Here is a 576,716-nt window from a genome sequence, read left to right as displayed (position 1 = left end):
GTCATTTTGTCTGATATACATATGTATATGTATACATATATGTATATATTCCCTTCCTTAACAGACTATATGTGTTCTTAAATCCAATGCGAGTCTCTTATAGGCAGCGTTTAGTTGGGTCTTCTTTTTTTTTTTCTTTTCTTTCCTTTTCTTTTCTTTAATCTAGTCACCTACTCTATGGCCCTTATTAGGGAGTTTAATCTGTTTACCTTTGGCATGATTAAAGACTTACTATTGCATTTTTTTTTCATTTTTTTGGTCTGTTTTGTAGTTCTTTTGTTACTCTTTACCTTTTTTGCTGTCTTTGTGATTCATTGATTTTTTTTCTTTTTAGTTACATTCTTTGATTCCTTTCTCTTGTTTTTTGTCTGTGTATCTTTGATAGTTTTTTTTTTTTTTTTTTTTTTTTTTTTGGTAATTACCATGAAGTCTACATAATACATCTTGTAGTTATAACAGTCCATTCTAAGCTGATAGCAATTTAACTTCAATTGCAAACAATAACTACACTTTTAATCCTCTCACCCAATACTTTGTTATTGATGTTACAATTTACATCTTTTTATATTGTGCATTTATTCACAAATTTGTGTAGCTATGGTTATTTTTTTTACGTTTATTTATTTTTGATAGACAGAGAGAGACAGAGCACAAGTGGGGGAGGGGCAGAGACAGTAGGAGACACAGAATCCGAAGCAGGCTCCAGGCTCTGAGCTGTCAGCACAGAGCCCGACGCCGGGCTCGAACCCACAAACCGCAAGATCACGACCTGAGCTGAAGTCAGAGGCCTAACCGACTGAACCACCCAGGCGCCCTACTATGGTTACTCTTAATACTTCTGTCTTTTAGCTTTTATACCAGGTTAGAAGTAATTTACATACCATCTTTATAGTATTCCAGAATTCTAGTATTTTGTATTTGTCTCTATATTTACCTTTATCACTGAATTTTATACTTCCATATGCATTTATGTTGCTGTTAAGCATCCACTGCTTCAACTTAAAAAGCTCCCTTTAGCATTTCTTATATGACAGAGTAAAGAACTCTGTCAGCTTTTGTTCGTCTGGATAAAACTTATCTTTCCTTTATTTTTGAAGGACAGTCTGTCCAGATATAGTATTCATGCTTGCCAGGTTTTTTTTTTTCCTTATAGTACTTTGAATATAGTATCCCACTCCCTTCTAGTCTGTAAGGTTTCTTCTGAGAATCCACTGACAGTTTTATGGGGGTTCTCTTTTATGTAATAAATCATTTTTCTTTTGCTACTTTCAAAATTCTCTCTTTGTCTTTGATTTTTGACAATTTGATTATAATGTGTATCAAAGGTATATTTATTTAAAGGTATATTTATTTAAAATTATCCTATTCAGGGTTCTTTGGGGCTTCACAAATCTGGATGCCCATTTGCCTCCCAAGATTTGGGAAGTTTTCTGCCATTATTGCTTCAAATAAGTTTTCTGCTCCTTTCTCTCTCTCTCTTCTTTCTGAGACCTCTATGATACATATATTGGTTCTTTGGATGGTATCTCAAAGTCCTGTATGCTCTCTTCACCATTTTTCTTTCTTTTTCTTTTTGCTTCTCTGACTGGATAATTTCAAGTAACTTTTGAGTTTACTAATTCTTTCTTATAATGATCCAGTTTAATACTGAAGCCCTCTAGTTTATTTTCTAGTTCGACTATTATATTTTCCAGTTCCAGAATTTCTCTATGGTTCCTTTCTTACAGTTTTAATATTTGTTGATATTCGTATTTTGTTCATATATCATTTTCCTGGTTTCATTTAGTTGCCTACTTGTTTTCTCTTATAACTCACTGAGCTTCTTTAAGACAATTATTTGTAACTCTTTTCAGGCAATGAATGGATCTCGATTTTTTTTCAGGGTCGCTTACTGGAGATTTATTTTATTCTTTTGATTGTGTTAAGTTTTTCTGACTTTCTTCTGTTCCCTGTAGCTTGCCGTTGGTGTCTGCACATTTGAAGAAACAGTCATCTCTCCCAGTTTTTATTAACTAGTTTCTACAGAAAATTACTTTCACCAGTCAGCCTAGCCAGATACTCTGGGATCCTCATAGCTTTTCTATAGATCTGTCTTTTCTACTCTTATGCAGGTAGATTCCTAATCAAAGGGGATATACTGATTTCCTTTCCCCCTCCCTTCAAGCCCATGATCTCTTGCTCCCTCTAGTATCTGACTACTAGGCTGAGCTGGAATGTTGGAAGTGCACTCATTCCACTCCCCTCCCTCCTTCCCTGTGGAGAGAAGTTCTATGCCTTCTCCAAATTTCACAGAGCTCTTCTGGGTGCAAGTCCCCTGGACCTTTTCCCTTGTTCTTGGCTGCCTTCACCAAACTGTGCAGGTTCTGTCCAAGTTCTGAGAGGCAAGACAGAAACCAGCCTTTCAGGCAAAAGCACTGAAAGGTTAGGATAGTAGAGGCATGATCCAGGACCCTTCATCATAGGAAAGAAGCCCCAGGTTCTGTGTCTCCTCTTAATCTCACAGATCTATGCCAGTCACAATAAGCTACCTCCTCTTTTTCCTTTGTTCTTAACTGAACTGAGGCATCTCAACTATGTTAATTCCATCAGTTTTCTCCATGTGAAGTGAGACAGAAACTGGCCCCAGGGCAGTGCACCAAAAGACTTGGTCATTGGAATCATGTTCCATTCTCTCTCCCTGAAATACTGAGATGTGCCATCTTAGGAAGTGACTGATGGAGGAAAAGTGAGATTGGTCTTCTTACCCATTTTAATGTAGCTGTTCTCAGTTTTGTATTCATCTGGACTATGGAAATTTTTTTTAACTGGATTTCAGACTTCTCATAAAATTATTTGGTCCATACATCATTGTTAATTGGTATTTCTGTCAGGGATGAAGCCTGGATCTTTGTATTTTGCCATCTTTGTGGGACCTTTTATGTCATGAACTCCTTCTATAAGTTTACATTATATACATATATTTTATAATTTTGTTAAGATCTCTAGCTAACAAGATCTCCAGCTAACTTCTTCAACTGTAAAGACAATAGAATTGTTTTAATATACTGTTAAATGTCTAATAACTGTATTCAAATGCCCTATGATTTGTAGGGCACTCTTAACTTCATTTAGCTTCATTTAACTTAAATTTTGAGGCAAAATTTTAAATATGAATGTTGCTTAAATGACAGCTTTAATGTTACAATAAAAGCTACTTAAAATTGGGAGGGGACAGTATTAAATTTGTGTTACTTAAATACCTAGCTTTATTTAAGTTTATCAAATATAGTTACTATGACAGTATTTGCTTCTATGAGTTGTGACAATAAAATAGAAAGATTTACTGTTTTAAAGCTTAATTTTCTGAACAGTAAACATCCAGTGAGTGCCACCATCCAAGCAATTTGCTTTGAAGGGCTAAACACATATGCCAATTACGCTGCAACCATTTTCGGAAAACCTCCTTTGAACTGTTCTTCCAAGGAAACTTAGGAGTGCATTCACCATTTTATAGTTTCATATTTTATTTGTAAATCAAATTCTACATTTCACTGAACATAAAATGAGACACAGAAAACTATTGTCAGTGTCTTAAAGTGTAGAACAGACAGCACAGATGACATGGATAAATGTACAACTGACAGATGGAGAGCAATAGGTGGTCCCTGTACCTGGACCAGTTCAAGGAACAGATGGTATTTGTCTGTGTTTCTGAACAAGAATGCAGGGACACTTATTGTATTTGAAAGCATGATCCAGAAAGATATGAAAGAACAGAAGATCACCTTAAGAACGACATGGTGAGCAAACAATGAGGACAAATAAATTCTATGTGATGCGAAAAGAAAGAGGACATTTTCTTTCAATTAAAAATAATGCAGTGTAAAGAAGTTTGAATCAAAGCCCAAGTCAAAATATAGAAAAAATGTATTTTGAGATGCTATAGGTCCTAATCTTTTTACCACTCAATTACACAACCACACATTTATGTCAAACTTATGGTAGAAGCTATTATATTTCAGAATGTCTTTTGCTTACTATTTGAAAATTCTCTGTCCTCTCATTGTCCTTGGGTTGCCTAAGTAACAGAAATTGATATGATGAATAATATGATGAAATAATTGGCCTAATTGGTAATGATGGATAATAGAGTTAAGTTATTTCTTCCTAAAACCCTTCCTGGACTAATGGCAGGATAATACAATACCTTTTTAGAAACCAAAGAATTTGCACATATAATTGAAAGTTAGCCTTCTAAGTAAACTTCACCTTGGAAAACAACAATACAAATACTCATTCTAGAGAGGCTGTCAGTAGTTGAAATATTTTTGAAATTTCTTTTGCAATTATCAGTATTCAAGATCTGAGACAACAAGAAAAACTCACAACTTTACATTCATATTGTGATTATCATACCTACTGATCTAATAAAATATCTTTCTTGTCACTTTTAGAGCCGAACATGTTTTGGAAGCCTCCATTGAGCGTAATTCTCCACCAGACAGAAAAGTTGGACATCTGACACCATTGAAGATTTCCATAAAAATCTGATGTAGATTCTGAGGATTCAGACCTGAATTTGAATCTTGCCTCTATATTTATAACCATGGGAACTTGGGTAAATATTACTTAAACTCTCCAAGTCTAAATTTCTCATGCATGAAATTATCGTGATAATATTGCTAATGTTTGAGCCAAAAATTGTGATGCTAGAAGATGGAGAATAAAAAGTAAAATTTATGCATTTAGTTTATACAGAGCCTAACAGCATGCAATACATGGTATACATTCAATAGATGTCTACTGACTATATAAATGATAGATTTATTTTTAAGCTATGATTATTTGGATAGAAGAGTTTGTACATTTATTAATAAAATTATAGGAAGGTTTGGGAAAATACAATTTAAGACTCTTAAAAATGGGAGATACAATTTTAAATAGGGAGTCAAGAAAGAATCTCACTGGAAAGATGGAATGTGAGCAAAGACCCAAAAGAGTTTAGGAGATGGATCACGAGGCTACTTTAGGGACAAGCATTCCAGTACTAAAGCCCTAAACTAGGAGCACTTAGGACCTGTTCATGGAACAGCAGAGAGGCCAACATGGCAGGAGCAATACAAAGGAAAAAGTAGCAAGAAATGAAGTCAAAGAAATATGTTGAATTGGCTCTCCTAGACCATTGTAAGTACTTTGGAATTTACCCTGCATGAGATGGAACTGTTGGAGTGTTTTCAACTGATTTCAAGGATTTGAACTTCTTTCTAATGAGAACTTCTGGCTGTACTGTGTTGTGTAAAGAAGGGATGGGAAAGAATGAGGCCAGTTAGGAAGTAATTCCACCAATCCAGAGCCAAGATGATGCTGGTTTGTTCCAAGGTTGTAGAAGCAGAAATGATGAGAAATGGATAGATGCTTAGTATATTTTATTGGTGGACTTACTGTGTATGCATAGACTAAATGTTTGTGTCCTGCCAAATTTATATGTTAAAATCTTAACCCTCGATGCGATGGCATTTGAAGATGCGCTTTGGAAGATGATTAGGTCATAAGGGTAGAACCATTTAATAATGATATTGTTCATGTATGCTGTATTTTCCAATTAAAACTTTAAAAAAATAAAAAAGAAATTTCAAGGATATCTCCTCCCAATTCAACCATCCCCCCAGTACACACACACACACACACACACACACACCCATGCACACACACAGGCACACACACACACACACACACACACAGGCTTGAGTCCTCAAGGTCTGAGGAATTTTCAGAGATGCGCTGGGAGGTTAGAAGTTGAAGAAATAAGAGAACCAGCCTAGTCTGGCTTTTGTGATAAAGAATATAGGAGAAAGAAGGAAGGGCACAGAATGAACCCTACCCTACCCTACCCTAGTATAAATATTCTTAGGTACTATATTCTTCAATGGTAATTGAATTCATTAGACTTGAGTCACAGAATTCACTAGGCCTCCCTGAAGCACCCCTCTCCACCCCCAAAAAGTGCAAGAGTTATTTACTTTCACTGTATCATTGTCATTGGCTCATTACCTGAGCTAAAATTTTACAAAAACACTACCCAAAGGCCAAGTGTGTAAGATGGGGCTTAGAATGAAAATGAATAAAATAAAAGCCTAACAGAACCCTTCCACATCAGAAATACTAAAATTTTAGGTCCTGGCTGATGCCTGGCTTCCTTGTTCTTTTTGTTCCTCAAATCCTACAGTCAATAATGTTCCCAATATCCTCTCAGTAAATTAATTTTCTGCTTAAATCTGTCAGAGTTGCTTTTTGATCCTTGCAACTAATGGACCTTGACTGATACAATTTAGTTTCATGTACTATCGTGTGATTGAATGCATACTCCTCCAACCTATTTCCTCTCACAGAACCTTGGGAATATTTGATGTAGAAACAAATGCTCTTATACTAGAATCATAGGAAGAAGTTACGTTAATAGAAAATATACAAAATACTGTGTTAGTATTTATTCCTAGTTCTGCTATAACAAACTACCATTAACTTAGGGATTTAAAACCATTTTAATTTATCGTCTCATAGTTCTGGAGGTCTGAAATCCAAAATAAGTCTTACAAGGCTAGAACCAATGTATTTCAAGGGCTTGTTTCTTCTGGAGGCTCCATGGGAGAATTCATTCTTTGCCTCTTCCGACTTCTAGAGGCTGCCTACATTCCTTGTCTCATGGCCACACCACTTGCACCTCTTTGCTTCCTTCCTCACATTTCCTAGTACTGACTCTGATCTTTTTCATTCCTCTTCTAAGGAATAATTACATTTAGCGTCAACCAGAATGATCCAGAATAATCTCCCAATCTCAAAATTCCTCTTCTAAGGAATAATTACATTTAGCGTCAACCAGAATGATCCAGAATAATCTCCCAATCTCAAAATTCCTCTTCTAAGGAGTAATTACATTTAGGGTCAACCAGAATGATCCAGAATAATCTCCCAATCTCAAAATTCTTAATCACATTAGCAAAGTCCTTTTTGCCATATTAGGTAACATTTACATGTTCCAGGGATTAGGATGTAGATATTTCTCAGGGACCAGTGTTCATTCTATCATAAACACCCAGACCACCTATTACTAAGTATAGCCTAAATTAAGTAATCCCAGGTCCTCCAGTGACTTCTGATCTTTTTTTAGATTAGAAGTCTTCAGTCTTCTCCAGCCCTCATCCTAGTTCTGGGGATTAAGAAGACTTGAGTGGTATAAAGCTACAGGCTGCCAAATTCAAGGAAATGGAAGGTATTCTTGAGACCTTAAGGAGAAAAAAAGTCACACATATTGATGTATAGAGTGGTGTGATGTATGTCCTTGCCTGCTTAGCTTGGTTATGACTCAAAGATTGTACATCACCAGAATATGCTTACCTACATGTTCCAGGCAAAGAAGGAAATTCTGCTCAATCTGGTGTCAGTCAATGTGTGTGTGTGTGTGTGTGTGTGTGTGTGTGCATTTGACAACCATGAACATCAATATAGGACAATATAATCCTAATACAAATGCATTATCTTTATTTATATAAGGATGCTTTCATATCCCATATACCTGCTTTAAGAAGAAGAAGAAGCACTTCCTGATGGTTTCACTAGGCAATCATACAGTTGCCTCTACATGTTGGGAACCATTACCATCACAGAACATCTCTTTTCCTTGGACAAATCTACCTTGCATTGTCAAAGCATCAGCTGGCCCTTTCTATGCTCACTCTACTCTCATCACTAATCACTTGGTTAATTCTGCTTTCCCTTAGACATCACAGTTAGCTCTGCAGAACTCCACTCAGCTTCATTTACTGAAGGTCAAGTGTCATTCCGTAAATTTAAGGACTCCCACATATTCTTTGGTTCCAGTGCATCAGGTTATCTCATGCTTTTGGTCTTGCTCTGAGTCTCATTCCTTTCCTTTCTTTGGTTCTGTCAATTCATGCCTTTGTTTCCTTCCACCCATTAATACAAGCTACCTCCTTTGCTTTATCTAGAAATGTGAGTTATCTTCAAATATTTGAAGAAAGATCACATATTGATAAATTCAAATTACTAGAAGTGGCTCTAAGGGAAGAATTTGTAGGAATTAATCACTAGAAATTATGATGAAATATATTTAGATTTATGTTAAGAAAGACTTTCAAACAGTGCTCTTTAGAGGTAGAATGAAGTGACTTACAAAAAAATAATTCATTAGAGACATTCATTTGGGGTAAGGTGGTCATCCATCAGGAAAAATATTATAAGCAGAATAAATTCTATCATTAAGTAAATGGTTGAGGCAAATAATCCCTCAAGACTTTTTCATGTTTAAGTTCTATTATTCCAAGTCATATGGCATATGTATTAAAAAGTTTATTTGCCTGTATCTGAAACTTATTCCATATTTATTTATTTATTTATTTATTCCATACCTCTTTTAAGTTTGTAGTGGCCTTATCTTGTGTAAAAGGAAAAATCAGTATGAAATAAAAGTATATGTTCAATATGAAAGTGAAACTGTAAGCAGGAAAAAAAGTACTGTTATTTTTACTCAGTGTGAGATTTTTCTGAGGATGCCTATGAAAGTAGAGTTGTGATAGTGAAAAGGATCATGATAAATGTCTAAAGTGTGCTAAGATTTTTAAATTATCAATTATCTTGAGAAAATACATGTACTACCAGGACCTGAATAACACACACGTGATACTTTGGTGTTAGCAAGTTTGCCCCTAAGAAAATATGAAGTACAGCAAGTGGAAAAATTACCAGGAAAAAAAAGGCAAATGCAACTAGAGAATTGGAGGTTGAAGAAGCTGAAAGAACAGATGGGCAGAAGAGGCAGTGAGGTTAGCAATGATTTCTGTAATGGTGAAGTTTCTGCCAGTGATGCCGCCATTAAAGTTTGCCACCCAGAAAGACACGCCATTAACTTATATTAAGGCTAATTCTTGAGGTTATATCACTTCATCATAATAGACCTAGTTCTACCATCATTCATTTTGCTTGGAATGCTATTCTAGGAAACATGCCTGAATTTAATTTAAGAAAATTAAGATTAGGGAACTTTCTAAACTATGTACAAAACTCAGAGAAGTGCTTTATTGAGTGAATTACTCACTTGCCCAGAGTATATACATGTTCCATCTGGGCCTGGTATGAGACATAAAATTAGATCTTTGCAGGAGGCATTAGAGTTCAAAGTTTCTAGAAGGTAATCTCAATTGGAAAATCTTATTTTAAGAACAGAGCAAAGTTGATGGTAGGTCTGGAGAATGGAGTGATCTCCCTAATCATTCTTAAAGAAAGCAGAGAGCTTTCTCTGAGCTGGTGAGGCATCCAGACAGTAACCTGCATTCATTGAAAAATCTCTCTAGTATATTTAAGGGCACCTATATTATTCAGGAATTATTATATTATACAGAACTGCAGTTATGTATTTTTTAAATTTTTTTTCTAATTTTTCTGTATTTCCTTGGTAATTTTTAAAAATTAGGGGCGCCTGGGTGGCTCAGTCGGTTAAGCGGCAGACTTCGGCTCAGGTCATGATCTCGCGGTCCGTGAGTTAGTTCGAGCCCCGCATCGGGCTCTGTGCTGACAACTCAGAGCCTGGAGCCTGTTTCAGATTCTGTGTCTCCCTCTCTCTGACCCTCCCCTGTTCATGCTCTGTCTCTCTCTGTCTCAAAAATAAATAAACGTTAAAAAAAAATTAAAAAAAAATTAGGGTAGTCATTGAAATATCTACTTTTTACTTAATTCTGACTGTCAATAATGTATAACCACACGCAATGCAGTTTTACACTTTCGTACCCATAATCCACTTAGTCCAAGAAAAGGACAAATGTGTATGTGCTCTGATTATGAGGTGGCATACCTCAAGGATCTCAAGTTTATAATTCAAAGAAATCTCCCTAACAGCTCAAGTCACTGAAGGTAATTTAAAGACAATATATCTTAATTCATGGCAATATTTCTTAAAACATTTTTGCCTGTCTTTCCTGGTTTTTAACCCTGAGTCATTCTCCAAAACCTTTGTGCCTAATCTCTATCTGCTACTATCATGAAGCTTGTCACATTCAGGTAGCAAGTGGTTTTTGTCTGTTCTCCCATCTTCCTTTGTCTCCCTAGTCTTTCTGCCCATGTGCCTAATCCCGAATCATAAGATCTCAAAGATAACACTGGGAAAGAGAAAATTCTTATATTTGGGGGAAGGTAAAAAGTGAGTAAATAAAAAAATTATCTTTAGCAATTGGGTAACACTAGATGTGCTAATAAACTTTGTCCATTACCTTTACTAACTTGTTAGACAAATAGTCATTGAGTATCTACATGTTGCAGGTACTAATCTATTGTAATACATCAGTGAAAAAAAAAACAGATAATGGTCCATGATTTTGTGTGGTGTATAGTATAGCAGAAGACTGACAATAAAATTCTACAGTGAAAAAGGAAAGAAAGGCCTTTAAGGAAAATTGGGATTTGGGGTCAGAAGGATAATGCATGGAAGAAGGTGAGCAAATCATGAATGGCCTCATAGATACCTGTAAGTACTTGACAGTTACTGAGTAAAATAGGAATCCCTATCAAAAATTTGAACAGACTTTCCCTCCTGGTCAAGTAGAAAATGTTGATGAGAGAACTGAGTCACTGCATGAAACATAGTGGGATAGAATTGTCAAACTATAAGAACTTTCCTCATAGCAGCCCTTTCCCCATTCCCAATAAGAGTAGATATACTTTGCAGATTCTGTTGTTATAAGTGCTAAGTTCTAATAGCCCATTAATATGCCAACTAATAACAGCTCATTGCCACTAAAACAAAATATTTTTCATAGTTTTATTTTGAGATACACTATTTAATTGATTGGCTCTTCAGAAGAATGATTGATGGTAAAAAAAATAAAATAAAAAATAAAAACAAAAAAACATTAGTTCCTTTTTCAAAAGGAAAACTAATAAAATTATAAGTGACACAATTAATGGTCTCTCATCTTCAAAAATCTAAAGGATTGAGCTAATAACAAGTGAAATTAAAAAATACAACAATAACGTCTTTCTACTATTATTTTTTTTAACGTTTTTATTTATTTTTGAGACAGAGAGAGACAGAGCATGAACAGGGGAGGGGCAGAGAGAGAGGGAGACACAGAATCTGAAACAGGCTCCAGGCTCTGAGCTGTCAGCACAGAGCCCGACGCGGGGCTCGAACTCACGGACTGTGAGATCATGACCTGAGCCGAAGTCGGACACTCAACTGACCAAGCCACCCAGGTGCCCCTAGGGTGTTAATTTTTAAAAACAAGTTAGAGGTGTATTCTTCTGGGTTAAATCTACATGAGGCAGAAATTTATCCTGAAATGGGTCAAAGATCTTCTAACAGTATCCCCCTCCCACCTGCCCTTGGCGTGCCTTCATGCTCCTGTCTTCTGAATATCAGTGGCTCAAGACTCAGACCATTGGCCTCTTCTCTTATCTTATTATACACATTCTCTTTTTCTCTTATCCAGTCTTAAAGAAATTTAATAGTATTGGGACACCTGGGTGACTCAGTCAGTTAAGTGTTTGACTTTGGCTCAGGTCATGATCTCACGGTTCGTGGGTTTGAGCCCCGCATCAGGCTCTGTGCTGACAGCTTGGAACCTGGAGCCTGCTTCGGATTCTGTGCCTCCCTCTCTCTCTGCCCCTTCCCCATTCATGCTCTGTCTCTCTGTCTCTCAAAAATAAATAAACATTAGAAAAAATAAAAAGATATTTAAAAAAAGAAATTAAATAGTATCAGTGTACTGATGACACCAACATTTTTGTTTCCCATCCAGAACCCTCTGAACCCAGAAACATATATACAGTGACCTATATGCAATTAATTGCTCCTCTAGATATCCCATAGGCCTATGAAACTTACTATGTCTAAAAGTTAGTCCTAATGTTGAACACTCCTCACCCTCAATTCAGCTCCTCCTACAGGCTTCAACGCATTGAATCCAGATACTGCAGTTTTGCCTTTCTCAGAATAATTATTAATAGCATCTTCTTTAACGTTCAAAAAGTTTCGTTAAGTCATGATATATTATATACTCACATTAGTTAATGATAACTGTTTCCCATGTTGCCTACACTCCCAAGGGATAGCTATACTGCCTTTCTTTCTTACATACCTCACATGCAGTTTATCAGAAAATCCTGTGGGCCTTATTGCAAATGATATACAGAATGAAACCCACTTCTTACATGTCCCTTGTCACCACACTGATTCAAGCCAGTGTCATCTGTTACCTGGGTGATTGTTACAGTCTCCTACCCAGCCTTGCTGGTATGTAGAGTTCCCTACTAAAGTGTATATCAGATGATGTTATTGTTCTTTCTACTATTAAACCCAACATCAATTATTTAGTTTTAGCCAAAAGATCCTTCGTTACATAATACTAATGGTATTTGAATTTTCTGGCTTTGTTTGTATTTGATTTGTAAATGTTTTATGGCTGTAACTTATAGTTGCATTAAAACCAATAAGTATAAGAAATTTATACCTGTTTGTACGTTTATAGATTTTTAAAATTAATACTGTGATAATAATTACCAAGTCAACATGGGGAAAATCCACTTAAAACACCTGTATACTCCTTATGTGTGAGAAATCTGGATTTCTGCTTGTTATTAATCATATACATTGGCTTGCTTTTGACTGAAAGTAAAAAGAATTGAGAGAATAACACGTAGGTCTTTTAGGGAACAGTATTTGTGAGAACTTAGGGCTCCTGTCAGTGTGGCCACCTAGAGGGATTTCACACCCTGAGCAGGGGATCCCAGAGGCCCAGCTGAATAAGGAGGAGGCAGAAGGAAGTATAAGGAAACTTGGAATTTCCCATAGACCCAGCCCCAATATTTCTGCCTTTTTCTACTCCCTCTTCTTAGAACAACAATAACAACAAGACTCCTGACTCCAGAAACCAGAAAAAAAAATCACAACATACTTTAAGGGCAGGTAATGCTAAATATGTTCTCATAGAATGGAAATCAGCCAGACAGTTATTTTCTACAGAAAAATGCCCTATTTGTTCCTAAACAACTAATTCATACATAAGCTTTGGGTAATATACTTATAAGTTGGAGACTATCTATAATGTTTCATTTTTATCCTTACATGTTTCAGTTGGCTTAATACCTACATATATTATGAAATATATAAAAATATAAAACGAATATACACTAAATAATATGTACAGTATTCTAGGTGTCATTAGGAGGAAAAAATTCTCAAAAATTTCTGCACAAGTTCATTTTTACGTAAAATCGCAGTACTGCCTACCTCTTGCTAATTCACATGTCCCATGAAGGGCTAGCAGCATGTTATTCAGACAGTGGGAAATGATTAAAAATTATTATCCAGACAGATAATTCCTGGGATTAGGAGGAGGCCACCTTTGCTTTACACTGTGAGAACTATCTAGATTATTGCTCCAATTTGGTATTATGCCTTAGTAGTAACGGCTTGGACTCAGAAGCCTCTAAGGCTACAGCACTCTACCTTCAGACCCAGAAACCATGGTAACCGACGGCCACAGTGAAGGCAACTTCCTGTGCTGCTGTGTATTTTCTAGATCTTTACAGCGGAGATTCAAAACACAGCTGTACAATCAGCCAATCCCACAGATTCTGCAGTGAGTTTATTGCCCTTTATTGATAGGACTGGCATCATTAGTTTCTGGATGGATGTGCACATAAGGCAACATTGTGGAAAAAAGAGATTAACTTTGTGCTGTTCTATTCTGCTGTCATCATTACGTGACAAACTATGGTAGCTCTCTCTATTTTTATTATTTTAATTAAATTCCCAGGAGGCAAAGAAAAGTGAGGAGATGTAATGTCCTTAACATAAAAACACAGCGTAAATATGACATTTATATTTTTCTCATAAAGGAATATCCCAGAGATTATCCGTCTCCTGGGCTATAAAAAGCCTCAGGATACAAAAGCTTCAGGGTACAGTGTGTGTGTATGTGTATGTTAGGAAAGCTGGAAATTTATTAAATCAAATACCATTGAAATGTAGAAAGCAGCCTTATTATTTTGGGATTCTGCAGCGTTATAATGTGTCATTAAATAAAATCCACTAATTATCGTGTAAGTCCTCCACTCACAGCACCTAAAAAATATTGAAAGATAGTATGTGACAGTTTGAAGAACAAATTCAGGGGTCAAATTACCTCGCTTAGTCTTCGGGCACATACTGGCTGTGGCATCTTGAACAGGCTACTTACCATCCCCACCATGTTTCGGCTTCAACATCTCCAAAATGGGCGTAGTAATAGTTCCTATTTATTTAGACATTTATAAGGATGAAATAATTTAATATAGATAATTAATACATATTCCTAGAATTTAGTGTTTCATAAATGTTATCATCATAATTATTATCATTAAATTTTACTATTATTGAACTATTAGTTATAAAATTAGACTTCAAAACAAAATGAGTAACTGAAGACCAAAAAGTTAAATAAATAAATACTAGAGAAAAGGAAATAGATGTACACTTGCTTCAAGTAATAAAAATAAATAAATTAAAACCATTGCCTTTTCAACTGGAAAGGGTCTTAACAATCATTGGATGCCAATGTCACATTGTATACCTGGGGACACCAGAGACAACATAAGCAGTCACTAGCCCAGGGTCCTGGAGCTGGTCTGCACTGTGGGGACAGGTTGGGGGAAATCACTTGAGTTCCTAATTTCTAGTCTGTTTCTACCTCATTACACTAAATCCCTTTTTAATTCTTATTCTACCAGTTGACTATGCTACTCTGAATTTAGGAGTTACTAAGCTAAATTGCAATATTAATAAATCTAGTAATTATGGTCTTCCTATTACCAAGTCTGTTTATGTGTGTCTGCATGCCTAAATGTTGTAAGTGTGCACAAGTGTGTATGTTGTGTTCTTTAATAGCTGGTAATGACAAAATAAACTTCACTTGCTAATGGTGTATTATATGTTTCAAAGTTATTGTAGCTGTAATTCAGTGGCTAAGAGCATGAGCTTTTTTTTTTTTTTTTAAGTTTATTTACCTATTTTGAGAGAGGGAGTGCAAGCAGGAGAGGGGCAGAAAGGAGAGAGAGAGAATCCCAAGCAGGCTCCACACTGTTAGTGCAGAGCCCGATGCGGGGCTTGAACCCATGAACTGTGACACCATGACCTGAGCCGAAATCAAGAGTCAGACAGCCAAATGAGCCACCCAGGTGCCCCTAAGAGCATTGCCTTTAAAATCAGACAGACCAGTATTCAACTCTCAAATCCTGACTCTTCGTTTGAATAGGTGTGCCTCAGTTTCCTTATTTGTAAAATCAGGGTAATAATAACTCCCTCGTGGCTTCACTGCCCTGCCAACCTCATAACACTGTGATGAGGGTCAAATAAATCAGCACTTGGATAAGGGCTTGGTAATCATTAATGTTCTAAAGGTAAGTAATCAATTTTTATTAGTTATTAATAATCAGTAGGTAACCAATTATTATTCCTCTTGACCCAAGATATGAGGTGGCTGAGGTGTACAGATGACTGAAGGCAGAGAAAAGGGAGAAAAAAGCTGGTGACTAAAGGTAAATGAAGCCCTCCAACCAAGCCTGATGCCAGAGCCAGCTGCCTGTCTGTTGTGGCGTACCTGGGCAGTGAAGAGCTCTCTCCAGTATTGTGGAGAAGCAAGCCCGTGTTCTTCCCTCAAAGTGGTTGCACTGGTTCGTTTTTCCCTTCCCATTTCCCCTGTACTTCCTTAACCCCAAAACATAGCAACCAAGAACTCCGACTGCCCTTTATAACCCTTCTGGAGACAGCCAACTGAAAACTGAAAACTGAAAACTGACACAAAACGGGAGTTCTGACCTTCCCCTCTTTCTCTCTCACTTTCGATCAGTAAATCCTGTTTATTTCTTCTCCTTAATATTATCCCCTTCCTCTCTACCACAGCCCTCCTCACTTCCCATTTGGAAACATTCTAATAAATCTTCCAGTCTGCAAACTTCCCCCCAAACCAGCCCATCCCCTCACCTTAGGTGGATATTTTTAAAATATAAATTTGCCAAGTCACTCTACAACTTAAAATCCTTACTTCAAGTTTCTGGAAACAACTTGGTTCCATCCTCTATGCCTTTTTGTGCATTTTTCCTCTGTCCCCAGAATGTTCTTCCTATCCCTATCCATGGGACATTTTTGGTAAAGGGAAAACAATTCCTCATTTTAACATTTGTCAGGAATGAAGGCCGATTACTTCTTATGTTTTGAGAATGAAATTGATGGACTGGTTAGTTTATTTCATTCAACAGATTTGCTCTTTATTCAGCATATCATAAAAGCCTTTCAAAAATACTGTAATGTTGCTCTCAGAATTGAAGATGGATTATGGAATAAAAAGCTTCTCAACCAAATATGAATCTTGAATAGGATGTAGTAGACAGAATTTTAAGATGGCCCTAAGATCCCCAGGCCCTGGTGTACACACACTTTCTTCCAATTTTTCAATCAAACATTAATTTAGGTATTGATGTGAAGGGATTTTATAGATGTAATTAAGATCCCAAGTCAGCCAACCTTAAGATAAGGAGATTATCAAATGGGCCTTATCTAATCACATGAGCCCTTTAAAAACAAAGCATTTTCTTTGACAAGTAGCAAAGGCAGAAATCAAAAATTCAAAGCTCAAGAAATAATTGACCAGCATGGAAGCACTGGCTTGAAGATCGAAGGGACCCTGTAGCAAGGAATGTAGGGGATATTTTGGAGCTTATTTCAGCCAGCATGGAAATGAGGCTTTAAGTCTTAGAGCTAAAAGGAACTGAGTTTTACCAATGTTTTAGAGTGGACTTGGAAGAATTTTCCCAGAACCTTCAGATGAGAACTTTATGTAGTCAACATCTTGCTTTTAGCCTTGCGATACTCTGAGTGGGGAATCCAGCCTGCCTTGCCAGACTTCTGACCTACTAAACTGTGAGCTAATAAATTGGTGAGGTTTTAAGCTACTGAGTTTGGTGATTCATTACACAGCAATAGAAAACTATTATAAGAAGCTTTTCAATATATTGAAAACAACTGTTCTCTATTAACCCTTCCTTAACTCCTTTCTCTTCCCTTTGTGCACCTGGCTTAAGGAATCCTTGTTTGTATCATAGTAATTAAATAATTTTATTTATCAGAATTTTTTTTTAGTAATCTCTACTGCCAATGTGGGGCTCGAACTAATGACCCTGAGACCAAGAGTCGCATGCTCTTCAAAACGAACCAGCCAGGCACCCCAGAAAATTTATTTTAAGGATGCCAGGAGTGACCACTGAGAAAACAATAGGACTTCGTGTACATGCACATATCTCCTTGGTGTCTACCATGCCAGCTCCCACCACTTTGAACTCCAAACCAAGAGTCCAAGTGGTGTGCAGAGTAAATCAGAGAACCGTTAAGAAACTTACCCAAGATGACCACACTAAATAATAGAATTTGGTCTCAAATATCAAGCTGAATTTAAATGCAGCTCTGTCCCTAGCTAATAATTTGACCTTGTGTAAATTCCTTTTTCTGGATCTGTAACTGATTCTCAACTTGACTGCACATTAGAATCACCTGGGAACTTATAAAAAAAATTCTAATAGCCAAAAAACACCCAAACTAATTTAATCTGAATATCTGGGTGATATGCCCAGGCATTAGTAATTGTTAAAATTCCCAGGTGATTCCAATGTGCAACCAAGTTGAGAACTACTGGTCTATGAAAGAGCACTCAGACTACATGATATCAAAAGCATCTTCCAGTTGTAACACTTATGAGTTTTGTTTAGTAAACAGAAATGTAATTTAACAAGTAATATTTTAATCATGAGGGGGAAAAGGTGGCCAATTACTATTTAAGGTGACAATTCGTTACAGATGTTTCTGTCCCTATGCTAGTTGGCATAATTTCAGTTCAGAGGACATGGCCACTTTACTATTTTGGCAACACCTATGTATATGAATTTGAGGGGATGGAATACAGAACAAAAGAGGGAAGAGGTGTGTGTATTGGTATGGTGGGTATAGAATAAGGGAACAGGAAAAAGCAAAGCAAAGAGAGAGACAAGGAAAAGAGGCAAGAGACTAGAAACTGGAGAAATAGACAATGACATACACAAGAATGAACTGAAGGATATTTCAATGTGGATATGTAATAATAGCTGCCCATTTTGCAAAGCCTTCTGTCAATTTGACTGTTACGTAAAAAGCCTTGTGAGAATAAGAGTGTTTTACGGACATCAAGAAAAAATAATAGGTGTTTTTCTTACCTTGGGAGGAACAAGACAGAGAGCAGAAAACAGCTCTGTTAAAGGAAACACTATTGAAATTAAGAGTTTGCAAGAAACATAAAATTGGACCAAAAACTTACCATGAGAATTTGAACTCTTTGGAATTCCTGAAAATCTTGCAGGGACACTGACATTTCCACTGAATATGGGCTGAGGGATCTAGAATTTATGTCACTCCTCTTGATTCTGCAGTTTCATAATGTATAAAATGGACTCAATAATGGGACCCACTTCACAGGATTATTTGACGAGATGATTTAATAGTTATAAATCACTAAAAAAGTAATTTTGGCACATGGTATTATATGTGTTTATTAATAAGAAATAAACATGCTCAAATGAGTAACAAGGGATAGTTTAAACAGTGTAGTGGTGGCAGGGTACTAGGCAGATAAATCATTGGAACAAATTCAAATCTACACACAGACGTGAATATGTAATCAGTCAGTATTTGATTAAGATCACATTTCACTTCAGTGAGAAAAGAATGGAGTGTTTAGAAAGAGGTGTTGATACAACAGCTCCCTTCTGGGTTTTCTTCCTATTTCTTTCTTGGTGAGCCAAAGCTGTGAAAAAAAGGCACTGAGCTCAGATTGACCTCACTTTTTCCTTCTCTCAAGCATTGATCTAGCTAAACAATTAATACTTACAACTCAATGTATAGACTGTGATCTCTAAGCCCCCAAACTGCATATTGCAACATGACTGAAGTCCTCAGTGCTTTCCACTGTATTTTATGATTGCCTTTCGCTCTGGCTTTAGAATTAGAAAACTGCTTTAGACATAATTAACATGTGGCTGCATCAAGACACGCAGTTCTATATGATATATTCCTGGTTTAGATGTTGTTAGTATGTTTAATGTTTGGATGTGTTCGTGTGAGCAGTAAACATTCTTCCTTATACAACTTTGCTTTTTCTAGTGTGGGGCAGACGAAGCTGGTAATTGAGCAGTTTAAACTGGCCGTGCTTGGGGCGCCTGGGTGGCGCAGTCGGTTAAGCGTCCGACTTCAGCCAGGTCACGATCTCGCGGTCCGTGAGTTCGAGCCCCGCGTCAGGCTCTGGGCTGATGGCTTGGAGCCTGGAGCCTGTTTCCGATTCTGTGTCTCCCTCTCTCTCTGCCCCTCTCTCTCTGCCCCTCCCCCGTTCATGCTCTGTCTCTCTCTGTCCCAAAAATAAATAAAAAAATAAACTGGCCGTGCCTTCCTGCAGGGGCCGTACCCCTGCGGGCACTCAGTTAAAGCAGGGGTAGTAATCCCCTGATAGCATCTGCCCCAAGCCAAGAGGAACCAACAGGTTTCTCAGCTGTGACAGTTAGTAGTTACGTGGGGTGCGGGGGACAGATGGTGGGAGGGAGGTCCAGTTAACATGTTGGTATGTCTATTAGTAATTCTTGAGGCTGCTGCATTGCATTTAGAAAATGACTACACACATTCATTGCCAGAGACACTGTTATAGCCCCCTTTGTTCATAACCAGAGACAACAAGAAAGACAGATAGTGTCAGTTTTGAAATACTATCCTCATCGTTTCCTGAAATGATGAAATAAAGTAAAAATGTGGCCATTTCCAATAGCTCTGGAAAACATCTTACCTAGTATGCAGCAGGTTCATATTATAAAGAATAAAATTACTGTAACTTATTTTAGGAACAAAGCCAGTGAGTCTTTGGAGGGTATTTTTCAGTCTACATACAAAGATTAAATGTTTAAATGGTATCATTTAATAATATTCCAGAAATTCCTGAATCTGTGACATTTACCTGGTTGCTCACTCTCACCATTTCCTATCCCAATATTCTCCTGTCCTCATCTGGGTAATTCTGCATTGACTGTCACAATAAACTCAGTTAAATGTACCTTTTACGAATGTACCTTTCACTCAGTGATGGGAGGTTGCAGTTTGTGGTGCAGTCCCTTCCCTGGCCTCCTAGTGCGCCCTACTGGACACGCCTGGAAATGCCACCTGCTCTTAGACAAGCTGCTTACATACACTCACAGATGAAACGTAGTCTCTACGTAGATGTTATGATCCCTGAAATATTTTCCTCCTTTTCCTTTTCCATTCACAGATAAACCCAGCTAATAAAGATTTAGATAACAACAGTTTTTGCAAAAGACTGTTCTTTCTCATTTCAATGGACTGAACGTGTGCCCATCCACCCCCCTCACCCCCACCGCCATTCGTATGTTGAAGCCCAATCCCTATTGTGATTGTGTTTGGATGTGAGGCCTTTGGGGAATAATTAGGCTATGGGGGTGGAGCCCTCACGAAGGCAGGTTGTGCACTTGTAAGGAAAAAAAAAGAGAGAAAGATGATCTCTTTCTTGGCCACATGACACTCAGCGAGAAGATGCCTGTCTACAAGGTAGGACGTGGGCTCTTCCCTGACCAGATCTGCTGGCACTTTGATCTTGGACTTCCAGCCTCCAGAAATGTGAGAACAGTTTGTTCTTGAAGCCACCCATTCTATGATATTTTTGCAACAGCAGCCCAAGCTAAGACACTAGTTAACTTGAATGGGTATCAAGGGACTCAAAGTGATGTTCTGAGTGTGAAAGTCATTCTTGTTAATCTTGTAGTGCATAACAGGCATGCTTAATATTGTGCCTGCGAGGTAGCCTCAGAGCCTCCAGACTGCATTAACAAGAATGGCAACCCCACCAGGGAACTCCGTAGTAACCGGTGGTGGTGAGAAACGACTCTTCTCCCTTATATCCTCTAATCTAAGGTGTCTGATACTCCCCCACTTGCTTCTTCCACCTGAAATCCCAAAGTGATCTCTGTCTGATAGTCTGTCTCATACTCCCTCCATTCTTCAGCTGCTGTTAAATTTGCTCTTTTGGTTATTTCTGTTTCTCTTGCCTCCTCTACCCTTAAACTCCTACCCAGTTTATGGTGACTTCCCTTTAGTTTATTAAATAGCGGCTTAGAGAACTTTTTTCCACATGGCTTGCTTATGTTAATGCTGCAGGTTGGCTAATTTCCTAAAGATCCTCACTATCATGTAACATTAACATTTGGCATGGAAACTATGAAGCATTGTAAGACAAGAGTTTTCTAAGCACAGAGGGTATGTCTTACCCTATGCAAAGTTCTGTCAATACAATTATACACATGTCTGTAAAGGCCTACTCCATCCTAGGCATTGCAGAGGACTCAAGCAAGTATATTGCAATAGGTTCTCAAGAATGTATAACTCCAGAGAAAGGGCAAAAAAGAAACTAATATTTATTGAGCCCCTAACACATTATCTTCACAATAAGCCAATGGAATAGTTATCATTACTTCCATTTTATAAAAGAAAAGACACCAGAGGTTTAAAAAGATTAGGAAATTTTGCAATATCCCAGAGTGAGAAGAAACATCAAAATAATCCCCATATTATACTGGAGGAGTAAGTGAAGTGCCTAATTCGCCATAACATGAGGGAAAATAGACACGTAACACGGGATGACAAAATGATTTGTGTATTTAATGGAGGGAGAAATCACATCTGGTAAGGGAAACTGGAAAGGATCCAGAAAGGATTTGTATTGAAGAAAGGTCTTTGAAAAAGATTAAAATTTCAACAGGCCCATCTGGAGAAAAATGAAAAGGTCTGTAAAAACATTCTTAAGACAAGTGATGATCACAAAATACAGAGTAAGCACAAAAATATCCATGGCATTTCTACATATTAGTAATATATGTTTGAAAACTGATTTTAAAAACAATACTATTTACAATAGCTCCCTCCAAAATGAAATAGGTACAAGTCTAACAGAACATTTTCCAGATCTATATACGAAAAACTACAAAATGCTAATGAAATAAATCAAAGAAGATCTAAACATGTGGAAAGACATGCCATGTTCAAAGATCTGAAGCCTCAGCATAGTAAAGATAGCAATTTTCCTCAAATTTATCTATAGACTTACTGCATTCCAATAAAAATCCCAGCAGGGCTTTTTGTATATAGAGACAAAATAATTCTAAAATGTATATGGACTGACCTCAGCCGTAGCAATTTCTTACTTGACACATCCCCAAAGGCAAGGAAATTAAAAGCAAAAATGAACTATTGGGACCTTATGAAGATAAAAAGCTTCTGCACAGCAAAGGAAACAATCAACAAAACTAAAAGGCAACCAACGGAATGGGAAAAGATATTTGCAAATGACATATCGGACAAAGGGCTAGTATCCAAAATCTATAAAGAGCTCACCAAACTCCACACCCAAAAAACAAATAATCCAGTGAAGAAATGGGCAGAAAACATGAATAGACACTTCTCTAAAGAAGACATCCGGATGGCCAACAGGCACATGAAAAGATGCTCAACGTCACTCCTCATCAGGGAAATACAAATCAAAACCACACTCAGATATCATCGCACACCAGTCAGAGTGGCCAAAATGAACAAATCAGGAGACTATAGATGCTGGAGAGGATGTGGAGAAACGGGAACCCTCTTGCACTGTTGGTGGGAATGCAAACTGGTGCAGCTGCTCTGGAAAACAATGTGGAGGTTCCTCAAAAAGTTAAAAATAGACCTACTCTATGATCCAGCAGTAGCACTGCTAGGAATTTACCCAAGGGATACAGGAGTACTGATGCATAGGGGCACTTGTACCCCAATGTTTATAGCAGCACTCTCAACAATAGCCAAATTATGGAAAGAGCCTAAATGTCCATCAACTGATGAATGGATAAAGAAATTGTGGTTTATATACACAATGGAATACTACGTGGCAATGAGAAAGAATGAAATATGACCCTTTGTAGCAATGTGGATGGAACTGGAGAATGTTATGCTAAGTGAAATAAGTCATACAGAGAAAGACAGACACCATATGTTTTCACTCTTATGTGGATCCTGAGAAACTTAACAGAAACCCATGGGGAAGGGGAAGGAAAAAAAAAAGAGGTTAGAGAGCCAAAGCATAAGAGACTCTTAAAAACTGAGAACAAACTGAGGGTTGATGGGGGGTGGGAGGAAAGGGAGGGTGGGTGATGGGTATTGAAGAAGGCATCTTTTGGGATGAGCACTGGATGTTGTATGGAAACCAATTTGACAATAAAGTTCATATATTAAAATAAATAAATAAAATATATATGGAAAGGAAAGAATAGCTAAATTTTTTTAAAAGAATGATAAATTTGAAGAAATCACTGTACCAGATATTAAGACTTACTACTGATTACTATATAAGTAATCAAGATAGTGTGGTCTTAGCAGAGAGAGCTAGACACATAAATCAGTGGAACAGAACAGACAACCCAGAAGTTGGCCCAAACAGATATGGCCAATGGATTTTTGACTAAATGCCAAAGAAATTCCATGAAGGGTGTTCTTTTCAACAAACAGTAAGAGAACTATTGGACATCAATATGCTAAAGAATATATATAAGAATTTGACCTAAACCTCATATCTTATCCAAGAGTTAACTCAAAATGTATCATATCTAAATTCAATATATAAAAATATAAAACTCTCAGAAGAATATAGAAAATCTCTGTAACCTGGAGTTAGGCAAAGAATTCTTAGACATGATACCAAAAACAAGATCTATGAAAGGAATAAATAAATTGGAGTTCATCAAAATAAAAAAAAAGTTTTATTCTGCTAAAGACACTGTCAAGAAAATGCAAAAGACAAGCTTCAGACTAGGAGAAAATACTTACAAATCAATTATTCAATAAAGGACTTGTATCCAGAGTACTAAAGACTCTCTAAACTCCACAGTATACTAGAAACAACTCAATTAGAAGATGTAAAGAATTGAACAGACGCTTCACCCAAAGGGATATACAGATGGCAAATAAGCACATAAAAAGATCTTCAACATTATTAACTATTAGAGAGATGAAAATTAAAACCACATTGAGACATCACCAAATAATCCTTGGGATGGCTAAAATAAAAAATACTAACAATACCAAGCGTTGGTGAGGATGCAGAGCAAGAGAAACTCATAAATTGCTAATAGAAATGCAAAATAATATAGCTACTCTGAAAAAATCATTTGCCAGTTTCTTACAAAGTTAAGCACTTACCATATGACACAGCAATCCAATTTATGGATTGCTATGGACTTAATGTGTCCCTCCAAAGTCCCCCAAAAATTCATATGTTGACATTTTAATCCCCAATGTGATAGTATGGGGAGGAGGTACCTTTGGGAAATAGGTTATAAGGATAGAGCCCTAATGAATGCAATTAGTGCCCTTATAAAAAAGCTTGTAGAGGGCTTCTTAGCTCTCTTTCTGTCGTGGGAGGATACGGTGAGAGGTCAGAAGTCTGCAGTCCAGAAGACGGTCTTCACCAACAACTTATTTGGAATAGGTTAAGAAAAAGGGAGATGATACTGAATAATCAAAGATGTCACTTGTTATATGCTAGAAATGATATTTTAGGGGAATTGTTGACAAAGGTCAGGAAGGAGCTCTTTCTCCCTGCCAAGTCCCAAACTAATACGTTTATACATCAAGAACAAAAGGTTCATAGTTCCAAGGGACAGATATGAGTCTGAAGCGTTTGCCAACAATGTCTCTTTATTTTCTACTCAGGATAACATTAGGTAATAATCAGAATTACCCAAACTTGTTCCTTAGCCTTCTTCAGATGCAGCCTCCCTCCTTGACCTGTTTTAAAGGTACAGCACCCTGCAAACTCCCACACCTAACTATCACCACACACCATCAAATACTTATTCTCGGTCTCACCTCCTAGACAGGGGATCTGATTTCCTCATTTACATTTGAAATAACCAACACAGATGACATCTAGTTATACTTTTTCATCTCATTTGAAGTACTAAGCAGCCACTATCTTCTACTTTCCAGTAAAGACAACTTAGCAAACAAGACATGGAGCCAGATGGAAGGGCTAACGAATGCTTGGCTCTTTCCTTCCTTCCCCTTGTCAAAATCTGTGGAATAGGAGAGCTTGGGTGGCTCAGTCTGTTAAGTGACTGGCTCTTGATTTTGGCTCAGGTCATGATCTCTAGGTTCCGTTCATGAGATCAAGGCCCACTTTAGACTCTGCACTGACAGCACAAAGCCTGCTTGGGATTCTCGCTCTCTCACTGTCTCACTCTCTCTCTCTCTCTCTCTCTCTCTCTCTCAAAATAAATAAATAAACATGAAAACAAATTTAAAAAAGAAAAAAAAAAGCCTATGGAATAAGCCCAGCCTTGCTGTGCATGTCTCTTTAAAAAAGACTTCGTCAAGACTATCCATTCTCAAATGAAGGAAGCCTTGTCAAGTAGCAGATTGCTTAAACACACTCCCTCCCTTCCAGGCTGCTTCATTGGGATTGTCAAGGGCACAAAGCGTAGTGGGTGCTTGGTATTTCTGAATCTATCACAATTAGAGCTGCTAAAGGGCTTTATAATTTTTTACCACATTTACATGTCTTATCTCAGTTGAGCAGTTTTATCCTAATTTTAAAGATGGGAAAGCTAGTGTTCAGATTGGTTATGAGCCTAGTCTTAGAACTAGAAAATGGCAGAGTTTGGCCTCAAACATTCTGATTCCTAATCTTTTTTTTTTTTTTTCTTTTTCCTGATATGATCAAGGCACTCTTATTCTTTTTATTTATAGCCTGGTCTTTGCTTTATTTGAAATAAGCTTTAAGATCAATATTTTTAACCAGTACCAAAGAATTGTTCTGGATTCACAATCTCATTACTCTTTAGCCCAGTAAATGGGCTATTAATTGTTTCCATAGGTTAAATTAGGATACTCTGGGTTTTACTTTTCACATGCAAAATAATATTCGTGGATTCTAAACAAGAAGCACTCTCCACAAAGAGATATCCAGTGCATTCTCTGTAGGATTCAGCAACAAACTATCAGATTTATTGACCCCCCTGGGTTTTTTTTCTCTTTAGCTTCTAGAAATTTATAAAATATAATCAATAGGTTTATTTCAGGGACACTATTCTCTACCATATTATTAAGAAATAAATTGCTTTCTGAGGAAAGTTAATAAAAATTTCTCCAGGTGTTTATTTTCACCCAAGAATTTTTAGAAAGGAGATTATAGAGGAGATAGAAGGCAGACTTAATATGAACTCTAATTGTGACATTTAGAAATTTCATTCTCAACAAATAAAGAAATGTTATGTTAACATAATGTTTTCATATGTATATTTTGGCTGCTTGGTTTTCATATTTGGAATTGTGGAAAGGTTTATATTAGCATTATAATCATAATGAATGCATGCCTAAGTGCCTTCCATGCAAACAGACACACTCATTTGCAGAAATCCAATCTAGATCTATAGATGTCATTTACTATCAGGTGGTTTTATTAATTTTATGGGCTGAATCATTCCATCATTTGTCCATCTGGAAGGCCTGGGCATGTGGAGTAGCCAAGCATGCATATTGGGAAGGAGCTGTTATTGGCACTCAGACATCAGTGCTGACCAAGCACCTGCATGAGCCAACTCCAGTGTCCATCTTCACCCCTCTGCTCTGCTCCCTTTCCCAATCTGTAGGAACTCCTTGTGAGGGGATTACCAAAATGCAGTCACAGACAGCCAGTATCAGGTTTTGTGGTACTCAGTTAAAATGTGAAGCATGCCCCCACCCAAATACAAAATGACCCCACCCACACTGGACTTTTCTATCTTCAGCTCAAACAACCTATTATGTAACTTCTGTAGTGAACTGCCATCAGCTGACTGTGAGATCATAGGACAGGATCTGATAAACTCTTACACAGAAATGTCAATAGATAATACTTGTTATCCTTCCCAGGCCTATATTATGGAATGAATATACTGTGTGTGTGTGTGTGTGTGTGTGTGTGTGTGTGTGTGTGTATACATATATATATACACTATACACACACATATATACATATACATATATATACATACACTATACACACACATATATACATATACATATATATACATACATATACATATATATATATATATATATATATATATATATCCTAGTATGGAATGAAAATATATAATATATACATATATATGTAATGTTTTGTTCCTAAAGTGTTTTTTCAAGTAACAGAAGTAAGCTGGAAGAATAGATATGATCAGCATCTTTCCAGGGTCATGCCTAAGAACTTTCAAATTGTAATACATTTTATAAAAGGGGGGAAATAAAAGCTCTTGCTGCATTTTCAGGGACAGCTGTCCTAACTGAACATAACACAATAAAAGTAATATCAGCAGCAAGGGGGAATGTTCAAGTCCCAGAGGCAATAACTAGAAGAAGGTATGTCCAGGCACCAAAAAAAAAAAAAAAAAAATCATGTTCTTCGGGCAATACAAACAAAAGTTTCAGCATATTTTCTAAATTCAAAGATAGCTTTTACACATGAAAATTTAACTATAAATAAAGCATAACTGCTTTTCCGAGTCACCCTAATTTATTATACTTTTCCTTATTTAATAAACAGTTTTATTAAAGTTTAACACAAATCAAGGACCAAGATGATAAGTCTATGGCTTGATGAATTTTCATAAAATAAATACATTCATGAAAGAGGCCCTGAGACTGAGAAACAGAATATTGACAGTACCTCAGAAGACCCCTCATACCCTTTTCAAGTGACTAACTCCCTTCCAGGTACAACTAGAGTGGCCATTCTACCTTCTAACACCACAGAATAGCTTTGTCAGTGCACTTGCAGCAGAAACAACTCTGCTATTTTACACTAGTCATATTATTCCTATTTAGTATTAAGTCAAAAACACAATAATTAGAGATATTTGGTTCCTAAGGTATTCTTCAAGGTATCTGTTTTTCTGAAAGTGTATCATCTTGAATTATCAAGATCTGAAAGTGCCAAGTTTGAAAAGATGACTTTTTACTACCAGGACCTAAGACAGAAGAGTAATGATACTGAAGGAAGTCACTATATCAAGTGAGCAAGAGCATCATTACTGCACCATGAAATACAGCAGGGCTTAGGCCATAAATTCAGAGTAAACTTCCTTTATGTGTAACACTTTATTATTTTATTATTATCAAGGAGAAATATAACTTTGCCTTTAGCCATGTTCAAATCTTCTGGGGGAGAAATATTAAATATATAAACAAGTGAGGAATGAACTTCAGCATTGTAATACATTATGAATATATTTGAGGCATAAAATCTATAATAAATGGATGGAACCAGTACTGGTACATTTCATATTTAAGAAGTGGCTGGTAATACTTCATTCTGGCGGAGCAATTTATAGATTGGGTCGTTGTTTTCCTTACTCTTCACTCAAACGGTCCATCAATTTTCATGTTTTTAAAAACTTGGATGATGACTTAATCAGGGCCTGAGTTTCAGGTTTTTAGAAAGTTGGATGATGAGTTCATAGATTTCCTTACTACCAATTTTACTTTTTTTCAAGGCAGAAAGAAAGTAGGAGAAATAAACTGATTTATAAACTCTCATTATCCCTTGGTACTTTATCCCACACACCATGGACCTTGCTAAGCATAGTATGAGAAAAGGGGGAATAGAAATATTGTTGCATGTTTATTAAGCAATTGGGTGGATATAGTTCTTTATTGGTAGCTGGTCATGTAATAAAATATAGCCCTACTTCCTATGAGCTTAAAGTTAAAAATTAAATTATACCAAGCTTTTCTTCGTAGGCAGTCTGTATACACTTCTATAAGAATGAAAGGAAACAGCCACATGGATAGTTCTGAATGGTGGATATTACAAAAGCTTTTATCATTGAACTTATTCTAGTTATAAGTCACAGAACTTCTAACAAAATAATGAAACAATTTTGTAAAGGCCCAACTCATCAAGATGGAGAAAGTAACCCATGTCTATTGGATCCAATCTCAACTTCTCCCTAAATCTCACTTTAAGCTGATATATGTAATCACATCTCTGATTGATAAAAAACAAGAACAAAAACAAAAATGTTTCCCTGTCTTTTGCAGCTGTTACTCAAATAAGGAAGACAAAAGTTGTGGCTTCAAATTATTTATTTGATATGGTACAGGAATAGGGTAAATAGATACAGGAGTAAAGCAAAAGGGAAAAAAATATTGATTAAAATAGTTACTAATTCTTAAAAAGAGCTAGATGCCAAAATGTTAACATATTTCATCTCAGGACAATAAGAAGACTGTCAGGTTTATTTTTTTTTTTAAGTTTATTTATTTATTTATTTTTGTAATCTCTACACTCAATGTAGCTTGAACTCATGACCCCAAGATCGAGACTCACATGCTTTTCCAACTGAGCCACCCAAGTACCCTGGATTTATTTGAATTAATTAATTAATTAATTAATTTACTATCTCAAAGCCCTGGGAAAAGAGGGAAAACAGAAAAAGAAAGCTCATAGGATGAAAATGGAGTTTCATAAGAGTGATAGTCCAAGCTGAGGTAGAGCCAGAAGCTGAAACAATCCCTTGAACCTGTAGCTAAGGTAGTTTGTTGCTTTGATCTAAGCATGGGTGTCCCGATGGCTTAAATTTACTACAGAAATCAGTAGTTCTCAAAGTGTTGTCCCCAGATCAGCAGCATCAGCATCACCTGGAAACTTGTAAGAAATGCAAATTTCCAGGCTATATCCCCAAATCTACTGAATTAGAAACTCTGGAGGGTACAGCCCTCTGCTTCCAAAGCCTTCCTGGGGCCTCTGATGCAAGGTGAGCTTTGAGAACTACTGGTCTAAAGCAGAAGTCAGCAAACTTTTTCTGTAAAGGGCCAGAGAGTTTTAGATTTTGCAGTTTGTACTCTGCTTGTCACAGATCCGCAATTCTGCTCAGTAGTGAAAAAGCAGCCACAGACAACGTGTAGACTGATGGGCATGGTAGCGTTCCAATAGAATTTTGTTCACAAAAACTGGTCATGGGCCAAACTTGGGCCCCATGGTCATTGATGACTCTTGTATAGAAACCTTTTGGGAGGAGAGGAAGCAGGCAAGTTTGCTCACCACTTCTCCCTTCCCGCCTTTACCCTTTCGTTGTTCCTGACACCTAGTGATGAGTGAAGATGGTACCAAAGTACATTCCAATGTGTGTGCACATCCCTGCTTCTACTTGAGAATAGTGTGTAGGAAGTTCTTTAGCCATTTAGTAATTATGGAAGACATAGTAATTATGAAAAGACAGCAGTAGAAAGGTATGAACATAAATCCACTAATTAGTCAGTAGAACTCCAGAGGTAAGAAAGAAGAGTAGCCTTAAGACTGAAATATAAACTAAAAATAGAACAACCTTATCATCCAGCAATTGCACTATTAGGTATTTACCCAAAGGATACAAAAATACAGATTCAAAGGGGTACGATGGAGTAACACTCAACCGTCAAAAAGAATGAAATCTTGCCATTTGCAATGACGTGGATAGAGCTAGAGTGTATTAGGCTAAACAAAATAAGTCAATCAGAGAAAGACAAATGCCATATGATTTCACTCATATGTGGAATTTAAGAAAACAGATGAACATATGGGAAGGGAGGGGGACAAAAAAGAGAAGAGAGGGGAACAAATCACAAGAAACTCAACAATAGACAATAAACTAAGGGTTAATGGAGGGAAGTGGGAGGGAGATGGGCTAGATGGATGATTATTATTAAGGAGGGTACTTGTTGTAATGAGCACTAGGTATTTTATGTAAGTGATGAATCACTGAATTCTACTCCTGAAACCAATATTGCACTGTATGTTAACTAAAATTTAAATTTAAAAAAAAAGAGTGAAATATAAACTCCATAACCATCACTTATTCATGTTTTTCTGTCATTTTCTTTTTTTTTATTTTTTTTAACATTTATTCATTTGTTGATAGAGACAGAGTGTGAGTGAGGGAGGGGCAGAGAGAGAGGGAGATGCAGAATCCAGAGCAAGCTCCAGGCCCTGAACTTACAGCACAGAGCCCGACGCAGGGATCGAACTCACGGACCGTGAGATCATGACCTGATCTGAAGTCGTACCCCCAACCGACTAAGCCACCCAGGTACCCCTTGTGTAATTTTCTTAAAGGAAATGTTCCCTATGACCTATCTTCTCTCCTGAGGAAAGAGAGAGGGGAAAAAAGGCATCCTGACATCTTCATTCACCATTCCCCCCTCCTCCCCCCCAAATACATGCATATGGCTGACCACAGTGAGATTGATAGTAGACTTGCCACTTGGCATGTATCCACATGAACGTCCTTCTGGAACACTCAACAAATCTGAGATGGAAATGATTACCTTATCTCAGAGGCTCTCAAACTCTATCAAACATCACAATCACCTGGATATCTTATTAAAACACATTGCTGTGCCCTACCCCCAGAGTCCCTGATTCAATAGGTTGGGTTAGGGTATCAGAACTTATAGCTCTAACAAGTTTCCAGGTGATGCTGATGATGCCAATCTGGAAAACACACGGTGAGAACCACTACCCACACTGTTCCTTTGCTGTTTCCAGTCTTAATTGGCAAAATCGCCATTTTATATGAGTAACCAAATACATGAGTCATTCTTGACCCATCACTGTCTCTTACCACCACGTTAAGTAACCATCCAGTAAAATCAAGCTTGCCCTTCAGTGTTTTGAAAATCCAGCCCATCTGTACTGTCCTTATTGTCAATGAATTAGTTTAGGTCAGTGTTCCCATATGTTTCTTATAAAAAATAAGTATATCCATAGACTGTAGAGGTAAACACATCTAATTGTTATTGGGGACAACAGGCTGGGGATTCCTCTAAACATCCTCAGGGATGAGGGGATCAATCTCCCTGCACAGCTCTTCCCCATTCATTTCATGGAGAAACCTTATTTGAGGTATTTTTAATCACATATCTTGAATATTTTTGTAGCTGTCTAAACATTCTACCTAATTCCAGATTTAGCACTTCAAATACACATTCTACTAGGCAAAGGGATTTTTTTAAGTTATAAGTTAACCAAATACTATAAGACCAAATACTTATCTCTCCTTGTACCTTACACAATGAACATTGAGTTCATTTAGCTTTGCACACACTGTGCATCAGCCATAATTCTAACAGGATACAGATGTCATACTTAAAATAGAATCATTCAAGGAAGGTTTATTTACAAAGGTGAGAGCATAGAGCAACAATTCTCAAGCATGCAAACATATTAAAGCAGTGATTTTACTCCTGGGGGCATTGGACAATGTCTGCAAACATTATCAAGACTGATGGGATGGTTTGGGTGTGCAGAGGCCCAGGATGCTGCTAAACACCCTACAATGCACAGGATGGTGTTGTGCAACAAAGAAATAGACAATCCAAATGTCAATAGTGCCAAGGTTAAGAAACCATGCCACAGAGTAAGTTCTTTTTTTTTTTTTAGTTTAAGCTTATTTATTCATTTTGAGACACAGAAAGAGAGCAGTGGAAGGGCAGAGAGAATCCCAAGCAGGCTCTTTGCTGTCAACACAGAACCAAATGTGGGGCTCAAACCCAGGAACCATGAGATCATAACCTGAGCCGAAACCAAAAGTTGGACACTCAATTACTGAGCCACCCAGGCTCCTCCAGAGTAAGTTCTAATTAAAAATGTTTGTCAAGCTGAGCTAAGCCTGATGTGCAAACACAATTCCCTCGTGCAACTAATTCTGCTTGAGTTAACTGAAAAGGAATTATGAGAGGTGATCTGTGCAGAATGATGGACCCTCCATGTTATATTGGCTCTGATATCTAGTTTAAGTTTACCTTTTTGAAGATAACTGACCTGCTCCATGTAGTAGCTTTTATGTGGCTGAGGGGGTTCCAACTTTCCTGAGAAGAGCCCAGTGTGTCAACATTTTGCTCCAATGAAAATAGGCTGCTGAAGTATCCCATTAATGGAAATAGGCTGTGAAAAAGTCGCATTAATGCATTCATGAAATACTCATTGAGAGCTTACTATATCCAAACACTATTCAAAACAAGCTTGAATGTATAACTTAGGGTAATCTAAAGAAGGTTTGGCTCTAATGTTACAGGTAAATCTTTTTTAAAAAATTTTTTTAATGTCTATTTATTTCTGAGAGAAAGAGAGAGAGAGAGGCAGACTGCAAGCAGGGGAGGGGCAGAGAGACAGAATCTGAAACAGGCTCCAAGCTCTGAGTTATCCTCACAGAGCCCCAGATGCATGGCTGAAACCCACGAACCATGAGGTCATGACCTGAGTTGAAGTCAGATGCTTAACTGACCAAACCACCCAGGCACCCCGCTACAGGTAAATCTTAACTCATAGGTTACAGAATGACATTTGTCCTTATAGACTGCCCCTGCTGAAGGAAAGACAGTGAGGTCCCCATGATGAGTCCAACAAGATAGAAGGGAGTCAGAAGAGGTTTCCTTAGCCTGTTGGCACCACTCTGCATGATATCAAATGAAACCACCTATGGTCTGAATAAGAAAATGTTCTATTTCCAACCACTAGAGAAAATAAAACCAGCATTTGTGTTCTTGATGAATTTGGGGGTGGGGGTATATACTTATGAGTTACACCTCAGAAATAATTAATTAATATCTCTCTCAATGAAAGCAGAAGAGTATATATTGTGTCATTTGTGTGTCACATGCCCCAAATACATCCATTTATTATTTTATGCTCAGACAGGTGAAGTAAACACATGGTATAGTTCCCTCTATTCTCTCTCCTTCTGCCACAACAGAAATTAGTAATCAATCATGGCACTCTCTCCTCCTGAGCCTGGGCATGGCCTCAGATTCCTTCTGTATATAACACTTCAGGAGGCTACTATTAATACACAGGAATTGGCACTTCAGGTAAAATCTACCTGCGCTTTCTTGGCAAAGATATTGACCCTGAGTGGGCCTCAGTAACATATAAATATGTACCAGGAAAGAGTAACTCAATGACATTATATCATCTTATTTTGTTTAGTTTGTCTCTTCCTTGGTTCAGAACTGATAAGAGAGAATGTGGAATAATTTAGTTCTGATAAGGGGGCTGGAGCCAAAGTTTGGAGGAAATTATCCAAGGCAATAGGTGATAAATTTATATTATAAGCGTTTATCTCCACTCTGGATCTCCTAAATTCCAAATTCATATATCTAACCACCTACTTGACATCTTGTCTTGCATGTTCAACAGACATATCTAAAAATTAAAACACCCTAGGGACTTCTGCTTTGTGCCAGATGAAACAATAGGGATTGGATTTAACCTCCACCAGCAGCAGCCCAACGTAATACAACTAGCAAACCAGACATAATATATGACACAGTTTTTAGACATTGGGCAACAGGGAGTGTGGACAGTGATTCCCCAAGAAAAGAGCAACGAACAAGGTGAGCCCCACACTTGCCCCTATTAACTGCCTGAAGAGAGTTTCCAGGCTGTAGAACAATGAGAAGGAACCTAGACAGAGCCCAATAGAGATGAAAAGACAAGAGATTTGAGTTCAGAGAGTCTAAGGCAGCTAAAATTTGTGAAACAGATCACAGAGAAGAGGGAGCTACATGGAGAGAATTTAAGTCTTATTGGAGCACTGATGTGAGCATGGATGAAAGGAAACTAAAACTGGAGAAGGAATCTCCCGAAAGCAATAGGCAGAACAATTCTAATAGAAAAGGACACACTGAGTTGAGAATAATTAATACTTCTACCAGCCAAAGGAGAAAGATCTTGTAATATATGGAGCATTGGGTAATATCCTCAGAAGAGTATCACCTTAATGTTGGGGACAAATTAGACCCGGACTAAAGGATGCTCTGGACTCATCCTAACAAAGCTTAAGGCAGACCTCGAAACATATCCTATGTAACCTAACTGCATGCCAAAACAATGTCCAGCACTATTTATGAGTTACAACAAAATCTAGCACCCCACAACATAAAATTCAAAATGTTTGCCTTCAATTTTTTTTAAATAAGCATCAAAGAAGCAGGGTATATGATCTATCACCAGAAGGAAAGTCCATCAGGAGCAACAGATCCATAATTTTCAGAGATGGTGAAATTAGCAAACAATAAATTCCAAACACTGTTACACTTCATATACTCTAGAAGGTGGAAGAAAACATGAATATTATAAGGGAAGAATCAAATATAATTTGTAGAGCTAGAAGTGTACGTCAGAAATGAAAAATGTGGAAGAAATTAACCACAGGTTATACCTTACAAAAGAAAAGATCAGTCAACTTAAAGGTGTTGAAGTGAACTTAAGGCAATAGGAAATACCCACAATGAAGCACAGAGATAAAGTCTTCAAAAAAAAAAAAAAAAAAAAAGAACAACGCATCAATGACCTGTGAGGCAATATAAAACAATCTAACACAGTTTAATTGGAGACCCTGAAAGGAGAAGTGATAGAAAAAGTACTTGAAGAAATTACAACCAAAAATGTTCTAAATTTGATGAAAAATATAGCTCCAAGAAGCTCAGAGAACTCCAAAGAAAAAGAAACATAAAGGAAACCACACATCAAAACAACACAAACTGCACATCAAAAACAAATTGCTGCAAACTGGCAATAAAGAAGATTTAAAAGAAGGTGGGCAAAAAAAAAAAGGTATAATAAATTCAGAGGACAAAGACCAGGATGACAACAGAATTGTCAGAAACTGTGAAACCCAGGGGACAATGGAGTGACTGACTATATTGGAAGGAAAGGTGAGGACTGTCAACCTAGAATTCTATATCCAGTGAAAATAACTTTCAAAAATGAAAGTGAAATAAAGATTGTTTCAGACCAAAAAAAAAAAAAAAAAAAAAGTGAGGGCATTAATCACCAACAGGAGTGCACTAAAAGAAATTTTAAAGGAAGTTTTTCTGATAGAAGGAAAAGTACACCAGAAAGATGCTAACTTGGCTCTATATAAGGGAATGAAGACCATAAGTGGTAGAAATGTAGATAAATATAAAAGTTAAAATATCCCAAACTGAGCTCCTGAATTGTTCCTCAAAATCTGCTTCTTGCTCAGCCTTTCTTTACCACATTTGAATGACAACTCCATCCTTCCAACCTCAGGTCAAAAATTTTATAATCAACATCTACTTGTCTTTTTTCGTATTCATGACTTGTATCAAATCATGGCTCTAACTTCAGAACATGTCCAGAATCTTCCCTCCGTAGCTATCTCCTTGGTGCTTACCTCCATCACTTTGCCTCAGCCTTCTAATTGGTTCCTCTACTTCGAGCACTACAATGTATTCACAACTCAGAGGTCACAGGAATCCTGTAAAAACATAAGACACTTCATGTCACACAAAGTTCAAGTGGTTTCCCATCTCATCCAGAGACAAGCCAAACTCTTGCTACAGTCCACAAGCCCCATCGGGCCTTCCCTTCTCCATCTTTTTATGGTTCTGTCCTGTTCCCTATGCCCTCCCTGTCACTCAGCTCAGGGTGCACTGGCCTTCTCAGACCCAGGAAGTACTCTCTCCTCTTGACATTTTTGCATTTCCTCTTCCTAGGTCATTTTTCCCCAGACGCTGTCATGGTCTATTCCCTCGTTTCCTTCAAATCTTTTCTCAGATGTCATATTCACTGAGGCCTTCCCTGAATCTCTATTTAAAGTTGCAACTTTCTGCCCACACACTCCTACCTGCTTCCCTGATTTATTGATCTTCACAGTCCTGTTTTATATATTGTGTCTACTGTCTTTCTCTCCAAACTAGGACATAAGTTCCATGAGGGAAGGAATATTGTATTTTATTTTTACTTCTGAAACTCCAGTGTCTAGAGCAATGGCAGGCAGTTAGTAGTAGCCCTCAATACATGTTTGTTGAATGAAAGAATAGAGAAATGTGCTTGGCCTCGTCCTGCAGCTGTAGTACATGCCGTTTGTCAGCAGAGGGCAGCACAAGAGCATTATGGTTTTAATGACTGAAGCCGGAGGAAACCAAAACCCAGCTCCATACACAGGAGATGAGGAGAGGTTTTACCAAATCTTTTACCAAAGAGTAATCAGGGGAGTTGAGTCCACTTCTGTTTTTCAGTGTGTGACTTGGAGCTTCACCTCACTTTCTGGGCCTCAGTTTCCTCATATTTTAGTTCAAGACCTATACTGGATTTAACTCTGTTTTGCTTTTGGCCCTAATATCCTAAGATTCTAAATTAAACTGGACCCCTGCTCAACCAATCTACCGTTTTAAATTCATATGCAGGTTAGAAAATAGAGCAATGCATTTCTCATAAAGTTGTATTCAAGCTACTGGGATTTCATTAACTATCCACAAGTTCTATAGAAAGGCCCTTTTGTATGAAGACTGTATGAAGGAGTGAGCTTGATTCAATTTATTTATTCCCTCCTCTATTCTTTTAATGAGACAGAGCAATACTTCTGGAAAGGGAAGAAAGTTAGTGCCAATCTGGAGATCCCAGAGCTGTGAAATAGTGTTAATTAAATGCTGTCATTTCTTTCCTTGTTATTAATTTTGGGAAGAAGTTAATATGTACAGCCTCCCAGAAAAAGAGGCCTCCCAGAAAAGAGGCTATTTAAATTTATCCATCAGAGGAAATGACTAAATTATTTTCCTCATGATGGAAGAGTTTGATTTTCTCTGAAAGAAGCAACATTTCTAAAATTGATCAGGGGAGGGCAGTAAAGAGTTACATACAGTTACTAGTTAATAAAGTACCCATACAAGAGAGAATTCTATTTTAAGCTAATTCATTATTGTATGTTTCCCTGCCCCCTAATAAAATTCACTCACCATTTTGTTGGTTTGAAGAAATTAAAGTGTCATCAAAGGGCTTGTAGGTATTAGTTCAGTCATTGAGTTAGCATAGCACTTCAGAATAAAAACTCCTGAATTTCATGTTACCATTGAAAACTGAAGCCTGCTACCATAGGCAAGAAAAATCATTTTTTCATGATCAGATATTTAAGTGACTTTAATAAAATCCCCTTTACGGAACTAAATGCATTAATTTCTATTTTACAGTATTTTTTTCTTAGTCCTGGCATTTGACTTATTTCAGAATGTCTAACTCACATTCATATCTCAGAATTTTATTTTCTCATTGGAAAAGGGGGACATGAATAGACACACAGGTTGGCTTCTTAGTCCTGGCTATTATCTTAAAACAAAATCAACCTAGAGGCTGAGGGTTTTTGCCTACCTCCATTGATGTATGTGGGTGTCTTTGGTTGAAAATATATGGGGCTGCTTACGAAACAAGGAAGAAAAAAGTGTTGATGCCATTTATCCAAAGAGCACTAAATACACACGTCTGATTTTGAGTATCAGGTAAGGGTACCTGGAATGAATCAAATCATCCAAGCTCAATCCTGCTATGTTCTCATAATACCTGATTATTTCCTTTGTACCACTTACCAAGCTGTAGTTATCTAATGACTTATATTTTTTATTCTCTATCTTTATCACCTAGAACCGTACTACCTACTACTCTTGCCAAATCTCTCCTCATTCAGGGTTGTATCCCCGGCAATGTGCACAATGCCTGTTCATCTATCAGGGGCTCAACAAATATTTGTGATGGGATAAATAAATTCTTCTCGTTTATCAGCCCCAAGGATAAGAATGGTCTCACAGTCGTCTTCAAATTCCTAGTATTTAGCACATAACAGGGTAGAGCATGCAAATCCAATAAATGTTACTCAGATAAAGCATTGTCTAACTTATCTATTCTCTCTACAGGATGCCACAGTGAACAAAACGAGTTTCAGGTTCTCATAAAAACATTCTAGTAAAAGCTGGAAGAATAGAGGTAACAGACACATATGTGTGAATAATTAAATAAAATACCCAACAGTGATAAATGTACGTAAACTCATATAGCATATCAAGAAAGCCTGCTTTGGGTAACTGGCAATCAAGCTCACAGCTGACGGCACCATCCTCTCAGGAGCACAGAAGGGTCTCTCAGGCAAAGGAATAGTTTTTGCAAAGGCCCTGTGCAGGAGTTTGGCAGATTTGCAAAATCAGTGAGGCCAGAAGGATTTGCTGAATCAAGGCCTGGCCATCCATCCATACTATTCTTGGCAATGGAGACCAGAGAAAAGCATTTCAAAAAGAATGACACAAGGAATGTGGTAACAGGACAATCATCTAATAACAAAGACAAAGGAATCCTGTACTAAGCACTCCAAATCATAATGTTCAATACCCTTAGCATTGGATTTCACAGCATTATATAAAGAATACCCCATGAAAACTTACGTAAATATTATGTTTATAATGCTGTTTTAAACACCAGGATGCAAAGTTGCCTAGACAGGTAAATTCAACGAGGCAAAGACTATTCAAGGAAATAAAACAATATTCATGCTCATTTATTAAAGTATTACTCAACTTAGTGAGTGCCTTCTAATATCAGACATCATTCTTGGTTCTAGGAATACAACAATGAACAAAACAGAAGAAGCACCTATCCTCATGGAGCTTATACATATGAGTGAGGGAGAGATAGTCCCTCCCCCCAAAAATTACTCAAAAGAATGAAATTATTTCATCTGTGACAAGCGCTACAAAGGAAACGTGCCAGGATCAACTTGGAAGGTTGGATGCCTTCCCAGGTCTGCTTCACAAATAATCTATCAACCAACCAGTAAGGCAATCAGTAAGAGAGGTTTCCTTTAAGTAGTGGAATGATGGGATAGTTTTCTCCTTTACGTTTTCTGCATTTTCTGAAGTTTTTGCAATGAGAATGTTATTTGACTTATGTGATCAAATTAACAGAATGTATTAAATAATACATAGCAATATTCTCATTAACATTTCAGATGTTAACCATAAAGATAGGAGTCTCCCCTGCCCAGGGAGAGGAGACACACATAAAGGAATATTATAAATGAGCTGTATTAAAAGTGACAAAAAGATTTGAGCTCCGTGATTTGGTGCCTCTGCTTTATAACTGTAACAAATGTTCTCTGAAAGAGTAATCTCTCTCCTCAGAAGTATAAGAAAGCATACTTTATTATTTTTAACACAGATGTTTTCTTCTTTAATTTATGAAGAGTATTATCAGCAGGAACACCATGGTTAGCCTCATGTGATCAAAAAGAGATTTCTGCAATTCTGTCTTAGTTAAGCAGTAAGAAGTACTTTCAGGAGATTGGTGTACAGGTTACGGAGATGTCAGTGGACCTTGGCAGAACAAAACTCCTTATTTTAAAAACCTTCTTAATCAAATGTTCAAACCCAGAGTCAAAATACTGTTGATTGCCACAAAACCAACTGTGGAAATGGGTCATCAGTATCGACTATAATTGTTTCAGTAGGACATGGGGCATATTATTGTTCCATGTATCTGGGAAAGAACTTCAGTGTGATAGTCCTCAAGGGGCAGCATCGGGAAAACCAGTGTGTCACATACATCACACCTCCCTGCACCAGTTTGCGCTATTGATGAGGAATGACACGGGTGCAGAAACAGGACCAGCTCACCTTTTACTTAAATCAGGCAATCTACCGTAAGCAATGTAATATGAGATCTGAAGAGAGATTATACAGAAAGTTAAGTAAAGAGGAAGAAACATTCTACTTCATTTGATCAAAACCAAAGCAAACAGAAGTATTATTTTCTTTGTCTCTGCCCTGCCCTGCTAATGCACAAACACATTTCTAGATAAAAGTTAATATAACCACCAGAACAATGGGGAGGGAGTCATATGGGGGAGGGGTCAATAAAGTACCAAATCAGACAAAGCTGATATAATGGACCCGTATTTCACTAGACCGTAAATTGTGTTTTTTTCTTAATCTTCTGTCTCCCTTTACTTCCCCCTTCCATTTTAGAACCTCTATGAAAAATATGCATCTATATTGTCACTGTTATAGCAACTAGTATTCAGTGATTCTCAAGGAAAGGCAGGCAAGTCTTGTTCTTTTTCCCAGGCTTTCTTGTCTTTCCTTGAAAGACAAAAAACAAGAAAGAAAGAAAGAAAGAAAGAAAGAAAGAAAGAAAGAAAGAAAGAAAAAAGGCAAAGCAACAAGGAGAGACTGTTTGGTGCTGCCCAGTTCCCCATCATGCGATGCTGATGTAACGGGCTGGGGGCGCACTGACTGGCTGCCTGCGAACTGGTCATGCTCTTTTCACACATGGGGAGCAGCAATCAGCTTACAACTAAATAGCATCTGAGCACAAGCTGTCTCCACAAAGGCAACCAAAAAGGCAGCATTCAAAACCTGACAAAGCATCTCAAAAGCAGGAAAGAAAAGGAGACCCTAAAGCTACTGAAGGGAAAGGCTTCCAACACTAATACCCACTCGGTTTGGGCATTGTGCAGACTACAGAGAGGGAATGACGGATGGAATACCATCTGAAGTTCACACATGGAAAACCCTGCGTGTTTAACACCAGGAGTTAGAGGAAAGTGCCAAGATACAGAAGAAACAAATAAATAAGAAGAGGAAAAAGAATAAGAAGGGAAATGCAATGCCGCGTGGTGACACCGGAACTGATGGTGTTTGTTATATCTTGGGCTCCCAGTGAACTCAGTTCATTATTCACAAGCAGGAATTTTGTAAATTGCATATACTTTGCATGTCATTTATTTTCTAATGTAAGCATTAGGAAGAGAGTCTTTTCCTGAAAGTTAAATGCTTTTTGTTGGAAACACTTTAAGAAATTATACACTGACCAAAGATTATCAAATGATACCTAAAATATCATATCTGCTCCTCCTGGGCAGGGATTGTTAGTTCATGCCCTATAAATTATTTACAGTCAGATCATTAGCCATCTCAGAAATGGGTTATACCAGAAGAAATGTACCAGCTCTGACTTAATCTGGCCCTGAGATCGGAACCAATTCTCCTCACAGGATAGTGCAGGATATCTTACAAGATATCTATCTGCCTTTGTTATCTGCACACTTGTCTGCCTATTCCTACCTATGCATCCCTCTATGCGTCCAACACTCACCAAATGGCTCACATATTGCTTGGCTGTACTTACCTCTTTGTCACCACCTTCCTCTTTTGAAAGTCTTCAGCATTACAAAGTTACATGCTTTTATCATAGACTCTCTCTATTTCTTTTATTTCCTTTTATTTATTTATTTATTTATTTGAGAGTGAGAGAGAGAGAGCAAGAGCACGCACCCACAGTAATTAGAGGAGGGGTAGAGGAAGAGGGAGAGAGAAAGAGAATCCCAGGCAGGCTCCACACTGTCAGTGCAGATCTCAATGCAGGGCTGGAACTCTCCAACCTCAAGATCATGACCTAAACCAAAGTGGGACACTTAACCAACTGAGCTACCCAGGTACCCCCAATCAGACTCTTTCAAAGAGACATTTGGTAAGATCCATATACGGAAACTTGCTTAATTCCAGGTTGATAACATGCAAATGTCAATTTCTTTCTAATTGAGCTAAACAGAATAATCAAGACAAAACACTGAGCCTACTAAAAGAATATGAAAAAAATTGCATGTGTGATATATAAAGTTTTGGAATTAGATGTGGAGCAAAAGAGGAAACTAAGAGATTAGTTTATATGTATGCATAAATTACCTCATATATTTAATAATACTAACTTACAAAAAATAATGACACTAACTTATAGTTATGTAGTGCTTACCTTTTGTTAAGTGTTTTTCCAAACACTCAATAAATATTATTCCTTTGATACATACAGAAATTTTGTGATATAAATTCTATGGCTAATCATATTTTATTATTAGCTAGCATGAAAAACCAAAGCTCAGAAATTTACTAAGGTCATACAGCTAATAAGTAGCAGAGATGAGATTGGAACCCCAGCAGTTCAGATCTAGAAGCTGAACTCTTAAATTCTCTGTCGCACATCCTTTGTGTTAAAGAATGTATAAGATTTTTTTAATCAGCCCTTTCAAGGAACTTTGACACCTATTTTTTTAAATTAAAAGTAAATGTAATTTGATTAACTTGCAAAAATAAACGTGGGCATTAAGCAGATCAAACTAGGTATCTGCTTAGCCAGCATGAATTCCAGCTACCTGGGAAGTCAAACCATAAGAAGCATACTGGATAAGAAAGGATTAGAACAAGAGGAATTTGCCATGTGTCTTAGTTCAGACTGCCATAACAACAACAAAAAACATAGACTGTGTGGTTTAAACAACAATTCATTTCCCATAGTTCTGGAGGCTAAGAACTCCAAGATCAAAGTGCCAGCAGATCCAGGGTGAGGGGAAATCTCTCTTCTTGGTTTGCAGATGGCAATCTTCTCATTGTATCCTCACATAGGGAATGAGAGAGAAAACTCTCCTGTCTCTTCCTATAAAGGCACTAATCCCATTCGAGAGGGCTCTACCCTCATGACCTAATTATCTCCCACAGTACCTACCTCCTAATACCATCACGTCGGGAGTTAGGATTCCAACATAGGAATTTTGAGGAGACACAAACATTCAATCCATAATGCTAGTGATTTAAATTTAGAACAGTATCAGATCCTATCAGATCTCCACCAAACATGGGATCAAGCCTTGTATTGAACTGATTTCAGAGCTTTCTAAAAGTTGGCCATGAAGAGTCAAAATTATCCTTTGGTTTGGGATTGGGATATTTCACATACCACCCTTTTTGAAAATATGCACACATCTTCACATGTGCCACATTCTCAGTTGAAGGCCATGATACAACCAAGAAGGCAGGATACACATTTAGGTCTGAGCATGTCAAAAATGAAGATTTTGAGGGGAAAAAAATTAAGAACATACCAGAGTACAGTTTCAAGCAATATGGACTAGAATTTTAAATGTGGTGAAAGTGTAAGAGTAATTTCAACATTGATTCTGTATTAATTGAGACTAGGTTAAGTTATTTTAAAAGACTGTGGTTTTTATTGAAACACCAAGAAAAGTAACAATAGTCAAAATAATGTTACTCCTGATACATAGAAGCTGAAGTTACATGATGATCAACCCTGTGGCAGAGAGTGCCTGCAGTTCTGCATTTGGACTGAATGTGTAACCATGAGGACTGCATTTGAGGAATGGGGAGTGGAGGAAGAGGGTGGCTCAGGATTTAGAATCTACAATCCTTTTATCCATAATCATCAGGTGTGGCCAGTTTTTTAGGTTGTGTATGTAACTGAGATTGAGAGACACTTTGAAAAACATATTCTAGTTCAATCCAGACGAATCCTGCTTAATTTTTTTTCAGAAGTTACTACTCAATATCGAAAGTGATTCATTCAAAGAAATGCATAATAAAATAACACTGTCGGGGCGCCTGGGTGGCTCGGTCGGTTAAGCGTCCAACTCTTGATTTCAGCTCAGGTCATGACCTCACAATCATGAGATGAAGCCCCGTGGGGCTCTGCACTATGAGTGCTTGGGATTCTCTCTCTCCCTCTCTCTCTGCCCCTCCTCAGCTCATGGGCATATGCTCTTTCTCCCTCCCTGTCTCTCTCTCTTTCTCAAATGAACATTAAAAAAAAAAAATAACAGTGTCATCACATAGTTGAAAGTCTTTTGAAATGATAATAATCATTCTTTCATAAAGTGTACACTCTGCTTTACTAGTGAGGGTATAAATTAGAATATAAAATCTTATATTGAGAGAAATTGATATCAACAAAGTTTTTCATATCATTTGATCCAGTAATTCCATTTCTAGAAACTGATGCTAGGAAAATAATAAAAAATCTACTTGAAGATTGATGTAGAAGAATATCCCCTATTGCATTATTTGTTATGACAAAACATTGGAAACAAGCTAGATCTCTAATATTAAGTAAATGGTTATATTATTGGTTGCGTTATTTGTTTTAACTGCTGTGTCAACAATTACCCATGTTTTAAAGAGCATTAACTACTCTTAAAAACTGAGAACAAACTGAGGGTTGATGAGGGGTGGGAGGGAGGGGGGGGAGGGTGATGGGTATTGAGGAGGGCACCTGTTGGGATGAGCACTGGGTGTTGAATGGAAACCAGTTTGACAATAAATTTCATATATTGAAAAATAAATAAATTAAATAAAGAGCATTAACTACCAAACTCCCTCAAGAGACTGTGGCAAGAGGTTATGTCCCCCGGTTCCATGATAAGTGGGCTGCTCTTAGCTTTGTGATCTGGCTTCATACCCTGTGTGCTGTCTCAGGCTGCTGCCTGTTATCTCCCTTTCCGATTTTCCACAGTCACTCAGCTTTCATCTGTCTCCTCAAAATGTCATGCTATAAAGTCTGGTTCCAATCCCTAAACTCCAGCTGCTTTCCCCTCCTCCAAACACCTCAAGAGAAAGCAAGGAAGCAAATTTTTCAGTCCTGAATCAGAAAGTTATTGCTACCTGGGAACCCAATTAAGGAGGAAGGCCATGCCATTAGGAATCTATGCCGTATTTGGCTACCCAGAGTCAGACACACCACAGCGGCTGACTTTCTGGGAAATCTCTTTGCTTGGGGCAGAACCCACACTAAGGAACTGAGGAGAAAGGCTGGTTCCAGAGGGATTCAAAGCAGCTGCTTAGAGCTCTGTTTACTTTAGTAATCTGTGTTATTTTTAATAATCTATCAGTATATAGAAAGCAACCACCTGACTTACAAAAGGATTTTTTATCCAGTCGTTAAAGGTATTCACTTTTTAAACATTGTAATATTTCTAAGTGATCTTTTATTTTGGATCTGGAAATTTTTGACACAGTGGTGTCATGAACCATAGAAAGATCCTGGATAGATGAGAACAATACCTTTCTTTGTAAAATGGGAGGAAAGAGGTTCTAAACAAGGCAATGGAAAAGTGCTGGCTTGCTGCTATCATCATAGGTGCTTCCTTAAGTAGATAAATTTTAGAAAGAGTGACCCTGGAAAATGCTTGTCAGCATTATCTGGTATTAACTGTACTCTCTTCAAGCTCTAATGTTGCTATGATCACATAATTCTAGACATAGAATAGGTACTGGGAATTTCAAGTCCTTCCATCTATATTCAGACAAACGAAATGTAATGCTAAACATACAAAAAAAAAAAAAAAAGTAGAACCATTTCTTGGGCTTTTGGGCAAAGCCCCAACTTCTTATTAGAAATACAAAGAGATCTGTTCATAATTAGCCCCATAGCTAAAGCTTCTTCATTTGCAACAAAAGCCAGATTTTCAAACCTTTCCTCCTGCAAATATAATAGTGCAAACCACTATTTAAGTATAAATTCAAGATGCTTCAAAGAGAAATATAATGAAGGGAAATATGTTTGCAGCTACTTTGATAGTAAAAAAAGACACAGTAAGGCTGATTAAGTCTGTCTTAAAACTCTGCACTGGAAAACAGGTACAACAAAAATCCCCCATTGCTAAATCCCTGTTGTTCTGTCAGTGATAATGACTTAATAGCAGCAGGAAGTATCAAGAAATAAGGAAGATCCCAGGTCACCAATATTATGAAAATACTCTTTACCATAGGGCTGGATAAGTTCTTTCACTATAACCTGCCAGTTTTTATCACTAAAAACTTACAGGTTTGAAAATATAAATTAGTGTATTTGATTGATTTTGCATAAGGCATTAGGTAATCACAGCCCCATACATAGAAGAAAGTCTTATATTTTCCTTCTCTAAGCTTCAAAGGAAAGCATGAGAGAAGCAGTCCCTTTCCCCAGGAAACTGTAGCTCAAGGGCTTATAGCTTCTGGCTACTCATTGCTGAATTAATATATGAGAGAATAATTTTTTCAGGATCATTTTTTAAAAAAATTTTTTTAATGTTTATTTTATATTTGAGAGAAAGAGCACAAGTGGAGGACAGGCAGAGAGCAAGGGAGAGACAGAATCTGAAGCAGCTCCAGGCTCCAAGCTGTCAGCACAGAGCCCAACAGGGGCCTGGAACTCATGAACCTCAAGATCATGACCTGTGCCAAGGTCAGACACTTAACCCTTAACTGACTGAGCCACCCAGGCACCCCTCAGGATCATTTAAATAGGGGGATGAAAATGCCTTAAAGAGATGTTGAAAATGGAAAGAAGACACACCAGGAAGGTGATCCATTTTAAAGGCTCAGAAAGAAGCTAAAAATGGCTGTGGGAAAGTAAGAAGCATGGTTTCTACAGATCTTGAACTTGGCCTTTTGGGAAAACAGATAGATTCCACCCTGTGCTTACAGCGTCTAATCCCCATCAACTCCCAGAGAAGAAAGCCTATAATGAAAGCCGATTACCTCACAACATGCCCCTGGAAAGAATGATCCATCTACTTTCTATCGCTTACTGAGTTACAGGGGTTACCATGGTTCAGGCAGCCTCATTACAAGCAATGCTAAACATGCAGTGTGTGAATGGAGATGACATAAAGGCACTGGGAATGCTGCTGTGTGAAATCCAATGGTTCCTTGTTTTGTATCAACAAAGCCATGGGCCTGAATGGTGAGTATAGCAAGAGAGAAAGAAGTTCAAAACAACACAATTAGGTTGCATTCTATGCAAAATTTCATAAGCTACCTAAAGCTGAATAGTTTGACAGTGAAAAAAAATGAACATTTTAGAGAGTAAGAATGTAAGTAAAACAAACCTCACAATTTTGTCCCTAATCTTTATCACCTGGTTAAAGCATTCTATAATTTCAGTAAGTTTCACTTTTGTTTTGCTTTGGTTTTCAGCTTGGAAGTCTTTCTTGGATTAACGTTTTCATATTTTATTTTACTTTTTAACATTTTATTCTATGCATACATACTTTAGTGTGTGCTAGTATTTTTTTCCCTGACTTATTTGACATTTAGTGCAAACATCATGCCCTTTGAAATACTTCAGTGTGCGTTCCAAGAACAAGGACATTTTCTTACATAACTACACATAAATTATCATATTCTGGAGGCTTTACATTAATGCAATATTATACAAAATGCATCTTATTTTCAGTATTCACCAATGATCCCAAAAATATTCTTTTTGGAATTTTTGGTCCCAATCCAAGACTTTACATTGCATTTACTTATCAGATCTCTTTAGTCTCTTTTCATCTAAAATAATACCTTAGTCTTTTGTTTTCTTTCATGTTTTTTGAAAACTACAGACCAGCTGTTTCATAGAATGTCTGTCAGTGTGGATTCATCTGATGTTTCCTTGTGTGTACATGCATCTTTGTGTCTCAGTTGGGAGTATTGTGTCATTAGCGCATCGCAACAGGAGACTCAGCTGTTTATTCGTGACTTTAGCTGTGAAGACTTAGTTAAGGTGACATCTGCCAGGTTTCTATACTAGAATGTTACTTTTTTAATTTTTATAATTAACCTGTAATCTGTCGGGAGACACTTTGAGATAATGTGATATACATTCAAACTTTCACCTGATAGTTTTAGCATTTTAGCATCCATCAATGATGTTTGCTGGAAATAATTATTATGTGATGGCTAAAAAACAATTTTATCACCTTTTGAAAAAAACTGTATTAGTAGAAACTAAACAAAAAAAGAGATTTGGATTTTGTCATTTCTTTATGTCTTTAGATGTACAAAGAGATGCCTGTGCAATTTAATCAAACATGCAACTCAACCGACTTCCTAAAACAAATAGAAATATTTCTTTCCTGCTCACATTATCTTTGAGTGGAAAGCCTTTTCTCTCATGAAGGTACCTTAATGTGTGCATAAGTGCATGTGTGTGTGGCAGTTATATTATTTATTGCTTCCTAAGAAAGTCCTGTGGCATAATATATATTGATCTATATCTATAGACATATATGTTTTCCAATACAATTCCAATTTTTTTCATGTAGTTGTAGGACTTTCCCCCTATGAACAAAGGTATTGGTGGATGGATGTCCAAATGATAAATCTTTTTTTAATACCAGATGCTCTGGGGGGCCCAGAAGCAGGGCAGAAACTTGAAAATCATTCCATAAACTGGAATAATCAGGTATATAGAAATCAATTTTTTAGCTTGCATAAAATGGATGCTCAATAGACTATGTTAAATGGGTAATTGACTGAGCCCCATTAAATATATAATGAGTTATTAAAAAAAGATAAAAGAAAGTTTTCTAGCAATGTATTAAAAGTAACGATGCATTTAATATGTAAAAACCAAGATTGAAAAAAATCTCATATTTGAAAGGTTACATTTTACCTACTCTGAAGCAATAGAAAAAGGGTAAACTCTTGCACGATTTATAAATTATGTTTCAGTCAGGAGAAAAAGGAAGCCAAGATATAAAAGAGAGGGTTTAATTTAATAGAAACAGGTCAAGACAACATCATGCAGTGTTCGTGTTGGTTGTGTTTTCAACTCATCAATAAGCATCGAGTGTTTCTTTATAGAGAGTCATGTAGCATCTGAACAGTCAGTGCTGATTCTGAGTTCCCAGAACAGGCAGAATCTAACATTACAGAGGCAAGAGGCTTACTGAATAAGCACATTTTGAAATACCGATGGGCAATTTTGGAAAAAAAAATCCACTGTCTGACTCAGTTGTGAAACATATAACTAAAATTATTTTAGTAGAAGAGTTTGTTTTCTGTTGTCCTGTGAACTTGATGAATCATGCATAAATGTGGAAAGTCCTGGAAACTACAAACTTGACTAATATAATGGAAATAGTACTGAACTTGGAAGTCAGAAGGCTTGGGTTTGAGTTTCAGTTTCTTTACTTAATTAGGTCTATCCCTTGGGTAGGTTATTCAATCTTTCTGAGTCAACTCTGCCTATAAATAATGTAGAAATGCTTTTGAAATATTAAAGTACTAAGTGAATCATTATTTTGAAGGTCCAGGGAGGAAATATGTGCAAATGGCATACAGTTTTATTTAAAATTTTTAATTTCACTAATGGGTAATTTATGGATATTAAACTAGATGAAACTATTCTATATATGACCCTAAAATTTAAGCTCACTAGATATGCCTGAAGTATGTTAGGTTGGACTTCTGTGGGAAATGACATCTGTCTAGCGGTTTATCATACTGGTGCTCCATAAATTCTTATACAGAATAAAATCAAAAGGCACAACAACAATAATTTAAGCTCCATAATGGTAGGGATATTTTCTCCTATATCCCTAGTGCTTAAAACCGCACATGGCATGAAGGAGGGATTCCATACATATTTGATGAAAGAATAAATTAATTAAGCAGGACTAGGAGTCATCCTATTGCTAGAATCTGGAAAACATTTGCATTGATAACGACATGAGAAGAACAGTTACTGATCTCTGTGCAATATACCATTAAGCAATGCAAATCTGCTGGCTGGAGACAAGAAAAGAAACTTTTGTCCTTACTCCATTGTCTGCCACTGAATCAGAAGCACAGGTATTTACCAACCAGAAATCAAAGCATATACCTCTCTCCAGCCAGAGTGCAGAAACCTGCATATTGGTTTCCCTCATCCTCAAACTATCTTTTTCTATGAAAAATTAGCCTAAGACCTTCAGAAAATAAGTAGGCAAGAAATAGGGCAGAGAAATATTGTAGAACCCTGGGAGTTGTAGTCCTCATAAAAAAAATTATACATACGTGTATGGAAGTAGGATGACCAACATTACTGAAAAATTACTAGTCGTCCCGTAATAATGGTGCTTTAGCATCTCAGACAGCTAAATAATAGACAAAAAATAAGATATCAGTTCAAGTCAAACAGAACTCTATTCTCTATATGCCTGGCATATATTTAAATTAACTTAGGAGGTAAGCAGTAATGTGCTATCCAACTTCAGATTAAATAATATATTGACTAAAACTCAATGTTGCGCTGTGACTCCTGTTAAATACCCCATCAGACATACTGTGTTATATATGTGTAACTTAGCTTAAACTTAGGCTCCAGCGGCAGTCCATTGCTGTAATTGAAAAGTTCATGTGCTTAAGTGACCAACTTTCCATCAAGAATACAAGGCCTGGAAGTGGTGTGAGTCTTAATCAGGAAGCTGTTACTCTGCTAATTTTCATAGAATTGCAGAACTGGGTTTTTATTGGTGGAAACAATGGCCTGTGAACTGGCATGATGAATGTTGGAAATGAACTCTCAAAGGTTAAATTAAAGATATTCAAAGTATGTCAATTAGCTAACGTGGCATGGCTAGATGGATGGATAGAGAGGTGATGATGATGATGATAGATACATAGATAGGTAGATAATAGATAGATAAGATAGATAGGCATAGACATAGACATACATGCATGTAGTTTTTAAAAAGACACCCATTCTTTGTAACATGCATAAGCAAGGTAGAAGAGCCCAGAAAAGCAGGCCTTACCTTTAGGGATGATGCTTTAGACTAAAATTCTACCCTCTCTGCCCCCAAGAATGAACTCTTGAGGGCTTTGAATGGTGTCCTGCCCAGCCATATTGGAACCTGAGATCACTGCCGTTTTATACACTTACCAAAATGTCCCTCTCATATTTTGAACCAAATGGAAAAAGTTACTAGAATCTTTATAATCAAAAACATGACCATATATAAAATCTTGCATTGGCCTAATGGGATTGGATGCCATTGTCAACCTTTGTAAATTGTTATGGAAGGTCCTTGGAAATGACTTGTTTTGTTCCACAGTAATGCAGACACATAAAACAAACAACAGTCTGTATTTTAAATTTTGACATTTTCTTCATAATGAATTATTTCACATTCATTTTTACCTTTTAAAATATTGACTTAAAATATTATTTCTCTGATTACTAAGTTTTTTGGCACCTCCTCAAATTTTGCAGCAAATGCTAGTGCCTCACAGCCCTGATTCTGAGTGTCATAGGATGTCACAAGACTGAAATGTTTTGTGTATAGAATTTTGGCACTTGGCTCCAACACCTCAAAGAACCTCAATGGAGAGTGAACTATATCTTCTAGAGATTATAAAAAGAGTAGTGTAAAACATTTGTTTTGCCTTATTTTTATTATTTATTTGTTATCTTACTAATAAATATTTAGTTTATAAGTATCTCTCTGTGTGGTATAATTTAGCTCAAACTTGCTTTCATTTTTAACCTGACACCCAACAATTTCAGGATGGTAGCCAGTATCTACCAAAAAGAAGCCAAGAGTAATCGACTTAGGTTAGTTCATAACACTCAAGGGTACAATGAATGAAATCAGGGGTAACGTATATTCAATTTTATTTATCTACATTTTTGTAGCACTTATTATGCGTCAGACATTATTTTACATGCTTTACAAAAATTGACTCAAAACAATGTTCTATATGAAGTACTATTAACGTCTCTGTTTTATAGATGAGAAAACTTTCTTCTCGCTCAATAAAATCCAGAACCATGTTGTCTGTGAAAAGTGAAAGTTTGACTTAATTTTTGCCAATTTTGATGCCTTTTATTTCATTTTGTTGTCTGATTGCTGATGCTAGGACTTCTAACACTATGTTAAACAACAGTGGTGAGAGTGGACATCCCTGTCGTGTTCCTGATCTCAAGGGGAAAGCTCTCAGTTTTTCCTCGTTGAGGATGATATTAGCTGTGGGCTTTTCATATATGGCTTTTATGATGTTCAAGTATGTTCCTTCTATCCCAACTAGAAGACATCCAGATGGCCAACAGACACAAGAAAAGATGCTCAACTTCACTCATCATCAGGGAAATACAAATCAAAGCTGCACTGAGATACTGCCTCACACTGGTCAGAGTGGCTAAAATTAACAACTGAGGCAACAACAGATGTTCGTAAGGATGTGGAGAAATGGGAACCCTCTTGCACTGTTGGTGGGAATGAAAACTGGTGCAGCTGCTCTGAAAAACAGTGTGGAGGTTCCTCAAAGAATTAAAAATAGAACTACTCTATGACCCAGCAATAGCACTACTAGGAATTTACCCAAGGGATACAGGAGTGCTGATGCATAGGGACACTTGTACCCCCCAATGTTTATAGCAGTGCTTTCAATAATAGCCAAATTATGGAAAGAGTCTAAATGCCCATCAACTGACAAATGGATAAAGAAGTTGTGGTTTATGTATACAACGCAGTACTACTTGGCAATGAGAAACAATGAAATCATGCCATTTGCAGCAATGTGAATGGAACTGGAAGGTATTATGCTGAGTGAAATAAGTCAATCAGAAAAGGACAGATATCATATGTTTTCACTCATATGTGGATCTTGAGAAACTTAACAGAAGATCATGGGGGAAGGGAAGGGGAAAAAATAGTTACAAACAGAGAGGGAGGGAGGCAGAGCATGAGACTCTTAAATACAGGGAACAAACTGAGGGTGGATGGAGGGGTGGAGGAGAGGGGAAAATGGGTGATGGGCATTGAGGAGGGCACTTGTTGGGATGAGCACTGGGTGTTGTATGAAAGCCAATTTGACAAATTATTTTCAAAAATTAAAAATAAATCAATGAATAAATAAATAAAATGGTAAAAAAAAATTTTAATAAAAAAAAATCCAGAACCAGCTTTACCTCACTTGAAACTGAACGACAGAAAAAGTCCACATGGATATTATATAAAACTAACAGAGCAAAACAAAACAAAACAAAACCACAAAACACACTAAATCTTAGGACTCACAGAGGGACTATATTTGTAAAACAGTTCATCAAAAGAACAAAAAAATTTAAAACCCTTGTTAAAATCCTCAGTTGAATGCAAAAATGACAATTCCTAATTATGAAAAATCAGGCAAAATGAAATAGCAATCAATAAGATTTACCTGCTACAACAATTTTTTGGAGCATGGAGAAAGTTGTATTAGGTTGAATGTAAATCTTCTTAAAGCCTTCATTAAAAATGTTTCTGTTACACTCTTGGTTCAAATATACTTAAAACTCAGGGCGCCTGGGTGGCTCAGTCAGTTAAGCATCTGCTAAGTCATGATCTTAGCCCCACGTCGGGCTCTGTGCTGACAGCTCAGAGCCTGGAGCCTGCTTTGGATTCTGTGTTTACCTCTCTGTCTCTGCCCCTCTCCCACTCGCTCTCTGTCTGTCTCTCTCTCTCTCTCTCAAAAATAAATAGACATTAAAAATTTTTTTTAAATATCTGCTTAAAAGTCAATTGTAGTGCTGATAGACACAAAAATATCATGGTTCAGAAACATGTCTCTAAAGATTGGCATTTAATTCCATCCATTCTCAGATTGCATCATATGAATTCTAAGGGTGGATATAATTTCTGGATTTAGATCCTCTTAGCCCAATAGCCTTTTCCCCCCAACTTTATCGAGATGTAATTGACATGCAACATAGTGTAAGTTTAATGTGTACAACATGTTAATTTGATACATTTATACATTGTGATAGGACTACCACCTTAGCGTTAGCTAACACCTCCATCACTTCACATAATTACCATTTCCTTTTCATGGCAGGTGTAATAATTTTTAATTATTCATTTATGTGTGTGTCTTCTTTTTGTTTCATGAATCAATTACCTTTTTCACCCCCATTCCTAGCATAGGCCCACACAATAGGCATTAAAAAATGTTTGATGAAAAAATGTATAGCAAAAATGAACTACTGGGACCTCATCAAAACAAAAAGCTTCTGCACAGCAAAGGAAACAATCAGCAAAACTAAAAGGCAACTGACAGAATGGGAGAAGATATTTGCAAATGACATATCAGATAAAGGGTTATTATCCAAAATCTATAAAGAACTGATCAAACTCAACACCCAAAAAATAAATAACCCAGTGAAGAAATGGGCGAACGACATGAATAGACACTTCTCCAAGGAAGACATCCAGATGGCCAACCGACACGTGAAAAAATGCTCCACATCACTCATCATCAGGGAAATACAAATCAAAACCACGATGAGATATCACCTCACACCTGTCAGAATGCCTAACATTAACAACTCAGGCAACAACAGATGTTGGCAAGGATGCAGAGAAAGAGGATCTCTTTTGCATTGTTGGTAGGAATGCAAGCTGGTGCAACCACTCTGGAAAACAGTATGGAGGTTCCTCAAAAAACTAAAAATAGAACTATCCTACGACCTAGCAATTGCACTACTAGGCATTTATCCATGGGATACAGGTTTGCTGTTTCTAAGGGACACATGCACCCCCATGTTTATAGCAGTACTATCAACAATAGCCCAAGTATGGAAAGAGCCCAAATGTCCATCAATGGATGAGTGGATAGAGAAGATGTGGTATATATATATACAATGGAGTATTACTCAGCAATCAAAAAGAATGAAATCTTGCCATTTGCAACTACGTGGATGGAACTGGAGGGTATTATGCTAAGTGAAATTAGAGAAAGACAAAAATCATATGACTTCACTCATATGAAGACTTTAAGAGATAAAACAGATGAACATAAGGGAAGGGAAACAAAAATAATATAAAAACAGGGAGGGGGCCAAAACAGAAGAGACTCATAAATATGGAGAACAAATTGAGGGTTACTGGAGGGGGTGTGGGAGGGGGGGACCGGCTAAATGGGTAAGGGGCACTAAGGAGTCTACTGAAATCATTGTTGCACTTTATGCTAACTAATTTGGATGTAAATTTTAAAAAATAAAAAAATAAAATTAAAAAAAATAAATAAATGTATAAATCCACTCCTCCCTTTTCCATAAAATGTGTTGAACATATGAATACTTAAATAAACACATTACAAATGAGCTCCCAATTTAATATTCTGTGGCCTATCATTCTCAACCAAAGAAAATGAATAGCATCTTTAAAGTACTCTTATTGAAAAGATCCTCTTTTGTTTCTAAAGTATAGATTCCAAATGAAAGATGTTGGCTCTCTGTGGTGTAGCAAACATATCCATTAAAATATATCAATTAGTGGATGGTATTTTAAAGTTTTTAAGTGACTTTTTTTTTCTCTTCAAAGGATTTTAAGATCCATATATCCTAAAGTCAGTGCTACCAATCCTTCCCAAACAAATACAGGATTATAAGAAACCACACATATTGTAGCTAAAGATTCCAGCTTGATTTTAAGGGGAAAGATGATTAATGAATGTTCAGGTGGATAGACACTACCTTGGCTGCTGTGATGGTGTTCTGATACCACTTGGCAGCAATCTGCAGGCTTAACAGGAAAGGACACTGACAAATGAATGCCGGAGAAGAATACTCTGTGTACGTCTTTTCATTGTTCCAAACATAATTCCATTGCTATCTGAGTGATCTGAGAATAAATGCTTTTCAGACACATACATAAAAAGGGACTGTGTAACTATCTGACAGACACCTCAGTACTGATTGTCAAAATAATAAAATTTACCTGACGGACTAATCAGAAAATTCTGTACTGTGGTAACCATTTCCGTGTTTAGGTAATTACACTGTTTTAGGCAAAGTAATCATTTTAGTAACTTTTTGTTATTCTTTTCAAACATTGAAGATTTCAGTGGACATCTTTGTAGCGTAATTGTCAATATTTGACACTTGCGCTTTGTTACCTGATAGTCACAGCCCCACACTAATTAGTTCCCTGAGAATGAAGTCCATTGTTAAAAATATTTTTGTTAAATCAGTTTTTAATTTTTTTTACTGTTTAATTTTGAGAGAGACAGACAGAGTGCAAACAGGGGAGGAGCAGAGAAAGGGGGAGACACAGAATCTGAAGCAGGCTCTAGGCTCAGAGCTGTCAGCACAAAGCCTGACATGGGGCTCAAACCTATGAACCGCGAGATCATGACCTAAGCCAAAGTCAGATGCTTAACCGACTGAGCCACTCAGCCACCCCTAAATCAGTTTTAATTATGCATGATATAGTTCAAAGGTAATCAATGTTCTCAGTAAGTTGTACACACACGTATGTCACACTAACGCGCATGCTAGCATAAGCTCCACAAAGGCAGAAATCTTTGTTCTATTCACTGCCGTATCTCTAGCACCTACATAGTGCCTAAAACATTAAAGGAAACCCATACATATTTGTGGAGAGAACTGTGCCATGCAAAACACAATGGCCATGGTTTTATTTGCATATAAACTGAATGTTCCCCAGAGCAACTTTGAAAAGTGTGAGGTTCTATTTTCCCTTAACTTCATTCTCCATTCTCTGTATTACTCCTCCGCATCCCTGTCAAATTCACTGTTTCCTTTGAACACCTGATAGTGTTAAAAATAGTGCTGATACTTATAATTTTTACATAATATAATGCTTCCTATGTCCAGAAACTGAGCTGTGCACTTTACATTTTCATTCAATTCCTACAATAGTTTTACAAACCATGTTATGTTATATAATTCTCCTTTAATAGAGGGATTCAGTCGAGTTACAGAGAGGTTAAGTACTTTGATCACACTTGAAGAGAGGAGGAGCTGGGATCAGATCTCAAATACCTCTAACTAGAAGCCCTAACCTCATCACCTTATCGTAGCACCTCCTCCTGACCTCCTACTCACTACACCGCCTCAGTACCATAACGTGAGAGGACATGCCATCCTTCTTTTCTTATGTATCAAAATCCTCACCTCTCTTCTCAGTTCCCTTTCCTCAACTTGCCAATGCCAGAACCCATCCTCTCTGACTCAAGAAGAATGAGGATGCTCTCGGGTATGTAGGATGACTGACTAATCAACTCATTACCCTTTAGCATAAATAAGTTTTAGTCAATATATTGCCTAAGCCAAACATTTTCATCTTAAACCTTGAATCTCGGCTCCTCAGTGGTAAGTTTCATCTCTTCATCGAGGAATTCAAGCACTAGTAAGAAATTGAGAAAAACATCTCCAAAGGTAGATACAATTTCATTTGTTCCACACTCTTTACTAGGAAACTTATTTGCCTATTTGTCAAGTACGGTGTTAGGCAATGGGGACATAAAGTTGAGTAAAGCAGAGCCCTTATCCTCTCAGAACTAATGAAAGAGAGAAAAGAAAAGGAGGCATGATAATAGTATTGTTTTTAAATAAGGTGCAATGGTTGCCCCAAGGGGGAAAAATTCATTCTACCTGAAGAGGTTAGATATGTTTTGACAACAAAAGCAATTTTTATGTTGGCTCTTTTAGAAAAAAAAATAATATTGGAAAGAGAAACAAATAGAGGGGGGAGTAGACCGGGAAAAGGAACAATGTGAGCAAAGGTGAAGAAAATGGGTAATTGCATTCGTGTTTAGAAACTGATAGTTTACTTTAATTAGAATACGTTCATAGGCATCTTTCTAAATCACCAGTTTGAGGATACAGAATTTTCAAAAAGGAATGTATTATGCATAGTAGAATGCAAAGAGCTGAATTTTTACAACAAAAGAGAAGGAACTTTTATACTGATTTAATTTTTAAAATCAAAGAACAAATAAATATTGTAGAAAGAGATTCATCTTATTAAAAGGTAAGGATGCTAAGTCGTGATAAAATTTAATGAGGATAATTTTGCAGAACAGGAACTTTAGTTATGTCTTGAAAAACTAAAGTTATAAAATAAATATGATCCATATCTTTTCATTATTTCTTTCAATGTTTCATGGAATGATTGTCTACATTATGCATATGCATATAATTGTTCCAAGAAGGGGATTCTGTAGGATGAGGAAATCTATTCTCTATCAGAAGAATAGATGGCTCATCAATAATTGAATTAATACTATTTTTTCTTTCCATAACTGTCCTCAACATTTGTCTAGAATGGTTTGGGCAATACCACTAGGGAGGCAGACAGATGATACACTTTTATAAGTCAGTCATATTTATTCCTAACTCATTTAAATATTGCAGAAACAATCATACTAGTAGTGTCTAAGTTGGTTTAGCTTCTTTCTTAGGATACTAATTTATTTTTAAAAAGAAACCCTAAAATCCTAAAGAGATGATTGAATAGCAAAATGTCTAATGAATTAAATGAGTTCTTCGGTAGCCTGCATTAGCTGTAACACACAATATTCTCAGTCTGTCGTTCTATCCCCCACACTGTCCCGACCAGCCCTCTCATCTCCTAGAAATCCCAGCTCCCTCACGACACCACTAACTACCAGTTTCTTCAGCCACAAATCTAGGAATCATCCTTTATTTCTCTCTGTACTTCATCTCTTACACCCAAGTCATCAACAAAGGCTGCTGCATCTACTTCTGAAATAGATTACAAAATGGGCTGCTTTTCTCCACAGCCACCACTTCTGCCCACCTTCAGTCCCCCTCTCTAGGAGACTACATCAAACCTTCCCAAAGTCTCCACACTTTCACTATGGATCATTCTCTAAGAAGAGCCAAAATAAATCAGTTTTAAAGGCTAGATTTCTAACCCCCCCTTAGAAAAAGTGAGTATACAGCATATAGTATTTAGCATGTTAAAAAATATAGAGGTATAGAGAAAAAGAGCAAACATCAGGCTAGCCACTGACTGCATTAAGAAATAAAACTTGGGGCGCCTGGGTGGCGCAGTCGGGTAAGCGTCGGACTTCAGCCAGGTCACGATCTCGCGGTCCGTGAGTTCGAGCCCCGCGTCAGGCTCTGGGCTGATGGCTCGGAGCCTGGAGCCTGTTTCCGATTCTGTGTCTCCCTCTCTCTCTGCCCCTCCCCCGTTCATGCTCTGTCTCTCTCTGTCCCAAAAATAAATAAAAAATGTTGAAAAAAAAAAATTAAAAAAAAAAAAAAAAAAAAAAAGAAAGAAAACTTTACCAGTACATTTAAGTCCTCTTACTTATCTCTCCTAAATCAACTTTTCCATTCACTAACCTCCAACACTCCTGTATTTTGATGTTTATTTTACCAGCGTACCTCTTTTTGGTCTACTGCATATATCTCTAAGCAATACTATTTCTTTACTTTTAAAGTTAGGTATAAATGGTATTATGCTGTATGTATCCTTTGGCAACTTGTTTTTTCACTCATTGTTATGCCTGTGACATTTATGAATGTTAATTTTCACTTCTGTATAACATTCTACATTCTGAATAAATAATATTTCATTTATCCATTCTCTTGTTGATATATATGTAAGTGGTTTTCAGGGTTTTTACTGTTACTACAAAAAATGCTTCCATAGATATTTTCATACTCTTACTGTATGTTTTTGAGAGTTTATTCTTAGGTATAATCCTATGACTAAATTGCTAAACAGTAGAGAATTTCATTTTCAGCTTTACATTGTAGAACCAACCTGATGTAGTTATTTTCAAAAATTCGGTTATTTTGGAAGATAAAATAGCTCCAATACTAAGAGGAAGGTGAATACTATGTTCACCTGCCAAGAGTCTAGAGTAACGGAATTCTCTCAGGAGTCTGAATGCAAGATCAGATGATGTCCTAGGACTAGGCAATACAGGGAGCTCTGCCGAATCCGTTAAGCAGATTCTTCTATTGCATTCATACAAGATGGGGGATGCTTGTTAAGTTTAGCTAACCCATTCATAATATGTGAAGGTATTACTATTATAAATGGGAAGAATGGGTCTTTCTAGTATTGTATATTTAAGCAGATACATTTTGCCCTTATGTCTCTCTACCCACCTTGGGGTGCCTAGGTGGCTCAGTAAGTTAAGCGGCTGATTCTTGGTTTTGGCTCAGGTAATGATCTCATAGTTTCATGAGTTAGAGCCCCGCATGGGGCTCTGTGCACTGGGCTCTGCGTTTGCAGTCCAGAGCCTGCTTGGGATTCTTTCTCTCTCCCTCGCTCTCCGCTCCTCCCCCACTTGGGCTGTCTCTGTCTCTCTCAAAATAAATAAACGTAAAAGAAAATCTCTCTACCCACCTAAATCCATGGCTTTTATTAACCACTCTCAGGGCACCTGGGTGGCTCAGTGGGTCAAGCATCTGACTTCAGCTGAGGTCATGATCTCAAAGTTTGTGAGTTCAAGCCCACGTCAGACTCTGTGTTGACAGCTCAGAGTCTGGAGACTGCTTCGGAATCAGTGACTCCCTCTTTCTCTGCCCCTCCCCCACTCATGCTCTGTCCCTTCTCTCAAAAAATAAATAAATGTTAAAAATAAATTTTAAAAAAGAACTCTCTGCCATTTTCCTCACTTTCATACTCCTCCTTCCTATCAACAAAACTGGTTTCAAAGTAGCAACTTTAAAAATCTAAACAGGATATAGTTTATGAATTTGTCAAAGCACTATCAATAAACAGACAAATCAAGACATTATCATGGGCATTATATATTTATCATATATATTTGCTATTTATTTGAACATGCTCTTGAATCCCAACTTTGGCTACCCATTGCTCTAAATGTCAATACTCAAGAGACAAGTGTTGACTGGAAAGGAATATGAACTTTATTCAAGAGGCAGACCACCTAGAGAAAAGACTCTTGTCCAAAAGCCAACCCCCAGGGGGCCAGTCTCCTGAATAAAGCTGATAATCTTTTCCAGTCAACACTTGTCTCTTGAGTATTGACCTTTCGAGGGACAAGTCGCAGAACTACGGATTCAGTAACAAATGTTGGCAAGCCAGCCAGGAACCAGTGCCCCTGTGGTCAGTTCCCCTGGGGAAACCCAAGAAGAAGCAGTAGGCAGTGGCAGTGCACCAGAGCTTCCTCGTTCATTTCCAAGGCTAATAATTTGGAGGATCGAGGGAGGTTAGCAGCTCAGGGCTAGGTAGGCTCAGGGAGGGAACCTGAGAGACCCGTCCCTACAGATGCCAACGCTTCTTTTGTTTAGGGGAAATTCTCTGGTGACTCCCAACCAACACTAACTTCCAGTTTTGCTTTTAACTTGAATGGAAAGGAAAAGAACATATGGAGCCAAGTGAGGAGTTTCTGGACGTGGTAGGTTTGTCAGAAGTGCACACAGACATAGTTTCTTTTTTGTGAAGTGCCAGGTGCCTTTGTTTCTATTGTTTGTGCTCTTCTTTTCTGGCAGAGGCACAACATTTGAGAGAAACTAAGAACTTGACTAACTTGAATAACAGTTAATTCCTTCAGGATTTGGGGCAGATCTGTCTTTGGTATGTGTGTGTGTGTTTGTGTTTATCATCTTTTGTGATATGGGAGATTCTATCTCTATCTTGCCAACTACGCTGTTGGGTTGGATTTTAATAAATGGAAAGAGGATAGCTAGGAATCCATGACTAAGAAAAAAGATGATTTTCTATAATAATCCTGCCTGGCTGATGTACCATCTAGAATCAGATGACAGGGCCTCTAAATATTACACCATTTTGCAATTAGAGTTTTTTTGTCAAAGGGCAGGAAAAAATGATGAGATACCCCATGTTCAGGCCTTCATGTCTTTACATCGTAAAGATGCTGCCCAGGAAAACAGTAACTTAATGGCACAGGGACAAAGAGAGAGACCAACTGTGTGTCTTGATGTAAGTGAAAAACAAAGAGAGAATGAAGAATATATGACAAATCTGGCTCTTACTGCACTCTCAGCCAGATTTCTTACCTCTACCTTCTTCTCTTCTGTTTAGGGCTTCGATCCCACCATCCTATAAGATGGGGGCAAGGAAATCCTGGAACAAGATTCTTAACAGATCTTAAAGTCTTTCCCTTTCAGACAGGGCACCCAGTTTGGACAGTGACCATTCCCTGGGGTCCTGGGCAATATCCTTTAAGACAATACTATTAAGGAGCATTACTGCTCAAGGATAGCCTCTCAAGTATTATTGGACATACACTCCTTTTCAAACTTCAGACTTAATGAATTGAAAAAACGCCAATTGCTCTTATAGAGATGACCTTCGAAAGATGGTGGAACTCTTTTTGAGCATTTTTGCAACCCATCAGCTGAGTTGGGCAGATATAAAAGCTATAATGAATATGATGTTAACCACGAGTGAAAAATATCTAGTATTGGTCAAAGCAGATGAAAAAGTCCAGCACGTCTATCATGAGGACCCAGCCCAGGCCCCAGTCCCAGGAATTGCTGTCCCATTGGTTGAGCCCATTTGGGACCCAAATTGAGGAGGTTTATCACAACTTGAGCATTATCAGTAGTGCATCTTGGCACATTTAAGTAAAGGGGTTCCCAAGCAGCATAGTTCGAGCAAGATTCAGGAAGTGAAAGAAATAACTGAAAATGCAGCAGCCTGTTTAGAAAGAAATTGTCAAGCCTATTGGAAATATACAGATATCAACCCAGAGGCCCCAGAAAATATCTACATAGTAAACATGACATTTATTGCACAGAGCACCCCTGATATAAAGAGAAAGCTCCAAAAGGAAGAAAGAGCAAGAGGAATGAATGAAGAAGCCCTGGAGCTCCCTACCATCCCGTTGATCATTTCCCCACAGGAGCCCCAGGTGCAACTGACAGTGAGAAACCAACTGACGGGCTTTCTAGTAGATACAGGGGATGCGTAAAGTATCTTTAAAATTTAATTGACACGGAATGCCCAGAAGACAGTCTCTGTGGTTGGGGTCTCAGGTCAAGCACAGCAAAAAAGGGGCTGCATCTATAGAAAATGGCCCATACAATCACCCAGAGTTGCCCTATATGTGCAAAGAATAATCCAAAACACAAGAGGCACCCACCAAGCCAAGGGATACAATACAAAGGGGAATTTCCTTTTGAGGACTAGCAAATACACTTGACCCAAATGCCTAGGACTACTAGGAATTTTAAATATTTACTAGTGTTTGTAGACATCTTTCTGGGATGGGTTGAAGCTTTCCCTCCCCAAACAGAAAAATCTTCCAACATTGTGAGACTCTTGCTAAAGGAAATTGTTCCTAAGTTTGGTTTACCCTACACAATTGAGAATGACAATGGATCTGCCTTTGTATCCAATGTGGTGCAGAAGGTAAGTGCTGCTTTATAGATCATATATGGACATCATATGCTTCATATAGTGAAAAAGACTATGGCCAAAATCTGTCAAGAAACCAACCTGAGCTAGGATAAGTTTCTACCTTTGCCCTGCTCTGTGGTAGGGCTGCCCCCAGAAACAGGCTAAAATTAAGCCCTTTTGAGATTATATATGGGAGACCCTTTCAGACCTTGGCTCTAGGGACATCACCTTTAGACTAAGAAAATGAAAATGGTAGTAAACAATATGTACAACATTTGAGTCAAATACTGATTGTTTTGCACAGGTTTATCCTCTCTTGTCCTCTTTAGGTCATGAGATGAGCCACTGTATCCTGTCCGGCCTGGAGAAAGAGTACCATTAAAGACCTAGAAAATTAAGGACCCAATTAGCAGTTGGCTGAGAAATGGGTAAAGCCTTATGAAATCTTATTAACCACTCCTACTTCTCTAAAACTTGCAGGGGTAACACCATGCATGCACCACACCAGAGTGAAGAGGGCCCCACCTACTGACAACAAAGAAGCCACTGAAACCCCCTGCTGAGAAAGCCATCGTATTCAGGATTTAAAATACCCCTTTAGGAAAGGAAATCTATGACAACTATGTCCACTCTGTGATCCATATTGACCATGTCTTCTCTCTCCCTGGATTGGAAAGACTAGTATAGGTAATTCAGACCTTGGTTACAGCTACATGTGCTACTGATTGTTGGATGTGTCATCCAAAAGCCCAATCCATGCTGGACCATGGAGACTCCTTGGTCCATCCCATTCATAACACCTCAGAAATCCCCTAAGGCAATTGGCTTCCAATCACTAAGGCCCAAATAAAAATGTATAGGGTTAGGGGATGCTTGGCTAGCTCAGTCAGTGGTGCATGCGACTGTTGACCTCAGTCAGGGTCATGAGTTCAAGCCCCACGTTGGGTGCAGAGCTTAATTTTTCAAAAAGACTCTTGAAAAATGTATAGGGTGAAAATAGCTAGATTCCCTCAGAATGATCATGAGGCACCCGCATGTCTCATAAGCCCTGTAATTACCGTACTAAAAGAGGTTATTTTCAAAGGACAGAAAATAAGCATGTATTCCCCCCATTAGATATCACATGAAACCATTTCCCAACAGGGACCAGCTCTCTATGTGTAAACAGCAGTCTTTTTTCCTTCCTGGCTATGGACGACATCCAGAGCCAGGTTCAGGTGAGCCAAGATTGGATGGAATGGGTTGCCCTGTTGGTGAGCCAATTCTCACTAAGACCTGAGGAGGACTCCACTTTTCATCTTAAGTGCTCAGGCTGGGTTTGTCTTTATTTGCAGCTTAGATGGAGTCCACTGGCCCACAGACTGTATTACAAATTCTTCTACTCCTTCTGGCCACCCTAGGGATCTCCTTCTCCCTTGAACCTGCTAATGAAACTAAACATTAGGCTAGCTCCCTGAAATTATTTACTAGACTGACTCGTGACTTCCCCGGCAATATCCCTGATGGGGATGAATATTTCTTTGTTTATAAGTTGTTGCCATCATGGGGGGCTGCTGCCTATCAACATGTGCTTTGCAACTGTCCCAAACTCTAACCATCCTAGCTAACGAAACCACCAAATCTCGGGCTAACTTGGAAAAGTCATTAGATTCCCTTGCTAAAGTTGTCCTGGATAACCATATGGCCCTAGACTATACCCTAGCTGAGCAAAGGGGAATTTCCGTTATTGCTAAGTCGTCTTGCTGCACATGTATCAATACTTCCTCAGAAACCGGTATTGATAAAATCAGACAAGCCACTTGGTTGCAGCAGACCCTAGATTGCCACACACCCCTGTTCCAGAGAGGACGTAATTGGTTTACAAATGTTTTCTCCTGGTTACCGTCAGGACTTAGGTCTGTATTAAAAGTCATTCTAAAATTAGGACTCACATTCACGCTATTAGCACTATGTATAGGAATTAAGCTTATTACAATGTGTGTAACAAAACCATGAAAGCAAGTCGCATCAGTTGTGTATAAAGAGATGCTTCAAACCCACATTAACATATTCCATTCCATGGTCCCAACTACGCCCTATATCAGCATGAAGAAGCTACAGACGATGGACCCTGGTCCTTAATCCCATAGATAAGGAATGGTAAAATTGACAGTGGGGTAATTGAGGCCACCTTGATCTTCATAACTAGCATGATGATGTTTAATGGTGTTCTTAAGTTGATATGATTGATTTAATAACCCTCCTTGTGAATCTATAAATCTTACATTCCTTTTTAGAAGAAGAGAAAGCCCACGCCCATCACAGAACAGGAATTAGACCTCTTGCACAACCCTCAGGCAGTGAAAGCTGTAAACAGGCACCATCAAATCTACACAGAATCAGGAAATGTTACATGCCACTGCACCCCTTACTGATTAACCACCCCTTGCCCTTTTAAAACCCTCTTGGCTAGGGAGAAACTTCAGAGTTGGCTTTTGGATAAGTGTCTGCCTTCTCTCCAGGTGGCCAGCCTTCTGAATAAAGCTCATATTCTTTTCCAATCAACATGTGTCTCTTGAGTATTGACCTTTCAAGCAATGGGCAGCTGAATTTGGGATTCAGTAATAGTAATTGGAAATAACCCACAATAAATAGTGGTAAGATGCTCTGATTTCAGAATGGTAAAATTCATTTAATTACTGATAATATCCCTAAATATTACTTGAAACGTCAGATCATTTATTTCTATTTTAAGGTAAAAGTAACCTGAACACAAAAAGGTATCCTTAAAAAGTGTAGGCTGTAGAATAATGTAGAAAGAGTCCTAAATGTTCACTGCCCCAAATCCCAGCAGGTGCAGAAATTTTCTGTCCTGTAATCCTGCAAGTCCAGGCTTGTCCTCTTGCAGAGCTGGGACTCACTGAGTCAGCACACACCATCTTTGGTTTTCGCCACTTAAAGTTTTTTTTTTTTATCATATGGCACAAACCTGTTCTCTTAAAACTTCTGTCCATAAGTATATGAATATAAAAATATAGAATGTACCCATTTGACAACACCAAATTTAAATATAACTGAGGGGAGGGTGATTTCTAAATAATGTGATTATAGGGGTGCCTGGGTGGCTCAGTCGGTTAAGCATCCGACTTCAGCTCAGGTCACGATCTCACGGTCCGTGAGCTCGAGCCCCGCGTCGGGCTCTGGGCTGATGGCTCAGAGCCTGGAGCCTGCTTCCGATTCTGTGTCTCCCTCTCTCTCTGCCCCTCCCCCGTTCATGCTCTGTCTCTCTCTCTCTCTCTCAAAAATAAACAAACGTTTAAAAATAAATAAATAAATAAATAAATAATGTGATTATAACAATGAAGCTTTGCTTTATTTCCACATTTTCACTTCTAAAAAACAAACTAATTTATCTTTTAAATTTTTTTAAATGCTTATTTATTTTTGAGAGAGAGAGAGAGAGAGAGAGAGAGCATGCAAGCAGGGGAGGGGCAGAGAGAGAGGGAGACACAGAATCCGAAGCAGGCTCCAGGCTCTGAGCTGTCAGCACAGAGCCCGATGTGGGGCTCAAACCCATAAACTGCAATATCATGACTTGAGCCAAAGTCAGACACTCAACTGACTGGGCCACCCAGGCACCCTACCAGTTTATTTTTTTAACTTAAAAATTAAGGAAATGTTTACCTAATGAATATCGATAGTTTCTTAGATGTTATATTTTTATTTTGTAATGTTTGTGTTCTCAGGCCTTTGAAAATCAGAATAACTTAGTTTCATTATGATGAGATCTTACACGTGTAAGTCATTTTTTATTTATTTATTTATTTATTTATTTATTTATTTATTTATTTATTTTGAGAGGGAGAGAGACTGCACACAAATGGAGGAGGAGCAGAGAGAGAGAGAGAGAGAGGGAGGAGGATCCCAAGTAGGCTCTGCACGTTAGCACAGAGCCCAAGGCAGGGCTCGATCTCACCACCGTGAGATCATGACCTGAGCCGAAATCAAGAGTCAGACAGTTAACCGAATAAATCACCCAGGCGCCCCTCTTTTTCTTTTTTAAGTGAAGTCCAACCAGTCACAGGATAATGAGTTTCAGTCTCCTTTTTGATTGACCTAAGGTTGGTGATTGCATATCTTCTTCAGCAAGCCAAAGTATTGAGGTTTCCTAAATCCCTAGGCCTCCTCCTCTTCTCTTCTACTTGAATTCTCCCACTTAGCCTGGAAGCAAACAACAGCTTGAGAGAAGCTGTTGAGAGACAGGCAACCATGGGAGAACTCTACACACAATCCCAAAAATAAAAGCTCCTTTTTTATCTTCCCTTAGAATATCGTGGCAAAGAAAATGCCACTGCTGCATCCTAGTGCATTTCTTTGAGAAACAGTCATACCTTTCAATTCACTTCAACAGTTATTTACTAAGTGCCCATCACCAGGGGAGGATCCAGGCCTTATGCTAGTACTGTAGTTACAATAAGCACAACTTGTGACACTCTGTTCCTTAAAAGTTAGCGGTACTCAAGAGGCCTCTCCTTCACTCATAGAACAAAGACAGCTTTGCTCCATTATAGGCAACTCATGTCCTAGGATGTTTCATAAGCCCCAAGTTGGTCTCAACGAGTCCTTGGTGTTTTCCCAACAGTACATAGTGCACGGAAACAGTGTTGGCCTCAGTTTATACATGAGATTTAAACAGTTTCAGCCTCAGTTTACACATGAGATTTTAACAAAAGTGAATTAAAAGAAAATCATCCTATTAAAAATAATTCATCATGCATGAGAAGTCATTTGCTTTATTTATATAAATGACAGTTGCAAGAAGGGTATAAATTAGATATAATTTTATAAACTGGAAGACAGGATACTGACATCCAGACATCATTCTTGTAATGGTCAGTTATATATTCAATATAATAAAAATGTAGAATGTTACAAATATCCACATTTGAGGATTATAAAAAAGAAAGCAAAGATAAGAATTCTGCTGGCCCACTCAGTAACCCACAAGATTTATGTAACAGTTCCCACAAACCGATCTCAGAAACAGAACAATGTTACATTTTCTATGAACACAAACAGTTAAGTACTAGGGATAGTGCTTTATATAATATTGTTTGAGGCAATCTTCATAGGAAATACGATCAAGACTCATAATGGCACAAACGTGATAGGACTTACATTCCCCATTGCAAATTGCACTGCTGTCATAACTCACAAAGAAGTAATTATAGTATTTGATAAACTGCTCACTGTCCAGGACTGCAAATTGCTTAGCTAATGCATACAAACTTTTTGGCTGCAAATCTTCAATGTCATAGGTCTGAGTCAGCATATATTCCAGCTTCCAATCGGATTCTCCCTTTAGATTTGCATCTGTCAGGTTCAAATAATACTGCAACATATCCTATAGCAAAAACAGTCACAAACCCTGGTTCATTCTCTGCCATAGAAAGTACTGCACAGGAAGAAGCGTCCTTATTAGGATTTATGTGACATTCTTAATTTAAAGTTGTAGTCATTTAGAAAAAAGTGAGAACTGTTTTGGTTTGCTTTTTTTTTTTTTAAGGAATTCCAGTAGACAAATCTGTATTACTTTTTTTCATTTTAAAAACAATGAAGGAACATATTCTAAACTACACAGAGAGATGTACAAAATACAAAGCTTTGGATTCACACACCTCAGAAGTAACCACTGCTAATAGTTACATATAAATCAGTGTTGTGCTGGAGGTGGCTGGTACCAGCTCACAGAGCCAATTATCAAATTTTTAGGAATCTCGACACTATAATTAAAGTGTTGTTTTTTCCCCCCAGTGAACAACTTGTTAAACATTTATCATCACTCCAGTGTATGTCAAGACATAAGTTGTTCTAGACATTATGTACAAAACAAATATAATTATTTAGAATATGTATACCCTATTTACTATCTCTTGGCTTTTTCAAAAAATTAAGCTATACTATGTATACACTGTTTTGCACTTTTAAAAATAATTAGTGCTATATCAGGGCATCTTTCCATGTCAGTATGTGTATATACATACACACATACATACATATACACATACACACGTATATGTACATGTATACATATATAATATATATATATATGTGTGTGTGCGTGTGTGTGTATGATGCTCAGATCCAAAAATAGGCAACTAATAGTTGTATAAAGAATTCAGTCAATTGTTTTATTTCCTCGTTTAATCAAATGTTTGCAAATTAAATCTGATTTCCCTTGCCTTATTTTCTTCATAAAAACATGCTCTAAGGGACAAGTGAGCTACCTCTTACTAAGCTTATTTAGGGAAAAAAATGCATTTACATCAATAGAGACTTTAATTGAAAATTCTTTTCAAATGATATTAATTAAAAGGGGCAGTACTTATAAGCAAAAAGCCCAGCCCTTCAATGTTAAATTGGTCTAAAATCTAGTCGTGTACAAGCTCCAGAGAACTTTTGTCTCAAAGATAAATGTCCAACTCATTTTTATTTACAAAAAAATCGCTGCCAACATGTATTGAGTTCTTACTATAAGCCAAGTATTTTTCTAAGTGCTTTACACATATTTGTTCATGTAATCCTCACAGCAATTCTGTGAAGTCAGTAATACTTAGTTTAATCCTCATTTTAAAGAGGAACAGACTGGAAATACATAAGGAAATTTGATAAAAGAATGCTTGGGGGAGTATGGTTTCGGAGTCTACAGTCACCTTCACAGCTATGTTCTAGAGAAGAGTAATTAATAAATATGGCTTAGTGAAAAGTTTCAGTATGTGTACAAGTCCCCAAATCAGGCCCTGCCCAATGTACTGAACAAATGTCAAGTCCTTAGAAGGACAGAAACAACCTCCCAAAGGCTGATCTCATAATGCCCATACTGAGAAAGTGCTGACCAGCCAAATATAAAAAGAAGACAGACATCATGAGATTTCAACATAGAAACAACGTACATAGTTAAGCTGAAAACATTCAACTAAACTATTGAAAACTATAAAGACATGCATAAATGTGGGGGCAATTCCAAAACTGTGCCAACTTACCAATAGTTTATAATCATGAGGATCATATTGAAATAGTCTGACGCCAGGATTGTTGGTCAGTTTTTCTGCAACACTCTTCACTGGGGTAACAGCAGGAGCCACAAACAAAGAATTTACCGGTCCTCCTGGACAAAACATATGTACATAAACATATTTTTTAATTGAGTTTATCTTTACTAAAAATATAAACAAATGCAAGATTAAGAGATTAACAGACATAACAGCCAAATGATGTATGATCCTTGATGAATCCTGACTTGAAACAACTATAAAGGGACACTTTTGAGAAAATAGAGGAATTTTTATTATGGATTGGTATTAGATGATACTGAAAAATTACTGTTGCTCTTGTTAGGTAGGTAAGTGAATCGTATTAGTATGTAAATTATATAATTAGCCATGTAGTTAATGACAACTGACCAAATGACAATTAAATTATGTGAATTAGCCATATATTTTAGCAATGTATACAGTAGCATGTAGGCTAAAATGGATCTAATGTTTGAGATTTACTTTCAAATACTTGAGAAAAAGAAAAAAGAATAAAGAAGTGAATAGGTAAAGCAAATGTGGCAAAATCCTGATAGATGTTAAATATAAGTGATGGTATGTGGGCGGGGGGGGGGCGTTGTTTAATTATTCTCTTTTAGGTGTATTTGAAAATTTTCATAATAACAAAATCTAAGTTATCACAGGTATACACACACACATACACACAAATACAAAACTAGTTTGTTCTGTACATCTACCTAAAACAATATGCCAATAATTACATAATAAGAACCTAATTGGGGTCACCATGCTTTTATACCTATCTATTACAGGAATGAATTTCTGAGTAAAAAAGCTATCAAATGCTGAAAAATGGTCATTTTTTACCAAGCCTACTTTTTGTAGGTGAAAGAGGTAAAGCATTTTGAAAATTTTCCCCAATTGCTGAAAAAAATAAATACTGATTTTTTTTTCCTGGCTGACTATTCTAAAATAAGAACGCTTATTTGATTAACTCCCCGTTTCCTGTCCTCGTGAGGAGGTCATCTTTAAAAATAGGTAATCATTGTTTTGTTTGATGCTGAGATTCTCCTATTCTTATCTTTTAATTCTGAGTAGATGACAATGTTGATTATCCCTTAAAATTAAGTGTTTGATCTATTTTAAACCAGTGGTGAATTCTGCTTTTCAAATTCTGAGAAGTAAAACAAGTCATATAAAAAGACACTTGAGTCTAGGAAGTAAATAATGAACAGCAGCATTTCTCTAAACTTGAGAATCTAAAAGAAAAGTTGAGTGAGCTAAGGGTTTCAGAGCCTTTTTTGTTGATAGCTATCAAATGCTGGTGGCCCCATGGAGCAAATAGGGAGACACCCAACTGCAGGCCTAAATAGGAAATCAACACTTGCCTTACAAACACAGAAGATATTCAGAAAAATCTGGTGCTGGCAGGTTGATTTAATGAAACTTGTAATTTACTGGTTCAGTAAAAATTACTGGATATTCACTGCTTTGCTCTAGCATCTTGGATTGGGAAGATGCACACAGAACAGCATATTACCTTTTTTATCAGAAAGCACCATAATACTATCTCTGTGAGTGTGTCCATAAAATTGTCCTGCAATGACATTGCTGTATCTTCTAAAAATATCTATCAATTTCTCATTATACAATTCTCTCATTGCTGTGATGTTCCTTGAATGGGGCACATATCCTACTGGGATATGTGCTATGATGTACACCTGGAGAAAGAAACATAATGAGGACTGATGAGAATCTTTTTGCACGTGTATCATAACCAAATGACATTTAGATATCCAAGATTAAAAGTACTGTATATTAATTAAAATTTAGAAAGCAAATATACCATCTCTCCTATTACCAAAAAAAAAAAAAACGATGAAATTATAAAACTATTAGTATCATTCTACTTGCATTTGACTCACTTAAATTACACTGTTGATGATATATAGTAACTGTGATCTTGGTCACAATTTTTTTTTAATCAACAGATGTCAATCAGTCATCAAAGCATTAAAAGCAAAGCAAAATAAAACAAACACAGCAGATTTAATTAAACCATAAGGTGTTTCATGTGAAAACATCTTCAAATTTTAATATCTTTATTAATAGCTGACCCCACTTGAGTTAATAAATACACAAATTTAGCCCCTGTTTATCCCCAGATGATTTTAGTCTCTGGGATCTACCTTCTCCTTATTTTGCTGAGAGGTGTTCAGTGTCTTTTCTAGCCATTCAAACTGATTTGCTGGGTCAGTCTGATTCAGAGTCATGATATTTGGGCCGTAGTACAAGTTTGTGTTTAGACTGATGATCCTAAGGTTCAGATTAGGTGAAACTTTCTGTGAATAAAAGCCACCTACAAAAACAAATTTAAGACACACTCTAGAAAAACACGTACACAGATTCACAGTGACTATGAAAGCAAACTCTTAATTATGGTTTACAAGCCAGTCAGGAAGGTGATACTTATTTCTCATTATTTAGTTTGTACATACATAGGCTGTCATTAAATAAGAATCACTTACTGAAAACCGACTGTGTGCCAGATCCAGTGGTGGGACTTCCACATACTGACCTACCAACAGTTGTATCCGATATTCAGATGAAAATGATATTGGCACTAGGTCATGAGGTGTCAAATTTTAGAAAAGAAACATTAATGCATCAACTCCTACTTTTGCATGTTTGGGGAGTTAAGATGAGAGATATAGTGAAGTACAAAATGCAAAAGTAGGAACACACGTGGACCGTGCCAAAGACTACTATGGGAGAGATGTCAGATAAACCAGACCTGCTACAGTCTTAGTAGCAATGAGACTTAAAGGCAAAATCGCCCTCACACCTGTGAGCCAGTGGTGGTAACACCCAAGGGTCTGCTGCAGTGGTACTTTTGGAGCTAGCACCTGATCTTGGACCTGCTCTCTTTGCCCTGGGCCCACTCACCATCCATGCCTCTCCACAGCTTTCAAACATGACTTACAGCCTCCAAAGAAATGGGCACATCCAGAATGAACACACCCAAGCAAACATTAAAGATCTTAGTCTGAACAACATGAATAAAAACAGAGACAAAATAAGGATGAATAAATCTTTCACTTACCTTTCCTTAAAGTATGAATAGCTTCTTCGTCCAACCAGGGCTCCCAGAGATTTGCTACTGCATTGTACACCTTGCTGGTGACTACAGGCAGTTGATCCTGGCCACAAACAATACAATCCACCATTGAAACTTTAAAGATACATAGATTAACTAATTTAAACATTACTTGAGCATTTCCTACTATATGAGACATCTGGAGAGGCAAGGATGAGTACTAGATAGGCTTCATCTTCAAGGAATGTATAACTTCGTTAAAGAGACAAAAAAAATACAATCAATCACCTGTCAGACAATGTGCCAGGTGCCATCATAGAGGTTCTAGCAGGGTAGAAGCATGAATAATCGAGTCCAGCCCAGAGAGTCAGGGGGGGGAAAGTGAAGAAAGCACATCAACCTGCCCTTGAATAATGATTTCATCATGTTGGCAAGAAAGGGCATCAAAGTAAAGACAATGGCCCGGACACCAACACTCACAGTGCTATACACAGAGAAAAGCACTTGTGCCACGTGGCCAGGATATAGGACGGATATGGGAGTGTGCTCATTAAAGAGAAACAGAGGCAGGTGTGAGCCTGAACACACAGGGCCTGGAACAGCTCATTGAGAGAATGGAGAAAATTTCATGATTTTAGAATTAAACAAAGTCTTCTGAAATGTTCACACCAGTATAAAGCTTTTGAACTTTCTGAATGAAGACTGACAACCACATGCTTTTGATTTGGAGAAGTCTCTTTATATGAACATGTTTTGATTTTTTGTAAGCAATGTGTACATAAAACATTTTTATTTTCATAAAGTATTTTTATCATCCTATTTTATCACATTATAATAAAGGATCTTAGCTCTGCGGGGCACCTGGGTGGCTCAGTCGGTTAAACGTCCAACTTCAGCTCAGGTCATGATCTCACGGTTCGTGAGTTCGAACCCGGTGTCGGGCTCTGTGCTGACAGCCGAGAGCCTGAAGCCTGCTTCGCATTCTGTCTCCCTCTCTCTGTGCCCCTCCCCCTGCTCATGCTCACAATCTGTCTCTGTCAAAAATAAATAAACTTAAAAAAAAATTTTTTAAGGATCTTTAAGGAAGAAAAAAATACCCAAAACTTTAAGAAAGTATATACTGAGGGACACCTGGGTGTTTCAGTCAGTTGCGTGAACTAGCCCTGACTTTGATTCAGGTCATGATCTCACAGTTGTGAGACTGAGTCCTGTGTCGGGCTCCATGCCCATCATGGAGCCTGCTTGGGATTTTCTCTCCCTCTCTCTGCCTCTCTCTCTCTTTCTCTCTCTCGATATCTCTAATAATAAAAATAAAATAATAATAATAATAATTTTAAATTTAAAATAAATTAAAAAAAAGAAAGTGCATACTGAATAAAAATCCAAAAATCACTTGTGAAATTACATAATTATTCCTATTTTCTTGTTTTAAAAATTATATTAATAAACAGAAGCCATTTCCTTCACACTCCTCCTTTTCTTCTGTATATTAGTGACATAGATCTATTTCTTAAAGTAATTTTCCCATCAGCACTAGTTAAAATGCTTAGTTATTTTCCAAGATGACACCCAAGTCACATTAGTTCCTAATACATATGCCTAATACACGATGAAAACAGAAGTACATTCAGGGAAAGTAATAACTAAATGACTTGTTCTAACTAGAACTATTAGTATATTTTTAATTTGTGTCAGATATCAGACTCCTCTGTCTGAAAATTATACTGAATACTAAAAATTATGACTTATAGGCCAACCCAGATTCTGATTAAAACTTGGTCACATGATCATCATCAAAAATCTGAAAGTGTTAGCCATGTGTATCCCAAAGTATTGGGATAGATGCCAAAATACTGGAATGGTCATATGAAATCTTAAAATTATATATAATTACTGTAGAGTTTTCTCTCAATTTTAGTTATGAGAAATGTGAGCATCAGAGAAGTTAGATGATTCATTCAGGGACAGCTGGTCAGTTCCTGGGTTGGTCTAAATTCCAGGTCTTTCCAGTGTCACTCCTATGTCCAATTATTAATTGTACGATGCCATCATCTCAATACTCTTTGGCTGTGACATGTGCAGTGCCGAGAAATGAGGTATAATGGGAAGTGACCCACCCATAAGTTTGGTGGCGCCAGTCTTGCCAGTGTAGGAGTAAATGAGGACCCTGGCCCAGACTGCCTCCTTGGGCGGCAACTGGAAGGAGTCCCTAGGCTGCCCACACTAATATCTACTTCTGATGTAATGGGTGGGGACATGCATCTACATATGCATGTTTAGGTAGTTATGTTTATGTGTATGTTTATGAGATTTTAATGGAGAAATAATACTTATTAAAGTATCTGCTTGATTTGTTACTAACAGTTTTGTTACTAACATTCACCAGAATTCCATCTCGGCTAACAGTCTGTAGGAGATTTTGTTGTGGGGCTTTCATGTTACATTGACATTCCTGAAACTGGCGTGGAAGGGTGGAAGCAGAATAATACAAAGAAGATTTTCAGATATAAAGTCACAAGCTAGAAAGACAAAAAAAATTAACTCTTTAAAGTATACGGGCTGCCCAATTTACCCTAGTTATACATACGATAGGATATATTTTAGAATTTGTATATTATCTATATCTGTGAATCACTATAAGATTTGACTTCACAAAGACAGAAATAAAAGTAAAATAAAACAAATCCCCAAAGGAGTTAGGGAAAACGTATCCCACATGTTGCTGCTTACTGCTCCAATAACTACCACTCCACTTATTGAGGGCATCATATGTACCAGGTAGAAAGCTACGCCCTATTCATGTAATATCACTAATTCTCACGGAAACTTCTGAGGGTGGGTGTTATTGCTCCTATTTACAAATGAGTGACTTATGGGTCAAGGACATTAAGTGAATTATCCAAGTTGGCCAAGCTATCAGGAGCAGGGCAGGATAAGGCTTTACATTCTAGTAAATACAACTCTAAACCCCACATGTTCTCCACTATGTCAATCTGTCACCTAAAGCATATAAAAAACAATGTGGGTAGCTCCTGGTTTCTAGAGATTGTTCATCCCCAAGCATCTTTCCTGTGTGGTCTCACATCTCAATAGTAACAAAGTTGACCACTGGTTTAGAGGATGACTCACAAAGACTAACACATTGTTCATCTCAAGCCCAGAGGCCAGTGCCAAAAAGTTACTTGAAACAAGTTCATCCTAGAGTACAACGTCTCAAAATCCCTGTATTTAGGTGATCAAAATGCTCACTAAGCATTCTTGTGGCCTGAGATGGAAAAGATATTCTAAGCAAGAAGATAAATCTAGACAGAGAGGCATGAAAGTAAATATTGTGTTCAGGAATACTGAGTATGTTAATCTGGCAAGAACAAGGGATGTATGCAAGAATGTTAGTCTAATTGAACACAAAAGATCCAGGATGTGGGCTCTATCACTACACGATTGTGACCACTTGAACAAGCAACTTGACATTTTGGGGACTCAGTTTTCTCATCCATAAAATGAAGAGTTGATCTAGACTAAGGGTCACCAAACTTTTCCTATACAGGGCCAAATAATAAATATTTTAAGCTTATGGGCCATATGGTCTCTCTTACCACAATTCTACTCTGCTGTTCTAGTGCAAAATCAGAAATCAGCCACAGGCAATACAGAAAGAATAGCCATGGCTCTGTTCTAATAAAACTTTATTAACAAAAGCAAGTGGTAGGCCAAATTTGGACCACAGGTCATAGTGTGTCAAGTCCTGGACTAAAACACTAAAACTCTGAGATATCTTGAATCTGTCCAAATCTAAGATTCTACACTAGTATAACAGGACCCTCCAGCCAGGGCTAGTATCCGACCGTTATGCACAGGCTATTTAACAAACCGCCACACTGATAGGTTAAGGCCTGAGCTTATCGGTCATCAAATATTCTAAACACAATCTCTGTCTTGAGTGGTATCTTAATTAGATAAACTGGGCCCAAACAGGAACTACCCTCTTTGGTTCTTATGACAGTTTGTTATGATCAGAGCGTGGGGAGCTTGGTCTGCCTAAGAGAAGTTCTGAAAAATGTAAACATTTGTCAATATCAACCTTCCTTGCCAACCTTTATCATAAAATGTGAATGAACAACACTGTTATTCAAAAGAAAGTAGAAACTGAGGAAGATTATGAGGGAAAACAAGAATCAATAATCCACAAACTAGGCAATTTGCTTCCAAAACTCACTATGGACATATCTTTTTATGGATTAGGGAGAATCACTTTAAAGTCCCCAAATCACTTGTCTTACCTTCTTCAGTGGTTATTAACAGTGCACTCTACCTCCATGAGCCCCACTCCCACGTCTTATCATCAGCTAGTTATTGTCAGAATTTTGACAGTACTAATGGGAAAATTCCTTGAAACACTTTTGGAGTTTACATCAAATTTACCTGTGGCCAATAGTCATGATTACCCAGTGCAGGGAAAACCTGGAGATTTGGAAAGACACTCTGGATGGTGGTTGTCATATTAGCAATCACATTTATGACTGAGTCTGTTGAGAGTTCATGCACAGGAACGTGAGGTGGGCTATCCCTGCAAAGGAAACAGAATCATAGCAAAATCAACTTCTGTAAAAAGTCACTAGACATGCATGATGCCTGGTTGTATTATCATTGCACACTTCCACGATAAAACAACAGATGATTATTAAAAGAGCTGATAAACGACTCTTCATTTATCTTTCTCCCACAGAGTATCCCATTTTAAAAACTGTGTGATACAACAGATAAGCAGGAAATCTCAGCCTATTACACTGCTTGACTGAAGATTTGTGAGAGGCAAATAGTTGAGCAATTAAAAGCACAGATTCCAGAGCTAAAATGCCTGGATTCAAATTCCAGCTTTGCCATTTACTAGCTGTGTACACTTGAACAAGTTACTTAGATGCCCAGCCTTCATTTCTTCATCTGTAAAATGGGGATAATAATATCAAATGCAAATGTTAAATGAGGTATAATTTAAACATTAGTTAAATAGCACCGGTCATTACTGCAGGCATAGGGAATACAAACCTTATCACTCTGTCATCATGACAGACAGAATTAATTAATTATGCCACCAGAAGATAATGTTTACAAAATTGCTATTCTCTACCTCTGCCCTTTGCCCACTTGTGCCCTCTCTCTCTCTCAAAAAAAAAAAAAAAAACCAGAAACAAAAACAAAACAAAACCTAATTAATTAATATTCGTAGGAATTCAGCATTCTAATGAAGCTTAGGTCACTGTAGATAAATATTGAGCAACTAACAGTATTTATATACTCACTTACCCTGTCCATATCATGAAAGATGCTTCTTGTCCTGAATTTTTAATGAAATCAAATGCTGACAAAATAAGGTGATATGGAGAATCACACAGAACATCTCCAAAAGGACCAGGATTGGAGGCATTTACGCCTTTAGATGAAGCACACACTTTGGTGTGGTCATCTGTGATGTGGTAAGTAGGGTCTAAGTGTAAATCAGTCACATGCCAAAACTGTCCTGTTGATTAGAAAAGAAATGGTGTTAAATCTACTTCCCTTTAGGTATTCCCATACACATATTTACAGTAAGACTGGAGACAGTTACTCCTCCCTGTGATGGAGTAAAACCCTAGTAATTTAAATGTTCATTTGCTCTGAAAGTAAATACAATACTTTCCTGTCAGTAGATGAGGATCCCAAAGATAGTGGGAAGAATTTACCAAAATTTACTATTTACATGGGTCAGAACTGATGAGCTCACTGACGGCGTGCCTACGTAAAAAAGACTATGTAACAAACGTAAACTGCATAATGAAATACAGGGAGACATACTTCAGATGGGTCAATAATAATATTGTGTATTAATAGTATGTTTCCTTCCTTGCAGAATTTATGGTTTTAGAATTTATTTATGTGCTTCTTGTGGAAAAACTAACATAGAAACATGATGTGGTCTGTTTGGGTTACAGAGTGGATAGATTGCAAAACCAGAAACTAAATCTCACTCCTAATTTCTTGTAAAACCTGGCCTCTCAACATTAATGGAAAAAGAGTATAAATGTTTAATACTAGCTTTAAACCAAAAGTAGGAATTTCCAGAGGCTCTTAAAAGCTACTAAATATAGGAACATCTTCTAGCATACACTTGTATCAAATGTTGATAATGTTAAGGAAAGCATTTGTTAAAGAGGATGCTTCCATTCGGTTTTCAGTGAGAAACCTGGAACCCATTGGATACCATGGGAAAGATTCTTTAATTAAAGGAAATAGTAGTACTAATATTCAGAGTAGTGTCTCTCTTTATTAAGCATTTGTGCCAGGCATTATAATAAAGAAACTAAATATACTATGCCATTTTATTCTCGAAACCACTCTCTTGAAGTAGGAATCACTGTTCTCATTTTAGAGGGGAGAAATGAAAGCTGGGTCCATTAGGAAATCTGCTCAGGTATACACAGCTAACAAACAGCACAGTCAGAATCTGAGCCCCACTTCGAAAGGCCCTCCAGCTTGTGTATACATAAGTTACATATATCTTCTATGATTTTGCTGCCTTCTCATATGCAATTAATAAATTATTTTATTATTGAGGCTTTTCACACTTTGAATTTGGAGTTTACTCTGATTATGACTAGTTTATATCAGAAATGACATAGCAGCACATACTACACCAGAAACATGGAGCAAACAAGTAGAATGCAAACTTTTATCTACCTATACAAAGATGATAAAAGCTATGTATGTATATGAGCAAACACCTGAATAGGACCCAAAGCTGGGATAAGAAAGTAAAAAACTGAAAACCGTTAATTTGTTAGGGTGGAAACGTTAAGTTATATTTGGGTTGTTTTTTCTCCACAACATTATTATGATTTTACAACATATTTAAGTTCACAGCTAAGACATGGTAGACAAGAGATCCAGAAGAAAGTAGACATAAAACAGTCTTTATGATCAATTACTTTGTATCTTATCCCCATTTGAAAATACATGCCAAGAGTAATTTATTTTCTTCTTTAATGCAGAAAATACTCCAGCTTCCATTTCTAGCCCAGACTTACTGTATCCAACACACAAAGTGAGGTTGACAAATAGCTCAGAATCATCCTGGAGGCTGTCCTTCCTTGAGGTATAAATATATAGTGCATCTCAATTTTATTTAAACATGTTTTTAATGATTTGTAGAATATTAAGGTATAATAAGCTATACACAGAACAGTATAGTGTTATGGTTAAGATGGGGAACTCCAGAGTCAGACTACCTGACTTCAAATCCAAGCTCTATTTATTAATCTAGCTGTGTGATCCTGGCTTGTTTTATCTGCAAAATGGAAAGAATATTACTGCCTTCTGTATGAAGGTTAAGTGACTTGGTAGAAGTAAAGCTCTTAGAACATACCTGGCATCTAGTAACCTCAGTGTTAGTTATACTGTTAATATTTTGACGGGGCACCTGGGTGGCTCAGTCAGTTAAGTGTCTGACTTCAGCTCAGGTCATGATCTCATGGTTCGTGAGTTCAAGCCCCACGTTGGGCTCTGTGCTGACAGCTCAGAGCCTGAAGCCTGCTTCAGATTCTGTGTCTCCCTCTCTCTCTCTCTCTCTCTCTCTCTCTCTCTGTCCCTCCCCTGCTCATGCTCTCTCTCTCACAAAAATAAATAAACATTTAAAAAAAAAAGTTACACTGTTTTTATTTTGTAACCCTAAGCCTGAATTTGAGATTGAACTTCTTCATTTCCAAGTTAACACTTAAAATTTATCAGGTACTTACTGTAAGTTTATTGCCTTTTTTAATGTTTTACATGTATTAACTCATCATTATTTTCATTTTAAAGATAAGGACACAGAGATTAAGTCCAAGTCACATGTGTCATACACAACAGAGTCAAGATAGAGATTCAGGAAGTCTGATTCCGGATTCCATGTTGCTCTTAACCACTGTATCACTTGCCTCTATGTGTGCTCACATTCAACTGTCCTTCCGTGTCACTCGCCTCACATAAAATACATAACACCTACATGAGATACTGTGACAATTAAGGGACATGAGATAATAAGTATACTAAAATTTTATAAACCAAAACTGGAAACACATTAAGAATACATCTCCAGTACCTAGATTTGTATGTCCTCAGCATCTAGAACATGACCTATAGTAGGCCCTCAGTAAACATTCCTTAATGAGGCACAGGCAGATTTCAGGATTTCCTCAAGATCACATGGTGACTCATTAATGAGAGCTGAACTAGAACCAGTCCCTCCAGACTCCCAGTCTAGCACTCCTTCCACTACACTGCACCACCAGACAGATAAGTGAGGAGGTAATTATTTAGATGCACTGAAGAAAGTCTTTAAATAGAAGCCAAGAGTTCTGACAGGTTCTTAACCTGGGATTTATGAATAATGAACCTCTGGAGGCCTTACCTTCCACTTCTAATTAAATTATATATAAAGTGCTCTGTGTGTGTGTGTGTGTGTGTGTGTGTGTGTGTGTGTGTGTGTGTCTAAGGCCACAGACCTGGCCTTTGGCCAAGCCCTACTCCACTACAGATTCTTTGATTTGTGGTCCAAAGTTCATTTCACCACACAATGATTTCTTTCTTGTTCTGCAGATAACCTTTAAGAAGATTTCCACAAATGTATGTGTGTATACATGTGTGTGTTGTTAATATACCTAGATAAATGCTCAACATTATATACCAAAAAACTTATGGTTTAGCTAAAAAAAAATTGTAATCTATCCTAAAAAAAACTAGTAAACAATAATTCAGATGTTTGGACACATCTGAATTGTTTAAAATAGGTATTTTTGGTTTTTTGTTTATAATGTCAGTTCCTACCAAATACCTCAGCAGGCCTTGACCTACTAACTCTAATCAGAGATGTGGACAAACACACCCAGGTGAAGTCTCCTGGGTTGTTGTCCTCTGACCACTGAGACTTGACAGAACAGAAAGTTGAGACTGGGAATTTACACACACACACACACACACACACACACACACAGGCCAGTTATGGTGAGTGTTATAAAGGAAGCATTTCCGGATGGGGTCAGGTGAAGAGAGAGAGTGTCACATCAAGTAGAAAACATGTAAAATAATATAGCCAATGCGAAACTGCTGAGTCAACACTTCAGCCAGTCTCTGAACCCCATCCCTTCCTCCTCCCTAAGTGACTCAGCCTTCTAGTTTCCATATGAAAACGGGGAGGTGTAAATGGAGCTGCCCTAGACACCACAAAGTTGTTGCTGAGGACTTAAGCAATCAGATCCTTAAAACCAAACAGTAAATTTGCCAATGGGTATTCCCAATGGGTAGCAACCTGGGACATTTTATTTCAAAATCCTGAACAGTCACCTAACTAAAGAAAAACAACACAAGCTTCAATAAAAGCAGAAACCAACATACATAAGTATTTGGGGATGATTTCTCGTTATGACCGACAGTTAAGAAACCAGATTCACAGTTCTTGCTTTCAACCTGACAGCTGAGTCACGAGAACTTGGCTCTCACGCAAAGAGGAGGTATTTTTTTCAGAGCATTTCCAGAGCCTTGTGAGAAAGCAAAAGCGTCAGAGAACAGCACCAAGCACTGTGCTAAGTTTCAGAGGCGGCTAAGTCCCCAAACACAGAACAGAATTCCACCTATCAAAATTCCCCCCCTCTAAAGAACAGAACAATTCTTTTCAAAGGGTGTCAGGCAGGTGGGGTTACCTTGACCTTTGAAAGGGAAGGCTCAAAAGGCACCCTAAAATCTAAAATTTGTTTAACAAGTTGTTGGGTCCCAATTCTGAGTTTCATATTCCATAGGTCTGGAGTGGGCTGAAAACCTGCATTTCTAAGAAGTTTGGGTGACGCTGATGCCGCTGGTCCCAGGCGGACCACAAAAGGGATTGCATTAAACTTGTTAAGTATGATTAAAATTGATCCCGCCCACAGACAGTCCGGTAACATCCAGGTAAAGTGAAATAAAGGCCCCACGAGTTCTAACGTAGACTAAGAGGTGAGTAGCACCGAAACTCTGGCAGGAGGAGTAAGAAGAAAAGGCCAACAAACCCGGCGGGCAGGACAGAAGATACTAGAAGTCCCACTGAAATGTACACCCCTATGGGGAAGAGGAAGCTCCGTACTCCCTGTGCTCTGGGCAGATTCGGGGCCCGTGGGAATGAGGGACATCCAACTTCTAGCTTCGGTTCTGCTTGAGACATGCACATTTCCTTCCTCCCGCCCCCGGAACAAACGCGCAGAGGAACCTAGTCTCCCGCAGCTCCTTGCCGCGCCCCCACTGGCCAAGGGTACTTTCTCCAGCCACCGGGACCTTCCGCTGGTCGCCTGGCGCTCTCCTCCCGCAGTTGCCCTCGCCCTCCCCGCGCCCGGCGCGTCTGGCTCCACTCCCCTCCACTCCCCGGAGCCTCGGCCGCGGCGCACTGCTGCCCCCACGCACTTTTCCAGACTTCGCGCGGGCGCTTTGGCCCGTTGTTCTCGGGCAGCTCCCGGGAGGGAAGGGGTCGCGGACTCACCCACAGCCGGAGCTGAACTCTCGGGCGCCAGGGGCAGGCCGAACCCGGGACTGCCACGCCAGGCGAGCAACAGGCAGCAGACAAGCGCGCCCAGCAGAGCCATCACGGGTCAAAGCCACCGGCCTGGGAGACTGAGGCTGTCTGGCTTGGGGGTGGAGAGAAGGCAGAAGAAGGGTGAGGGTGTAGACGCCCTGCAGTCACGTGCGAGGGCAGATTCCGCAAAAGGTCAGCTCGTTTGACCTTCAGCAACTGTCTAGCGATGATCTGCCCTCTTATGCCTTCCATCAATGACTGGCCAGGGAAGGAATGTGCTTGGGCACACACTTCAAGCAGATCATCTTCCCTAAATGCTGCCTGGCCTTAAACAGATGGGGCTCTGCTGCAGAAGACATGCAGAGAACCTTGAAGCATGAGAATTTGGAGGAGGGCAGCAGAAGTTTTGGATAGCACAGCTATCTCAAAGGGCGGTCCCTGGACTAGAAGCATCAGCACTACCTGGGAATTTTAGTAAGAAATGAAAATTTTTAGGTCCTATTCCAGACCAATTATATCAAAAACTCAGGAAGGAGTGTAAAAATGGTCCAGTAATTTGTGTTTTTAATAGCCCTCCAGGTGATGCTAAAGTGATGGGGATGTTTGAGAACCACTGCTCAAAGACACAGGATTTTAGGGGCTTTTGGGTGGCTCAGTCGGTTGAGTGTCTGACTTCCACTCAGGTCATGATCTCAGGGTTGGTGGGTTTGAGCTGGCAGAGGGCTCTGTGCTGACAGCTCAGAGCCTAGAGCCTGTTGTGGATTCTGTGGCTCCCTCTCTCTCTGCCCCTCCCCTGCTCACACTCTGCCCCTCTCTCCCTCTCTCTCAAAAATAAAAAAACATTTAAAAATTAAAAAAAAAGACACAGGGTCTTGGTTTTTAGTTTGTTTAGGGGGTTTGTTTGTTTGTTTGTTTACACCTGAGTTAGAACGTCTCAGAACTGTGGTTTATGCAGTCCAGAGACACATGACAAGCATAAGTAGAGCCAGTTGCTTTTACTCTCCTAAAGAATTTTTAAAGTTACTTAGTCTGACAATGGGGCCAAGATCCCCAAATTGTTTCAGGTTCTGTGTTTCTTCTCTAACCATTTATGAGGGTGCTGGTCTCTTTAAGATAAAGATGTGGAATTCCTTGGGAGAAAAAAATATCCTGCAGGATGACTAACTTCATAAAAGAGGTCATAAAATGTATTTGTTTCCCATCAGAGGAAACCTTATATTGTATCCTGTGTAATTTAATGGGAAAGTGCCACATGAAAGAGGCTTTGAAATAGTAATCAAGGTGCCTCCATTTTGTTTCATGTACTGCCAGAGTGGTTAAGTCCTGCCTCAGTTTTAGGATAATTGAAAAGCCTTTCTAGAACCAAAATGTTTTCCAATGGTGGACAGAATGGTGTTTGGAATTTCTCAGTCTACAACTTCAAAAGTATGGAGGAAAATGGGCAGGGGGAAAAATGACAGATGAGAGAGAATAACTTTAAGGACAACAAAATAACTTGTGTGTTTCTAACCCAAACATTTTGAATACTAGGAAAATGATTTTTTAAAGTGTAAAAATAGCAATTTTAGCTCTTCTCCCCCAATTTCCAATAAGCTTTACTGGAAGTGAATTGATTGTGAAACAGTCTTCAGTAAGTAAGCATAAACTACCTCCAGCACCTTTTGAAACCTAAAAAATGCTTGAATTCCTTAAAAGACAATGGATAGGAACATCATTCTCCCTTCTACTCCCTCTGCTTTGTTTTCCTTTATACTTACTCTCTCTAGTGCAAAGCTATAGTGCCTCAACATCTGTGGGTTTTCATCTTAACCTTGGACATGAATTTATAGGTCCTCATGGTCCAGATGGAGGAGTCATTTGTTGTGAGGGTGTGTATCTGGGTGAGAGAACACATATGACAGGATGGAAACTGCTCCTTACTCATCATCAGGGGTGCAAGTGTGGATTTCACAAGACCACTTTTAGTCAAGTTCGCAACTTTAAGACCTTGGGATTTCACAAACATTTCTCCAGGGCCTGTTGGTCAAATTGCCTTTGGGCTTGGGAATTTTCCCTTTTCTATTAACTATGTTAAAAACAAAAACAAAAAGGACAAACCAGAAAAGTTAGTACTATTGGTAGGTCAGTATATGAGCTAGAATACTGCTGGAAGAAAAATGATTTGCAACTACCTTGTAAAGATTTAGGAAGCAAAAAATATTTGTTAATTATCTTCCCAGAAAAATATATTTGGTACACCACTGCAACCTTTGATCTTTGTGATTGTCATTGTAATTGTAATTGTTTCTCATTTAGGCCACCCAAAACCCTTCCCATTCTTCACTTGGAGGACAGTTGTTATGGAAATAAATGCCAGCAGGATGTTATTTGGCCTAATAATAGTCAACTGAAGGTGAATCCCTATCCATGGCCTTGTATTCTTAAGAGCAGAGAGGCCAGAACCCTTGCTTCTACAAGCAGAGGCTGGAATCATCAAGAGAAAGCATTCTTCCAACAGAAGCAAAGATGAAGTCTGCCTGAACAATTGGGAGCAAACACTCTCAGTGTTCTGTTTCATGCTTTTTAAGACAAAGGTAGACTCTCTAGTTTTAGGAATGGTCATCTCAGCCAACCTTATCCTGGCATTCAGTACTAATTGTATTCAAATGTTAAATCCTGTAGCTGCACTTTAGTTTCCTCTACTCTTCATTATAGTAATAAAGTAATCCTAAATCCAATAGTCAGATAATAGTTTCATTATGGTGAATTTTGTAAGTTAAAGTAAGTTCCCTCATGCTTATATCTGTAAGTTAATTGGGCGTTGAATTATAGAAATTAACTGAAATCACCTGGTTGATTAAAAATGAATACTACTGGGCGCCTGGGCAGCTCAGTGGTTAAGTGTCCGACTTCAGCTCAGGTCATGATCTCGCGGTCTGTGGATTCGAGCCCCGTGTCAGGCTTGGTGCTGACAGCTCGGAGCCTGGAGCCTGTTTCGGATTCTGTGTTTCCCTCTCTCTCTGACCCTCCCCCGTTCATGCTCTGTCTCTGTCTCAAAAATAAATAAACGTTAAAAAAATGAATACTACCTATTTTTTCCTGAAAAAATATTTACCCTATTTGCCTCGCAGAGGCTAACAGAGGAACGATTTCCTAAGTAGTGATCAGGGAAACTAAAATCTTGTGCTTTTTTGACAATAAATGAAAGGGAAAATCACAAGGTTTGCAGTTCTCAGTATTATTCACTAATCATGAGAACATGGACAGGTAAATCTGATATTCAATTTCCTCATCAGTAAAGTAAAAATAACAGTATCTGCCTTACCTGCTTCACATTGTTGGTTTGGGAAAATGGATAAAATGCATTTAATAAATGATGAAATATAAAATAACATTTGTTTGTTTCTACTTACAAAGGCAAACCCTAGCCAGTTACAAATAGGTATTTACTTTCCCTTGGGTAACTCAGTTTCAACAACTGCAACACACACACACACACACACACACACACACACACACACACACAAAGGAATTCGGGGGCACCTGGGTGGCTCAGTCAGTTGGGCAGCTGACTTTGGCTCAGGTCATGATCTCACAGCTTGTGAGTTCAAGCCCCACAGGCCCCACGTAGGGCTCTGTGCTGATTTAGAGCCTGGATCCTGCTTCGGATTCTGTCTCCCTCTCTCTCTGCCCCTTCCCATTCACACTCTGTCTCTCTCTCTCTGTCTCAAAAATAAATAAATATTAAAACAAAAATTAACATCCAGATGGCCAACTGATGATGATAAAATGCTCAACATCACTCATCATCAGGGAAATACAAATAAAAAACACAATGAGATACCACCTTACACCTGTCAGAACGGCTAACAGTAACAACTCAGGCAACAACAGATGTTGGCAAGGATGCGGAGAAAGAGGATTTGTTTTGCATCGTTGGTGGGAATGCAAGCTGGTGCAACCACTCTGGAAGCAAAGTATGGAGTTTCCTCAAAAAACTAAAAATGGAACTACCCTACAACCCAGCAATTGCACTACTAGGCATTTATCCAAGGGATACAGGTGTGCTGTTTCGAAGAGATACATGCACACTCATGTTTATAGCAGCACTATCAACAATAGCCAAAGTATGGAAAGAGCCCAAATGTCCACCGATGGATGAATGGATAAAGAAGGTGTGGTATGTATATACAATGGAGTATTACTCAGCAGTCAGAAAGAATGAAATCTTGCCATTTACAACTATGTGGATGGAACTGGAGGGTATTCTGCTAAGTGAAATTAGTCAGAGAAAGACAAAAATTATATGACTTCACTCATATGAGGACTTTAAGAGATAAAACAGATGAACATAAGGGAAGGGAAACAAAAATAATACGAAAACAGGGAGAGGGACAAAACAGAAGAGACTCATAAATATAGAGAACAAACTGAGGGTTGCTGGAGGGGTTGTGGGAGGGGGGATGGGCTAAATGGGTAAGGGGCACTAAGGAGTCTACTCCTGAAATCATTGTTGCCCTATATGCTAACTAATTTGGATGTAAATTTTAAAAAGTAAAAAATAAAACAAGTTAGAAAAATAAAATAAAGTTAGTTTTCTCTACTAAAAAAAAAAAATTTTTTAAAGGGAATTTGGAAGCCTTAATACACATTCTATGCACTCCATTTTAGCACTTTTGTTGACTTAGTTCAGCTCAAAGTATTTGTCTGGAAACACATCTTTATAATCCAGGGTAAAATTCATTTTATTTTCCTGTTTACTTTTCAATAGGAAACTTGAATATATGACATTTTGATTGTGTGATATTTTGACTATTTTTAATAAGACATTTTTGTGTATATCATTTTGCTTCATCTGCCTGCCTGTTTCTGATTGCCACAGGTTCTCTATGGAAGTCCCAACCAAAACTGTGGCATTTCCACTTTTCCCCAGGCTTCTGCTGATTTCTTTTTAATTAATATTTTAAACAAAGTTAGCACTTTGTTGTAATATTTTTTAAAAGTTAGCACTTTTCCAGCTTTATTTTATACAGTAAGAAAGGCTATTTTGTCTAAAACCTCCTGATTAGTGATATTAATCAGATTAATATCTAATATTAAATATTTAATATCTAATATCTAATATTAAAACCACCAGATTAGTGACATTAAAAACAACAACAAAATTTCTCATGGGTATACAATTTTTATTTGAATCTAATTTACTTTTCAATGGAAATTATAAAATGTATTTACTTCTTTATTTTAAAAATGTGACTTAACATCTTAATGTGAATTATAAAACATGATAAATCTGCAGATCAAAATTGGGCTATTTGCAGTAAAAAGTTTTAAAACAAGTTTTTAAAGCACCATTTTCCACCTCCACAACAAAGATAACCTTTTAATTCGTGATCACCCATGCTGTAATAGCAGGATAACACTGAGACTTGAGTAAATAGAAAAATTGTAGAGCTTTTCGAACCCCAGATCAGGAACCTTTCTATGCCTTCTCATAGTGGCGAACAGCAACCACATCACCAAAAGTGAGAGTCTGAAAGATGCAAAAAGAATCAAGTCTTTTTATACAAGAATATCAGTAGCTGAACTTTCTAAAGATGATCATATATAATTTACATATTATGCAAACGAATAATGTCATTGACAAACATTAAATGCTACATAAGCTCTTCCTTTCTTAAAATAAAAAGAAAAGAAACTTTATTTACTGAGTGAATAATAACATGTATATATAGTTTATGTCTCTAAAAGGAAAATGAAGCAAAAAAACTGACATTAACTAAATAGATTCAGGTCAAAAGAATTCCTTTTCCCTTAAATTATCAGGGTAATCAAATTAGCTGTCTGCTTTGAAAGTGAATGGAATTTATAATAGGTTTTCATCTCATAAATTGTGAAGAATTTTTAGAAAATCCAAATCATTTGGGGAAATGGTATTTGGAATGACTTGTGTCAAAGTCATCAGGAAAAGTAAATGTACAAATGTTCTCATTGCTTTGGTTGTCATATTTCAGCTGATGTGAGCCTACATGCCTGGGTGGGTGTAACGTGGAACATGGACTTTTACGTCAAATTGGACTGGAAGAATTTCTATAAAATCTCTTTACAAAATCTAGGAGTTTTTTTAGGGTTTGTTATTTACATGGATTGACATGATTTTCAAGAGCATAGCATGCCCTTGTCATTCATTGTTTTAATCTCCTTTTTTTGAACTCAGTCTTGCCTGATCAGTCAGTTATAAGCTATCCACTTTTCCGTCTTCGGGGTGGGGGGTGGGAAACGGAGATAAAAGCATAAAGGAGAAGCCCAGACTGAATCTTTTATAAACAAATCCTTTCTTTTGATGATCACTGCAGAAATATGTGGGCAAATATTCATTACCATAAGAGGAACACTGCCCCTCTCTTCCCATCCCATGGAAAGAAGTATGAATAACGTAAGCCCTGTGTCTCAATCTAGAACAGCCCTGATTGCAACAGTTAAAGGGAAGAGAAAAAACAGCAGTCAATTTCCTTAAGTCACAAAAACAAAAAAGCCCTTTCTTCTATTATCTTAGGAGGAATAGGTAAAGCAATACCCACCCACCCCCAAAAAACCCCAAAATGATATATTGACTATTTCAATGTCATCAAAATACCATTACTCAGTTCACAAAAATGTGTCTAGAATGTTAGATTAATGCATAACATTTTCCCCAGTTTATGATGCTACTACATCATTAGAGATTTTAATTTTATATTTTTATAGTTTTTACATGACTACTGGTATTGAATGGAAATATTTACAAGGCATGATGCATCAAAAGAAAGACTAGAAGGAAGTAACATCAAAATGGTTCCCTCTAAGGAGAAACTACACTTTTCTGTTATATTCTAAATTATCTGCACTGAGCTTATGGAACCTGCATAAACTAAAATATAAAAAGTGTCAAGATCTCTTATTTATTACAGTAGCTGTAAAGTAATTTTTTGGATATTCAGTCAACTTGATACTCATAGTAATTTATCAGTCTTATTCATATGTTTTCATGAATATTTTTATATTTAGATTTCATTTGAGGTTTAGACATTCACAGTAATACTACACAAATTCTTTCTTTGACAGTTTTAGCTAAATCGATGGAAACTTCTGAAAACCACGCTTGCATAGAATTTTTCTTTTTTTTCTATAATTAAAGAAGCATAGCTGATGATACAATTCACCAGGACATTTTTATGTCTTCTGTTTTACACATGATCAAAGAAGCTTGCTGGAGACTTACTGTTATTAAAGAAGGGTGGGAGAGAGAGAAGGGGATGGGAACTAGGAGAGGAGTGAAAAGCAAGAAGAAACAAAGGGAGAACTGCCTTTACTTACCATAACCATTTTGCCATCCTTAATTTCTCTTACAAAATTTGTTTCTTTGCCATCCCATTTCTGTACATGAACAAGTTTGTCTCCATCCAGGCTAACAACAGACTGAGACCAACAACAAAATGCAGAACATAGCAAAAGGTACAGATTAAATTTCTGAGATGAAAGTCAAGTGAAGTGGTTTTTGAAGGAATTATAGAATTGAATGAATGGTGATCAACTAATTATCATATTAGTACCATATCTTCTGTGGCTTCTAGAGTCATTATGATAGTAAACTAATAATTCATAATTTCATTGAAGTGTGTACATCTAGATGCAAAAATTTCATATGTTAGAAATAAAAGTCCTGAACAAGTACTCTCAGACTAGTCACTCTACTCTTGTAAACAAAGCCTTCAGATGAGGCAAACAGTTTCGTTAATATGAGGCAATCAGCGACATTAAACAAAATACAATCTTTATTTTAAATGAACACTCTTACTTTCTGAAATACAAATATGAAAAGAAAAATGTAGAGTAAGAGACAGATAGATTTGAGATTTGAGCTATAGCCAGTACCCACATATGTGCACTAGAATGCAAAATTAATCCTGGTGGTGTCCTCTCTGAACTGAAATACTGAGAACTTTCTCTACTCCCATCATCTAAACACGAGAAACATCAGGGATCTCTTTTTATTCCCTCCTCCCCATCCCCACCCCAGAGAAGGAGCGGTCCTTACCTTACAGTTTCTGTCATCTGCAGTGGTTTCATCAAACTCTTCTCCCAGATGGAAACTAATCTCTGTGTTTTTGAATGTGCTTTGTGTCCTGATCACCACTTTGTCCCCCTCCTGACTGACGATCACTGTTGGTTTAGTCACATTTCCCACCTGCCTAGTGGCAAAGCCCACACCTAAAAAAGCAATGCAGTTAGCAGCGACTTCCAAAATAACTCACATAGCAGGAATCTGCTTTCCTATCCTGGAATCCAGGCCCTCGAGTGTAAGTTTCATCAGGACACGTTTAGTCCGTTAATTATGCAGTATGACTACTGATGAGCTATAATACGCGGATGCTTAATTGGATGCACAAATGATAAGTGGATGCTGAAAACAAAAAGGCACAGAAGCTTCACATCCTCCCCCAGACTACCAAATGCACTGTTATTTAGCCCTGGGCAAGAAAGCAGGCAAATGCCACATTAAAAATCCCTTCAGTGGGAAATGCATAGCCTAGGATTCAGTTATGACAACATGATCTTTCTTTGTCGCTTGGCAATCTAATAGGAGAAAAAAAGGAATTGGCACTACTGAAGCTTCAGGTTAAGGAGAGAACAGCACATCTTATTTTTACCTACCTAGAGCCTTCATGTACTCATCAAAGTTCTGGCTGTCCGTCAGCTTCCAGGTAGCACAGAAAGCCTCCACCATCCTTGCCCTTTCCTTTTGCTTTGAAGACAGATAAAAGAGACAGGAGGGAGGATCTCTGGATCTTATTGCCACTGCAGTTCTGAAGACCCCTTTGTACCTCACAGCAGCTCCTGCCTTCTTATTTGGAAAAGATGCAGGCAGAAAGCCAAGGATTTGAATTGCAAACACACCCTTCCAGTGTCCCCCCTTTACTGGAGGCTGTTGCCAGGGGGAGGGGGTGGGAAGGGGGGCTCAAATGAGGTTCCAATCCGCTTTGTGATTGGCTCAGGCCACTGGGTTAGCAGAGTAGGTCGAGTTCCTCCTTATCCACACTCTGCAGCCCTTCTCCCTGAGAAAGCTGTGCTAGGAGTCAATGGGGCTGGAGGCAGGGAACGGGGAAAATGAGAGAGGGTCTTTCAGGTTCAGCTCGAAAACTTGGCAAAGACAAGTTCAGACTGTGAGGAAAGAAAAAAGATGCACAATAGGACATTCAGATTGATTTCCGTTAATGGCAAAGCTGGTTACAAATGAGGGCCCCCTTTAAAGAAAACCACTGAACTGCCAGACTTTTCAGACAAAGGAGGCTGAATAGTGTCTTTTATTTTCTCTCATATTTACAGGGAGAGCAAAACACAAGCCAGAATGTTCCAAACTAGGAAAAGAAGAGGAGGAGGAGGTGTGAATGCCTTCCCTAGATTGTACAACTAGAAGGCTACTCCAACTGAGTATCAATGGGACACTAACTAATTTTGGCCTCTTCCCAGCACAAACTGAGTGAATTTAAAGATCCATTGTCCTTTCTAAGAATCTGAGAACCAGACTGAGATGGAAAAGGGGTCTAAGGCAGAGTATGGTTAGGATTCACTAATGAGGTATAAAAATAAAGAAAAAAATGCTCTTTTCCCCCTTCTTCAACAGATTATAGAATCCATGAGGAAAAACGGAACATAAGGTCATTTAGTAAGATTTGGAATGACCTGCACTGTAGGACCTTTTGATTTCCTGAGGCCACATCCACTATACAATCTGTGTATAAATTGGGGATCAGCAATGGGAGTAGGATAGGAATTGGAGGAACCATAGAAATCAGACGATCTTGAGCTTACTTGTTCCAATTCAGGGTACCCCCCAAATAGCAAAATACCTCAAGAGTTCTGAGTATTTAAAGAAGGTCTCCGAAACTCCCCTTCCTCCAGAAGTTCTTCCTGCTTTCCTTAGTGTAGACCACCTATGACAGTCTCCCTCCCTTTCATGGGGACAGAACAGGGGAATCTGATTTAGCAATCCCTGCTCTTCTCTTTCTCCCTGCATTTAAATCTCAGCCCACTGCCACTGAGCTTCTGCCCACACCAAACACAAGAGACAAGGCTTAGGACACATTTTGCTCCACTGCCAGCTCCCAGAGTCTACTTTGAGGTCTCAGAAATACCTCAAAAGTGCTCATTTAACATATATTTAATCTTTACCCATACCTGGTCTTTCTCCAGTTTTCACCACGTTTGTGAATGGCACCACTGGCCACCCTACTGCACAAGCCAGAAAATCTGGAATCATTTCTAACACTTGATTCTCTAAAATCAAAACCAGTGTCAAGGCCTATCTATTTTGCTCCCTGAATATTTGTCCAATTGTCATCCGCTCCCTGTCTCTACAACTACTATCTTAATTCAAGTAGCTGCTGTCTTTTACTAGTCCTATAGCAACAACCTCTTAACTGTTCTTCCTGCCAACCTCATCTCCAGTTCTTTCCCTACTGGAGCCTGAGTGACATTTTAAAATATAAATCTGCATCTTCCTAGTGACAAATGATGTTGAGACCCTTTTCCTGCGCTTCTCTGCTATTTGTATATCTTCTTTTGTGCAGTGACTGTTCAAATCTTTTGTCCCATTTTTTTTCTTAATCATTTTATTATTTTTTTCAATGTAATTTATTTTCAAATCGGCTAACCTATAGTGTGTACAGTATGCTCTTGGTTTTGGGGGGTCTTTTGTCCCATTTTTAATTAGGTTGTTTGTCTTGTAGTTACTGAATTGTAGAGTCCTATATATTCCAAGTAAAAGTCATTTGTGGGTTTTTTCATTTTCTTTGTTTTTTTTTAATTGTGATTTCATTGGCATGTCAAATGGATCAGGTGTATACATTTAAATATGTGCAGTCGATTCTATACTGCTTATAGCACGGCAATGCCATTTAAAAAAATCTAAATCCTATCTTGTTCCTTTCCTGCCTAAATTCCTTCAAATGACTTCCTCCTGCTCTCAGGTTGAAGAACAAAATTTCTAACATTGCCTATACCTGGCCTGCCCCTAACATTTGAAGGACTCAGAGTAAGAACTCAAAGGGAGGCTGATATGCCATTATGTCTAAACAATAAAAGTTATGGATTTAACAATGCACATAGCCAGACCAGCATCCCAGACAGGACTCAAAGCCTGGCCTTCCCCCCTTTCCCAATAGGTCACTCTGTGGCTTTCTGCAGAGCTGGTGGGGTGGGTGGACAGGAGGTGGTCTGGAATTCCCTAAATCTGGGATGGAGACTAACTTGGATTTGATGTTGTGCTGACATGACTAAAGATGCCAGAGACCACCATGAAAAGCCTGAAATGAAACCAACCCAGAGAAAGCAAAGTATACTCAGTTAGACCCTTCTGACATCAATTGAGCCTTTGAACCAAGTCCCTAAACTAGCCCCATCTATGATCTTTTCATAAATTCTCTTTCTTAGATGAATATCATATGACTTCACTCATAGGAGGAATTTAAGATACAAAACAGATGAACATAAGGGAAGGGAAGCAAAAATAATATAAAAACAGAGAGGGGAGCAAAACATAAGAGACTCTTAAATACAGAAAACAAACTGAGGGTTGCTGGAGGGGTTGTGGGTGGGGGATGGGCTAAAAGGGTAAGGGGCATTAGGGAGGACACTCGTTGGGATGAACACTGGGTGTTATACATACAAGATGAAACACTGGAATCAACTCCTAGAATCATTATAGCACTACATGCCAACTAACTTGGATAGAAATTTAAAAATAAATAAATAAATAATTTTAAAAAGTCAATAATAACTAAATAACTAAATAAATAAATAAATAAATAAATCTCCACATGGACCATCCCCTGAGAGCAACAACAACAACAGCAACAACAAAAATTCTCTTTCCTTGCTTAATCTAGATGATTAATTAATCCATCATGGAAACCATCCTCTATGGTAGAAGTTCTTAAACCAATTTATTTTGCAACATCAAAATATTCTTATGTGTTGCATCTAATAAAACATGTTAAAACTGATAAAATGTTTTTTATTCTAAAATTTAGTAAATTATCTTTTTTTGTAGTCTAAGACTGTAAGATCATTGAAAGCAGGGCCCATGTATTCTTTAGATTCCCTTAGCTCCCTATAGATTATGGTGCTGACATTATTTGTCCATTTTTATTAATTTCTTCCACTTTTTACATAAGGATATAAGTTAAAGATCTATAAATTCTAACTTAAAGGATATATTTTGTAATTCTTATGATTTCCTCTTATATAAAACATAAAAGCCCAGCAATTTAGAGATCATTTTTTGATTGTATATTAATTTAGTGCTAAGCAGAAGAGAATATTGTTATACACATGTCTATAGCAGAAATTTAAGGAAAAGCCACTCGACAATTTTATAATTCTCTAAACTGACACATGTAACCCTACTATTTTTAATTATTTAAGATATAATAGATTTATACATTAGAATGTTTGCTTTCAGATAATAGGTTATTTGCTCTTATTTCTGCGGATTTTAATAGAAGAGAAAGTGGAAGAATAGAGAAGAGACTTTGTTGTGATAAGCATAATGCAACTAATAGATATTTTTTTCCAATTTTTCTGAACCTGAGAGCAATTTGTGACTTTGCTATGGCTTTTATAATGCAAATGCATCCACAGGTTTTGAAAAGGACATACTGTGAGAGATTGAACACTCTTTCAGGGCTATTTCCTTTATGAATTAACTAATGACCATAAGGACTCTAAAGAATCTATGACAAAGGTTTTTTTAGGAGCACCTGGGTGGCTCAGCCAGTTCAGCATCTGACTTTGGCACAGGTCATGATCTCAGGGTTTGAGTTCAAGCCCTGAATGGTGCTCTCTGCTGTCAGCACAGAGCTGGCTTCAGATCCTCTGTCCTCCTCTTTCTGCCCCTCCCCACTCATGCTTTCTCTCTTTCAAAAATAAATAAACATTTTTTCAAAAGAGTTTTTAGTAGTGAAATAAAAGGAACAAAGAAAAAAAGTTGCTTTGGGAGACTTTTTTTTTTATGTTTATTTGAAAGAGAGACAGAGAGAGAGACAGAGGGTGAGTTGGGGAGGGGCAAAGAGAGGAGACACAGAATCTGAAGCAGGCTCCAGGCTGTCAGCATAGAGCCTGACGTGGGGCTCAAACCTACAAACCATGAGATCATGACATGACCGAAGTTGGGCGCTCAACCAACTGAGCCACCCAGGAGCCCCTGCTTTAGGAGATCTTGGCAAAATTTCCACATGGAGTCAAATCTGGCGCTTGCTTTATGGCAATTTTTTCTTCTTAAGGAAACAGAGAATTATTAGTACATTTTTAACACTGTTCTTGAGCAAAGTAACCATACATAGTTTGAATTGAAATTGCTGCGCCATAGATTAACCTTCCATTTTGGATGATAATGCCAAAATGGTTTTCAAAATGGATTCCCCAGTTTAGGCCCCCACAGGGGGACTCACATCTTCCTCAACACTTTAAAAACTTTAAAAAGCTGGTGTATCAGATGCACATAAAATGACAATTTTGTCTTTATGTGTGTTTTCCTAATCCTCACGAGGTAAACATTTCTTCATGTGTTTATTGGTCTATGGTTTCTTTCTCTATGAAATATCTGTTCATCTTCTGCCCAATACCTTGTAGGTTATTTGTGTTTTTCTTATTGCATATTCTTGATCCTAATTGTTTTAGAGTGTGGGTGTCATAAATATTTTCTACAAATTTGTAACTTTTACTTTCTTTAATGTAGCTTTTGATAGCCAACATTCTTACTTTTAATATTGTCAGATTTATTAATATTTTATTTTATGGTCAACATGTTTTGTCTTGTTTAAGGAAAGAGCCTACCCAAGATCCAAAAGATAGTCATCTGAATTTTCTACCAAGAGTTATAAAGTTTTAACATTTGAGTTTTTAACTATCTTGACTATATTTTTACGTGTCATGAGAAGTGAGGACCCAAAATATACTCCACCTTCAAAGTTCCATACATGTGTTGATCTCTGCATCCTATTTAATGCCACTAATCAGTTTTATAATCTCTCTAACATTGCTAAGCTATCTTAATTTGTATAATTTTATAACAATCCAGTATCTGGAAGAGCAAGTCTCCCCAACTCATTATTCTTCTTCAGAAATATCCGAACTATTCATGGCCCTTATCTTTTTACACATGCTAATAAAGTTTTATTAACATGTGTAAAAAATTCTGTTTTTTTTAATGGGAATTGCATCTATGTTATATCAATTTGGAAGAATTGACACCTTTATGATATTGTCTTCCTATTTATGAAAATGATATATCTATTTATATAGTCTTTAATATTGCATAATAATGTTTAATAATTTTCCCTCTAAGATTTTTATACATATTATATAGATTTATTCTTAGACAACTGGATTCCCTGAGACTACTGAAAATACTATCTTCTTAATTATATTTTCTAGTGGTTTCCTGCCATTATATAGAAATATAACTGCCTTTAGGAAACATCTGATTTGTAGCTTGCTTACTACACTATCTTATTATTTTTAATAACCCATAGATTAGTTTTCTATGTAAATAATCATAACATATACAATTAATGCTATTTTAGCTAACTCTTCTCTGATATAATTTTTCTTATAATATTGTACTAAGAATTTCAACTCAAGGTCAAATGTAAGGTAAAAAGTTTTGGTGTCTCATTCCTGATTTTTAAAGCAATGTTTCTAATGTTATTTTATAAACAGTCTTTTTTATAGTAGATGTTCCCTTAAATTCCTGGTTTCCTAATTATTTTTATTATGGATGGGGTTACTGGTGGGTAATATGCTTTTTTGCCATCTAATATCATGTGGCCTTTAAGACCTAAAATAAAGCAATAAAGTCTTTGATCTATCCCACCATCTGCCTCCTGGCTATGTGATGTTAGGTCTGTGTGCCAGCCAGAAACCTAGCCATATTACTTTGGATATTGCAAACAGGAACATTACATTTTAGATTATAATTCTGTTCTTTCTTTCCCGCACTTTCCTTCTCCTTCTTTGAATTAGAGAAGGGCTGGAAGTAGCTAGCATATTGCACCCTTAGAAGTATGGTTTCTAGGGGTGCCTGGGTACCTCAGTTGGTTAAGCATCTCACTCTTGACTTTGATTCAGGTCATGATCTCAGTTTGTGAGTTCAAGCCCTGAGTTGGGCTCTGCACTCACAGTGTGAAGCCTTCCCGGGATTCTTTCTCTCCCTCTCTCCCTGCCCCTCCCCTGCTCTCTCTCTCTCTCTTAAACTAAATAAAATAAACATTAAAAAAAATTAAAAAGAAGTGCAGTTTCTTTACACAAGGTGCTATTATCTTGAACAAATACTTTACACCACTTAAATAATAAATGATTAATGTGATAGTTTTTCTGCATGTAATATCCCAAAAGTATCAGAGAATTAGGCAGTAAGGGCAGAAGAATATTCCAACTCATTGCACACTTGTTTTACAACTGGTAGCAGATCCCATCAAACCTATCCTCCAGCTAAGATAGCTAGTTCAGATAACTCCTCTACCTGAGAACAGGTTTCTATCAGTTACTATCTGCACAGCAAGTTTAGTTTAATAAACAAGCAAAAAACACTACTCATTATTTGTAACAAATGCCAAATCTGGATGCTTATTTCTTTCTATTTAAAGAGGAAAGACAGAAAATAATAATCAGATGAAGCATGAAATCTATGGGCATATCTACAAAAAAGTAGAGGTCACAATATGCTGAAGACAGAGAACAAGAGTATACCCTTGAAAAAATGATTTATCAAAATAAACAGAAGAAATAAACAAAAATATCTCTTGTATATCAATAAGTGCAAGTGGCTTCTATAAAACAGGAGCAAGAACCCATAAGAAGAGAACAGACTGAAATAAAAAGGATAAGCCTAATGAAAACAAGAACAGCAGAAAGACTGAGACTCAAAAATAAGTTGAATGTGATCAAAAGACTCAAAGAAATTAATAACTAAATAGAAGGTATTATATCAACCAAAGAGAAAGTAATAAATAGAATGACATTGTTTGAAAAGAATCTCCAGAATGCAGGGAGACATTGTGAATAGTGAAAGTGAAAATGTTAGATATGAAAAGAATGAAAATACAGTGTAATAATTATAAGATATTACTAAGATAAACATCAAAACAAATGGAATATACAAAATCATAATGGAGGAAAATCTTCCATAGTTGGAAATAGGTATCAGTATATATATCAAAATGCCACATCATTTGACACCTTAAATGAAAATAGAACCTAAACTTCCTAATTCTAGCAATGTTTTTGAATCAAATATAATTCAAATAAGTAAATATAAAAATAATGGAAAAAACAGTAGACATTCAATCAGAGGGAAAGATCCATAAAATGTTGTAAGTATGGCTGACCATAGTCTTTCCACTGTAGCATTTAGATACCAAATAAATATAGAGTGATGTTACAGAGTGTTTGAAAACAACGGTGGTTCAAATCTGTTTTAATTATATGTGAATGTAGAAGACATTTTCTCTTGGAAACAGTCAACTTCTTATACCATTTTCATGTGCTGCGTGCCTGTAGGAAGAGACTATATAATAGGCTATGGACTTGAGAACCCAACTGATGATTTTATTTCTCTTACAAATTAGTAAATTTTGATCAGGTACATCCATCCTGACAACATAGTTGACTTGCGCCTGCCCCTGGGATAAGATCAAGCCCAGATTTGGAACAATGACAAAACACTTTAAGGCAATGGCTTGCAGCTTACAGGAGAGATACAAACATTCATACCTTCTCTAAAAGGAGGATTTGGGTGTGGAAAGGGAGGATGTGCACAGTTTTTATCTAAGAGGCAATGGGTCATATAAGATTGAAGTAATGCTGCGGGTCAGGGTTTCTTGGGGATCCTTTTGGAGAGGACAGTTTTTGTCTCTTCAAACTTCTTCTTGCCAAAATTTTAATGGATTAGAATTGAGTTAAAATTGATAAATCTTTTCAGAAAGGGTTGAATCAATATTATATGTAGTCTTTCCACTTAAAGACCTTAGATTCTAGCTCCATTTATTCAAAAGTGTGAAACTTCTTTCAGTAATATGTTGATTTTCTACACAAAGTCTGTGTCCTTAATCTATTTACTCTCTTCAAGACAGCTTTCAGTGGAACAAATAATTAAAACAAAAACAAAATGAAGCAAAACTCCATAGCTCAGGGATTAGCACTTTTAATCTTAAATCTATTCAAAGTCAGTACTTAAATAAATTAATATAATAATCTTTGGCTGCCCTATATTAAAATCCTATTATGAGAAGATTTTCTTGTTTTGACTTTGAAAGATTACTGTCTGGGTTCAAAACACAGGCTTTCTTCCACTGGCTATCTGTACATTTATCCTTAGAAAAATTAATTACCTAACCACTTTACCATCTGAATCCTGGTCTAGAAATTATGATGTTACACCAAATCATCACCTAGCCTTCTTTCTTAAATGTCTTAGGATTCTTTGGTACTTCTACATTATGCTGACCCATTTTCAAATTAATTTCATGGAAGCCCTGTCAGAGAAATTAAGGGATCTTGGGCCTATTTATGTTAACAGTCACCTTGTATGAGCCTCAGATGCTCACCAAGATAGAATTGAAAGGAAGAAAGAACTAAATAGCTAAGTTTGAGTTTCTATGGTAAATAAAGCTAACTTTCACCTGAAAATTTCATAATTTCGCTTCAAAACAAGTTTTATTAAAAATTTGACTATTTACTTAATGAGGAATTATATACTAATCACCTCAAAAAGGCAAAAACACTCATTTTAAGTTGTTATAGTGATATATGCTCAACTTACTATTATCTGTCAAGTATTTATGGCTAAGCAAATAACTCTAGTTAACAGCAAAGAAAATGCTCAACAAAGACACATTTTATTGTTCACATCAATTTTAAAACAAGTAGTGCACTGAAGAAACCACATTTATAGATTCATCTCTCAAAAACCTGTTTTCTCATGTCTTGAATTTTATAGTTTTCATTTTGTCCATTTTGGATATACCAACATAGATTAATGACATATAAAATATATATAACTATCTATATAACAGATAATAGCATTATATATTATACAATATATGATATAATAATATATAACAATACATAATGTAACAATAGAGCAACTTCATTTAAATAAAATCAGAATGTTATAACAAATGAAGATATTTATTGTTTTCAAAAAGAGCTATTTTAAAAATACTTGCTATTCAACTGATTAATTTAATAATTAATGTAAAACTGCTCCTCAGCCGTATTTTCACACTGAAAAAATAGAATGAAAAGAATTATACCTAATGAGCTCAGAGTGGTTACAAAAATTAAATGCTATAAAAGTCAATTAACCCAAAAGAAGGCAAGTACAAAAGAAAAAAGAGGAGCTAAGCCCAAACTGGATCGGACAAATAGAAAACAAAGGGCAATATGGTAGACTTATATATATGCATGTTTTTCTACAAGAAATTCTAGTTTAAATATGAAGTCACATATGTTATAAGTAATAGAAAAAATACCATGCAAGTGCTAATCATTAGAAAACTGAAGTGGTTGTGTAATTAGGAGACAAAAATAGAACAGGAAAAGGAAACTTACTAGGGATAAAGAGGGACTTTTTATAATGATGGAAGTGTCAATTACTTGACATAGTGATAATTACTTGACAGTAATTACTCAATTACTATTCCTTGCAAAGGGTCATGAGGAAGTAATGCAATATAGAGTGATGAAAATATTCTCCATCTTGATTAGTCTGTTGGATACTTGGGTGTGTACATTTGTCAAAATTGTCAAACTGTATACTTTAAGTGGTTACATTGTTGCATTTAAATTATATTTTAACAAAGTTAAAAAATGAAAAAGAATAAAATTGACTTCTGCCAAATGAATCATAAGTGGGCTAGAGTAGCATTATAGCATAGTGATTCAGAGCATACACACTTTGGCCAGACTGCTAGAAGCGAAGTCCTGTCTCTGTTCCTTACCATAAATAAAATTAACTAAATCCTTTCATTTCTCTGTGCTTCAGTTCCTCTTTAAAATGAGCAGAGTCATAGTTAAATGGTCATTGTAAGGATTAAATGAATAAATACAAATAAAGTGCTTAGTAAGTACTCAATAGATGTTAGTGATTATCTAATACAGATTATATTCTGTATTTCCTGCTTAACCTTGATTAACCGTGGACACTTCTGAAGATCTGTAACATTATTTTAACACACTAAAGGGAGAAAAATAGGAGAAGAAGAAGGAGGAAGAAAAATAGCCCTTTGCTGGAAATCATTTTTTAACCCAGGGATTAACAAGAATTAATTTGCGTGTCTAGATTTTTAGCTTGATTGATGACAAATATCTTCCTATAATTTGACATGCATAGTTGGCAGACGCCCTATGGGGAAAAACGGCAGCCAAATACAATTTAGAATTGTTGCCAAGAATTCTCGTTACTTGATTTGAAGACTTTTAGGAAGAACTTCTGGACTGTGTGCGGTTACACTACGCAGATGGGATGTGCTTAATTAGTATGTTTGAATAAATGATTGAATGTGGGGGGGGGGAGGGTGGAAGACTCATTCTGAGTATGTGATGCTTGGCTCTACCTTATAACTTTATAAAGGAAAAACCCAAGAAGAAAACAAAATATGATGTTGGTCCCAAGGGAACTTGTTTCTTTAAGAAACTTCTCAAAGTATCATGTAGCTCTACCATTTTTCACTGTAAGAGTTAGAAGCAGTCTTGCTAATTGATGTCCTATTGAGCAATGGTCTCTAATTATTTTTTATTTTGTACCCCATCAATAAAAAATGTTGTGTCCTTCATATATATAACTTATTCATAAGTTGTATGTATATATAACCATATTAACATAGTATGAATATTATGAATTTTATTACACAAAAATATAAACTGAAGAGAATGAGATGAAGATGAAATAAATAATATTTTTTATATTGTCTTGTTAATTGCAGACAGCTTCATGTTACCATTAGCTACTATTTTGAGGTCAAACAAGCTTAAGTGTGAGGGTTATCTTCAGTAGTAATGTCCATAAATTTTCACATTTCAAGTGATCTTCTTGTAATTGTGAAATTCTAAGCCAACTCTTTTTTTGTTAAAACTATTTACATGCTCCCAATTTATGTCTTATGATGTGACTTAGAAAAACTCACACTAGGAATAGAAACATATAAGCAGTCATTTTTTGTTCTAAGGTTGTATGTTATTAGCATTGTCTTAACTTTTCAGTATTTCTGTAAACATTTTCCCAGTCTTTTCATCTCATTTTATAATGCTTCATTTGACTAAAACTCAGTAACATTATTTGAGAATTCACTTACGTGTGTCCACACTCAATGCCAGTAATTCACAGTAAGCTGAAAGGGGATGAAAACTGGGACTACCTCTAGACTACCACATGCACTCTTTCCTCAAGACATTTCATGACAAGTGACTGATAGTATGCCTGTGTAAAGGGACAAGGTCAATCCACATATAAAGATACTAAAGATTAATTTAAATCTCATTTTATATAAAATTAAATATATGTAGGAGTACTAATAGTTTCTTCTGGAATCTTTTTTGAAGTAGGCTACACGTGGAGCCCAAAGGGGTCTTGAATTCAAAAGACCCTGAGATCAAGAGTCAGAGGCTTAACCTAATGAGCCACCCAGGCACCCCATCTTCTGGGGCCAATATTGCAGAATCACTGAGATTCATGTACCCTCCTTGAGAGAGCAATCAGGAAAGAAAGTCCACAAGCCACATAAGGAGGAGAGAACCCTCAAGGATAGCAGGTATGTATTTGTAGTCTAGACATACATATAATAATGTAGGTCTTTCTTTTCCTATAACTGTATTTGATTCCTAACTCAACTTCCCATTTTAATTTAAGTGCAGAAAACTTTATATAGTCAATTTTCTGCAAATTCAGTAAAATTTGTGGTTACTGAGGCATTTTAGGTTTCCTTTTTTTTGTTTATTTATTTGGGGAGAGAGAGACAGCATGAGTGGGGGAGAGGCAGAGACAGACAGACTGAGAATCCCAAGCAGGCTCTGCATTATGAGCACAGAGACTGATGTGAGCCTGACGTGGGGCTCGAACTCACAAACCGTGAGATCATGACCTGAGCCAAAATCTAGACTGGGTCCCTTAACCAACTGAGCCACCCAGGTGCCCCATGGCATTTTAAGTTTTCACTAAGGCAATTCAAGGATTCCTTCTTCTTCCTTCTCTATGAGGTTTCACCCAAGATCTGAAGACAGGGGGATGAGATGGAAGTGACAGAGGCCAGGGGCCAGGAAGGAAGAGAATTATGGTGGTATCACAATATCTAGTTCTCAGTCTTCTTTGGACATTGGCACTCATCCCCAGTGCATCTGATGCTGATGGTCCCTGTCCCACACAAGAGAAAGGGCACTGTCGAGAAAGATTACAAGATGTTTGGCTGGAGCCACTGCTTGAAGCTAGACTTTGAGGCACCTATTGTCACCACTGATGAACAGGGAAGGGGAAAGCCAAAAAAAAAAAAAAAAAAAAGAAAGAAAGAAAGAGAAAAAAAAGAACTTGTAAAAGCCAACACTTTTGAGTTGAAAAAGGCTGAACTTTTGAGTTACTTGAAAGTCTCAGGGTCAATTAAGAAAAAGGGTGGAATCCCTGAAGAGATGTCCTTGAGAGGGTAGACATGTCTGAGAACTACAGCGCAGTGAAGGAGTTGCCATAGGAGGGGGGGCATTCTGTCATCTAAACAGAAGGGATGGAGGAGCACATGGGCACTGAAGCAGGGAATCTAGCGGATTTGATGGGAGAAAATGAGAAAATACTTGCCTGATTTTCCTCTGTGAAATATGATACATTCATCAGCTGAAAATAAACCTTAAATGAATGAAGATTATCTAGGTTTGATGGAGACTAAGTAGAATCTACTTTGTGCAACTCCTATTTGAACCTAAGTTTGAATTTAGAAAGATAAAGTTACGTGTCTTATACAACTGTGTCTTGCGGGCCCATGGTGGTACCCAGATACGTTGAAGCCTGTCTGTAACAAATACATGCACTACAGAGCAAAATTATCTTGAGGTGACAGATGGAGAATATTGGTGGGTGGGAATGAGGCAGACTCTAAAGTTATAGTACTTTCAGATAAACCTCTTGGTGTGAGCAAATTACTGAATGCTTTAAATTTTCTAGGTAGGTATATGGGAATCAATGTAAGGAAAAAAACAAGAGTCAACAGAGCCTTATGAATTGCCACAGAAATTCAATCTTCTAAATCCCTAGAGAATACCTAGGAAAGAATGAAAGTTATATTAGAACCCATTCCTTAGGTTCTGAATTTCTTTAAAACACTGTCTACAAAAGCACAGCAAGACACAGAGCTCTAGTTACCTTGCAGATTAGCCATCAAGCAGTGGCAGGCGGGTGCGTGCCAGGAGACAGACCTTGCTTGTTCGGGAGAGGAGTTTGGACTCCCTGGTAAAGCCAGAGAGAACCACTTAGTCACAAATAAAGAACCATATCAGATAGCTGCTAAGCATTTAGTCTGGAGGAAGCATACTTCCTTTTCTTTGCTTTTATGAAGACGGCATTTTGTTCTTGGCTTAAACTCTTAAAAGAAACCATAACTAAAACCAACAAAGACCATGCAGGCCTAGGAAAGCTCAACAAATCAGAGAGGGGCCACTTACCCTACGTAGCCTAAGTTCAACCAACATTTTCTTGAACTGAACAATTATGGCAAAGACTAGCCAATCACCACGTGGTGGGTGTGGACATGGCTAGGACTTTGGTGGGGAACCTGGCTACATTGGCTGTAAACTCTGAGAGCCATAAGGCTTGGTTTGCTAGAAAGGAAAGTGATTATCCTAGTTCAGACCTATTGTCCTGGCATAATTAGAAATGGCTTCCCCTTTTACTTTCAAAAGTTTCTGAAGCTCAAAGTGCACAAAGCACCCTATCTATAAGCAAAGCCAATTCTTCTCCCCTTATGTAAAAGCTTTCATCAGGGCTTATTCATGAAGGACAGCTTCAGCCTGCATTCTGGACAATGTCCTCAGAGGAGGGCAAGGAGGGATGTGAGTGGCTTAGGCCAGCACTGAAGGAGGGAAACCCCTTTAAAATGACTGGCAGTTCTATTCAAGAGGGTTGCATATGGAAGCCAGTATCTAGGCTTAACCCTGGAGGCAGAGCAGGAAAGTACCCAGAGTACCATGGGATACATTGCGTGATGAGGAAGTTACTAGTCTTGTGAAATAGATATTGGATGGAAAAACTAGGTCTCAATATTTTTGGACATTGCAGACAGGGACAAACACACTTAAACGAGAAGTCAGTTTTCTTTCTCAGAACACAAAGCTACTAGGACAAAATTTTTGAATATTTCAAAAAGTAAATCATTGATTCTTTATTTTTGATCCTTAGCCTTTTTCTCAGTCAAACTAGTAAATCACCAAGCTAGTCAGCTAAGTCACCAGGGAAGGAGATTTTTTCCACAGAGGAAAGCAGAAAATATGGGTCTGGTGGAAAGCTGGGGTAGGGCAGTAGATTTTCAGTTATAGAAATCTAAGCATTTGGATTTGGGGACTCAGGCTTAAACAAGAGCCAGTCCCCTCACCCCCCCCCACACACACACACACATACAGATTCTATAAGGTCCATAGGAAGTAAAGATTACTTTGGGCAGCGGTAGACGTGTGAGAGAAAAAGAAGGGAGTGGAGCAGGGAAGCCAGAGAGCTTGGGAGCTAGTGAGTCCCTGATGAGGGACTAACTCCTTTTCCACAGGCTGTGAGGTGTAGTACGGAACAGAAATCCTGTATATGTTTGGAAGGATCTGAGAGACAGATCGTGCCTCAGTTTTCAGGTGGAGGGAGAGGAAGTGGCAAGCTTAATGAAGTTCCCTTCTTCCCATAACCATAGCAGAGTGTTATACTAGAGGTTGCCATTTGCATTATCTAAGTAGGTGTGTCTGACACAGAATTTCCCGGAGCTAAATGTGCTGAAAAGAGGTGTGAAAATAGCTAAGTGTGGAATGAAACCAGAAAGGACTGTAGACAAGATGTGGTAGTTACCTGAGTGCAAACCTTGGAGGAATGGAACTTCTCAGCAAGGGTACTGGCATGCATAGATGATGAAAATCGAAAACAAGTTGTATCCTACCACACCTTACTCCCTCAAGGACCCACCATCATCATCTGGAATGTATGTCTAACAGCAAGGATGAAGGTGAAGGTAATAATACTAGTAGCAAAAATATAGGACTTTCTACAGACCGGCCACTATTCTATGTAGTTTACATGTATATTAACACATTTAACCCTCACAATAATTCTATGATGTAGGTACCATTATGAAACTCATTTTGCAGATAAAGAAACAGGAATACGGAGGTTAAGAATAAAAATCCTGAATTAATTTAGATAAAGTAGACTTGACTGATATCAGTTTCATGATACCTTGACTGGTCAAAAAAGTTATATTTATATATGCATAAATTTATGATACATTGAATTTTCACACAAAGCTCTAAACCCACTGAAAAGATGCTTTGTGTGAATTTTTAATTATGAGGTATTATATATAACAGATAATGGCAAACCAAAGCATATTTGGTATCAAAGAAAACCACAAAATAAACCCTCCCCCCAAAAAAATCCCAAACCAGAAAAAGTCAGAGTAACTGATGCAATCCAAAAGAACAGGGTAAATGCTACAATCTTTCCTTTTCTCTTCAGTATAAACCTAGTCTTTCAGTGTTTCCTTATTTTCTCTATCAACTACCTCCTGACTTCATTTTTCTCTCTTCATGGGCCTTGTCCTGAAGTAAATCATCTCAATGATGCTTTTATCAACACCTTAAATTCTGTCACAACATCCAGGTTTAGACCACATTTCTTGTCTCTGTCCATCCTGTAGATCCCACAGTAAGAGTACAAATGGAGGCTGTTAAATGTACGTTCTATGATTTCACAAGGCTGAAAATTAGCAAAATATCAAAGACAGAAGAATTCAATTTGCACTGTTAATGAACTACCAATGTATGATTGAGTAACATTGAAAAGCATATTGTATGAATTATCATACAATTATTCCATAAAATATATTTTCTCACCTTCATTTAAGCAAAATAACTATGTATTAATCATCAAGATTTTTTTAGTTTTTTTGTTTAATGTTTATTTATTTTTGACAGAGAGATAGACCACAAGTGGGGGAGGGGCAGAGAGAGAAGGAGACACTGAATCTGAAACAGGCTCCAGGCCCTGAGCTGTCAGCACAGAGCCTGATGCGGGGCTCAAACCCAACTGTAAGATCGTAACCTGAGCCAAAGTCGGAAGCTCAACCAACTGAGCCACCCAGGTACCCCAATAAGAAGGATTTTTCACCTTTTTTTGTATTCTATTGGAAGCAATTATTCTAAAGGATTAAAAGAAAATATGTAATTCAATATGTATAAAGCATGAACAGTTTCATTAAAAAGTAGATTAAAATTAATGTAAAAATCTAAAAGTTAAAATTATTTTTATGTGTTTTCAAAGTACTTTTCTTCTGAAATATCCAACATGATCTATTAAAACTGTAAAGCCCATACAAAAAAAAACCTAATGAATATTAAACATTTAAATTAATAAATAGTATTTAATTTTTAAAATTCACATAAATCTTATTATGTCAATAAAGTTTAAACTACTCAGTAGAATTCCAGCATTCAGTTTTCATCAGTTGAATTGGACTCACAATATATGTTATATTGAAAAGTAATATAAATTACATAATACTGTCAACCTTGAAAATAAAATAGCCAGCTACTTTGCCAGAAAAATGAGTTTATTTGAGAATAGCAGAGGAAGTGCAATTTGGGACAGGCGAGACACGGTGAACTATAGACAAGTTCAGGGAACAGGGTAGAGTGGTGCTCTTTTACAGAGGAAAGAAGGAAGTTAGGAGGGGCTGTTTGGAATGAAATAGATGAGTGTTTGAGGCTGCGCAAATTCTCATTGGCTGAAATGTAGCAGTTTCTCATTGGCTGGGTTGTTGCTTGGCCAGGAGCAAAATCTTCCTTCCTCCTCCCCTGGTAGTAAACCAAGCTTCTTCTTGTTCGGTAAAATAAACTGCAACAAGTGGCACATGGGTGAGGGCTCCCCATCCAGAGCTTTCCAACCCAACCCCATTTTTGACGAGGTTTTCCTTCACACATTTTCACAATGCTGTAAAATGTTCCTCCATCATATGCAAGTATCTTGAATGCTGTTACAAGTTATGGTTAATACTGTAACCACAAATTGCAACACAAAAAGAAGCAAGAATGTCTGGGATTCTGGGAAATTATATTCCATAATACAAAACTCTACTGCATCTTGCTGCCTGTGAGAAAAACTTGACAAGTCAATTTGTTTTTTATCTTGGCTAGACGAGTCTCCTGCTCAAATCTTCCCTGCCCTTGAAGCATTGTTTCTGACAATGGCAAACAAACAGCCCACAAACATTCATGGCAGTTAGGCATAGTTGCTTCTCATTTCATATAGGCTACAGGGAATGATACGCAAGAAAGTGGCTCCCTGGGGCCTGTATGGTGTTAGTCATGAGAGAGGATATATAGGATTATAAATCATGCTACCCCATTTAGGAGCACCACATTCCTAAAAACAGAGATGCACTTATTTTCCCTAACTAACATGGAAATGCTCACATATACACAAAAACAGGGAGAATACTAATCATCTCTTAGCTTCCACTGTTATCACCTGGGTCATATGTTCCTTAATAACTTTGTGCAGGGGCATCTGGGTGGCTCAGTGAGTTGAGCACTCAGCTCGTGATTTTGGCTTGGGTCTTGATCTCACTGTGAGATAGAGACGACAGTGCAGAGCCCGCTTGGGATTCTGTATCTCCCTCTCTCTCTCTCTGCCCCCACCACCACCCCAGTTCACACTCTGTCTCTCTCCCTCTCATAAATAAATAAATATTAATTTTTTAAAAATTCTTCTCCTTCTATGTAATTCCATTGGGTTCATATGGGGCTGACCCTCCAGTTCCTTGCCACAGTGGGAAGAAAGGATATCAGTCATTGCCCATCAAGTTCCTTCTTTCTAGAGTGAGAAGGTCCAGTATAGGAGCATATCTCCAGTCAGACTGACCAAAGTATTCCAGAAATTATTTCCCGGATCTGTTGGGGAGCAACAGTCTCTCCCCCCAGTGGGATGTTTAAACTGGGAGTTAGAAGTCTGTGGTTGTTGGTGGCTGTCTTGTTAGTCAGATATGTAGACCCAGTGTGAAAAATCAAGCCTGACAGAGACAAGCAGAACCAAGGGAGAGAGGCAGCGCCCCTGCACACAGCCATTAATGCACCAGACATAGAGGACAGAAAACAACAGCATCATTGAAGGCCCTCGGCCCCTTTTTTCAGAAGTTACACCTCTGGACTACAGTTATGTGGATCAATAAATCTTTTTGTTTAAATTCAGATTGAGTGGAGGCGCCTGGATAACTCAGTCGGTTAAGCATCCAACTCTTGATTTCGGCTCATGTCATGATCTCACAGTTTGTGGGTTTGAGCCCTGCATCGGGCTCTGTGCTGACAGCACGGAGTCTGCTTGGGATTCACTCTCTCCCGCTCTGTCTGCCCCTCTCCTGCTTGTGCTCTGTCTCTCCCTCTCAAAATAAATAAATAAAACATGCAAAAATATAAAAAAATAAATTCAGATCAAGTGCCTGCATCCTGCAATCAAAGAGTATTATGATAAATTTAAGTTAATCTACAATAACTTGATTAAGATGATTACATATAGGTTCATATAACAGATACAACCTAGCATGACAAGCAGGGAGGGGCTGGAGGAAGGCAGAGAGGAGAGAGTCGCCACTTAGCGGTGCTAAAGAGACACAAATTGCCCCATCAAAAAAAGTGTGTGCTGAAGACTGGTTCCCAGCTAGTTTAGCAGTATTGAGTATCTGTGCAGCAAAGATCAATTGGTGTAGTGTCCTCAGATAACAGACGTTTAGAGGTTTGAAAATAGTGAAGTAGACAAGGTGTGAAGACCTTACGTGACACGAAGAAAGTCACCATTTCCGTACCTCCAGCTCTGCCGCCCGTGCCTTCTTGTGGGTTCACATCTTCCAGAGAACTGAAAATCCTGAACTTGTGGGACAAGCTGTAATATTTCAATTACTTTAGTTTGAGAGATGGAGATTTTTAAAAATCATAATAAGAAACTTGAGAAATTAATCATCTTTATGAAAAATAAAAGAAAAAGGCACACTAATTTACCAATTTCTGTGAGCATTAGCGTTATGTGTAAGAAACAGGAAATTGTTAAAATAGAGCTTTTCTTCTCTTTTCACAAAATGTACTTGACTAGAAATAGCAAATTTAGAACAACAAACATTAAGTTTTTAAATCCTGATGATTAACTTGACTAAGAAGCCATGTAATCCCAACAATAAAGTTGAAGTAGTTTGTTACCAAAGAGCCATAGGGGAAAAAAACCTAATTTGATTAAAGTGTTTCGTGACAGTTTATCAGGAATCAAGATTTAAATCTTTTCACTGCTTTAAAGGAATTAAATTAATTAAATTAAGAACCACTATAAGAAAAGTTTTACACGAGAGAGGGAAGATGGCGGCGTAGGAGGACGCTGGACTCACCGCGCGTCCTGCTGATCACTTAGATTCCACCTACACCTGCCTAAAGAACCCAGAAAACCGCCAGAGGATTAGCAGAATGGAGTCTCTGGAGCCAGGCGCAGATGAGAGGCCCACGGAAGAGGGTAGGAAGGGCGGCGAAGCAGTGTGGCCTCCACGGACTGGCGGGAGGGAGCCGGGGCAGAGGGGCGGCTCGCCGGCCAAGCAGAGCCCCCGAGTCTGGCTGGCAAAAGCGGAGGGGCCGGACGGACTGTGTTCCCACAGCAAGCGGGACTTAGCGTCTGGGAGGTCATAAGTTAACAGCTCTGCTCAGAAAGCGGGAAGGCTGGAGGACAAAGGGAGGGAGAGCTGCTGAGCCCCCGGACGACAGAGCTCAGTTTGGTGGGGAACAAAGGCGCTCGCCAACGCCATCTCCCCCGCCCATCCCCCAGCCAAAATCCCAAAGAGAACCAGTTCCTGCCAGGGAACTTGCTCTCTCCGCACAAGCACCCAACTCTGTCCTTCTGCGGAGCCAAACCTCCAGCAGCGGATCTGACTCCCTCCCGCTGCCACAGGGCCCCTCCTGAAGTGGATCACCTAAGGAGAAGCGAGCTAAGTCTGCCCCTCCTGCCCCCATACACCTTGCCTACCCACCCCAGCTAATACGCCAGATCCCCAGCACCACAAGCCTGGCAGTGTGCAAGTAGCCCAGACGGGCCACACCACCCCACAGTGAATCCCGCCCCTAGGAGAGGGGAAGAGAAGGCACACACCAGTCTGACTGTGGCCCCAGCGGTGGGCTGGGGGCAGACATCAGGTCGGACTGTGGCCCCGCCCACCAACTCCAGTTATACACCACAGCACAGGGGAAGTGCCCTGCAGGTCCTCACCACTCCAGGGACTATCCAAAATGACCAAACGGAAGAATTCCCCTCAGAAGAATCTCCAGGAAATAACAACAGCCAATGAACTGATCAAAAAGGATTTAAATAATATAACAGAAAGTGAATTTAGAATAATAGTCATAAAATTAATCGCTGGGCTTGAAAACAGTATAGAGGACAGCAGAGAATCTCTTGCTACAGAGATCAAGGGACTAAGGAACAGTCACGAGGAGCTGAAAAGCGCTTTAAACGAAATGCAAAACAAAATGGAAACGACGACAGCTCGGATTGAAGAGGCAGAGGAGAGAATAGGTGAACTAGAAGATAAAGTTATGGAAAAAGAGGAAGCTGAGAGAAAGAGAGATAAAAAAATCCAGGAGTATGAGGGGAAAATTAGAGAACTAAGTGATACACTAAAAAGAAATAATATACGCATAATTGGTATCCCAGAGGAGGAAGAGAGAGGGAAAGGTGCTGAAGGGGTACTTGAAGAAATTATAGCTGAGAACTTCCCTGAACTGGGGAAGGAAAAAGGCATTGAAATCCAAGAGGCACAGAGAACCCCCTTCAGACGTAACTTTAATCGATCTTCTGCACGACATATCATAGTGAAACTGGCAAAATACAAAGATAAAGAGAAAATTCTGAAAGCAGCAAGGGATAAACGTGCCCTCACATATAAAGGGAGACCTATAAGACTCGTGACTGATCTCTCTTTTGAAACTTGGCAGGCCAGAAAGGATTGGCACGATATCTTCAGTGTGCTAAACAGAAAAAATATGCAGCCGAGAATCCTTTATCCAGCAAGTCTGTCATTTAGAATAGAAGGAGAGATAAAGGTCTTCCCAAACAAACAAAAACTGAAGGAATTTGTCACCACTAAACCAGCCCTACAAGAGATCCTAAGGGGGATCCTGTGAGACAAAGTACCAGAGACATCACTACAAGCATAAATCATACAGACATCACAATGACTCTAAACCCGTATCTTTCTATAATAACACTGAATGTAAATGGATTAAATGCGCCAACCAAAAGACATAGGGTATCAGAATGGATAAAAAACAAGACCCATCTATTTGCTGTCTACAAGAGACTCATTTTAGATCTGAGGACACCTTTAGATTGAGAATGAGGGGATGGAGAACTATTTATCATGCTACTGGAAGCCAAAAGAAAGCTGGAGTAGCCATACTTATATCAGACAAACTAGACTTTAAATTAAAGGCTGTAACAAGAGATGAAGAAGGGCATTATATAATAATTACAGGGTCTATCCATCAGGAAGAGCTAACAATTATAAATGTCTATGCGCCGAATACCAGAGCCCCCAAATATATAAAACAATTACTCATAAACATAAGCAACCTTATTGATAAGAATGTGGTCATTGCAGGGGACTTTAACACCCCACTTACAGAAATGGATAGATCATCTAGACACACAGTCAATAAAGAAACAAGGGCCCTGAATGATACATTGGATCAGATGGACTTGACAGATATATTTAGAACTCTGCATCCCAAAGCAACAGAATATACTTTCTTCTCGAGTGCACATGGAACATTCTCCAAGATAGATCATATACTGGGTCACAAAACAGCCCTTCATAAGTTTACAAGAATTGAAATTATACCATGCATACTTTCAGACCACAATGCTATGAAGCTTGAAATCAACCACAGGAAAAAGTCTGGAAAACCTCCAAAAGCATGGAGGTTAAAGAACACCCTACTAACGAATGAGTGGGTCAACCAGGCAATTAGAGAAGAAATTAAAATATATATGGAAACAAACGAAAATGAAAATACAACAATCCAAACGCTTTGGGACACAGCGAAGGCAGTCCTGAGAGGAAAATACATTGCAATCCAGGCCTATCTCAAGAAGCAAGAAAAATCCCAAATACAAAATCTAACAGCACACCTAAAGGAAATAGAAGCAGAACAGCAAAGGCAGCCTAAACCCAGCAGAAGAAGAGAAATCATAAAGATCAGAGCAGAAATAAACAATATAGAATCTAAAAAAACTGTAGAGCAGATCAACGAAACCAAGAGTTGGCTTTTTGAAAAAATAAACAAAATTGACAAACCTCTAGCCAGGCTTCTCAAAAAGAAAAGGGAGATGACCCAAATAGATAAAATCATGAATGAAAATGGAATGATTACAACCAATCCCTCAGAGATACAAACAATTATCAGGGAATACTATGAAAAACTATATGCCAACAAATTGGACAACCTGGAAGAAATGGACAAATTCCTAAACACCCACACTCTTCCACTACTCAATCAGGAGGAAATAGAAAGCTTGAACAGACCCATAACCAGCGAAGAAATTGAATCGGTTATCAAAAATCTCCCAACAAATAAGAGTCCAGGACCAGATGGCTTCCCAGGGGAGTTCTACCAGACGTTTAAAGCAGAGATCATACCTATCCTTCTCAAGCTATTCCAAGAAATAGAAAGGGAAGGAAAACTTCCAGACTCATTCTATGAAGCCAGTATTACTTTGATTCCTAAACCAGACAGAGACCCAGTAAAAAAAGAGAACTACAGGCCAATATCCCTGATGAATATGGATGCAAAAATTCTCAATAAGATACTAGCAAATCGAATTCAACAGCATATATAAAGAATTATTCACCATGATCAAATGGGATTCATTCCTGGGATGCAGGGCTGGTTCAACATTCTCAAATCAATCAACGTGATACATCACATTAACAAAAAATAAGATAAGAACCATATGATCCTGTCAATCGATGCAGAAAAGGCCTTTCACAAAATCCAGCACCCTTTCTTAATAAAAACCCTTGAGAAAGTCGGGATAGAAGGAACATACTTAAAGATCATAAAAGCCATTTATGAAAAGCCCACAGCTAACATCATCCTCAACGGGGAAAAACTGAGAGCTTTTTCCCTGAGATCAGGAACACGACAGGGATGCCCACTCTCACCGCTGTTGTTTAACATAGTGCTGGAAGTTCTAGCATCAGCAATCAGACAACAAAAGGAAATCAAAGGCATCAAAATTGGCAAAGAAGAAGTCAAGCTTTCGCTTTTTGCAGATGACATGATATTATACATGGAAAATCCAATAGACTCCACCAAAAGTCTGCTAGAACTGATACATGAATTCAGCAAAGTTGCAGGATACAAAATCAATGTACAGAAATCAGTTGCATTCTTATACACTAACAATGAAGCAACAGAAAGACAAATCAAGAAACTGATCCCATTCACAATTGCACCAAGAAGCATAAAATACCTAGGAATAAATCTAACCAAAGATGTAAAAGATCTGTATGCTGAAAACTATAGAAAGCTTATGAAGGTAATTGAAGAAGATTTAAAGAAATGGAAAGACATTCCCTGCTCATGGATTAGAAGAATAAATATTGTCAAAATGTCAATACTACCCAAAGCTATCTACACATTCAATGCAATCCCAATCAAAATTGCACCAGCATTCTTCTCGAAACTAGAACAAGCAATCCTAAAATTCATATGGAACCACAAAAGGCCCTGAATAGCCAAAGTAATTTTGAAGGAGACCAAAGCAGGAGGCATCACAATCCCAGACTTTAGCCTCTACTACAAAGCTGTAATCATCAAGACAGCATGGTATTGGCACAAAAACAGACACATAGACCAATGGAGTAGAATAGAAACCCCAGAACTAGACGCACAAATGTATGGCCAACTCATCTTTGACAAAGCAGGAAAGAACATCCAATGGAAAAAAGACAGTCTCTTTAACAAATGGTGCTGGGAGAACTGGACAGCAACATGCAGAAGGTTGAAACTAGACCACTTTCTCACACCATTCACAAAAATAAACTCAAAATGGATAAAGGACCTGAATGGGAGACAGGAAACCATCAAAACCTTAGAGGAGAAAGCAGGAAAAGACCTCTCTGACCGCAGCCGTAGCAATCTCTTACTCGACACATCCCCAAAGACAAGGGAATTAAAAGCAAAAGTGAATTACTGGGACCTTATGAAGATAAAAAGCTTCTGCACAGCAAAGGAAACAACCAACAAAACTAAAAGGCACCCAACGGAATGGGAAAAGATATTTGCAAATGACATATCGGACAAAGGGCTAGTATCCAAAATCTATAAAGAGCTCACCAAACTCCACACCCGAAAAACAAATAACCCAGTGAAGAAATGGGCAGAAAACATGAATAGACACTTCTCTAAAGAAGACATCCGGATGGCCAACAGGCACATGAAAAGATGCTCAACGGCGCTCCTTATCAGGGAAATACAAATCAAAACCACACTCGGATATCACCTCACGCCAGTCAGAGTGGCTAAAATGAACAAATCAGGAGACTATAGATGCTGGAGAGGATGTGGAGAAACGGGAACCCTCTTGCACTGTTGGTGGGAATGCAAATTGGTGCAGCCACTCTGGAAAGCAGTGTGGAGGTTCCTCAGAAAATTAAAAATAGACCTACCCTATGACCCAGCAATAGCACTGCTAGGAATTTACCTAAGGGATACAGGAGTACTGATGCATAGGGGCACTTGTACCCCAATGTTTATAGCAGCACTCTCAACAATGCCAAATTATGGAAAGAGCCTAAATGTCCATCAACTGATGAATGGATAAAGAAATTGTGGTTTATATACACAATGGAATACTACGTGGCAATGAGAAAAAATGAAATATGGCCTTTTGTAACAACGTGGATGGAACTGGAGAGTGTGATGCTAAGTGAAATAAGCCATACAGAGAAAGACAGATACCATATGTTTTCACTCTTATGTGGATCCTGAGAAACTTAACAGAAACCCATGGGGGAGGGGAAGGAAAAAAAAAAAAAAAAAGAGGTTAGAGTGGGAGAGAGCCAAAGCATAAGAGACTCTTAAAAACTGAGAACAAACTGAGGGTTGATGGGGGGGTGGGAGGGAGGGGAGGGTGGGTGATGGGTATTGAGGAGGGCACCTTTTGGGATGAGCACTGGGTGTTGTAGGGAAACCAATTTGACAGTAAATTTCATATATTAAATAAATAAATAAATAAATAAACATAGAAAGAAAGAAAGAAAGAAAGAAAGAAAGAAAGAAAGAAAGAAAGAAAAGTTTTACATTTAAGAGCACTATCATAGGCATTTTTGTTAAAGCTGTAATTCTCACCAAATATTAAAAACTATAGTCAAGCATAAGCTTGGTGTATCGTAATTACTGGGAATCTTTTATTCTAAATATATTCTCAAAAACTGTAAGATACTGGGGCACCTGGATGGCTTAGTCCTTTGAGCATCTGACTTCAGCTCAGGTCATGATTTCACAGTTCATGAGCTCGAGCCCCTCACCAGGCTTGCCGTTGTTACAGCACAGAGTCTGCTTGGGATTCTCTGTCCCTTTCTCTCTCTGCCCCTTTCCCACTTGCACTCTCTCTTTCAAAAATAAATAAACATTAAAAAACCTGTAAGATACTAAGAAATATATAGCTATTATAACATATATTTATTTATTATTAAATGACAGTTTTGTTTCATTATGCATGATTCAACAAGGGGAAAAGGTATTTGCTTAGTTAAAAAACATGTATTATGCTTCATACACCATACTTCTTGGAGATTAAGTACTCTAATTACATGTTGTTACAGATTTATTGTAAATACATTAAACTAGAAGAATCTCTGAAGAATCTTTTATGAAAAAATTCAGCAGGTACATGCCAACGAGAGGTGAACTTGGGGAGCGAGGAGGTGCAGGAATGGAGGTGCTTTTGCGAGTGAAGACAGGGCAGAGACTGGGGGCGGGGGGAGAATACGGGAAAAGCACCCTTCCCCAAAAGCAGCTGGAGAGAAAGTGGAAAATTGGAAACAGTTGCAGAAACTAAACTAAAAAGGGACAAGGGAGAAAGGAGAAAGGAGAGGGGTTAACTTCCACTAAGACTGTAAACAAGGGGAGCACAAAGGCTGCAACTCCACAGCTCAATACCTGGTGGTGCTCTGGTGGGAAGGGCGAATCCCCAGGAACAGAGTGGGGTCCGGGAACAGAGTGGGGTCTGGGAGGTCCTCAGGCCACACAGGGAAAAGCGGTTCCACTGCTGGAAGGACATTTGGCAGAGACTGTTGAAGCCACCTGGTCCCAGCAGACCTCAGAGGTGGCCACATTCGCTAGTGCTGGGGCAAGATCGTTGAGGGTGATGCCTGGTGCCAGATGTGTTTTGTGATTTTCCATAATCCCTGAGATGCTGCTGCTACACTGTTTTGCGAACATTTTCTGGGACGGGCTGGCACGTGGCTTCAGTCTCGGGGCACCGGCAGCAGCAGGGTCCAGCAGGAGTTCCTGGGTGCAGCCGATATTCGGCCATTGCTCATTCAGCCATTGCTCAGTGAGACCCTCCTGCAGAGGGGCGGAATGGGTCAAAGACGCAGCCCTTCTGAAGTAAGGTGCCAGGGAAAACAGCCGCATCTGAGACAAAACTCGGGTGAGAGGTACTGCCTGGGGCCTGGTCACAGAGAGTGAAAAAGCGGGGAGTGGACTAAGGCCGAAGACAGAGAATAGGTGCGCAATTGCTGATCCGGGAGAACAGACTGGGTAGCTGGGTGGCGCCATTTTTCCCATTCTTGCACATGCGCATACACACCTATGAGCACTGCAACAATCCACCCCAGTAGGCTAGCAGCGCCTCTAGTGGAGAGAGGAGCCATTACACTGAGCCCCGCCGAACTGGGCCAACTTCAGTCTTCAAGAACACAAGTCTCACCACCAGCTTAGTTTATGGACTATAAAGCGCTACATAGACTGACTTCTAAGGGAAAATGAAGCAATTTCAGTCCTACTTCAATCTGTTAACAGGTCCATCTATTCAATTTTCTTTCTTTTTTTTTTCTCTTTTACACTTCTTTTTCTTGAATACAGAAAGAGAAAAAATTCATTTTTATTTTCAATTTTTATTAAAAATATTTTTCTTTAATTTTTATTACTATATTTTTCACTTTTGTGTAATTTTTTCAAATTCTATTTTACTTCCATCATTTTATTTTAGTCTACTTCAGTGTATTCACCTTTCAAATTTTCAAATGATTTTCTTTTTTTTTCCTTTTTTCTTTCTCATTTCCTTTCTTTTTCTTGAATGCAGAAAAACTTCATTTTTACTTTCAATTACTATTAAAATATTTTTCTTTAATTTTTTACTATATTTTTTGTTTTTATGTAAATTTTTTCAAATTCTATTTTACTTCCATCATTTTATTTTAGTTTACTACATGTATTCACTTTTTCAAATTTTCAAACGATTTCCTTTTTGTCTTTTTTCTTTTTTCTCTTTTTCATTTCCTTTCTTTTTCTTGAAAACAGAAAAAGAAAAATTCATATTTACTTTTAATTTTTATTAAAAATATTTTCTTTAATTTTTTTCTACTATGTTCTTTACTTTTGTGTATATTTTTTCAAATTCTATTTTGATCCCATCATCTCATTTTAGTCTACTTCAGTGTATTCATTTTTTCAAATTCTCAAAAGATTTCCTTTTTCTTCCCCCTCCCTTTTTTTTCTCTAATCTGTCGAACCACTTTCAACACCCAGACCAAAACACACCTAGGATCTAGCATCATCTATTCGATTTGTGTGTGTGTGTATTTTTAATTTTTAAATTTTAATATTTTTAAATTTTAATATTTTTTAATTTTAATTTTTCTACCTCATTAATTCCTTTTCTCCCTTCAAAAGGACAAAATGAAGGAATTCACCCCACAAGGAAGAGAAGGAAGAAATGATAGCCAGGTATTGAACCAACACAGATACAAGCAAGATGTCTGAATCAGAATTTAGAATCATGATAATAATAATACTAGCTGGCGTCAAAAATAGATTAGACTCCCTTCCTGCAGAGATAAAAGAAGTAAAAAATAGCCAGAATGAAATTAAAAATGCCATAACTGAGCTGCAATCACAGATGGATGCAGCAGCAGGAAGGATGGATGAGGCAGAACAGAGAATCAGTGATATAGAGGACAAGCTTATAAAGAATAATGAAGCAGAAGAAAAGAGGGAGATAAAGGCAAAACAGCATGATTTAAGAATTAGAGAAATCAGTGACTCATTAAAAAGGAACAACATCAGAATCACAGGGGTCCCAGAAGAGGAAGAGAGAGAAATAGGGGTAGAAGGGTTATGTGAGCAAATCATAGCAGAAAACTTTCCTAACCTGGGGAAAGATACAGACATCAAAATCCATGAAGAACAGAGAACCCCCATTAGATTCAACAAAAACCGACCATCAACAAAGCATATCACAGTCAAATTCAAAAAATACTCAGTCAAGGAGAGAATCATGAAAGTAGTAAGGGAAAAAAAGTCCCTAACCTACAAGGGAAGACAGATCAGGTTTGCAGCAGACCTATCCACAGAAACTTGGCAGGCCAGGAAGGAGTGACAGGATATATTCAGTGTGCTGAATCAGAAAAACATGCAGCCAAGAACTCTTTATCCAGCAAGGCTGTTATTCAAAATAGAAGGAGAGATAAAAAGTTTCCCAGACAAACAAAAATTAAAGGAGTTTGTGACCACTAAACCAGCCCTACAAGAAATTTTAAGAGGGACTCTCTGAGAGGAGAAAAGATGAAATATGCATATATATATATACACACATATATATATGCACACCATATATATACCATATATATGTACATACCATGTATATGTACATATATATATACCATATATTATATATATATACCAAAAGCAACAAAGATTAAAAAGGACCAGAGAACACCACCAGAAACTCTAACTCTACAAACATCATAATAGCAATAAATTCATATCATTCAGTACTCACTCTAAACATCAATGGACTCAATGCTCCAATCAAAAGACAAGGATAACAGAATGGATAAGAAAACAAGATCCATCTATATGCTGCTTACAAGAGACCCACTTTAGACCTAAAGACACCTTCAGATTGAAAATAAGGGGATGAAAAACCATCTATCATGCTAATGGTCAACACAAGAAAGCTGGAGTAGCCATACTTATATCAGACAATCTAGACTTTAAAATAAAGACTGTATCAAGAGATGCAGAAGGGTGTTATATCATAATCAAGGGGTTTATCCACCAAGGAGACCTAACAATTGTAAACATTTATGTGCCAAATGTGAGAGCACACAAATATATAAATCAATTCATCACAAACATAAACTCATCAATAGTAATACCATAATAGTAGGAGACTTCAACACCCCACTCACAACAATGGACAGATCATCTAATCAAAAAATCAACAAAGAAATAATGGCTTTGAATGACACATTGGACCAGATGGACCTAACAGATATATTCAGAAAATTTCATCCTAAAGAAGAGGAATATACATTCTTCTTCAGTGTACATGGAACATTCTCCAGAATAAACCATATACTGGGACACAAATCAGACCTAAGTAAGTACAAAAAATTGAGATCATACCGTGCATATTTTCAGACCACAAGGCTATGAAACTCAAAATCAACCACAAGAAAAAATTTGGAAAGGTAACAAATACTTGAGACTAAAGAACATCCTACTAAAGAATGAATGGGCTAACCAAGAAGTTAAAGAGGAAATTAAAACGTACATAGAAGACAATGAAAATGATAACACCACAACCCAATACCTCTGGGACACAGTATAGGCAGTCATAAGAGGAAAGTATATAGTAATCCAAGCCTTCCTAAAGAAGGAAGAAAGATCTCAGAGACACAACCTAACCTTACACCTTAAGAAGCTGGAAAAAGAGCAGCAAATAAAACCCAAAACCAACAGAATACAAGAAATAACAAAGATTAGAGCAGAAATCAATGCTATCGAAACCAAAAAAAAGTAGTACAGATCAATGAAACCAGAAGCTGTTTCCTTGAAAGAATCAACAAAATTGATAAACCACTAGCCAGTTTGATCAAGAAGAAAAAAGAAAGGACCCAAATAAATAAAATCAAGAATGAAAGAGGAGAGATCACAACCAACACAGCAGAAATAAAAACAATAGCAAGAGAATATTATGAGCAATTATATGCCAATAAAATGGGCAATCTGGAAGAAATGGACAAATTCCTAGAGACATATACACTACCAAAACTGAAACAGGAAGAAATAGAAAATTTTAACAGACCCATAACCAATAAGGAAATCAAATTAGTAATCAAAAATGTGCCAAAAAACAAGAGTCCAGGGCCATATGGCTTTCCAGGGGAATTCTACCAAACATTTAAGGAAGAGTTACCACCTACTTTCTTGAAGCTGTTCCAAAAAATAGAAATGGAAGGCAAACTTCCAAACTCTTTCTATGAAGCCAGCATTACCTTGATTCCAAAACCAGACAGAGACCCCACTAAAAAGGAGAACTATAGACCAATTTCCCTGATGAACATGGATGTAAAAATCCTCAACAAGATATTAGCCAACTGGCTCCAACAATACATTAAAAAAGTATTCACCACGACCAAGTGGGATTTATACCTGGGATGCAGGGCTGGTTCAATATCTGCAAAACAATCAATGTGATTCATCACATCAATAAAAGAAGGGACAAGAACCATATGATCCTCTCAATAGATGCAGAGAAAGCATTTGACAAGATACAGCATCCTTTCTTGATAAAAACCGTCAAGAAAGTAGGGATAGAAGGATCATACCTCGAGATCATAAAAGCCATATATGAAAGACCCAAAACTAATATCATCCTCCATGGGGAAAAACTGAGAGCTTTCCCCCTAAGGTCAGGAACAAGACAGGGATGTCCAGTCTCACCACTGTTATTCAACATAGTATTGGAAGTCTTAGTCTCTGCAATCAGACAACAAAAAAATAAAAGGCATCCAAATCGGCCAGGAGGAGGCCAAACTTTCACTCTTCGCAGATGACATGATACTCTCTATGGAAAACCCAAAAGATTCCACCAAAAAGCTGCTAGAATTGACCCATGAATTCAGCAAAGTTGCAGGATATAAAATCAACACACAGAAATCGGTTGCATTCCTATACACCAACAATGAGGTGACAGAAAGAGAAATCAAGGAATTGATCCCATTTACAGTGCACAAAAAAACCCATAAAATACCTAGGAATAAATCTAACCAAAGAGGTGAAAAATCTATACGCTGAAAACTATAGAAAGCTTATGAAAGAAAGTGAAGAAGACACAAAAAAATGGAAGAAGATTCCATGCTTCTGAATAGGAAGAACAAATATTGTTAAAATGTTGATACTACCCAAAGCAATCTACATATTCAATGCAATTCCTATCAAAATAACACCAGCATTCTTCACAGAGCTAGAACAAATAATCCTAAAATTTGTAACCATCAAGACCGTATGGTACTGGTACAAGAACAGACACTCAGATCAATGGAACAGAATAGAGAACCTGGAAATGGACACACAAACATATGGGCAACTAATCTTTGACAAAGCAGGAAAGAATATCCAATGGAATAAAGACCATCTCTTCAGCAAGTGGTGCTGGGAAAACTGGACAGCAACTTTCAGAAGAATGAACCTGGACAACTTTCTTACACCATACACAAAAATAAACTCAAAGTGGATCAAACACCTCAATGTAAGACAGGAAGCCATCAAATTCCTAGAGGAGAAAGCAGGCAAAAACCTCTTTGATCTTGGATCAGCAGCAACTTCTTACTCAACACGTCTCCAGAGGCAAGGGAAACAAAAGCAAAAATGAACTACTGGACCTCATCAAAATAAAAAGCTTCTGCACAGCAAAGGAAACAATTAGCAAAACTAAAAGGCAACCGACAGAATGGGAGAAGATATTTGCAAATAACATATCGATAAAGGGTTAGTATCCAAAATCTATAAAGAACTGATCAAACTCAACATCCAGAAAACAAATAATCCAGTGAAGAATGGGCAAAAGACATGACTAGACACTTCTCCAAAGAAGACATCCAGATAGCCAACCGACACATGAATAAATGCTCAATATCACTCATCATCAGGCAAATACAAATCAAAATCACAATGAGATACCACCTCACACCTGTCAAAATGGCTAACATGAACAACTCAGGCAACAACAGATGTTGGCAAGGATGCAGAGAAAGAGGATTTCTTTTGCATCATTGGTGGGAATGCAAGCTGGTACAGCCCTCTGGAAAACAGTATGGAGGTTCCTCAAAAAACTAAAAATAGAACTACCCTACGACCCAGCAATTGCACTACTAGGTATTTATCCAAGGGATACATGTGTGCTGTTTCTAAGGGACACATGCACCCCTATGTTTATAGCAGCACTATCAACAATAGCCAAAGTATAGAAAGAGCCCAAATGTCCATCAATGGATGAATGGATAAAGAAAGCGTGGTATGTATATGCAATGAATTATTATTCAGTGATCAAAACGAATGAAATCCTTCAACATCGCTCCTCATCAGGGAAATACAAATCAAAACCACACTCAGATACCACCTCACGCCAGTCAGAGTGGCCAAAATGAACAAATCAGGAGACTATAGATGCTGGAGAGGATGTGGAGAAACGGGAACCCTCTTGCACTGTTGGTGGGAATGCAAACTGGTGCAGCCACTCTGGAAAACAGTGTGGAGGTTCCTCAGAAAATTAAAAATAGACCTACCCTATGACCCAGCAATAGCACTGCTAGGAATTTACCCAAGGGATACAGGAGTACTGATACATAGGGGCACTTGTACCCCAATGTTTATAGCAGCACTCTCAACAATAGCCAAATTGTGGAAAGAGCCGAAATGTCCATCAACTGATGAATGGATAAAGAAATTGTGATTTATATACACAATGGAGTACTACATGGCAATGAGAAAGAATGAAATATGGCCCTTTGTAGCAACGTGGATGGAACTGGAGAGTGTGATGCTAAGTGAAATAAGCCATACAGAGAAAGACAGATACCATATGTTTTCACTCTTATGTGGATCCTGAGAAACTTAACAGAAACCCATGGGGGAGGGGAAGGAAAAAAAAAAAAAAAGAGGTTAGAGTGGGAGAGAGCCAAAGCATAAGAGACTCTTAAAAACTGAGAACAAACTGAGGGTTGATGGGGGGTGGGAGGGAGGGGAGGGTGGGTGATGGGTATTGAGGAGGGCACCTTTTGGGATGAGCACTGGGTGTTGTATGGAAACCAATTTGACAATAAATTTCATATATTGAAATAAATAAGTAAATAAATAAATAAAAATAAAAAAATAAAAAAAAATGAAATCTTGCCATTTGCAACTACATGGATGGAACTAGAGGGTATTATGCTAAGTGAAATTAGTCAGTGAGAGAAAGACAAAAATCATATGACTTCACTTATATGAGGACTTTAAGAGACAAAACAGATCAACATAAGGGAAGGGAAACAAAAATAATATAAAAACAGGGACAGGGACAAAACAAAAGAGACTCATAAATATGGAGAACAAACTGGAGGGTTGTGGGAGGGGGGATGGGCTAAATGGGTAAGGGGCACTAAGGATTCTACTCCTGAAATCATTGTTGCACTATATGCTAACTAATTTGGATGCAAATTTTAAAAAATAAAAAATGAAATAAAAAAAGAACCTTTATTAAAATATACAATGTAGTTAATTGGTTCAGTTTAGTAGTAAAACATGTCAGTATTTTTGCAAATAAAGGTTTTTAATTTAAGCATAAACTTGCACATATTTGGGCTTTTTTAAATTATATGGCTAAGAATTTTAGAAACTTGTGGGCATTTCCAAAAATTTTTTTAAAAAGTTAGTATGTCAGGGCACCTGGGTGGAACAGTTGGTTAAGCATCAGACTCTTGATTTCTACTCAGGACATGATCTCGCAGTTGTGAGATTGAGCCCCGAATCAGACTTTGCACTGACAGCACAGTCTGCTTGGGATTCTCTCTCCCTCTCCCTTTGCCCCTCCCCATTAGCACATGCCCATTCATGCACACTCGCTCTCTCTCTCTCTCTCTCAAAATAAACAAAGATTTAAAAAATTAATATACTTGGGTGCCTGGGTGGCTCAATCAGTTAAGCATCCAACATAAGCTCAGGTCACAATCTCACAGTTCATGAGTTTAAGTCTTGCATCGGGCTGTGCTGATGGTTCAGAGCCTGAAGCCTGCTTCAGTTTCTGTGTCTCCCTCTCTCTCTGCCCCTTCCCTGCTCATACTCTGTCTCTCTCTCTCTCTCTCTCTCAAAAATAAACAAACATTTTTTAAACATTTTTTTAATGTTTATTTATTTTGAGAGAGTACAAGCAGGGGAGAGGCAGAGAGAGAGAGGGAGACACAGAATCGGGATCAGGCTCTAGGCTCTCAGCTGTCAGCCCGATGTGGGGCTCAAACCCATGAAACCTGAGATCATGACCTGAGCCAAAGTCAGATGCTTAACCAACTGAGCCACCCAGGAGCTCCAAAAATAAACAAACATTGAAAAATTAAAAATATATATATATATCTCTAGCAAATATACCTGAAATAAATTTCTTCACTTCCATAGATAGAATTTTATGTTCAAATTTTCAAAATAAGATTCAGAATGATTATACAATGATGATGAAAAATACTCTAAATAGCATTAATGAATTTTTTCAGATTTTTGTTGTTTTTTGTTTTGTAGACCTATATATGCGTATATACATCTGTGTGCATGTGTGTGCATTTCCTTCTCATCAAATGAGGTACTGAATCAAAGTGAACAGTTTTTGCTAAAAGGATCATCTAGGAACGTTTAATTCATCGTGGTTCCCAGACTAAGATTGCTAGATCCACTTTACAGTGTTATTAAAAACTATTTAAAGCATGTTACGGACTACTTAATATTTCATCAATACATCATCTAATTGCTTATTAAAAAGTCTGTACATTTCCACTAACATGAGAGACACAATAACTTATTAAGATTAAACTCTTAACATGCCCTAGGAACTGTGCTGAGCACATTAATCTCATTTAAAACATTGCTAATCACTCTAGGAAGTAGGTGCTATCGTTATTCTTAATTTACTATAGGAAAATGGAGACTTGTTCAGGGTTTGCAATCTCAGAGGGATAACAGAATTCTCTCAGGTCTGTCTGCCTCAGACCCAGGCTCTTAACCACCATAGCATATTGCTTTATTTTGGCTAATTCAACAGTCAAAGAAAATAAAATATGTATTTTTCACATTCTTATTATTTCTTCAAATATTTGTTTTTCCTCTTTTGTGAACTATTTTCTACTATCATCCCTTATTTATTTTTTAATTTGAATACTAATGCTTTTCTTATTGTTTTGAGTTTTTTTATATTCTCTAAATAATTGGAAATATTTTGCTCAATTTTTATCTTTCATTTTATATAATGAATTCTTTCTTAAATAGTGAAATCTATAAATTTTTTCAGACTAGAACTTGTAAAAGAGTATCTGCATCAATTCCTTCATGTAATATTTCAGGAGAATCAAGGTTACACACTCAGATAATTGCTAATCTCTTAGTATAACCTGGAAGGCAGCAGGTAAGAAATATACTATATGAACATTATATACCAAATTAGATTGGAACTGTCAAAATTATTTATTTAAGTTTATTAATTATTTAATAATTATTTTTGAATTAGATCACTTTTTACTCTTTTTTTAAGATTTATTCAGAATTAAGATGTGTGGCTATCTGGCTCAACTAAAACATAAAAAGGTCTAAAATAAGTATGCATACATATATAAACTATGCGGAATGACACAAAATATGCAGAGTTGTGGTATGTCTGCTTGACTTTTTTTTGTGTTACCTAGATACAGGAAAATAAATATAACTTAGCACAAATCCACCGTGTTTTTCTTGGCTTTCTCTACTTCATTCCTATTTTGGAAAAAAGTCTCGACCTTCATCCAAAGAGGTCGCCAAGGGTTGAATATTACATTGGTCTTGCTACTAGTCCTGCCGTGAAAATAGAGTTTACTTTTTTCTCTGCCAGATGAAAGTGAGAAGTAAATGATTGACAAAGTGATTCCCAAGGAGGAAATTCAAACATTTGCCAGTGCCAAAGATAATTTTTTTTTAATGTCATGCTCTCCTCCAATTCGTTGTCTATAAGCATAAATGTTTATGATCTAGGATTCATTCTATCCCACACGACAGCATATGATTTGGCAAGTTTGCTTTATAGAAACCTGTGTTCATATGAAGGAAAAATAGGGTGACAAACGCAAAGTATGTTTCCAAACAACAGCAAAAAAATTCTCACACTCTTTACCCCTGTTTTTGCTTAGGAAAAAGAGATGGTGTGAGTCATTATGGAAAATAATCCCTCTTACTACTCCTATTTCCCCACATCCTCTCCCACACAACTCCAAACATACATACACACACACACACACACACACACACACTCACACACCAAGAATTCAGCCCCCAAAATACAAGACGGACGGTTTTGTAGAGATGGGTTTATTTATAACAATGTAATATTAACATTTTCTGGAAAATACAGTAAACTGTAGAAAAGACAAATTCAAATAGGAGCAGTAAAGCATTTAAAAACACTTTTTATTTTTTATAATTATTTAATTAAACAGAAAACAGTGATAACAGAATCCATAGGAGCCAGATGTTAATGGAAGATTAAAAACAAAAAAAACTCTCTTGTAAAAAGTGACATTTTTGTCTCTACACTAAATAGCCTCAAGTATACCAAACTCTTTACATGGAAAAATGCTTCTCAACAGCAACCTTGGCAATATGTAAAGATGATCTTACATTGCCAAATGGGCTTTGAGCTGCTTCCTAATTTACTTTTTCCTCAGTTTGTTACTTGATGTTACACATATTAATATGCCATCCTAGGCTAATCTGACTCCAAAACTCTCATCATGCTTGTGTTTCAATCTTCCTATTCTTCTATTACACACCAAATTGATTGCAACCAACCACTTCTATTGTTAGGAGAAAAGCATACTATAGAAAATATGGCACTCATAACTAATATGCCTGAAACATGATGGTTTTCCAGTTGATAGTCATGGAGCCAAAAGACTCTAAATTCAGGGTGTGTTTCAGCAACTATTCAGTAGAGACGGAACTACTCCTCATTAAGTTGTCTAGGCAACCATTTGGTGAAAAATCTGCAGTTAAATTTTTTCCTTTCATTTTCTCTTTTTCTAGAAGTGACTATTTTTCCCCTTGTTTTCCACTATCCATTCCTCCTCACATTTCTCTTTATACATTATCTTAGGCACTTATTCTCCTCTTTCTTTTTTTTCTTATTCTTCTACTAATTATCCAAACTTTCTTTCCCTTGGAAAAGAGATCAAAACAAACACTTGCCTTTAAAGTTGGCCTATCAACTACCATCTGGTTATTATTTTGTTCCTTTTTAGAAAATCAACTGTAGATCTTTCGTAAAAATGGAAATTCTGCTCACTTATGCTACCAGAGCGTGGTAGAGTGCCAGCTTATTAAAATGCGGGAAGTGTCAGTGCAGAGACAACAGTGGTTCAGACTACTTTCCACATCCGCCTTCTTTCTTTTAAGGCTGAGGGCATTTGAAGTGCTATTTCTTAAGCAACACCAAAAACAAACAAAGGGTGAAGAAACTTTGATTTGAGGAAAGATTGCTTTTGTTAGCAGATCGCTAGCTAGGATGAGTTAGATTGGTAAGAAATAGATCATATGTTCTGGGAGGGGGAATATGGGAATGCTGAGTGGTCATTCGTATGGACTGAGGTTTCTTACAGCATCTGGATGTGGGTCTCTGATGGGGAGCTCTTTTTGACAGATTCAGCTAGTTTTGATTTGCTGCCACCCATTTCTCATGTGACTAAGAAGAGAGCATAATATTTTCATTTATATAATTTAAAATAAAGGTGTTTGCTAGCTTTCATCATACTGCTTCACTACTCAAAACAACAAGCAAAACCACCTCTTTTCGGTGTTGCTATTGCCTACAGGGTAGGGTCCAGGTGCCTCGGCCTGCCTTTGCCAAGTCTCTAGAATCTGAATCTCATTTCCAATCTTATTTCCCAAGTGTCTCACTACTCTCTGCACCTCAGTGTCAACCACACCAGCCCACTTCTCTCCAAATGTGCCATGTGCATTTCTGCCTCCTCTCAGCCTTCGTTCACATTTGAAACGCTCTTTACATCCCACCAATTGTATTGTGTATTATTTGCAGCTGGGCCAGCAGTAGATACTCTGAAAAGAGCATCTAGAAAGGCAGCCACTGTGGTCTCCCCTCCTGTCTTTTCTGACCATTATTGCCAAAGACCTCAAATTCCAGAGCCATTTAAGAATAAGGACCAGACGAGGTGAGGGGTAATAGATTATGTCAAGGGATAAAGTCTTAAGAAAGGGAGAGTAATGTCCTTATGGTCACTGGCCACTCAGATAAGGTGGTTCCTTACTAAGTGTGAGACGGTGTTTCAGGACATAGGTAAGTCAGACATGTATCAGTGGAGAGTTGCCAATTTCCATATCTTGAAGAAACAGTGACGGGGGAGGGACAACAGCTTTAGAAAGGCACTCAATTTAATTAAATTGAGTAAGTCAAAGTTTTATATAGTATTACTTGTTATGGAATCTCTGATCATTTTTTCATTTAACACTGCAAATGTATATTATCACTCATTCGTTGAAGATGCAGTTGTGAAGACTGGACACACAATGTCCAGTCTGCCTCCTCTTACCTGGAAAACTGAAAGAGCTAGAAATAAAATTAAAAACAAACAAAACAAAATATCAATTTGTTTTCAAGTTAAAACTGTACATTCCACTATTGCTGATAGCCAATTTTATTTTCTCAAAGCAGCTCTTAAAATGTGCCTGAAAATAAGAAACTAACAGAGTTAGGTAAGATTTAGAGGCCTTCTAAATAACTTCATTCTACATGTAAGAAAACCAAAGTTCCAAGAAATAAAGACTGCTTGTATTTGAAAAGAACCTGTGAATGAAAAAGAACCTCTCTTTCTTTCTTTTTTGGATTTTCTGTCACTCTTGGTGACAGAATCATCCAAACCACTGGGCCTCATTTTCTGCTAATTAAGTGAAGTAACTACTAAGCTATCTCCTTGGGGTCTATAGCCTCTGATGAAACAGACTCCCTTCCCCCCCACCCCAACACAGGCTCACATTATCTCCTGACCAACCACCTAAACATCCATTGCTGTAAGAAAGCAGGCGTTCTCACTGGCAGAGTGGGACCGTTCATTTTGTCAATTACCAATGGGGGGACAAACATTTGGGGAGGGGACCCAAAGCCATCTTGGCTGTGGGGGGAAAGGGGAAGACTGGTAGGAAGATGGTAACTACGGAGGGCAGGCTGGAGCTAGGAAGAAGGTAGGTTTCTGTGAAGTTGCCCCAGAACCTTGGTGCAAAAGCAGCACCATCTCAGCATGTAGTGCTCGGCAGAGGAAGTTAGTGTCTCTTGTTCTATTTAAGGGCATGGGTTTCAAAAACCCAGCCATGATAGGAAGCATCAAAAGAAGAAACTAATCCTCATACCTAGACCAAAACCACCAAAGAGAGGCAATGTGGCTCGGGGACAGGCTGCAGGCAGCGGCATCTATGGAAGTAAGAAAACCCCAAAGCAAAGGAAAAATGAGAAAGGAGTTCAGGGCTCAATTCTGAGGCTGCTGAGTATTCTTTAAACAGACTTTGTTTTAAAATCTTGCCTTTAAGCACACCCTCAACTTCAATCATTATCTTAAACTTTTTACTGGCCTGTGCCTCAGTTTCTTCAGCTGTGAAATGGGGACAGTAACGCCTACATCAGCATTATGAGAATTAAGAGAGTGTGCGTGGGTAAGGCACTTAGAACAGCACTCGGCATATAGTACACACTGTGTTTGCTCTCCTTTGAAAAGGTGATACAAGTTAGTGGTTAAAAGCACAGATTCTGGATTCAACCTGCTTTGGTTTGAAACATGGCTTTGCCATTTACTAGTATGGCCTTGGGCAAGGATTTGTCTGGCCTGTTTTTTTCATATGTTGTGCTGTTAAGAGAATTAAGTAAACCAACACACATAAAGCCCTGGTAAAAGTCTTTAACGTATATTGAGTGTTAACTATTAATGCATATTAAGCATTGTCTCTCCCTTCCCTTCCCTGCTCACCCACGTGTGGCCTATCACTGAATCTGGAACTTGGGTCCAGTGACAGCACTCCAGAGATATCAAGAAGCTGTACTCAGGGCCTCTCACCTCCAGCAGGGACTTTGCCACGACTATCTGGCCAACACCCCCTTTGTGCATGCACGTTTCCCACACAACATGCAAGGGAATTTATGGGAAAAGTTTTCCCTATTTCCCTTTCTGCCTTCAGGAGACCAGGAATAATCACTTAGTTAACCCACATTATATTTTCATGAGACTCATCTTCCTCCTAAGTGGAGGGGAAACTCTGAAGTGATAGAAGATATTTTTAATTAAATCGAGAATAAAGCCACACATTCATATACCATTTCCTTGCGCTCAAGCTGCCAGGGGCTTTTCAAAGTCTCAAAGTCACAATTGAAAATAGCACTTTTAACTTTAAAAACATCAAAGGCCAATTCTAATCTAAGACTGTAGAGAATTCAGAACAGTTTTTAACTTGATTTTAATGAATAAGACATTTGTGCATAACCATCTTAAATTAAAAAAAAAAAGAAAGTTGCCCCTGTTATACAGAAAAAAGAACTCTTTGTTTTGCATGGAAGAAAAAGTTGTAGCCTTTGTATTTCTAAGAAGTGTATTTTTAAGATGTATTAGAGCACCCTCTTTTGGTATCTAAGAACATAGGATATCCTACAAATTCAATAATCAGAGATTAGCACATTTTCTTAAACCCATAATTTCCTTTCTAAACTGTCTCAGAAAAATTGTTTGAAATAGTTACTTTTGTTTTCTGCTGTTGTTTTATTTGTTTTTGCAATAATCCTGAACACACACATAGCATAATTGCTAAAACAAACAAATCAAAACAAAACAAGTTGGAAACCTTAGGAAAACATTAAATGTGACAGAAGTGAAATCAGTAAGAAACGTGGTGCCAGCACCACCTAGTGTCGATTTTGAGCAATTGTTGCATGTAAAAAGAAAATTTACCCAAAGGAATACAATTTAGGTTGAATTTAGGTCAAAATTCTGAAACCAAATTCACATCTATTGACTGATATCCCCCTTATTTTTTCTATTGTTCTCCACAGTCTTTATAATATCAAATGAAGAAATATTTTAAAAGTGAATTTTTTTTACACGAATAGAAATCCAATTTAGGTGCAAATGTAATTATAAAACTGGAATATTCGAATGTCTAATGTCTCTAAATCACCACGAAATCCTTCCAAGAGCTCTAAAAGTAAATTCCATACGCTCAAAGGTGGGGCAAGGCTTTTTTTTTCTCATCTTACTCTGAGAAGAATTGTTTGCCGAGGCCTCTGTAGTGATGCCTGTTCAGGGCTTCAGGGACTCCTCTGCCATCAGGGCTGCCAGATATTATTCAGCCTCTGAAACATATCTACATGGAACAAAGAAGATCATTTCACTTGCCTGTGAGGCCCTACCTTTAAGATATTCACAGTTAGTTCATGACAGATCATATTTGTGATTCCCACAGAATATCAGTATGCCCTTTCCAGTTATAGGCAGCCCCAGGACAAATGTGAAATGCGTCAAGTTTGGGTGTGGTGCCTCTCTCTTCAGTTCAGCCTGTCCCCCCTTTGCGTCATTTCCAGGGCACTACTTCCCTCCCCAAAGAGCCACAGGCGCCTCACTATTTTCCATTCCTTAGAGTCCTGCAAGCGAATGGCAAATTAAATGGCAATTGCACTTGTCATATAAAATCTTTTTTGTGATAAGGTAAAATATAAATGAATAAAGGAGGGAGTGAATAAATAAATGCCAAACAAATAAATAAAATTCCTTCTGCTAAGGTATAAATGCCTCATGAGGGCTTATGTGCTATTCTCTCTATATACAACTTTTTAAAAATTTTTTAGGAATCCTAAGTGGAATTCTGTTTTGAGCAGAGGGTCTTTTGGTGCAAGAGAGGCAGTGCACATCCTGACTCTGAGAGCCTCATCCTGGGTCACTCTTGCCTTTCACACTTTCACACTTTCTTACTTGTGTGAATTCCCAAAGGTACTCCCTGAATCCATTTTCTTCATCTGCAAAATGAGAAACATTAGCAACTATTTTGTATGATTATTATTATGAAACTTCAGAGGGATCTACTATGGTACTTAGTAATCACCAGTCACTCAAAGTATGACTATATAATTATTATTACTATTATTATTATTATGTATACATATTATTATTATTCCTATTAGTATGTGCTCAATAAGAAATCTTCCCTAGAATTTTAACAAGGAGCAACAATACCTTTCCAGCCTTTTGCTTGAGCCAATGTTTCCACTTTTAAACAGCTTCAGATTTTCCATGTTCAATAAGAATTAACATCAATAACTCTGGAAAAAATGGAATCCACTCTGGTTAACCAGTCCTAGTTTTAGCTAAAGAGGTGCTGCTCACAGGAAGAAAAGAGAGCAAAGGAATAGGAGGAAAATGTACTTTAGCAAATGACATAGAAAAGAACAGACATTCACCTTAAAGTCTGCCACTCTTTATGCTCAAGCAATTAATAGTAATGATGATGATAAAAATAAAAAATAATAATAGCTTCTCTATGTTCCAGGCACTTTCCTTAGCAATTTACTAGTATTCACTCATTTAATTCTCATAAATCATTATTTTATATATTGAAGCACAGAGAGTGCTTCAAAAGTCCTGATAGCAAACAGTAGAACTGTAATTTGAATTTGAGGTGTCAGTTTTTACAGATAAGACAACAGGCTAGTGTGCTTTGTAACTCTTCCTGTCTCTCCCTCTCCCCCTTTCTCTCTCTACAACCATCACCTCCCAAACTGGCCAAAGCCACCTGAGCTAGCGAAATTGAAGCAAACGCACCATTTCCTCTTGGAAGTAGGATGCCTTGCTCTGTGGTAATTCACATTCTAAGATGGTTCCAACCTTTCCAGCCCAAATTACAAAAATATCTCTTGGCACAAGGAGCAAAATTGTTTTTTGTTCTGCTTTCTCTTGCTTCGAATAGTCAAGTTTCCAAATAACTGCTTAATAGCTTTATTATTCCCTTTTGTCCTGGTTTATCTGACAATAATAATTACTATTTAGCTACTGACTAAGCCAAGTGGCTTATATATAGACAATGGCAAAAATGGGCTTCGAGACTTTCTTTAATGAGCCCAACTAGATAGTTTTGTTGACACTGTCATTGACAATAAGCAAAGATTCCTCCAAAAGAACCTGATTTTTTTTTTCGAAAAGTCGGTAGGCTATTTCAATTTTGTCTTTAAACTACAATTGACCTCTCATTCCCCTTTGTCTGGATTTTATCTTAGAAAAAAATCCTTTCATTAGTAAATATTCAACAAGACTGATACCTCCTGTAACATATAATACTTATAAATACGTATATAATGGAACATTTCTGTGTGCCTTGTGATGAATAAGTGGTTTAAGATATACATTTGGAATGTATGTCATTACCAGCAGTAGTGAAAGGGACATGGCTTCGTTTCTGGTCTCCTAATCCTAAATGAGAGATAAATACCATATAATACTGTGACCCAAGAGTTGTTAATTTTTTTTCTTTTACATTTTCATGGAACACATTACTCATTTAAGTACTCGAAATTCTGTTTTGTTGCAGTAACTGTCATAAAACACTAGTGAGGTGACTCATTGTTAAAGGGTAATGTTCATCACCTGTCAGCAGCTTATTAGTGTGACTGAATTGGCACTAATGTGGTAATTACTATGAATTGTCAATTTCCATTATAATGTCTTCTCCCAGCACCAAGAACTAGGGATGTTTGTGAAAGCACACAGAAAGGCAGAGATAGCCAAATTAACAAACTCAGCTGCCCACAACCTCCACCACCAGAAAATAATGGCAAAAGCATCTGGAATAAAAATGATGATGATGATAGTCAATATTTATTGAATAAGTATTCTTTACCAGGCATTCACCAAGTGTTTTACATATAGCTCATTTATTACTTCCACTAACCCTATAAAGTATGTACTATTCTTAATATCACTGTACAGAGGATAAAGCTGAGACTTGGAAATGATGTAAATTTCCCAAGATCATGTAGCTAGTGAGTAGGAGAGCTACTCAAACTCAGGTCATACATATCCAAAATCCACATGCTTACAAAACTCACCAACCAATTTAAAAATGGGAAGAAGACATGAATAGACATTTTTCCAAAGAAGACATACACATGGCCAACAGACATGAAAAGATGCTCAACATCACTGATCGTCCCAGGGAAATACAAATCAAAACTACATTGAGATATCACCTCATACCTGTCAGAATGGCTAAAATCAACAACACAAGAAACAACAGGTGTTGGCAAGGATGTAGAGACAGGGGAACCCTCTTACACTGTTGGTGGAAATGCAAACTGGTGCAGCCACTGTGGAAAACAGTGTGGAGTCTCCTCAAAAAGTTAAAAATGGAACTACCCTATGACCCAGTAATCGCACTCCTGGGTATTTACTTAAATATAAAAACACTAATTCAGGATACATGCACCCTGATGTTTATAACAACATTATCTATAATAGCCAAATTATGGAAACAGCCTAAGTGTCCATTGACTGATGGATAAAGAAGATGTGGTATACACACACACACACACACACACACACAATGGAATATTACTCAGTCACAAAAATGATTGAGACCTTACCATTTGCAATGACATGGATGGAGCTAGAGAATATTATGTGAAGCAAAATAAGTCAGGTAAAGATAAATACCATACAATTTCACTCATACGTGGGATTTAAGAAACAAAACAAATAAGCAACAGGAAAAAAAGAGAGACAGAGGCAAACCAAGAAACACTTGACTATGGGAACAAACTGATGGTTACCAGAAAGGAGGTGGATGGAGAATGGGTGAAAAAAGTGGTAGGGATTAAGGAAGGCACTTGCTGTGATAAGCATTGGGTATTGTATGGCAGAGTTGAATCACTATATTATATACCTGAAACTAATATTACACTGTATGTTAACTGGAATTTATTTATTTAAGTTTAATTGAGAGAGAGAGAGACAGAGAGAGAGAAAGAGAAACATAGCGTGAGTATGGGAGGGGCAGAAAGAGCAGGAGATACAGAATCTGAAACAGGCTCCATGCTCTGAGCTGTTAGCACAGAGCCTGATGTGGGGCTTGAACCCACAAACCGCAAGATCATGACCTGAGCAGAAGTTGGACGCTTAGCCAACCGACTGAGCCACACAGGCACCCCAACTAATGGAATTTAAATAAAAACTTTAAAAAAATAGAATGAGGGACCAAAACAATAATTATTTCAGAAAGTGAGCCTTCATAAATTTAAAAGAACAGGGGAGCAATGAAGACTCAGTTTGATGTTTGCCATCGTGTTTTTATACATAATACAATGCATATAGCTCACTCACACAGACCGAAAAAGGAAATTATTGTACAAATACTAAACATTTGGACAGTAGGAATGTTCTGAAAATTTGTAGACAATAAAGTACTAGTGATTAATTAAAAAAAAATCCTTGTGCGTAACAGTTTAACTCTGCTCCAGGGTTCCTCAAGCTCTACACTACTGACATGCATAGCCAGATAATCCTTTGCTGTGAGGATCCACCCACCGTGAGGGTCCGCTCCCAGGACTGCAGGATATTTGGCAGCATAGCAGCATCCTTAGCCTCTGTCCACTAGAAGCCAGCAGCGCTTTCTCTCCCTGGCCCCCAGCCTAGTTGTGGCAGTCACAAATGTCTCCAGACATTGACAAATATCCTCAGGAGGTAAAATTGTCATTACCCTGCAAGTTAAAAATCACTGTTCTCCTCTAATACTCTTTATACTGTTTATACAATATCATGTCATTCAATAACTTCCTGAAATACAATTTTAGTGTAATACATTTAATTGAAAATTAAATTAGTGCTAGGGGTGTCTGGGTGGCTCAGTCAGTGAAGCGTCTGACTTTGGCTCAAGTCATCATCTCACAGCTTGTGAGTTCAAGCCCCGTGCTGGGCTCTGTGCTGACAGTTCAGAGCCTGGAGCTGCTTAGGATTCTGTGTCCCCCTCCCTCTCTGCCCCTCCACTGCTCGTGCTGTCTCTCCCAAAAATAAACATTAAAAAATAATTTTTTAAAAAGTTAAAAAAAAATAAATTAGTGCTACACCTAAGATATTACTTTTGATTCTTTTACCTAAAAAAATTATATTTGAGAATTTAAAACAATCAGGTTCTTTGCAATCTACCCCTTTTGGTATATATAAGATATGAAGTTAGCCTTCGCCAATGAAATAATATGTAGGAGGTGATTTATGTTGCAAAGTTTATTAACTTCCTCCTCTAAAGTGTGTCACCATTTTTCAGTTGGTATACTTTAGAAGATAAAATTAAGAAGACTTGTATCAAGAACAAGTTTCTTGAGCAGTGAAGAGTTTATTTGATTACTGTATACAGACATGGCCTAAGTCAACAATCAAATAAAATATAACTGCATGCATATATATCTGAAAATTAAAATAAATTCATTAGTCCATTTTCTAAAAATTCAGAATTTTACTATTTTTCTAAAATGTCTAATAAAATTTACTACAACTTTGGTTTTGCTTTTGTTCCTTTTAAAATATATACTTAAATATATATTAAAAGCAAGTATTTTGCTATTTCTACCTACAACATTCACTAAATATTTGTGTCATGTTAGTTACTTTAGGGAAGATATAAAAATGATGGTCTGCATTCCTGAGGAAATCATTTCAGAAACAAGTCACAATACACATAAGCCCTAAGAAAGGAAAAGACAGTATAAAGCAACTAGTAAAGTGTTTTGAGTAAGTCTTATTAAAGAAAAACATATGCACACACATACACCAAAGTTAAGGAAGATAGTGAAATTCATTTTAATAGGCATGTTCCATATAAACAATTTGTCACAAATTTTGTATTTTAAGAGTCTATAAGAAAAATTACAGTATGCATAGACTAGAAGCAAAATACATCAAACAAAAATATCCTAAAGATATTTAACTTGTCAAAGTTTTGCAATTTTTCCAAATCATTTTAGGGTTTGGGGAAAAATAGTGCATTTTTGCTTTAAAAACAAATGTTCTCTATGTGTTTTTGACTATTATTCCTTCTCATCCAAAAAAAATACTGCCCTACAAATTCCATAGTTTTAAATGGTGTTTGTTTTATATTTACTAAGAAAATGGTTTGCCCATTACCATAAAAACAGAATTAAAAATACATCTGGCTAAGTAAATCCAAAAGAGAACAGTGGATTTTGTTGGGTTTATAGATAATGATATGTATATAAGTGACCATACATTCTCAACCTTTTCCTTGGGTGCAATTTGGAAGTAATATGCCGTTTAATAGCCTACATTGGATATTGTGGTTGCATTCCAAGTGAGTAGCATCACAACAAAATTATCTAATACACACGTGTTGCTTAGGGCTGCAATGTTACCATAGTTACTACCAGATCAAACATCTCAGGAAAGCAGGGCCACTAAGTCTTTCAGTTTACAGAAATTCAGCACTTTTGATAGTTTATGAGCCTTCATTTTTCTTCTTTTGGGGTCTTTTCCAATTGGCATTGTGTTGTTTCTTCATCTTTCTTTTTTACATCTAAAAAATAAATAAATAATTCCGTTCATTTATAGAATATAGTGAAATATGTTTTATACTATAGTGGAATGAAACCATTAGTACTTCCTTTATGCACCCTAATAATTCTCTCCTTGATTAGGAGAGGCTTTGCCCTCAATCTAGGTATGGAAACTATACAAAGAAAAGAAATATGGATAGGTTTGGGAATCAACATTCTCCTAGTTACCTTTCCCTCCTATTCTCCAGAATTATTACATGCGAGGCAGTCTCCTAGGTATTATCACAATCTCCATTTATAGACTAGTCTATTGAAATACAAACAGGTTAAGTAACTTGTTCAGTCACAGAGCTAGTAAGTGACAGAAACACAATTTGGACCGGGTCAAGTGGCTCCATAGTCCAACCCCCTTAATGATCTCCCTATAGTTCATCACACTCTCTCCAGCTTCCTCACAGTTTCTACCTCCTTTGCTCTTAGGAGATGATCTCACTACTTTGCAGAAAAGAAAAAAAAAATCAAAATCTTCAGGTAAAAGCTCCCTCAACCACCAAATTTCTAAAACCCCGTAGTCTGTACTTATTCCTTCTACCCTTCCTCTTATTACAATGGAAAATGTGTTCCTCAGGACTGGTTACATAATTTATTGGAGCCCAGTGCTAAGTGGGAATGTAGCACCCCGTCTTCAAAACATATGGAAAACTTCAAGACAGCAACAGCAAGTGCAAATCTCTTCTGAACCCAGGGCCCTGTGCAACCAACCACACCTCACCGCACAATCCTGGAGCTGGCCTTGGTGCTGCTCAGACTATCCAAGTCTATTCCTTCAAGATCTGGGACCCTCTCCATTTCTGCCTCATCAGCAAGCTGACTCTAACAATCATCTCCTGCCTCCATTTCACCTGACTTTCCCTTTCTCCTGACTCTTCATTTCCTCACATCACCACCAACTTTGAACTAACAAAGGCCTTCTTTTAACTGAAAATTTTCCACATACTATCTTGTCTTTTATCCTTTAAAACGTGTCATCTCTTGAGGTCTCCATTTTAAATGAAAGCTATTAAGTCTCTTCTGCCTCCCTAATACTCTTGCCAAAATCATCACTGGCATCTTTGAAGTTCAATATGATGGATTCTATTCAGTTCTTCAATTTTTATTCAGGAAATATATTATTAAACATGTATAATATACCAAGCAGTGAAAAAAAATATTCCATCTCTCAGGAGACTTCTAGTGAGGGACATGGGGAATAAACAAAATAAGTAAAATGTATGGTATGTGAGGAGTCCTAAGTGCTATGGAGGAGAATAGTCCTAACTGTTATGGAGGAGAAGTGCTATGGAGGAAAATAGGAGTTTTCAAGAAGTCTTGGGGCATGGAGGTTGTGATTTTAGCTAGGGTTAGCTGGGGAGAAGGGCCATGCAAGTAAAGACCTGAAAAGGTAAGGGGTGAGCTATGCCAATGGCAGGAAGAGAGCATTCTAAGCAGAGGGAAAGTTAGAGTCAAAGCTATCAATGTGCAGGAAGGAACTGCAGGCAGGATAATACAGAGAAAAAAGAACAGAATATGGGGTCAGAGGGATACCAAGAGACCAGATCTTTTGGGTGAAAAATGGCAGCTAGCTGAACAAATCTGAAAGTAGAACTGACAATTATTGCTGATAGATTAGATACACAGTTGAGAGAAAGAGGGGAGACAAGGATGATTCCAAGATTTTGACTCTGGCAACTGGAAGTGTGAAACTGCCATTCACCAAGATGGGGAAGAGGCAGGAAGAACAGGTATCAGGGAGAATATCTGGACTCCGCTTTATTATCCATTAAGTTTGAGATCCCTCTTAGATAGCCAAAACAGGGGTCAAATAGGCAGATGGATTTATGAGTGTGAAGTCAGTGGAGCTTCTAACTGGAGAAAACAAATCCATGAGCTATCAGGAAAATGATATTGTCCCAGTGAAATCGGATAGTATCTCAAGAGGAGGGAATGTTGATAGAGAAAATGTAAAAAACAAAACCAAAAGCAAACAAGCAAACAAGAAACCACTGAGTTCTGGTACCATGTAATTCATTAAGAGATCAGAGAGAGAAAGAAACAACAGCAGGAGAGGAACAGCCAGTGAAGCAGGAAGAAAACCAGGAGAACAGAATGTCCAAGAAGCCAAGAGAAGAAAAGTCTTAAGGGGAAGAAAGGGACGGTGCATCATGACAAAGCTTCCAAGAGATCATGTAGGATGGAAACTAAGAATGGACTGCTGATTTCATCAGACACAATGCTACTTGTAATCTTGAAACAGAGGGGTGGTATGGTGAGGATCAGAGGAACAAAGAGGATTTGGAGGCATGTCCATTCTAAGGGCTTTTTATTGGCTGCTCCTTCTGCAAAGACAGCTCTTACCTCTGATCTTTGGTGCCTGCTTCTTCCTTCAGTTGTGATTCAAAACACATCATTGTCATTCAGATTTCAGTGAGGGCTGTCCTAATTTCTCAATCTAAAACCACAGTAACTCTACCACAACATCCTATTTAATTCTCTGATAGAATGGATACTGTTGACATATATTTATTTGTTTATAACCTAACTCTCCCATTGTAGGTATCATCCAGGACAGCAAGACTTTATGTCTGTCTTATTCACCAATATGCTGCTAGTTTTTAGAATGGTGCTTAGCACTCAGTGGGCACTAAATTGAACAATGGATCAAATGAACAGTGATAGAGGGAGTAAGAAAAGGCCCTTTGTGACATTTACAGCTGCCGCCCTCTGTCACTACTTGCTCATATGTTATCAGGCATCATTGTCCTCCCTATCACAGTTATTAATTTATAAGAGATAGATTAAGACAAAGTGTGAACTGGGCAAATTTCAGACAGGTTAGTTTCATGCAGGATGCAAGACATTTGTGAGCCTAGAATTTTTCCCACCTAAAAATATTTATCAACAACAACAACAACAACAAAAATCAAAGAGGATAGATCTGAGGGAAACCATTTAACCACCTAATAATCCACCTAATAACCCCCTTTCCCTTCCCTCTAAGGGAATGTGACCTTACTTAGAACAATCCTTATTTTCTTTTGCTAATAACTTCCTTGCCTCACCTTCCTTCTTATAAAAACCTTCCATTGTGTACAACTCCTCAGAGCTCCCCTCTACTTGCTGGATAGGATGCTGTCTGATTGATGAATCACTTAATAAAGTCATTAGATCTTCAAATTTACTTAGCTGAAATTTTTGCTCTTTAACAGTATAAAAATAGTAACTATATTGTTTCTGATAATGGTCTCTCTAGCGACGGAAGTAAAATGGTGAAAACTACTCACTCTCCTACAAAGAGTTAACCAGGTAACATCAGTAAGCATTAAGGTTTTGTGTGTATGCAGTTAGGGTACGTAAACTCTAATTAGGCCCATTATACTAATAAGCAACTTAGCTTCTCTCCCTCTCTAGTTGAGGATGGCCCTTCAATAGCAACATATGTTCTAATAACCATATTCCATTTTCAAACTTAAAAGGCTGAGATGATTACACACATTTTTATTTATTTTCTTTCTTTCCAATTTCCCATCTTATAATAGTTTGTGTGTGTGTGTGTGTGTGTACGTATATACTTTTTTTACTATTACTTGTAGTATCTCATAAGAGAAATGCAATGACCTCTGGGAAAAGGTGAGGTGTCCCTGGCCAAACCAAGATTTACTTATTTCATAGGGATCAAACCAGGAACATTTGTAACTTTACCAGGTAGCAAATAATCTACTGAAGCAAAGGACCAAGAGCCCTCTTCTGGGACTTGCATGAATAGTGTAGATATGCACAAACTTCTAGCTTTCTCTTGCCTCATTGCCAGCAAGCGTAAATTTCTGTACACATACTAAAGTCTACCTTGACGTCTAACATGGGGCACAAAGCACAGGTATTTTGGTAACACTTTTTTCTTTAACCTCTACAAATATTTTTAAATAAAAAGACTCCTTTAAAACTTTACTGAGAGTATCATTATATTTATTTCCAGAAGACTAAGCTCTGGAAGCTGTATGAGCTGTATGTAAGCAATGGGGTGAAAGACCCGAGATTTCCCTTCATTAGTTTGACAGCTCCCTTTTTTCCTTAATTCAACTTTTTCCACTGAAGAACAATCACCTTTTATACAAATACTCACCTTAAAGATTTCATCTTTAACTGATAATAAACTTCTTCTTAGATGTGAGAAACAGAAGGACTTGAGAATACTACAGTGAAATAGAACCTTCCAAAGTGGTTTGCCAATGGATGACAGAAGGAAAACTATTTCATTTCTGAGTGTTTCTAGATAAATGTTGTAAGTTTGTTGAGGGGATTATATTTGTTCACCTCTGATTCCCAATTACTAGCGCTGTGCATGGCTATACATGTTCAATGAATAAATAAATGTTCAGCTTCCACATACACATCAAGAGACAAAAAGGTAAAACTGTCCACTTTCAGAAAGTCTAAAAAATGTACTTAGCCTTAAACAAACACTGAGAGATTTTAGTAGCCACTTATGAAAAAAGGCACAGAAAAAAAGAGCACTTATGACTAGTTAAAAGAGAGACTGTTCCAGAGGAAAGGACTAAGAAGAGAGTGCTACTGTTTTGAAGGGAATTTGTGTGTTACCTTCCTCCATGGAGAGGGCCTCCAGTCTGAGGGGCAACTCCGAGATTCCACCTGTCCCCGCTGAGCCCTGGATGTCTGGCACCGCATTCCGGCGGCCTGTCCTTGCTGAAGATGCAAAATTGTTGACCACAGGCTCCACATCAGTCATTTTCGATGAATCTGTCCTCATAGCAACATCTACAAATAGAATGTGCACATGAAGAAGAGGATGAGCCTATTTTGAGGTAAATGTTCACAGTGGTGGTTGAAAGGCATGGCTATATCAAAATCACAACAGGCTTGAGAATCTACTCATTGATCACACCCTGCATCTATGTCTACTGTTATGGTCCTGAAGCTTCCATTTGCACATTAGCACATTCGCTGAATAGAGAAGGAAGTTCTCAGTGTGAGCCAGGTTGCTATAAATAAACCCTGAGCCGAATAAGCCACTTGGATGCTTTAGGGTGCAGTAATCTCTGGCTTTTGTTCTGTTTTTCTGTGGATGGATCAGCCAAACTAGGGCTTGGAAGGAAATGAAAACTGACTTGCTTGGCCACTCCTATAGAGACCCTGTCTGCCAGTTTTTGTTTGTGGTGCTTGTTCAGGCTGAAACTAAATTACTATAATTTGTATGGATCAAACAAAACACACTATGCTCCTACTCTTTAGATATGAGAAGTTCCACTTTATCTCAAAGGCATTTTTCCCCTAGTGACAGCTGTGTATTTCTGCCTGTTCTAGTCAAAGACCTAATTTTCAACAGCCTCATATTCATGTTTAGGAGAGTAGAATCTGTATTACCTCTCTTGCATTTAAGTGGAAATGGTAATTACTCGTGCTTTCCTAAGCATCCTTTATCTTTCTAATAATTGTACCCATGAAAGAATTCTTAGGAAATCATTTACTGTACAGGGAGGGAAGGAGGTAGCAGATTCTGTTTATTCTAAAACTAACCCTCTTTCATATGATGTTTTCTAATGAATCTTTCCTAAGAAGTCAACACTGAATAGTATCTCAAAAGCAACAGAAGCAGCAGCAAGCATTTATTGAGAACCTATTAAGTACTAGGCTCTCAGTTGGGCACTGAGAACACAAAGGAATAACATACTTTCCTCTTTTTAGGGGACTTGCACTCTCAAAGGGACTTTGCACCCTCTTTCTCCTCTTTGATGCATTGGTATACATGCATACCACAGAATATGCTGAGTATCAACCAAGGGATGGAGATAATCATCCTTTGAATCAATTAGACTTCTGTTTAGTATTTGCCAACTGTCTGGCATTGACAGACAACATAGATTAATATAAAAAGCACTGAACTATTAGTCAAAAAGAACTTCACTCCATTATAGGCTTGCAGGTGATATTGGCTAATTCATTTCATTTTGGAGTCATGGTTCCTCCCCTACATAATTGATATAAAAAAAATTAGCCTAACTGATACACAGGATTTTTGTTAAGAACTAATGAGATAAAGGATATAGAAACTCTTGATAATTCTAAAATTATGTCTGGTTATTGGCACCATTGTTCACATCTCACAAAGTTTTATTCACTCCACTGCCCTTCTATGTATCCTTTTAATCCTACAAAGAAACATCTTCCTACTGGAGACCTCTTGAATTTCCTAAGAGGGAAACCAGAATGTATGCAATGCAGCATAAACATTTTCATATCTCTTGTCTCATTTTAAGTCTCCCAATAATCCTTTGACATAGTAAGGAATAACCCTCACTCACTACGTGGCTGTGAAAACTGTGGATGTGATTTATTTAAAGTCACAAAGCTGCTCATGTAGCACCCAAGGATGCAAATCCAGTTTCAGTTCACTCTGAAGGCAAGATGACATGGATCGCCACAAAATTATCTTTCCAAATCTCTGTGACATGCAGACAGTCATACAATAGCTACTTTTGATTCTGCCCTTGATTACTTTTTAAATAGGGAAAATATCATATATATAAATACACATATATATACATACACACATACTTACATATGTGTGTGTGTGTGTGAGAGAGAGAGAAAGAGAGGGAGGGAGGGAGGGAGGGAGAGGGACAGATTCCTCATCTTTTCATAGGTGTTCCTTTCTGGCTTTGAATGGTTATCTTGTGAGACCCCCACCCCCCACCCCTCCATGTTACATGAATGTCAATTATACATCTCTTCTCTAGAGCTTGTGAGAAGTGTCTCACACCAAGTTTGGAAAAAGACCCTGTTTGCCAGCTTCCACTCTGTCTTCAGCCAATTAACAGCACATCGAAAGCCATGGCCACAATCAAGGGTGTATTTCTGTGGAGCATCGTCCTGTGTCACACAAACAAGTTAGCTATGCTAAGTTTGGAGGAGCAGCTCTGAACACCTTGATCATTACTGGCCTGATAGTCCAAAATCTTAAAGTTAAAGATAACAACACATATAAAAATATTAAGATATGCTATTTAAAATACTTAAATACGATATATTTTATGTTAAATGAAGTGAGTGAACTTCTTTAGTAAGACAGTCTATGTTAAAGACCTATTGAATTAGAATTTGTATATTGAAAAAGAATTTCTAAAAGGTGAACTTCCATCAACATGAAGAAATTCTAGGCTCTGGGTTTATTTCAAGGTTTCCTTGCTTTTGGCTGCTATTTTGCTTTTGCCTTTATATTATTATTTCAGACACAGGCTTTCTGAATTAGTCCTTTTTTGTCGGTTAGTGTTAGAAAACAAGATCAAAAAACTATCTAAAAGTCTGTCAAGATTTTACTCATTAACTACCATTTTAAGGCAAAAACCAGAACTGGATGTGTAGGAAAACCAGACAACAATAGGCTGCTTTACCCCAGAGCTTTACTTGGTCATTTCCCAGCTCTCCCTCTTCCTACTACCATCTTCCTTTCAGAGCCGGCCACCGACACTGATGCTGAGTGACCAGGATGTCATGCTCCAGCACAAAACAGACAGTTCACCCAGCCTGCACCCACAGGACTGCAGGGAGACGTAGCTTTCTACAGTGAAGAGTCATCTCATCTTCCTGACAGAAGGTGTCAGTGACTTAGAGACTGCTGGCTGGAAGGAACATTTGGATCCACAGTGTGATTCTCAACTGGGCTCTTTTAATTCTCTAGCAAAGACATTGCCTGCAGCATTGGAAATAACCTGAAAGTCCCTAAGGGAAGAATGGCTGAATAAACTATGTATATAATATTATGGAACATTATACAGTGATTAGAAAGAATGTGCTAAATCCAGTTAGATCCACCTATGGAGATGCATCCATGACACTGTAAAATAAAGCAAAATTCAAAAGTAATATTTACAGTGTGTGTGGGAAAAGTAATGAATATAATATGATCTCAATTTCATAAAAAGAATAAAAAATGCTAGTGGGGAGTGTAAGAGAGAACAAGGAGAATATTAATCATTTTTTGGTACTTCCTTACATACATAAACTTGTACAATGAGCATAGATTATTGTTGTGATTTAAAATAAATGAAACACATTCACCTGGAAAAATTATAAATATACAGATATTCTAGCACAGAAAGGTGCTAAAAGTGATATTTTGATAATTTAACCAAAAATAGTGTATCTTGAAGTGTAAGCCTCTTCCTGTACCAAACAGCCATCTTACCTGCCTGTTGTTATTGTCCTCTGCAACACTGATTACATATGCCTGATTTTTCTTTTAGAGGGATGATTATATATATAGTAAAAGAAGATTTCAAAATGGAGCAAGTAAGCAAGCTTGGCTAAGAAAGTTTCTTTTAAAGTAGGGCCAGGATGGGGTGCTGGGTGGCTCAGTCACTTGACCATCCAACTCTTGATTTTGGCTCAGTTCATGATCTCATGATTAGTGAGTTTGAGCCCCAAGTCAGGCTCCGTGTGGAGCCTGCTTGGGATCCTCTCTCTCTTTCCTTCTCCCTCTGCCCCTCCTCCACTTGCATCATTTTTCTCTCTCTCCCTCTCTCTCAAATAAATTTAAAAAAAAATTTTTTTTTAAATACAGCCAGTAAGCCAAAAGGGAGGAGGAATTTATGCACGTCCTCAGCAGAGGAACTATGAACTTTTTGAACTTTGAAGCTATCCGCAAGCCCTCAGCCTAGACTGAACTTCCCCCCCTCACCCCCTCACAATTGGATCTTCCGTGGTCTTCACTTCTAAAGGAGCCAGTTGGGTTTAACAAGCTTCAACCATGCATTTGCATACACAACCAATCCCAGTTAACCTAATTTCAATTCCTGTTTTGCAGAGGATCTAAATGAAAACTACATTCCTAACCTTCCACCTTTATATAACCTTGCCCCACTCTTTGTCTTCCTTGGAACACAATTTGGGTTTCTATCTCAATCTGTGGCTCCCAAACTGCAATTCTAACTGCCCACATAAATGTCTGTTTTAATTTTCAGTTAATTCTTTCTTTGTCAACATTGTATATAAAGTAGAGACAACTGGTCTCTTCAAATGCTTTGTGATGTTTAAAAAATATATAACCTATAGAAAGATGAGGAAACACTGCTAATAAACACGGAAGAGAGATTAACTTCCAAGTTCTTTTAAATTTCTGGGTTTATGCTTTGCATTCTGTGTGTGTTGTGTCTCTCTCTCTTTGCCCCTCCCCCACTCGTGCTTTGTCTCTCTCTCAAAAATAAACATTAAAAATAATTTTTAAAAAATGTCCAGGCTTGAAAAGCTAATTATGTGTATGTTTTCTAACTAAGGCAACAACTCTTCCTCTTTTTCTTCTACAGAATTAGTAGAGGAATCTGGAAGAGTGCTGCTTTGTCAGCTGTGAGTGCTTACAGAGCTGAACCCATTTGGACATTTGAAGATTTCCCAGAAGTCCTTGAATGCCCCCAGCATGCATCTCTGTTGAAAATACACAATTTTCAGGATGCCTGACCAAAAGACCATTAAACAGTCATAGATACACACACATGCCAACATCTCTGCAGTCTCCACAATATTGAAAATTCAACACCAGCACAACTGAAGAGAACAAAGATGTCCAAGTTAAATGAAGCATATACAAAATTTTGATGTATATACAAAATCACTAGCCAGCTCCCAATGGGCTTAGAAGAGCCTGCTAAGAACAGAATGTATGTTACAAGCGTAATAATAAACAAAAGTTTGGAACACCTGGGTGGCTTAGTCAGTTAAGTGTCTGACTCTTGGTTTTGGCTTAAGTCATGATCTCACAGTTCGTGGGTGTGAGCTCCGTGTTGGGCTCTGCTCTGAGAGTGCAGAGCCTGCTTGGGCTTCTCTCTCTCCTTCTCTCCCCTCCTCTGCTTTCTCTCTGTCCCTTTCTCTCAAAATAAATAAATGTAAAAACACTTTTTTTTTTTAAGTTTCTATAAACAGGAGCACCTGGGTAGTTCAGTCGGTTGAGCATCTGACTTCAGCTCAGGTCATGATCTCACAGTTCATGAGTTCGAACCCTGCATCGGGCTTGCTGCTGTCAGTACGGAGCCTGCTTCTGATCCTCTGTCCCCCTCTCTTTCTGTCCCTCCCTCACTTGTGCTCTCTCTCCCGCTCTCTCTCAAAAATAAATAAATAAACAAACATTTAAAGAAAAGATTCTATAAACAAAAGTTTTTGCAACTTCTTTCTCTCCCAACTGAGATGATCTACCCTCTTAGCTCACACTCATTCTTTTCCTTAAGCTTCCTTACTTGAAGCCAAGACTGCAAGGTCATTACCTTTTTTCTAATCTCTGGATCCATATCATCACTCACTTCATCTCCCACAGTGAAACTACTACTCATTCTGCATGTAAGACTTGAAATAAACTTCTCACACACTAAATGAGTTCTCTGGGAGAAATGAGTTCTCTGGGAGTATGAGTCAGGGTATCTCAAAAAACACTTAAAGTAACAAGGAAGAACATGTACTTTGGAAAGTCACTGTTTTTCCTGGTCAAAAGAGAGGATGAAATAAAGAGAGACATACACTGTTCTCAGTTGATTAGCAAATTCCTCATCTGGCTCTCTCCAGCTTTCAGTATCTTAATACCTTATGCTAGGTTTCTTCAGTTCTCTGCCTACAGCTATTATTTTGCAAGATTTTATTTTGGAACATAAACACTTCTTCCAAATGAGGTGAGAGAACTGTAACAATTGCATCTCAATGTGGACCAACAAAAACCGCTTCCACTAAATTATTAAGTGTCTGGCCCTGTGCTAGGCCCCCACACTACAAAGAGGAACCCCCAGAATGGTGAGGTCAAACATATTCTGATCTTTTCAGTACCTTTCTTGACCTCAAATCCTACTCTTTGGAAATAAAGCAAAAGTATCCACCTCGAAAAATGAGAATCCTACCACATCTATTTACCTAAGTATCAAGACAATTTTAGGGTAAATAGAGCTTACATGAAATGTATACCTGTATAAAAATTATGTTTTTAACTTAGAGATCTTTCTTTTTTGTTTTTTTAATTTCTCTACATTTGGAGTTTCTGTGCCTCAAGTCTAAGCCAGAGGAAATTCTACCTCTTGTCTATTGACACATATTGTTTCTCATACTTAGATTCTTGCCTGATAATGATATAAACAGACCCTTCAACATATATTGGTAGATGCATGAAAGCTATTTTTACCATGCATAATTTTTGACAACTTAGACCTATAAAATTCTAAATATAAAGCCATATTGATTTTTCTATAATCTCCTAGGTAAAGTAATGAACAAATCTGAATACCTTTCTGGCACAATGACATTGTTAAACTAAGATAGGGTCATTTAGGACAATAATATGGACTGATGTGGATAAAGATAAAAAAAATAACTGCAATAACCACGCAACACCCTTCAGTGCAAGGGTCACATTTAACTGGTCATTCTACTCTAGAAAAAACTTACCCCAAACGCACCCTCCATTAAAGACTCTATGGAGTTAGTTTGCCATAGGCCTACTCCTACCCTGGCAGCTTCCCCAAAGGACCTGTAAACTTAAGTGATGCGGACCCAGACACTGAAGTGATGCGTTAACATCATTAACATTAACAACATTAACATTAACACAGCCAGTTTGTGTCAAAGTCTCTTCTAAGTTCAGACAGTACTGTTTCTGTTTCTTTGAAACAGACATCCCTAATTATTAGTACATTATCTTGGGTTGCATGCGCATGGGCGCGTGCGTGGGTGGGTGCTTGCGTGCGTGCATGCGTGTGTGTATGTTATGCCTGATAGGTGGTATCCAGGACACGCAATGATATTTTCAGTTCTCCTTTAGGTGAATGTAATTCTAAATGGTTATAACCTGTAGCAGAGCATCCCTCCTATCTTACATCTTACATAGTTTTGACCTTTTGCTTCTCACCTTTTTATTTCTATCTTCCTGAGAGATTAGAATTGAGAGCACTTAGCTTGAATTACAAGGAACCATTTTCATTTTTTCCCTCACTTTACCTGAAACCCTGCCTGTATTTCTCCATTCTCATTTACTTTTCACATTTTCCTTTCCAACTGAGGGACTCAAATACCAGTGTGTTCTTACTTCATTAAGGTGGCAGAGCCTACTTAAGAAAGTATTTGGATTCTATTCAAAAGTACTTATTTAACACTGACTCTGTTCAAAGCACTGTGCTAGTAACTGGGATTTGCCACAGTAAGTAAGGACTTCCCCTGCTTCAGCTGGAGACCTGGAGAGGCTCAGTGCCAGGCAGCTCCCCCAAATGCACAGAGGAGGTAGTGGTTAGTTCCAAAAGAGAAGATGGGGTAAGAAGATGGGGTCCCAGAAAAAGGGCTAGAAAATTCTAATGAGAGACTGCTCTCAGATCATCCACTTCTCATCTTTGCCTTTTTCCAATTATTTTTGGACACAAAGTCTTCCTAGATTTCAATAAAGGCACAAAGATTCTTCAAGCTGAATTTGCACTACCATGAAAATGAAATAATTTTGAGGATTATATGGTTTGCTTGCACCAGTCCCATCTCAGAGTGAACACAAGCTGTCTGTGCAGGGGGGTTTTAAACGCAAGTCCTAAGAAGTCAGTTCCTTTTTTAATGAGACAGTGGTTTTAAACTGTCAAGTGACTTTTGATGACATCAGTAGGAAGGAGAAAAAGGGAAGTTAATCTGACCAACATGGTCACAGTAGAAATGTCTTTGTATCCTTCTGCCTAGTATGTGGACTGGCACACAGTTGCCTATAAAATTCAATAAATATTTAATTCATAGCTGATACCTATAAATTATGGGCAGGCAAACACAGCCAGTGAAGGTGCTTTTAACTACTAATATTCTTAATAAAGCCTGAAAATTCATTTAATCAAATATTAAAATGAATTATATTACATTAAAAATAAAGTAGCTTTGTGGGCAGGACGTAGACTAGTGGTAAATACAATGCCTTGCAGGTGTGGGTAACATCAATTGTCATATGCAGAGCAGGAGTTAATGTAAAAACTCTATGGAATCACCCTCACCCACGGCATCTAAATAGTTATAGTTTTCAGACATTGGCTCTCTCAGAGGATTCATAAACCTTAAACTGTGAACCGGCTGCCCAACCTAAAGTCAGTTACACACAATTAATCAGCTTTCCCTTGTGCAAATATGCAATCCTCTAACACTTTAAAATGTTCTTTTTATTTTGACAGGGAACGAGTGTGAATGAGGGAGAGGCAGAAAGAGAGGGAGAGAGAGAATCCCAAGCAGGTTCCACACTGTCCGTGCAGAGCCAGATGCAGGGCTCAATCCCACAAACCGTAAGATCATGACCTGAGCCAAAATCAAGAGTCAGATGCTTAACCGACGCCCCTCTAACACTTTAAATAGACAAGATCCTGTATTTTTAAAGTGTTCAACTAATTCTCTTTTACCATTTTCATTCTCAATAAGGTGGAAAATAAAACCCTTTATCCTCTGGATTTATTTTCTTTGCCTATGATTATTATTGAGAGTGATACATCTATGACAAAAATAGTTCCATAATTATTCTTCCAATGTAGAAGTAATCTAAAGCAATAGCTTAAGAATGGACACTTTAAACTGCATACTTTTATTTCAGAAAACTTTTATAACTTATATACGCTTGTCTTCAAAAGGAAAAATGCAGTGATACAAAAGAACTATTTTTACCAACATACAAAAATTTATATATGTAAATGTGTACCATATCCATCAAAGCCATTACTGTAGGAAGCTACATATGTATTCCACCTCTGAAAATATTTTTATGACTCCATCAGTGTAATCCACTTTATACTCATATTTAATATAGTGGCAGAATAATACTATGCTTAAAATATAACATTATATTTTATAGTGAACTGTTTTTAATTAAAAGCTATCCCAATTGATCACCTATTTCTTGATACTACCATGACTTCAGGTTGTTGTTTTTTTAATGTTTATTTATGTTTGAATGAGAGAAAGATAAGAGTGTGAGCAGGGGAGAGGCAGAGAGCGAGGGAGACACAGAATCCGAAGCAGGCTCCAGGCTCTGAACTGTCAGTACAGGGCCTGATCCGGGGCTCGAACTCACAATGAGATCATTACCTGAGCCGAAGTCTGACGCTTAACCAACTGAGCTATCCAGGCACCCCAATTTCAGATTTTTTTCTAAGCCTCCTTAAGTAATTTAGATTACCATGTATTTGGAAGAATTCTGTTTCAAGTGAAGATTTGAAAGCAGAGCTTTGAGCAATGTTAGAATTACTGAACTACCTTAGCAAGCCCTTAGGATGACTGCTCTTAAATTAGTCCTCATATTTGTTCAGCAGTCCCAACAGAGCAATGGAAAGTTTGGTCACCTAAATGTGAGCATGTAGTTGAATCCTGCATTGCCATCTAATAAACTTGCGACTTCCCACAAGGCATTTAACTTCTCTATTAATTAAGTTTCCACATTTATCAAAAGTAGAATTAAAATTACCTATTTTACTACTTTGGAACCCAACAAATTAATTGATATAAATGTGCTTGGTTAACAACTACACAAATGAAATTTGTTTAGAAATCAGTCACATTAATTTATGGGCACTATAATAGATTATCATAATAAACACTGATTATCCTGTTAAAGTCTGCTTTTGATTTGGCTCTAGAGACAGCCTCTGACATTGTGAGTTATAAAGACAAGAAAAAAATTAACCCAAAGATATTTCCAGAAACTTGGTGTTTAGGGAAAAAAAGAGCATAAAAAGTTTACAGTCTGGCTTCCAAATCCCCCCACACAAACATCTCAAAGTTGGCTACCTCTCTTAGGTAGCCACCTGTGACAGAAGACTGAATCTTCCTTACACCCTTCATCATGGTTTCTCCCTAAGGGAAAAAGTTTCAGCAACAAAACACGTTTAAGTGTTTCATTAAAGTTAAAATGGGATTGAAATTGTCACTTTCTTCTTGATACCTGAAAAACAATTCTTAATCTGAGTATTAACATAATGACATAATATGGTGAGGAATTAGAAGGGTCACAAAACACCTGAGAGAACTCTGCTTTCTCAGTAAGGCTCACCACCCCACTTAAAACAATGTCTTCTTCCTGTAGCTCTGGACCTTCCTTCCTTAACCTGTTCTACTGTACCTTAGCACTGAGTAGCTTTGACACATATTCTAACAGTAGGATTGCACTACTATTTACTGTCTATCTCCCTCTACTAGAATATAAGCTCTACAAAGGCATAAGTTTTTGTAGGCTGTTTCACTGATGTATCCATAGCACTAAGTCATGCCTGGCACTCACTCAGTAGGTACTCTTAATAGAGTTTGTTTACTGAATGAAACAATTATCTTTCCACTTCTCTTTTTCAAAATGAATTTTTTTCTTTTTGCATATGAAAGTAACACATGCTCACTGTCAGAAAAAAAGTGACAATTCTTCTGGAAGAAGAAAAAACAAATTGCCTTTTATCCCATTATCCAGTGACAGCACTATTATAATTCTGGTGCATATCCTTCCAGTATTTTCTCCATGCTCACATAGACAGATGCACATAAATATCTTATATACCTATATTTTAAAGCTGAATTGTATTTATTTGATATCATTTTATTATATCTTTTAAAAATCATTTTATCTTATCTTTTAATATATAATTGTTTTCAGGCCAACATAATTCTAAATTTTTAATGAAAGTTGGAAAGAAAAAATTTCCTAGAAAGCTAACATTTCAGGGCTTATACCAACCATGTGAAATAGGCAAAGCCAAAAGCCCAAACACAATCCCAAAAGTAAAGAACATAACTAAGGACTGAAATCATTCACAAACCTTTCCTTTTTTTAAATTTTTAAATTTTTTTTATTTTTTAATGCTTATTTATTTTTGAGAGAGAGACAGAGAAAGAGAGACAGAGCATGAGTGGGGGAGGTGCAGAGAGAGAGAGAGAGAGAGAGAGAGAGAGGGAGACACAGAATCCGAAGCAGGCTCCAGGCTCTGAGCTGTCAGCACAGAGCCCGATGCAGGGCTTAGACTCACAAACCACAAGATCATGACCTGAGCCCAAGTCAGATGCTTAACGAACTGAGGCACCCAGATGCCCCCACAAACCTTTTCTTAACTAAATTGGATGAAGTTGATTTATAAGCAAGATGCTTTTTTAAACTCACATAACTTTAAAAGTTCCAGGGATGTCTGTTTTTTCTATTGCATCAATGTATAAAAAATTTGGGGGGATGTCTCTTAGTTCCTTTTTGAATAGATTTAATTTTCTTTTTTTTTCGTAGCTGAGAAAAAAGGAGAAATAATTCAGCCTTTTCAAGCTCTGGTTTGTTTTCTAAGTTCTCGTCAGTACTTTATTTTTCTTTGCAGAAGAAATCATTTTAGTGTTTCATCAAGCACAGAATTCAATCAAAATCACAGTAGCAAAAAATTTTTAAGTTGTTTTGAGGATTTTTTGGGTCATACAGGCAAAAAAATAAAAATTCCCAATCAAATAGAAATAACTTCAGAAAGAAAAGTCATACCGTTGAAATATTTTTGTTCATCAAATTATGTATACTGATGTTTGTCTACAATTAAGTTAATAGAAGTAAAATTATTTATATGGATGCATTTAACTTTTATAAAACTCTTTTGTAAAAATAATAAATTCTGTTACTATTTAATATTACATTAAATATATTATATTTATATATTTATATTTATATTTATACACTTATAAATTTATATATTATATAAACTATATATATAAATTGTATATATATAAATTTTTATAATATATATATTATATTCATATAAATTTTTAATATAATATTTATATTATATAATTATTATAAACTAATATTAATTCTGTTACTCTTTAATATTATATAAACTCAGTAGAAAAAATGAATCTTCATAAAATAATATCTGGAATATATTCAACAGACATAATAAACAATTCAAAACTAATTGCACATAATGCAATCCAAAATGCAATTCAAAATTCAAAAATAATTGCACATAATGAAGATTTTCATTATGTGCAAAAAGGCATAAACATGTTGTGAACACACAGTTTTAAATCACTTGAGTGAGATTCAGTGCATGTGATTCTGTATGATGGGATAGTCATTACTATCTTCATTTTAAAGGTGAGAACACAGAGGGCCATAAAATGAAATGGTCTGGCTAAAGCAACGGAGCTAGCAAGTGGCAGAGGCGAGACAGAACCCATTTCACCTGACACCTCAAACGTTGCTCCTTCAGTTACACCTCACCAAATATTTGTTGAACAGAGACTCGGTCTTCATTAAACCAATTGTTACTAAGCATCTACTATATCCTTCATTCAGTGTGAGATTCCAGAGAAATGGTGTCAAATAAGATGAAACACTGTGATTAACAGAGTGGGGATGCACACAAAAAAACATAATATGTGGTCTTTACTCTGAAAGATTGTATAACCTAATTGTACAGATGAAATACATGCACATTAAAGAGAATGTAAAAACAGAAGCCAATATATGATATATTCAAATATGTAGTATAAATGCAAAATGTTATAGAAATATAAAAGGGAGGAGTGCCTGGGTGGCTCAGTTGGTTAAGCATCCAACTCTTGATTTCAGTTCAGGTTCATGATCTCATGGTTTGTGGGATCAACCCCCTGTGTTGAGCCCTTTGCTGACAGCATGGAAACTGCTTGGGATTCTCTCCCTCTCCCTCTCTCTTTGCCCCACGCCCAATCACACTGTCTCTGTCTCTCTCATTATAAACCTAAAAAAAAAAAAAAAAAAAAAAAAAAAAAAAATATATATATATATATATATATATGGGAAATGGTTATTGAACTTGGGGGTAATTAAGAAAAACTTCACAGAAGCTTCTTGGGCCCTAATATTGGGGAGGGATTCATACAGATAAAAAAGACATGAAAAGGCTTACCAAGCCAGGGAAATATCTTAAGCTAAATCATGAAGTGAGTGTCAAAAGCAACATCCAATTAAAGGAAAAGGAAACATCTGGCTTTCATGGAATGTTAAGCCATATAGAGTTGGAAAAATAAGTTAGAGCATAGTCATCACTAGAACCAAAATTGCAAAGAGAATGAATGCCATTAAAGGGCAGATTAAAGGGAGATGGTAACAATTGTAAACATTTATGTACCAAATGTGAGAGCACCCAAATATATAAATCAATTAATCACAAACATAGAGAAACTCATTAATAATAATACCATAATAGTAGGAGACTTCAACACCCCACTCACAACAATGGACAGATCATCTAATCAAAAAATCAACAAGGAAACATTGGCTTTGAATGACACATTGGACCAGATGGACTTAACAGATATATTCAGAACATTTCATCCTAAAGCAGCACAATATACATTCTTCTCCAGTGTACATGGAACGTTCTCCAGAATAGACCATATACTCGGACACAAAACAGCCCTAAGTAAGTTCAAAAAGATCGAGATCATACCGTGCATATTTTCAGACCACAATGCTATGAAACTCGAAATCAACCACAAAAAAATTTGGAAAGGTAACAAATACTTGAGACTGAAGAACATCCTACTAAAGAATGAATGGGCTAACCAAGCAGTTAAAGAAGAAATTAAAAAGTATATGGAAGTCAATGAAAATGATAGCACCACAACCCAAAACCTCTGGGACGCAGCAAAGGTGGTCATAAGAGAAAAGTATATAGCAATCCAGGCCTTCCTAAAGAAGGAAGAAAGATCTCAGAGACACAACCTAACCTTACGCCTTAAGGAGCTGGAAAAAGAACAGCAAATAAAACCCAAAAACATCAGAAGACAGGAAATAATAAAGATTAGAGCAGAAATTAATGCTGTAGAAACCAAAAAAACAGTAGAACAGATCAATGAAACCAGAAGCTGGTTCCTTGAAAGAATCAACAAACTTGATAAACCACTAGCCAGTTTGATCAAGAAGAAAAAGGAAAGGACCCAAGTAAATAAAATCAAGAATGAAAGAGGAGAAATCACAATGAACACAGCAGAAATAAAAACAATAACAAGAGAATATTATGAGCAATTATATGCCAATAAAATGGGCAATCTTGAAGAAATGGACAAATTCCTAGAAACATATACACTTCCAAAACTGAAACAGGAAGAAATAGAATATTTGAACAGACCCATAACCAGTAAGGAAATCGAATTAGTAATAAAAAATCTGCCAAAAAACAAGAGTCCAGGGCCAGATGGCTTTCCAGGGGAATTCTACCAAACATTTAAGGAAGAGTTAACACCTATTCTCTTGAAACTGTTCCAAAAAATAAAAATGGAAGGCAAACTTCCAAACTCTTTCTATGAAGCCAGCATTACCTTGATTCCAAAACCAGACAGAGACCCCACTAAAAAGGAGAACTATAGACCAATTTCCCTGATGAACATGGATGCAAAAATCCTCAACAAGATATTAGTCAACTGGCTCCAACAATACATTAAAAAAGTATTCACCACGACCAAGTGGGATTTATACCTGGGATGCAGGGCTGGTTCAATATCCACAAAACAATCAATGTGATTCATCACATCAATAAAAGAAGGGACAAGAACCATATGATCCTCTCAATAGATGCAGAGAAAGCATTTGACAAGATACAGCATCCTTTCTTGATAAAAACCCTCAAGAAAGTAGGGATAGAAGGATCATACCTCGAGATCATAAAAGCCATATACTAGTGACTCAACGCTAATATCGTCCTCAATGGGGAAAAACTGACAGCTTTCCCCCTAAGGTCAGGAACAAGACAGGTATGTTCGCCACTGTTATTCAACATAGTATTGGAGGTCTTAGCCTCTGCAATCAGACAACACAAAAAAATAAAAGGCATCCAAATCGGCCAGGAGAAGGTCAAACTTTCTTCGCAGATGACATGATACTCTATATGGAAAACCCAAAAGATTCCACCAAAAAACTGCTAGAACTGATTCATGAATTCATCAAAGTTGCAGGATATAAAATCAATACACAGAAATTGGTTGCATTCCTATACACCAACAATGAAGGGACAGAAAGAGAAATCAAGGAATCGATCCCATTTATAGTTGCACCAAAAACCATCAAATACCTAGGAATAAATCTAACCAAAGAGGTGAAAAATCTATACGCTGAAAACTATAGAAGCTTATGAAAGAAACTGAAGACACAAAGAAATGGAAAAAGATTCTATGCTTCTGGATAGGAAGGACAAATATTGTTAAAATGTTGATACTACCCAAAGCAATCTACATATTCAAAGAGATCCCTATCAAAGTAACACCAGCATTCTTCACAAAGCTAGAACAAATAATTTGTATGGAACCAGAAAAGACCCAGAATAGCCAAAGGAATCTTGAAAAAGAAAACCAAAGCCGGAGGCATTACAATCCCGGATTTCAAGATGTGTTACAAAGCTGTAACCATCAAGACCGTATGGTACTGGCACAAGAACAGACACTCAGATCAATGGAACAGAATAGAGAACCCAGAAATGGACCCACAAATGTATGGGCAACTAATCTTTGACAAAGTAGGAAAGAATATCCAATGGAATAAAGACAATCTCTTCAGCAAGTGGTGCTGGGAAAACTGGACAGCGACATGCAGAAGAATGAACCTGGACCACTTTCTTACACCATACACAAAAATAAACTCAAAGTGGATCAAAGACCTCAATGTAAGACAGGAAGCTATCAAAATCCTTGAGGAGAAAGCAGGCAAAAACCTCTTTGATCTTGCCCGCAGCAATTTCTTGCTGAATACATCTCTGGAGGCAAGGGAAACAAAAGCAAAAATGAACTACTGGGACCTCATCAAAATAAAAAGCTTCTGCACAAAGAAGGAAACAATCAGCAAAACTAAAAGGCAACCGATAGAATGGAAGAAGATATTTGCAAATGACATATCAGATAAAGGGTTAGTATCCAAAATCTACAAAGAACTGATCAAACTCAACACCCAAAAAACAAATAATCAAGTGAAGAAATGGGCAAAAGACATGACTAGACACTTCTCCAAAGAAGACATCCAGATGGCCAACCGACACATGAAAAAATGCTCAACATCACTCATCATCAGGGAAATACAAATCAAAACCACAATGAGATACCACCTTACACCTATCAGAATGGCTAACAGTAACAACTCTGGCAACAACAGATGTTGGCAAGGATGTTTGCATTGTTGGTGGGAATGCAAGCTGGTGCAGCCACTCTGGAAAACAGTATGGAGGTTTCTCAAAAAACTAAAAATAGAACTACCCTACGACCCAGCAATTACACTACTTGGCATTTATTCAAGTGATATAGGTGTGCTGTTTCGAAGGGACACATTTACCCCCATGTTTATAGCAGCACTATCAACAATAGTCAAAGTATGGAAAGAGCCCAAATGTCCATCGATGGATGAATGGATAAAGAAAATGTGGTATAGGGACGCCTGGGTGGCGCAGTCGGTTAAGCGTCCGACTTCAGCCAGGTCACGATCTCGCGGTCCGTGAGTTCGAGCCCCGCGTCAGGCTCTGGGCTGATGGCTCGGAGCCTGGAGCCTGTTTCCGATTCTGTGTCTCCCTCTCTCTCTGCCCCTCCCCCGTTCATGCTCTGTCTCTCTCTGTCCCAAAAATAAAATAAAAAATAAAAAAAATAAAAAAAAAAGAAAATGTGGCATATATATATATATATATATATATATATATATATATACACACACACACATACCACAATGGAGTATTACTCGGCAATCAAAAAGAATGAAATCTTGCCATTTGCAACTACGTGGATGGAACTGGAGGGTATTATGCTAGTGAAGTTAGTCAGAGAAAGAAAAAAATCATATGACTTCACTCATATGAGGACTTTAAGAGGCAAAACAGATGAACATAAGGGAAGGGAAACAAAAATAATATAAAAACAGGGAGGGGGACAAAACAAAAGAGACTCATAAATATGGAGAACAAACTGAGGGTTGCTGGAGGGGTTGTGGGAGGGGGGATGGGCTAAATGGGTAAGGGGCATTAAGGAATCCACTGAAATCATTGTTTCACTATATACTAACTAATTTGGATGTAAATTTAAAAAAAATAAAAAATAAAGTTAGATTACAACAAAAAAGACACTGCCTCAGCCAAAAAAATAAAAACAAAAATAAAAATAAAAATAAAAGGAGATGGTGTTGGGGTATCTGGGTGGCTCAGTTGGTTAAGCATCCAACTTCAGCTCAGGTCATGATCTCACAGTTTATGAGTTGGAGCCCTACATTGGGCTCTCCACTCTCAGCGCAGAGCACACTTCAGATCCATCTCTCTCCCTCTCTCTCTGCTTTTCCCCAGCTCTCTCTCTCTGTCTCTCTCTCTCTGTCTCTCTTTCTCTCTGTCAAAAATAAACATTAAAAAAAAGGAAAAAGAAAAAAGGAGATGGTGTTGGGTGCCTGGGTGGCTCAGTGGGGTAAGCACCTGACTCTTGATTTGGGCTCAGGAATGATCTCACAGTTGTGGGATTGAGCCCTACATTGGGTTCTAGGTTCTGTGCTGGGTGTTGAGCATGCTTGGGATTCTCTCTCCCTCTCCCTCTGTCCTTCTCCCCCACTTGCACTTTCTCTGTCTCAAAAAATATATTTTTAAAACAATAATTTAAAAAAGGATATTGTGTTCCTTCCTCTGAGCACCAGAAAACCATGAACATTTCTAAGTAACATAATAAAAGTGTGCATAAGAGGCATAGTCTGCAAATAGAGGCTGATGTGAAGGAAGATTTTTAGAAGGCTATTAAAAATGGAACTTACAAAAAAATGGAACTTATATAAACAAATCCACCATAATAAGAGTGATAAGTTCATTAAAAAATTTATATGTAAATGTACCAGACCAAGCATAGCTTCTTACTTAAAAAGAAAGGGAAAAGGTAGAAGGACTTACAATGAAAACTCATTATAAAGTTTAAGGGTTTACACTACCAGATATAAAGATTCATTACAAAGTATAGTTATTAAGATAGTGTGGTATTCTTCAAGGATAGACAGAATAACAGAATAGACACATATACATATGGGCCCTTGATTTGTGAAGAGGGCATAACTGGTAATGTGGTCACTGAACCACTGCTGGTGATCTTGGAGGATTCACAGAGAGGAAACACCAGAAAACTAGATGGGAAGATTGTTGATCATGGAGAAAACAGATGGGGCTTATAATAATTTGTGACAAAATTCTAGGATTATTAAATAAATGGCTTTAATTTACAGTATCTTCCTTTGAATTTTGTATTTAAATATTGTCATTCAGATAAGTTAAAAGAACAGTGTATAACCTCCACTGATGTCAAAAATTGTTAACAGTTTGCTATATTTATTCTCTCTCTCTCTGTCTAAACATACAGTTTTTGTTCAACCATTTGAAATCACGTTTCTGATGACATAACACTTCACATCAAGTATTTCAGCAAGTATTTAAGAACTGCATTCTTCTTCATATCCATAATACCATCATATTCCCACAACACTCTTTTTTGCACTTTGCAACGGAGATAAGTCCCCCTTTTCCCTAAAGTACAGATTTTAGAAATTCCTTTGGGGGAACCAGTGGTTTTTGTATATTTGAAAATATCTATTTTACCCTCATTCTTGCAAGATACGCTATTCTAGGTTGAAGTTACCTCTACAATCACTTTACAATACTCTCCTCCTTATTCTTTTTTTGCTGTTAAGAAGTTTGTGGAATATGATAATTTTATGTGTTGTCTTGGCTGAGCCACAGGATCCCAGGTATTTGTTTAAACAATATTCAGGGTGTCTGTGAGGGTGTTTCTGGAATTAATATTTGGGTCAATAGACTGAATAAAGAAGATTGCCTTCCCCAATGTGAATGGTCATTGTCCTGTTCACTGGATGCCTGAGTATAATGAAAGACTGAGTAAGGAAGAATTTGCTCTCTCTGCCTGACTGTCGCACAGCTGGGGCATTAGTCTCTCCCCTGCCTTCAGACTCAGACTCAGACTGAGACCGAAACTTACACCATCAGCTCTCTTGCTTCTCAGACCCTCAGACTTGGAATGGAACCTACCATTGTCTCACCTGGGTCTCCAGCTTACTGACTACAGATCTTGGAATTTCTCATTCTCCACAGTAGCATGAACCAATTCTTTATAATAAATAAATATATATCCTATTGGTTCTGTTTTTCTAGAGAACACTGACTAATATACTGTTGGTATAATTGTCATTTGTTGTGGTTTGTGGAGTCTGTTTTTTTCTGGCTTATTTTGAGGATTTATCTCTTTGGTGTTCTGAAATGTCATCACAAGATGACTAGGTACCTTTTTGTTTTTCCTTCTTAAGATTTGTTATGATTCCTGAATCTGAAACTTTCATCAATTTGGGGAAATTTTCAGGTATTGTTTCTTTGAATATTACTTTTTATCCTTTATTAGTTCCTTGGGAATTCCAATTAGACACATAAGAAAGACACTCTATTTCCTTGCATGTTTTATTATTTTTAGTGTGAACCCTTGTTTTTTAAAACCTTTTCCTTGAAATTACCTGAGCCTTTATATAGGCTCTGAATTTGCCTCTAGTGGGGTCTGGGAGCACTATCAAATTATTTAGCTTTAAATTCTCAGCATGGAATTTTTCAGACCACAAAGTTGCAAACCTGTGTGAGGTTCCACTTTTGGTAATAAATGATCAGGAGAACTCCACCCCCCTCCTTTTCCACCCAACCCAAATCAGGACAAGACTGGCGAATGTCCTTGCTGTCTTCCTTTGAAGGTTAGGGTTTTGCCACATTACCCTTGGACTGAGCATGTCACACTCTTCGGCAGCCTAAGCCTTATGCTGGGGACCCAATTTGATTTTCCAACTCGTGTGGTCCGTAAATTTCTTTCCTTGTCCCCAGAACATGGCTTTTTCAAACAAAAGATGTGAATTACTGGGGAACTCAGGGAAGTAAGTACACCACTCACATGCTTCTAGATTTGTGATTTCTCATTGTTCTGGGCTTATGAAATATTTTTATTTGCCAACATGAACATTCATTTAAAAAAAGTTTTGAAAGTATATCCTACATTTTAGAGTATTGTTTACTAGGGCTTTCTAGAGGACATTAAGTCTTCCATTTTTCCATAAAAGGAAGTTCTAGTTAAGTTTTAATAATTTCTTTCTTTTTTAAAAAAAAATAATGTTCACTGTCTTGTTTCATGGTATAGTGGTGGAGACAAAGGAATTTTATTTTATTTTATTTATTTTATTTTATTTTATTTTATTTTATTTTATTTTATTTTATTTTTTTAACGTACTCTTTACACCTAACATGAGGCTCAAACTCACAATCCCAAAATCAAAAGTTGGAAGCTCTACCCACTGAGCCATCCAGGTGCCCCTCAATAATTTCTTATCCATATATCAGCAAGATATGCATTTCACTCAGTCAAAAAAAAGATTTGCAATAATGTAAATACATTATTCTTTAATAGAACTTATTTTAGCTCACAGATCCCCATGTTTCCTTCACGGAAGAAAATAGTCTTGTGATTCCAAGTATAATCATTCACTTCCACCTTTGAATTTATTCTCTCTGGGGTAAATTTCCAACTGAGTCACAGTCATACACACAATTCATTTCTCCATGTGGTGTAAGGCCTAAAATTAAGGCTCAATATTAAATGTTGCCCTAACATCTGGTAAAATCAGGAGAGTTCAAATGGACTAAGCATAAGTTTCTCTCTTCACTCTGCTTTCATGGATAAGGTACCCTAGCCAAACACTCCTCCTTATCAAAGGGACCAGGCACAGTCCCTACTTCTCCCTAGATAGCAGTTTTGCCAGCATGTGGAATTATTCAAACAAACCAATCATTCTTCTTATGAGAACCAGAAGGCACCACACACTCTTGTTACTACAAGTCTGCCTCCTATAGCTCTTGGTTGTTCACTCTGTTCCTGAGTATAATCCCTATGAGGCCCTGCAGGGCCTACAATATCCTTCTCCTTGGGCTATAAATATATGCGAGTAATAGTTTGTTGTTGATCTCATCTGCTCAGTGCCAAATACTGTGTGTTTAACCATCCCCATATCCCCAGGGCAGGAATCTCTCTCTTACCAAAGGGGTGAATAAGAGGCTTTAAATAAAAACCATTGGTGTCACAAACTGCACGATATGCTCCACCATAACTGAGGACTCCTGGTCAGCCTTAATTAATTACTCTTGGCTAACTTAATGGATTCTGTGATTTGGTAAGTCTACCTGAGATGGAACAGCTAATTGCTGGTAGGCTTGGGCTATGTCCTGTGTGGTATTCTATTGTCTTTGTCATCCCATTGCCCTCACTCTCCACCTAAAATTCTCTTGCCTCCAGTATAAAAAGTGTTGTTATTTGACTATACACTGGCATAACCTGGTGGTGTCAGGTTTAGTCTGTTTGGCAGGTGATCTCTGCTCACCAAGGATCAGCCTATGTTACCACATCTGGCCTGGTGACTACCCCTGGCTCCTTGGGGAAGCTATATAGACATTATAATTATGCACCTCTGGGACAGGCCCAGAGATAGTCTTTTGTGAGGTTTGTGGAAAGAAAGGAGATCACCACCCTTCAGGGAATTTAGCATGGCATCCTACTTGTAGTTGTTCATGCAAGGGTAGTGACCTTGCTGGTTTCCTGTGCCGCTGCTTCCCTTGCCATTGTTGCTTGCGTTCTCCTGACCCTCAGGAGTATCGAGGTGCACATCCATCATGGCCTGTGGCCCACGGGCTGGTGGAAAAAAAAAAAGGTAGGGAAGGAAGGAACATTGGTGCTCAACTGCTCATAGCCAATGTACCTAGCAAAACTCATAGCCAATGTACCTAGGCTTTGCTCAGTATTGCTGCCTACCAGCACACCAAAGGGCTAATCTTGTCATCATTGGCCATATGGTCTCCATCCAAGCCATAGACAAAATGACTTTACTGGATGTGGACTTTGATCCCAGGAAGACTGGCATTCCCTGAACGAAGAGGCAACCACCTACAAGGAAGGCTACCAAGCTCCTGAACCTTTCTCCAGAAACACCTGGAAGGTCTTCATTACAGGTGATTGTGCAGACAGAAACTGAAAGCTGCAACTTTATGTGGCTAAAAACCTAAAATATTCTCAGGGAATCTGAACAGAAAGGGAGAGAGAGAGAGAGAGAGAGAGAGAAAGAGAGAGAGAGAGAGAGAAAGAGAGGGAGAAAGGAAGTCCACATGAGAGAAGAGGTTGGGCTATAGCAGAGGAGGGCTTTGATCAAGTCTGGGGGTAGGCCCAGGACGTTTTCCCTACACCACTCTGCTCTCCAAGTCTCTGTTGCAACAAAGATACTAATCCTCAGCAAAACACCCAAGGCATCCTTGTGGCACCATGAAGGGGTTAATCCAAACTTAACTTAAGCCCATGGTCTTAAAACCATATAAACCAACCATTGCTATGAGGGAGGCCCCCAACTCTGATGATACTGATTTAAGGTTCTCTGGAGGAAAAAAACTTATAAATATGGTAAGAGTGGAGAATGCCTGCCCACACACACACATGCCAGGTATATCCAGTGACCAACAACAATAACCAGATAAACAAAAAATGAAAAGAAAGAAAGAACCCTGAATATAGGGAAAGAAAACCAATAAAAAACAATTTAAAACAAAGATCCATAATATGGCCTAATTGAAAATCCAAAATTTACTAGAAAAATTTATATAGCAAAAGATAAAAGGACATTGACTGGCTTGTGTGAATTACAACCTGGGTTCTGATTTAACTTTAGTATCTACAGAAATTCACCAATTGGCAAACTTTCATAGTTTTGACCAATATTATGGCTAAAATTACAGTTATAGCTTGGAATCCCACTAAAGTTAAACATGGTATCCTCCATAATCAGGGATTTAGTTAAGGGAGTTACTGAATATAAAGTAGAAGACAAATAAGTATGCCTTACCTTAACTATAAGAATTTTTGTCTAGCTTAAATTCCTATGGTTATAACACTCATTGCCCTAAAATATCATAGTGGGCATGGACACTCTGACCCAATAAAAAATAAGTGAAAATTAAAATTAAGTTTTTAACACTTACATATGGGCTTAACAAAATAAGAACCCATGACCCACCCCTCCATTCCCTACCCCACCAACCCCATTAAAATAGTTAACATGATTCAATGTAATCTAAAACAAGGTCTTCAAGGATTAAAAGCTTGTTATATAACAGGTAATGAGTGAACCTTTCCCTGATCCCACTGCTATTCCATTTAACAGCCTTATTTGGCCTGTTCTTAAATCTGTATTAAATGAATGGTGGCCTATAGTGGATCGCTGTGACCATAATGCCATGGTTCCATTCCATTAAGGCCTCTACACCCAACAACCTAATAAGTGAAATTGCCGATTCCATCCAATCAGCAACTGGTAAATATTTTACCACTATAAATTTGGCTAATATGTTCTGTTCAATGCCTATTTCAACAGCCTCTCAGCCACAGTTTGTCTTTACCACTAAAGGGACACAATACACCTTTGCAAGGAATAGCCACAGGATACCTCAACAGCCTTACCATTGTACACAGTCTTTACAGGCAAAATCTTAACTATAGTAACCTTTCTCCAGGAGCACAGATATGACATTATTTGTTTGACATACTCATTAAAGACACAAGAGTCACAAAGGACTCACAAAAAGGGATAAGTTATTGTCCCACACATAGTGCAAGGCTCTCCTACCTCCATTAAATTCCTTCAAGTGGGGCACCTGGGTGGCTCAGTCAGTTGAGTGTCCACCTTTGGCTCAGGTCATGATCTTATGGTTCATGAGTTCAAGTCTGTGTCAGACTTTGTGCTGACAGCTCAGAGACTGGCACCTGCTTTGGATTCTGTCTCCCTTTCTCTCTGCCCCTCCCCTGCTCACACTCTGTATGTGTGTGTTTGTGTGTGAAAAACAAATAAACATTAAAAAAATAATAAAAAAGTAAAACAGCTACTCTTAATTGAGTCTTTACTTACCTAGGTACTACATTGCTCTATATACATTATTTTATTTAGTCCTTACCACAAATGTTACACATACAGGGTCAGGTGAGGTGGGGTGGGAATTACACCCATAATTCACATGAGACAGCTGAAATGGAGTCTTTCAAATATTAGGAACTTGCTTTAAATTGTTACATGTGATTCCAAAACACAGGCTTTTAATCATTTCATTGTGTTGCCTCCCTTCTAGAGTCATAGACTCCTGTAAGTTTATAAGAGATTAAACAGCATAGAAATGCCCAGAATTATAAAGTTAGGGACCAGAAGCCACCTAAAATTCTCTATTCATCTGCCATATGCATGAATCACTTTATCAAGAATATTTTCTTTCTTTGAACCTCATATTCTCCATAGTGTTGAACCAAACTCTAAACGTTTTTCAAGTAATTCATCTAATATGAAAACTTTAATTCAATGTTGAATCTTAAAAATAAAAATCACAGGGCACCTGGGTGGCTCAGTCAGTTAAGAATCCGACTCTTGGTTTCGGCTCAGGTCATGATCTCACGGTTTGTGGGTTCAAGCCCCACTCTGTGCTGACAGCATGGAGCCCACTTGGGATTCTCTTTCTCTCCCTCTCTCTGCACCTCCCGTGCTCACTCACTCACTCTTTCTCAAATAAATAAATAAACATTAAAAAAATAAAGATCATGTGATTGCAATAATATTTGCAAATTTGAATAAAAATTAATTTTTCTCTTTATCCTTCTAAGTAACTATCATATTATATATATATATATATATATATATATATATATGTATACACACACACACACACACACACACACACAGTGTAATTATGTAATCTGTGAACATATACTTTCAGATGTCTTAAAATTTTCACAGTAAAATGAAAGCAAATTTCTACTGCTGGTATAATCTCTATAATTACTTTTATTTTCAGGTGTGTTACTTTTACCTTCCACCTTATCTTACATTACAACAATTATCAGAAGTCACTGAAAATAGTAGGAGGTCAATATAAACTTTTATTTAAAGACCATAAGACTTCTTTTGGGGGGGTGTAATTTTAGACTATTTGTTTATTTTTGTTGTACTCTATATTTGTAGTTTTAGTTTGCATTTTGTGGAAAGACATTTTCTGATTTCAAAGGAGAGGAGGCCCCAAAGAATGCAACAAAAGAAACCCACTATTAGATTTCCTGGGGGTAATTGAGAATTGACTGCAAACGTGTTTACTGGGCCTTTCAGTCATTTTTATATAGTAAGACAAATAAATATGCATTTTACTGTAAAATTCTGAACTCTCCCGTTGAAGCTATAATTATAACTTGGTGACCTTCTCCAAGCTGCTCTAGCTATGTACACCTTGGCTCAAAGATCCTTTAGCTCAGTAGAGGCTAAATGATCAGGCACTCTGCTTCATCCATCTGCTCTAACAGTGACCTCTCTGCAATTTTTTTATAAGCTTTGGATATTTTCTTTTTATAGCTTTGCCAACATAATCATAATGCATCCTGACACCAGACAGTGTAAATTAATTCCTCTTCTGTCTTATGAGCCACAGAGAAGAACTAGATTTTTCACCTTAACACTTGATTAAAATGTGGAAAGAAAGGAGACCAAAAAATGAGGTCTCTGGGAAAACCGTATCTCACCAATGCCAGCCTGGAGACTAAAAGTAAAAGTAAATTTAAAGCATATCAGCTCTTCCTAAGATTTTTTTTAACATATTAATAGGGTAGAAGGACAGAAACTGAGGAAGAGAGGGAGCAAGGGTGGGTAAAAAGCCTATTTATCTAAAATTAATCTTATGCCAGATGAACTAGAGCAGTCTTTCCCAAACTTGCCTGCTCATGAGGCTTACCTGGGTAGTCTGTTAACAAAATAGACTAGAGCCTCTGATTCAGTGTGTCTGATACCATAGGTATTGCAAGCACCCAAGGGGATTCATGTTGTCACACAAACTTGGGAATGACTGAAGTGGAGTAAAGGTTTGAGGTCAGATTCTCTAATAATACACTAAAAAAACTACAAACATAAGTCCATAAATTATTGGGCCTTAAGGTCTAACAGCATGTATTATCCAAAACAATGGTTGTTTTAGCAAAGGATACCAATGCATGTGCATAGCCTTAGAGAGCTATTCATCCAATTTCAGAGCTTATTAAAAATGTGCTTGTAGTAGATTAAAAATTAAATAAATCACAAAATTAACTTTTCCCAGAGCTGTTCTGGGAAAAGGCCATGATGATGGCCTTGGCTACATCAGCCAACCCCTGGACTTTTTCACTATTCATTCTAACAGCCAACCCTGAAGTCCACCACTAAGTAAGTTTAATATGTTTTTCAATAAATGTTCTGCATGGGTGACTTGTTTTACCCCTAAAGGACCATACTTCCTGGAGGCAGGAACAAACAGGTTCTAGGAGTAGATAATAGGTAGTAGTTGTTCAACGAGTGCTTTCTAAATGAACTCTACATTGATCTGATCTACCAATCCACATGATTTGTACATCCTGTCTGAGCAGCAGGGAGGCTTACGAACCTAAAAGCACTGTGTTGGAATTTTAAGTATTTGCATATTTATACCCTAGATCTGGAAATATTTCTGAACTAAGAAAGACATTTCAAGTCACCCTGCTACTCTGATCCATTTCACATCAGATTTCTCATTGTTATCCTTTGACATTTGATTAAGGATGCTAAAGAATTTTATATAGAAAAATTCAGGGCGCCTGGGTGGCTCAGTCCATTAAGCATCTGACTTCAGCTCAGGTCATAATCTCACAGCTCATGGGTTCGTGCCCTGCATCGGACACTGTGTGGAGCCTACTTTGGATTCTGAAGTCTCCCTCTCACTCTCTGCCCCTCCCCCACTCATTCTCTCTCTCTCTCTCTCTCTCTCTCTCTCTCTCTCTGTCTCTCTTAAAAATAAAGATTAAAAGAGAAATTCCCCCAAATCCATCATAATTAAAATAACTGCAGAAAATACTAAAAAGCCGACTCATTTGTAATCATCTGAAAATTAGTATAATTACAGACAGTTCTAAAGATCTTCACTGTATAGAAACATGGATGCATTGAAAATAGAAGACACAATTGTTCACCAAAGATTCTTTACCCTGGAAAGTTAGCCTGAGGGGCCAGAACATTCTGGATGATATTGACCAAGATCTTTTAAAGATCGTAAAAAACAATGGACTAAGAAAAAAGACAAGATTGAAGAAGATCTCACTTAATTCAACTAATATTTAGATGCTCATCTTCTGAATAAAAAAATCAGAAACAATCTTTTGAAACGTGATCAACATAAAACAGCTGTTTATAACAGGGCAAGTACTGAGAACGAATATATGAAGGCAGTGAAGTACAGGAGGTATTTCAGGATCCCATTAGAACACATTTAGAGCACAATCTCATTACAATAGTCATTATAGACTCTAGGTAATTGCAGGTTCTCCCAGACCAATGGCTCTGCACCCTTCACGGTTGTCCTTCATCAATTTTCTCTTGTTCTCCCCAGCCCCTGATCCTGCCATAGACCCAGTGTCCTCTTCCTCTTCATCCTATTCAGATTAGCTCTTGGAAAATATTTGCTTAATGCATTCACAGAAGTATGCTGTATGTATGGCTCTCTAGAAGAAAAACTCCAAAGTCTTAGACCAAAGAAGCAAATCATTAATGGTGGCACTTCTGCAAATTAGTTAATAGAAAAAGAGTGTTATTTGGCAAAGATGTGGGAAAGACTTTCTGGAATTATCAGCATTTTATCTTCTACCTATTTTTTAGGCTGGGGCAGTGGGGGTGGAGTCACACCTGTGTTTTCAGCACCAACCAATTACATAACATTGGGAAGATTCCTCAAGCGCTTTGAGCCTCAGTTTCCCTCGACCCTGTTCTATAATGCTTCCTCAATGATTAAACCCCTCTATTTTCCATTTTCAGTGTAGGCAAGAGAACCCAGATTTTTAGAGTTTTCTTTCTGGTAATTACGTAGCTTTTAGCTGTCACCTCTTTCACTGCTCCTATCTATACACAAATCTGCTTAAACCCATCTAAACTTCCCAATCACTCAGCAAAAAATAGCCAGGAACTAAAGAGGAAAGTAGTGATTAAAGCATATTCTAATTCACTTATAAGCATTTATAAGCCAATTTGTTTCACTTTTAAGACGTATGGACTAGATACATTTGTTGCAATAAACTCAAAACTTGGAATTTTTTGAGCTAGATAAACTTTACTAAAAATATATATTTTACTTGCACTAAAAAGTGTGAGCTTAGAGAAAAACTAATCAGTATGTATATGATAGCTTTTGTTTCATTTGAATGAAGAATGTCCTTGTTCACGTCACTCTTGTGTCACCAGGAGACTGCTCCTGGGTCTTTCAGCCTCAGAAGAGATGACTCTTAAGTTCCAAGCTACATACTCCTCCCTGGAGTACTGAGGTTCCTGTAAACGTTGAAGCCTTGCATGTTGGGGACTGCAGGACAGTGACAATAATCATACATCACATTGTGTGGAGAGAGGAACATTCTAGCATTTTCAGAAGCCTCTATTACAGGTTTGGAAATAATAAAGACAATACAAATGTTCATCAGATCTTTTTATACCTACCAGCAAATCCTCTATGAACCCTGGAGGGAAAGCAGAGCTGCCTAATTTATGTTAACTTAAATAGTCTTTGTATTTTAAAATGTTATTAATTGCCAAGATTAAAATTCAAAACTTGTTTCCCAGTAAATTCTAGTTCAGAAGGCTTTCTGTAGTCTGAAATACCACGTTTCTTTGATGTATTTTTCAATTAAACTAGCCCAGTCATAACAAAGTATTTTCATTGAGTATTTCTTTTCCATAGTCATTTATTCAATTAAGGTCAAGTTGAGTGGCCATTTTACTGCTACGTTAATGCATGAGGTAAGTTCTTTTGAGTCTAAGAATCTCCTTTTCTTTTAATCCTTTCTGTAACTTGCCTCAAGATTTATATAGGGAACATACATTGAGACATTCTCATATACATAACAATAATTATAACTATAAGTAGAATTTTTGGTCCTTTTAAAACTGCATTTCTAAAACATTATCTGCACTCTGACACAATCTCTCCCTTTAATTTATTTTAATGGTAACCCTCATTTTTAAACTTGAAGGTAGTGATGGAAATATATGATTCAGCTCCTAATTGTATCACCATCTATAACTGTGGACAAGTGACTAATTTTTCATAACACATTTTTAATGACCTGTGAGGTTCAGAAGCTGGGTGAAAATTAATAAGTGCGCTTTCTGCATTTAAGGATATATAGAAATATTTCAATAGGCTAATTTTTAAAATTGAGATGTAACATTTTTCACAAGACACTCAAATGTCTATCTGACCTTCACCACAGCACCTCTGACTCATTTTTTTCCTATCGTACAATTTCATAGAATTGATGCAAAGTCAAATTAATCAATGCTACTAAAGACAGTCAAGAGAAAAAAAACAATTGACAATCCATAAGTAACTTGGAGAGACCTAAGAATTTTGGAGGTAGAAGGAACTTTAGTCATCAGCAAATAAATAAACAAAAATTAAACAAACTAACAAAAAAACAATCCTGATTTCAAAGATGAGGAAAAGGGGGCACCTGGCTGGCTCAGTAGGAAAAGCATGTGACCCTTGATCTCGGGGTTGTGAGTTTGAGCCCCAAGTTCGTGTAGAGATTACTCAAAAATTAAAAAATTAAAAAATTAAAAAAGAACAAAGATGAGGAAAAGGAGAGCAGATTGTTGGTATGAAGAAGACCTCATTAATTTCAGAATCAAGTCTAAACAGCATGTCACTAGACTTCTAGGCCAGTATTTATCCCACAATAATGATGGATTCTAATTGTTTCAAGGATAAAACAATTTTTTTAACATCAGATCATCATTGGACATGGTGAATATAATTTGCAATATGAAAAGGCTGAGACTTCAGGTGTGTGTGGGAGAAGAATGTAAACCTTTTGCTATCCCATTCTATGAAGGTCAGGCCTTCATGTGCTTAGGGTGAGGTTTCTGATTGTAAAGTCTATTAGGGAAAGGCATGTCCGTATCTTGACCTGTGCTGTGTTTTAGAAGTCAATCTATATTCTTCCAAGGCTCTGAAAAAAATCATTCTCCCCTTTGATTGAAAAGCCCTGGAGCACATTATTAGGGTAGAGAAGGCTTGTTAAATAATAATCCTACCTTGAACTGATGAAATTCAACAATAACAGTTAGTTACTGTTGTAATTTTAAAATTATATTTATTGAGGTCTGAATTGCATAATAACTTCCAGGATATAAAATCATAACATGTGCTGATTTCCTTATGTGTAGGGAGAGGGATTCTAGCCTAGAGTCCAGGCAGGACAGGACTGAAGCAATCTTGCCTATGGAAGGAGGGTAGACACCTCAAACAAGGCTGGACAGTAAGGAGAGAGCCAACCAGTAGGGACACCCACAAATAGGCACAATTAATGGACTCTAGTAGAAATGATGTTGAATATCTAATGCTAGATGACCCATTTCTGCACTATAATTCTCTCATATCATCCTCCAGTCTTTGGTAAAGTTTACTATGTACCACAACCATCTTAGCGATATCTCTGCTTTGGGCAACAGACAGAGGTCCCTGAGGACAATCCTAGTGTGATTTTGACTAGAGAGAGCTGCAGCAGCATCAAAAAGTTTTAGGAAACAGAAGGAAGTGGTGAGCAGAGAAACCAGAGCATCCAACAAGAAAAACTGACACGCAGCACTTAGGAATCTGAAGATTCTCAAAAATCTAGTTGTGGGGAAAAATAAAAGTTTGTATATCATGTAGTATGGGAGATACAACTAGTTTATTGAGGTTTAATGTAAGATGATGCTTCAAAGTTGAAGAATCTACATTTTTTAGATATCTGTTGATTGAGAAAATATAGAACAGATGAAAAGATACTATGAAATACATATTGCAAAGCAATTAATTCTCATTTTTATAAGAATACTCTATATACATTTGGAAAATGGTAATGTATATGGTATGTGACAGTATTTATTTGAACACAGATACATACATACGGCTCATAGACCCCTCTAATAATTCTGTAGAATCCTAGCAGACCAGGATCCCCATGTTGATAAGCACTGGACTGCATCATAAATCCTTGCTCTAGTGGCCAAGAACCTGTCTCTTGTAACAACAAGAACTTTAATCTCTAATATGTAAGACTTCTTCCACCTACTTTACTTCCTCCCTTTGTGCATTTAGAATTACAGGTTATTCAAACTAAAGAATTTCGTTGAGCACTCATGTAATCCAATCCTTTCAGTTGGCTTTGTGAGACTGAAAGCTAGACAATCACGATGGTCAATGTTCATAGATAATTCCAGGGGGTCTCACCAATGTATCTGTAGAATAGATTGCAAAAATCTCTCATGCTAGATTCCATTCCACAGCCCAATCATTTGTTCAGTCCAGGGTCCTGGTAGCCTGTTTTGAGGACTGAAAACACCCTGCCACTTGAGAGCTATGGGCTCACACAGTAATGGCTTTCTTCACTTGGCCTTATCTCAACCTCAGTTGTTAGACTATGATAGTCAAATGGCAAAGAACCATTCTTGAGTGAAAAAAATAAAATATCACTCCTGAAAATTCGAAATTATTTTCAGCAAGTCTGGGATGGAAAATCTCATTTAATTAGCAAGTGCAATAAGATGTGACATTTACAAACTAATTATAACACATTTCCATTCTTCATTGGTACACGAAATGATGACATATTGTTCTTTTATAGTTGCCATTTCCAAGTTTTAATTGCTTTGGTTTAATTGGTTTAATCCAAAAAAATGTCAATTCAGTAATTACCACTATGCTGTTGGAATTAGTTTCATTTATTGTGCAAAAGAAAATTTGACTTCAGAAGGAGAAAAACAATTATAATATAATACCAGGGGAAATACTATATCATCGAGATATTTAAAACCAATATTGTATATAACTGAAACTTGGTTTATTTTACAGGAATAAAGAAAATGTTTTTTCTTTTCAATTTTAAATGATAATATACCAAATAAATAATCAAATATAAATTAATTAACCCAGAATCACATTCGCTCCTTTATAAATTTATTAATTTGCTTGGAAAATATCTGCTGAGTTCCAATTATATGCCTGACAAATCAGTTCTAGAACTACTTTCTTGGAATCTAATAATGGGTGATAAAAAGAATAATCAACACAAATCCATGCATAAATACAAAATGTGATCTTAGATGAAAAACTAGTTTGTTTTGTGAGTGTACCAGAACCTGATTCATTGACAATATGAGCTATGAGAAAAAGGAGCTAGCTGTTTGGTACAGAGGTGGAAGAAGAGTATTTCATGCATAAGAGAAAAGCATAGCACATTTCAGACACTGAGGGATGGCCAGTGTGGCCTAAACACAGAGAAGAAGGTGGGAAATGGGCACAAGATTAAGTGGGTCGGTTAACAGGGGCTATATCATTGGGGCATGTTAAGAATTTGGTCTATCCTAACAGCAATGGAAAGTCATGAAAGTTTTTGAAGCAATAGCATGATGATCAAAATTGAACTTTAAAAAGATCACTTTGGTGGCAGCAAACAGAACAGACTGGAAAAGAAGAGTGGATCCAAGAGATGAGTTTGGAGACAATTGCAGTATCCCAGGTGAGAGATAATGATCGGTCAGAAGGTAGAGTTTATGCCTTCAATTTAACAATCTATAAAGTCTAAAGTTATTTGTGTTCTACAAGTGACCTATTTTCACAGAATTACATGTGTCAGACTCAAAGGGAAAGCAGAGTGATACAATAGAAGGTATGCCTGCTTTAGAATGAAATACACCTGGTTTAGCTCTGGTCTGAACTTTTGGCTCCACTACTTATTAGCTAAGGGTCCTTATACAAAGCATTGAGCTCTCTGAGCCTCAGCTTTCACATCTTTTGAGTACATAATACTACCTCCCACAGCTGAGAAGACTAAGTGCGACAACGCATATGATATTCTCAGCATGTGGAAGGCCAGTTAGTATGAAGAACCCCAGGACAGATGATTTCATCCCCTCATGTTAGAGATCCTTGAATTCCTTTGAAACCTGTTCCTCCTCCTGGGTTTCTTTCTCAGTGAGCAGCACTAAAATCCACCCAGTTGCACAAATCAGAGCCCAGCAGGCATCCTTTTCCCTCACCTCATGACCATCAAGTCATATAAACTCCATTCTCTAAATAGTTCCTCAATTTATGGACTAACTGCTTTGCTCACTCTCTTTCACTAACCTAGTTAAGGTCATCAACATCACCAGATTGGATTATCCCCTTCACAAATCATCCTGCCTCAGTTTTGTTTCCTTTTCCACTCTTCATGCCAGCCACACAAACCTTACTATCTTAGCTCTTCAACTACTCTCCTTAAGCCAGGACAAAGTCACCTGGTTTCTTAGCATGACTAACAACACCCTGCAATGATCTACACTCTGCTTACATCCCAGCCTCACCTCTCGCTGCTCCTGTCCCTGTGGTCCAGCAGCTGAAGGAAACTGCTCCTCACTCAGGACTCGTAGAACTCAGAAATACACTCCCTTCACCTCAAGACTCAGGCTGATGGATGAATGCAGTTCCTCCTGGCTGGAGCACCCTTCTTCGAAAGCTTCTCTTCACTGGATCAATACCTACTCAAAACTGAAGCCTTGCCTCAGATGGACCTTTGGGAGGCACTTTTCCTCTACCTGAAAGTATCCCAAGAGTATAGGACAGCCTAAACTTAAATTTCATTATTTGAATGAATTGAGTGAGCAGTCAAGTGGCGCTTGGCGAAGTCAATGGGGCTCACTGAATTGGCTAAGGTCACATAAGTTGTGATTGGTAGTGTGAAAAGAAAACCCAGGTTTCCTGCTACAGATTGTAGTATGCCTTTCTTTCCATCATGCTGACACCTACCTTTATTAATTTCTGATTGCATTAGCTCTCTTCATTAAGCCTTAGAAACATTCTCTTCATGTGCTTGCAAAATGTTGCACATTTATACTGTGGGTTATGATTTTTTCACTCAAAACAGACCAATGTCACTTCCTTTTCCAAGATTTCTTTGCCTTTCCTGAAGTGGTAACCGTGGTTCCCATAACACTCTCAAGCACTCCTGCAGATTTTTTACAGTCATCTCCTTCCCCATGATATTGTAAGCTCTTCTGAAAGTAGGACAATTCTAGATTCATTTTACATCTCTGGTACCCAAGGCTGTTCTTGGAACACAGTAGTACTTAATATTTGTTGAACTTAATGGTACTCCAAAGCTAAACAGTGTCCAAACAAGGGCAACTAATATGAGATAAGTTATGCCAAGAAAAAGGTGATGCAAGAGTAAGAAGACAGGCAAAAACAGTGATGGCTCTGCCATCTAGAGATAGAGAGTGTAAGAAAAAGCAGATGGCTCTGGCTAAGATAAAGAATCAGGAAGGCAGCTGGGAAGATGGGGCCACTGCTGAACAGGCTGCCTCTCCTGGGGAGTACCTTCAGTCCCGAAGTGGCCTTCCTGCCTCTTTGTATTCAAGATAGAGAACTAGAGATGGAAAGGAAGAAGCTGTCACTTTCAGAGAGCTGAAAAGTAGGAAAGCTGACTCATATGGCACTTTCTATGCCTGCTGGGAAGCCTAAAGCCAACACTAGAGTAGCTGGTTTCACAGGTTTGAAATGGCAGAATCAAAGTCAACTAATTGTAATGGAAATGGAACTGAGCTAGGGGCAGAAATCCAAGTGTTGGTTCTAATCTTGCCCTGTGGCCTTAGGCAGACTTCTGAGCCTCATTTTTCACCTCTGTGAAATCAAATATTTAAACTAGATGGTCTCCAACAGCCCTTTTTCATTTAGGGATTGTGCAGTTTATGGGATTGGCTCCTGGATTTATTTAAAATAGCTACATAACCAAGGTAGAGAAGACTGTCAATCTGATTAATTTATGCAAATGCAGACATCCAAGCTCATCTCTTCCCTCCTGAAACTTGAACTAGACCAGTTGAAGCATTAACCCATTATGATATCCCCTCATCCACATATGGGAGGCACAGCCATAAGCTTTATCAATAAAAAGTTACAGATGTGGTGGGGCTGTAAAGCAGTGGTTTGCAAATACCCAAATCAGTATGGCAACTTGTTTAAAACACAAGTTACAAAGCCTTGCTCCAGATCTACCAAATCAGGATCTCCAAGATGGAGCCCAATATGTTTATATTTTTATATACTTTTTTTTTACCTTTTATAAACCTCACATGTGATTTGATAATTAGCTAGTTTGTGGCTCATTTTTAAAGGAAAATTAGTGTTTCTCAAAGGGTAGCCTGTAGATCATTTTCACGTGAATTATCTAGGATGCTTGTTAAAAATATCTGGGAATGTAGCCAACAATCTCCATTCTCACTATTCTTTCAGTGATTTTACAAAGAGCTTTTTTACACACTGACAAATGAAATCATTATGTGGGTAAAACCTCAAAGTCTATGAAAGAATATAGTAAAGATAGGAAATTATGATTGCAGTATATGTTTATCTCAGTATTATTATTATTATTACTATTTATATTGCATTGTTTCATCATCATTTCATCTAATCCCCATAACAAGCCTATAACATAAGCATTTTAACTTCATATTACTTACAAATTGAAGCACTAGAGAATTCAGGTAGCTTGCTCCAACACATAAGATTCATAATATGGGTGCATTGGAACAGAAAATTAATGTCCTGGAACTAGGAAACAACTTATATTGCAACAGAATGTGTAATTAAGATCACAGTACACATTTTAATTAAACAATTTGCTGAGATCTTATCTGATGAAGCAAGTTAGAAATATGTCTCAGTTCCTATTGGTTGGTTTTATTAGCTACTACACGAATGTTAATGCCATTATAATAATCATAGATTACACAAGATAAAATGACTATTAACTACTAAGCAACAACGTTTTAGAGATGTCCTAGAATCATAAAATGATCTAAGGTAGTCATCATTTCTAGTCAACAACCTTCAAACACAAATATTTACAGGTGAGAAGTCCAGAAGTATGCTAAGGTCTTACCCACCTAGTAAAGAACTCACCTAGCTCTAAACCTTAGTTACCTGACTGCTTCATTAATCTGTCTTTACTCCAGGGGCCCTAGACTCTGTACTCCTTGACTCAGTGTGCCAACTACTTGCCTTAATGCTAAAATAGGATTACATGAGACTTCAAATATCTTTCAAGGAATAAAATATTAAATGCTGTTACTACAGATACATTTTTAGGACAAAGCTTTTTTTTTTTTTTTCCATTGAGTCTTATCAATTTATCTAAGAAAATATTTGCTTGTGAAAAGATGTGTTTGTCTTTACCTCTTGGTAAACTGAAACAGAAAGGGTCTCCCAGATTCCCTGTTCCTGAGTTGGCCAGTTTTGAATCTGGCATTTCAGAAACTGAATGAACCTTAGTAATTTTGATACCTAGCTTTGATTTTACAAAAAAATTCACTGAAAATGTAAATAAAAAATACGAAGTCATCCAAAGCCATGTAAATTTTAACAGAATACAAATTCTTTCCTGTGTTCACACCCTACACTTTTCCTCTTCCTTCCCATTGATGTTACAGACTTTCTAAAATATGTGGATACACAGGTATTTTCACAAAGGGGAAAAAGTAACAAAAATGACATAAAAAAAGAGAAATTGCCAAAAAATAAATCAAACATTCACTTGCTGTAGATAGACTTGATGAAGATATTCTGATTGAGATTTGGTTTCTTTGTTTCATTTTTAAGAGGTGATTATTTGCGTGCTTTACTTTCATTCAAATTTTGCATGCCAACTCAGATTGCATAGCTATATCCTGTCAAGTGTTTTCCTGAAGGAGCCATTTCTTCCACAAAATCAATATCTAATTTTCTAAATAAAGAAGAAAAGGATACTTACAAGTCTCAGATTAAGATATGCTGTTATTTCTAAGAGGTTTAGGAAGAAACTGATAAACTTTCTTTCCTGTAAATTAATAAAAAAAAAGCTATTAAGAACCAGAAAAAGTATAAATTCAGTTAGACTAATAAATTTAAAGATTTTGTCTGTGCTTTATTTTTTTTAAATAGAGTTACAACTGGTAAACGCCATGACTTGCCTGACTTCTTGTGAAAAGCAGAACCTCTAATTCTACAATAAATTTTTCTGTTAAAAGTCAAAATGGCTTCATTTCAAATAACAGGTGTTAGTACCTGGGATTGCCAGCTACAATTACTGCATCAGTGCTATTAGGGATTAATGTCAAGTTGAGAAAGTCATCATCTAAAAATGACAGGCCATTACAACAAATGCTTGTAGGCATAGAAACATGACTGCAAGCAAATACTTGGCATGACCACACCTTTGGGAAATTGTAAAACATAGGACACTTTTCCAGTATGACTGTAGAAATATTTTTTACATTTCTTAAGTGCCCTGAGGCATTGGACCAATATTCCCACTACCTAATGGAGACCAGTGGAAAGAATTCAACCATCTTGCTCCTAGAAACAAAGATAAACAATGTACATTCTTGTTCACAGAAAGGGGCCTGTATCTCAAGGTTGAGCACCTGACACAAGATGGGTCAAAAATAATTGGGACATGAACCATCAGTATTCACACTGGCCACTGATAGCAGAAGGGCACTTTGCAAATTCCCTCTACCATACTCCCACTGCCCTCAGCCAGCCTACCATTCATTCTTCCTCGACTACAGCAACAACATCCTAAATGACTCTTCGCATTCTTGCTTCCTGAAACTCTGTTCTTTACAGATGTCAGATAGAATTATGTCAAAGTAAATGTGCTCATGGTCATTCTAGAATTAATCCTTCATAGCCTTTCCATCATCTACAGGATCAAGTTGGCCCCAATATAACTCTCCCTCATTTTCACCCAGGTCCAACCTGCATGAATCCTAAAGCTCTGAAGTCATACCCAGCCAATGGCACCCCTGTGCCTTGTTTATATTGTCACCATGACCGAGGTTTTTTGCCCTCAATCCCCTCCCCATCCCGTGGCTAGCATATATTCAACCATTCAGGGTCAACTTAGGCGCCCCTTTTCCAGACTTCTATGTTCCCTCCCCTTTGCTACAAAACACTCTGGTGTATTTCTTACTAAACTTATATATTTCGGATTAGTGCCTTCCCATCTCCACCTCAGAATGTTTTTTAAAGCCTTTTGAGGACATGGACTGTGACTCATTCCTCTTGCACAACATTTTGCACATGGTAGGAGGAATGAAATAAATATGTTGAATGTCAAGGTGCATGAGGTACTTTTCAGACTCAGAGCTTCCTGAATGCATACTTTTATCACTGTGAAAGAATTTGAAAATCCGAAACAGGCATCTTTTAACCTTGTTCCTATACCCAGCTTCCCATATGGTTTTCACTGTTCCTCTCACTCTGCATCTGAGACTGTTTCCCTTCAATTGAGCCCAACTGTTCAAGCCAAATATAAAGAACTGAGAAGAGGAAGAGAAAAATACATGAAAACATGATCATGGAGGAAGTAGCAATAAAATTCAATTTTATAAGCTTCAACATTTATATAATACAATGTAAATATTACCCCTAAAAAACAAGATTAAGAAAACATACTTTTGTGGTCCTAATTTTTTCAAGCATCTTCCTATACCTCTTGACAAAGATCTAGTAGAAACTGCAAACAGGAACCCAATTTAAAGTCAGTTTGATAAAACTAAACATTGTTCTTTGTATCTCTAAAATGCATGTTTTAAAAAAACCCTATTTTATACCTTTTCCATATTAGCATTTTCATTTTATGAAATTCTACTATTTCTACCCTTTGTAATAGAACCAAGAAACAAAAAGAGAAAGAATACAGTGACATACTTATATTTTCCTCTCCACCTCTTTGAGGCTGTGTTACATACAAATATACTTATGGAATGGACTTTGAAAATAATATTCCGTACATATTTTTGATTATTCACACACATCAAAATTCAGATGTACGAGGGATATGCTAAAGATTAAGAGGCTGAGAGAGTCTACTTATCCTAAGTTATCAACTATCAAAATTTTTACTAACAAAAAAGCAGTAATTTCTGTTTCAAGAATAGTGGCATGCCCCTAACAACAACAAAAAAAATCCTTTAAGCACACATCTCCTATTTATGAATATTTATTTTTATAAATTATAACTATCATTATACTAATAGATTAATTGAAGTTATATGTTATATCATAATTATCATATGTGTTAAATACATTAACAGAAACTTAAAATAAAATCAAAATAATATAACTGGGTATTCTACTATGTCCTTGCTGAACTTCAATATAAGATGCAGAATCTGTTAGATTCTGCAAGGTCTAATTAGACCTCTACAAGATCTAATTCTTTCTACTATCTCTCTTGGAACTACAATTAAATCTAGAGAAAACACGGTGATATATATGACAGCTAAGAGATACCCAAGGCAAGAAGGAAGTGGTCTCACCCAAGGGTGTTTGTTGCATGCCTTATGAGAGGAGCAGATTAAGGTGTGGGTAGGTCAGCAAAAATCCATCCTATTAGAATTACACGCACAACCAGAATTGTGAATCATCTATCTAGTCCAGTGATTTTCCAACTATTTTTTAATATATTTTTTTCCCAAACGAATTCTTTAGCAGATGGACAATGTGTAAGACAGATACAAGCAACACTCCTCAGGTGAAAGCACCTTCAGCTTCTACCCACTCTCTCCTCCCCCTCCTCTCCTCTCCCTCCAAAGATGTAGTTTGAAAATTACATGACCACACTCCCACTTCAGAGATGAGGCTACCAGGCAGGACATGGAACAAGAGCAGTCACTTCAAGACAGAATGTAATATTTTAGTGCGATTTTAAAAAAATCAAAATTAGTTCAAAAACTCTATGATGAAAAAAACATCAAGAATTTAGATAAAGATTTGACCCTGTATTTGTGCGACTCAGCCTCACATACCTCACCCTAGACCTGGACGTGGTCTAGTAACTATTCTGAAAGAATAAAATATAAAAATAATGTCATATTAGTTGTATTAAGTAACTGTCTCTATATTACTTAGGGCTATAGAAAAAGAAGAAAATGTAGTCTGGAAGACAAAGTCCAAATAAGGTGTGTTCTACAATACACACCTTCGCACCTTAGTCTGCAGGACTGAGGATGTTGTTTGGGAACAAATAGGCAACTAGACAACTATAATACGTGAGGTAATGCTCAGATCATGCTTGCATTTGAGCTATTTCACAATTTCAATGAGCTACTAAATCTAGTTACAGCTGCTTCAATAAGCATTCTTCTATTTTTGTTTTGTTTTTAAAAACAAATCATCACTCTAAAATGCACAAAAAGCTGCAAGTGAAATATGTCAAGTGAACATCAGCTGATTCCTAAAAGCAAATTAACCACCTCAACTGCAAGACCTAGTTTGAAAAAGCTGTTCTCAAAATGTACGTAACCTCTCAAGCATTACGATGGTGAAAACAAGCTTCAAAGAAATGAATCATTGTGACATTAGAAAGTATGTACATTCATGAGGATGTTTTCTATTCACAGAACCCATGTGAACTGGTTTAGGAAAATAAATGACTACATGTCTGACACAGAGTAGGCACTCAACACATATTTACTGGATAAATATATGAATCAATGAATGAATGAAAGTTGAAAAAATATTATAAACAGGTAGACTAGGGCCAGATTATAGCAATAATTGCACCTCGGATAAACGTCATTGGCTACGATACTGCCACTGCGCAAAGCTGGGACCAGATTATAAAGAGCTTTGAAACAGAGACTTTGTGCTGTGGGCTACTGAGCACAGATTTAACAAGAGGGGGAAAAAAAAGTACCTCTTTAAAAGAAATAATTGATGATTTTATAGGGAGCCAACAGTAAATCCAGCTAAAAGTCTCTAGAAATAATCTTGGCAATGGGCAATAAAGACCCACCCAAAGGGTAAAAACATTAAAATTGGAGTAAGGAAGGTGGAAGGTGTGGCAGATGCTGCTGGTTGGCTCCCAAGCTCTTCTCCTCATCTTCTGTACAAACTGGAAGCTTAGCTGGGCACATAGCTAAGAACCATATATCCAAACCTCCCATGCTGCTAAATATGACCATGCAACTGTATTTTGTCATTTAAACGTGGGCTATAAGCAGAAGTAATGTATTTCATTTCTAGGTTATATCCTAAGAGAGAAGGAATTGTGGCCTCTGCCTTTCGAACATTGGTTTGTACCTGTGGTGCTGAGCCATCATTCACCAAACAGACAAGGACAATCAAGACTCTGGGGATGATGACAAAGCAACAAAATGGAAGGAGGCTGCATCCCTAACATGGCCATGCCACTATTCCACCTCTGTACCATCTACCTGAGCTGTCCATAACACGGGACTAAATTCACATTGTGTTTAATCCACTGTTATTTTTGTACTTTGTGATAATTGGCAGACTGATCTCTTAAATAATATAGATGATTCTAAAAAAACATTTCAAGGGGATCCTGGGTGGTTCAGTTAGTTAAAGAAGCTGACTTCAGCTCAGGTCATGATCTCTCAGTTGATAAGTTGGAGCCCTGCATGAGTTCTGTGCTGACAGCTCGGAGTCTGAAGCCTGCTTCGGGTTCTGTGCCTCCCTCTCTCTCTGCCCCTCCCCTGCTCATGCACTGTCTCCTCCCCCCTCCCCTCACCCCACCTTTCTCTCTCAAAAATAAACATTTAAAACAATAAAAAATTTTAAAAAAACATTTCAAAATGAAAAAAATCCATGGAATGTGGTGATAGCTATAGTGAATGAAGGAAAGCTTCATTCTAAGCTTTTATGTTTGAGAAGCTGGGATAACAGAACCACTAACAAAATAACAGATGAGGGCGAGAGCTGATGAAGTTCAAATGGTGGCAATAGAGCCAAAGGGATATGCAGGGTAAGTCACTGGAACAATGCGCCTGAAACTCAGGCAAGGGGAGAAAATTGGAAATGGAAATCTCAGCAATTTTGTATAGAATATATAGTTGAAAAGATGCAAATTGACAGAATCTCAGACTCAGAGAGATCAGTGTGTCAAAAACTGAACAACAGGGTGTTCTCCCAGAAGGCAGGAGGAAGAAGCAATAATCAGCAAAGGCAAAAGCAAAAAAAAAAAAAAAAAAATCTGTTCTTATCTTCATAAGAGGTTAATGATTGAAATCATGGAATAATAGAATTAAGCTTAATACCAGAAGACAAACAAATTTAAAAGGGATTTGATATAATCTAAACTTCTTAAATCTGTTTAAAGTTCTCATAAAAAATTAAAGCAAACATTTCTTGAGATAAAAAAGCATTAAGCAGGGTTCTAAATAAGCCAGGTCTCAATCATGCGTTAGTTTCCATTTAAACGTCCAGAATCCCAAGACAGAAAAGAATAAGCAACAGGTCCTTAAATCGTCTGTCTCTTCATTTTTCTCACAGTAAAGGAAGGAATGAGGGGAGAGAGGTAAAGAGGGATGGAAGCAGAAGTGTTTTTGCTACTGTCTTCATCCTTTGTACCAAGCTGATGTCTGTAAGTTGAAATGACAAAATGAAACAAAAGCCTCCTCCCCAACTTTTATTAAGTTACATTCAAAGATGCAGTGGATCTAAATTTCACTTTGGATCTACAATTACTTCACAGTGGATCTAAATTTATACTTTGAAGGTAATACAAGGTTGCCAACATGCAAGTCAACTATGACGTACAAGAGTTTGAGAATCTATATTTACTCGCCAGATGTGTTCCAATTACTGGAAGGTCACCAGCATTCCAGAATATTGAGACCACGTTATGTGCAATGCTCTTCAATAGTTCTTCCTCCCCACCCGGCCTCTGCCATCCACCCAGGAGGACACTTTTTAGGGAGCAGTCAAAGCAAAAATTTCTGTTTTTCATTCCACCATCCACTTCAGAATGAAGAAAACAACCATACTCTGAGAGATTATTTTCTCTCCATGTTTTGACTACAGAATGTACATTATAGTTACCCAAGAGACATCAAAATTCCAGGATTCTTTAGCATTATATTTTCTTTGAAACCAATCATAACAATTCACTTTGTATGAGGAATTGATATTCTCCCTCCTTTCCTTGGAAGAGAAGTCTGTTACTAATCTTTTCCTCTTCACATAGTGATTGCATTATCCATGGTCTTTCAACTGTTTGGGGGTTAGTTTTTGTCCTTATTGTTTCTAGCATTATACTTGAGTTTCACAATCAATCTTTTTTAAGTTCTTAATACTGGCTCAAATTGTGGGATTCCACACACACCCATCTTTTAATATAATGATCAGAATTCTATTCATTCCTCTAAGTAAATCAGGGTAGAAAGGCCCACCCTAAAATGACCTCTCCTTTATAAATGGTTGTAAAATACCTGAACAAAAGTTACTGTACACCATCAAATTAGCTTGGGAGGGAAAAACCCACTTTTTTTCTAATTTTCAGTTGATACAAGGTAAGAATATATGTGTATTAGGATGGGGGAAGAAGGAAGGATTGTATTTCATGGTACTTAGCATAAAGCATGCAAAATTGCCACATTTCACTCCCACCTGGTCTGGCTCTCTCCTCAGGTGTGGCTTGTGTGGTTCTAAAATTCCTGGCATTGAATGTATATAAAGTGAAAACCACTCTGATCATTTAGGAAAGCCCCTTTGTCTACCTTCTTACCATGTGTCATAGAAAAACCACATCACTGAGACACCAGATGCACGTTTATTATAAACTACTCACTGTTTCTTAATGTTGCTTGCAAAGCTCCAATAAAGGAACTTATGTTTTAAAGTTTTCCAATAATATTAAACTTCTTAGCCTAGATTACTTTCTTGCTTGTATCACAATCCTCAAACACCAGGAAATCATCTCATAAGTCTCAGATGTGTTCCATATGACTTACACCATTTTAATAGGTATATCTGGGGCTAACACGAACGCTGTTAAGCATCACAGTTAATGATAAAACAGACTTAAAATTTTAAGCACTAACCCCAATACTCTTATATTCAGTGAAAACCATTTTATATATGAAAGTGAATATACCAACTCGGGAGGGAAGGGAGCTAACAATTCCTGAGTGTTCATGATTTTCCAGATGTCTTAAACATTCTCTAACTGAATCTTCACAAAAGCCCTCAAAAGTACATATTAATGCTATTGGATCCAAAAAGAGCCTGAGGTTATAATAGAGCCAGCACTAAACAGTGTTAAGATTGGAACCCAGGTGTGCCGGACACCAAGTCATACTGTGCCAAGAACAGCAGCATAACTTGATTAAATCAACCCACAGGAGCAGCACAAAGTAAATATGTGGGCAAGGAGAGTTGACCAACTCTACTTTAGAGGTTATTTCGGATATGCCACATTTCTTTTCAAAGTGTTTTTAGGGGAGTCTGGGCAGCTCAGTTGGTTAAGCATCTGACTTCAGCTCAGGTCATGATCTCTTGGTCCGTGAGTTCGAGTCCCATGTTGGGCTCTGTGCTGACAGCTCAGGGCCTGGAGCCGGCTTCGGATTCTGTGTCTCCCTCTCTCTCTGCCCCTCCTTTGCTCACGCTCTCTGTCTCTCAGAAATAAATAAACGTTTAAAGATTAAAACAACAAACTAACACAAGTGGTTTTTACAGGATATTCTATCAGCGTTGGACTCTAATACGGGATGCCCCATCCTCAACTTGATGAGGTCAGTAGCCTGTTTAAAGCAGTCAGCTCTGTTTTTTTAGAAGCACAGCAATATCCCTGAAGGCCATTCGGGACAGCCGTAAATGTGTTATCATCTTCTATATCTACCAGAAGGTGATTTGACAGGCTCTTAGATTAACAGAGGTGCTAAGTAGGAGAGAAGTACCAAAAACTGTAAATAGATCTTCAATTTTAAATAATATATATTATATTAAGCATAATAATAATAATATATACTATTATTATATACAAATTTATTATTATTATTATTATTATTATTATTATTATTATTTAGTGTCCTTTGGGGTAAGTCAAGATGCTCTTATAAAATGGACATAAATAATGACCTCTTACAAAACAGTAAACACTTCGGACTTTAGTTTCTATATGTACACAGATAGCCTGTGGGAGCTTTAAGGGCTTTTCAATGTAAGCCTTCTTGAGCCTCTTTGAGGGGCAGTGTCACAGGCGGGAACACTGGGCAAATGAAGTCAGACACTCCTAAAGGTCTGGTCAGAGAAGGATAAAGCTGGGAGAGATTCTAATACTAAAGACAGTATAATGCCATGCACATGAGGTTTGGAGCCAGACTGTCTCTAGAACTTAATAGCTGTAACTTGGATAACTTCAGCCCAGTTATCTTTATTTATAATGTGGAAAGAAAACTTCTGCCTCACAGAGCAATATGTTATGCACATTAAGTGAGACAATGTCTGAAAAGTACTTAGTATAATGCCTAACACATAATAAGTGCTAAATAAACCATAGTCGTTATTCGGACATTCCTTGTACCAAAGGAGAAACTGTACTTTGTACTTACTGAAGAGTAAATGACTAACACAAGATCATAGGCCATTTCTTCATTGGGGTGAGGGGACAGGACGGAATATAAACTCAGCTTCATCTAAATCAAATTGCTCTAAATAACCAATTACCAACATAGGACCAGAAAATGTCCAAGGAAATTTCAAATGCACTTTATTTTTTTTTTCATTAATAAAACTGACTTTATATCCAACTCTTTTTCCTCTTCCTGACCTCCATTTCCTTTTAAAACTAACTCTGTATGAATTCCTGTGTGATTTTGATTCTCTTAGTGGTTGGGCTAACAGTGGCCTTCTTGAATCTACTTTGTCCTGATATTCTCAGTTATTGCTCTTTCTCCTATAGTCTAGGAAAAGCATACATAAAAGAGAAATATACTAGAGGAACTTTATTCAAAAGTCATATGTCTTTGCTAACTATTTAACATGCTGCAGATTTAGATATTTCTATCTAAATAAGATATAGGATGTTAGTTTCAGATTCTAGATTAATATTAAGAAAAAAGCCCACCCTGGAATAGTATTTTGAGATAAATCCATTCATAAAGGGTCTTTTAAGAGTACCTCTTGAGCACCAAATGTAAGAACAATCTCTAAAAAGTAAACGGACCAGGTAAAGACTTCATACTCAGTTCACTGGTAAAGAGACTTAGGCTAAAATGTTCATTTCTGGTTTTCCTACTTATCTTTGCTAAGAGAGGCAGCCTAGTCTTGTTTCTTTTTGTCAGTTGTTTGCTGTTCTTTTGAAGGTTTTTTAAATCCAGGTATATGGGTCAACCAAAAAAAACCCTTCACTTTTCTAATTTATGATCTGTATAGAACTGGAGAGGGATTTGCAGCAGGTTACTGCATTAGGCCGTATGGACTGCACTTCATGTCTACCACTCACACCGTAGTCCCACGCTCGTGTCTAAATTTAAGAACTGTTGATGCCATTGAAGTACAATTTTAGAATAAAGGAAAACCTTAAGACACTTTTTCTAAAGATTTGTTTTTCCCCAGAGCACTGTTTACTGGACACACTAAATTAAATATACTTGCTTTCGAGATGAATTAACTTATTTTTTTTGTTGATTTTTTTACCTTATTTTAATTTTATTATTTTTTAAAATTTAAATCCAAGTTTGTTAACATATAGTGTAATAATTATTTCAGGAATAGAATTTAGTGATTCATCACTTACATATAACACCCAGTGCTCATCCCAACAAGCATCCTCCTTAATGCCCATCACCCATTTAGCCCATGCCTGCACCCAACACCCCACCAACAACCCTCAGTTTGTTCTCTGTATTAAAGAGACTCCTAGGATTTGACTCCCTCTCTGTTTTTATGTTACTTCTGCTTCCCTTTCCCTTATGTTGATCTGTTTTGCTTCCTAAATTCTACATATGAATGAAATCATATGATGTCTTTCTCTGGCCGATTCATTTTGCTGAGCATAATACACTCTACTTCCATCCACATTGTTGCAAATGGCAAGGTTTCATTCTTTTTGATCACTATATACACACACACACACACACACACACACACACACACACACACCACATCTTCTTTATCCATTCATCAGACAATGGATATTTGGGTTTTTTCCATACTTTGGCTATGGTTGATAGCACTGCTATAAACACTGGTGTACAAGTGCCCCTTCAAATCAGCACTCCTATATCCTTTGGATAAATGCCTAGTAGTGTAATTGCTGGGTCATACAGTAGTTCTATTTTTAATTTTTGAGGAAAAGAAGATGAATTAACTTATTTAGAAGCCTTCACTTTAACTTATTTAGATATGCTTCACATTAAGACATTAAATTCAGGGGCTCCTGGGTGGCTCAGTCTGGTGAGCATCTTGACTTTGGTTCAGGTGGTGATCTCGTGGTTTGTGAGTCTGAGCCCCACATCGGGCTCACTGCTGTCAGTGCGGAGGCCGCTTCAGATCCTCTGTCCCCCTCTCTTTATGCCTCTTCCCCACTCTCACTCTCAAAAATAAAAATAAAAATAAAGATATTTCATTAATCAATAAAAGATTATGGACACACCAAAAAAAGAGGCAAAACTCAACAAAAATAGATACAATGTCAAAATTATCTCCTTCCTTGAATTTGAGAGTGACTACATGTCTCAGACTTAGGCCAGTGACATTTATTACTAACTGAATTAACATCTCCGATAACAGCACTTTATTCATGTCAGGATTTATCTGGCTCGGAGAAAAATGGCAGCTGCAGTGGTGATTCACTAAAACCGATTCTCAGCGAAGCAGCTGCTGCGGAAAGCTGTGCTCCTCACATCAATCATGCGCTGATTGTCACAGCGAGTTGAGTCACATCATCTGCTCAGTCGATTGATTTCGTGATTGTTGATATTTGCATTGCACTGCAGTACTACTGTTGTCATATCATGCTGCACTAGTTGAAATAACATCATCTGGGGGACACTTCAAATATGAGAAAATCCACATAATCATGAAAATACAGCCATTTTGTGAAGGAGGTGCTGAAAGAGCAATCACTCTAACTGCTAAGAGACTAACTTATTTTTAGTAGAGTGAGTCTACCCACTTCTGTGCTCCTCTGAGGAATTGGCCTCAGTCGGTCACACTTAAGCAGTGTCACAAATCCCAGATTTGGAGTCATAGGTTGGATCGTGTCCCCTAAAAAGACATGTTGAAGTCCTAACCCCAGTACCTGTGAATGGATCTTATTTGGAAATAGAATCTCTGTAGATATAACCAAGTTAAGATGAGGTTATACTGAATTAGGGTAGGACTTTAACCCAATATGACTGTGTATCCTTATAAAAAGAGGGAAGACAATGTGAAGACACAAAGATACAGGGAAAATGTCAGGGAGAGATGGAAGCAGAAGTTGTAGTAATGCATCTACAGGCCAAGGAATACGTGGTGCTACCAGAAGCTGGAAGAGACCAGGAAGGATCCTCCCCAAGAGGTTTTGAAGGGAGAATAGTCTTGTCGACAGTTGCTTCAGATTTCTGGCTTCCAGATTGTGGAAGAATAAATTTCTGTTCTTTTTAAGCCATTCAGCTTGTGGTACTTTGTAATGGCAGCCCTTTTGGGGCATCCATCTGGAGATGGCGAAAGAGCATCAGCTGCTCTTAGACAGTGTGGGTATACACAGTGTTGACCGAGAGAACCATAGTGCCTAAATAGACTTTTCTTACAGGCCATGTTTACTCAGATTAGAGACCGTTCTCAAATTAAAGCATCCTTAAGTGTGTAGATAATTCTGAGGATAGACAAAATCAAGATCAGACTAATGGGTCTTAGATGTGAAAATATGTAAAAATAGCTTGTGATGAACCAAATATCCCGTAACACCTTGCGTTTCTAGTGCTTCCTGTCAGGATTAACAAATGTCAAGCTGTCACCACATTTACTTCTAAAATGTTCCAACACACTCAAAAGAATGAACAGATGTATTAGAATCACTAGAGTACCTATTTCCATGAAGTTTTTCAAAGCAAAGAAGGTGCAGAAGAAATGGCACGGTCAGGATAAGTAAAACAGGAATAGGCTTGAGGGATTAAGGCATTAAACTAAACCTTCATAATTCTTGCTTAAGCTTTTTTTTTTTTTTTTTTTTTGGAAGGTAGAAAAACATAGCAGTTAGATTCAGACACCCTTGAGTTATGCTAGCTCCACCACTAGTGAGGTCTGTGTCTTTGGACAAGTTACATATCCTCTCTGAACTTCAACTCACTCATGAGTAAATGAGACTAATAATCCCACCACCTTTATAAAGAAAGCATTTGGTAATTATTAGCAATTATTATTACTACTAATCTCCATGTTAACTTAAGTTGCCACTTCACTCATGGAAGAGATGTGCCTCCACACCTCTGCTTTCTGTTTTTAAACCAGAATGAAATAAAGTCAACTGCACAATAGTTCAACTCTAAATTTGTACCCATAGTGCCTCACCTCCCGGTGGATGACATGCATTTGGACAGAAAAAGTAAGTCTTTTGCAAACCTTGTTGACAAGAATTTTTCTAAAATATTCTAATCCCTTTCTCCTGTTTGGTAAATGGAAGATACTGGACATAACACTATCTTTTAAATCATTGAGCCTCTTGCAGTTTTTGATGGTCATTATATATTCTGAATATCAAATATTATTAGGATAATCTTTTTTATATAATACTTCAAACTAGTAAATATATCAAAATGGTCTTCTATAATGTACAAACATGCTCATTGTGCTGTTTATCCCCTTATAATGTCATCCTATTCTTTTGCTTCATTTTGTTTCTTCTGAAGTAGAACATCAGATATGTAAAAAGCCAGTTATCATGCCCTCATTCTTTTCTTCTCAAACTATCAACTATAGGTAATTTGATATTTTTTAAAACTTCTTCAACATGTTGAACAGTTGTTTTTGAACCCAAATTAGTTATTTACTTTAAAGACTGACAACTTTAATATTGTTGATTTCAGTTCACCAATCTGGTCTGAGATATGTAGCAATTCTACCACATGCTGCCCCTCCCAGTGTTGTCTCATCAGCAAAGTTGAAAAAAAAAAAAAGATACAGAGAAATATTCTAATACTAAACAAAGCTTCCCCGATAACAGTGCTAAGAATGTCACTAGAGATTTTTCTCCACCTTGAATTGTGTCCATTCAAGAAAGGAATACAGAATTTATAAATAAATAGATTTTGGATCTGAAGACTTCAGATGGCTAAGACGACAATACTCCCCAAACTGATCTACAGATTCAAATACAAGCAACATCAAAATCCCAGCTTCCTTTTCTGCATAAATTGACACACTGATCTAAAATTTAGCGGGAAAGTAAGACATGTAAAACAGCCAAAACAACCTTGAAAAAGAACAATTTTGGAGGACTCACACATCTCGATTTCAAAACTTAACACAAAGCCATAGTAATCAAGACAGTGTGACACTCACATAAGGACATACATGTATAATTGAGAGTCTAGAAAATAAAACCCATATATTTATGGTCATTTGATTTTCAACAACAGTGTCAAGGTAACTGAATTGGGGAAAGAATTGTCTTTTCAACAAAGGGTGCCAGGACAACTGGATATCCAGATGCAAAAGAATGAAGTTGGACCCATCTCATACCATACACAAGAATTAATTCAAAATGTATCACAGAGCTAAATGTAAGAGCTAAAACTATAAAACTCCTAGAAGATGAATAAGAATAAATCTTTATGACCTTGGGGTAGGCAATAGTTTCTTAGATATAACACCAAAAGCACAGGTAACAAAAGAAAAAAATAGATAAACTGAACTTCACTAAAATCAAAAACTTTTGTGTATTAAAGGACACCTTCAAAAAGTGAAAAGGATATTCACAGATGCGAAGAAACTCTTTGCCAATCATATACCTGATTAGAAACTTGTATCTAGAGTATATAAGAACTATTACAATTAAATAATAAAAGATAAATAACCCAATTTAGAAAATGGGCAACAGATATTAATAGACATTTCTCCAAAGAAGGTATGCAAATAGTCAATAATTATCACATGAAAAGATGTGCAACATCATTATCCAATTGGAAAATGCAAATTAAAACCACAATGAAATACCGCTTTGTACCAGGATGGCTTTGGACAAGTATTGGCAAGGATATGGAGAAATTGAAAGCCTCATTTAGTGCTGGTTAGAATGTAAAGTAGTGCAGCCTCACTGGAAATAGTTTGCCAATTCCTCAAACTGTTAGACATAGTTACTATATGACCCAGCCGTTCTACTCCTAGGTATATATACCCAAGAAAAATAAAAGGATATATTCATGGGAAGACTTATACAGGCACAACATTTTAACATTGCTTCACAACAATGTCATTCATAATAACCAAAAAGAAACCCAAATATCTATCAACTGAAGAACACACAAACAAAATGTGGCCTGCCTTATGATTTAATTTATTCGGCAATAAAAAGTAATGAAGTACTGATACATGCTACAATGTAGATGAAATTTGAAAACATTATGCTAAATTAAACAAAACACATATATGTTTCCATGTACATAAAATGTCCAAAATATGCTAATTTATAGAAACAAAGTAGATTTGTGGTTTCTTGTGGCTGGTGTGGGGGGGGGTGGTTTGGGGAGAACCGGGGAGTCACAACAAATGGCTTTAGGATTTCTCTTTGTGGTGATGAAAATGATATAAAGTTGATGGCAGAGAGATGTATGAATATGCTAGAAACCATTGAACTAGATTCTCTACATGGGTCACTTTTATGGTATGTTAATTATATGTCAACAAAGATTTTTTTTAAGTTAAATAAATTTACTGTAAAACATCCATAAAGGATGTTAACGTTCAGCGTAAATACTAATATGAAAGAGAATTTATTTGCAATATGCCACTCAAGATTATCCATACAGCCATTTATTCTTAAAGAATTTTGAGCAACACATTGATTGCAGATCTCAACTTGAACTTCTTTTTTTGAAAAAGGGAACATAGAGTTAGGATGCCAGCTTGTTACATTTAACATATCTCGCATATTTTCTCTACCTTTTGATTATTTTTCTAAAATAGTAAGAAACATCTAATATGAATATTCAAACTACAAATAGAAATGTTTCTATATAGAAAGGTTTATTAAAGGGGTGAGTGTTTTAGATAAGTGGTAATAGTGATTGCAGGAATATGCAAATCACTGAGATATTCTCCTCTATTCACAACTCAGTTCCAAATCTGTTTTCCTGAAGAAGCCACACATTTCCATAAGAAAGCATGCTTTCTTTGGTCTTTTAATAACAGACACAATCATCCTTCAGACTATAAAATAGCATGGGAAGGGGGTTGTCTTATTTTATTTTGACCAAGAATTTATGTTTGATAGACCAGGAATTTTTTGGTGCAAGTAACCATAAACTTATTTAATTCTAAAATATTCATGCCTTTCATGCTTTCCAGTGATTACCATCCTAAACATGCAGTAAGCTCTCTTGGTCATGAAGTCTATGTGAGGAGGATGTGACTACATCTATGGTTAGGCTTCTAAGAGAACAACTGATCACAGAGCTACAGAATGCTAGAGTTGGGGGGCGCCTGGGTGGCTCAGTCGGTTAAGCGTCCGACTTCAGCTCAGGTCACGATCTCGCAGTCCGCGAGTTCGAGCCCCGCGTCGGGCTCTGGGCTGATGGCTCAGAGCCTGGAGCTTGCTTCCGATTCTGTGTCTCCCTCTCTCTCTGCCCCTCCCCCGTTCATGCTGTGTCTCTCTCTGTCTCAAAAATAAATAAAACGTTAAAAAAAAAAAATTAAAAAAAACAAAAAGAATGCTAGAGTTGGAAGGAGCCTTAGAGAAGAATATATTTAAATCTTTAATCTCCATTCTCTGATTTCAGAAGAGGCCCTATATGCCATCGTTCCTGAATGGGTTGCCAAAATGAAGAGCAGAGGCAGAATTAGAACTCAGACCTTCTGAGACCCTCCCCAGTGTTCTTTTAACCACATCATATTGTCTTTGAATACATAACACAACATGGGCTTCTTTGCTTTTGACCATGTTGTCAACAAGAATGAATGTGTATACAAGTAACCCACCATGTTTTGTGGGGCTTTTCTTATGCACATCAGAATCCTCTGGATTCTGCTGTGTTCAGAAAACACCTGCGAATGATTCAGTGTTTAGATTTTTCATTCAAGCAGAATTTGACATTTCTAACTCATTTGTAAAGGCAGACTGAAGTACATAATTAATTTTCATGTTCTTTCAGAATATTTTAATATCATGCTGCACAGGATAAGTGTTTTTCTTTTTTCTATTTCTTTTGTGCAGTGCTTTCTATCACACAGCCATTCTCTGTGTCTTTTCATATAAAAGCTTCTTGTATTTTACATTTTTTTCCTTATTTGTGTCCTCTAAAGATAGCATGAGCAGAAATCACTCAGCTAATAGATTTTCAAATTCTTCGCTTTTTCATTTACAAATTCTCCTCTTGCTAATTCATTTAACCAATGCCAGTCCATGCATAGACAACTTTACCCAAAAAAAATCTGAGATAGGGGCACCTGGGTGGCTCAGTTGGTTGAGCGTCCGACTTCGGTTCAGGTCATGATCTCGCGGTCCATGAGTTAGAGCCCTGCATTGGGCTCTGTGCTGACAGCTCAGAGCCTGAAGCCTGCTTCAGATTCTGTGTCTCCCTCTCTCTGCCCCTCCCCCACTCATGCTCTGTCTCTGTCTCTCTCTCTCTCTCTCTCTGTCGAAAATAAACTTTAAAAAAAATTTTTTTAAATCTGAGATAGTTTACTAAATTAAAATTTTAGATGCTAGTTAAGAATATGGCTTCTTTCAAACAGGGAAATTCTTGCCTGGGCCTTAAGAACAACAGAATATCTTCCTCTACTAAGTTAAAGCTTGCTCAGTGCCTGAGTGGAAAAAACAAATAAATCAAGTACCAATAGATAAATCATATAACAGCCAAATGGTTTTGCAGAATGATTTTACACTTTGATTTATCAATAGATTCAAATGATTCACAATGTCTTTTAAAAACATAATTAAATTTTGCATCATCTCTGAGGGAAACAGCATGGTAAGGGCTGAATATTCTTGATGCCAAAAATTTTAAAGATATGTAATAACTCTGTCTTGAAATTTAAAACTACATTCAAGTATGTTTTATGTGTATATATAAAGTCTCATTAATTTTGCTAAGTACATTTACAGAGTAAATAAAATTCTAATGAGAAGTAGAGGTCTTCAAACTTGTCAAGAAAACGAAGTATTTAGAAGTAATCTATTTCCACATAAATAATATGCAAACAAAAACATGTTACTCATTTAAATAGTCCATATGACTTCTATTTGATGAATTCTAGTTTTTGTTTCTCATGAAAAAAAATTGCTTTGATTAAAAAATTAAATACAGCTTCCTGTTTAATATTATTATAAAATGTTAATAACATTAATCTATGATTCTATCATATTCAACACTATATTCCCAGTGTTTAGAAGACTGCCTGACAGATGGTAAGTAGGGGCTTAATAAAAATTTATCAGGGCACCTGGGTGGCTCAATCGGTTGAGTGCCTGACTCTTGATTTTGGCTCAGGTCATGATCTCACAGTTGTGGGATGGAGCCCTACACTGGGCTCTGTGCTGAGCGTGGAGCACGCTTAAGATTCTTTCTCTCTGCCTCTCTCTCTCTGCCTCTCTCTCTCTCTCTCTCTCTCTCTCCATCTCTTGCTCCCTCTACCCTGGCTCGCTCCCTCTCTAAAAAGAAAAAAGAAAATAAAGTGAAAAAAAATTTGTCAAGGGGCACCTGGGTAGCTCGCTTGGTTGAGCATCCGACTCTTGACTTTAGCTCAGGTCATGATACCAGGGCTGTGGGATGGAGCCCAGCATCAGGCTCTGTGCTGAGCATAGAGCCTGCTGAAATTCTCTCTCTCTCTCTCTCTCTCTCTCTCTCTCTCTCTCTCTCTCCCTCTGACCTTCTCCCTTGCTCATACACACTCTCTCTCTCAAAACAATAACTGTCAAATGAATACTAAATAAATGAATAAGTATCATTGTTAATATAAACATCTAACATTACCCAGTGCTTTGAATGTACCAGGAATGATGTGAAACTCTATTTTGTTGCTTTCATCTTCAAACAGCCCCACTGGGGATGAACTACTGTCATCTCCATTTTATACATGAGGCCAAGTTTATTTTTTTATTGTTTTTTTAATGTTCTTTTTTCAAGTTTTTAAAATTTATTTTAATTAATTAATTAATTTTTAAATTTACATCCAAGTTAGTTTTGCAACAATGATTTCAAGAGTAGATTCAAGATGCCCCTTACCCATATAGCCCATCCCCCCTCCCACAACCCCTCTAGCAACCCTCTATTTGTTCTCTATATTTAAGTCTTTTATGTTTTGTCCCCTCCCCTGTTCCTATATTAGTTTTGCTTCCCTTCTCTTATTTTCATCTGTTTTGTATCTTAAGGTCCTCATATGAGTGAAGTCATATGATATTTGTCTTTCTCTGACTGACCAATTTCCCTTAGCCTAATACCCTCTAGTTCCATCCATGTAGTTGCAAATGGCAAGATTTCATTCTTCTTGATCATTGAGTAATACTCCATTGCATATACATACCACACCTTCTTTATCCATTCATCCATTGATGCACATTTGGGCTCTTTCTATACTTTGGCTATTGTTGATAGTACTGCTATAAACATGGGGGTGCATGTGTCCCTTAGAAACAGCATACCTGTATCCCTTGGATAAATACCTAGTAGAACAATTGCTGGGTCGTAGGGTAGTTCTATTTTTAATTTTTTGAGGAAACTCAATCCTGTTTTCCAGAGTGGCTGTACCAGTTTGCATTCCCACCAGCAGTGCAAAAGAGATCCTCTTTCTCTGCATCCTTGCCAACATCTGTTGTTGCCTGAGTTGTTAATGTTAGCCATTCTGACAGGTGTGAGGTGGTATCTCACTGTGGTTTTGATTTGTATTTCCCTGATGATGAGTGGTCTTGAGCATTTTTTCATGTGTCTGCTAGCCATCTAGGGCTGTCTTCTTTGGAGAAGTGTCTATTCATGTCTTTTGCACAGTTCTTCTCTGAATTATTTGTTTTTTGGGTATTGAGTTTGATAAGTTCTTTATAGATTTTGGATACTAACCTTTTATCTGATATGTCATTTGCAAATATCTTCTCCCATTCTGTCGGCTGCCTTTTAGTTTTGATGATTGTTTCCTACACTGTGCAGAAGCTCTTCATTTTGATGAGGTACCAATAACTCATTCTTGCTTTTGTTTCCCTTGCCTCCGGAGATGTGTTGAGTAAGAAGTTGTTCTGGCTGACTCTGAGGTCAAAGAGGTTTTTGCCTGCTTTATCCTCTAGGATTTTGATGGCTTCCTGTCTTATGTTTAGGTCTTTCATCCATTTTGAGTTTACTTTTGTGTATGGTGTAAGAAAGTGGTCCAGGTTCATTTTCCTGTATGTCACTGCCTAGTTTTCCCAGCACCATTTGCTGAAGAGACTGTCTTTTGTCCATTGGATATTCTTTCCTGCTTTGTCCAAGAATAGTTGGCCATACGTTTGTGGGTCCATTTCTGGGTTCTCTATTCTGTTCCATTGATCTGAGTGTCTGTTTTTGTGCCAGTACCATACTGTCTTGATAATTACAGCTTTGTAATACATCTTGAAGTCCTGAATTGTGATGCCTCCAGCTTTGGTTTTCTTTTTCAAGACTGCTTTGTCTATTTGGGATCTCTTCTGGTTCCATACAAATTTTAGGATTGTTTTTTCTAGCTCTGTGAAGAATGTTGGTGTTATTTTGATAGGGATTGCTAATGTTTATTTTTGAGAGAGAGAGACAGAGACAGAGACAGAGACAGAGAGGGAGAGAGAGAGAATGAGTGGGGAAGGGGCAGAGAGAGAAGGAGACACATAATTTGAAGCAGGTTCTGGGCTCTGAGCTGTCAGCACACAGCCTGATGTGGGGCTTGAACTCATGAACCGTGAGATCATGACCTGAGCTGAAGTCATATGCTTAACGGATTGAGTCACCCAGGCGCCCCTACATGAGGCTAAGTTTAGAAGGCTAAGTAAATCTCCAAGGCTGCCCATTGAGCAAGTCTGACAACATTAACAACATTCTTATAGATCAGATACTAAAATCCTCAATTTATAGATAAGCACATAGAGTCTGTTATCCTGGTTTTCCCTCAATTATTAGGTTTATTTTTATTATGGTCTTTTTTGAGTCATAAGCCAAAGAAATAAAGTATAGTCACAGTCCTTCCATACTCTGTTCCAAGTCCTGTTTTTGGTTGGACTCTGGTTAAGGCATAAACATATAATAAAAGTAACTTCTACCTGGCAACTAAAATATGCTATATAAATAATATGAATTATTATCATAGTGTGCCTAACATTTTAAAGATAAATATGATTTGATTATCCTTATTTCATTGATTAGAAAACTGAGGCTAGGAGAGGTTGCCCAAGCCACAAGCTAGTTAGTGCCAGGGTCAAGATTCAACCTCAGATTTTCTGTCTAATCCAAACACACTTACCAAATTATTAGTACTTCTCATCTTCTGGGGATAAAAACTTTCCCAGAACTTTGGCAAACTAGAATTGCCCCATGCCTGAACCTGGTCCCAAAAAGCAGACTCTTCTCTATGAGCTTCACAGATTTCAATGATGCATCAAAGCAATAAAGACATAAGGGGCACAACATATTATTAGAATTCTTCCATAGTGGACCCAGAGTATTTCCTGGACAAGAAATCCATTGGTGGTAACCTAATTTTCACTCCACCTTCCATGGAATATAAACTCTTCCACTTGTCTTTAGTAATATTAGTGCCTTATGCTTGTGATACTGCATTTTTCATGTTTTATCACATTCAAAGCTGACCAAATCTATTTTAAAAATATCTCATTAATTTCACACATTTTCTGAGCTAACAATACAATCTTTATTGTATACAGGGAAAGGAAAAGAATGAATGCTGAGAACTTCCCTATTGAAGAGACCCATGTTTCCTTCAGAACCATCAGTGACCCCTGGTTCAGATTTAAGGTAAAAAGATATAGCAGCCAGCAATGGTCTGGAGGCAGATCTGCTGTTGCCAACAACATGAGGCTCTCCTCTGGCCATAATTGAGAAAGAGTTCCACACAGAAGGTCCCTACAACTAAGGAAAAATCAAGTTTGAATTCTAACCTTGTTAAACTTCTATAGTAATGTGCACATTACCCCATCATGAGAGCAATAACTGCAAATTTGAAAAAAAGAGCAAATGAGTGCATACATGAATGAAGGCAATTAGTGAAAAGCTCAAAGTCAGGCAACTGGATTTGTTGCACCTCAAGGGATAATATGTAAGTCGTAATCTTAAAAGACTCAGCAACCTAAGCTAATACATTTCCTACTCTGTGAGTAATATATGTACCCCAAAATTTATATATATGCATATAACTTATATGTAACAATAATTACATATTATAATTATATTGATTATATTATAATTATATAAATATATAAATTATATAAATAAATATATATACATAATTACTTTTCTGAATTTGTAAATCAAATCTGACTCATCATTTACTAAGGACTATTCAATTATCATAATTATATAGTAACTTACCCAGAGCCCATATATGCAGGTGTTGTCAAAGTATAATATAAATGACTTCACCCAAATCACTTCTGTAAATATAAGTTATATCCAATATTTCCTACTAATTACTTCAGAACTAGCATAAAACTAACCTCTTCCAAAAATATTTTAGGGGGCCCTCCAGAAGATTAAAATTACATAACATTTCTAATTATTCTTAATTCTGGAACTAAGGTTCCAGGCAGTTTTTTCTTTGAAATTTGCATGAAAGACTAGTAAATTTAATGAATATCCTAATCAACATGATGTAAAGAATTTAATCTAGAGATTCAGGACAACAGCAGAGAATTAGAATTTGTGAGTATTTCTTTAGGGTTATCATATACATCACCACATATCTAATGTTTGATAAATCCCTTATCTTTAGTTACATCCCTTAATTGCTCTAGCAAGAGCTGCAGATTCCTGCCTCCATGAGACTGAATCGAGAGAACTTTTATTGGTGGTTTGAGTATGTTGAGATGTAGCTGAAAGTCAGTGTTTAAGCTGAATTACTCCCTAATCTTTAAAGCTTAGACACACACAGCTGAAGAAAGCTCAATAAATATCAATGCAGTTTGCTGAAAACATCAATGTAAGATCCCAAGAAACTCCTGCTTAACTGTGAGGAAGAAAAAAAGCAACATGCAGATACGCCCAAAACAAGAGACAATCCAAATACTTCTGTAATCATTCACTTATAAGTTCTCCTCATTACCAAGTCTACAAATTACCCTCAAAACAAAGCTTAATTAGCTCCAAAGTATCATCTTAACATCAGTCATTGGTGTCATTAAAAGTGAGTAACAATATTAATGTAAATGGTGATACTAAGTTAGGATGAATAGCCAACTGAAATCACTCTGAAGAAAAAACAAAACAAAACAAAAAACACAAACATTTCCAAACATCTTGGTGATGTTCATGAGAACTTCAAATGAAGAAATCACCAAGAGCAATTTAGACTCGAGTTCTAGTGGATAAAGGGAGAAGCTGAGAGCAACCACTTGAAAGCTTTGTCATTCATTCATTTAACAATGTATTGGACAACTAAAACCTAGAGGTGAGTAAAGTAGTAAATAAGAAAGGCACTATCCTACTAATTCACAGTTTTGAGTGGGGCTATGAAGGGGAAAATGAGAAGTCAAGGACAATCTAAATTAGGTGGGGAGATCAGAGACAGCACTCTAAGGCAAATTTGGTAGAGCTGCCCATGGCAAACATACCAACTGCACCATGGAGCAAATATGGGGATCACCGGTGACCTTGTCTTCACTAATAAAATGATGTACTTTTACCTACATGCCAGTTCTGCCTCTGCACCCTCAGTATCACATCTACAATTTAGGGATGCCCTCATTTCTCTTCTCTTCTATTCCGGGGAGTCGGGGCTCCTCCCTCCACCTCCTTTCCCCTTTACCTCCTCCCAGCTGGTCTCCTCTTGGCTGGCTGTATGTTTAAAGCTCTGGCTCTGAGGTCCTGCTGTGTTATGAGGCCAGGATCAGAAGAATGAGAACCAGCCAGGTGATATGTACGCATGGGGACAAATCTCAACACTGATAAGTCAGTGTGGCTAAAAAGCTTTTCTTGATGTTATAGGAGTGATTCCTTACCACAATAGCTACGCAAAATGTATTTTTCTCAAATTCAAGCACTACATTTAAAAATCTAAGTAAACAAATTTCATCTAATTCCCTATAAATTGCTTCTTTCCAATTATTTAGGAATATGTTTAAGGTCTTAGTGTTCAGTGTACCTAAAATAAAAATGAGGTTTATGCTATTATTTTCATTCTTTAAAAGAGCATTTAAAATTTGATGATATAGGAGCACCTGGGTGGCTCAGTCAGTTGAGTGTCTGTCTTCAGCTCAGGTCATGATCTCGTGGTTTGTGGGTTTGAGCCCCGCATTGGGCTCTGTGCTGCCAACTCAAAGCCTAGAGCCTGCTTCAGATTCTGTGTCTCCCTCTCTGCCCATCCCCCACTCACACTCTGTCTCTTTCTCTCAAAAATAAACATTAAATTTTAAAAAATCATTACAAAATTTGATAATATAATGGCTACAACAAGATAGTGTTTTAAATAACAGATTTACCAGATCTGTTATTTAATGGAGATAAACATTACCCTGCTCAGATTCTACTGGCACACACAATAGCTCAATAACCAACTGTTGTTTTTAGGTATAAACATTTGCAGGTGTTAAATCTGAAGATTCCTAGTTAGCAAGAAAAAAAATCTAAGAATATTACATATCCGGGCAAACAAACCTCACGATACCATGAAAGACAAATTACCATCAGGGGTAGAAAAAAAAATACTAAAATAAGCACCTTCTTAGGTTTCTAAGTTTCAAAGCCCTATAGCTGGACAGAACATAAATAATTGTTTCTTTTTGAGTGTTTTATAGACAGAATCAAGCCCAAAATGACTGTGTTCCTAAGAACGTTTTTATACAGGCTAACTTTTTAAAAATTAAGATGCTTTTTTTAGCAATATAATTATTGTCTATTCTCTCTAGTGATTTACATTTTTCCCATAATTTTCATCACAATTAGTAGTTGTATTATTTGCATGTTTGTCTGTCTGTCTTCTCTGCCAGACTATTACCTCCACCATGAAGGCAGCTACCATTTCCACTTTTGTTGCATGTCCTTAGGTCCTGGTAGGCCATCATCATATCTTTATCAAATACATGGTACCTATATATAAGAATTTAAAATTCCCGAGTGGAATGCAGGAAAGGAAACATGGAGACTAACAGTTATTTAAATTCTGACCATATTAGTAGTATAAACAAAAAAGTAAACTAACAGGAGCTATATTTTTTTGTACATGAGGAAAATGAATCTAAAATATTTAGATGTCAAAATTTCTCTTCCCAATACTAAAACTGTGAAAGAGTGCAAATTTTTTTTAAAAAGTAACGTAATATATTCCATCAGGTTATGAGTAAATCAATACAGAAAAATTTAACAACTAGTGATTAGGAATAAGGCTTACGTTTGTTTTTAGAGTTTGAGGATAGAATACGAAAATGTAGGTTACATTCTTAAAATCTACAATCACACAATAATGCCAGTTGGTATTTTTATACCTTAAAATATACAACCTTAGCCTTGGTTAACAACACTGAGCATAGTAGAATTTCAATAAACATCTATTAATACAAATGATATTCTAGAGGTAAATGGTAATTATTACGAGTTTGCCTTTAGAATATGAACTATGGAGGCACAGTGGAAAGACTGGAGGAAATGTCTAGAATGACAACTCTTACCTCCACCTTAAATGTTATTTGTGTACACATTTTTATGTTCAGAAAGTAGAGAGGTGGCAACAAGAAAAATATATCTTGTGAAGCACCTACTCTGTACCATGCACTTTTCATACACATGATCTTATTCCAACATAATATTCTGAATTATCTCCATTTTTCTTTATGAAGAAACCACAGTTTAGAAAATTTAACTCGGAGCACCTGGATGGCTCAGTTGGTTAAGCCTCTCAGTCTTGATTTTGGCTCAGATCATTATCTCATGATTCATGAGATGGAGCCTCACTTGGGGCTCTGTGCTGACAGCGTGGAGGCTACTTGGGATTTTCTGTCTCCCTCTCTCTCTGCCCCTTTGTTGCTCACATGCCTGCATTCTCTCTCTCTCACTCTCTCTCTCTCTCTCTCTCTCTCTCTCCCTCAAGAAATAAATAAACATAAAAAAATTTTTCTGTAGACCTAGATTCCTTATCAGGTGACCCATGTATTCACATAACCAGGTCAGGCCAGGGAGTCACTTGGGCCTTACTATACTATACCTACTTCTCATGCCAAGGAAAAGTCCTGGGGACCTGCAGACACAATAAGACCACCTATTCTATTTGCCAACAGGAGAGTCAATACACTTGCTTTGACCCACAGCACTCCCCCAGTAAGACGGGTTAGAAGTCTGATCCTACCAAGGGTGGTGGGGGGAGCTTGGTCAGCCAGACACAAATTACTAACCCAAAATGACTGGTGTCAATGCTGTTTGATGAATGTGCAGTTATAGGTATTGGCCCAGAGGCATCTGTCATAGGAAAAAAGCAGGCACTTGTCATAGAGGGCCCAAGGACTCTTGATATACCATGCAGCAGCTTAGATTAGGAGCAGGAATACCGACTCAGTGACAAATACATGTGTGAGGAAAACATTTTATGTGTCTATACATCTGAGTTTTTATGCCCCAGCTGGAGCTATGTTTCATGGGCTACTACTTGGAAAAAAGAAAGCACAGCAGTACTCCTTCAGAAGGGGGCTGCTAAGTAAGGTTGTCAATAAAAGGCCTGTAACCCTGTTAATTTTACCATCATTAACCCAGGAGATTCTAAATGGCAATGGGGCAACCGAATTGGCATCTGGATCCATGGGCGAGGCAGAGACCCAGGGACTGTGCTATATGTCAAGAAAAGTCACTACTGCCCATCCAACCACATTCCATCAAGTCTTCCACTCCTTCTACAAAGAAATAAGAAGTAGCCCCCTCTCATTTCAGTCACTTCAAGGAATTTGTTTCTAGCCCTGACAGAGACTACAGCCCAGACTCTAAAGATCTCTTCTTGCTATGCATGTGGGGGAACCAACATGAGGAGATCAATGGCCATGGAAGGCTAAAGAATTAGGTCCCCGCAAACCTTTTAATGGAACAGAATGCCCCAGTCCCTACTAGTGGGGTTTGGCTCAAGACCTCAATTATTGGGAAAAACTGCCTTGCCTGGTGGGGAAAAAAGTTCACCATTTTGTTGGAAGCCAAATGTGCCCAGGCCAAAGATTTTATAACTCAACCGCCCAGGAAACTCAATGGTGGGGGTCCCCAGATCACCTTGAGGCAGATCCCCACCCCTTGTCTAAAGAATGAATTTATTGCTATGAGATCACTAAGCAGATATTCTGTATTCAATATTTTAGTTCAAGGGTTAGAAAAAGGTCTAACAATTTGCGTGTTTGGTTAAAACATGGACCAACATTAAATGAAATCAAAAAGCCAGAACTGACTGCCTTGGTATAGAAGAAATGAATAAATGTTAAAGTGGCTTATTATGTATACATGCTTACTTACCCCAGGAGGGTGCAAAGGACACAACTTTCATTATGTGAGAAATAGATTTGTGAGGGAATCCCCAGGTTCCTTGAATAAATCTGTGGTCACTCTTTGTAGGCCAGAAATTACAGTGGGAATTGCTGCCATTAAACTGGCATCCCTAAATACAATGAGGAAAATTGGATGCCAGGGCCAAGTGGCAGCACTTAATCACCAAAGACAAAGCAGATGTGGTTACCATAATGGACAGCAGAACCAAAACAATAATTAGAACAGCCTGACTTGCAAACAGAAACTGATGGCATTGGGTATTTGATCATGGTGTCTCTAGAAAATAGATGGGCAATTTAACACTTACCTGATCTGTACAAACCTAAGAATTCTAGGACTAGTGAGCAGAAGTCTCTCTTGAATCATTAAAATAGAGTCACAACCTCTCAATCAATTCCTCATCTTAACCTACTTTACATACCCAGAACCCTCTGAATGAAGGAGAGGCCACTACCTTTGAGAACCTGCTGTACTGACAAAAATTCATATTGTTGATCTTTCTCCCAGCCTACAAGCACCAGTGGCAGGCAGAGATGTTGTTTGGAGATTTGGCAGGCCCTGTTGGTGAATGCAATGCAAACCTTAAGGCTTTTGGAAGAAAGCTTTACCTTCCTCTGCAGATACCTACTCTCCTTTTGAGAAACAACTTCTGGCTTACTATGGGTCTTAGAAAAAAATGAACAACTAACCATGGCCCACCAAATTATCATGAGACCTGAGCTTCTTATCATGAATTGGGTGCTGTCTGACCCAGCAAGTCATAAAGCTGGGCATGCATAGCAACACTCCAGTATCAACTGGAAGGGATATATATGAGATTAGGTTCAAGCAGGCCCTGAAGGTATAAATAAATCACAGGGTGAAGTCACCCAAATGCCAATGGCCCTTACTCCTGCTACATTACCTAATCTCTACCCATCCACACCTACTGCCTCAAAAAGAGTTTCCTAAAGCTAGTTGATTGTAGAAGAGAAACCTTGGGCCTGGTTTACAGGTGCTTCTGTCTGATATACAGGTACCACTTGAAAGTGGTACACTCCCTTTCTCCTAGATCTTGGAAGTGCAATGGTGAAGGGAAATCCTCCCAGGAGGCAGAACGTTGAAAGTGGTGCTAGGTATCTATATTGCTTAGAGAGAGAAATGGCCAGAGGTATAAAACTGTCCTGGTACATAGGCTGTGGCAAATGATTTGACTGAATAGTCAGCAATTTAGAAAAAAAAAATTATTAGAAAATTGATGATAAGGAAATTAGGGGAAGAGATTATGTCAGTAGACCATTCTGAATGGGCAACAAATGTGAAGATATTTGTGTTCCATGTGTATGTTAACCAAAAGCTGCCCCAGCAGAGGAAGATTTTAATAATCAAATGGATAGAATGACACTTTTTGTGGATATTGTGCCTCTTTCCCTAGCCACTGCTGTCATTGCCCAATGGATTCATGAACAGTGGCCATGGTAGCAGAGGTGAAGATTATATATGGGCTCAGCAACATGAGATTGCACTCACTAGGCTGACTTGGCTATAGCCACTGCTGAGTGCTCAATCGGCCAGCAGCAGATACACACTGAATTCTTAATATGGCACCATTCCCCAGACACTCTGCTAGCTATCTGCTTCCATCGTGGAAGGGGAAGTGCTTTCTTCTTACCACAAGAGATATTTTGGACATAGAGCTTCTTTCCCTATGGGCAATATTTCTGCCCAAATTGCCATCCATAGATTTATAAAATGCTTTATCTGTTGTCATGATATTCCATGCAACAATGCTTCTGGTCAAGGAGTTCACAGCAAATGAAGACCAGCAATGCTCACTCACTGGTAATACCATATTCTCCATCACCCTGAAGCAGATGGCATGACACAACAGTGGAATGGCCTTTGAAGACTCGGTCACAAAGCTAGTGAGGTGGCAGTACCAGGCTGGGCTCTGGCAATATCCTCCAAGAGGCTATATATGCTCTAAATCAACATCAAATTTATAATACTCTGTCTCCCACAGATAGGATTCATGAGTCCAAGAACCAAGGGTGGAAATGGGTGTGGCACCACTCACGATTACCCCTAGCAACCAACTTGCAATCTCGTTTGATAAATAAATGCACAGTTTCTCTAGACAATATTCACCATTATAAAGAAAATCTATTAGAAAGAACCATGGATTTTCTTCTATTGAAAACAGTACTTGGAGAAACAATCATTGAAGCTTTGGAAATTCGTGATAGCCATGTTAATCAAAAATAGTGAACATCAGCCTAAGATTTACTTCAAAATGTAAGGAATAGGAAACTTTAACAGAAAGCTGTTAAAAGTTAAGCCACAGACAAAAGACTCAATTTTCAATTTTCTCTCTAGTCCTTGGAGGTAGAGGTCCTGGTTTGACGTAGAGCATTCTCAAGTAACATAAGTTGGCCAGATATTCCCCTAAATGATGATTACCAGGGAAAGGGCCAGTTCACACTTCATGTCATTTTAAGGAAATTAATTTCAGCAACTTCTGCACTATCTTTTCCATTTCAAGTAAGTGCAGCCAAAAACAACCACCTACTTGCTAATCCTCTCACTTTATACTCTCTTCTCTGGTACATGACCACTTCCTTAGGATAAATCCAAGGAAAGGAAGGAATAGTAACACCTCTATACTGTATGTTTTACTTAACTTAGGCCCATGTGAGTGGGTTCAACTGTGTGGAATTCAATATGATCTGAAGGTTACTGCAAGCCTTAAAGAAAAAAATTGCAAGGTTCATTACGTCAAAGTTGCCTTCTAACCCATTAGAAATAAAGGACGGTTTAGTAATTAACATGCTTACGTTTTTCAGACTGTCAAAAGACAGTCACATGAGTCTATACTAAGCACTATCAAAGTCAGCATCTATAAAGACCTGCCTGACTCCCTACGCCAGCTTCCCTCCAGGCCACACAACTCTCAAAGTGAGGATGTCACAAGTTCTCTTTTCTCTGAGGCCTCCCCTCTCCACCCCTCATCCCCCATAACAGAGTCTTTGCTTTAATGCCCTGGATGGTACTCCACTGCCTCCAAAATGGGCCTCTGCACTAGTCAATCCAGTTTTCCCAGGGCCTGAATTTCAGGCCCCAGTCCCAGCCCTAACCCTGGGGCCCCACTATCTGTGATCAGACCTCTCTGTTTATCTGCCTGCATATCGCCTGCTTCCAGACTCTGTGTCACCATGGCATGCCCACCTGCTGGGACACCATCTGCTGCACCTTGCTGGTCTTCCCGGACTCCGACCCCCTGCCTGTCTGGGCAGCCTCCTGTAGCTGTCATCATCCTCCCTAGATAAGAAGCCCACTAGCTCGACTGGACTTTCTCCCATCAACTGAAACAAATTCCAATTAGCTTCTTTCACTCTGATAGGCATGTCTGTCCTGTCTTTAAAAAACAAACTGATCCATCCCTCTACCAACAAGCTCTTATTCTGATGTTAGGCTGCTCTGTGCCCTACAAAATATTTCAATTTAACAGGTTTCAAGCTTAATTAAAAGAGATTGCACGTTTTTTAAACAAAGAGTTGTGTGTGTGATAAGCTTAAAAAGATAGAAGCCATGTACCAATCTATACTAAAGAAACCTGACAGTATTTTCACTAATACTACAGAGGTGAAAAGCAACCATCAAATTCAGCTTTCCAAACAGCTTGCTATCTAATAACACATTTATAAAGACAGAAAATGAAAAATGAAATAAGTGACATTAACCCTTAGAAGGTAAACAAAATGTCTACACAATACAAAAAATAAGTTATAGAGGTTGTCACAGTCTATACAATTATGAGATGGATAGATATTTTGCCTAGATTTTAAAGCAATTCTTCAGTTTATGCTTGAATTTAAAACAAATGACAGGGGGGCGCCTGGGTGGCTCAGTCGGTTGAGCGTCCGACTTCGGCTCAGGTCACGATCTTGAGGTCTGTGAGTTCGAGCCCCGCGTCAGGCTCTGGGCTGATGGCCCAGAGCTTGGAGCCTGCTTCCAATTCTGTGTCTCCCTCTCTCTCTGCCCCTCCACCGTTCATGCTCTGTCTCTCTCTGTCTCAAAAATAAATAAACGTTAAAAAAAATTTTTTTAAATAAATAAATAAAACAAATGACAGGGGCACCTGGCTGGCTCAGTGGGTGGAGTGTGTCACTCTTGATCTCGGGGTTGTGGGTTCGAGCCCCACATTAGGTGTAAAGATTACCTAAAAATAAAATCTTTAAAAATTTAAAAATGACAAAAAAAAAAGATCAACATTAGACCACATAGCCACTAATACTCTCTGTAGAAACAATGTTGTCAATAGTATAAGTTGAATGAGTTAAAGGTGTGTTGAAAACAAAGGCAAGAAACAAAACTTAGAATAATACAATCTTCAAATTGGAGATACTCTTATAGAAATCAAACCCAGTGAAGTCTGACCACATGAAAATTGTACTAAACAGTCATACAGGCATTAAGAAATTTATAAATACCAGTCAATTTAATCTTCTTAATAACTCTCTAGGATAGGTACTATTTTATAGATGAGAACCCTGAAACACAGAGAGGTTAAGTAACTTGTCCCAGAACAAACAGCTAATAAATGGCACAAGCAGGACTGAAATTTGGCAGCCAAGGATTTGATCCACTGCACGTGTTCTCTCTCTGAATGGCTTACTAAGACTTACACAGCTAGATCATGGCAAAGCAAAGTATCGAACAGAGATTTCACTTCCGGTGTTTAGTGATCTGTCCATCAAATCTTTTATGTTGTTTCAATGTTTACCTAGTGTCCGAGAGACATGAAATCATATATGGTGGGCTAGTACATTGCCACAAACAAAACAGCCAAAGAATATTATAAAGTACTACTGAAATTACAATTGATGTGATATGATTAAGCTATGATATGTGTTTAAGTACTAAGAACAGACTCTTCAAACTAACATATAGAATAATTATAAATCAAGTGGCTCATGTTAGGGGGCCCCTTGGAAGTCAGCTCACACAGTTGAGCCATGTTCCACATAATATACAAATAGCATATAACCACAAACCAGACTAAACCAAAGAGGAGCCTTCATAGGTAGGCAATGTGGGTATGACTGAGGGATATTGTCCTTTTAGCCACCCTGCAGCAGCCATGCCCACACATAAGGAACTGTTATACCCTGAAGACTTTAATAACAATCAGCGGCTAAAATATTCATGAAGTCTTTCAACAATGGGAAGATATGTCATCTGAGACAAATAATAATTACCATCTCCTGTGCGGCTTTTGGACAATGATTTCACCTTTTCAAAAGTTATACCCATGACCTTTTAGGGTTGTGTTTTAAAACAACCATAAGCACTTCCCTACCAATGGATTTTTTATTTTTTATGACTATAGTTATAGTTTCTATGCTATTTACAAGACAGTATAATAGACTGATGTTAAATTAATAAAAAATAGGATATGTTCTCAAACATCTGTAAATGAGAATTTTTCAGGCTGAACTTATTTGTAAAACAATAAAATTACCATAATCTTATGAAGAATCTACTTAGGTGAAACTTGATACTTAAAACATGATAAATCTTCACTTTCAGAATGGCATTTAACTTATATAGAGTACATTAGTACTTAAATTTATTTCCAGCAGGTAGTTAATAGGTTTTATTTATCTTATAATTGTATAAAATATCTTGGAAAAACAAAAACAAATTTAAAACAAGTAAAATTTAAAAACTATTTTCAAGCCTTTAACCCAAGGAGCTATATTAGTTTAGAAGTTTAAAATGAAATAATGAATTACTTGTCCTAACTCCATGTACTATAAATGATCTAATTTGGTACCAGTTTACTATGAAGAACACCTGAGATTAAGCCTGCTTAAAGGAAACTGTAGACCTTAGTTGGAACTGAAAACCCTTGGCTAATTGGGGAGTTAGTTCTGTCTCCTCCACAATCTTGGCACACCCAAACCTTGCAGAAACAGACATGTCATGTTCATTAACTCGCCAGCTGTTAACGAGAAAACTATAGGGCAAAGCAAAGCTGACAAGTAACTGGAAAATAAATGACCTCTGATCACCAGTGAAACCTTATTTACCTGGCCACATTCCGCTACCTATTGGGACAAAAGGAACAGAGTGCTAATCCAGTGGAAAGAAGCAATAATTAGGGTTACTTGGGCCATCATAGAAAAACATGATGGATTAAAGCCATAGTGTAATCAGCTATTCTAAAGGCAGGATATCAGGCATTTTCCTGATGAGGTGGCCCTAAATCCGTTATCTTCTATCTTTTTTAAACATAACAAACAACCTGATGAAAAGAACAATGGATTGGCAAGCTTTGTCTATTTTACCCCACACAATTGTTTCAGATTTGGGCTGGGTATTTCAAGGCCTTCCATTAACCAGCTGTGTAACCCAGAAAGTCATTTCACCTCTCACAGCATTGTTTTTTGTTGTTTTTATTTTTTTGTTTTGTTTTTCATTTGCAAGTTAATTCTTCATTGTGATTTGCCTGGGAAAGTCCTAGTTTATTTACATTTTCCTGACTTCCCATCCAGCTTAGTTTTTGTCATTTTCAAAAGGTCTCAGTGTTGACAACATAGTAAGACGTAAGTTAGTATGATGCTTTCTCCTAACTCGTCCAGCAATAACATCCTGTCATCCATGAGCCTGATTTAGGAGTAAGGGAGGCCACTAGATATGAATAGCAGATGTCTTATCAAGGAAAATAAAAATTTCACCAGGGAGGACAGAGATAGAATTATATGTAACTACAAAGATGTCAAAAACAGTGTTGTGAAAAGCAGTGTGAAGTTAGTTTTGTAAATTTTAAAAACACAAACCAGGACTAAATATTGAAGTGGTTGCATAAATACGTGAGTAAAAGTATAAAATGGATTGGAACAATAGACACTAATTCATAGATGCTTCTGAAAGGAGGTTTAATGAATTGTAGCTTTTTATTTCTTTAAAAAGAAAGATGAAGCAAATATACAATAAAATGATAATTCTGAGAGATAGGAGTTGATTTTATTCTTTGTTGATTTTGTTCTCTGCCTTGTTTAAATGTCTCAATATAGAAATTACAGAACATGCACTACTGAAACAAAAGAAGGCAGAGCTAATCAAAGCCAGGCCTGGAAAAGTAAACATATAGAAATGGCTTGTTAATTGCAGCTGGTAAGCATAACCTGCAGTCAACCAGTCTGCTGAGCTGGTGTTACAGGTAATCACTAATTGCTTTATTGGTTCCTGTTGGCATAACCTGGCTCTAGTGCAACCACCTGAAGTTCCTCTGGCCTTCTTATGGTTGAATCGAACTATTCAATGGTTGATACCAACTACATGACTGAAACACAGGAACTGATTGCAACACAGGTACTTAGTGACAAACAAAGCCCCAGCGACTTTCAAAGTCATCCAACATGCATAAGCAGGCTCTCTTTGAACAGGTCATAGCACATTGTCCAAGATCCTTTTTGATTTAACTGGCATAGGTTGACAATATAGGTCCCTTAGAATAATTCAAAGAGCTAGAGACTGAGCTAAAAAAGGAATCTTTCTAGCTTCTAAGAAGAGATAAATACTAAGCAAATGCTAACAAAATGGAACAACAGACCCAATGTGTTTTGTAATGTTGTATGTGCTTATTATTTCTCACTGCACATTTCAGAAAGATTTTGTTTTTATAAATCCCAGGATAGGGCAAAAGGGACTTTCTACAACAGTGGGAATCATTTTTACTTGCTGGATGGTTTAAGGCAGTCCAAGTGTTCCCAGGATAAGATAAAGTCCCCATTATAACACTACCAGTTACCAACTGTCCTATTATAGGCTAAACATTTTTTAATTTGTTGACTTATACTCATTTTATTCAATTCTCAGTGCAGTCCTAGGAGACGTATGCTATTACTATCCCCATTTCTGTGATGTTGGAATTAGGGCTTGGAGATAGGAAATTTGGCCAAGGTCTAGGAGCTAAGTGCAAAGCTGGTGGGCCTGATTTCAAAGCAGCCATAGAGTCTCTCACTGTATTGTCTTCAGGGGAGCCCCTACTGTATCAACGATCTCAATAACAGATCCTAGAACTCTTATCCTCAAAGAGAAGTTAACTACCGGGGCGCCTGGGTGGCTCAGTAGGTTAAGCGGCCAACTTCGACTCAGGTCATGATCTCACGGTCAGTGAGTTCAAGCCCCACGTCGGGCTCTGTGCTGACAGCTCAGAGCCTGGAGCCTGTTTCAGATTCTGTGTCTCCCTCTCTCTGACCCTCCCCTGTTCATGCTCTGTCTCTCTCTGTCTCAAAAATAAATAAACGTTAAAAAAAAATTAAAAAAAAAAAAGAAGTTAACTACCAACCCTCTGTCCCCAGGCTCTTACCATCCCATAAATGAATTCCTTGTGCCACATTCTTTCCTAACGGTACCAATCTTCTGAAACCATCTCAATTACCAGAAATAGCTTATTACCATTTCAGGTAGCTATTTCTTTGATTAAATAAAAACAGGTCTTCCTCTGTTTCCCATCCACTCAACCTATTCCTTCTTAATCATATAGAACAGATGATATTCCTCACGTAATTGAAGAAAGTTAGCATGTCATCCACAGGACCTCCCCAAACTACTAAATGTCAGCCGCTCCTTATATGGCTCTCTTTAGGGTCTCCTCAGATTCTGGCAGTTCACAAACCCTGGAGAACTGCAAAGTGTCTTCAGCTCTGTATCCTCAGTGCTCACAACAGTGCCTGGCACAGGCTAAATGGGGTAAGTGCTCAATAAATAATTAATGAGAAAATGAGTTTTGCAAACTCTACAAACAATAAAAGACTAGTATTTTGATCACTAGCAATTAGTGCTTTCCTCTCCTTTACAGGGGTGTCTGTTTGTTCTGCTCTTTTGTTTGTTGTTTATTTGTTTTGTTGCCCATTTTTCTCTCCAGAACTGACTGCTTCACAAACCGTTTTCTAACAATCTGCAAAGATGACAGTCCGGCTAGCATGAAATCAACAAGATTGATTTCTTTATCTTTAGGGTTGTACTTGTTCAGTTTTGTTACTCTTATTTAACACAAAATGGCTAAGCCTCTCTTTTGCTTTTATTATGGGAAGAGAATATTCTAGGGGTACCTGAGTGGTTCAGGAGGTTAAAGCGTCTGACTTCAGCTCAGGTCATGATCTCGCAATTTGTGAGTTCAAGCCCCACACAGTGCTCTCTGCTGTCAGCACAGAGCCTGCTTCAGATCCTCTGTCACCCTCTCTCTCTGCCCCTCTCCCACCTGTGCTCTCTTTCTGTCTCTCTCAAAATAAATAAATAAACTCTTAAAAAAAAGAAAGAAAACATTCTATACATTCCTTTTGGCTATCTCCAGGCCTTTTTCTGAGGATGGTCAATAATATATACATACTAAGTGTGTATATCTATGAACAAAAAAAATGTATGTTTTAATCAATATTTTTTTAGCAGGGGTATTAGAGCTAGGGACTAAGCTGGATTAATCTTTTTTTTTTTTTATTTTTATTTCTTTTTTTTTTTAAGATTCAGACATTTCTAGGCATGCATCATGAGCCAGCAGGAGAAATCTGCCAAGGATATAACTGCATAAGTACCTAAATTTTTTTATAGGAAGGACACTGATAATGGCTGTTAGCCAATCCCCAGCACCAAGACCTCTAAGGCAAAAAGCCACCTATTAATAGTTCTGGCCCATGCATAAGAGAAGGAGAAAACTCTTTAGAGTTGGTAGATAAAAAGAGTTAAAAAAACAAACCTGATCCAAGAGCAATGGTCAAGTTAGAAAGAAGGGGAAAGGTGGATGAATGCAGAACATTGGGCAATTTGACCCTGGAGTCAAAAGGCCACCACAGATGGAGAAGAGGCAGAGGTGGGGGGGTCCACGTCAGTTGAGGGACCACCATGGAAAGGCATGCAGCAGGGGCAGTGACCTCAGGAGGAATAGCAGTGGCCAAGAATCAATACATTGACCAAAGACACTGAGAAGGACTGAATGAGAACAAAAAAAGATTAGGAAGTTCATGGGTCTGCTGGTTACTCTTTCTCATGAGATATTTGGGGCTCAGAGTTTAGCAATTTTTCTTTTTTTTTTTTTTTTTTTTTTTTTTTCAACGTTTTTTATTTATTTTTGGGACAGAGAGAGACAGAGCATGAACGGGGGAGGGGCAGAGAGAGAGGGAGACACAGAATTGGAAGCAGGCTCCAGGCTCCGAGCCATCAGCCCAGAGCCTGACGCGGGGCTCGAACTCACGGACCGCGAGATCGTGACCTGGCTGAAGTCGGACGCTTAACCGACTGCGCCACCCAGACGCCCCAGCAATTTTTCTAATAGGGTCCAAGATAGAATATTACTGTTTTGTTAGTGTTAGTGTGAATTGTCATAGTGCAAGCTGATATTACCTGGGATATTTAAAATAAAATCAAACTTTTTTCCTTTATTTCTTTGTCTATTGATGACAATGAATTCTGCTTTCCCACTTGTTCTAGGGCTCCAGCATTGAAGGAGCAAAGCTACTCTATAGGGAGATGAAGAAAACAACCTTTCTTGTACTATGTTCTACAATAAAACAGGAAATACTTCTCTCCAAATTTGATCATCATGGCATTCTTCTGCAATTATCCACTATGACATAATCCAAGACAGGAAACTGGAATGATTTCATTTTTATTAGAGATAACATTTTAACTCATTATACAAATTCAAACATTACTCAATCATATTGTCAATAACTTCTATTGAAATGAAATGCTTTGGAATATGTAAGAATTATAAAACTGTCTACCTGAAATTCCTTACTTTCTTGGATAGTTTAACTCAAATTTCGTTGACTTTTTTAGGTGGAATAATCCTAATTTCTATGTCACTATTTGGTCATTTCTAGAGTCCAATCTTTATTTTTAGCTAAGACATACTATATATTCACTCTACAAAATGTCTGTAATGCTTTGTGCCTACAGCAGGTGCAATACCAAATGACTACTATGCCAGAATGGGCTCTGCTTTATTAAGCCCTCAGAGAGTGGTGTATTTGTTTTTTTGGTTTTTTTTTAATTTTTTTTTTCAATGTTTATTTATTTTTGAGGCAGAGAGAGACAGAGCATGAACAGGGGAGGGGCAGAGAGAGGGAGACACAGAATCTGAAACAGGCTGCAGGCTCTGAGCGGTCAGCACAGAGCCCGACGCGGGGCTCGAACTCACGGGCCGTGAGATCATGACCTGAGCCGAAGTCGGACGCTTAACCGACCGAGTCACCCAGGCGCCCTGAGAGTGGTGTATTTGTAATGTTAGTCAGAACTTGCTGATTTATTAATTCCCAAAAAATCAAGAAAAAATAATTTTCAAATTTTACATTATTAGGCATGCTGCTAGAATCTTTTTTCTCCTTATATGTACAGAAGTTTTAATATGTTCATTTTCAATTCTATAAAGCTTCAATTATGGTTTCTGCCCTTGATGTCATATTAGACAAGATTATAAAAGTATTCACCAATCCATTTTCTTCTAGTTATGTCTCACTGTTCTTTCTTCTTTAATTTGATAGATATTTGTATCTTGTGTGAATAGAAGATCCAAATTTACAGTATTTCCTAACATTAACCAATTATTGGAATTGTGTTCATGTAATAGTCAGTATTTTCTCCCCTAATATGAAATGCTGTCTTTATTATACATTACCTTTATGTGCTTAAATTTCTTTGGGGAATTTTCAAGCTGACTTAGTTCCTCTAAGTCTCTGTGTTAGTAAAACTTACTATACCATCTTAGTAATGGTAACTTTATAATATTTTTTAATACTTGGAAATAAAATTCCTTCTTTATTATTCTTCCTCAAAAATGTGCTTTCCCAGGCTGCCCCTTCTTTCACATGAATTTTAATAATCATTTTGCCAACATATTCCTAAAAATCTGTTTTTATTTTGTTTTCATTTTATTTTATTTACTTATTTATTTTTGAGACAGTGTGTGAGCAGGGGAGGGACAGAGAGAGAGGGAGACAGAGAATCTGCAGCAGGCTGCACGTTGTCAGTGTGTGGGGCTTGAAGTCAGGAACTGTGAGCTCATGACCAGAGCAGAAGTAGGACACTCAATGGACTGAGCCATTCAGGCACCCCAAAATCTCTGTGTTTTTAAGTGGAATTGCATTGACTTTATAAATTATTTTGGGGAAGCCAACACCATTACAACATGTGCTATTCTCATCCAGGAATACAGTATAAATCTCCATTACTGCTAATCTTATTTTGTGTTTCTCAATAAAATATTATTGTCTTCATTTAAGCCTTACACATTTAAGCCTTAATTTCTTACACAGTTTACTCATAGATATACAATATTTTATTGCTATTATAAATGAGATTTCCTCATCACGTTTTAGCGGTTATTGAAAAGTCAATGGATTTATTCACATTTATCTTTTGTATGGCAACTTAACAGCTTCTTATTCTAATAGTTCTTCAGTTAATTTTCTGGGATTTTTCATAAAAAATATAATCATTTTTAAGTGAAAAAGATGTCACCTCTTTTCTAATAATTAAAACCTTTGAGAGTCAGCATACCATATAATTTGACATTAAAGACACATGAGTTAAACCACTTGAGTTCTAATCACTTATTAGCTGTGTGACCTTGGCCAAGTTACTTAGTTTCTCTGGGCCTCAGCTTCTTGATTTATAAAATGAGGATGATAATAGTTCGTATCCTAGGATTGTGATGAAAATTAAATGAGTTAATATTTGTAAAGTATTTAGAACAGTTTCTAGCATATATAATTAAAGTTTTAAAAATGTTAGTCTTTTAAAAAATTTGTTGTATTGGCTAGAATTTATAGAATGATGTTAATTATAAATGATGAAATTGAGCACCCAGTAAGCCTCTAACATTTTTGTTTTCTTGAAATTGCTTTTTCACAATTTAATAATATCTCTCTATTCCTAAGTTACTCTGTTGTATATATGTGTTTTTTCTTAAGAGAAATAGAGTTGCATTTCAACAAATGTTATCTGGAATTCTATTAAGAAATAAAAAGTAGGAGTTTTATTCTTTATTACTATAAAATTATTTTAATAAATTTCCCAATATTGAACCACTTGTACATTCCTAGAATAAACATCATTTATTGTATTATTCTATTTTGTTGATTCCTACCTACATTCCTATGTCCAGTATTTCAATGAATTTCTGTGATTCTTTTTTGTCTTACTTTTACTAGTGTTTGGGGGGGCGGGTGGATTTAGTGTTATGCTTTTTTTATTAAATGAATCAGAAAAGTGTTCATCTCTTTTGTAGAGTTCATAGAATATGAGATAAAGTGTTCGGGAAAAATGTGTATTTTCAACCACTGATTATAAATACCTGATGAAAACAAGATACTTTACTTATCTAAACAGAATATTTTAGCCCCTGCCAAATCTTGCTATCCAAGCTGGTCAAGAACATAGGCTTAAGCATCAGACAAAATTAGGCTCAAATCCTAACTTCACCACCCACTGGCTAAATGTGTGCACTTGGCAAGGTGCATTATTATCACAGAGAAAAACCATTCTTTCCTTACCTTCCTCACATGGAGTTTTTGTGAGGATTACAGAAGATTATCTTTATAAATCACTATATACTCCACCCACAATAAAGACTCAATAAATTATTTTGTTAGTCTTAATTTTCCTTAAATACAAAATTAATGTTTACAATTTTACTTGCTATTTTTTCTTAGTATGGAGATTTTGTTTATTTACAGGGAAAGATAAGTGCTTTTGATAAAACTATTGGTATGAAATTGTTTCATAATAAAAGGTATATTTCAATTAAGATGTGTTACTCTCTGCAGTCATAAATTTAAAAGTTGACATGAAAGTAAAAATGCTCCAATAACACATGAAAATGAACGTATTGCCACTGTCTCCATGAAACTACTGTGGGTCACTAAAAAAAGTTGTACTGGTTTTGAGAAAACCAGGCAATGAGCCTAAACCAAATTTAATGTCTTCCACTCTTTCCTGTTCCCTTGGAGCTTTTTGTTCTCATGGGAATCTGAGAGTGGGAGGAGAATGTTAGAACCTTCACACAGACTGACGCTTACTCCATGTTTTCTGACCTGCCATCTGAAGTGCAAGGGTGGGAGCAGGCCTCTCTCTTTGGCTGGAAGAACACAGCACTAAAACAGTGAAGTGGCCTCAAATATAAGTCCTACCAATGTAATAGAATTTTCGTGAAATATTAAGATTGCAACATGAATGTAGCCTCATTTTTAAAGGACAGAATAGGTGAATAAAAGCATATACAGATATAAATATATGTGATATATATTCTATATATACATATGAGTATATACAGAGATCTGTATATATTCATATTCACCTACACAAATGGGTATCATGTACATATATATGTATATACATATATAATCATTATCATATATATGTTATTTGTAAATATGAAATACATAGTATATATGGATATATAGATACATATCACCAGCACAAAGAAATCTGTTTCTCAAAAAAGAGTATTTCACATTTTGTCCACCAATCAGTATCATCAAGAAATATTTACTTGGGGGCACCTGGGTGGCTCAGTCAGTTAAGCATCTGGCTCTTTGCTCAGCTCAGGTCATGATCTCACAGTTAGTGAGTTCGAGCCCTGTGTCAGGCTCTGCACTCATGGTGCGGAGCCTGCTTGGGATTCTGTCTCTCTCTTTCTCTCTCTACCCCTTCTGCACACTCTCTCTCTCAAAATAAATAAATAAACTTAAAAAAAAAGAAATATTTGCTTGTATTTACTATGGTCTCTGAGGAGATTAGAATTGACCTGACAGACCTAGTGAGTTTCTCTTCTGTTTTAAAGACTATAAATTTTAAACATTATTTTGGTAAGCTGACTTCCTCTGTTAAGAACAACTTAAACAAGCACAACTAAGAATGTAAATATCAAGCCAGGCTCAGCCTCTGTACTAATCACTGGTCTCCGGCAAACACAAGATGAAAATGTCAATCTTGAATTCTCAGCATGCGTTATTTGCTATTAATCTGACATTAACAATAGATTCTACCAAGCTTCGATTAAACTGTATTGACTTTTTTTTCTAAAATAAAGACTACCACTGCACCTTTTCTTTGCTGTCCTCTGGCTTTATAGCAACAAAGATATTTTTAGGGACATCCTCAATAGCAGGATCAATGGATCAAAAGTGTACCTACTTCTATCTTTTCTGCCCCGTGTGGCCTCAATAACTTGATGGTTTCCAGCTTCCCCCAGATTTCTCTTGATCAAGTGCCTTTCAGTATACCCGTGATCCCTGAAGGAAACAAAGGGGGAAAAAGATTTATTAAGATTAACATCTCTCATTCCTTGTCTATTTTGGAAAAGAACACATGGTTCCTTGGGCAATAACATTGTCTAACTTAACAACAAAATGCTGCACAATTTTCAAACAACATTCATTGTTATTTTTCCATTCCTCATCCTGATTTTTTTTAATACTCTTCTGATTTATAGCAGGAACGGGATAAATTTCCTTGAGTAAGCAGCTCAATACTCCCTTATAAATGAGGAGTGTGTTTCTTATTATTATTTTGTTCACTGTTCAAACTCATCAGTTGTGTTCTGAGCAATCTTTCTTCAGTTTTGCTTCTAAGACTGTGTAACATGAGCAGTCACACACATTCTTACTGAATAGTGAAATCACCTATATAGCAAGATATATACTTTTCTTCAGCTCTCCAAATTTCCAATGAAAATAGATTCACTAGATGAGTGACAACCTTTCTCAAATGTGTGATTTTAAAAGCACCAAATCCCTGCAGCAGTCCATATTTGAATTCCAACGCCAAGAAGCAAAGACATTGTTTCCCCCATAATATTTGGAATTATGGAAGATAAAATGAACCCAGTAAAATTTAGTCTACACCTAATGCCTCCATATCAAGAAGTAGCTTGAAAATTTGCTGTGAATAGGCATCTGATCCACTTGCTAGGTTTTCCTATTCACACTCTTTTTAGTATTTACATATCAAAAGCCCCTATTTTAAAACTAATTGTACAGAAAACAAATTAGTTATTTTCACTTCTACATATATTCCTGACAGAGGTGGCTGAACCCAGGTCCCCTTTCACTGGGGCCGTCTACATATTTGAGCATGTGGTAAATGTTTAGTTGTCCTAGATGAGAGCACCATGTTTCATGTTAGGGAGATTACCTGTTCCTTTTTCTACAAAGTGTGGGGCCAGTATTGTCAATATTCCTATGTTTATATGTGCTGTCTAACTTTACGAGGGTTATTCAGAGCAGGAAAGAGTCCAGAGCTGTCTGCTGTTTTCTTCTCACCCCTCTTCCCCATAAACCACCAAACTCTGTCTATTTCAGGCTCAGAATGTTCCTCAGCTCACTCTTCCAATTCCATTACCATATGCCCACATCTTCCTCCACCCCATCAGTTCTTTCAGATGTTACAACATCACTCAGTAGGCTCCCTGGTTCGACGCAAGCCTTTTCCAGTCCATATTCCACACACCATTCATGTTGGAACACTAACTGAACTTTTAATTTGTATAAAACCCAAGAATTATACATAGCGGAAATGTTTAACCATTATTCTCAAATGAAGTATCTTGTCCCCCAAATGGCAACAGCATTATGCTAGCCATCTTTTAAGGTAGTTTTCAAATAATTTCATTACTCTTCTTTTTCCTTTGCTTCTCATATTTCCTCATAGCTTACAAGTAATCCAGCACAAGAAAGTCCAAGGGCATTGTAATAAAGGGCAGAAACAGTGATCTTAGTTCTAGTTCCAGTTCATCCAGTTCATCCATTTATCACTTGTTGACTTTGAGGAGTCATCTCCTTTCTTGTTAGGTAAATGGCAGAGCTTTGTTTATCAAATGGGGATGGAAATATTTATCTTGCTTATCTCTATAGGCTGTTCTGGGAATCAAGGGTGATCACATACAATAAAATACCAAATATGCAATACTATTATTACCCTCCCCGAAGAACTGCAACAATAAAAAATGTGCTTCTTGTGTGTTAACTCTAGATTCAGATTGGGATCCTAGAAAAGGTAGCTGTGATCACACTTTTAAGTCTTGCAGCTTCCTTCTGGGACTATGATGCTCTAAAGGGTTTTGTTTGGGCTTCCAAAGTGGGGGAAAATACCAAAGGAATCATACTCTAACATATTTGGATTTCTAAGACTTGCTGAATCTAAAGAGGAAAGAAAAGGAAAAGGGGCTCAAAACCGTGACAAATTTTAATTGGCTAAAACTACCATAACTGAAATAATCCAACTGTCATTTATGGCACAAATGTTAGTGCAGTCTCCTAAAAACTCAGATAATTACTCCATACATTACTGGACACTTTCAGATACGAAATATATGCCTATTCTCTATCATTCTGTTGTAGGTTTTAACTGGAGAATGTGGAATGTGTATGACAGGATGACTTTGTTTTGCTTCTAAAGAGAAAATACAAAATATCAACCCAAATATCATTTCATATATAAACAGCATTGTAGCCTCAGTTCAAGGAAGTGTATATTTTAGACTTAAAAAAAGGATGGGGAGATATATTTGAACTCATGCATCTAAACAAACTAAAGAAAGTGTAGAAATTAAGTAAAGCAAGAGAAGGGCAGAGTGATAGGAATAAAGACCACAGCTATATTTTCTTAAAATTGGGTGAAATGAATGTTAATCAGAGTTCACAAAGTCTAAATTCTCCTTTGAGTTGCATAGATACAACCAAGTAAATAAAATAACTCTCAATGAAGTATAATTGTATTTGAAATTATTGTCACATAGTAAGAAGGATCTGGAAGTTTGTTTCTTTATTCATATAGATGCTCAAAATCAATACTTAATGAGTACCTTCCATACATGAGACTTTGCACAAGATGTGATAAGATGTACTGGTTTGAACCTGTTGGCCATATTGGGCTAGAAACAAATGCCAAAAGAATTGCACCAACAGCCCACATAGAAACCACCCGGCTCTTCTGCCTACAATGTACATCATCCTTTGCTCTCAATTAGCAGTCTCTAGGCCATCCTTAAAGGATCCCAACTCAAATGCTGCTTCCCTTGTAAAGCTCTTTGGAATTGCTCCAGTTTAAGACTAATCATAATCCCTGCCACTAAATCACTTTGTTCATAACTCTCCGATGCACTAATCATGGAAGCTATGCCTTACGGCTCTGTGTGTAACAATCTTCCTTAGCAGCCTGTGAACATCTTGAACGGCAATGTTTTATTCATTCATCCATGGGACTTAGCACGACATACTGTAAGTACTCAGGTAGTGATTACTGAATAGAAAGTTCATACATCTTTACTTGCAGGAGCAAAAGATGTATCATAACTTTAAAACCAAGATTTGCAAATGTTTTATGTTCACTTTTGCTCTATGCGTTTCTTTAAAAAATGAATTTATACCATGAATATATACTTTGGTGGAAATATGGAAAACTCATGTATTCATGTATAAAAGTCTTCACAGTAAAATTAGCATTATTCTATTCAAATTCTTCTATTTGTTCTTGTTTCTCTCTCGTTAACTCAACCTATTCTCTCCTATTTTTCCTACTATATATGCTTGATTTCTATAACAGTTTTTAAACCAACTAGCCAAATCCTTGACTACTATATTTTCAAAAGTTTTGGTAGCTATCGCACATACATAAAATTGTAAATAACCTGTTTCATTCATTCAGTCAGTCAGTCAGTCAGAAAACAGTGTTGTCTACCACAAGGTAGACACCACGGAGGAAACAGACCGTTTCAGGAGACAGAAGGTTACAGCTAGAGTAGTTGATAAGAAATACATATAAATGACCAAAATCAAAATTCAACCTAAATGTCACATTTCTACTTTATCTGAAATTATTAATTAAACAATTTTTGAATGAAATCTTAGTAGCTGAAAAATGAATTAAGAGGAACTGATGAAAATGACAAAGAATCAGATATATTCATGTTTCCCATGCAGTTAATACAAATAGTTAAACAGCCAGCTGTCTTCTTAGATTCAAGTCAATATCATAAACATGTGTAATAGGCAAAGTAAAAACAAGTTTTCTAATTAAAAATGTAATGCCAGCATGGTACAACTGCCTTTATTATAGGAATTTGGCAAACTTGACCAACTTTGTCCTAAAAATATTGACAAACTTTGCTCCCATAATTCCACTGTGAAATTCCCTTGACCTGTCAGGTCCTCTGGATAATTCTCTTTTTACTTTGCTGTCGGTGTTGCTGCTGCTGCTGGGACAGAAATGAGACAAAGAGGTTTTAACATTTAATAAACACGTGTTCTGTGTCATGAGCCTTGCTAGACACTTAGCATTTTCTTCCATTTAATCATCACAATTAATCTACTACATAGCAGACTTTTTTCAAAGCTTAGAGATGGTGAGATACCTCCCTAAGGTCACATACCTAATACGTCACAGAGACAGAATTCAAATTCAGATCTGACTCTAAAGCCTGTGATTAATCCACTATGCATCATGATGCCTCACAATATTCTTGGGACTACTGACCTAGCTTCTATATATAACTTTTTCCCTATATTATTTTTCTTTTATGACTAAACAATAGTTATTGTTTTGCTTCAAAGCTCTAGGAAATACCAATTTTTTGGAGGATTGATTCAAAAATAATTCACTTATTCATTTCCTCTCATTTTTCTTTTAACCACTTCCCATTCCTGCATATCTCACACCAAAGAGAAACAACTTTAATGCTAACTGCTGCTGAATTTATTTTTCATGTTCACAGAATTTGGGTGGATGGAAAGAAGCATAATTTAAAAAGCCCCCTGCTATAGAGTATAGACCCAAAGAATAAAATAAAATAGGCAAACTTAGTTTGCACTCTCTTGCATTATATCATTAAAACCCAAAACAAGTCTGTTGTGAATACTGACTGGGTTGTCCTCATGAAATAATATGGTGCTTAAAGAATTCTGTAATGACTGAGAGCACAGATTCTAAAGACATACTTTCTGATTATAAATCTGTACTGTGTACATTTGATCTCGTTACTTAACCTTTCTGGGCAGGCCTAGATTTCCCCAAATGTAAAATATCCTTAATAATAGCACCTATCACATACAGTTGTTGCGAGGGTTAAATGACACATGTACTTAATTGAAGTCATATAGAAAAATTCCCAGTACATACTGTGCTTAATGTTTTAGATTTATTAATATTCTTTTTTTTAATTAAAAAAAAATTTTTATGTTTACTTATTTTTGAGAGAGAGAGAAACAGAGACAGAGGGAGACAGTATAAGCAGGAGAGGGGCAGAGAGAGGGAGACACAGAATCTGAAGCAGGCTCCAGGCTCTGAGCTGTCAGCACAGAGCCCGATGCAGGGCACAAACCCATGAACTGTGAGATCATGACCTGAGCTGAAGTCAGACGCTTAACAGACTGAGCCACTCAGGTGCCTCTAGATTTATTAATATTCTTATATAACAAAAATAAGTAGAATGCTCCTACCAATGATGCATATGATAAAAACAGCAAAATGATCATGATCACTCTTAAGTGGTAAGCAGCTATAAATAAGGCATCTTAGAAAAACATTTAAATTTTCTATTACTGTTGATATATATATCCAAGTAGTCCTCTAAATGAATGGCTTAGACATATTAGCAAGTGTGCACGCATGGGTGTAAAACAAAAATCTGTGTGAAATTTTTGAGAGGAATTTTTAAGCTTTTAAGTTTTTTTTGTTTTTTGTTTTTTGTAAAGAATATAGTTCCCTCAAGGAATATAGACCCTAATGCAACAGAGAAGCTTTCCCTTTGTATTCACAGCAGCAGGCAAACAGTTAAAGCCCAAGGCCAGAAATACTAGATGAAAACAAAGTGGGAGGAAAGGAAATCAGGTTCCTATCACTTCTCTCTTGCTGGTCAGTGTTAATTATTTCTCAAATCTGACAGCTGCACGTTCCTCTGCTTCACACTTTAGCCTCTGATGCAACTATGTGTTATTCCAAGATATTGAAAGAGCTCAATTTTGGCCTTTAAAACATGCGCCTGGATCTTCAGGAGAAGCCATTGCTCAACACAGGCAACTTTCAATACTAAAAGCAAAATTCAGCCTTCTTACAAAAGCTGATTAGTCTTGACATTTTATCGACTCTCCTGAAGAGCCATTTACGGACTGTGTCAAATATTAAAAATAAAATAAGATGTGGGCCTGGTGAAATTATCTTCTGATTTGACCAAACCAGAATTAACTTGATGATTTTTCTCAAATGTACATACTTGCTTTGGCTAAATAAAATTAATAGGGAAAGTTACATATTCCATGAGGCATAAAGAAAAAATTACTTTCCATTACCCAGAAACCTTACCTTGCAAACTAAGCCTGAAGGAGAAAGAAACTGGAATGAACGTAGTTGAATGAGAATTTTAGCTGCGACAGCTACCTGACTTGCTCCCAGTTCATGTTTAATTAAATTTACATCAATAATTCCATAAATTGCTTGCATGGTTATAGAACATAAGTTATCATCTTTGATCCTAAGGTCAAATACTTACTGCTAACAACACTTGTGCCTCTGAGGGAGGCTTGGCCCCCTGCCAAACTGTACTGCTTCATCCACGGGGGCAGGCCCACTACCGTAACACCTCATGGGGGATGATGCACCACCATGGCCCCTTGGTTGCTTGGCAACAACCCCTAATGACTGCTCCTCTGGGACTGCTAGGCAACAGCACTGAGTCCCCCCCAACCAACCCCAGCTGCTCCCAGTGCACTGCTTCTCAAGAGGGCCAGGTTAACAGGAGGCCAGGGGCCCTAAGTGACTAATCACATAATCTATACACATTTCTCAGAATGCTCTCCAACTGTCACTAAATAGAAATCAGTGCAGAGCTAGGTCCTACCCTGAAGGGTACTCTTGAATGTATCCTTAATTTAAACTCTATCCTTGGATCTTTAGAGAAGCAGACAGAAAACTAATGCATCAGAGCCAGAATCTGTGGCCAAAAAAGTCTATTTTAAAAAGCACACACACATAAAGGAGGTCATTCTTTTTTCAATCAGATTTAAAATGTGACTTTCAAAGCTTTCATAATTTCAAAGAACTTTGCTATTTAGATAGTGCCTGTTAACAGACCAAAAAAATGGGGAAAACATAAGAACTTTATAAGCCTATTCCTGAAATGTTTTAACACATAACTCTATTTAAGTATAGCAATGTCAAGGAAAGACCTTCAATTCTTGTCAATAGTTAAACCTACATTTACATACTCAGTTTCAATGTATCAGTTCTATATTCAACAAATCTAAATTAGTCATATTTTTCCATTTATATCCGACCTACCTCTTAGGACAAAGGCAACGACTCAATCAACCAATCTAAAAACTTGCTCACACATCAGAACATGAGTACAGCCTTGCCCCTATCTTCCTCACTGTCCCTTACCTCTCTGTTGTGCAGGAAGAGGCAGGTGCCTTGGGAAACATGGGCTTGCAGCCAGTATACCATAGTACAAATAAGATTCTGCTACTCCACTACTTTAAAACCATCAGTCAAGTCCAAGCTATTTAGCATGGCATGGAAGGCACTTCTGAATCTACTTCCCATCAAACTTCCAGCCACACCTGCTGGGTCCACTATGTGATTTAATTATAGTTCCCTAAACACACTACACACTTTAGGTCTCTTTCCTCTTCCTAGGACACATTCCCCTTTGCCTGGAAAACTATTGGTTATCTGTCAAGATTTAGCAATAACATCACCTCCTCTGAGAAACTGTCCCTGATTTTAGAATTACATATAACTACCTCTGAGCATCTCTACAACTGATTCATACTACTGTGATGGCATTAGTCACATAGTTTTACAGTTATTTACCTACTCAACATTAACCCCATGTTGTTCAAGGGCTAGAACCTTATTCTGTTCAACCTGGTTTCCTCGGTGCCTGGCATATTCCTTAGAATTAAGGAGGTGTTTATACTATATTTAATAATGATTACAAAATAATGCGCCTAGACAAAATTGTAAAATACATGCGGATAAGGCATTTTTAACCTCTTAATTAAACAGGGATGGGTAGCAAAGCAATTTACTAAAAAATAAAATGAAAACTAATCTCCTGAATTTGGGGCTGCTCTTCTCTGTAAACTATGATGAATCATTCTGAGAAAATAAGTAGATAGCTCTGCCATGATACAACCCATCCAGTATTATGGCTAAAATAAACACATTGCCTGCGCCCCTTTTGTTATAATTATAATAACATCAAACTCAAGGGAGCTGCATGGTCTGGTAACCAAATCACTAAAAGCTAGTCTGGAGCTGGTAATAGGGAAGATACTTTCCCTTTCAGTTTAGCAACTCTTAGAAGAGCTTTTGGGGGCACCTAGGTGGCTCAGTTGGTTAAGCATCCAACCTTGGCTCAGGTCATGATCTCACAGTTTGTGGGTTCGAGCCCCATGTTGGGCTCTGTGCTAACAGGTCAGAGCTTGGAACCTGTTTCAGATTCTGTGTTTCTCTCTCTCTCTGCCCCTTCCCTGCTTGTGAGCTCTCTCTCGCTCACTCGCTCTCTCACTCTCTCTCTGTCAAAAATAAATAAATAAACATTAAAAAAAAGTTTTTGAAGAAATCTTGGTGTAAGTAAAATAGAGAAGAGAGTATAAAAGAAACTAAATAACTAAACACCAATAAAGCAAGAAAACATTTTAATTTTAAAGTTTCCTAAATAATAATTTGCAAAATTTTATTTATTCAACATCTGTCTCCCTCAAAACACTAATTTAAGAAATAGGAACATGACCAAACAAAACACAAAAGCCCACAAATGTAGCAACAAAGTGTAATATCTCAAAGCTGTTCCACCTTGCCTCACCACCTCAGGAGCTACAAATACAGGCCTCCATTTTTTAATATAAAAATACTTTTATGATTTTTGTATAATAAGTGCACATATATGTTTATGTAAACATATTACCAAATACTTTGATATTAGCAGTAATATGACTATCTAGGTTAATCCATGCAATACAAATTCTAATCAATGGAAATCTGAATTGTGCGCCTATCTGTTAAACTCAGAGAATTCTTAGTCTATTAAGAGCTTGTGGGTCCCATATACAGCTAAGGCTGTGTGCTTCCTCAGATAGGAAACCTGTATCCTTGGAAGTATTTGACTGTGTGCCAGAAGGTACTCACAACCACGTGATAAATTTTGAATATCAAAGCAGTCTTACTTGATAGTATATATATTAAAGAATATTTATATTAATTAAAACAAAAGAGGGGCTCCTGGGTGGCTCAGTCGGTTGAGCGACTGGCTTTGGCTCAGGTCATGATCTCACGGTTTGCGAGTTCAAGCCCCGCGTCAGGCTCTGTGCTGACAGCTCAGAGCCTGGAGCCTGCTTCGGATTGTGTGTCTCCCTCTCTTTCTCTGCCCCTCCCCCACTCATGCTCTGTCTCTCTCTGTCTCAGAAATAAACATTAAAAAAAAAACTAAAAAAAAAAAAAGAAACACGTTATAAATTAGAATGCAGGGGCACCTGGGTGGCTCAGTTGGTTAAGTGTTGGACTTCAGCTCCAGTCATCACCTCACCATTGTGAGTTCAAGCCCCGCATGGGGCTCTGCACAGACAGTGCAGAGTGGGCTTTGTATCCTGTCTCCTTCTCTCTGCCCCACCACCACTCATGCATGTGCTCTCTCAAAATAAATAAATAAACTTTTTAAAAAATTGTTAAAAAGAAGTAGAATGCAAAATTTATACTTACTTGTAAGATGAATATAAAATTTCATTGAAACTTTGCACTTTTCTATGGAGCACTTAAGTCATACCCTAGATTTCTGGGAATTTTTTGGTGGAAAAGAGGGAGAACAATTTGACCACAGCATAACAGAGTAGGACCACCATTTCCTCCATTCTGGATAAGACACTGCTATTGATACAACTTAAAAATACACTACTTTTGTTTGACAAGCACTTCACAATACCAATTCATATTGAATTGCCATAAACCAAAAATTTTTAAACCAATTCTACAAATAACCATTTTTTCACTGTCTGGTTTCTTTTAAAAATGCATGCCACTCTTATATTTATCCTCATCTAAATAACCTGTCAAAATAATTTTTGACTCATAGAGTACCACACTGATTATATGACTCCCTACTCAAAAACTTTCAAGAATGCAAATTAGCTACAAATTTAAGTCCAAAGTTTTCATGCTAGCATATAAAATTCTTCACCACAGGGACGCCTGGGTGCCTCAGTCAGTTAAGCATACAACTTCTGCTCAGGTCATGCTCTCTCGGCCTGTGGGGTCGAGCCCCAAGTCGGGCTCTGTGCTGACAGCTCAGAGCCTGGAGCCTGCTTCAGATTCTGTGTCTCCCTCTCTCTCTGCCCCTCTTCTGCTCATGCTGTATCTGTCTCTGTCTCTGTCCCTCTCAAAAATAAATAAACATTAAAAAAAATTAAAATTCTTCACTACAGCTCCAATGTATCTTTCTACCCAGTCCCTAAAATTCTTTTTTAATTTTTTTTTTATTTTATTTGACAGGGAGAGAGAGAGAGAGAGCACAAACAGGGGAAAAGGAGAGAGAGAGAAAGAGAAAGAGAGACAGAGAGACAGAGACAGAGACAGAGAATCTTAAGCAGGCTCTGCGCTCAACACAGAGCCTGACTCAGGGCTTTCAGGGCTCGATCCCACAACCCTGGGATCGTGACCTGAGCCGAAATCAAGAGTCAGATAATTAACCAACTGAGCCACCCAGGCAACCCTCAATTTTGTTTTTTTAAAGTTCCATATATGCAAAGGATTTTATAATTAATGGTGGAAATATAGGTAGAACCTATTTTCTTCTTAATATAATTCTGAAAGTTCTTGATTTTTCACTGCAATGTAAATTATCTCACAAACACTTCAAAAATTTTAAAGTTAAAACTTAGTGGTATTTTAAGTGGCAAATATTACGGGCTCTGGAAATAAAATATAGAATAACTCATTACAGTGTAACAAGGCAGAGTTGACAAAAAAGATAAGATTGAGTAAGAATCTGTGATTCTTGGTGAAGAATTTACAATAGCAAGCACATATGGTTCTTGAAAAAATTGAATTCTACATTTGAATGTTGCTAATATTTAAAGCAATGTATTTTAATGGATTGGGTATGTTTTTCTTTTGCTTTCTCATTTCTCAAATCAATGATTACCACAGGGTGCAGCAAAATTAGAATGTACTCTTTTGGTAAAATGGAAAATTATCTGTTTCATACCCTTGAGATCTGAAAGTTTATCTAACCAAAAACCATTTTACGGGTTACTTTACATATGAAGGAAAAATGCTGGTTTTTTAAAAATTTGCAATAGTATACAAACTGTATAACATCATTACATCAATATAAAAATATAACCTTACAAACATACAAAGATTGGAAGATACTCAGTATTGAATATTAAAACTAATATTAAAAAATCTTTAAATGTTCTTGTGTGATGGCTTTATGATAAAAATATCTGAAAGAAGTTGACAAAGTAAACCTTTAACAATATTTTTGTAAGACAATTTGAGATATTTTCAGATAAAGCCTAAATCGTTATTATACAAAATCCTGATTTCATTAACAAAATCCATATTTCAAGTGGATCATATTGAGATAAAACAACAAAGTAAAGAAGTAAACCCTTTGACTATTAAGACCAGTAATAATTATTGATAAATAATATAAAAAGTTTTCAACAAATTAGGATAAATTAAGATACTTTATTTAAAGGGTTGGTAAAAATAAACATCTATGAGTAAAAAAGTGCTTTGTTTCTTCCCATTCTCCCCATTTTGCAGTTAAACTGGAAAGGTTTATATGTCCTTTCAAAGCATTCAAACTAGAACCCAAAACATGGACTCCTCAAGAGTTGGAACAACTTAATGCTGGGTTTTACTTGAAGCTTAATACTTTTTGGCAAAACTCCACAGACATTTCAGGGAACTGACCCAGATCTACCCTGTGAGGAAAACATATCTCACATCCCCTGACAACCTGCTCCCACTCCTCCTTGAGGCAAACAAATAAAAATTATACCCCCCATGTTGTAGACTGGTCCCATTTCTGCACTGTCAAATCCAAGTGGTACAAATTAATGGAAAACCCGAAATGACCTGGTTTAAACCAAACCTAGTTCAGTGGGTATATGACTTGGACTATTTCAGGATACAGTGGATGCATTGCCCAAGTGAACACATTGCTTTTTTTGTAACCATTTTTACAACTAATACTGAGCACAGGGCATGTGTCATGCTCAGCAGCGACTGTTCAGAATGTCCAATTCGAGGGGCACCTGGCTGGCTCAGTCGGTGGAGCATGTGACTCTTGAACTCAGGGTCAGGAGTTCAAGTCCCACATTGGGTATAGAGCTTAGATCAAAACAACAACAACACAAAAAAATAAATAAGACAAAACAAAACAACAACAACATTAAAAAGCTAACAGGTGGCTAATTTAAGAGGATGAAAAATGAATAAATATATTAATGAATAAATAAATGTTTAAAAAAAAAAAAAGAATGTCCAATATGAGTGAGTGAGCTGAGTATTTCGAGTTAGAATGGTAAGCTGTGAATTTAAGCCCCAGTCAAACCCGGCATTTGATCTCAAATCTGCTACTTTCTATTAAATGACTTTGAAAAGATATTCTCTTCACCTACTTATTTAGAAAATAGAGCCATAGGACCAACTCCACAGATTGGAGAATAAATGTAATATGTGAAAGCACCTAGTCTGGGCCTGGTATGTTGTTCAGTAAATAGTTAAGTTTCCACTCGCTTAACATGTATGCTCATTTCCACGTGAAGAAAAAATTAACATGGTCCCTTCGAAAAATTTTAAGCCTCTGTTACATTTTGAAAAATACATTATACGTTGAAGTTCTCTACATTTGCCCTCATCCCATTTCCTCCTTTGGAAATCAGCTCCATAAACTATCTTTTCTGTGCCTTCCGCCTCTCCCACACTAATCACTTCTTCATGGCATCGAAAGAGAGAATCAAGACCTCTCTTTGAAACAGTAACTAAAAATTAATTTGACCCTATGTCCTGACTCCCACTACCCACCCACCTTTTTCTCCCATTTTTTGGTTACAGTCATAGGATGGGCACTCAACACTGGCTGATCCCATTCTCTTACTTTCCATTTTTCACCCAATAAAATCTGGCTTCCACCTCCCAATCATAAAACTATTACTCTGACTGGTAGGCTACTTGTCAAATAAAAAATCCTTTCAGCCCTTTTCCTACAAGGTCATCTCATGACTATGACCTATTGGTCACACCACACATTTTGACGCGCTACATACCCTTGTTGCTATGACAATGCCCTTTCCAGCTTCCCTTTTTTGGGCTCTCAGGAGAATTCACTTCCTAGGCTTCCATTTTATCCCACTTCCCTTCTCATTCTACGTGCTTGCCATAGAAGTCTCATCATTATAGTTAACTTCCTGTATGCCTCCTGAGCTTGTTAAAAGACAGCCTCTTGGATATCTTCAACTCTGATTCCTCTTTTACTCATCATCTTCCCCCATACCCACTATATTAGTTTCCTAGGGCTGCCACAACAAATTGCCACAAACCAAGTGCCTTAAAACAATATGAATTTACTCCCACACAGTTTGGGAGGTCAGCAATCCAAAGTCAAGGTGTCAGTAGGGTTGGTTCTTTCTTGGGGATTCAGAAAGAGAATCTGTTCCATAGATCTCTCCTAGCTTCTGGTGGCTGCTGGCAAATCTTGGAATTCCTTGCATCTGCATAACTCCAGTCTCTGCCTCTATGTTTGTCTTCCTCCGTGTCTGTCTCTGTGTCTTTTTTTTTTCTTATAAGGATAGTAATTGTATTGGGTTAGGGGACCACCCTAGTCCATATTAACCAATTACAACTGCAATGACCCACTTTCTAAATAAGGTCACATTCTGAAAATCCAAGAAGTACATGAATTTTGAGGAGACATTATCCAACCCAGTAAATCTGCCAAATATGCCCTCATTCTTATATTGCCTCAAACCTCAAGCCAAGACTCTGAGAAGCACTCTCTACTCCCACCTCTTTCTAACTTCATATCCCACTTGTCAAACCTGATCATCTTCAGCTTCTAATATTTCTAGACTTCAAATACTCTTGTTCATCTCTAATTCGTCATCCCTAATCCCCAATTTACTCTTTAACATCTCCTTCTGGGGCTACTACACTAGGTGTCCAACCTCCCTCAAATCCAAACTTGTCAGAGTTACAAGAGTATATATAAATACATACATACAATTTCATGGCATATTAGAAAGATGTAGAGCTGCTTTTTATTTTTTGTTACTGCTTCTTTACTGCAATGCACACAATCATGATAGCTCTCCTTCTTCAGGGATGTAGGAACTAAAAGAAAGAGTGGTTTCTGTGGAAGCTCTGGACTCTATAACATCTTCTGTTGGCTTGGTGGAGTCTTTATAAACCTTTAGCATGTGTAAAATCTATCATATCTACAATCTAGCTTTTTATTAGATTTCAAGGACTCTTTGGGAAAGACAGACAAGAGGGGCTTATTTCAGTGTTTTGAAATTTAATAGTATACCTTGGCTCCAGAGACTCCACAAGAGAAGTACTTATTCTCATTTTTTAAATAAACAAGCATAATAAACTAATGTAATTACATGAGTTATAAGCCATCCTTAGTTATGTGCATGCATGTGCATGCACACGTGCACACACGCATACACTGATTTTTAAAAATATTGTTTTCTTCTGAGACATATTAGCCCAGCCCATAAAGATAAGAAATAAAAAATTTTATAGTAATTTAAGTAGATGCATGCTTGGGAAGACAGCTTAACTCTTCCCCGTCTTCCATAGTTTTATTCCTGAAACTATCACACTGGATATCAGTTTCCTCCTTTATTCCACCTCAAAAGTGAAAGTCTTAGAGTTAACCATGGTGATTTCCATATTCCCAAGTGAGGATTCTTTTTCATCAACATAGTAGATTTTAGAGCTTAAGGAAGTAGAGACTATGGGAAGGGAGAATTTAAGAAATAGAAGAAAAACTTTAGCTCCATTAATTTTGCCTATAAATGCTGCAAACAAGTTCAAGCCATCTTGGCCCCAGACTATGTAATCTCAAAGTGCCTCCATTTTCTTTGACCGTCTTTCCAGTCTGAGAAATCTCATTCTAACTGATCCAGGATTCCAGGTGAGATTACCTCTTCCTGTTCAGGAATACAGTATAATGAATCCAAATTATTTTATTCTTAGACAACTCTGAACTTCTTTTGCAACTAAATACCCAACTCTTGGACACCATCATATTTTAGAAGTAGAAGTGTCTGGAGGACACAAATCCACTCTGATTTATAAAGCCCACAGCCTGCACGGTACCCGGGCATAAAACTGGTCTTGCCATTGAGAACTGGAATAAAGAGAATATCTCACTTGAGTGAAGGGTAGACTATTTGAGTTCTCAAAATCAGTTGTATATCCAATAAAACAACAGCAACAACAACAAAATAACCACTTTTGGTATGTTCAGATTCTTAACCTGGAGTTCTTTTTATGTAATGTCACCAACTGATCATGATATAAAAAGTACATACAGCATATTAACATAAAAATTTCTGAGACCAACAAGATTCAGAAAAGCACTGTACTAATGGCAGAAGTTTTAAAATACGAATACAGGAGCTCTAGATTTATTCTCAATATGTGATTTTTATACACATCATAAATATGCAATCATAGGCCTTAGATCTCCACATCTAAGAATAGAGTATGTTTAATTATTATTTAAAAGAATTATGTGGCATCATGGTTAAGGAAGCTTATTTTATCATAGGATTTTAGGGTTTTTATATTCAGAAAAATTATTTTTTAACTCAATTAAAATCTTGTATTGAAGGAATGGAAAACCACTGAATTTACTATCCGCCCATTAAGGTCTGAGTCTCATCAACATTTTAAAACACAATTTTCAAATTGCTTTCTCTCTCATTTTCAATGGACATAGAAGGAAATTTAGTCTTTATTAAGCCTGATTTACTCTCATTAAGCATTAAAAAAAGAAACTGGGGAGAGGTATGAATAGGCAGAAAACAGAGGATTTTTAGGGCAATGAAAATACTCTGTATGATATTACAATAATGGATGCCTGTCATTACACATTTGCCCAAACAATGTGCATAGAATGTACAAGAGTGAATCCTAGGTTAACTATGGACTTTGAATGATTACAATATGTCAGTGTAGGTTTATCCATTGTAATAAATGCACCAGTCCTGTGGACGATTTTGATAATGGGGGAGGCTATACATGTGTGAAGGCACCGGTTATATGGGAAATCTCTGTACTTTCCTTTCAATTTTACTTTGAATCTAAAACTGTTGCAAAAAAAAAAACTGTCTTTAAAAATATTTTATTTCTGAGAAATACTACTTTTTTTCAAAATTATCTGAGCTCTAAATTCGAAAGAAAGAAAAGTGTTTCCTCTCCCAACCTTCTCTCTACATATATGTATCAAATCATATATGATCCAGTAAGAAACATTTATGTCTCCAGAATTTTTGACTTTTTGTAAATATAAAACTTCTACCTAAAAATCACTCTATAATGCTCTTTAAAAGCTAGACATAGTTTATCATACAACTCAGCAATTCCACTGATGAATATCTACCTATGAGAAATGAAAACATATGTACCCACTAAGACTTGCATGAAAATGTCCTTAGCATCATGATTCATAATAGCCTCAAAATGAAAACAACACAAATGTCCATTCACTAATGAAGAGAGACAGAATGTGGTATATCCATACAATGGAAAAAAAGAAATGAAATACTGATACATGCTACAACATAGATGAATCTCAAAAACATTATGCTACGTAAAAGAAGCCATAAACAAAAGGCCACATATTGGATGATTCCACTTATAAGAAATGTCCAGAAAAGACAAATCTATAGAAACTGTAAAGAGATTAGTGGTTGGGAGTGAGAACAGAGATTAACCATAAATGGACATGAGGAATCTTTTGGGGGTGATGAAAGTGTTATAAAAACTGAGTTATGATAATGTTTTTACAACTTGGTAAATTTTCCTTAAAAATCACTGAAAGGGGTAAATTTCTAAAAATCTAAGTTTCTAGTTTAAAATTGATTAAAGAGAAAAATTGTCTAACACAAATGGTATTTGACACATTTTTAAATTTCCTGCATAAGTATTCCATTAGCCTTGGATATTTTGTTGTAGAAAGATGTGGCAAAGACTAAAGTCAATTACTTAAGACTCCCCCCCCCCAAAAAAATCATACTTTGCTTCAAAATGGAATCATTTTATCTTCTGAAGCGTCTTTTTAGAAAATGAACGCTTTTGAGTAGTATCTACAGAGGGGCATTCTAGTATGGATCATATCAGTAGGAAACAAAAAGGGTTTTCAAAATGTTGGCCTAACCAACCTCGATCCACAATCTACCCCATTACAGGACTTTCCGTGAGCTTTATGGCCATCAGATCTCATTTTAACAACCCAAATTCTGAGCTTTCTGAATATTAAATCTCAGAAGGATTTTTTTTAATGTGTAGAAACGCCGATATGAAGAAAGGCATCTTGTGAAGAGACAAAGTGGAGAGACAGATTTTGAATCTACATGTACATAAAGAAAGATGTAATGCTTACAGTAATTCTTACCCAATTCTTTTTCAGTATACAAACCGTTGTGTTTTTACTTTTTGATTTTTTTCTAAGTGGATATTTAAGTGGTCTCCGAGCTCAGATTTCTACTTTCTGTCCTGCACAGACTCCGACTAGTAATAACTGAGGGTTTTTTTTTGGAGGGGGTAGTGTGGGGTGAGGTGGGGGCTGGAGGGTTAAGTGTGTTTCCCTTTTACCCCGCTCATGCTAAACGTATTCCAAAGGAACCGAGTTCAGTTGCGCTCCCTGGGATGAATTGTACGCAGATGGGACTGGAGGGTCAGTCTCAGCCTTACTCTGCAGGGAGCCAGCAGAGGCAGACGGGCCATCTCCCCCAGAAGACACTTTCAGGTGCTTCCCCAAGGGATTACAGCAGCAGCAAGCAGGACCCACGCCCTCCATCTCCTAAGCCCCTGCGAACATATTACACTCGGGTCCCTCCCGGGCAGGAGTCCTAGGCTCGGGGGAACCTCAGGATCATCCGGTCTAATCAGTCCCGTATTTTGTCAAAGAATGAACGGAGACTAGTGAGGTGAGATGAGGTGAGTTGGCTAAAGCCACAGAGCCTGACGCTGGCAGAGCGGGTTAGAACTCGCGTCTCTCTGCTTTTCCGGTGGCCGCCAGCAGCTGCCTGGGGCTGGGAACGCGCAGCCCAAGGAAAACGACGTGGCACTGCCGGCGAGAGAGGCTAAGGGCTCAACAACTCAGGACAGGAGGTCACTAATGTCCACCTTCGGGGCAGACTCGGCAAAAAGCACGTAACCAAACCTCCCAGGTTATGCCTGTTGACCTAAGCTCCCCCTTGCACCCAGACAGTACCTCAGTTTGCATACTAATGATGTGGCCGCTCTAGCACACCGGGCACCTGCTTTGAATTCCCCCGTGCCTGTGCAGACTGAGCGGAAAATGGGAAAGTTGCACTTACCACATCTTCCCTCACTCAGTCTCCCCCGACTCCCCAAGTCCTTTCCCTCCCTCCTTCGCACCAGCCACGCTCACGCCCGCTATCCCTCCACCTGGTACGTACCAGCCGCGCGCAGAGCTCCGCGCTGAGCCTGGGCCGGGTGTCCTCGCGCACGGGTTCGCCCAGCCTCCCTGTGGCCGAGAGCTGCGACGCGGGCTCCGGCTCCCTGCCGCCTTACCCGTCCACTGCGATGCGGACGCCTCTGAGCTGCTGGGCTGGGGCGCAGCCAGAAGGTGGCAGTGACTCGGGGGGCGGAGGGAGCGACAGGCTGGACCCGCCCCCGTCGCAGAGCGCTCCCCCCCCCCCCCCCCCCGCCACGCACACACCCTCCTCGGTATCCGCGTGCAGTGGAGCGCTGGGCGCCGTGAGGCTCGCGGGGAAGAGCGTCAGTGGCTCTTCCCGGTTGGCGCCCCGCGCAGGACTCTCCTGCAAGCGTGTTAATAAAACTCGTCAGTGATCATCACAGAACCTCTGTTCTCCCCTCCTGCCAACTCTGTCCTCCTGGGTGACTGCTCAGGTTGTGTTAAGAATTCGCTTGATGTGAGTGCAGGAATTTCGCCACTCTCCCAGTTCCCAGACGCTACAACTTGTCGGTTCGACCCATCGTGTGCGCCCGGGGGATGTATTCTCCAAGAGTCCTAAGGTTGCGTTTTGATCTACTCGTGACTGTTTGGAGAAGGTAGGAATGTGCATAGTTTTCTTATCTGCACCCAGAATCTGGGTCTTCGTGTTTATTAGATTATTTTAACAGATTGGGAAGGAACATGCAATGCCAACAACTTTTAGGCAAAGAAAAATAGATAACAATGCCATATCCAGTTTCGTTTTCGGGTTCTCACAAGGAAAATTAGGTCCTTATTAGGGTTTCATTGTGTCCTTTGAAAGCCATATTACCTGGAGCCTGCTTCGGATTCTGTGTCTCCCTCTCTCTCTAACCCTCCCCTGCTCATGCTCTGTCTCTCTCTGTCTCAAAAATAAAATAAAACATTAAAAAAATTTAAAAAAAAAAGAAAGCCATATTAAATGGATGACAATAGTGCTGAAAAAATTAAGATACGATTCTCTAGTTTGTCCTCATTAAAGTCCTGAGATCGCCTCTGTTTTCCTGAAAGTCGTTTTTAGTGCTTAAAATCTTAATACCAATATTCGCATTGGCATTCTGCTCTGGCTTCCTAACCAAGGCCTATGATACCTGCTTCACTAACGACTACTTCTAAATTCCCTTTTTAGGCAAAGGCTATGTGAGATACGAAATTATAATCAGTCAAATATTTGATTTAAAATACCAACTAATGGTGCTACAATCAGGCCCTTTAAGTTACTTAATATTCTTACCCCCACAATGTAGTAATAATCATCACTATTTTCATTTAACAAACCGAGGTCCAGCGAGGTTAGATAAGGTTTGAATAAAGTGAAATAGCTAAGACTGCAAATCAGTTTTTGAACTTAGGTTTTTCTGCCTTTAAGGTTGATCAACTTTTCTAAACTTAAGATCTGTTAATAAAGCTTATGATTTTTCTAAATGTCGATCCTGTATGTTTTATCTTCTAAGAACATAGTTACTTGTGTGGTTGTTCAAATATTAATTAAAGGAATTGACATTGATATTTTTAGTGTAACTTCAAACCTTATTGACATTATCAAAAATATTTGTATACCAAATATATTATAAACATTATTATTAAGGCAAATTATTCTGAGTCCTATTCATTTGAGATAGCCTATAATAGAGAATGATACTAAAATGTTTAAATATTTGAGTTATACTATGATGATCGGATTTTTATGATTCTGCAACTATATTCCTTGTACTCACAAAATTTGTTTTGTTAGCCTTGTATTTTGGGTTAAATTTGATAATATCATTAGTCTTTACTGATATACTTTTAAATTACATATTTGAAATAATCAGAATCACTTGAATGTATGTCCATGAACACTCTATCTTCAGTAGCTAGAGTAGCACAAAACAAGTGCTTAAAAGCAGTTTTTTAATGAAAAAATGTAATTTCACTTCCTACAATTAAGACAAAATAATTACTTAAGAAACCACTGTAGAATGCTTTTGTCTACTTAGAATAGATTGAAGATTTTTTATAGTCTCTCACTTCTATAGGAAAGTAAGGGAGATGATGCCATCAGGTAAACAGCCTAAAGGTTTGCAGTAACTGTTGCTAAGAATGGTAGAGAGAACCTGACCATAAATCCAAAGAAGTACTTTTGAGTCCAGGAACTCGTGGTGGTAGTAGTTGCACACGGTTGTGTGAATTTTTGTAAAATGTATGATTCTAAATGCAGAAAGTTTAGGGGCTCCTGGGTGGCTCAGTCGGTTAAGCGGCCGACTTTGGCTCAGGTCATGATCTCACGGTCCGTGGGTTCGAGCCCCGCGTCGGGCTCTGTGCTGAAAGCTCAGAGCCTGGAGCCTGTTTCAGATTCTGTGTCTCCCTCTCTCTGACCCTCCCCCGTTCATGCTCTGTCTCTCTCTGTCTCAAAAATAAATAAATGTTAAAAAAAAAAAATTTTAAATGCAGAAAGTTTAATCAACTGTGGGGCTTTACCAAGTGGTCTGATGGAAAAACTAGGAGAAAACTTGGCTGCCATTACTAAGAGAGCAGTTGAAGGACAGAGCCATGAGATTAGTGTAATACTACATAAGAGAATAGGTGGAGACATAAAAAAAAAAAGGAGAGAAAAAGAAGTTAAGGAGCTACAGATGTAAATCAAATGAGGGAGAGAGAAAAATAAGCTATAGTCAAGGTGGGATAGGCTTCTTGAAAGTTCTAATAGTAGTGATGACATGGTTTATGGAAGAAAAGTGGGTGAGGTTGGCTGACATAGAATGAAGATGAGGAAGTTGGAGACTAAGGTACTGGAAAGGCCTTTCACATGGACACTGAAGCCACCAACAATTAGGAGAAGCCATGAGAGTGAGTCAGATACCAAAGATTTCCATGAATGTGGTGGAATGATCTGAAGCCAAGTGGATGACTGTGCAGATTTGGGGCAGAAGGTAACTATACAGGAAGCAAGGGGCTAAACAGATCAAGGGCTGATATAAGAGGTGGTCCACTGTTCAAAATCAATACTGGGGAGCTACAAGGATATCAATGCTGCCTTCCATGGCTCTAGGAAGTTAAACAATAAGCATTTTATCCTGAGGAAAGAAGATCTATGGGAAACTATTCTCAGAAGAAAGTTGATTTTCACATAAAGCAAGAAAATGGATAAAGCATAGTGTGAAGAAGTTACCAAGGTAGTGGAATTTATCAGTATTGAACGAAGACTCTGCAAGGTCAGAGTGGATACATTTAGAAGGCAGAGCTGGCCTCGCAAGTATCCAGCCTGTGAGTAGCACAGGGCTCTATTCTAAAAAGGCCCTGGGGCACCTGGGTGGCTCAGTCAGTTAAGCATCTGACTCTTGGTTTCGGCTCAAGTAGTGATCTCACAGTTTGTGGGTTCGAGTCCCAAGTCAGGCTCTTCACTGCCAGAATCTCTGCTTGGGATTCTTTCTCTTGCCCTCCTTCTCTTCCCCTTCCCTGGGGGATCTCTATTTCAAAATAAATAAATAAACATTAAAAAGAAGAAGAAGAAGGAGAAGGAGAAGAAGAAGGAAAAAGAGAAGACAGCTCCATGGTTCCCTTACAACTCTTCTGTTCTTGTCTTGAAATTCCTAGTTTTAAAGTGACCCCACATTTTAATTTTGCAATGGTTCCCCCAAATTATGCAGCCAGTCCTGTTTGGGGGAAGTGAAGAAATTGGAGTACAGAGAAGGAAGAAGCAGTACAATCCCTCTGAGAATTAAAGTATGGGAGAGACTGAATCAGGAGGTGGTATTGTGAGGGGAAGCCAAGAATGGAGGAGGAAGCTGTGTAGTTGTAGGGTTTCAAGTGACATCCACTTAGGCTCTCTTCAGGGCCAGGCCAGCTGAGATGCGGGCAGGAGAGGCACACAGCAGTCCCCATCAGACTGTTCCATGTTTCCAGAGGCTAGTTTCCTAGGGCTGTTATAACATATCTCTGCAAACTTGGTGACTTGAACCAGCAGAATTTTATTTTCTCACAGTTGTGGAAGCCAAAGTTTGAAATCAAGGTGTTGGCAGGGCAGTGCTCCCTCTGAAGGCTCTAGGGGAGACCACTTTTTGCCTCCTTAGCTGTTAGTGGCTATAGGTGATCATTGGTGCTCCTTGGCTTGTAGCTGCATAACTTCAATCTCTACCACCACCTTCAAGAATATTCTCTGTTTTTCTTCTCTGTGGTCTTCACTTTTCTCTTATAAAATACTTTACCCGGTTAATCCAGAATAATCTCATCTGGAGCTCCTGATCTTAGTTACATTTTCAAAGACCCTTTTTCCAAATAAGGTTACATTCACAAGTACTGGGGTTAGGACTTAGACATATCTTTTTGGAGACTAGCATTCAGTCTACTACAGTGAGGTTGGCTGAGGCCATACGAATAGCCAGTCTGGATGACACTGGCAGCTGATAGCTTTTCAGGTCTGTTTAGAAAACCAGGATATCTATAATAATGTGAAGCTTATCAATGTTTCTAAAGCTTTCCAACCATGAAATTTAACACATATGAAACCAAAAGATTAAAATTGCCCAGAGAGACTTTACATCCCTAGGAGTTACTATCTGTCCTTGGGGACAAAATGCACTGAGGAGAGGAGTCCTGTACCTGGGACAGTGTCCCATCTGGTTATAGAGAATTGAGCAAATGGAATCTTCCACTCCTCCTCTTCAGCCATCTTCCATTCTGGAGGACATATGTGGTTCCCTGGTACTAAAAGAGAGTCTACAGGATGACTGCATCTCTCCCTGAAAATACGAGATTTAGAAAGATTGGAGGAATGACCTTGTGAATCTGTAGCAGATGCTGAGCTAGCTTTCCAAATCATGACTTATAAAGAACAATCTTAAAAACTCCTAAAGAAGGAAGAAAGGGGCGCCTGGGTGGCTTAGTCAGTTAAGCATCTGGCTTTGGCTCAGGTCATCATCTTGCAGTTTGTGAGTTCAAGCCCCGTATCGGGCTCTGTGCTGACAGCTCACAGCCTGGAGTCTGCTTCAGATTCTGTGTCTCCCTCTCTCTGTTCCATTTCCACCCTCTCTCTCTTTCAAAAATAAATAAACATTAAAAAAATTGTTTTAATAAAAAAAGTAAAAAATTTAAAAAACAGGAAGCAAGGGGCTAAACATCCTCTTCCTCCAAACAACAGGCACTCTGAGAAATGGTTGAGTAGCTACCAAAGTCCAATGGAGCTCCCCTTAAATACAGTCACACTCTTCTGCTTATAATAGAACAGAAGCCATAAATTCCTTCAAATGTTCCACCTATTTTTTCTGGATGATGACAGTGAGAAGGTCCCATGTTGTGCCAGTGGGGGCAGCAACATAACTGGGCCAAGATCTGCAGATCAGAGGAGCAGCCATCTTTGAGTGACCTTGAAGGAAGTTGCCTTGAGACCAAGTTTGGATGACATAGTGGCCTTTGGCAGAAGGGAGTAAAGCCTGAGTTGGCCAGTGTTGACTCTGCTTCTGTGGTGTGGAAGAAAAGATATCATCACAGACCCACATCATCAAGGTTGGTGAATCCATTCATCTGAGGCTATAGAGTGAGAGGCAGAGTAAAGAGGAAGAGGATGCTTTCCTTTTAGAATTTAAAGTGGAAATATTCTAACAAAGTATTCCAAATTATCATTACATTCATATGTTTCTCCTGCTTCTAGTCAATGGGGCATCATTTCACAGAGTAGCAGAGTATATGAAAAAAAACAAACAAACATAAACACACACACACACACACACACCACTGAAAACAGGAAACCTTGTGCTCTCATCCCAAGTAGTAAGGCCATTAATTGTGAATATTCTCGCTAAAGTCAGTTTTCTCCGAAGGGAAAGAGAAGCTATAAGATCAAAAGATTGTCCTGCTCTAAAACTCTATAAACTGAACTGGCTTTCTTATTCAATCCAAACTCTTCAGCCCAGTGAGAACACCTTACCCACCCATCTCCATCTCACTTCAATTCTTATCATTTCCCAACCAAATCCTTTTCCACATAAGCTAGTCAACTTGCCAGTCCCTGTGACTGGCTTCTGCAGTCCAACATTCATAATTGGTGTAGGTGATATGCTTATTTTCACTACTTTCTACTCCTAAACAATGTTATTTAATTTCCCCAAACTCCTGTTCACAAATAATCTACTTATGAAGACCTAGTGGTGAATATTTTCCATCTCTGATCAATTTGTTCAAACATATGTCATGTGTTTGGGGAGTATAGCGATGTTAAATTAAAAGAAAACTAGTATTTTCTTAAGCTTTTGGCATGCCCTTAAAATACTTTCATCTGTATTAAGTCTAATTAAACTGTAAGCACAAAGTTCTTATATTCCGTAATAGTATTTTCCAACTTCTTCCAGTAAATAGACAATGTTTTAGAAACAATAAAAATAAAATTCCTAACCATGGAGCCATTCACTGGTACAGGACTGAAACATTCTTGGCCCAGAGTAGGCATTCAATAAATATTTTTATATAAATATATAAGTAAATCAATCAACACTTTTCTATTCAACCATAATTTTATACACACACACATACACACACACACACACACACATGCACACACACACACACACACACACACATGAAAACACCAGCTATTCTTCTTCAATAGGATGACCTTTCACCAGTATGTGATAATTTATTTGTTCAAATTAGTTTTATTTTTAACAGCATATTTAAGAAATAGTTAAAACATTTTAATATATGTTTATATGTATTGCTTTTGTGTACAGATTCATAAAATCAGAGATGAGATCTTTAAGATTAGATGATCATCATAATTAAAAAATTAATAACTTCTAACCCAGGGGATCTCAGTGTCTCTAGAATTTTCTCTCTGCCCCTGTTTTTAAGTAAGTTCTCCACCCACCATAGGGCTTGAACTCACCATCATGAGATCAAGAGTCACATGCCCTACTGATTGGCTGAGCCAGGTGCCTCTGGGATTTTCTATTATATTAGAAACGTACATTTTTATCAGATGTCCAATAACATTTGCGTGATACTTATGATATTATTCACAGTAAATATTATGTATTATGGTCCTGAATTACTCATTAACTGTAGATAACTATATTGAATCCTAAGTTATCTTATAAAATGAGTTGGGTCTTTTTTGATTTGAGGCAAATTCTAACGTAACTCAAGTATCGCTCATGGAAGTTAGGATGGGTAGAGTCATCTAAAAAGGGAAGCTTCTGAGATGTTCCTGGGGCATGGACTTGAATGCCGTCTCAAAAAAATCTCCTTGGAAATTGAGAATTTACACTTAACTCAATTGCAACCTCCCCCCCACCTTTTTAAAAGTTTTCCTTATACTGTACAGGAGTTAGAAAAGCTATAAAAATTAACATTATCCCATAAATCTAAGGCAAATATGATATTATGATTTATAAGAAATAATATATTTTGGTCATTCAGATGAATGGCAACCAAAATATATTTCTCATAGTCCTCCATGGTTTCTGGTTCACAGCTCCTAAAACCTTTGGAGTGATAAGTGATAAAACCTTTCCTGTGATTAGGGTGATAAAGGTATCTTATCTTTTGTTATGTTAATGAGGTGACTTTTGGGAGGCTCTCAGGTAACCTAAGGACAGTGAGCTGATAGCCAGGAGAACCAACCATGTCATTTTTTTAAATTTTCATTTCCAGTTTGTTTGTTTGTTTATTTATTTTTAATATAAATAATTTATCGTCAAATTGGCTTCCATACAGCACCCAGTGCTCATCCCAACAAGTGTCCTCCTCAATGCCCATCACCCATTTTCCACTCTCCCCCACCCGCCATCAACCCTCAGTTTGTTCTCTGTATTTAATTTTTTTATTTATTTTTGGGACAGAGAGAGACAGAGCATGAACGGGGGAGGGACAGAGAAAGAGGGAGACACAGAATCGGAAACAGGCTCCAGGCTCTGAGCCATCAGCCCAGAGCCCGACGCGGGGCTCGAACTCACGGACCGTGAGATCGTGACCTGGCTGAAGTCGGCCGCTCAACCGACTGCGCCACCCAGGCGCCCCTGTTCTCTGTATTTAAGAGTCTCTTACGGTTTGCCTTCCTCCCTCTCTGTTTGTAACTTTTTTTTCTCCTTCCCTACCCCTATGGTCTACTGTTAAGTTTCTCAAGATCCACCTATGAGTGAAAACATATGGTATCTGTCTTTCTCTGACTGACTTATTTCACTTAGCATAACACCCTCCAGTTCCATCCACGTTGCTGCAAACGGCATGATTTCATTGTTTCTCATTGCTAAGTGGTATTCCATTGTATATATAAACCACATCTTCTTTATCAATTCATCAGTTGATGGACACGTAGGCTCTTTCCATAATTTGGCTATTGTTGAAAGTGCTGCTATAAACATTGGGGTACATGTGCCCCTATGCATCAGCACTCCTGTATCCCTTGGGTAAATTCCTAGCACTTGCTGGGTCATAGGGTAGTTCTATTTTTTGAGGAACCTCCACACTATTTTCCAGACAGGCTGCACCAGTTTGCATTCCCACCAACAGTGCAAGAAGGTTCCCATTTCACCAGCGTCTATAGTTTCCTGAGTTGTTCATTTTAGCCACTCTGACTGGTGTGAGGTGGTACCTCAGTGTGGCTTTGATTTCTATTTCCCTGATGATGAGTGACATTGAGCATTTTTTCATGTGTCTGTTGGCCATCTGGATGTCTTCTCTGGAAAAGTGTCTATTCATGTTTTCTGCCCATTTCTTCATTGGGTTATTTGCTTCTCGGGTATGGAGTTTGGTGAGTTTTTTATAGATTTTGGATACTAGCCCTTTATCCCACGTGTCATTTGCAAATGTCTTTTCCCATTCCCTTGGTTGCCTTTTGGTTTTGTTGACTGTTTCCTTCGCAATGCAAAAGCTTTTTATCTTGATGTCCCAATAGTTCATTTTTGCTTTTAATTCCCTTGCCTTTGGAAATATGTCAGGTAAGAAATTGCTGTGGCTGAGGTCAAAGAGGTTGTTGCCTGCTTTCTCCTCGAGGATTTTGATGGCTTCCTGCCTCACATTCAGGTCTTTCATCCATTTTGAGTTTATTTTTGTGTATGGTGTAAGAAAGTGGTCTAGTTTCATTCTTTTGCATGCTGCTATCCAGTTCTCCCAGCACCATTTGTTAAAGAGACTGTCTTTTTTCTATTGGATACTCCATAAAATACCTAGGAATAAATCTAACCAAAGATGTAAAAGATCTGTATGCTGAAAACTATAGAAAGCTTATGAAGGAAATTGAAGAAGACATAAAGAAATGGAAAAATGTTCCATGCTCATGGATTGGAAGAATAAATATTGTTAAAATGTCAATACTACCCAAAGCAATCTACACATTCAATGCAATTCCAATCAAAATTGCACCAGCATTCTTCTCAAAGCTAGAACAAACAATCCTGAAATTTGTATGGAACCACAAAAGACCCCGAATAGCCAGAGCAATATTGAAGAAGAAAACCAAAGCAGGAGGCATCACAATCCCAGACTATAGCCTCTACTACAAAGCTGTAATCATCAAGACAGTCTTATTTTGGCACCGACCATGTCATTTGAGGGTTGTAAGTTTCAGTTTCCCAGACTTCCAGGGAAGGATAGGACTTGGAGTTTGAATCAGCCAATGCCAATGACTTAGTCAGTCATGACTGTGCACTGAAACCTCCATAAAAACCCAAAAGGACAGGGTTGGGAAAACTTCCAGGTTGGTGAACACACAGAGGTGCCTGGAGAGGTCAGGGAAGCTCCTCATGCTTTCCCCATACCTCATCCTATAATATCTCTGCATCTGGTTGTTGATTCATATCCTTTATCCTATCTGTAATAAACTGTTAAACGTGTTTCCCTGAGTTCTGTGAGTCACTCTGGAAAATTAAAAGAACCTACGGAGGAGGTCATTGGAACCTCCAATCCAGAAGTATAGGTAACAGCCTGGGGTTTGCAACTATCTGAAGTAAGGGGTGGAGAATAATCTTGTAAGACTGACCCCTTAACCTGTGGAATGTGATGCTATCTTTAGGTAGATAGTGTCAGAATCGTGTTGAAATCTTGGACACCCTACTGGTGTCCTAGAATTGCTTGGTGTTGTGGTGGGAGACACCCTCCCCACATTGAAATTGGTTCCAGAAACCCTAAAGGAGAAAATAACAACAAAAAATCATATGCTTTCATTCAAAATATCTGAACAATTGAAATATACTCTTTAGCATTAACATTTGTCTGGGTTTCTTGGATTAGATGCATCTTATCCATGATTCTCCTTTTCAGTTGCAGCCCTAGACAAAATTTTAACGTAAGTAAGGCCTGTCACCTTTCTGCATCTTTTTCATCTTCTCCTTTCCAGCTATTTAAGTTCTCCTGTGAGCCATGAGTGGGTTTATAAACACATTGACCCTCTCAGTAGGTTTTTGTGCAACACTCTTTGAAGTCAGCAGTGAACTAGAGCAGAGCAATTGACATTGCAGAAGAGAACTTTAGAGAAATAGTATAATATCTGAGAATGAATAATTTATTTCCAAAGATTAGAGTCTAAGCACCACTCTAATACCTATGAGGAGACATCTTCCTTTACAAATGAGACCCTAACATTACCAATTAATAGATATGCATACAATAAATCTTTTCCCCAACCTTGTATTAATTTTCTAAAAAAGAGGGGTGCCTGTGTGGCACAGTCAGCTAAGTGTCTTACTTCAGCTCAGGTCATGATCTCATGGTTTCATTTTTGGGTTCAAGCCCTGTATGGGGCTCTGCACTGACAGTTCAGTGGAGCCTAAAGCCTGCTTCGGATTCTCTGTCTCCCTCTCTGTCCCTCCCCTGCTTGTGCACACATGCATGCTTGCTGTCTCTCTCTCTCTCTCTCTCTCTCTCTCTCTCTCAAAAATAAATAAATAAATAAATATTTTTTAAAAAAAGAAAAAATAAGAACAAAATTTGTTCCTTGGAAGGAACAAGGACTGACTGCAATCTATCACCTTGAGGATTTACCAGACAAGGCCCATATTTTCCTAACCTTTTCCAAACTATTTAACGAAGATTCCTTTTCTTAAGTAATAAGGAAAATTTTGATATAGATTACTAGGTTGACAGGGTTTTTTTCCCAATACTTTTTTAAAGTTGCCCTACTTTGTCCTGTGTACAAAATGTGTTTTTAATTCTGTTCTTAGGATTTTCTCTTTGCCAGTGATTTTAAGTAATTTTGCCATGTCTGTGGTGGAGGTTTCTTCATGTTTCATGCACTTGAGGTCCATTGTATTTCTTGGGTTGGAAACATTTCAATCATTTCTTCAAATAATTTTTCTGCTCCCACTCCCTTGATGATTCCAATTAACACATATGCTTAAGCTACTTAAAGTTTTCCTACAGATCACAGATGCTCTGTTCATTTGTTTTTGGTCTTTTTCCTCTCTGTGTTTTATTCTGAGTAGTTATTTTTGCTGTTTTACTCTGTAGTGTTTAATCTACTGTGAATCCTATACAAGTGTCCATTTCATCTCGGATGCTGTATTTTGCATCTCTAGAACTTTGATCTAGACGTTGACTTTACCTATCTTCCATGCCTCTACTTAGTGTGCTCCATCTTTCCTCTACATGGGATATAGCTACAATAATTTTTATAATGTCATTACATACTAATTCAATTGTCTGTGTCAATTTTGGATTGTTTCTATTGATGGTTTTTTCTCTTCACTTCAGGTCACATTTCCCTTCTTCTTTACACGTGTGGTAATGTCTTATTAGTTGCCAGACATCGTGATTTTGCCTTGTTGGGTGGGTGATGGATAATTTTGCATTCCTATTAGAATTTTTGAACTTTGTTCTTGACCATAATTAAGTTACTTGGGAAGAGTTTATCCTTTTGAGACTTCCAATTAAGTTTTATGAGATAGGATTAAAGAGATTTCATTAGCCTAGGGCTTATTTTGCTCCACTGTGAGGTAAGAATTTTTTGAGTACTCAAACTAATGTGTCTTGAATCATGACTGAAATTCTAGGTGCAGGAACATGAACTACTCTCAACTCAGAGCTTTGGTGATTGGTCTTTGTGTTCCTTCAGGTGGTTCTTGTTTCCTTACCTGCGTAAACTGATTTGTATCCAACTGAAGACCTGAGGGTATCTTCTGGAGATTTCAAGCATTCTTTCTCTGTGACGTTCTCTCTGTGCAGAGACTCTGCCCTGCAATCTCTAAAGATGTTCTGGCTCCCCACATGACCAGTTTCATCTCTTCAACTCTGAGAGATGACCAGACTTAGCCTGGGTTCCTCCTCCCTGAACTAATACTGGGAAATTCTCTTCAGACACTGAGCTGAGGCAATCATAGTGCTTACTGCATTTGTTTCATCTTTTTCAGGGATCACTATCCTGTGCTGCCTTATGTTTAGTATCTGAAAACATTGCCCCATATATTTTGCCTGCTTTTATAGTTGTTTCAGGCAGGAGGGTGAATCTAGCCCCCATTACCTCATCTTTACTAGAAGCAGAAGTCCATTTAGTAATTTGTTTTTGCTTTTTAGGTTTAGCGTTTGCTTTGTTTTTTCATGTAAATCCTTTCTACAAAAACACTTAGTAAGAGTTCACTGCACAAAATGGACTTTTTATAAATGTTTTAGATTGGATGAAGTAAATCTTAAAAAGAAAGGAGAAATTCTGTTCACTTACATGTTGCTCAGAGACAAATTCATTGGGAGAATTTAGTGAAAGACTCAAATCTAAGATGACAGTTCTATTCTCAGCTCTGTTAATGACAACTTCTCTGGCCTTAACTTTTATGCCTATGTTTTCCCATAAAATGGTAATGGATGTTGACACTCCTCTTTAAAATTAAGAAAAGTTTTTCTACATTATATGGAAAGAAGGACAGCCTTAACTAGGATTATATTGAAATTCTATCTATATTGCCTCTGAAGTACTTTATCAATTGTGAATGTTATCTGTTTATAAATTTTTCATTATTAATAAGGGAGCTGATTCCAAGTCATGCTCCTGGAAATCATCTGATGAAGTCACCATGAATAGCAACATTGGTGATGTATCTCAAGGAGGGGGGAAAATAAAAATTATTTCTTGGTTCAACAGTGGTAATATTCTCAGCTTTCACATTAACTGAATGACTTAATGGGTCTTTATTAATAAATGTCCCCATTTTTCCACAAAACATTTCTATGATGGTTATATAAAAGCAGCCTATACAAATTTTGCTGTATTTCAAAAGTAAAAGCATATAAACTTGCTGCATCCAACTCTTTTCCCATCATTCCTCCTGGCTCCTATCAAGCCATATCAGGCATCCAAAATAAGAAAGTTAAGTAGCACAGAAACATGAAAGAATTCTGCATTTATCCCAAAACCTATGTGCACAGATCTGTAGACACATTTGGTCTAATATATTATTAGAAGATTTAATTTCATTCCAGTGAACAAAACCTCTTGGTAAGGGGACAATTTATGGCTGAAAATATTAGTTTGTAGCATACACCTTTACCATCAATGCTTTTTATTTGTGAAAGTTCATGACAGAAAGCAACTTCCAAATATTCTTAAATTTAAAATCTAAACATTCTTAGATTTTAAGTAAAAAATATTGGGGCGCTTGGGTGGCGCAGTTGGTTGGGCATCCGACTTCAGCCAGGTCACGATCTCGCGGTCCGTGAGTTCGAGCCCCGCGTCAGGCTCTGGGCTGATGGCTCAGAGCCTGGAGCCTGTTTCCGATTCTGTGTCTCCCTCTCTCTCTGCCCCTCCCCCGTTCATGCTCTGTCTCTCTCTGTCCCAAAAATAAATAAACGTTGAAAAAAAAAAAAATTAAAAAAAAAAAAATATTAACCTTACCTGACTCTAAATACCAGAGTTATGTACATCATTGTTATGCAAAATCCCCAGACCTGTAGAATTCATATCAGCAGGGAGCTTGTTAGAAATATAGAGTCTCAGGGAACCTGGGTGGTTCAGTCAGTTAAGTGTCTGGCTTCGGCTCAGGTCATGATCTCACAATTTGTGAGTTAGAGCTCTGCTTCTGGCTCTGTGCTGACAGCTCGGAACCTGGAGCCTGCTTCGGATTCTGTATCTCCTTCCCCCCCCACACACTGTGTCTCTGCCCCTCCCCCACTTGTGCTCTGTATCTCTCTGTCTATCAAAAATAAATGTAAAAAAAATTTTTTTTAAGAAATATAGGATCTCAGGGGTTGGGTTAGTTGGTTAAGCAACCGACTCTTGATTTTGGCTTAGGTCTGATCTCATGGTTTGTGAGACTGAGCCCCAAGTTGTGAGCTGCACTGACAGCACAAAGCCTGCTTGGGATTCTCTCTCTCCCTCTCTCTCTGCCCCTCCTCACTCTCAAAATAAATAAATAAATATAATAATAAAAATAGATTTATTTTTTAAGTGTATAAAGGGAATGAAATAAATATATCAACCACCAGGCCTGTGTTTACTGAAATTAAACATTAAATTTGGCTCTTCACTTCCTGGAAATTAAGTCAAAAAAGGGAAGCAAAACAGAATATATAGCCTGTTACCATTTGCAATCCCATGTATAGAATCCCAGTTGAAGATATTAATAGCCACATAGTTCATTTTGCTTTTTAAAACCTTCTATAAAGATGATCAACTTTTTGAATCAGGCTTTTGTCTGAAGAGTTATATGTCTATAGTAAATGAAAGATGCTTATATTTGGTTTAGTGTCATTTTAATTATTGAAAAAGTCTATACACACAAAAAATCTAAATCCCATTGGCTAAGTCCTTAATAATGGAAACGGGTAAGAACAAAGATACGGTTTGATTTTTAAAAATGAGAAAAATTTTGACTTCCTAATGTTTGATAAAGTAATATTCACCTGGTCAAAACCATCTGGTTAGGTATCCATGAAACAACTGGAATTATGGAAATAAAGTGCATTTTGCTCAATACAAATATCCAATCCTTCCTTAGATGAAAACACTTTGAGAACCAGTAGTTTTCATGTACACTTGTATTGGCTTAGTCTGTGACAATGTTTGTATTAAAACCAGAAACTGAATACTGAGTTCTTGACTAGGGCTTCAACTACTATCTTGAAAATTGAATTTGAGTAAGTTGAGATCTATGAGAAGTTATATTGCAAAGAATGGTAAATGGATATTTTTCTTACTTTTTTTTCAAATTTATTTATTTACTTAGAGACAGAGCACAAGCAGGGGAGGGACAGAGAGAGCGGGAGAGAGAGAGAATTCCAAGCAGGCTCTGTGCTGTCAGCACAAAGCCCTACACAGGGCCCAAACCCACAAACCACGAGATCGTGACCCAAGCCAAAGTCAAACACCCAACCGACTGAGCCACCAAGACATCCTGATATTTTTCATTTCTAGTAAAAGAAGCAGTAGAAATCAGTATATCACTGAAAAAGAAGGAGAAGGAGAAGAGGAGGAGGAAGAGAAGGAGGAGAAGGAAGGAGGAGGAGGAGGAAGAGGAGAGAGAGAAAGGAGCAAAGCAAAGCAGTAATTTCCAGTAGTTACTCAGTTATTCAGAAGAAAAGCACGCAGTCATAAGAAGTTTTTCTAACCTGGCGATGTGTGTGTAGGTGTTAGGGTGGTGATAATGTGTGTGTATGTGGCAGGGTGGAGGTGGGGGTGGGGTGGTATGTGTGTGTTGGGAAATAGAAATTAGATGAAAGACCTTCCTAACTGTAGAATTATTTAATGAGGAAAAACTGGAATATGTGGACTTTCCCACCACTTTCATTATCTCTATATTTAAGGATAACTTAGATAAACCATAATCTGCTTATATGTCTGAGACCCACATGTTTTAGGTTTGTTTTTTTGTTTTTTGGTGTGTGTGTGTGTGTGTGTGTGTGTGTGTGTGTGTTGTTTGTTTTGTTTTGTTTTGTTTTTTTAAGTAAAGCTTGTGATAGATATGCACATGAAGAAAAGGGACAATTCTAAAGGAACCACACAAGAGTAGTTGAGCATTGGTAAATACTCTCCATGCTTTTATCTACTTACATCTACTCCCCCAGTCCTTGTCAATTGAAGTCAGTTATCATCTGTGTGCAAGAGGACAGCCCTGTGGGCAGAACACTGGGCAGCTTCATCTCCCCACTGTCACTTTCATCTTCAGTCTCTCCCCCGCCATCTTCTGACTCTGACTCTCCCATCCCCTTTGGCCACACTAATCCAAGAAAACTGGCTGGTTTTTCCACTTTTACCGAAAACCTTGAAAAGCTTGCCACTGGGATTAAATGGTCATAGCTGTACGATATGTGTCTATATTCATCAAGTTAACTAAAGAGGTAAATAATCTACACTTTTTCTGACTAAAAAAAACTATCATTTTACTGTCGACCTACATTTATAAACTTCCCCTACAGGGAGAAAAAAGTAACTCTTCTTCAGTTTACCGAGTACTACCAAGTGCTTTTCTTTCATTACATCATTTATTACCTCCTTAAAACAACGTGCAAGATATGCAGTATCCTTGCCTTTAACAAAAGAGTAAACTGAGGCACAGATAGGTTTAATAACTTACACAAGATCTAACAACCTGTAAGTGGTAGAATCAGGTTTCAAAACTTGGGTATGTCTAAGCATTAAGCTGGTGATCTTAACTTCCTTACTGCATAACTTCCCTTAAATAAACCTCACAAAGTTTTGTTATGAATCATTTTTGATGTAAAAAAGCTATTCATGAAGCTCTTCTTCCTAAATAATGCTTTAAGATGACATCATATTCCTAGCAGCAGGCTCAGACCTCAGAAAGATAAATATTTTAGCGAGATACCATTCTTCTCTACCAATAGTTTAGCATTTTTGTTTATTTCACTGTTTTCCCCTAAGTATATGTTTAAATGCCCCCATTTTTTCCTGGTCCTGATTTTTTACTCATTTCTTCTGATTTCCATTAATGTCAAAACATACATAATGAAGTACACAAGCAACAAAAGATAAAATATTTCAGAATAGTCAAACCCTGAAAATCCTGATCTTTCTTCACAGAATATGATGTAGTGAATATTTGAGTTTATCACTTATCTGGACTTGAAAAATTTGGTTTCCTACTATTAATTAAATTAACTCTGTTGACAAAAACATCATTACTTAACTATCTTTTTTCACTACTGATCCCTACTCTTTATAATTTTCTTCATTTTATATAATAATTACATATCAATAACTTATTTATCTCTTTTATAGAACATTAGCTGGCCCAGAATGACAACCCCTCTTGCACATCTGCATATTTTCTCCCAGCCCCAAGTGTAAGGTGATGTCAAAATAGAGGTTTAGTTTTTATTGGATCTTGTGCTTTTAAAAACTTTTTTTTTACATTACATAAATAATTCATAAATACATTCTATTTTTTACAAATTTAAACATGGAGATGAAATCAAGCCACTTTCAAAAGCCACCTTCACTTTTAGTCCTACCTGCCCTGTAGGTAACTATATCTATCACAAATTTAATATATTTCCCATCTTTTCTTCATACTTTTACATAAATATCACATGGATCCAGAACTACTTTTATATTGTTGTTTACATGTCTGTGTGTTTTACATACTGTAGATATTCTATAACTTTTATTTTTTATCGTATGATGTCTTAGAATTCTGTTGCTATTATCAAAATAGGTATGACATTCTTTTTAACTTTTGCAAAGTAACAGTTTTATTTCCTAGAATAAAAATATTAAGATTCATTTAGCCACTCCCCATGCAGAAAGAAACATTTAGGTTCTTTCCAGGATTTTATTATTATAAACATTGCTGGAATTAGCTAACACTCATTTTTATGATTCCTTATATGCGTTATTGTAGGAGAGAAATAGGATTTCTGGCTACATCTTACTCTAGTAGATATTTCTATGGTATGAAGTTATATTAGGATCACAAAGGCTCAGGCACTAAATGAGAATCTCCTCAGTCCTGGAGTCAAGAGTTATAAAAAGCCTCACAATTTAGCAGAAGTTGTATTTTTGCAGTGGAAAACATAATGTAGTGGGAATCAAGGGAAATGGACACTAAGCACTCCTGCCGCTCAGCAGAAGTTGTGCAGCCTCTCCAGACTTCCATATTCTTACTCCTAGTACCAGGGAACAGGACTAGATGATTTATGTCTCAGAAATGTTCCAGATCTATGTGGCATATTTCTGTTCTTCCTTGATTCATCCATCCAACAAGCATAAACAAAGCATATATAAGAATCTACAATGTTTCCACAAGGACAGAAAAGGAAAGAATAACAGGAAACAAAGCAATGTATAAACAGATAGATATCGCTTAAACACATTTATCTAGGCCACAAAATGTGTGCTTCCAAAAAAGAAAGAAAGAAAGAAAGAAAAAGTACAAAAGAGAAACATTTATCATTTATTTCGTTTTATTTGTCTGAATAAAGCAGCTGTTCGGTATATACTTTTATCTGCAAACAGTAAAATCTGGAGTAAAGTTATTGCCCTCTCTGACCACCCCACTCAGGTGGAGGCATAAGAAGATTTGTTCTAACAAGTGTTCACATGTCTCCTGTGGCCCCAAAGAGGTCCTTGTCTGGAAGAGCTATGGCCAATACTAGGACTTGGAGTTCTGGGGGCTGTTTCTTGTGTTCTCTAAGTTTGTAGCTGCCCAGATTCGTCTCAAGGCCCATCTGCTGGATTGTTCTACTGAATACAAGCCCTCTCATCTATTATATCATACACTGCACATAGCATGCACACACACTGAATTAAAAAGGAGAGCCAAGGGCCAAGAAGGGGTTAAGTATGGCGAAAGGACTTCCTCAAGAAGAGACTTTCAAATTTAATACTTATGAAAGACCAAAAAGAAATACATAACCATTTTGTATTCAGGTTTTTAAGATTCCTCTCCTTTAACAGTGAGCCTATACATCTCTTCATTTATTTAAGCTTTCTTTGAAGTTATAGTCAAAGGCAAAAGGACTATGTGAGGACACAAAAGGGTGAATCACAATAGACAGTGTAAAGTAAATAATGACATTGAATTATCAGTCTGCTGAGAAGACAACCAAAAGTAAATTATTATAAAGTACAGCTATATTAAAATGAGGAAAACATGTAACAGTATCATGACAGCAACTAACAATTGCAACATAAGTAATGAAAAACCTAACCAGGCAAGGACCATAAGTAAATTCCTGTTTGTCATTGCCATCCTCGGTTAAATAGATCAGCTTATTTTCAACGTAGACAACATCTACCCACACAAAGTGGGAAATTGAAACACTCTCTAAGTGATTTCAAAGCATGATTTCACTAACCCTTTGTCAATTATATCAATTTTGTTAAGCTTAATTCAGTTCAGAGAACACTTGTTATGCACCAGACATTCTATTAATTGCTAGGAACATAAACATGACGATGTGCTTCCTACCAAAAGGAGTTTACTTTCCATTGGAAATATTTCAAAGTTCTCAAATCTCAAAACCAAATTTCAAAGTGTGTCATCTTTAAAAAAAGAAAAGGAAAACAAACAGGAAGAGAAACAGGTTACTCTATTTTGCAAGGACTCAGCATGATTAGCATAATAAGGAAGTAATAGCTCCAAAAACATTAGGAATCACTATTCTGGATAATTTGAGAAAATAGAATTTTGCCCAGTTTTAATACTTTGTAGCAAATTGCTTGAGGGAAGCAGGATAATAGCATAGAAAGAACACTGGACCAGAAGTTAAGAAACTAGGTTTTATCTGTGTCCTTCCATTAACTTGCAGTGTGTATTTACATAATTTAATTTTATTTGCATAGACTTTCTTTAGCAGTGAGAGAAGGAGGAAATTAAACACTATGTGGACACTTTCAGCTTTAACCCAACAACTGAGTCAGCTATTAGGTTTCTAGTTGTTTGTGTAGAAAAGTAGCAGATAAAGATAAGCCAGATAGGTGAGTTCAACGAAAGCCAGGTAAAGTTGAAAGGCATTCAATTATTCAGTAGACCATCTGCTGCTCTTTGTGTATCTTACCTCACTGTATTGGATAAATATTCTTCCACTGATCATAGTACTTTGCAATTAAGGTATTTAGTGAATTTACTATTTTGGAACAACAGTAAGTTCATCAGACAGCTCATACTTAGTCTCAATCTTCCATTTTAAAATCCTTTTGTAATACACTAAGGCTACATTTCTGACCATGAATAAATAATATGGTAAATATAACTTAACATTTCCTTGGTTCTGTTCATTTTTTGAAACTATACTTAAATCTCATGATGGAAAAGTTAATAATATCTGAGATAGGAGATATTTTTACCTAATATTGTTTCATCTTTCCTCTAAATGTGGAATGTAGGAAAAAAATATCCTCTAGGTTGTTAATCAGTGTATCACAGGCCTCTAGTTGCTATGTGATTTACTTACTGAATTTATTTACGCAACAATAAAACACCTGGTTAAAATTCTATTCATGGTGAGTTAATCTAGGACTTAGTATAATTTCCAAATGATATTTCACTTTTGTGAGGACATATTTAACCTCTGGTTTGTAGATGTAAATTTTATTGTATTTTAAAGTTTATTTATTTATTTATTTTGAGAGAGAGAGAGTCGGGGAGGGGCAGAGAGAGAGGAAAAGAGAGAATCCCAAGCAGGCTCCATGCTGCCAGCACACAGCCTTACATGGGGCTCAATCCCACAAACTGTGAGATCATGACCTGAGTGGAAATCAAGAGTCAGACACTTAACTGACTGAGCCACCCAGGCACCTGTACTGGACCCAGCATTGCACATTCAAGTGAGTGTTGTACACTCGTCACCCAAAAGCTCGTCTCACATCAACAAGTAAAAGTAGAACATATTTAATGGCCATATATCAGCCAATGGAATGTCTGATAAAGGCAGGACTGGTGATAGCAGTGCTTCTTAGATCTATTCCAGCAGGACTGCCATATCTTTTCTCATTTCTCAACCTTCCCAAGAATCTTCTAACAAAAGACATTCCATTGGCTATGGGAAAGCTAAGAAAAGTTTAAACTTAGCTGACACTCTCCCTAGTGTCAGATACAATACATCCATACATTTCAAAAGAGTGGGGCCGGGGGTATCAGGCCAGAAGAATAATAGGTAAGACCTTACTTTCATTCCTCTGTGGCTACCAGAATTAGACTCTCCCATACTGCAAAGACAGTAAATACTAACTCTCCAGCTCTCCATTCAAGTTAAACATTGGCCTCAGGTCCAAATGAAGGTCTAATAATCCTAACAGTTGGCCTTTCTGCTCTATTCTCACTGGTCTCAGAGGATCTTGAGGAACTGTTTACCTCTTAAGTTGAAAAAAATAATTTAAATTTGAGTTTGTGAAAATAAACTAATCCAGAGTGGATTATTGTTAGTGTTATTAATATCATCAGCATGATGATTAATAATGTTTGTTAGATTTGGTATTTATGCCTAGAATGAAACTAAAAAGACACATTAGGATAATAACTGCAAAATGCAAATGTGTGTGTGACTGTGTGTGTGTATTTTTTCTAATTAAATAAATGGTGGGAAGAAGTGTAGTGCTCAGGTAGCATCCTAAAGTAATAGCATCAGAGATTGAATGGAATAACCTAGTAAGCAAAGAAAAATGTTAAAGAGGTATTTCAGGGAATGATTTGTGAATAATTGTATTCTACAAGATGAATTATGAGTCTAATCTTTAATATATGTCATACTGGTTTATTACCAATGTCATTATTAGAATAAAAATTCTCAATTACTGGAAGAATTTAATATTATTAAGAACATATAAGTCCTTCCATAGAAGTGCTTTAGCACTCCTGTCTCACTATTTGTTGTCTGCATAATGTAGAAGATACTATTAATATGTCTGTTTTAAGGCTAGTAATATCACATATATTTCTGAAATATATTCTCAAAATTATTAAATGCTCTATTCATTTATTCAAAATAATCTTCACCAAAGCTTAGTTTATTTGATTTCTACAGTGTATCATGCAATGGAATCAAACAGCCATCCATATAATCAACCTATTTGAGAAAAATAGCCAAAAGGAAAAAAAATGTTTATGATGGAAGTGTTTTTCTGTCATGATTGTCAAGACCATTCTATATTTTATATCTCTTCAGACTACATAGATTACTCAGCAGATAATTATGAAGTTAGGAAAACAAAACACAACTTGCATAACCAAAGATGATAAAACGCAAGAATAATGTGTCCATATTTCCAATATTTTATTCAGTAACTATTTCTTTCATGACTACTATGTGTTAAGTACCATTTTAAGTCTTAGCATATATAAAAACAGACAAAAATCTCTGACCTTGTGGAGACTATATCCCAGTTCTACTTAAAGATATTTATAGATGATGATATGTAAATGTGGCCTTCATTGCTTTTATCACAGACTGTACAAAGCTATTGTACCTTCTACAAATATCATCCATCACCACAAAGAAGGCAGCTATCATCCCAGGTGCATAGATTAGAAAACACTGCTGGTCGTAGTATTTCTCTGTCTAGCCCCTTCAGCAAGTAACATCATCCCTAACTTCAACTTCTTTGAAAGACATATTTACAATCATTAGTAAGAGTGACATTTGAGGGGAAAAAAATCCCAGACTTTATATTCAGAATTTGTTTGTTTAATTAATATATTATGTTATAAAACTGCCTTTTGGCCTTTGGAATCTTTCCCATTCATTCGCATCTGAATGAAAGCCAAAGCCAACAACAGAGTGAGTTGTTGAACAGTGACCACATCTCCTTATTCTTCTCTTACATTGTCTTATTCGCTTCTTCTTTTTTCATGGCACATGGAAGAAAATAAAAAGGAGCCCAGAGGCATGACTGATGAGTTCTGCTTGGTGAAGAAAATTTACTGGATTCTGGGGAGACACATTAAGTCTCAAGGATGACCTGGAAGACTCTAGGACTTTAACTTTTTTTATAGAATGTTAACTACTATAGTATTAGTTCCATGCAGGTGACAGAAAATAACTAGAGTCCTCTCATCTATCATCAAGAGGCACAAACATTTTTTGAGCATCTACTATGTGTTAACCATGAAACATACATTGTGTGGTTCATAGTGTAAAAGACCACCTCTACACTCAAAGGGAAAACACACACACACACACACACAGTCTCTCTATATATACTACCACCAATGGATGATTCCTGGTTCATATGTATATATTTATATATGTAAATGTATGTTTATATGCACATACATTTATGTTCATATATATGTATGGTTCATATGTATTTATGTAAAAGAAGAGCATAAAGATTTAAAAATACAGAATGATTCCATAATTTACATTTATACCCACTGCCCACCCTATATTCAGACTATTCTTGCCCATAAAGACAGAAAGCTGGAAAAAACTTAATAACTGTTATGTATAGAAAGATGCAATCATGAAAACATATCGTCATGGCTCAATCAACCAATATTTACTCAGCAGTCAGACATCTGGCACAATTAAAGATTTGCAGTGTTCCCTGCCCACAAAAGAGATTAAGATATAAGAAGGAAGAAAAACAGAAAAAAAGTATGATAAATGCAAGTACATGTGGATAAATCACAGAATTGTAAGAACACACACATTAAAAGGAGGATCAAGTTTGTGTAACAGAGAAAATAAATTCTTTTAAGCCTTTAATCTCAATCCTTGAAATTTTAAAGATTTGGTCATTGTTTTCAACATTTATTTGGCAAGTTTTTATATTTAACCTAGTCTTGCATCTTCCATTCCAAATCTATTTAAGTCTTTGAGAAGTTCTCCGACCAAGCAATTTGCATGACTCCTTCTCTGTTCAGTTTTTCATGGTCATTGCCTGATAATTTTGATAATAACTAGCAATCATAAGTCACGATGGAATGGAAAATCTTCCACTGCTAAAGAAATGTTATATCACATTGATTTAGAAGAATTGAACCATTATAATCCCTGGGTGGCTCAGTTGGCTGAGCGTCTGCCTTCCACTAAGGTCATGATCTCGCAATTTGTGGGTTCGATTCCTGCATCCAGGCTTTCTGCTGTCAGCATGGTGCCCGCTTTGGATCCTCTGTCTCCCTCTCTCTCTCTCTGCCCCTTCCCCGCTCGCACTCCCACTCTCTGTACTCCCTCTCAAAAATAAATAAACATTTAAAACAATGTTATAATAAAAGCAACTCTGACATGACTGGTTGTGGGAGCAAATTCTCTAAACAGAAATCTGCGTTTCCCAGGAGATCTTAAATTTCTGTACCAAAAAAACGGCTTCAGACCTAAAAAGTCTATTCTATCTTTTGTATAGAAAATTTGTGATGGGATTACAATGGCTCAGTTCTTCTAAATCAACGTGATATAGTAGTTAAACTTATATTTTCACAAAACTACTAGGTCTATTTGAGGAGTGAAGTGATATCCTGGCTGTGTGGTCTCCAGCGGTCCTTGACCATCAGCATATCTCAAGCCTGTGATGAATGGAAGACCCTGGACATTTGGCAGGCGAGAGTCTGTAATACAGATCAGCGGCACCCACCCTGGTGGTAGCTGAGACAAGAATTGATGATAAAGATTGTTTCTCCACCAGCTACAATTCACATGTTTTCTAAAAGGAGTAAAACAGCAGATTTACCACAGGTACTGTCAAACAAGATACTGAGCACAATTCAGTGAAAACAAATAAACCTTCCTATTCCATCTATCCTTTAATTTTTTACTTTGGAGGCTCACTAGGACAGATTCAATTGGAAAAAAAAAGAAAGAAAATGTTGGTGTGCCAGGAACTGAGAAGATACCAGACCTAATTATATTTTCTGCTGCTTAGATGGTACATGGAGATACAGTAGAGGAGAATTCCAGTGTCAATGATGCAACAACAGCATGAAAACCCTGGCATTCAGGGAGGCAAACTAACAGTATGAAGCTGGGCAAACCCTGCCCTAGCAAACAATTCACTTCATTAAGAGGCTAACGAAGAAAACTAATTTTTAAGAAAGAAAAAGAGAATGAGGAAAAATGCAAATAGGAAAAAAATATTTCTAATTCACTTCATAAATAACATACTAATGGCAATAGGCTCAATAACTACCTTCATTTAATCAAAGAGATGAAAACAGATAGCATCATTACATGCCAAAGGCATTTTCCAGAGATCCCAATTTCCCCCCAAAATCAACCAAATTCCAATTTCTGAAGTTTTGTTTTCTATAACTCATAATTGAAGATACTATGAGCATGCTTTTCCGTGCTTAGATACCACTTGAAACATTTCAGTCTATGGAAGAAGGTTCAAGCAAACGATTTTAGTGTTTGAATTTAAATCCATTCACATAAAATCCTCTATTTTCAAAAAGGGAAAACAATTTTTGAAACCTTTAATATATTGGACTAGCAACACTGGTCAAATATAAAATAGTTGACAAATAATTTTAGTACAAATTCACTGAAAAATATTTTTGTACTGTAAAAATTTAAATAAGAAATATGTTAATTCTACTGAATAAAAAGCACGTTAAAACCGATTTTTAATAATTTCAGGATAAGGTTGATTGCATTATCAGTCTATACACGATCTCTTTTCTTTGCACTTGAATCATTCTAAATGAGAAACATCTGGTTGTGTTTAACATGTATCATTTATTTTATGTGGGTACTTGTGTAAGAACAATTCAGCTTTCCTCCAGCTGAATTGTAGAGAGGATGCCACTTTACTATCAGCAATAATATTCATCATTTGCAACCTGATCTTGATACATGGGGCCCAGAAGATAACTCTTATTTCGTGGTATAATATTTTTAATTAAGAGATGATATGTCTTAAATTTTAAAATTTTCATGAATAGATGATTAAGTACATTATATTTTTGTAAATAGCACTTTGTTTTGTTACCAATTATTGACTAATATTCATTTCAAGAAATATTTACTGAGTGCCTAATCTGGTGTAAAGAGCCATAAAAATGAATACACAAATCTCTGCTCTGTAAAAGACTATAATCTAGTCTTTTATGGGGAATAAAAATAATTAATATATTCTTGTAAGAGAAGATAGAGTAAAGGAAGTGGCATTAAAAAATAATAGGAAGAGACTTTAAATGAGAAAACAGTTCCAAGTGATTGGGGTGCTTGGGTGGCTCAGTCGGTTAAGCATCACTTTGGCTCAGGTCATGATCTCACAGTCCATGAGTTTGAGCCCCGCGTCAGGCTCTGTGCTGACAGCTCAGAGCCTGGAGCCTGCTTTGGATTCTGTGTCTCCCTCTCTCTCTCTGCCCCTCACCCGTTTGTGCTCTGTCTGTCTCTCTCTCTCCCAAAACAACTTTAAAAAATTTTTTTAAATAATAGTAATAAAATAAATAAATAAAGCTGGCTCTTGAAGAATACGTTAGGGAATATAGGCTAGAAGGGGAAAAGGAGGATATTTCATGCAAAGAAAATACAAATGCAAAGATATGGAGGTGGAAAAGCATGGTTGTGCATCAATGAAAAGTCCAATGTGATTAGAATATAAGAAGTCAATGAGAAAATAATTTGAAATAAACCTGAGAAAGTAGGTTGTAGGTAAGCTATGGTAGCCTTAAACTCCTGACTATTCTGAAGTAACAAATCTTGGAAGGGGTTTGAGCAGGTGGAGAAATATGATCAGATCTAACCATCAAAAGATTACATCATCAACCATGTACATTGTGGGAAAGAGAGGCAGGCTCTCAGAGCCCAGGCAGGAACCAACAGAGACCAAGATTAGGGTAGTGACCTTGGAAACGAAAGGAAGTAAGGATTGATTTTACAGAGGGAACCTGGACAACCAGGCATATAACTGAATGTAGGAAATGGAAAAGACAAAATAACAGTTTGATATCTTGGTGACTACAAAATCAGTGTTGTAATTAATAGTAACAGATAAGTCCAGATGATTTTGCATGAGAAATTGATGAGTTCCATTTTGAACAAGTAGAATTCAAGATTTTAGAAAGGTGTCAAGGGGGAGAGGTCAAGAAATTATATTACCCTTTTTTACCCACGTGAATTAGCAATCCTGCTAGCATGAAGTATCATACATGATGCTAACTCATTTGCCAAGTCTCTCAAAATGTCTTGCTTGAACCCTGATTTTATTTTTGTCCATACCTCCCATGTCTCCTTTCACTCACGTTTGAAGCAGAATTGATCTTCCTGGCTCTTATAAATACTATTCACATTTTCATCTAACTCAAGTAGTATTTGTTAATTTCTCACCAAGCACATTTCTCCTCTGTTTTAACACCATCATAAAATAATTCCTGCTCACAAAGTTTTACACCTTTATGCTAAATTTAATAAAGAGATTATCTTTTCCCCCCTAAATATGCTCTTTTCCATTTCTCTCCAACTAGTTCATTCTATTTTTTTTTCATAAATTTTTAAAATTTATTTCCTGGGGGGAGGTGAGGCAGAGAGGGAAGAAGAGAGAATCCTAAGCAGGGTCTGTACCAACACAGAGCCCCAACACAGGGCTCGAATTCACAAACCATGAGATCATGACCTGAGCCAAAATCAAGAATCAGATGCTTAACTGACTGAGCCACCCAGGCCACCTCCAGTTAATGCATTTTAAATAAATTTTTGTCTTCCGCATTTAAAATAAGAAATAATTCTATTTTTCCTCAGTGCTGTTTTCTGTATTTCTTTTTTCATTGATATTTGTTTTTCTGGAAAGATCTGATGACTTCACAAACCTGAAAATCTTTATCACCTTTGTTCAACAAATCTGTTTGAAAAACAGTAAAACTATAAACTCCTAGGACAACGTATAGACAAAATAAGGCCAAATTCAAGGTCCATAGTTAGGATCTTGTAACTTTATTCCTTTTACTTTAAAATTTCTCTAACCCTGTCTCCCTCATCTCAGGAAAAAGTTATCCCTCCATAGATTTCTTTACTTAAAGTAATATAGGTCAGGTTTTAATCTAATTTTACTGGAATTCCTAATATTAAAATATACTTATGATACTGTCTGACAAATGCCTTTGATCAAACCACAAGTAGCTCCTGCTTTTATGTACCCACAGCACTTTTTAATGTAAACCATATATAATGTTATAGTGTAGTCATTGTCTATCGAAGTGTGAGATCCTTGAAGACAGGGACCATCCCATATTAATTCCTAAATGCCTCATTCCTGGCACAGTACCTGACACATAATATGTGGCCTAATGTTTAATGAATAAATATGTGAACAAATGGATGTGCAAGTGCTACTGTTAGACCTAATGGCCATTCAGGCCAAAGTGCTTTAGAAAAATTATGCTTAAAATGTCATATTTATTTCTTTGATTCTCTCTCTTTCTGGTAGTTTTCAATTTGTTTAATCACACATAAAGCCAAGCAAGTTAAAGTTAATTTTAAAGGGCATGAGACAATATATCATATGATTAAAAAAATCAGTATGCAATATGTTAAATATATCTTTTTCAAGAAAGTTGTCAGTAATACTTCTTATAAGGTACTTATATTTGCATAAAATTAAATTACATTCTTTTCCATCATATTATCTTTGTGACTTTTTATGCTTCTGAAAGTAATGCTGTTCATGGTAGAAGACTTGGAAATACCAAAAAGCATAAAGAAGAAAAAAAGTCATTCATAATTCTGTAGTCTAGAAATACTACTGTTAATTTGGGTGTATTTCCTGCATATGTTTTGATACATGAGATCATAATTTATGTACAGCTTTGTATGCAGGTCTATTTTTTTTTCTCTTTTAATATTTATTTCTGAGAGAGAGACAGAGAAAGAGACAGAGACAGAGCCCCGAGCAGGGGAGAGGCAGAGAGAGAGGGAGACACAGAATCTGAAGCAGGATCCAGGCTCTGAGCTGTCAGCATAGAGCCCGATGCAGAGCTCAAACCCATGAACCATGAGATCGTGACCTGAGTGAAGTCGGATGCTCGACTGATCCAGGAGTCCCATGGTCTATTTTTTTCTTTCATTTAACATGAGTATATTCTTTCTCATTAAACATTTCTAGAAATATCTTTAATGGCCACATCTGTTCTCTGAAAACCATATTTTTGCCTGCCCTTCTGTATATTAGACCTTTAGGTAATGTGCAAAATTTTAAGATTATATATATTTCTGCAAAAAATATCACTATAATAAAATAGCTATCAGATAAATAACTCTAAATGTTCAACCCTATACCAAGTTGTTAATTACATTATTTAATTTAATCTTCATGATTTTCTGTAAGACAGATATAGTTATCCACATTTACAGTTGAGGAAATAGGTTCAGTGAGAAGAAAGAAATAACTTACCCTAAGTCACACAATCATTAGGAAGTAGAGGAGATATGTGAGCCCAAACTTGTCTGATGCTCCAGCTTCTCTCTGACTAGGAAAACTACAGCCTTGATTGAACCTTTACAACTAAATCCAAGAAGACAAATTATTGAGGCAAAGGGACCAACTTTATAAAATGTTTTGAGCACATTTGAGAGTGTGTCTACCTCCTAATTGGCACTAAGAGTCATCAAGATTTAAGCCTTTGCCATTTTTAGAGATGAATATTTTAACTCCTATTTTTCTTCTCCTATTATTCTTTTCTTTGATTACTAGTGAAGTTAACTACAAATTGGTTAACTAGTTTCTTATGTCTTATAGCCATTTTTACTCCTGTTGGAGAATTTCCTGTTCCTATGATTGTTTTTTTTTAAGTGTATTTATTTATTTTGAGAGAGAGAGAGAGCATAACCATGGGAGGAGCAGAAAGAGGAGGAGAAAGAGAATCCCAAGTAGACTCCCTGCCATCAGCACAGAGCCAGACTCACTCACAGCTTGATCCCACAAACCTCAAGAGTCAGACATTCAACCCACTGAGCCACCCAGGCAATTCTGTGTTCATTTTCTTTTTCCATTAGGGCCTTTGTGTTTTTCATATTGATTTGTGTAACTTCTACATACTATGAATATAATATTTGTGGTGGTTTCCTAGTTTAGACAATCTTGTTTCAATTTTTTTGACATAAAATTTCACTTTTTGGTCCATTTTAGTAGACGAATTTTTTAGAGCAGTTTCAGATTCACAGAAAAATTGAGCAGAAAATACAAATGTCCCATATTCCTTCTGCTCCCACACATGCATAGCCTCCCTCTTATCAACATGCCCCAGAAGAATGGTACACTTGTTACAAATGATGCACCTACATTGACATCATTATTACTCAAATACTATAGTTGATATTAGGGCTCTCTTGATGGTGTACTTTCTAAGGGTTTGGACAAATGCATGATGACATATATCCTCCATTACAGTATCTTAACATTTATATTTTTAAAAGTCAATTCTATTAGACTTAAATTTATTTGTCTTTTGTACTTTGTAAAGGTTTCTTTGTGGTTTTTTTACAGTTAACTTTATTTATTTTTTTAGTTTCAAGTTTTTAATTAAATTCCATTTATTAACATATAGTATAATATTAGTTTCAGTCATAAAATTTAATGATTCATCACTTACAATATAACACCCAGGTTTCTTCAAGTATTAAATGAACATTTCTTTTAAAGTATTATATGAATTTTCTTTACAAGCATTTTGTTTTACTTTATATAGGTAGGTAATCATAACAACTTATTTCAGACATATAAAAAACATATGGAATGATATAAATACACAGAGCTATAATACAGCTTAAAAAATAAAATATACCAAGCCTGTGTAACCTTCCCAAATAACATTCCCCTTCCTTCTCTCTAGAGGTTTCGCAACTCTAATTTTGGCTTTATCATTCCCAAGAATCTTTCGTCATATATTTTGTTATAAATTTTATACCATTTTGCATTTATACAATTTTTGCATATATGGCATTGCCTTGCATACATAAAATTGTTTTGTATATGCTATTTTTTTCACAAATACTACCCTACCTATGAATTCTCTAAATTTGCTTCTTTCATTTAATAATATATTTTGGGATTTACCTATGTTGATACAAATAATCAGTAACTCATTTCCTATTAAGTTAGCCAATTTAAAAATTAAGTGAGGATAACTAATCCTGGTGTTTTATCTTGTGTCCTTCCAAAAATAGACTCTGAGATGAGGTTTCAAGTATAAGTAGTTTATCTGTAGGATACAAAGGACTTTGGCAGAGGGGGGAAACAAGACAGGGAAGAGAAGACAGTGGATCAAGAGTGTGTTCTATAAATTGGTGCTGCCACTATGGAAAACAGTATAGAGATTCCTCAAAAAATTAAAATGATCCAGCATTCCCTTCTGGGTATATATCTGAAGGAAATGAAATCACTGTCTCAAAGAGATGTCTGCACTCCCATGTTCATTACAACATTCATTCAATAGCCATAGTGTGGAAACAGCCTATGTGTCAAATGACGAATGGATAAAAAATGTGGTATATGTATAATAAATACTATTCAGCCATAAAAAAAAGAAGGAAATATGGAAATCCTGCCATTTGTGACAACATGGATGAACCTAAAAGACATTATACTAATTGAAGTAAAACAGAGAAAGACAAATAATCTATGATCTCATTTATATGTGGGATCTAAAAAAAAAAAACTAAACTCATAGAAACAGAGAATAGATTGGTTTGCCAGGGGTGAGAGGGTGGGGAAAATGGGCAAAGGTGGTCAAAAGGTACAAATTTCCAATTAGAAGATAATAAGTTCTGGGAATCTAATGTACAGCATGTTGACAATAGTTAATACTGTATTATATACTTGAAAATTGCTAAGATAGTAGATCTTAAAAGTTCTCCCCATACACACAATAAAAGGTAGCTATATGATGTGATAGATGTGTTAACTAATCTTTTGTGGTAATCATTTTGCAATATATTCCTATATCAAATCATCATGTTGTACACCTTAAACTTGTACAATATTATTGTCAATTATATCTCAATAAAAATGTGGAAATAAAAGAATGCCTATGAAGCCAGCTACAACCAGTGGGTAGCAGTGGGTAGATGACTCGAGCATAATCTTGCAGATGATGGTATAAAACACATGCCTCAAATGATACATATTCATCAACTCCCATCAGTCATTATTTGAGGGCTGTCCCTGGGGTATGTTAATTCCCCAGCATTTCTTTCTTTTTTTTTTTTGTAATTTTTTTTAATTTACATCCAAGTTGTTGGCATATAGTGCAACAATGATTTCAGAAGTACATTTCTTAATGCCTCTTACCCATTTAGCCCATCTCCCCTCCCACAAACCCTCTAGTAACCCTCTGTTTGTTCTCCATATTTAAGAGTCTCTTATGTTTTGTCCCCCTCACTGTTTTTATATTATTTTTGCTTCCCTTTCCTTGTGTTCGTCTGTTCTCTGTCTTAAAGTCCTATGAGTGAAGTTACATGATATTTGTCTTTCTCTGACTGTTAATTTCACTTAACATAATACCCTCCAGTTCCATCCACATAGTTGCAAATGGCAAGATTTCATTCTTTTTGATTGCTGAATAATACTCCATTGTGTGTGTGTGTGTGTGTGTGTGTGTGTGAGTGTGTCTGTGTGTGTGTGTGTGTGTGTGTGTGTGTACCACATCTTCTTTATCCATTCATCCATCGATGGACATTTGGACTATTTCCATACTTTGGCTATTGTTGATAGTGCTGCCATAAACATTGGGGGGCATGTGCCCATTTGAAACAGCACACCTGTATCCTTGGATAAATACCTAGTAGTGCAGTTGCTGGGTCATAGGGTATTTCTATTTTCAATTTTTTGAGGAACCTCCATATTGTTTTACAGAGTTGCTGCACCAGTTTGCATTCCCACCAGCAGTGCAAGAGATCCTCTTTCTCCACATCCTCACCAACATCTGTTGTTGCCTGGGTTGTTAATGTTAACCATTCTGACAGGTGTGAGGTAGTATCTCATTGTGGTTTTGATTTGTATTTCTCTGATGATGAATGATGTGGAGCATTTTTTCATGTGTCAGCTGGCCATCTGGATGTCTTCTTTGGAGAAGTATCTAGTCATGTATTTTGCCCATTTCTTCATAAGATTATTTGTTTTTTGGGTGTTGAGTTTGATCAGTTCTTCATAGATTTTGGATACTAACCCTTTATCTGATATGTTTGCAAATATCTTCTCCCATTCCGTCGGTTGCGTTTTAGTTTTGCTGATCGTTTCCTTCACTGTGCAGAAGCTTTTTATTTTGATGAGGTCCCAGTAGTTCATTCTTGCTTTTGTTTCCCTTGCCTTGGGTGACATGTTGAGTAAGAAGTTGCTGTGGCCAAGGTCAAAGAGGTTTTTGCCTGCTTTCTCCTTGAGGATTTTGATGGCTTCCTGTCTTACATTGAGGTCTTTCAACCATTTTGAGTTGATTTTTGTGTATGTGTAAGAAAGTGGTCCAGGTTCATTCTTCTGCATGTCGTTGTCCAGATTTCCCAGCACCACTTGCTGAAGAGACTGTTTTTATCCCATTGGATATTCTTTCCTGCTTTGTCAAAGATTAGTTGGCCATATGTTTGTAGGTCCATTTCTGGGTTCTCTATTCTGTTCCATTGATCTGAGTGTCTGCTCTTGTGCCAGTACCATATTGTCTTGATGATTACAGCTTTGTAGTATAGCTTAAAGTCTGGGATTGTGATGCCTCCTGGTTTGGTTTTCTTTTTCAAGATTGCTTTGACTATTCGGGGTCTTTTCTGGTTCCATACAGATTTTAAGATGGTTTGTTCTAGGTCTGTGAATAATGCTGGTGTTATTTTGATGGGGATTGCATTGAATATGTAGATTGCTCTGGGTAGTATTGACATTTTAACAATATTTGTTCATCCTATCCAGGAGCATGGAATATTTTTCCATTTTTTTGTGTCTTTAACTTCTTTCATAAGCTTTCTATAGTTTTCAGTGTATAGATTTTTCACCTCTTTCGTTAGATTTATTCCTAAGTATTTTATGGATTTTGGTGCAATTGTAAATGGAATCAATTCCTTTCTCTTTCTGTTGCCTCACTGTTGGTGCATTGATTTTACATCCTGCAACTTTGCCAAATTCATGAATCAGTTCTAGAAGTTTTTTGGTGGAATCTTTTGGGTTTTCCATAGAGAGTATCATGCCATCTGCCGAGTGAAAATTTGACCTCCTCCTGGCCAATTTGCATGCCTTTTATTTCTTTATGTTGTCTGATGGCTGAGGCTAAGACTTCCAATACTATGTTGAATAACAGTGGTGAGAGTGGACATCCTTGTCTTGTTCCTGACTTTAGAGGGAAAGCTCTAAGTTTTTCCCCATTGAGGACGATATTAGTGTTGGGTCTTTAATATATGGCTTTTATGATCTTGAGGTATGATCCTTCTATCCCTACTTTCTTGAGGGGTTTTATGAGGAAAGGATGCTGTATTTTGTCAAATGCTTTCTCTGCACCTATTGAGAGGATCATATGGTTCTTGTCCTTTCTTTTATTGATGTGATGAGTCACATTAATTGTTTCGTGGACATTGAACCAGCCCTGCATCCCAGGTGTAAATCCCACTTGGTCGTGGTGAATAATTTTTTTAATGTATTGTTGCATCCAGTTGACTAATATCTTGTTGAGGGTTTTTGCATCCATGTTCATCAGGGAAATTGGTCTATAGTTCTCCTTTTTAGTGGGGTCTCTGGTTTTGGAATCAAGGTAATGCTGGCTTCATAGAAAGAGTTTGGAAGTTTCCCTTCCATTTCTATTTTTGGGAACAGCTTCAAGAGAATAGGTGTTAACTCTTCCTTAAATGTTTGCTAGAATTCCCCTGGAAAACATTCTTGCCCTGGACTCTTGTTTTTTGGCAGTTTTTGATTACTAATTCGATTAGGTCTTGCTCAAATTTTCTATTGCTTCATGTTTCCATTTTGGCAATGTATATGTTTCTAGAAATTTTTCAATTTCTTCCAGATTGCCCATTTTATTGGCGTATAATTGCTCATAGTATTTTCTTATTGTTGTTTGTATTTCTGCTGTGTTGGTTGTGATCTCTCCTCTTTCATTCTTGATTCTATTATTTGGATCCTTTTCTTTTTCTTTTTATCAAACTGGGTAGTGGTGTATCAATTTTGTTAATTCTTTCAAAGAACCAGCTTCTGGTTTCATTGATCTGTTCTACTGGGTTTTTTTGGTTTCTATAGCATTAATCTTTATTATTTTCCGTCTTCTGCTGCTTTGGCATTTTATTTGCTATTCTTTTTCCAGACCTTTAAGGTGTAAGGTTAGGTTGTATATCTAAGACCTTTCTTCCTTCTTTAGGAAGGTCTAGATTGCTATATACTTTCCTCTTATGACCGCCTTTGCTGCGTCCCAGAGGTTTGGTGCTGTTGTGTTTTCATTTGCATTGACTTCCACGTACTTTTTAATTTCCTCTTTATCTTCTTGATTAGCCCATTCATTCTTTAGTAGTATGTTCTTTAGTCTCCCAGTACTTGTTACCTTTACAAATTTTTTCTTGTGGTTGATTTTGAGTTTCATAATGTTGTGGTCTAAAAATATGCACAGTATGATCTTGATCTTTTTGTACTTGTTGAGGGCTGATTTGTGTCCCAGTATGTTTTCTATTCTGGAGAATGTTCCATGTACACTGGAGACTAATGTATATTCCACTGCTTTAGGATGAAATGTTCTGAATATATCTGTTAAGTCCATCTGGTCCAGTGTGTCATTCAAAGCCATTGTTTCCTTGTTGACTTTTTGATTAGATGATCTGTCCGTTGCTGTAAGTGGAGTGTTGAAGTCCCCTACTATTATGGTATTATTATCAATGAGTTTCTTTATATTTGTGATTAATTGATCTATATATTTGGGTGCTCTCACATTTGGAGCATAAATGTTTATAATTGTTAGGTCTTCTTGGTGGATAGACCCCTTAATTATGATATAATGTCCTTCTTCATGTCTTGTTACAGTCTTTATTTTAAAGTCTATATTGTCTGATATAAGTATGGCTACTCCGGCTTTCTTTTGTCGACCATTAGCATGATAGATGGTTCTCCATCCCCTTACTTTCAATCTGAAGGTGTCTTTAGTGGGTCTAAAGTGGGTCTCTTGTAAATAGCATATGGATGGATATTGTTTTCTTCTCCATTCTGTTATCCTATGCCTTTTGATTGAATCATTTAGTCCGATGATGTTCAGGGTGAGTACTGAAAGATATGAATTTATTGCCATTATGTTGCTTATAGAGTTGGAGTTTCTGATCCTTTCTCTGGTGTTCTCTGGTCCTTTCTAGTCTTTGCTGTTTTTGGTATTTATTTATTTTTTTATTTTGTTATTTTTTCATCTTTTCTCCCCTCAGAGAGTCCCCCTTAAAATTTCTTGTAGGGCTGGTTTAGTGCTCATGAACTCCTTTAATTTTTGTTTGTCTGGGAAACTTTTAATCTCTCTTATTTTGAATGATAGTCTTGCTGGATAAAGAATTCTTGGCTGCATATTTTTCTGATCCAGCACATTGAATATATCCTGCCACTCCTTTCTGGCCTGCCAAGTTTCTGTAGATAGGTCTTGCTGCAAACCTGGTCTGTCTTCCCTTGTAGGTTAAGGACTTTATTCCCTTGCTGTTTTCATGATTGTTTCCTTGCCTGAGTATTTTGTGAATTTGACTATGATATGCCTTGTTGATGGTCAGTTTTTGTTGAATCTAATGGGAGTCCTCTGGGCTTCCTGGATTTTGATGTCTGTGTCTTTCCCCAGGTTAGGAAAGTTTTCTGCTATGATTTGCTCACATAACGTTTCTACCCCTTTTTCTCGCTCTTCATCTTCTGGAACCCCTATGATTCTAATGTTCCTTTTTGATGAGTCACTGATTCTTAAATCATGCTTTTTGCCTTAGTCTCCCTCTTTTTTTGCTTCATTGTTCTCCTTAAGTTTGTCCTCTATATCACTGATTCTCTGTTCTGCCTCATCCATCCTTGCCGCCATGGCATCCATTTGAGATTGCAGGTCAGTTATAGCATTTTATTTCATCCTGCAGAAAGAGATTTCTTTTACTTCTTTTACTCTTTTATCTCTGCAGAAAGAGATTCTAATCTGTTTTCAACCCCAGCTAGTATTCTTACTATTGTGATTCTAAATTCTGGTTCAGACAACTTGCTTTTATCTGTGTTGGTTAAGTCCCTGGCTGTCATTTCTTCTCTTTTGGGTGAATTCCTTCATTTTGTCATATTGAAGGGAGAAAAGGAATTAATGAGTTTAAAAAATTTAAATTAAAAAATTAAAACAACACACACACACACACAAAACAAATAAATGATGCTAGATCCTAGGTGTGTTTTGGTCTGGGTGTTGAAAGGGGCTTGATAGATTAGAGAAAGAAAGGGAAAGGAAAAAAAAAGGAAATCATTTGAAAATTTGAAAAATGAATACACTGTAAGAGAATAAAATGAAGTGATGGAAGTTTAATAGAATTTGGAAAAATTACACAAAAGTAAAAAATATAGTAAAGGCATGAAAATATTTTTAATAAAAATTGAAAATAAAAATATATGTTTTCCTGCATTCAAGAAAAAGAAAAATAAACAAAAAAGAGAAAAAAAAGAAAATTGAATAGATGGACCAGTGAACAGCCTGAAATACATTTGAAATTACTTTGTTTTCCCCTAGAAGTCAAACTATGAAGCACTTTATAGTCTGTAAACTAAGTAGGCGGAGATATTTGTGTTGAGCGGTTGGCTCAGTTGGGCAGGGCCTAATGTAATGGCTCCATTCTCCACTAGATGGTGCTGCCTACCTTACTGGTGTGGATTGTTGTGACACTTGTAGGTGTGTATGCGCATGTGTGGGAGGGGTGAAAATGGCGTCACCCAGCTACCCAGTCTCTAGTATCAGAACTCTGTTCTCCCCAATCAGCACCTGTCCTGTCTTCAGCTTCCGTCCATTCCCCGCTTATACACTGTCCATGACCAAGCCCCAGGCAGCACCTCCCTCCTGAGTTCTATCTCAGATGTGGCTGTGTCTCCCGACCCCTTATCTCTGAGGGACTGTGGCTTTGACACTTTCTGCCCTCTGAAGGAGGGTCTCACCAGGCAATGGCTGGGTGCCAGCTGCAGCCAGGAATGCTCTCAGGACCATGCTGCTGCTGATGCCCAGAGATTGCAGCCAGGTGCTGGCCCACCCCAGAAAAAGTTCATGCAATTGTGTAGCAGCAGCATTTCAAGGATTATGGAAAATCACAACACACATTTGGCACCAGGCTTCACCCCCAACGACCTTGTGCCAGCACCAGAGAATGTTGTTCTCCCAGGCCCACTGGGATCGTTCCTGTTTGGGGCCACACAGACTCTACCGGATGTCCTCCCAACAGGGGAACAGCCTCTTCCCCTGTGGCCCGAAGAATCCCAGACTCCACTGTGCTCCTAGGGATTCGCCCTTCTCACCAGACACTGCCAGGTATCAAGCTGTGGAGTTTCAGACTCTGCATTCCCCCTGTTTATAGAGTTTTAATGGAATTTAAACCCTCTCCTTTCTCCTTTCTCCCTTTTTAGTTCAGTCCCTACTCCTGTTTCCACTTTTCCACTTTCTCTCTAGCTGCTTTTGGAGGGGGGGGTGCTTTTCCCGTACTCTCCCCCTCCCTCTGTCCTCTCTCCACAAGCAAAAACAGCTCACTCCCTGCCCTCTGTGGCTTCTCTCTCCCCCATTTCACCTCTCCGCATCGTGTACCTGCTGAGTTCTGTGGTTCAGGTTGTGCAGATTGTTGTGTTAACCCTAAAATCAGTTTTCTAGGTGTGCAGCATGGTTTAGTGTTGATCTGGCTGTATTTCATGGACACGAGACACAAAAAACCTTCCATGCTGTTCAGTTCCCCAGCATTTCTGACCTGAAGCACACACTTGGAAAGAAATGCCTTTTGTATCCCAGAAAAAGTCCAGACAAAGAAATACAGAGGTCACCCATTGAAAATCATCTGAATACACCAAAATGGTACAATACAAGGAATGTAAGGAAGACAACAGTAGCATCCACTATAACCAGGAAGGGCACAGTGAAATTATACCTCTATTCCTTGCTAAGAATGATGTAATTTGCTACAACTATTTTAAAAAGACAGCTAACTATATATCAAGAGCCTTAGAAATGTTGGTACTAAGTGCAACTCCATAAAAATAATTATATTCATCACAGTATTATTTATAATGTTGAGAAATAAGAAATAATTTAAGGGGCACCTGGGTGGCTCAGTGGATTAAGCGTCCAACTTCCACTCAGGTGCCATATGTGAGTTTGCAGCTCAGAGCCTTGAGCCTGCTTCAGATTCTGTGTTTCCCTCTCTTTCTGCCCCTTCCCCGCTTGTGCTCTGTGTCTCTCACTCTCTCAAAAATAAATAAGCATTAAAAAAAGAAATAATTTAAATGTCCAACAATATAAGACTTGTTAGGAAAGTTATTTATGTCTGATGGATGAAATGTTGCCATTAAAGCTGAAAATTGTAGATTATATAGCTATATGAGAAAATGTTTTTGAGGGAGGAAGAAAGCAAGAAAAAGAAAGAAGAAAGATGAGACGGAATATTTAAAAATGATAGTACCATTATTGTCCTAAGGGTTGGGCTTATGTAGTTATATCTTTTTAATGCTGAAAATAACATGTTTTTAAAGCAACATAAACATTGCTTTTAAATATTATCCAAAAATTTTAATATCTGCTTTCTATATATATCTTCTGAGGTTCTATATACAATCTCATCTTTCCAAAACAAAAATCTCATGAAATAGTTGAGTTTAGTATTAATGTATTTATTTTACAGATGAGGAAATTAAACCCCAGAAATGGCCAGATGGCTGGAAAGTGATGGAACTGTGATTAGACTATATTTCTTGACTCCTGGCCTAGTTCTCTTTATGACAGTGGTACATGTCTGTTATTTCCATGTCTTTTATTTTCAAGAATCTCCTCATCTTCTCATCATCAAGAGTGCATAGTAGACCTAAGCCTGACTAGTGAGAGCCAGTGACTCTAGTCACTGATAAAGAACTGGTTGTGTGACCCAAGTTAGGACAATCAAAGATAGCCCAGGACTTTTGATGGCTTCTTCCACCAAGGGTACTATACTGCCAGAAAATTGAGAAGCCTGGAGTTTCCCATGCTCATTTTTCTCAGATCATAAGAGAGTCTGCCTAAGAGTGGAGGAAAATAGAGCTAGAAATGGAAAGAAACCAATTTCTTATGACATTGTTAAAGCACTCCACTATTTGATTTGAATCTGGCCATGCCTCAACCCAAGGTCTACCCTTGGCCTTTTCAGGTTTGGGAACTAATAAATACTTGTTTTTCTTTTGAATTAAGATAATTAGATTGAGGTTGCTGTCATCATCACTAAAAATATCCTGGCTAATGTGGAAGTTAGTTGTTGTCACTGACAAATCTTAAAAATGTTGTGTTGGCCAAGCCAAGGTAGACTGCAGGGTAATGAATGTTCTCTAGCTAGAATGCAATCCATCTGTGCTATGAAGTAGCAAAGCAGATAATTAAACTGCTACCTTTCATATCTTTGGACTCAGGTTATGTGTGTACTGAGGTTAGAACTTGAGGGAATTTGGTAAAAACATGTCAGGATCCTGGAATATTATAGCCAGTTCTCAATACTTTAATCTTGACTGTTTAAAAGTGAAGAAGGAGGAGAAGGAGGAGAAAACACAATCTTGTTCTATGGCTCATATAACAACCCAGGACAGCTGAGATTCAAATAGCTCTGTGCATGAAAAACTGAAAAAGTCAAATGTTTCACCCCAAGAAAAAGTTACTGCATGGAAAGTCAAGGAGTCTGACAACAACATTGTAGATAAGAAGAGGATCTACGAGAAGCTACAAAATGATTTTCCAGGCCCATCCAAGAACCTCAACTGCTACTCCCTGCCTGAAGAAGGTGTTAGGTAGGAAGTTTTCAGGTGAAAATGACAGAAACACCAGTCTAATTATCTTAATTAAAAGATGGTGGAAAGTGTTTTCCCAGTCATACCACCTAGAGATATGAAGAGAATTAGTTATGACTTCCAATCCTAACCAGTTGTTCTTTACCATTATAAACCTTTAAGCTAAGAGTTGGAAGGTAAGTAGAGCATTGCAGCCTACTGCTAAGAAACAGAAACTACAGACTCAGATTTCTCTTGAAATTATGACTCAACATGATCTCAATTTCCAGTTACTAGTCTACAGTATTAACCAAATGCAAATTAACTGGATGCCTACCAAGGTTTTAATGTTTCCCTTTTAGAAAAACCCCAAACCTGGCAAGCAAATGCTTGTAAGTACTTAACCCATAAGCATTCCCTCCACCACCAAAACTTCACCAATAGGAAGTGTGTTGTTAACATATGGCAGCCATCAAAAACAGATCTCAAATGTGCCCAGAAGAAAATAACTGTCAAGTAAAATCCACTGTAATGCAGATTCCTGACCAAAGGACCCACTGTCCTGGGCAGTAAGAATTTGCAATCCTTAATGAGTAAAACAACTGTTTATTTACTTTTTCCCTCTTCTCATTTTCAAATGAGAATTTTTTTGAATTCATCCTTTATTTACTCCACCATCGTCTATTACATTTGCTGTAGGTGGTTAAACAAATATATCATTAGTCATATACTGCTGGATAATAAGAAGCTATGTCTGAGACTAACAGTTACAAAGCAAAGATCTTGATCTAGAGTAATAAGATAACTTTACAACACTCATTTGACTCTTTAGACGGGAGGTGACTGCAGTATTTGTTGTGCATAAAATAGTTGTTTTTTGTTACATGGGAGCAATGTATGTATAAAAATAAATGTTGAAGTCTATGAATTAAAAGAAAGTGTACATGTTTATGGGAAAACTGCTATCGTGGAGATGTATTGATTTTACCCATCAAGCATCCTTGGCAACAGAATCCCTCTTTTTCTTATCGACCCTTCTATTTTCAATGCATGATATTTGGATGGGCTGCCCCAGATCTAGGAGTATGCTCTGACCTTATCATTCACAGTCAGAATAAACAATTACTGCTTAAGAGATGGCACATGACCCAAGTCAGGTCAGCCAAATTAGGCTGAAGATTTTTGCTAAAAAGTATTGGGAAAAGAGTACTCTTTTTCCACTGGTGTTGGCAAGTTGGTCGAATATAAGCCTGGAACTACCAATGCTCATCTTTGGCACCAATTAGAGAGCTTTGAGGGTGAAACCACCCAAGTAAAATCCACTATGTGCAGGTGCAGAGAGAGAGGGAGACTTTTGATAACATTTTGTGAGCACCTAAATTTAGCCATGCCCAAAGCCCATATATACAACCTGCATTTCTCAGTTATTTGAGCCATTAAATTCCATTTTCTCCTTCAGTAAGTTCAAGATGTATTTCTGAAAGTATGAAATCACCTAGGTTGTGTATAGTCTTACCATTCTCTTCAATAATCAAATTGTTAATTTCTAAATCTTTCTGATATTTAATATTTGTTAAATTTCTGAAGAAAGAAAACTTGCACAGGAAAACTTCCTAATTCCTTAAAACTCACTTAGTCAGTTGTCTTAAGATTATGAAGATTTGAAGAAATTCAGAGATTGGATGTCATGTGTGGTTCAGCCATAGAAGCAGAGTCACTATGAGTGCTGCAGGATAAGGAATATATTGTAGGAAGTAAACCTCACACAGTTGTGGGAAGAGCTAGGGAATCGACAGTAGGAGAACCTAAGAAGGAGTCTCTAGTGAGTTCTCCTGAAGCACCTGTGCAAGTAAAACTGTCCATAATTTCAGGGAATTCTGAGAAGACCAGCATATCTAGCCACCAAAGTGGGACTATGGCGGGGGCGGGGGAGGGGGAGAGGTCTATGAAATGTGTCTGTCAAAGTACAGCCATGCATCTGGTGATAAAGCCTGGAACTGATCTTAATCATGAGGACCAAGAGTTGGGAAGAAAAGCTCCTGTCACTTTAACTGACCTCAGAAATCTCCAGAAAATAAAGGTTGCTGTTTCACACTTGTGCCTTCCAAATCTGATGCAAGTTCTCTTTTGGTCAACTTTAATTTGTAATCTTACAGCAAAGAGAATTCTGGGAAATGTGGTTCTTAGCTTAATCAAGTTGACACAGCACAATCTTTTCTCTCCTAGTCAACCTGTCATCAGTGCATACCTCTTTTAACCATATTCCATATAAAGTAAAAGAAAAACCATGCTTCTGCCTAACATCGTGCAACTATCTCTTGCTTACTGAAAATACACTATTCCTCTCCCCAAAGAAGTATATGTAAGATACCACCTTAGAGTGATTTCTTCTCCACACTCCCTTCTTGATGTCCTGCAACTAAACACTGAGACATCAGTTTAACCACTATCTTCTTTAGTAAAAGAAAATAAGAAAGGAAAATGATCAGTTAGTATAGATAAAACTAAATTCATGGCAAAATAAGGAAGAAATACTCATAACTATAATACTCCTTATTTCACTAACTGATCATATAATAATAGCTGATATTATGACCTTCTTCACTAGCCATTCCATAATCTCTTTTCTCTCAGTAAGCATCTCAGTTGCTGGTAGTTTCTTTTGAGTCAGATTATCAAAACTTTAATTTTGAAATAGCCTGTATGTACATTTACCTGTTCTGCCTCTACTGATTAGTTACAATTTTTCATTAAATTTTATCATAGGACATAAAAATACTATGAGACACCTCAAAGAATCCCAAAATGAAGTAACCCAATTTTATCTTAATAGTCAGAATCAATCACTCCGATAGTATAGTAATCCCCCCTTTTGCCAATTGGTTAGGTGGCCCGAGGAACCCACAGTGGCCAATTAGTCTCAACAGTCAGTTTAGTGAAACCATTGCTACGTCCCCTAGGGGAAGTATCCTCCCTTGTGAACTAAGATCTCCAAACCAGAAAAGTCAAAAGGTACAGAAATAAGAAGAAAAATGTTCATAGATAGACATTCCTATTTCTTTCCCTTGAATCTTAGCATGGGAAAAATACTACTGTATTTTGGACTCAGATTCAAATAATATACCTAGTCCTGGAAGACATGACTTCAGTCCACAAAGTTGCTATCCAGCTGGCACCACAGCTGAATTTTCATACAGTTACTCAACAGTTCAATCAGGCCAGCTGCTCCAGGGTGATAGATAGCATGCTTAGTTCAGTGAATTCTATGAACACAAGCCCATTGCCACACTTCGTTTGTTGTCAAATAAGTCCATTAGTCAGGGGTAATGCCGTGTGGAATTCTATGATGTCAAATAAGGCATTCCATAAGTCCAAGGGTGATGGTTTTGGCAGAAGCATTACAGATAGGAAAGGCAAATCCATATCCGGAGAAGTATCTATTCCAATGAAAATAAAACAGCATGATGGAAGTAGTTCAATATGATCATCCTGCCAGCAGGTGCCTGGCAAGACTACCAGACAAATGGTGCCATACCAGTGTATCAGATTTTGTTTGTTGGCAGGTTAGGCATTTGACAGCAGCTATGGCCAAATTAGCCTTGTGTTGCTGAGTCCATCCAAAACCTCCATTCTTGTTTCTGTGGCCACCTTCTATGTTTATTTGGAGAGGACAGCAGTAGCTGGGGATAGATCCTCACCAACATCCACAGAATAGCAACTTTTTACGTGATTATTAGACTGGTGTCACTCTTTGTTGACCATTGATATAGATCACAAATATTTTCTTATGTGTAGACACAGAGACGTCTATCTACATATCTCTTCCCTAGACTATCTTCTAACCAATTTTCTGATTATGCTCCTTCCAAGTCTCTGACAGTTCTTTCAAATGTTAAGAATTGCATATGGATCAGGGTAGATGCATGTCTTCAGCCATCTCTTCTTCTAGGAAGAAATGAACAACCATATGCACTGCTCTGAGTTCTGTCCATTGGAGGGATTTTCCTCACCACTGCCCTTTAGGGCTATCACTGAGTGGAGCTGTAGCCCTGCAGCTTTCTTCTTTAGAGTCATGCTAGCGTATTGTGCAGAACCACATGTAAACCAAACTGCAAATTTTGTTCTTCCTTAGTAGGTTGGTCTTAGGGAGCTCCCTATCAGGTCATAGGTAAGGTTGAGATGGAGGAAACAACATAGAAAAAATAGGGGCCATGGGCACCTGTGATGTTTGCTCTGCACTAACTTTTGCCTTCAAGACCTGCTTGATCCTGATCATGTGTATACAACTTTCATTTGATGATGAAGTGCTGCTATACATGCCCAATATTTTAGAGTGTTGCCAAATACCTGGTTCATGATAGGCAGCTCAGATGATTTGGTAACTTAGTGGTCCAGGATCAAGCTTTCATTTACTTATGACTTGCCCAGTAATAAGCCAGAAGCTGCTTTTCAAAAAGGAGGAGATTTTTTTTTTACAGAGAATGCAAAGCTTTGCTCCAAAATTGTTAAAGCTCTGTGCTATGACGAACTTGTAGGGACTGCCAAAGGTTCCAAATAGTATTTCTACATATCTCTGACCCTTCAAGAGCCATAAGAACTGTTCGGTTATACGTCCCAAGTTATGGAGCAGCTTGTATGGCAGGCTAGATCCAATACAGAGACCTCTCTTTTTCTGGTTCTATTCAAAACTGGCAGGGGCACCTGGGTGGTTCAGTTGGTTGAGTGTCCAACTTCGGCTCAGGTCATGATCTCACAGTTTGTGAGTTTGAGCCCCACGTGAGGCTCTGTGCTGATAGCGCTAAGCCTGGAACCCACTTCGAGTTCTGTGTCTCCCTCTCTCTCTGCCCCTCCCCTGTTTACTTTCAGTCTCTCTCTCTCTCTCTCTCTCTCAAGTATAAATAAACATTAAAAAAAAAAAAACTGGCAGCCTTTGGAGATATTTGGTAAATAAGTTGGAATAACATATATTGCCTCCAAAAATCCAAAGAAGCCTACAGGGGTTTGTCTCTTTCTTAGTGTTAGAGGAGGCAGGTGCAATAACTTGCCCTTCATCTTCAAAGAGATACATCAACATGCTCCAGACCACTAGATCTCTAGATATTTCACAACGGGGGCAAGTCTCTGAACTTTTGTGTGGTATTTCTATATTATACACGGTCTTACTTTCCAAGGTGGTGAGTTTTTCTCTTGTATGTTGTGATAAGATTAGCCTTCTGAAAAGTATCATTACAAATAAGGGAGAGCTAAGTGATAGTGAACAGGATCTTCAAACCAGCCATAAGTAATGTTCTGAAAGAAAGCAGAACGCTAAGATAAGAAGAAATGGAACCAAAGGCTAAAATCCTAATGGCAATTTGAGAGGAAAAGAGGGCCTGCAGGGTAGGAAACCACAAAATTAGGGTATGAAATTACTCCTCTCCTACCATCAAAAAGGGAACGCCACATGCAGGAGGTGTTCTGCAGGTCCTTTATCTTCTTCTTTATATTTTTTCCTGGTTTTAAGCATTTGGTATCTCTTTCACGCCCAACCTAATGCTGAGTTTTATCAATTATCCCTGCCATAATCTATCAGTTTCCAATGCCTCCTTGCTGCCTATAATATAAAAAGCAAAAACCTCATAACCAAAGGCTCCTTCAAATATGACTGCATCTATCCTTCCAGCCTCAGCTATTCTTGAGCCATGCTGAATTCCTCACATCTTCTAAAATACATTGTATGTTTACACAACTACCAGTCTTTGCATGTACTGGTCCCTCTCCTGGAAATGGCCTCTCTCCTCCTCTTCTCCTGGATTGTTCAATTCAACCTCCAGATTTAACTCAAATGTAATTTCTTCTTTGATTTCCCTTATTTCCCTGATTCCCTGAAACAAGTGGATCAGTCTCATCCCCCGGTTCCCCACAGCATTTGGATCATAATTGTTAGTGTGCTCACCACAAAAGATTGCTGTTTTTCTATCTCTATAGGCCTATATCCACGAATAGAACAAAGAAGGAGCATATAAACATTTGCTCAACAAATGAAACAGATGGGTTTATTACTTTCTGGTTTGCCCAGATCCTACACTATAGAGCCCCATCTCTTCACCTACAATTTGCTGTTGATTTTATTTTAAATCTTTAAGAGGAAATTTATTTTTCCAAAACAGCTATGTAAGCAATTACCTAAAATCATTAACAGAATGTTCCTTTGAAATGATTTGTGTAGAGGTCATTTAGAAGTCTAGTACTTACCGTCTAATTTGTAGATATTTTTGGTGGTCCACCTTTGCATGAGTCTCTATGTAAGAAAGAGAATTAAACAGTTAATTAAAAAGTTGATCTTTTTATAGTTCAATCTGCATTATGTACTTATCTCAACCAGAATGGTGGACAGAGCCCTTTATTAAAGTCTTTATTCTATAACATACTGTGTGACTACTGCTCAGCTACCTTTCCACTGTAAAAAGAAGATAATTCTTGCCCATCTTACAGATTTCTTGAAAACAAAAGTTTGTTAAGTGAGTACAAATGTTAGTCAAAAGCAAGCATTATGAGTATTTCAATGCCTAACAAACATATCAGTACATTTAGTGAGTACCCATGATTTGTGCATTCTATAACTTATTTAACATTATATCTTTACCAACCTGCACATGCCTGCACAAAATATAAACCTAATTAATAAATATTTAAATATCTGCATTTCAAAGAAGATCACTGAAACAGTACCTGGAAAATTCAGAAATCTTTACTTCACAGTTGGAATTAATAATTTTTTCTGTCATATTGAGGTTAATTTTTGAGAAAGAAACAAACAATTTGTAGTCATACTAATTTAGTGTAGTAGTCCTTGTGTCTAGTTCAAATTCCAGCCCAGGGAGATCCCAACATAGTGGTATAGAGTTTTAAATTGGTAAATGTAAGGAATCCTTGAAATGCTAACTTCTGCACTTTTTTGGAGAACCACAGATTGTCAGTCATCTCTGTTGATCTAGAAATGCAAATGTCCGTCAAAATACTGAAACATACCAATGATTTGTTTTACCTAAATTAGAAGTGTTACTTTGCTCCAACTAAATTAGGAGCACCTGTATCACTTTGAGCTAATCTTGTGAGTTGCGAAGAGCACCGTGCTCAAACTGGTCTGACAGCTGCTTTGAAATAGCAGGTTAGTACAGCTGTAATTGTGGCATTAGCAGTGGAAATAGGGCTACACATCAGGGAAGAATCGTCCTATCACTTACTATTTTTCCCTCTCCTGAAATTTCACCTTGATTTTGCTTTATATTCATTCTCTATGGAAGAAATTGTAAATTAGATACCTTACAATTCAACACACTGATTCATTCCTCTAAGCTTATTGAGTTTTTACGATGTGACAAAATGGTAATATGCTAGGTCTGGTAACAGAAAGAAAGATAAAGAGTTCACTGTAAACTCAGGGCACACACCTGTGAACAGCTTGTGCCCTAAGGGAACAAGAGGTAAAAACAACAAATCTCAAGAGGGAGAAAAGATCAGGGAAGGCTCTTCAGATGGCATTGAACAATCTTTCAAGATGACTATGTTGCTGAGTTAAGGTATTTTTAAAGTAAAGGGACTGCACACCCTTAAGGCGCAGGAATATTAATCTGCTTTGTGAATTGTGAAAATTCTAGTAATTTAGTATTCCTGGCGGGGGAGAGGGGTTGTTTAGAGATGGGTAGCAGAGCACAGGGCAGTCAGGATAGCCAGAGGATATGCATAGATGGTCAAGGGCAGATAAAAAAGAGCACGCATACCATGCTATTACCCTGTAGGTGATAGACAGGCTCTTATGGGCTTGAAGTGCAGGTTCACAGTGACCTTAGCATTCAGGACTGAATCAGAGTAATTTGAACAGAGATGGTTTAATATAAAGAATTACTAACTATAACAGCAGGTTGGGATACCCAGAAATTAGCTAGTAAGAAGTAAAAAGGACTGTAGAAAATATAGGAATAGCAGATATAAGAAGCAGCCAGTACCTCTTAGGGTGAGATAGAGCCCAAGGACAAGCCTACCTCTGCTCCCAAAGGCTACAATCCAGACCTTGTTGGAGAGGGCACGGAAGTTGCTCGCTGAATACAGAGAGGATCCTGTGATGCTGCACTGGTGGGACTTGCTGGAAATACACCCTCTAGGGTGCCAGTGAAACCTGTTCATAGGGAGATGACTCACTGGAAGCCTCCATCATAAAACTGCCTGAGGGTGGAAATGCTGAAGAAGCTGCCAGCTGTTGGGTTCTCCTGCCCAACATGAACGGCAAAGCTGGGCACTGGAGAGGCTGCCTGGAATGGAAAAGTCTGGTGCTGCGAAAGCCACCCATGCTGCAGGAGCCAGACAAAAGGAACACTCCGGAACTAGGAAGGAAAGCCCCTTCCTCCTAGAATGTCTCTCCAGCACCCTCTAGTGACAAAGCTTGACGTTATGCTGTCTGCAAAGAAAATATGTAATTGGCCCATCTCCATTTTCACAGAGAAGGTGAAAAGGGTGAATTTAGAGTGAGAGACGGCACAGAACCAACATGATTTGTATGGAGAATGCACAAAAGGCTTAGCAACTGGTGCCACCTCTAGTCTGACAGGGAAGGCAGAGGCTAAAAATGGAAGATTGGTGGAACACTGCTTAAGTAGTTGAAAGAGCAGACCTACGCCGGCCGACTCCATCTTGTTCTGTGTCCTCCACCTTGAGTGACTATGTCCCCGACATGACCCCTTTCCGGGAAAATCACAGAAACCTCAGACCATGCCTCCTCCCCTTGAGTAACCTCCCGCTCACCCGTTCAAACTTCCCGATCAAAACACCCCGGCGACCTGTGTAACAGGAATCCAACCCTTCCCCAGCCAGTCAGCCAAGGCCACGACCCTTCCCCAGCCAATCGGCTGAGGCCACAGCCATTACCTCACCAACTGCCCCTAGACCCCTATAAAACCTTTGTGCTTTTGAAACTCGCTCTCTCTCCGGTATCTCACATCTGCATCGGTGCAGGTAGGGGATTGAGCTCCAGCTAGCTCAAATAAAGGTTCTTTTGCTTTTGCATCAGACTCGGCTCCCTAGTGGTCTTTGGGGATCACGAATTCTGGGCATAACAGTAGTCAGATCTCCAGATCCCTTACGTCACCCTCTGCAGCAGGGTGTCTATCCTCCTTCAACCTAGCAGAAAGAGTTCTGTTCTTTGAAGACAAACACAAGGTCTTTGGGCTGGGACAAACCAGGCACAGTGTGAAAATTAGGTGAATAAGTGAATACAGACATATTGAATGCCGAATGCTGAATGTGGAGACCACTGTGTTTTGCCTTCCTGGCTTCCAGAGGCTGGCTCAATGTTAACAATTTTTAGTTCCCCACCCTTCAAATGAGAAGATAAGATTAATAGGTCATCTGAGGAAGCATCTGTCATGAAGGATAGACACAAAAATAATAATTGGAACAAAGACCTTAAAAGAAGAAGAAAGTTCAAATATTCTCAAAGAAGTCAGAGAATAATTGCAAGATCTCTTGCAATAAATAGGAACATTTGGGAAACAAAAAAGAGAACATAATAAAAAGTATGTGATGGCAGAGATGAAAAACCCAATGGTAGTGATGAAATATAATGTCAAGGAAGTGATCCAGAAATTAGAGTACAAAGACAAAGAGATGGGAAATGACAGGAAAGAAGAGAAAATAAGAAGATGGTTTAGGAGACAAAATATTTGAGTCATGGATTTTTCAAAAAGAGAAACCAGGTAAAACAGTAGTCAGAGAATCACCAATAAAATAATTAAAAAAATTTTTTCTCAGGGTGCCTAAGAAATTTTTTTCTCAGTCTTTTGAGCATCATACTTTGGCTCAGGTCATGATGTCAAGGTTTGTGAGTTCAGGCCCCACATCAGGCTCTCCGCTGTCAGCGCAGAGCAGACTTGGAATCCTCCGCCCCCCTTTCATGCTATCCCTCCTCCACTTGCACTCTCTCACTCTCAAAAATAAACATTTCTTAAAAATTTCTCAACACTAAAGACATGAGTGTCCATATGAAAGTGCCCACTGACAGGAGAAAGAAAAGAAAGAAAGAGAGAGAGAGAGAGAGAGAAAGAGAGAGAGAGAGAGAGAGGAAGGAAGGAAGGAAGGAAGGAAGAAAAATAAATCCGACTAAGGCCCATAAGTGAAATTTCAGGATAACGAGACAAGTTTTAAGAGAGATAAAAAGACCAGTAAGTATGCCATGCAAAAGTGAGGAATAATACTGTTCTCTAAAAGAGAGTAGAGTAGCACTTTCAAAATTAAGAAAAAATAATTATTTCAGTATAGAAATTGATGCCAAGCCTATTTGTGTTATAGTAAAATATATTTTCACATATGCAAATTCTTAAAAATCATATTTCCCATGCCATGCAGCCTTTCTCAGGAAATAATTAGAAGATGTGCTCCAATAAAACAATGGAGTAAAAAAGATGAAAAAAAGAGATCAAGAACACAGGACACTCAAATCAGAAGAAAATGAAGGAAATTCTCAGCATTGCAAGGAAGAGAAGTTTCTGGACAAATGCTTTGCAGTATCCCTAAAAAGCACTGAGTTCAATAAAAAAAGAATGGAGTTCTTCAGATGGATGACTCCTTAAAAAAAAAATAACTGCAACTGATGGACTACCTAAGAATGATCTTAGGGAAAATGGTACTAAAATGCTATTGTGAATAGTTAGCAAAATGTTCAAATGAAATGAATCTAATGAAAAATCAAGGCTATTATTCTCAAGGAAAATAAAAGCATAAAAGAAAATGTAACTTTAATAAATTCCTAAAATGCTCAACTATAAATATTGATGTAATCATAATAATGACAGTGATTAATTAAATCTAAACAAAGCTTTTAATGTAACTTTATTGTGGGAGGTGGGGAAGGAAAGCAGAGGAGACAAAATTATAGGGAGGATTAATTTTTTTCTGCCCTTCAACGTCCTTCTAGCTGGACTAAGAATCAAATTGACGTATGACAGATTGATGGGAGAAAATCAAATTTAGCTCTGTATGCATGGAAACCCACATAGACATGAAATTCCGAAGACAGGCAAAATGAGGTATATATGTCATCCTGAACTACGGAGAATGGGGTAGTGGCCTGAGACTTCAAAGGGAAGGAAGGCATCGCAGGACCATGAGAAGAAGAGCAGGTGTTTGATAATTAGGTTTTGTCCTACCATACAGATGGGTCACTCAGATAAAACTTATCTCTGATAATAACCCGTATTCTGGAAAAGACTCCCAATTTAGAGTCTTCTATATAGTTAGGGGAGCAGCAAATGTCTCTCTTGAGCCCTCAGGGTCTCAATTGCCTTCAGCTGAAAATAGTCCAGAGTCCAAAGTGGTATATTTTGGTTTGGCCTGCCCTTGACCCCTACAGAAGTTTCAGGGAGTTAAATCCTTAATGACCATCTTGTCAATTGACCATGTTGTCAATAGATAACATCTAAAATTGAGGGGCATGTGAGTGGCAAAGTGGTTAAGCATGGGACTTAGGCTCAGGTCATGATCTCCCAGTTCGTGAGCTCAAGCCCCACATCTGGCTCTGTGCTGACAGCTCAGAGCCTGGAACCTGCTTCAAATTCTGTGTCTCCCTCTCTCTGTGCCGCTCACACTCTCTCTCTCTCTCTCAGAAATAAACATTAAAAAAAATTTAAAACATCTAAAATTGAACAATCAAAATATTAAAGTATATGCATATTATTTAGAAATATAGATATGTATGAAGAAGAAATCTCTAAAGGAGTAAAAAAATCATTGCCTCTGAGGAAAGGAATTGGAGAAGAATTTGACAGAAAATTATTACATTTTGTTACATATATTTGACTTATACACTGTTATAACATTACTTTTTCAAAAATAAAATTAGCCTAAAAAGGAAAAAAGAATATATTAGTTAAAAATATTTTTATATTCACACTTACTGAACAAATACATGCTAAGAATTTACTGTGTGCCCAGGTCAATATTCTACACTGGGGATAACATTGGAATAAGACAGAACTCCCAACCTTAAGGAGCTCACAAGTTTAGATGCGCTAGAAGGGCAGTGAGAGAAAAACATGAAATGAAGAAATTAGAGGACATTGCCATCCATGCTAAATGTAGGGTATGAATTGTAGAATGGGTGATTCAGTCATCTAAAAAAATATGAAAAAAAATGTTGAAAATAAATATTTTTAGTTTAAAACATGTTACTGTATCATTTCATTAGTAATAATAATAATAGCTGCTGGAGAGCCTGGGCAGCTCAGTGGGTTGAGCATCTGACTCTTGATTGGCTCAGGTCATGATCATAGGGTCATGGGATTGAGCTCCAGGTCAGGCTCAGTGCTAAGCATGGAGCCTGCTCAGGATTCTCTCTTGCTTTCTGCCCCTCCCCTATTTGCACACACTCTCTTTCTTAAAATAAATAAACTTAATAATAATAACTGCTACTTTTTTCTTTTTTACTGCCTCATATGTATAGATACTTATACTAGGTCTTTTACCTACACCTTTTGACTTAGTTCTAATTCTAACAAGGCAAATATTATTAGCATCATTTTAACAGATGAGTTGAATCATAGTAGCTTTAAGAATAGAAGAGATTCACATCTGTGCTGATAGCTGACACATGATTCAGACTTAAAGGGAGGGAATGAACTAGATTATCTTCTAGGCTTACTTTAAGTACTGTGATTTTACCATGTATTTCTTTCTGTGGGTTGTAGTCAAGAAAGTGGGAAAGTCACTGCTGTAGGTTATCAAAACATCACAATACTATTGAAATGGACCTGTGTGCTAGAACACGGATGTCTTTGTCATGCAAAACATTTTTTTAAATTCAGTGTTAACTATTTAACCATACACACATATATATAGTTACCCAAGAAAGTATTTTTTTCCTTTGCTTTAAGTAAATTTCTTAAAATTTCCATGTGAATGAATTCAAAGTACAATCAAATTATGCTTAAGTGTTCTCTCCTTTTGTAATTACCAAAATGCTAATATTGTTAATTGTACTTTAATATATTCTGAATAATATAATTTAAACTCAGCTACTTAACTCCACTTTTCTGCCAATTTAGCCATTGTGCACTTGCCATATTTGTCTCTCTTTATAACCGAAAATAAAAGATAAAAACTGAATAATAAATAAAATGCTTAATTCTATTTTGTATTCATTCTTCCATCCTATTATTGGAACCCTTTGAATAGTATCTACAGATGACCCATATAACTATCACAATACTCTATTCTAAATTGAAATGAAATAATAATATTTGATGTCTTTTCCTCCTATTATTCTCCATGTATGCTTTCTATCTTGATGTCAGATGACCATTCAAAAAAGAGTAGTATGAAATTTCATATTTGCTAAGAGATTTCTTTTTTTTTATATTTCAGAAACACTCTGGAACTTAACAGTTCAGCTGTTGAAGGTCTATATATCATTAAGCAAATTATAGAAGCTTTTAAAATCCTCCTCATAAAAGTCTCATAAAAGGTTATTTTCTTATTTAAAGCATACCGTGCATTTCTTTTTTGACCAGAAAAATGAGTTGAGAGTTGTCTTTAAGCTACTGTAATTCCCAGGTGTCTTTCCAATTAATTAGAGTTATGTCAAAACAGGTCTGTTGAAATTAAATTACTCTTGTTCTTCCTTTACAACACATTTCCAAATCCATGAGGAAACAGATTCAGTAAAGTACCATCAATCAGGTTCCTATTCTCTGAAATATGAATGGTAAATAAAATGTTCTAAAGCTACACAGAGATTTATTTTATGGATTTAGCTTCATTATTCACTGATCTCAAGTAAATAAAAAATGACACAAGGCCGTAGTCATAATCCCTTCGTTTCCTTCCTCTGCGTAGCGCTTATTCTGAGCCCTAATGTAACATTTGCTACTTTCTACCTTGTATTGTGTTATGTGTGTCTTATCCCCCTGCTACAATATAGCTCGTTAAGAAAACCACTTTCTCTTATTTAACTTTTAATCCCTGAAGTACCTCGTTCTGATGTGGTACATATTTAGCACTCAATACATAATTTTATTAGTGCTTTTGAAAAAACACTATTAAAGAGTATTTGAGGAACACAGTAAAGCAAAAAAAGAAAAGAAATCAAATAAACCAGAGTTTCTTCATCTAGATGTACAGAGATAATGTTTTAAAATATTCCCCACCCCCTTGCCTTTCTCCTGTTTGTCGCCATTTTTAGTTATAAGCCTGATCTCCACTTAATTTTTATATTAAGTTAGACAGTGAACATGAACAGTCTCCATGTTATTTTAAAATCATAGAACAGTTAAATAGCTACATAATATTTCATCTAGAGGATATTAAAACATAAAATTATTCAACATTGTTTTGTTGTGAGGCATAAAGGTTTTTGCAAACTAAGCTGAGTCTCTAAACCCCCAATGTTTGTGAAAGGCTATGAATCACTTTGAAGATAGAAGTGTGGCCGGTGATCTGGTGATAAAATTACATCTCAAGGTGTAGGTTTTAGGATGTATTGTATCCAATTAAGGGATCTTTGTGTTAGCCACAGCTCAGAAGTATGATATACTGGGGTGATCAGACCTGATTGGAAGTTTTGTCCCCCTACTTTTCTACCTTGACCACTCAAAAAAACGACCTTCTCAAGAAGAGGAAACCTTTTGTAGCTTCCAGCAGCTGAGGACCTTGTTTCTAGCAGACACTAACCCATTCCATACTTATACTGTTAATTAGAATGCTTCCATTAAAGAGAAATAAGCTTTTAAGAAAAGACTTGTGTTCCTGAGGCTTTACCACACAGTAACAAGACCGCTTGCCTCTATTCATAGACACCAAGGGCAATCTGTCTAGGCTCTATCTCTTATCTACACACTGATTTCAATGACTACTCTGTAGTCCCAGATGCCAGTCTCTGCTCTGTACTTATATTCACCTCTTTCTTTGGTCCTTTGAAAGCCGCTGGTCCATTCATATAATTTTTTATTTAGGGCAGAGTGGGAAGCTCCACCAAGTTCTGCTATGGACCCTCCCTTTTCTGACATACTCCATTCTTACAACCAGGCCCGGATCTCAAAAGCCCCTTCCACGGGAGAGCCCTGGACCACCTTCTTGTTCAAGGGGAAAAAATTAGATACTGAGTTTTTGATAGATTATTTTCACATTTCAAATGTTTGTGGATTTTATGTAATATGTTATTTTCAGACCTGAATATTTGGCTTGAGTGTTTTTAAGGTTAATAAAAAGGTATTGATATTGTCTTTAGAGCCAAGACTAAGAGATTTTCTCAACGTGACACCTCTAATGAGGGGTAGAGCAAAAGATAAAATCTACATGTACTTTAATTTCCAAGCCTATGTGCTTAACCTCTCACCAGTTTGCCTCTCTTATGACCAGATAGTCCAATTATCTTGAAAAGAATCATAGTTAGCAGTTAAAAACAGGACTAACAAAAGAGTCTAAAGCAAGGAGGAAAGCATCACTTTGCAAGGTTTGTGGACTTCTAAAACACATAAACTGTGGCTGGCCATTACTGAATAAATGAACAAGAATGAGCAGTGTAAGACCATGAAGTCAAAATCTGATAGTTGTCATTTTAATAATTAACTATATGATCAGCCCAACATGTCATACTTTACTAATAAAGAACCAGTACAGAAAAAAAGCAAATATTGTTTGAATGAATAGTGATTATATAAAAGGAAACCATAAATGAATATTTTTAGAGAAAGAACATAGAAGTAGCCAATGATTTGCAAAGAGTATTTAAAAACTCAAAATTTCAACTGGGTACTTATAATCAAAACTGCTTAGAGAGTTAGTGTCTGATGAGTGAAACTCTCACCTAGATTATAAAGTCCCTGAAAGTAAAAAATTAATTGATCAATTAAAATTTTATATTACAAATACTAAACTGGTTTTGCAGACATAGATTTATTAAAAACAGATCTCTTTAACAAGTTTAAAACAAAACAAAAATTCAAAGCCATGTATTGAGAAAAAAGAAAGAAACAAAGGAAGAAACTAACAGAGGTCTGACTGATCCTTTCAAATTTAAAGGGGAGAGAATAACTTGTTTAGGGTATTCTGTAAATTACCCCTGAAGTAAAAAATGAAGCTATTTTCACTAAAAGAAAAGTTGGCTATTTTGAGTGCATTATAGCAACTATGGAAGTTCTGGACAAAGTAACATGTGTGCTGAAGGGACAGGATATCAGTAACCTGGAGAAAATATAAATGAATGTGCACTGGACCTCTTTTTTGGCCTTCCTATTAATCCCACACATACAGAAATAATATCAATATTTCCAGTTGCTAGTTATCCTTTCTGAATCTTTTCCTTAATTTAAAAATGGCTATAATAATATCAAGCACAGTTGCTATGCTGATCAGCAGTGATCTGTATAGAGAGGTATGTAAAAAAACCTGGGCATAGATTAGATTATCAGTGAATACTATTATTGCTGTTATAATTAGCAGAAAAGAATTAGATTCTTTGAAAAGAAGAAATCAGATCACAGATGAAATTCATATATAATGGTTCTATTATCAGTGAATATTATTGATGTTTTCAACAGAAAAGAATTAAATTAGATCATAGGTGAAATTCATAGATATTGGGAGTTGAAAGAGTGAGATGAATGGGCAGAAGATTGCAAAACACAAGATATGACAGGAATAAAGGGAGGATGGAGAAGGTGAGAGAGACAAGAATTGAGAAGCACTCTTCACATAAATACAGAGAAGGTAAGAGGTGAGTGTTAGAAGGTTTGAGGGTCACACGATATGACTGAGATAAGATTTCAAGGTCTATCAACTGAAAAACAGGAAGAGAAAGAGGTGGTAGACATATGAGAAAGGAAGCAGGAGTCAGACATTATCTTTTTTTTTTCAGACATTATCTTTATCAGATAATGTTTTCCTGAGTTAGTTTTATGGCTGTAAATTGTTCTTGTTACTTGAGTAATCAAATTAAAAAAAAAAAAAAAAAAAACCTCCTCACCTTAAAATATAGCTGTTGTTCTCCCAAGGATTTTAAAACACGAGCATGAAAATTCCACAAATAAAACAGTACACAAAGTCTCTTATGCTCTAGAAATTAAAATGCATTGTGATGTGAAAGAATAGAGCAAACTATTTTTGTTCCTGTAGTTATTTTATTCACACTATTTAGATCAGAAATCAGTATTGATGGTGGACATTCAAAAATTAAATGAGAATTTCCACTTCTATGTATAATAGAGAAATCAATACTGGACTTGCTCTCCTACAATAAATAAATAAAAACTGGAATAAAATATATGAAACAGTAGTCTTCAGACATTGGCCAACAGGCAGTACAAGACTGTAATCCCTTTAAGGGAAACAATTGAGGTTAGCTTTCCAGCATTCTTGCTATCTCCCAAGAGGCCTTTTCTAGACCACAAGTTGGGAAGAAGGACCCATACATAATATGATGATTTCTCTGGTTATGAAAACAGAGACTGGAATTTGGATTGATTGAGGCAAATGTGCTGAATAATAGATCTTACCAAAATTTTCTCTCTAAAGTTCAATTTTGCCAGAATCAAGTAATCTCCCTGTAACTAATCTTTCTTTAGAACAGTAAGTATTATTATATCCATTTTCTAATATGAAAGGGAACGAGGAAAAAGTGGTAGATTCACTGCAACCACTATCAAAATCCCAATGGCACTTTTGAAACAATAGAAAGATTTGTTCCAAAATTCAAATGGAGGGGCGCCTGGGTGGCTCAGTCAGTTAAGCGTCCGACTTCAGCTCAGGTCATGATATCACAGTCCGTGAGTTCAAGCCCTGCGTTGGGCTCTGTGCTGACACCTCAGAGCCTGGAGCCTGCTTTGGATTCTGTGTCTCCCTCTCTCCCTGGCCCTCCCCGTTCATGCTCTGTCTCTCTCTGTCTCAAAAATAAATAAACATTTAAAAAAATTTAAAAAAAAATTCAAATGGAATCTCAAGGAACCCTGAGGAGCCAAAACAATTTTGAAAAAGAACAACAACATAAGATGCATACTTCCTTATTTCAAAACTTACTACAAAGCTACAATAATCAAAACAGTGAGGTATTGGTGTAAAGACATACAGATAGGCCAATGAAATAGATCACAGAACTAGGAAATAGATGGTCAGATTATCTTTGACAAGGATGTCAAGATTATTCAATGGGTAAAGGATAGTCCTTTCAACAAATGGTTCTGAGAAAACTGGTTATCCACATGCCAAAAAATGAAATTTCACCTTTACTTTAGTCCATGTGCAAAAATTAAGTCAAAATTTATCAAAGACATAAAAGTAAGGGGTGCCTGGCTGTCTCAGTCAGTAGCATATGGTACTTTTGATCTCAGGGTTGTGAGTTCAAGCCCCGTGCTGGGTGTAGAGATTATCTAAAAATAAAACCTTAAAAAAAAAAAAAGACCTAAAAGTGAGAGCTAGGACCATAAAAAGAAGAAATAAGAGAAAAACTTCATGACACTGGTTTTGGTAATGATTTATTTGATTGGTACCAAAAGCATAGGCAACAAAAGCAAAAACAGACAAATGGACTACATCACATTTTAAAAATTTCTGTGCAAAGAACACTATCAAGAGAATAAAAAGGTAACCCATGCAATGGGAGAAAAATATCTGCAAGTTATTTATCTAATAAGGAGTTTATATCCAGAACATATAAAGAACTCCCCAAACTCAACAACAATAAAAAACAAACATCTTGATTAAAAATGGGCATACGACTTAAACAGTTCTCCAAAGAAGATATACAAATGACCAATAAACACATGAAAAGATGTTCAACAACACTAATTGTTAGGGAAATTCAAATCAAAACCACAATGAGGAATACCTCACATCCATTAATCTGGCTACTATTAAGACCAAAAAAAAAAAAAAAAAAAAAAAAAACAGAAAATAACAAGTGTTGATAAGGATGCAGAGAAATTGGGATCCTTGTACATGTTGGCAGGTGGTAAAAATGGTGCAACCATTATGGAAACCAGTATTGAGACATGTGCACTCAGATATATCCTCAAAAAATTAAAAATAAAACTACCATATGATCCAGCAATCCCACTTCCAAAATAACTAAAAATAGGGTCTCAAAGACATATTTGCACACTCATGTTCAAAGCAGCACTACTTATAATAGCTTAGAGGTGGAAGCAATCCAAATGTCCATCAATAGATAAATGGGTAAAAAAAAAAAGTAGTATATACATATAATAAAATGTTATTCAGCCTAAAAAAGGAAGGAAATTGTGTCATTTGGTATAACATGATGATGAACCTTAAAGATATTATGCTAAGTGAAATAAGCCAGTCACAAAAGACAAATCCTGTATGATTCCATTTATCTGAGGTATCTACATCATACAAGTTTATACAAACAGTAAGATGGTCATTACCAGCAGCTAGAAGGAAAAGGAAAAGGGGAGTTGTTTTTTAGTGGATATAAAATTTCAAATTTACAGGATGAAAAAGTCCTGGAGATCTAGCTGATCTACAACATAAATGTGCTTACCACTACTGAACTGCACACTGAAAAATTATTAAGATGGTAAATTTTATGTTATATATTTTTTACCACAATAAAAAAATAATTTTTCCTACGCTTTACAGTAATGTGTATGCCTCCAATGCTTCCTTAACAAGGTAAAAATGACAACAAGAAAAATTGAGTCCTGTGCCTAAGGACAGAGATAAATTTTATTTCAAACAAGGGAGAAGAAATTTGTGATTACAGCATATCAACTTTCTAACAAAGAATTAACTGTTGAAAGATGTTTTGAAACTAAATATGGAATTCATGGGAAAGAACTCTGATGGGAGAGCTTATGTTATTATCCACTTGTAAAACTATACAACACCATTGCTGATATTGAATGAAGAAATTCCTAAAGATAAATGCATGACAGCAGATAGTAGTCATGGGAGTGGTGGGTACTGTTTGCTTCCTCCTGTGGAAATAAGCATATCCAATATTTCAGCAGAAATATTTTGACAGAGACTTTCCTCATGAACTTGGATCCGTTTGAAGAAAGAGGCCAGATCATACTGGCAAAGCAACAAAGGAGGTAGTGTATCTAGGAGAGTGTATCTCTAGAGGTAGTATATCTCAGGAGAGTCTGAGAAGAAACAATCACTTCTACTAGATGAGGGATCTAGCATCAACACAGGAGGATAGACCAAATGGGAAAACCACATGTGCACTTAGATATATACTAATGATCTGAATTTCAAACCGTCTGCAGAATAGGACTGTTGGTGAATGGAGACTGTTGCTATTCAGAAGACCTCTTCTAAGGAGAGGCATTAATGATTTTTTAATGTTTATTTTTGAGAGAGAGGGTGTAAGCAGGGCAGGGGGAGAGAGAGGGGAACTTATAAAAACTTATAAAGCACCAAACATTTAGTGGGCATGACTATTCTAAGTGTCAGGGACATGATGATTAACAAAAAGACATCGCTCTTTTCTTTTAGGAGCTTGAAGAAACTGACCCATACATCAATAATTTCAATGTAATATGACAAGTACAGGAAAGTAGACTGAAAAGGCACTTTAACCTGCCTGACGTTTTAAAAAGGTGTTTTGGAATTGATCCCTGGCCTCAGTCACCATGGATGAATATGACATAGCTGGTAATGCTATGGAAATGAATGCTTTGGTAATGAATGGCACTGCAGGGAGAATGTTTGAAAGGTAGGGAACTGCATGATAAATGTGGAAAATGCAAATAGTTCAACCCAAGAGTGGAGAGAGTATGTCATATCTGGGCTATGGTAGACCTTAAAAGCAATGCTATTGTAATATCTTCTGCTTCCATCTGAGATTGGTCCTTCTGCTTGGAAGGTACCACCCCCAGTTCTCCCACTCCTGCTCTGTCTCAACCTTTAGTTCTCAGTTTCAAATGGCTCCTCCCCAGAGATGTCCTGACAACGTCTAATCAAAGCAAGGCCTTCCTCCCTCTTTTTCTCCCATGAAATCTCCCCTGACGTACTTGAGCGTTTAGTCCCTCTCACTGATGGGCCCTAGAGGTACTGCATATGCTACTCTAAAAGACTTAACGTACTGCATTAAAATCAGGTATCTGTTTAGTTTCTTTTAGATTGTGAACTCTTTTTTTTCCCCAAATGTTGATTCATCTATTTTGAGAGAGAGAGAGAGAGAGAGAGAGAGAGAGAGAGAGACCAAGCACGAGCAGGGGAGGGGCAGAGGGAGAGGGAGAAGAGAGAGAATTCCAAGCAGGCTCCACACTCCAGACTTAGCCCTCAGCACAGAGCCTGAGGCAGAGCCCGACAGAGAACTTGATCTCACAAACGGTGAGATCATGACCTGAGCAGAAATGAAAAGTCGGACACTCAACTGACTTATCACCCAGGTGCCCCTAGATTGTGAACTCTTAAAGCAGGGTTGGTAACTTAGTCCCACAGATAAAATCCAGCCCACTGCCCGTTTTTGTATGGCCAACAAGATAAGAATGGTTTTCACATTTTTAAATGGTAAGGAAAAAACTCAAAAGAAGAATATTTCATGATGTGCAGATTATATAAAATTCAAATTTCCATTTCCATAAATAAAGTTTTATTGGAACACAACCATGCTCATTCATTTTGTACAACAGCAGAGTTGAGTAGTTGTGACAGAGACCATGTTATCCTGAAAAGCAAAAATATTTACTCTTTGGTCCCTCCCAGAAAAAGTTGATATTTTATTTTATTTTAGAGGGCAAAGTTGATATTTTATTCTTTTTTAAATCCCTGTTGCTTAGTGTCTAGTAAACAGCCCCATTAGAGACGAGCTGCTGTCATCTCCATTTTATACATGAGGTTATGTTTATTTTTTTATTATTTTTTAATGTTTATTTATTTTTGAGAGAGAGAGACAGAGACAGAGCTTGAGTGGGGGAGGGTCAGAGAGAGAGGGAGACACAGAATCCGAACAGGCCCCAGGCTCTGAACTGTTAGCACAGAGCTGGATGCGGGGGCCTGAACTGGTGAACCGCGAGATCATGACCTGAGCTGAAGTCAGATGCTTAACTGACTGAGACACCCAGCTGCCCCTGAAACTGTCTTTAAGTCCCTTAAATATATTAAACACTTATTTTATATTGTAGCTTTAAACATTCATATGCAGGGCAGCTTTGTGAACCTGACTCTTCGTTTAATTGTTCTGCTGCAATTTGCTAAAGGTAGCTTGTTTTTCCAAGTGTGTTTTAAATATTTTTAGGAACTGCTTAAAGTTCTTTGGAACATTATCAGTGGGACTTGTTTGAGGCCTGAGTTTAAAGAGTATACCACCATAGAGGATTTGAGTTTGCTAAAATACCAAGATTTGTGTTTGCTTCTAATCCAGGACCATTTTCACATAAATTAGTAGCCTGGGTTTTTCCCAAGCATATGGGGAATATGGGCTCTGGTCCCAAAGTAGATAGAAGGCTTGTTGAGAATTCTCAAATATTTTTTTTTTCCTTTTACCCAGGGCTAAGACCAAGAAAAGCAAGCATCCTTATTACCTCTATGTTCTGGATAAGATAGTTCATCCCCCTAAACATGTTTCCTTGGGAATACCTGGATTTGCCTCTGTGTTTCACTCCAATCTCTCAACTTGCATGTAAGCCCAAGTGTTCCTGACTGTAATAATCTACCCACTACAGTAAAACTAAACTGCCAGGGATCAACACATGCCCTCAGTACATCTGGTGACTTTAACACTGACATAGAGAGGGACTCATAATGTCTTACTGTTTCTGGTCTTTGTGGATTCCATCACTTTTCCTACTTACACATTTAATTTTTAAAATTATTTTATCCAGCAGTTTAATTGGTTTTTACTTTCACTTCAGGACCAGGTGTAAGGAGAATACCACATCTGCGATTTGTTTTTCTCAGTGTATAGAGTGAAGAGCTGATGCAACCAACCACACAGTGCAAATGCTTCTGCTCTTACAGGTATGCTGTCACTTTTGCTCACATTTCATTGGCAGAACGTCTATGGCTAAGCCTCATCTCAGTGGTGTGAGAAAGTATGTTTTTTTCCAAGGAAAACACTGTAAGAACATGGAAGCTGACAGAGGTATAGTATCCTCTTAGAGGGAGGGAAGAATGAATAATTGGAAACAATAATATAATCTGCCACAACAGAGATCACATATGTAAGAGTGAATTTGGGGAATAAGATGATGTGTTCACATAAGCCATACTATGCTTGAAATATCTGTGAGACATTCAAGCACACATGCTGAGCAAGTAAAGGAATCTATGGGTCAGAAGTTGAGGGGAAAATTCTTAATGGGAGATATATAGTTTAGAGTCATTAAGATTAAGAATGGTAGCTGCAAACTTCTGGAGGTAAATGAAATTTTCAGAGATAAGAGGGTAGACTTACTGTTCGGACATTTGCATTCTCCCAATTTTTCTTAAAACACAACGCTCTCTCCGTCTTTCATTTTCCAATTTTTCTGTGGGAACATAGACATCAAGACACATTTCTCTGTTATAAGAAAAATAACAGTCCATGAGTGATAAGCGACAACCAAAGTTTAGACTCAGTATGTTAATACCAAAGGCAGTCGTTGGTGCAAGAGATAATTTTGTCCAAATGCACAGCCAGCACACTGTTCCAGGTGGAAATATTAGTTTAGGTTGTCCAGACTGTCCAGCTTTTCAAGAAAAACTGAAAATAGATTTTATGTGTAATCCCCCAATTTTTAAATTGGATACATTTATTTCAAGATACTTCAAAGGTCAAATTATTATTGTTATTATTACTATTATTTTTATTAAGTTTTTAATTTTAATTCCAGTGTAGTCAACATACAGTGTTATATTAATTTTAGGTGCATAATATAGTGATTCAGTAATTCTATACATTACTCAGTTCTCGTTATGATAAGTGTACTCATTAATCCCAGTCACCTATTTCACCCATTCTGGTAACCATCAGTTTATTCTCTATAGTTGAAAGTCTGTTTCTTGGTATCTCTCTCTTTCTCTCTCTGTCTCTCTCTCTTTTGTCTTTGTTCATTTGTTTCTGAAATTCCACATATGAGTGAAATCATACGGTATTTGTCTTTCTCTAACTGACTTATTTTGCTTAGCGTTATGTTCTCTAGCTCCATCCATGTCATTGAAAATGGTGATTTCATTTGTTTTTATGGCACCTAGTATGTCCTGGATAGAGAATATTAAAAACTAACATGACATAGTCTCTGCTGCCTAGAAATTCAAAGCCAGTTAAGGAATTTTCTTCCATTATTCCTAATCTCATTGGGTATGTTATTAAGGCAAGACCTTTCTCTATCATGGGCCAGTCTGGGCACTGTCTCAACAAACACATCATAAAACTGATTTGGTGTTTGGATTCAGCATGAGTTAATAAGCCAAATTTTCAAACAAGAAAATTCAAGGCCTGAGTGGAGTTGGATTTAGTAACTGATTTTGAATTACTAATAGATTTTTTTTCATTGTCTATTAACATGAGCATATGCTTCATGATTCTAAAGGACAGCTTAGGAAAACAGTTAAAGACTAAAAGCACGCAATAAAGCAAACAGTAGAGATAGGAAAGATCTTATTTCTTTCCAGCAGAGCCACAGTAGATAAATGACTGCAAGAACAGGATTAGTGGGAACAACCTGCAACCTGGGTATGGATCCAAGAAGAGAATTCTATAAACTTAGAGTAAAGGATACAGAGAGGAAGGTCAAAGCCAAGTCAGCAAATATTAGACTGGCTAGACCATCTCTTATGGAAAGATAATTAAGGAAATTTAAGGCCTATGAAAAGATTCTGAAGGACAAGAGAAAGAAAACATAAACCAGAATCTCAGAAAAAGGACAAGCTTGTGAATTTTGTTACTAAAGAAGGAGAAAAACATTTTAGAAAACTCCTTGGAGTTCTTGATCTTAGGCTAATGGTTCTATTTATGAGGTACTACCAACATCAAAGTTATAGAAAATGAACATTTATGTATTAAAAAGCACAGCATCAAAGTATATGTAAGTTTATAAAAGTATATAAAATCTATTAGAAACGTGAAGAAATTGAGAAAAATAACCCATAATTTTACATATAAGATTTTAATAATTCTCATGCTTTGGCAGCTCAAAAGGATTTATTTTTTTAATTCAGAAAATTTTGGAGAACCTAATTAATGAGGTTGAGTTTAGATAAATAGATATCATAGGAAATACATCCTTTTCAAGAATGCTTGAAACAAAACTAATCAACTTCTAGGTCCCAAAACTTCAATTATGCCAGAGTAGAAATAATAAAAGCCATATTCTCTGATTGCAATGTAATAAAAAGATGATTTAATGACAATAACTTAAAACAAAAAAAGGCTCACCCTTGTAGAAAATGGAAAACATGTCCTAAAAAAGTTGTTGGGTTAATAGAGAACCAAAGCTACCAGTAAAAAATTTTTAAATGTTTAAAAATAAGAACTCTTTCTATTAAAATGTATAAGATATGGCAAAGCTGTATGTAGGCAAACTCATAACTTTTTTTAAATTTTATTTTGAGAGAGAGAGAGAGAGAACAAGCAGGGGAGTGAGAGAGAATTCCAAGCAGGCTCCACACTGTTGGAGCCCAACGTGGGGCTCACACTCACAAACCATGAGATCATGATCTGAGCTGAAATAGAGTTGGATGCTTAACTGACTTAGCCACCAATGCACCCCACTCATAACTTTTTATACATAAATTATTATTAATACAGAAGTGCCTAGGTAGCTCAGTCAGTTAAGCGTCTGATTCCTGATTACGGCTCAGGTCATGTTCCCAGAGTTGTGGGATCAAGCCCTGTGTGGGACTTCACGCTGGTTGTGGAGCCTGCTTAAGAGTCTCTCTCCCTCTCCCTTTTCCTCCTCTCCCCTCTCAAAAATAAATAAATAAATAAATAAATAAATAAATAAATAAATATTAATAGAGAAAAATGAAAAGAACAAGCACCTTAACAAAATAAAACATAAGATGTTAGAGCAATGAAAATAATAAAAGTAAAGCTAGAAACTGAAATAAAAAGGCAGTTTTATCTATAAAAGCAAAAACTTGTTCTTTAGGGGAACAAATTATTTGAAAGGATGTCTCTATAACCCCTTATTCTAGTTCAGGAATTAGTGGAAAAGAAATATGAATACATTTCTGGAAAAGTTACCGAGGCTACCTTTGGTCTCAAATTATTTCCTGGGTGCTCAATGGTAATGTTGATTTAGAGTCCAGAGGTGGCCCTAGGTTAGAAATCCAAAAAAAGCACACACTTTCTGGCAAGTACACAGTTTCACTATAACCTCGAGTCTATTTGCTTTTCCTCTTTCAGAGTTTTTATCCCATGAACACTAACGTGAACAACTGGTAATTCTCCCAGTATGCTTATAAATGATTTTTCTTAAACCCGACCCAAGCACCATTTTCTGTGTTTAGCATAAGTAGATCAATCTATTTATCTTTTTGGATCTCCAAGAACAAGCAAGAATCAGTATCCTTCTCACTGATAAGTTCCTACACCTTTAGTTTATTGCTCTGGTGGCCCTCTGCTGCCCCCTCTTGGTTCTATGGAATTCTCTCTCAGGCAGTGGTTGCAAGTGACTTAAAGCCTCAGAATAAAAAACCCTCCAAATTTCAGAAATACCTGTGTAAACCCACACACAGTTAATGAGTCTTTGCTTTTAGTAGTATAATAAAATTACAAATGTTTTTTATTACTCACCATCTTCACATATAACTAAGGTAATTTGCCAACTATAAAAGCACAATATTTATTTTAGCAAGTAGTTTCAGAAATTTAGGGCACCTGGGTGACTCAGTAGGTTAAGCATCCAACTTCAGCTGAGGGCATGATCTCATGGTCTGTAGGTTTGAGTCCCGCATTGGGCTTCACACTGACAGTGCAGAGCCTGCTTGGAATTCTCTCTCTCCCTCTCTCTCTGCCCCTTCCCCACTTGTGCGCGCGCTCTCTCTCTCTGTCTCTCTCTCTCTCTGTCTCTTTCCCTCTGAAAATAATAAATAAACTTAAAAAGAAAGAAATTAACTTTGACTGAAAGCTTTCTAGATTAACTTTAGTATTCCAGGTTAAAACAGTCAAGTCATGAACATAATGAATTTGACCAATAATTCAGTGATTGTCTACATTTCTGAGTCATGGAGAGCTTTGGAATCAGATGAAGACTACAGCCCAAAGGAATCTACCAGGACTCTGTGATGTAGTTCCATGACCCATTTTTGAGAAAGATTTGTTGCACCAACCTGGGAAAGTAGACTCTTGCCCCAAGCCACCATAGCCCTTCTCATGGCCTACATAAACAACTGATTGATGCCACAGCATAAAGGCCCCACTCAACTCTAAAGGGTCATTGTGACTCCAGAGCTTCCCCATGAAGTCAGCTAGGGTCTCAGGTAGGCCCTCTTCACAGCATAACTTCTTCCCCTGCCCATTCCTACTTCCTCCCCGCCTCTGTTGCAGGTATTGATCCCAAGGGCACTGCTTAATAAATATCCTCATACTAAACTTCACCTCAGAGTCTTCTTCCTGGGGAACCCAACATGTCACAACTATACACAGGTCTGCATAAAGGAGAATTTCCCCCTTCTCAGGGGAATTATTCAAAAGCTACAAGAAGCCTTTATCAGTTCACAAACCATTTTGGGGGAACTTGGAAACATGTATAACTCCCAGACTCCACTTTATATCAAACACTGACAAAAGAAGAGGACATTCATTGGAAACAAAAAGGAGGCAGTGGAAACAAGTATCTGTAGGGAGAAATCTCAAGAGCAGGGAATCAGTGAAAATAGATCTCAAAAAGCATCAACAAAAATATACGTCCTGAAAATTAGGGTACATCTTGAGGTCAAAAGTAATATTCCAAGTTTATGATACTTGGTGCAAGGCCTACATGCAGTTGACACATCTTTCTTCCTTAGAAGAGGTAGGGCTATAAAAAGAATTATACAGAAATGTCATATTTGCAGGAAACAGCATGACTCTGTAACAGAAAAAGAGAAAGCCTTTGTTTTATGAAAACTAGCTACCCTAAAACCCTACTTTGTCTTCTTCTCCCAAAAGGAACCTCTTACAAATGACGAGTCCAAGAAAACCTAACTCACTCAATGATGAGTAATATTTTAAAAGGACAGAATTGATTTTTTTTAAACACCATTTTTTAAAAGTCTCTTCCCCCTTCCACTCTTTAAAAAAATATTTATTGATTCCTTTCACTTCCTTTGCCTTCAAGCAACCAAGGCCAATGAAACCTATAAGGTCAAGGAGACTGTTGAGGCTGTTGGAAGTGGGCAGAGCAGAGAAAGCAAACCAACTGGGTCAATAGTTTGATTACATTCTGGAATAAGCAAATAAGTAAATAAAGTGAAAATAATGGGAACACTAATCTTCACTATTAGGAAAAGGAGTTCCAAGTATGGAAAAGCCAAATGCCAAAATCAACCCTGTAGTATTGAATTGTAATAGGAGTTATCACTTTGAATGCATAGTATTTAATGTATAGATGTAGATCTAGAAATAGATATAAATGTTTGCATGTAAGCATATATGGATGATTAGATGGATGGATGGATGGATAGATAGATAGATAGATAGATAGATAGATAGATAGACAGACAGATGTATATTTCCTCTGCCTGATGAGAAAGCCTAAAAGCCATTGCATCCCAGAAGCATCAAATAGACCTAGTGCTCAGATTTTGGTTTCTATATAGCATTTTCCACTATATAGAATGAGAACTCCTTGGGGGAAATAAAAGAACAACACAAACCTAGAAATCTTGTGTCAGAAAGGAAGGAAGAGCTGAAAAAAAATGATGGGGGGATGTCATAGGATTCAGCTTTGGGAAAGGGAGATCTCATTTGCCAAATAGAATTGCCCCCCCTTATCTATTCTAACGTCCTCAATGGATGCTGAAGCTGTAGATAGTATAGAACTTATATATACTATGTTTTTTTCCTATACATGCATACCTATGATAAAGTTCAATTTATAAGTTAGGCACAGTGAGAGATTAACAACAATAATAATACAAATAGAGTAATTATAACAATATACTGTAATATAAGTTAAGTAAATGTGGGCTCTCTCTCTCTCTCAAAATATCTTATTGTGATGTAGTCACACTTCTTGTGATGGTGTGAGAAGATAAAATGTCTATGTGATAAGATGAAGCCTTAGGTTACTATTAATCTTCTGGCATACATCAAAAGGAGGATCATCTGCTTAGACAGTAGTTGACCACAGGTAACTGAAACAGCAGAAAGCTAAAGCATGGATAAAGGGGGATTATTATATATATAGCAAATTGAACATCAAAATAAACAATTATAGCAATGGTTTATCAACCCATTAAATAAGCAGGATTCTATGAGTGTATGTGTTTGTATACATATAAATAAATAAATAAATAAATAAATAAATAAATAAATAAGAGCGGGGAGCTATTACTTCCAACAGAAGTCAAATAAAATGTAGAAAGAATGGTGAAATTAGAAAATCACAATTTGGCATTCAGCAGAGTAAGAACATATTAAGGTAATAACCTTCAGTGGATGCTGAAGTGAATGGGTAAAGAATTATTGAGGAATAGGATAATTACATAATCTCAAAATATCTCCCTTCAAAATACTTACTAATTACAAAGAGAGAACTAGAAACTTCACAATGGAGAAACTTGGCAAATACCACTTAAACAAGTGATAAAAGTCACTATCACTTTGATAGTTGGGGCAAATTGATGACGTATGCTTACTGATATGGCACAATGAGGAAAACACAGCTTCACTTCTGTAATATTGCTGACTTAAATGCATAAGCTTAATATAATCATAAGGAAACATCAGAGAAATCCAGACATGAAAGGCATTATACAGATTAACTGGACTGCGTTCTTCAAAAAATAAGAGGGTCATGAAAAAAAAGGAAAGATGAGGAAATCTGAGGTTCCAGATTTCAGGATAATAAACAGACATGACAACTAAATGCAACATGTAATCCTTCATTGGATCCTGGGCCATGGATTATATTTTTTAATCCATTTATCTAATTTTAGTAATTAGGTAGATAGATAGGTAGGTACATAGGTAGGTAGGTAAATAGGTAGATATAGGTAGGTAGGTATGTAGATAGGTAGATAATAGATGGATAGATAGATAGATAGATAGATAGATGGATAGATTAGCAAATGCAGTAAATGTTAACATTTGGAAGACCTAGATGCAAAATATGTATATATATGTAGAATTCTTTATGATGCAGGCAGGCTCAGTCCAAGGTCCCAGAGAGGGTCCCACAGGACCAGCTAAGAGGGTCCTTGGCTTTGCTCAGGATAGAAATTAAATGCAAGCTGAGTGGAAGTGAGAGCAGAGTTTATTGAAGACATGGAGTGCAGATACAGACAGAGCATCTGGGAGACTCAGAAAGGAAAGGAGAGAGAGAGTTTCATCTTTGCTTGGGGTCTGAGGTTTTTGTTTTTGTTTTGTTTTTGTTTTTGTTTTTGTTTTTGTTTTTGTTTTGAGGATGGTGGTCTGGTGTACCTGTCCTCTCAGGCATCCAGGAACTGGTCAAAACAAAGATGAGTGCCCGGGCGTCCTTCACAAGTCACTTATGTCCTGAAGCCAGGGATCTTGGCCTCAAAGTGTCTGGAGTCAGTAGTCTTGGAAAATGAACATGACAACCCCTTTTGGTCACTGCTTAGATGTTATCTATTGTGCTGGATGACTCGAAAGAAATCATTAACTCTGACCTTTACAAGGAGGACACTCATTAAGGCGTGTATGTGTACAGTAGGGGTGCAGTTGCTAGCAAGAATAGAAGCAGGAAAAGGAGCAGAAAAAAGCATTTTTTTCCATGGGGTCCCTCCAGTTTCCCTGCCTCATCTATACTATTCTAAGTTTTCTGTAAAATTTGAATTATTTCAACTAAGTTTACAAATGTTGTGCTTTTAAAAAGCAAAACATACAAGAAAAATGTCATGGCGCACATTAAAACTGTGATCAAACATTCTGCCAAGAATTAAAAACTTTTTAAAACAAGTCTCTCTAACTAGACCACAGAGCAGAAATACAAGAATTCTAGGAAGAAATGGTAATACAAGGGAATAAAATATGAGAGGAAAAACAAGAAGTAAAAAATATATATATAAGCTTGCAAAAAGTGAATTTGAAAAATGAAATTGAAAGAATTTCAATGAAATTTAGATACTGCTGAAGCATGGAAAACAAAACTAAAAAACCAACCAGTGAAAGAGAAATAAAGTTAAAATTGGTAAAGACATAATTATAGATATAGAAGATGAAGAGGGTGAGATCAAGCAACTATGTTTGGAACCTTCAAAGAAAAAGCTAAAATAATGAAATAGAACCAACAATTAATCACATAATTTGTAAAAATGGTATATGGAGTGAATATAGTAATTATTTAATTGAGACTGAGTTTAGGGGCACTAAGATGACTGAAGGACTTTTCATTATGTGAAATTTGGCCCCAAATGATGAAACCAGATTCCAGATTTCCTTCATTTCCACAGGAAGAAGTAGCATCATGAGTTAAAAGCAATAGCGGTAGACAAAAATAAAGTGCTTTAGTTCTAAGTTTATATGTTCAATCTATCAGTTACATTTTTATGTGTGTTTATGAATATATTATCTCTAGAAGAAAACCCATAAAGTGGCACCAGAGATTGCTTCTGGGGAAATAAATTTTGGGGGGATTTGGAGGACAAAATTGGCTTAATTTTGGTGACCAACAAAAAAGAGAAGAGTAAAGGCAAGATGTAGGGCAATCTCCAAATGTTATACTGAATTAAATCATACTACTAAAGCACACTCATTGTTAATTCATGGTATGGAAGACATCAGCAGAGGCAGTTAAGTATTCAATCCTCAAGCACTCTTCAATCTGTTGAGAATTTCTTTCACAACCCCTCTGGTCAGAAACCTAAACTTCATCTTCTGTTTTATAACATTGCCTTTGTTATTTCTGCTGTTAACTAGCCATCTCTGCTCTCTTCTAGCTTTGACTTGGAAATGTGTTAACCAACCACTCCTTTGTTATTTAATTTCTTTCAAGTTTGCTATATATGCTTCCCTTGGATCCTACCTTCTGTATTCTAACTACATACTACTGATTTTATCCTGAATCTTATTTATTCCAGAGAATGGAATATTTTTATTGCTGATACCTGGAGAATGATGCTACTTAGACAAATTAATTAGTTCTAATATTTTTAACCCAAACCCCCCCAAATAAATACTTTAGGATGACTATTCCACTTATAAAGTAAGATTTTAATTGTCCTTTGGGAAATAAATTAAGTGTATTGATTCTTTCTTAGAACTCTTATTTATATCCCATGTAATAGATTAAGCCAGTTTTCCCATTTTGTCTCATTTTATTCTCAGTGGAAATATAAACCACCTAGTTACCACGTTCTGAAAAAGAGTGTATTTTAACAGTGTTTCCCCAAGCATAATCTATGAGATATGATATATGGTAATTGTTTTGTTTTGTTTCAGGAGACAGAAAGTCCTGAGGTCACATAAATTTGAGAAACCCTAGCTTAATAGGTTTATCACAGGATTTCTCAAAGCTTTTTAAAAAGCAATGTGTGCTGTGAATCTCTAATAGGGAAAACACCTATTTGAAAAAGATCTCTTTACTTTGGCTTACCTTTACTTCAGAATTCTCCTTTCTTAACAGGGCTGAATAAAATCTTGCCATAACAATTCCTCACAGAATATATTTTCCAAAAATTAAATCATATTTATTCTTTGCAGCTGTCCATATTCTAAGAGTTGCTGGGAATAATTCTCAGTTAAGATGTCAAATTGGCCTCTGATTTCTAAGGCACAATCCTACAACTTTTAACAAATACAGGAACTAAACATGTGAAATTATTTTATTGGATTTAGTTTCTGTTTGTATGTATTTCTTCATGCTAGCTTTTAGGTATTTGATAAAGGCATTTTTTGTTTACCTCAGATAATTATTTAAAAGTGTATGAATCTGTTTGCTGCAGAAATGTCTTGTGGAAACATGCGAAGGCACAAGGAAATGCATTAATTCATTCAATAATTGTTTACAGAGCCCGTTCTCAGCATAGGGCACTAGGCTGATGATGGTAGTAAGACTACTAGGAGGTTGAGGTGTTTCAGAGAGAAGAACAAGCATTAGTTAAGGTCCTAGATAGGAAAGAGTTCAATGTCTCAAAAGGAATAAAAACTATTACTGAAAGGGGGAGTGTGGTGGTTCTGGGTGGCAGAGGGCAGGGGCTGTTAAAGAGAAGTTGTGACTGATGGTACTGCCCGTGTCAATCATTTGTTTAAATCCTACATATTTAGAATTTACCTTGGCCTAGCAATATGCAGTAGATCTTTTTATCTTTAAATCATACATGACTGGAAACTCCTTGAATATGGAGACAATCTCTTAATCATTTTTAATTCCTCCAATTACTGACACATCTAAATCACAACCAGTGAGCATTCACAACATTGTCTCAGACATATCCTCAGTCATCTAAGCTCCTACTGTTCTTAGTGTTAATGTATATCTGTGAGTAGAGGTCATTTACAATTATGAATTCCAATAATTTATGAACAGGTAAGTAGTTACGAACCTGAGGTTCTGCCACTTACTAGCTGGGTACCTGTAGGCTGAAGGGGCGGACCTACGCCAGCCGACCACGCCTCCTCCCCTTGAGTAACAGGACTCCAACCCTTCCCCAGCCAATCGGCCAAGGCCACGACACTTCCCCAGCCAATCGGCTGAGGCCACAGCCATTACCTCACCAACTGCCCCTAGACCCCAATAAAACCTTTGTGCTTTTGAAACTCGCTCTCTCTCCCTGGCATCTCACCACTGTGTTGGTACAGGTAGGGGATTGAGCTGGAGCTAGCTCGAATAAAGGCTTTTTTGCTTTTATATCGGACTCGGCTCCCTGGCGGTATTTGGGGATCACGAATTCTGGGCATAACATAGGCAAGTCACATGATTTCTCCAGGATTCAGATTTCTCATCTGTAAAATAGAATACTAAATAATATTTTCCTTATGGAGTTGTGATAAGGACGAAATAAATTAATACATGTAAATACTTATAATAACAGCTTGCATACAGTACAAGTATTGGATTAGTATTTATTATTATTAACGATGGTTATGATGATGATGTTAAGAGTCATGTAGCAACTAGGTGATTACTTTTCCTATCCTGGAATAAATTTCTGTGCCTTCAAATTGAATATGAAATCAACGGACTAACTTGGAAAATGGGTAAGTAGTCAACTAAAATATTCTTGTTGACTTTTACTTTTGAAATGGAATTCATGCAAAAGTGTCAGATCTCTTAAATTGATACTCATGTTTTTTAAAGTAAATATGTATTACAAAAAAATCTGTCATCCCTGGACAAAAAAAAATGCCTCTAATAATTCAAATACTGCCTAGATAGAGTATTAAGAAGAAAACGAATCTGGTAGTAATTTAAAACCATGATTTATGTCAAAACTGTAAGATTTTTAAAGTGCATCTATTCTAGAGTACTCCATTACCTTGCCTTGGGCAGGACTAAACCTTACTACTGCAGAGACAATATACACAATCTCTTTTAAACTGTAAAGCTATTTTGTACTTCACATATTTCTCCTCTACCCCAGGATATAATCAATAACCTTATAAAATAAGTCAGGATTCTTAATCTTAAACATTCTGACCTGAGTCCCAAGTGCTTTAGTGTGTAGTTTCAAGATAAAATTTAAACATCTATATAGAATCAAATGCTTATTTGGAACTGAAATACTAATTTAAACAAATATATACAGAATCAATAACCTATTTTTAGAAGAGTCAGCTGCTCTACTTTCTCAGACAAAACTTTGGTTTTATTTATATAAAAGCAACCATATTTATTGGTTCGCATAAATAACGCTTACACAAATCTCTCAAGCCTTTCAATGCCTGCTTTTTATGAAACCTACATTCTGGCTTTAAATACAAAAGGAAGGTCAAGCTGTGAAAGTCACTAGGATTTATGACATTGTTCCACTACTAGGGCCTCCACAAGAGGGTATTATTGAAGAAGCACTGAAGAGTTCTTAAAGAATCAAAAATCAATCCATTTGCAGCTAACGTTGGCTGTAGGCATTTTTGGAAAAGGGAGTAATTGCACTGGAAAAATCTTATTTTTACTTGTAAGTAAATGCCAAATTAAAAATCCTCTGGCAGTTTTAGGAATAACAAATGACAAAGAGATGTGCCTGTAATGAGGGAATTATTTGCAATCACGTTACAGGTGAGGTATTTTATTTTTTATTCACTTACATAATATTCACAATCAAGCTTCATCCTTTCAGTTCAATTTATTTTCCTGCTTCTTTCCTCAGTGACTGAAAGCATCTCATGGATTTTGTTGTTAAAAGCAATCATACTTTCTGCAAGACTTGCTTCCTTCTCCACATCTCTTTAATTCCAATTTTCTACATCAGGTCTGATACCATCTGGAATAGAGGATGAATTGAATGCTGCGAACCTTTAAATTAGCTTGATATTTCTAAAAACTAAGAGGAAAAGTTTTTAAATTCTTCAAGGTGGCAAGGTATGTCTTAGCTAGAATTCATAGCATGTCGTATTTCTGGCTTTCTAAATGCTACAGTTTGTAACAACTTGTATTTCTGGCTTTCTAAATTAAATTCTAATGTAAGTCATAGATTCAAGTTTTGTTTCCAGTGACTTATTCTACCTACTCATCTATAAAAGAGATCAAATGTTTTCAGGTCCCATTCATTAGACGTGGGAAGTTTAGTTAAGATATTTTATCATAATGTACCACATTTATTTCTATCACAGAGGAAGATCAAAATCAAAAACAAAGTTTTGCTTTCTGAGCTAGAGTTCAACTTAATCTTGTTTTGCATTAAAACCGTTCTATTTACTGGAACTTGTGGGTAGGGGATATGAAGTAGGAAGGAAATCCTAAGAGATTTCTCAATAGATAGTATCATAGATTGCTTTTCTCTAGATTTGTTAATGTTATAAAATTTAGTAATTGCTATTCCTTGACCACTGTCAATATGATTATTTGTGTTTTTTTGTAGAAAATAGTAATTAGTGTGGGGAAAATAAATATGATTTCCAGATTTTAATATCTTAAATTGTTTCCAAGAATGTAATTTTGAAAACTATTCAGAAATTTTGAGTCTCCTAAAGAAAAACTTTCAGGATCAAAAACGGTAAAAAGGGACCTTATGTAACTCCTTCACTTATTTCTCCTGATATGAAATTCACTCTTAAAAATCATTCATTTAAGAATATTTACTGTTTACTATGTGCAAAAGGATACCCCGTACCATCAAAGCATATAAAATAATCTATGGCCTTATGGAATTTGCACTGTAGTGGGGCATTCAAGTAGGAATGATTCATGGAAAGAGAACCAAAGGGAAACATCAAATTAGTTTCACAGCACCTCTACAATTTATTAATTAAAATCATAATTATCTTAAAATACCTACTATGTAAAAGGCATATTTTCATTTTGCATATACAATAAATTACTTAGGTTTCATGCAGCTGAATTTTGAGTGTAGTGTTTGAGGCATGATGAAGACCACACATTATTTAAATGTGGTAGCAGTGGGGCACCTTGGTGGCTCAGTCGCTTAAGTGTCGAACTCTTGATTTTGGCTCAGGTCATCATCTCATAGTTCATGAGATTGAGCCTGGTGTCCTACTCTGCCCTGACAGCATGGAGCCTGCTTGGGACTCTCTCTCTCCTTCTCTGCCCCTTCCCTACATGCACTTGCAAGCACTCTGTCTATCTCAAAATAAATAAGTAAACTTAAAAAGAATTAAAAATAAATAATTAAGGGGCGCCTGGGTGGCTCAGTTGGCTAAGTGTCTGACTTCAACTCAGGTCATGATCTCACGGTTCACCAGTTCAGGCCCTGCATCCGGCTCTGTGCTGACAGCTCAGAGCCTGGAGCCTGGGTCAGAATCTGTGTCCCCTCTCTCTCTGCCCCTCCCCCACTTGCTCTCTGTCTCTCTCTCTCTCTCTCTCTCTCTGTCTTTCAAAAAAGTGAATTAAACATTAAAAAACAACTTTTTAAAATAAGTAATTGAGTAAGTAAATAAATAAATAAATGTGGTAGCAATATGCTTCTTCAGAGGTAAGCTTAAGGAAATAAACTGTTATTCATTAAAATTTTCATGTAAATACTTTTCAAAAATATAATTTATTTTTGAATAATGTTGCAAAATTTTCTTAAAATATTAAGTTTTTTTCCACAGACAAAAATTATAAAAAGATTAAAGAAAATAAAAATTCCTTAAACAAAATTGCAAACTCTACAGTTATTGCCAAAATCAGAGCACTGTGCTAAGCTGAATAATGGCCACTCTGAAGAACAACACATCCTAATTTCTAGAATCTGAATATGTGACCTCATAAGGCAAAAGGGACTTTGAAGGTATAATTAAAGATAAAGACATGGAGATGGAGAAATAAGCCTGGATTATCCAAGTGGGCTCAATGTAATCACAAGGCTCCTTATAAGATAAAGAGGGAGGCAGAAGAGTCTGAAAGAGAAATGACAACACAAGCAGAGGCCAAAGTGATAAGCAGCTGTATAAGCCAAAGAATGTGAGTAGCTTATAAAGTTAGAAAAGGCAAAGAAATAGATTCTCTCCAGAACTTCCAGAAAGAATACAGTCCCGCCAACACCTTGATTTTAGCCCCAAAAGACCTATTTTGGACTTCTGACCCACAAAATTGTAAGCTAATAAACTTGTGTTGCTTTAGGCCACTGGGTTTGTGCTAATTTGCTACAGCAGCAATAGAAAAATAACAAAGTACCTTTTGAGCATTTACTGTGTGCAACTATACATTTTAAATGTATTATGTCATTTAATCATCCTGAGAGCCCTATAAAGTAGATACTGGAGTGACATCACTAAGGTGGTGCCATAGGTCATTCTCCTCACAAGAACAACTAATATTCAAAAACAAGACCCTACTAAGGGAATCCTAGAACACGGAGGTAAGGCTCAAGCACTCTTGCACCACAGAGACCAAGACAGACTGCATTACAAGGGTAAGAGAAGTAGCTACATGTTGGCCACATTACCTCTACCCCAGGTCAGTGCAGCACCACATGAAGACATCTCTTGTGAGCCTCCAGTTCTTCCAGTGGGAAAAGAGAACCTAGGAGACAACCAGCTTTCCCCAAGTGTTGTGGATTGCTTTGTGGGAGCCTCTACTCTGATCTCGCCCCAGGAGGATTGCAGGGGAATCTGCAGGGCTCAATCCCTGGGACTCTGATTGTGACAGAGAAGGATAGATAGGCCTGTAACAACCAGTGCAAGGATCTTGGCAGCCTGAGTTCATACTGTAGTGCCCAAGTACTAATCCCAACCAGGAGTTCTTCAGAACCAAGTCAGGGGTACACTCTGATCAGGGGACTCAGTGAGGTGTGTATGTGCCTGATTTGGATCCTCAAATAAGTTTTGCTGGCACTAGAGTTTGGTTTGCCCATACACAGGCAAAAACTTGAGTGACACACCCTCTGCTCTGGAGAGGTATGGAGAGAGTCTCTTGGCCATATCTCACCAGAAGGGCTGGGGGAACACCTGAAAGATGTATGGAAGAGTGAGCAGAGAGATGGGTGGGTAGAGCTGATTGCCCCCAAAACAAACACAATACTGAGCACAGAGGTCTTTGTGCTACACACAGATAGGACAGTTAATTCATATCCAAGACTGAGGTCAGCTCCCAGCCTTTCCCAAAAAGACAGCCTGTTCAGAAAATTGACATTTTCCTGAAGTGGCCCCTCTCCTTCCTGCCCAGATAAGGGAGCTGGAGCATAGCCCCATCCACTGTGGCTTCTGGCCACATCTGACCAGAAGGGCTGGTGAGAACACCTAGGAGCTGTGTGGCCCACCAGTGCTTGAGCCGAGAGAAACATAGAGCCAATAGTTTTCAGAGCAAAGACAGTGGGCCTGTTCGGCCAGGGAACTTGGGGCATGGGTCAGCATGAGTTAAGACACTAAAGAACTTTACCAGCTTTAAAGCTCTTTCTCAACTGCACCTAAGCAGGGAAAATAATTCATAGTCCCATTCATTACTGAATACACCCTTTAACCTACCTGACCAAGGAACCCAATCAGAACACTCGGGAAGCCGTGTATCTTATTCAATAGCTCTGCTGACAGTAACACTTGAACAGAGAGCATAACCTGTGACTTTCCCCATCCACAGAGCAAAACCAGTGGCCTCATCTGACCAGAGAACTACAGTGAGCAATCTTTCTTGATTTGAGTCCCCAAGCAAAGAGCTGTACAGGCCCTGGGACCGATCCTGCTGCTCTGCAAGGGCAGCTACTTGCTTGCCCTCTGCAAGGGCTGTCTACTACTGAATATAAAACTCAGTCCCAACCATCTAGAAAGCCTGACCAGAGAATCCAGGCAACTGTAGAGGCCATTCTGCAGCCTCACTTGAGAACCAAGCCAACCTATCCAACTGTTCTCAGCCAGTGGCACACTGGTCACATCCCTGACCTCAGAGCTCAAATAGTTACCTCACCCCTAAATAGACCATAATAGCAGGTCTTACCTCCCAGGAACATTACCAGGCAACACTCCCAGAAACCCAAACTGAGCTAACTTGTGAAGATCTGTCTCTGCCAAAACAAACCTATAAAATCTAGAAATGCACAGATAGCAATGTAAAGAATCAAGGAGCACCAAAAACAAACAAACAAAAAAAACAAAACAAAACCAAACAAAAAAGAAAAACAAAACAAAACAAAAAAAACAGGTAAACCACTAAAGGAAACTGAGTTCTAATAACTGATCTTAAAGAAATAGAGATCTATGAACTGTCAGACAAAAAATTCCAAATAATCCTCTTAATGAAGTTTTAGTGCACTACATAACACACAACTAACTGAAATTAGGAAAACAATGCACGAAGAAAACAAGAAGTTCAACAAAGCAACAGAAGCCATCAGAAAAAAATTAAAACCAAAAAGCAGAAATCTTAGACTTGAGAAATACAATAATTGAACTGAAAAATTCAGTAGAAAGTTTCAAAAGCAGACTCTACCATGCAGAAGAAAGAGTCAGTGACCTGAAGATAGAACAATAGAAATTACCCCATCAGAGAAACAAACAAAAAAACCTAAAAATTAAGAAAACGTGTGAAGAAGATCTATGAGACATGTAGGACATAATGAAAAGAAACAATTCACATAATGAGAATTCCAGAAGGGAAAAAGAAAGACACAGAAAGTATATTTAAAACAATAATGACTAAAAACTCCCAAACATGGGAACAGAAATAAACATCCAGATCCATGAGGCCCAAAGGACTCCAAATTAGTAGAACCCAAATACAGTCACATTGAGACACATTATAATTAAATTGTCAAAAGTCAAAGACAAAGAATTTTAAAAACAACAAGAGAGAATTTTCATATAAGGGAAATCCCATTATACTATATGTGGATATTTCTCAACAGAAACATTTCAGGCTAGTAGAGAATAGGATGACATATTCAAAATATTGAAAGAAATAAACCCAAGCAAGAATACTACACCTGGCAAAGCTTTCTTTCAGAAATTAAAGAGGGATATAAACTTTCCAGCACAAATAAAAGCTGAGGGAGTTCATTACCACTAGACCTGCCTTATAAGAAATGCTAAAGGCAGTTCTTTAAGTGGAAGTAAAAAGATGCTAATTAACATCATAAAAATATTAAAAAAAAAATAACCTTAAACTCACTGGTAATCTTAAATATATAGTCAAAATTAAATTCTGTAATTTGGTAGTTGTGGCACAAAATATACTTACAACTCTAGTTTAAAAATACACAGTAGGGGCCCCTGGGTCAGTCGGTTGAGTGCCCAGCTCTTGATTTCAGCTCAGGTCATGATCCCAAGGTTGGGGGGATCAGGCCCTGTGTCAGGCTCAGTGCTGAGCATGGAACCTGCATGGGGCACTCTCTCTCTCTCTCTCTCTCTCTCTCTCTCTCTCTCTCCTCCTCCTCCTCCTCCTCTCTTCTCCTTGCTTTCATGCATGCACATGCACACACTCTTTCAAATATAAATAAAAAAATAAACAAATAGAGTAAAAATAACCATAACTACAACAATCTTGTTATTATTTACACAGTATAAAAAATATGTAAATTGTAACAGAAATAGCCTAAAATGTGAGGAAGAGAAGAAGCAAAAGTGTAAAGTTTGGGGATGGTTTTGAAGTTAAGTTGTTATCAGGTTAACATATAGCGCCACAAATTTAATATGTTTTATGTAAGCCTCCTGGTAACCAGGAGGGAAAAAACCTATACCAATTACAGCAAAGAACATGATAAAGAACTTATAGCACACTGATACCAAAGACATCTAAACATGAAAAAAGACAATAGGATAGGAAATAAAAAACAATAAATCTACAAAAACAACTGGAAAACAATCTTTAAAAATTAACAAAATAACAATTACTATTGTCTTTATCTATCAATAAGTACTTTAATGTAAATGGGTTAAATTCTCCAATCAAAAGACATAGTAGGCTGAGTGGATTTAAAAACAACAACATGGACTTCAAGCTGTATTACAAAGCTGTAATCATCAAGACAGTATGGTACTGGCACAAGACCAGACACTCAGATCAATGGAACAGAATAGAGAACCCACAAATTGACCCACAAACATGTGGCCAACTAATCTTTGACAAAGCAGGAAAGAATATCCAATGGAATAAAGACAGTCTCTTTAGCAAGTGGTGCTGGAAAAACTGGATGGTGACATGCAGAAAAATGAACCTGAACCACTTTCTTACACCATACACAAAAATAAACTCAAAGTGGATCAAAGACCTCAGTGTAAGACAGGAAGCCATCAAAATCCTTGAAGAGAAACCAGGCAAAAACCTCTTTGACCTTGGCCACAGCAACTTCTTACTCAACATGTCTCCAGAGGCAAGAGAAACAAAAGCAAGAATGAACTATTGGGATCTCATCAAAATAAAAAGCTTCTGCACAGCGAAGGAAACAATCAGCAAAACTAAAAGGCAACCAATGGAATTGGAGAAGATATTTGCAAACAACATATCAGATAAAGGGGTATAATCCAAAATCTATAAAGAACTGATCAAACTCAACACCCAAAAAAACAAACAATACAGTGAAGAAATGGGCAAAAGACATGACTAGACACTTCTCCAAAGAAGACATCCAGATAGCCAACTGACACATGAAAAAATGCTCAACTCACTCATCATCAGGGAAATACAAATCAAAACCATAATGAGATACTACCTCACACCTGTCAGAATGGCTAACATTAACAACTCCAGCAACAATGGATGTTGGCAAGGATGTGGAGAAAGAGGATCTCTTTTGCACTGCTAGTGGGAATGCAAACTAGTGCAGCCACTCTGGAAAACAATATGGAGGTTCCTCAAAAAATTAAAAATAGAACTACCCTATGACCCAGCAACTGCACTACTAGGTATTGATCCAAGGGATACAGGTATGCTGTTTCGAAGGGGCACATGCACCCCAATGTTTATAGCAGTGCTATTGACAATAGCCAAAATATGGAAAGAGCCCAAATGTCCATCAACAGATGAATGGAAAAAGAAGATATGGTATATATATACAATGGAGTATTATTCAGCAATGAAAAAGAATGAAATCTTGCCATTTGCAGCTACGTGGATGGAACTAGAGGGTATTATGCTAAGCAAAATTAGTCAGCCAGAGAAAGACAAATATCATGTGACTTCACTCATGAGGACTTTAAGATACAAAACAGATGAATACAAGGGAAGGGAAGCAAAAATAATATAAAAACAGGGAGGGGTACAAAAACATAAGAGACTCTTAAATATGGAGAGCAAACAGAGGGTTACTGGAGAGGTCGTGGGAGGGGGATGAGCTAAATGGGTAAGGGGCATTAAGGAACGTACTCCTGAAATCATTGTTGCACTATATGCTAACTAACTTGGATGTAAATTTAAAAAAATAAGTTAAATGAAGTTTAAATGAAGTTGGAAATTCAAAAACAACAACAACAAAAATGAAACAAAGCAAAACTAAACAAAAAAAAACCCCAAGATCCGGCAATATGCTATGTATAAGAGACTTATTTTAGCTTTAAAAACACACAGACTGGAGGCACCTGCATGGCTCAGTCATTTAAGCATCCAATTTTGGCTCAGGTCATGACGTCACAGTTCATGAGTTCCAGCCCCATGTCAGGCTCTGAGATGACAGCTTGGAGCCTGGAGCCTGCTTTGGATTCTGTGTCTCTGTCTCTCTCTGCCCCTTCCCCACTCATTCTCTCTGTCTCTCTGTCTCTCTCTCTCTGTCAAAAATAAACATTAAAAAACAATTAAACACACACACACAAACACACACACACACACTCAACGTTAAGGGATAGAAAAACTCATTCCAAGCAAGTGGTAACAACAACAAAACAGGGTTAGCTATACTTACATCAGACAAAATAGAGTTTAAACTAAATATGGTAAAAAGAAACAAAGAAGGTCATTATATAATGATAAAGGAGTCAACCCACTGAGAAGATATAACAATTATAAAAATGTGGGTACCCAATATTGGAGCACCTAAATATATAAAACAAAACTAACAGACCATTCAAAGGAGAAATAAATGGTAATATAATAATAATTGAGGATTTAAATGCCCTGCTCTCATCTATGGATAGATCATCCAGACAGAATTAATAAGGAAACTGAAGATTGGAACACTGTAGACCAAATGGACCTAACAGACATATACAAACATTCTACCCAACAACAGAATACATATTTTTTTCAAGAGCACATGGAATATTTTCTAGGATAGACCATGTATTAAGTTACAGAACCAGTCTTAGCAAATCCAAGAAGACTGAAATCATATTAAGTATCATATCTGACTACAATGGCATGAAACTAGAAATTAACAGCAAGAAGAAAAACTGGAAAATTAATGAATATATGGAAATTAAACAACACTCCCCTGAACAACCAATGGATCAAAGAAGAAATTAAAATGGTGATAAAAAAAGTTTCTTGAGGCAAATGAAAATGAAAAACCAACATTTCAGAACTTATGGGATGCAGTGAAAGTAGTGCTAAGAGGGAAGTTGATAGAAAAAGATGCCTACAGTAAGAAGCAAAAAGTATCCCAAATAAGTCACCTAACTCTATATTTAAGAAACTTGAGAAAGAACAACCTAAGCCCAAAATTAGCAGAATAAATGAAATAATAAAGATTAGAATAGAAGTAAATTAGAGAACCGAAAAGAAATAGAAAAGATTAGCCAAACTAAGAGTTAGTTCTTTGAAAAGAAAAACAAAATTGACAAACCCTTAACTAGACTAACCAAGAAAAAAAAAAAAAAAGAGGACCCAAATCAATACACTTACAAATGAGAAATGAAATATTACAACAAATAACACAAAAATATAAAGGATCCTAAGAGGCTACTATTAACAACTATATACCAACAAACTAGACAATCAAAAAGAATGGAAAATTTCTCAGAAATACTTGCTATTTACTTATCAAGACTGAATCAGGAAGAAATAGAAAATCTGAATAAACCAATTACTAGTAAAGAGATTGGATTAGTAATCAAAAATCTAAAGAAGAAAAGTTCAGGACCAGATGGCTTCACTGGTGAATTTTACCATTTAATAAGAAATTAGCACCAATCCTCAAAATCCCAAAAAACTGAAGAGAAGGGAACACTCCCAACTCATTTTAGGAGGCCAGGATTATATTTATTCCAAAACCAGAAAAAGATACAACTAGAAAACTACAGACCAAGAAATCTGAGGAATATAGATTCAAAATTCTAAAAAAAAAAAAGTGCTAACAAACCAAATGCGCCCGCACATTAACAGGATCATTCACCATGATCAGGTGGGATTCATCCCTGGGACACAGGATGGTTCACCATATGCAAACCAATCATTGTGATACCTCACACTGACAGAATGAAAGAAAAGAATCATATAAGTGTCACAATAGATACAAAAAAGCATTTGACAAAATTCAATGTCCATTCATGATAAAAAAAAAAAAAACTTAACAATTTAGGCATAAAGGGAACATATGTCAACATAATGATGGCCATATATGACAAACCCATACCAAAAATCATAGTCAATTGTGAAAGGTTGAAAACTTTTCCTCTAGATTAGGAATAAGACAAGGGTGCCCATTCTTACCACTCATATTCAACATAGTTACCACTCATATTCAACACAGTACTAGAAGTCCTACTTACAGTAATCAGGCATGAAAAAGAAATAGAATGTATCAGAATTGGAAAGGAAGAAGTAAAATTGCCTCTATTTGCAGATGACATGATTTGATATATGGAAAATCCCGAAGACACACCAAAAACCTGTTAGATCTTATCAGTGAATTCAGTGATGTTGCAAGATATGAAATTAACATACAAAATTCAGTAGAATTTCTAAATACTAACAACAAATTTTCTGAAAAAGAAGTAAAGAAACCAATCCTATTACAATAACATCAAAAACAATAAAATACTTGGGAATAAATTTAACCAAGGGGGTGAAAGATCTCTACTCTGAAAACCATAAGACATAATGAAAGAAAATGAAGAAAACACAAATAAGTGGAAAACTATCCTGTGTTCATGGATTGAAAGCATTAATATTGTTAAAATGTCAATCCTACCAAAAGCCATCTATAGACTCAATGTAATAGCTATCAAGATTCTGATGGCATTTTTTTTTTGACAGAATTAGAAAAAAACACTTCTAAAATTTATATGGAACCACAAAAGATCCTGAATAGCCAAAGAAATCCCGAGAAAGAATGACAAAGCAGAAGGCATCACACTTCCTGATTTCAAGCTATACTATAAAGCTATAGAAATTTGGGGCAACCGGGTCGCTCAGTGGGTTTAGCGTCCAACTTCGCTAAACTCGTGATCTCGCAGTTTGTGAGTTCAAGCCTGCTTCAGATTCTGTGTCTCCCTCTCTCTCTGCCCCTCCCCCACTCATGCTCTGTCTCTGTCTCAAAAATAAACACTAAAAAAAAAAAAAAAAAAAAGAAATTAAAGCAGTATAGTAATGGCATAAAAATAGACAAATAGATCAATGGAACACAACCAAGAATCCATAAAGAAAACTCAAGCATAGGGGTGCCTGGGTGACTCAGTCAGTTGAACATCAGACTCTTGGTTTTGGCTCAGGTCTTAAATCTCACAGTTCATGGGTTCAAGCCCCACATAGGGCTCTGTGCTGACAGGGCAGACCCTGCTTGGGATTATTTCTCTCCCTCTCTCTCTGCCCCTCCCCACTCTCTCTCTCTCTCAAAATAAACAAATAAACTTTAAAAAATAAATAAGTAAAACTCAAGCATATATGATCAACTAATATTTGATAAGGAAACCAAGAATAACACTACTATTGAATCCATATTCCTCAGATTTCTTGGTCTGTAGCCATGAAAAAATGAGAAAAATCCTACTATTTGCAAAACATGGATAGACCTGGAAGGCATTATGCTATGAGACGTAAGTCAGACAGAGAAAGACAAATACTGTATGATCTTACTTACATGCAGAATCTAAAAACAACAACAACAACAACAACAAAAGCACCACACCAAACTCATATGAGTTTCTATGAGATCAGACTTGCAGTTACCAGAGGCAAAGGGTTGGGGGAGAAGAAATTGGAACAAGTTGGTCAAAACGTGCAAACTTTAAGCTATAAGATAAATAAGTATAAGGGATGTGATGTACAACATGATGACTGGTAGCTGACACTCTGTATGATAGAAAGGAAGGTTGTTAAGAGAGTAAATTTTAAGAGCTGTCATCACAAGGAGTATTTTTTTTTCCTTTTTCTTCTTTCTTTCCTTTATATTGTACCTACATGGGAAGATGGGTGTTAGCTGAACCTATTATGGTAATGATTTCACAATATATGTAAATCAAACCATCATGCTGTAGGCTTTAAACTTGTGCAGTGATGTATGTCAATTATTTCTCAGTAAAATTGGAAAAAAGTAGATACTATAATTATCCCAGTTTCACAGATGAGAGAACTAAGGCTAAATGGTTTAAGCAATTTGCCAAAGATACTGAACTCTTAATCATCACTAGATTTCCTCGTGGCTAAGCAAGATAATACATATACATGAAGGATACCAAACTATTAGCCATCTTACTATTGAAGAGTTTTATCAAAGTGCTCATAGTTCCCTTAAATTTTGTTTTAAACCTCTGTGAGAATTTTCTAAGTTTACACTAGTATACTGTTGAATGATTACTTGAATTCATGATAAACGTGGTGACCTTTGTTTATTCTTGATGATTGCATCCCATTTCTAACATTTCCCATTTGTTTCATTTATGGGAATTTAGTGAGATATCTGCCACTGTCTTCCTCTCCCTCTCAGAATTGTACCAGAACACGAACCCACACCATATACAAAAGATATTTAAACAACTTCAGGTTAAGGAGTTTATTTAACTATGGTTACTTGAAGGATAGTAGAGCTGGCATTGTTTAAAAATAACAAGAAACTGTTGGAGCAGTTTAATAAAGGTATCAGTTTTATGTCACAGTAGAAACCTTAACTGATTTCTCTGTTGAAAACTCTATCTTTTTCTAGGAATTAAAGATAGAAAACATATACTCTAGCATATATAGTGATAATCCTGTTTAGGCACTAAATATACTTAATCAAACGTAATATAAAATACCCACAGGGGGCGCCTGGGTGGCTTGGTCGGTTGGGCGTCCGACTTCGGCTCAGGTCATGATCTCACGGTATATCAATCAATACGTATATCAATACGTATAATTATTTATAAATGTTCTAAAAACTAAATTCTAAATGAATGCATTCTTTTATCCTCAGGAATGTTATGTTACTGATCACATAATTTGAGTGTTCTTTCTAAATAATGTGTGTATTTATTCATTAAATTAGCTTTATTGATTGTTTATCACAGACCTAACAGTTTTTTCTAGCCTGAGGATACAAAATTGCCAAAGATGCAGTCACTGTTCCCAAGAAGCCTAGTGTGGTTGGGAGATAAAAGTGCAACAGAATAACAATAAATAATGCAGGTAGTAGTAAGGTAAATGTAGACATGCAAAACTACTCAGGCCTCATAAAGAGTAGATAAATTATCATATCTAATGTTAGGGATTAACCAAGGAAAGAAGAAGCTGTCAGGAAGATTTCTTGCAGGAGCTGCACCTAAGTTTTAGCTGATAAATTGGCTAGATAAAAGCATTTACGAGAAATGGTGCTGGGAATATTTCAGGTGGAAATACATGTAGGAGAAAAGACAAAAAGATAAAGTTCTTGGCATGTTGGGTAAACTCCAAGCAGTGTGGAGTGACTTAAGCATAAAATAAAATGCAAGTCACAACAATGGACTTCCAGTTCCAAGATGGAAGTAGAAGTTGGCATTTTGCTTATTGTATTCCTGGAAGTCATCCAAATAGAATGAGGAGAAAGAAAAACAAGATACAATCCCATTTTCAAAGCAAAATCAGGGAACAGCTAAATCCTAGGTGAAACTGGAGAAAAGACTGACAAAAATTAATAGAGAAGAGTTGGGGAGTACATTCAAGAAGAAGCAAAGAGAGGATGCCTTGGCTGTAGATTGCCAAAAGAACCAGAAAAATCCACTTCACATTGGGAGAGGGCACACTTTGATGTGAAAAACTAAGTTCCTTATTTGCAATGGTGAAAACCAATATCAGACAATGGTTACAATGTTTCTTTGGATCTAGTTTGGGTATGAAAAGCAGAGGTAGGTTATCTATATGAAAATAAGTTCATATATGAAGATAGGAAGCTGTGGCAGCAGAAGAAAAACACCCAGTGCTCATCCCCAAAAGTGTCCTCCTTAATGCCCCTTGCCCATTTAGCCCACCCTCCCACCCAACACCCCTCCAGCAACCCTCAGTTTGTTCTCTGTATTTAAGAGTCTCTTATGGTTTGTCTCTCTCCCCGTTTTTATATTATTTTTGCTTCCCTTCCTTTATGTCCATCTATTTTGTATCTTTTTCTGACTGCCTTATTTTGCTTAGCATAATACACTCTAGTCCCATCCATATTGTTGCAAATGGCAAGATTTCATGCTTTTGATCCCTGAGTAACATTCCATTGTATGTACATACCACATCATCTTTATCCAATCATCAGTTGATGGACATTTGGGGTCCTTCCATATTTTGGCTACTGTCAATAATGCTGCTATAAACATTGGGGTGCATGAGCCCATTTGAAACAGCACTCCTGTATCCTTTGGATGAATACCTAGTGGTACAATTGCTGGGTTGTAGGGTAGTTCTATTTTTAATATTTGAGGAACCTCATGCTGTTTTCCAGAGTGGCTGCACCAGTTTGCATTCCCACCAGCAGTGCAAAACTGTTCCTCTTTCTCTGCATCCTCACCAACATCTGTTGTTGTCTGAGTTGTTAATTTTAGCCACTCTGACCAGTGTGAGGTGGTATCTCATTGTGGTTTCTATTCGTGTTTCCCTGATGATGAGTGATGTTGAGCATCTTTTCATATGTCTGTTAGCCATCTGGATGTCCTCTTTGGAAAAGTGTCTTTAAAAAGATGGTTTTGGACTGTGTTGTTGTCATTTTCATTGGCTTCCATGACTTTTTAATTTCCTCTAACTTCTTGGTTAACCTATTCATTCTTTAGTAGGATGTTCTTTAGTCTCCAAGTATTTGTTGTCTTTCCAAAGTTTTTCTTGTGCTTCATTTCAAGTTTCATAGTGTTGTGGTCTGAATATATGCACGGCATGATCTCGATCTTTTTGTACTTGTTGAGGGCTGATTTGTGTCCCAGTGTGTGATATATCCTGGAGAATGTTCCATGTGCACTCGAGAAGAATGTTCATTCTGCTGCTTTAGGATGAAATGTTCTGAATATATCTGTTAACTCCATCCAGTCCAGTGTTTTATTAAAACCATTGTTTCCTTGTTGATTCTCTGCTTAGATTATCTGTCCATTGCTGTAACTAGGGTGTTGAAGTCCCCTACTATTATGGTATTGTTATGAATGACTTACTTTATGTTTGTGGTTAATTGATTTATATATTTGGTTGTTCACGTTGGGTGCATAAGTATTGCAATTGTTAGATCTTCTTGGTAGATAGATCCCTTAATTATGATATAATGCCCTTCTTCATCTCTTGTTACAGTTTTTATTTTAAAATCTGTTTTGTGTGATATAAGTATGGCTACTGCAGCTTTCTTTTGATGACCATTAGCATGATAGATTGTTCTACCTCCCCTTACTTTCATCTGAGGTGTCTTTAGGTCTAAAATGAGCCTCTTGTAAGCAGCAAATATATGGTCTCATTTTCTTATCCATTCTAATACCCTATGTCTTTTGGTTGGAGTGTTTAGTCCGTTGACATTTAGAGTATTGAAAGGTATGTTTTTAGTGCCATTGTGTTGCCTGTAGAGTTGGTGTTTCTGGTAATGTTCTCTGGTCCTTTCTAGTCTTTTTTGCTTTTGTTCTTTTTTGGTTTGTATCATCTTTTCTCCACTCATGGATAGCTTAGTGATCGTGAACTCCTTTAGTTTTTGTTTCTCTGGGAAACTGTTTATCTTTCCTTCTATTTTGAATGACAGTTTTGCCAGATAAAGAATTCTTGGCTGCATATTTGTCTTATTCAGTAAGTTGAATGTATGCTGCTAATCCTTTCTGGCCTGCTAAGTTTCTGTGGATAGGTCTGCTGCGACCCTGATCTGTGTTCCCTTATTGGTTAAGGACTTTTTTTCCCTTGCTTATTTCATAATTCTTTCCTTGTCTGTGTATTTTGTTAATTTGACTATGATACACCATGGGGATGGTCAGTTTTTGTTGAATCTAATGGGAGTAGGCTGTGCTTCTTGGATTTTGATGTCTATGCCCTTCCTCAGATTAGGAAAGTTTTCTGCTATAATTAGCTCATCTAAACCTTCTGCCCATGTTTCTCTGTCTTCATCTTCTGGGACTCCTCTTATTCAGATGTTATTCCTCCTTAATAAGTCACTAAGTTCTCTAAGTCTTGTATCTTTTGCCTTTGTTTCCTTCTTTTTTTCTGCTTCATTATTCTTCATAATTTTGCCTTCTATATAGATGATTCGCTGCTCTGCTTTGTCCAGGCTTGCCATTGTGGCATCCATTTGAGACTGCATCTTGGTTATAGCATTTTTAATTTTGTTCTGACTAGATTTAACTTCTTTTATCTCTGCAGAAAGGAATCTATGCTTTTTTCAACCCCAGCTAGTATTCATGGTTTTAAATTTTAGTTCAGACACCTTGCTTATATCTATCTGTCATTTGACCTGTCATTGACCAGTCAAGGACCTGGCTGTCATTTCTTCCTGTTCTTTTTTTGTTATTTTAGAGGAAGAAAAAAAAAAACTAATAAAATTAATTGAGTATGGGGTGTTTTTCTATTTCTTTGTGTCTTATTCAATTTCCTTCATAAGCTTCTATAGTTTTCAGCATACTTACCTTTTATATCTTTGGTTAGGTTTATTCTTAGGTATTTTATGGTTCTTGGTGCAATTGTAAATGGGATCAATTTCTTGATTTCTCTTTCTGTTGCTTCTTTATTGGTGTATAGAAATACAACCAATTTCTGTACATTAATTTTGTATCCTCCAACTTTGCTGAATTCATGTATCAGTTCTAGCAGCTTTTTGGTGGAGTCTTTGGGTTTTTTATGTAGAGTATCATGTCATCTGTAAAAAGCGAAAGGTTGACTTCTTTGTCAATTTGGATGCCTTTTATTTCATTATGTTGTCTGATTCCTAAGGCTAGGGCTTCCAACACTATGTTAAACAACAGTGGTGAGAGTGGACATCCCTGTCGTGTTCCTGATCTCAAGGGGAAAGCTCTCAGTTTTTCCCATTTAGGATGATATTAGCTGTGGCTTTTCATATATGGTTTTTATGATGTTAAGGTATGTTCCTTCTATCTCAACTTTCTGGAGGGTTTTTATTAAGAAATGATGCTGTATTTTGTCAAATGCTTTTTCTGCATCTATTGACAGGATCATGTGGTTCTTATCCTTTCTTCTATTAATGTGATATATCACATTGATTGATTTGCAAATATTGAACCAGACCTGCAGCCCAAGAATGAATCTCACTTGATCATGGTGAATGATTCTTTTAATTTATTGTTGAATTTGATTTGCTAGTAACTTGTTGAGAATTTCACATCCATGTTCATCAGGGTATTGGCCTATAATTCTTTTTAGTGGGGTCTCTAAGTGGTTTGGGAAATCAGGATAATACTGGCTTTACAGAATGAGTCTGGAAGCTTTCCTTCTGTTTCTATTTTTTGAAGGATAGGTATTAACTCTGCTTTAAATGTCTGGTAGAATTCTCCTGGTAAGCAATTTGGCCCAGGACTCTTATTTGTTGGGAGATTTTTGATAACTGATTCAATTTCTTCACTGATTATGGCTGTATCCAAATTATCTGTTTCTTCCCATTTGAGCTTTGGTAGTATATGGGTGTCTAAATTTGTCCATTTCCTCCAGGTTGTCCAGTTTGTTGGAATATAATTTCTCATAGTACTCTCTGATAATTGTTTGTAGTTCTGTGGTGTTGGTTGTGATCTCTCCTCTTTCATTCATGATTCTATCTACTTGGGTTCTCTCTGAAAGAAGCAGCTTTTAGACTTGAGGTAACATGGTAACAGAACTTTAATTTTGCTCATGTTTGATCCAAGGCTATGCTCTTCAGGATTCCATGTGAAAACACTGATGAGTAAATTTATCATGGTATCTCCATTCCCTTTCCCAAAAATTGTTTTAAGCAAAGACATATAACACAATTCTGATCTTGAGGCTGAAGAAGAGTCTAATGGCAGGTGGGGAGGGCTTCTGGGAAATGCTTTCCTCCATATGGAAAAGAGATGTTTGATGGGGCATGAGGAGGGTGCAGAGAATTTCCCTTCCTTTCTCTCAAAATTACCATGCTTAAAAGCTTATATCAACCAATCCTAGAACTGCTCTGCCTCCAGGATACGTTCTAAATACCTCCATTCTTACCTCCTCTTGAGATGGGTATTTGGTAAGATTTGAAAAAGAAACAAATATTCTCTTAAGAAAACAATGCATAGGAGTTGTACTTTAATAAATTATGTGAAAATTAATAATTTAAAAAGCCCCATCTCATTTAGAATGAAGTTGGGAGGCCAGCAGGGGGAGCTCTTACACCCAGCACCAGTTCTCAATAACACACCCAACAGGAAGAGAAGGACCTTACAAGTCCATACTACGTGACTGTGCCAGACAGAAGAAGGAACATTCTTCTACCTCTGGCAGCAGCCCAGCCCAGCCCATGAGAAGCCATTATGCTCAAACTCCCAGTTCACTCTAATAGACTTTTAGTTTATAACAGTGCCTCCCAACTCCCGCCTTTCCTCTATAAAAGAGCATTTCTCTCCTTTGTTTTCCATACTTGCCTATGGTTTTGCTGTATCTTGCTTGTCCTGGATTGTAATTCTCTGCTATTCCTGAATAAACCCATCTTTGGCTGACAAAATAACTGGAAGTTTTATTTCTATGGTTAACAGTTAACAGGAATTATTAAAAGGGTCTGTTTTTTTCTTATAGTTATTTAGTTACTGGGGCTGGAAGCCTTTACACTATTCTGTTTTATTGAGGAGAAAATTAGATGGAAACATTTGAGAGCTAGACACTGGGTTTCAAAGATTAAGAAACTATAGGGAAGTGTTTTTTTAAGTTTATTGATTTATTTTGAGAGAGACAGAGAAAGCACAAGTGGGGGAGGGACAGAGAGAGAGAGAGATAGAGAGAGAATCCCAAGTGGGTTCTGTGCTGACAGTACAGAGCCTGAGATTGGGCTTGAACTCATGAAACCTGAGCCAAAACCAAGAATGGGATCCTTAACTGACTGAACCACTAGGTGTCCCAAGAAACTATGGAGAGGTATTAAAGAAAACAAAGACAAAAGAGAAGAAAAATCCCTGTTATCTAGAAGTAGTAGCTAATATTTACCGAGCATTTAACCATGGGCCTAACACTATTCTGTGTATTCACCTGTTTTCATTTAATCCTCATTGCAAAATTAGGAAGAAGGTACTGTTACTTTCCCATCTTAAAGTTGAGGAATCGGAAGCACAAAAAAACGAAACTTACTTAAGATTACACAGCTAATTTGAGGCGGACGTAGCAGTTAAGCACAGGCATCCTTACTCCAGATTCTAGCATGTTTCTAAATACTTCTCTGTACTTCTATTTAATCAAAGGTTATTTCTGTATAGAGATCTAATGGGAAAAGTCCATCTTTTGGACTCTATTTGTATGTGAGAGCTACTTTTTAAAGCATAATTCCCACATACATGTTAGTCTTACTAAAGACTAACATTTGGGATTGCTGAAGTGTGGTGCTGTCTAACCATGCCTGAATCAAAGCATACCACGAAATTTAACTAAAGAGTGCCCTTCTATAGCATCTAAACTGCTAGATGAGTATTGCTGGGAAGGGGAAATGTGCATGGCATTTATATTAATGGTGCTAGAAAGGTCTTTTTCCATCGCATAGAAACTAAGTGGAGAGAGCTCTATTCTCAACCCTACAGCCCTTGAGAGGATTTAAAAAACTGGATGATTCCCAGAAAGACTGGACTCTGCTATACAATATAAGTAAATTGGGCCAACTGAGGCAAGAAATTCCGTTGTCAATGGAGATGTCAATGGACGATAGTTCATGCAGGTAGCTTCCTCTGACACTAAATCTTTAAGGAAGATAAGATTGTTTCTGAAATAGGACAGATTTATTAGCAATATGGTCGAATTAGTGGAAGCCAGGACAAGCTATATCAAGACTCTGATTAAAAGTTGGGGAAAATAATGCAATAAATGACATAGCTGGATGCTACCAAGCAGCTAAACCTAGGATTTTTGCACATAATGTAGAATGGGTTCCAGATACAAATACTTTAATACTAGGAAATATTAGGATGTTTTATGAAAAAATTAAGATCCTACCAGGTATTACTGGGTTGAGTAAAACTTGATAGGAAAAGTATGGAAGTATGTCCACGCTTTTGTTCTAATTTTTTTTAGAATTAAATTAAATTAAATTATTAAATTAAATTAAATTAAATTAAATTAAAGCAAATCTTCAGCAGAGTGAGAACTGAGGAGGAAAATTACCCAAAGTTCTTAATCACTCCGCAGAAAGAATAAAAAGATTCACTTTACGTTAGAATTTGCAGGAGTACTATATGAGGTAATGGAGAATACAGTGATAACAGAGAGAATAAAATGGAGTAAGCATTGCTAAGAGGGTTGTTTAAAATGGAACCAGGAGGACACTGAGGAAATGGGGCTTATGCATGTCTCCTGTCTCAAATACTCTGAATTGTTGCTGAACTCAACTAAAAGTCAAGAAATCTGCTGCATGTTAGAATGAACATAAAAAGACTTTCGGCCTAACATTAACCCTAGGAAGCAATCATATATAGTAGTAACTGTAACTAATGGTAGTATAACTGTAGCAATACTAGAAACAATTACATTTCATTCAAAGCAATTTATGTAAATTCCCTCTTTCCTCTTTAAAAACTCTAACCTCCTTTGTCTCTCCAGATTACACTTTCAATTTTGCTGAACTCTGTCTCCCAGTTGCAATCCCTAAGATACCAAATAAATGAAACACATTTTATTGTGCAGCTTGCAGTTTTGTCTTTCATTGGCCGACAACAGGAAGTAAAATGAGGTGTAGACAACTGGGTGAGAGTCCACAAGCCTGTCTGGGGTCACTAGAGTTCAGGCTGCTTAAAATGTCAAAAGCCTCCAGGGAGCACCCTGTTGTTACAACTAATTCTAGAGGGGAGAAAGCTAAAGCCATAGAAGCTCAAGTGAATTAAAACATCAGGATAAATTGGCTAAAATGGAATTATGGGCTATTTGGAATACTTGAAAATCATATCTGGCTAAGTTTAAAAATATAAAATAGCAGTATGGATGGCTCAGTCAGTTAAATGTCTGACTCTTGATCTCAGCTTGGGTCTCTATCTCAGGGCCATGAGTTCAAGTTCCATGTTGGGCTCCATGCTGTGGAGTCTACTTAAAAAATAAATTAAATTTTAAAAAATAATATGATAGCCTATATAATTATAAGACCTTAACATTTATCTTTCTTACAATTCTCTCAGATTTAATTTTTATACAAAATAAATTAGATGAAACCAATTTAATGCCTGAAGTAAATGCACAGGCTTAAAACCACTTTATCATGAAATATCTAAATAATTTACACAAAGAAAAGTGTGTGTGTTAGTTTTGCTTGTACTGGGTCATCTGGATAATTGCTTCAGTTTTCTCCCTTAACATTTATTCATTCATTCATTCATTCATTTATTTATTTATTTATTTATTTATTTATTTATTTATTTTAAAAACTACTTTAATTTTTTTAATGTTTATTTATTTTTGAGAGATTGAGAGAGAGAGACAGAGCACAGGCAGGGGAGGGGTAGAGAGAGAGGGAGACCCAGAATCTGAAGCAGGCTCCAGGCTCTGAGCTAACAGCACAGAGCCCAATGTGGGGCTCAAATTCATGGACCATGAGACCATGACCTGAGCCGAAGTTGGATGCTTAACCGACTGAGCCACACAGGTGCCCCTTCTCCTTCAACATTTAGATATGCATTGTCCAATTTGGGGGCTCTCAAGCTCTTGTAATGTGGCTAGTCTGAATTGAGATGTGCTGTAAATGTATAATATAAACCAGATTTAGAAAATTTAACATGAAAAATAATGTAAAGCATCTCATTAATTTTTACATTAATGTTATGTTGGAATGATATTGGGTTAAATTAAATGTTTGTTAAAGTATTGTTAAAATTAATTTTATCTGCCTCTTTTTCTTTTTAATGTGGCTACTAGAAAATTTTAAATTATAAATGTGGCATATATTTCTGTTGGAAAGTGTTAGACATTGCCTTAACATATTTAATAAGAATTCAAAAATCTGATAAATGCCTAAATAGAAATGGTTTCTCCTTTCTACAGCATAATAACATATTTTGGTGAATGAATGCTTGATTTTAATAGTTCTTCAACGTATGATATTATATTTTATCAACTCTTATGAGAGGTCAATAAATCCTTAACATATTTTAGCTAATTGCCCCGAGATGCAAAATGTTTTAGAAATGCCATTAGCATCTCTTCAAGTAGTCACTCTACATAATTGTAAAATGGTATACTAAACACTAGAAATATTTGATCTCTCTACCCACTTCATTATTTGCATGATGAATATTTGCTTTTTTTCTCTAAATTTGTGTATGTTCTGCCTGAAATAAATATTATACCTTTGTATTCATCTACTCCACTGGTGTAGACATATCTGGTTGTCATGGGAATTACTGGCTTACTTTTGGGGGAAAAAATCTGTGTAGAAAGAAAATTGTTCACAGGCTATTTTAATATTAAGGTAACAATTTAGGAGAGCCTTTATACCTTTATTATTCCTTGGTTTTTAATTTAAAAAAAAGTCAAAATCTGTCTTCAATGACAAAAGCATTTCTTTAATCAGAATAGAGTCTCTTCTAATTCTAAGTTTATACTGACCCCTATAGGCTATTTTGTTCTAATCTATTCCTGGTTTATTCTTACAGAACATAGGTTGAAATATTTAAACATGTTTACATTTAGAATTTAATTATTTTAGGATTAAAATCATAAAATATTTTTCACAGACCTTTTCACTCCTTGCATTGTACAATGTAAGCTATGCACAAATTTTATTCATCCTTAAGACAATCTAGTTTGGGGGGCAAACTAGCTTGTATTGATTATCTACAATAGGCTTACATGGTGCTATCATTTATAAGACCATGTGTTATTATTCCTTAAGATAATTTATTTTGGGGGTAAACTAGCTTGTATTGATTATCTACAGTAGGCTTACATGGTGCTATCATTTATAAGACCATGTGTTATTATTTAATCTTCTCAACTCTTTAAGGTTGATATATTACTAACAAGGATTCTAAGATTCTGAGAAGTCAAGGACCTTATAAAAGATATTTTCACAACTTACACTGAAAGCAGAATTTAAAATGCAGAACCTGGAAGGAGGGGTATGTAAATGACATTAACAATCAAAGTGAGAATTTAAAAACTAAATAGCTTTTCCCCAGTTGATAATTTTTCCAGGGTTAAATTTTTTGAATCCATATTAAGGACTCTTATAAATCTGCAACATTTCTCTTTGGATATCTACCTCAATCCTCTCTCTTTCTTAAAATGACTTAAGTGGAACCATTTTAAAATGGAGCCAGAGCAGCCATTTCAGAGGAACTGTCTTTCACAGCCTGTTTCCTGAAACCTTGAACTGGGCCAAACTGTCAACATTCAAGAAGTCAGCAAGCAGAAGATCCAGAGAATGTCCCTTTTGAAAAGACTAATAAAAGTGAACTTTGGTCTAGTGACCACTTCACCTGACCAACCAATGAGGTGCAAATCTAGCCTTACTTACTAGCACCAATGAACTCTTCTTTTTAAAACAATTTACCCAATCTTCCTTTTTTTTTTTTTTTTCCCATGAAAATCCTAGGTCAACCTCCTGAAATCTCAACACTCTTTGGGATTCTATTTAAATCTGTGTAGCCTGCATTGCAATTCTTTGATCCCAACTACATGCTTTATCTCTGGAACTGATTTCTTGTTTATTGGCTGACATCTTCAACTATAACAGCAATGTAAGTTACTTTGAATTTTGCATCTCATTAACTCTTGGTTTTGAAGCTTCATTTTCAAGTGCTGAGAGGTAACATTTCTGAGACTTCAAGTTCAACATGTCCAAACTAAACTTTTAGCCAATTCCATTTCTTCCTTTTTGCTACCTATCAGTTAATGGTCACAGTTCTTCCAGATTCCTAAGTGTTACCTGACCTTCACACATCTAATTTTTGTAAATTTTTTAAGAGTCTTATTATTAATGACAATGCCTATTTCTATTTTAGGTTATTTCTGTGGCCAAACTGTTCTCCCAGAATATCTTCAGGGACCAATCACTATAAAAAGAACTAGAACTTTTTGTACATTCACTGGAGTTGGCCATCATCACTTAATTATCAAGCGCTCCAAATGTCTCCTGAACAGCTCGTAACATTCAACAAAATCAATGCTACCTTTAAGTTTTTATAACCAATATGTCTTATGCAATTAAAATTTTTGAATGTGAAAGCTTCCTGTAACATCTTAATTGGACAAGAAATTAAAATGCGTGATAAGTGATATGACACTTATCGTGTTCACGTTATTACAGTGAACTGTTAAGTACCCAAAAGAATAGAAATATCCCAATAAAATTTGTCCTAGGCAGTGGTCTGCAGTAATGCCTGAGAAAGTAAGTGGGGAGGAAAAGACGCAGAAGTGTTAAATACTAGAAATAAGTGGATGAACGGATGAGCATCGAGAAAGAGAAAGCAATCCTCCAGAAGTGAGAAATTCCACTAATGGACGAGGGCAAAATCATTAACGACCACTTCAGCCTCTACGTAACTCAAATTCAAATAAATATTAAGTAAAGGTGAGATTTTCTCACAACGTTTTCTTAATGTGGTAAATAAACTACAGTCCGGCTGCATCAGCCAGGCACTTTATGCCCGCAGTGTTAAAAGATTCCGCTCTGCAGAACACACCTCAGGTTCCAAGCATGCGCACGCGCACGCGCAATCTTAACCCGACACCCTCCCCCACCCCACCTAATACAGGCCTCAAAGGAAGTGACGCAAAGCTAAGGGGCGGGGTGGGCTATGCGCCGGAAGTGGCTCGCTGATAGTAAATAAGGCCTGAGAGGGTGGAGAGATACTGTCTCCATTTTGTCGCCCTCCTCTGCTCCTGCGACGTTGCGGAAATGGGGAACGTCTTGGGACTGTGCTCCATGGCGAGCTGGGTAAGGAGGTTTTTAGTGGCCTAAGGGGTGCTAAGCGTACGATGCGGAAGAGAAGGGAACCCGAGCTGGGCTGGATGCGGCCCGTCGGTAACGTGGTACCCCACCCAACAGGGGAGTGCCTTCCGTCCCCATTCTCTCCCTATCTCCCGCGGTCATCCAACTCAGCTTTAGGGCCCTGAGTCTTGCAAAGAGCTGACCCGGGTGGCCGAGAAGAGAAGTGGAGATGGGAAGATAACCCCGATGGGAGAAGCGAAGAGAGCTGGTAGTCTTCCCCCAACACCCCGTCTTTCGTGAAAGCTACTCCCCATTCTCCCAGGCGCTTTTTTGTTGTTTTTGTGTTTGTGTGTCTGCGTAGGCCATCTCTACAAAGGTCTTAGGCCTGTTCCGTGGAGTTCCCCATCTCTTTTCGTCACATTCCCAGCGACCTCAGACTGCAGCACTGTCATCCCTGGAGGCATGTTGGCCTCTTTGTTCTGTGGGGCCGACTACAATTAAGTGCCGGCTATTTGGGACAGCCTGGCGGTAGTATTGACACGCTAATACTGTTTAGTCCTAGCTCTGTGGTTGGATCTTCAACCTTAATGGTAGGAGGAAATTTCTCAAGTAATAACATATGTATCTCTAAAAGCTGGTCAGTTCAGTGCTGAAAATCCTGTGTCTTTTGACATAAAGCATGCTTGGGTAATCTGGAATTTCATGTTTAATTAGGTGTGGGTTCCGTTTTAAATAGATAGCATTGTTAGAATGAATCCATTTTTCATTATAGTGGCACAATTTCTTGTTTTGGGTGGTGCAGATAAACTTCAGTTTAAGATAATCATTCCACTACCACCCCCAAATATAAACAGCATATTATTATAGTTAATAAATTATTTATGAATTGGGGCGAGATATTTGCGTTGAAATCATAGTTCTTTAATCTGTGATTTCTAAATTCCACTTCTAACGCTTGTCTGACTTCCCAAATGACTCCCATTATATACATCAGTCAGAATTTTTATTCTTGTACATACCTCGCTTTTTTTCAGAAATCAATGTACTGCTTGAACTGTAAAAGTTAAATTTTAATAAAATAATACATGGAGATTGTTATTTCAACTCAGGCCATTCTCTTGATTATGTTCTACGTATTTCTTCTCATAGTTTGGTATGGAAACCAGGTATTTTTTATCTCAATAAGAAACTGAGAATCCACTTGAGTCTGTTGTCTAATACAGAAGAGGTATAGTGTAATAAATGTTTTACAAAATAATAAATGTTAAAACATTGCTTTCATGGTGGGGGAGGGGGATGTGTGATTTGTAAAGTCAGATTTACCCATTTATCAAGTTGGCATATTCTTTGTATATAGTAAAGACTTAAAGGGAGGGATTCATACTTCCCATTTTGTTCTCATCTCCAGAACCTTGAACAACCTTTTTTGCCTCAAGGACACTTACAGTTACAGAAGGAAAAAAAAAATGTCTTAAGGTTTTTTTAATACTTCTGTGTTCTAAATCAGAAAATAACTTGAGTGAGCAATATGGAAATACTATATTCCTATTAATGTTTTTACAACTAAATTGTTCACCTTTATTGACTAGAAAACTGATAAAATTAACACTGCATTGTAGTTACTGTTAATAACAAGGTATATTGGAAAGGTGGTAACAAGGAGGCAGTTTTCTTACCTTCCAGTAATTAGATCTGTGGCAGATATGCCAGATGGCCAAGGTTGATCTTTAGTGTTCTAGATTATTGTGGCCAGTCTGGGAATTGATTTTGTAGTCTGCAATTCTGGTCATATTTTCCCCTTTCCTTCCTGGTGCTTCTGTCTCTATTCCTGAATTGTTCAATTTTAGAGTAATTTGATAGCAATTGAAGGGGACTTTGCCTTGTAATATACAAATGTGTTTTTTTCCCACAGTCTTAACAGTCAATATGCTTATTTACTTAGAGGTTTTGACAAATTTAAAATTTGTTCACATTTTCAAAACTATTCAAGGCATTAAATTGGAAGTTAAACCACAATTAAATCTTAATGAGTCCTTCAGGCTTGATCAATTTTTGTGAAGTTTTTTTCTGATTTATAAAAGCGCTGTAGAAAATTTCTGAACTATGAAAAAAGCACAAAAAAAAAATAACATGTAATACTGTTGTGTAGAGATTGGAGCATTAATTTTTTTATTTTATTTTGAGGTGGGTTTGTTTGTTTGTTTGTTTCTTTTTGCCAAGTGGCCTAGAATTAGATTGATCATAATCCTTGGTTCATGTATGCCTGGTCTTTGATTAGTGACTGTTACGCACTCAGATATCTGAATCTCCCACCTAATCCTGTAACTACATTACCAGCAAAATTTATGCCTACTTCAGTGCTTTTCTCCACCCCAATCTCAACAATGGTGTTAATGACTAGAATTGATTTTTTGAATTACTGGACCTTATATACAATAGCTATCATTTTTTTGCCCAAGATAATTTAATGTAGTTAAGAAGAAAGAGCCAGTGATTACTGCCTGCCTATTTGTGAGCCTCAGCTAGATTTTTATTTTTTAGTACAATGACTTGTTTTTGCAGAAATGATTCATAGTCACTATGAATAGTCAAGCATAGCAGAGTACAAAGTTAAAATGTCACACACAAAAAAATGCCACCACCAATAACATTCCTTTTCTCTCAATGCATATATACACATGGATGAATGGACAAAAATTTTTTTTTAGGAATGGTAGCATGCTAAATTAAAGCATTAAATCGAATTTTTCCTGAATTTAACAAAAGAAAAAATAAAAGTAAAGGAGTTGCTGAATGTTAAATAAACATTTCTTCATCAGGAGAATTTCCTAAAAAGATTCCTCTGAGATGTTTCTATAGCAGTGGTTTTCAACTGGGCATAGTTTTGACCCCAAGGTGCATTTGGCAATGTCTGTAGACACTTTTTTTGTGTCCAATTCTGGGGTAAGAGGTGCATCTAGTGAGTAAAGGCCAGAGAAACTGCTAAACATTTTACACTACACAGGACCCCTCTCCCCACCCCCACAGAATTTTTTTGGCCCAAAGTGTCAATAGTGCCAGGCTTGAGAAATTCTACTTTATCCTCTTCGGTTGGCCAGAGTAAAAAATGGAATGAAACCTGAGAGTTTTAACTGCTCTTTAAAAAGGCATGTAATGAATTCTATTTTTACCTCTACCTTCTGCCTCACTTATGGAGGCTACCTGATGTCACCATTTCCTGATCTATTTGAGAATTCTCCTCTACAAATTTTAGTGCTTAACATTTTCCTCTGATGGGTTTTAATTAATTGGGTGCCTGATTTCAGCTCAGGTCATGATCACGGCTTGTGAGTTCAAGCTCTTCATCGGGCTCTGTGCTGACAGCTCAGAGCTTGGAGCCTGTTTTGGATTCTCTGTCCCTCTCTTGTTCTGCCCCTCCTTCGCTCATGCTCTCTCTCAAAAATAAATAAAACATTAAAAACAAAATTTTTAAAAGCCCTTTATTTTTTGAATTGTATTGGTATTTCTAAAGGGAGAATGGGTAAATTCACCTTTAATCTGCCATCTTTAACCAGAATCTTTTTGTATTATATTTTAATATGACCATTATGTATTATAACCATAGTTCTCCTAGTTATTTAGTCTTAGAACTAAACAAGTCATTCTTAAAGTGTATCCCTGGACCCTGTAGCATCAGCACACCTGGGAATTTATTGGAAACACTGACTAGGGCCCAGCATTCTTTTCTTTTTTTTTTTTTTTTCAACGTTTTTTATTTTTTTTTTATTTTTGGGACAGAGAGAGACAGAGCATGAACGGGGGAGGGGCAGAGAGAGAGGGAGACACAGAATCGGAAACAGGCTCCAGGCTCCGAGCCATCAGCCCAGAGCCTGACGCGGGGCTCGAACTCACGGACCGTGAGATCGTGACCTGGCCGAAGTCGGACGCTTAACCGACTGCGCCACCCAGGCGCCCCGGGCCCAGCATTCTATGTTAATAAGCCGTCCAGGTAATTCTGATGTCCGCTACCTTTTGAGAACCACTGCTCTACACTTAAGTGATTTCAAAGCTCAAATATTTCTTTTTAACCATGGCTTTTCCCAAAAATTTTTTTAATGATATGTCATCTAATTGACTAAATTTTATCATTTGCTAGAGTTTGGAAGAATTCATGGATGCTGAAATCCCTGAATTCTTTCATATGCAAAAATATCCTATTTGAGAGGCATTGTTTACTAGTATAATAGTATACCCATTACACCCATTTCCTTCAGAACTTAATAGTGTTTTTTGTGAATTCTGTTTTATCTTACAACCTCCTGGTATCCAGTGCCTCCCAACACATCTCACATGTTCTATTGACTTTTTTCCTTTGCATGGATATTTGAACAGTTTTTACTTGTCTTTGAAATTGGTCAAGTATGTCTGACTTTAAATCTTTTATCACTTTTTTTTCTTCTGGTAAATAGGTTCTTTTTTATTATTTATTTTTTAATTTACATCCAAGTTAGTTAGTATATAGTGCAACAAACTTAATGCCCCTTACCCATTTAGCCCATCCCCCTTCCCACAACCCTTCCAGCAACCCTCTGTTTGTTCTCTATATTTAAGAGACTCTTATGTTTTGTCCCCCTCCCTGTGTTTATATTATTTTTGCTTCCCTTCCCTTGTATTCATCTGTTTTGTATTTTAAAGTCCTCATAGGAGTGAAGTCATACTATTTTTGTCTTTCTCTGACTAATTTCACTTAGCATAATACCCTCCAGTTCCATCCACGTAGTTGCAAATGCAAGATTTCTTTTTGATTGCCAAGTAATACTCCATTGTGGGTGTGTATGTGTGGGTGTGTATGTATGTATGTATGTGTATATAGACACATGTGTATACACATACTTACATACACACATCTTTATCCATTCATCTGTCAATGGACATTTGGTCTCTTTCCATACTTTGGCTATTGTTGATAGTGCTGCTATAAATATTGGGGTGCATGAGCCCCTTCGAAACAGCTCTCCTGTATCCTTTGGATGAATACCTAGTAGTGCAATTTTGGGGTCGTAGGGTAGTTCTATTTTTAATTTTTTGAGGAATCTCCATACTGTTTTCTAGAGTGGCTGCACCAGTTTGCATTCCCACCAGCAGTGCAAAAGAAGTCCTCTTCGCAATGTCACCCAATATCTGTTGTTGCCTGAGTTGTTAATGTTAGCCATTGTGACAGGTGTGAAAATACCTACTCATTTCTTTTGGGGAAGTTTTTCTCGTATTCTATCCTTGAATGTCTTATTTAGAGGATTCTGTATTTTAAGGACACTAGTTTCCTTCATGTTTTATTGTGTTTGTTTTCTTTCTACATTTTTTTTCTGTCATTTTTTTAGTTGATACAATTTACATGAAATTCACACCTTGTAATATACAGGTCTGTGATTTTTGAGAAGTCCTATACTTATGTAACAACTACAGAACAGTTACTACCTTAAAAAATTCTGTCATCCCCATTCTTGGAAACCCGTTTTGTTTTGTGTTGTGTTGTGTTTTGTTTTGTTTTGTTTTGTTTTGTTTTGTTTTGTTTTGTCTTGTCTCCAGAGTTCTTTCCAGAAAGGCATATGAATAGGATATACAGCATAGGGTGTTTTGAGTCTGGCTTTTTTTACTGAGTATAATTCATTTGAGACTTATTCATGGTGGTGTATTATTGGTTCCTTTTTAATTTTGCATACTATTCCATTGCTTGGATGTACCACAACTTAACCTGTCCATGTACCAGTTGAAGGGCATTTCCAGATTTTGGTGATAAAGTAGCTGTAAGCATTTTCATAAAGGTACCATTAAGGTTTTTTGTGTGACTCTTAAGTTCTTTTTGCTTAGGTAAAATATCTAGCAATGGAATTGCTAAACAACATGGTAAGCATACATTTGACTTAATAAGAAACCACCAAACTGGTTTCTAAGATAACTGTACCAATTTTCATTCCCACTAACAAAAAGTTGACAGTACTTGGTATTATGAGTTTATTTGATTTTGGCCATTGTAATGTGTGTGTAGTGGTATCTCATGGTTTTAGTTTGCATTTCCTTAGGAGATCTATAGTTTACATCATGGTTTACTCTTGGTGTTGGACATTCTGTGAGTTTGGGCAAATGTATAATGACACGTATTTACCATTAATGTAGCATGTAGAGTATTTTTATTGCCCTAAAAATCCTTTGTGTTTTGCCTATTCATCCCTCCACCCACTCCAACCACTGTTCTTACTGTCTCCATAGTTTTCCTTTTCCAGAGTATTGTACAGTTGAAATCATACAAAATGTAGTCTTTTTACGTTGTTTTCTTTCACTTAGTAATACCTATTTAAGTTTTCTCCTTGTCTTTTTATGGCTTAACTCCTTTTCAGCACTGAATAATATGCCATTATTTAGATGTACCACAGTACCTACTGAAGGACATACTGGTTGGTTCCAAGTTTGGGCAGTTATGAATAAAGTTACTATAAACATTCATGTGCAGGTTTTTGTGTGGACATGAGTTTTTCTTGGTATTTAACTGGATTGTATGGTAAGCATATGTTTCGTTTTATAATCTGTCAAACTGTCTCCAAAGTGGTTATACCATTTTGCATTCCTACCAGCAGTGTATGAGAGTAACTATTGATCCATATCCTCATCAGCATTTGGTGTTATCTGTGTTCTGGATTTGGCCTTCCTAATAGATAGGTAGTAGTATCTTGTTTTAATATGCATTTACCATATGCATATGAAATGTGATGTGGAACACCTTTGCATATGCTGATTTTCCATTTGTATTATCTGATTTGGTGAGGTGTCTGTTGACCCATTTGTTTTCTTATTGTTGCGTTTTAAGAGTTCTTTGTATGTTTTGGATAATACTCCTTTAAGATCAGGTATGTCTTTTGCAAAGTTTCACACAGTTGGCCTGTTTTTTCATTCTCTTGACACTGACTTTTGCAGAGCAGAATTAAAAAAAAAAATTTTTTTTAATGTTTATTTTTGAGAGTAAGCATGAGCGGGCTTGGGGCAGAGAGAGAGGGAGACAGGATCCAAAATGAGCTCAGTGCTGACAGCAGAGAGCCCGATGGCTGGACTTGAACTCAAGAACCTTGAAACCATGATCTGAGCTGAAGTCGGATACTTAACTGACTGAGCCAGCCAGGCGTACCTACTGAGCAGAATTGTTTGAATTTTAATGAAGACCAGCTTAACAGTTCTGTTGTTTTTTTTTTCTGTGGATCATGCCTTTGGTGTTCTCTGAAAAAGTCATCACCACACCCATGGTCATTTGGATTTTTTCCTATATTATAGGAGTTTTATAGTTTCATGGTTTGTATTTAGATTTACGACCCATTTTGAGTTAATTTTGGGGAATGCTGTGAGATGTGTGTCTAGACTGATAGATTGATTTTTTTTTTTTTTTGCATGTGGATGCCCAGTTGTTACAGCACAGTTTGTTGAAAAGATGATTTTGCTTCATTGAATAGCCTTTGCACCTTTGTCAAAGATTAGTTGATTTTATTTATATGAGGCTATTTATGTGCTTGCTAGTCTGTACCTTTGTCCCTTTTTTTGACAATACTATACTGGCTTGATTACTATTGTCACTTTATAATAAGTTTGAAGTTTGGTAGTTTCAGTCCTTCACCTTTGTTCTTCGTCGGTGTTTTGTTGGGTAGTCTGGGTCTTGTGTTTCTATGAACTTAGAATCAGTTTGTCAGTATTTACACGATAACTTGCTGGGTGTTTGATTGGAATTGCATTGAATCTATAGATCAAGTTTGAGGAATTGATATCCTGACAATGTTGAGTCTTCCTAATCCATGAACATGGAATGTCTGTTCATTTATTTAGTTCTTTTTTTTGCTTATCAGAATTTTGTGTTTTTTTCTATTGATCCTGTATGTAGTGTGTTAGATTTATACCTAAGTATTTTGGCAGTTTTAATTTGGGGGATGCTAATGTAAATGGTAACGTATTTTTAATTTCAAGTTTCACTTTTTCATTGGGGGATATATAGGGAAGTGATTGACTTTAGTATACAAACCTTGTATCCTTCAACCCTGCTATAATTGTTTATTAGTTCTAAGATTTTTGTGGGGTTTTTTTTGGTCAATTCTTTTGAATTTTCTACATAGATGATAATGTCATCTGTGAAGAAAGCTAATTTTATTTCTTCCTTCCCAGTGTGTTTACCTTTTATTTCCTTTGTGGGGTGTGTTTTTTTTGTTTTGTTTTTTTTGTTTTTTTTTTTTTTGTGTTAATTGCATTAGCTAGAACTTCCAGTAGTGTTGAAATGGAATGGTAAGAGGAAACATCCTTGGTTTGTACCTGATATTAATGGGAAGGTTTCAATTTTCTTACCATTAAATATGATAACTATAGGTGTTTTGTTGATTTTATTTATCAAGTTGGGGGGAGTTCCCCTCTATTCCTACTTTATGAGAAATTTTAGCATGAATGAGTGTTGGATTTTGTGAAATAGATTTTCTGCATCTGTTGTGACCCATCTTTTTTAGCCAGTTGATGTGATGGATTACATTAATTGATTTTTGAATGTTGAACCATTCTTGCATACCTGGGATAAACCCCACTTGGTTGTGATCATACATTGTTGGATTTGATACGCATGTATTTTGTTGAAGATCTGCGTTCATGAGAGATGCTGATATAGTTTTTATTTTTTATTATATCTTTGTCCTGTTTTGTTGGTAGAGTGATGCTGGTCTCATACAATGAGTTAGGCAGTGTTCCTCTGCCTGTCCTCTGAAAGAGATTTCAGAGAACTGGTGTTTTTTTGTTTTGTTTTTTTTCTTTTAAGTGTTTGGTAGAGGTCACCAGTGAATCTGGGTCCAGTGCTTTCTGTTTTGGAAGGTTATCAGTTGTTTGTGTTTTTTTTGTTTTTTTGTTTTTTTGTTTGTGTTTTTTTTTTTGTTTCTTTGTTTTTTTGTTTGTGTTTTTTTTGTTTTTTTAAGTTTTTTTGTTTTTTTGAGAGAGTGAGTGGGGGAGGGGCAGAGAGACAGAGGGAGACAGAGAATACCAACCAGGCTCCACACTGTCAGCACAGAGCCCGATGTGGGGGTGGGGGGGGTGGCTCAAACTCATGAACTGTGAGATCACGACCCAAGCTGAAACCAAGAGTCGGACATTTAACTGACTGAGCCACACAGGCGCCTCAGAAGTTATTAAATTATTGGTTCAGTTTCTTTAACAGGTATTGAATTATGCAGATTGTCTCTTGTGAATTTTCGAATCTTGTGTCTTTCAAGGAATTGGTTCATTTCATCTAGGTTATCAAATTTGTGGACAGTGTAGCTGTTGATTGCATTCTTTTATCCTTTTGATGAGTAGGGGATTTAAAGTGATGCCCTCTCCTTCATTTTTGATGTTAGTAATGATGTTCTCTCTTTTTGTTAGCCATCAGCATGTATATACACATGAGGTGCATATGTATGCATACATAATTGAATACAGTGTTCTTAAGATTTTTTAACAAACTCTTATCTGTTAGGTCAATTAAGAATAAGATGAAGAGGGGCACCTGGGTGGCTCAGTCGGTTGAGCGTCCGACTTCAGCTCAGGTCACGATCTCGAGGTCCGTGAGTTCCAGCCCCATGTCGGGCTCTGGGCTGATGGCTCGGAGCCTGGAGCCTGCCTCCGATTCTGTGTCTCCCTCTCTCTCTGCCCCTCCCCCGTTCAAGCTCTGTCTCTCTCTGTCTCAAAAATAAATAAACATAAAAAAAATTAAAAAAAAATAAAGAGATTTTTATGTTTGATGTTCTTATTTAGACTCTTGACTTATATTAATTTTCTTGTCTCTAAAGGACTTCCTTAAACATTTCTTGCAAGGCAGGTCTACAATTTGACAACAAATTCCCTCAATCTTTGAGAAAGTCTTTATTTCTACTTCACCTTTGAAGGATAATTGACAGAGTATAGAACCCTCACTTGGTTTTTTGTTTTTTTTTCTCAACACTTCAGATATTTCCACTACACTTTTTCTTGTATACATGGTTTCTGAGAAGTGGATATAATCTTCTCTTTGTTCTTCTATAAATAAGTTGTTATTTTTCTTCAGCTTCTTTCAAGATTTTTTTCCTTATATTTTCTTTATCTTTTATTTTTTGAGTTTGGAAGTGATGTGTCTAGGTGTAGGTTTTTAATTTTTGGTTTGTGGATTTTGTTTGTTTTGGTTTTTAGTATATGCTTCTGACATTAAGTTGGGAAAATTGTCATTGTTTTTTCAAATATTTCTTCTGTTTCTTTTCTTTTTTTTTTGCTATTTTCAATATATTACCCCTTTTTAATTGTCCTGCAGTCCTTGGTTATTCTGTTCTGTTTTATTCAATCTCTGCTGTCTTTTCAGTTTGAGAGGAGATGTCCTCAAGCTAAGAAATTAAATTTCTCTGTCTTGTCCTAGACTGTTAATAAGCTTATCAAAGGCAGTTTTTCTTTCTGTTACATTTTTTGATCCCTATCATTTTTTCTTGGTTCTTAGGTTTCTTATCTCTCAGTTTATATTGCACATGTGTTGTTACATGCTGTTTATTCATCATAACCTTTAACATATTCAGTCCTAGTTATTCTAAATTTCTAGTTTGGTAATTCCAGCATCCCTACCATGTCTGCTTTTGATGTTTCCTCTGACTCCTTAAATTATGTTTGTTTTTTACCTTTTGCTGTGCTTTGTAACTTTTTCTTTATAGTGGGACATGCTGTACTGGGTAAAAGGGACTGCTGTAAATAGGCTTTGGTCATGTTGTGGTGAGGTCTTGGGGAAAGAAGAGTGTTCCACAGCCCAAAGTAAAGTGTTCCACAGCCCTATGATTAGGTCATAGCCCTTTAGTGAGCCTGTGTCTGGACTGTGAACTTCTCAAGTGTTTCCTAGGCTTTTTCTTCCTCCTAGGTGGGAGAAGATGGCAAACGAGGGCTGGCGTTGAGTATTTCCCTTCCATGTTATTTTGGCTCTGATAATACACCCCTTCCCCCCCACCCCCTCCCCACCCCCCTCCTCAACAGGTTAGGCTCTGGTTAACCAGTTTCTCCTTAGGGCAGGCATTGTTAAGAACATGTGTTCTGGGTATATTTTTAAATGGTTGCTTTTTCCTTCTGCAGGAAGCATGAGGGAATTTCCACAGTAAGTTTCAGCAATTCTTCAGTTACAGTTTAGGTTGCCCTACTTGGGCCTTGGTTCCTAAGTTGGTTTCCACTTGTGATTTTCTACTTTGGTAAGTTGTGGCTCCCTGTATTTGTCTATCTGTTTCCAATCTTGGGGACAGTGATTTTCTCACCTGTCTTATGGATCCTGGAAGAGTTCTTGATATTATACTCTGTTTATCTTTTTACTGGTGAGGAGAAAGTGGTGCTTCCAAGCTTCTTAAATGGGGAAAAAAGATACTAGAAGTCTTCATTTGCTTTTTATATTTTTGATTTTGAATTGACAAGATGTTAAGAATTTGTATTCATGAAGGATGTTGCTCTCTTCTTTATAATGTCTTTGGATTTAGTGTCAGTAATTCTGGCCCACTAGAAAAGAGTTGTGAAGTGTTTTGCCTCCAGTTTTCTAGAATAGTTTGTGTAGAATTCATGATTTATTCCTTAAATGCTTAATAGAACTCACTGGTGAAACCATCTTTGCATGGGAAAGTTTTTAACTTAAAAATTTAACTTTTTAAAATAGTTACAGGACCATTGATTGTGTGTGTGTGTATATACATACATATATATATATATACATATATATATATACATATATATGTATGTATATGTATATATATATATGTATACATATATATATATGTATGTATATGTAAATCTCATTGAATGATTTCTGACAATGTGGGTTTTTCAGTTTGTCCACTTTATCTAAGATACTGAATAAAATTGCTCATACTTTTCCCTTATAATTTTTTAATGCTCCTAGGATCTGTATTTGTATCTTCACACATTTCCAGTATTCATGATTTTTGTGTGATTACTTTTGCTCTTTTGTATCTTCATCAGTCTGTTTCTCAGTCATAACAGTCTTCTAAAATTGATTTTAGATTTTAGATTTCACTGATTTTCTTGTTCTGCTTTTTACTTCCCTGATTTCTCTCTATATTAGTTTCTTTTTTTATTTTGTGCTTGTTTATTTGATTGTTTTAGGTAGAAGCTCAGATCACTGATTTGAAATCTTTATTTTTGTCTAATGTCATTTAGTACTAAATTTCCTTTGAACGTTGCTTTAGAGCATTCCATGAATGTATTGTGTTATTTTCATTTTATTTAATTTCCTTTTGATATCTTTTGTCTGTGAATTATTTAGAAGTGTGTTATTTAGGGGCCACCTGGGAGGCTCAGTCGGTTAAGTGTCTGATTTCGGCTCAGGTCATGATCTCATGGTTCATGGGTTCAAGCCCCGAGTCGGGTTCTCTGCTGACAGCTTGGAGGTCAGAGCCTGGAGCCTGCTTTGGATTGTATGTCTCCCTCTCACTTTTCCCCTCCTCTCATCTCAGAAATAAATAAACATTTAAAAGAAATTTTTTAAAAACGTGTCATTTAGTTTCCAGATATTTTTTGTTACTGACTTCTAACTTAGTTACACTGTGGGCCTAGAATACATGTTTGTTGCATGATTTGAAGCATTCTATGTTTATTGCAATTTGAGATTTGTTTTATGGCCAAGAATATGGTCTGTTTTGGTTGTGTTCTGTGTACTCTGGAAAACAATTTGTGCTGTGCCCTGGTTAGATTGAGTATTCCCTAAATGTCATTTAGGCACAGTTAATTGATAATCTTGTACAAGTTTTTATATCCTTATTGATTTTTGTTCTGCTAAATGAGAGAACATAAATGTGAATTTGTTATTCTTTTCAGTTTTATTATTTTTCCGTTCATGTATTTTGAAGTTCTCTTACTAAGTGTAGAACAATAGGATTGTAGGTTTACTCTGTGAACATCCCATTACCATAATGAAGTGTCCCTCATTAACCCTGGTAAGATTCTTTGCTCTGAAATCTGTTGTGTCTGGTACTACTATGGCATGGTATTTATTTATTTTTCTTTCATAAATAACCTGTTTGCATTTTTATATTTAAGTAGGTTTCTTGTAGAAGAGCTAGAGTTGGATCACAGTATTTATCCAGTGTGATAGTCTTTGCCTTTTTAAGTAGGAATGTTTTTGCCACTTACATTTAGTGTGATTGTGGATTATGTTTGGGCTTAAATAAACCATCTTTCTATTTTGTTTGTTTTGTCTTGTCTATTATCCCTTTTCTGTAGGTTTGTTTTTTTTTTTTTTTTTTTTGCGCCATATTTTGTACTTACTAGCCATCACTTTTAGCATTCTGTTTTATTTCCATTGGCTTACTAGCCCTACTTCTTTGTCTTGGTTTTTTAGAGGTTACTTTAGGGTTTATAGTGTTTATTTTCAACTTACTACAATCTTCCTTTATTTCCAATTTAAGAACCTTATAGTGGTATAGTTCAGTGTCTCCTCTTGCATACTGCTTGTAATCCTCATACATTTGACTTCCACCTTTGTTATATACCCCACAATACATTGCTGATATTTCTGTTTTAAAAGGATAATTATGCTTTAAAGTAATTTTTTTATATAAGAAAGGTACATTTGCCATTTTCATTGTTCTTCATTCCTTTTGTTGTATAGATTTTTTTTTTTTTTTTTTTTTTTGGTATCTATATAGATAAGCTGTCTAGTATAATTTTCCTTCTGCTTGAAGGAGTTCCTTCAACATTTCTAGTAGTTTAGGTCTGCTAATTTTGGATTCTTTTGTCTTTGTCTGAAAGTGGTTTTATTTTACATTAATTTTTGAAAGAGACTTTTAGACAGTATAAAATTTTATCACTCAAGGTTTTTTAAAGTACTTTTGCACAATTCTTTTTACTAGAATTGAGATCTTTGTTTCTATATAATATGGCTTAATTTTTCTGCCTGCTTTTTAAAGATTTTTTGTTTATGGTTTGAACAGTTTGATTATGATATGAGTTAGTGTGGTTTCCATCGTGTTTGTTTTCCTATAATTTTTTTTTTTATTTGAGAGAGAGCACATGTGAGTGGGGAGGGGCAGAAAGAGAGGGAGAAAATTCCAAGCAGGCTCCACGCTGTCCGCACACAGCCCCATGTGGGGCTTGATCCCACAGACCATGAAGTCATGACATGAGCCGAATAAAGAACCACCCAAAGCGCCCCTATTTTTCTAGAATTTCATTAAGCTTCTTGGATCTGTGCATTTATAATCTTGATTCAATTTGGGAGCATTTTGACAATTATTTCAGAAGTTTCACTTCTCCTTCAAAAACTCTAATTTCACTTACATTAGACTGCCTGAAGCTATCTTACAATGCTCTGTTCATTTTTATCCTAGTGTTTTGTCTCATTTCTTCTGTGTCCAGATTTGTTCATCTTTTTTGCAGTGTCTTAGTATTTTTTGGTTTGGTTACTTTATTTTTCATTTCTACGAGTTTGGTATAGATCTTTTAAATTATCTTTCATGTCTCTTCTTAACATGTTTTTTTCACTCTTGAGCATATGAAATATAATTAAAATAATATCTTTATGCTGTTATTTATAATTCAGCCATCTTTGTTATTTCCAGGTTGATTTTGATTGTTTTTTCTCATTAAAGACTGTATTTTCCTGCTTTCTTGCATAGCTATCAACTTTTTATTAGATGTCAGACATTGTAAATTTTACCTTGATGGAGGTGGACATACTTGTATTCTAAAACGAAAATATTTTTGGGTTTTGTTCTTGGACGTAGTTGAGTTACTTGAAGAAAATTTTTCTTAATGTTTTCTTTATACTTTGTTAAGTGAGACTGGAGCAGCTTTTAGTCTTATGGCTGATTTTTTTGTTTTGTTTTGTTTTGTTTTCTCCCTTCTAAGTAAAAGCCTGTATAACTTAGTGTCTCCTGCATTACAAGGTTTTCCACTGTGGCTAGTGGGAATACCAACTCTTCTCCTTTAGTAATTTATTTAAATAAATGCACTGATCAGTACTCTACTACAGATTCAAGTTGAAGCCTCTACAGATTTCAAGAGCTCACTCTGTAGCTTTCTTCTCTTCATGATTCTGCTCTATAAACTCAACTTCAACTCTGTTCCAGCTCCCAACTCAGTCTCCTCAGTTCAGGTGGACTGCTAGCCTCTGCTTGGATTCCCCTCCCTTCACTAGAAGCTCTCCCGGGCAGAAAGATAGGTTAATCATGGAGCTCACATTGTTTCCTGTCAGGAATTACTGTCCTGCATTGCCTGTTGTTCATTGTCTGAAAACCATTGTTTTAATTTTTTCCGTTAAGGCAGTAGGGTAAAGTCTAGTCATTGTTGACTCCATTTTTATCTAAGTTTATAGTAGTTAACTCAAGCTTTTTTCTGTTAGTAATTTAATTTTCAGGTGTGTCTGTTTTGTTCCTTGACAGTTAATTATTCTTTAAGTTTTATTTTCTCTTATTTCTTTGCTTAACTCTGCAAGCTCCTTTTTATCTTATTTTGTTCTTTTCCCGTTTAATTTTTGAGTTCTTTTTATTTGCTTTTTATTCTTTTATTGTTCAGGTGAAGCACTTGTACAGAATTTCTTTTTCTTACTGAGTTTTGTTTCAGACTGAATTCTTAAAATGTCTTCTCACCACCACCCCTTTTTTCCCTTCCCCCTGAGGGATGTGCTTATTTATTTATTTTTATTTTTTGTTAGAGTATGTTTGCATAGTTAACGATGATTTTTACTTGTCTTACTTAAGCTTACTATAAATGGCTTTGTTCCTACCTTATATTGGTTGCTCTAGTGTGTCTTGATTTCTACCATACTCCCTTCCCATGGTTTCTGAGACATTTCCCCTAGAGCTGTGGCTGTCAGTCTGGAATATCATAGTCTGTCCAACTTCCTGAAGTCTGATAGTATGGTGGAGCTAGCCTAGGTTATGGTGAGTGAGTTCTTATGAGCATACTTACACTTTCCTCTTATGAAATACTGGTAAATACCCTTACCAATGTTCCTCTGGGGTATATAACTAGTTTAGGTGGAGTTCCACTGGAGAAAGTTAGCCTGAGTTTTCATTGTTTTCACTATCACCACTTCCTTTCCAGAAGAGGGAAAAGATAAGGATGCCAGTTCACTTCTTTTTCTCTTCTGGGGTATTTGAGAGGCCTCAGGATTTTGTGAATTCACCAATATATCTGTGGGCTAAAAGATGGGAGCCAGAGATGGGCATGTAATCATGAATATTTTGTTTTTGTTAAATTCTTTTCTGCTGATTTTTTTCCCCTTGTTTTTTTTAACTCATTTATTTTGATTGATTTGGAGGTCAAACACTTAAAAATTTTTTTTAAGTTTGTTTATTTATTTATTTATTTTGAGAGTGAGAGCCTGTAAACAGGGGAGGGGCAGGAAGGAAGGAGAGAGTTGAGAACCCAAGCAGGCCCTGCACTGACAGCATGGAGCCCAGTGCGGTGCTCTAACTCACTAACTGAGATCATGATCTGAGCCAAAATCAAGAGTTGGACACTTAACCAACTGAGCCATCCAGTCTCCCGAGGTCAAGCACTTTTATGTTTTGACTTGGGTCTAACTTTACACAGAAATGACTGAGTTTTATAGTTATGGATAATTATATGTGACCCAAATCCTTTTGTTCTTTGGTAATCACTTTAACTTCAGTCTTTTTCTCTTTTGAGTGGATGGAACATAAATTTTCACTGTATCATTTTAAACTGTACTGATTTTTAATATTATTTTTCCCAGATACCGTGTCTATGTGGCAGTGCCCCTTGTTTGCTGTGTCGATGCTGTCCTAGTGGAAACAACTCTACTGTAACTAGATTGATCTATGCACTTTTCTTGCTTGTTGGAGTGTGTGTAGCTTGTGTAATGTTGATACCAGGAATGGAAGAACAACTGAACAAGGTTAGTTTTTTTGTTTGTTTAATTGATTAACTGAACCTATAGTATGTGTATGTGTAAACTGATTTTCATGTTCAAAACAGAATAATGTACAAAGTAAGATAATGTGTAATTCCCAATTTTAGCAATCTTCATAGTCTTTTAGGAAAGACAGACAATACAAGACAGATTAAGGTCTGTGATGGTGGTATAGAAAATGTGCTGTGGTAATAAGGAGAAGTAAGTAATTATAACCAGTTAAATGTCAGAACTCAGTGGGTGTCATGGAAAAAGGGACATTCTAAGAAAGAGTAGAACTTCTCTATGCAGAGACTGAAAAATAGGAAGCAGAATGGGGATAAAGAGCTTGTTGCGCAGAATATGTATGCTTTAGGCAGATTGATAATTAGAAGTTAGGCAGTTAAATGTGGAGGCTTTTTCAATGGTATAATCAAGAACTATATAGAGAGCCAGTGATAGTTTTTCTGAATACAGAATTAACTGAATTGGGATTTAAATACTGGCAGAGGTAGAGTCATACATAATATTCAGGTTCTGATTCTGGACAACTAGGAGGAAACTGTTATTGTTAACCTAGGAAAAAAAATAAAAAGTGTACTTAAAAAATTTTTTTTTCAGGAACTCAGGTTGTGAAAGGAGATGAGGAAAATACAATTATTTAATTTGTAAAACACTGACTTGTTACTGTACTACATACATGAGTGAGAGTGTGTGTTTGTGTATCACGTGGGAAGTAGAAAACATTGTGTGTAACAAAAAAGAAATAGCTAGAGGTGTTTTGGGAATAGAGATGAAAGTTAAAACCATGGTAGCATATGCTGAAGACCATTCAAAGGGAGCAGACTAACTTTGACAAAAGCTCTTAGTGAGAGGGGTTGGTTAGAGAAAAGGGAACCTCAGAAGGAACAATGAAAAAAGGTGAACCAAGTGTATGCCCTGTTGTATAGGCCTGAGGAGGAAAGTATTTGACACCCAGTCCATGATTAGTGTCTTGAAAAAGCAATTTCTTCAGAGTGCTGGGATCAGAGTAGTGAGAGGAGAATTGTAAAGCCATGAGGAAATGTGTCTAATAGGTATAAACTGCTGATTCGAGGAGTTTTCTAATAAAGGTGGCAGTCTCAGAGGTCAGCTGAGTTAAGGAAAGGATTTTTAGGATGAGAATTATTCGTATTTTGAGATGAGTCAGCGATAGGAGATCTAATCTGTATGAGAGATAAGGTGATCCAGAGAAGGTTTAGAGGTTAGCTTTCCACCAAGACAAGATGAGTGACCATGCAGAATTTGAGGTTGAGAGAAAGTATGGCAGATGACCTCCATTTTAAAGCATAGTGTCTGCTTGAGGCTGGCATTTGGGTAAGGAAAGATGGTGAAGGTTTGGGAAATGAAATTATTATGATTATGAAAGTAACTAGCATTGTACATGGTAGATGTGGATGACCAGTTAATGTTACTCAAGTCCTGGGTATAAGCAAAAGACATATCTGTATGATTTTGTCATAGATCCAGTTGACTGTGGTTATAAATAGTTTAGTTGGTGGATGTTAATACTTAATACCAGATATTTTTCCTTCTCTGCTTTATGAAGGTCATCAAAGATTTGCATTTTCTGGAGTGCTTTGTGATATGTAGGGCCATGTCTCTAGTACTGATCAGTGAGTGGTGAGTAGAAGAAATACACCTTGGCCTCTACTTACTGATTTCCTTTTTTTTTTTTTTTTTTCTTGTCAACATGTACCTCATTTGAAATGGTGGCTTCTTCAACAGCCTGGGCTCCTGAAGTGACTACCATGACCATTTATGTGCATGTACATTTATGTACATGAGCAAGAACTATAACTTTGCTGTTTTAAGCCAGTGATATTTGGGGGTTGTTACTGAACCTTCTTAACCTAATATAGGTGGTTGAATTCATTTAATTATGGGAATTTGCCAGGTGGTGTCCTGTATAAGGGAATGGGATAATTAGCCTAGTTGAGTACATGTTGCAAGTGACTGTTGGTAAGTATATATTGCCATAAGGCTCAAACTGGGTTAGCAAGGTGAGATTTAAGTGGCACCAAGAAAGGGCTTACAGATTGTGTAGAAACTAGCAAAAGGAAGTAGTGCTTCCATTAGCTTAAATATAATTTTAAGTTCTTGGTTTTAAAGGCACAAATTAACAGTTATATTTTGGCATATTGGTTTGCTTTAACATTTTCCAGAGGGAATAATTCATTCTCATACATATGAATAGTGCATGTAGTTCTGAGAACTCCCATTTATTTCACTTAAGATTTTTTTTGTATTCTGATTCCAGTGTGACTTTGAAATGGCCATTAGTCTTTCACAATTCTAAGTTACAAAGTAAAATCAGTGCCAGCTATTATACTGTTAATGCAAATCCATTTGTTATCAGAAATAATACTTGTAGAATAAGAGACCAAAACTCAACATGTATTTAGGTCTCATTGGCTTTGAGAAGCTATCAATGTTCTCTTCAGTATTTAGGAACTAACTTAGTTACTCTGTAATTGCCTTCAGCTTTTATTGATTGTATTCTTCTCTTACTGGTGTAATTCAATATATCACAGGAGAATGCAAGATTTTTTTGTTTGTTTTTAACATTTATTTATTTTTGAGAGAGGGAACGAGCGAATAGGGAAGAGGTGGAGAGAGAAGGAGACACAGAATCCGAAGCAGGCTCCAGGCTCCAAGCTGTCAGCACAGAGCCTGACACGGGGCTCGAACCCACAGATGGCAAGATCATGACCTGAGCTGAAGTCAGACGCTTAACCGACTGAGCCACCCAGGCGCCCCTGGGGGAATGCAAGTTTTAGAAAATTTAGAATAAGTCTGCAAGTCAGAATAAGCATCCAATGTAGGATTGGCATTCATAGTTTATCTTGGGCTTATATAAAGTAAAAACGGTTAAATGTCTACTGATGAAAATTTTCCAGATTTAACCTTGATTACATATTCAGCATAAACTGTCAAGCAAACTTCAGTTTTTTAAACCTTAAACTATTTGATTACATAGAGTTTTCATTTTTACTTAAAATTCTAGATCATAAACTCTTGTTTTTCTAGATTCCTGGATTTTGTGAAAATGAGAAAGGCATTGTTCCTTGTAATATTCTGGTTGGCTATAAAGCTGTGTACCGTCTGTGCTTTGGTTTGGCTATGTTCTATCTTCTCCTCTCTCTGCTAATGATCAAAGTGAAGAGCAGCAGTGATCCTAGAGCTGCAGTGCATAATGGGTACGTTTTTCAATAATAATGTGAAAATCTGTGCAGTCTCAGTACTTTTGAATCTGTCTAAAGAAACTGTAAAATAAATTACACAACTTGCAGAATTATTTTGTTATTCATGAATGACCAGGTAAGAATATCTTCTGGTCTCTACTAGAGAATGTCAGACTTTAGAAATACTAATATTAAATAGTAGCCTTGGGTTGTTTATTGGTATAATCTTTGATGCAGGTTGCTTTATAGTTTCATTATAAAAAGAGGATCTATATCTGTTATTAATAAGGAGGAACTTACTCCTACTTCTGCTTTAACCTTTTGGTAGACCAGTCTTACTACGTGAAACTGAACTTAGTTCCCTAGACCTACAGTGCAACCAAAATGAAAAACTTTTATCCTAAATAGGGTGATTGATTGTTTAAATGATTGGTTATACTAGACCATCCAGAAAGGAACTTCAGGATGCTTTTATTAATCTCCCTTAATGTAGAGCATCGCTTCTGGTACTTAATTTGAATGTTTTTAATTTTATCTGTCCTTTTCTGTCCATAAGTTAAAAAAAAAACCTTTTTTTGAGTATCTGTTGTTCTTTATTAACATATGCTACCAAAAACAGGAAGGATGAGCAAGTGTAATATAAATATTAATGAAAAAATGTGCTGTGACAGGTTGAATTATTTTATTTTGTCCTTGTAGTTATTGGTATTTATTTGCACTCCTACCACTATATTTATTTAATGTGTTTTTAAACACTTCTCAAAATGTATCTCAGAATGGCTGTGACAACCATTTCCTGAGATAATACTCTTGTCAAAGTAGCATGCACATAGCACTCTTAGAATCATCTTTGTTACACGTGTTTCTTTTTGAGATAAAGTTGACTTCTAACATTGTATAGGTTTAGCCTATACAAAGTGTTGATTTCATACATTTGTATATTGCATTATGATTACCTTTGTAGGTTAGCCAGGACTTCAGTCATGTCACATTATTTCTTTTGATGAGAACAGTTAGCAACATTGAAGTCTGTAATGCAGTATTGCTACTTACAGTCACTGTGCTGTGCATTCCATCTCCAGGACTTATTTAGTGTTTGCAGGTTTGTTCCCCTTAATGGCCTCTCCCAATTCCCACCCACACACATACACCCCATACCCTGGTAACCACCATTCTGTTCTGTTTTTTACAAGTTCGGTTTTTTTCAGATTCCACATATGAGTAAGTGATACCATACAGTATTTGTCTTTCCTTGTCTGGCTTATCTCACTTAGCATAATGCCTTCAAGCTTCATATATGTTGTTGCAGATGATGGGATTTGCTTTTTTTCTCAGGGCTATATAATATTCCATTGTATATCTATACCACTGTTTCTTCATTCATTGACAAGCACTTAAGTTTTCATATCTTGCCTATTGTGAATAAAGCTGCAGTAGTAACCATGGGAGTGCAGGTATCTTTTTGGTATCCTGTTTTTACGTCCTTTGAATGTATAACTAGAAAGGAATTGCTGGATCTTATGGTAGTTTCTATTTTTAATTTTTTGAGGAAACTTTATACTCCTGTTCATAGTGGCTGAACTAGTTTACATTCCCACCAACAGTGCTCAAGGTTCCCTTTCACCACATCGTTCTCGACACTTATTTCTTGTCTTGATGATGATACCCCTTTCATCCTAACAGGTGTGAGGTGCTATCTCATAAATGTAAACATAAATGTTTACATAATGTAAACATAAATGTTTACATAAATGTTTTGATTACCTTTCCCAGATGATTAGTGATACTGAGCACCTTCTTATACACCTGTTAGCCATTTGTCGTCTTTGGAAAATCTGAGTTCCTCTGCCCATTTTTTAATTGGGTTGTTTTTCGTTATTGAGTTGTGTGAGTTTTTTTTATATATGTTGGATACTCACTCCTTATCCAGGATATGGTTTGCACATATATTCTGTTTTGTAGGTTGCCTTTTTGTTGATTTTTTGCTGTGCAGAGGAAGATTTTTAGTTTGTAGTCCCACTTGTTTGATTTTACTTCTGTTGCTTATGCTTCTTGTATCTTATCATCTAAAAACTCATTGCCAAGACCAGTGTTAAGGGGTTTCTTCCCTATTTTAATCTTCCTAGTATCAGAATCTTCCTAGTATGTTCTACAATGTCAGGTCTTAATATTTCATTCTTTTTTTTTTTTTTTTTTTTTTTTTTTTTTTATAATGTTTATTTTTGAGAGAGAGACAGAGTGTGAGCAGGGCAGGTACAGAGAGGGAGAAAGAATCTGAAGGAGGCTCCAGGCTCTGAGCTGTCAGCACAGAGCCCCGTGCAGAGCTCAAACTCACGGATCACGAGATCATGACCTGAGCCGAAGTCGGACAATTAACTGACTGAGCCACCCAGGCACTCCAATATTTCATTCTTTAATCCATTTCTAGTTTAATTTTTGTGAGTTGTGTAAGATACAGGTCCAGGTTCATTTTTCTGCATGTGGTTATACAGTTTTCCCATAAAAGAAACTGTCCTTTCTCCATTGATTTTGACGTCTTCATCAAATAGTAGTTGATCACACGTGCAAGGATTTATTTCTAGGCTCTCTGTTATATTCCATTGGCCTATGTGTCTTTTTATGCCAGTAACATACTATTTTGAGTACTGTAATTTTGTGGTACAGTTTAAAATCTGTACCTGTGATATTTCTAACTTTGTTTCACATGATTATTCTGGCCATTTTGGGGTCTTTTTGTGATTTTGTACAAAATTTAGGATTTTTTTTCCTATTTCTGAGAAAAATGCCATTGGAACTTTCATAAGGATTGTATTGAATCCATAGGTGGCCTTGAGTAGTGCAAACATTTTAACAATGTTCTTCAGATCCATAAACATGAATATCTTTCTCTTTTATTGTGTCTTCATTTTCTTTCATCAAAGTCTTATAGTTTTCGTTGCATAGATCTTATACTTCTTTGGCTAGATTTATTCCTAAGCATTTTATTATTTTTAATGCCATTATGAATAGGATAGTTTTCTTTACTTTTCAGGTATTTTGTTGTTAATGTATCAAAATGTAACTGATTTCTGTGTGTTGATTTTGTATTCTGCAACTTTACTGAATTTGTTGATTCATTCCAACAGGGTTTTTGGTTGAGTGTTTAGGATTTTCTACATATGAGATCATACCATCTACAAATAAAGACAATTTTATTTTTTCCTTCCCAGTTTGGCTGCTTTTTATTTCTTTGTTTTACCTAATTGCTCTAGGTAGAATTTCTAGTACTATGTTGAATAAGAGTGGTGAGAGTTAGCACCCTTGCTTGTTGCTAAATGTAGAGGAAAGGTTTTCTTGGTTGAGTATGATGTTATCTGTGGATCTATTGTTTATGACCTTTATTTGTTGAGGTATGTTTCTTTGTAGCCCAATTTGTTGAGGGTTTTCAGCTTGAAAGGATGTTTTTCATATTTTGTGAAATGCTTTTCTGCATCTACTGAGATTGTCATATGATTTTTATTTTTCATTCAGTTATCACATTTGTTAGTTTGCATATATTGAACCATCCTTGCATCCCAAGGATAAATTCCATTTGCTCATGGTGCTACAGACCTTCTAATGTATGGTCGGATTTGGTTTGCTAACATTTTGTTGAGAATTTTTGCATCTGTATTCATCAGGGAAGTTAGCCCATAGTTTTCTTGTAGTGTCCTTTCCTAGCTTTGGCATCAGGGTAATGCTGGCCTGGTAAAATTAATTTGGAAGTATCCATTCCTCTTCAGTAATTTGGAAGAGTTTGAGAAGGATTGGCATTAATTCCTCTTTAAAAGTTTGTTAGAATTGACCAGTGAAATCCTCAGATACTGGGCTGTTCTGGGTTGGGAGGTTTTTGATTACTGATTCAGTCCCTTTACTTGCTATTGGTCTGTTCAGATTTTGTTTCTTTTTGATTCAGTCTTGGTAGGTTGTGTTTTTAAGAATTTATCCATTTCTTCTGGTTATCCAGTTTGTTGGCATGTAATTCTTTATAGCAGTCTCTTACAAACATATGTATTTATGTAGTATCAGTTGTAATGCCTCTTTTGTTTCTGATTTTGAGTATTCTCTCTTTTTTCTTAGTCTAGCTAAAGGTTTGTCAGGGGTTTTTTTGTTTTTTTTTTTTGTTTTTTGTTGTTGTTGTTTTTTCTGTTCTGTATCAGTGTTTCCACTTTGATCTTTATTTCCTTCCTTCTGCTAACTTTGGCCTTAGTTCTTTTTTATTAGTCCTTGAGGTGTACAGTTATGGTTGTTAAAGATCTGTTTTCTTAATATGTACATTTATCACTATGTACTTCCCCTCAGAACTGCTTTTGCAGTGTCTCATACATTTTATTATGTGTTTCTGTTTTCATTTGTTTTGAGGTTTTTTTTGATTTCTTCTTTGATCCCTTGGTTTCACGGGGGTGTGTTGTTTCGTTTCCACATGCTTGTAAATTTTCCAGGCTTCCTCTTGTTGATTTCTAGTTTCATGCTCTTACAGATGGAAAAGATACTTGGAATGATTTCAGTCTTCTTAAGTTTGAAAAGACTTTTGAGCCCTATCCTATGATCAGTTCACTCTGGAGAATGTTCCCTGTGCACTTGAGAATGTGTGTTCTTTTGCTGTTGGATGGAATGTTCTATGAATGTGTTAGATCCATTTGGCCTAATGTATTGTCCAAATCCAGCATTTCCTTGTGGATTTGCTGTCTAGAGGATTTATCCACTGCTGAAAGTGTGGGATAGTAAAGTCTCCTACTATTATTTTATTGTCCATTTCTGTCTTAAAATCTGTATTTGCTTAATATATTTATTCTGATATTGGGTGTGTGTGTGTGTGTGTGTGTGTGTGTGTGTGTAGTGTATATATGGTTGTTACATCTTCTTAGAGAATTGAATTGGTCCCTCTACGACATTATATAATGGCCACCTTTGTCTCTTGTTACCTTCTTTGGCTTAAAGTTTATTTTGTCTGATGTAGGTATGCTACCACTCCCACTTTCTTTTGCTTCCCAGTTGCGTGGAGTATCCTTTACTATCCCTTTATTTTGAGCCCATGAGTGTCCTTGAATCTGATGTGAATCTTGTATCCAGCATATAGTTGGGTCTTGGTTTTTTAATCCATCTAGCCAAAGCATGCCTTTTGATTGGTGAATTTAGTACATACATGTTTAGGATAATTATTGATATGTAATGCTACCTTATACAATACTCTCTGGTTGTACTGTATTTCCATTCTTTTCCCTCCATTTCTGCCTACTTTTGTAAATTGGTATTCCTGGTGGTATGCTTTGTTTCCCTTTTTATCTTTTGTGTGTCTACTCTAGGTTTTTGCTTTGTGTTTACTATGAGATTTACATAAACATCTTAGAGATAAAAGCCCATTTTAAGCTGATAGCAACATAACTTCAATTGTATACAAAAGCTCTACCCATTTACTCCTCCCTTTTATATTTTTGATGTCAGTTTACTTTTTAGATTGTATATCAATAGAGTGGCTATAGTTTTTTTAATAACTTTTTTAACATTTATAGTTAACATACCATCCTATCATAGAATTAGTTTTCTGAATCTTACTGTGCATTAGTTTTCACCAGTTTATTGTATACTTACATATGTTTTCAAGGCACTAATTAATTAGCATCTTTTCATTTAAGCTTGAACTTTCACCATTTTTTGCAAGGAAGGTATAGTGGTGGTGAATTCAGCTTTTATTTATCTGACAAAGTATTTTCATATCTGAAGAATGACTGGTAGATCGAGTATTCTTGGCTGGAAGTTTTTTTCTCTGAAAACTTAGAATGTGTCATTCCCCTCCTTCCTGGCCTGTAGCATTTCTGCTGAGAAATCCACTGATAGCTTAGTGGGAGTTCCTTTGTGGATTATGATCATTTTTTCTCTGGCTGCTTTTAGGATTATCTTCCACCTTTGACAGTTCATGTCTTAGAGAAGGTCTTTTGCATTGAGATAATAGCATAATCTATTAGAGTTGTGAACTCGGTTGTATAATATTTCCCAGGTTTGAGAAGTTCTCCGTTATTATTTCTTCAAATAAACTTTTTCCCTTCTCTCATCTCTGGAACGCTGATTATTCTAATATTTGGATACTATAGATCTCGTGGGCTTTGCTCTTTTTTATTCTTTTCTCCTCTGTTCACTCCTATTGGGTTATTTCAAAATTTTTGTTCTCCAGGTCGCTTATTCTGTCCTTGATCTACCCTGCTGCAAGTGCTATTGCAGTTTTCATTTCTTTCATCATTCTTTGGCTCCAGAATTTGATTATTTTTTTATGACTTCTGGCTCTCCTAAATTTCTTGTTTTGTTCATGTATTTTTTTCTCCTGAATTTATCTTCCTGTGTTTTCTTGTAGCTTGTTGAGTTTCCTCAAAATAGCTATTTTGATTCTTTATCCACTAGATTGCAAGATTCCATGCCTTTCAGCTTACTTGTTGGATAATTGTCTTTTGGTAATGGAATGTTTTCTTGATTTTTCATGTTTCCTGTAGTTTTGTGTTGGTTGCTTTCGCATTTGAAGTAGGAGACATCTCAAGTTTATACTGGTTGCTTTCGATGGGGTATACTCTTCTCGATCCTGTTATATATATCTGGGGTTCTCTTTGACCTCATGTTTATACACTTGCTGCACATTTCTTTTATACACTTGCACACTTCTTGCTCACTTTTGTGGAAGATCTTAAGCTTTTATGTCTTCCCTGGTTCTTACAACTCACCTTGCTGGCTACCAGAAATTTTTTGTTTTGTTTTCCAGATGATGGCACAAACTCATTTGTAGTTTCTCCCTTGCCTACAGATCATGGTGTTTTTCTCAGAGCACTCTCATTATCGCATCCTCTCTTGCTCTTGCACTCAGGAGTGCACACAAAGAGCTGGCTGCAGAGTGGGAGGTGTGGGTTTAGCACCCTGGGTGTTTAGGGTCCCACTTAGCCAGCCAGCCAGCAGAGATTCTTGGCTGAGGATCTCCCAGAGGCTTGTGAGCAGATTTCCTGCTTAAGTCCTGAGTGTAATTGGCAGAAACTGTGTTCCTGTAATTCTTTTTAATATCCACCTCTCTCTCCATCTTCTCCCTCCCCTTAGTCATGGAGTTTGTTGAGTAATCTGGGTGCTTCTGGAGAGAAATGGTTTCTCCAGAATTGTCACACAGAGTTGGGGTAGCTGGTCACTCACAGCTCTCATTTTCCCCCATGGGAGAGGTTGCTGCCAGTGTCCATACTATATTACCATGGTATAGGGGCAATGTTGGCAAAGTTCTTCCCCTCTCTGTTGCACTGAAACTCCTCTCCCTCCCACCCCAACACACACACACACACACACACACACACACACACACACACACACTCAGGCCATGTTGGAATCTTCCCACAGTAGGGCTAGACTTTTATAAATTGTTTCTCATTCATAGGTATTTGCCCATATCAGCACTCTAGGTTTTCCCCAACTGGGAAGAGCTTGGAGGGATTGGAGAAGTTTATTAATTTTGTAGCCTATACCAAAGTGTGTCTCTGCCTATTATCAAATACACAGGTGCACAAGACTCTTCCTTGGTCTTGGCATGTTTCTGGATCCCACAACGCCCATAGTAGCACTTTTGTTCATGGATGGATGCCTTATTTATTTGTTCAAAGCAGGAGAACAAAAAATAAGGACTTGCTATGTCATCACGAGGCTGATGTTCTAAAAGCTGGGTTTTTTAAAACCAGATGGAGCATTTATCATGTGTTTATAAGACCTATTCATTTGTACAGCAGACTTTATACTTTCACATCCCATTCTTTTAATTTTTTTATTCAAGTATAATTAATGTACGGTGTTAACATTAGTTTCAGGTGTACAGTATGATTTAACAATTCTAGGTATTTCTCAGCATTCATCAAGATAAGGGTACTCTTAATCCCTTTTATCTGTTTCACCCATTTGCCCTCTAGCAACCACCAGTTTGTTCTCTGTATTTAAAGTCTGGTTTTTTATTTGTCTTTTTTTGTTAGTTTGTGTTCTTTAAATTCCAGAGGAGTGAAATCATATGGTGGTTGTGGTTCTCTGACTTATTTCACTTAGCATTATATCCATTCATTATTAAAAGCAAACCTGTGAAATAGAATATTCTCATTTTCTCATAATGAATTGGTTACAAATCTATCTTAAAACTGTCCTAAACAGTCACATAAACTATTTTTTTCAGATGCTCTTAAAAAAGATTTCATAGATAAAACTCTTTATTGAGTGAATATTTATTAATAAACTATATTTCTATTTCTTTTAGATTTTGGTTCTTTAAATTTGCCGCAGCAATTGCAATTATTATTGGGGCTTTCTTCATTCCAGAAGGAACTTTTACAACTGGTAACAGTTTTTGTTTTTTCTTTTTTTAATTGTGTGATGTTGATGTTCTATAAAGAAACTTTAATAACTATTGCCTGGAACTGTAACACTACTTCTATTTTTTTTTTCCAGTTGACAAAATCAAGGCATTTGTGTAAAATATTATTTATCCTTTTGTTTATTGTGATTGTGAAAATGAAGTGATAAAAAGTGAACCGGCCACTCGTTTGTATACTTTTTTTTTTTCTTTCAGTGTGGTTTTATGTAGGCATGGCAGGTGCTTTTTGCTTCATCCTCATACAGCTAGTCTTACTTATTGATTTTGCCCATTCGTGGAATGAATCATGGGTTGAAAAAATGGAAGAAGGGAACTCAAGATGTTGGTATGCAGGTAAGCTTTTGTCTTTTATAGCACATCTTCAGGATAGTTGAACTTTGAAGATGAGAGCACATATGTAGACTACAGGGAAATCAAGATTTTTGTGAAGAGATACACTTCAGGAGTCTGTGAGTGGCACTGAATCACACTGTATCAGCAACTTACTGAGAGAACTTTTAGTGAATCAGCTCTAGGAACATACTTAAGAATCAGGAAATAAACCAAGATACCCTAAATGGCTAAAGTAGATGTTGCAAAGGCTACTGCTGGCAGTATGTACCTTTTACAGCCTAGTTTCCTGTTCTACAGGAACTACAGGTAGATAAAATATCAAAGGGATTAGGGCTGCTAGAAATAAACAGTGGCATAAGGCATAAACATCAGCATGCAGAAAAAATATAAAAAGCGACTCTAGAACATTTCATTTTATGTAAGTGGAAAGATCCACCTAAGGGGATTCTTGTAGTAGTGTGATTAATGTGTATTTATTTATAATGATGATCTTGGGTCCTATGGTTATACTGCAAAACATGGATCAAAAACTGAGGGAAGAAAACCAGGTTAAGTGTATAGTCAGTCAATCCTTGTGCAAATAGTAGGGACTATGATGAAGACCCTCCCTAAAATGCATAGATGCTGCTCAGTTTCATACAATCATTGCCTTGTAGAAACGTGAACTCAGTATTGCTTAATTTTTTTCTGATTTCTTTAAAGAGAAGCCATAAATCTAAAATTTTATGTGAAGTGATCTGAGTTTTCAGCTAAATATTTTAATTCAGAGTGAAAGTTGTATCATTGTATCTGCTAGCCTAATATTTCTCTCACACAGTTTTTGTGGTATTTGATCTCGGTGGTTAAAACAAAGAGTTTAGTATTCAAAGAAATAAGCTTCAATTATTTGGAAAATTCAGTGTTCTAGAACACCCCATTCTTTAGTTCAAATTTAATACAAGAGTTTCTGTTTTGTTCCCTGCTCCACCAGCGCTTGGAACTTTGTAGGCATTCAGTAAATATTTGTTGGGTGGATCCCCGTCTGGCACATCTACATAAATACCTGTGTATATGGAGCACACACAATAGCACAAAAACACACTGTGTATGTTTTAATTTACAAAGGAGAAACTAGGTTGTCTTATTAATCTTACATAATAAAAAATGTTTAAAGATACTAATATGGGAAAGCCTTGTTTTGTGGGCTTAGCATTAGCAATGAAAGTTTTGTTTCTCAGTGTCATTTGTAACTGAACAATTATGGTTAAGTAATTTTCCTTTTATTTTTCTGTATTTTGAAAATAATGACTAATGTACGTGAATGTGTTTGTAGTGGAGATATTACTATTAATAAAATACTTAGTCTGTTACTAACTTAATGTCCTTGAAAATATTATAGTGAGCTATATATGTGAAGACTATAAAATTTTCTGTGATAAAGTTCAGAAATAATATTCTTCCCTGCTTTTATAGCCTGCATAATGCTGACAATGTTAGTTGCTTAAAATACATTTTAGAGTAAAAAGTTTGTTTTTAAAATGAGCCCTATGTCTAATTCCTAATATTCATGATCAGTTCTAATTGTCCAATTATATTTCCTTCACAGCATTGTTATCAGCTACAGCTCTGAATTATCTGCTGTCTTTAGTTGCTATCGTCCTATTCTTTGTTTACTATACTCATCCAGCCAGTTGTTCAGAAAATAAAGCATTCATCAGTGTCAACATGCTCCTCTGCCTTGGTGCTTCTGTAATGTCTATACTGCCCAAAATCCAAGTATGCTCTTTATATCATTAGTTTTTTGAAGCTTCCATTTTTCTGAGTTTTCTTAAATTTTGAATGATGTCAGAATATTTATTTGTCTTGCTTAATTTTTCTTTGTAGGAATCACAACCAAGATCTGGTTTGTTACAGTCTTCAGTAATTACAGTCTACACGATGTATTTGACATGGTCTGCTATGACCAATGAACCAGGTATGTTTTGTTCGCTTGGGTTTCTTTTTAATGAATTCTGAAACTTTTTTCAGAAATGGTCATTTTATGAAATTGTCATTTAAAAAATAAGCCTCTAGAGGAATAAACAGTATGGAAATAATACCATTTTCATCTTTGATGTATCACTGTATTTTTTTTTACTTTGTTTCTTTCACTAACAAAATTATAAGAGAGTATATGAAAATTATAACAAATATACCTAATTTGTACTGCCGTATTTGCGATAGTATATATACAATATCACAAAAGAAAGTATACAAGAAAGAAAAGCTGTTAAAATGCTCCTTGCTTCAGTGGTAAACAGTATAATTCTTTTCTTATTAAAATACTATTTCTGCCTGTGAGTACCTTGCAAGTGAATATAATAGGGCTTTGTAATGAATTTTTTTTAATGTTTACTTATTTTTTTTTAATACTTATTTTTGAGGGAGAGAGACAGAGTCTGAGCAGGGGAGGTGCAGAGAGAGAGACACAGAATCCAAAGCAGGCTCCAGGGTTTGAGCTGTCAGCACAGAGCCTGACACAGGGCTTGAACCGACAAGCCGTGAGATCATGACCTGAGCTGTAGCTGGACACGTATCCACCTGAGCCACCCAGGTGCCCCTAATGAATCTTTATAGGCCTGTTACATTGTATTCCACGAGACTAACTTGTTTCACCCCAAATGATATATATTGGCTTCTAATCTCATGGAATATCATTTGGTGTGAAACAAGTTAGTGAGCAATTAGTTACTAATTTTGAAAAGGAAGAAAATGGTCTCTTTTACTTAAAAAGAAAATTATAAAATATGTTATCTGAATCTGATTTCAAGTTCATAAACTTAGTAGGTAATTTATCATTAGTCGGAGAAAGGCTTTTTTTATTATTAGAGAAAGATTAGATTTGTTCAGGTATTTAAGTGGTTAGAAAAAATTTTTTAGTAATTATTCTTAAAATGGCCCTAAGAATTGGTTGTTCCCCCCTAATTAAGGATTGTTTTCATTAGTAAGATGGTAATTGACCTATCTGGCTTCGTGAAAAACATTTTGCATACTTTAGTGAACACTACACAAACTATAATTTTTTCATATAAGAATACAGAGGAGATCATTATGACTTATTTGGACTTACCACAAAAGCATTTGCTAAAATTCTAATAACTGGTAATTTTATGTGTAAGCTACCTTGCTTATGTAGCAATATATTTTGACAAGTGGATAAATTTCATTAAAGTAACTTGTTCTCTTACAATATATGTTAGGAGAAACCATTCTGTTTTAGTTTAGAACATCTGAATTTTTATTCCTAACTCTACTAGAGTTTTATTATACTTTGGAAAGGTTATCTAAATTTCACCTGTTTCTTGATCAGTAGAAAGCTTAAAAATATTTCTGCTCTTACATGAGGTTTAAAATGAAATTACTTGATTTTTCCAAGCACCTCTATAAAATTAGCAGTGTAATATTTAAGTCTCATTAATAAATAGCAGTTATCTTAAAGAGTTAAATAAAAAAAACAACTGTTAACTAGGACCTGAAAAATACTTTCTATAGTGTTCTAACATTAATTCGACCTTAATTTACATTACAGAAACAAACTGCAACCCAAGTCTACTAAGCATAATTGGATACAATACAACAAGCACTATTCCAAAGGAAGGGCAGTCTGTCCAGTGGTGGCATGCTCAAGGAATTATAGGACTAATCCTCTTTTTATTGTGTGTATTTTATTCAAGGTAAGAAAAATTGTGCATTTTTTTAACAAGAAATCTAGCCTTTCATTTAAAAATCATTTTTTAAAAAACACCCTTTTTCCTTCTCTCTTTCTTCCTTAACTGTCTTTCATGCAGCATCCGCACTTCGAACAATAGTCAGGTTAATAAATTGACTCTAACAAGTGATGAATCAACATTAATAGAAGATGGTGGAGCCAGAAGTGATGGATCACTGGAGGATGGAGATGATGTTCACCGAGCTGTAGATAATGAAAGGGATGGTGTTACTTACAGTTATTCCTTCTTTCACTTCATGCTTTTCTTGGCTTCACTTTATATCATGATGACCCTTACCAACTGGTACAGGTAATTACATTTCATGAAAACTTTGCATGTGGAAATTTCGATGTTTTTCATGATTCCATCACAAAACATATGGTATGAAGTACTTTTTAACCTCCAGTGTACTTCAAAATTTACATCTAAGTGAGATCAGTATGAGAAATGCAGACTACCTTGCTTTGGCATTGACAAATATTCCATATCTTGATGAGATTAAAATAGAAAGCTTCAGATTTTTTACTAACATTTTTTTACAGAAATACCATGTTGATGGTTGATACACCACAATGGTTTTCCTAATTTTTTAAATACTGTTAACCCAGTTCCTGACATAATGGAAGATACCTTTTCTGTTTTGTTCAAACTGTCTTTAAAAGCACTAAAGTTCTCAGAATTGAGGTGAAATACATTAATGTAGATTAATGCAAAGAACATGGCTACTTTAAAATTGGATTCTCTTCAAAGTTGTAATTTATATTTTTTTTAGCACTTAATAATACATAAGTCTTTTTCCAGTAATAGGAAGGTAGTTATTAGTATTTGTTTTCAAAAATTCTAATTTTGTCAAAATGATTACTGAAAGATTCCATTTAAGATTCAAGTTGAACTATATGGTTTGGGCAGTTCTGTTTTGAATACTTTTTAATGCATAGTACCCTTACAACTTGTAAGACTAACAAACAAGATGTAGGAAAAAAGATTATTCATTTTGAGGGCAGTCTTTACTGGTATTTATTATTGAAGTATTTTTAAGAATTCCTACACTGCAGGAACATATTAAATGATGAGAATCCATGTAGTTCTCAATAATTCACAGCTTTGGCTGTCAGATAATAGTAAACGTTAAGAATTTAGATCGGGGTGACTGACAGGCTCAGAGGGGCATGCGACTCTATCTTGGGGTTTTGAGTTCGAGCCCCACATTGGGTGTAGAGATTACTTAAAAAAAATCTTAAAAAAAAAAAAAACAAAAAAACTTTAGATCAAAAATATTTTTGGTATGTTTCATCTGCACAAAAACCAGTTAAATTTGAGATGTGTTTTCTTTCCAGTGTCTTAAATCTGAGAAGGCTGAAGTGGGAGAGTGGTTCCCATATACACTTGGAACAGATTATATTTTTTACACAGGATAGGACATTTCACTTACCCAGAAGTTACACAACTCCATTTCTCTGTATCTCAGAACTACTAAGCCAGAAATATAGGTTCCCCCCATTTTCTCAAAGTTGGTGTTACACTACTACACTTTTATAAAAGATTACGTTGGTATAGGTTTTTGTTACTTAAACCCAAATAGAATTTCTGCTTTTAAGAAAAAAGCCACTTCCCTTACTCATGTAGTTTTGTAAAAGCAAACTGGCCTGACATAAACTTTTGGAAAGTGGGGACTTTATGTAAAGAGCATCTGAGTATCAGTAAAAGAGTGACCTCGGAGGCCTGCGTCCTTTCCTCCTTTAAAGGAAACAGTGAATTTTACCTTCACGTTTGCTATTAACGTAGTATGGCTAGCAGGGCAGCAGATTAGCCCAGAAGTTGTATGTCTGTTATCACAAACTGTGTACAAAGAACACTTAGGAAGTAAGCTAAGTAGCATGATGGCTGATAATCCAACCCTTTAAATTTTTTCTTAAATTTTAGGTATGAGCCTTCTCGTGAGATGAAAAGTCAGTGGACAGCAGTCTGGGTGAAAATCTCTTCTAGTTGGATTGGCATTGTGTTGTATGTTTGGACACTAGTGGCACCACTTGTTCTTACAAATCGTGATTTTGACTGAACAGGACTTATGGCATGAAAGTCCCACTTGGATCATTGCTTGTTTGAGATTAACAGTATTCCCAACTTTTGTAAAGTTGTGTATGTGTGTGCTTCCCATGTAACTTCTCCAGTGTTCTGGCATGAATTAGATTTTATCGCTTGCCATTTTATTCATTATATTCTTGCCATGTGCATTGATATGTGTTAGAATGAATCACAAAGGGAGAGATTTAGGAATCTGTTGGTGAGTTAGGAAAAGTGGACATTGTTAGGTTTATCCTTAGTTCTATGCCTGTGAAGTTAAGAGTAAAAATAAAACTGCTTGACAGTTTATTAAATTCTGCTATCTAAGCTGTTCTAGAAAGTATAAAAGGAAATGTATGGCTGCCTTTTGAAATGTTTGATGCCTTGCCCTACAAGAGACTGCAAAGAACGTGGCTATTGCAAAATTGTGTAAGCAAGTCACTTAAATGCCAGTTGTCTGAATAATCTTTTCAGGTTTTCCCTGTAGATTATGATGGAGATTGAGACACAGGAGCCTTCAGAGAAAGATTGGTAGTGGTGGGTTACTAAATTGAATACCCAAATAGTCTGTAATCTTCCCTGTGTAGGGATAGCCTTTCATACAAACATAGTGAACTTTGTTTTGGTTATTATGAACATATGCAGTATAGGCTCATTGGAGATGTTAGAACTCTGAAGGATTTAGACAAAGCTTTTGAAAATGATAATCATGGGTTAGAAGGCAGTTGTTGAAAATGACTGTGAAAGTCCATTATTAAAATCAAAAGTGGTAAACTTTTGATAGGACAGGAAGAAACTGCAATATACTAGGCTTGAGGAGACACCTAGATAAAATCTCATCCAAACCTTCATTTTATAAGTAAGAAGAAACTGAAGCTCAGATTTCTAATCTGTGGCCAAGCTGGGAAATCCCAGGTTTCCCAAAAATAGCTGGCATTTTTTGGCATTTAAAAATAACTTCTATTCAAAATACATGCATAATAGATTTTATACCTCATTAGTGGTGGATAATTTGTATTTGCTGGTGTCCAGCTTGCCTTCTACCCATAAACTGAGGCCAGAATGACAGAATGCTATAGAATATAAACTGCTTACAGTACATTTTACAGCTCAGAAGATATTTAAAATGCTTTTGTATTTGCTGCCATCTAATTAAAATATATAGTTTATGATAATCTTTCAACCTGAAAAATCAAGCAGTATGACAGTTAACTTAGAAACTTAGTTACTTGTACACATCATTAGTGTCTTAATGAATCTTAAAATCTACATTTGCTTCTTTTAAGGTATTTATTAATGTAAATGAAATATATAACAATTCAACTTAATTCCCCAACTTTATTCTGGGTGTTGATATTGTGTTCCATCATTTTGAATGGCTGTGTTCTATCTCTAAATAAATGAATTCAAGACAAAGTGTGTGGTGTATTAATTCTTTAGCAACTCAAATTTAGGTGGCTGTAATACTCAGACCTACTTTTCCTCCTGCGTATAAAAGAACCTGAAACAATAAGGTTAACTGTCCATTTTGTGTCCTGAAAAACTGAATTGTTTCAAAGGTAGTAATTATATCACACCCTTTTTTGGTCCTCTGTAAGTGGCACCTGAAATTGGATCTCAGGTAATTAAGGTGATGTTCTCCTAAAGAACCTTTAGTGGGTGGACCAGTTTAATTTGGAGAATATATTTAATTCATTAGATAGCTATTCTACACCTGCTGTGTCCTGTAGGCATTTTTTCCTAAGTTGCAAATTGGTGCTGACACAAAATGGTATTTAAAAAAGTCTCTTACGAGGGGGCGCCTGGATGCCTCACTTAAGCGTCCATCTCTTGATCTCAGGGTCATGAGTTCAAGCCCCCATGTGGGGCTGAAGCCTACTTAAAGTCCCTTACCAAGGGGGGGGGAGGGGGGAAATAAGAATATAATTGTAAATGAGTACTCTATTCCATTTAGTCCAAGGTTTAGTGAAATGGTCTGATTCCCCCAATATTATGGGCAAGACAATGCCTATAAAATTCTTGGGCATTTATTCAGAAAAATCTTATGTTCACACGGAATCCAGTACCTGAATGCTTATCACTTTATTTGCAATAGCCCAGACTAACAACAACCCAGAAGTCCCTCAACTGGTGAATGTTTAAACACACAGTGGTACATCCCTATCATGGAATACTAACTATAAGACAAGAGTAAACTGTTGGTACACAAAACAACTCGACTGGATCTCCAGGGAGGTATCCTGGGTAAAAACAGCCAATCCCAAAAGGTTACAAAGGATCATTTCATTTATATTAACATGCTTTCAATGATGCAAATAAAGAAATGGGAATTCGTGGTCTTTGGAACCAGGGATGAAGAGAGAAATCTTGGTGGATGGGCTAAATGATTATTTTACAAGAAGTTGCCAAACTTACAGAGTCACTGTACCATTTCATATTCACACCACTGATGTATGAACAATTCATTTTCTTTGCATCCTTGCCAGCCTTTGTCACTATCTCCTATTTTAGCCGTTATGATAAGAACATTGTGTTATCTCAATTGTGGTTTTAACTTGCCTTTCCCAAATGGCTAGTGATGTTGAGTATCTCTTCATGTGCTTATTTGCCATGTGTATGTCCTCAGTAAAATGTTCATGCCTTTTGGCAATTTTCTAATTGGACAGTTTAATTTGTTGAGTTTTGAGAGTTCATATATTCTAAATACTCATCCTTTATCAGTTAACATGGTTTGCAAATACTTTCTCCCAGTCTGTAGCTTTGTCTTTCCATCTTGACAGGGTCTTTTGCACAGCAAAAGTACTTAATTTTGATTAGCTTCAATTTATCAATTTTTAAAAGACCTTACCTTACACACGTCAGTTGTTTTGTAGTCCTTTATGTTAAACTTGTCACTAGGCCAGTTCACACTTTTTAGTACCCTATAACAGCTCTGAAAGCATCCCCGTTTACTGAGCAGATGCTCTATTCTTCCACCTTTGATTTTCTGTGTTCTAAGATCTAAGATAAAGAGAACTTTTGTTCCTTTTTTAATGAACATATTAGGGTTCTCCCAGAGGAACAACCAGTAGGATATTCTGATAAGTGGTGAAAATGGCACTTCACCTCTGATCTTTCTTACTCCCAAACCCATAACCCCTGTCTAATCATAAGCAGCATGGTAATCCCAAATTGAAGGTCACTACAAAATATTATGCCAGTGCTCCTCAAAACTGTAAAGGTCTAGTTTATTTGTACTGTAGTTAGTCTGACACCAGTTCCATGAAATTTGTTGATTTGCTTTATGGTCTAATATGCAACCAACTCTCAAATATTTCATGTGTGCTTGAAATGAACATTTAGGCTCTAATTCTTAAATGCAGCATTCTACATATGTTCATCACAGTATCATTAGGTCCTTTTCCTAGTCTGCAGACTATTTTCACACTGAAACTTATCACCTGAGTATACCATCCCTATGAAAAGCACCATGATCCACCCTAAAGGAACATTCAGCTGCTCTAAGTCCTATGCTGTCTCCTCTGGCCCTACTTTTATACCACAGTCTTCATATTGTTTTACAGGCAGTATACAGATTTCCTCTGGTAAATGAGAGTATTAAGAGGAATCACTTTCCAGATTTTCAATTTTCACGTTACTCCTTCCTCAATTTGGATCTGTGCGAAAAGATGCAAAAGGACATCAAGGCATCCTCCATCCCTCTTAGCGATTACTCTCCATATTTAACAAATATGTACCTCTTATGCATTCTGAATCTTACCAAGGCACTTTGGATAAAATCTCTTGAATATCCAATAAAGACACAATTTTTAAGTATTGGTGTGAAGGAAGGACATTGGGAAAAAAGGTCCTTTTACAATTCAGGTAGTTTCTATTTTTTTGCTTTCACTGAAATAGAAGGATCATCTAAAGTCACCAGAGTTAATAAATGATAATAAAATAGTTCTGGTATATAATTCTGAAGGAATTCAGAGAATTGACACTGCTACAACAAAATTCTTCCATTCTCATACTTTTTTGTATTATAAATGAAGTTTCTTAGAGTTTTACACCTATGAAAACAAAAAGGAATAAAACTTATGCTCTTAATATTAGTAATATTCACCCCCAGATACAAAAAAAAAATTGGGGAAAAACTCCCCCTCCCATCAAGACCTGTTCACTCCACTAAAAATATATTTCTGATAAAACTTATGTTTAATAACAGTTCACCAAAATATGAATGTTTTATTAGTGGACAGTAAGAAGAGATCAACCAAAAAGAAAAAAAAGTTCCAAAGGCAGAACATAAAGTTTGTTCCCCACTCACCTGAAGTCTACAATGGGTGTCCAAGATTGATAGGTGGCTTTCTTCTAAGCAGTGATTCAGGAAGCCAAATTTCTTCCTCCTTGAATGTATACTCAGAAGCCACATACTCCTCTGCATCAGGCTAGTGGAGGGGGGTAAAAGAGCAAGGAGGATTGCACAGGGGAGGTTTTCACAGACCACACCTGAAGTTCTATTACATGACTTCTGATTTATATGGAACTCAGTTCCATAGCCACCCTGTATACAAAGGTGGAAATAATCTAACTGAATGATTGAGAAAATGGTTTGGCACTCACTTAACAGTCTCTGCCACATGTATTTATACTGTTTTGATCAACTGTGTATTTATAACTGGAGACAAACTTCTTTAATGCTTAGAATCTTAAGGTTACAGGAAACAATTTCAAATTTTGTTACAGAGAAGTGTGACAGTATCTTCGATGTATGACTCACAGATGATAAAAATAGGATAAAATTCTTTGGGAGAAGTAGAATAGATGATGATGGATAGCAAATCACTGTGGTATTTAGATTCCTTTAGATACATTTTAAAAAGCACATAATTGCATTTTTAAACAGTAATGACTATTTTTAAATGGTAGTATTAACAACACCCTAAATTCCTTCCAACTAAGGATGAAAAATTTTAATTTCAACTTAAAAAGTGCTAGAATATATAAAGTTTTTCAAGATTTTTAGAATACTTCTAGAGCTCCAAAATGTCCCCAAAGAGAAGAAATTTCATCATATTCCACACTGAAGGTAAGGGAATAAGAAAAGTCTCTAAAGTTGTATCCCTTCCCAGTCTCTAAATTCTTGTTCTCAACCTTAACGACCTCTACAAAAGTGACCTCTACAGCTTATGCAGAAATTTCTGGGGACAAAAGATGCCATTGTCAGAGCCAAATATTTTAGGATCTGCTAAGGAAGGGTTTCCTATCTCTGTGCTAGGTTTTCCTTTGAATTTTTACAACATAGTAAGAGAAATTCCAAGATACGACAGAATATGGCCAAGAGGAAGGTAATTTGTAATTCCTAATCAAATGGCCCTATCAAATATTCAGATATAAACTGCACTATTTCCAGCCCTCTGCCTGAAGGTGGAATTCAACTTGATAAAAGAGGTGTCCTGGTCTTGCATTAATCTCCTGAACGACAGATCTAAAGGGAGAAAGTGACTTAACTGTTTCGTCTTCCCTAGGGGCAAAAATTATAGGCCTTTCTTTGGGTGGCACCCAGTGATAATGTTCTTACCTCATTTGGGACAATGAGAGGCATACTTCTCTCAGTTCTTTATTAGAAATATAGAAAGCAAGCCAGTATAATTTAATAAAGAACTTTAAAACACATTAAGTTTAGAGACCTTATATTCCTTCCCTGTTGCAAATAGCCTATCTTTTGAGATGAGGCACAAAGATCTTGGTGTGACTCAATAATGGACAACAGACAGTTTACAATTTAAGTCTATCTACTTCCTATAAAAAAGAAAAATTTCTACATGTGGGTGTCACCTCTAAAGAAGACACATAACAGACACTAGTACGCAACATTCATTATATTTATTTTACTAAATAGTATGGTTCAAAAAAAACACAAACAAATCAGAAAACTTTTACTTAAAACTAGTCCAACATCTCGAGATGGATGGGGTTGATGCCATCCCATTCCCTTCTTTCTATGTATATGAAGCTGGAGCCATATCTGACAGCAAGCACTCAAGTATACTTTGCCTTTCCTGTTGAACATGAATGAACTTCTCTGAACAAGAGAGACAAATGAAGTTTTACAAGATACAGGCACTTTATGTTCCCAGTTTTTAAAAATAAGCCAAGTGAAAAATATTTAGTAAAAGTAACTGGAACAGACAAAGCTTTAAGAGTTCTACCATTAGTTCTAGTGACTTACACTCAATGCAAACAGACAGCATCAAACAAGTAAAACAAACAAAAAAGTTTAACTGGGGTTAATGGGTATATATGTAAAAAAGAAATCCAATTTACTATAACTGGAGAAAAATGGCCATTTGAATCCAACTTAGAGATATACCAACAATGTGCATTAAATCTTGTGTACCTATGTAGCTGAGTAACATCTGAAAGCTTTGCAAGAGTGTGTAAGTGAGAAAAGCAAAAGGTGCTTTTGATTCCACAGTATCTGATTAAACAAAACAAAGCAATTTACAAAAAAAAGTACCAAATGATACTTTAAAATAAATAGTTCATCATTTTGATGAATATATACATGTAGAGTCCACTTCTTGGGGATTTAACTATCTAAAAGTGGCATATCACTATCCAGAGGTGCAGGAGCAAGTTCACATAAATAAAACAGTGTGGCTTCACTAGCTTCGGCTTCAGTCAATGGCTCCAGGCGAACAAGCTTACTTTGGGTTGGCTCTGGATCTAGGCTGCTATCCAGAAGCTCATCAACTTCTATGGGTTTATCTACAGAGGACATAACTTCTGATGATGCTGTACTCCCCTGTTCAACAGTAGAAGCAGGGTTCCCATCGAGGAATGCAAGAAGTGGAAAGGCAGTGTACTGGATAAGCTGCTTATCTATAATAAAGATTAGAAAAATGCTCTTTTATCACCAGCTTATACAGAGTTCAAGCTGAAGGTGGAAAAAATAAAAACAGATGTGCATATATGCAATCAACTACCCTTATATATCCAAACAAGAAATCCGACACTTTATGCCAGTAAATTTAAAAATGTACTAGTCAGAAAGGTTAAGTCTTTTATTCAACAATTACAATATGAGAATTCTTTCAGTTGTCCTAAAGTTAAATAAAAAAAAAAAAAAAAAAAGACTTAAAGAACTATTACCTCACCAATTTAATTTTCTCTATCTGCTGAAACCTTGATACATTAATGACAGAATTGAGAACAGTACATTCTGTGTTCAACTGTTAAGTATGGCCAGACTTTCCATACTCAGAAATATTCCTATTAGTTTCTATGTAAGACTTTTAATTTTAAAAATCTGGAAAAAACTAATACTACATTTATACCTACCTGTTTTGGGTTTAGATTTTCTTCCCTCTTCTGAAACTGGCTGAACTACATTGTTCTTGGTAGTTTCTAATCCTTTATTCTCAGACTAAAAGAGAAAAAACCATATAAAAATACTTGTTTCATATTTTATGTAGTCCTAAAATATAGCATAAAATAAAGAACCGTATGTGAATACATTATCTGAAATATATGGGATCAGGGAGCACCAGAAAAGAGGAACTAGAGAAAGAGATCTCAACAGGTAACAACACTGGTTAAAAAAACTATTGCTGTCATCAAGTGGATGAAACAAAGAACGTGAACTAGAATGACAGTAAGTATGAAAAGAGGGGACATTTCAACAGAACAGACAGAATTTGTCAAGGGTAAAATGAATCAAAGGGAATGAATGTCAAGGGAATGAATCAAAGATGGCTGGTTTCAAACTAATTAAGAGATAATTCTTTAAACAAACTCATCTTAAGCAGTTTTGATTAAAAATGTTATTACTCATTTCACTCACAAACAGAATATTTAGCATAACTGAACATATTTAGAGTAAGTAGCTCAGGATGACATGATGATATCCTTAAAAACTATAGATCTCTATAATTGGAAGCCTCAAAGTTGAGGTGAAATTGCTTCATTTCCTTTTTGAGACTCTTTCAGTTCTTTTGTTATTTAAATTGCTTCTTTCAACCATTAGTCTTCTCTCCTCACATCTGATTGTAAAGGGGGATTAAAACTTTAATGTTGTTTAGTTCTTCAATGCTCTTTTCCACGATGTTCAAACTGAGGTGCAGTGGTTCACAATTTTTCCTGAATAGCTGTAAGTCCCAGACACTTGCATGCTGGTTCAGTACATATGGTGTAAAAAACATACTAATTCCTATAATTCTCCTGATATTCATCATAAAATGAAGCAGTACAAGTTTCCAGGATTCAGACATAAGAATGGCCCCAACATATAATAAAACTAAACCTTCCGAAAAAGGAACATAAAAATATTTCTCATTTAGCAATCACAATAAATAAACAGTAATGCAAAAATACCATCTTTGTTTTTTACTTTTTAAAAAGTAGTTTCCAAGGATGCCATTGTTACTCTAAAACATGAGAACCAGGATGACAAATGGGTTTCAAGTCCTATACAAATTCTTGTTCATTAGTAGTGGCCACTTAGATTGCTCTACTGAGGAGTACAAGTATCCTGATTTATTAGGAAAGAGTGTGTAATCTATGTCAATAAAATACCTGTCATGAGCAAGGGAATGTGCCAATTATTTGAAAACAATAATTAGATTTTAGAACTATAATGAAAAGTTATTCTCTAATTTTTCTATAGTACTACAGAGCTGTATGCAATTTGCTGTTTAACTGCTATATCTGAGAACTGTATTTAAACTACTGTTTTTGGAATAAAGAGGATAATCCAGGAAGAAAGAATGACTCAATGTCTAGCAATCAATAAACAGTGCAGCACATTCACTAAATGAATGCATAATATGGGTTCATTCCCCCTTAAGATCTAACGTTTCACAGTATCATATTTACTGAAACCCAGTGTTGAGGTGATCCAGAGAACCTTACAGTATAAATCCAGGCAAACTGTGGTCCACATGCCATATCAGCATGCTGCCTGTTTTTGTAAATAAAAATTTACTGAAGCACAGCCACACTCATTCTTTTCTGTATTGTCTGATGCTGCTGTTGCACTATAATTACAGTATTGAGTAGTTGTGACAGAGAACATATGACCTGCAAAACTGAAAATATTTACCAAATGGCCTTTACAAAAGTATGCCAACCCCAGATAAAAATCCAAATACTGAACGTATAATCAACTTTCTACTTCAAAAATTCACAAATTCTTTCAACTCTAAGTTACCCAGGCTATAATATATAATTTGAATACATAGAAAATCTGGTCAGGCTATCCTCACACATGACATTGATCAGAAAAATTCTACTCTCTGGGGCACCTGGGTGGCTCAGTTGGTTAAGCATCTGACTTTGGCTCAGGTCATGATTTCGCAGTTCGTGAGTTTGAACCCCACCATCGGGCTCTGTGCTGGCAGCTTGAAGCCTGGAGCCTGCCTCGGATTCTGTGTCTCCCTCTATCAGCCCCTCTCCCACTTGTGCTCTGTCTCTCTCTTTCAAATATAAAATAAAACAAAAAGATTTTTTTAAATTCTACTCTCTGACTCTAATCACTTACATTTATTTGATATGTGTTCATTTTTAGACTACAAGGAACAAGAATCAAACTAAATTTTGATTCTGCTAATCTAGAATTTATATAAATTTCAGGGGACTTGATTTACGCCTTTGTATTCAGTAAAAAATGGGACTGAAGAGTTTGGTAAAAAACAAGATAAATAGAGTATATACCTATTTAAGACAATAAGCTATAAACAAAGTAAAAGAATGATTCTAATCATCTGCTCTTAACAACTTCAAATTGTCCTTATTACTCATTAAAAACAAGTTCTGAAGAATTTCAGGTAACATCTGCTAATCCCAACTGGAGTTCCTATAAGTCTAATAACAAAAACCATCACTTAAAAAAAAAATAGTCCAAAATCCACACTTCATTGTTTAACTTTCCTTACGTACAATTAGTACAAATTAGTTCAAATCCCTGAGCTTTTACTGCATGCTAATAAAAAGAAGGAACTTATTTAAAAATATCAGTACCAGTAAATTTTCAATAAAAATTGCTGAGAAGCTATTCATAGAAAGAATAAGAATGTAAACTGAAGCACATAAAACATAAAAAAATATTTTAATTATTTATTTCAGTGATACACCTGAACATGCCAAGTTCAGTTGATCTCCCAGTACCTTGAGGGCTGACTTCATATTAGTAGTTTATCACACAAGTGCCTAAAGAATTGGGCAATGACTCACCCCATAACCAAAAGCTATTTTTTCATCTAGAATTTTACTATCTTGTTCACACATATTAGGGTAAGAATATAAAATGAGTTTTTTGTAACTGGGAGTGATATTGCTCTCTACTTACTAGGACTTTTTCTTTTCAGATTCTTATAGCTAAGGGTCCTGAGCAACATGAATTAAAACTTACTTTTGTATTATTGATGTAATCTGTGGGATTCATCTGCACAGAACTAGTGAAAAGCTGAAAGACCAAACAAGAAAGATGATAAGTTTAAAAAATATTAAAAAAGAACTGTGTGTTCAAAATTTCTATACAGCCACGTTGGGTGAAGAGATGTAGCTCCTGCACTAAGAAGTTTTCATACAGTAAAACAAGTATGAAAGAGAAAAGCAGGAAAGCAGAAGGAAAAACATACAAAAGCAGAGCAAGCTAGCCCATGCAAGATGCTTTAAGAATTTCTCCATAAAACAGTGGAGTAAATCACTTAAAGACAAATGGTGTTTTGCCCCACTTTCCCTCTCCTCCATCTCCTTTATTATTTTCTTTCTAAATGCTTTTGGCTTTAACTGGCACCCAGGACTGAGTTCCTTGCCCAGACAGTAAGCCTTTACTGACTACCAGCTAATTATGTGAGAAATTTATAGAATCTGCTCTGACAGTGCCTCCTAAATTACGCCTCAAATGCAGCCCTCTGACCAAATGGCATACCTACTTGTCAGTTCTTTTCACCTCACCTAGTAACAGAAGATGTAAATGCTAAGACCACTGCTTACTGCACTCCTCAATCCAGCCAGTTTACAGACAAAGCTTTTAAGTCATAAGCTTCAAAGTCATTCATTCCACAAGGATTTATTGAGCATCTATGAAATAACTGACATCATGAAGAATACACAATGAAGACACTATTCCTGCTCTCTGGGAGCTTACAATCTAAAAGACAAGAACAATATCAAACAGCAACATATGATCAGATTTAATTCAGTATAATAATAGTAATGGATACTGGGGATCAAAAGTACTAAAAAGAGAAAGGAGAAAATCACATGTGAGCGCACGCATGCGCAGACACACACATGCAAGATGAAACAAAAAGTCTTTATGAAGCTATCCAACACATATCAGTCCCTGAAGAATAGTTAGGATTTGGAAAGAAGAGAATGGAGGGAAGAATAATCTGTTACAGATTAGCAATAACAGAGAAGAAGGAATGGCTGTGGGGTAAGTTCTAGAAATAGACAAGATGACCAGTCCAAATAACACAGAAGTTCTGAGTTGAATAGTAAGTTGTATGTAGTAAGTTCAAAAAGTAGAACAAGGCCAGTCAGTGGACAAGACCACATTCTGTCAGCAATAATAGCCTTGGAAAAGGCCTCAGAAATGACACACAGTGATTAAAGCATTTTTGGAGAATGAACACACCAACGGTTCAAAGGATAAACTGAAATGCAGAGAGACTGCAGACAGATCCCTCCTCCACCCTCTCTAGACAGTGATTCCTCTCCTTAAGTTCCACATTCATGATAGCCCTAAAAATGTCCCCAGTTCTTCCTTTTGTTAACTTTTTCCCCTTTCTTACTACCTACTGATCCATGAAAAGGATGAGACTCGGATCCTTAAGAGTAGATAACTGTAAATAACTGCAAATCTCTGTCAAGTTCAGCTTGTCACTGCCTCTGAGATTGAACAGATTTTGTCTCTATTGAGAGTGGCATCTGAGAGTATAAGCTCCTCACTCCTTTGCCCTACTCACCCATTAAATCAGGGATACCTTCATGTATCCCCAGCAGATGCACAGTGTGAAGCAGAAAAAAGTAAATCATGTAGGAGGAGCAGTGACACAGCTGGTTGAATCCTAATTCCAGGCCTCTCTTGCTGACACTCCACACTGGGCCACTCAGAACTGAACTCTGCAGAGAACCTGAGTTCCTCAGCATATCTATTCATGTCCTTACCATCTCTGCCACCTCAGAGAACAAGGTAACCTATGGGTGGATTTTTATAATACAGCATGAGATTCAAGGAGGAAACAATGAAAGTCTTGGATGAGAGAGGCAACAGTAGAAATACAAAGTAGGAATGATTTTTGAGTGCTATTTTTGAAAATACTTGAGGACCTGGTGAACAATAAGACAGAGGTAAGGAAACCAAGATGACTCAGTGATTACCATTCCTGGATGAGTAAAGAGAAGTCTGATACCACCATAGAAAATAAAGCTGGGGGCACCTGGGTAGCTCAGTCAGTTAAGCATCCGACTTTGGCTCAGGTCACGATCTCGTAGTCCGTGAGTTCAAGCTGGCGTCGGGCTCTGTGCTGACAGCTCAGAGCCTGGAGCCTGCTTCAGATTCTGTGTCTCCCTCTCTCTCTGCCCCTCCATGCTCATGCTCTGTCTCTCTCTCTCAAAATCATACATAAACATTAAGAAATTAAAAAAAAAAAAAAAAAAGCTGAGAAGTGTAGCTAGTTTGGAGAATAAAGAAAAGTTTGGTATTAAACAGAAATAATCTAAGGCAAGATCTTAACTGATGATTTCAAAGGCATGGAATTAGAATTCAAGCAGTTTACTTTAAAAAAATATTAAGAACTTGAGGTATAAATTTGAGAGCAATCTCACAAACCATAATCCCTTCACAGAGAAAGGATAGAAAAAGAAGAGACATAGAACAAATAAAAAGATAAAAGAATGGTACCTTGGGGAATACTCACAAGTAGAAAACAATAGGGAAAAGAAAAGCTCTTTGAGTAACCAGAAAATAGCTAGGAAGACAAAGAGAAAAAAAAAAAAAAATCCAGTGCCTCTAAAATCAACAGAAAAAGTTCCATTGTCAAAAATCACTAGTGTTAATGTGATTAATTATTTATAATCCCCAAAAGAGTTCTTCGTGTTAGGCATTAGCCACATTTAACAGATGGGGAAACTGGGCAAGAGAGGTGAGCTTTCCCAAGGTTAATACCATAGCCACTAAGTGACATAAGCTAAATGGAACCCAAATCCATCTGATTCAAAACAAACCTACTCCCCCAATGGCCTGATTTAAAAAACAAAAACAAAAACACAGCCACTCATTACGGTTAAACCAAGGAAGCACAGGCTTAGAGTAAATAAGCAAGACAATACAGAGTTTCAAAAGAAATACAGAGTAAAAAAAGAAGTACCAAATACCACCAGCCATTCATTTCTAAAACTCTGTAGTGAAAGACTTAGAGAAGTAGAATGGTAAATGAACAGAGCAACACATCAAAATGTTTAAGATGGAGAAGATCTGAACCTACTGAAGAGAGATGGGAAAGATCAAAGGCAGAGCTAGAAAAACAGAGGCAGAGGGCAGGTATACAAATAGGCTTTAAAGAGAAAGAAAGCACTTCCTTTATGAAGAAAAAAGATGAGATTCCACAGCTTATGAGAGAACGAGGGCATGTTGATTATCCTCTGTGAATAGGAAAAGTTGGCCAGACAAGGTCTTGAGGACAAATGTGGTAAGTGTTCCAAGGTTAAATTAAAATAATCTAATTGTAGGGGCACCTGGGTGGCTCAGTTGGTTAAGTGTCTGACTTTGGCTCAGGTCATGATCTCACGGTTTGTGAGTTCGAGCCCTGTGTCTGGCTCTGTGCAGACAGCTCAGACCCTGAAGCCTACTTTGGATTGTGTCTCCCTCTCTCTCTGCTCCTCCCCTGCTCATGCCCTGTCTCTCAAAAATAAATAAATGCTAAAAAAAATTTAAAAAAAAAACAATAATCTAATGGAAGATTGCAAGTATTTGTAGAGGGTCAGAATAATGAGATTTTATTTTCTTATGATCTAAGGGACATTCTAAAAAGGTCCTTGGATTAGAGTGGGGACAAAGACAAACTGAATAAAGGGCTGTCAAATTACTATTAACAAATTAAAATAGGTCATTAACATGGATGTTGAATTCATGTAAGATGGTAACACAGATCAGTATGGAAAGGAAATCTTCAAAGAAAGTGAAATCCATCCTGTGATATACTGATGATTCGGAAAGGATAATCAAATCATGGATATTGACAAAACCTGATGAGAAGCAGAAGAGTAAGGTGGTGAATTAATAAGACTGAAAGATAAGAAAGAATTAATTCCTTTTAGCCTCACTGAGAAGCCCTTAAAAGGACAAGACTGAAAAATATCTTGATGGAGAGAAGCTGCATTTTAAGGCAAAAAAATGCAAAATAAATAAATAAATAAATAAATAAGCGAGCAACAAACTTTTCAGGATAGAGAAACATATTCACAACAGAAAACAGAAATAAGGAAGAGAACAATATTCATCTGGATGGAACCAAGCCATGTAAGAGAGGAATGGTAGGAGCAAAAGGGAAGAAAGGTAGTTAGTTAATGCCAGAAATGGTAGATAAGGATTCACAGTCCAGACAACACTGGAGTCAGTTCATGTAGAAGGTGGTGGGGATTGCAGGATAACCTTAGGACTTAGGGCATAAAAATTTTAAAAACTATAGCAAATATAATAAAATATTATCCACTTCAGTGGAAAATACTAATTCCCAAAGTATTAAGAAGTATCTCCATACTGTTTCCTGGCTAAGTAATTCTACGACTAAATATCCACCCATTTCTCTTCAGTGACAATTTGTTCTAGAGCAAAACAAAACACGGCAAGTCTAGAGAAGACCTGGATTTAGTAGTACCATTGAACAGAGTTGATACATTGTTATAGGAGGATTAATTGAACTGTTACTCAGAAATGTGTAGTAATTGCTGATCACCCTCCTTCATCATCCTGAATCCATCTGTTTATTGTTTCTGATTAACAAAATCATTCATTTAAAAAAGAAAATGCAAAGACAGTGTAGAATACAAGAAAATGATGTATTATTTTAACACCATACACATAAATACACAAACTTCCAGTACAGCAAAGATTATTCAAAGTACCTACATCAACCAGGAGATCTGGGTCTATGCTAAACTGTCTTCCTGACAGCATGGCTTGGAAGTCCTCTAAGCTGCAATCAATACTGTCAAGATAATCCAACAGCTCAACCCTAAGGGAGAAAAAGATTAAAAAATATATCAAATATTAGATTTCCTTGTTTCACATTAAATTACATTACAGGGGTGTCTCATTACAGAACTGCCAAGAAAATCCCAAGACACTCTTGGGATGATTAAATCCTTTCAAAATAACATTTGCAGAGGTCAGCCGTGGCCAAAACAAGATAGATTATATGGGTTCATAATGTAAAAGAAAGATCGCCAAAAGAGAAACAGAACATGTGAAGTAAACAATGAAAGCAAATAAGCTCATACAATATCTAGGTTAACACTTACTTTCCCAAAAGATTGATGTTATCATTTAAAATGGAATCCATCATGGTCACAGGATCTTCTGTGGTCAGACTAGATGAGCCATTTAGCTGGACAGCACTAGACATGAGAGGGCTGGTGCCATCACTGCCTGAACTTAGGGATTCTCTAGCTGGTTCATTCTGATCTCCACTCTGAATGACAGGTGCATACTCATCTTCATTGTCATCTTCAACAATGACAATATCAGGGTACTGGCTACAGCTATATCAGGATGTAAGAAAGAAACAATCACATTTTCAAACAAATTCAACAAATCCATTCTGTCCATTCATTCTTCATGAAAACTTTCTCTCCAAAACATGTATCAAAAGGCTTAAGTTTCTTGAGTAGCTTAATCACAAATATTGATTTATCATATGATACAAAACCACAAAGGATCAATTAAAGACATTTAACTCCACAATTAAAAAATGAGAATTCTCATTACTTTTTGTTGGGAGTTTTTGCTGAGAGGAAAAAATGAGAATTCTCATTACTTTTTGTTGGGAGTCTTTGCTGAGAGGAGAGTATGTGGTTAAATAATTTGGCTTTTTCAGTTTAATAATCCAGATATGAGTCAGACAATAGTTTTTCACAGAATAAAGTGGTTTTGAATTTAGCTTTCTGATAAGAAAAGTAACCAATATTTTCACAAATTTTACTTCATAATCTCCTTACTTGGAGGGATCAGATATAACATCCTCATTAGTTTCTGGAATAACAGGGATATTTTCTTCATCTGCATTATCATCAGTTACATCATAAATAATGATGTCATCTGAAATCCGCTCCCTTGGCTTTAAACCTTCAGTCCTACTATGTGGAACCTAAAAAAAATCACGGAGACAATATATATCAAAATTTGAAATTATACTGACTACCAAACAGCATACTATTTAAAAAGTGCTAACTAAGGATACACAATGGTAAGCAAAACAGTTATGCTGTCTGCCCTGATGGGACTTATATACTAATTGTTATTAGCACCAATTCACAGAGGTATGAAGTGTGTTACTTCATCTACTTAACTATTTCTTTTACTGTAAGAATTCTTGAAGGTGACATGCCTCCGAATGATTCTATGGAAAGATCTTCAAATTTTACAGTATTTTTTTTATATCCAAAGGGTTAAAAAAAAAAAAAAAAAAGTCCTAAGACTTCACCAGGAATTTCAAGCATAACCAGATGACCACTGTGCTGATGAGGATTATTTTATCAGCTACTCTATTTGACTTATGGTTTATTCTTATTAAATGCTTTCATTAATAGGAAAAAAAAACATTTCAGCTATTCCACAGTTAAATGTCAGCCTGTTTTCAGCAACAATTTTTTTATTCAGCTACAGATATATTCAGATCATAGGTACTTAATAAAAATACATTCAGTTCTCTAAAGCAAACTAAAGTCATTATCATATGCAAAAATCTGTAAATTTCAACAGTAGATAAATCAGAGGCAAAAGATGTAAAGTACTTAAAAATACATAAATCTAGGTAAATTAAAAAATCGTCATCTAGGGGCGCCTGGGTGGCTCAGTCGGTTAAGTGTCCAACTTCAGCTCAGGTCATGATCTCAAGGTCTGTGAGTTCGAGCCCCGCATTGGGCTCTTGCACTGACAGTTCAGAGCCTGGAGCCTGCTTCAGATTCTGTGTCCCCCTCTCTCTCTGCCGTTCCCCCACTCAAGCTGTCTCTTTTCCCTCTCTCAAAAATAAACATTAAAAAAAATTTTTTTTTTTTAATCGTCATCCATTACGTTGAGTCTTTAATTCTAAAAACACAACAGTTAGGTTTATTTATTTAGAAATAGTGGTGGGAAGAACCAGATGTTAATTATGGTTTGCTCAAGAAAAAAATCTTGGTACATTAATAAATCTAAAGCAGTATTTAGAATTCCAAGATTTGAAAGTAACAATGAAAATCAGATATTAAAAAAAAGTCCAGACTCTGAGCTAGACTGATTTGCCAATGTGTAAGTTTGACAAACAACAAATGATCCAGAGAGCCCATGACAAAGATAAAGGTAAACAGAAACACGTTTTGAAATTGCTAGACTAAAAGGTCTAGTCTATGCAATTTATAATAAAAACTGGAAACTTAAAATAACCAATGGATGAATGCATAATTACATTATATAATATTCAATTAATATAATAGTTGAGATTAACTAAATGTTTAATAAATCTCCAAAAGAAAAACCAAGTGAAAAAAGTTACAATGCAAAAAGATATGTGCAAAATTATATGTAATTTATATAAAGTTTAGATACATGCAAAATAATACCAAATATTGTTCAAGAAGTCACACATATAATGACGAAGGTGATGATAAATTCTAATTCAAGACAGTGATTATCTAGGCGAGCCTGAAGAAAAGGTGAAAAACAAACCTGGGAACAGGCAAACTAGACAACTATATTTACAATGGTTTATTTCTTAAAATCTAAAGCAAAAAATTAAAAATGTCATGATTTAATAAGCTGGAGGATAAGCACACAGATTATTATTCACTAAACTCTGAATGAAATACTGCTACAATAAAACTTGGCTTGAAATAACAAATATAAAGTAGAATTTAACCAAAAAATTACTTTATGATGGTGATTATCAGCTGGTTCTTTGACTATATGTTGAAACAGATTCTTCTTTTGGGCTCCATTAGTATTTAGAAGTAGAGGCCTGAAAATCAGAAGATATTCATGAAATTCAGTGAAGCAAACATAACATGAAATTTAAATTCTTCTAATAATTTACCCTCACATGAACATACACACTTTAATAAGAGATTTGTTAATCATACACAATGAACTCTTAAAACGGTCACATCTGGGGTGCCTGGATGGCTCAGTCTCTTAAGCATCCAACTTTGGCTCAGGTCATGATCTTGCAGTTCATGGGTTTGAGCCCCACGTAGAGTGCTGTGCTGACAGCTCGGAGCCTGGAGCCTGCTTCAGATTCTGGGTTTCCTTCTCTCTCTGCCCCTCCCCTGCACACACTCTGTCTCTCTCTGTCTCTCAAAAATAAATAAACATTAAAAAAAAAAATTCTTTAAAGAAAATGGTCACATCTTAGGAATAGAAATAGAGGATGACTGTGTTTAGGACTTTTATTTCACCATTCTTTTGGACTATTTTTCTTAAAATAAATATAAAAAACTAGTCTCTCTGGATATACTTCACTGCTGACTGAATAACTCTTTATGAACTGTACTTACATAGTAAAAAAACAAATAGGTAATATCATGAGAACTAGTTTGTGGAAGGAGTTAAGGCCACAGCCTAAGTTGTAAACATAAACAAGCTTTGCTAAAATATGGCCTTACAAGATCTTTATCTGCTTTCCAACTATTCCTTTATCCATTATCCTTAAGCTTTAGTGGTAACAACGGAGTTACTAACATTTATAGATATCACAAGCTACATTCAATATATAGGTTTTTAAATCCCTTATTAGTGAATTAAACATAAGAGAGATCAAGTAAAAAATTTTTTTATTTTTTTTCAATATATGACCTGTTTTTTAAATTTCCCTCATTCAGGCCATCTAATGATACATTAAACTGCTAATGTGAATAAAAATGGATTCTTTATTAACTGTATATGTGTGTTTAAAGTGGTCATTTAGGCTACCTTATCTTTCAAAAACATCAGCAGGATGACAGCAGGAGGAAATAACACTAGTATTGAAATGTTGAGAGTATAAATTAACAAGGAAGTACTGTGCATCTGGGACAACAGGCATACTCTAAGCAAATGTAGGCCATTCATGTTAAACACTAAAATGTTTACTTGTCCATGAATAAGTCAAAGTGTTTTACCACAAAATCTTACCTTTTACGTTTTAAACTCACAAGTTGGTTATTCTGAACCAACGTAACAATAAACTGGACAATCTAAAAGGAAAATATAAACAAAAAAATTTCCATCGCAGACTCTTAATTAGTCCATATTACAAATCTTACAAAATTAATTCAAATACTACATGCTAAGTCACATAATTTCTCACATATTAACATATCTGTAATCTGAGTGCATCTTACAATTGATATCTAAAGAAATTTAACAGTTTCCAAGCAGAAGGATAACCTATGATGACAGCTGCAGCTACCTGTAATACCAAGATGCTTAAGACATTCACCTACCTACCTACCTACCTACCTACCTCCATCCATCCATCCATCCATCCATCCATCTAACCACCCACCCACCTACCCATTTATCTATCCAATATTCAATTCAGTTATTTGTTTTGGTGATAAGTACTAAGCATGCCTGGATACAGATCCCAACTTTCTACTTAAAATTCTTTCAAGATTATGATGGGGGAAAAAAAAGTGACTGGAACATTTTTCTTGCACTGGGTAATAAAATTAGAGGCAAAAGAAACTGCCAGCTCTTTCAGAATAGAGCATAAAATTTTCAAGGTAGAAAACGCTTATTGGTTGATTCTAGAAAAATTATTGCTTAATACAAAATATTGCCATGAAATATCTAATTATACAGCAACAGAAATAAACCCCAAATACAGTTAGAGGTTATCCAAAAATAAATTCACAATTTAAAAGTTGGAATACATATGCTTTTTTCTTTAAAGTTAGAATACATATGTTTTCAAATAAACAACGTAAAGATTTTGTTTTAGATGGTTTTCCTCTTAAATATCCAAGACACACACACTGCCAATCAAAAGAAGCTGGTTTAATCTTCTGAGTTGGATTAAATCTAAAAGGAAAAAAACTACTAAACAAATCAAGACAGGTAAACAATATTTCACATTTTATGACAATGTTTCTTAAAGTGCAGTCCATGGGCGCCTGTGTGGGTCAGTTGATTGAGCTTCTGAATCTTGATTTTGGCTCAGGTCATGATCTTATGGTTTGTGGGACTGAGCCCTGTCTCAGACTCTGCAAGAACAGGGCAGAGCCTACTTGGGATTCTCTCTCTCTCCCCCTCTGCCTCTCCCCAGCTCACATGCACACTCTCTCAAAATAAATAAATAAAGTTAAAAAAAAAAAAAAAAAGAAAAAAAAAAGTGTGGTCCATGGACCAGCAGTATTAGACAAATTCTCAGCCCCACTCCAGAATTGCTGAATCTGAAATTCTGAGGATGGGGTCCAACAATGTATGTTTAGCAAGTCCTCCAGGTGACACTGACGTGATTGTAGTGTGCTTGGCTTGGGGTGTGCTTTGAAATTTACTGTCAATTTCCCAAAGGAGCTAAAAAGATGAGAATCACATGGTGAACTATGAAAAGCAGTACATTACTGACAGGCTATAAATAAAAGACAAAAGTGAGTGGAGGACTATTTAGACTCTTTGCAAGGAAGTTCTCTATAAGTTTTGTAAAATGTAATTATATGACTAAAATACAGAATTGTCAATTAGAAATGTGCATGGCTTTAATATTGTGTGCTCACCCCCAAAGGGGGATACTAAGTAGTATTCCTTAGAATCAAAATGAACTTTTCCACGGAGAAAAATATAGACATTTTATTTTATTTTATTTTTTAAATTTTAACGTTTTTATTTATTTTTGAGACAGGGAGAGACAGAGCATGAACAGGGGAGGGTCAGAGAGAGGGAGACACAGAATCCGAAACAGGCTCCAGGCTCTGAGCTGTCAGCACAGAGCCCGACGCGGGACTCGAACACACAGACCGCGAGATCATGACCTGAGCCGAAGTCGGCCGCTTAACCGACTGAGCCACCCAGGCACCCCAAATATAGACATTTTAAATGAAGAATTAGATAGCATTAGAGTCTATGAAAAGGAAGTTAGTCACTAACCTTATTCAAAAGAAAATGTTGACTGATAGCTGATGAGAAGACAACTTAAATTTAAGCTTAAAGGTATCAATGAAATAATTTGACCTCAATTGTTTTTAATTTATAAATAAGTATTACAGAAAAATTCTAAAAACATTAGTGGTTGAATTCATAAGATCATGAATCACTGGCTAAATTTCTTCTGAAATTTGTTCATCTTAGTTCTCTCATGACAATTCTTTTAATTTTTTTTAATGTTTATTTATTTTTGAGACAGAGAGAGACAGAGTATGAACGGGGGAGGGTCAGAGAAAGAGGGAGACACAGAATCTGAAACAGGCTCCAGGCTCTGAGCTGTCAGCACAGAGCCCAACACGGGGCTCGAACTCACGGACCATGAGATCATGACCTGAGCCGAAGTCGGATGCTTAACCGACTGAGCCACCCAGGTGCCCTTCTCATGACAATTCTGCATCACGTTGTACAAAGATTGTTTGCTGAAGTCATCTAACATTTACAGTATTTACAGCCTCTAACTTTTGGACCTGGCAAGTTCTACAACCAGTACTATTTTCCTGTCCTGTAACAGGCACCTATACCAGTAACTCACATATACTATTCCAATTGAGCCAAGACAAAAGAGTAAATGGCAAACTTATGAACCAACTCCAGCATTATGAAAACTCCCTAGTTCCACCAAACCACAAATATTCAAACTCAGATTTGAGCAGACAGAATGTCAACTTTCATGACATTTTACCAACTATCTTTGTATTTTACCAACTATCTTTGACTTTAAGGGAAAAAAAAAAGCTATGTAGTATTATAAGCTAATATTTAACTAAAACATTATTTTCTGAGAAAAATTAAGATATTTTAAAAAATAAAATACAGGTTAGGATATATCTATCATTTTAAATCAGGTATTCTTAACAAGGCTGCATGCTGGAATTACCTTTAGGGAAGCTTTGAAAATATATGCACTCAGACTAAACACTTACAACTGAATTCAACATTCAACCGTTCACTTGCATACTGATTGGAAAAAAACAAAAAGGAAAACCTAGTATATCTATTTTGACTACAGGCCAAAGGCTGCAACCATTTGTCTCTGTTCTAAGCTTGCTTCACTAGACCCAGATCCAGTCAGTCATAACTCTATTTTTAGCTAAAGACCTCCCACCCTTCCTTCCCCCACCCAAAACCTGTTGCTTAAACTTCAGAGTCTAGTTTACTCATGAGCAAAAAATAGCTGCCTTAATTACTTTTATGTTTCAACTCTTATTAACATATGAAAGCTGATATGAAAAGACTACACCACAAGGACACAATGCAACAGAGAGATTTTTCAGTTCTCCCAGTAATTTTCAGCTCAGATACTAAAATCCAGAATTTATTTTATAACACACTACATTAACTGCTTTTCTACAGAAACTAATAATGGTATACACTGATAATTCATTTTTTTGAACTCATATTCTGGTTAACTGATTTGAAAATTTTAGTCATTTGTCTTTCAAGATCACATCCATACCTTTTTAAGTAAAAAATAGTAAAAACAAAAATAACGAACCCACACAGTAAGGCTATCTTTCATAGTAAAAAATGTTAAGAAATTTGTAACATATTATGTTCCCCAAAATAAAGTATCTCTAAAGTTGTTATATCAGGCTATAAAGCTAATAAGACTTTAGTTGAGAATATGGAACAACCATATTAAGCTAGTAAGAAGTGTTTCTTATTAAAATGAAAATATAACACAATTTAATTTGTTTGACTTCAGAGTTTCACTACTCTATATGCACCCAATATATAAGAAATTAAAATCAATCACTGACTATTCAACACACTTTTTTAGGTTACAAATGGTACACAAATTAAACAAAGGCAGATTATAGTCATGGTGGAAAAAAGCTTACCTTTCGAATAACTTGTTGCTGTTGTGCATGTTTTGCTCGTAATTCTGACACCTCCTTCCAAAGGGACTCATTCTCACTACATCATTTATTAAGAAACAACAACAAAAAAAATTTCAGAAAGCCAGACATGAAGATATTAAGAATACCAGTGAACTTTGGGGCACCTGGGTGGCTCAGTCAGTTAAGCGTCCAACTTCAGTTCAGGTCATGATCTCACGGTTCGTGGGTTTAAGCCCCACGTTGGGCTCTGTGCTGACAGTCTGCTTCAGATTCTGGATCCCCCTCTCTCTCTGCCCCTCCCCTGCTCACACTTTGTCTCTGTCTCTCTCTCAAAAATAAATAAACATTAAAAATTAAAAAAAAAAAAAGGATATCGGTTAACTTTTACTATTATTTTTGAGACTAGAAAAATGTTGGCTCGATTACATAAAATAACAACTATCTTGACACGGCTGCAGAATCATCCTTTCATAACTATAGTATATTCTACTGTTGGCAATATAAACACAAAAATGTAAGAGTCATGCCTGCATCCATATAGTAGTAGGCAATTTACTTCTCTGACAATGTGGTTCATTACTTCTTATTTAAAAAATAAAACAACCTTTCAACTGTGGCTACCAAGTGAATTTAGGACTTGTGCTTAGAAAAGAATTTTTTTTTAATTTTTTTTAATGTTTATTTATTTTTGAGAGACCGACAGAGAGCGTGCACGCACAAGCAGGGGAGGGGCAAAGAGAGGGAGACAGAGGATCCAAAGCTGGCTCCACACTGACAGCAGAGAGCCCAATGTGGGGCTCAAACTCACAGACTGTGAGATCATGACCTGAGCCGAAGTTGGATACCTAAATAACTGAACCTCCCATGCACCCTTAGAAAAGAATTCTTTTTTTTTTTTTAATTTTTTTAACGTTTATTTATTTTTGAGACAGAGAGAGACACAGCACGAACAGGGAAGGGTCAGAGAGAGAGGGAGACACAGATTCTGAAACAGGCTCCAGGCTCTGAGCTGTCAGCACAGAGCCCGATGCGGGGCTTGAACTCAGACCGCGAGATCATGACCTGAGCTGAAGTCGGACACATAACTGACTGAGCCACCCAGGCGCCCCAGAAAAGAATTCTTAAAAGAAGTGACATTTACCCAGCACTTCCTATGCTCTAAGCATTATGCTAAGCATTTTATGTGTATTTCTTAAACTTCTCTAAAATCAGTCAAGAAAGGAATTATTAACTCTTTTATAGAAGAGGACACTGAGACTCAAGAATTGAGAGGCCTTGCCTAAAATCACACAGGTAATTTATTATAGTAAATGTTGAAGCCGATCTAAGTCTATCAGATTCTAAAACTGTCTATCTTAAAATCTGTTTCAAACACAAGCACAGAAACACTAAAACAAGTTTTTTTAAAGCATGTCTAAATATATGACAAATCAATAACTTGCCTAGTAGTAACTTCATTTCCTTCACTGACTACTTTTATTAAACATGCAACTATTAAATGTTAGCAGCAATGATAACACTGAGAAGGCATGAAAGATAATCTACCTATTAAACGCTCTCATTTTTGCTCTTGTTAATTTCCATAATATCCATCTTCCTCAAGCCAAACTATTACAAAAGGGACTGGATTTACACATAGAGGGTACTGAAAACGAAACTTTCTTTAATACTTAATGAATAACTAGAGTACTTTTTATGACTCAGATATTTAAATTTTAAACACATTTTTTAAAATGTTTATTTTTGAGAGAGAGAGAGAGAGAGAGAGAGAGAACATGAAAGGGGGAGAGGCAGAGAGAAGGAGACACAGAATCCGAAGCAGGTTCCAGACTCTGAGTTGTCAGCACAGAGCACGACATGGGGCTCAAACTCACAAACCACGAGATCATGACCTGAGCAAAGTCAGATGCTCAACTGATGAGCTACCCAGGTGCCCCGGACTCAAATATTTAAAGATACTATCATCTATTTGCCTACTAAAACATAAATAGAAGAATGGTTACCTCTAAAACTTATAGGATGAATCTAGGATCATTCCTTAAGAGCTAAACCTGAGATTCAAGGAATTGGGTCAAAAGGTACCTCAGCAGACACAAAACACATATAATAAACTGGGATGATTAAATAATAGATGCAAAATGGGACAGCTTAAAATTAAGGCTTATTCAAAAAAGGGAATCATATCCAAGGTTACTCTTTTAATGAAGATACGTGAGTTAAGACAGCTGAACTAATCCCACACTTGAAATGGGAGAGAATACATAAAACTTAAATTACTCTCAAGACCTTGGCACCTATTAGGATAAGAGAAAAAATATTAACTACTTACTAAGAAGTAAGTACATCTATTCTACATATAAGTTGTTACTGTGGCAAATAATGGTGCCAAAAATTGTAATAAAGCAAAAGCATGTTTCGGTAGATAAAAGATTCAAATAACACTTTACCACGTCTATGTAAAATAAATAACAAGTAGGCCAAGTCTCATGTGTCCTTTTTCCCTATTTTTTGTCCTATTTTTTCCTAAGAGATGGGCCACACAGAAAAGTCTTATGAAACCACCATAAAAAAAAAAAAAGGATGAGTAACACATGTAGAATTTTTTATGCTTTGTGTGCCCTCATGTGTATGAACATCATAAGAAATCTAACTTAAGTAGAATCATATTTCCTACAACAATTTAAAGATCTACTATTTCATCAGTGAGATTTGTGCATCATGTTGTTTTTAACTGCCCTAAATTCTTTTGATCACCATTAAGAAAATATAATATTGAGGTAAAGTCAAGGGCTATAAATCAAAATTAAAGGGAACCAATACTTACAGAAAAATGACCTTTTATCTTGGTTTCAACAATGTGATCTAAGTACTTAAAGCACTAACCTCCAACCCCCAACACACAAATATAAACACCAGCCCCTATATTAAGATTATATTTGGAAATAATACTTTACCTTTTTAATTCAGAAAGCCTGGACTCAATAGTTTCCTGTTTTATTTGAACCTTCTGAGCACTACTTATAATTTTTGTTAAATCTTCCTGACGAATCTTATTTTCTTCTGGTTTTGAAGATGAAACCTTTTGAAAACAAATTCAGGAAATCAAGTACTAAACACCATATTCGTAATTCAAAGTTTCCCTATTATAAGTGAGTTTTGTAGCCCATTCAGGAAATTAGATTTAGTTCCAAAACGCTCAGGTTAGGACGCTATAAAAAGAATAAAATTCATAGCTTTGCAAAGAGAAAGAATAAGAAATAATCAATCTGTTTTTTGTTTTTTTAAACGTGGAAAAGTTTCTAAGAACAGGAACAACTTAGGGGCATTTTTTTTTTGGTTCCATTTCGCCAAACTCACTGTAATTTCCTCAAGCCTCTTTATTATCACATTCCATGTTTAATTAAATTTATGCAGTAACAGCTGCACACTAGCCCATTTTCTTTCATGGTCCATTAGCTCTTTTCTCCCCTCTCTTTTGTGGATTTAGTAAAATATTTTATTTCAGCAAAAGATACCATTCATTTAAAAATGTATTATTAAGTGCTTACTATAATGCAAGCGACTTATTCTGGACATTGGATATTTAGCAGTGAATTAAAGAAAAAGCCCTCCAGAGAGTGGACATTCTAGCAGGAGCTTACATTTTTAAGCTAAATTAGAAGGAGTGAACCATCCCAATATGGATGATTCCTCAATCCTCAGAATGTAAAGATTTTCCTTCCCTCTAGAAGGTATTTGAAGACTAAGCCCTCAGGACAGTTGACTGCAGAGAAAAAATACAAAATAGAGTGAAATAATGAAAGCTTTATTAATCTAAGTCATCCCAACAAGGAACACCTGTGTATTTCTGTACATTCTTAATTTCAACAGGTGAAATATTAAGTCTTGGCCAAAGATGCTACATGGTAATGCCCGAAATAAATCACATTAACGATAGCTCACCTTCCTTTTAATGTTCTCCAACAAGTCATCCTGGCCTTGTTTGAAGTAAGGGTGCTGAAATTCAACAGGACCATCTCTTTCCTGCTTTACAATTCCGGAGTCAATATGTACAACTTTACGGAAACCATCTGAAAAAGAGTAAAAATTTCGATTACTAAAACAGACCAAAGTAAAAGATTTCCTTTTTGCTTATCAACCTAATGGGAAAAAATGGTTTAATCCATTGATGACAGTGTTCCAAATAAACTGCTATCCATACTCACACATATTCAGTTGCCTCACAAAGCTTGCCATGTTATTGTGCTTAAAATATTTGGGAAGAATTTCTTTTGCAAATCTTTGTTCATCCAAAACCAGAAAACTTTGGCCATTCTGAAAAACAACACAAAAAGTCAATTAGTTGAAGTCCTAAGAGGTGATACATATGAATCCCAAAACTGGGCAGTCCTTCTATGACACTTTCAGATCAATATTTTATTCCTATTAACAGCAACAAGAAACAAACTGTAATTAAGTGCCAAACTGTAATTAAGCTTTTTAATGTCAACCTCAGAAGTTTAATAAGAGTATGTCTCAAACCAAAAGCTGTATCATACACTATGGTAAAATATTAGAGAAGAATTTCCCTTATATCAGAAACAAGAAATACTATACGTAGCCAACATAATTATTTAACATTATTTTAAAGCCAATGTAATTAGACAAAAACAGGTAAAATTTAAAAGGAAGTCATATTTTATTGTTATCTGCAACAGACATATCTTTGCACAATCAACTGAAAAACTGTAAAAGAATTCAGTAAGATATCTGGTTACTAATTAATATTTAAAGTCACTAGTGTTCTGGCATACCAAAAAAATAATTTGAAACTTACAATACTGTAATCAAAACAGTATGATACTGTCATAAACACAGAAAGACAGATCAATCGAATACAGAGCCCCCAAATACACCCTTACATATAAAGCCCAAGAGTTTTTACAAGAGCATCAAGACCATTCAATGGGAAAAGGACAGTTTTCAACAAATGATGCTGGGAAAACTGGATACTCACATCAAAAGAACAAAGTTTACCTTACGCCATATGCAAAGATTAACTCAAAATGGATCAAAGACCTAAACATAAGAAATAGAACTATAAAAATTATATATGTGTGTGTGTATACAAATTTTTTTTAAAGCAGGTTCCATCCCCAGCACATAATCCAAAGTTGGGCTTGAACTCACAAACCTGAGCTCAAGACCTGAGCTGAGATAAAGAGTCAGAAGATGCTTAGCTGACTGGGCCACTCAGGCACCCCTAAAATTATAAAAATCTTAGAAGAAAACTTAAGGGAAAAAGCTTTATTTGGATTTGGCAATGATTTCTTGGTCAACACCAAAAGCACAGGCAGCAAAAGCAAAAACCGACTAACAAGCCTACCTCAAATTAAAAACTTTTGTGCAAAGAACACCATCAATAGAGTGAAAAGGCAACCAACAGAATCAGAGAAAATATTTGCAAGCTGTGTATCTGATAAGGGGTTAATATCTATAATAAAGAACTTCTACAACTCAACAACAAAAAGAAAACAACCCGATCAGAAATGGGGAAAGGACTTGAGTAGGTATTTTCCAAAAAAGATAAACAAATGGCCAATAAACAAAAAGGTGTCTAACATCACTAATCATTAAGGAAATAAAAACCAAAACCACAATCACCACTTTACAATATTAGGATGGCAATTATTTTTAAAAACACCAAATAAACAGAAAATAAATGCTAGAGGATGTGGAGAAACTGGAAACCTTTACACACTGCTGGTGGAAATGTAAAACATAGTAGAGCTGCTATGGAAAACAGTATGGTAGTTCCTCAAAAAATTAAACACAGAATTACTACATGATCCTACCATTCTACTATGTATCCAGAAGAATGGGGTAGATACTTGGACAGATATTTGTATACCCATGTTCATAGTAGCATTATTGCAAAAGTCAAAAGGTAGAAGCAACCTGAGGGACCAGGGTGGCTCAGTTAAGTGATTTCAGCTTCAGTCACCATCGTGAGTTTGAGCCCCGGACTGGGCTCTGTGCTGACAGCTCAGAGCCTGGAACTTCTTTGGATTCTGTGTCTCCCTCTCTCTCTGCCCCTCCCCTGCTTGCACTCTCTCTCTCTCAAAAATAAACAAACATTGAAAAAAATAAAAGTAGAAACAACCCAAATGTCCACTGACGGATAAATGGACAAACAAAATGTGGTATATACACACAGTATTATTCAGCCTTAAAAAAAGGAAGAAAATTCTGACAGGTGTTACAACATGGATGAACTTTAAAGACCTGCTACATAAAATAAACTAGGCATGAAAGGACAAACATTGTACTATTCTACTTATATGAGATATCTAGAATAGTCTAATTTATAGAGACAAAATGGTTATTAGGGGCTAAGAAGAGGGAGGATTTGGAGTTATTGTCTAAGGTACAAAGTTTCAGTTTGGAAGGTTGAAAAACATTCTGGAGACCGATGGAAGCAATGGCTGCATAACACTGTAAATGTACCTAATGCCACTGAACTGTATACTTAAAAATGGGTAAAATGGTTAATTTTATGTTAGGTACATTTTACCATAACAATTTAAAACTAAAATAGAATAAAGAAATCAATAATAGAAAGATTCCAATAGAAAAAAGTCACATACCTAAAAATAAGTCTTAAAAATATACACAATGTTTATGAGAACATTAAACTACAGAGGGACAAAAACTGTAAAGCTGTCAATTCTCTCTAATTAACCAAAACATTAAATTCTCAATTAAGAAGAAAATTTTGGAGACGAGGTGAAAACATGCTAACACAACCAAATATTAGGTACTGAAGTTCACTTGTAAAATAATTATGTAACAATAGGCAAGAAAATACTAAAGACAATGAGAAGAGAGATGTTAACCTTACCCTATAAAGGTGAAAGGATTAGTGTTTACGAGAGTTTTGTACTAAAGAAGAGACAGTCAAAAAGAAAAAATGGACTAGAGAGAACAGAAGCATAAGCAAATCTATTTGAGAATTATATTTACAATATATTATATTATATAATAATATGTAATAACATATAATAATGAATATAATTATATGTGTAATAAGTACAAGTAGCATTCATATCAGGGGGAAAATCTGGAGAAAAAAGGATGATTTCATAAACTTTCCATTTGGAAAGAAAAAAACAAAAGCTCAATGCTAACTCACTGCTCAATGCTAACTCAAAGCTCACAACCATGCTTTTGGGCGTATGAAGTAAACGTAGAAGCCACAGTGGTAAATAATTTATAATTTATTCATGGAAACTGCTAGCTGCCAACCCTATTCCCAAATTTCTCTAACTCCTTTTGATTTTTGTTATTTTAAAGCTAAAATTGTATATTTTTAAGATGTACAACATGATTTAATATATTTATACACACAGAGAAAGGACTACTATAGTCAAGCTAACATCTACATCAAGCTAAAAAGCTTCTGCACGGCAAAGAAAACAAAATAAAAAGAGAACCTAACGGAATAAGAGAAAAAAATTGTAAGCAATATATGTGATAAGGGATTAATATTCCAAATATGTAAGGAACACATTCAATTCAACAGCCAAAAAAGAAAAAGACACAAACAGATTAAAAAAGAACCCAAATACACATTTTCCCAAAGATACAGAAATGGCCGTCAGGTGTATAAAAAGGTGATCAACATCACTAACCATCAGGGAAATGAAAACCAAAACCACAATGAAGTACTACTTCATATCTGGTAGGATGGCAATTATTAAAAAAAAAAAAAAGTAAGTGTTGGTGAGGATGTGAAGAAAAGGGAACTTTCATATACTGTTTGTGGTAATGTGAATCAGTATAACCATTATGAAAACACCATGAAGTTTCCTCAAAAAAATAAAAAATAGAACTACCACATGATGCAGCTACCCCTTTCCTAGGTATACACCCAAAGGAAATGAAATCAGTATCTCAAAGCATTATCTGTGCTCCCATGTTTACTGCAGCATTATTTACAATAGACAAGATACGGAAACAACCTAAGTGTCCCTTAATGGAAGAATGGATAAAGAAACTGATACACACAACACACAGAGGAACACTATTTACCCTTAAAAACAAAGAGATCCATCTGGAAAAACACAAATGATCCTCTACTTTGTTATGAACAGAATCACAATTTTGTCTGATTTGCAACCACATTTCTCAGTCCCCCTTACTTACAAAAAGAGGCAGCCAAATATACCCCTGGCAATTAAGATATAAATAGAATGGACTCAGTGGGGCTTCCAGAAAAGGTTCTAAAAGGGGAAAGATTCAAAGTGTCAAACCCCTATATCCCATATCCCTGCTTGAAACTTGAAGCTAATGACTAAAAGCTTCAGCAACCCTGAGGCAGAGAAACTAAGTATGGGTGAAGACCAGAATGTGACTGGGTATCCTCAGACTTAAAAGGAAAATGCATCTCTATTCTGTTTAAACCACTGTTTGAATTTCTACTATTTGTGTCTGAAACTAAACCTAACTATTAAGAGAGTTAGAAAAAATTCAATAAAGTTGAAAATTAACATAAAAATATTTTAGATACTTATTACAGTTAATTGCATTAATTAAAAATTTATAAAAAATCAGTAAGATGAAAAATCCAACGTAAAATTTAGAAGAGGCCCAATCTCATTATAATTGTGTAGCAAAACAAATAATGATTTCCTCTTATTAGACTGGCAAAATTTGAAAATTTTTTTTTAATGTTTATTTATTTTTGACAGAGAGAAAGAGAAAGAGCACTAGCAGGGGAAGGGCAGAGAGAGAGGGAAACACAGACTCTAAAGCAGGCTCCAGGCTCTGAGCTATCAGCACAGAGCCTGATGGCTGCTTGAACCCACAAACCGAGAAATCATGACCTGAGCTGAAGTTGGACGCTTAACCAGCTGAGTAGATTGGCAAAATTTTTAAAGTTTGATGATAATCAGAATTGGTTATTAGGTAATAACTATTAAAATTAAAAATGCATGCTTTTTCCTATCTAAAAAAACTTTACCTTCCTGCCCTCCCAATCTATTCACCCCATTTGTCTTTTCCTTCACTGCAAAACTTAAATTTATTTCAAAGCCCCCTTCTCCAATTTAGTACTATCTACTTACTCCTGCTAAAAACTGGTTTCATTCTCCCTCACTCTACTCAAACTATTTTTTTTCTAAAATGTCAAATGCCAAATTCAATGCCTTCTTTTCAGTCCTGATCTTCCCACACCTCTTTGTGGCATTTCATTTGGCACTACTGACAATCTCCTCCTTAAATACTCTACTCTTTTGACTTTGAAACTAAATACTATCAGGTCTACCCTCTCTCATGTTTCCTTTCAATTTTCTTCACCTATCAAAGGTAGTGTGTTTTTTAGGTTTCTATCCTTGATCATGACACCTTTTACACTCTTTTCCTAGGCAATGTACTGACTTTATTAAATATGATGTTTTATTATAAATGATCACATCTATATCTCTGCCCCATCTCAAACTTCACACTTGGATTTTTCAACTGTTAACATTTCTGCATAATGTTCTTTAATTCACCATGTTCTCAACCTACTGTCTATATCAAATCCATCTTCCTAACTCACCAAAATCAACTTTTTTCCTGTATCCTCCTTCCTGGCAATTGACTGAGAGGGGAAAGGGTCATAAGTATGACATTAACAACAAAAAGATAAATTAAAAACTCTCAATTTTAACAGCTAGTTAACTTAAGGGAAAAATATAAAAAACATTTCTTTTAAAAATAAGAAAAAGTGATCTGTGATCACTGCTTCTATTTGACATGCTGAGGTCTTACCAACACAAAAAAGACAAAAATTGGAGGTATAAAGCTCTGAAAGGAAGAACAAAACTACCATTCACAGATTCATGGATGTACACTTAAAAGACCCACATGAGTAAAGTGATTAGCCCACTGGTTTATCTATCAACATACAAATGTTATTTGTATTTCTAACTACCAGCAACAGCCAGAATGTACTTTTAACTAAAGAATACCACATACGACATCTTTTTTTTTTTTTAATGTTTATTCATTTTTAAGAGACAGAGAGAGTGTAAGCGGGATTGGGGCAGAGAGAGAGGGAGACACAGAATCTGAAGCAGACTCCAGGCTCCGAGCTGTCAGCACAAAGCCTGATGTGGGGCTCAAACTCATTAACCATGAGATCATGACCAGAGCCGAAGTCAGACTCTTAACCAACTGAGCCACCCAGGCGCCCCTCCACTTACAATGTCTTAACATACCTACGAAGAATATCTAACAAAGATGTGCAAGACCCAATTACCAAAAAATAAAGAACTTTATTTTTTTTTATTTAAAAACTTTTTTTTAATGTTTATTTATTTTGAGAGAGAACGTGTGCGCGAGCAAGGGAGGGGCAGAGAGAGGGAGACAGAGAATCCCAAGCAGGCTTCACACTGTCAAGGCGGAGCCGGACGTGGGGCTCAAGATCTCACAAACCGTGAAATCATGACCTGATGTGCAATCAAGAGTTGGATACTTAACTAACTGAGCCACCCAGGTGCCCAAAATACATAATTTTATTAAACAAAATGAATTTTAAAACATGTCTTGTTTATGGGAATATTCAATATCATAAAGACTTCCATTTTCCCTAATCTGATTTAGTTTCAATGCAATTCCAATTAAAATCCCAACAGATTTTCTTTGGTGGAACTTTAATTTAAAACACATACAGAAGAGGGGCACCTGGGTGACCCAGTTGGGTGAGCGTCCAACTTCGGCTCATATCATGATCTCACAGTTCGTGGGTTCGAGCCCCGCATTGGGCTCTGTGCTGACAGCTCAGAGCCTGGAGCCTGCTTCGGATTTTGTGTCTCCTTCTATCTCTGTCCCTCCCCTACTTGTGCTCTGTCTCTCTCAAAAATAAATAAATGTAGGGGCGCCTGAGTGGCGCAGTCGGTTAAGCATCCGACTTCAGCCAGGTCACGATCTCGCGGTCCGTGAGTTCAAGCCCCGCGTCAGGCTCTGGGCTGATGGCTCGGAGCCTGGAGCCTGTGCCTGTTTCCGATTCTGTGTCTCCCCCTCTCTCTGCCCCTCCCCCATTCATGCTCTGTCTCTCTCTGTCCCAAAAATAAATTAAAAACGTTGAAAAAAAAAATTAAAAAAAAAAATAAAATAAAATAAAATAAATAAATAAATAAATAAATAAATGTAAAAAAATATATATTAAAACACGTACAGAAGAACAAAGACCAGCAAGAGTCAAGGTACTCCTGAGGAATAAGCTGCCCTCCCAAAAGCAAGACAGTATAAAGCTACAGTAAGACATGCGATGAGGGAAGAAAAAAAAAAGTTCAATGGAATGGAATAGAGACCCTAGAAACAAAATCACAGTATCTACCTGTGATTAATTTTGCTATAAGACATAGGTAGCAATACACATCACCACAGAAAGAAGGAACTACTCAATGAAGGGGCTAGGACAACTGAGTATTTATATGGAAAACAATGAAACTGAATTCCTTACACCACTCACAAAAATCAATTCCAAGTGAATTAAAGACTTACACAAAATATGCAAACTTTTAAAACTTTCAGGAAAAAAAGAAGAGAAATAGAAAAGTATTTTTCTCTCCCTGAGGTAGAGGTAAGAAAAAACATCCAGAAGAAACAAAAAGCATGAACAAAAAAGATGAATATATTAAATTATACTAAAATTTAAAACTTGTACTCATCAAAAGATAAGCTTCAAACTAGGAGAAGATAGAAGCAACACATAAACCTCCAAAATGTATATACAGGATATACAAGGAATTTCTACAAATATTAAAAAATAAACTACCCAAAGGGCGGCTGGGTGGCTCAGACGGTTGAGCGTCCGACTTCGGCTCAGATCATGATCTCACGGTTTGTGGGTTTGAGCCCCGTGTCAGGCTCTGTGTTGACAGCTCAGAGCCTGGAGCCTGCTTCAGATTCTGTATCTCCTCTCTCTGCTCCTCCCCCACTCACCTCTCTGTCTCTCTCAAAAATAAATAAACATTAAAAAAAAAAAAAAAAGATAAGCCACCCAATAGAAAAATGGTCACATACTTCATAGAATAGGTAACACATATGGCCAATAAATATGAAAAGGTGTTTGAACATATTAGTAATCAGGGAAATATAAGTTAACACCTCATTGAGAGAACACTTTACATCTACTAGATCAGTAAAAAATTAAGAACAATGATAATATCAAGTTTTGAGGATGTGAATTAATGGAAAATCTCATGCATGGCTAAGTATAAGAGTGTTTAATCTCTTTGGAAAACAATCTGAACTATCTTCAGGTCGAAGAGTTCATATCTTATTTTTGAGCAATTCCACTCTTCAACATAGGTACCTATATATACCTTAAAGAAATTCTTGCTTATACACACCAGGATAGGTATATAAAAATACTCATAATAGCACTTGACACAGTTGACCATCTTCTCTATCTTGAACCATTTTTTTCCATTAACTACTATAACCTTACTCCCTTGTTTTTCTCCTATTGCACTGTTCCTTCTCAATCTCCTTTGCTAGCTTTTTCTTACTTTCCTGCCCTCTAAAAATCAGAATGGCCTGTCTTTTAGCTCCTTCCATCTCCATTTCTCTCCCTGGATGATCTCATCCAGTCCCATGGCTTTACCACTCACAAACTCCAATGCCAGTGTCTTATATTCAAACATCATATTCAACATTTCCACGTGGATGTCTTGGAGTGTAGAACTCATTCAGACTGTTCAAAAATATTCCTGTTTTCCTTCCTAGCACTGAACTTCCCTACCTCCTTTGAAATTAGGTGTAGTCATATGAATAAGTATGGTCAACAAAATGTAAGCTAAATTTTCAAGTAACACTAGTGTTCATTTGTAATATCAAAGTTAATACGGCCAAACAGAATCTCTACCTGCATTTCTCTGAATACTCTCCCATCTGAGCAAATGGTATCATTTATCTTCTTGTTTAGGCCAAATCTGAGTCATTCTTAATTCTTCTCTGTCTTTCCTGTACTCCAGACAATTTATTAGTAAATTCTGCTGCTTTACCTTTAAAGTAGATACCAAATCCAACAACTTCTCACATCTGCACCGCAAATACCCTAGTCTCAGCTACACTCTTTTCTTTTTTTTTCAGCTACACTATTTTCAATACCATAGTGGAAAACTGTGATAATCTACAAACTAGTTCCCTAGATTTCCAATCTTCTTACTACAGCCTTAAGGCCCTATACCATCTGTTCCTGCTACTTCTCTAACCTCAATCTCACATTCTCTAAAGATATTCTAATCACAGGGGCCTTCTCCAATCACATGAACATGCCATGTTCAAAGCCTTTACATCTGCCATTCTCTTTCGCCTGGCCTAATTGTTCAGGTGTCTGCTCAAACATCATGTCCTCAGAGAGGCTTTTCTCATCGATCTACCTAAAATGCCCACAAATCCCAGATAACTATGTGCTAGTTATCAGTTTATTGCTCCAAATTCATTTTTCATTGTCTGTTTTGCAACCGTGGGGCTGGGTCCCTTAAATATCTTTTTCTAGAAGGCATGGTGATAAGCTTTGTCAATAGAAGATACTAAAGAGATTATAAGAGGAGGGGGGTTCTCCTTCCTATTTCCTGGTTCCTCAACATTGGCAGGCTCCTACAGTGTAGGCACATCCTCCAGCACCTAGCTCTTGCAGTACAGAAGGTCAGCAGCAGAAGGCCAAAAGCTTCCCTCAGCTTTCTCTCTCCCTTCGATGGTTTCAAACCAGAGTATTTCTAGCAAGACATGTCCCCACGAATAGCTTTCAAGGGTGCTCTAGAACAAGGACTGATAAACCTTTTTTTAAAGGGTTAGACAGTAAATATTTTGGGCTTGCAGGTAATAATACCTTATAGACAATATGTAAATATATTGAGAATGGTTATGTTCCAATTAAACTTTATTTACAAAACAGATGACTGGACCATGGGCAATAGTTTGCAAACTGCTGCCTTAAAGGAGTATTTCTCCCACAAGTTCTGAAGGATGAGCTTCCAATAAGTTCCACTAAAGTGGCACCGGTGGTTTCTTTGTCATTAAGTGAGACATAGTCATATTCTTATAACTGCCAGCCCTATATTCTTTAGAGTGTTTACTCCAATTCCTCTGATATAGTTAGTAATTCTACATTTTCCCTGTTTAAAATATTTAAAAGTAATTCTTTCCTTCTTTTATACTATGTGACTTCTGTCTCCTACTTAGTCCTAACTGTTATCTCTCTTTAACCTTCTTTATTTCCTTCATGGTACTTACCACTAACTAAAATTATATTATCTGTTTGCTTACTTTTTAATTATCAGTGTCCTCCACTAGAATATAAGGTTTATAAAACCACTTTGTTCACTAGTGAATGAATTCCAAGTACCTAGCACACTGCTGGTCATAACATACTCATGATAAATATTTGTGAGTAACAAAATAAATGAATCATTGGCCACAGTGGACCAAATTATCTTTTTAGAAGTTTAACTCTTGGATCCTGTCAGATGAATGCCCCTTGCTTATATTTTTACGTGCTCTCCCTCTCTCATACAACCCTCCTTCACTCATACTCTGTGTATCTGTTTATGTCATTCCTTCAGTCTCCACTCTACAATTAGTAGATAACCTCTGAGTGCAAAAATTCCATCTTACTGCCATTTAAACCTGTGAGACTCAAACAATAGAATATAGAACTCTCCCAACACATTTCACAAGGGGAAGAAAGCCACTACTGACTGTGTAAGGTGGGAGAGATGGGTAGCTTCTTTTTAGGCTTTACCCATAAAGGTTGGCAAGCTTCCAAATAACAACAGTTGTTAGTGCTCAAATTGGTACTCATTTAAAAACATCCAAAATATTCTTAAATAATCTAATACTTTAAACCCATTAATCTAAAACATTTTTCAGAACAGAAATTTGTAACATTTTAAAAACAGTCCATAACTTTTTAATGTTCACCAGCCATTCCTTCTGAGTCTTTTGTTCACTCCCTTTTATGTATGCAAATAGAAAATACTCATCAATGAATCTTTCAACTTTTCTGTAGATTCATCTAAAGTGGATTTTACTCCTATTCTGGCACACCTGTGGCTTTCTTGTTTTCAACTTAGTGTAATAATGCAATGGTTTCTGGGAAGCTCAAAACGATACCAAAACATCAGAATCTGGATGCTCAAATTAATTCAAAACAGCTAGAAAACAGGAGACTAATTCTGGTTTTGCTCCATTTTCCTCCTATTTCCTGATCTGTCTATACTGATTTGAGAGAGATGGAGAAATAGGAATGTCAAAGGGCACAGATGGGTATGAGGTCTCTAGCAGAAATCACTTCTTGGTCTTCTCAAACAATATGAACAGAGACAAAGGTAATAACACTAATAAAACAATGACTTCCAGTTCTTTCCTGCTTTTATAACTGCTTCACTTCGACATACACTATCAAATTTCAGTAACAGTAAAGACTGTTCCTCACTATCAATGGCAAGAACTTCCATCCAACTTCTACAACCTCTTGTCCCTGAATATCAAGTTTCTGCAGTTGCTTCCAAGTTAAACCTGTGCCTTCTGTTTAGGACTTGGTTACATTTAAAACAGCTTTAAGTTGCCCAACAGTACTATCTCTGTCCCTGATTCTGGCAATAGACTGCCTACCAGAGCCAAAATAGCTATATAAAATTTTGAAGTTACAGAAAATGTTAAAAAAAGAAAAAAAGAAAAAAGAAACTTTCAAGGGGAGAATATGGGAAAAAAAATATGTACAAATATCTTAAAGACACTCTGATCCAAAGACATTTCTATTATTTGAATCAATAACACATTTAGTATAATTTTGATTGCTCAGATTATATTTCTATAATTAATCATGATAATGGGGCATTTCATTTTTCATTTTTGTCATATTACAAGTTTCAAGAAAAACTAGCTCTAAGAGTAAGTCTTCAAGAATCTTAAGCCAAGCTTTTCAAACTGTAGTTGGTTAAGTTTTTCCTTGCCTTACTCTCAAGCTAGAGGAGTAAATTATTTTCCACAAGTTAAAAAAAAAAAAAATTGCATAAAAGATTTCCTGGTTTCCAAAACATCTGCTGCTTCTAAAAGGTCTTAATATGATTTTCACTCAGATAGTATAAATGCTAAATTACCTTGACAGAAATTCAGCAAAACACATTTGAAGGAAACCAGAAACAACCATAAATAGCAACTTTTAAAAGATAAGAGTAACTTATTTAGTTTTTTTCCATTTAACATCATTGTTTAATTAATGTTTTACCTTTCATTTCATTGTTAACACTGCTTTTGGAAAAGTCTATGGGAAAGTAATAGAGACAGACGTCCTAAGCAACTAAGCTAAGCTCTAGACAACATTAATCCAGAATTGTCCACTGACTTGTGAAAGGGTAACATTTTGATATAAACTAAATATTGTGCCAAGGTGTATTAAGGGAAGTGCTTCTGATGGAAGACTGATCTGAGAGGTCAAAAATCTATGTTAGAGTCCCATCTCCAATAATGGGCTAGCTTTGTAATTATGGATAAGAAATCTAACCTAAGCCTCAACCCTCATCTATATAATGATGAGGCTAAACTGGATTATCTCTAAGATTCTTTTCAGGCATAATTTTATTTTTATCATCCCTACCACTTCCATTACATATCCCAAAAGATTTCATTGATTCACCATTATTAAATACCTAATGTGTCCTTGGTACCAACACGGTCTCTGCCCTCAATGAATTTATATTTTAACTGTCCCATTATGTATAAGAAAATTAGTAAAACATAAGCTTAGACCTATGGGATAAATAAGAATTATTTTTTTTAATGACCATACAAGCCAAAAACGTATAATAAAGTCAGCTTGGGTGGGAGAGACTCTCAGTCCAATCTCTAATAAATACAAGGCTGAGTAACAGCAGTCTGTGCTGATCCATCCCTGTCAACTTTTAATCCTTCTGACTGATGAAAAGCATGAGACATCTGTTTATTTTTAAGTGTATGCTGGCGGCTGGCTTCCTTATTTTCACCTTTCTTTGTACAACTGTACAAAATTGATCAAATACTTAACACACACCATCCAGCTGATGATACTGACCTTCAAAAAAATTAAGTCCTAGAAGGGGTATAAAGAAATGAACAAATGACAGTAATACAAGAAAGAATATGGAGTTAACACTAGTCAGAAACTCCCATGTACTCAACACACTGCTCCCTTTTAAAAGTAAGTAAAAGTGAGAGCTATAATAGGACAGGAATAGAAAACAGAGAAAGAAGGGAGGTAACATTTACTCAGCACTTAACAGGTGCCAGGCACTGTGAAGGTAGTTTTCACTTACTCTTCGGCAACCCTCTAAACAACTAAATACCCCAAACAGGTAAGAAAAACCCACTCCGCAACACAAAATGATTCCAACAGCCTGAGAGTGCATTCAAACGCAAATGCACTATTTATGTAATAATCATTCTGCTTAGAATCTTGTATTTGGAACTAGAAGGGTCTTGCATCACCCAGGCAACCCATTCATCTTAAGGACGATGAAACTTAGGCCAGACAAGATAAGGTGCTTGACTAAGGTCATTCCTGTTTAGTGGCGGAGTTGGGATCAAACCAATAGTCAAGGCATCATATCCCACTCTCCCAGTAACTGTTCAGCGAAATTTAGTGATTCATGTTAGCTTCTCACCAAGTTACTGAACACCTGTCTATTAGAGCACTTTTACTAAAATAATCACAAAAATCCGTTTACATATACAAATGGCTCAGAATTTCCAAAGAATGCTGTACCATTTTCTATACAAGATTTCGAAACCCAATGAGAAACAGTAACCTGCGTTTGAACATTTGCCTGTATCCCTCTGACTGCTCTCCTCATAAAGAACCCAGCGCCAAGCGGGGTGTATTTTTTAGTGAGGAGAATCGGGTCGCTGAGGTAAAGATTTCCTCAGACAAACCCTCGCGCCCAGGGCTGCGTGTGCCCTCAGCGATTCGTAACCCGCGAGCCCGGCGGGAGGACGGAGAATGAGTGTGCAGTAACGTGGCTCCGGCGCCCTCGGCTCCTCGGCCGCCTTCGCCCTGCCGGGCCGGTTCCGAACGCCGACGGGGCCGGACCGTTACGGGGCCTCCCGGGCCGCGGCGCGGGCCGCCCCTCCCCCACCGCGGCCTGAGCCAGCGGCGCCGGCTGGGACCCCCCGCGGCTCCCCGCGCGAACAATACGAGGGGTCCCTCGCTAGGCTGACCGCCGGGGCCCGCGCCACCCCGCCACCCCGCGCCGCGGGCCGCGCAGAAGGCGTCGAGCCGCAGGCCGCGAGAGACAGCCCCACGGGAGGGAGAGAGAGGGGGAGAGTGAGGGGGGGGAGAGAGAGAGAGAGACAAGGCGGTTAGTCAGGGGGTTCGGAGGCCGCCGTGCCCTCACCCCTACCTGGCTCCAGGTGATGAATTCGTTGGTATGGGTTTCCTCCACAAGCGTCCACAGCTTGCTGAGGAAAGCCGGCACGTTCGAACTCTGCTTCATTGTTAACCAGACGCAGGGATTCCAAATTCTACACCCGAACACGGCGGTGGCGGTGGCGGCAGCAGCGGCGGCGGTGGTGGTGGTGGTAGTGGTGGTGGCGGCGGCGGCGGCAGCTGCTGCTCCGGGAGAACGCCCACAACGCAGGCGCAGCAGCTCCCGGGCCCCGCCCCCCAGCCTCGCCAAGCGCGCAGCGAGGCGGGGAGGACCGGCGGCCGCACATGACGGACAAGTCTCGCCGTTCGGCCCCTGCGCACTCGTCCCGCGCCGGTCCCGCTTCCGACCAATCCCAGGCGCGGACCACAGGACAAAGAAAAGCGATTGGGTGCTGCACACGAGAAGGGGGTGGGAGCAGAAGGGGGCGCTGCCTTCTCATTCGCCTTTTATACAGTAGCCGTCACTGTAGCGGACCTTAGGCTTAGTGGGCTGTGTTTGGTTGTTTCACGTGGAAACGGCTTTGGGTTTCTGAGCTGTGGCTGGGAGGCTACAGAAAGTCCTCGGGGGTATTCAGCCATAAGTTTGGCAAGCAAAGTGTGGTTTGCGCCAGGCAGGAGGAAGTATAATAATTCACATGGGGAGGGGGGCGGGGTAGGGAAGCAGCTTTCGAACGTGATGTGCTAGGCCCCAAATTGAAACTGTCTTAAATAAGGCTTGCAGTTAAATTTTCATTAGGCGAAAACGGTTCCATTAAAATACGTTTGTCAAAAAGAGGAATTTGAATAATAACTCTTAACTAAGTGTGTACTTCAGTGAACCAGGAGCGGTAATAGACCTTACGTGCTGTTTTTAATCTAACACACAGTGAATGCCAACTATATGCCCAACATAAAAATAGTCTCATTTGTACCCTTTTAATAAATTAAAATAATCATTTCTGTATATACTTAACAGGTATATTTTTGTTTCCCAGAGACTGTCTGATACAGTGAAGAAAAAAAAATGAACAAGGAGTCAGCATATCTGAATTTAAAACCAGCTTCAAGGACAGTTTAGTGGATATTAAATTACACTGGTCTGTGTAATTTAGAGTAATCTCTTAATCTGTCAGTGCCAGACTTCCCCTTTTCCTCACTGGAAATAAGACTATCCCCCCCCCCTTTTTTTTTTTACCCATGTAAGATAATAGGTGTGGAAATATAAAAAAATTGTACAAAATTAAACCTTTTTTTTTCAAAAGTCAGCATGTGAATATAAGAATATACAAACAAATCAGAGATAATAACTTTATACAAAATGGTGGCTCAGTCGGTTAAAAGTACAATGTCAGCTCAGATCATGGTCTCATGGCTCCTGAGTTCAAGCCCCACACAGGGCTCTGTGCTGACAGCTCAGAGCCTGGAGTCTGCTTCGGATTCTGTGTCTCCATTTCTCTCTGTTCCTCCCTGCTTGTGCTCTCTCTCTCTTTTTCTCTCTCAAAAATAAATAAATACTTAAAAATTCAAAAAAATTCACCATAGGATTGCTTTACTTCCTAGGTGCATGAAAAAGAATACATTAAAAAGAAAATACATACAATTTCCAATGAGTAAATATTTATTGAATAGTGAGTTTGTGTTCAGCCCTCATCTATTTGCTGAAGCAAAATCAGATATATGACAGGATACATCCAATGTGTCTGCATAAAAGAACTAACATTTCAGAGTACTTATATATGCCCAGGGCTTTGTCCATATTATCTCACTTAACCCTCACAACAACCCAATAAAGCAGATTTTATCATCCCATTTTTCTAATGAAGATTCTAAGGCCCAAAAGTGAATTAATTTACCTATATAGCAGTTAGCAAACAAGAGAGGGAATTTACACCCAGGGTTTATTAAGCTCAAAAGCCTGTGCTCTTTCCATTGTATGATGTTGGCACCACCTCAATCCTTAAGATGCTTACATTCTAACTCAAGAAACAGGATAAACACAATGATCAGCAGTCATTTTTTTTTTTAAAAAAGAACTAAATTTATGGCATAAAAATACTAGGAAAGTTTAGAAAGACAGTTAAGTAAATTAAGGTAGTAAAGGAAGATGTCACGGAGGATGGTGACCTTAAGTTGGGTCTTATACAGTACAATTGCATATGGATAGCTGAAAGGAAGACAACAGGGAGCAAAGATAGGAGGCCAATAAGCATGGAGAGTGACAGCTCAGGAGGTAAGATTGGTAGTGTCTGAGGGGAAAATGTGGCCTAGTTTCATGGCACTGTAGTATTTCCATCTTAAAAAAAAAAAAAAAAGGTGTGGTTAGATACAAGCAGAAGCTACTCTTTGAGCATTCAACCTGTAGGCTTGTGGGTTATGGGCTCTGTACTTTAATGCTTGGTTTAATGCTTTGCTGTCACCATCTTGAAATTCTTCATTTTTGAACAAGGTATCCCGCATTTTCCTTCTGCATTGAGCCCTTCAAATTCTGTAGCTGGTCTGCTTTCAATATATTGCATGTTATATATCAGTGGCTCTCCAACTTAAACATGCATCCAAATCATGTGGAGGGGGAAGTTGGTCAATATAACAAATAAACAGGTATCACTTTGGATAGTATTTATCCACTCATGAGACCAGCTAAGGAGATAAGTTGTTAACCAGGAAACCTGGTGATATGACCAGGAAATAGATGATGTGTCTAAAATCACATCGCTTTGGAATTGAAACCATGTCTTTCATAGTCTGAAACATGTTTTTTTTTTTCCTTTTATACCAGTGTACCTCAAACTTAAGCCTACATTAGAATTGCCTGGAGGGCTTCAGAAAAAAAACAGATTGGTGCTTTTCCTCCTACTCCACCAACTAGATCTGAAGTGCAGGTTTCTAACAAGTTCCCAGGTGATGCAGCTGCTGCTGACCTTGAGAACCACTATAATAGAGAAAAAATTAGTAAGCTGACCTTCCTTTGCTAACATGTACAGACTTCTTGTTACTCACCCTTCACCTCTTAATAAAATCCAGATGTTCCAGAAATAATTTAAATGACTGTTTTCTTTTTCTATGAACCTAATCCTTAATATTAATTGTAATTAATAAACTTTTTGAAAACTTTAAGCACTGACTAGAGACATTTTGGGGGGAAGAGAAAATCATTATTGAACGATTTGCACTTATATGACACTCAGTTATAAAACTGGGAAGGGAAGAAAACCAAATCAAGCTAATTTACAGTTATTTGCCACCTACAAATCCCACAAATACCAGAAACAGATTTGACCCAGAGTTCACAATTCTGAAATATTTACAATAGTAGAGAATAAAAATGTCACTTTCTTAAAGTGAATTGCCTCCTGTTGACTCCAAATTTAAAAGTCTAAATATATCTGTGGCTCGTTTGCAGCCTGAGTGTAAGATTTGGAAGATTTAGAATAACATCAGAAAATATGAGTGGCCTAGGATCTTACTTAGGAAACAGAATAACATATTGTGGGACACTTTGATGCTTCAAAGCCTCTGATTCAGACTGTACAAATTCTACCTAATCAACTATGCAAAACTACTTGGAATCAGTAGTGCAAGCAGAACTGGCTTTTAAAGATTATTTTCAAGCATAGTATGACTGAAACCAAAGGGAAACTGCACAGAGGTTTCCATCTACATTCCTATCTGGACAAGTTGTTAAGTTTCTTCGATTTTGGAATGAAGCAGGGGGGTTTAGGCAAATCACTAGGCGCCTCCAAGTCCTAGATCCTTATGTATAAAATATGAGTGAAAATACCTGTTGTACACACTTCACAGAGTGGTTCTGAGGATCAGATAAAATGCTTCTTCCTCCAGCCCACCTTACAATCTTTCGAGATATCTTTCTGAAACACAAATCTGAAAAGTTTACTTCCTGACTTAAAACCGTTCAGTAGCTTCCCATAAATTTCAAAATAAATTCAAACTCCTGAAGATGGCATAAGACATCTTTTGTGCTCTGATTACACCTATCTTTCCAATCATTGTCTACCACTCTTCACCTTACCCTACCCTTAGCTATACCCACCTGCTTGATACCCTACTGGTCACGTTATTTCACACCTCTGCATATTTTTCTGCAAGCTGTTTCTTCTGTGTAGAGAGCCCTTCCTCTACCCCATTATACCTCAAGTTTCTCCTTAACCCTCAAGATTGAGTACAATTCTATACAGAAGTCATCTCTTTTATGAAACTTCCCTGGAGACCTTTATTATAGCACTTATTATATCATATTGTAATTATTTACATGCATTTTTTATACTACACTATGTAACTCCAACATAAAGAATAGGTCCTATTTATATTTATTTTCATCTTCAATGGCTATCACAGTGCCTTGTACATGTTCAACTCTCAATGAATATTTGTTGAATTAATCAATGAATAAATGAACAGTTGAGTGTTAAGACCATTTAGTCTTCCATGGTTCCAAAAATTTGGCATTAGTTGTTCTTCTCATATGTTCCCATGGCATGTAGACCTTGAGCCTCATGGTATTTACCACACTGCTACTGATCATTAACTTCTAAGCAGCCCTTCTGGCCTGGAAGATTGTGCTTACAATGTTCACTGTTGTATCCTTAGCAGCAAACATAGTGCCAATAATATAGAAACTACTCAATAAATATTTGTTGAATGAATAATTTCAGTTTTAGAAAACTTTGGATAGAATGTACTCTACTTAAGGAAACTCCTGGGGCACCTGGGTGGCTCAGTCAATTGAGCGTCTGACTTCGGCTCAGGTCATAATCTCACAGTTTGTGGATTTGAGCCCTGTGTCAGTCTCTGTGCTCACAGCTCAGAGCTTGGAGCCTGCTTCCGATTCTATGTCTCCCTCTCTCTCTGAGGGAGATTATAGTCCCAGGGATTGAGGGCATTTGTCTTTGAAACAAACAATGCTTTGGTAACAGTGGCAAAATGCTTAGAGATCCTATAGTAGGCTTTTGAATAAGTAGAGAACGAAAAACTATGCAAGTTAATTTCTTAAAATTTAAAAAAAAAAAATTTTTTTTAACATTTATTTTTGAGACAGAGAGAGACAGAGCATGAACAGGGGAGGGTCAGAGAGAGGGAGACACAGAATCTGAAACAGGCTCCAGGCTCTGAGCTGTCAACACAGAGCCCGACGCGGGGCTCGAACTCATGGACCGCGAGATCATGACCTGAGCCGAAGTCGGCCGTTTAACCGACTGAGCCACCCAGGCGCCCCAATTTCTTAAAATTTTTAAGAAGATCAAAGAACCTTCTTTTTTCCAAGGCTACAACTTAGGTGCAGAGGCCCTGGCTGAGTAAGCCTTTTAAATAGAACATGTGTTAGTACCACTTGTACCAGCCTGGGGCTGGGACTGCTCTACATGAAACCTCCACTATATGCCAGATTTGCTAAAATCTGATCCATCACCCAACAAAGGTGACAAGTCCAGGTTTGCACAGGACTTTCCATTTTAGTACTGAAAGTCCTATGCCACAGGTACTCCCTTAGCCCCAGGATGGTTGGTCATACTAACTGTAGCCTCTTCCAGTTACTGTTATTGGACAGGAAAGAGGGACTCATCAAGCTAAGCCAAAGAGCTTGGATAGCAGCCAGTGCAGATAAGGGATCTGAAATTTAAATGCAACTCTTACTTAGCCATTCTGGAAGCAGGCTGAAGGTACTCTTTCACAGGTATCCCAACAACTGTATGATAAATAGAAGAACTTCATGTACCCCAGAAATTAATATCCCAATGGAGACCCAGACCCACAAAGAGAGATATTGATAAGAAAGAAAATTTAAGGCCAGAAAATTTAAAAAGACTAGAAACATTAGAAAAATGTAGTAAATCAGCAATGTAGTCTGTGGTATAAGCCTTCCATTATTTCTACTAGAATAGCATCATGATAGGGTTCCAGTTTCCATCCCCCTGGGACTGGTCTTGCTCCAAGTGGAAGCAGTGGCTAAGGTAGGTGTTTGGACTTCATCTTTCTAGATAGTAAGTTTTAAATGATCATTGTATTCAAATCATTTGATGATGGAGATCTGAGCCCCTTCAACAATTAAATGAACTGGGTTATATGGCTTGAGTACAGAAATGTACTCATACCTTGAAGACAAATCTACTCATTCCTGGAGCCATTGGGTTCAGTCAAGAGGTAACCACTGTCATGGATGTGTGGCATCATCTGAGAGGCGTGTAGGGAGAGATGGCAATGATTGGAACACTTCTCACCTCTTTAAAGTTTAGCCAAGTACTATGAGCAGCATCCAGGGACTCGCTGGAAAGGGAAATGTCCTTTTTGGTGTGTGTGCTCACAGTGTGGTTAGAATAGATAAAACTGAATGACTTTTGACCTTCCAGAGAAAAGTCTGACATTGTTTGAATGTCAGAATGTTTGAAGCACTTGCAAGAACACATTAAAGAACTGCTAATTAATGGTAGGACTCTTATTTATAAAGACTTTATGATGATTGTTACATTTGCTAGAATTTATTTTAAAATACTGCTATTTAAACAGTGGTCGGTAGTGTGATAATTCATTGTAATCTATCCCTAGGGGCAGTTAGTTAGCATTTGAAATACCCTAATTAGGAATGCATACTCCAGGGGTGGTTAGTTAGCATTTAAAAGACTAATCAAAAGCCTACTCACTGAAGTAGTCTTAATTTTATTTTATTTTTTATTTCATCAACTCCAAAAATTTTGTTAATTAGGATAGGGAATGTGGAAGTGGTTTTTTCTTGGTAAAATGAAGTTTAGGGTATGTGTATTGGCTAGATACAGTGTATTGGCTTTCTCCACTGTTGACTAACCTAGGCTTCAAGATACCTTGAGCCAGAGCCTACGCCCTTCTGTAAGTACCCTAATCTTAGGATTCTGGTAGGCCTGTATTCAGAGGGCTTTCCAGGTCAGTCTGGAAGATTTGGGTAACCTGGCTCAAAGTAAAAATGAAGGCCCACATACATATTTTAGAACAGTTAACGATCATGTTAACAAACTGTTAAAGTTAATAACTGTTAAATAAAATATGTTCTCCCTTCTTACCTTGATAAATATCTTCATAATAACAAATTTGAAAGAAATATATAAAAGCTATAGTATTATAAGACACTAAGTTGGCAAAATATCCAAAATGACCAAATTTAATTATTATTATCTAGCATTCTGTTGGTTGGGAAATGGTGTCTTAGATGATGACTAAAATAAAGACATATACAATTCGTAAATTATCATGTTTATTCTATAAAATTGTGTTTTCTTGCCTTTATTTCAACAAAATAATTAGGTTGTTACCAAGATTTTCACATGATTTGTGTTCTATTGATGGTAATAATCAAAGTATTAAAAATGTAAGCATTTTCAAGGCACAATTATGTTTAAAATCCAGATTTGAATATATTTCATAAAATATTATTTAAAATAAATACAAAAAATTGAGAAATTAAAGTTGCACTAATATGTTTAAGTTTAAATATTAAGAATTATATAACATTTAAAATTAAATGTAAATTATAATTAATACATTTAAAATTTTAAATGGTGGCACTTTCTGGCTATCATAATGCTGCTGTGAGCATTGCTGCACATACATAATTTTAAGTATTTTGTCTTTCTTGCTTGACAAGGCATAGTGGAAATTCTTTCAAGTCAACTAACACAGCTATAATTTACTTCTTTTAATGACTCCATGGTATTCCATGGTGTGTGTGGAGCACAGTATATTTAGCCATTCTGCTACTTACTGGTGGGCATCTGCTTTGTTTCAAGGCATTTATTTATTTATTTCACTCTGAAAGACTGCAAACAAAACAAAACAAAAAACCTTAAACATGTCTTTAAATACTCATGCTTTTATTTTTTAGATTAGCTAATTCAGATTTTTGTGTATAATTTGCAGGGTAAATCTACCCTTCCAAGTATTGTACTGGCATATAAAGAGAAAGTCCTGCTGATTAAAAAGCCCCACATTTGAGCTAACAGAATGCTACTGTATACGTATCCAACACTATGACGCTCCTAGCAACCAGAAAAGTCAACATCATGCTTCTTTGGGAATAATAAACGTTTAAGCTTGATAGAGAAGGATCTAATATTTGGTGCTAAGGGGAGTTTTGACTATTAGGTAGAAATTAAAGGAGTACTTTTATTCTTTGGTATCTTTGTAACAAATTAATACAAACCCAGAAAACTATAGATTTTATTACACGTGACTTTGCAGGCACTAGTGGCTGAAGATAAGCTGTTTCTGGGTCTGTGTAATTCTGGTTTACTTTTCAGTGGATTAAACATATAACTGTCAGTAATGATCTCCTTCAGTCCTTGTCAGCTGTGGGGAAAAGAGGAAAGGAAAGGAACTAGCATTATGGAGATATTTACTGAAATTGAGACCCAGAGAGGTTTGATCACATTTCATAAATTCACAATCAGTATGATATGTATTTAGTTTTTTGATTTGGAACTTTTTCACTTTAAAGCATATGTCTTTCCACCACCTGTTTAGGATTTACCCTTTGAGGACCCTCACAGAACTCAAACCAAACCTGGTAACCCAGGTCTTGTATCTGTGTGCCCAGAGTGAGTGCTTGGTTTTTCCAATCTACGGTGACAGCCTTCCCATTTGACTCTTTTTACTCCTCTGGACCCTATAACTGGGATTCAGTCATAGTTCTCTGATTTGCACTCCAATTCTGATGCTAGTCCCAGGACCCTCCCTTGATTGCCCATCCACTTGGCTGGGCTGCTCCCTTAGTGCTCAGCCAAAGTGAGACTCCATAATTCCAAATATAACAGGGGTGCCTCAGTTGCTCAGTTAAATGACAGACTCTTGATTACAGTTCAGGTAACGATCTCACTGTTTGTGAGGCAGAGCCTGCTTGGGATTCTCTTTCTTCCTCTCTGCCCCTCCCCAATGCATGCACACTCTCCTGCTCTCTCTCTTTATCTCCCACAAAATAAATAAATAAACATTAAAATAAAAAAAGGAACTGCAATTAAGTTCTGCATTTTCATAATGACTGCTTTGATACTTTATGAAAATATAAAAATCTGCAATAAACAAAACGAACACAAAGAAAAACATATTTTGGTTCTCTTACTTTGCCTAGTGCTTAGTTAGATAACTGGGTGCTCTGGTCTCAAATCTTGCTTCAAACAGATGGATCATTTAGATCTTGATGCCAAGTGTTATGGGCTGGATTGTGTCCTCCCTCCTTCCCCCATCCCTAGCCACCCAATTAATATGTTGAAATCTTAACTCCCAGTACTTCAGAATGTGGCTGTTTGGAGATTGGGTCCTTAAAGATGTAATCAATGAAGTCATGTGGATGGTCCCTAATCCAATACGATTGGTGTTCTTATAAGACATTAGGACACAGACAACATGCAGAGGAGCAAGCATTCAGGATATAATGAGAAGGTGGCCATCTGCAACCCAAGGAAAGAGGTCGCAGAAGAAACCAAACCTGACAACATTACTCTTGTACTTCTTGCCTTCAGAGCTGTGAGAAAATAAATTTCTGTTGCTTAAGATATGTAGTCTGTGACATTTTCTTAAGACAGTCTTAGCAAACTAACACACTAGGTGAGCATTACAGCAGCCCACCTATTCCTTGGCTTCCCTTTTTTGGGTCCCAGTGCTGGCCTATGTAGGGAAAAATTTCACCCTACCCATTGAATATTGTGATAAGATCTGACCATCCATTCCCATCTAGCCTGTAGCAGGATCCTTATACTTCCCTTGGTTTTACCTATTCTCTCCTCCTCGCCTGCACGCTGGCATTGTTGGAAGCCTTGCAACTGAGATTGCTAATGGGCTCTCTGCAGGAGCTTTGTGATCTTCAACTGTGCCAAAAATGCAGGTCATTCAAAAAAATCCAACCATTCTGCATATTAAAGCAATACTAATCAAAATATTTACTAACCTAGTTGATTTATGACTAGATAAACTGATAAATACATTTTAAAGGCCATTAACATTTTAATTTTAATAATCAAAAGTTTATGATGACACAATAAGGCATTATTCTAAGCCTAGGTGAATAGAGAATTATTTCTCTCTATTAGAATTATAGTTTACTCTGTGAAATTTACCCTTAACTAGAAAAGATTTAAGGAATATGCAATTTTTAGTATCCAAGAAGAAAAAAAAATAACCATCAGTATTTTGGATGTAGTCAATTCATTTCTCCCCTTTGTTAGCTTACTACTTTAAAATTATGTTTAAATAAGTTATGTGGCTTTATGCTATTTATTTTTCACTGTAAATATACATCAAAGCATGTCACTCTTCTGCTCAAAATTCTACAAGGGCTGCTTATTTTCCTTTAAGTAAAAGCCAATGAGCTCATCTCTAAACTCGTCTCTTACTACTCTCATTTCTTTCCAGCTATACTGGACTCCTTACTGTTCTTCAAACATATCAGGAACACCTTGCCTTAGGGTCTTTGCACAAACAGCTTCTTTGACTGGAATGCATTTTTCCTAAGTATCCTCTTAGGGATATTTTTTGGGATACCAAGCTTCTTTGCCTAGAATGTATTTTCCCTAACTCCCTCCTCTTCAAGTGTTTGCTCAAATGCCATCTCTTCTATGGGGACCATCCTGACCAGCCTATTTAAAATTGCAATGATTTCTGGGGCGCCTGGGTGGCTCAGTCAGTTGAGCACCCAACTCTTGATTTCAGCTCAGGTCATGATCTCAAGATTCATGGGATTGAGCCCAGCATTGAGCTCTGTGCTGACAGTGCAGAGCCTGCTTGGGATTCTCTCCGTCCTCTCTCTTTGCCCCTCCCCTGCTCACTCTCTGTCACTCAAAATAAATAAGTAAATGAACTTAAAAAAATTGCAATGATTTCTTACCAGCACCCTTTCATGCATCCCTAATCCCTTTTTATTTTTTCTGCAAGGGCAAGTATCTTTGTTTTCTCACTGATGTATCTATCCCAAGATCCTAGAGGAATGCCTGGCACATCACAGGTACTCAATAAACATTGTTTTGAAAAATGAACAAATGAATACATGAGAGGAACAGATTTTTAGGTAACACTCTAACAATTAAGTTAATAGCCAGAGCTGGCTAAAGGACTTGACATAAAGGCAGGCTTTATTTAATGATGTGTTAATTCTACACCAAGTTATCAAAGAAATGACTCATTCATGGGGTCAAGAAAAAATTTAGTCTGATCCTTAAAAACATTAAATAAATAAAAATCAAAGCATTTTATTATTATTATGAACTTTCTTCCCTCAGTAAACATGTATCCAACATTTTTCATACCACCCATAAAATAAAAGTGTTTGTTTCACCATTGAAAAATTTCAATATTAGTATGTATTGAGACTTTATAATAAGCTTGCAGAATTCAAACCTTGTAAATCAAATAATTTTGGCATTTGATAGTTCTTGCTAGATTTCCATAGATAACTCTTAAAATATGCATTTTGATTTTTTAATTTACTTTATTTGTATCTCCATAATTGTTTGGCTATGAAATATACCTCTTTAGTCCATAAATAACATTTTTTCACCAATTATCTTACTTCTATTAATAGAAGATGTTACAGAAGAAAGAGCACATATAGTTGACCCTTGAACAACATGAGGGGTTGGGACACTGACCCCCAATATATATATATATATTTTATGTATATATATATACATATATATATATATATATGTATATATATGTCTTCTTGTTGGTGTTTTTGTTATGTATATAACTTTTGAAACCACATGTATAACTTTTGAAACCACAAAAAAAATTAACTGCTAGTAACCTACTGTCGACCAGAAGCCTTACAAATAATGAAAACAGTTGATTAATACATATTGTGTGCTATACGTATTATATACTGTATTCTTACAATAACATAAGCTAGAGAAGAGAGAATGTTATTAAGAAAATGATAAAGAAGAGAAAATACATTTATAGTACTGTGCTGAAAATAATTTGCTTGTAAGTGGGGCCATGCATTTCAAATCCGTGTTAAGGGTCAACTGTACTTGGAGTTTTGTAGACACAGATTTGGACTCTAGCTCTGTCATTATTATTCACAGTGTGACTGTGAATCTCTCTGAGCCTCAATCATGTATAAGATCTCATACGGTTGTTGCGAAAATTTAAATAATGAGTTTATTATGGATAGATTGGTGTGTAATAGTAAATGTCCAAGAAATATCCCCTGATACTGTCAACCCCTAAACAGCAAAACACTGTGTGTTTCAGCAGTTCTTAGGTATCTTCCAAGTTTATTTATAATTTTCTCACTTCCTTTTTTTTCCTTGTCTTTTCCTTTTCTTTCTTTCTTTCTTTCTTTCTTTCTTTCTTTCTTTCTTTCTTTCTTTCTTTCTTTCTTTCTTTTTTTTTTAAAGTAGGCTTCATGTTAAACGTGAACCTCAATGCGGGGATTGAACTCACGACCCTGAGATGAAGACTTGAGCTGAGATCGAGTGTCAGATACTTAACTAACTGAGCTACCCAGGTGCCCCACAGAATTATCAATTTCCACTAATGAATGAGCAGGCTTATATTTCATACTAGTTACTCATTCACTTGTAAGATATGGAATGCATTGGTTAGTTTAGCTAATGTTTCTTTGAGTCTTATTAGGTGTCCTCAACCATATTAGTTCCACAAATCAAGCAAGTATGCAATGCTTTGTGGTACCTGCCAAAAGGAACTTATGACCTAATGAACACACAAAATGAAAATACACAAAGCAATTACAGAATAATTAAATATTAACTAGGTAACATGAACAAGGAGTACAATGATGTAAAAGATCAGAGTGGGTTTGGAAAGATTAGAAAAAAGTTCATGGAAGGAATATAGGGTATTTGAATTGCCCTCAATTAACCCTTAGCATAACAAAAACACCAACAAGAAGACATTTACTATGTTTCAGGAACAGGTATAAGTACTTTACATTTATTAATTCATTTAATTCTCATCAAACCCTGATGAATTGAGAACTCTTTACCTATTTTGCAACAGATAAAAAGTTTAAAAAAGGATGAGGATTGGTAATTGTGATATTCAGTCTTTCCCATTGAGTTTACAGAAAGGTGGAAGAGGTTCATCAAAAGGTAGAGCCGATTATGAATATTGCAGAGGGACCATCTTTGTTGTCTGACAAATAATGTAAAAATCCCAGCTATTATTCCACATAAACACTATGCTTTAACATGATTAAATCATTCTTTCTTTCTCCTCATGTTATTGTTCATTTTGTTCTCCTTGGACTCCTTCCATTGATACCCTTCCATTCCTCAAGATTCCTCACAGAGGTTGTCTCCTTATGAGGGGTTTTCATGTCATTCTTATATTACCGGAGAAAAATATTATATTTTTCTGATGGTACTCACATTATACTGCCTTTATATTTATTTGTGTCTATTCCTTATATTATGGACAACAGAGGAAAGGAATCATGGTTTTTTCATTCATCTTCCTTATTCATTCCTTATTGCTACCCTTCAACTGTGGTACCTAGTGTCTTATATACTGTAAGCGTCTGTTAAGGATTTACAAAATAAGTAAATTAGTGAAATAAAGCCATAGATATTGTTCTTCCCATCACCCAAAAGTGGAAAAGAGGCAACTTTATAATAAATGTGAAAAAAGTAAAAGAGGAAAAATTTTCTTGAGACAATGGCTAAGATTATAGAAGAAGGGAATTTTATGGATGGAAGAAAAACAGGTGAATGAGAAAAAAAATCATTAAAAAGAAATTAAAGAAGGGGCACCTGGGGGCTCAGTTGGTTAAGCATCTTTCTTTGGCTCAAGTCATGATCTCATGATTCGTGAGTTCTAGCCCTGCACTGGGCTCTGTGCTAACAGCTCAGAGCCTGGAGCCTGCTTCAGATTCTGTGTCTCCCTCTCTCTCTGCCCCTCCCTTGCTTGCACTCTACCTCCAAAATAAACAAACATTTAAAAATATTAAAAAAAAAAAAGAAAAAAGACAAGTTGAAATAAAATGTGGTTGGAACAAGAAGTAAAGTAAAAATAGGCAAGAATAATTGGGAAACATTTGGAGAGAAGGAGTTGTAGAAATAAAAGAAAAATGAAAATAAATAAAATTCAAAGGAAAATATATGAAAAAATAAGTGAGAAAAACATGAGACAACAGATAAGAGATAGTAAAAAGTAATTTAAACATGCTTCATTTATGGGAGTAAGTCTGTAACAGGGTCACTCTAACAAGCCCTTCTTAGTAGAAGTCAAGAGTGAGATTGTTTTGGCTTAACTCCCTACTCCAAGGTAGAAAATCCTCGTGTAAGGAGCCCTGAATCTTTACACTAATTGATGGTATTCATAACAGGAATGATGGAGGTGCTGGAATATTTGAAAATGGTGTTTCCAAAATACTTAAAAAATAAATTGACAATAAGATCTTTCCCTCATTATATTTGCCCCAGAAATAATATTTGGCAACGAGGACCATTAAGAACAGTTTGATCTTTATATACTACTTTTAAGAATAAAGGAATCTCCCAATTATTTCCATGAATATGCTTTGCACACCCTCGTGATGCGGAGTTCTGTATGCGCATGCCCCAGACACGCTCAAGCATGGTTAGGCTGTGGTGAAATACTAGACTCTCTTTCACCTTCTGGCCTGCCCCTTCAGCTCCCTCTGCTGTTCACGCTGAGTTACTGCTGTGACCTGTATGTGTAAACATTATTTTTGGGTGCCTAGCTAAAAAACAAATACCACAGAAAAAGACGGCACTTGCAAAAAAAAAAAAAAAAAAAAAAAAACAAATGTATTAAAGAAACTTGAATCTCATCTTAAGCCACCAAATGGTGTTTAATATGATTAATTTCTTAAGTTCCACTCTCCCAGCACTAGGATTGCTTATTCTTAAGAAAACTGTGTCACCGAATATACGAATATACCTCAGAGTTGTATTGCCTAGGATCAGATTTTCTTTCTTGGTTAATGTAAGTTTCCTTTTGTTTGTTTTAAAGAAATGAAGTATGCTTAACATATGATATCAGTTTTCTTTAAATTAATGATAAGGCATGAATGCATAGTATTGGCAAGTATGATTTTTTTTTTTAAGTGTCTAGATGATGTTGAAAGCACATGATTTCTCTGAGTTATTTCAATGACCATTAGGACAATCGAATTTTGGAATACTCATAGTATGCTTCATATTTATTTGAATATTTTTAAAAAGTTATTTTCTTAAATTTAAAATGTGTGGTCATTTCTGAGATCTTAGGAAACCATTTCAGCATTATATTTATAATATCGAATAAATTGAATTTATGAAATGTATTATAATAATGGCTATGCTGTAGAGATTAAGAAATTTTAATTTCTGAAATACCTATTTTCATGGTCACCAAGGCACGAAGTGTTAAGTAACTCCAACAGGGATAAGCAAGCACAGTAAGAAAGTCACTAACATGCTAAAGCTTATGCAGGGCAACTAGTACAAAAGGAAAGAAGACAATGAAAGAGAAAAGGGAATGGGGGAGGAGCCGGAATGAAAGAAAGTGAAGGAGAAAAAGAAACCACATGTACTATGTGCATAGCAAAGAGGAGTAGAGCACCCAAACATTTTTGCCTGAAAGATCATAGAAGGATGAGAATTTGGCCTAGTATCACTCACGTTAATCCTTTAATTCAACTTGACCTTACATAGGTTTTTAATAGTGTATAGCAAAGCTTAAAAATTAATTGTGTAAGCTTAACTTTGACATCTCTAAGCTTTGGAATTGAACTTTTTCAATGGTAAAGCATGATTTTTAAAGTTATTTGAACAAGTAATTTTTTTCTTTTTTTTTTTTTAATGCTTATTTATTTTTTGAGACAGAAGGAGACAGAGCATGAATAGGGGGAGGGCCAGAGAGAGAGGGAGACACAGAATCGGAAGCAGGCTCCAGGCTCCCAGCTGTCAGCACAGAGCCCGATGCGGGGCTCGAACTCGTGAACCACGAGATCATGACCTGAGCCGAAGTCGGACACTTAACCGACTGAGCAACCCAGGTGCCCCGAACAAGTAATTTTTTTCTGTTACCAAAGCAATAAGTATCTTTGTTAAAAGAAATAAAATAAAGGGTAAATAATGAAAATTAAGAGCCCTATGATTCCCTTCCCCATCTCTACCAGTAGTAGCCATCAAAGGCATCAAATATATATTTATTCATTTGTATGTGGCACTCACAAGGTATTATAAAGGTATTATAAAGGATTTGCATTTATTAGCTCACATAATCCTCAGAAACAAACACCATGAAATACTATTATCATTCTCATTTTACAGATGAGGAAACAGGCACTGTGGGGTTAAGTAACTTAGCTGTCACACAAGCTAGCAAATCTCTAAAACATCTCCAAAATGTGCTTCTATATCTATTCCTAAATTTATCAGTTTTAGATATTCTTTATTAACTTCCTGCTATGATAAATGAGAATTTAGCTAACTCTTACCAAGCTTTTCAACATTTCCCTACCTCCAAATATATTTTTATCAAAAATTTGATCTTGTATGCTATAGCTTTAGTTTAGTTTAGGTAGTATAATCTTTTTTTACTACATTTATTTCTTGTTTCTCTGACTATGGAGAGTATCTTTTGTTTCTACTCTATAAAACACAGGCAATAACCCTCTTCATTCCTTCAATCCTCTTACTTTTCCTTCCACTTGTCACCTTTTGTCACCGTACTTTTGCTGTTATTGAAGTTCACATCCCTTACATTCTACCCTATAATCACAATATTTTCATACTGCGTCCCTAAGTTGATTCTACAATATGAAATTCAATAGACACTGAAAATGTTATTATGATTGTGTAAATATTGATCCCTGGGAAGTCAAATTGAACATTATATTTATATTTCCTTTCTTTTAAGTTGTTTCTTTCTTGCAGAATTTCTAATTGCTTCTTTTTTTCTTTGAATCATTTGTCATTACTACATATTAAATTTTGTTTAAACTTCCTATCATATAGTTTATAATATTGTGGACATTTTTATTGCCAAGTTATTCTGCTTGGAACTTTCTTCCTCTATGACTTGGTATTCTGGGACTCATTCTTCCTGGGACTTGCTTTCACTGCTCTTCTGAGCAGGATTCACTGTTCCCAAGCATTTTCCTTGTTCTTAGCTTATTCTTCCTTTTTGTTGGAGTATATCCCAAGAAATTTCATCCAAAAGCTCGTAGCTAAATTTTGTAAGGTAAGATGGCTTATATGTCTGAAAATATTTCTTGTTTCGACCCTCTCATTTGAAGGATGGTTTTACTATACACAGGGTTTTAGGTGGAAAATCACTTTCCCTCAGAATTTTGAAAGCATTCTTCCATGATTTTCTATCATCTAGTATTATGATAGTTCTGATGATAGTCTGTATTTTGTTCCCTTTTAAGGAATTTGTTTTTACTTCCATACTGGAATTTTTTTTTCATTAAAAATTTTTTAAAAAGTTTATTTATTTATTTTAAGAGAGTATGTGCACGCACACACACACACACACACACACACACACAAACACACACGTGAGGGGGGGAAGGGGCAGAGAAAGAGGGAAGAGAGAGAATTGGAGAATCCCAAGCAGGCTCCAGGCAGTCAGTGCAGAGCCCGATGTGAGAATCAATCCCATGAACCATGAGATCATGACCTGAGCTCAAATCAAGAGTCAGATGCTTAACTGACTGAGCCACCCAGGTGCCCTTCCATGCTAGAAAATTTAAACATATTGTTTTTATTTAATGTTTTGAGGTTTTACAATGATATGGCTCAATGTATGTCTTTCTTTCATTTATTAAGCTAGACACATCATGGGCTCTTTCAATTTGCTTTCACTGAAGTACTTCAGCTGCAGGAGATTTCTTCTACGATGATGATGATTATTTATTACTATTATCACCTTCCTTCTATTATTTCTGTTCCCTCTAATGTTAGGCATCTTAATCATTTATGTCTCATTTTCTCTTATATTTTCTACTTCTTATCTTGTAGTTCTATATTGTATAAAATTTTTAGTATTCATATTTTAATTTGGCACATATTTTAACACATTTGATTTGTTTTTAATTTATAATGCCATCCTCTCCTTAATCTTGTTTGTTTTATACATGAAATAGATATAGTATCTTCTTGAATATATCTGAAGATGCAATAAGAAGTATTTCTTTAAGATCCCTCTGTTGATGAATTACCTATGTTTTTCCTGGAGTCATTTTTGCTTATTTTTATCTTTCTTACTCATATTGCAGGATTTTCCCCTTAGACTTTGGTTGTCCTTGCCTGTGCATTTATTTTTAAGAGGTAATAGAAAAGCTGGGTGAGTGACTGTCAAAGGCAGTTACTGGACTGGTAGGCTTTGTTTTAAGGTATGTGGATGGGGAACTAAACATTATAATTTGGGACTCTTAAATGTCAGATTTCCAACTCCCACACAAGCTGCCCTACTTCTTTCCAAGCAGGGTATTCAATTATTATAGAGAAGAACAACTGCTCTTTCTCCTTCCTTCCTTCCTTCCTTCCTTCCTTCCTTCCTTCCTTTCCTCTCTCCCTCCCTCCCCCATGCTATCTCTCTTTCTCTTCCTTTCTTTCTTTCACCCAGGGCTGTGATGAGGGTAAATGTTAAGTGATGGATGGACCTTCTGAGAAAGATGTTGGGTGAAAGAGGTGGGTGTCTGGGGACATGACATGTTTTGTCTGAACTCTTTCAATGAATTTCCCATTTTTAGCCTGTGCCTCTCTTCTACTCTCCACTGTAGCTGGCTCTTAAAATTTCTCAGTCCTCTGAACTCCACTGGGCAGATTAACTTGCTTTATGGTCCTTTCTGTGTGTATACGTTATAGCAGCTTTCTTTACTTTACTTTATGAGCCACTGGTTCATTATCTGTTTTTAGTCTTCCCAAATTTGTTGAAATCATTTGTTGATTGTCCTGCTTTTCATTCTTTTTTTAATTGTTGACTCATGCTATTTTTGTGTATAGCTCTACTATTATTTTCACTGAGTCTTGGAAAAGAGAGGAAATAAACAGTTATATTGTCTTCCATCTGATTTTTTTTCTTGTAATGAAGGTAGAAAGGGCCATTGTCATTCATGTTTTCATTTGTTCATTCAAGAAATATTTATTAAGTGCTTACTAATTCTATTCTGTGCACTGAAAATAGAATTATAAGTAAAACCAGAAAGTGTTTCTATGCTTATGGGGATGCCAAAGGGGACAGGTAAGAGAGGGGACCTGGCTTGATTTCAGGGCACAGTTTTCCTGAGAAAGTGAGTTTGAATTGAGATATAAGGGCTCACTGAGAAGGAGGTAGAATATTCCTGGAAAAAGCAATAGTATTTACAAAGTTGCAGGGTTGGAAGAGAGAATGGTGCTCAGAAGAACTGAGAGAATTCAGGTGGCTACAGCATGTAGGACAAAGGGAAGAACCAGGTGACATGAGATGGCAGGTACTAGCCAGATGAAATTGGTGAAATGGGGCCTTCTTAGATAGCTTTAGAGCTGGAGTCTCCATCCCCAGGAAGCCACTGAAGATTGTAAGAGGGTTTAGGGGATGGGGCGGGCTCAATGTGAAAAGATTGGTCCAGCTGTTATGTGTTGAACTGGGTATAGGCATTAGTGATGACGGGAGATGAATTTGGAAATTATGATAATTTCCAGGCCAGAAGTGTTGGCTGTTTGAAGCAGAATTGCAGGAATGGAAATGGATAGGAGTGAACAGGTTTGAGAGTCATTTAGAAGCTAAATCAGTGGTTGGGACAATGGATTAGGTTTGGAAAGAGGAGGAAACAGTTTTCAAGAATAATTTTCAAGTTTCATGGTGCCATACCCTAAACCAAAGAGAACTGCAGGAGAAGAAAGTTTGAGGGTAAAAAACACAATGACTCTGAACATGCTGAGTTGAAATGTCCTTGAGACATACAAATAGAGACATTGAATTGGCTTTTGAATATATAGATGTGAGAGCTGCATTATAGGTGTTAATTTGGAGTCAATGGCATTTAACTATTAACTAAGACTTTATTATTGAATCAGACTAATTAGGAGGAAAGATCATATGGTAAGAAGAAATGAAGGCATAGAAAGAAAAATAAACAAAGGCATAGAGTTTTAGTTTTGATTAAGTGCTTTCAATATAGAATAGTAAGAGTAAGGAGTTTCTTCCCATTTAAAAAAAAATGTGTTTGTAAGTAGTAGTAACAATTATTGCTAGCAAATAAGTGGAATATCTACTATAAAGACAGAGTTGTGTATTAAAAATATTTACCCATAGAAGGTAGTATAGTTATTAATTTAACTCACTTAGCTACAATGATGCTATGAGGTCTAGAAAGATATTTGATAAACATTTTTGGTGATGATGTTCAATTCTTTTCCCTTCTCTTTTGGTAACAAAACATTTAGGTTTGAAATTTTTTTATAACCTACCTTTCAGTTTTCCTGTCAGTAATACAGATTTATTTATTTATTTATTTATTTATTTATTTATTTATTTATTTATTTTTGGTCTGGAGAACAAAAGAGAGGGGTTTTTTTCCTCTTTTAAACTATTCTGTTTAAACTATTTGTTGGTAACACAGTGTTATACTTAATTTTAGATAAATAGACTTGATTTAATGTTAAAGAAGATCTAGCTTTAGGGTCTCCAATTTACTAACAGAAACTGGAGTTTAAATTCAAGAACACATTTTAAGTAATTTCAACTATAGTTACCCATGCTAGATTCCAATTGGCATCTGACTTCACCTGGATAAACTGAAAGTCATATTCTAGCAGGACTACATGAAAATCATCTCAAGCAGATGAAAATAATTTCTATTTTATAACTCATGGTGAGATCATTCAATCTGTACAAGTGTGTATGTTCAATATTAATTTTACAGATTTCCTCTAGGTGGTGCACAAGGCACAGTTATGTTGAATATCAATAGGAACTATGGAAAGCCTTTCTATATTTTATTCTGCATCTGAATAAAACCAAACCTCTTTTATCTACCTTCTATAATTTAATAATTGGGATGACATTTCATATTCTTGAGATATTGGTATGAATACAATAATTGAGGTATAATGAAATGCAAATGTAATTTTTTCTTGGTATTGTAATAAAATTAGTTTCTAGCCTTTAATGAAGAAAATTTTGATATATCTATTTCTTTCAGTTATTTCAAATGAATGATAAATATTCAAATATCAAGACCATCATCAACTATACAGCTATCAATGTAGAATGAAAAATAGGCCTCTATCCGAGTATATCAGATTAGCTCTTGGAGGTATGTACTGCTGCCATGCCTTCCTATAATTAAACAATTTCTATTTTTTCCCTAACATCAGTGCAAAGAATAGGAAGTCTGAATGCAGTGGCATACACATTTTGAATGATCTTTCCTCTACACTTGTTGCACAGAACAGAAATCACCACAAGAGTGCAGGGCAGGCTTTTTGAAGGCAATAATAGGGCAGTGGATTGATGAGCAACTGTCATGGCTGGACAGTATCATGTTTTAGTCTTTCATATGAGTTTTAATAGTCTTTAAAACTTAGATGGCTTTCCTAAAATAAGTAATGTTCAAATAATTTTGAAGTCTGCCTTTATTAAATCTGAGTAATTATTTAAGGTTGTATTTTTTTTCCTTCTGAATCACTAATTGACCCAGAAGTTTAAGACTATGGTACTTAATTAAAGTCCATGTTTTTAAAATTATCATCTTTATTCTTCGCTTCATAATGGAAGAAAATATGGTACAGATATTCTGTGAGTAATCCATTTTTAGCAAATAAAATGTATTAGTATTAGCATGACAAACATTTATTGAGAGCCCTGTGATTCCAGGATCTAGTATTTTAAGAAAGACTTTTCTAAATCCCAAATATGAAGTGTACACAATAAGTAAAACACCTCTGGAGTTCAGAGTTCTGTTGAGACGTCATGTAAGAGGGAAGGTCGTGAAATGGGCCTTGAAAAATGGGATGAACAAAGGCTCAGAGGAAGAAATTCCTCTTTCCTTTTCTTTTCCTCTTCAGTTTCTTCCTCTTCATTATCTTCCTGATCAATTTAAAATTATTTTTATAAAAACATACCAATACAAAAGAAAGTTAAAAATTCTCAAAAATGTGTAGTGTAAAACCCAAAATTCCTCCCATTTTTCCCCAGCTTTCCCTAACACATTCCCTAGAGATGGCCCTTATTAACAGTTAGGTGTGGACATATGGATATTTTAATCCACAAATATTTGTATATTTTACATCAATGAGATATAACCATATGTCTATTTTGCAATTTGCTCTTTTTATTTTTTTAATATTTACAGAAAGACTTACTAAGAGCTCTAGGGGCCCTAGGGGAGAATCCTTCCTTACCTCTTTCAGATTCTGGTGCCCCTTAGAGTTCCTTGGGGCTGCTTCATGCCAATCTCTGCCTCTGCCTTCCTGTGGACTTCTCTTCTCTCTATATCTTTTGTGCTTCTGTTTTCTATAAGGACACCTGTCACTGGATGTAGGGCCCACCTGGATTTTCCAGGAGGATCTCTTGAGATCCTCAGTTACATCTGCAATAACCTATCTGCTAAAAAAGAAAAAAAAAGACTATAGGATTATGTTAGCATAACATAATTTGTTTTAACAAATCTACTCTTCTTTATACAACACCTATACCCTCTAAATGTACTAACATCATTCAACCTTCTATTCTAGTAAGAGTTGCACAATCTTTGTATTCAATATTGCTTTTTCTGTGAGTGCAGAGAGAATATCTATGTTTTAAAAAATATTTTCATTTTGAAATAATTATATATTCATGAGAAGTGGCAAAGATATGTACAGGGATAGTCTCTGTACCCTTCACCCATCCTACCCCAAAGTTAACATTGATAGTACAGTAACAAACCAGGAAACTGACACTGTTACAATCCACAGAACTAACTCAGATTTTAACAGTTATATACCCACTCATTTGTGTATGTGTGTATACTTCAATGTAATTTTATCATGTGTAGCTTCCTGCAGTTCCCACTACAATAAGATTAGAACTGTTCCATTACCAAAAGTCTCCCTTGTGCTACCCTCTTTACAGTTACAACCTCAATCCCTAACTCCTGGCAAATGGAATTAAATAGAATGTAACCTTTTTTATTTATTTATTTTATTTTTTTTTAATTTTTTTTTTAACGTTTATTTATTTTTGAGACAGAGAGAGACAGAGCATGAACGGGGGAGGGTCAGAGAGAGGGAGACACAGAATCTGAAACAGGCTCCAGGCTCTGAGCTGTCAGCACAGAGCCCGACGCGGGGCTCGAACTCACGGACCATGAGATCATGACCTGAGCCAAAGTCAGCCGCTTAACCGACTGAGCCACCCAGGCGCCCCAGAATGCAACCTTTTAAGATTGTTTTTTTAAAAACTCAGCATAGTACCCTTGAGGTTCACTGAAGTTAGTGCAACAATTTATTTTTTGCTTAACATGATATTATAAACATCTATATTAATATGTATGGATCAATCATATTTGTATGCACACATATATACGCAATACACATATATATTTACAAAAGCACAGTATGCCATTGTATAGATGCATCATTATTTAACTGGTTACTTATTTCATAATTGACATTTGGTTTGTTTCCTAGGTATTATTATTATTTTTAAGTTTATTTATTTATTTTGAGGGAGACTGAGAGAGCAAGCATGTGAGAGTAGGGGAAGGGCAGAGAGAGGGGAGACAGTTCAGAGCCTGATGTGGGGTTTGAACTCATGAAATTGTGAAATCATGACCTGAGCTGGAATCAAGAGTCAGATGTTTAGCTGACTGAGCCACCCAAGTCCCACTAGGTATTATTTTTAATAGCACAACAATATTTAGCAAATAAATTTGTATATATATATGTATATATACGTATATATACATATATGTATACGTGTATACGTATATATACGTGTGTATATACGTACGTATACGTATATATACGTGTATATATACGTATATATACGTGTATATATGTGTATATATGTATACGTACGTATATATATGCACACATATATGTATACATATACATGTATACGTATACACATATATATACGTATACATGTATACGTGTATATATATATATATATATATATATATATATATGCCTACTTGTATTAAAGTATCTCTAGTACAAGTTCTTAGAGTTACAAGCGATGCCCTTTACATTTTTAATACAAATAGTGCTCCAAACACTGAAGTACTTTTTGTTGTTAAGGAATTAGAGTACCTATTTTTCCACATTTTTATTAGCACTTTTAAATTTTGTCTTTGTTTGGGTTAAAAATTGTATTTCACAGTTTAAATTAGTGCATCTTTAATTGTGAGTAAAGATGAGTCTTTTTTTATATTATTGGTTGTTTGTATTTCACTTATAAGAAAGAAATGTAAATGTATATTCAGGGAACAATGAGCAAGCAGTTTGTGTGGAGCTGAGTCTTTGGTAATTAAAGATGTAAGGGTTAGACTGTGAGAAAAGAACATGCAATTCAGTCTAAAGACTGATGAACAACTGAAGAGTTTGTGAAAAGTCAGTATGTAGTGTGTCAAATCCATTGTAATTGGGAAGCTAGAAATGGGAATTCACTTAAGGTACTACTGTGGTACTTTAAAGTCTAAAATGATGAGGGCCTACGCTAGGCATGATAGTTCTGAAGAGATTGATGAGAGGCACATTTTCAAGGAAGAATTAATAGGAGATACTGAACAGATTCCATAAGAGACTGATTTCCAGATTGAGGTTGTGATCTAGTGTGTGTGTGTGTGTGTGTGTGTGTGTGTGTAAGAAATTATATGCTTTACAGAAGAAAGAAAATTTGGAAACACTGATTTGGAGGCTAAGAACTGGGTGGAGGCATTTTGTTTTAGATGATAGAAGTCAAATAAGCAAATATTACTTGAGTGCTGACAATGTGTTGGCACCACTGACATGCTTTTATATATCGCGATGCTATATGTACTTTAAGATTCCTGGTATTTTGGAGGCTTCCGGGTGGCTCAGTTGGCTGGGTGGCGGACTTTTAATTTTGGCTCAGGTCATGATTCCAGGGTCCTGGGATTGAATTCGAGTTGGGCTCCGTGCTGACTTGAGCATGGAGCCTGCTTAAGATTCTCCCTCTCTCTCCCTCTGCCTCTCTCCATGTTGGCACTTGCTCTCTCTCTCTCTCAAAAAAAAAAAAAAAGATTCCTTGTATTTTGTACTCAAAAATTTCTAAAATAATTGGAATTTGGGGGAGGGTGATGGGAAGAAAAGGGTAAGATATGGTTGTCATGGATTAAATAGGATATGAGAAAGTTAAGGGTTCCCAAGTCAGGCAGGCCTAGATTTCAGTTCTAACGGGACATCTTTCTAGTTTTGTGATCTTGGGCAATGTTTAACTCCTATGCTTTAGTCTCCTCTCTAAATTTTTTTTTTTTTTTTAATGTTTATTTATTTTTGAGACAGAGACAGAGCATGAACGAGGAGGGGCAGAGAGAGGGAGACACAGAATCAGAAGCAGGCTCCAGGCTCTGAGCCGTCAGCACAGAGCCTGACGCGGGGCACAAACTCACGGACCCGGCGCGAGATCATGACCTGAGCTGAAGTCGGACACTTAACCGACTGAGCCACCCAGGCGCCCCAAGTCTTCTCTCTAAAACAGAAATACAGTTGACCCTTGAACAACAGGGGTCCACTTACACGTGGTTTTTAAAATACATTTTTTTTTTTTTTTTTCGCTGCGAACGGCTTTAATTCCGTTTAGCTCCTGGCTAGGCAAAGGGCTCCAGGGTGGTTTTAAAAAGCTGCCCAATGGCTGCAGGGAGAAACTCAGGCAGAAGCCCTGACCTCAGGGGGATGCAAGGCTCTGGGCCCCGCAGGCTCCTAGTTGTGCTTGAGGGTGAGTTTTCGGAGAGATACTCTCCAGCCCAGCCTGCAGAGGGGAGCTGGGTGCCGCCATCTCCCTGATGCTGTTCACCTCTCATCCCGGAAGTGGCTCCTCCGAAGTCCCAGAGGTGGGGTCTGCACCGGCAGATGCAAAGTGCCTGGGTCGCATCTGCCTGGGTCGGGTTCTTGGCCAAAGCGCCTGGGTCGGGTTCTTGTCCAGGACCGTGGCGGCTTCGGAGAGCCCTGGGTTTTATCCACTCATCTTGGGGAGGCTTCTGCACGCGCGGGAAGAGGGCGTGGCTTCCGAGCTGGGTTTTTGTCTTCAAGAGACGCTGGAAGGCCTCACGCTTCTCAGCAAACTCCCGAGGAAGTGGCCGGTGCCTTCCAGAGCCACATCATCACGTTGGAAATGGAGACCCAGAGAGAGGTAGGTGTAGGAGGCCGGCAGATGCTCGTTGGGGGCAGGGGGCTAGGGGCGAAGGGTGGGGGCTCCACCTTGGTGGAATAATTCTGATGAACCTGGGGCTCATGGTTGACCCGCAGTAAGGAGCTTAGCTCGAAAAAACGGTGTGCGCTGGTCCTGAGACAATGGCTCTGAAGGTTGGGACTGGAAAAGAGGTTGGAGGGTGGTCCCAGCCTGGAAGAAAGGGAGTCCCTGGGTTTGTTTTATCCAAATACTGTTAAAGCAAGAGACAGATTTGTGACACCACGGGTTGCACTGCCTAAATGTGGATTTTTTACATATCTTCCTTATGATTTCCTTAGTAACATTTTCTTTTCTCTAGCTTAATGTAAGATTATGGTTTATAAGACATATAACATACAAAACATATATTAATACATTGTTTATGTTATTGGTAAGACTTCCCATCAGCAGTGGACTATTAGTAAGTTTTGGGGAGTCGAAAGTTATCCATGGATTTTTGTCTGCATGCGATCAGTGCCCCTGACCCCTGTGTTGGTCAGGGGTCAACTGTAATAATAGTGATAGTAATTATCTTGAAGAACTGGTACATCAAATGAAATAGTCCATTTAAGAGTGCTCAGCATCAGTCCATGCATGTAGTAAACACTCAATATTCTAATTATTATGTTTATTATTATAATTATGATTGGACAAAATTATGTGTTTTCAGTCCTATCCGTCTAATTTCCCCTGAAGAGGATTTTGGTTGTGCTCACTTAGCTTCCTTGCTTTTACCACCTTTCAAAGGAATTCTGACACTTCCAGAAAGGATATTACATTTTTATAATGCCAAGTGAGAACAGCAGGTGCATCTATGGAAAGGATAAAGTCAGTGGGCTGATTCATAGGGAGAAAAGCCATGGTCATTTCAGATGACATCCCTCAGGAAGTCACAGTCTGTGGGGAAGGTTCAGGAACATCAAGGAAAATGAGGAAGAGAGAAGAACCAGGAGTGAAGGATGTAGCAACAACAAAAACAAACAAACAAAAAACAAAAAACAAAAAAAAAAAAAACAAAAAAAATCTCTGGGTTCAGAAACTGGGAGCTTGGGGACTGAGAGTTTCTGGAAACCTGGTGGGAGCAGGGGAGTTGAGAAGAAAGGGATTCTACTATATTGTTATGGATATGCATTTGGATCTTCTTTTCATGTTCTCTGATGGATTAAAATAAAACATTTAAGTCAGAAACTTATATTCTGCTGGATGCTGGGTCCTACTGATTTTGCTGATAGTGCTGTCAGGCAGGAGACGATGGGGTAGCTGGCAGAGACCTTCCTCCATGCCCTTTCATATGTAAACCATGAACTCAGAACATAGCTCCTGGCATATAGTATGTACTAACTAAATGCTTGTAAAGCTGAAAGAGTAATGATATCAGGCTGAGCTATGCTTTCTCTTTTTTTTTTTTTTTTTTTTTGACAGTAACACTATCATTTTTCAGATTCCTCCCCTGCCCCACAAAGTAAAATATTTGGTGTCATCTGTGATGTTTTCTTTCCTTTTACCAACGTGGCACCAAACTATCACCCAATCCCATCTGTGCTTATTCAATAAACTTTTCTTTAATCCAGCTATGATAATGCTGTTCCAGGAGTCACATTCAAATAGCTACTTGGGTTAGGAAGGTAACAGAGCTTTCTGGTGTGAGACAATAGGGTGTTGGTTGGGGTTTTAGAGCCAGAGAGTTTTTGGGGTTTGGAGAGGACCAGTACATAACATCAATCTGAATCTTTCATCTGAATTCTTATTCACTTGATATAGACAAAGAAGTCTAGCTCAGAAGGAAATAAATGTTAGTTTTGTTATTGCCAGACTTGTTAGGACACTTGGGTAGTGGCAAAGATACTGAACTCCATCAATACTGAATCTCATAAATGGACAGACTTTCCCACCCACAGGCCTGTCTAGATTCTGGCAGGCCTCCTTCCCTGGGGCAGAGTTGTAACATTTCAGTTGTGTTAAAGATAGAGGATAATGTGTACTCTTTGCAGGCAAATTGTTCCCATAAAGGAGGAGGGGTGGGGAAGAATCTCAGCTCTGCTTTTCTGGTTCCTGTTCCCAAATTTGTCAGTGAATATACAGTTTCCTGCTACCTCTGTTTGCCACATTCCATGGAGTTATTGTTTTTGTTGCTTTTAACCAATTGGGTTTAACCATTAAGCCTATTATGGTGAATCAGGAGTGTGGCTCTTCGTTTTAGGGTACCAGATGAACCTTTGAGACAGCTTCCCTTTTCATGAGGCCACTCACTTCCTACCAATTGCTATCTATGCCTTTTACCACACTAGTTATCAGTGTCGATTTAGCACCTAGAAGGCGCTGAAATAAATTGGACCAGTGCACTAATTAAAGTAACATTTTGTAACCAAGGCTGACCATAATGTCCAAAATTGCTTGTCAGTTTTGCATTAAAATTCAACACAAACATTAAGATACTCTGGTAATAAGCTGCTATCAGCACAAAAATGTTCAAGATTTGAATAAAAATGCCTTCTAATTATAATACTTCAGGGGGATTCCAAAGATTTGAAGTCTCAAATCAAATTGTATTTCTAAAATTAAATTAAAATCAAAGGACTTTGAGTCTTCTCAAACTTCAAGTTCTCTCTCTCTGGTGCCGTGATAGAGTCAGGTTCTTTTAGCTTCAGTGGCCAGTTTTTCACTAAAATGTAGATAGTTCCTTCAGTTGTATTACTTAACCTCTTTCATATCTTTGCTTTTAAAAGACTGTCCAAAGACTTAATAGAACAAAAAATTTCCTGAGCACCAACCAACGTAATTTAGAAAACAGTCCAATTCCAATCTCATAGAGCACTAATCCCAATGAAAGTGCGTTCTCAGGACCCTGTATTTAGTGTTGCCAAAGTCCCAGTGGTATTTGAGAGAAAGTAGTTAGATGGAGCTATTTTTCTCGTTTCAGACTTGCTGTGATTCCTGTCTAAGATAACAGTTCCTTCAGATCCATGAATAGGGAACTTGTTAGCCTGAGATCTCTCCCAGCAAGAGTGAATTTTGGCACTATCCCATGACTAGAATTGGGGAGGGGAAGCTATCCATGCACTCTATATTTATTTCCTCTAAGCTTAGAAATTATGGTGGTGGCAACTTTGGCCCATTGGTCTCATTTGAGGTGTTTTTCTTTTCTGTTTGTATATTTAAAACCTTTCAATTTTCATTTTTTCCATTTGAATCTTATGCTTCTGGGACTCCAGAGCATAATGAGTGTGGACTCTGTCTAGAGACAGTCATCGAATATCTTGTGAACAGGCTTTTAAGCCCTGTACCTGTTCTTTCCTTTCATTATGAATTGCCTAACACCAGAAACTTGTTGCTAGGGAAGTTATTCCTTAGCACCTGCCTGGGAGTCGCTCTAATAGATTTCTGAAGTTCCTTTTGGTAATTCTGAATACTGTGCCCCTAGGGGTTTGCTTTTTAAGGCATTTTTCTTGGTTTTAAATGTTCCAGGTAATGAGTAACATTATTTTCTCCCACATCATTTTCTGTAGCTGTAGAATATTTGTCTCTAGCTTCACTTCTCCCTACCGTTCTGTTAAATGTTCAGAGAAGCTCAATTGAATTAAAAAAATTTTTTTTAAGCTTATTTATTTTGAGAGAGAAAACATGCAAGCTGGGAAGGAGCAAAGATAGAGAGAGTCCAAATCCACTGCCAGTGAGGAGGCTGATGCAGGGCTTGAACACACGAACTGTGCCTATCAAGACCTGAGCTGAAATCAAGAGTCAGACCCTTAACCCACTGGGCCACCCAGATGCCCCTCAATTGAATTTTTAATCAGCTTCTTAAATTGTTTCCTTCTTTTAGCATTATTTTTAGATTTCTGTAACAGTTTTTTTTCCCTTTAATTTATTCTTTGTATTTCTACTCTGTTCCTACAGATTATGTGTAGATGCTGATAGTAGGATAATGAGATTCTGAGACTGCCAGAACCTTTGCTTGTCAAATATATCTTGTCCAATTTATACATTTTGAGTTGGATAATCCCACCAATATTCTCCCACCCAGCCAACATCTAGCTCAAACTCCATCTGCTTTTGTCCTGTCTGGTTCTACTGTGATATACCCCATCTTTGCTTCGCCATCCCTTACAGTCCTAATTTCACCCACATTTCAGGCATGTACTTTCAGGGCACAGTATCACTCTGAACTCACCTAATAATTCTTGGTGTATTTTACTATGATGACCTTTCTCCCCTCAAATCTATGTAGGTTTTTATTTTAACAACTTAGTATTGCTATCCCAAGCTTATGAGGTTGTTGCCCAACTACTTTGACAATGGACTCTATATTTGCAGCCTGAGAAGCCACCTCTTAGTAGTTTCCAGGATCCTGGCCTCATTAGAGGAATCATTTCTTTCTGTTTTTTTGTTCTTTGTTTTTTGTTTTTTGTTTTTTGTTTTTTTTTAGATATTACCTCTGTCTTTGTCTCTTAAATGTTGTTGGGCCTTAGTAGCCATTAGATATTTATCTCTTTTTTCTTTTTTTTCCCCTAATACATTCTTTAACAGCAAGCAATCCTGTATGCATTTTTTTTCCTTTTTATGTTTCTATTCTGGCCTTCAGAATCTCATTTTCTCTATTGCATTTGTCTGTCTTTTTTTGTCTTCTGTTTTTCAATTTTTTCTTATGAAGATGCCTCTCTTCCTCTAGCTAAGATAGTCTCTTCTTTTATTTGTGTCCAATTTTCTTCCAGAAAAATGAGTTTGAAAAGACAAATTTGAGTCAGATTTTAGAGGGCCTTGAATATAAATTCTATTCTATAGATGAATGTGGTTGCATATTAGAATTACCTGGGAGCTTTGGGACACCTGGGTGCCTCAGTTGGTTAAGTGTCTGACTTCAGCTCAGGTCATGATCTCAGAGTTCGTGGGTTCGAGACCCATGTTGGGTTCTGTGCTTACAGCTCAGAGCCTGGAGCCTGCTTTGGGATTTTGTGTCTCCCTCTCTCTCTGACCCTCCCCCGCTTGTGCTCTATCTCTCTCTTAAAAATAAATAAACATCAAAAAAATAAAAAAAAAAAAAAGAATTGCCTGGAGAGCTTTAAAAAATCCAGTGTTCAGACACTACACACACCTCTGTCATGGAGTGGCCTCCTCTGCAAATGGGCTTCATGGCCTAGAGTCTCCATCCTGCCACCTGTGATTGCCCAAGGTGTCGCCGTGGAGGTTTCCATCAGCCCACAAGCGACAGCATGGCAACCATCCCCTCCAGCAGCTTGCTCATGGCCACCCACAACTATTACTGGCATCACATGGATTCCACTTCCATTAAGAGCTTCTGTGGAAGTGCAGAGTATCCTGGGGAAGCATTCCTCATCACCTGGCCTCCCCAGGCCAACCCGGGCCACTGACGGGCAAGCTTTTTTTTCAGGTAATAAATCCACTCTCCTGTTCCTAGCTAGTGTTGGAGTCCCCAGAATGCTCAGGATCTCCTTAGGCCTCCAGAAGCACTATAACCTGTGACTTGGCTCTGGAAGCCAGGAGAAAGTGGCGTGGTAGCCACCCTGGCAAAGCCAACACTGGGCCCCAGTCCTGAGTGGCCACCACTAGGCTTCAGGAGGTGCTAGGCTCATCAGAGCCCCTCCCCTCTGCTGCAGCAAGCAGAAGCAATTGGGCTCTTTTATATCAAAACAGCAAAACAATAAAAAGGAAGTAGAGACAATCCCACTCTTGGCTATCCAAGCTGCATGCAAGACTTCCTGACACCCTGTAACTGTGTGCCTTGTACCCAGTGGAAAATAAACTCCCAAGCAGCCAGTAAAAAACAAAAAATAAAAAACCCAAAAAATAAACAAAACAAAACAAAACAAGAAAACAAAAACAAAAACGCAGTATTCAGGGTTTACTTTCAGAGATTCTGAGTTAATTGATATGATAGAGACTGGACGTGGGTGTTTTTAAATGTCTGCCCTGGTGATTCTAATGCTCAAGAACTGTGAAGGGTCTGAAATTTTACTCTGAGAGCTAAAAAGTTGGTCTGTCACAGTTTCAAGGATGCTGGTATAAAACATGAAATTCCTTTGTCGGAGATGAAGGATAGTTTATTACTCATAGAAATATCAGTAGCCAGAGTATCAGCATGTGTGTGTATGTGTGAGCGTGCGCTGGTTCCTTGAATCTTAATTCCCATAGGGTGATACTAAGAGGGTCAGATGACATCTGTACACATAGTAGATTTCATTACAAGAGAGGATCCTTGAGTTTAGGGGACCTGAATATTCTATACTGGAAAGTAGCATGCCTCCCTTTTGCTCCAGAAGGAGAGATACTATATCTATTTTCTATATAAACATCCTTGAAAATATAATCTAAAACAAAGAGCAGGTAGTGCTTTGTTTCACACAATGAGCAAAATGTGATAGGCCTGTGGAAATTGACTCCCAACAGAGTTGAGACTGTTTCTGTAGACAAAGGGGAATCCTAAAGTTGTTTTAAGCAGGTAAATAAGGAAAGTACTTCAAAAAATACAGAGACCTTACCAGGAAAGAATGAAAGCAGAGTAACAACTTAGAAACCATTATACTAATTCAGGCAAAAGTTGGAAAGGGTTTTGGCCAGTTGGTGCTTGGAGATAGGAATTAAAATTTTAAAGAAAAATTGATAAGCATGGATTATTGCTTATATATGAGGGGAGGAAGATAGTGACAGTGGATTCCAGTTGTCTTTGTGGAAAAGTTAATTTTTATTTTTTTAACAGATAAAGGGCTATTCACGTTATCAATTTCTCAAGTTTTAGTATTTTATACTTGTCAAGGAATTTATCCATTTCATTTAACTTGTTCAATTTATAAGCATAAAACTGTTCATTAGCCAGACTGAAATGTTATATAAAAATAATAGCCCATTGGTTTTAAACCAATGAAAATACAAAAGATTTCTTTTCCTGCTAAGAAAATAATCCTTTTCTTTTTCCTTCCTTCCTTCCTTCCTTCCTTCCTTCCTTCCTTCCTTCCTTTTTTCCTCTTTCTCTTTTTCCTTATTTTTTTTTCTTCCCACATCTCTGGAGAATTAGTATGGCATAGGGAAAAGTGCCTTCAACTTTTTAATTGTTCAGACCTCCCATCAACAATTATTTCTTGAACATCTACTGTGTGCTTGGCACTGTTTTGGGAGCTGTGGGCACATTAGTAAATTATACTGTCTGCTCTGATTGAGAAAATATGCAAGTGAATGAAGACAGTTTTTGATCTCTGAACTCCAGTTTCCACATTTCTAAAATGGAATTTTCCTAAAATAGGGGTATTGTAACTTAATGAGGTAATGAATGCTAAGTTCCTGGCACATAATTTGTACTCGTGAAATGGTACCTATTATTATTATTATATTATTATTTTTGGTCTGTAACTAAGCTTTTGCAATTTTCTTTTTGAAATTTACTAAACTCTAGGTGGAGTGGCCAGAAGTCTGAGGTTGCTTGGCAACATATACAGTTGTATGCTGCTCATTAGTTGCTTTCTTGAGCTTCCCAGGCAGGTGACTTAAAATCACCTGTTGAAAATTGATTAGCCTTCTCTGAAAGTTCTTTTAGGTTGGCATTTTTCTTCAAAATGTATGAAACACACCTTTCCCTCTCTTTACTGCACACATGGTGTTTTGGCCCCATTTGTCACCTAGGTGACTTTGATGATGTTTCTGGTGTCTATAGGTAATGTACTTGGTAGAGTAGTCAGAAACCAGGTACAGGCTACAAAATTTCTGTTTTAAGCCAGAGAATTTTACACATGGTTTCTGTCCTTTGGTACATTTCAAACCAAAGGATGTTGTGAACATGAGGAGAAGGCACAGGAAGAGTTTAGCATGTTGCAGATTTTTCTTTATTAGTTTATATTAATTTTAGTTCATAATAGCAATATGAAAGCCAAACAAAATGATATCTTTTGATTTATGTAGTTCTTGTGAATCACTTTGCTTTTGGTCTGGAGCCCTACAATAGCCACCTGAGGTATGGCCTATGATAACCACTCAGAAATGTTCTGCCTAGCAGGCTGCCGTGCTTAAATAATCTAGTTTTGTTATTTCACTCAGCAGTAATGTGGCTTTGAGGGAGATTAATGCAGTGCCAAATACTCTTTCTTAAAGTAAAACAAAGTTCAGAGTCTTAAAGGAGTAGACTTCTCATTTTAAGAGGCTTCTGATTATTGAATATTATGTAGATTATTGCTATCTCTGTATGATAAAGCAGCAACCAACACTTTTATCCTCTTACTATAAATCAGAAAGTGATTTTAGGGTGCCTGAGTGGCTCAGTCGGTTAAGCATCTGACTCTTCATATTGGCTCAGGTCATGATGTCACAATTGTGGGATCGAGCCCCATGTCAGGCTCTGCACTGGGCATGGAGCCTGCTTGGGATTCTCTCTCTCCCCCCACCCCCCACCTCCCCCCCCCCCCCCGCCGCCTCTCTGCTCCACCCCCCTCCAAAATAAAATAAATCCACTTTAAAAATAAAGAAAATGATTTTAGATTGAAAGTATATTTGAAAGCTTTTTCTAAAATTTTCATGTGTGACTGAAGGTTTTGGTAATTGAGTGCATGACTATATTTGGAACTAATATATATAGCTAACTCCAGGGTTTTTGGAGGGGCCATGAAGAGTTCATAGATTATTCAAGCTAGATAGTTCACTTGATGACAAATTGATTTCTATGAGGTCAGTATGGCTTACGTCTCTATATGTACTGGTTAGTGTCACACAGAAACACATACTATTCCTTGGCCATAGACTTTATTGAGGTCTCTGGTTAGCTGTTCTTTATATACTTGTCAGAAACTGAAGGTTGCAGTAAACACATTTATTAATAGAGATCAATTTAAAGTTGCATCTTGTGACAGTTCTTTGGAATTTCATCTGTGAAATCATCTTATCACTAAACTATGCCTTCTAGTAGGGAAACGTGGGAGGAAAATAAGAGAGCAAATAAATACATATTCAGCAATGTGATGCCCTGAATGAGGAGTCTTCTAAATTACTTAGAAGAGTTTATTACTTGTATGTGCATTAGTAATATTCTAATAAAAAAATAATCACAGTGCTTTCACAAGATAATCTGTTAAAATAATTATATAAGTATTTTCTCTCTAGCTATCAGTAAATCCAATTCACATATTTGTATGATCATGTGCAGTTACTGGTGGCAGCACAGTGCTTTGTAGAAAGAATGGGTTTTGGAGTCAGAAAAATTTAGGTTTGACTTCTCATTTTATCATTTGCCCACTGTCTGAGCTATGATAGTCTTCTACTAATAGAAAGTCAATAATATATACTTCCTAAGATTGCTGTAAATATTGTATTTGATGCCCTCAGCATCAAAATGGGAATATAGTAGTCATTCAATGAATTGGGTTACTTTCTCCTGAGATTTTCAGAAGTATAGCAAGGGGGATTGACCTATGCCTGGGCTTTTTGCCACTACTATGAATATTTGCAAGATTAAAACTATGAGAAATAAGATAATCTGTGCTTCTGTAACTTACTGATGGTGAAAAAATCTAACAGAAATACAGTAACTTCTTTTTTTTTAATTTTTTTAAGTGTTTTTATTTATTCTTGGGACAGAGAGAGACAGAGCATGAACAGGGGAGGGGCAGAGAGAGAGGGAGACACAGAATCAGAAGCAGGCTCCAGGGTCTGAGCCATCAGCCCGGAGCCTGATGCAGGGCTCGAACTCACGGACCGCGAGATCGTGACCTGAGCTGAAGTCAGACGCTCAACCGACTGAGCCACCCAGGCGCCCCCAGTAACTTCTTTTTTTTAAAAGATTTTATTTATAAGTAATCTCCACACCCAGTGTGGAGCTCAAACCCATAGCCCCAAGATAAAGAGTCACACGCTGTACCAACTCAGCTGCCAGCCAGCCATCCTGAGACAGTAATTTCTAATGTTGGACATAAATATGAAATGTCTTCTTACTTTCATTAGTTCAGGAGTCTGTATCTATTTTCCTCAACGCAAAACAAAGCTAACAAGTCTTTATTTTTTTAATTTTATTAAAAACTTTGTTATTTTTATCTTTATTTTATTGAAGGTGCACACACAAAAGAATTTTAAACAAAAAAGAGTGCCTACTCAGTGTTACTGAGAAACTAAGCAAGCCTCAGCTTTATCTTAACTTTCTATTGATATATTTCTATTGAAGGCTTGGGAGGTTAGATGTTCATATTTTTATTCTTCCTGTCTCATTATTTATGTCTAGTCTCTGGGATTTGCTACAGAAAATAACAAAGAGAGAAGAAAAGAATACATTGACCTGGATTCTAAATCCTCATTCTTTTGTGCAAAACATTTTTTTGTCATCTCTTGATTTATTTGCATGTCAAGTATCCAGTAAGTGCTTTGCACAAAAACCATGCTAGCTGTGAAGCACTTAAGTTAGTGTTTTCGTTTTTAGTGGGGAAGGACAAAGTTCATGTGGGTTGTTGCTGGAACAAGATGTGCATTTGAGACTCCAGAATTCCACAATGATTTTTATCTTTTTTTTTCTTTTTTGTAGCAACTATCAGGGTTGGGATATTGCATTTGTGTTGTTTGTTTAATTTATCTTTAAAAAGAATTGAAGTCTGTACACAAAATGAGTTTTCAGCTTGTTAGAGCACCAATGTTGGTGATTTAGAATGTGGAGCTATTCTTTTGAAATAGTAATAAGTCAGTGCTTTACAATCTAATTAGTTCTGTGCTCCTGGGAAATCTTAACGTTCTAAGTTCGTATAAGAACAGCATGAAACTTCTCCTTGATGGTAAGAGTTCTCCAAGAACATTACTAAAGTGACAGTGTATTTGAGCTGTATCCATTTTTTCATTTTGATAGCTCCTCAGTATCATTTAGATTCTTCATGTCCTTCAAATTGGTAATGTTATTTCTCTGTTGTTTGAATTTAATTTGCTTTTAGTGAATTGCTTCAGTAGCTGTTATATTTCAGCTAGAGTATATTTCAGAATATATTTCTGCTATATTTCAGAGGAGTATCTCCATTTTACAGGTGAAGGTGAATTATTTGTAACTTGTAAATGAAGTTTAGTAAGAGGATAGGAAGAGAGCATGAATGAGAAGATGATATATGTACTAAAGATCAAAATACAACTATTGTTAAATTTGATCTCAGCACTGGGACCACAGCGAAGGAACAAAGAAGCTTGTGGTAAATGAAACTTGGAGCTAGAAGATGTAACGTTTGGCTTCTAGTCTTAAATCTGCCGCAAATTTCCTATATGGTTCTGAGTACTTACCTCTCTGGGCTCAGTTTCCTTCTGTAAAATTACCGTGTGTTCTGCAAGTTTCTTTTCCTACTTTAACATTATGATCTGGGTTGGATACAAATATCATCAAACTACCTGGTGGAAATAAGCCCAGAAACATCCCTGACTACAAAAGATTTAGTTTGAAATGCTATTAGAAACTAGGATGGAAGGGGCACCTGAATGACTCAGTCAGTTGAATTGAGTGACTGACTCTTGGTTTTAGCTTAGGTCATGATCTTGGCAGTTCGTGGATTCAAGCTCCTCATTGAGCTCTGTGCTGGTGGTGTGGAGCCTTGTTGGGATTCTCTCTGTCTCTGACCTCTCCCCCCCCCCCCCCCTCAAAAATGAATACACAAATGTTTAAAAAAAAAAAAAGAAAGAAAAGAAACTAGGATGGAAATCAAGAGTCAAGGTGTACTTGCATGTGGGCATCAGATACCCTGATAGGACTCAGGAGGAAATATATGACCAAGGACAAGGTAGGCCAGAGGTTTCAAAGTCTGTGCATTCTGGACTTAGGGAATTTACAAGAGCCATAAGTGTAGGGCAAATGAACAGAAGGACATATTTAAGACAGTAGCTCTAAGAACACTTTAACAGTTGAGGTGGCACTTTGCCTCCCTAATCCCTTATACACTCCTTGTTCGGGCAGAATTCAGACCCAATTATGTCTGGCTTAGGAACTGAAGGAAGAGAAAGTACAGCAGGAATATATTGCTGATGTGAACTGAATCTAGGTAAAGAAGAAGGTAGAGTAATCCTTACATATGTAAATCTAATCAGTTTTCTCTTTCATTTTTGATTTTTAATAAAAATCACTTTTTTATATGTCTTTGAATTTAGGCATGACTTGATATCTAAGGTTACATAGCATGAACTACGCTTAACATCATAATTTTCCTGGTGATGAGCACTTAATTTTTAAAAAGCACTGTTGATTCAATCATATCAATGTTTTGAACCTTTATATCTCTGAAATTTAAGAATATAAACTAAAACTTTGACATCTCCATAAAAATGGAAGGATTCATTCTCACTGAGTTTTCTTTTCTCTGAGGTATGTATGAGATAACAGGAGATATAGATATGACTTTATAAATAAAAAATGAAAGCAAAGGATCCAGTTCCTAGGCAAAAAGATACATTGAAATACTTATTGGATACATTTACTTGAAAATCATTCCATCAGCTCATCTTCTGAACTCCCCTCTCTCCTACTCTGTAACCCCTTTTGTGTTTCTTATTTATTTCAAGCATCCGACCTTAAAACTAAAAAAATAAAAAATAAAAAAATCATCCTTTTTATTTTCCTCTCTCTGGCAGGTTGTAAGTCCTGTTGATTCTCCATCTAAAATGGATCTAACATCTAACTTTTTTTCCATGCCTGATTCCATCCTAAGAAGCTCCTTACCCACACTCCCCAAACTGCCATTGCCTTCTTAACTTTTTCTCACTGTATTCTCATTCACTGATAACTTCCACAAATCCTTTTATGTTCTTACTCTGAATTTTATATTGTGGGCATGGTACTTAGTTAATTTACACATTTAAGATAATTTATAAATTTAAGATTAAATTTATAAATCTAAGATATATAAAGTATACCTACAATAAAAGTTGGGTCCACATGTATTAATCAGCATAACCACCCCAAGCAAATACGCTCTTTTAGCATCCTGTATAGTCCTCCATTTGTGAATCTGGCATCTTGGGGCTACAGGCTGCATACCACTGTTCCAATCTGTTTGAATGAAATACCAACTCCATTATGTCTAGGGAGACCACACAATTGTTCAAACTGGAACACTTTGGACAGTGAAAGGGAAGATATTCATAGTTAGAATAATGCCTGGATAGTGATGTAAACTGAAACTGTCCCAATAAAGTGGGAAGTAGGGTCATTCTAGTAATGTTGCTCCCTTCTGTAACCCAGTGCCTTCCACCAGCTATGAATGGAACTAAATCTGTTTTAGCCTGGCATTCAGGAACTTCGTATTAACTCTTTGTGTCTCTCTGTGGATGCATTCTCTGATCTGGTCACATTCTTTGCTTAAACTTTTCTAACCTTGCACCTTTGCTTATGTTATCCTCTTCCTGGAATGTAATTCCCACCCACTTCACCTATTTAATCCTTGCACAACTTTTTTTTTTTAAGTTCATTTATTTATTTTGAGATAGAGAGAGGGTGAGCATGGTGGGTGTGTGTATGGTGGTGGGGTAGGGCAGAGAAAGAGGGAGAGAGAGAATCCCAAGCAAGCTCTGTGTTCTCAGCACAGAGCCTGCACAGGGCTCAATCTTATGAACCTTGAGATTATGACCTGAGCCAAAATCAAGAGCTGGCTGCCCAGCCGACTGAGCCACCCAGGTGCCCCACTACCCAACTTTTTTTTTTTAATGTTTGTTTACTTTTGAGAGTGGGGAGAGACAGAGCATGAGTGCAGAGAGAGAGAGGGAGACAGAATCTGAAGTAGGCTCCAGGCTCTGTGCTGTCAATACAGAGCCTGATGTGAGGCTCGAACCCAAGAACTGCAAGATCATGACCTGAGCAGAAGTCATCTGCCCAATCAACTGAGCCACCCAGGCGCCCCCCTCCCCCGCCCCACCCAACTTTTAATGTAGAGTTTATCCCTCCAATTTCCCATAAAGCTTCCCTACTTCAGTTACTGTGATTATTACTCTTCTTTCTGGACTCTTAAGTGCTGGTGATCACTTGGCCCATACATGCAGTCTTGCACTGATAAAAGATGTTTAGGTTTAATTATCTGATATTTTTCAAATGGATTTCAGATTCCCCAAAGGCACCTTTCCTATATTATAGTTCCTTTTAACACTTTAGAGTCTTCTTTCACCCTTTCTTCCCACTATTATCTGGACACTGGATATATACTATAAGGAGCTCTGGAGGTAATGTCAAAACGAAGGAAGGGATTCTAGAAGCCAGAGGCTGAAGAAAGAATCTTAACGTGAGGTGAGAAAAACAGAGGCTGGAGAGGTGAACAAACCTACAAACTTCATGCATACACCAATAGATAATAGAAGGGGTTTGAAGTGGTGTGTGATGAAAGGTGGATCATGGAAGAGACGAGATTGGTTGGGAACATCATGGGAGAAGTTTGGAGTCATGGTAGCAGTAGGATTCTTAACATTGCCTAGACCTGGAAATTTGTTACTCAAAATGGTCCAGGGTCCAGCAGCATTGGCATCATCTGGGAGCTTATTATATATGCAGATCCTTAGGACCCACTCCAGACCTGCTCAGTCAGAAACTTCATATTAACAGGATCCCTAGCAGATTCCTTTGGGAAGCACTGGTCCACAATACCCACTTGTCTTTGCACACAGAGTTTATGATAGAGCTGGGTCCCAGTGTATGAGTGGATTCTTCTGAGTTGAATACTCAGGGGTGACACTCAGAATATCCAGTAATAATGATGGGTTGATTAGTGCTGGATTGAAATCTAATTTATTTTCCTGTTGGTTTCTTGGTACTTTAAATGATACCGTAGCCTGTACAGACTTTCACAACAGTGGGAATGAAGGAGATTTGAGCTCTGTGTGTATTAGAATAATATTTTTCAGATAACAAACTGTGACTTAATAAGAGTTGGGTGGAGAATAATCGAAATAATCTAATTATAGATGAACGAGAGTTTATAAGTGTCTGTTCATGTCATTAGGATCTGTAAGGTTTTGACCTCAACTATCTTCTTGCCGGTTTTAAGTGCTTCAGGACAGGAAAACAATTGGCCATCTGGTTTTACTAAACACTTTCTCACGTACAAGGACAAAATGTATTACTTGGAGCAGCTGAGAAGTGCACTGTTGGAAGAATTTAGGATACTTCTCTATACAAACTGTTTCTCAAGGATGAAGACCTTGGCATGTATCAAAAATTAAAGGAATTTCTGTTGGGAGTACTTCTAATTCTTTCTTCATATGCTTCAGTTTTCTGTAGATGGTATATAAATAAGCATTTATTTAACTAGAGAAGGTATATCTCAATATGAGCTGCACATAGCCACTTGCCTACCCCTCCTTTAAAAGAATAGAAGACTTTGCTGTCCAAATCTTTGCTAAGTGAATGCTGTTATATATTTTTCTTGTTATATATTGGACTGGACTGTGGACCATTTTGAGTAACAAATTTTTTGTTATATATTTTTTCTTGTTATTTTCATTATTGAATTAGAGATGACACTTGGCTAGTTAAAATTCTGTTTAAGAAAAACAATAAAATCACATATTGAAAAAGACTAATGATAAACCTCTGATAAAACATTAACTGTATGGCTCTTTATGAATAAAAAGGCAACATAATATAACATAAAGCAACAAAATTCAGTATATTGTGCTAAACACATTATTTTCATGATAGATGTAATACGCTCAGGAACACAAAAACCTTTCAACATTACTAATTTTATACTTAAATAAGTCTTCCCCCCAACATGATTTGATCTAACCAGTCTCCAGCAGACATTCCCCCCCCCCCCCCCCAATGATCCATGTACATAGGGTGCTTTGTCAAAGAGTACTTTGGTCACAGTTAATAGCAACACAAAAACAAAAGGTCAGAGCTACAAATTTATATTTAGGAGGATAGATTCAAACAGATGTCAGCTGGCATACGTATTTGTCCAGCCACAGGCAAGATTACTCAGCAAGTAGTTAGTAGATTGTTTCTTGATTTAATTTTTGTATTTGATCCATTTGTTTAATAATTTGCTCTTGAGACAGCATATCATGCAGGCATTAGTCAAAATATGAATGATTGTAAGATACTAGCCAGTTACTAAATTTTATATATAATTTAACAGGAGGAGCAGGATATTTAAACTGGGGATCTAGAGGACTGGTGAAAAATGGTAACATCATGTCCTCAAATTCACTAAGACTGGAGTAAATTATTTATGGAAAATTTTTGACTTCAAGACATTGCACTTGTAATTCTATTTATAATTTATTTTAAGCCAGAGATAATGAAATAAAGAGTCAACAAAAAGCAAAAGCATTTACAAAACCAAACACGTTGTTGCATATAATACAGCCCAAAGCTCGTGTAGAGTGGGATTTCAGGCGTCCTTTCCTCTGGTGCCTCCCCAGCCCTGCTGCTGACACCAAGCATGCCCACCTTAACTCCTTTGCAGTCTCCTTGTCATGTGTCAGGCAGTTCTCGAGGAGCCATGCAAGTTAAGGGATGCATATTCCTTGTATACATAGGACCATTCTTGCTTTGCTCATGGATCCTATGCCTCCTTGATAGGGCAGTGTGCAGAAGGAAGAAGTGTGGTCAGCTTTATTGTAAGGTGTATTGTTCTGCATTTATACTATAAAATTCTGACTAGTAAATTGAACATGACCAGTGTACTAATTGTCGTTCACATTTCCTACATACTCTGGAGAAGACTGCACTTGTGGTTGTCTTGTGCACTTGTGGTTTAAGAAGAAGATTGGCAACCTTTGGAAGAATCACTGGAAGCCAGTATCCATAGGCAGCTTGAGGGATAATTCAGCATCATGAGTAATGATGCAACCAGCAATAGGGAGCCTCACAGACAAGAAGATATGGGTTGCTTCAGTACAAATGGGCTGCAAAGAAATATGGCATTGTGATAATAACAGTCTCACAGTGAAAGATATTTGACAATAAGGAACATAAAGAGATGTTTTTTAGACTTGAACAGGGAAATACGGCATCTGGACGTTATGCAGAATCTTCATAAGAACTGATTGGACAGTAAGCAAGTAAGTACCACTTTTCTACCTATTATTCTAAATAATTATCAATAAGTTATTAATCTTCACAAGGACCATGAATTTTGCAATGTATTTTAAGATCAAACTGATTGTATAAGTAGGGGCTCTGCAAACATATTTTGCCCAGGGCCTCACACACCCTAGAGCAGCCCCAATTGCACAAGTACTTTCCGTTGCAGTTTCAGATTTTGTTGCTGAAGTTTTGATAAGTTCGTTTTAACAATGAAGAGAGAATGATGAATAAAACAAAAATGAGAAATTTAGACTTTGCTGAACTTCATCTATAGCACTTTTTAGCCAGAGTTGGGCTTTGGAGTTAGAGTTGAAACTTGAGATGAAAACATAAATGGAGGAGAGCCTTAACTTGGCTATTTTTGTGTGACCCTTGGCAAGTCTCTTACTGCAGCAAGTCTGTTAATTGATTTCTAAAATGGAATGATGATGGCATCTCTTTTCATAAGGTTGTATATGAAAATGAAATAGAATAATTTTGTAAGTAATAACCACAATGTTTGGCACATAGTAAGAATTCAATTCTGATTAGATATTTTTGTATATTTTCATTAAATGGAGAGGGCTAATGTAGCAAGATTGAATGCTTAAGATAGTATATGACTAATCAGTAATCTATTTTTTAATTTCTTACCATAAAGCTAGATATTTGATTTTAATTTTTGCGTGAAAAAAATACAGTTGGTTCTAATCTTCAGTAAGTTCATATTTGATATTATGTTTTATTTAATATTTTATGCAGACTCATTCCTGGGGTTGACTCATTAGTTTAATTTCCTAAGGTATCAACTGATGTTATTGAACTGCATATAGTGACTAAGAGGTAGATAGTGGGAAAGTAGAAAGAGGTTTTCTGTCTTCTGCTCTTCTAAAATATTTCAGGCTTATTTGAATGAAATCAACACTAAATGAATTCCACTTTCTTTCATTTAATTCAGGTTTTTTGTAATGGATATTTGCCTCCTTTTTTTGAGGGGCTGGAAGGCTGACCAACATTTGATGACCTTTCTTATATTCTTGGAATTCCCTTACAATTGGTCTTGGAGAGAGGCAGAGCCTGTCCTGCATAAGATAGAGGCTGAGAATGCTTGATGTCTGCTTTCCCAGGGTTCCTTTCATCTAGGATCCGAGCACATAACCTACATTCCACCAATTGGGCAAACATATCCTCCTCCAGCTTTGACTAAGAAGTGATTGATTCAAAAGAGCAGACCCTGGAGGAAATCCATTTTGGTGATGTATGGTAGCAGCAGCAGTGGCAGTAATACCAAGTTTTGAGGGTCAGCAAAGGCTTTTAGTGTCCAGTGCCAGAAGCAGTGGGAGAGAAACCCATGGCATTCAGCATTTAGTAGCAGGAAACAGCTGTGACTTCCCTGGGCTGATTTTCTGGAATGGCTTGGCCATGGTTCCTTGCCTTCATTTCCCCCTGTTCTTTAACTCAGAGAATTGTGAGTAACCCTTTCACTTTTCAATAAACTCTCTTTTTTTTTCTAAAATCATGGTCAGTTTATGTTATTTGAAATTATAAACCTTGATTAAAGAGTTCCCCATGTCTATTTATTCTATTCTATTCTATTCTTATACTGGAGTCCTTCCCTGATTTTCTTTCCCATTAAGGCCTCCTTTGATGTCCCTCTTATCCCGATTTCCCCTTGTCTATTCTCTGATCTCCTCTCCTAGTGGGAGATGGGGACAGGCCGTATGATGAGTCTTGTTGTCACACATTTTACATTGAGAACTAGCCCTGCTGCCATCTGGAAGTGACCATTTCTTGTGTGTAGGTCACTGACTGATGTGTAAACCATGATATCCGAATAGACCGAGCTTACCTATTCAGTTTTGTGATGTTTCACTTACATCTGTGGCAACTTCATTACTTGCTATGGGGAGATTTTGCCATGCAAATGGTGTGCATCTATTTTTGGGTCATTTCCTTTGTTGAACTGTTTCATGGTACAGCTTCAGTTGTTTAGAAATGTGCAATCCTAGAATACTTTAATTTTATTGACATTTACCGCCCCACCCTTGCCCAAAAATCTCTGGGAAATTAAAGATTGTTAATGTAAGAGGGCTAACTCCTGATGCTTTCAATTTCAGCACTTGTACTGGTTTCTTCCAACTGAAATTCTAACTAATTTAGAATTATGGAAAGGTTATTATGCTGACATTTAAACTCTTTTGGTGGCAAATGTGGTAAAGCTCTCTATAAATACCATGAGGAAGAAAAGTAGTAACAGAAATCATTTTATGGGTTTTCAATTATTTTTTTTCTGAAGCAGTAATGGTGATACATTTTTGAACACTGAAAAACAAAATGTCACCTTTAAAGTCAGAATCTAGGCCAATTAGTTTGAGTAGTAAATCTTGTTTTAAAACCAGCAAAACAAATGTGTTCATTTTAAATCTAGATGCAGAGTTAGTAATGTATACGATTATTGTCATATGCAGAAATCATGGACATCTACATAAAGAGACCCCTTGCAGCATCTATACAACCCATAGCTTGAAAATGAGGTAGCACCTCAGGGAGAAAGCTTCACTCAAATATTATCTTTTTCTTTTTCTTTTTGTAAAGACAACTACGATATTATATAGGCCATTAGAGTTGGCTCCTTAGTTATTCAGTGAAAAACATGGTGAAGAGGGTACATTAGTTTTTGAATGCTGCTGTAACAAATTACCACAAATTTGGGGGCCTAAAACAACCCAAATTATTATCTTGAAGTTCTGTAGGGCGGAAGTCTGGCAAAAGTCATGGGGCTAAAATCAAGTCGTTAGCTGGGGTTTGTTCCTTTTTGGAGGCCCTCGGGCAAAATCTGTTTCCTTGCCTGTTTTAGTTTTTAGAGACTGTTCACATTCCTTGGATCCTGGCTCCTATCCTCCATATTCAAAGCCAGCCATAACAAGTCTTTAAGAGTCACATCTTTGACTCTGAGTTATGCTTCTATTTTTAAGAAACCTTGTGATTGCATTAAGTCCACCTGCATAATCTCCCTATTTTAAGGTCAACTGATGAACAAACTTCATTCGTCTGCAAAAACTTAATTCCCCTTTGGCATATAACCTAACATTTTCACAGGCTCCAGGGATTAGGACATAGGCATCTTTGGGGAGGGCATAATTGTACCTACCATAGTGGGAGATGATGGTATGGAGCTATGAGAAAACAGGTAGAAATGTTAGAGCCACATTAATATAATTCTTTGGGAGAACCTTAGAAATACAGTGAAAATGGCCCAAGGTCCTGCTATACAGAGGCTGCTCCATGCTACAGCTCATGGGCATCATCTGGAAATTGGTAGCAAGCAGACTCTTGGGCCCTACCACAGACCTACTGATCTGGGACTTAATGCTTAGCAAGATCCTCAGGTGAGGTTCATATGCATATTAACTTGTGAGAAGCAAGGTTCTAGAAGAAGGGCTCTGTTTCCTTCCTTCAACTAGAGAAGCTTCAGTTGTATCTGTTTCAGTTATTGGACTACTGCTAAGTTTTCACTTGAAGAAACTGAAAGGGAACTGAAAGAGGTTTAAAAATCACTGCTGTTGGGGAGGCAGAGGATTCTCCTCTCTGTCATTGGTGCTCCCACTCTAAGGCCATTACTGATCTCCTGCTTCCATAAGAATCAGAATTTTCTTTGTGGGGAGTGGGTAGGGGGTAGGGCAGGAGATGAGAAGTGACAGAAAAGTGTAGATTGTGTAATTTTCAGAAGATGAAAAGAAAGGTCTTGGAAAAAAACAGACCTCAAGAGATAATCTCAACCCCTAGCAGAAGTATAGAATGGAGTAGTAAAAAAATTGTGAGAACTCTGGAGAATTTTGGATGATTGTGACATCACAAGGTTTCAAAACAAATTCACTGAGAAGCACTTTATGTCCTTTTGTAGTAGAGTTGTTAATATGGAAAACCAGGAAAATATGTGCACAACATATCTTAATTTTCATTTGTGAATCAATTGATCAAATGTAGAGTGGATGATAGAAGTGATAAATTCTTATCTGGTTAAAAACGTTGTGTCTAAGGTGTGTTGCATGATGATTTGCAGAGAGAAGAGAGGTCAAAGGCTCACCACAGGTATCTGTCCTTGACTGTGCTACTCATTTTTATAAAAGCCACTTAAGAAGATGAAAGAACAAAGTTTTTTTTTTTCTAATCGTTGCGTTAAAGGAATAGCAAACAGAATATACAGTTTTGATGACCAGAATTAAAACTATCATTCCTAAAGGGAATGCTGTGATTAAAGTCACAGTGTCAGAGTTGAAGGGCGGTATCTCTACATATGAGTAGACAGAGGTGGTGATCTGCTCGTGGAGACACAAATACAGGAGAGCTGGGATTTTTAACTGAACATATGCTTCCCATGAGTTAATAAGTTAATGCGGCCATATGAGGTCAGGGACTGCTTGATTTTCAATTCCGAAAGCCTAGCTTAAACCAAGCACTTAGAAGGTACTTGGTAAAATGTTTGCTGAATGAATAATTCTTGAATTATACAAAAGCTAGCATTATGTTTAGTTGCAGTAATAGAACTCTAGAATCTAAAGTATAAGGTGGTTCATTCCTAAAATATTACTTATGCTTCTAGGTATCACGTTTTTGGACTTACAGTGACAAAATACTGTGCAGGAGAAAAACCTGGAAACCTAAAGAAAAAAAAATGAAAATTATGTCCTTTGGGGAATATTATAGTGGAGTAAAGAAGAAAAAAGGGAAGATTTTATTTTATTTTATTTTTAATATTTATTTTGAGAGAGAGAGTGTGTGTGTGAACAGGGGGAGGGAGAGAGAAAGAGAGAGAGGGAGGAGAGAGAGAGAGAGAGAGAGAGAGAGAGAGAGAGAGAGAGAATCCCAAGCAGACTGCATGCTGACACACGGAGCCCGACGTGGGACTTGATCTCATGAAATAGGAGATCATGACCTGAGCCGAAATCAAGAGTCGAATGCTTAACCGACTGAATCACCTTGGTACCCCAGGGAAGATTTTAAATAGGCATTATTTGGGGTGCCTGGGTGGATCAGTAGGTTAAGCGTCTGACTCTTGATTTCAGCTCAGGTCATGATCCCACAGTTCTTAAGATTGAGCCCCACGTGTCAGTCTCTGCCCTGTCAGCAGAGCCTGCTCTCACCCTCTCTCTCTTTATCTTCCAACATAAATAAACTTTAAAAAATAAGTAAATAAATAAGCATTTAAAAAAAATCCTTATATCAACGTGAGCACAAGCTTGTTATTATAATAGACTGGTAAAGAGAAAATGTAGGAAAGCTACTGTAAATTATGGTTTGCCATAGGAGTTTTCTAACCAACAAGGCTGTCCGCTGATGGAATGGGCCTCTGTTGATGGTGATGCATGTCCTGTTACTGGAGGCTAACTGACCATTGGTCAGGTATACTAGATAAAGGAGTCTTCATGGCATGGAAGGATTCCTTAAAAATGTTTCTGATTCTCAAGCACTTTAGGGCATGGGCTGCAGATTTTATTTTTAATCCATTATATTATTTAGGAAATATTTATTGAGTTGGCATTTATTAACTTTTAAAGAGTTAATATCTCTTCAGTTTGCCTCTGCAAATCTGAATGAGCCAAAGTAAGAGAAGGTAAGGAGACTGGGGCATAAAGAATTGGAAAGAATAGGACTCTTCAAGACATTTAGATTTCTCTCCTACAGTGAATAAATGAAAAATTTAGAGATGCTAGTGAAGCAGAATTTTTCTGAGTTTCTTTTAATATTTAGCAATTGTAACAGATTTGTATGATTGGAAAACATGTTGTTGAATCATTCACACATATCTTTTACTTTGAGGAATAAAAAACATTTAAGACATATCCCCTAAAACATGGGAACCCAAAAACCTACCCTTGTAGTAGAAAAGTAAATATTTTAAATTCATAGATATAAGGATCACTGTAGAAGTGATCATTAGAAGTGTTCTATTGTTATTTAAGGACATGCTTAATTTTTGATGTGACATGATAATGCAAACATTACCTCTGGAATAGAATGATTCCCGGAGGGAGACATGTGGATTCAGAGGGACTGGCAAGTATGATCGTAGTATGCTAGGACCCCAAGGAGTACGGGCAGTAGTGACAAAAATCTCTTGAAAGGAGATGAGAAGTAACAGGGTCAATTTTTTCTAGGTAAATTGCAATCTCTAATCACCTTCGTCTGAAATCAAAGAGTAAAGTTTTCGCACCACCATCAGACAACATAAAGTTCTGGAAGAGTTTTCTGTGAAAAAATTACTGCAAAAATACATAGAAAAACTAAACAAAAACACTTGAATTTATGTTTGTCATAACGTTTCCCCTCCTACTTGTCCCTGGTAAATTTGAGGACAAAGCCAGTGTTCTGGTTAAACAAAGAGATTGTTCTAGGCATGACAATGCGAAATAAAAGATTTTCTGTCTAATTCTTCCCATATGTTGGACAAACTAAGTTTATTGTTCAGAGTGCTTTGATGGGGCAAAAGAAGTTAATGAAGTAAAAACAAGTAATGAATCCAGTAAATTCATTATAATTCTGAAGCTCCCACTGTCATATGTTGCTATTAGTTCTTCCACTGCCATTTCCCTAGGGTAGGACTTCCACGTCATGTTCATATATAACTATACCCATTTTTTTCCCCTAAAAATAAAGGGTTTTTCAGGCTACCATTTCTTGAACATTCCCCCTTTATTATCACTTAAAAATATGTTACCTGTTACATTACAAGAATATATGTAACATATGCATGACATTCTAAGGTATAATTATATAATGCACACCAAGGAACCTGTAATTGCATTAAAAAATATTGCCAATGTTTTACATCTAAACTTGGCACCTACGTTCTCTCTTTTCCTCGTGACTCCTCCCTCTATCCCGAGAATCAATGCAAAGATATATCATTCTCTTGCCTTAAATCAAAAAAAGAGAGAAGTGTATGTATGCCTGAACAATATAGTATTATTTTTGCTCATTTTGAGTTAAAAAATTTGTATCGTACTGTTTATACTTCTGATGCTTGCTTTCTTCACTTAGTTATATGTGTAGGAGGCACCAATGTTGTTGCAAGTTGCAGTTTACTCATCTGTACTCTTCTATTATTTTATGCGTGAACACACCACAGTTTATTTTCTTTTAGATGACCATTTGTTGTTTTTTAATTCTATTTTATTATTACAAACATTGCTATTATTACAAGCCTTTTGGAGCACACGTATAAGAATTTCTCTAGTATATATATATAAGAATTTCTCTAGGAGTGGAAATTCTAGGTGATGGGATATGCATATGTTCTGGTTTACAAAGTGATGCCCAACTGTTTCCCTAAGTGGTTGTTCTAGTTTACCCTTTCTTCATATCTTATGTGTTATAGTTGACCCTTATCCTCCTTAACACTCAATATTGTCAGACTTCTCAAGTTTTGCCATTCAAGTTTTAATAAATAAAATCTTATTAGAAATACGAACATCCATAGAACATTTTTAAAAGAAAGGATATAGTAATAAAATAGGAATCAAGAAAAATTGGTGTTGTTCATTCATTCAACAAGTACTTATTGAATGCCTACTGAGCATTCATGTTTTCACTATGAAAAACATGTAAGCATATAAAGAAAAAACATAAAAAGTTCTCATGCTAAAGGGATTACAATATATATAAAACTGAAGCATTCAAATACTAGTGTAAGGCAGCATTATCATTTTTCACTTTTCTTTCTCCTCTCCCTTCATATTCCTTGTCTCTATAACTTAGGACTTCCCAAGAAAGAAATTTCAGTGTTTCCTACCTTGAAAGTGACCTTTGAATGTCTGTTCTGTTTTATTCCTGCCATTCATTCCATCAGCTTACACTTGGACTGATGCCATAGTCTCTTGTTGAAGGATCGCTCAGATCTGAATTTGAGCAGAATGGACAATTTAACGAGTGAGGCATTTTACATGAGTGGAAAAATATATAAGAAAGTAGAAATAAGTGGACTACAGGACCTCAGATGGTAGAATAAAATAACTTGGATTTTATACTATAGACAAGGAGCAGCTAAAAGTTTAAAAAATTATTTTTTCTTCGTTCCTGATTTACTCAGAAGGGATTACATTTAGAAGGGATTTGCTAAAGCTAAATGTACAAAGGAAACAAGGTCATATATGTAAATTCCAGGAATATTTTTTTCATGGAGGACATAAGAGTAAAATATCTTGTGATACCAAAAAACAGTATCTAAGACAGTCTCTAAACTAGTATTTTTGGTAAGTGTAGCAAATCAACCAGACCACATTATCCTAGAAAAAAAACAAAATCAACATTCTTTACTTCTTACCTGGCATAAATTATTCTGGATAAATTTAATGCCTACCATGAAATGGTATTCTCTTTCTAAATAGTTTGTTGCTTTATTTTTAAACTTTTGTGTTCTTCTAATGTCAAACATAATTAGCTATTCTCCTAATTTGTATATAACACAAATTCCTACCAAATTCTGTAGCTCATATTCACTGATTTAGATGCTTAGTTTACATAGTCAAACATGTTTTTGGAAAGACTATGAAATTGAGTATGAAAATCCAGAGTCCAAGTGAAGTGTGGAATGAATGAGAATTAGGCAGTGGGCTGAATGACATTCAAAATGTCCCATTTCTCTTACTACTTCTTTATAGCATAGTTTTTATGAGACTGTTTTCTTGTGAAAATCTTTTCTAGTGAGTTGTGATGGCTTGTTGGGGGGGAAGAATTATTAACAAAGGTAGAGAATTGTAAATTCTAGGACACGTATAATTTTTTTAAGTCTGATGAATTTTAAACTATTTTAAGGATGTTTTAGTGATCATACATTTATTCTGTCATCAAATGAGTAACTTTAAATTTGTGATTGTCAAACACAACTGTTAGAAAAAGCCTTTTGTAACTTGCAAGATGGACATTATTAATTCTTCTGTGAGTAGAGGCCATTTGTGAGGTACTTATACCTAGGGAGAAAGGAATAAAAGACAACTGCTTCTCTTAAAATGAAATCATACTTGCTTTTCTTCATTTTTGTTTCTATTATCTCCATTATAGGCCAAGTTTACCTGCAATATTCTGAAATCATTGTCGTATCCTTCAGGTTTAACTGGAATGACAGTTTAGGGTTGGTAGAATTTTAAAATCTCTGATAAATCTACATAAAAATAATAGTATTTTAGATGAGTTTTGGTTATTTTCTTGAGATGCCTCTTCATCATGCTGGGTTTCATAAGTGGTCCACTGCGGCTCAGAATTAACAATAGGAATAAAGGAAGAAGAGGATTTTGTGGCAGAAAACTAGTCTGGAAACTTTCATGCTGTAAATGGAGTATGGCATTGTCTGTTGCTTTATTATGTAAAGTTTATAAACTTAACTTTAAAAAGTAGATATTACCCTTTCAAAAATAAACAATGAAACCTAAACATACACACAATCTTGAAATTACAATTTAGTTTGCCTTAATCAAGCCTGGGATATATTTGCTAGTGATTGAAGGAAGCCATTTTATGCCTTTATGAGAACAGTTTATTTTGGTATTCATTCCTTTTTATCCTTATTATCTTCTCCCACCCCACATAGTCAATGACTCTAGTGTGTTTGATGTGTGTCTTTTACATTTTGTATATAAAAATATGTATGTTTGAAATATTTTATATAACTTTCACTATTAAGGTGGATTTCTAAAACCAAACTATGCTAGTATTTGTACCTTAGTTTTTTCTCAGTTATATTCTTCTTGATCTTCTGAAAAAAAAAACCATAGCAAATGTTTTCCTTATTTGGTGTGTGACTGTGTTTTTTTTTGTTGTTGTTGTTGTTGTTGTCATGTTTTGTTTTTTGTTTTACTTTATTTTAAAGAAAAATGTGGAAAGAACTAATCAGGACAAAGAATAGAAAAATAAATCACACATGATTCCACTGCCTAGGAGTGGATAGTTAACATTTTGGCTTACTTCTTTTTAACTAAAAAAAATTGTTTTAAAGATTTTATTTTTAAATAATTACCCTATGTGAGGCTTGAACTCACAACGTTGTGATCAAGAGTTTCACGTGTCACCAGTTGAGCCAGCCAGGTGTCCCTTAAACATGGTTTTTAAAAAATAGAGTTAAGAATTTTTTTTACAAGGATTTTTGTGACTTTTTTCTTCATGTTCATTGTAACATAAGCATTTAAGTCTTTTAAACATAATTTTATTGCTTATATAATATCTCACTTATAGATCTTGTAAATACTAACTATAATCTTCTTTCCCCTTATTTGGCGGGTTAAAATAAAGTTGCATCCTATTTTTAATTACATTGCATTTTTCTTTATTAATGCAATTGAACATTTTTTCAAATGTTTACTATGCATTTGTAATTTTTGTACATTGTTCACCCATTATCTGTGTTCACTTATCAACGAGTCTTAGTGTTTTTCTTATTTGTAAGTAGGAGTTCTTCATTGTATTTGGAAAGTATTTTAAAGATTTTGTTCAGATTTCATTCAGTTTTTGCATTTTTGGGGTTATTTAAAATTTTCAAACTTTCCTTTTTATTACTTTTACTGCTTTTATTTTCTTCCAGATTATGTATGTATATTTGACTAAATATAACTCTAGTCCATGTGTAATTTCTACTTACTGAATATCTAAATTGTATATTTTCCAAAACTCAAGTATCTCAGCCTCATCTCTTCTTTGTCTATGATTTATGGTATCTCTTCTATTGTATCTGAGATTTGTTTTGGGGTTTTTCGATTCCTTTGATCTCTCTGTTCTTACTGTACTGATTAATTACATGTTTATGTGTTATATGTGCTATATTGCATATACCTGATTGGACTTGCCCTGAAATCTTGGATTTTGAGTAATTTTACTCAGTGGTTTGCTCTCAATTTTTGGGATTGTTTGGCCCCAAGATACCGCTTCACTGTCTCTTTTTTAGAACATGGATGCACCTTCATTGTGTTTCATCCAAGGACAATAGAGTAATAATACTCTGGCCAAACCTTAGGAGCTAGAGGACTCTTGGCTATTAAAACAAGGAAGTGAATCCACAAACCTGCTGCTATTGATGATAGCACAAGAAGAGGAAATCATGGACAGACCCAGAGGAGTAGGCAATAATTACCTATAGCCCCTGAGCCCTCTTTGAAGAAGTAATGGGGGAAAAGAACTCTTAGAACCATATGTGGCCTATAACTCAGCTAGGAAGGAAAGGGACAATAGGGAAACATCCATAGAAACCTTGAAAGAGTTCTGTGAGTGTAAAACTGTTAGGAAAGTTCAAAAGAATGAACATAATTGTCTTCACATATTAAGAGGGCTTCAGATGAGCTCGGGTACTCTAAACATTTAATGCAGTATGAACTACCCAAGAGCAGTTTAGTAAGTTATATGATTATTGTAGTCACTTAGATGTGAGATGAAAAGATAATTTCAGTTCCAGATAGAATTGCATTTTGAATAATAGTTTGGAATGAGAAATAAATGATCATCATGGGGCACTCTCTCACACATTGTGCTTACGAAAAGCAAATTAGGACAAAGTGGGCTCACCATCTTGCCATCCCTACCTGTGGAAGCAAGCAGGATTGGAAGCTTAACTGGCACAAGAAAACATCTATAGGCAAAACCTCCTTTGGAGGGGGTAATACTGATTATTTTCAGCTGCCTAATGTAAGGGCTTTAACTTGAGGACTAAGACTGATTTCTCCAAAGAAGGGGCTAAAAGAACCCCATGTTGTTACTGAGTAATTCCTGTTTATATCCAGGCTGCTTCTAACCCAGAGGTCACTCTCCAGAACACGAAGGCTTCTGTAGCTCTCTTTATTATTTCCTGTCTTTATCTTAAAACAGGAAGGAGTCAGTAGAGGAGCGTGCGCGCGTGTGTGTATGTGTGTATCTAAATCTATCTATATGTATATCTCCCAATTTCCCATCCCTTTGCAAAACCTACCCAGCAGAATACTGAGTGAATAAACAGAACTGGAATTTTGAGAGTTCATTTAGTTTGATTTTTTTCTAGCATTCTTAATTACCTAGAACAGATTTTACCATTATCTTGACAACTGGCAGAAGGTTAAAGAGTAACAGCCGCACAGACTCCTGATACCACAGTGCACACTCTCATGTCCTTCCCCCAACAAGAAGGATATATTTAAAAATTTTACTTTCTGTAGCCATGTTCCCCCACTACTTTAAGCCAAAGGGTCTTGCTGACTAGCTGTCCCAAGCAGATGATTGCTTGGGATAATGGTTCATAGTAAGCCTTCTTAACAATTATATTATTAGACTATGGAAGGGGTAGTCAGTGCTACCACAGAATGACGGAAGTTAGTTTTAAGCAACCATGGTCATAAACTAGAACAGGACATCTTGAGCAAGAGACTTTTTAAAATTTGAGGCTTATCTCATTTTAAATCGTGGACAGTCTTGAGATTTTCTATCAGCCTCCCACCAACTTTACCCCTAACAGAAGCCATGGTATGAGGCTTTACTATGGTATATGCTAAATGAAGGTGGCTCTCACTAAGCTGGCACAAATGCCAGTGTTGGGAGTACTCAATTTTGGTGTAAAAATACTGATCTCATCTAGTGTTTTTATAGAACCTATTTTTAAAGAGCCAAAGGCACTATATCAGTATGATTTCATTATGGTAGGCTTAGCTGATTTCAGTTCATCAAGCATGTATTACCTATTAACCAAATATTGTGCTTGTTGAGACACAGTGGTACATAGTGTGGGCTTTGCAGTTCAGTGGTTCTCAAACTTTAGTGTGCCTTAGAACCATGTGGGGGCTTGTTAAAAATGTATATTTCTGGTTCTTTTCCTCAGAGACACTAGTTGAAAAGGTCTGGGTTGGGCCTAGGAGCCTATATTTTTATTATGTATTCTAGGTTATTGTAGTGCAGACAGTTCTCAGGTATCATTTGATGAATGCTTATGGCAGGACACAGACTTTGGGATCAAATTGACCATATACTCGTTCTCATTACTATTTGTGTGATTAAATGAAAGCTCTTAGTTTCTGAAATCACTAAGTATTAGTTTCCTTGTAAATTTCTACTTTATAGAATTACTGGGAAGATTGGATGGAAAGGTGTATGGAAAGTCCTTAGCAAAGTGCCTCATGTGGGGTATAAACTTACTAAGTGAATGTCTTTGTTAGTATTAACAAGCAAATCTGGACCAACTTAACTACTTTTGTGCAATCCAGTTGGGAAATGTTGAAAGTAAGAGTCTGTGGATAATTGAGGAGTCTAGGAGGAGTTGACTTATGATGAAAGGCAGGAATGAGTTGGCATTTACAGCTGTATAAAGTTAAAAGGTTTAAAGTGGTCCTGGGAGGAGACATAACTGAAGAGCATAAAGAAGGCATTGCTAACCAAAATGCAGAATGAAGTGATTAGAGTACTTGATGCAACTAGAGAAAGGAAAAGGCAATTGCAATAATCTTCATAATACCTGGCAGGGAGGATTACTAGTCACCATGGCATGTTGGAAGAAACTCTAATTTAAAAAAATTAAAATACCATTTCAACAAGAGAAAAAGAAGTGTTCACTTGTCCTTTATTCATAATTAAAAAAGAAAAAAAAAACCTCTTAGGGAACATTGTTTCCAAATAGCAAGGAAACAAAAAATTAAGGACTTGGTAAAGAATAGAGTTCAGCAGATTAGAGATCCAGATCTTGGACTTATTATTATTTTTCAAATGCCATGCATTTGGAACTGAAAAAAACTATATCTGCTTTTCATAACATTTTAGTTATCTTATTGATTCATAATATAATTACATCAGAAGTTATTTTATTGTTCTTTTTTAATTGTGCATTTATTCTTAATGATGTTTTACACACAAGTTTTCTATGAAGTGCTGAATAAGGAGTTTCTGAACAATGGAAAAACCACTATTTTTGTACAAGCTTACATAATTGGGGTGTATGAGGCAATAAAGGTAAACAAAAAATCATTAAAAGTAAATTTACTGGAAAAATAACTTACATTTATGAACTGATTTTTCAAAACTTGAACACTAAAGTGGAGGACCAAACAATTTTTTGTTAAAACAGGAGAACTCATTATGACCCTAACCAGCCTGTATAGCTTTTATGTGCCAGTAGATAGCACCCCAGTCTAAGGCTGCCAGAAGCCAATCAGAAACTCTTCCCATCCCACTTACTCAAATCCCACTGTAATAGAAAATCCTTGCATAAAACAACAATGACCAATAAAAGACCTTAAGATTTTCTCCTTTCACTCCATAAAGTCCACTCTCCTTTGCTTTAAAGCCCTTTCAATCTACCAGAACTAAGCTGACAGTAGCTGAATTTTTTTTTAAACTATACATAGCTCTGAATAAATAGTATTTGATTAATTCTCAGTGTGGTTTTCATCCTTTTGACAATTTACATAAGTGTTATCTTTAGTCTTATTCATGGCCATACTGTGATAGTGTATCACTTGAGATCATAGAACCCAGTGTCATGTGACTGTCCCCATACATGTATAGGTCATCACAAAGTATGTACATGGATTCTTTCAGCAAGCAGCTTCGCCCAATAGAAGCAAGATACAAAATCCTTCAATATTTTAGCAAAAGAACTCCAGAGAAAGCATCTTTATGTTGGGAGGTTTTGTTCACTCTGGACATCTGTGTTACAGCTTCACTGAATCTTAGATTCTTCTCCTGTTGACTGCTATTAGCCTACCTCTTGCCAGCTTCTTCCCCCAGGACATGGACCCTGTCCTCACACCTTTATTTTTTGTCTGTTTTGAGGAAAGGAGAAAGACTAAGAAGGGACAGGAACTCCTCTTAGCTGTGAGAATTGCAAAAGGTATAGTTAAATACAGAGTAAAATAAAAATCAAGTAATGATTTGTAACTAAGTGGATTAATACTTGCCTGAAACGTTGTAATGCTTTGTAGATATTTTACAATAAATAAGTTGGTAATTAAGAAGAATATACATTGTTTATGCTCAAATTAAGCTAATGCCTTCTCTCCCCAGTGATTATAAAATGGAACAGGTAGGGGCTGGGATAGAGGGTACTTGCAGAATTAATCTTACTTCTAAATGAGTCATTTTTCCCACTCTCAATGACCATGTCATGACTAAAACTTGTAATACTGGAGGAATTGACTTTTAGACAATTCTGGTGAATGGATTGGATCTATTTAAGGGGCCCATTTAGAAATGTCAGTATGCTATCTGGAAAAAATGACACATTTCATGTTAGTACCATTAATCCTTAATATTGATTTGTTTATGGGATTAAGAGTTTCAAAGGACATGGTGCTGAAGGAATGGGAGTAATTACTCAAAGAGGGAAAAGATCATAAAAGAGCTGTGAGGGTGGAATGCAAAATTTACTCATGTTGAAATTTTGGATATGGTTGCCAAAAACATTTTTCTTTGTTGTTAATAATATATAGTTTTTCCTTCTCTGAAAAATATTTGGAATCTCTTTCAATTTCCCTCTCCTACCTCCTTTCCTTCCTTTCTCCTTTCCTTCTTTCCTTCCCTTATTTTTTCCTTTTACATTTATTTAGAGGATTACCTTATAATTAACAGTCCTGTTAAGTGGTAAAATTGAAATGTCCATTGGCATAGTTTAACATTCGTTGATCTGAAGGATCAAAATAGTTTTTAAGAACTTTGGCAGACCTTACCAGAGAGAATGTAAGATGGGATAATTGCCCAGCTCACCTGTGGAGAAGGGGTTTAGCATAAACATGACCTGAGAAGATGAGCAAGTTCCACCCAGATCACAGCAGGCCTGGCTGCAGACTTATTATATGGCAAGCCAACTTGTCTGGGACCTAGGGAACAACCCATTAAATGAAGTCAGCATTTGTGAGAGAAGAAAGCTTGCAAAGGAAAATATCTCAAGTTTTGAGCATAGTGCAGTAGGTGCTGAGAATTAAAATAATGTAAGGGGAGCCCTAGAATTGGATTTATTAACAATAGTTAACACTAAACGTTTGCACTACTGTAGGTACTGGTCTAAGAATTTACAAGTCCTAACTCATTTATTTCCTACAAGCACCCCATGAGGTAAGTATTAATTTTATCCCCAGGTTATAGATGAGAGATTCATCAACGTTAACAATAGTGGAGGGACCCTCTTGTGCATGTCTCACAGTTGTCTGTGGGAGAATTTTTCTGAGGTACATATATAGGAGTTGAATTGCTGGGTTACAGGGAATGGCATTTTCACTTCACTAGCTGAGACCAAATTGTTCTCCAGAGTGATTGCACCATTTTACCCTCTGAGCCATATATGAGCTCTCCCATTACTTCATAGTGTTAGGTTTTTAAACTTTCACCAATTTGTGGCGTATGAAATTGTATCTTATTTAATTCTAACTAATGCTTTATCATAATTTCATATGTTTATTGGTCATTCTGTTTTTCTTTTCTAGAAATTTACTTTTTTTATTCATTGCTCATTTTGTACTTTTTTAATTGATTATATATGATTATATACTTCAGCTGCTAATTTTCTGCTCATTATTTGCAATGCAAATATCCTTTCCATGGCTTCCCCTTTCCCTTCCTCTCTCCCTCCCTCTCACTCTCTTTCTTTCATAGTGTCTTTTGATGTACATTAGTTTAAAATTTTAATATAATCAATTTATCAATTTTTCCCTAACAACTTATTCTTCAATTATGAATACTTAAATATATTTTCTTATATATAGTGATCTCATTTTCATCATGTCGTGTTCACATACGTGTATGGCTCTGTTTCTGGGATTTTTTTCAGATCTGTTTTTCTTCCTTTTTTTTTCTTAAATCCCTCTGCCAATACCACATTGTCTCAATTGCTTTTACTTTATAGTTAGCCAAGATATCAGTAGGGTGATTCTCCATACCTTATTATTTTTCTTCAGTATTATATTTATTTATCTTGACTCTTACTATTTTTCTTCAATATTACATTTAGTATTCTTGGGTCTTTGCTCACTCTTATACATTTGATAATAAGTTTTCTTAACTTCAATGAAGGGACCTTCTGTGAGTTTGAATGTAACTGAATGATTTAATAGATTAATTTGGGGTGTAGATTTCCATTTACTTAGGTCTTCTTCAATGTTTTCCAGTAATATTTTATCATTCTTTATGACATCTTTAGTTAGATTTATCTATGGTAACTTATTACTGTTATAAATGGAAGCTTTAAAAATTTTCACTTTTTAGTTGTTTGTTGTTGGTGTATGGGCATGCAACTGCTTTTCTGCATTGCTTGTTACATTGACCTTTCATTTAGTAACATTGCTGAAGCCTCTAATTATTTGTAGTTATTTGGCCATCAGTCCTCTTGGTAGAATGGTTTTATTTTATTCTTTGATATATATGAGGATACTATACACATGAATAAATTATCTATCTATCTATCTATCTATCTGTCATCTACTTATCTATGTATCATTTTTTTACTGTTTTCTTACAGAGCTAGCTAGGATGTCCAATACATATTAGTATTGTTGATAGTGGGCATCCTTGGCTTTATCACAGGGAGCATTCTTCTAATGTTGACTATTTATTTAACATATTTTTAAGTAATCTCTACATCCAGCGTGAGACTTGAATTCATGACCTTGAGGTCAAGAGTCAGTGCACTCTACTGACTGAGCCAGCCAGGTGCTCCTAATGTTGACTATTTAGTGACATCTTTGTTTTAGGCAAACAAGAAATTTACTCCTATTTTCAGATAGGTTGGGTTAGGATATAATAATAAATGACCTTAACACTTCAGAGGCTTTCAAAGAAAGGTTTATGTCTGGCTCACATTTCTTTTCCCTTATGGGTCAGTCAAGGCTCTGTTCACCTGACCACACACCAGGTGAAAGTATGATTGGGTTGCCTTTGTGTAACACTACCAATTACATGACTGAGGGAAACAGTTCATGGTGAACAGTGTCATGGCTTCTAAAGTTTCTTCCTGGAAGAGGGGACACATCTCTTCTGCTTCTGTTTCTTTGGCCAAAGGAAGTCTAATGGTCATGCCTAATTTAAACAGACTGGGAGTGTACAATCCTCCCTTAGGGGTAGGGTATCATAAAGAGAGGCTACAAATATTTGAACACTAATGTAATTTCCCACAATGGATATATTCAACTTCTTTGATAACTGTATCTATTTATGTTTTATAAAGCATTTATAAAGCATTTTGTTCACAATTTTGAATGTATTACCATGAAGTAATTTTATTCACCGTCTTTCTCTTTTTCTAAACCCAAGCAAGAATTACTTGAATAAAGAAGTAAACTTCCCAAGTCTTAAAAAGTCTTGTTTAAATAATCAACATCCTTATTCATTTAGTTAGATAGTTTTTGGAGTGAGAAGAACTTCTATGAAGATAACTTGTTGGCCTTCTCCTCTGTCTTTGGTCTGGTTATAACTATTGTGATGGATACAGGAAAGCTAAAAAATGTACTCTTTCTTTTTTTGATATGAAACCTGTGCCCCTGAGAATTTTGATATGAGGATACTAGATATTGGATTATTATTTTCTAAGGCTGACATTATTATTGGGGAGGGTACTAGGGAATCTGGAATGGTGCAAGAGTATGACTGATTTATTTTGGGGCATAATGTATTTTATTTTATTTTATTTTTTTAAGTTTATTTATTTTGATAGAGAAAAAGAGAGAGCACAAGCAGGGGAAGGACAGAGAGAGAGAGGGAGAGAGAGAACCTCAAGCAGACTCCTCATTGTCAGCAGGGGCTTGATCCCACGACCCTGAGATCATAACCTGATCTGGAATTAAGAGTTGGGCACTTAACCAACTGAGCCACCCAGGTGCCCCAGGACATGATATATATATTTTTAAAAAGATAGGAAAACCAAAAGGGAAACATTAGAAAACCCATTTGTCAAATAATATAGATTATAACTCTGAAATGTGAATTAATATAATGATGAGAAACGGTGTGTGTGTGTGTAGATAAAAAAGACTTACTGAAGAGATTATAATAGTGGTCAGACACTCATCTATGAAAGTCTGGATGCCAGTTTTGTGCTATGTCAGGCTTAAGAGGAATCAGATTTGCTTGCATTGTGTTCCTGAGCATGATGTGCTTATTATGAGGAGAATAAAATTTTCTAAGATTTTGTGAAGAAAGTTAATGTCAGTAGTCTTTGCACAGCCCAGGGCCCTGAGGTACTCTGGTTGAGTAGAGGACCCTGGTATGGCTAGGTTGTTTCTAACCAAAATGCTTGTATTTCCAAGACGGGGATTAGTGTTTTTCATACTTTTCTTTCTCATGTGTTTTACTTCTTCCTTCTTTTGAGTAAATAATAGAGGGCCAACTAATTTAGTTGTATGTATTATATTAGACTTGTAAAAGTGTACAATTCATTCTGAACATTGGCCTCAAAGATTTACTTATTTTTAAAAATAATATTTCAGATATTTGAAATACAAAAACTTGTTTAGTTTTCAAACATTATGTGAAAATTATAAAAATAACTTAAGATAACTTAAGGCATACTGGAAAAATTCCTGTAGTGTGAGTCAGAATACTTGAACACAGACTCTTTTTTTTTTTTAATTTTTTTAACGTTTATTTATTTTTGAGACAGAGAGAGACAGAGCATGAACGGGGGAGGGTCAGAGAGAGAGGGAGACACAGAATCTGAAACAGGCTCCAGGCTCCGAGTGGTCAGCACAGAGCCCAATGCAGGGCTCGAACTCATGGGCCGCGAGATCATGACCTGAGCCGAAGTCAGATGCTTAACCGACTGAGCCACCCAGGCGCCCCGAACACAGACTCTTAATAAGCATCTTTCTAGTCATGGGACTTAAGCAGACAGTGTAACATCTCTGTGCCTCACTATTACCAGTGGTTAAAATAAATGGGTTAGTATAGGTGAAATTCATAGAGTAGTTTTTCACTATTTTTTAAAAAAATAACTTACTTTTTTGTATATGTTTTTTTCAAGGTCAGCCTCCTTAAATATAAGAATGAGGAAGTAAGTGGCAAAGAGAAAAGGATCTGTTCTTACAACCAAAGTGATAATATTTTTGGAACAATTAGCACAAGTCTGTAGTTCCTTAGCTAAACATACAAGTTCTTTCATTGACTTCTGCCTGTCTCTCCAATGTTGCCTTCTTTTCTCATGCTGAACTAGTATATCTATAACTTTACCAAATAAACATCACTGTTTCAACCCCTCAAGACTTAAAACGCACTATTTCCTCTGCTTTGAATGCCTTTTTTGCCTTATTTGTCTTGTGAGTCCTTAGTTGGTCTTTAATTTAACAACTTAAACCTTCTCAGTCTTCTTCATGAGGAATATTTGCCAGTTTCTTTTGTACTGTAAGTATTGCCTAGTATGTTCTTCTAACATGCCCTTTATCATGGACTTACCTTGTTTGTTGAAAAGAATACAGATAAAATCTTAGCACACCTGGCACATAAGTTGTATCCAGTAAGTGCTAGATTAGTATTAGGATTATTGTTCATCAAGGGCTTCTTGAGAATGGCAGTTATGTCTGGTCTATTTTATATTGCTAAGGCACATAAAGAGTCTGGTATATAGTAGATGATTGAAAAAACATTTGTTAAATTAATTAAGAAAGCTTTAAGAATCAAAATTGCTTGGGAGAAGAGAAGATTACAGAGCAGAATGAGACACTCAGGTTCTCTCATCCCTGAAATGCAGCTAGATCAACACCAAACCATTTTGCACACCTAGGAAATTGGTCTGAGGATTAACACAACAATCCGCATAACTTGAGTCACAGAACTGGTAGGTATGTAGTGTAGAGAAGTGAACTGGGGAAGAGAAAAGCCATGGAGATAGGGAACTGTTTTTGCAGAGAGAGGACAGAGACAGGGGAGAGTGAAGCACATTGGGGTAGTACAGGAAAAACACTCCCTAGAAAGTAGCTGGAGAGAAAGAGAGAGAAAGAGTGAAAACACAGGGGACTGAACAAGAAATCTGTTTCCCAAAACCACTGACAGGAAGAAAGGAGAGGGTGTCAATACCACCAGGACTCTATAAACAGTGAAGTGCAGAGTCTGAAGTACAGAGCTCAGTGCCTGGTGGTACTTGATGTGGAAGTAGGGTGAATCCCCAGGAGGAGGCAGTGGGGTCTGAGGAGTCCATGTGCCACATGGGAGAAGCAGTTCCCCTGCTTGGAGAGCATTTGGTAGAGGCCATATAGCCTCCCCACAGGCAAAGGTCCCAGTGGACCCCAGAGAGACACCATGTTTGCTGGTATTGGGACAAAGATGCCAGAGTGTGGTGAAGCCTGGTATCAGCTCTGTGTTGTGATTTACCACAGTCTCTGAACCTCTGCCACTGTGCAATCGCACAAACATTTTCTGGCGCAAGCCAGCACCCAGCCATTACTCAGTGAGACACTCCCCTAGAGAGATGGTGCGAGTCCAAGCCGCAGGGGTCTCTGAAGTGTGGGGTTTTGAAACACAACCCCATCTAAGATAAAACTCTGGAAGGAGGTGCTGCCTGGCAGGTGGACGGCTTGGACACAGGCAGGGTCGAGGCAGTGAGTGGATGGAAGCCTGAGACAAAGGAGGGGTGTTTGATTGAAGGTTGGTGAGAACACAGAGTTCCTGTGCTGGGACTAGGGAGCTGGGTGAAGCCATTTCCACCTCTCCCACCCATGTGCATGTGCTCCACACTAATCCACCACAGTAAGCTAAACAACACCATCTAGTGGAGAACGGAGTTGTTACTTCAAGCCCTGCCCAATAGTGCCCTGAAAGCACATCCCCTAGGAGGCCAGCAGTAGTCACACCACCTGCTTAGTGTATGGACAATAGAGTGCTTCATAGTTTGAGTTCTAGGAGAAAAGGGGAAACTGAATATAACTTAATTCGGGTTTCATTCTGTTTGTTGGTTCATTTATTTGTTTTTCTTTGCTTCTCTTTTTGTATAAATTGTTTTTGTTGTTTTTTTTTCCCTTTTCTTTTTCTTGGATACAGAAAGACAAAAAAATTATGTTTATTTATTAACTAAAAATATTATTTTTACTTTTTAAATTTATTTAATTTTTTATTCTATTCCATTATATTTATTTCATTTTATTCTATTTTATTATATAATTATTTAAATTTTTTTCTTGCCTCTTTTTTTCTTTTCTATCTTTTCTTTCCAAATTTTCTCTATTCTATCAAACTTCTTTCAGCAAGCAGACCTAGGATCTAATTTCCTTTGTTTTTTTTTTGTTTTGTTTTCAACTTTTAATTTTATTTTTTAATTTTATTAACCTTTTTCTTTCTCCAAAATGATGAAAAATGAAGGAATTCACCCCAAAAGAAAGAACAGGAAAAATTGATAGTCAGGGCCTTAATCAACACAGATATAAACAAGATATATGAACTAGAATTTACAACCATGGTAGTAAGAATACTAGCTGGTTTGAGAAAAGCATAGAATCCCTTTCTGCAGAGATAAAAGAAGTAAAATCTAGTCAGGATGAAATTAAAATGCTATAACCGAGATGCAAACTTGAATGGATGTCATAGCGGCAAGGATGGACAAAGCAGAATAGTGAATCAACTATATAGAAGACAAAATTATGGAGATTAATGAAGCAGAAAAAAAGAGGGAAACAAAGGCAAAAGAGCATGATGCAAGACTTAGGGAACTCAGTGACATATTAAAGGGGAATAACATCTGAATCACAGGAATCCCAGAAGATGAAGAAAGAGAAAAAGGGGCAGAAGATTTATATGAGCAAATTATAATGTAAAACTTTACTCTTCTGGGGAAGGACACAGACATCAAAATCCAAGAAGCCCAGAGAATTCCCATTAGACTCACCCCAAACCAACCATCACCAATGCATATCATAGTCAAATTCACAGAATTCACAGACAAAGAAAGAATTAGGAAAGCAGCAGAGGAAAAAGTCCTTAACCTATAAGGGAAGACGGATCAGGTTCTCAGAGACCTATCCATAGAAACTTGGCAGGCAAGAAAGGAGTGTCAGGGTATATTCAATGTGCTGAATCAGAAAAGTATGCAGTCAAGAATTCTTTATTCAGTAAGGCTATCATTCAGAATAGAAGGAGAGATAAAGAGTTTCCCTGACAAATAAAAACTAAAGGAGTTCGTGACCACTGAACCAGCCCTGCAAGAAATTTTAAGGGGGAATCTTTGAGTGGAGAAACGATGAAACAAACCTAAAAAGAACAAAAGCAACAAAGACTAGAAAGGACCAGAGAACATCACCAGAAACACCAACTCTACAGGCACCACAATAGCACTAAATTCATATCTTTCAGTACTCACTCTAAATGTCAATGGACTAAAACCTCCAATTAAAACACATAGGGTATCCGAATGGATAAGAAAGCAAGACCCATCTATAATCTGCTTACAAGAGACCCATTTTAAACCTAAACACACCTTCAGATTGAAAGTAAGGGGATGGAGAACCATCTATCATGCTAATGATTATCAAAAGAAAGCTGGAGTAGCCATACTTATATCAGACAAACTAGATTTTAAAATAAAGATTGTTACAAGAGAAGAAGGGCATTATATCATAATTAAGGAGTCTATCCATCAAAAAGATCTAACAATTGCAAACATTTATGCCCCCAGCCAAATACATAAATCAATTAATCACAAGCATAAAGAAACTCATTGATAACAATACCATAATAGTAGGGGACTTCAACACCCCACCTGCAGGAATGGACAGATCATCTAAGCAGAAAATCAACAAGGACACAAAGGGTTGAATGACACACTGGACCAGATGGAATTAACAGATGTATTCAGAGCATTTCATCCTAAAGCAGCAGAATACATGTTCTTCTCAAGTGCACATGGAACATTCTCCAGAACAGATCACATACTGGGACACAATTCAGCCCTCAACAAGTACAAAAAGATTGAGATTGTACTGTGTATATTTTCAAACCACAATCTATGAAACTTGAAATCAAACACAAGAAAAAATTTGGAAAGGCAATGAATACTTTCAAATTAAAGAACATCCTACTAAAGGATGAATGGGTTAACTAAGAAGTTAAAGAGGAAATGAAAAACTACAGGGAAGCCAATGAAGATGATAACACGACAGTCCAAAACCTCTGGGATTCAGCAAAGGCGGTCATAAGAGGGAAGTATATAGCAATCCAGGCTTTCCTAAAGAAAGAAGAAAAGTCTCAGATACACAACTCAACCTTACACCTAAAAGAGCTGAAAAAAGAAAGCCCAAAACCAGAAGAAGAAGGGAAATAATAGTGATTAGAGCAGAGAAATCAATACTATCACACACACACACACACACACACACACACACACACACACAAAGAATAGTAGAACAGATCAATGAAACCAGGAGTTGGTTCTTTGAAAGAACTGATACAAAATTGATAAACCCCTAGCCAGTTTGAGCAAAAAAGAAAAAAAAGGAAAGGACCCAAATAAATAAAATCAAGAATAAAAGAAGAGAGATCACAACCAACACCAAAGAAATATTATGAGTAATTATATGCCAACAAATTGGACAATCTGGAAGAAATGGACAAATTACTAAAAAGATATAAATTATAAAAACTAAACAGAAGAAATAGAAAATTTGAACAGAGCCATAACCAGTAAAGAAATTGAATTAGAAATTGAAACTCTCCCAACAAACAAGAGTCTGTGGCCAGATGGCTTTCCAGGGGAATTCTACCAAACATTTAAAGAGGAGTTAACACCTATTCTTTTGAAGCTGTTCCAAAAAAATAGAAATTAAAGGAAAACTTCCAAACTCATTCTGTGAGGCCAGCATTACCTTGATTCCTAAACCAGACAAAGACTCCACTTAAAAGGAGATCTATAGACCAATTTCCCTGATGAACATGGACACAAAAATGTACTAGCAAACCAGCTCTAACAATACATTAAAGAATTATTCATCATGATTTATTTCTGGATGCAGGGCTGGTTCAATATTGGCAAATCAACCAATGTGATACATCTCATTAATAAAAGAAAGGATAAGAACCACATGATCATCTCAATAGATGTAGAGAAAGCACTTAACAAAATACAGCATTCTTCCTTGATAAAAACCTTCAGAATAAGTAGGGATAGAAGGATCATACCTCAAGATCATAAAAGCCATATGTGAAAGACCCATAGTTAATACCATTCTCAATGGGGAAAAACTGAGAATTTTCCCCCTAAGATCAGGAATGCTATAAGGATGTCCACTCCCATCACTGTTGTTCAACATAGTGTTGGAAATCCTAGCCTCAGCAATCAGACAACACGAAGAAATAAAAGGCATCTAAATCAGCAAGGAGGAAATCTAATGTTCACTTTGCAGATGACATGATACTCTGTATGGAAAACCCAAAAACTCTACCAAAAAACAGATCAGTTGCATTTCTATATATGAACAATGAAGCAGCAGAAAGAGAAATCAAGGAATTGATCCCATTTACAGTTGTACCAAAAACCATAAAATACCTCAGGAATAAACTTAACCAAAGAGGTGAAGAATCTATACACTGAAAACTGTAGAAAGCTTATGAAAGAAATTGAAGAAGACACAAAGAAATGGAAAAACATTCTGTGCTCATGTATTTGAAGAACAAATATTGTTAAAATGTCAATACTATCCAGAGCAATCTACATCTTCAATGAAATACCTATCAAAATCACCCCAGAATTATTCACAGAGCTACACAAACAATCCTAAAATTTGTATGGAACCAGAAAAGATCCCAAATAGCCAAAGCAATCCTGGAAAAGAACACCAAAGCTGTAGGCATCACAGCTCTATTAAAAGATGTAATCATCAAGACCATATGATACTGGCACAAAAACAGACACATAGATCAATGGAACAGAATAGAGAACCCAGAAATGAACCCACAAATGTATGGCCAGCTAATCTTTGACAAAGCAGGAAAGAATATCCAATGGAACAAAGTCTCTTCAGCAAATGGTGTTGGGAAAACTGGACAGTGACATGCAGAAGAATGAACCTGGACCACTTTCTTACACCATACACAAAAATAAACTCACAATGGATGAAAGACCTAAACGTAAGACAGGAAGCCATCAGAATCCTAGAAGACAAAGCAAGCAAAAACCTCTTTGACCTTGGCCAGAGCAACTTCTTACTCAACAAGTCTCTGGAGGCAAGGGAAACAAAAGCAAAAATGAACTATTGGGACTCATCAAGATAAAAATCCTCTGCACAGTGAAGGAAACAATCAGCAAGACTAAAAGGCAACTGATAGAATAGGAGAAAATATTTGCAAATGACATATCAGGTAAAGGATGAGTATACAAAATCTGTAAAGAACTTATCAAACTCATCACCTAAAACCCAAATCATCCAGTGAAGAAATAGGCAACAACATGAATAGACACTTTTCCAAAAAAGATATCCAGGTGGCTAAAAGTCACAGGAAAAAATGCTCAGCATCACTCATCATCGGGGAAATACAAGTCAAAATCACAATGAGGTACCACCTCATACCAGTCAGAATGGCTAAAATTAACAACTCAGGCAACAACAGATATTGGCGAGGATGCAGAGAAAGAGTAACCCTTTTGCACCGCTGGTGGGAATGCAAACTGGTACAGCCACTCTGGAAAACAGTATTTTTTAATTCAAAAAATTAAAAATATAACTACACTGTGACCCAGCAATTGCACTACTAGGTATTTGTCCAAAGGATACAAAAATGCAGATTCAAAGGGGCATATGCACCCCAATATTTACAGCAGCACTATCAACAGTAGCCAAATTACAGAAAAACTTCTAATGTCTATCAACTGATGAATGGGTACAGAAGATATGGTATATATATACAATGGAATATTACTTGGTGATTGAAAAGAATTGCAACAATGTGAATAGAACTAGAATATATTATGCTAAGCAAAATAAGACAGAGAAAGACAAACATCACATGATTTCATTCATATGTGGAATTTAAGATGCAAAACAGATGAACATAAGGGAAGGGAAGAAAAAGTAAGGTAAAAACAGAGAGGGTGACAAAACCATAAGAGACTCTTAAATATAGAAAACAAACTGAGGGTTGCTGGAGGGGTATTGGGTTGGGGGATTGGCTGAAGGGGTGAGGGGCATTTAGGAGGACACTTGTTAGGATTAGCACTGGGTGTTATATGTAAGTGATAAATCCCTAAATTCTATTCCTGAAATCATTATTACACTATATGTTAACAAGGATTTAAGTTAAAAAAAATGAAATGAATCTGAAAAAAAGAATCAAAATCTCTTCTTTATTAACCCTGTTCATTCCTTTTGAATATGTGTTTTTATACTTAAAGTTTCAATTGAAAAGGAAATTAATTTATTTCTCACTTCATTTCTAGATTCACATACAAGTTATTTCCAATTCCAATACAAATTATTTCTGCAATCACAGAAAACATCTATTACTTAATTAAAATAAAGCATTCCTATAGTCAGGTGATTTCTGATGGCTTTTTAAAAGAGGACAAATTCTTTGCAAAGTTTTTTTGTGTTTGTTTTTTTACCCTGACATACTCATTTTCTATTGCTGTGTAGCAGTTTACCACAAACTTCATTCTTTAAAACATTTATTATTTCACAGTTATCGAAGTCAAAAATCCAAGGGAGCTCGGCTGGGTGCTCTACTTTCACAAGGCTGATATTAAGGGGGCAACTAGCTGAGACTTTCATCTGGTGGCTCTGAGGGGGAGGCGATTTGCTTCCAGGCTAATTCAGGTTGTTAACAGTTGTGTTAACATTCTGTTCCTTGTGGTTGTAGGACTGCAGTCCCTGTTATCTTGCTGGCTACTGGCCTGTTATCTTGCCGCTGCCACTAGATATTAGAATTTCCAGAGGTTATCTGCGTTTCTTGGCTTATGTACATTTCATCTTTAAAGTCAACAATGACAAGTTAAATCCTTTTTTTTGACTTGCCCTTCTGTCAGTGGCTAGAAAAGTTATTTTCTTTTGTGATTAGAATATATTACATTCAGGTTTGTGTGATCTCCTTATTTGAAAGTCAACTGTGCTATACAATATTGTGTAATCATGGGAGTGATATATTATCATATTCACAAATTATGGGAATTAGGACAGGATACCTCTGGAAGATCATAGTTCTATCAGTCCATCATCTGGCCCCATGAATCTGTTACACATATAAAATACATTCATCAAATTCAAGCTCCCCATTAAGTCTCATTTCAATACAATCTCATCCCAAAATTCAAAGTCATATCATCAAAAACATTTGTATCAGTTTAGATGGGCCTCTTGGGCATATTCTTATCATCTATGGATCTGTGATACTAAGTAAAAATTTAATCTAAATAAAATGGTGGGGCACCAAGAAGGTAAGAGTTACAGACATTATGGTTCAAAATGGAAAGAAAAAGAGAAAAAATGGGAGTCACTGGTTCAAAGAAGTTTTGAAATCAATTTAGGCAGACTCCCTTAAGTCTTAAAGAATGGGAATAATTCTCTGTGGCTTTCAGCTCTTCCCCTGAGCTCTCAGTTCCATTCTCTGGGCTCTTGACCCACTTCCTGCCAGTAGAATTTCAGGGGTCCAACAACCTTTATTCATTTTGTTATCTCTTTTCTTTTTCATTCTATGCTGGCAGTATTTCTCAAGAATCTTGTGGGTCTCCTATGGCACAGTAATTCATTCCATTAGACAGATCTCAAGTCCACGAATTATTTTAAGATAATCTCTTTTCTGTTTGGCTTCTGTTAAAATGGCTGAGGGACATACCACCCTTAAGCTTCCTATAAGCTCTCTGATTTGATTGGGAGGATGTATGAAGTAATGTGAGTTAATATCTTGGACCTTTTGATCTTCCCCAGATTTGAGCAAAGGCCACATACTCAGCCATACACTTAGCTTTTTCTCTGTGCTACAGTTTCAGAAAAAATTTCTTTATTTTAGCAGCTTTCGCCATCAGGACAGGCTGAGACTTCCCAAATCATCAAGTCCTGGGTCCTTTTTGTATAACTGTTCTTCCATTATTTTGTCCCTCTCTTCTCACATTTTACTATAAGCAGCAAGTTAAAAATTGGTTCACAATTGCTGGTCTATGAAATAGAGTCTAGAACTGTGGTTCTGAACATTGGCTCACATTAGAAACATCTGGGGAAAATAGAAAAATCCTTATGCTTAGGTCACACCCCTGAGTAATGAAGTTAGAATCTTTTGGTACTGAGACCTAGGTTTCATTGTTTTAAAATCTCCCCCAACGTATACCACTGTGCAGCTAGGCTTGAGAAACCACTGATCAGAAGATTGTCCCTCATCATTGGCAAGAGCTGGTGGATTCACTCCAATGGTACTTTAGAATCACTTATAAACAAAGTCAAATTACTCCATTACAATAGACTGCAGCTGAGAAAACAAAACGTGCACCACGTTATTTAAATAAAACCCCAGCACACATAGGATATGTTTGGCTTCATAGATCCTCAGAAATGTTATTGTTTCTGTCCTTGCATAATTTTGCTATTGAGTTCCTGTGTATAAGCACATCTTGGGAATAGTGGTTGAAATAAGAAAAATAAGCTATAAAGTTTTTCCCTGCATGAGCCTGGAGTGATTGGAAGACTGATTTCTTCACATTGACTTGTCTGATATTCTCAGGGGCCACAGAATTTTAGGGAATGGAGCCTTGAGTGTTGGTTCTAACTTACCCTGGTCCATTCTCTACAAAGTGACTTTCTTCCCAAAGTTTAAAAGTTGGCATTATCAATAGTCATGATATCAACTGCTCTATTCTTTATTATTGTTATTCCATATTTAAAGGACCCTTTTTCAATACTAGGTTTGAGTACGTGGCCAATACATGACTAGGACAATGGATATGTCTCAGAGGTTTCTTGTGCATACTTGAGAGGCCAGTAGGTTAAGAAGATGATTGTATATATGAATAGGCAAAATCACAACTCTCATGAGAAAAAAGTATGCAAAACAATACAGTTTGTAACAAATAGGAAACAATTAGAAATAGCTTAAGCAAAAAGATAATTTATTAGAAGGATACATACTATCCTGTATTATTCAAAGATAGAAAGTTGGGACTCAAGAGTGAACTAGAATCTGGGATTGGAAATCTACCAAGAATTCATAGAGCTTCTCTTTTGTGTGTGCTTCTCTAGATGCATCTCTTTCTCATGTCTTTCTCTAGAGCATGTCTCTAGATGTCTATAGAAGTCTCTGGCAGTGTTACTTTCCAGTAATTTCAGTGTTTAGCATTTGCTGGCTAATTGGAAGTAACTCTTGTCCTTCAGAATGCCTTCATCTCTTCTTTGTTTTCCCTTCCCTAGTTTTATTGATATATCATTGACATGTAACTCACATAAGTTTAAGGTATACAACATGATGATTAGATAAATGGGTCTATTTGAAATGATTACCACAAAAGGATTAGTTAACATCTCTAATATGTCACATAATTATCTTTTTTTTGGGGGGGGGTGAGAACATTTATGATCTCTCTTAGCAACTTTCAAGTATGTAATACATTATTTTTAATTATAGTCACCATATTGTATATTAAATCCCCAGAACTATTCATCTTATAACTGGAAGTTTGTACCTTTTGACCAACATCTCCCCATTTCTCCCACCCCCTAGCCTCTGGCAACCTCCATTCTACTCTATGTTTTTATGAATTTGACTTTTTAAAATTCCTCTTGACCAGGGACTTGACAGTTAAGGTATGACTTTCTCCTATTATATTTTGAGGGCCACCTTCTCTTCAGCCTTATCTGTACTCAGTGTCTCAAAAATGCAAGCACTTCTCTACTTTTTCTCCTACTTTTGGTGGCCTTGTATGTTTTTTACTGTGGCTTTGGACTGCATTTCCACAGCGTAAATCTAATATTCTTTTCTAGTCATGCTGCAATTTGATGATTCAGTCCCTTGGCCAAGAGTAGAATATTTAGATCTTTACTTTACAAGGTTACCCCCCTCCCCCGCCCAAATTAATTTTTCTTTTTTTAGAAAATGTTTGTTTATTTTTGAGAGAGAGAAGGGGAGAGAGAGAGAGAGAGAGAGAGCAAGTGGGGGGGTGGGTAGAGAGAGAGGGGGACAGAAGATCCGAAGTGGGCTCTGTGCTGATGCAGAGCCTGATGGGAGGCTCGAACTCATTAACCATGAGATTATGACCTGAGCTAACATCAAGAGTTGGACGCTTAACCAACTGAGCCACCCAGATGTTCCTACAATTTTGTTTTTAAAATTCATCTTAAAATTAATTATAAAAGTAATATATGCCTTTAAAAAGTAAAACATCTAAACACATGTAAGGAACATATTCATTATCATCTACCAGACCACTCCCATCCGTTATTATCCCCTTGAGGTAATTGATATTAATAGCAGAGTGTATTCTTTAACATCTTTCTTCATGCTTATAAAAACATTCACATACACAAAACAGTTTATTCTTTTTTTCCATTTTTTGTAACTTAATATATCAGGTAAATAGCAGTAGCACTTTTATTTGTATGCAAAATGTTCCATTGTAAGGTTGTCCTAAAATATATTCAACCATTCCTTTATTATGAATATTCAGGTGGTTTCTAATGTTTTTACAATTAAAAATAATGTTGTAACCTTTATATATACATATTCATTTTTCATAGTGTTTTTAACAGAAGTGGGATTACTGGATATAGCAGATTCTATTGTTAACAATTATTCAACATCCTCTACCCCATGACTATAAGGGAAGTATATATCCCTGTGATTGCTATGTGACTTAGTATCTCCCTATGGTATTATTGAAATTATAGTCATAAAGTTGTTCATAATATTTTCTTATCATCTTAATATCTTCAGAGTCTGTAGTGATGTCATTTATTTATGATGTTAATAATTTGTCTTTTGTCCTCTTGTTCTGTTGATTGTTTTATCTCTTGACATGGCTTATTATTATTTTTTTCTTTTACTAAAAAGCAAATTCTGATGCTTAATAACATAACAGTATTCAGATGTATGGTCACACTTAGGCTGGATGTTCCTCTCAGTGTGTTTTTAGATGAGATGAACAATTAAAACTGTGGGGTTTGGGTAAAGCAGATTGCTCTCCATAATGTGGGTGGGCTTCGTCCAATTAGTTGAAGGCTTTAATATAACAAAGACTGGCCTTTCAAGCAAGAGGAATTCTGCCAGTAGACAGCCTTCAGACTTGAACTAAGACATTGACTCATGTTTGAGTCTTCAGCCAGATGACCTTTGGATTTGAGCTGTAGCATTAGCTTTTTTTTGTAGTCTCCAGGCCGCTGGGCTGCCCTGCAGATTTTGGAGATGCAAGCCTCCATAATAACATGAGCAAATTCTTTATAATAAATCTTGTTCTAGGGTGCCTGGGTGGCTCAGTTGGTTAATTGTCTGACTTTAGCTCAGGTCATAATCTCATGGTTCATGAATTCCAGCCCTGTGTTGGGCTCTGTGCTGACAGCTCAGAGCCTGGAGACTGCTTCAGATTCTGTGTCTCCCTCTCTCTCTCTCTCTCTCTCTCGTGCTCTGTCTCTATCTTTCAAAAATAAATAAACTCAAAAAAATAAAAAAAATCTTGCTCTATAAATATACACACATATCCTATTGGTTCTATTTCTCTGGAGGACACTGACTAATAGACCACTCATGATTTTTGATTGAAACTCAGTCATTGTGTGAAGAACATAGAGGCTGAGAGAAATAATATTGATGCTTTGGAATGTGCATGCATTTTTTTCCTGTCAGCTTATTATTGTGTGAGTTTAGTCTATATAATTAGTAGTTGTGCTGGGTTTAAGTTTTGTTGTTATCATTATCCTTATTACATCTTAGGCTTCAAATTCCTTCAGTGGTGGCCTGTCATTACCTTGTGCTTATTATGGAAGCTGAGGTAGCACATAGTTTACCTCAGTGTTCTTCCTCAGCCCTGAGTTTTGAGCAGTCCTTGTACTTAGTCTTCTTGTCCAGGTTCAGTCTTAGGCAGAGTGTACATGCCTGTATCTTAGGAATGAGACTCCTGAGCATTCCTGGCCCTCCTTCTAGTGGCAGCCAAACTATGTATCATATTTTTGCAGCAAGGGGTTTTAGGAAGGATAGAATTTTCCTTCCCTTTCCCAGTAAAGCAGACCTTTGTATCAGCATAGGATGCTGGGCTCAGGAGATTTTTCTGCCCCTTCCCCAGGAACAACTTTTGCTTCTCTCCCTCTTCTAGAAGCATTCTATTTTTGCTTGATTCTTTGAGGTGGGAGATAAAGAATTCCTAAACTTCTCACAATGATCTGTGCCTGGGTTGTGGTAGCAAGAATGCTTGCTACCTCTTACCCAGTATCTTAAGGTTTTTTGCCTCATGCAGCAGAATGGAAGAAGCAGTGTTTTGTGCCTGTGCCTCTATGGTGACTAACCACTACCCACAGAATGTCCCCTTTGATGGGTGTGATACTCCCTGGTCTTCTGCCCTGCCTAGAATCTTTCTTATGAGTTCCTAGTAGAGGCCTATGAAGAAGAGTTTGTGAGTATGAACAACCCTCTGTCTAAGGCTCTAAATTATTCTAAATTGTTACATGCCCACAGTTGGCCTGCAGAAATTTGTTAAAATGTTGGCTGATTTATTCTTGCCTACTTTTTTGGCAGTCACCTCTTCCTTCTGTGCTCTGCCAAAGATGAAAGAGTTCATGTCTCCAGTTTCCTTTCAGAGAGACTTGTCACACTTTGAAATTCAGTTCAGTTGGTTGCTTTGTTACTTGAGGTCTCTGATTGGTTCAAGAAAAGTTTTTTATAGATTAGCTGGTTTTCTCCTTATTATCAGCATAGGAGTAATGTTCTCTCACTGTTTTCTATACTCTCAGCAGGATATTTATTATTAAAATAGTATATTTTCTTTCAAAGAAATTAAGAAGAGAAAAAGTTGTCTTTTATATTTACCCACATATTTACCTTTTCACTCACTGCTTGTCATTTCTTCCTGTGTGAATTTCCAGTGGGCATCATCATCTGTTTAGCCTGAGTAGACTCTTTTAGCATTTCTTAGATTCACTGGCAAAAAAACTTGTCAAATTTTATGACTATAAAAACTACTTTATTTTGAGTTTATTTTTTGAAATACATTTCACCAGATACAGAATCCTGTGTTGACATCTTTTTTTCTTCTCCATTTCAGACCTTTAAAGATGTTGTTTCATTGTCTATTGGCTTCCATTATTTTATTTTTACTAGAAGTTACCTGCTATTCTTATTAATATTTCTCTTTATATAATGTATTTTTCCTTTGGCTTTTAAGATTACTCTTTTTACCTTTATTTTCAGTAGTTTGATGATCATGTAAGTACTAATTCCTTCTGTTATCACATAAGAGGTAGATTTCTAGAAAAAATTATCCAGCTTGTGATTTAGTGAGCTTATTCCTTTCTTTCAAACTTGGAAAAATTGGTTATTATTTCTTCAAATATTATTCTGCCCTTTTCTCCCTCTGAGATTCCAATGGCATTTGTGTTATATAGCCTAATAGTCTTATAGCTCATCGATTCAGTGTTTATTTTTACTGTTTTTCTCTGTGTTATTGATTTGTCTTTACATTCACAGTTTCTTGCTTTTGCAGAGTCCAGTATATTATTAAACCAATAAATTTTTGATTACATAGATTGTATTTTTCAGTTCTAGAATTCCCATTTTTTTGGTTAGAGTTGAAAAATGTTTCTTGAAATTCCTCATCACTTTGGTCATTACATCCATCTTGTCCTACATTTTCCTTAACATATTTATATTGTATAGTTCTTGTTTACTAATTCTGACTTTGGGTTGTTTGTGGCTCTACTTCTACTGACATTTTGTTTTGATTATGGGTCAATGGTGTCAGCTTCTTCACATACCTAATGCTAAGCATTATTGGTAATATGTTGGACAGTTGGTTCTGTGTTCTTTTGCTTCGAACAGTGTTGAATTTTAACAGGCATTTAAACCACTGGCAAGTCACCTTTATCCTGGGGAAGATTTGTTTAGTCCTTGTTAGGATGGTTTTTATTTTATTAAAAAAATTTTTTTAATGTTTATATTTTTGACAGAGAGAGAGAGAGAGAGAGAGAGACAGAGTGTGAGTGGGGTAGGGGCAGAGAGAGAGGGAGACACAGAATCTGAAGCAGGCTCCAGGCTCTGAGCTGTCAGCACAGAGCCCGACACGGGGCTCAAACCCATGGACCACCAGATCATGACCTGAGCCAAAGTCGGCTGCTCAACCGATTGAGCCACCCAGGTGCCCCATTTATTTTATTATTTTTAAAAAATAATTTATTTTGAGAGAGAGAGAGTGTGCACTTGCATGCACAAGAGTTGGGGAAGGGCAGAGAGAGGGAGACTGAGGATCCAAAGTGGGCTCTGCACTGATAGCAGAGAGCCTGATTCAGGGTTTTAACTCACGAACTGTGAGATCATGACCTGAACCAAAGTCAGATGTTTAACTGACTGAGCCACCAAGCCACCTCTATTTTATTTTATTTTTAATCCAAGAATAGAGCCCATAGTTTTGGGATATAGTCATTATTTGTAAGGCTACACACTTCTTGAATTTTGATGGAAAACTAATCTCTTTTGAGGTGGTTGAACTTGAACTCCAAACCTTGTCTTTCCAGAAGTAGACATCTACTGAAATACATGCTAAACCATTTTAGTCTTCCATTTGGATCCTTACATTCTCAACTTACACTCTAAAATTTAGAACTCATCCCAGATATTTAACAGGTATTTGTATGCAGAGTTTAGGGCTGATACCTCTGTGTTCCCTCAAGTCTGGGATTTACCTTTCAATTTCATCTGTTCAATCAACCCGGAACTTGGACCTATCACTCCTCAACAAAGTAAGACTGTTACTTTCTGCTTGAACTCAACCCATCCATGCACAGAACAAATGAGGAGTGTCCTTAAGAGAAAATCCAGTCAGGGCACCTGAGTGGCTCAGTTGGTTAAGCAGCTGACTCATGATTTTGGCTGAGGTTGTGGTCTCACAGTTCTGTGACCCATTGTAGGGCTCTACTGGCAGTGCTGAACCTGCTTGGGATTTTTTCTCTGCTTCTTCTTCCATGTATGGGCACACACACTCTTTGTCTCTCTCTCAAAACAAACAAACTTAAAAAAAGGAGAAATTTCAGTCACATGTGGATTTCTCTTTTTTTGCTTCTCTTCTACAATGGGCCATTGTCTGTCTAGTTTCTGCTTGCTTTTGGAAGGTTGATATTTTAAACGCAGTTTTGAACAAAAAGAGCAGTTTTTTAAATATATAATTGTGAAGTACAATGGTTTCTTCCCAAGTATGTAAAATAAGAACACAATGCTGAACAAAGAATTTTTCTCCTGTACATAACATGCTATCAAATCATTTCTTGTGCCTTTTTCCCTCAAAGCTTCTTAGGATAAGGGGTTTTGCTAAGCCTGCACTTTCAAAGCTTACAATGATCTTCCTTTACTTGATTTTTGATACCACGAATAGTATAAATTATGATATTCGTAGCTAATCACTTTTCTGTGCTTAGTCTGTTCGAGGTACTATGATGAGTGTTTAAGACTATTTTTTCATTACACTTCATAATTACCTTGTGAATTAGGTACTGTTCTTCCCATTTTACATATGAGGAACTGAGGCCTAATGAAATCCCATGCTTTGTCCGGGGTCATAAAAAATGTGATAGGACCAGGATGCAAATCTGAGCCCGTATGACTGAAAAGCTCATGCTTATAACCAATCAGTATGTTTGATAAATTGAATTATTTGCTTATGATTCTATTATAATTTCATATAATGGGAAGACATTTTTCTACCTTAAAAGATTACATTTACCTTGGAATTTACTGAAGTGCAGGCAAATATTAACCATAATGAAAAACTATATTTTGTTTGGTTAGGCAGAATACCTTACCTTATTTGTTATTTCTTTGCATAATTTTTATTTAAAAGCTTTTTAAATTTGTTTGTTTTGGTTTCAGTGTCAAAATTTGAGACGTAAAGTTAAATGCAGAGTATTTCAAGAAGAGGAGTAGCATTTGCATAGCATATGTCCAGAAGATGACTGCTCAGCTGGAAGCAATTCAAATTACAAGGTGTCTTCATCTTTTAATAACTTACCATTACCTCACTAAATGATAGTAAGGAGCCACATTTTACTTACCTTACTAAATGATATGTTGCAACAAAATTATTTATGACAGGCAACAAAATCCTTCACATTTAGTGGAGAAAAGTACTTTGAGGTTTCAGCATAGCTTCCAGAAGCAACCTTTAATGAGGAGTCCAAAGGACCCTTGAAGAAGATACTCATGAAATAATCATGCTTGTCATTGGTTTCTCAACGTTCTTCCATCATGAACCTAAACTTCTGTTCCAACTAGCAATGCATTTGCTTTACTTTTTCTCCACTGTTAGGAAAACAAAGGATAAAGTAGTTTTTCCTACTGATTAAAAAAATTACTATTGCTATTGGCCAAAGACCCATTCTCAGTTCAGTGCAGATTTTCTCTGTGCCCCAATATTCATGATGTTGTTTATTCTCTAGACTGCCTATTGCTTATTTCACAGTAGGTAATATTTATTTGATAGTCAAATGCTTTAGAGTTGATCAAAATATAAGCATGCCTTAAAAATAAAATTAATAGGGGCACCTGGGTGGCTCAGTCAGTTAAGCTTCCAACTTCAGCTCAGGTCATGGTCTTGTAGTCCATGGGTTCAAGCCCCACGTTGGGCTCTGTGCTGACAGCTTGGAGCCTGGAGCCTGGAGCCTGTTTTGGATCCTGCTTGGGATTCTCTCTTTCCCCCTCTCTCTGCCCTTCCCCTACTCATGCTCTCTCTCAAAAATAAACATTAAAAAAAGAATAAAATCAACAATTTTAGATAGTTAACAAAATTAGAAAAATTTTATTTTCCTAATTCAGCCATGAATCAATTATGGCATAAGGCAGATATTAAAGATAAGGGAAAAATCAACATGAATTTAAATAGTGTTTGAAAGTTAGCTTTTTTTTTTAAAGTTTCTTTATTTTTTGAGAGAGGGAGAGTGCAAGTGAGGAAAGGCCAGAGAGAGAGGGAGACTGAATATCTGAAGTGGGTTCCATGCTGACAGAAGAGAGCTGGACTCAGGGCTTGAACTCATAAATTCCTGAGATAACTGTGAGATCATGACCTGAGCGGAAGTGGGAGCTTAACCAACTGAACCACTCAGGAGCCTGTGGAAAGTTAGCTTTTGAAATTTAATAGTGGTGTCAACTTTGAGAAGGTTATGTTACTGGTGAGAGAGCCTGCATCGTGTAAATGGAGGTCTCTGTCCTTGGTTTCCCCATGAGAAGATTTAAGTGGGAATCAAGGCTTGAATACAGGCTTGAAGACAACCAGAAGGAAAGTAGCAAGCACAAAGCAATGTGTTAAAGCAAAAGTACACACTAAGATGGGAGAGTGGGCAGATTCCCCAAGGTGGAACTGGCCCTAGGTTGTTTAGGGAGTGGATATTTGTTGTGGCCTTCTGGGCTGGGAGGAGCTCTGGTGTACTGTGGGGTGGTCTGTAATGGAAGCTGCTTCGATCAATTGGGGAACTCCTCCCACAGGTTGGGAGGGGGAGTTTTTGACCCTGAAAGGTTTGTACCAGAACCATCAAGGCAGGCTTTCTGCATCTGGGGGGCTATAACTGCAATGCAAATGTATTAAAATGAGTTTAGGGGTTACCCTGGGACAGAGGTGGAAGAGGAAAGCACATCTGTAACTGTGGCTCTTGATTTGTCAGCCCCAAGGTCTTGGAAGCCACAAGGTCAGGATATTTTACCCTTGGGCTTTTTTTTTTTTTTAATTTTTTTTTTAAGTTTATTTATTTTTGAGACAGAGAGAGACAGAGCATGAACGGGGGAGGGTCAGAGAGAGAGGGAGACACAGAATCGGAAGCAGGCTCCAGGCTCTGAGCCATCAGCCCAGAGCCCGACGCGGGGCTTGAACTCACAGACCGTGAGATCGTGACCTGAGCCGAAGTCGGACACTCAACCGACTGAGCCACCCAGGCACCCCACCCTTGGGCTTTTAATGCATAGCTTATTGATCAGCATCCTTGCCTCCAGCTCATATCTCTATCATTCCTCTTCAAGGACTTGGGGACTCCTTCCACTGCTCAGGTCTTGCTTTAACCGAACAGTTAAACTGTTTGTTATAACCATTTTATAACTGTTAGAACCATCTTATAACTGTTATAATGGTTTGTTATAACCATTTTCACATGGTTATATTGTTTCATTGGAAATTTTACTAAAGAGAATAGATGTAATCAGATCTATATAAGAAATTTTTATTTGCTCTTAAGTATTTAATTTATCTGTAATTTAATTTTTGCTAGTAAGTATTGGCCAATACATTTTCAATTTAATAAAGTAAATTGTCCTACTACTTTGAGAGCTTTACAGCTGTATTGTCATCTGTAATTTGAGTAAAGGTGCACATTAGCATATTAAAACCATGTTAAAAGACATTTTAACAATAAAATTCATTCATAATCCCTAGAAGTTAGCATATTTTATCTTTGCTTTTCCTTTCTTGTTAGAGTTTACATGTATACAAATATTTTAAAAGGATTATATGTAACTATAGTAGATATGAACCAGTTTATAAACACAGATTTTAACTGTTCATTTTCTATGAAACCACTCACTTGGCATTTTGCATTTTCATTCATCTCTGCTGTTGCAGGGAGTTAGGGCTGGAATTAGGTAATCTCTATCCCTCCTGGTGTTTGTTACTACTCTCTCTGGTTTATGCTAGAGTTGCAGGGTTTTAGCTAGTTGTGTGTGTGTGTGTGTGTGTGTGTGTGTGTGTGTGTGTGTGTGTGTACTTGGCAGCAGTGACTTTTTCTCTGTTCCAGAAATTACATCCTATGTTCCCAAACAGGGAGCTTTCTGTTTGTTTGTCAGCTCTCTGTATTTCATTGCCACATTTGGAACATGGGGATTGTTTGAAAGACTACATTTCTTCTTACGTGTACCATAAAGCCATTTATTTCTTGAGTCTTGTTCTCTTTTTCCCTGGTACTGTTATAAAGCAGAAAACACTCTCACTTCTCTCAGGACCCTAAAACTTCTATTTCTTGCTTGTCTTTCCCTTTGTTGTGACCAGAGAGAGTGAGAGATTGGGAGGGAGGCTGAGTATTTTGTCCCCAAAATCAGCATTGGATTATAATACTTACTGTTAGCACTGGGCAACTGAGTGTTGAGTGGTGATTAATGATTTCCATATTTCTCTTCTCTGTCACCTGCATTTTAACTTCTGCATTTAACTTCTACTGTGGTAGATCACATCTCGGATTAGCTTAGAATAGACAAGGGAAACTGCTTCTGTTGATAGAAGGGATAGAAAAAGAGATGGAGGACGAGAGAAAGTTTCCAATTAATTTAAGTGTGAGGGAAGATGAGAACTTGTAGAAGGAGAATTTTTCTGTTCAATCAGGCAAGGTATGGTTTAGTAATTTTCTGTGTATTCAAACATGCATACATACAAACTTAATGGAAACCTATTAGAGCATGAATTCCACTGTGCTGCTTATTCTTTTTGAAGTGCATCTGCAAATAATAACTCGTGAAAAATGGTAGCTGAGACAGTAATACCTTACCAAATATCAGTGTGCTTCCTTTGCACTTAGATGGAGACCATGTGTCTAATTCTGATGATGGACAGAAATGATGCATGCAAATTACAGGCCTGACCAGGAAGAGTTCTTTAGAACTTCTAGCTATGTATTCTACTGCCACAGCAATCCTGGAAGCCGTGAGCTGAGATGGAGAGAGCCTGAATCCCTGAGTTACCACATGAAAGAGAGATGCTTTTAAGTGTTCCCCTAACTAATACCAAGAAGTGATTAAAAAAACCAAAAACTTAGGCCACTGTTACTTGGGGGTTAATTTGCTCATGGTAGCAGAGGCTACTCCGGTGTAACTAATACAGTTTGGAAGGTAAGATGAGTATTCTTTGCAACTGCCATTCTGGTACATGAATCTTTGTGTCATAAAAATATTTGCTGCAAAGGTTCTTTCTTTTTTTTTAAAAGTGATATCTATTCTTTTGTTCTAAAATTATAAATCATTTACTATAGGACAGCTTCTTGACAGAGAAACTGAAAGCCAAATTGTCAGGCATTTCTGCCAATTGAAGAATGACTTGGGATAAAGACAAAGTGTGTTTGAAATTATAAGTTAGTGGAGAAATATGATTCTATTAGAAAAAATAAAAGATTTATGAATAACATTTTGATGACATGTCTATTCCATAAAATAAGATTTTCTCAAGATCTGGAGGTCATTCAGATAGAGGTAGCTTCTCGTCATTAAAAATTGATTTAAATGTTCTCTATTATCTCAGTAAAGTTCAATATCTAATATAGAGAAGTCTTACATGAAAGCCCATATTTTATTAATTTTTGGTGTGGCTACTGCCCCAAACCTGAAAGATACAAGTTTAGGGTATCTCAATCTTTTGGAATATAAAAATCCTTAGTGGTTCCTTTAATCAGTTTATAAGTGACAACAATTCAATTTAAGAAGTTAATATTTTTTTCTCTGAATAAGAATTTAGATTTTTTTCTGGTTCCCTCTGTCCTTTCTTTCCTTTCTTTTTCTTTCCTCCCTCCCTCCCTCCCTCCCTTCCTTCTTTCCTCTCTTCCTTCCTTCCTTCCTTCCTTCCTTCCTTCCTTCTTTCCTTGCCATCTTCCCTCCCTCCTTTTATTTTTTTGCATCTAGAGGAGTTTATTCTGTATTTTCATAAACACTTAAAATTAAGGTCCTACAACATACTTTTAAAGTACTTGAAATAATCTTTGTAAATCCATTTAGTTTTTTGCATTGAAATCATTTTATAACATTAAAACAATATTAGAAGCATATTCCTGGGCTCTTCCAGTCTGTCACACTGTTATTATTTCTGTGACTTTTGGGTTATTCACAAAGAAATTTATTTACTTCTTTAGAACTTTCTCAGGCAATTGACTTGTGTTCTCTTATCTTAATGAAGTCATATTATCTTCCCACACTTTAAATAAAATCTCATTACAGCTTGCAAGATATTTAGAACAAAGTGGAAAGCATACCTTTAAGGTTATTCTTTAATAGGGATTGTAGTTATATTTTCACAAATACTATAATTAGAATTTGGTTGATCCATGATTAATAGTGAGTGAGTATTTAAGCAAGAAGGAATAACTATTCTATGACAACTGTGGAAAAAAGAATGAGACAATTCCTGGTGACAAAATACAATTTAATGCCAGAATTTAATACCTCTAACCTTCCCTTATAACTTAATCAGATGTACAGTATACATCTAGTGGCAGACATATTGATAGGAAAGAGTAGTGGTGGTGGTAGAATGTTAGCCCTCAAAATGAAATTATGTATAGTCACAGTCACCTTTTTAAAGATCCTTAAATAGCCAATAAGTCATTGTTTTTGTTTAGCAATTGTTTTTGTTTGTTTTTCTTTGCATTTGGCATGACTTCCCTTTTCCTGGGATGACGGAGAACAAGGCTTTGTTTAGGTTGGGAAAACAAGTTTAATATGGGGCTCTCTTCCTCCCTCTTTTCTTTTTCTCCCCCCCCCCCCCCCCCATCCCACACCCTTTCTTTGGCCAGATACACATAGCCAGTTTTGCCTAATGCATTATTCTGAGAAACAGCATTTTAAGGTCAGGCTCCAGATGTCAGTGTGTAGGCAGCATGAAGAGAAATTGGCCATAAGCACTCACTTAGCAGTCACAGCTTTCATTTATTTATTCCTTTCTATAAGCTAAGCTGAAACTGTGAGCAAGTAAGAGAAATGGGGTGGACAGCTTCTAGTCCAAGGATTGGTCCGTCTCTCTTTCTGTCTTGGCCACTGTTCACTGCTAACCAGAGTGTTGTGTGACCTCTACTCATGATGCTTCACAGTGTATTGGTGTCATTTTATGGTCAGCGTATGGTTGTCTGCAGCCAGCTCATCTGGAGAGATGTAGGGAGTTGATTCTTAGTTTTGGTTTGGTGAGCCAGGTTAGCATGCTAACTAAAATCTTGGGTACTATGACTACACTATGGACACTATGACTACTGGTCAGCAGTTAATCAGCCATATTAAAATTAGTTACAATTAGTGTTATACAGTAACTCACTAGATGATTGGTTATACAACCTCTTATGAATTATATAATTCTAAGTCAGTGCATTTCAGAATCTGTTGATATGTTCTAAAACATGTCATGTTTTAGAGGTAAGCACTTTTGGAAAGAAAAACATGCTTACCAGCAAGGAATATTTATGGCCAGAAACTCCGTTTTAAACACAACAAACACATTTATAATTGCACATAAAAATGAAGGATGAGACTTTTTTATAAACTTCATTTCACATGTAACATAACTAAGTAAAAAGCATGTATGACACGACTGCTTTACCAGTCATCATGCTATACTGCTATTAACCCAACAGAATTTTTTCAAAGGGGCGTGTCTTGAAATCAAGTTTAACATATTTTCCTCTTCAAAATATAATTTGCCTCAAGTTCTGGGAATCTCAAGGGATGTTTCCTTGGTTTCAGGAGATGCACTGAATCCTAATTTGCTACTAAATTTTCTAGGTCACATTTATTCATTTCTTTGGCTTTAGGACTATCTGGGTGTCTCAAAGCCTCCACCCAGATTTTCTCATATTGAATCATTGGAAGAATTAAAAAAAAAAGAAGAAGAAAGAAAAGTCATATCTACATTTCCCTGGCGAAACTCTTTACTTGTCAGCAGCTAGTTAGCATTTACCACTGGAAACTTGAGTTCCTATTCTTCCTACAAACTGAGGAAGGCTTTCTGCCCCTTCACTTTCCAGAAAAGGCATGGACAGCTTTTTGTTTTTTGTTTTTTTTGGGGGGTTTTTTTTGGGCAGTTTTGCTCTTGGGGCTGATTCTCCTTTGATTTTGACAATTTTGTGAAGACAATGAGAGGCAAAACTTCTGTTTACTTTCACTTAGTTGAAGTGCCATTTCTTTGACATTTCCCTCTCTTTACATTCCCAATGGCATATGCTTTTAAATGCTTTATTTTAAGCAAAACTCATAATAGTAATTCACATTTAACTGATGTTATTTGCTTTTTCCCCTATGTTTCTTCTCCTCTGTCCATCAATTTACAAACTTTTTCAAGGCTTCGTTTTAGTTCTTTTCCTGTTTTTACTCTTGTACTTAACCCCATCAATCACATATCTGCCTATGACTTAATATACCAACCATCTTTGCTTGAATGCTTCAAAGGCATGTGATTCCAACATGTTCAAAATCAAATTAATAATCTGGGGCACTTGGGTGGCTCAATTGGTTAGTCATCCAACTCCCTTTTGGCTCAGGTCATGATCTCAGGGTTTTGAGCTCAAGCCCAGCATTGGGCTCTGTGTTGACAGCATGGAGCCTGCTTGGCATTCTCTCTCTCTCTCACTCTCTCTCTAAATAAACATTAAAAAAATCAAATTTATGATCTTCCCTTAGCATCCCCACCATAACCACACACACACACACACACACACACACACACACACACACACACACATACCTAGACCATTTTTCAGGATTCTGTGTCTCAGAGAATAAAGTACCATTGGCCAAGTTGTGCAAACCAGAAACCCAAAAGCTTTCTTAATGCTGCCCTTTCTTTCACACTCATTTGCATTCCTCTTAGATATTTCTTCAATCTATCATTTTGCTTCATCTCTATCTTTACCACCACCTACCTTATCTCTTGCCTGGATTTTTAAGTCAACTCTTTACCATGACAGAGGCACTCTCAGATTTCACTTTAGGAGAGAACCAACCATAAAGAGTATAGTTAACTGCTATTGCCTCTAAGAATGGCCTCAGATTATGAGCTGAGGTCACATACTTCTCTAGCAGTCCCAGACAATGGCTAATCACAGAAGGGGTGGTTGGACTTAGTCTGTTATGGCCAGTGTGGAACTCCTCTGTGAACAATCTTTTCACTGAAGCTCTTTGTTGGACTGAGTGAGACTGTCAAAGCTGCTTAGCAGTGTGAGGTTCCTCCTACCTAACCCTTCTTGCTGAAATTTCTCTTTTTCAGATTTCAGACTTGTGTTGTAGTCTAAAATCTTTCCCTGGGTAATCCATCTCCTTCTATTTTTTATTGCTCATGTGCATTACCCTCAATAAATTCCTTGCACTTCTAATTCTATCTTGGCATCTGCTTCTTGGAGGACTTGAACAGACAGACCTTCAGACTGCTGTCCCATTATCCATTCTCATTATCCTTCAAATTTAATGGTGCAGCAAGAATATTGTTATGTCACCCTGTCATTTCTTGGTTAAAAACTTTCATTGGCGTCCTTTTCTTCCTAAGGCAGTGATTAAAATCATTTGCATGGTGTATAAAACCCTGCCAATTCTGGCTCGGCCTCCCTCTTCAACCTCATCTTGCCCCAAGCGCCACATGGCTTTCTTTTAGTTTCTTGAGTGTTTTCTTGCATACAGTCCCACCACCTGCAGACTCTTCATCCCTTTGGTAACTTCCCTTAATTTTCCAAGATATAGCGTATACATTTCTTGCTTAGAGAAGTTCTATCTGATATCGTGGGTACTATCATGCCTTCATGTTTTAAACTATCATAATGGTGTATTTCCATCATAAAACCTTTCATAGCTCTGATTTAACATTTATTCATAGTGCTTTGATTAGAAATTAACCCTCCCCGCCAATAGATTGAGAGCTTCACCATGACAGTGTCTGTGCTTTTGCTTCCTGGCTTATAAGATGGCTGTCTTCTCATTGTGTCCTCACATGGCAGAGGGGCAAGGGAGTTCCTGGGTTCTTTTTTATGAGGGCATTAGTCCCATTCATGAAGGCTCTGCCCTCATGATCTGATCTAATCACTTCCTGAATATCCTCATGTTGAAGATTAGGTGTCATCATATGAATTTTGGGGCACACGGACATTCACTGTATGGCAGTAACAAAGCTTTGATTGTAAATCTGAAATTATCTGTATATAAATACCTCTCTCCCTGGGCCTAGACTTGAGTCCTATTGAATCTCGTACTAAGCACTAAATATGCAGCCCATCTGGAATATGTTATATGGTTTTAATGAGATGGCAGAACTTAATGGCAGAATTTTTATATTCCTAAAAAGTGGTCCAAGTATCAATAGCATATTCACAGTCAGGTTTTGCTGTCCTTTCCTAAACTGACTGCTGGTCTAGAAATCAAATCTCGTGAGTGGTATTTACTCATGCCCAACTATATATATTATACTGAAAGGAAATAATAAGCTTTAGAAAAAGGACTGAAATTTCTGGGTAGTCTTTAAACAAAACTACAATCTTATTTTTTTGAGAAGTCTCATTCAAGATCAAAAAACATGTAATTAGGAGATAGGCTTCAATTTCCAGAAATAATCTTTAGTAACTGATTGAAGAATGCCTATTTGAGGAATATATAATAATTTGAAATTATAATTTGCTTAATATTGACTCCTTTCAACAAGCAGCAGATTACAAGCTTAGATTCTAAATCCTGTACAGATGTTCCCTCACTTTCTGTTTGCAATTCAATCTGGCCAGCCCCACTATTAACTCCTTGACAGTTTTGATGTATTTGTGTATCTGTGTGTGCATAAGATGTGTAGCTCAGATTTACATTTCCAATTAAAAATACATCCAGACACCCATAAAGTTTAGGTAAAAGAAGAAGTCATGTAAAATGTTTTCCAGTAGAAATAAAAAAAATCATGACTGCTTGGATATAATATAAAAGTGTATGCGATGGAGAATCTTAGTACCATAACTGAAACCCAAATGCTCAGTTGTTGTGTACTATTCTTGCATAAGTGGCAAGATATATAGTGATTAAGCTCTGGGGTTGTAGAATTAGGCCAACCTTGGTTAAAATCCAAACTCCATCACTTTCTACACGTGACCTTGGGCAATTTAGTTAATATCATTGACTGATCTTTCTTATCTGAAAATGGGGATGTATTAGGACTATCCTTATAGAAATATAGTAGAGCTGAAATGGGACAATATAAGAAAAAAACTTAGCCTAGTTACTGGAACATAATATATTTGCAATTAAAGTTATTATTAATATTTTTATTAAATATTCAAAAAGATTTCTAATCTTTTCCTAGAGTAATGATAAGATTTATCATTTTGAAGCCTTAGGTTCTTCCATTTTTACTCTAAATTCCCTTTTCTCTTCTATTTCATTAGTTTATTTATAGGAACAGTATAAGTATGTAGAGAATAAATTAGGTAGCTCAGACAAAGTAGAGGTTGATTCTCTCTTATATAACAGTCCAGAAGTAGGTGGATGGACCAAGGCAGTAGTTAGCCCTGTTCAATGAGGTAATCTAGGAATCGAATTTCCTTTCATTTTATTGTCCACTATCTGTTAGGATGATGTCTTCTCTAACATGACTGGAGCTGATTTGCCAGCACTTTGTCTGTGTCCTAGCCTTTGGGACAAGGGAAGGAGAAAGTAGAGATCAAACATCTTCCTTTTAGAAGAGTGACCCACAACTGGCATATTTCAGTTTTATCCGTATTCTACTGATTGAATGTAGTCACATGGGGACATCTCAGTATAAGGAACAATGAAAAAGAGTATCTAGTTGTGTGACCTTGTGCTAGGAAAAAAGGCAGGGGTTCTATTACTAAAGTGAAAGGGACAATTATCAGTGTCTGCCACAAATAATGTGATATAGTGCAAAAGTGCTATTGGACTGGGGAACAACACAAATGAGAATATGACTTGGATCTGTTCGAAGCAGGTTTCCACTTTCAATAGGTTTCACTGTCTTACTGCTTCACACTGCCTAGGATATCCCTTAATTCTTCATCATCTGATATAACAATAATTCACATTTATTGAGTCCATGCTATGTGCTGGACACTAATCTAAATATTTCACATGTGTCATCTCATTTATGTGTTTATATACTCTCAATGATTCTACTTTTATTACTCTCACTTTACAGACAAAGAAATTGAAGCATGGATAAGTTAAGTAATTTGTATTCTTGGGATCTGATATCAGGTTTCTTAACTCTAGACTCAAGTGTTGACATGAAGAGTAGAGATTAATTTAACCCCTTAACTGAAAGTATTAATTTCTTGTTTCTGTTATAGAAAATTACTACAAACTTAGTGGCTTAAGATCACACACGTTTATTATCTTACAGTTTTGGAAGTCAGAAGTATGAAGTGGGCTCAAATCAAGATGCTCACAGGGCTAGCTCCTTCTAGAGGTCCTTGGGGAGAAGAGGTTTCCTTGCCTTTCCAGTTTCTAGAGGCCACCTGCATTCCTTTCTTGTGTCCCCCAAGGTCCCCAGAGCAGGCCATCCCATCACTCCAGACTTTTCTTCCATCATCACGTCTGCTTGCTTTCCTTCTTTCCTCTTACTTGTGAGGATCTGGCAGTTACATACAGATCCACCTGAATAATGCAGGATAGTCTCCCCATCTCAAAATCTTAAATCACATCTGCAAAGTCTCTTTTGCCATGTACGGTAACATTTTCACAGGTTCCAGGGATTTCGATATGGACATCTTTTAGGAGCCATTATTCTGCCTACCACAAATGCATTTTTGAAGGGCATCATTGATTTATTAACAAACCCAATGGACTTTCTCAGACTTTACCGCCTTTGACCTACCTGTAACATTTGTTATCATCTACTACATACTTTTTTTGAAACTCTTCCCACCCTTAATTTCCTAATTACAACTTGCCTGAATTTCTGCCCTCCTTGGTGACTACTTTTTTCTTTTTACTCCTTCGCTTGTCCTTTTCAATGTAGATGTTTCCCAAGATCTGCTTTAATTCTTTATTCTTCTCAGTCTGTACTCTGTCTTGGCATCCTCTTACATCCAATTTTATAACAAAATCTGCAGTCAATATAAGATAACACTCATATTTGTGTCTCCAAACCTGGTTTTGCTCTTAAATTTTAATGCAATATTTTTTAAATGTCTGTTAGATATCTTCCTTTGACTGTTCTGACCTTTCAGATTGAGAGTTTCAAACTGAAATTATGGTCTACCTTCCCATATCTGATGTCCCCCTGTGTTTACTATTTTTGTTGATGATGCTTCATCTTCACAGTCATTTTTCGCATCCACTCATGTTCTCTTAGACTCCTGTAGCTCACTTGTTCCTCAAAATGTATGGATTCTATTCCTTCCATCCACTGCATTTCCACTGACATTCTTATAGTTCTCTTGCAAGGTGTATCTCATCAGCATACCAATTTATTTTATACATTGCCACCAGATTTACCTGTCTAAAACTGAACTCTCGTCTTGTTATGTCCACCCACCTCAAACAACCTTGTTTACAGAATTGTCTAACTTCCCAGAACTTCTTCCTCTACCTTCCATATTGCATCTTTCTTCCTATATGCATTTATATACTTTTTGTTTCTGGTCAATTGGATTCTGTTTCCTGTTCATCATGTACTTTTTTTTTTATCTCTGCCCTCTTGCTCATAATTTCCTTATACTTGGAACATCTTTATTAACCATTTAAATTTATCTAAAACCAACACATTCTTTGGAATTTAATATACTACTTCTATCAGGAAGCCTTCCAATAGTTTTTAAATTATCAGGTACTTACTCATCTTTTATTAAATTTAATACCTTTTACTTGTTTGTACAATTATTTTTGAAACTATCATCGAGGAGAGGATTGTATTTGGCTCATCACCCAATATTGGTGTTTAAGAAATATTCTTAAAGGCATGAGTCTATAAAATAGGAAAGTTGGACAAGAGTCATGATTTTCAACCTAGAGAGTAGGGAGGAGTTCAGAATCTTGTATGTGTGTAATGTGTGTAATTGTTTCAAAAGGTATATTAAATCTTTAAAATTTTTTTAATGTTTATTTTCAAGAAGAAGAAAGAGTGATCATAAGTTAGGGAGAGGCAGAGAGAGAAGGAGAGAGAGAATCCCAAGCAGGCTCTGCGCTGTTGGTGCAGAGCCCTAGGTAGGGCTTGATCTCATGAACCGTAAGATCGTGACCTGAGCCAGAAGCAAGAGTCGGACGCTTAACCAACTGAGCCACCCAGTTGCCCCTCAAAAGGTATACCTGAAATCATTGTTTCACTACATGCTAACTAATTTGGATGTAAATTTTAAAAAATAAAAAATAAAATTAAAAAAAAGGTATATGATTATACTTGGAAAAATTAAAAAGCTATTTTTAAAATTGAAATATTGGGAGAGGACATATTTTTGGTTATTACTGTCATATCTTGTAGTGAATGCCAGTCTGGGCTTTGAAGCTGACTCCTTGGGTTTGGATTCTGGCCAGGCTGGGAAATAGTTGGCAAGTTACTTAACCTTCCTGTTACTCATATTCTTCCTCTAAGAAGCTGAGAAATAATAGTACCTTATAACACACACAGAAAAGTACCTGGCATGTGATAAGTCTCCAATATATTTATCCAATTATTAGCTATCATTATTGTTTCTTAAAAAAGGGTATACCTCTAAAAGATTAGGAAGTTCTGGATTAGGTGGTCTTTATTATAACTGGATCCCTAAAATTCTATCATTCCAACACTGGAATGACTCTGCCTAATCTCTGTTATCATATGGATTTATGTATAGTCAAGATTATAGCTATTTCATCTTTTTTATTTATAAATATTTATAATATTATTAGGCATTATGATGCTTTTGACACTTACTTTGAGTCAGTTTTTTATTGGTTTTAGCTTTTCACAGTTTGTAGCATTAAGCTGTTTAAAGAACAGAGGTAGGTTTATTATTATTATTATTATTATTATTATTATGGCAAATTCTCCCTCTATTGTCCATCTAGTTTAGATTATAGACCTATTCTATAATACTTATAACTTGTTTGTATGTGTATGTGTATTTAGTGCATTAAATTCACAAGGAATGTAAGTAATTATGCCATGCTTCATAGTTTGCTCACATTTGAGAAGCCTACTTTCTCCCTGTGCTGTTTTATTTGCTACTTTGAATGAAATATTTTCATTTTTATAATTTTTATGTCTGAATTAATATGTAAAAAAACTAAATAAACCATATGAGGATAGATGCTCTAGGAAGAAGTAGGGAAGCATCTGTTTACACTCTAAAAATATGGCAGTATTTGTTAGGTGAGCACTGCATTGCAAATACTAAATCATCTGCTAAAATTCTTCACTTTATGATTAAGGTTGCTATTGGGGTGCTTGGGTGGCTCAGTCAGTTAAGTGTCTGACTGGATTTCGGCTCAGGTCATGATCTCACAGTTTGGGAGATTGAGCCCCATGTTGGGCTCTGTGCTGACAGCATGGAGCCCTGTTTGAGATTCTCTTTCTCTCCCTCTCTCTCTGTCACTCCCCTGCTCACAGTCTCTGTCTCTCTCAAAATGTATAAACATTAAAAAAAAAAGATTAAGGTTGCTACTGAAAGATACTTATTTGGTACTATATTTGCATATGCATAGTGTAAATAGGATATGATTTTATTTATTCTGAAGTTGTTAGAATTAAGATATCCAGTTATAGTACATACAGTCTTTATATTCTGAGTAATTATTACAAGGCAATGAATAAAGAAACATAAACCTGCAGCTATTTTTTAAAATTAATAAACATTTGTGTTGATTCTTTGCTACCTAATCAAGATAAGACACAGTCTCTGTAAATATTATCTTGTGATCTAAAAATTAAATATATACTTATAGAAAGGTAAAATGCTAACTTCTGTGGGCTATAATGACTTCTTCCTTTTCATCTATCTTGTCTGCTTTGTTATCAGATTGCAAATATGAAATTCTTTAGTCTTTACTCCAGTTTGCCCAGAGTAACTTACTAAAGAATCAGGCTTATAGAAATATATTTTTTAAACTACAAACTAACAAATTTAAATGTCTTAGCCAAATGATTGGTTATACTTTAATTATAGATTCCTCACTGGTGGTGTTGCTTATAGGTAAAAACAAATATGATTTATCTTTTCAACCCACTGGCGAAGTCTGCTAATATCTATGAAAATGGTTTATTTTATAAATAAATTTCAACATAGACATAGCTGAAAGGGAGTAAACATGTCATAATAGAAGTTGCTATGCAGTTGATGAATATCATAACAAATTTTCATATCATGAGCATAGTTGAGAGAATTCATCCATATTTAAATTTTCATTATTTTATATAATAAAAACACGTAACTGGATATATAACACTGGTTCTCAACTTTGGCCATACATTAGTATCACTTGAGGAGCTTTGAAGAAATTAACCTTATAATCTCTAGGAATGAAGTTGAGACATTTATAATTTTTTATAGCTCCCAAGGAGATTCCAATCTCATCTAGGTTTGAGAACCGTTGAGATAAATACTTTGGCTTTACCTGCTATGTTGACATATGGGAATGCACATACTACCTACAAATATAAAATACACAAATTTACATATACACAGAGAGATAATAAAGTAATAAATTCCATTTCTTACTTTTGCATGTGTAACTTCTATGATAATAATATTTATTATGATAAGGCTAACATTTAATGAGCTAAATGCCTATGACTGTTATTGGTGTCCTAGTGCTTTATTTTTAGTTTATTTATTTATTTTGAGGAACAGAGATAGAACGTGAGTGGGGAAGGGGCAGAGAGAGGGAGAGAGAGAGAGAATCCCAGGCAGGTTCCATGCTGTCAGCACAGAGCCCTACATGGGACTCAATCTCACCACCCATGAGATCATGACTTGAGCAGAAACCAAGAGTCAAACACCCTACTGAGCCACCCAGGTGTCCCTAAACTTGTATCTGAATCTTAGTTTTGTTGATTTCTTCCTGTGTTGCCTTGGAAAGTTGTTGAATCATTTCTGAAACTTTTTAAAAAAATATTTATTTGTTTTGAGAGAGAGAGGGTACATGAATAAGCGGGGGAAGGGCAGAGAGAGAGAGGGAGACAGAGAATCTTAAGTAGGCTCCATACCCAGCACAGAGCCCAAGGCTGGGCTCCATCCCACAAACTGTGAGATCATGCCCTGAGCCGAAACCATGAGTCAGATGCTAGACTGACTGAGCCACCCAGGCGCCCTAGTGCATTAAAAAAAAATGTTACAATACTCTTATAGAGTATGTATTCTTTCCACTTTAATGATGAAGAAACTGAGGCACAGGGATGTCAAGGTACTTATCTAATGTTCTACCACTGATAAGTTGTAGAGTAAGAATTTAAAGATGAGTTCTTTGAACACAGATTCTATTAATCATTTTGCCACATTGCATTTAATAGTAATTTATAAGTTACTGATTAAGTGATTATAAGAGGAAACCAATTAATTGGATGATGATTAAGACTTATGTGAAAATATAAAGTAATCAGAAATATTTATTGCTGTTTATATGTTACTTGAGATAAGAGAGTTAATTTACTAAAATTATTTTAGGTTTTAAATGCTTAAAAAAATTAAATGTATCCTGGTTTAAAAGATAAAGTCCAGCTAATATGAAGAAGTTTCAGAGATCATCCAGGATTCCAACAGGGATCTTTCTCATTTATTCTTTTTTTAGGCAACTATAGGCTCCGGCATTGAATATGTTTACCATGGAGGTTCTTGGTCCTTTGATTTCAGAAAAGTGTTTAAATATTTAGGATAAAGTTCTAAGAAGCCTGTAGATGGCAGCAACTTTCTACTGTTGGGTATTTGCTGTTCATAAGCACATTTGGCTGAAAAACAGATTGAAATTAGATGTAGGACTACAATCTGTGGTAGCTGTGTACTAATGGATGCAAGTAGAAGTATATTCTCTATTTGGCTTTCCAAAAGCCAATTTTCTATGACTGGTTTTGAAAAGCTATGCCATGCCTTTTATTTAAAAAAGGATTGAATCATATTTGTCTGGACCTGAAAGGAAATGCTGAAGCAAAGGCAAGCCATTCTCAGCAAAAGCAGTATCAGGGAGCATTCTGTTGTCATTCTTTGACATTGCATTTAGGCAGCTACACCGTTTTTCTAAACACAGTGACCTGTGCGATTTATGTGGAATTCCACAAGCGATGATCCAGTAAATTTACTAACAGTTCCAGTAAATTTGCTTCACGGATCCCACATCTGATGATTGCCTTCTGCTCTTGGCATTCTCTGCCTAATATACCATGTAATATGGTGCAAATCGAGAGTTTTATTTTGTCAAGTCATTCACTGGAGAGGCTAGTGAAGCTTTTTACTGTGTATTAAACAATTGAAGCCGCTGATGATTCAGATTGCATTGCTTTTGAAGGTTTATTGGAGTTGTCAAGGAAACATCCATACTCCTATTGCTCTTCAGACAAATTTACTTAAGTATCTTGGGTGCTTCTTATTTTTATGTTAAGCAAATTAGAAGTATTAAGATTGCTATAATTGTGATCACTCCATGTGATAAACGTCTCTCTTTGGATTCATTAACTAGTATTGATGAGAAAGGATGGCCCGTTAATATGTTTCAGTAGAATTAGAACATTAGGTCTCTGTCCCAGCAAATGTTGGAACTTTTACAGCACTTTTACAGCACTGTCTGAGTTTAAAGAACCAGAAAGAAACATTTTGTGGATCTTACTCTACATGAGTTGTCCTCTGACTGACAGTCAGATAAGTTTTGGCTTAACTGTATTATCTGGGCTGATTTCTGATGTCTGGTTTGTTTTTTTTTTTTTTTTTTTTTTTTTTTTGTCAGTGGGCCAGAATCCAAGTAAATATTTTTGGAAGCAGGACACCTTGTTCAAAGCTGACAAGTCCAAGTAAAGTAAATATTCATGTTCACTAAAACCAAATGAGAGATGAGATGAGCCAAAAATATTTATGGGAGCTCATTTTCTTTATGTAATTGGTCCTAAAGGAAAAATGAAAGCTAATGAGCTCCAGGGATTTGCCCCATAATTAGTTTTACACTGTCATGGATACAATGAACATAAATTGATGCACAATTTATATAATAGAATGCCTTTACAATTCTGACATGTAAGGGCAAGAGAAGCATCTGTTTTCTGTTAATTTACTGAAGATGTTTCTTTATATAACCATCTCCAGGGATATGATTAGCACCACAAAATCATTTTATAGTACAGTGCTTAATGGAATAATTCTATTCTATCATAGAACTGTCATCCAACCATTTTTAATTATTGAAAATAAAATAGACCATCAGGATAGTTTCTGTCATTTATAGAAATGTTTAAAGAACTAGACAAAACTATCCTTACTTTCTGTATTCTTACTGGCATTGGGTTCAACAATACAACTGAAATAGTAAATATCAGTGGTCCAGAGGAATTTGGTTTTAGTGCAGTAGATAAAAATTTTTAAATGCTATTTATTAGAGCCGTAGAAGATTATTCCCAATTTTAACTAGATATCAGAACCTTAAAATTCATGAATTCATAGAATAAATATTTGAGTGCCTACTTTATGCAGCAGTATACTTGTGAATAAGAGAGACATGGTTCTCAACCCCATGGAATCTGGGTTCTTCTAGGGGAGAGATTAAAAAACTAATTTTACAAAGTAATTTAAAAAAAACATTAAAGCCATGTTATTTATATTGAAGGAGAAGTTCAGTGTATCATGAAGATATTCAAAAGGAAGGTATAATGTAATCTGGGATTTGAAAGAAGACTCCTTGAGAGTTAATTTTTAATTCTATCTAGAATAAAATAAGATTTTGACATAGTTTGCCTGTTATCTACTTTTACATAGTATGGTTATAGGACAACTCAAAGAGAAAAATATGCAGGAATTAGGAAAAAGTTGACATATTCTGTGAGCAAAAACATAGATATGTTGGTCCTGTGGGTTCTTAATAACAAATCTCTCATACATGTGAGACGGATATTTATTTAAATGAGAGGATATATTTGTTTTTTAGAAATGAATTTAACTTCCATTTAAATAAATTAGATTTTTAAGTTACTTTGTAAAATGATCCACAACAGAATCAACAAGTGGATTAAGTTTTCCTGGAAATGAACAAGCTTAATTTTAATAGAATATTTCCTAAGAAACGGCATTTTGGATTTGGGTGCATATATATCTGTAGAAAAACAAGTCAGGAAAATGTGTGATGCTCTGTTCTGTGTACACATTTGTCTAATTCTTGTGAAAATGAGATCAGACTTGTAAAGCATCAATACTTTATCCCAGAGCCTGACGGAGACAAAAAACTATCCACACTTTTTTAGACTGAGTTCTTATAATTTCCAAAATATAAGGGATTGGTTAATAGTGATAGGATGTGATTTTAATATATTTTTAAAATTTTTTTTAATGTTTATTTATTTTTGAGACAGAGAGACAGAGCATGAACAGGGGAGGGGCAGAGAGAGAGGGAGACACAGAATTGGAAGCAGGCTCCAGGCTCCGAGCCATCAGCCCAGAGCCCGACGCGGGGCTCGAACTCACGGACCGCGAGATCGTGACCTGAGCTGAAGTCGGACGCTTAACCGACTGAGCCACTCAGGCGCCCCAGAATGTGATTTTAATAATGGAATATTTTTTTAAAGCTCAGAAGTTTCGGGGAATGTTTGAAGGTGGGAGAAAGAGACAGAGAGGCTGTCAAAAACAAATTCAATGGGGGAAAAACAAACGTACAAAAAGAGAACCACAAAATGACAATCAAAACGACAAAATTCAATTCCTGAAGATGCAGATAAGTGAACTGTCCTTTTGATGCCAGAAATCTTTCTTTCACTCTTAAAATAGATGCCAAAATGCACTAACTGTTCATGTTTTAGACATGATACTTTTCAGTAAAAATTTCTGTTTTTATCTACTCAGACCTTGATGTGTTCTCAAGTTTGTCAACAGAGTTAACTGTTGTCTGCTTTTCTCATCAGTCTTATCAAAGTTTATTTGATGTTTTGTGTTGTTTTATTTTTGTTTAAGTTTATTTGTTTTGAGATAGAGAGCACGAGTCAGGGAAAGGGGCAGAGAGAGAGAGAGGGACAGAGAATCCCAAGCAATCTCCACTCTGTCAGTGTGGAGCCTGACATGGGGCTCGAACCCACAATTCATGAAATTATGACCTGAGTTTCAAAGTCAAGAGTCGGATGCTTAACTGACTAAGCCACCCAATCGCCCCAGTGTGTGTTATTTCTTATATATAATTTTGTTGTTGTTTCTTTAAAATATAAATCTTTATAATTTGTTCTGAAGTTTATATTAGCGTAAGGAAATTAGTCCTATACTATTCAGATCCCTCTTAAATCGAACATAAGTAAAAAAAATGGCAAAACTGATCCCAATTACTTTCATTTGTTTGCAGAAATTCTTCTGCTGCTGGTTACTTGAGAATTTTCTTGATTTTATTTTGTATTTTGTTCCTAGAAATCTCTTCTTCAAAGAGATTTTCAAAGAAAGCACTTGCTGTCCTGCTGATGGGTGGTGTATGCAGATTTCTGCTCAAAATAGCCAAATTTGAGGATGTTTTGTGCACATTAATAATGATGGATGCGTTTTCCTTGATTTTTAGCACTTGTCTTCTGTATTCAAACATAGTGCTACTGGTGTTTAAATTTTTCTTTAGTGTTTATTTATTTATTTTTGAGAGAGAGAGAACAAAGTGCAAGAGGGGGAGAGGCAGAGACAGAGGCAGACACAGAATCCGAAGCAGGATCCAGGCTCTGAGCTGTCAGCACAGAGCCCGATGTGGGGCTCAAACTCCTGGATCACAAGATCATGACCTCAAAGTCAGAAGCTTAACCGACTGAGCCACTCAGGTGCCCCATGCTAATGATAGTGTTTAATGCACTAGACTTATTTGTCGAGGTGAAGAAAATAATCAATGAAAGATTTGTTAAGTCTTTGAATCCATAAAACATTTTAAAAGTTATTATTATGCAACGGATAGTGACCATCTGTTCTCTATCTCCATTGAAGCCAGAACAAGAGGAAATACACTTAAATTGCAGTATGAGGTAGGTAGGTTGGAATAATTGAGAAATTTCCTGACAGGGTTATTAAGCACTGAAATGAATCAGGAAGAGAGGCTGTGAAATCTTCTTAGATTCTTTTTCCCCTTTATTATTAGAAAAAAAAAGTCCTGCTCTCCTTATTATGCTAGTTTGGCCTGTAAGCTGATAGACATCTCAAGATTTAGTTGTCTCTACCTATGATTTCACAAATGTGTTTCTTTCAAGGGTTAATGCAAAGGGAGGGCTGTGAAAAACTAACAGTAGTCAAATAATAGCCAAGATTTGTTGAATTTTTTTATTGTGTAGTAAGCTCTGTGTGAAGAATTTTGCAACCACTTTCCCATTCAAATATTGTAATGAATGAGGTAGTTCAGTCTACATGGATTCTGTGTTCAGCTTTCAAGTTAATGATGGCTGTAACACACCAAAAAACTCATTGCTGGCAGGAGACTTTCATGTCTCTTACATTTACTATAAGGATTAAAAGTCATCACTTCTAAGACAGCAATAATTCCCTTAGAGAGGGACAGAATATAGCCTGGGAGATGACTCAGTCAAGTCGTTTTGGATGTACTTATATGGCACAGAGAATTTATCAGTTTCATGGAGCTGTATCAGGGAACTAATTATTTCCGACGCTCTGTGTTGTCTCTGATGATAACATGATTATGAGTGCTCCTGGTTTCAAAGTGTGCCGTGATTAATTCAGTGAGCGGAAAATCATTGTTTTCCTTCCAAAAGGCAGAATGTACTTCTGTAAAAGAATGGACCTAAGTGGCTATCAGTATTCATAATACAGCAGAGAAGGGTATGTGTTTAATGGCTCCAGACCTTTGAAGTCCAAATACCAATATCTGTCTCATTGCCATCCCTTCCTCTGCAACAAACGCTTCACTCTAGGGTTTCATAATGGTCTTCAGGTCTTCCCTGAATTTTCCAGTCCTGTGTGATGAAGGTTATTTTTGCTTCTGTTCCTTTGATTGTAAACTTTAGCAACAGAGATAGGCCTTGATTTCACAATCTTGTAAGCATGCCAACAGTTTAATCAATGGGAGATGCAGTGAGCCCAACTGAAAGAAATAATTATAGTGAAAACATGTAAGTTGGCAGTTTGCTAGAATTCCCTGAGTTGATGAAAGGAAAGAACATTTTCCTCTTTTGATAAGGTTTTCCAAATGCACTCATTTTCTTTAGCTGTTCTTACACTACTGTTGCTGTTTCCATGATTTTTAGCCCAAGTTTTATGAATGTTAGAAATTCCCAAGGGTAGGAGTAATTAACAATAAGTCCAGAACTCTGAGTTCTAATTAAGGCTTGCCATTTGAGTCACCAGGATTTAACTGACTCAGGCTTCAGAATTGAAACAGATTTTCTTTGTGGCTTTTACATTGTTTTAATCAAATTAAAAAAAATTTTTTTAGAACAGCAATCAAAAATAACACAGAGGTATGTATAAGGCCAGATATTTCCATGGCTTAGGTAATTCACAGAATGTAAATTAAGCACCTTTAAAAAAATGAATGAATAATTTATTAAGTTTTGTCAGTGCCTTCTTGGCTGTTTAAATTTTTTTTTCCTTTTCCTTGTTTTTTAAATTGTTGCTAGAACTCTGTCATTTCCATCTTTGTGGGCAAGTGGCCTTTAAACCGTTTTGGCTTGCACCAGGGAAGTATAGTACCGTGCACTATTGTTTTGGCTATATAGTTAGACACTTCTGACTATTAATGTGAATTTGGACAAGATCTAAAGCTCCTTTTGCTTGCCTGTGAATATGAGAATAATAATATTTAACTCAGGGAATTGTGTGATTTGATGAGATCATTCAGATAAGATTACTAACACAACTCTGTCCCACATGCTGCCTTCCATAAATGCCATTTCTCCTCTTCCTCTTCTTACTTCTGTTCTTTCTTCTCCTCCCAAGGATTCTTTGAGTTCTAGAACCTTTAATTTTTTTTAATGTTTATTTTGGGGAGGGGGGGAGAGAGAGAGAAAGAGAGAGAGAGAAACAGAGAGAGAGGAAGACACAGAATCTGAAAGCAGGCTCCAAGCTCGGAGCTGTCAGCACAGAGCCCGATGTGGGGCTCGAACCCATGAACTGTGAGATCATGACCTGATCCAAAGTTGGACGCTTGTCCAACTGAGCCACCCAGGTGCCCCTAGAACCTTTTGAAAAGCCAATGAGAGCTTTGAGTCGAGAAAATGAACAGATGTCTCTATATTTTGAGTTGGACCCAGATCATTCAAATTATTCAAATAATTGATTCATAATGTAGATGGCATTGATGGTAGAAAATTCAATACTTTATATATTTAAAGTCTTTTATTTAGATTAAAAGACAAAATGAAGACGTTAGCTACTTAGATGTATTTCATCTTGTTTATCTTTAATTCTGTTTTATGGTTTATTTTTTAAAATAATTTTTTACTGAATTTTTATTTTGGAATAACTTTCATTTATAAAAAGGTTACAAGGATAGTACAGAGAGTTCCCATATCTTCATTATCTGTTTTCCCCTGTTGTTACTATTTTATATAACCATGGTACATCTGTCACGACTTAGAAACCAACATGGGTACATCACTGTTAACTACACTCCAGATTTTATTCAGAGTTAAGTGGTTTTTCTCACTAATGCTTTTTTTTCTATTCCAGGATCCCTATCTTGGAATAGAAATTTCATTTAGTCAGAATGTCTCCAGATTCTACTCTGGGTTGTGAGATCTCTCCTTAATTTTCATGACCTTCACAATTTTGAAAAATATTGGTCAGAGATTTTGTAGAATGTTCCACAGTTTGGGCTTGTCTAATATTTTCTCATGATTAGACTAGGACAATGAGTTTTAGGAAAGAATACTGCATAGTTAAAGTGCCATTCTTATCCTTATCCCATTTATAAGGGGGTGCATGCTATCAACACGATTTATCATTACAGATATTGACATTGACCACCTGGCAGAAGTAGTGTTTTTCAGGTTTGTCCATGGTAAAATTACTTTCCCTCTTTTTTCATATTCTGTGCTTTGGAAGCAAATCATTAAGTCCAGCCTACTTTCAACGGGCAGAGGATGTAATACTGTTTTAAGATGATTCATTTCCTAATCAGCAGAACCACAGGCATAAAGTATGGTGCTTTGACTTTCTTATAAAAAAGATATAAATAAATTTGACTAAAACTGTTCATCTCCTGACCTTTATTGAGTCACTGTCCCATGTTGGAGTATGACATTCAAAGTAGGAACAAGCTGTCATTATTTTCCTGCTCATCAATTGGGATGAAAGGGGCAGAACTGACAAAGGCCAATTTATGTTGACATGATAAAGTGAGTTAATCCAATTCCTCATGAAGACATTGAACAAGATCTTAAAACAGTGACTCAGTATATCATACCATCACACATACTGTATCCAGACTTGTACCACCATTTTCTGTTCAGTTTACACAAACCTTGAGAAATAGCAATGATTTGCCCAATGGATACAACCCTTGACTTGGACCCAATAGCTAATTTCTGTCCCACTATTAATTATTGAGCACTTATTATGTAGTAGGATATTTTCAGGCATTTTTAATACTTTATCCTGCTGATAAAACAATTTTATAAAATAGGTGTTGGGGCGCCTGGGTGGCTCAGTCGGTTAAGCGTCCGACTTCGGCTCAGGTCACGATCTCGCGGTATGTGAGTTCGAGCCCCGCGTCGGGCTCTGTGCTGACTGCTCAGAGCCTGGAGCCTGTTTCAGATTCTGTGCCTCCCTCTCTCTCTGACCCTCCCCTGTTCATGCTCTATCTCTCTCTGTCTCAAAAATAAATAAATGTTAAAAAAAAAAACACTTAAAAAAATAAAATAGGTGTTAATATCCATATTTTATAAGGAAATTGAGACTTTAAGAGGTCAAGTAACTTGACTATACCAGTAGGAGTTGGATCTAGAACTTAAAATAAGTTTTCTTCATTACAAAGTGCATGATTTTTCCACTGTATGTGAATTACATATATATGAAATATAATTTAAAAGTGCTGTCATAATAGCAAAAAGTCTGAGAGTGTGGGGTTTTGATAGTTAATTTAATAATATTAAGATTTTTGCTATAATAATTTAAGATTAATAGTATTTCATTTGGATATAGCAATATAAAAGTAATTTGGTGGTCATGCTATCCCCAGATTCAAGTAAATTTTGAATATTATTGCATTGCCAAAGTTCTCCAGGTGGATAAAAATTCATTACATTAGGAAGCATTCAGCTGAAGGTGCTGTTGGAATCAATCTTATTTCATTTTCCTCAGACTGCACACTTGCTGCTAATTTTGTTTTTGTATTGAAAGTCAGCATCAAAAAAATGTTTAACATTCAAGGTACAGGGGAAAATCAAATCAAAGATCTGTATTCAATATTGTTTGAAAGAAGTTAATCTTTAGGCATCTCATTCCTAATTCTCAAAGATACTTAAAAATATTAAAAGTCATTGAGTATGGAAAAATCCTCAAATTCCTGTAGAACTTTATAAAATTATTTTTCCTGGTAGATGAAAAAAGAGCTGAATTATGCCCAGATATACAAGTGAAAAGTCCATTCCCTGTACTCATTTGGATAAACCTCACTAGTTGAACATGAACCCGAATAATTGGTTACTTCTCTATTTCTGGATTTCTTTTAGAAATGGTTTTGTGTAGCCTGACATTATTCAAATTCATTATGAGTTACAATAAAGCTTGCTATTTAGAAGACAAGTAATTTGAGGTACAAAGGAAAGATGACTGTTTCATACATTTGATGGGAAGTTATGACAGAAGTAAAACAAATAAAAATAATTAAGGAGGCATGGAAGTGACATCTGTGGAAATTTTTAAAAGCAGAATAGCTTCCCAATGGTTTTGTATGGTTCAGATTTTCAGTGTCTTTTCCTAAATCTGTCCATCTGGGATTCTATAATAGAGCAAAGACAAAAGTTTAAAGTAGGTTACTTTTTAGTGAAGAAAACAATCACCAAAACTAAAAGGCAGCCTACAGAATGGGAGAAGACATTTGCAAATGACACATATGTTAAAGGTTTAGTTCTAAAACCAATAAAGTACTTATCAAACTCCACACCCCCAAAATTAATAACCCAGTTAAGAAATGGGCAGAAAACATGAATAGACATTTTTCCAAAGATGGTTAGCAGACACATGAAAAGATGCTCAACATCACTCATCATCGGGGAAATACAAACCAAAACCATGATAAGCTGCCATCTCACATCTGTCAGAATGGCTAAAATTTACAACACAGGAAACAACAGATGGTGAGGATGTAGAGAAAGGGGAATCCTCTTACACTGTTGGTGGGAACGCAAACTGGTGTAGCCACTCTGGAAAACAGTATGGAGGTTCCTCAAAAGTCAAAAATAGAACTACCCAAGACCCAGCAATTGCACCAATAGGTATTTACCCATAGAATACAAAAATACATATTCAAAGGGGGCACATGCACCATAATGTTTATAACAGTTCTACCAACAATAGCCAAATTATAGAAAGAGCCCAAAAGTCCATTCACTGATGAATGGATAAAGAAGATGTGGTTTATATATACAATGGAATATTACTCAGCCATTGAAAAGAATGAATCTTGCCATTTGCAATGATCTGGATGGAGCTAGAGCTTATGCTAAGTGAAATAAGTTAATCAGAGAAAGACAAATACCATATGATTTCACTCATATGTGGAATTTAAGAAATAAATCAGATGAACATAGGGGAAGAGAAAAAGAGAGAGACGTAAGCAAACCATAAGAGACCCTTAAAGGCAGAGAACAAACAGGGTTGCTGGAGGGAGGTGGTAGGGGGATGGGCTACATGGATGATGGGAATTAAGGAGGGTACTTGGGATGAGCACTGGATGTTATATGTAAGTGATGAATCAATAAATTCTACACCTGAAACTAATTTTACCATATATATTAACTAACTAGAATTCAAATAACTTGAAAAGAAAAAAAATAAAGTAGATGACTTTTTTTAAAAAAAATCTTCCTTACCACTTTTGTTATCATTTTTATTTTACTCAAATCACTTTCTATTATTACCCACATCCTTCTTGGAAAATGCAAAAATACTGTCTTTAAAGCCTTGGTGTGAGGTAGAGTCCATATATATTTTTAAAATAAACATAGCTTTAAAATGTTTATTTTTGAAAGAGAGAGAGAGAGAGAGCACACTCGAGTGGGGGAGGAGTGGAGAGAGAGAGAGAGAGACAGAGGCTCCAAAGTAGGCTCTGTGATGACAGCAGAGAGCCCCATGCAGGATTTGAACTCATGAACTGTGAGATCATGACCAGAGCCAGTCAGATGCTCAACCAACTGAACCACCTAGGAACCCCCAGAGTCCATATTTTTAAAGAGAAACCCACAGTAGGAACTAGTGGCATCTGGATAGGAAACATTTTGGATAGTTAAACTATAAAATAATTTAAAATCTACCCATTTTTAAGGTCTTCCTATGCTTGATTTTTAAAAGTTGATATATATCAAATTCCAGTTGATATACAGTGTAATATTAGTTTCAGATGTACAGTATAGTGATTCAACACTTCCATACAACACTCGGTGCTCATCACAACAAGAGCCCTCCGTAATCCCCATTACCTATTTAACCCATCCCCCCAAAGCAATCTACACATTTAATGCAATCCCTATCAAAATATCAACAGTCTTTGTCACAGAGCTAGAACAAGCAATCCTAAAATGTGTATGGAACCACAAAAGACCCCCAATAGCCAAAGCAACCTTGAAAAAGAAAAGCAAAGGGGCGCCTGGGTGGCTCAGTTGGTTGTGTCTTACTTCAGCTCAGGTCATGATCTCACGGTTCCTGGATTCGAGTCCCATGTCTGGCTCTGTGCTGACAACTCAGAGCCTGGAGCCTGTTTCAGATTCTGTGTCTTTCTCTCTCTCTGCCCCTCCCTCATTTGCATTGTCTCTCTCTGTCTCTGAAACAATAATAAAAGTTAAAAAAAAAATTAGAAAGAAAAAAAAAAGAAAAGCAAAGCTGGAGACATCACAATTCCAGACTTCAAGTTATGATTAATATTTCAAAAACTACTTTAGCTACAAGAAGCAAGAACAACTCATTTATTCAATGATATTTTTTGTATTACTATGAGCCAGGCACTGACTCATAGTGATCAAAATCAGGCAAAGGTCCTGCTCTCATGAAGCTGATATTCTAGAACGATGATGCAATAATAAGAAAACACACATACACACACATCACACATACACAAAGTAAATATTTATCAAGTGGTAATAAGTGGAAAGAATTAAAAATAGGAAAATAAATTGTGCTTGTATAAAGTGATGGGATTTGCAGGAGGTTGATGGCAATGATGACAGCAGACTTTTTTATTTTTATTTTTTAGAGCAGCTTTAGGTTTTCAGCAAAATTGAGTGGAAAGGACAGAGATTTACCATATAAGCCATGGCCCCACAGGAGCCCAACTGTATCAACATCCCATACCAGGGAGGAACATTTGTTGCAGTTGTTGAACCTACATTGAAACATCCAAATTACATAGTTTATATTAGGGCTCACTATTTTTATTGTATATGCTATGAGCCAGTGTTATAGTATCACACAGAATAGTTTCACTGCTCTAAAAGTCCTCTATATTCTATATGTTTGTCTCCCCTGCCCCATTCCTTGAAACTGTTGATCCTTTTACTATCTTCATAATTTGTTTTTTCCAGAATGTTTTCAAATATATTTGAAATCACACAGTTGGTAGCCTTTTCAGATTGGCTGTTTTTCAGTGAACAGTATGCAATTAAATTTCCTCTAGTTTTTTTCATGGCTCGATAGCTCATTTCATTTTGGAGCTGAATAATATTCCATTATCTGGATGCAGTACAGTTTATTTATCCATTTACCTACTGAAGGATATCTTGGTTGCTTCTAAGTTTTGTCAATTATGAATAAAGCCACTATAAATGCCTGTGTGTAGGTTTGGTGTGCACCTAAATTTTGAACTCATTTGGGTCAATATCAAAAGGCGTGAGTGCTGGATTATATAGTAAGAGTATGTTTAACTTTATAAGAAACTGCCAAACTGTCTCCCAAAGTGGCTGGGCCATTTTGCATTCCCATCAGCAACGAATGAGAGAGTTCCTATTGCTCTCCATTCTCACCAGCATTTGCTGTTCTCAGTGTTTTGGATTATTACCATTCTAAAAAGTGTGTAGTGGCATCTCATTGTTTAATTTTCAGTTTTCTAATGACATATTATGTTGAACATCTTTTCATGTGCTTATTTCCTATCTTAATATCTTGCGTGGCAGTGTCTGTTGAGGTCTTCTGCTTGTTTTTTAATTGGGTTATTCATTTTCTTATGGTTGAGTTTTAAGAGTTCTTTAGATATTTGGATAACATTCCCTTATTAGATATGTCTTTTGTGAATATTTTCTCCAAGCCTGTGGCTTGTCTTCTCATTATCTTGACAGTGTAAATTTTTATATATGGTAATATTAGAAAGATGAAATAAAAATAGCTCATCTTGGGGATTTCTTCAGAGATTGAGGAAAAAAGCAATGTACATAAAGTGGACTAATCCATCCATGATATGCTCCAGTTTTTATTTCAATTAAATTTCCAGTATCTTAAAAACACTGCCCGTTATATGCTAGGCAACATACGAGGACATTACATATGCTATTTCATTTAACCCTTACAATAATCCTATAATGTAGATAGGATTATCCCCTCTTCTATTTTACAGGTAAGGGAATTGAGATACAAATAAGTTAGTTCATTTCAGATCACACGATTAGTAAGTTGCGAAGACCGAATTGGGATACCAAGACTGTCTTACTCCATAGCCTCTGCTTATTTTTTCCTTTCTGCTGCATTGTCACCACCTAACTTTTTTCTTATCCCCACCTCTTCAAGATTTTTAGTCTGACCATGATAGCTTCCTTCTGAAGGATGAGGCTCACCTCAGTTCCTGAACCAATGTTGAAATAGGTAGGATCAAAATACAAACAATAGTAGCTACTTGAGTATGTACGAACAAATTACTTGGAAAAGACAAAGTATAGTATAAGTAATGTTAATTATTTTGGAATCTTTGGACATCTTTTTGGCAAGTAGTCCTTTTTGTTTAGGTATATTTCATTTCAAAAACAAATTACAAGGATAAAAAAAATACGTTAAATGTTCAGCAAGTCCAGTATGTCAAGCATTCCATGGGAAAACAGACCTGGTTTCTGTAGTAAGTCAAAGGTATGAATAAAAAGTGGAGGGTAAACCTCTCTGGATTAAAATAGATTTGAAAGAGATGACAACAAAGTATGACATGTGGGTGTTGTTTGGATCCTGTTTTAAACAAATCAACTTTAAAGAGATGATATCAAGGAATGATTGCTATTTTTGTTTGTAGTGAGAATGGTAGTGTGGTCATAGTTGAAGAAGTTTACGTATATTTTAGAGTTGAATACTGAATTATGTGAAAGAGAAGTGATACAATGTCTGTGAATACAAGGAAGACAAAAATGAAACACGTGTGGCAAAATTATAATAATTATTGAATCTGGTTGATGGATTTATAGGATTCATTGAGTTATTCTCTTTAATTTTGGTTATGAGGAAATATTTTCATAATAAAAATTAAAGCCTGAAACAAAAATGAAAATGTGCTGTTGTGTGTATTTCTCACTTACACAATGTGTAGAGCAAAATCATATTTAAGAAATCATGGAGGGGCGCCTGGGTGCCTCAGTCGGTTGAGCGTCCGACTTCGGCTCAGGTCATGATCTCACAGTCCGTGAGTTCGAGCCCTGCGTCAGGCTCTGTGCTGACAGCTCAGAGCCTGGAGCCTGTTTCAGATTCTGTGTCTCCCTCTCTCTCTGACCCTCCCCCGTTCATGCTCTCTCTCTGTCTCAAAAATAAATAAATGTTAAAAAAAAAATTTAAAAAAAAATAATAAAAAAAGAAATCATGTATATTGTAGGCACTCCACTCATCTCTTTGATGTTCTTTATACTGTCTTTAAACAGAGGCTGCCATTGCTTTATCAGGTAAAGTCCCTGAGGAACATATTGTTCAGGATTAGCTTTGGAAATTAAATTTGAATGTACCTGTCACTAAATAAACAAATGATTTCTGGTAAGATATGCAGTACCGTTGGTGGAAAAATCCACAGGAAAGAGATGAGATGATAGCAAAAGCAAAGAGGAGAATGATGCCAAACAAATTAGATATATTAGAAACGGAAACACATATATAACCATATATATGTACATGCACACATATGTGCATGTGTACATGCATACACACATACAATTTTACTTTTTGCTCTCTAAACTTTTTTTTTCCCTAAGCAATCAGCATGGAGCACACATTTTGAGACTAAAGGTGTATTATTGTATGCATAAGTATTTACATGTATTCAGATGAATTTTTTCCATGCAGAACACATGATGACTTCAAGGTGCTTTTGATTCTACATTCATTCCATTTATACTTACAATGGCGCATTGAGTTTTGCAAATTCAATAGGAATCAAAGTCTGTTTCTAGAAACAGTGGCAACTGTGTAGGCACTTATCCTATTATTTGGCAATTTTTTCTTGGACACTTTTCTTATTAGAGCAGGAAGTAAAGAGTTTTATTACCTTCATTAATTCATTCAACAAATATTTATTTGGCTCCTTTTATGTGCTCAGTACTGGATATATATGTTGTCAAGCATAGTGTAGACAGAATTCCTGATGTTGCAGAACTTAGCACCTAGTAGGAAAATATAAATGGAAAATCATTTCAGCTGTTAAATAGTATTAAGAAAGGTGAAGTACAGAGTGCAATCAGAATGCATCACAGGGATGTGACATGGAAACCAGTCGTCATAGAAAGACTCCCTGGGGAGGTAGAGTTGAAGCTGAGGCTGCAGGAGGAGTAGAAGTGAACCAATATAGTGCTGGAGGGATGCTGGATGATGGGGTGGGTAGGGACCAGTGTTTCAGGGTTCTGGAAGCAAAGGGGACCAGGATGAATATGAGGAGTAGAAATACTGGAAAAGCAGAAAAAGTTAAGGATGGAGAGGTGGTAGGCAGCCCTGATCCTCTTGTGCTCTGTAATCCTCATTAAGATTTTGCTTAACTTTGTCCTAAGAAAATGCGAAGTTAAGCTTAATGAGAAGGAAACATGACACAAAAAAAAAAAAAACATATGCAGAGTGAGAAGTGGATGAAATTGGGCATGATTGGGGGAAAGGGGTCAGTTATTGCAGAAATATAAGTGAGAGTCCTATAGCTTTGATGAGAATGGTAGCAGTGGTGATGGAGTGATGGAGAGAAGTAGAGAGTTAAGAGAAACAGAAGGCAGAACTGACAAGATTCAGTGATGGTTTAAATATCCTTTACACTCCAGATATCTCTTTTTAGCCGTTGCCAGGAAAAAGCATAAGAATTGAAGGCATTACTGGGTATTAGAGAAGAAAGATGTTTCTTAGTGAACAGTTATCTGAACACCATAAGACAAGTAGGCAAAGAAGTCAACAGCTGTTGTCACAAGCTCTGTATGTATGTAGAGTAGCTCTAAATGAGCTAAACAACCTTATAGATCTCATCAAATTAACACCCGAACATCATTTTGAATGAAGTACAGTGCCAATAATATTATTTGATGCCTGTCTAAAGACTATATATCTTCCTGACTTTGAGAGGAGATGCTAACCTCTGGTCCACAGGAATTAAAGAAGTCCTATAGGCTAGGTAAGACCTCAGCTGCATTCTGAGTGTGTAGAAGGCATACACTTGGTTGTGGGCTTTGGAAGAAAGCTTGACTTAGAAGAGTGTCAAAACTATACAGAAAAAACTGGAGTTCTGGACAGCAGTATCATGCCTGTTGTAATGTGTAAAATCAGACTTTTTGGCACTCTTTTGCCACTTTTCGTCGCAAATTTGATTTGGACATCAGCTTTGTAGTTGATGGAACTTGTCTACTGGAGTATTCTGACAACTTCCCTCTGGGTAGTGCTGTACCCATCTCTCCAGAAATGGCTTGCAGACAAATGCATATGAGACATGACATTCTTGTGAAAATAAACCTTAGCACAAATGGGCAGAGATGCAAATCTCATTAAAAAGCCAGTGAAAATCAAGCTGTGTGCCAAAATAACTTAGTCATGGAACTAAAATAAATGGAATAGTCTTTGTTTTTCTTACATTTGCTTGGGCATCTGTGTTCTTATAGCTATAAGGTATGGTCTCTTGGCTTAGTGATTTGAGAAGCAGTGACAGAAGTGGAGAGATTGCCTCTGAGGAATAAAAATGTTTTTGAGATATGAGCACAGGACGCTAAAAATATTATGGTCTGAATAAAATTTTTGCAAAGCAGGTGAAATCTAAAAATGATTTGCAACATTATTCTATAGTATAGAACCTAAGATTTTATTGACCATTCATTCAAATGTTTAATCTTAATAGACTTTCTTCACTTAGCCCTGCTTACTTTCTCACAAAATCAGCAAACATGTAGAACATCCCATAGTTTACCCTCTGCAGGTATGTGGTTTGGTGAGGTGAGGGCAGACAAGTAAGCTCTTTGTTTCGGCCGATGCAAACAAATGTATTGCTATTCTTATATTTTTGAGGGAAATACACTGAAGGTTTTTGTCCCTATTATTCTACTTAAGCAATTCTCATACATCTAGTTAATGATGGATGGGCAGTAGCTAGAGTTGACTTATAGAAATGGACTGAGAGACTTATGCAGTAGCTTTTATAGATGTCAGAAAGCAGCTGACCTAGAAGACTGCCCTTCTGCTGATTCTCATGTCTCCAGCCCCACTGACATGTTTAGATTGTAGTATTTACAGTGTCCCTTAATCATCATCTTGTAACGTCTATTTTAAATGGTTAGATTATTGAGACACCTGGGTGGCTCAGTTAGTTAAGTGTCTGACTTCGGCTCAGGTCATGATCTCACAGTTCCTGAGTTCAAGCCCCGCATTGGGCTCTGTACTGACAGCTCAGAGCCTGGAGCCTGCTTTGGACTCTATGTCTCCCTCTTTCTGTCTGCCTTTACCCTGCTCACTCTCTCTTTCAGAGACATTACATTTTTATAAATAAACATTAAAATTTAAAAAAAATAGTTAGATTATTATTTTCACTGAGAAGATGTTACATAGTAATATCAACACATTAGCAACGATTGATTTATCTTATTATCTATTATCACTATCTATTACAAATCTAGGTCATGAGGAAGAAAGTTAATTTCAGTTTGGCAGAGAAGAATAGAAACATTAGAAACTAGAGTTGTCATGATCTCATTATGGGGCATGGTATGGAATGTGTTGAACTGGACAGTGAGAAAACAGTGTGCCAGCTCTTGAAGAATGGAGCTCTAACAAAATATGGGTTGGGCAAAAATGGACTGAGGCAAAGGGTGTTATTGTAGTATAGCTGGTTAGGAGCGCTGTCTCTGAAATCCAGCAGATCAGGGATGCATCCCAGCTTTGTCATTTAGTGCCTGTGTAGCCTTGGGAAAGTCACTTAACCTTTCTAAACCTTTATCTCCTCATCTATCTAATAATCATAAAAATGACACCTTTGAAAAAGCTTTGCTGAAAGGCATAAATGCTATTGTTTTTAAATTGTTGGTGCGATTACTTAGAAATTTGGGTTGTTTCCAGTTAGTGGAAGGGAGTGGCAAAAACCACAGATTATTAAGAAGTCTTTCTAGATGTGAAGAGTCCACTTAAGAATTGAATTAACAAGGGGAAAATGACACACATTTCACTTAGGTGATTCCAGGGCAGAATCTAAGGGTATTAATAGGTGTTAAAGGTAGGATATAGATAGTTGAGGACATAGTTCTTTCATAAGCATCATTTATTTTTTGTATCCCCAGGAAACACTGCAAAGAACTACTTCTCTGGTAGCACTTGCCATTGTTTCCAGCTGTCTTAGAGAACTAAGGTCCATCATTCAATTTTATGTGTAGGTGAAATCCAGTTCTGCTTGGGTAGCAGAAGTAAAACAAAGAATTAGATTCAGAAGACTTGATTTTGAATCCTTGTTTTTAGCCACTTGATATATTTATTATCTTGGAAAAATCACCTCAGTTTTTTAAATCTATAAAACGGAAATTGTAATACCTGTCTTTTGTCATTGTTATAAGAATAGAGTGACATAAAATATGGAACTAGCCTTTATAAGTTAAAAGAAAACAGAGAGATTAAGCTTTAAAAAATAATTTTGTAGGTAACTGACTACATGGAGGGAAATCACAGTGGTCTATAGAGTATTGTGATTTTGCCAGCCCTTGGTAAAATTGGGATGTGTCATATCTCACCTCTCCAAAAGTTACTCCTTCTAAGAGACCTGGCCACCTCACAGGCCCATTTTGCTAATGTTATCCCTTATGTATTAATTCAGTTCAGTTGCAAGTAACAGCTTAATTCAAATTGGCTTAAGCTATACATGAAATTGACTCACTCATACCTAAAATGCCAAAGACAGATGAAAGTCCATCCAGTGGATTATCAAATGCTGCCTAGGACTTAATTTCTTTCCATTTCTCTGCTCAGCATTCTGTAGTGTTACTCCTATCTTTAAGATTCCTAAATGGATATTCGTAGCTCCCAGAACTACATATGTTCTTGTTCATGGCTAGCATGAAAATCAGTCTATGTCCTAGTATTCTACTATAAATATTGAGGCTTTTGGGTTTTGTCATTTGTCCTTCTTTGGGCCAATCCTTAGGGCCAAAGGAAAGAATGCACAAAATTAGCTCATCCTAAGTCCCGCTTAAAAACTGAGAGCAAGGTGAGGGTTGATGGGGGGTGGGAGGGAGAGGAAGGCACCTGTTGGGATGAGCACTGGGTGTTGTATGGAAACCAATTTGACAGTAAATTTCATATTTAAAAAAAAAACACAAAACAACCTAGTGCATTTGTACAGGTGGAATAAAAATGATAGAAAAATAAAAAAAATGAGCTGATCTTAGTTATGTTTCATTTTTAGACTGAAAGGTAGAGTCGGTTTCATCAGAACCACATGAATCCACAAATTTAAATCAGGGACTGTTCAAATAAGTGAGGAAAAAATAAACAATGGATGGCAATCACAAAATGACCACCATAGGTGGAATGGCTCTCTCAATATAAAATTTCTGGGATTAATTGTAGGTGTTATGGGAGAGTTGTTGGAGACAGATGAGATAAGGGTTTCCTGTGTTATAATACTACTCAAGAGGATAAATTAAGTATTTTTGAGATATGAGTATAGCTATTTGTGGAGACCTTTGGCCCAAGTGTTAATTTTAGGTTTGAATTCTGGCTCTGCTATTTATTATCTGTGGAACCTTGGATAAACTGCTTATCCTCTTAAGCTTCAATTTTCTGATCTGTAAAGTAGGATTAGTAGTAATAATATACACAAGACTGTGTTGAGGAATAAATGAGATAATCTAAATAAAGTGTTTATTACAGTGCCTGGCACACTTAGAAGTAGGGAGTTAAGGGGTACCTGGGTAGCTCAATTGGTTAAGTGTCCGATTCTTGATTTCACCTCAGGTCAGAGTCTCATGGTTTGTAAGAGTGAGCCCCGTGTTGGGCTATGTGCTGATGGCATGGAGCCTGCTTGGGATTCTCTCTCTCTTTTCCTCTGTCCCTCCCCACTAACACACACTCTCTCTTTTTCTTTCTCTCTCAAAATAAAATAAACATTAAAAAAGGGAGCTAATAAATATTAACTTTTACTAGAATTATTTTCATACACTTTTACAGAAATTCTTGAATATGCTCTAAGCCTAGATGATTAAAGTGACAGTATATGCAAACATTCATTGACAGTATTCAGAGAGTGATCCTTCTTTCTTTTTGCATCATTAATTTTCTCCCAGAGACAGAATCATGACCATTTGGGAATAAGGATCTTATGTTATCTACCATTTTTGAGAACTACTGAAATCCATCATATTTAGGGTGACTACATAATTCATCATTCAAATCAGGAAATCTTTGAAGGTGAGAGGAGGCACTTAAAACAACTAACATGTAATAATTGATCTAGAAGAAGTATACATTGGAACATCCCCAGTTGAACTGCTTTAGTTTAATAATAATGAACATTTGCACATAAGACAGGAAGCTTTAGAGCCAAATTTCCTAGGGGCCTAACACAAAAGCAAAAGACTTTAAAAAGAAAAAAATATTTTCTCTTCTTTTTCCTTTTACACTGTCAGTGAAAACTGTATAAGCATTAATCATTTTGATTTATTTTACTCTATGTAAAATATTGTTATAGTGATTCATATATCCACACAAATATTATAGTATATGTATTTTTCTCTGGTAAAAAGAAATTGAACTGGAGCCAAGAATAGCAATGGAGAAAAGACAGTCTTTTCAATAAATGGTGCTGAATAATTGGATATTCACAGGTTAAAGAATGAACTAAATCAGAATGGATTAAAGACTTAAATGTAAGGCTGAAACCATGAAACCCCTAGAAGGAAGCATAGGAATAAAGCTCCTTGATGTGGGTCTTGGTAATGATGTTTTGGATATGACACTTAAAGCACAAGCAACAAAATAAAATTAAACAAGTGGGCTAGATCAAACTAAAAAGATGGTTGCATCAAAAGAAATCTTGAACAAAGTGAAAGGAGAACCTGTGGAATGGGAAAAATAATTTTAAACCATGTATCTGATAAGGGTTAATACCTAAAATATATGGAGAACTTGTACAACTCAATAGGAAAAAAACAAATAGCCCAATTTTAAAGTGGGCAAATGATCTGAATAGACATTTCTCCAAAGAAAATATACAAAGGCCGATGGGTACATGAAAAGATGTTCAATATTGCTAGTCATTAGGGACATGCAAAGTAAAACTACAGTGAGCTATCACATCATGCCTATTAAATGCTCATCATCAAAAAGACAAGTGATAAATACCTATGTAGATATGGAGAAAAAGGAGCCCTTGTGCATTGTTGGTAGGACTGTAAATTGGTATAACCACTGTGAAAGACGGTATGTAGGAATCTCAGAAAGTTAAAAATAGAGCTACCATATGATCTAGCAATTCCACTTCTAGGAATATATCCATAGGAAGTAAAAACACTAACTTGAAAAGATATCTGCACCCCCATGTTCACAGCAGCATTATTTACAATAGCTGAGACATGGAAATAACCCAAGTGTCTATCAATGTATAAATGTATAAAGAAGTTTTGGTATGTATATACAATGGAATATTATTCAGCCATAAAAAAGAAAATCCTACCATATGTGACAGCATGGATGACCTTGAAGGCATTATACTAAGTGAAATTAGCCAGAGAAAGACAAATATATTATCTCACTTATATGTGGAATTTTAAAAACAAAACAACTCTCCAAACTCTCCCCAAACCCCACCAAACTCATAGAGAAAGAGATCAGATTTGTGGCTACCAGAGGCAGGGGTGGGGGGAAGAGAGATTAGAGGGAGGTGGGGAAAAGGTACAAACTACCAGTTGTAAGATAAATAAGTACTAGGGCTGTACCATGTGATGACTATAGCTAACACTGCTGTATGATATATAGAAAAGTTAAGAGAGTGAATCCTAAGAGTCATCATCATCAGAATAAAGAAATTTTCTCCCTTTTTTCTTTCTTCTTATTGCATCTTATATGAGAAGATGGATGTTAGCTGAACCTGTTGTGGTAAACATCTCACAATATATGTAAATCACACTGTCATACTGTATGTTTTAAACTAATGCAGTTATATCAATCATTTCTCAATAAAACTGGGGGAAAATTAAAAAAAAAGAAATTGAACTAACTGAAACCCATTTATATTGTTATATTTAAAAATAGCATTGAGGAGGACACCTGTTGGGAGGAGCACCGGGTGTTGTATGGAAACCAATTTGACAATAAATTTCATACTAAAAAATAAAAATAAAAATATCTATACTTCTAAAATAATAAAGGCGAGTTTCATTCTGTTGTTCAACTGCCGTGTTAGTTAACTTGGAATCAGAAACGTATTAATATCAAGTTTCTGATTTTTGAACCATTAGACTTATTTGCTTTCTCATGTTAGCATTTCCCTGTGAGTTAAATAGAATTTATACCACTGACAGCCGAGGATGCTACAAACATCCTTTTGATTATTGATCTCATAGAGTTAAGATGATAATTGTTATTCATGTTCTGTTCTAATACTTAGGTGTCTTAAGTGGGTAACTAAAAATACCAGTGTTAGCATAATTTACTAGCTAATTAATTTAGAATTTGTGTTGTTCTACAAATGATTTAAGAAATAGTATAGGAATACCTATATTTAAAAAGATCAATGAGGGGTGCCTGGGTGGCTCAGTCGGCTGAGCATCCGACTTCAGCTCAGGTCATAATCTCGCGGTCCGTGAGTTCGAGCCCCGTGTCGGGCTCTGGGCTGATGGCTCAGAGCCTGGAGCCTGCTTCGGATTCTGTGTCTCCCTCTCTCTCTGCCCCTCCCCTGTTTGTGCTCTGTCTCTCTCTGTCTCAAAAATAAATAAATGTTAAAAAAATTTTTTTAAAAAAATAAAAAAATAAATAAAAAGATGAATGATTTAAAATAAACAAAAGGAATATAAGATTAGGAAGAAAAGATGACCTCTAGAATGATGTTAGAACATAAAACATAGGTCATGAATTTATATCTGCTTACTTGAAGTGGTACATAAATATGTCCCTAAGTTTTACTAGCCAAAAAAAAAAAGAAAGAAAAAGAGGAAAACGTAATCAGGTCCAATAGCCATGAATTCCAGAAGCTGAAAACAAAGCCACTGGTCACAGACAGCACAATTCTTCTTATACTGAGAGTGGAGAAAAATTTCTTTCCTGAGACATGTATGTACTATGATTTCCTTTCCTTTTCTACAAGGTTAATTATGTTGTCATCTAATAATACCAGATAACGTTATTTTCCCTTCCTTTACATGGAGAGTCAACACTAAAAAACTAGCAGTTTTGCTTATGTTTAATCTATTCATTCAAGTAACTTGCTTGTGTATGTTCTTGTAATGGTTTGATGTTTTAATCATATTCTTCCTCGTTCTTATGTAAAAATATGTATGCAGATTACAATGTGAAGTAAATATTTATGAACTTTCATCAGATTGTTTAACAAATGCACGTGTGAAAGTATATTTTGAAATGCAGGCTTTCGTTCTTCCCCAAATAAGTATCTTTTTTAAAAAATTTATAGGCTCTTCTAGCTTTCTTTCCTTATACTAGACATTATTTTTCTTACGTCTAGAGCCTGAAGAATAAGAAAGCTAGTTCAAGGAGCTGTGTTCCACTGTACGTGGTTTTCCGAGGGGATCAAAAGAGGAAGTCTTCTATCTGTGAGTGTGAAGGAGATTTGTTCTATATCAATATCAAAGTTGCCTTTGCTAAAGTGAACCCACTTCTATGGATATGAGTATGGCATGACTTAGTGTACTTTTAACATGCACGTGAAAATCACGACTAAGCAGTTTTAATAAAAATCTATGAAACACAAGTTGAATTAGAGAATGGGCATTCATCTGGCAAATTAAAAATGAAAATATGATTCATGGTGTTACATTTTTGGAGCCCTGATTGTTGCCACAGGTCAAAGTGTCTTCTTGTTGGGATGGACTTGACTGCCAGTTGACCCGTGAGATAGACCCTGGCAACTGGAAGCTCATTTACCCCCTACCCTGTCCTTGGGACATACATGGTTTTGGAGTCCACTTGATTTCCCTGGTCACAGAGGTTCTCCCAAGGCCGTAGCCTTGAAATAATGATGTATTGAAACCATATGGACAATATGCATGACGGAACCTGTGACAACAATCAGGGTTCCAAAAATGTAACACCATGAATTAACTATAATATTTCCCTGGGTCTGGTAAGCTTGCTGTGGAGATAAGCAAGTGATACTCCAAAAAAGAGGATCCAAAAGAAATGAGGTTAGATTTGGGTTCATGTAATAGGAAACTCAAGCTCAAAGAAATAAAAGTTCATTTTGCTCTTACATAAAAAAAGTCTGGAGGTAGGCGGAACTATGACCTATACTGAGGTGCCATCCATGGTCATTGTTGAACTAGTTATGCCTCTTTTTATGAGATTCAGTTTTCTCATATATAAAATAGGTGCAGTGTTGGTCTACTTCATGGAGATGTTGTTAAAATTATACAAGATACAGGGCAACTATCAGGGTAGATGCTGTGTTAATTTAACTTTCAGAGCTAGAGATAAAAGTAAGAAAGTAAGCAGCAATAAGATAAAAAATAGATAAAAAAACAAAGGTGATACTACATTGACAGAACACAGAGAAGTAGTTACTAGGAAATAGGGATGGTGTGGGGTTGATTATAAAGGGGTGTGGGAATTTTTTGGCATGATGGAACTGTTACATATCTTGATTTTGGTGGTGATTATGAACTATATGTCAAAACTCCTGTACACTTAAAAGGGTGAATTTATTCTATGTAAATTAGTTTATTTTCAAAAGTGGGAAAAAACATAAAGTATAACCATAAAAAGAAAAGCTTGATTCCTTTCATTTGTAGACATATGTTGTTAATGTATGCACACATAAATTGTGCACAGAGATATACATAGAATAGTTACATGTTTTACGTTTTGATCTGGAGATTAACAGAATTCACCTAGAAAGAGAATCCTAGAGTTTTGGATCTGGAAGAAAGCTTATAAATTGTATACATCAACCTTATTAAAACCCAGGAAACTTGAGGCCTGTCAGGATGACATGATTAGCAAAGAAAGGGCACAAAGCAATTTCTTTGTTGGCAGAGCAGTATTTGAAATCATGTTTCCTAATTTACAGTCATGTGCATTCTGCAACATCATAATTTCCTTTCTTTAAACATTTTTCATTTTTATTTTTTGGTCATAATTTTCTTTTTTAATTAGAAAAGTTGCTTTTTCTAAAACAGAAAAATGTTAATACCAGTATCCTAATTACTGGTTACAGAAATTAAAAATCCAGCACTATTTTGAACTATAAGCCGAATGGAAATTATAGAGAAATTTGAAGTTGATGTTGAAACTCTTATAGTCACACGAGCACCGGAGTAGCTATGTCATTTTCCTTGTGTGTGGTTGGGTGGCCACATTTTCTTAAATAACCTGTAGCTTGGGTATAGAAATTCTGGACCAGATGTCAAAAAACTAAGATTGAAAAAGGACTTTGGCTGCACTCACTATGACCTGAAAGTTTCTAGTTGGATTTTTCTTTCCAGCTGTTCTCTGCACTCAGGCAAAAGACCCTGAGGGTAAAATATTCCCAGATTGATCCCCATGATTGACTCCAAGACAATGATCTATTTAACCTTCACTGCCTACCTGCACGCATCCACCCACCTTTGCCCCACATTTTCCTTATAGAAACCTGGAAGTATTTTTGGCACTTTGGAGACCGTCTTTGAGACGTTAGGCTGCTGTTTTCCTGGTGATGGCCTCACTGAAATAAATTGCTTTCTTGTTTCCTTACTGCTGCCTCTGCCTTTGCATTCTGTCAGCAGCAAGTGGCCGAACTTGGTCTGTTTGGGACCCCAAGCGCTAGGTGTTCTTGCATCCCTGTACACCAACTACTGGATTCCATCTTCGCTTCACCACCAATTAGTCCTCTTTTCATAGGTAAATCTTACTCTCTTGAGCTCTTATTTACTCATCTGGCTTGGACTAGATCATGCTTTTCAAATTTAGGAGACTTGTTTTCGAAGTGAAATCTCAAACTGAGCCCTAACATATTAAAAGGTGAAAGAAAAGCAGCTTCATTTCAAGACAGTGCGGGGTGGGGGGGGATTGGTGTTGTATGTGGAGATCCTGGTTCCCCCCATTCAGCATCCTGCCCCCCGCCCCACTTCAGGCATACTGTAAGCTACTTCTCTGGCGTTATAAGGTGCCAGGAACAGTTTAAAAATTCCTGGAAAAGAGAGTCCTTAAGGTTCTTTTCTCTTTGAAAATACTCTGATTTGTGAGACCAAAGATGAAAGAAAAGACTTTTCTTTCCTAGTTATAAGAAGGATTGGAAAGCATAGATATTATTACATGAAAATTTTTGATGCAATTGTTCATTATTTCATTGAGACTTTAACCTTTGCCTCTTTGTTTATTTAAACAAAAGGATTAAAGAACAAAAGAGAAGAGCGATTTCTTTGTTTGCAATGAATCCAGGCTGAAGAATGTTATCAACAAAGCTTTCATCACTGATAGAAATATGTGTTTACTGGGGTTACCTTCACTTAAGCTGACACCTGTAGCAACATTGCCACTGTAGATGTTATATAGCCAGTATTAGTCCAATGGGAGAGCTTGGGAGGATCTATCAAATGTCAGAAAATTTGGTGACTATCAGTGAAATAATATTATTGCCAGATTGCCCTTGTTCAGACACATGCATAGAATGGATAATAAGACATTCAAGTATTTTATGATGATAATCAAAGTAGCAGAAATAAGATTCAATGCAAGAATGAAGGCACCCAAGTCCCTCTGGCCAATCTAGTAGACTTTAAGCTTTAGCAAGCACCCTTAACCCTCAACATTGACCCCTTTGCACGACCTCAAACACTGTGATAACATCTGTAGCCTAGTACCATTGAGTCTACGTGTAATCATGAAATATTACAGGGGTATCTGGGTGGCTCAGTTGGTTAAGCGTCTGACTTTGGCTCAGGTCGTGATCTTGCAGTTCGTGGGTTCGAGCCCCACGTCAGGCTCTGTACTGACAGCTGAGAGCCTGGAGCCTGCTTCAGATTCTGTGTCTCCCTCTCTCTCTGCCCTTCCCCCGCTCTCACTCTGTCTCTCTCTTTCTCTCTCTCAAAAGTAAATAAATATTAAAAGAAATGTTACGGATCACTGCACCTTTAATTGATTACCTGCCCTAAACCCCTTTAAAATTCTCTGGGTCAGAAACCTTGGAGTTGGCTTTTGGACAAGAGTCCCCCTCTCTCCAGATAACTGGCTTCCTGAATAAAGCTCAAATTCCTTTCTAATCAAAACTCGTCTCTTGAGTATTGGCCTTTTGGGCGTTGGGCAGCCAAACTTGGGTTTTGGTAACAATACAGAGAAGAAAAACTTCAAATAATGTTGATCGTATATTGAAATTAAAAAAAAAAATGTTGTGGGGCTAAAGGGTAGTAGTGTGGATGTTCCAGGGTTGTTTAAGCCCAGTGGCTCAAGTATATACCACAAAATAGCTTTTGCTTATCCAAAAAGAGGAAACACACTGACCCCATAATGGTCTTTTGCTACATACCCTGGCAAAACTGTAACCAGCAGCGATGCTTCAATGTATATTAAGGTAGAAGGAATAAAGAGAAACCTCTAATTTGAATAATCATCTGTATTATTAGCATACAGACAAGAGGCTGTGACAAATCCCAAAAAACAGTGACTCAAACAAAATAGGTATTTAACTAAACAGAGGGGGGCTTCTGTGTCATTCAGGAACACAGGTTCTTTCTATATTCTGCTATTCCCTGAGATTATCCTTGATGGCCTGGTGGGCACTGGCTCCCCACTGTTTGATTTCTAGACTGTGAGAAACGGGATAGAGAAGTAGAAGGCAAGTTATTTTCTCTTTAAAGAGAGAAGGCTGAAGTTGTACATTTACTTTTGTTCAAATACCATTATCAAGAAACCAATCACATGGTTATACATAGCTGCAAGAAATGTTGGGAAATGTAATCTCGAGTTGAGTAACCATATTTTGAGGGCAAGAGTAGTATTCCTAAAAGGAAGGGAGAAAGGAAACTAGGGGGTAATGAAAAGTCTCTGCCCCTGTATGTAAACACATTTGTATAATGAAGTTTCGTTTTTTTATACAGAATATACTTTTATGATAGATCAATGGAATAAATAAAGGGCCTTTGGCTAAGGGAAAAATGAAAGAGCTATTTGTGAGAGAGGAGTAGGATTGTTTACTTACGTTGTAGCATGATTGTTATAAACACAGAGCAATGGGGTCCTGATACTGATATCATCTTGGTGCAGAGCCGTTTTGAGTCATGTTTGGGATGCAAGATCCACTTCAACTTGAATTTTCTGATATTTTAGGGAGCAACTGGTTATAGTCCTTGAAGAATTTGACAATGCCAAAGGATATAAATTTGGTTTTATTTTCATCAGACTTCTATGAGGGGATGACAATTATGCAAACATATGTCAGATTGTTTCTTGTATTTTCCACTCCTTTCAAATTCCTACACTCTCAATCCCAGTCCCTTTTGGAAAGGTGATAGGGAATAAGTCCAATCTATTGCGGAAAATCTTTGTATTATCAGTATTTGCCTAGAGATGGATACCTGAGTATTATCAACTTTAGGTTAGAAGACTAGAAGCTAGATATCCAACTTGGCACTAACATGGGATGCCCCCTGAACAACTAGTTCTAAGCTTTTGACTTAATTTTTTTTTTTTTTGTAGCATAGGTAGTAATATGTATTTAGTGTAGGAGAAGTTTCTGTAAATTAAATAAACTTAGTATATCAGAAGTTCTATATGAGAGTTAAATATAGTCATTATATGTGAACTTTAATAACTTTTTTGGGTCAGATTTGCAAGAAGTCATAAGTACTACTAACTTACCTCTCTCACAAACTTCCTTTCCCAAATTCCTGAGTAGATTCCTACAGAGTTACACTGTTTGTGTTTGAAAGATCATATCCTGGTATCTCCTATGGAGCCTTTGCTCAGAGTTGAGAAAATTTTTGCAGCTGGGGTGAACCTATAGCTTGCTGGGGAAAATCAACATGAAGCAATTGATCATTCATCCAAAAATAAGAATTCTAACAGAAAGGGTGGTAACTGCTAAAAAAGCATGCTGGCATCAGAAAATAGATATGTAGGAATAGTTTTGATACACAATGTTTTTTAATAAAGTGTTTTGTTTTGGAGGCCACTTTTCTTTGCATTTTATTTAAAAAAAGAATTTTGTTTTCCTGAGTAAAAACAAATCTTTATTTCCAAAGGCTAATATCCTGCTCTTGTTAAATATATCAAGTTATCATATGAGATATGAGGGTATGCTATGCTGGAAATTGCATCTGAGATTTCTTAGTTTAAGATCAAAGTTCTGTGAATCAAAGTTAAAAAGAGTAATTCTTAGTTTAATTTAATTTGTTTTTGTTTTTATTTTTAGAGAGAGAGAGCACAAGCATGTGAGCAGGGGAGAGGGGCAGAAGGAGAGGGAGAGAGATTATCTTAAGCAGGCTCTACTCATGGAGCCTGACACGGGGCTCAGTTTCACCAACCATGAGGTCATGACCTGAGCTGAAATCAAGAGTCAGATGCTTAACCAACTGAGCCACCTAGGCGCCCCCAAAAGAGTAATTCTTAATACTTAAACATCATGTATTCATAGAAAATTTCTTAGTTGTTAAATAATAGAATAATTGCAAAAACCCAAGTGATCAGTAATTTTCCTGCATTTGAATGGGTTTTCAAAATATCTTCCATAATTTGATCCCCAACATAGACTAAATCTACAAACTTATGTCCTTATTTACATATTTGCACAAGTATCAGTTGAAGTTCAGATAAAAGTAAAAGCAAAGCATCATTTATTTTGAAGATTATTTTGACTATTTTTAGTCTAGTATGTGCTAAATCAGTGAACCTTTATAAAACAATGTCACGTGTACACTCTTAATTTAATCTTCATGTGGCAAAGGTTTAGGCAAAAAGAACAACTTTTTCCTGATGTATAAAATATCTTTTGTAGTCAAAAAAGTGTATTAAAAAATCTCTTTAAAAGTTCAGTCATCCGTATATATATTTAATATATACAACCACATATGCATATATAAACACACCATATATATAGAAAATGCAGAATGCAAAATATGTAACTCCCTAAGGAAGAGAAATGAAAACAGAAATGATTCCTATTGAGAATTCCAAGGTTCCCGACTTGGGGAAATAAACTGTTACAATAGTTATTGCTATTTGCACAATTTGTATTTTAATAGTATCCAGTGAAAACTGGATAAACTAAACAGTTGCTTATACAGTATCTTCCTAAAAAGAGATTTTATTATGCTAGTACCTAATTGAGCTATATATCTAAATTATTATTTTGATTTGTACATTCTCTATCAGCAGAAAGAGTTGGAAGTCACAAATAGGGAAATAGAACTTTTACCTATCAGCAACCAGAGAACAAGTTTGGGGACATGAAAAGCTATCAGTTTTTGGAAGAATGCTTAATATGCTCTGTGTTTGAGGACAATATTTCATTCCTTTCAAAGAATTAATCTACTACTTTTGTTTTTGCTATTTCTTATGCACTGAAATTTGACTTTTCCATTGAGTCAAATATATTCCTCCTTTATGATTTCTCTTACTGATTTAGAGTGTTCTTTCTGTTCAGGAATTAGTAGAATGTCACTCTTTTCTTCTGTTTTATTTTAACATAATTTTTTAAAGTGTATTTATTTTGAGACAGAGACAGCATGCACACACAAGTGGGGAAGGGGCAGAGAGAGAGAGGGAGAAAGAGAATCCCAAGCAAGCTCCGCCCTGTCAATGCAGAACCCAGTGTGGGACTTGAACTCATGAACTGTGAGATCATGATCTGAGCTGAAATCAAGACTCCAACGCTTAACCGACTGAGCCACCTGGGCACCCCTATTTTAACATAATATTTATCACTTGGAATTTATTTTGGTTTCTGATATGAGAACATGATCTAAAATGATCCCCGCCCCCCCCCCCCCCCCCGCAAATAGTTGTCTTAGATCCATTTAGTAAAAGTTCTTTTCTTTCCTTGTTCATTTGACCTCTTTATATTACAATTAGTGTTAAGTATTTATTATATTTTTTCTAATTATTGATTATCTCTGTCTTTACATCAACACCAAACTCTTTTACTTAAAGTAGCTTTATAGTATGTTTTAATTTAATTTAAGGTTAATTCTATTGTATTACTCTTTAAAGAGAAAATTTATGTACAGATATTGCAAATACCTATTAAAATGGAAAAAACTATTGGCAAATTTTCTGTCAGTATCCTAACATAGCTTCCCATGGAGGCCTTCCCATAAAGGGTCCCTCTTATGGTATCATATTGCTTTAGGGGTTCTCAAGAAATTCTGCATCTGAATTGCTCCCTGAATCTTGCCTGTGCTTTATTTTGCACATTTTTCTTTTTAAAAAACAAAACAAAGTTCTTATTTTCTGAGTCTCTTTTGGGACCACCTTAGACTGCTTCAAACTTGTTGGGACAATTGTAGCCCCCTCCACATCCTGAAGTCCCAGACAAGTTCTATTTATTCTCACTATTATATAATGAGGGTAGGGCAGAGATGACTATGGACTGGGGGGTAAAAAGTGCTGCCATATTAATAGTGATGCTATTATTTACTAGATTTATCAATTGCTGCTCAGTGTTTGCATGTTCCTTTATCTGTGTTATGGTGCCTACATTGTCTTCCCATGCTTATGAGTGCCTTGCACCATGCAAGGTAAACCACAAAGTAGAAGAAGTATTCCTAGATGCTCCTCTCTGGTACTTTACCTCTAAATGTTACCATTTGGCACTTAAATATGAAAATAAACTAACACCACCCTATACCTTCATTGCTGCCATTATTGTTTTTAGGTTTCCAAAAGTAAAAACTTCCAATATTAATTTCTAAATTTTTACATGGCTAACACAGAATCAACTTGTATTTCCTATGTTGAACTTTCTTTAGATATCAATATCCTCCTCTAAGGAGAAAGACAAAGTATTTAATTTAAGTTAGTATTCTGCGTATGTAGTCTAAAGAGGCACAAAAAACATAGATTTTGAAAACATTTTCTGCAATTTATTTATTAATTAAAAATTTTTTAAATGTTTAATTTTTTTGAGAGCGAGCAAGAGAGAGAGGCAGAGTATGAGCAGGGGAGGGGCAGGGAGAGAGGGAGACACAGAATCTGAAGCAGGCTCCAGACTCTGAGCTGTCAGCACAGAGCCGGACACAGGGCTCAAACTCACAAACAGCGAGATCATGACCTGAGCCAAAGTTGAATGCTTAGTTAACTGAGCCACCCAGGTGCCCCTCTATAATTTAAATCAAATGAAACACTTATGCAAACTTAGTATGCATAGCAACTGGTAACAGTTGGATTTCTTAGCACACAAGACTAAAGATCACAAACCATGTGAGATAAAAATATCCATTGCACATAATTTTTAATAACTTTAAATGCTAAATAATTATATTTAAAAAGTTTTAATTGATTTTGATGAAATGGGTATATGCATTTTTACTTTTCAGAGATATTATAAAAATAAGTCACACCGATAAAGTTTTATGACTTTTGAAAGTTTGAAAACTTGGCTTACAGAAGTAATTTTCCTGAGTAAAGCATGTATCTGAGAACAGTATAAGTATTTCTTTATTTTCTTAAAAGCACAGGTTGGTTGATTTTTAATGACAACAATAATTTTCATGAAGAAGAAAGGAGGGTGAAAGTGTATGAAAGGTCAGTTCCTCAATATTTTAAATTTAGATGATACCACGTCTCAACATATAGCATTATGATATGTTCTTAAAAAGCATTCAAGATTTATCTAAGCCTTCATAGTATAGGCCTAAACAAAAGATCTTTTTAATTATTTTTCTTCAAAGATGACCTAATGTTTTATCTTACCCACACAAATATTTACGGAGAAAAAATTGAAAGTCTTTCATAACACAACTCACATGTAGATATTGGTTTAGCTCTTAAAATGAAATGTTCATATTTGTTATGAAATTTTAGGATTTTCTGATTAAGGCATTAAAAACAAATGTTTATTCCTTAACATGGTTCTTTGATTTTATATTGCTTATTTCAGGGTGAAAATGAACACATTACCAAGTTGATTAGTTATGATGAGAATAGAGCCCTGGTAACCCAAACTTTGATTCACTTCCAGGTGGTATTATTCAGGCCTGGGATGGATTACAAGTGACCACATCATTCTACGTATGTTATAATCATTAAAAAAAATTTAGACTTCAAATCACTTTATAAAAACAAGCTGAAGAACATTTAGTCAAATGAATGTGGTCTAGAAAAGGACCTCATTTTTTGGAGCTAAATTATTAAAAAGGTACACAATAGAAGGATGGATTATTAAAATATTCCCCTGAATCTTCATAGGTTATTCTTACCTTCCATGATTTGGAGAACTGTTTTAGGTTCTTTCATACAGCTTCCTGTTAACTTACTCTGACACTGAATTTTTAATGCTGGGTACTTTTCTTAACACTCTAAAGGCAAATATAAAATATTGTTTCAATTAAATGGATGAATTCTGACAGCTGTATGTAGCTTTCAAGTTTAGGAAGTTAAATAGGTCTAAGACTTAACAAATGCCTCATTAGGAAGGATGGAGGGTTGATATCACCTAATTAGTTCTGAAGGGACTTTGTTAAAGCTTGATTAGCTGCTAAGTCATTAAAAATAATTTTGATTCTGAAATTTTCTTCTTGTACAAATTCAGAAGAGTTGAGGCAGATTAAGAGAAACTACTGCATAGTTATTATTATTGATCATTTAGTGCTGTATGAATATATTTCTTCATTTGGAGATAGTTTCTGTCTAGAAAATACTAGAAGCATTTTATTTCATTGTTGTTTTATTAATGATTACTTTCAAGGATGTTTTACAGATTTGAATTATTATGATTATTATCTTGACAATGTTTAATTTCCCATAATTTGACCAGGAGCCTCTCAGAAATTTTTTGAATCTGTGTAACATTCCAGAATGTTCTTTCTACAAAGCCCCTGGATCTTGAGCTTTCTGCCAAGTGTGTGTCTCTGAGACGTTCAGCATCGTAGTCTAATCTCACTTCTTCCTAGCGCTCACCAGGCTGGGTAACCAGATTTCTATTACCAGGAAAGATATCAGATGTGGCACTTGAAAATGACACATGAATATCAGGGCAGTTTTGCTGCTTTGAGTCCCAGGGGAAGAGTGAGAGAGTAGCAACACAGGAAATCCTCAGTCATCTGTTTTCAGATCCTCCTGCCTCCTCCGCTGTCTTTCTACAATTTGTCTACAGTGACAACAAGCAAAGCAGTACATTTATGAATTCTGCCAAATGAAGTTGTAGGGTCTGGTAACTTGTGAACTATCTTTCGTTGAACTCATAAGCCAGTCTTGAACAGCAGTTGCTATTAGTATTTTAATGTCTCAAGGTCTTTATTGAAACATGAAGCTTAAATGCTTGTATAGTTTTTCTGCTGATAATTTGATTTTTGACTTTTATTTCTTAAGTTGGACCTTAGTTACTTTGAGCCTCTTGGTTTGACAAATATCCTTACCTTGTTTTTTATTTAGAAATATCTAACATGTTTTTATTTATTTGATAGGTCTTGCTTTAGATATTTAAAAATGTATGTCTATGTAGTAAATACTACTTAATATTAAGGAATCATGTTTATGATTTCCCTTAGATATAAGATTGAAAGTTAAAGGCAAATGGAAGCTTGTTTTTTTCATATTAAAAATTTTCTCTCTGACAAAGAAGAATGCTAAAGCATAGATCAGGAGGATTATAGTGGACTGTTTGGACAGAACCAACATTTCTGCAAGAAGTAGTACTTCAAGTTAACGACTACAAGGCTAAAAGAAGGCCCACTGAGAAAACTCAGGCTTGATATGGCACACCAATTTGCCAAGCCAGTGGAATAACATAACTGCACACATAAAGCCTGAATATTGGAGCAGGCATTATCACAGTTGTAAAATTGCCATAGCTTAAATGATTAGAAGGGATTGTGGGCAGTCCAGAGAAATAAAATTAAAATGAAAGAGCTATAAACATTAGACTTTAATTCTGTGGTTCCAAGTTTAAGCCAAAGTAGTAGGCAAAATTGTGGAACTATTGTGGGGAAAAATAATTTTTTTAGAATGCGTTTTCCTCAGTACAAACCCAAGAATAATAGATATTTTCCTTTTAATGGAAACAGCTTGCTAATGTAGAATTGTTGTCTTCAAAGTAAAGGTACGTATTGTATGACACATGAACACTATAGATAGTGAATGATTATGGAGTTATACTTAACACTCATCCATATTTGAGTTGTTCTATTTCAGGTAATGAGAAAGACTTTTATAATTTGTATTTCAAAAAAACAGACACAAGCAAAGAAGTAGGAGGCCAACCTACCTAATTTGGTCAAAGTTTAGTCAACTTTGTAAAGAATCTAAAGAAACAAGGTTTAAGATTCTTTAAAACATATTTTACTTATAGTTAGAAATAGCTGCAATTTCGAGAGTATTGTGTTTCTTATTTTTGTTGAATATTTTTATTCTAGCAAAATGCATACTGTGACCTAATAGTGAAGAGTTTCATTTGGAGTTATTTTGCTCATTATGTCTTCATGCTTTTTTATGTGTGAAACATATTCTAATATTAAGAGACACTTTGTTGTACAATAGGAAGCTTGGTGAGAAAGAACACTGTTAGGATTTTGGCAACTTATGTTCAAATCACATATCTGCTATTAATGGTGTGTGATCTCAGCAAGACTTTGGCCTTCTGCGTTTCCATTTATTCATTTAAAAATGTTTGAATGGACCTGTAAGGTTTCTTTTGTTTGAAAGTTTTATTAAATATCTCATGATTTAGAATTGCTGACATTTCAATATAAGTATGAAGGTCTAAATACGGCACAAGGCAAAGATGTTTGTAGTTATTTAGAAGGTAATAAGAGAAAGCCTTTGAATATTAGTATATCTTGCAAATTAGAGGAATAGTTTTTAATAATGCTTCATTACTTTGCCTGTCTTTAGTTCTGTGATCCTTAACTGGACTTAACAGAACCAAAGAATTAATTTATGTACTCATTTATCTTGATTTCTTTCTTTGAAACGGATAACAAGAACATTGAACAATGCATGATTTGGGAGTTAAAATACAGGTGTCCCTTACTCTAAAACAATCAAGATTATTTAGCTTCTACAATATGTAATTTCCACGCATGTACTGTAAGGGAATCTAGGTAAATAGTGTCAATGGGTTTAGGGTTAGACATAATAATTGAAGAAGGCATAAAGGTCTAATGAATAGAAACTTAAATCCCAGTGCAAGATTATAGCCTTTGTGTCCCCTTTTGTTTGGGAAGAAAGCTTCTTTATATTATCTTCAGATCAAGTATTAGGTAAAATATGTTCGTAAGACTTGAAAGACTGCATTTTTGTTTTGAATTGGGTCAAGGAATAAAGTAAAGGAAATGAAAAGTCTGAGTTTGACTTCTGTGGGAAAGAGGACTGGTTCTGGGAGCCAAATTGGACTCAATGTGAGAAATGAAAGTATACATTTTCCTCCTGATTTATAGATTATGAAACTTAGTAGAATAGCCAGTTACTAGAAATGAAAGGCTAAGCAAAAAAATTTCCAAGTTTCATAAATTTTGAAACTGGTATTCTAATTGATCAAATTTCTTAGGATATATAAAAGAGGTTATTTAGAGGGAATGAAAACCAAGTGAATTCCTACAAAATAATAGGTAAATCTTGGCCAAGAAAGTGAGTGTTCCTGAGAATAAAGAAAAAGACAAAATCCATTAAAAATGTTAAACCTCAAAAGAAGTCAAGCCACATTAGAAAAAAAAATGTTTCCAAGCCATAAATAGTATATTCAAGATGTGAATGATGAATCAAAAAGTGACTGATAGGTTTGGGGCACCTGGGTGGCTCAGTCTGTTAAGTGTCCAACTTCGGTTCAGGTCATGATCTCACGGTTTGTGAGTTTGAGCCCCATGTTGGGCTCTGTGCTGACAGTTCAGAGCCTGGAGCCTGCTTCAGATTCTGTGTTTCCCTCTCTCTCTGACCCTCCCTGCTCCTCACTTTCTCTCTCTCTCTCAAAAGTAAGTAAACATTAAAATTTTTTTAAAAAAGTGACTGGTAGGTTTTTCCTTTTTTTTTTTCAACTCAAGATAAAGACAGTGACCCATGTGGCTGTTAGAAATTCTTATAATTTCCCAGTGCTCTAAAACTGCCATCTTGACTTGCAGCTAATAAAATTGTGATTTAGAGAAATGCCCAGTTTTCAGTAGTAAAAGTAAACAAATATTTTCAAATAAAAAATTCTTGGCACCTTCAATTTTGATTGCTTTTTTTTTAGTATATCTTGTCAGGATTTTCCCAGATATTCTGAGAAAGCAACTGGACTTTTCAAGAGTCATCTTTTTTTCTCAGAAGATGAAGACAAATACTTCTTGGAACACAAGTCACATGTTTTCTGCTCTTCATACTATACTATTTCCCCTAGTAATATGAGACAGGACAGAAGGCAGTAAAATTGAGGGATCTGTGAGAAAAGTATGGACATAAAATAAGAAATCTGTCTACCTTTATCACATTGTTCTGTCAGAATAATTAATCAACATTGTCTAATCCATCTTAAAATTCCAAAACAAATGAAGGATCAAAAAAAATTTAGCTGACTCTGGAAGTGGAGAAATTTGTCAAACTCTTTTCCCTAACTTTTTCTCTGTTTTCAGGAGACAGTGGCAGTATGGACTATAGGAATTTTCATGTGAATAGACTGTTAATCTGGATAATTGAATATTGGCCAGTTTTAAATCTGCAAATTTTTTGAGTGAAAATATTAGTTTTAATAAGTGTCAATATTGGTGCTAGTTTAAACATACAGTCCTTTGAATCTTTATTACTTGATAATTTCCTTCTGAAAAGGACACACATTTATGTCTCGTAAGAACAGTTCTACAACATACCAAACTTATGTGATGCAGCCAAAACAGTGCTAAGAGGGAAATGTATGGCTGAATTGTCTATATAAAAAAATGATTTAGGGGCGCCTTGGTGGCTCAGTCGGTTAAGTGTCTGACTTCAGCTTGGGTCACGATCTCACCATCTGTGAGTTCGAGTCCCCCATCGGGCTCTGTGCTGAGAGCTCAGAGCCTGGAGCCTGCTTCAGATTCAGTGTCTCCCTCTCTCTCTGCCTCTCCTCAACTCATGCTGTCTCTCTCAAAAATAAATAAAACTTGAAAAAAATAAAATAAATTAAAAAATGATTTAAAATCAATAACCTAGAATTCCTTTTTTTTTTTTTTTTTCTAGAGAGAGAGAGAGAGAGAGCGTGAGTCGGGGAGAGGGACAGAGAGAGACAGAGAGAAAGAGAGAAAGAGAATCCTAAGCAGGCTCCATGCTCAGTGCAGAGCTGATGTGGGGGATCATTACCTAAGGTGAAATAGAGTGAGATGCTCCACCAAGTGAGCCACCCAGGTGCCCTTCCTAGCATTCCATTTTAAGACTAGAAAAAGAAGAACAGACTAAAGCCAATGAAGGAGAAGGAGGAGAATAATAAAGATTAGAGAAGAAATAAAATAGAGAATTGAAAAGAATGGAGAAAATCAACAAAAGCAAAAGTTAGTTCTTTGAAAAGGCAATGAAGTTGACAAACTTTTAGCTAGATTGACCAAGGAATAGGGAGATGACTCAAATTACTAAAATTGGGTATAAAAGTGGAAATACTGCTGTTGACCTTACAGAAATGGAAAAGAGTGTAAGGGAATGCTATGAACATTTGTATGCCAATGAATGAGATAATCTAATTGAAATGGACGAATTCCTAGAAAGATATAAACCACTGAAACTAATTCAAGAGGAAATAGAAAATCTGAGTAGACTTGTAGCAAGTAAAGAGATTGAATTAGTTAAAAAAATTTTTAAGAAGAGCAAAGGCCCAAATGGCTTCACTGGTAATTGTACCAAACATTTAAAAGAGAGATTAACACCAATCTTCACAAACATTTACAAAAAAATGGAGGAGATAGTAATACTCCCCAACTCATTCTGTGATGCCAGTATTACTGCCATATCAAAACAAGACAAAGATCTAACAAGAAAAACAAAAACTACAGGGGCGCCTAGGTGGCTCAGTTAGTTAAGTGTCCAAATCTTGATTTCGGCTCAGGTCATAGTCTCACCATTCATGGGATTGAGCCCCATGTGGACTCTGCACTGACAGCACAGTGCTTACTTGGGATTTTTTCTCTCTCTCTCTCCCTCTGCCCCTCCCCTGCTCACATGCTGTCTCTCTCTCTCAAAATAAATAAATATTTAAAAAGAAAGAAAGAACTACAAATATACCCTATGACTATAGATGCAAAAATCCTCAAGAAAATACTAGCAAAGTGAATCTAGTAACATAAGAAAAGGGTTATACATGACGACCAAGTGGGATTTAGCCCAGGAATGCAAGGTTGGTTTAAAAAAATTAATCAATGTAATATAACACAGGACAAAACAAACAAACAAACAAACAAACAAACAAACAAATGTGATCATCTCAGTATATGCAGAGAAAGAATTTAATAAAATCTAACAATCTTTTGTGATAAAAACACTCAACAACTAGAAGTAGAAGAAAATTTTCTTATTCTGATAAAGGTATCTATGGAAAATTTAAAGCTAACATCAAACTTCATTAAAGACTGAAAGCTTTCCTTCTGCACAGCAAAGGAAACAACCAACAAAACGAAAAGGCAACCAACGGAATGGGAAAAGATATTTGCAAATGACACATCGGACAAAGGGCTAGTATCCAAAATCTATAAAGAGCTCATCAAACTCCACACCCGAAAAACAAATAACCCAGTGAAGAAATGGGCAGAAAACATGAATAGACACTTCTCTAAAGAAGACATCCGGATGGCCAACAGGCACATGAAAAGATGTTCAACGTCACTCCTTATCAGGGAAATACAAATCAAAACCACACTCAGATACCACCTCACGCCAGTCAGAGTGGCCAAAATGAAGAAATCAGGAGACTATAGATGCTGGAGAGGATGTGGAGAAACAGGAACCCTCTTGCACTGTTGGTGGGAATGCAAATTGGTGCAGCCGCTCTGGAAAGCAGTGTGGAGGTTCCTCAGAAAATTAAAAATAGACCTACCCTATGACCCAGCAATAGCACTGCTAGGAATTTATCCAAGGGATACAGGAGTACTGATGCATAGGGGCACCTATACCCCAATGTTTATAGCGGCACTCTCAACAATAGTCAAATTATGGAAAGAGCCTAAATGTCCATCAACTGATGAATGGATAAAGAAATTGTGGTTTATATACACAATGGAATACTACGTGGCAATGAGAAAAAATGAAATATGGCCTTTTGTAGCAACATGGATGGAACTGGAGAATGTGATGCTAAGTGAAATAAGCCATACAGAGAAAGACAGATACCATATGGTTTCACTCTTATGTGGATCCTGAGAAACATAACAGAAACCCATGGGGGAGGGGAAGGGAAAAAAAAAAAAAGAGGTTAGAGTGGGAGAGAGCCAAAGCATAAGAGACTGTTAAAAACTGAGAACAAACTGAGGGTTGATGGGGGGTGGGAGGGAGGGCAGGGTGGGTGATGGGTATTGAGGAGGGCACCTTTTGGGATGAGCACTGGGTGTTGTATGGAAACCAATTTGACAGTAAATTTCATATATTAAAAAATAAAAAAAAATAAATAAACATTAAAAATTTAAATTAAAAAAAAAAAAGACTGAAAGCTTTCACATTAAGATCAGGAATGCGTTGAGGATTTCAATTCTTACCATTTCTATTAAACATAGTACTAGAAGTTCTAGCCAGAGTAATTAGGCAAGAAAAAGAAATCAAAGGCATCTGAATTGGAAAGGAGGAAATAAAAATATCTCTATTTGCAAATGACATGATCTTGGGTATAGAACACCCTAAGGAATACACACACACACACACACACACACACACACACACACACACACTATACATAACACATGAGTACAGCAAGCTTTCAGGATATAAAAATTAATTGTATTTATATATACTATCAATGAACAATCTAAAAATAAGTTTAAAAAACAATTTCATCTATAGTAGTATGAGAAAAGAATAAATTTCTTAAGAATAAATTTAATAAAAGAAGTATAAGACTTGTGAACTGAAAACTGCAAAACATCATTGAAAGGAATTAAAGAAGACTTAAATAGATAAAAAGATAAAAAGACACACATGTTTGTGAATCAGAAGACTTCATATTGTTAAAATGGCAATATTCCCCAAATGATCTAAAGGGTCAATATACTCTATCAAAATTCCAGCTGCCCTTTTTGCAGAAATTTACAAAATGATCCTAAAACCTATATGGAAACCCAAGACCCAAAATTGCCAAAACAATCCTGAAAAAGAAAAATAAAGTTGTAGGACTCACAGTTCCAATTTCAAAACCTATTATAAATCTACAGTAATTAAAAGAGTGTGGTACTGGCATAAGTATAGACATATTGATTAATAGAGTATAATCAAGAGTCCAGAATAAACCTTTGCATTTATAACCAATTGTTTTTCCACAAAAGTATGGAGACAACTCAATGGGGAAAGAGTAGGCTTTTCCACAAATTGTGTAGGGACAACTGGATATCGACTTGGACTCCTATGTCCATATACAAAAATTAACTCAATATGTTTCATAGACCTAACTGTAAGAGCTACAGTGATAAAACTGTTAGATGAAAAGAGAGGCATAAATATCTGTGACCTTGGATTAGGCAACAGTTTTTAGATATAACACCAAAGCACCAGCAACAACAAAATACATAAATTGAACTTTATCATTTGTGATCAGTATTCAAAGTATATAGAGAATTCTTACAACTCAACAGAATAAAGAAATACGATTCAATTAAAAAATATGAAAAGGGTTTTTTTCCAAAGAAGATACAAAAATGTTCATTAAGAACATAAAAAGATGCTCAAAATCAGTAGTCTTTAGTTAATGTAAATCAAACCACAATAAGATACCATTCTGCATTCACAGGCAACTATAATTAAAAAAAAAATTGACAATAACAGGTATTGATGGGGATATGGAGAAATTGGACTTTTCATGCACTGTTGATGGCAATGTGAAAATGATGAAGCTCCTTTGGTAACAATTTGACAGTTAAAAAAATACATTTACTCTTATGCCAGCATCCCGCTCCCTTACTTCCCGCATTTCTTAGTCCCTCCCTTCCCCCCTTCCCTTCCTCTTTTCTTTCCTCTTTTTCTTCTTTCCTCTTGGGTTATATTTTAATTTTTTATATGTTTATTTGTTTTTGAGAGAGAGAGAGAGAGAGAGAGAGAGAGAGAGAGAGAAAGAGGGAGAGAGAACAAGCGGGGGAGGGGCGGAGAGTGGAGACACAGAATACAAAGCAGGCTCCAGGCTCTGAGCTGTTAGCATAGAGCCAGATGCAGGGCTCGAACTCATGAACCATGAGATCATGACCTGAGCTGAAGTCAGGTGCTTAACTGACTGAGCGACCCGGGCGCCCCTCCACTTGAGTTATCTTTAACTGGATTTTAGAATTAAGATTTGCTACCTTAGTAAAATAGAGAAGTTTTGTTTTTGTATAGTTCATAGTAATTCAATAAACACGAAATATTTGTTTTTAAAACTTGGATAAACTGCAGCCGTGAAAACTATCTGAACTGTTAAAAATTATAATAGGCTTTTATATTTATGACATCTTTTATGATTTTTAGTTTCATGAGATTAGTTTTTCTTGTCAATTTTCTTTAACTTTTCTATTTCTTTTCTCTTTCAATAATTACAGCTCTCCTTTTATTAATGCTATGTCTTTCTTGTTTTGGTTTGTTATATACTATTTTTACCTTTTTCCTCAAAGTAGATATATGTTTATTGAGTTTTATTTGATAATAAATGCATTTAAGCTAAAAATTATCGTCTGAGTCCTATTTTAGCTGTGTGCCATAAGAGTTAGTGTGATGTTTCTAAATACTTTTTGGGTAATTTTTGTTTTTAAGTTTATTTATTTATTTTGAGAGAGACAGAGACAGTGCAAGTGGGGGAGGGGCAGAGACAGAGGGAGACAGAGAATCCTGAAAAGGTTCTGTGCTGCCAGTACAGAGCCAACCCAGAGCCTGAACTCATGAAGCTGTGAGATCATGACCTGAGCTGAAACTGAGAGTTGGATGCTTAACCAACTGAGCCACCCATGCACCCTCTTTTTGGGTAATTTTTAATTTGTTTGGATTCATGGAAAATATTTTTATTTATGAATTTTTTATTCTTTAATATAAATTTTATTAGATTTTATTTAAAGAATGAGACCTATGAACTTCCTCCTTTTTTAAATTTTAGAATTTTAAAAATGACATGTTATAAAATTGATATATATTTAAAAAATTTTTTAATGTTTATTTACTTTTGAGAGAGACAGAGAGACAGAGTGTGTGTGTGGGGGGGTGAAGGGCGGAGAGAGAGGAGACACAGAATCTGAAGCAGGCTCCAGACTCTGGACTGTCAACACAGAGCCCAACGTGGGGCTGGAACCCACAAACTGTGAGATCATGACCGGAGCTGAAGTCAGATGCTCAACTGACTGAGCCATCCATGTGCCCCTATATATATTTTTAAAGCTGATTTATTTATTTTGAGAGAGACAGAGACAGTGCAAGTGGGGGAGAGGCAGAGAGAGAGGAGACAAGGAATCCTAAGCAAGCTCTGTGCTGCCAACCCAGAGCCCAACATAGGGCTTGAACTCACAAAACTGAGATCATGACCTGAGTCAAAACCAGGAGTCGGACACTTAACTGACTGGGCCTCTCAGGTGCTCTTAAAATTGATGTATATTTTTAGTTCTATGAGCATAAGAATGTATGTTCTCTGTTTCTGGTGTACTGTTTTACATATGTATGTAGATTTAATCAGTTAATTTAATTAATTGATGAACCTGTGTCTTTCATACTTTGACTACTTGCTAAGAAAAAATCTGACAAAGATATAGTAAAATCTTTTCCTATAATTACATTTTAGCCAAGTTAATCTTTTTATATAAGGAGTTCTTAATTTAAAAAATTTTTCATGTTGTTTGTTGCTTAAAGGTTTGTTACTGTTCTATCTTGATGGATTGTATCATTTGTCAATATGTTTCCCCTTTTCTATTTCAATATCATTAGCATTAAATTTTACTTTATATAATATTAATTAATCCCTGATATCTAGTATTAAATATCTGATCTCAGTTTTTCACATTTTGTCATTGTTTTATTTTCAAACTCTCACTGTTACTGTTTTGGATGTAGTTTTTGACAATAACTAAAAACTGACAAAAAACTTTGATTACTTTTGGTAGGAGAAAGCAACTTTTTATATTTATTGAAATAGCTAAAATACTTGCTTATATTTTTTCTATTTCATTTTATTTTTCCCATTATCTTTTGTTCATTTAAATATCTTTTGGTGTGATCAAGGTTTAGTTTATTCCTATTCCTTCTTACATATTTTAAGTTTTGTGGTTATCAATTTTGTTAGTGGTTAGTAATGCATTCACTCATTGCCAGAGTAAAGACCATTTATTTTCCAGCCATTTGAGGATACATAATGAATAAGAGAGTGAAGTAGGTGTTTGCTGTCATGAACGTTATATTCTAGTGGAATCAGATAGAAATTAACAATCAACAAATCAGTAATAATTAACTAAACAAGGAAATATTGGATAAATACTGTATAGAGAATTCAGATATAAAAATATAATAGCAAGTGGCTAGGCGGCATGTCAGTGGTATCATCTGAGCTCTGCCATCTTCCATGCCCTGGTGGGTGCCCCTTCATAAGAAAAACAGCAACGTGACCACCATCTTCTATGAATTCCAATGCTGTTTCCTTTTCCTTTCTAGATAAGCTTACACACACACACACACACACACACACACACACACACACACACAAATGAATAGGCTCTCTTTTTCTTTTTTTTTTCTCATTTTAACATAACGTACATGAGGAACTTGCACTGGGGAAAAAGAGAACATGTGTGTTTCAGTAAGAGTGAATTTTTTTTCTTTAGCAAAACTGAATATTTTTCCATTCTGACATTTCATTAATTTTGTTTCAAGGAAAAGAAATGAGTTCATTAAAAGTGGAAAAAATGACAGTAGTAGCATTTTGTGGTAATATATTTATTTCATGTCAAATTAAATCAGTAAAATATGTGTAGATTATATAGTAATACTTTCATTATTTTGTTGAGAGTTTTGAAGATATTTTTAAAGAGAATTGACCACCAAGCTGATTTATACCATAGTTGCAGAAAGCTGATTGATGTCACAGCTTTTACTGTCACAAAATATTGTTATAATTTGAAAAGAGAATGAAATGCATTAAGATAAAAGTATACTACTACTAATTTATTTTAGGCTCAAAATTTGTCCATCTAATGCTACAACGTAATGTAAGAACTTTGGGCAATTAAAGCTTTCATTTCATCTTTAGTAAATTTTATTTTTTTACAGTGTTTGCCATCAAGTATAAAACGACACTTGCAAAGTCTTAACTATTAACTTTCCAGACAGTTATCATTAATAATTCATTTTTTATGGAAAGCTGATTTTCTTAACCCCTTTTAAAGATAACTGGGGTGATTTTAAGAGTGAAATAACATAAGAATAATTAAAAGTATCTTAAATTTTTACTTGGTGAGCATAACTTCAGACAAATTTTCTGTGTCTGTGTAGCTGTAAGACAAAATCCAGATTTGGCTTTACTCAGTGTATTACATGATAGTTGGTTTGATGTTATTTAAAACTGTCTGAGATACTAAGCACTTAGTGGGGTTTTGATTAGTAACTGGCAAACTTCAAAAGGCCTGGATATTTGGTTTGGATAAAACTTGATTAGTTTGGATGGCTGTTTAAATTTTCCCCCACGTCTCCTAGGGCCTCTTTCCCAGTCTTCTCTGTCTGAATATTCCATTCTTCATCCATCCCTTAAGAAGCTGAGTTTTATGTTTTTAGGACTGTAATTCCTAGCCAAGTATTCTTGAAACCTCTTACATAAAGATTGACAAGCCATATGGCCAATTATTTTTTAAGACCTTTATAGCTATAATATACACTTACACAGATAATTTTCTTTTCCTATTATCAGAAGCATAGAATTATACAGGAAACTTTGAGATCATCTAGTCAATCTTGTCAAGAAAAGCTCATATAGTTATGTAAGATCAGTTGTTAAGTGGAGATACAAGTAGTTCAAATAGGATTGTAGTAAGGAATAAATCATACAATATACTAAAAATATCTGGCATATGAGGTTATACTTCCCCCTCTTATTTTCATCCTTCTTTTTACATAGAGTGAGTTAATAATCATGGACTGGATTCTACTTCATGTAATCTCTTTGGGCCACAATTCCTAAAATCCTCTTCCCTATCTCTCTCCTGATCTAGAACCATTTCCTCTTTTTTTGCTCTCATTTTCCTTCATTTTTTTCTCTTGGCCAGTTCAATCTTTGCTTTTCCTGTCATATGGATTTTTCACCCATACATTATTTTCTGGGATTAATAGCCAGAATTTCAAGAATGCCATCAATATATATGCCATAGTCCTTAATAATCTATTGCCATAGTTCTTAATAATCTATCACAAAGTGATGAGAATAATAGATGCAAATTATATAGTATGGGATTTTTATGTTCAAAGATGTCCCTTATAGGAATTATGTTGTAGGAATCATTGATAAACAAATATGTTCTTTTTGATTAGAGTTACTGATTATAGAGTGTTTTCTATTTATCAGCTACTCTGTAAAGCCCTTTGTATTGTTATTGCCTTTAATTCTCACAGATGTCTAATGAAATGCGCATATCTTCTATTTGGAGCGTTCCATCTCCGGATCTTTTTTTTTAAAATTTTTTCAATGTTTATTTATTTCTGATAGACAGAGACAGAGCATGAATGGGGGAGGGAAAGAGAGAGAGGGAGACACAGAATCTGAAGCAGGCTCCAGGCTGTGACCTGTCAGCACAGAGCCCCACATGGGACTTGAACCCACGTACTGTGAGATCATGACCTGAGCCGAAGTTGGACGCTTAACGGATTGAGCCACCCCGGCGCCCCTCTCTTGATTTTCACATAGGAGAGTTTTCCTTCTGTTTCACCTCAGATATCTCCTTCTCAGAGAGGCTTTCCATAATTTCCATCTAAAGAAGGACCCAGGATCTCTCTAACATATTATTTACTTTTATTTCTTACCACCTATAATATAAATATGTAAAATTATCTTTCTAATTTGCCTACTTGTTATTGTTTTCCCTCCTCTGACAAACTAAACAATTTAAGCTCCATGATATCCTGTATCTTCTCTGTCTTGTTCATTGGGGAACTTCTAGCACCTAGAATGGTGCCCTGTAGAGATAGATGTTCAATAGCAAATGATTTCATGTTAGTTCCATTGAACGGAATCTAGTAAGGTTGACTCATTTACCCCAAACCAAAGAACTTGAGAGGGGTAGAATTGGCAATCAAACCCATGTTTCCTCCATTTCAACGTTCATGTTCCTCACCATGACCTTCAATTGCTCTCAGATTATTTTTGGATTCTACCTAAAAATGAAAAAAAAAGAAAAGTCATTCTATTCTTGTGTGTACCAATTCAGAGTTATACTTTCAAACATCTTAGACAAGATTGTTATCTCTAAGATAGCCATGCATGCTTTCCAGATTCTCAGATTTTTTAGTTTTCTTGTAATAATTCAGTCATTAACGGGATGTTCATTTCTTCCTTTAGTTATTAAGAAACCTCAAGAAGATCCTTTAGACTTTTTTCCATGTTGTGATCTAACAATGCGGCCAGTTTTTGAAATCCTCTGTTGTTTATTCATTTAGTAATTTGTAACCTATATAAAAAGTTATAGTAGTTCATTGGTCTAAGAATTTTTGCACTTATGTGTTTAAGACAGACATTATCAGGTCTGACTATGGCATTTGAATAATTTGTGAGGTACCCAGCCTTCCAATATTTTAAACATAACTTTTGATTTATTATTATGACAATCTGGGAGCTGGAATTATTGGTATTATGTTTTCAACATCATTAGTACCACCATTCTATTACCCAAAGAATTAAGATTTCAGTCCTTGAAGGAGAATGATGTTGACATTTCCTTCTCTATAATTCATCCATGAATGAGCATCAACCATTTATCAAGAGAAGGAAGAAATTAGAAGGGTGATGATTTTATTGTTAATTGAGAAACATATTTTATTGAGAAATTGAGAAAGACATATATGTAAAAGGTGTTTTTAAGTAAGTACATTTGTTTACATTTTACTAAGTTCTTTAAAAATGGAAATTATGCTATAAAAGCAATTTTATCTGAGAATCAATTTGATATGTTAAGCTAGAGACATTTATTAATGTTTAGCTATAGATATATGTAAAGAAATTAAGTATACCAATTAAAGCAGTTTTAATCTATTTTATTCACAATATTGGGGTGAAACAAAGTCAGGAAACATGTAATTCCAGCTATTAAACTATACAAATGTTTCCAATGGGATAGATAGAAAAAAAGGCTACCTACAGGAAATAAAAGGGCAAGAAATTTAAAAAAGGTTTCTACTTTATCAAGATACTCATAATCTTGGAACTATAGAGCATTATGAAAGATTAAAAAGTTCTATCCAAATTTAATTGATATTATGATTTTGCTCAAAATATTATTAAATAAAAAATTCATATACACTTTAACTTTGTTAGATGAGACTAATGATCCATTGTTGTTGAAAATGTATGTAAATGAAAAGCATTTAAAGTATAATTTTATGGTGGAGCATATTAAAATATTCTAGGGTTATGTGGCTTTCTAAAATAATTTAAAATTCATTACCTAATTTTACTGTGGAGATTTTTTTTATTTGAACCTATATTTTTGATTTTCTAAAGCAGATTTGAGAGGTCAATGTTACTACTTAGTTCCTGCAATTATATTTCAACATGGGGAGACTTGCCTCTTTATGAGGTCACCAGTAGTATTTCATGATTATTCCTCATGAAAATGTTATTTAATGATATTTTATTTGTTTTTCAAACTAGTAACTTTTCCAATGGTAAGATGGTTTTAATTTATTTAAGGCAAGAAGACATAAATTTTCCAGCATAAAAACGAAGAAATGTAAAGCCAGCCACCTGGGACTAGTTTTAATAGTAGTAATTCATTAGTTTTCTCAGATCATCTGTATTTAAATAGTAGCCAAATAAACTTTGCAGATATATTGAAAAAAATGGTATGGCTCAGATTGGTACCAACTCTTTCAAAGTACCTCAACAATAATGTAGAGGTTTCCAGGTTATGGAATAAGCTTGTTAAAGTTGCCCATCTTGAGAAAGTTCCCTTCTTTAATCTGAAGAGTTTATCTCTATGCCCACGACTGTCTGAATATCATGCTCTTTGCACTTACATTCTTAATCCTCAATGTTGAATATATATATAATTATTTCTCCATTACATCAGCAATATTTAAATATTAAATGTGGGTACCTTTGGAAGTTCTCTTAAATCATAAAGATGTTTGGGGACAACACAGAATACTTAGCTAGTTAGTTTTAATAAAAAGTTTAAACACTATAAAGTTTTGGTTCATTATATTGATACATAAAGTGTATTATTTACAGCCTTCAGTGAAATTAAATATAGCTTTGCAGTGTTACTTGTGCATTTCAGAATTACAAGGCATTTCTAAATGAGGTAGAACAATATTGATATTAACTTATGATTCCCCACTTTTATTTTGACTTGAGTCTATATACAATAGTTGGGAAAAGTGAAGAATCGAGCTAAATAAAAATGGTTGAGATAAAACTTTGGTATTCAGAAAAATGCTGCTGGCAGCAGTGATTTTTAAAAGGCAGGAGAAAATCAGAATCATTTATGAAAATTTTCAATGTACATTCTCTATAAACAAAAAGACTTTACCAGGAGCTGTAAATGAGAGCATAGTCTTTGGAGACAAATAGACATGGTTTTGATTTTAAACCTTGTGCCTTATTAGAAATATAATCTCGCACAATTTACTCAAAGCCAGATCACAAATCTAGAGGCCATGCCTACAGTGACCTGGGGATGCTGACATCAGTGAAACTGGCAGGATGGGAATTTGGTGAGCTAGAGTGGCTGTGCCTTATCCACATTGGACATTACTTGTTTCCATGCTCAATGTTGTTAGATATTTTGATTTCTCACAGAAGGTGGATATATATTTTCTATTTTCAAGACTCTGCTTTTTTAAAAAAAATTTGGCAAGTAATTAAAGTATTCCAAAGATACCTCTTTGGCTGAAATTCAGATTATGGATACCAGAATGTGATGTCTCCCTTTGTATTAAGCAAATAAACATTTATTTCCTCATAAAAAAAGTTTTTGTTAAGATTAATGAGATAATGTCAAAGTTACCAGATCTTTAATAAAGGTTGGTTACCATTGGCCTTTCTTATTCAATTTTCAATTCTCTTCCTTAATCAGTAGAATCATCCATAATAGATGCAGCTTTTAGCCTTTGTACTTATTACAAGATATGGATTTAGCTTTTATATTTAATGAATTGTGTTTACTTAAAACTATCAAGTAGAAAGCATAGTTTCCTTATCAATTTTGAAAAAATTTTGAAAAAATCTTAGTTGTGAAACTTTGGTCAAGTAACTTATTTTCTTTGTTTTCTTCTCTGTAAAAATGGAGACAGTACTTTTTTCTGGGAAAAGGGTTAGGTGAGTGTTAGGTGAGGAAATCTATGTAAAGGAGCCCAATAGATACCAACTTATCTTTTCTTTATTGTTTCTACCTTTCTGGTTGTTCATTTATTAAACTAATTTATTAATTCTTGGGTAATCTAATCCTAGATTTTTAAATATGACATTTTACTAGATCATGGCTTATTATTTAGCCAAATTTTGAAGGTAGATGAACCTTTGATTCTGGACACTTCCTCAATTCATGTACATTTTAAAAATTACTTGTTATATTTTGAGATTATTTTACCTATAAAACAGTGAAGTTTTTTATGTTTTTTAATTTTTAAAGTAGACATTAAATATTTGTTGGATAAATGAATAAAGTACATTGCTAGAATATATATAACACTTAAAAACATCTTGAGCATGTCAACACACAAATCAAGAGATCATATGACTCAGTAAATTCAGTTCCACAAAATGTATCATTGTCTTACTCTTCTATCAGGAGATTCCTTTGCCTTTTTCACTCTATATCAGTACACCTCTATCAGGAAATCTGATTTGTAGCAGAAAACCTTTACCTAAAACAACAAAATGATTATTGATATTAAGTATGCAGTAAGAAATGACTTTCAGATGCTGTTGTAGTTCCAGTCACGTGAATGAATATAGAAGTCACACTTAGAGTAGGATACATATAATTTTGTTTAAATGATCTTAGTTCCAAATATATGAATCTAAAAGTAAAAATATATATTATATTTTAATTAAGCTATTTTTAGAAAGAAAAATAAGAATATGCTATATTCAAAGGAACAACTGGATAATGATTAGGCTGTAATAGTGAATCATTATGTATGATAAATATACCTATGACTTAACTCCACTGATCAATTACATGACCTTCTTTTCAAGTAGGCTTCTCTTCTGAAATTTTTCTCATGACTACTACCTGTAATGTAGTTTTTAGACCTAGTGTCGTCCTTTGTTACTTTATTCTTTTTGGTTTCTCTCTTGCATTTATCTTTATTGACCACTTACCTCTTGGTACTCCTATCCTTTAACTTTCACCACCTAATGAATTCCTAGTCCTTTTCCTTTTAATTTCATCTGTTCTGGTTAGGCTTCCTGTCCTGCAAACCCACTCAGGTTTATTTTTTATGTTAGGTTAGAGTTACACTGTTTTTGACAACGGGCTAAGTAAGATTTACAAAACAGCAATAAAACAAAAAACCGAGACTGACTGATAACTTCTCAATTAACTGTAGAAATTGAAAGAAAACATTTCAGGCCAGAAGATGAGTTAACATGTTAGAAATTATGTAAAAATTATTACATTTGTAATTATGAAATTATCAGTAGATATTTAATATTTGTTGAATACATAAAAAGTTGTAATAAAACTATGCCATAAAAAAGAGAGATATTACCTGTTCTCATATTATTTTGGAGTAAATACAATATAATATTTCCATCAAAAGAACCTTAGTATGGTGTCTCATACACAGGAAAGAATAAGAGATAATACAAAATGTTTCTGTGGTCTACCAGGCTTTGGAGTTCCTATGGTTTTTGTTTTTGATAACATTAAACACCTTTCAAAAACAAATGGCTATAAAGCTTATCTGAACTGAGGAAGGGTAAAAATGATCAGAGTTCTGGATCCATAGCTTTAAATGGTCTTATACCATTTTAAAGCTGTTTGATGCTGAAAATATGTTCAATATTCAGTGTATAGTTGTTGAATTTTTCTTATATTGACAGGCTAGATGAAAATGAAAGGTCAAGAATGGAAAAGTTGATCAGCATATATCTTCAGCAAGAATTGAGGTTATGAGTAAGAAAAACAATGCTGTCATTCTTGGAAATAAGAGGTAACTGGCATTTTGGAGGTGGATTCAGATTGAATTAATAATGAGAGCAAAAATCTTAATCATTTCAAATTTAGTATTATTTATGAATACATTTTTAAATTCAAATTCTTCTCTGACTTACACGTTCCTTTTTGGTCTCTTCTTAATTTAATCATTATGCTTCTCTCTTTGCTGCTTCTTGCAGAATTAAAATGAACGATCTAGTTCTGATTTTCAGTGCATGCTGTGCCCTTTAGAAAGGTTGGATTAATGTATTGTGTAGATTTCTCTTTCCACCTCCTGAAGCTTACTATTTAAAAAGCTTTCACAGCTAGAGAATCTGATGATAAATCATCTTGTTTACAAGCAGCTTAACAAATGGTGGCTGGTGATAATAACCTATTAGTTATTAATTATAAAAAGTAGACTATGTATGTTTATATCACAGATGCTCACTACATTGAGAATGATACAGTCTGGGGACTTTTACAACTGTATTTATTAGTGTTTCAAGTAATAAGAATCTCAGAATGGGGAATATATTACTTAATTCCACAAGAAGGGCAAACTGAAACAAACAATTTTGTATGGTCTAAAACACCTGTCATTAATAAAGACTATAATAATTTTTAACCACTTATAGTAATCTATTACTTTGAGTAATAGAAAGGTTCTAGAAATTAATTAAAATGTCAAAAAGTAGATTTGTATTGCCAGAAAAAATTATGTTAATCAGTATCAAGTGAAAATATTTCATTCTTAAGTGCCAAAATATTTAAACCAAGATTAAATGATTTTTAGCTAAGATTAGATTATTTTCTGGTAATAAAATGTGTCAAATCATAGGTTATGTTTATTAATATAGCTTTTGTTTTTTATAAACCAGAACAAAGTCTATATATAGTTGGCATATTTTAATGGCAAGTAATTTTAGAAGCTAAAAATAACTCTATAAATTGTGATTTGGAATTCAAATTAGATATTGTTGCTTAGAGCCAAATGGACTTCATAAATTTTAGAATTTATTAAATAACTTGTTTAAAATTGGACAGCTTTTTTGTTTCTCTTTGGAGAAGAATCCAGATCTAAAAGGAATCTATGTGCGACAAAAAATGGATTAGTGGAAACATTGTGAAAGCTTTATGAAGGTTTATTTTACAGGAGAAAGTAAACAACTTTAACTTTGTATATTTAGTTGGCTAGGGAATATTTAAAATAAATTTCCATCCCCATAAAGATGAGTCTTATTAAAAAGTCCAACTTTTTGACAATTGACTTTCATTATAAGAAAACATCTCAACTCTACATTTTTTAAAGTTTATTTATTTTTGAGATAGTGGGAGACACAGTCTGAAGCAGGCTCCAGGCTCTGAGCTATCACCACAGATGTCAGGGTGGGGCTTGAACTCGTGAAATGCAAGATGATGACCAGAGCCAAAGTTAGATAGATGCTTAACCAACTGAGCCTTCAGGCGCCCTCTGTCAATTCTATTTTGCCTTTAAATGTTTTGATGATTATTTTATTTTATTTTATTTGAGAGGGAGAGACAGAGAGAGAAAGAGAGTTTGTGTACGCTAGTGGGGGAGGGGCAGAGAGAGAGGAAGAGAGAGAATCCTAAGCAGGCCCCATGCTCAGTGAGGAGCTTAACACGGGGGTGGATCCCATGATTGGTACATTATGACCTGAGCCAAAATCAAGAGCGGGACACTCAACTGTCTGAGCAATCCAGGTGCCCCTTGATGATAATTTTAAAGAAAATCCGTATTTGAGAATAAAGAATTTATACCATATATATATGTGTATATATATATACATTATCTATCGATCGATCGATCTATCTATCTATGGTATTGTGTGTTTTATTGTTTCCTTTTTCTTGTTTTGGTTGTAATTTGGTCTTCTAATTTAGTTTCTTCAGATCGAAGTTTAAAATATGGATTTGGGACCTTTGTTCTTTTTAAATTTAAGCATTTAATGCTAGAAACTATGTTTTAGGTATTGCTTTAGCTTTATTCCACAAATATTGATGTGTTGTGTTTTCTTTTTTTTTTTTTCTCAACACAAAACATTTTATAATTTCCTTTTGTTTTCTTCATTGGCCAAAGGTTACTTAGAAATGTTGCTTCAGTTACAAACATTTGAGGAGTTTCCGGGCATTTTTCTCATACTGATTTCTAGGTTAGTTCCATTGTAATTATAAAACATATTCTGTATGGTTTAAATTTTTTAAATTGTTCATGTTTGTTTTACGTCCCAGTATATCTTTGTGGGGCTTCCATGAACATATGAAAAAACTATTTATTCTCCCATTTTTAGATGAAGTATTGTATAAATGTCAATTAGGTCAAGTTGGTTTATAGTACTGTCCCAATTGTCTATATCTTTACTGATATTCTCACTTGTACTAACAGTGATTCAGATAGAAGTGAAGTCTAACAATAAATTTGTCTATTTCCCTTTTTAACTTTATCAGTTTTGATTTGTATATTTTAGGGTTGTGCCTTAAGGATATGTACATTTAGATTAATATATCTTCTTGATGAATTGACTTCTGTACCACTATGTAATGTTGTTCTTTTCCCTAATTTTTACTTATTCTGATATTTATTTTGATATGATTTTAATCATTCCAACTTTGTTTTGATCAGTGTTGAATAATATATATTTTTCTTTTCTTTTACTTGTAACTTATTTGACCTTGTCAAAAAGGTGTCTTGTAGATAATATACAGTTGGCTGTTTCTTTTTAATCCAAGTTGATAACACCTGCCTTTTAATTGAAGAGTTTAGACTATTTGCATTTAATATAATTATTAGTTTAATAATAGGGTGGCCATTTATCTACCATTTTGCTATTTGCTTTCTATTGTATCAGTTTGTCTCCCTTGTCCTTCTTTCACTGCTCTAATTTGGACTAATTATTTTTTATGATTTCATTTTTTCGCCTTTATTGGCTTATTAGCTCTGTCTTTTTTTTCTTTACCTTTTTTTTTTAACATACTCAGTCTAGGGTTTGCCATATACATCTTAATTTTTCATAATTTACCTTCAGATAGAGTTTTTTCTGTGCGTCTGTTTTACCTTTTATGTTATCCTTGGCATACATTTTGCTTCTATGTATAATATAAATCCTACAGGGGCGCCTGAGTGGCTCAGTCAGTTAAGTGTCTGACTCTTGATTTCAGCTCAGGTCATGATCTCACAGTGGTGGAATCTAGCCCCGCATCTAGTCTGCACTCTCTCTCTCAAATCTCTCTCTCTCTCTCTCTCTCTCCGCCCCTCCTGCCCTCTCTCTCAAAATAAATAAATAAACAAAAAAAATCCCATAATACATTATTACTATTTTTGGTTTGGACAGTCCTGTATTATTTATTTATATATTTATATTTGAGAGAGAGGGTGCAAGTGAGCAAAAGGCAGAGAGAGAAGAGAGAGAGGTGGTGCTCACTGGAAGCAGGGCTTGTGTTCATCTAAAGTGGGACTCCTGCTCATCTGAAGCAGGACTCAAGCTCACCTGAAGTGTGGCATGAGCTCACTGATGTGGGGCTTGAACTCACGAACCATGAGATCATGACCTGAGCACACGTTAGATGCTTAACTGACTAAGCCACACAAGTGCCCAGCAGTCTTTTATCTTTTAAAGTCATCACAGGTAAGAAAAAAATCTTTATGCTTACCTTTATTTTATTTTTTCTGGCACTTTTCATTTCTTTGTATAAATTCAAATTTCCATCTGGTCTCATGTTCCTGCTGAATGAAGAATTTCCTTTAACATTTCTTGAAGTGAAGGTCTGCTGGCAATGATTTTTTTTTCCTGAAAAAATTTTTATCTTAAATCTTAAAAAGTATATATTTTTTATTAGGTATACTGTTTTACAGCTGTGTCCAGTAGGTTAATAAACATGTCAAAGAAATTCTCCATATCTAATATTATGCTTGTAATATTTATGGCATTTCTTTTGACTCTTATTTTATAGTTTCAGTATCACTACTGAAATTTCCCATTTGTTTTTATATATAGTTCACCTTTTTCTAGAAGATCTGCTAACATATTAATTGTACTTAAAACGATGCTGTTTGATAGTACCACCATATGGAACATCTCTGAGTCTAATTTTATTGATGGGCTTATCAATGACAATGAAATTTTTCCTTTGCTTTTTTGCATATCTCATAACTTTTGACCAAACGCCAGACATTGTGTACTGAAGAACAGTAAAGACTGAAGTAATAATTATTTTATCTCAGAAATGAGGACATTTCTTCTGTCAGGTTGTTAGTATGGAGGGATGAGTCAATTTTGTCAGTACTTGACTTAGGTTTGGGTTTAGTTGTTGGTGTTTTAATCTTTATTGTACCACAGGCTTTGAATTCCTATAGTGGTGAGCTGTTGTTATCTTGTGGTAGGAGTGGAGTATGGAGTGCTGGGGGGTTTCTTTCAATGTTCCTCCTCCACCTTCAGCTTTCAGCAGTCCTTTCATGTCTGTACTATAGACGATCTCTGCATGTTCTTACCCCTCTCCTACAAATAGATTGCTGTTGATTGCTGCTCATGTGAGGAAAGGAGGGTACTCTATTATCCTGGTCTAGATTCATTTTTAGGTGAATTCTATGGTCCTGGGCTTTGGGGGTGAAGTTCTTATAGACCTGGCTTTCTTTCTCATGTCAGCCAAACCCAGCCTTTTATATATTGAGAATCTTGGGTAGGAGAGTATTTCCTGCTTTTTCACCAGTAGCAGCCCTCTGCTTTGTATCAGTGTAAGATCTTGAGTCCAAGAGATTTATCTGCTCCTCTTTTAGGAGCAGAAAATTATGCTTCCTCCCTTTCTCCTCATCCCTCAGGAATAGTAGATATGTCCATGTCTTGGAGACAGGAGGAATTCCTATTTATTTCCCAGAAGCAGATGGGATTATGCCTCTACCACACCCCCAGAAACAGGATTTTTACCTGAATCTTAGGAGCAGTGGCACTTCATGTCTTTAATCAGCAACCTAGTGGTTTCTCCTTTGACAAGAGAAGGAACTGAGAAAGCACATAGATGTTTTATATATGTTCCTCTGGAGTAACTGATCACCCACATATCTGTGTTACTGAGGGAGGTTCTCTCTGGTTTCCTGCCCTGCCCTGAAATTTTCATGAGATAGGCTCATGGAAAAAAGCTTGTAGAGTACAAAATATACTTCTCTCTAGGGATTTCAGTTTTTCCAAACTTATATACCAGTCAATCCTCAGACTTTAAGAATTTGTTAAAATTTAATGTGATTTATTCTTACTTTTATGGTGATCACCTCATCCTCATATGCTTTGTGAAAGGTGATATTTTCTCTTCAGACTTTGTCACTCTTTCGAATTCAGTGCATTTACTTGCTTTGCAACCCCATCTCTCCTGTGGACTAGAGAAAAATGTTTGATAGCAACATTCTCTTGTGGTTTTCTGATCCTAAGCAGACGCAAAACTTCCTTTACTTTATACTTGTTTTAAAGCCACCAGTCAGAACAAATATATTAATTTAGTAGAATTAATCTTGATAGGAAAACAATATGGTCCACTTAAAAGCAATATGATCCACTTAATTTGAAATTTAAAGAGCACAGTAGGCATGATTTTAAAATAATTACAATATTGAAACATGATCAGTGAAGCTATTGATAAGTTGGACATGAGGCAACTTGATATTGGTGTCTGGAATTGTGAATGCAAATAACAAATTATATGATTTTTCATAGACTTCTATGATTATATTCATGACAAAAATATTAGTTTACCATATGTTGGTCAGATAAGTTTCTTGGAGGAAGTGAAATGTGAATTTTGTGTTAAAGGATATGTGGCTCAAATTAGCGAAGAAAGAGAGACAGTCAATCCAGATGACAGAAACAGCAAATTCAAAGGCATGAAAATAGAAAATAAGTAGACATTATGGTATATTGGAAAATAGTAAAGATACTAGCTTTGTTTTGTTTATCTATATCAGAGGTTGGCAAAGATAGCTATGAGCCTCATCTAAACTGCTGCTGTTTTTGTATGACCAATCAGCTAAGAATGGTTTTTACATTTTAAAGGGTTGCTAAAAAAGAAAAACAAGAAGGAGGAGGAATAGGAGAACTGGGAGGAAAAAGAGGAGCAAGAAAAGGGAGAAGAGAAAAAGGAGGA

The 576,716-nt window shown here is 36.6% G+C and overlaps 5 protein-coding genes, 1 long non-coding RNA gene and 1 pseudogene across 23 annotated transcripts; 2 read left to right on the top strand and 5 right to left on the bottom strand.

The window, feature by feature from the left end:
- Positions 1–68,517: 68,517 nt before the first annotated feature.
- On the bottom strand, positions 68,518–84,454 carry SMPDL3A (sphingomyelin phosphodiesterase acid like 3A). 2 transcript variants are annotated; one of them, XM_042937397.1, is made up of 8 exons: positions 84,305–84,454; positions 79,093–79,306; positions 78,211–78,355; positions 73,795–73,891; positions 72,881–73,050; positions 72,232–72,412; positions 70,680–70,804; positions 68,518–69,040 (listed from the first exon to the last, which is right to left on the bottom strand). In XM_042937397.1, the coding sequence occupies exons 1-8, from the start codon at positions 84,405–84,407 to the stop codon at positions 68,723–68,725; spliced, it is 1,353 nt and encodes a 450-aa protein (XP_042793331.1). In that variant the 5' UTR covers positions 84,408–84,454; the 3' UTR covers positions 68,518–68,722. The 2 variants fall into 2 exon arrangements, with proteins under 2 accessions (XP_042793331.1, XP_042793332.1); XM_042937398.1 differs by lacking the exon at positions 79,093–79,306 and having other exon boundaries at positions 84,305–84,325.
- A 5,164-nt stretch (positions 84,455–89,618) lies between these two features.
- Positions 89,619–106,765, bottom strand: FABP7 (fatty acid binding protein 7). Its single transcript, XM_042937396.1, has 5 exons — positions 106,758–106,765; positions 93,011–93,101; positions 92,394–92,566; positions 91,673–91,774; positions 89,619–89,849 (listed from the first exon to the last, which is right to left on the bottom strand). Exons 2-5 carry the CDS (start codon positions 93,081–93,083, stop codon positions 89,799–89,801), a joined length of 399 nt encoding a protein of 132 aa, XP_042793330.1. The 5' UTR covers positions 93,084–93,101; positions 106,758–106,765; the 3' UTR covers positions 89,619–89,798.
- A 34,463-nt stretch (positions 106,766–141,228) lies between these two features.
- PKIB (cAMP-dependent protein kinase inhibitor beta) lies at positions 141,229–312,023 on the bottom strand. Of its 10 annotated transcripts, none has more exons than XM_042939734.1 (9): positions 311,976–312,023; positions 308,116–308,220; positions 290,964–291,009; positions 289,893–290,018; positions 225,460–225,557; positions 183,426–183,491; positions 168,123–168,227; positions 146,127–146,303; positions 141,229–141,511 (listed from the first exon to the last, which is right to left on the bottom strand). In XM_042939734.1, exons 7-9 carry the CDS (start codon positions 168,208–168,210, stop codon positions 141,444–141,446), a joined length of 333 nt encoding a protein of 110 aa, XP_042795668.1. In that variant the 5' UTR covers positions 168,211–168,227; positions 183,426–183,491; positions 225,460–225,557; positions 289,893–290,018; positions 290,964–291,009; positions 308,116–308,220; positions 311,976–312,023; the 3' UTR covers positions 141,229–141,443. The 10 variants fall into 10 exon arrangements, with proteins under 10 accessions (XP_042795668.1, XP_042795667.1, XP_042795673.1 ...); XM_042939733.1 differs by lacking the exon at positions 289,893–290,018 and adding an exon at positions 185,114–185,174; XM_042939739.1 differs by lacking the exons at positions 168,123–168,227; positions 289,893–290,018 and adding an exon at positions 185,114–185,174.
- Positions 187,112–187,270, bottom strand: LOC122220902 (annotated as a pseudogene).
- Positions 312,024–319,936: 7,913 nt separating the features above from the next.
- On the top strand, positions 319,937–344,180 carry LOC122220349. Its single transcript, XR_006202810.1, has 4 exons — positions 319,937–320,026; positions 320,118–320,329; positions 343,380–343,524; positions 343,789–344,180. It is a non-coding gene; the product is annotated as an uncharacterized LOC122220349 (long non-coding RNA).
- Positions 344,181–344,604: 424 nt separating this feature from the next.
- On the top strand, positions 344,605–380,053 carry SERINC1 (serine incorporator 1). Its single transcript, XM_042939731.1, has 10 exons — positions 344,605–344,723; positions 361,447–361,608; positions 364,672–364,841; positions 373,102–373,181; positions 373,414–373,551; positions 375,137–375,306; positions 375,415–375,505; positions 377,099–377,243; positions 377,358–377,588; positions 379,203–380,053. The coding sequence occupies exons 1-10, from the start codon at positions 344,685–344,687 to the stop codon at positions 379,336–379,338; spliced, it is 1,362 nt and encodes a 453-aa protein (XP_042795665.1). The 5' UTR covers positions 344,605–344,684; the 3' UTR covers positions 379,339–380,053.
- HSF2 (heat shock transcription factor 2) lies at positions 377,185–421,157 on the bottom strand. 8 transcript variants are annotated; one of them, XM_042939727.1, is made up of 16 exons: positions 420,965–421,157; positions 406,760–406,868; positions 406,497–406,624; positions 405,509–405,633; positions 402,555–402,630; positions 398,701–398,762; positions 397,462–397,549; positions 395,553–395,701; positions 394,857–395,096; positions 394,465–394,570; positions 389,737–389,790; positions 386,670–386,754; positions 386,037–386,210; positions 383,653–383,773; positions 382,192–382,343; positions 377,185–377,482 (listed from the first exon to the last, which is right to left on the bottom strand). In XM_042939727.1, exons 1-14 carry the CDS (start codon positions 421,055–421,057, stop codon positions 383,769–383,771), a joined length of 1,494 nt encoding a protein of 497 aa, XP_042795661.1. In that variant the 5' UTR covers positions 421,058–421,157; the 3' UTR covers positions 377,185–377,482; positions 382,192–382,343; positions 383,653–383,768. The 8 variants fall into 8 exon arrangements, with proteins under 8 accessions (XP_042795661.1, XP_042795660.1, XP_042795663.1 ...); XM_042939726.1 differs by lacking the exon at positions 382,192–382,343; XM_042939728.1 differs by lacking the exons at positions 377,185–377,482; positions 382,192–382,343 and adding an exon at positions 382,377–383,395.
- Between the last annotated feature and the right edge of the window lie 155,559 nt (positions 421,158–576,716).

The sequence above is a fragment of the Panthera leo genome, chromosome B2 (genome assembly GCF_018350215.1).
Source record: "Panthera leo isolate Ple1 chromosome B2, P.leo_Ple1_pat1.1, whole genome shotgun sequence".
NCBI classification, from domain to species: domain Eukaryota; kingdom Metazoa; phylum Chordata; class Mammalia; order Carnivora; family Felidae; genus Panthera; species Panthera leo.
This window is presented reverse-complemented; position numbering and strand designations above follow the sequence as displayed.

What these genes read in the sequence shown, in the direction of transcription:
- SMPDL3A (XM_042937397.1), bottom strand. Translation starts at nt 84,407, where the DNA reads ATGGCTCTGCTGGGCGCGCTTGTCTGCTGCCTGTTGCTCGCCTGGCGT. An exon ending in GAGTTCAGCTCCGGCTGTGG is followed by an intron (nt 79,307 to 84,304) that starts GTGAGTCCGCGA and finishes TCTAATCAACAG; the next exon opens with GACAGTTTTGGCATGTGACT. An exon ending in CTCAGCAAAATAAGGAGAAG is followed by an intron (nt 72,413 to 72,880) that starts GTAGATCCCAGA and finishes TTCTTTCTCCAG; the next exon opens with GTGTACATCATAGCACATAT.
- PKIB (XM_042939734.1), bottom strand. Translation starts at nt 168,210, where the DNA reads ATGATGGATGTGCACCTCGATACTCCTGAGGGTCAGGAGAACGCAAGC. An exon ending in CGGCACAGGAAACCAGCAAG is followed by an intron (nt 146,304 to 168,122) that starts GTCACTACCCTT and finishes TTCTATTTGTAG; the next exon opens with ATGTTGCTATGAGGACAGAT. An exon ending in GGCCCTCTCCATGGAGGAAG is followed by an intron (nt 141,512 to 146,126) that starts GTAACACACAAA and finishes TTTATTTTTTAG; the next exon opens with ATGTAAAAAAGAAAGATGAA.
- HSF2 (XM_042939722.1), bottom strand. Translation starts at nt 421,057, where the DNA reads ATGAAGCAGAGTTCGAACGTGCCGGCTTTCCTCAGCAAGCTGTGGACG. An exon ending in TGTGAGGCAACTGAATATGT is followed by an intron (nt 406,625 to 406,759) that starts GTGAGTATGGAT and finishes ACTCTTTTTCAG; the next exon opens with ATGGTTTCCGTAAAGTTGTA. An exon ending in ATTACATCAATAATACAAAA is followed by an intron (nt 386,755 to 389,736) that starts GTAAGTTTTAAT and finishes TTTCTCTTTTAG; the next exon opens with TCTGAGAATAAAGGATTAGA.
- SERINC1 (XM_042939731.1), top strand. Translation starts at nt 344,685, where the DNA reads ATGGGGAACGTCTTGGGACTGTGCTCCATGGCGAGCTGG. An exon ending in CTCAAGATGTTGGTATGCAG is followed by an intron (nt 373,552 to 375,136) that starts GTAAGCTTTTGT and finishes TTTCCTTCACAG; the next exon opens with CATTGTTATCAGCTACAGCT. An exon ending in TGCTATGACCAATGAACCAG is followed by an intron (nt 375,506 to 377,098) that starts GTATGTTTTGTT and finishes TTTACATTACAG; the next exon opens with AAACAAACTGCAACCCAAGT.
- FABP7 (XM_042937396.1), bottom strand. Translation starts at nt 93,083, where the DNA reads ATGGTGGAGGCTTTCTGTGCTACCTGGAAGCTGACGGACAGCCAGAAC. An exon ending in CAGATGACAGAAACTGTAAG is followed by an intron (nt 91,775 to 92,393) that starts GTAAGGACCGCT and finishes TGTTGGTCTCAG; the next exon opens with TCTGTTGTTAGCCTGGATGG. An exon ending in AGGATGGCAAAATGGTTATG is followed by an intron (nt 89,850 to 91,672) that starts GTAAGTAAAGGC and finishes TGCATCTTTCAG; the next exon opens with ACTCTCACTTTTGGTGATGT.